Below are 576716 nucleotides of genomic sequence, written 5' to 3' on the forward strand. Positions count from 1 at the left end.
AAATAGTAGATATGGTTCGGTATTTAGATAGTATAATAACCGGCAAAGACCCTCTTAGAGAGGATATAAAATGGAGGCTGATGATAGCAAGAGAAGCGTTTCTGAAAAAAAAAAAAATTATCAGTACCGAACATAAATTTAAGTATTATTGAGCCTATTCTGAAGTTATTTGTGTGCAGTTTAGCCTTCCTTTTATGGAAGTGAAACGTCAACGATAAACAGTACAGAGAAAAGAGAAGCTTTTGAATTGTGGTGCTGCAGTATACAGATGAAGGCGACGAGAAAGGCTTCCAGTCATCCTGTATCACTAACACTGCCAAACACGAAAATTTTAGCGTCTAACACATGCAGATATGGGAAAAAATCAGGAAAAAGAAGAGGAAAAAGAAACATGTCATATTATTGTTTACTGTGAAAAATGGTCGAAAAAATCTTCAGAAATAAACTATAATTTCGAAAATCATTGAGTCTCCGATTCTACATGACCTTCGCCTCTATCTGTCTTCGTAAAATAATTGTGAAGGAATGAAGGAAGGAAGTTTCACATGATCTTTCAGTACCAAGCAACATAGCTCGACGTAACACCGACCATGTACAGAAATGACTCCTCCAGTATAGTAAAGAAGATAACTGAAAGAAATGCGTAATGGGACGAAGAGAAATGACAATATTATTCAACGACAGTAATTACACTGAAGTGATTCACAATGGCTCTCTTGGCATTAAAAAGGGCGTGACACGGTTCTTAATAGGAAGTATGATCAACACAGACGACAACGCGTTTCTGCAACGTGCTCTCATACTGGACACAAGTTAGGTGAGAAGTTCTTGAGGCAGGAGTTCCATCCCTCCACCAGCGTAGTTGACATCAGTTGGACGAGGACGTGCTGCAATTCGCCTCCCCAATGCATCCCACATTTGCTCGATGGGATGAAAGTCGGGGAAGCGGACAGGCAGTCCATTCACCAAATATCATCGTTTCTAGATTTCCTCCACGTTCGCAGTTCGGAGCGATCGCGCTTTGTGATCCATAAAAATGAAGTAAGGGCCGAATGCAGTACTGGAAACATGGACATCAGGAAGGAGTACAGTGTCACAATAACGTTGACCAGTGAGCGTATCGTTTTCAAAGGTTTGGAGGTTAGCACGTCCATACAATATTATGTCTGTTCACGCTATAACTCTTGAATCACACAAACCATCACTTTGGACGTTGTTCCCGGGTGCATTACGTATCTTCATAGAGCGAGAGATGGGGAGATCGTTTTGGTGGCCCATGTGTTATGGCCTTGGGAACGATTATGTTGCAGAGGTGTACTGACCTCCAAATCCTTGAGGACGACTAGCCAACCGTTGTCACGGACGCTGGTGGATGAATGGAACTCCCTACCACAAGAACGCCTTACCATACTTGTGGCCGCTTGGAAGCGAGTTGCAGTGCATGCGCTGGCATCCATTGTGATCTCTTAACTTATTGAGAATCGTGTTCCACCGTTTGAGATGTCCAGGGGACCGTAATGAATAGCAGTGACTTCAGTGTAATAACAATCTTTGGTTAAAAGTTTCATTTCTGTTTCCGGCCGTTGTGGCCGAGTGGTTCTAGCCATCTGAACTATTCATTTCTGTTCGTCCCATTGAGTGTTTGTTTCAGTTAACTTCCGTGCTATATTGCAATTCCTTCTATATGAGTTCGAAGTTTCATCGAGCTGTTCATCTCTGTGACATATCACGCGGAAGCCACTGTTGTCCTTGCATCTGATTATCGTCGTATACCAGTACTATTGAGCAAGCAGTAAAGGAAACAAAACAAAAATTCTGAGTTGGTATTAAAATCCATGGAGAAGAAATAAAAACTTTGAGGTTCGCCGATGACATTGTAATTCTGCCAGAGACAGCAAAGGACCTGAAAAAGCAGTTGAATGGAATGGACAGTGTCTTGAAAAGAGGATATAAGATGAACATCAACAAAGGCAAAACGAAAATAATGGAATGTAGTCGAATTAAGTTGGGCGATGCTGAGGGAATTAGATTAGAAAATGAGACACTTAAAGTAGTAAAGGATTTTGCTATTTGGGGAGCAAAATAACTGATGATGGTCGAAGTAGAGAGGATATAAAATGTAGCCTGGCAATGGCAAGGAAAGCGTTTCTGAAGAAGAGAAATTTGTTAACATCGAGTATAGATTTAAGTGTTAGGAAGTCATTTCTAAAAGTATTTGGAGTGTAGCCACGTATGGAAGTGAAACATGGACGATAAATAGTTTGAACAAGAAGAGAATAGAAGCTTTAAAAATGTGGTGCTACAGAAGAATGCTGAAGATTAGATGTGTAGATCACATAACTAATGAGGAGGTATTGACTAGAATTGGGGAGAACAGAAATTTGTGGCACAACTTGAATAGAAGGGATCGGTTGGTAGGACATGTTCTGAGGCAACAAGGGATCACCAATTTAGTATTGGAGGGCAGCGTGGAGGGTAAAAATCGTAGAGGGAGACCAAGAGATGAATACACTAAGCAGATTCAGAAGGATGTAGGTTGCAGCAGGTACTGGGAGATGAAGAAGTTTGCACAGGATAGAGTAGCATGGAGAGCTGCATCAAACCAGTCTCTGGACTGGAGATCACAACAAAAAATTGTTCAAATGGCTCTGAGCACTATGGGACTTAACATCTGCGGTCATCGGTTTCCTAGAACTTAGAACTACTTAAACCTAGCTAAGCTAAGGACATCACACACATCCATGCCCGAGGCAGGATTCGAACCTGCGACCGTAGAGGTCACGCGGTTCCAAACTGAAGCGCATAGAACCGCACGGCCACACCGGGCGGCGCACAGCAGAAACAACCAGTAGTAACATAAAGGAAATTATTTTTGTGGCCAAAGACTGTATTATACTATTTTCTGTGCCTGTGTTGTTCAGAAGTATTGTTGAGAACTACAGTGGACATAAGCTCATCTCTGAAGGAACAGGTACTGCAACGACTGCAGCCATTATGTAATACACGAAATGTATTTCGGATGGTGACAACCATCAGCTGTACAACGAAATGTCAACGTAGGAAGTTTGTGCTGGACTGGTACTCGAAACCAGATTTCCAGCTTATCTCGAGTGGTCGCATTAGCATTCGGCTACCTGAGTGTGCTTTACGGCCAGACCCAAACTTCCATATGTAGTCAACCATGTGTCCATGACGTACACTCATATATCCGGTTATATATGTTCGCATGCAAGAGAGATATTTTAAATGAAAGTGGCTTGTCCGGTGACTACTGATAAATACGCACGTACGTCAAGAGGAACAGGCATTGCAAAGACTGAACGAACACTGCATCGCGCTTCCGAACAGCACAGACAGTGCAGTATCGTATTTATCAGTAGACACCAGGCAAACGACTTTTAATTGAAATGTCTGCCCTGTAAGGAAATATTCGTAATGAATATGCGAGAGCAGGTTGTAGACACATGTTTGACGACATATGTACGTTTGGGTCGGGCCGCGAAGCGTGCTCGGATAGCCTTATAGTAAGGAAACTGCTTGTGATAAGACCGAAATTCAGGTTCGAGTCCCAGATCGGCAAAAATTTTCATTGTGGTCATACCCTTATAGACGTAATGGTTGTCCATATTCGCAACTGCGAGTACATTTTGTGAAAGACTGTTTTAGACTCATCAGCTGTGCGGAGCCGTTTGCTGTCACCGGAGCTCGTGAGCGGCGGCGAGCGGCGGCGCGCCGATTAGCCGGTCGGTGTCTTTGCCCTCGGCGAGGGACAATGAGCCATCCTTCGTTTTTGCGCCGCTGTGACGCTGGCGGGCGGAGGGCGGCGGGGCGACGGTGCGATTTCTTACCGCCTGGCTGGCTCAGCCGCTGATTACAAGAGAGGATTTATCACGGATCTTTTGCGACGTCATTACGAGCCGTGGAAACAGCGCGCCGCCAGCTGGTGCCAGCTGAGTTCCCGCTGCAGCTCCGGCGAGCAAACAACGTGTCGCAGATGTACTAACAGACGACTGGTTCTCTTTCAGGGCGACTAGCGATAGGCAAATATTTCATTTCTCTTGTTGTCCGACGTTTTTCTTCATAAAGCTATAATTACGTAATTCGATACTTTTAAAGATTCTTCGGCCTAACTGTTCCGATTCAAAAACTGTTAATCACGTCGCGTAAACAATACTCAAATTTGGCGCTAAACTCACTTGCGAACACGTGAACGCCACTTGGGATTGGACACGTAGGAGCAGCAACAACAACAACAACAACGTTTTCCATGGTTTTTGGAAAAGTTGGAAACTGTTATTTACAAAGGAAGTTCTGCAAAGTATGTACAGTGTTTGTGAGTGCCTCTCAAAAACACATGGGAATGCAAATTAAGAGGCTTTTGCGAAAGCTAAATGTAAGTAATCGCAATTGTAGCCGCGAAATGTCTCAGGATAACAAAAATACGTTTAGATATAAAGTCATCTCTTAACTCTCCAACCAATTTCACATTAGCATAATTTAGTTGCAGATCACTGGCTACCAGTTCCCAGTAATGTACAGAGAGTTCTGCATGAAACTATTATGCTAATCTAAGATAATGAGAATAAGAAATAACAACTGTTTTAGGCTTAACTTTCGTAGATAAAGTATCACTTAAAACATGATCACATTTTAGGGATTTGAATGAAGAAAACTTACTGACGATGACACAAAGGCGCTGAAACATGTCTGGTTCTATATGAAAACCAGTGTTTTGCATAATAGAGAGACCTCATATCCAGTAAGTGACCAACGGACATTACTTGGAGAAAATCAATTAATGAACGAATTTTCAGAAATATGTGTTTCACCAGAGAGGTATCCAGATTGGACAGTGAATTTCCACCTAAAATACAAATGAAATCAGGACAGGACAAGGTAAAAAACGGTTCAAATGGCTCTAAGCCCTGTGGGACTTAACATCTGAGGTCATCAGTCCCCTATACTTAGAACTACTTAAACGTAACTAACCTGACATCACACACATCCATGCCCGAGGCAGGATTCGAACCTGTGACCGTAGCAGCAGTGCGGTTCCGGACTGAAGCGGCTAGAACCGCTCGGCCACAGCGGCCGGCAGAGTGATAGTATCGATAATACGCGGGGTTATTACATGATGGTGTTACAGACTTTCAGGTATGAAGGAGAAAGGTAAATGTATCTATCTGAGGTAAAGGACCCTGGTCCAGATACGACCCAGGCGAAGGTCATAAGCGATAATCGTTCCGTCACCTCCCTGTTTAAATGCACTAGTGTACACAGTGTCATCAGAGACGTACTACCCAGGTTCGTGAAATATATTTCACTTGTTATTCGTCAGTGGATGTGGTTCCAACATGATGGAGCCTCGCCTCTCTTTGAACTGAGGCTGCCTGAACACCTGGATCAAACATTCCCTGAAAAGTGGATAGGAAGAGGAGGTCCTGTTTCTTGGCCAGCACTTTCATCTGATCTTACCCAACTTGATTTCTTCTTGCGGAGCCATGCTAAAAGTTTTATATACAAGATGCCAGTCAAGACTAAAGCCGGCCGCGGTGGTCTAGCGGTTCTAGGCGCGCAGTCCGGAACCGCGCGGCTATTGCGGTCGCAGGTTCGAATCCTGCCTCGGGCATGGATGTGTGTGATGTCCTTAGGTTAGTTAGGTTTAAGTAGTTCTAAGTTCTAGGGGACTGATGACCACAGATGTTAAGTCCCATAGTGCTCAGAGACATTTGAACCATTTGAAGACTAAAGACGATCCCTTGCAACAATTCTGGCTGCCTGCGACACTGTTCTAACGACAGAATCTTGTGTGACGATGCCGTGCCTGCATTGACGCTGGGGGACACGATTTTGAACAACTGTTGTAAGTGTAGGAGCTCGTGAAGCTTATGCAGGTAAGTGGAATTCATTAGTACTGTATTGTAGGCTTAAGATTTTAGGTTTTCTGACATCAGATTACTTGCGCCATTAATAATCCGTCAACAGCGGAAATTATCTGTGGCCATTGTGGAGTATTCGGTGGGAATTCTGTACGTCGTGATCAGGATTCAAAAGTTGGGTCGCTTAGTTCTTTACCGGACTAGGGTCCCTTGTCTCAGATAGATACATTTACCCTTCTCCAGTATACCTGAAAGCTTGTAACTTTAGCACGCAATCATTCTGTACATAATCTATTCATCAGATATGGCCAGCAAGGCTCTCAGATTGATGATGTTGTTATCACCAGTTACGAAACATCGCTTGGTCTGTGCTCTACTATGGATTTAGTATCAGGCTGCTCCTGTGAAATGTGGGTAAATGTAAAATAATGCCCATAAGAAAGAGAAATAACGTAGCTGCGTCCGATTAAAAAACGAGTGGTAAACTTCTGACGCCTGTCGCACTGAATTATCGGTTTGGATAGGATTGTTTGGGGGAGGAGACCAGACAGCGAGGTCATCGGTCTCATCGAATTATGGAGGGACGGGGAAGGAAGTCGGCCGTGCCCTTTCAAAGGAACCATCCCGGCATTTGTCTGGAGCGATTTAGGGAAATCACGGAAAACCTAAATCAGGATGGCCGGACGCGGGATATCGGTTTGAAAGTGTGTGTTAAAGGAGGGCATTTAATAAGACAGACTGTGTCCAGCGCGGTAGTAAACACCGCTGTTTCACCCAATAACGGCGGGCTGCAGCTCCGGCCGTCTTGTAAAAATTGTCATATCGTTTGTTGTTTTGCAATACAGCACTTCAGATTTCTTTGGCAAAAATTAAAAGCTTATTCAGCTTAAGGCTTAAGGTCATGAGAATTTTGCAAATTTGTTCATTTTGATAAAGAAAATATTTATTTGTAAAACACAGTAAATATATTGTTAAATAAACAGGTTCTGTCAAAAGAAACTTAAATTGGTGGGTCCTACCTTCTACGTTTTCCTGAATTCCAACAGTGTCTCATACGCGTACGCTGTATCTCCTTGTCCTTAACTCAACATTTGAGGCTGTTCACTTCCCTTGTACACCCTACCAAGCCTGGTAAGTATACGAACAGTAATAATGCACTCTGGTGATCGTTCGATCTGTCACAGAGAACTGCAACCCTAATTACTTACGCACCTGCAGATGGTGTGTACGTGTACAAAGTTACATACACATCCGACCATGTGTCCTTTGTGCTTCACGTATTTTGTAGGGCGTTGTAGTTATATAGCGTAAAAAAGAAAACTCAAGTTTACAAAATATAAAATTCAACAAGAAAGCAGTCAACAGACTGATAACTTGAAAGATCAGAGTTTAACAAAAGCTTGGTAAGTTCCTTGAAAATGCTGAACTAGTGCTTAAGGGACAGACCAGTTACGGAAGAACTTTATTTTCTCAATTGAATTACGAGAGAGAATTTTGTCAAGGCAAAGTATAGCTTACAAAATCGACTGTTTGAGTAATTACTCTCCTATAAATCCGAGATCGCTAGTTTAGCGATATGAAATGTCACTCGAGTTGGCAGTAGGAGATTCGAACTTTGGAACTCTTCGTGAGAGTGGGAGTACTTATTTCCCAACACAGCAGTTGCCCGCAGTTCAGCTGTTAGTGAATGTATGTTTATACAGGCGGCCACTGTTATGGATGGAAACAGAAACTTATTGGTGCATACATCCTGATCCAGTGTTATAAGGCTTTCTTCGACATCTAACCGGTCATTCTTCGCATTTTTTCGCTATTTTTTGATGTCCTTCTAAATAAATTAGAACAACATGTGGGAGAGTTGCCTATACTGTACCAGTTCTATAAAGTTTATATCTCATGTATCCGACATTTAATGTACTCATTGGAGTCTTGTGTATTAAGGAACAGATCGTTAGAAGGCAGCGTCGATTTTGTGGTAGTTTCCAACCCATTTTTGGAGTACATCGCAAAGGGAATTACTGTTATGATGTGAGTGGCAACAAATGTCTTATTTATTTTTGAATGTACATGAAACAACCTTAGTTTTAAGGCAGTCATAAATCTGTACTCGTCGTGGTTAATCTATAGGAAATAGACAAAGAGAAATTGACGACGTCACTTATACCGCCACGCTATCAGCTTCCGACACTGTACCGGTACAATTTAAGAAACTTGCTTGTATAGGGAGTTTAAAGAAAGGCGTTAATCATTATCAAAGCATCATAATGTTTGAAAATGACGTGATGGATTCTCTAAGGCGTTCTTAGCCTAAGTCAACATTAAATATTTTTTTATATTGTATTGTGGCACAGAAATGCGCTATGGACTGTGGAGAACAGATGCATTGTGTTTAACTGTAACGGTATATCGAAGTGGGGATCATGGATTAAGTGGATGTAGACTCAGTAACAATTTGTCTAAGCCATCAATAAAAGGGGTATGCTGGAAATAAAGCAAAAATTCAAACAATATTATTAAAACTTTGTCTACAGTAAAGTTTTTTTCATCGAAGTTGAAAATGAACTGGATGATTATATTCTTAGACGTGAAGAGTCTGTCGGACATGAGAAAAACTTGCATTCAGCAGCTCAGAATTAAGGGGACGGCCCCTTAATTTCACTGCAAAACAAATCGTGGCAGGGAAAAAGTGGGCTGAAGGTGTCCATCCAAGAAATATCACCGAATCCGATGGAAATGATGAAAGCTCCAAGCAAAACGATGTATTGCAATGCCTGCAAGTAGTGATGTGAGAAAATACGGAACATTTCCTTAAACTAATACATGTACTTAAGCTGAGGGATATAGTTTATATGGATGGTAAAATTTATACACCCACTAGTACAAATTAGGAAAACAGATTCCTAGGTTGTACCCTTGCAGATGTTTAGGAAGTGTATGTGTTGATTTTTCTCAGAATTTCCTTCCTGTAAATCAGACATAAAGAAGAATATTGTACAGCTTGAGGATATCTCGTAATTTACTATCTGGGCTATAACATGTAAAATCGAGATAGTGATACAATTTAGGCGAATCTCCCCTATAAAATTGAGACCATAAAGTGGCAGTATGTCTTTCGTGACCTAGTGGCTAATGTAAAACGCCATGAGGCTGCTCACGGGTGATGCTACTTGGGTATAGACAAGTTGCAACTCTAGGACATGCAGGCAGCCGAACCTGCAGAGGGTCAATGCATGGTGTAGGGATTCGCAGTGGACCATCAGTACAAACAAGTATTACCACAGCAAAGAAAGAGCCTTTACTGCACGATCGTATGATTACTGGACAATCACTGGATATAATCACATCCATTATATGTTTGGGAGCGTGCCTACGGAGTGACTTAAAATGACACGAGAGATCTAATAGAAGGAAATGTAGATGTTAGGTTCAGATTAAATGGAAGAATATTCTACCAGCAGAATGCGCCCTCAGAACCTTTGTTTCACCGATACTAGAGTGTTACTGCCCCATATGGAACGCTTACCAACAGGCGCACAGGGTTCATAAATGAAATAGAGAAGAGCCAATGAAGAGTAGCGTGTTTCGTCACAGGCTCGTTTCATAAGCACGGAAACTTGGCGGAGACTCTCACTCACCTTCACTGCCAGACGCTAGAAGAAACACGTTGAGCATCACCGTGTGAACTACCATTAAACCTTCGAGACTGTAACATCATCCTCACTTGTTTCGAAAGGCGCATTTTCTTCTCCAGTGAAGACAGTACTTATTTCCAAGTTACATTTTGCAACTGCAGTGCCACTTGGGACTGTATGTGGCATATTTTACTCATAAAAAACTGCACGGTTTAATAATATTTACTAACAGAACTTAACTTTCCATTTTGCGTACATTTAGATATACACATTTTTACACAGACTGTGTGCCACAAATGTATGCTGTAAAGCAAAGTTGTCTTTGCAGGCTAAATGCTCTGTGACTCACACCAGTGTGGTGCGCTTGGCCTCTGTAGACCAAATTCTTGGTATCAGTGATAAACTAACTTATTCTTACTGATCTTATTTGGCAACGGCACATTACGTACCAGTATCCTTCTTAATATCTTTACTTAACTGATAAAACATACCAAATTATACAATGGTAATTGTGTTTGACGGTTCTGTACTCTTACCTTTCCTCAGAAATTCAATCAACATGTTGCTTCATCCTACATACACTTCATGAAAAAAGAGTAAGCGGACGGTTCGGTCTTATAATTGGTTTAAAGCAGTTCGCAGCAGTTACCTGTCCTTTTCTGCCAAAACGGCCTGCAAGTTTTGCCTTGACTCCTAGTCTCGTGGAAGTAACGGCCTGATGTTTTAATGCGTGCCGAATTGTGCTGTCCTTTCTCAAAGTTACCGACTTTCACAAATTTGTTTCCTTGCCGATGCTGCAGAGGATCTCCTCATTTCGTATCAGTCCACTTTATGTTAAGCTTTCTTCATTAACACTGTATCTCAAATGTCTCGATTCTTTTCCTTCAGCACCCACTTTCTACCTTCTGGGCTCTCTGTCTTCTCTCCATCGTCCTACATGTTGAACGATGCATGATGTACACCATCGCACAGCAGTACTCGCTTTGCCATCCACTTTGCCTTTTGGCAACAACACATCGACCATTCTGATAATTATATACAGGTACATATCGTAATACTGTCAACCAGTTTATTGCGCTGGTAGACAAAGCAGATGGCCAATTATGGAAAAAAAACGAAGTACCATGGAAAGACGCTGTGCATGCGTTAGAAAGCTTTTAGGTGCAGTCCGTATGCCTACACTACACAGGTGGCTAATGAGTTGCATAACGAATTGGTGTACCAAACACAACACAAATGAGTATTGACGCTACAATTTTCAACTTTTGCCGTGCAAACTACGAATTTCCGGACAGAGGTTTTCACGTCAAAAATAAAAATTCGCAGAGAAAAAATGCACTCTGAAAAAAAAAAAAAATAATAAAGATAACGACGCGTCATGAAGGAATTCTTCGAATGTTCGAATGGGATAGTAATCGCTAGATATGATGTTCGCATAGAGATAAGCAAATGATTACAATTTCAGGCCTTTGTGCACGCAGTTATTCGGCTTGGAACTGATTGACAGAGATGTTGGATGTCCTCCTGAGGGATATCGTGCCAAATTCTGTCCAGTTGACGCGTCAGATAGTCAAGATCCCGAGATGGTTGGAAGTCTCTCTCCATAATTTTCCAAACAGTCTCAGTTGAGGAGAAATCTGGCGACCTTGCTACCCGGGATAAGTTTTGGCAAACACGAAGACGAACAGTAGAAAGCCTTGCCATATGCGAGTAGGTTGGTATCCCGCAGCTGTCCGGAGCGTCTCCGTACACGTCTTCGACCTGGATTCAATGACTGGAGTAGAACTGACTACAAAGATGATTCCCACTTCAAACTGAGCCCCGATAATCAGATAAGACGTGTCTGTACACGTCCTGGAGAGTGGTGAGATGTATTAAAAAACTAAAAACCCGCCTCGATTGCGAAAAAAGCACCTAGTGTTCAGTGTTACACCAGGTTTCGGCGTAGATAACTACACCTTCTTCAGAACAACAATAAACCCCACAAGTGCCTAAGATGACCTTTGTCAATGATTAAAAGAACACCATAGCTATACATTTATAAACGAAAAGTCAAAACCACTGGTTAACTTAATGGCGTACGCTTCACCTCACACCGGCCTATGTTCGATGGGCCATGAGCCGCCATAAACTGCAGCTACCAACGGTCGCTCACTTACAAGCCTGGCCCGCTATCTATGCACATGCGCGCGTCAGGCTTGTAAGTGAGCGACCGTTTTTAGCTGCAGTTTATGACGGGTCATGGCCCATCGAACATAGGCCGGTGTGAGGTGGAGCGTACAACATTAAGTTAAGTAGTGGTTTTGACTTTGTACATATGTACTGTTTGTGTTTTCCTTTCCTTTTCGTTTATAAATGTATAGCTATGGTGTTCTTTTAATCATTGACAAAGGTCTTCTTAGGCACTTGTGGGGTTTATTGTTGTTCTGAAGAAGGTGTAGTTATCTACGCCGAAACCTGGGTTAACACTTTTTTCGCAATCGAGGCGGGTTTTTAGTTTTTTAATATATTAACCAACAATTGCTGACGCGCTGCGATGTTGAAGGTTCTTAAAGTGGTGTTGTTCTGAAGAAGGTGTAGTTATCTACGCCGAAACCTGGGTTAACACTTTTTTCGCAATCGAGGCGGGTTTTTAGTTTTTTAATATATTAACCAACAATTGCTGACGCGCTGCGATGTTGAAGGTTCTTAAAGTGGTGGGATGGTTCCAATGGTTCAAATGGCTCTAAGCACTCTGGGAGTGGACGAATGCCACCCTGACTGTCGCCTGCCATACTGCCCTACAACCAGGAGTAATGATCTGGAGTACCATTTCGTTTCATACCAGGACGCCTTTCGTTGTCATTTGCGACGTCCTTACAGTACAGAGATACGTCAACAATAATCTGTGCCCCGTTTTGTTGCCCTTCGTGGCAAGGCACAGAGAGTTGTTAGTGTTAACTATCAAAAATTATAATAATTATTGGCCTGGTGAAAGACGTCCGGAAATGTGTAAAGCTCAATCTCTGGCAATATTGTCGTTACCTATACTTTTCCCTAAAAATTGCAAGACAACCCTCTTCAACATCGTTATCATAAAATCTGACATATAGCTGCACAACTTGTATTATTGAAACCCTTATTTCGACACGTCAGTGTTCAAACACTTTCTAGAATGTAAGCGTAGGCTTCCGCGGCCGTTGTCTTCTTCAATAAAATTCTTCAGGGTATCAGACCGCATCGTCATAATTTAAAATGCGCCAACGTTTCGGCCAGCGTTGCAGCTAGCCTTCATCAGGGCCTTACGTTAACTGCTAAATGAACACACTTGGTTCCTTAAATAGCTGCACGAGAAAACCGTGTCGTTACTTGATTGGCTGTAAAAGGAGGAGGAGGAGGGGTGAAAGGTATGCTTTATTGGTGTTTCCTTTATTATCTGTCATTGGCTGAAATAGCTGTTTTCTATTGGTCTTTATATTAATCCACCCTATTGGAGGAGACGGACGAGTAGCGAACAGGTGATGGCTGTGACGTCACACTGTTTCCATGCTGTCCAGAAGCCGGCTGCGGCGTGCCATTGCTTTGTGTGCTCGCGACCACTACTGCGGCTCTCCGCGTGTCTGCATGGGCCGCCACGGCTCTGCCGCCGCTCCGTAGCCCTGCTATTGCACGCAGCCAAGACCTCGGAAGCTTGTACCCGTCCTCTCTATTCATGTTGGCGGGTCTTTTGGCTATTTCTATCGCCTCTCTAATCTTTCTTTTGAAAGTGAGAGGCTGTTTCGCCAGGACGCGGGCTTCTTGAAAAAATATTGGTTTCCCGCACTCATCTCGGTGTTCCGCCACTGCTGACTTAGTGTGTTGTTTCAGGCGGATATATCTTTCATGTTCCGAGAGCCTTGTGCTAATCGGACGTCCCGTCTCACCTATGTAGACTAATCCACATGCACAACCAATTTCATACACGCCAGGTGTGTGTAGTTTGTCAACTGCATCCTTGGTAGAACCGAGCTTGTCTGATATTTTGTTTCTGCTTCGGAAAATTGGTTTGATGTCGGCTTTTCGTACAATTTTGCCAATACGTTCGGTGACCCCTTGTACATATGGTAACACAGCAATGCTCTGTGCCTCCTTCTCCTCTTCCCTATTAGTCTTCTCCCTTGTCGACATGGTGCTGTCTATCATCTGCTTCCCATAGCCATTAGTTCCGAAGATGGACCTGAGGCGTTCAAGTTCTGTCTTCAGATGTTCTTCGTCGCTTATCCTGTACGCTCTCTTCGTTATCGTGTGCAGGGCGGACTTCTTCTGCGTGGGGTGATGGTGGGAGGAGGCGTGAAGGTACCTGTCCGTATTGGTTGGTTTCCTGTACACTTTGTGGCCAAGTTTACCATCAGGTTTTCGATAAACTTCCACGTCGAGAAAAGGCAGCACCCCATTCTCCTCTGTTTCCATTGTAAACTGAATTTTCCTATGCTGTTGGTTAAGGTGCTTGTGGAAGTTCTGTAACTCCTCTTCTCCGTGGGGCCAGATGACGAAAGTATCATCGACATAGCGAAGCCAACAATTAGGACGTAATGGTGCGGACTGGAGGGCTGTTTCCTCAAATGCCTCCATGAACATTTCTGCTGCGATAGGCGATAGGGCTGAGCCCATAGCTACACCGTCAGTTTGTTCATAAAATTGACCTCTCCACTTGAAATAGGTGGTCGTCAGACAGTGGCGCACAAGCTCACATATATCAGGTGCCACGCGTTCTTCTAGGATGTTCACAGTATCTGACACTGGGACATTCGTGAATAGGGATTTGACGTCGAAACTAACCATCAGATCTTGGTCCGTAACACGCATTTCCTTTAGGAGAGACACGAAGTGAGTGGAATCCTTAACGTAGGACTCGGTTTGATGCACTAGGTGTCGGAGCCTAGGTGCCAGTTCTAACGCTAGGTAGTAGGTCGGCGAATTTATACTGTTTACTATGGGCCTTAAGGGGAAGTCGGTCTTGTGTACCTTCGGTACACCATATATTCTTGGTGCCTGTGTCACTTGCGGGATGAATCTTCTGGCCTTGTCGAAGTTGATTCTAGAGTGCTTGAGCAGTGCCTGCGTCGTTTTGATTACCTTGGCCGTCGGATCTCCCTAAAGTTTCTTGTAGATAGGTTCTGCGAGAATATCTTCCATTCGTTTATCGAAAACCTGATGGTAAACTTGGCCACAAAGTGTACAGGAAACCAACCAATACGGACAGGTACCATCACGCCTCCTCCCACCATCACCCCACGCAGAAGAAGTCCGCCCTGCACGCGATAACGAAGAGAGCGTACAGGATAAGCGACGAAGAACATCTGAAGACAGAACTTGAACGCCTCAGGTCCATCTTCGGAACTAATGGCTATGGGAAGCAGATGATAGACAGCACCATGTCGACAAGGGAGAAGACTAATAGGGAAGAGGAGAAGGAGGCACAGAGCATTGCTGTGTTACCATATGTACAAGGGGTCACCGAACGTATTGGCAAAATTCCACGAGAAGCCGACATGAAACCAATTTTCCGAAGCAGAAACAAAATATCAGACATGCTCGGTTCTACCAAGGATGCAGTTGACAAACTACACACATCTGGCGTGTATGAAATTGGTTGTGCGTCTGGATTAGTCTACATAGGTGAGACGGGACGTCCGATTAGCACAAGGCTCTCGGAACATGAAAGATATATCCGCCTGAAACAACACACTAAGTCAGCAGTGGCGGAACACCGAGACGAGTGCGGGAAACCAATATTTTTTCAAGAAGCCCGCGTCCTGGCGAAACAGCCTCTCACTTTCAAAAGAAAGATTAGAGAGGCGATAGAAATAACCAAAAGACCCGCCAACATGAATAGAGAGGACGGGTACAAGCTTCCGAGGTCTTGGCTGCCTGCAATAGCAGGGCTACGGAGCGGCGGCAGAGCCGTGGCGGCCCATGCAGACACGCGGAGAGCCGCAGTAGTGGTCGCGAGCACACAAAGCAATGGCACGCCGCAGCCGGCTTCTGGACAGCATGGAAACAGTGTGACGTCACAGCCATCACCTGTTCGCTATTCGTCCGTCTCCTCCAATAGGGTGGATTAATATAAAGACCAATAGAAAACAGCTATTTCAGCCAATGACAGATAATAAAGGAAACACCAATAAAGCATACCTTTCACCCCTCCTCCTCCTCCTTTTACAGCCAATCAAGTAACGACACGGTTTTCTCGTGCAGCTATTTAAGGAACCAGGTGTGTTCATTTAGCAGTTAACGTAAGGCCCTGATGAAGGCTAGCTGCAACGCTGGCCGAAACGTTGGCGCATTTTAAATTATGACGATGCGGTCTGATACCCTGAAGAATTTTATTGAAGATTTTCTAGAATCTCCTACTATCGGAGAAGTCACTAATGTGATAGAGAACAAAAGCAGAAATTAATTACTGTTCCTACAAATAAAATATACAGTCTCTAATATCTGCCTGCGAATTTTAAAACACTCTCTAAAATCTAACAATTATACTGCAATGCTCCTGTATGCAACAGACAACCAACCCCAACCCCGTCTTGCCGCTGCAAATACACGACGAGCAACATTCTCGTAATTCAAAAGAAATAATGCGACTCAAGCAGAGTGCAAAGCATGGTTACAACTACTGGTGCAACTACTTATATGTTTTATTTTATAGAAACTGAATGATCAGGAGAGGTTTGGTCAGAAAGTCTTAAGCAGTGTAAAAAAAATAAAGGAACCAATAAAAACCTTTAATTTGCTATATTCTGAAATTGAAGATTCATAGATTGATAAATTTTACTCAGACCTTTCTTTACCTTGAACTGTCTGAAAACTTTAATTATTCCACAATGTCTATAGTCAACAGTCACATATCTGGTCACAACAAAGATACGAATAAAGTTACCTTCCATTAGGAATGTGGGTGCACTCAATGACTGTTATATGACTTTCAAATGATAGAGCACAGCAATCAGTTATCCTTTCCTTTCAGGTTTTATTAGGCAGATCTAGCCTAGCCATTATCAATGGACTATTTCATAGCGTCACTGCATGTCCTAGTAGACTGGTCCCCTTTTTTTCAGGCTTCTGTAATAGTTCGTTCAAGACTGCTTGGTAATGGCTAGGCTAGATTGGTAAAACCTAAAGGAAAAGGACGACTGATTGCTGTGCTCTATTATTTGAAAGATACAAATTTTACTCTCAATGTATGAATAAACAAATCTGAGAAAATCGTTCCAGTGCGCAAGAAAGGAACTACTTCATGCAGCAAAATGGCGGATTAGTAAAAATCCTCGATTAACACCAAACTCTCCTCCGGCGTTTTCCTTCTGATGCGTGACTTTGCTCCCCGCTAGGCTGAGTTTGATTACGCTCAACAACTGTTCGCTCACTACCACTCACGACAATAATATCTAAGGATCAAAGTGTGTTTATGCACGCCACAACAGAATCAGTGGCCAACCTTCCGTAAACTATGAACGTCCAACTTGCATAATTCTCAGCCACACTTTTAAGAATTTTGTGGGGCGATTCTTGCCTAACATGTTGGCAAGGAGTGAACGTAAAATTCTTACATAACAAAACTGAGAAAATTATTATCAAATGTCTTACAAAAGCGGTGAAATACGTAAACATAAGCACATAATTACATAAGTTATATAAGCTGTAGAATGTAGTCAAGGAAAATAATGTACAAGTATCATCTTGTACATATAAACACTCGTATCCACATGACATTGATAGCACTTCATTTGATAAGATACTAAAATGTTATTTATAGTTCTCCAAAAGTGTAAAAAGTCTTTCAGTTGTTTACCTACAAATATTATCAGTAATGCAAATAGTTCAAAGAGAAAGAAAATAAATATGCAAGAATCCTTTAGCTGGTAAGCACTTATATTTGCATGACATTGGTGGTATTACTTTCAACAAGACAACAACATGTTATTCACAGTTCTTCAACAGAGTAAAAAATCATATGGCAATAGAAAACCAGGTAAAGAAATACATGTTTTAGGTGCAGCAGACTCAGGGACAACTCACATTGTCCACTGACAACCACACCAAAATGTTTTTATGAGTGGCTCCTTTTCATATTCAGATAAAGATACTGTACGGAATCAGTACTGACAGTATAAGGCGCAAGTAGACCTTGTTTAATACGAAAAATTCATGATGAGATCATAAAAGCAATGAAGTTGTATCTCTTTGTAGAAACAGGTTCTCAGGATTGACGTAGAAGATCAAAAGTCTCATATATGACACAGTAACAGAAACGAATTATATCGAAAACTGAATAACAGTAACACAGTTGAATATTAAATCTATTTCGTAAGAATAGGCACATAAGCTCAGCACATAGTAGAAGACTCAAATATTTATGACCACAGATGATTATACAAGTGTGGCGAGTTTCTTGAGGTACAGTTGTAAGTATTAAGTCGAGATCAACCACATGGTGGCAACCTTGTTCTATAAAAGTTCATTTCCTAATGGTACAGTATACAGTGCACCATGAAGTACATGTTTTGATCCAGAACACGCAAAGTGTGTGACATATAACATCACTGAATGACATAGTTTTGTCGAAAGACATTAATGGTGATATATTTTAAAAAGAATGTTACAATTAATCATAGTTTCCAATGTTGATATATGCATAGTAATTACATGTGATTTAAATCATCACAAGAATTGTAGGTCGACAAACAATGTAAAAGTTCGTATAATTCAATTTCTGTTATATATACTTAAGAAATATAGGAGTATACACGAAATTCCTTCATATACGTCATAAGAGACTTCAGCTGATGTTACTGTCGTCAGTTCAGTTTTCATAAACTTATTACACATACAATCTCAAATAATTGTTTTTTATAACAGCACAGTATTTCGTTTCTAAAAAAACTCGTACTAATATTTACATGATGATCATCGAACAGAAAATAGCAAGTAGCATTACAAGGTCAGTATCGTCAAATGTCAGCTTGTCTGTATGTAGAGACAGAATTGTATGTACATACATAATCACAACTGTAAAGTAAATATAACGTTCAAGAGAGATATCTTATAACGAAATCAATAGTGACAAAATTTATTCTAAGGTGCAAAACAAGAAAGATTTATCCTCGAACTGTTCAGCAGTTCTTGAAATAAATGGTTTTTTTAACTTCTGTTGAGCTTCAGTATCGTTCAATGACAAGAGAAAAAATCATCATCTTACAATTGTTAACTTAACGTGCTAGAATCAGCACTTCATCACTTCTGTAGCATTTTCATTCGTCATCAAAAGAGAAATGCCGAAACAAAATTGTTGAAATAAAAATACACTCAAGTACTCAAGTAACTTATTTTACACAATTATTTACAACACCCATAAAAATGTAGCAGATAAACTTGCATCAAGACGTAAATATACTACAAGGCGAAAAGAGAAAAAGTTGTCAAAATACGTAACATGTTGCTATACAAGTCATGGATCAATTTTTTTAATACAACCGGGTACTTCCAGAACGTCTAGTTATCTGTAACAGACCACTACAACATTCGCATTGTTAGAATGCAACTCGCTCGCGAAATACGTTACACTCCGATCTGAAGAGATTATTTAGCTCATACAAATGCTACAGTTCTTTTTTTACTTACTTTTGCAATAGATATAAATTCGTGTCACACACAGAAAATGAAATACAGTAAGTGTATACAGCGACAAATCGAGAAACAAAATTTTTCACAAAGAACATTTCATTCCACCACTTCGCAGAGCTCGAAAATCCATCTCACAGATATATCACACAATTCAACAGACAAAGAAATCTTTGTTAAGCCCGTTCATGCTCAGACAGATAAAGCCACATACGCAGCGTCATCTCAAAGTGGATGAAACGAAAACATCTCATCTGCAAGCGCTGGTGTTTCATACAGCTAAAAGTTTCTTTTTCTGGAGTTCACAATATATATAGCAGGTTTAATTGGTATTTCAAGCTTTAATGGGTGTTCTTTCCATAATCGACTGCTCTCACACGTCATAATACGTTTCGTCAGCAGCAACAGAACTTCAGTAGTATGTCCTCTCTAAAATATTTTCGTGACAAAATAAATCTCTCTTGAAAATATCATTGCGTCTCTACTTTAGAACAAAGTGTGCACAAACATAACTTCCACGTATCTAGTACGGCTGTTGGAAGCTTCGTTTATAGGGTGTACTTCCTTACCTTGTCTTGTTACATAAAAAGCAGAATAGAAAAAAAGTACGTTCCCATTCAGTAATATATAATGCAACCTGTATCTTCCTCAGAACAACATACTTCATTGACCTTCAGCATAATTTCCTACAAATCATAATTCACTTTACAAAATATACCATAATTGCACCATAGTATACCATAATTACACCATAATAAACCATAACAACATCATAAACCTCATGTGGCAATCTTTAAGCAAAATTACTCTTCATATTCCATGCCTATATCACACAGTATTCCCATAGATACATCATGTGTATGCATACAACTGTGAAATTATCACTTTTCATAATACTTCCTACATAGCAGAACAAGCGTCTGTCAGAAATATTCCTAGTTAATCTACCGTCCATCTGAAATACACATCTGATTTCAAACCACTCATACACTATCTCTAATACCCAAAATAATATCTGCAGTTATTTATACCACTAAAATTCGTTACCTACTTCACAAAATATGTACCTAGAGAAAACGTCATCTCATGTACTTACAGTATTCTGTCTCTTGAAGATAAAGCAAACTGAAATCTCATAACTTACTACAAGTCACAATAAACTACATTATGTGTGCAAACTATCTTCCTGAAGAAAAAGTGATTATCTCAGAACCTCAAAAAGAAGTCTACTCTTCTGTATCAAGACCTCAAAAGAAAAGTTCCCATCTCATGAAATGAGGTAAGAGAATTGCATTTCAGCCGGCCAGTGTGGCCGTGCGGTTCTAGGCGCGTCAGTCTGGAACCGCGTGTCCGCTACGGTCGCAGGTTCGAATCCTGCCTCGGGCATGGATGTGTGTGATGTCCTTAGGTTAGTTAGGTTTAAGTAGTTCTAAGTTCTAGGGGACTGATGACCACAGATGTTGAGTCCCATAGTGCTCAGAGCCATTTGAACCATTTTTGAATTGCATTTCAGTCTGACACTTCACCAGTAAACTCAGAATAATACCAGCTGAATACAAATTTTTCACAGATTTCTTACCATTCCATATTGTCCTAATGCAAATATAGATGAAAAAAATTGTCTACTTCCCCTGCATTATCACCTTGTCAGATTATGCTTAGCAAATTCAAAGTACCTTTCTTCGGACAATAATAAGGATGGAATACAGTTTTCAAAGACTACTTTTTGCATTTATAACAAACTAAAATTATTTTCTTTGCAATCCTTCTCATTACTCTGGACTAAACCAACAGGTGCACATGAAAGTGCATCAGCAATAATGTTTTCTGGAACTGGAGTGAAACTGAATTCCTGAAGGAGCAAAGCCCAATGTTTTAAACGATCGCAATTTAGTTTAGCTCTTGTACGAAAATGAAGCGGCCAATGATCAGTATCCACCTTAGTGTGTGTATCTTGTAGAAACTAACGAAATCTATCAAATTCCCAGACTATGGCTATCGCTTTGAGCTCGGTGACAGAATAGTTATGTCTGGCTTTGGTTAAGACTCGGCTGGCCAAAGCTATACTTTTCCGTGTAAGAATTCCATTTTCTACAACTTCTTGAAAAAAAGTGTGCACTAAGACCGGATTTTGAGCCATTAGTCGGAAGGCAAAAATCAAGAGATGAATCAGGATGTGATAATATGGGTCCATTAAAAATGCAGTTTTCAGATCATCATATTTGGTCAGGGTGACAGCATTCCAGTCCCAAACCGTTTCTTACCTGTGAGGTGACATAGTCTAGGTGTAGACAAGCTCTATAAGCTGATAAAACATCGATAAAAATTCAAAAGGCCTAATAATCCTCTATGTTGTCGTTTGCTTGTAGGTACAGGCATTTCTTCTATTACTTTCCCATTTTCTGGATTGTGTGAGATACCTTTCATTGAGACAATGTGGCCAAGAAATTTAATTTGCGTTTTAGCATACTCTCATTTTTCTAAATTCACTGTAATGCCACTCTCAAGAAATGTTTGTAATAGTTCGCTCAGTATTTGGTTGCGTTCCGTCCATGAATTTTCAGCGATCAAAATATCGTCAACCATTTTTGTTGTGCCAATAAAGAAAATGACACAAAAATGCAAAACAGACACCTTAACACAGAACTGTTAACCTCACTGTTATAAAATATATAAACAAATTCTGAATCGGAAAATTGCTGAAATAAAAAAAAATTGAATTAATGTAGAGCATCGCGCAAGCAAGAAAAATGCTGTCCAACAGCTACTGACCAAGCACCATTGCATATAATTTTGCAAATGCAGTAGGAAGACAAAGCATTTGCAACAGCGAAATCATCCAACGAAACGAAATACTTGTAGATAAATCGACAGGTGAAAGATTCAATTTTTATCAAAAATTGGTGAAAGATGAAAGTTTTATCTGTCAGTTACAACAATTATTATTGTTAACGTGGCGAAAGACGAACGGAAATGTGTAAGTCTCAGTCTCTGTCAATATTATCGTTACTTATACTATTCTCTAAAAAAATGCACGGCAACAGAGTGAAACTTTAATATTGTTATCGTAAAATCTGATATATAGCCGTACAACTTGTATTATGGAAACTGTTATTCCGGCTTGTCAGTATTCAAACATTTTCTTCAATCTCCTACTATCGGATATGCCAGTATTCTGATAGAGAACAGGAACACAAATTAACTACTCTTCTTACAAATGATAAAAAATTCTCTATTTCTGACTGCGAATTTTAAAATACTCTCTAACGTCACCTAACAGGTATACTGCAATGCTGCTGTTCGCAACAGACAACTTGTCTTGCCGCTGCAAATGTTTGACCAGCAACATGCTAAAATAATTCAAAAGAAATAGTGCAATCAATGCAGAGTGCAATGCATAGTTACAAATTTTGATGCAACTACTCCTAAGTCTTTTTTTTTTTATATAGAAATTAAATTATCAGCAAGGGTTTCGTCAGCAAGCCTTAAGCGATGTAAAAAAATGAAAGGAGGCAATGAAAAGTGTTAATTTATTGTATTCTCAAAATAGATATTCGTACATTGATAAACTTCAACTAGACTTTCTTTTTCCTTGAACAGTTTGAAAACTGTATCCATTTCACAAATGCTGTAATGAACAATCCCGTATCTGGTCACAAGAAAGATACGAATATTACTCTCAGTGTATGCATACACAAATCTGACAAAATCCCTACAGTGTGCAACCAACCAACAGCTACGTGCAGCAAAAAGGCAAATTACCAAAAATCCTAGAATAATACCAGAATCTCCTAGCACAGTCTGCCACTGTGGCCGAGCGGCTCTAGGCGCTTCAGTCCGGAACCGCGCTGCTGCTACGGTCGCAGGTTCGAATCCTGTCTTGGGCATGGATGTGTGAGATGTCCTTAGGTTGTATTGTATAGTATTGTATGTTAACCGGGGACCTAGAAACGACGGAGAGGCTCCGTCCCCGGTGTAGCCGCAGTGGTCCAGAACCCCACGACAACTACCACAGTCCACTTCACCCCTCCACCGCCCCACACCGAACCCAGGGTTATTGTGCGGTTCGGCCCCCGTTGGACCCCCCCCCCCCCCCAGGGAACGTCTCACACCAGACGAGTGTAACCCCTATGTTTGCGTGATAGAGTAATGGTGGTGCCCGCGTACGTGGAGAACTTGTTTGTGCAGCAATCGCCGACATAGTGTAACTGAGGCGGAATAATGGGAACAAGCCTATATTCGCCGAGGCAGATGGAAAACCGCCTAAAAACCATCCACAGACTGGCCGGTTCACCGGACCTAGACACAAATCCGCCGGGCGGATTCGTGCTGGGGACTAGGCGCTCCTTCCCGCCCGGAAAGCCGTGCGTAGACCGCGTGGCCAACCGGGCGAGCGCTGTCCTTAGGTTAGATAGGTTTAAGTAGTTCTAAGTTCTAGGGGACTGATGACCTCAGATGTTAAGTCACATAGTGCTCAGAGCCATTTGAACCATTTTTTCCTAGCACAGTCTGGGCGGCCTGCGGCATCTCTCCACGCCAGACTGCGTCCGACTACTCTCTACAGCTGTTCGCTCACTAGCACTCGCGATAATAATACCTCAGACAGACTTTATGTATGCACTTCACAGCAGACTCATTGACCAACTTTAAAAAAAGTATGAAGCATCCTGCGCTTACATATCAACAAGTTAATGTCCGCCAGCACGCAGTGGGAGTTTCTTCTGCTTGTCTTCGTGCTTGCCGAACAGTACCTTGGCCAGCAGGGTCGCCGAATTTCTCCCCAACAGAGAACGTTTGGAGCATTGCGGGCAGGACCTATCAACGAGCTAGTGACTTTGGCGATTTATTTCACCAAGTGGACAGGATTTGCCACAATATCCCTCAAGGGGACATCCAGCAACTATGTCCATCAATGCAAAGCCGAATAACTGCTAGCAAAAGGGCCAGAGGTGGACCAACGCGTTATTGACTTCCTCAGTTTGTAAAGCTCTTTCTCTTGAATAAGTCATCCATATTTTCTGAAACTGAATTTTTTTTCTGCACATATTCATCACATCTGCCCATTTTTGTCCCATTCAGATAATTCCTTTGTCGTGACTCTTTTTTTACGTTTGAATGTATCTATGAAGTTAACCTATCGTACGATGGATAAACTACACACATGCTCTGTGTGCTGTGATAAGCGGCAGCTTGCTCTAACTGTAGAAAAATGTAACTTATTGCAGGTGATTAGCAAAAATAATAAAATCTAGCATTAGCCGTGTGCTTCTTGACAAAATCACGTCGACTAAATATCTAGACGTAACGTTGCAAAGCGATATGAAATCTGAAACGAGGAAGTGAGGTCGATAGTAAGAAATGCGAATGTTCAGTATATTGGAAGAATTTTAGGGAATTGTAGCTCATCTACAACATATAGAACACTATTGAAACCCATTCTGGGATCCCCACCAGGAGAATAAAGGAAGGCATGAAAAAAATTGAAAAGCGTGCTGCTAGATTTGTTACCTGTAGGTTCGATCATCGCAAGAGCTCTGCGTAGATCACTCCTGAACTCACAAACAAATGGAAGTACTTGGAGGGCCAGGCTATTAAGAAATTTAGAGAACCGGCATTTGTAGTTGGCTGCAGAACGATTCTACTGCAGCCAACGTATATTTTGCCTAAGGACCGCGTAGACAACAGAAGAGAAATTAAATCTTGTATGGAAGCATCTACATGGTCGTTCCTCTTTCGCTCCATTTGTGTGTAGAACAGAAGAGGGAAAAAACTAATGGTGGTACAAAATACCCTCCGCTATGTACCGTATGGCGGGTTGCAGAGTACGGATGTAGGTATACATGTAGATACAGATGAACTGACCTTGTCGCCAACATCAAACCGAAATAGTCGCGAGACGTTCATACGACGTTGCGCTAAGACCTAAATTTGTGTATTACACATATTTACTCTGTTTTCAAATAATTATTTATTTGTAACAGCGATGTTGAATAATTGTTACCGCTACAAATGAAAACTGACACACGTCAAAGGGGGAAATGTTACTTTTTACAGGCGAGTATCCCAAATATCTAATTATACGAAGGCTGTCCTGAAAGTAAGGAGCGATCGTTTGCGAAGCAGAAACCATAGTGAAAATCAAACCTGTTTTATTTGTAATGGTTCAGCTACTCCCCTACATAGTCGCCACTCCAACTTAGATTATTGTCAAAGCGTTGTTCCAACCCTCCAGATCCCTCGTCATAGGAGGCCTGTGCTTTACGTCAATTCTCTACACTGGTCCACAGCTCGTTGCCTGTACAATAATGTTATTTTCATTGGCAGGGGTTCATATGAACAGAGAAGAATCTCAGGTTTGGGGAGAGGGAGGGGGGGAGGAGGCAGTTACAGGCTGTATTGTGAGTGATCAAACACTTCCCATAGAAACGCTGACGGTGCATCTTCGTTACCCCTACTAAGTGCAGCTCAGGACGAGGAAGAAAATGCACGATAGTTACATTATGTGGGGCTGCATGAAATTTGGCGAAACCTCACGGGAAGTACCCATATTTGGCAGGAGACACTATCTTCTAGGCATTTTTACCTGCTCACTGTGCCCTCAGAACAGAGAAGAGTGACGTTACGCTGTCTACAGGCATACTAGCGGCTTTGCCCAAGACATCTGTGCAAAGCGTCATCGGATTTTCACTTTGCATTCCATTTCGAGGCCGATACTTTCTCACTTCGTAGTTATCATACTACACTACTGGTCATTAAAATTGCTACACCAAGAAGAAATGCAGATGATAAACGGGTATTCATTGGACAAATATATTATACTAGAACTGACATGTGATTACATTTTCACGCAATTTGGGTGCATAGATCCTGAGAAATCAGTACCCAGAACAACCACCTCTGGCCTTAATAACGGCCTTGATACGCCTGGACATTGAGTCAAACAGAGCTTGGATGGCGTGTACAAGTACAGCTGCCCATGCAGCTTCAACGCGATAGCACAAACATCAAGAGTAGTGACTGGCATATTGTGACGAGCCAGTTGCTCGGCCACCATTGACTAGACGTTTTCAGTTGGTGAGAGATCTGGAGAATGTGCTGGCCAGGGCAGCAGTCGAACGTTTTCTGTATCCAGAAAGACCCGTACAGGATCTGCAACATGCGGTCGTGCATTATCCTGTTGAAATGTAGGGTTTCGCAGGGACCGAATGAAGGGTAGAGCGACGGGTCGTAACACATCTGAAATGTAACGCACACTGTTCAAAGTGCCGTCAATGCGAACAAGAGGTGACCGAGACGTGTAACCAATGGCACCCCATACCATCACGCCGGGTGATAGGCCAGTATGGGGATGACGAACACACGCTTCAGATGATGATGGCTCTGAGTACTATGAGACTTAACATCTGAGGTCATCAGTGCCCTAGAACTTAGAACTACTTAAACCTAACTAACCTAAGAACATCACACACATCGATGCCCGAGGCAGGATTCGAACCTGCGATCGTAGCAGACCCGCGGTTCCGGACTGAAGCGCCTAGAACCACTCGGCCACCGCAGCCGGCATTCACGCTTCCAATGTGTGTTCACCGCGATGTCGCCAATCACGAATGCAACCGTCATGATGCTGTAAACAGAACCTGGATTCATCCGAAATAATGACGTTTTGCCATTCGTGCAAGCAGGTTCGTCGTTGAGTACACTATAACAGGCGCTCCTGTCTGTGATGCAGCGTCAAGGGTAACCGCAGCCATGGTCTCCGAGCTGATAGTCCATGCTACTGCAAACGTCGTCGAACTGTTCGTGCAGATGGTTGTTGTCTTTCAAACGTCCCTATCTGTTGACTCAGGGATCGAGACGTGGCTGCACGATCCGTTACAGCCATGCGGATAAGATGCCTGTCATCTCGACTGCTGGTGATACGAGGCCGTTGGGATCCAGCACGGCGTTCCGTATTACCCTCCTGAACCCACCGATTACATATTCTGCTAACAGTCATTGGATCTCGACCAACGCGAGCACTAATGTCGCGATACTATAAACCGCAATCGTGATAGGCTACAATCCGACCTTTATCAAAGTCGGAAACGTGATGGTACGCATTTCTCCTCCTTACACGAGGCATCACAAAAACGTTTCACCAGGCAACGGCGGTCAACTGCTGTTTGTGTATGAGAAATCGGTTGGAAACTTTCCTCATGTCAGCAAGTTGTAGGTGTCACCACCGGCGCCAACCTTGTGTGAATGCTCTGAAAAGCTAATCATTCCATATCACAGCATCTTCTTCCTGTCGGTTAAATTTCACGTCTGTAGCACGTCATCTTCGTGGTGTAGCAAATTTAATGGGCAGTAGTGTACGTCTTTTTGAAGTTTTGGAAGTAGCAGCAACTACAGTCCCAGGGCGGTCACACATCACTTGCATCCTTAATAATACCTCTTCTACTAAGTATCTGTGCAATGCTGTGAGACTTGGTAAGTATCTTAACAACTACTGAGCGCTAAATGTTCTGGATTCGTTGATTAAATCAGTCAATGGAAAACTGAAACCATTTAATACACGGTCTGTTAATATGCTTAGGACATTACCAGACTTAGATTTAAAAAAGTACTTACTTTCGGGACATTTCAAGAGGCAGACAACGTACAGTTAACTCAGAAAGAGCATGTTGCTACCATCGCATCAATAGCAAGAATAGTACCTGAAACATAAACATCCATGAGCAGTGCTAATACGTCTACTGATATGTCTACCAATCTGGAATTGGACGATCCACTTTTTTTTGCCAGATCAGCAACAGCATAGCGTTGATGTCGTTACATCATTTAGTGATTCCATAATTGACCCATATCAATATTTTGAAAAACCAGAACAGTCAAGCATGCTTGTGTATCAGAATATTGGGCAAAATCCCTAGTACGTTGCTTGTAATGGCTACTAAATATCTGTGCTGGCCAGCCGCTTCGTATCCCGCAGAGAGGGTTTCTCCAAGAGGGGAGAAATAATTAATGAAAAACGCAAGAGACAGAAGGAGAAGAAAATAATACCTTAATTTTTACAAATTTGTATTTTAAACAATATAAAATCGTTAGAAAGTTGTTATTCATTTGATATACCTGACCAAAGCAATCGATAGTTAATTGATGTAACGATACCTTTTAAAAATACCACCGATAAGATCGTGTGTGTTAATTAACAGTATTTAAGTAACACTACTTTCTCGAAAGTCTTGAAATTTGCGGAACCCATGTCATGCGAGTATCATTGCCGGTAACAGGCAGAAATCATTGAGATTCTCGATTCCCGGAATGGATTAATAGTCTATATACATAACTGAGGTTGTACGAAACTCTCGGAGCATGAGTCCTATTTGAACCTAGCTATTTCTCTTTCTCTCTGATCTCCTGTGCCAAGCTCTCCATGCCATCCAAGGTCCTCAATTATTGGTTATTGCATTCCGATTTATACTAGTCTCTTCCTTCATCTCTAGTTTTTACTGCCTATTGCGCCACGTATTATCATCCCGTCCCTTCTTCCTGTCAGTATTATCCACGTGTTTCTTCCTGCGCCGGTTCTATGGAGAATCTCCTCCTATCTTAGCAGTTGACCTAATTCTCAATGTCTTTCTGCAGTACTGCGTCTGAAATGCTTCAATTGTGTTCTTTTTCCCTTTTCCAAAGTTCTGATTCTCTTCCATACAGTACTATGCTTCAGTCGTAAATTCTCAGGAAACTGTTCCTCAAATTAATGTCTATGTTTGTTCCTAGTAGACATCTTTGGCCAGAAATGCTGGCTTTGTTTGTGCTGCTCGACTTTTTATGGCCTTTGTGGCTGCGCCAGTACTGTGATATTTTGCTTCCAAGGCAGCAGAATTCCTTCACTTTGTCGACTTGGCAGTCTCCAACTTCGATGTTCAGTTTATCGCTTATGTCATTTTTGCTACTCCTTATTACTTTTGTCTTTCTTCAGTCCATAGTGTGTGATCATTAGAATATTCATTCCGTTCAACAGACCTCTATTCTTCCTCAATTTTACTTAAGGTAGCGAATCTTATCATTCATACACTTTTATGCCGAATATAATTCCCGTATATTTCTTGTATTTGCATCACTATTTCTTCGATGTGGATGACTACATCTCTGTCTTCCACCGTTAATGATCAAAGCGCTTCGTCCTTAGCCTTCCATGCTTATTTTTGCTTCATAGCTTTTGTGCGTATTACCAGTCTTTACATACAAAATGTTCAAATGTGTATTAATTCCTAAAGGATCAAACAGCTGAGGCCATCGGTCCCTAGACTTACACACTACTTAAACTAACTTACGCTAACTTATGCTAAGAACAACATACACACCCGTGCCCGAGGGAGGACTCGAACCTCCTGCCGGAACTGCCACGCAATCCGTGACATAGCGCTTCAAACTCTATGAAAAAATTCCTAATTTTCCGTCCTGCGAAACATACTAAGCGTTGTCGGTGTTTTATGCATAGAACTTGAATGCATCAATGCCTCGGAAGACGCCAGAGTAGGACATTTTCGTATGATCCATTGCACTATGTAATTTTTCAGTGTTTAATCTCGTAAACTGAAACTGGAGTGAACTGAACTGTTATTCTTTATAACTCGTATATCTGTGTTGCATTCTTGAACAGTATAAGTGGTGTAGGCACGGAAACGCTATCTGATAAATGGGTCGCCAAAAATGAAATTGCATAACTGTTTTCTAATTAGCTTCAAACAAATTAACTAAAAAGCCAACACGATACAGGACATAAGATGTCCTGTAAAATTCTGTTTTGCCCAGTATAGTGATCAGTGCTACAATGAATGGTGTCACAATACGTGACTTGTAATTCCAATACATAACTTAATAGAATAAAAATGTTACATAAAGTCTCAATCGAATATCGAAAGAATAAATAACGAATTGTTTTTTTCGAAAATTTCCTGTGATTGTACGTAAGCACTCTGGCTAACAAATTTCCAAACACCGAACGATACAAACACAAATATAACACTGCACTCTGAAATTAAGACTGTCTGCACATGAAATGTTATGTGCACTAAACTTCGCCTAAACGGAACTGATATAAATTTAGAAAATCATCACCTAACTATAAACGAACATACTTTTTGAATTATTTTACAGGTGTTCCTAACAAATTATCATGGCTTTCTGTGGCAACGGAAACTTTGTGCTGCTCGAAGTGATGAACATAAAAGATTCAGCGCAGCAGCGACCAAGTTAAATAGAGCAGATGAAGCCCTATGCAAAGCAAAACAAGGATGTACAATCATTTTAAACAGATCATGGTTCATCTTTCAAGAAATTGTGTTCCGCTCTGTGGAATGCGGAGACACACATAATCAGAAAATACGAAAATTCTTTCATGAGGTGGCAGTGGTGGAATTTCATTGTAATAAATTACAATGAAATGAATACCCCTAGCAGCACACAGGCGTTGATATATGTCAACGGGGACAGTTGAAAATATGTGCCCCGACCGGGACTCGAACCCGGGATCTCCTCCTTAGATGGCAGACGCTCTATCCATTTTTTTTTCATTTTGTCCGATATAGTTCGTTGCGTTTGGTCTGGGTGGACGTCACAAGACATCCTTTCAAGTCGATCGTTGATTCCTTGTCTCAGTTTTCTTATTACAGAGAGCACGCAGCCCTCTGATCGAACAAGCTGGGCTACCGTGCCAGCTCCATCTCAGCCACCGAGACACTATATTCATAGTGTCCCTACCCATTATACTCATTACTCGCGGCCTGACATGTAAGCTGGAGATCCCGGGTTCGAGTCCCGGTCAGGGCATACATTTTCAACTGTCCCCGTTGACATATGTCAACGCCTGTATGCAGGTAGGGGTATTCATTTGATTGTAATTTCATTCTAACGAGCTGCATGGTCACCGATGATATCCGTTCTTTCGGACATGTCCGAAAGAACAGACACCTTCTTCATATATATAATGTGCTAAATGATTGGAAGTAATTCATCCTTTAAAAACTGTGTTGCGGAAACTGATAGTCATTCGTCAACAATTACGAGAGCTATTCGGAAAGTAAGATCCGATGGGTCAAGAAACGGAACGTGAAAATCCGATGAAATTTTGGACAGATGTATTGGCCACTGTCGCTAATACGGCTCCCGAACGCGTCACGTCGCGCTTTTCAGTCCTGTGCACACAGTGAGCAAGTAAAGATGCCTGGAACAGTAATTCCTTGCGCCAAGTACGGATGCCCACTGTGAGGTCCCGCAACCCACGTAACCTACTTGCCGCTCATTTACTTCTTCGTGATAATTCTCGGCTGCACAACGCAGGGACAATGAGGACGACCCTACAGCCTTTTCGGTGATAAGTGTTTGATCACCCACCATACAGCCCGGACTTGGATCCTTCTGATGTTAATCTCCGCTCACGTGAAACGCTGGCTTTGGCACGACAAAGAAAGGCTGATGAGCGTAGAGAAGTGGCGGAAAGCACGGGCGGCTGCCTTGTATGACGAGGGTAATGTAAAGTTGGTACAACGATGCGACAAATGTCCAAGTCGGTGCATCAACAATGTAGAGAACTAGGTGAAAACTGTAGAAAACTGTTGCAAATAACATATTTTTGTCTTTCGCTGTGGATTAAATTTTGCGATCGACCAGACATTGCTACCTAATAGCTCTCGTGCAATGGTTTTGAAAAAAAAAAAAAAATCCTCTATAACAAATTTTTCCCTGACATGAAATTAATTACTGTAAATGTAAAGGACTGATAAATTAACTTCGTAGTGAACCCAGGTGAACTGTTAACTTACTTATTCTCGTCTCAACAATGAACTAACACAAACGAATAAAAAAAATCGTAGTAAAATTTACCGTTTGCAAAACACAACAGAATTATGCACAAACCAGCAGTAGATTACATCATAATCTTTACTTATCCAGTTAATCTTTTCCAAACCATATGTAACAGTTCATTATAATCTGCAATTATATCTCTATGTTCTGCATGTCATTTCAGTCCGTTCAGTAGTGTAGACAACACCCGACACCTTCTGTAGTTCTATCAGAATGGAATGCTGCTGCAACGAAAATATTACCAGAAACCAAAGATCACAATGTTTGTACTTAGAGCCTCCATGGCCTTACATGTCGACTATCGAGAACTAATGTTTGAAAAATTTTTTGTGCACAAATATGAAATACGAAGCTTTCAATGAAAGTATAAACCTCACGTCCCTTTCTCTGAGTAAAAATAAATAATCTAGAAACTTTGCGACTTTCCTTCGCAAATTCGGGAAGTAGCGTATCCATTAATTTTTCCAGCTCGTTTGGTAACACCAGAGTGCGCCCTATCATAGTTGCCAGTTATAGTGTGCATAAGCATTAATTGGACAGAATGTAGGAGGTTGTACGCTATTCGTCACATATCGTGTAAAATTTCATTAAGAAATCTGATTTTATCAGTGAGTGGAGTTGATGTTAATTTGCGCCAAAAACCCGAATCCAGTCCGTTGCTTAAAGAAAATTGTAATTAATGACCATCAAAACTAAATATCACCATATAGAGCTATAATCCACAAGACACTATGACTGTAAATATCTTTCTTCTTTCGATCTTTAACAACTGACGTCAATATTGCATCTCACATCTTCCGTAATTATGCTTCCCTGATATTTGAAAGCACTAACTTGTCCTATATCTTCCTGTCCTAACTTTACGCTTGTTCGTACGTTTCTAGCACTTATCACACACCATTTTGTCTCTTTCTTACTATCTCTCATTCCGAATGCCTCGCAGGACTTATTATTTTTTTAACATTCCAATCATAGTCATATCGCTCTCTGCCAATAACACCATATCATCGGCAAATTGAAATCAATCTGTCCTCCAGCTACCAAGCCACACTCCTCTTTATCGTTTCAAACATTTCTGAACAACATGCTCCAAATATCTTTTAATCAGTGTTGAGGAGAGAAAGCAGCTTTACCTCACTCTCCATCCAGTTGTGCTTTCCTCTGTGATCTCATTCTCAATCTGTACTCGGATGTTCTGCTGTATGTATAGATTCTTAATCAGCCTCTGTCCATCCAGTGGACTCCATTATTCCATGCGATGTAAAGTAATTTATTCTATTGCACTCTGTCAAATTCTTTGGTTCAAAAATGGTTCAAATGGCTCTGAGCACTATGGGACTTAACATCTGAAGTCATCAGTCCCCTAGAACTTAGAACTACTTAAACCCAACTAACCTAAGAAAATCACACACATCCATGCCCGAGGCAGGATTCGAACCTGCGACCGTAGCGGTCGCGCGGTTCCAGACTGAAGCGCCTAGAACCGCTCGGCCACTCTGGCCGGCGTCAAATTCTTTCTCCAAGTCAATGAAAACAGCATAAACTCCCCTTTTTCTTTCATCTCCCCTGTTATTCTCAGCAGTGAAGTTGCATCTCCTGTGCATTTCCCTCTTGTTAATTCCATATTGTTCCTTTGAAGTACTTTTTTCCAGTTTTCCATGAAGTCTTCTGTGTATCACCTGTAGTTAAAAATTTTCCTGCTTAAGTAATCAAACTTCAGGTTCTAAAGTCTTCACATTGCGATTTTTTCTCATTTGCCATCATTACTGCGGCTAATATGCGTGGTCTAGCGGCTGCAGCTTTTATTAGCAATCAAAACGTCCTTTGTCCCAGATTTGTACCTCGCCGCCCCTTAAATTGTGAATAAAAACCATTATAGTGACGGCCGAAGAGTTCCAACATAAGAAGGCAACCTCATTAAGCCAACGGCCTTGTCAGAGAGGGCGGAATAGCGGATAGAGGATTAGGGCGCTGTCTTTCCCCTGTTGGGAAACTGCCCCTAAAAGCGGAAATAGCAGCAATTATCAACGGCATGAAGATGCAGAAGGCAATGGAAACCACTGCATTAAATACACGTAATTTATATCCACAAGACACGTTGCCTATAATGGAAAAAGTGTCACTATGATCTCTTCATTCGCAAAACACTCCAGACTAGTCCCCTGTCTGATGTCCGCGAAGGGCTGCCATCGGGGACGTGACTATGAGACAGAGATTGAATCACCAATGAAACGATAACCTTCTATGGAATTTAATATGATTCAAACTAGTTATGTTGTTGTTCTTGTGGTCTTCAGCCCAGAGACTGATTTGATGCAGCTCTCCATGCTCTTCTATCCTGTGCAAGGTTCTTCATCTCCCAGTACCTACTGCAACCTACATCCTTCTGAATCTGTTTAGTGTATTCATCTCTTGGTCTCCCTCTACGATTAATACCCTCCACGCTGCCCTCCAATACTAAATTGGTGATCCCTTGATGCCTCAGAATATGTCCTACCAACCGATCCCTTCTTCTAGTCAAGTTGTGCCACAAATTTCTCTTCTCTCCAATTCTATTCAATACCTCCTCATTAGTTATGTGACCTACCCATCTAATCTTCAGCATTCTTCCGTAGCACCGCATTTCGAAAGCTTCTATTCACTTCTTGTCTAAACTATTTACCGTCCACATTTCACTTCCATACATAGCCACACTCCATACAAATACTTTCAGAAACGACTTCCTGACACTTCAATCCATACTCGATGTTAACAAATTTCTCTTCTTCAGAAACGCTTTCCCTGCCATTGACAGTCTACATTTTATATTCTCTCTACATCGACCATCATCAGTTATCTTGATCCCCAAATAGCAAAACTCATTTACTACTTTAAGCGTCTCATTTCTTAATCTAATCCCGCAACATCACCCGATTTAATTCGGCTACATTCCATTACTCCCGTTTTGCTTTTCTTGATGTTCATCTTATATCCTCCTTTTAAGACACTCATTGTAGTAGGGAAGCTATAAAATCTGAAAATGGAAATGTTAAGGCTTAGTCTAGTTGCACTGAGGGTCAGTGAAGTGAAAAGGAAAGAAGCAAAGATTTCTGGTCAAATGTCTAAAGAGTGCTATCAAAAGCAGCAGCAAATGATATTACGGGAACAGTATCCGTTATGAATGGGAAGGTAGGGCAGAGACTGTGTTACTGTGAACAGTTCAGTCATAGGGTTGTTCTCATCAGAATCGACAGTAAACCAAAACCGACAACGGCAGTTCAATTACACATGCCGATGTTGCAGTCTGAAGATGAAGAGATAGAAAAAGTATGTGAGGGTACTGAACGGGTAATTCAGTATATAAAGAGTAAAGGGACTGCGAATGGGGAGGTGACCATGAGAAAAAGATTGAATAACCAACGAAAGGTCAGTGAAGTGCCGGGGCGTGGAATGTTAGAAGGTTGAACGTGATGGAGAAGCTAGGAAATCTGGAAACAGAAATGCTAAGGCTCTGAGGCTCTGTCTACATATAGTAGGAGGCAGTGAAGTGAAATGAAAAGGAGACAAGGATTTATGGTCAGATGAGTATGGGGTAATATCAACAGCAAGGGTTGATTGAGTTGTTCGTATCAGAGTCGACAGCAAACCAACACCGACAACAATAATTCAAGTATACACGTGGACGTCACAAGCTGAAGATGAAGAGATAGAGAAAGTACGTCAGGCTATTGAAAAGGTAATACAGTACGTAAAGGGAAATGAAAATCTAATAGTCACGGCGGACTGGAATGCGGATGTAGGGGAAGGAACAGAAGGAAAATCGTTACAGCAGAATATGGGCTTGGGACAAGAAATGAGAGAGGAGAAAGACTAATTCATTTCAGTAACAGATTTCAGCTCGTAATAGCGAATGCTCTGTTTAAGAACAATACGAGGAGGACGTATACTTGGGAAACGTCGGATGATACGGGAAGATTTCAGTTAGATTATATCAGACAGAGATTCCGAAATCAGACACGGCTTTGTAAGGCGTACCAAGGAGTAGATCACAATGTAGTGTGGAGAGTAGGCAGAAGTATAAGATACTAGTCAGGAAGAAAGCGCAAAGTAGTACTAAGGACAGAAGAAGTACGCTTGAAGGTCTCTAAGGCTACATATACTACTACGGAATAGCTCAGTAAGAAGTTCAGTTGAAGAGAAATGGACACCTCTAAAAACGCAATTACAGATGTTGGAAAGAAATCCATAGGTACAAAGAAGATAATCACGAAGGAACCATGGGTAACAAAACAAATACTTCAGTTGATCGATGAGAGAAGGAAATATAAAAATGATCAGAGAAATTCAGGAATACAGAAATACAAATAAGTTAGGAATGAAATAAATAGGAAGTGCGGGGAAGCTGTGGCGAAATGGCTGCATGAAAAATGTGAAGAAATCGGAACAGAAATATTCGTCGGAAAGACTGACTCAGCATACAGGAAAGTCAAAAAAACTTCGATGAAATTAAAAGCAAGGGTGGTAGCGTTAAGAGTGCAATGGGAATTCCACTATTAAATGCAGAGGAGAGAGCGGATAGGTGGGAAGAATACATTGAAAGCATCTATGAGGGGAAGACTTGTCTGATGACGTGGTAAAAGAACAATCAGGAGTCTATAGAAGAGAAAGGGCATCCAGTATTAGAATCAGAATTTAAATGGGCTTCGGACGACTTACGATTGCATAAGACAGAAGAGGTAGATAACATTTCATGGAATTTGCATAAACCTTGGAAAGGGGGGGGGGCAGGTGGAAAGAAAACGGCTGTTGACGTTGGTGTGTAGAATGTATGAGACTGGCGTAATACCATCTGACTTTCGGAAAGACATCATCTACAGAATTACGAAGACTGCAAGAGCTGAGAAGTGCGAAAATTATCGCACGATCAGCTGAACAGCTCATTCAAGTTGATGAAAAGAATAATATCCAGAAAAATGGAAAAAAAAAATTGGCGATCTATTAGCTGACCACCAGTTTGATTTTAGGAAAGGTAAACGCACCAGAGGGGCAACCGTGACATTGCGATTGATAATGCAAGCAAGACTAAAGCAAAATGAAGACACGCTCATAGGTTTTGCCGACCTGGAAAAAGCGTTCGACGATGTCAAATGGTGCAAGATCTTCGGAATCCTGACAAAAATTGGTGTAAGCTATTACGAAGGATGTGTAATATACAATTGGTACAAGAAGCGAGAGTGGAAGACCAAGAAAGAAGTACTCGGATTAAAAAGGATGTAAGAAAGGGATGTAGTCTTTCGGCCCTACTGTTCAGTCTGTACATAGAAGAAGCATCGAGGGAAATAAAATAATATTCATGGGTGGAATTAAAATTCAGGGTCAAAGGACGTGAGTGGTAAGAGTCGCTGATGATATTGCTATCCTGAGTGAAAGTGAAGAAGAGTTAAAGGCTGTGTTGAATGAAATGAACTGTCTAATGAGTACAGAATATGGATTGAAAGTAAACCGAAGAAAGATGAAAGTAATGAGGAGCAGCAGATATGAGAGCAGGATTGGTGATAATGAAGTAGGTGAAATTAAGGGATTCTGCTACTTAGGCAGCAAAATAACCCATGACAGAGGGAGCAAAGAGGGCATAAGGAGCAGACTAGTGTTGAGCGCATTTCCAGCCAGAAGAAGTCTACTGGTACCAGACATAGGCCTTATTGTGAAGAAGAAATTTGTAAGCATATAGGTTTGGAGCACAGCATTGTATGGTGGTGAAATATGGACTGTGGGAAAAACGGAAAATAGAAGAATCGAAATATTTGAGACGTTGTGCTACAGAGTACCGGACCGATAAGGTGAGGAGCGAGGAGGTTCTCTGCATAATCGATGAGGAAAGGACTATATGAGAAACGTTGACAAGAAGAAGGGACAGGCTCGTAGAACATGTGTTAGGTCTTCAGAGTAATTTCCATAGTGCGAAGGGGAGTTGTAGTCGAAGAAAGATACTAGAGTACATCAAACAAATAATTGAGGACATCGGTTGCAAGTGCTACTTTGAGATGTCACAGGAGTGGAATTCGTGGCGGGCCACAAGTCAGTTAGAAGATTAATGACTCATAAAATACAAATAAAAATAAATATTTACTGCCGAGTGAAAGTCATCTATCCATTCACCTCCTTCATATATCGTACTATACAGATAAGATAACTCTTTCAAGACTCTTATACAATTCTGGTGGTAACCCACCAGTTACTCTTTCTTTATGATCCTTCGTCTCTCTTAAACCGCTTTCTACTTCTTCCAAGACACAGCAATCTTTGTTCTTTTCTGTAACTATCGTCTTCTCGTTTCTAAGACAAAATGGTTTGGAGTCAGATCAGCTTCATGGAGGTACTCAACGTATTTTTGCCCCATTCTGAACACTTCCTCCCGTCTATGAAACATTGTAGCATGAATTTTTTCTGTTGCCATACTTGCCCTGCTTCTCTTTGTTTCAAACACTAGGTCAACCAGCTAATATAAGCATCATTTACCATCCCCCCCTCATTTTCTAGTTTCTCTATTTCCTTACATTTCTCTTTCATCCATGTCTTCTTCGCTTGCCCTGTTTCTCTGCTGAATTCATTATTCATCTTCCTGTTCATTCTTTTCCATTACTTAATTCCTATTGTCTTCCCTCACCTCCTTTCGTCAGTTTTATCCAGCACTATCTTTGTTACTCATTCCTTTCTTATTCTTTCGTACTTCCTCACCCTTACACCTACTTCTGCAGGTTTCTTAAAGTTTTGTCTCACCCTCTCTCATTTCTCGTTTATACTCTCGTAACAAATTCGATACTCAAATGATATTCAGTCCGTCATAACGACGAAATAAGCTGGCGATAAAATGGCACTTAGGGAAAAAGGCTCTTAGCGTTTGTTAATCCATTTTGTTAAATAATGTAGTCAGCGAATCGATACGAGTAGCGGCAAAGAGCAGTTAAGTGCGGCAGATATGTAGAACACTTGGTGAGGTGGATGTTGACATGCTACGTCGTGTGCTCTCGTAAGGCCGGGACCGCAGAGCGCGGTGCGGCCTGCGCTGGCAGACCGGTGTCCAGTGAGGCTGGCAGCGCGGTGGCGGCAGCGGCGGCGGCGGCGGCTGGCAGCGCGCCGGGTGTGGCGGGCCGTTGACCCTGCTGGCTGCAGCGCGCGCCGCGCCGCGTCGTGGGAACGCAGCGCGCAGCGCCGGGCCGGCCGGCACCGCGCCCCCTGCCCGCCACTCGCTGCACTTGCACCTGTCACATGGCGCCTGCACCCAGCCAGTCTCCACCGCACTCTATCTTTCGCCGGCACAGCTACACCGAAGAGCCAAAGAAACTGGTACACCTGCCTAATATCGTTTAGGGGCCCCCGTGAACACACAAATGTGCGTCAGCACGACGTGGCATCAACTCGACTAATGTCCGAAGTAGTGCTGGAGGTAATTGACACCATGAATCCTGCACGGCTGTCCATAAATCCGTAAGAGTACGAGGCACTGGAGATCTCTTCTGAACAGCACGTTGCAAGGCATCCCAGATATTCTCAATAATGCTCACGTCTGGGAAGTTTGGTGGGCATCGGAAGTGTTTAAGCTCAGAAGAGTGTTCCTGGAGCCATTCTGTAGTAATTCTGGAAGTGTGGGGTGTCGCATTTTCCTGCTGTAATTGACCGAGTCCGTCGGAATGCACAATGGACATAATGGAAGCAGGTGAACAGACAGCATGATTAAGTACGGGTCACCTGTCAGAGACGTATCAGGGATCCCATATTACTCCAACTGCACACGCCCCACACAATTATCGAGTGTCCACTAGCTTGAACAGTCCCCTGCTGACATACAGGATTTATGACGTTTTCTCCATACCCATGCAAGTCCATCCGCTCGACACAATTTCAAACGACCCTCGTCCTAGTAGGCAACATGTATCCAGTCTTCAACAGTCCAATGTCGGTGCTGACGGGCCCAGTCGATGCGTAAAGCAGTCATCAAGGGTAGACGATTAGGCCTCCGGCTCCGAAAGCCCATGTCGTTGATGTTCCGTTGAACGGTTCGTACGCTGACACTCGTTGATGGCCCAGCACTGAAATCTGCAGTAGATTGCAGAAGGGTTGCACCTCTGTACCTTGAATAATTCTCTTCAGTCGTCGTTGACCCCGTTCTTGCAGAATCTTTTTCCAGTCCCAGCGATCACGGAGATTTGATATTTTACAGGTATACTCGTGAAATGGTCGTACGGGAAATCCCCACTTCATAGCTATCTCGGAGATGCTGCATCCCACCCTACGTGTGCCGATTATGACACCATGTTCAAACTATCTTAAATCTTGACAATCTAGCAGTGTAGCAGCAATAACTCATATGTCAACTGCACCGGCTACTTGTGTTATATAGCCGTTTTCGACCGCATCGCCGGATTCTGCCTGTTTATATATCTCTACATTGAATAGGCATGAATATACCAATTTCTTTGGCGCTTCACTATAGTATGGCCGATCAGCGCACAGCCATCAATCGTACGCTGTCTATTGAAACCTATCTGGAGTAAACTAAACCAGCAGAAATATGCTCCTATCGCAGCACAAAAAGTGCGAGTGTGTTGCTGTTAATTTAAGAAACTCTGACCGAGAAGTGGTGTACCAGCCGCCTCATTCCACCTTTCTCGGCAGCTTAAAAAATGTTCCCACAAATTATGGCATGCGAATGTATTCGTACTTTTTTATGCTGAGGGACAAGAAGATGGTATCAGTGATCAGTGCAAAGGGACGGAAAAGTAATAAACACTGGAAGGTGGCAGACAGTGATTTTGTTATAGAAAGGGCGAAGGAGACAATGGCAGTATGAGAGAAAGAGTGGGACCCGGTGGAAGCAAAAGATAGTTGACCGAGTCAGAAAAGTGCTAGGAAAAGAGTGAAGCGGACAGTGGCACGAGTGGAGGAATAAGGAGACGCTACGATCGCAGGTTCGAATCCTGCCTCGGGCATGGATATGGGTGGTGTCCTTAGATTACTTAGGTTTAAGTAGTTCTAAGTTCTAGGGGACTGATGATCTCAGAAGTTAAGTCCCATAATGCTCAGAGCCATTTGACTCATTTGAAGTAGCTGTAAGACAGAGCAACAGCGAAACAGTGGCAACGTCAAGAGACTGTGGTTGCAGGACAGAACGAACGGGACTGTGCCTGTGACACAGGAGACAACGGCAGAGAGCCACAAAGAGATAACGACTGTGAGTTGGTTTGAATGAGTGAGTGAAAAATGACAGCTTCGAGTGGACGCATATGAGCAACTTTCGGTGATGGACAAGTGGGCGTGATTTACAGTTGGGGAGCATGAGTGAGTTTGAAATGAGTTGCCCGTTAAAAAAGGACCGAATATGCTCGCATGTCCAAATTTTTGGAACATTTTTAAAGGTGCTGTTGAAGGTAGAATGAGGGACATGGCACCCCACTTTTCAGGGAGAGTCTTATAAACAAACAGGAACATACGAGCATTTTATGTGCTCCGATATGAGCATTTTTCCGCTGGTTGCCTTCTATTCCCCGCTGCATCGGGGGAAGCAACTCATACGAAAAGTAATGCATCTGTAAATGAAATGTAAATAGTTTACTTACACTGTGTGATCAAAAGTATCCGGACACCCTCAAAAACGTACGTTTTTCGTATTAGGTGCATTTTGCTGCCACCTATTGCCAGGTACTCCATATCAGCGACCTCAGTAGTCATTACACATCGTGAGAGAGAGGAATGGGGCGCTCCGCTGAACTCGAGGACATTAAACTAGGTCAGATGATTGGTGTCACATGTGTCATACGCCTTTACGCGAGATTTCCACACTCCAAAACATCCCTGGGGCAATTGTTTCCTATGTGATAGTGGAGTGGAAACGTGAAAGGACACGTACACTACAAAAGCGTACAGACCGACCTCGTCTGTTGACTGACAGACACGGCCAGCAGTTGAGGAGGGTCGTAATGAATAATAGGCAGACATCTATCCAGACCATCACACAGGAATCCCAAACTGCATCAGGATCCACTGCAGGTAGGTGGCAGGTGAGAAAACTTGGATTTCATAGCCGAGCGGCTGCTCATAGGTCACACATCACGCCGTTAAATGCCAAATGACGCCTCTCTTGGTATAAGGAGAGTAAAAATTGGACGACTGAACAGTGGAAAAACGATGTGTGGAGTGACGAATCACGGTGCACAATGTGGCGATCCGATAGCAGGGTGTGGGTATGGCGAATGCCCGGTGGACGTCATCTGCCAGCCTGTGTAGCAACAACAGTAAAATTTGGAGGCGGTGGTGTTATTGTGTGGTCGTGTTTTTCATGGCGAGGGCTTTCACCCCTTGTTGTTTTGAGTGGCACTATCACAGCACAGGCTGTTTTAAGCACCTTCTTGCTTCCAACTGTTGAAGAGCAATTTGGGGATGACGATTGCATCTTTCAAAACGATCGAGCACCTGTTCATAATGCACGCCCTGTGACGGAGTGTTTACATGACAGTAACATCGCTATAATGGACTGGCCTGCGCAGAGTCCTGACCTGACTCCTATAGAACACATTGGGATGTTTTGGAACGCCATCTTCGTGCCAGACGTCACCGACCGACGTCGATACCTCTCCTACTGCAGCACTCCTTAAAGAATGGCCTGGCATTCCCCAAGAAACCTTCCAGCACCTGATTGAAGAGTATGCCTGTGAGAGTGGTAAACTTTGGAAATTTGTGGTACGATCTTATGGACTAAACTGCTGAGTTCATCGGTCCCTAAGCGAACACACTACTTAATCTAACTTTAACTTACGCTAAGGACAACACACACGCCCATGCCCGAAGGAGGACTCGAACCTCCGACGGGGGGAGCCGCGCTGCGAGAGTGAAGCTGTCATCAAGGCTAAGGGTGGGCCAACACCATATTGAATTCCAAAATTACCGATGGAGGGAGCCACGATCTTGTAAATCATTTTCAGCCAGGTGTCCGGATACTTTTGATCACGTAGTGTCTGTAAACTTGAAATAACTCAGAAATGATATTACACCTCAGGTCGGATTTTACGTGCAAAATATTTTGCGCCTGCTTCAGTACAACAACACAGGGAGACCAGATGATAACGGAGACACTTTACAGTACATTTCTCGGTACTACGTCAATTCATAAACTACGTTCTCGCCTCACACCGGATTCTGCTTACGTATTTTACATGTGAAACTGTCTCTCTGAAACAGAACAAAATTTTAAAGACTGTTCGAGATCGAGATCTTAAGAATGCGGGTATATCATAAAAAGTACAGCCTTTTGCTTTGCGTAGCCGTCTTGGTATCCTCGGCTGGGTTTCAGTCTGATGGTGACGACGATAACATAGCAAAAAAACTTTTTGTAAGGTTTTTCGAGGGTACCGCCCATGAACTAATGGCGCCAACACAAGCACCATAAATCCCACTATAGACCACATCAAATGCATCAATAACTAACCGATTTGCGTTATTTGCCTAAGCAGGAGGAGGTACATTCATTTTTTGACCCTATACTGTAAGATAGTGACACTAAAGCAGTCCTTAAGTCGGTCAAATGTAAGCATGTAGAGGCGTATCTCACTAGGGGTAAGATAGATACTGCCTACAGGAAAATTAAAGAGACCTTTGGAGATAAGAGAACCACTTGTATGAATATCAAGAACACAGATGGAAACCCAGTTCTAAGGGAAGAAGGGAAATTAGAAAGGGGGAAAGAGTATATAGAGGGTCTATACAAGAGCGATGTACTTGAGGACAATATTATGGAAATGGAAGAGGATGTTGGTTGGTTGGTTGGTTTTGGCGAAGGAGACTAGACAGCGTGGTCATCGGTCTCATCGGATTAGGGAAGGATGGGGAAGGAAGTCGGCCGTGCCCTTTTCAGAGGAACCATCCCAGCATTTGCCTGGAGTGATTGGGGGAAATCACGGAAAACCTAAATCAGGATGGCCGGACGCGGGATTGAACCGTCGTCCTCCCGAATGCGAGTCCAGTGTCCAACCACTGCGCCACCTCGCTCGGTTGAAGACGATGTAGAAGAAGATGAAATGGGAGATATGATACTGCGTGAAGAGCTTGACAGAACACTGAAAGACTTGAGTAGAAACAAGGCCCCGCCGGCCAGGGTGGCCGAGCGGTTCTAGGCACTACAGTCTGGAACCGCGCGACCGCTGCGGTCGCAGGTTCGAATCCTGCCTCGGGCATGGATGTGTGTGATGTCCTTAGGTTAGTTAGGTTTAAGTAGGTCTAAGTTCCAGGGGACTGATGACCTCAGAAGTTAAGTCCCATAGTGCTCAGAGCCATTTGAAGCATTTGAAACAAGGCCCCGGGAGTGGACAACATTCCATTAGAACTACTGACAGCCTTGGAAGAGCCAGTCCTGACAAACGTCTACCATCTGGTGAGCAAGATGTATCAGGCAAGCGAAATACCCTCAGACTTCAAGAAGAATGTAATAATTCCAATCCCAAAGAAAGCAGGTGTTGACAGATGTGAAAATTGCCGAACTATCAGTTTAATAAGTCACGGCTGCAAAATACTAACGTGAATTCTTTACAGGCGAATGGAAAAACTGGTAGAAGCCGACCTCGGGCAAGATCAGTTTGGATTCCGTAGGAATATTGGAACACGTGTGGCAATACTGACCCTACGACTTGTATTAGAAGATAGATTACGGAAAGGCAAAATCTACATTTCTAGCATTTGTAGACTTAGAGAAAGCTTTTGACAATGTTGACTGGAATACTCTCTTTCAAATTCTGAAGATGGCAGGGCTAAGATACAGCGAGCGAAAGGCTATTTACAATTTGTACAGAAACCAGAAGGCAGTTATAAGAGTCGAGGGACATGAAACGGAAGCAGTGGTTGGAAAGGGAGTGAGACAGGGTTTTAACCTCTCGCCGATGTTATTCAATCTGTATATTGAGCAAGCACTAAAGGAAACAAAAGAAAAATTCGGAGTAGGTACTAAAATCCATGGAGAAGAAATAAAAACTTTGAGGTTCACCGATGACATTGTAATTATGTCAGAGACAGCAAAGGACTTGGAATAGCAGTTGAACGGAATGGACAGTGTCTTGAAAGGAGGATGTAAGATAAACATCAACAAAAGCAAAACGAGAATAAAGTAATGTAGTCGAATTAAGTCCGGTGATGCTGAGGGAATTAGATTAGGAAATGAGACACTTAAAGTAGTAAAGGAGTTTTTCTTTTGGGGAGCAAAATAACTTATGATAGCCGAAGTAGAAAGGATATAAAATGTAGACTGGCAACGGCAAGGAAAACGTTTCTGAAGAAGAGAAATTTCTTAACATCAAGTATATATTTAAGTGTCAGGAAGTCGTTTCTGAAAGTGTTAGTATGGAATGTAGCCATGTATGGAAGTGAAACATGGACGATAAATAGTTTGGACAATAAGAGGATAGAAGCTTGAGAATGCTGAAGATTAGATCGGTAGATCACATAACTAATCAGGAGGTATTGAATAGAATTGGGGAGAAGAGGAGTTTGTGGCACAACTTGACTAGAAGAAGGGATAGGTTGGTAGGACATGTTCTGATGCATCAAGGGATCACCAATTTAGCATTGGAGGGCAGCGTGGAGGGTAAAAATCGTAGAGGGAGATCAAGAGATGAATAGGCTAAGCAGATTCAGAAGGATGTAGGTTGCAGTATGTACTGGGAGAAGAAGAAGCTCGCACAGGATGGAGTAGCATGGAGAGCTGCATCAAACCAGTCTCAGGACTGAATACCACAACAACAATGTTGGGCATAGAAATGGTCCGTAGCTCAAGTTCTGTCTAGAGCACTTGACCCAATCTTTTAAACCAGTCTGGAGGTATGAGCACCGGAAAATTCTCTTTTCATGCGCTGCGTTTTGTAACACTGCTGTCGCATGCATACTGATGCATGCGACAGCATACAGCATGAACGGGTGCAAGAGGCTGAATGGCAGGTCCAACTGCCTAACTGGAAAGGTTTTCCCTCTCCTTCCACGCTCACAAAAAATGGCTCTGAGCACTATGGGACTCAATTTATGAGGTCTTTAGTCCCCTAGAACTTAGAACTAGTTAAACCTAACTAACCTAAGGACATCACAAACATCCATGCCCGAGGCAGGATTCGAACCTGCGACCGTATCGGTCTTGCGGTTCCACACTATAGCGCCTTTAACCGCACGGCCACTTCGGCCGGCTTCCACGCTCACAGGCACTTTCCTTCGGCAGGTATGAGACGTGTGTGTAAGTGTATCTGTTAAGTGGCTGTAGTGGTGTGTGTGTAGTGTAGTGCCGTGTTCGCGCAGGAGACAGTGAGAGAAAGGAGAGGATTAAACCTGGTGCCGATACATAGCTAACTCCTCTCTAAGAGCACCAAGGATTCCAGCGAGCTTTGTTTCACTATCTGACGGACGGATCACCATCAACAGTGTCTCGTTCCCTCACTCCATGAGGCGCTGCGGAGAGTTTGGAATTGAATCTAGGATAGTGGCGCAGTAACTGGTGATGTGTGACTTGGTGTCAAAGGGAAAGCAAAAAATTGTTAACAGCGCGCAATGTACCCGGATGGTCTTCCATCCCAGAACCGGCTACAACCGACTGCATAGCTTCGCTGATCTGACAGGAACCGCTGTATCCATCTTGACACGATCGTTGACAATATTCGCACATCTATTAATGGACATTACCATGAACTGTGTCCATCCTTTGCCTCCATGTCGGTCTGAACCCTCATGGGGACACTCGCAGTGAGACGTCTGTGGAGGAATGGCAGCACATTGCTCCTTAAGATCCGAAACCAGTGAAGGTTGTACGGTAGGGTCTGGATCGGAGTCAACATATTAACTCATCGAAATGGCCAGGTCGTGCCTTTGAGCTGGCCTGTCTACTTCAGAAACTTAGTTGTCTACAAACCATTGTTTCCCAAATACTCCTTCATGACAGGGCGCGTCCACATGCTGACATAATCCTCTACTGTTCGCAGCACACAATGCGGTAAAATGTATTGTAAATAATAGATTTCAGCTATCAGTCGTCCTTTTTAAATTTTATTGGCAAATATAGATTTCAGATAGAAACTAGCCATTCTCAATGCACTATTATTTTTGATCAATGCATGTAATGCCTGTTGGTCGGGCTTCATCCACAATTCATTGAACGCTATTCAATACTACTCAATGAACTGCGGGTGAAGCCCGACCAACAGGCATTACATGCATTGATCAAAAATGATGGTGCTCTGAGAATGGCTGGTTTCTAGCTGAAATCTAGAACTGCCAATGAAAGTTAAAAAGGACGACTGACAGCTGAAATCTATTATTTACAATTCAATATAACAGTCGCTGCGTGCAACAGCCTTCTGAATGGTAGGTAACCTGCTGTAAAATGTGTTCATCTCCTTCCTCATTCAGCGTGTTCTTAAGCGCAATGAGGAGATCACGCAGTAATCTCGCTTATGAGTAACTGCTCGACCAGTGCAACCCATTTTTAACTCCCAATACAGCTAGCTGGACTGTTAGTTGCCTTTTGCAACATGTCAATGATTCCATCCTCCGATTACACACGTTTTTTTGTACAACAATCCTTCCCAGTGCTCGACAGTCCCTGTCCGTCAGTACACGAAGTCAGCATTACCTTGGTTTAGCTATGGTTTTACCTCCGTCTCTCACTTCAGAATCACATTATCAACTGTCGACTTGGGCAGCTCTAGAAGGGTTAAAATTCCATGATGGATTTGCTACTCAGATGACAACCAACGACTAGTCCACGTTCGATTTACTATGGTAGGACGCAGTTTTGCAAATGGAATAGTATGTTGTACTAATATTGTCCTCACTGGTGCAGTCATTATACTTTCATACAGGACAAGAGCTTACTTGTGTATTTACTGAAACTGAACTGTTTTAGAGCGTTGTACTTAGCGACGTAGTAGATCCGAATGAATCTAGAAAGGGCTGCTAATATACGACACAGTTTTGTTTGCAGTCGTGTTACGTAAGGCGAGTGTTGCACGCACTAATGTAATCTCAATCATTGTATTAAAAAAAAAATCCATGAAATTTGTTCACGTTACATCGTGATTTCAATAAATATGGATTGTTTTAGACGTTACATACTTTTTTTTAATAAACGATAGAATGTAATGGATGAAAAGGTACCATATGCATGTTTTTGTTTATGTTGACAGGATTCGTTCTGTGTAGCGGATGGTATTCAGATCTGCTGCAACAAGAAGCAGTTTTTCAGTAGTGGTGAGAATGAAGGATATATCCTCTCTATTTTTACGGTAGTTTAATATCATTCTTAACACCAGTAATTAACTGCCTCTTGCAGCACCAGATCTGAACATTATCTGCTAGTCAGATAACAGTGGTCAACGTTAATAATGATTCACCATTCATTATGCCAATGAAGATAATGGTTCTCTGAGACTTATTGTCAGTTACCAGAATGATTCAATATCAAAATGTTACTGCCACGGCTTCCTAAATTTGACTTTTTTTGGCCTTCTTTGTGTTTCCTGTACAGTTAATGCAATCTTTCAATCTTTTTACTATGTATTAAAATTAACTTAGTTGTGTACTATAATTCCAAATAATCTGTTTGAGGAGCTCGCTGCAGCGTATATATGCATTGTAGCGCGGCTCTGATGCGTGTATGTTGGCACCAACGCTCAGGCAAGGGACTTGCATGACATTCGTGTCTTTCCGACATGCGTGCGGCAAATGCATAAACTTGAACTATGGCGATGTTATTATCAAATGCGACCAAACAGGACCAACGAGTTGATATTCTTTTGTTGCTGCTGAAGAGCAAATACTGCTACACATCCGTCGGAGAGTGAAAAATGTGTATGGGGCAGCATATCTGTAGAAAATCACCGTTGTGGAATGATGTGCTATGGCGTGCTGCTACCTCATGGTAACGCACGTTGCCATATCTCAAACGTAACGCAGAAGCTACACCAACTCAGGTAGAAGACACTAGCACTCGTTCTATAATCCTGGTCTCTCCCCATGCGATTATCCCACCTTCGGTCCCTTGAAAAAGAGGTCGGAAGACGACGTGCAGTAGACAGTTACAGGCTTTTTCAGGCTGCAAGACAGCGGTATTTTATCAAACCAATACCTTAAAACCTTTGAAAGTCTCAATGCTCAAGGCGATTTTGTCTGAATGGCCTACCGAATCTGGATTGTACGGCCTTCGAATAGAAACTTTTTTATCGCTCCTTTTATATATTCTCCACAGAAGTGCGGGGAACTCTGACGAAACGGAGGAACAGGATGATACGACATTTTTAAGACGTCACGTAAAAGGTACAATGGTTTTAGAGGGAAATGTAGAGCGTAAACTGCAGGAAAGACAGAAATAGGAATACATCCGAAAAAGCAACTATATTTTTGAGTTGAGAAATACCATATTTTAAAACCACGACAAAAATTTTTCACCTTCTCGGGTGAAAACGACTTGCCCAATGACGTCACATTTCAACATCATATTACTGACGCAGGTGGAAACGTCATGGAAAAAAAGGAGAAGAATTAACTAAAATTTTACTATTAACGGTGCTGTAGGCATCTTACGTCTTAACGTAAACAGGGTCGGCTACAAATGACTGATGATTCGCAATACGACGGCTATGGTTGGAGTTGCACATTACACTATGCGTACTATTCAATGCGCATGATTGCCAGAAGTTCGTCAATGAACAGTAGTGGAACTGTTATGTAAGTCCATCCACCCCGACGAGGTCGTACCACATCGGATGGAAAAAAAACCGGTTATTAAGTGTCCTGAAGCCAAAAACAGCATAAAAAGCAAAATAACATCAGCTTCTAATTTTTTGAGACTGGCACAAGACATGTTCAGTATGCTGTCCACCGTTTTCTGCCACAAACTGAAATCGAGAAACGGCATGTTCCACAGCAGACCGGAGTGTCTCGGCGGTCACGTTCAGAGTGCGTTGCGCAAAGCATGCCTTTAGTACAAGCACTTTCGTAATGGAGCACTGAACACAACGTCTTTCAGATAACACTCACAGCCACAAGTCGCGAGGATTAAGATCAGGTGATCTGGACGGCCAAGGTGTAGCGAGATGACAGCTGATAATTCTAGCATTTTCGAAATGCTTCTGCAGCAGCAGCACTACTAACTGTGCAAGTGCGGAGGAGCGCCATCTTGCGTGAAAATGATCCTGTCGACACATCCATGAAGGGTTGGAATGATGTTGTTGCGCAAAGGACTCTCATAGCGTTTACGAGTGACGTTTCAGGTAACAGACCCGCAGGACTCATTTCTTCAAGAAATAAGGCCCCACGATGTACTATTCCGTCATCCTGCATCACACAGCCACCTTCGCGAAATGAATTGGTTACGGTTAATGTGCGTGCGGATTTTCTGTTGCCCATATTATCCAGTTCTGCGCGTTGACTTGTCCTTGGAAATGGAAATGAGCCTGATCTGTCCATAGAATCTTCCATGGCCATTCATTGGCCATTTCCGAGACGGAAAATACCGGAGTGAACGTATGCCATACTATAAGGCAGCAGGAAACAACTCCTGAACATGGCTGATTTTGCGTGGGTAGCAATGAAGGATGTTTCGTAGGATTCTATGCACCGGCTCGCAGGTATGTCCAACGTTCGGGCAATTCCCCGTGCAATGCGTGTTTGCATAGCACCACCCGATCCCTTCTGCAGTGCTTTGGCCACATCATCTTCAGACGTCGGATGAACTGCTTTTCTCCCCCTGCCCATTGCACTTCAAAAGAACCTCTGTTTCCGAATTTCGTTGTCATTTTCTGCAGTTCCTTAGCAAACATCGGACGGACTAATGGCTTTTCTCAAACCTTTGAAAGTCTGGAACTTCGACAGGACTACTGGTACACACCGTTCTTGGATCAGAGCTTTACCAGCAGAGCGCGATCCTTCATGAACATTGTCATGTTGGACGTCTCGGACGCAAATTGATGAACAGCCATGTGCCGTAAGTCTGTTGGTGATCATATTTTGACGCTTACGGTGCCATCTATTGGTGAGATTTTCGTTCAATTTCTATATTGTGCCATGTGCCGATACTCTGAAATGATGATGTTCGGTTTGTGGGGCGCCCAACTGCTCACTCACCAGCGCCCATACAAAGTCGGAAATTTTTACACAGTGCAATTTTTACACAGTCCAATCTAGCCACTGTCACGAATGATGATGAAGAAATGATGAGGACAACACAAACATCCAGTCCCCGGGTAGAGAAAATCCCAAACGTGGCTATGAATCGAACCCGGGACTACGTGATCCACAGGCAGCAACGCTAGCCACTAGACCACGAGCTGCAGACATTCTCTGAAGTGAAGCTAATTCTACCTTCTGCATTGATTCAAACAAAAATTTGAGTAATAAGAACAAGAATGACAAAAATAGTAACAGGAGAGCCAGAGTGAATGCTCACGTTACAGTGCAATGTTCAGGCTCTTTGTTTTACATTATTCTACTTTATTTCGTAAACAGTTATGCATTAAAAATAACACTAATCGTTGACTCAGCTCGGATCGCCTCAAATCACATATGTTTCTATAGCCTATAACGTTAGTGGAGGAGGAAATTAGTGTTTAACGTCCCGTCGACAACGAGGTCATTAGGGACGGAGCACAAGCTCGGATTAGGGAAGGATGGGGCAGGAAATCGGCCGTGCCCTTTCAAAGTACCATCCCGGCATTTGCCTGAAGTGATGTAGGGAAACCACGGAAAACCTAAATCAGAATGGCCGGACGTGAGACTGAACCGTCGTCCTCCCGAATGCGAGTCCAGTGTGCTAACCACTGCGTCACCTCGCTCGGTATATATAACGTTAGTGATTCGTTTTGTAAGAGATACCGGTTTTCCAATAATTGGTTTGGTGTTCTGCATTGTTCAAGCATACGCGATATTACGGACGTAAGTAAGATATAACTTTTTAGTAGTGTGTGCCGTAATAAGAATTTAATTGTGATTCTCATTACAACTTTGAGACATTAGCAGCTTAGTTGTAATAACTCATACTGTTATTATCTGTAGTACACAGTCCGTAATGGCAAAGGTAATAACTAATCCAAAGAAAAAGTCTCCTACGACTACGGTCATATTCTTTAATTATTTTGTCATAACCAGTTTCGAGTTCAAATCTTAATTATCAAATGCTCACGATAAAAGAGGCCCAACAATTGCAAGGAAGCTAGTAAATATGAAGCCGAATGCTTAAATTACTTCTTCTTGTTGAAACCAATCATAAGATATCTTCCTAATGACTCCCATATACAGAAGTCGGATCCAGAATACTGTTCTTTGACTTCTGAAAGGCCTTGGGTGCAGTTCCCCGCTGCCGCCTAATGAAGAAAATAATAGCAAGCGTAGGGAATAACAGACCAGCTGTGAAACTTGACCGACGAACTTCTAGAAAACTAAAAAAAACACGTCATTTTAAACAGAAACAAATCTTCAGTCGTAAAAGTATCTTCGGGCAACGCAATTGGAGTGATAGGAAATTAAATTTCACACACACAGACACACACACACACACACACACACTCTCTCTCTCTCTCTCTCTCTCTCTCTCTCTCTCTCTCTCTCTCTCACACACACACACACACACACACACAAATACATACATACATAAACACACAAGCGCTGAAGAGCCAAAGAAACTGGTACACCTGCCTAATATCGTGTAGGGATCCGCGAGCACGCAGACATGCCGTAACACGACTTGGCATGGTCTCGACTAATGTCTGAAGTAGTGCTGGAGGTAATTGACACTATTAATCCTGTACGTCTGTCCATAAATCCGTAAGAGTACGAGGGGGTGCAGATCTCTTCTAAACAGCATGTGCAAGGCGTCCCAGATATGCTCAATAATGTTCATGTCTGACGAGTTTGGTCGGCAGCGAAAATTTTTAAGCTTAGAAGAGTGTTCCTGGAGCCATTCTGTAGCAATTCTGGAAGTGTGGGGTGTTGCATTGTCCTGATGGAATTGTCCAAGTCCGTCGGAATGCACAATGGACATAAATGGATATAGGTGATCAGGCAGGATGCTTACGTACATTTCACCTGTCAGAGTCGTATCTAGACGTATCATGGGTCCCATATCACTCCAACTGCAGCCGCCCCACAGCATTACAGAGCCTCCTCGGGCTTGAACAGTCCCCTGCTGACATGCAGCGTCCATGGATTCATGAGATTGTCTCCACATCCACACATGTCCATTCGCGCGATACAATTTGAAACGATCCTCGTCCGACCAGGCAACATGTTTCCAGTCATCAGCAGACCAATGTCGGTGTCGACGGGCCTTGGAGACGAGTGAAGCTTTGTGTGTGCAGTACTCAAGGGTACACGAGTGGGCCTTCGGCTCTGAAAACCCATATCGATGGTGTTCCGTTGAATGACTCTCCAGCTGAAACTTCTTGATGGCTCAGCACTGAAATCTGCAAGAATTTGAGGAAGGGTTGCACTTGTGTAACGTTGAATGATTCTCTTCAGTAGTCGTAGGTCCCGTTCTCGCAGAATTCGGCCGCAGCGATGTCGGAGAGATGATGTTTTACCGGATTCCTAATATTAACGGTATACTCGTGAAACGGTGGTACGGGAAAATCCCCACTTCATCGCTACCTCGGAGATGCTATATCCCACCTCTCATGTGCCGACTATAACACCACGTTGAATCTCACTTAAATCTTGATAACCTGCTCTGCTGGTGCAACAGCAGTAGCCGATCTAACTACTGCGCCAGACACTTGTCTTATGTAGGCGTTGCCGATCACAGCCACGTATTCTGCCTGTTTACATATCTCTGTGCTTCAATACGCAGTTTATTTGGCTCTGCAGTATATACGTGACCTGGTTGTTAACGTTTATTTAGGCGAGCAAATCGGCCGCCCTCACTGGCACTTGGTAACATGGATTTGTTATATGACTGAAGGCTAGCGGGCCCAGGCCAAAGGGCGCGCCGCGGCAGTCCCGGCTTCCGGCTAGGTGACCGGTACGGGTGATTCCAGGTTCAAAGACTAGCAGCGTAGACGGAAAGGCGAAAATCCTGAAGCTGGGAATTCAGACGGCTGTTATCCGCAAGGCCTTTGTGCATTAGATGCTCCAAGAAATGGCTGAGTCAGAGAATCTTAAAGATTGCTAACCTACAGATTGAGATTCGGCAGTAACTCATAGTCGAATATTATTGTAAACCTGAATATATCTCCGATCTCAGAGAAATGAGGCACATACAATGGTAACAACATTTCACTGGAGGAATACCCGGGTAACATGTTCCACTCTCAAAGGTGATAGCTTACAAAATCATCGTTTGACCATTACTTGAATATTCTCTTCAGCCTGAGATAAGTACAAGATTGATAGAGTTAATAGAGAAGATCCAAAGCAGAGCAGCGCGTTTCGTTGCAGGTTCATTTAGCAAGCGAGTGAGCGTCACCGAGATGGTCAGGCGACGCCAGTGGTAAACACTACAAGAGAGTCGTTCTGCATCACAGCATAGTTTACTGTTACGATTCCTATAGGTATGTTCGTAGAAGAGTGAACCAAGGTATTGATTCATCCGACGTATTTCTCGAGAAAAAGACTAAGCGCATAAGATTCGTGCTATTCGAGCTCACACGGAGTCTTGTAAACAATCGTTCTTCACGCGAAACATTCCCGACCGGCAGGGGAGTGGGGCAAGCGAGAGTGGTACACAAAGTACTCTCTACGACACATCGTAAGTTTGCTTGCGGAGTATAGATGTAGATGTAGACATGTAAAATGAGAAACTTATGTCACTAGTTAAGAGCCAGGTAAAATCTGCTTATGTATACTCGACTCACTGCTATATTTCTCCGTTTTTTTTGTAACTTTTTGTTCATCTCATTTTGTTCGTTATTGTTCGTTGCATTTGTTCGGGGCGGACGTCTGATGACATCTGCTCAGGTTCATCGTTGATCCGTTCACTCAGTTTTTTTTATTACAGAGAGCAGCTAACCCTCTGACCAAACACTCTGAGCTACCGTGCCGGCAAATTTATGCCTGACCGGGTCCAGCTGAGCTATCCCAGGACGACTCACGACTCGCCGTCACAGTGGAACTTCTTTTTGTGCACTGAAATAACTGAGTAGGTTGTGTTTACTTAAACTGTTGATTGAAACAATCTAGTCTCGTTACTTATTTTTATCATTTCAACACTGACCTACGGAATTTTTCCTGACAAAGACAACACAAACCTAACCTATTCATTTACTACCCACATATACAAACCCTACGTAATCAGACTGCTCTACAATGACAATATGACTTCAAATAATTAACACAAAAGAACGGGCCTGAGTGGAAGAAATCCTAACAATAACCCATACTTCTCATAATTAACTTAACTCATGGAAAATCATAACACGAATTACAGCAACTACAGCAAGCAGCAACTACAGCCAGCCAAATAAAAGGATTCTAAGTACTATAGGCTCTAACTGCTATGAGGCATACGGTTAACAAAAGAAAGATTTTGCTGAAGAGCGAACAATGTATTTAGCAGATTTTACCTTATTCATGTGACATCCAGTTCCAATAATTATATAGTCATCAGTAATTCCACTACTCAAACATTACCAACTACATCCATCATCAATTTACGATGCACGTCCTACCAACACTGAGTCTCCACGAAGGACACATGTCCAAGCCGACCGCTCGCTAACTGCTAACTGCTAGTCTGTCCAACCACAGAGTCTCTTACTGATGGCGCACAGCGTTGTCAGCGATATTAATTACAGTCTATAGTGCTGCCAACATATAAGCATACAAACAGGCTACTTACAACAGCTATCCTTCCGCCAGTACTTCATCTCCTGGAAGTGTACCAGTGGCTTGTCTATACAGGATGGTGAGAAACAGTTTGAAAAGCTAGTAAGGGTGCTGCAGGGTAGCTTCTGCTGAGAAGTATTTATTAACAAAAAAATTCTATCCGTTGCGTCTTTTTCGGGTTAATTAGCAGTGCATATAGCCGGTCAGGCTAATCTTGCTCTTAGTTTGGTTTCCTAAAACCGAACAGGAGGGCGATACAAAAATTGAACATTGGTTGTTAGTAAGGATCGAACAAAAGCCAAATCCTGAGCAGCTTGGTGTGCTATCATCTACGCTACGAGAACAATTGACGCCAATTGTATCTGCAACAACCTTAGAAGATTTTCAGACTATTTTTGACCACACTGTATAATTTTCATCATTGATGTAGCAGTAGTCGTAGATTACGCAGGCTTTTATTAAAATTTGTAATGAAGAAAGCAGGTGAACGGTGTCTTAGCTTCTTTTCAAAACCAACCATTTTTCTAAATTATTTAATTGGGAAGACTTAAGAAACGCATTTGGGAGGACGACGGTTCAATCCCGTCTCCGGCCATCCTGATTTAGGTTTTTCGTGATTTCCCTAAATCGTTTCAGGCAAATGCCGGGATGGTTCCTTTGAAAGGGCGCGGCCAATTTCCTTCGCACTCCTTCCCTAACCCGAGCTTGCGCTCCGTCTCTAATGACCTCGTTATCGACTGGACGTTAAACACTAACCACCACCACCACTTAAGAAACATAATGGGATTTGGTCATTATGGCGTGAAAAAGTTCAATTTTTTTACGGTTTTTTGTGGGAAAGAACTTTCAAAGCATTTATGCAGTGCGTATAGTAGCTGAGTCCGAGAGAATAATTCCTATTTTAATTTTCAGCATGAAGCCTCTTTGTCGCTTCACATGGTAAAAGATCTTATTTAAAATAGTGTAGAAGTGTTATGACTGACAAGCTGACTGAACAGACGAATAAAAATTTCAGCCAAGGCCGAGATTCGGACCCTTGGTACAGATTTTCATTCGTCGCTTTAGTCTGCATACACACACACACACACACACACACACACACACACACACACACACACGTTTCAAGTGTTATTATTAACACAAAATGAAAACGAAAATTTGAGAGAAATGTTATCTGGTCAACTACTGAAACCAATTTAGAAACTAGATGCAACTTAAGGCCTGTGTTTTCTCTCCTGAATTTCTATTTACCACTAATGTTAAATATTCAGCACATATCGATTAGTGTAGCGATGGCTTACAATAAGAGAAACAAAGTTACACAAATACAATATCGTACCAAATACACAAAGGAGAAAAATGAGAGACAGATAGGCACAATTCTTTTGCGTCGAGCTATCAGGAGTACACATTTCATAATGAAAGAGGATGGGATTTCAGGTGAGCCAAAACCCTGTAAGATTTTTGTAATATGTTTGAAACAAAGAGATTGATAATTTGATCATTCGTCTCTGGTTCAAGAGTATTCCTTACTTTTTCATAACTTCCTCTATTTTGTTTCTTTCCTTACCGACGTCTCCACATCACTTCGTTACTATCGTTCAAACAAATCACAGTATCAATTCACAAATGACTGCGAGACTATGTGTAATGTAGAGATACGTATGCAAAGATTGCAAGAGTGCGTGATACTACGAGAAGACTAAAATTCAGTGGAAATAATGCTTTGAAATATTGATGAACATGAGAACTGACAGTGAAGGTACCGTTACTAGCGTACAATTTTCTTAAATTTCCAATTTATTTTTGTGCAAATCTGCGCTGTTCTTTTTCTAACAAAATTTGGCAGAAGAATTGAAAGATATTGAATGAGATGGAATTTTCATATTCCTTTAAAACAGGGTCGCACAATTACTGGTTCAACTTCAGCATGCTGTTCAGGGATGGAGAGGACAGTCGAAGCTTTTATATTTCCGGATAATGATCTTTCACGATGTAGCTACTGACCTTGGAAAAGATCCTCCAAGTGCCGTGGCACATTGCGAAGGAAACGACTTGCACCCCATCGGTACTGAACCACAATGTTGTCTATGTGTATTGTGGAACTCCCTCTAACTTTGTATTGTTCCAAAAGATTGGATGTATGTCCCGTTCCCTCCTTTCAACACCTGCGGCAGAAACTGTGGCCATATTAATCCCCGTATGATACTTATTATACTTCGTTGTAAAACTGACGCTAATGGTAAGCATTTACGTACAGTGTGATACTGTGTGATACTGCCTTATATCACAACACAGCGTTTCAATAAGACTGTAAACAGAATTATATCAAAATGTTAATAGTAGTCACAATCAAGCTACAGTAGCCTATTACAAACAGTACTGTAGGGTGTTTAAAAATGTTATTAGGAAGGTAAAGAGTATGTAGTATACAAATAGAATAGCTAAGTCACATGATCAAATTAAAACCACATGGTCAGATGTGAAGGTAGAGTCTGGTCAGCAGCACAAGGTCAGTGATATAAAGTCAGTTCGTAGAAAAATATTTATGTTACTGATAAATCAGATATAATTACAGTATTTAACAATCATTTTCTGATCATCACTGCTGAATTAAATAAAAATTTAGTTTCTACAGGGAATGATTTTCCGAGATTGAAATACTACTCTCTGTTACAAACAAATGGGGGGGGGGGGGGGGGGAGATTGATTCAGTAATTAAATCACTGAATTAAGGACTCTTATGGATATGATGGAGTGCCTAGCAGAATATTAGAGTACCGTGCTGCACATGTTAATCCTGTATTCAGCCATATTTGTAATTTTTCCTTTGGGAATGGTCAGTTTCCTCAACGATTAAGGTACTTAGTTGTAAAGCAGCTTTCTAAAAAGGGAGAAGGGGATAATGTAGATAATTTTAGATCCATTTCTATGCCATCAGTGTTTGCTAAAGTTATTGAAAAGGCTGTGTATGTAAGGATAATTGATCATTTTATATCACGCGATTTGCTATCAGATGTCAGTCCGACTTTAGAAGTCGTTTAACAACTGAAAGTGCTATATTCGTTTTTCTCTGCGAGGTACTGGATGGCTTAAACAAAAGGTTTCGAACGCTAGGCATATTTTTTGATTTAACTAAGGTGTTTGATTGTGTTGATCACAAAATATTGTTCCAGAAGTCTGACCATTACGGAATATGGGGAGTAGCTCACAATTGGTTCACCTCTTACTTTATTAACAGACAGCAAAAAGTCATTATTCACGACGATGAGAATGACTATAATGTGGGGTCTCAGTGGGGTACAGTCAAGTGGGGGGTGCCCCTGGGATCAGTGCTGGGCTCACTCCTGTTCCTTGTTTATATAAATGATATGCCGTCCAGTATTATTAGTAACTCTAAAATATTTCTGTTTGCTAATGACACTAACTTGGTAGTAAAGGATGTTGTGTGCAACATCGGCTCCCTTTCAAATAGTGCAGTTCATGACATAACCTCATGACTCGTAGAAAATAAACTGACGCTAAATCACAGTAAGATTCAGTTTTTACAGTTTCTAATTCACAATTCAACAAAACCTGACGTTTTAATTTCACAGAATTGGCATATGATTAGTGAAACTGAACAGATCAAATTTCTAGGTGTTCAGATAGACAGTAAACTGTCGTGGAAAGCGCACGTTCAGGATCTTGTTCAAAGGCTTAATGCTGCAATTTTTATTATTCGAAAGGTATCTGAAGTGAGTGATCGTTTGACACGAAAATTAGTCTACTTTCCAAATTTGAATTCCCTTATTTCGTATGGCATTATATTTTGGGGTAACTCTTCCCATTCTAAAAGGATATTTTTGGCCCAAAAACGGGCGGTTCGGGCAATAAGTGGTGTAAGTTCACGAATCTCTTGTGGACTCCTGTTCACGATTCTGGGTATTCTGACATTGGCATCTCAATATATATATATATATATATATATATATATATATATATATATATATATATATATATATATATATTCCTTACTGTCATTTCTTGTTAACACTATTAGCTTATTCTCAAGAATAAGCAGCTTTCACTCACTTAATACTCGGCAGAAATCAAACCTTCATTTGGATCGGACTTCCTTAACTCTCTTACAGAAAGGTGTACAGTATACTGCTGCATCCATTTTCAGTAACCTACCACTCGAATTAAAAAATCTTAGCAGTAATCCACGAGCTTTCAAATCGAAACTGAAGAATTCCCTCATGGGTCACTCCTTCTATTCTGTCGAGGCGTTCCTTGAAAAATTAAGGTGATTCTTCTTGTATTGCTGATTACGTTTACTTAAAGTTACGGACTGACTTTTTTCGGGTTCATAAACATTTTGTTTTTATCTGTTAGTACTTTTATGTTGTAATTTCATGTACTGACACGTTCCGTGACTTTCGAGATTTGCTCCTCAATTTGATCCTACGGAACTTGATGTGTAAATAAAATAAAAATGCTCTACATTAAATATTATCGTGGACTTTTCATCTAGGTTACAGCAACATCATCCAGCTGACAGCCTGCAAAACAAACAAATAAATGTGTGAATACCGAATGAATCCGCAAGTAGATGAAACTAACGAAGTCACTGACAAGGGGAAGGCCTCAGACACGGCCAACCGATTCGACTCAAATTCGGCAGGTCGCCTTTGTACAATCTGAAACGAAGGACTCTAAGATATTTTGGCTCAACACACACCGGTTTTTGAGAAAGTCACCTGTAAAGGTTATGACGAGCAGTCGACTCAAAATTAGCGGGATCGATACATAATTTTAAATAGAGAATTTATCGTCATCAGGTACGTGGTTCACAAATGCATACTTTTCCGGACAATAAGGAAAGAAACTTTTACAACTGCCCCTTATGTACCCACATGGTAAACGCTTTTCTCCGACAGCGCCGAAAGCGTAACGGCTAAGGCAACACCGGCACGGTAGCTCAGCGTGTTCGGTCAGAGGATTAGTTCCTCTCTGTAATAAAATAAAATAAAATAAAATAAAATAAACTGACTGAATGGATCCACAATGAAATTCAATGGGTGTCCGGGTGTCATGGGACGTCCGCCCGGAACAAATGCAATGAACTATAACGAACAAAATGAGATTAAAAAAGAAAAAAAGGTAACTGGGTGGGAAGCGGAGAACCCGGTTTCGAATCTCGAAGAAATTTAGCGGATGTTATTCTTCTCGTTCGTATTTTTCCATATCTCAATCGATAGGAATAGGAAGGTTAACAAGATAAGTAAATCAATAAGGAATGGTAGAAGTTTGGCAAATAAATTTCTCAAACCTCATTGCCTCAAAAATCGGTGCTGAAAGTTGGTTATGAATTATGCTGTGAATAGCTATTTCATCTGTGCGGTTGTGCAATGCCCTCTGGGTTGCCAGAAGCACACTGCATGTCTAAAGCCTCGTTATAAAGTTTTTAACCTGGCGATAGAAATAAACATCACACGACTGGCAAACAGGCGTGTAGTCTGGCGGTATTACTTTTACCGTGCCCGTCGGTTGACCATCGTCATCTATGAATATGGTGTCATACAGTAGAGTTATAGTTTGTCCACCCCAGGAATCCAACATTAGACAAAATTTATTATCAGCAACGTATGATTTTAAAACAGCCTCAAGAAATGTTCTGTAGATCTTATTTGTCAATTTTCCGGATTTGGAGCAAGTAATGTAAACATTTTTCAATGAGTCGGCTAAGCAATTACCTCTTCTATAACCCGAGGACCAAATGTAACTTTCGTTTCTTGTAAACACAGGAAAACCTTACGCAACACTTTTCCAGAGTCTGTGATGGCATATTGCGCCTTGTACGAATGTGTTAGGTTTTTATGTATATATATTTTTAGTGACGTGCCGTTGACGAATGCTATATTCCGATTTGAAATTCCTTGCCCGAGATAATGAAGCACAAACGTAAAATCCTTGTCCCGTATATTGATGCGCTGCATCTGCAGCCCACTCATGGAGTATTCTCGTTGTTACAATCTCGTTACGACGACGAGATTCGACGAATCGGTCGTATGTCCACTTATTTATCGTCTGGTATTTGTCGTATCTTGTCCCTCCTTTAACAATATCATTTTCCCACAAATTTAAGTCCTTCCTTTTCAGAGCTCTTGTTGCTTCATTCTGTTGCAGTGTTTGTAGGTTCCAATTTGAATGATTCGTGGCTAGCGCTACGCCTTTACTTTTACTACAAGGGGTATGCCTGCTTCCGGTAGTGCATTGATAATGCATCTGTCTTGCAACACTTTTACAAACAAAAACACAGCGTCGGTAACTTTCTGATTGCCGTCGTCCACGACAGTCTCCAAACGATATATTTCAGCGCTCGTCGAACGATGTACATCCTCCACTATTCAGATTATGCAGCTCAAAGACATGACACAACAAACAATAGCTAGTTACTGCAGCACAAACAGAAAATCTAATTACTACAAACTACATGCAGTACAAGTCATATGTTACTTACGGAAGATCACTGTATTCTTTCACAAAACATATTTTATTCGGCGGATTAACGATGAAAAATCATTACAAAAATGGTGCAAATGGCTCTGAGCACTATGGGACTCAACTGCTGAGGTCATTAGTCCCCTACAACTTAGAACTAGTTAAATCTAACTAACCTAAGGACATCACAAACATCCATGCCCGAGGCAGGATTCGAACCTGCGGCCGTAGCGGTCTTGCGGTTCCAGACTGCAGCGCCTTTAATCGCACGGCCACTTCGGCCGGCAAAAATCATTACATGCCTCCTCAAGGTTCACGGCAGCCTAATGACGGAAAATATCTGTTTCCGACTGATTTATACAAGGTTCGTGCTGGACACCCTCACTCTTCGAGGTTCGCCACTATAATATGACGCCGGCCGAAGTGGCCGTGCGGTTAAAGGCGCTGAGTCTAGAACCGCAAGACCGCTACGGTCGCAGGTTCGAATTCTGCCTCGGGCATGGATGTTTGTGATGTCCTTAGGTTAGTTAGGTTTAAGTAGTTCTAAGTTCTAGGGGACTAATGACCTCAGCAGTTGAGTCCCATAGTGCTCAGAGCCATTTTAAACTATATTATGACGGACAGGCAACCGGCACAACATAAATCTCCTCGCGTGCATTCTGTCCTGTGCTTCGCTGTAAACAAGGGTCGAGCGGTTGGCTATCTATGGTCCCTCGTAAGGAATTCACAGCACTCTTATTCGGAGTTGTTTTCATGTGACAAGGCTTAAAAGTTTAATTCTTTACTATTTCACTTCGTTTGGGAAATTAGTTTGCCTACCTTATTACTATTATTATTCCGTGTTGAGTTGCGTAACTTATTAACTCTCCTATCCCTCCGAATTCTGATACGAAAAACTACAATTTAAAACAAATGAAAACCGTACATTTTCCTCGAGATTCGAACCGGATTCTCAGCTTCCCAGCCAGTTATTTCGGGCGTTGCGGTATCGGCGTTTTCGGTGAAAATCGTTTACCATGTATGTACGTAAGCGGCAGTTGTAAAAATGTATTTCCTCTATTTCTGGAAAAGTATGCGTTTGCGGACCCCATACCTGACGACGAAAAATGTTCTATTTACAATTATCTATCGTTCTCGCCAATTTTGAGTCGATTGCTCATCGTAACCTTTAGTTCTGATTTTCACAAAAACGATGGGGTGTTGAGACAAAATATCTTAGAGTCCTTCGTTTTACGTTCCTTCCATATTTGAGCCTAGTCGGTTGGCGTGTCTGATGCCTTCCCCTTGTGAGCCTCGATGTGTTACATGTAACGTGCACATATTAGGCAATTTAAGTTAATAATTAATGTTCAAACTTTAATATTCACTGAAAAGTTCAGAGATAATGTGGTTCCATTAAACGTTAGTTAGTAACACCCTCGACTTATTTGAAGAAATTTCGGTGACTGACCATTTTGTGTTACATGAACGGATTAACTAAGGAGAAAATTCCAGCAGTGTTAAACACTGTGCTGAATGCCCTGAAGAGAAAGTTATTGTGTATGAGAACGAACGAGAAATTCTGTACGACAACATTTTGATAACCAGTTGGGTTCCAATTGATTTGCGGGCTGTGGGGCTGTTCAACAACTGATAACCTTGCCAGCTTTCTCTCGTTTCATTGAGTTTAGTTGTTTATTTTACAGTAGAAATTAACATCTTACGTTTTGCTGAAGACGTGAAATATTGCCACGACGAAGAAGCAGCAGGACATTTGACTGAAACTGTATTTATTTCGGTCTTCGACCGCAATTGTGACTGGTATAAGTACTAAATTTTCTCACTTCTTCCTTCCTTGTTTTTTTTCCTTTATTGGATTTCGATCCCCCCCCCAGAGTGGGGGCGGGCTGGCACCAGCACAATACGCCGCTCTGCGGCCTACAGAAAAGTTAAAAAACAGAATCAGGAGATATAACAATAATAGTAGGCGACAAAACGGTGACTGTTAAAAACTGAAACAAGGTGAGAACGTTGCCAAGAAAATTTAAAAGCAAAAGGTCGGTGATGCTGGTTAAAACACATAGTAAGTAGACAGGCACAATTAAAAAACACAGCGATGGTCTGGTTTCTGTTCGCAACAGTTAAAAAAACACACCTAGCGACAGTATGGTGGCTGGTCGCAACACTGGCAGGGGATGCACAACACTGAACACACTTCAAACAGCACTATAGTAGAGACACGGCGGTAGATGGGGCCGGGGTTAGCTATGCGTCGCTCGTGTTCGTGCCATATCTCATTTGACACCCTGTTTTTACTGTACTACCACCTCGTTATGTTAATTTCAATTACTGATGTCACCGAGTTGCCGCCTTGCCTGCGCTTGAGCGGCAGCAGCGGCGCTTATCGATATAAGCCCTGGCGTATTATCTTTGCTGACTGCTATTACTTCCCGGTTGTCGTGTGTTCGGAGTTAGTTCGGATCTGCCAGTGAGTTGGGAGGCACTAGCAGTGAAGTTCGGACCTGGCAGTGTTTGACTTAGGACGCGGCAGAAGTTCTGTCGGGACGCGGCTGCAGTGAGGTACGGACAGCCATGACTCACCCGACGGTTGCCAATACTTGTCACTTGAGTGCGGACCACCTTGGCTGGTCGTCGGTCGGTAGTCTTGTCGGACGCCGTGTATGTTGGCCGGCGATTGCTTATGGCTTGCCTGCGTGTGCCGACTCGTGATTCGTCCTTGTTATTGCACAGTCACTGCCGTTAGTATTGTCTAGTCCTTTGTGTAAGTGATCGTGAATCTGTGTGTAGCTTGTGACTGAAGCGCCTAGAACCGCTCGGCCGGCCGGCAAAATGTTTTGGAATATTGTATACGTAAAGTAGTCCTGTTTAGAGCAGGAAAATACACATAATATATTTGTTTGTTTATAATCCAGCAGATGGCACTTCAAACACTGTTCAGCTCAGGGAGACCTACACTGTTAAACTTCCTGGCAGATTAAAAGTGTATGTCGGACCGAGACTAACTCGGGACCTCTGCCTGTCGCGGGCAAATGTCCTACCAACTTTTTATTTTATTTTTGCTTTTAAAGGGAGGTAGGAGAAACAGAAACCTTTATTATTCACAAAACCGTAGTACGTCCTTATACAATTTAACTTTTCTGGAAGGAACCTCGCTACCGTCCCATCAAGCAGCATCAAAGAACAACAAAGTGAAAGATGGGCTTCCTTCAGGCGCCTTTAAAACAAAGTATCTGTAGATATTAAAACAAAATTCAACGAACCATTCCACTGCTAAGTGTGCAAGTGTTAGCTCTTCCTGGGTCGTATATTCGCGTAGTTGTCCTTAGCTGATTACTTTACCTGGTCGGTTCCACAACGACAGCACTTCCGCTCATCTTTGAGCAACTGGCACACCCCAAGTACTCGTATATTGCTGGTCGGAAAAAGTTTCCTAGAAAATTTGCATACCATTCCTTGTACTGCTCGTACTTTCGTAGCCGTAACAGTTGTGTGTGGCCATCTTGCACGTATTGCCAGTAACCCAGCAAGTTCAGGACGTTCAGACGGGTGTCTCTATGTATGTAATGGACAATCATACTTCTGATACGCGCCACTGCGTTCGTCTTATGATGGGGAAAATACGTTTTCGCTGGAAAAAACACTATGTCAGGAGATATTGCTGTATATACAGTGCGCAGCATGAACGCAATTATCTTTCTTGCTAGAGTCCAGACAGCCAACGCCTCGCCGCAGACCAGCCGGTGGACGTCCGTATCCAGCATGCCGCATTGCTGACACATAGGCGAATCCGCCAAATGTATTGAGTACTTTTTGTCATTCGTTGGGTATTTCTGGCTCACGACAATGTACCATCTTGACCTGACTGTTGTACGTAGATGGCAGTGTTCTACCGTGCGCCACACCACTTGCCAATTAACAGATGGATGTTTCCGTTCCACACTGTTCCGGGCGATCTGTCGAAGAAGCAGATGGTACACGTCCTTCAATGTCGACTGTCGGGACGTGGATAAAAACTCTCGAACGTAACTGTGTTCAACGATGAACGTGCGCACATATGTTAACGGGGGCGATATGAAGGGCTTATATCAATAGAGGTACAAGTCCATTTCTGTTCATTCTGAGATACAGAGTCCTAAAGTTAAATGAGCGCTGAAAAATCTGCAGTTGAGATACCAGAAATGTTCAAGTATATATACTTGAATATTTCTGGTCTCTCAACTTCTTCTTCTTTCCTTTATCACATAATGCATTGAAGGAACTTAGTTGGGCAGGCAGTCCTGCGACCTCGCGCGTATCATCGTACCCGCCATCCACAGCGTCGCAAGTCGTACCAGCTTAGCCTTGACTCGGTGGACGGCCGTCTGGCGTTCTGGTGTAGGTGGTTGAGCAAACAGTTCCCAGAGGGCCATAAAGTCAGTAGTCGTGCGCTGCCATAGAGAAACCTCCTTCCCATAACCTATTAACGTCCTCCGTAAAGTTGGCTTCGGGCACTTGATCCACTACGGTAGGACAGAACAGTAAGAATTTCGTTGACGGAGGCAGCCATGCCACACGTCCTCCACCATGCGTGTGCATTCTGCATCACGCAGGTGGGAGACTTTCACCTTCCGATTAGTAGTTAGGATGTTGGTCCTTAAGTTGAGCACACGTAAAATCTCCGCCGAGTATGCAAGCATCTTATCGTCCCCGGAACAACGGTGTAACCTCATGGGCATAAAAATCTGCTCTGTTCCTTCTCTTATCCTAGCCTGACGGTGTGTATATATTTATCAAACGTATTCCACCTATGGTCAAGGCCTTACCACGGGAAGAAACCAAATACTCCACTTCGTATGCACGTACCCCTTCCTTCAATAGAATCGCAGTGCCAATGCCTCTCTCGTCACACGCGAAACAGTAAACATCGTAACCGTAAAATTCAGAGAGGGGAAGCACCCGAACTTCCTGTAACAGCACTATGTCTAAATCTGCAGTCTTTTTCATGTCACCGGGCATCTTGATTTTTATCGGCGTCCCAATGCTATTGATGTTAACAGACCCTATAAACTTGTTGCATGGCTGTCAACGTAGATAGGGCACCTTACGGTCGCTAATTCTTCCGTACACAGGTTACTTTCTTTCTAACGTCCCCCGCCGTCTCCTCATATCGTCTGCAGTTATTCCATGCACTCTTCCAGTCTTTCACAGGGAGAATGTGTGCGGCTGGTCCCGGCGGAGGTTCGAGTCCTCCCTCGGGCATGGGTGTGTGTGTTTGTCCTTAGGATAATTTAGGTTAAGTATTGTGTAAGCTTAGGGACTGATGACCTTAGCAGTTAAGTCCCATAACATTTCACACACATTTGAACATTTTTTGAGAATGTGTGTGAGCAGTTCCTCCAGCGTCATCTGTTCCCCACGGGGGTGGGTCTTCTGACCAGTCCCCTAGCGTCCCATCGTTCTCGTGCGCTATAGGCGCGGTAGCCTCCTCAGCAGCCTGTTGCCGTCGATCCAACTGCTTCACTGCTCGTGGTCGTGCGGTAGCGTTCTCGCTTCCCACGTCCGGGTTCCCGGGTTCGATTCCCGGCGGGGTCAGGGATTTTTTCTGCCTCGTGATGACTGGGTGTTGTGTGATGTCCTTAGGTTAGTTAGGTTTAAGTAGTTCTAAGTTCTAGGGGACTGATGAGCAAAGATGTTAAGTCCCATAGTGCTAAGAGCCATTTGATCCATTTTTTTTAACTGCTTCACTGTTTCTCAGCATCGTCATCGTCCAACTGCCTACCCTTGCAACCTTGCATCCACGCTAGGCAGCTTTTCTATATCCATGGTCGTCAGCTGTGTACCCGAAAAGGCCTCAGCATTGCCTGCTGGATCTGGTTGGTCGTTCTCCATGGTGAGGCGGCGCTTTTTCCGGCGTTTTGGTGATCGCTGTTTTCGTTTCCGAGCCTCGGAATCAGAGGTCGGCATGGCCTCTGGATGTTCGCGGGGCTCGTCGGAACCGTACGCCGTCGAATTATCGACGTCTGTAAGTGCCCTATCTGAAGGGGCCGCAAGCGGCACCAAAGAGAGGGAGTCCTGCGAGTGTTGCAGGTGATCCACCGTAAAGTCGTCCTTCCGTGTCGCGTCAGGATCTGCCTCTGTCTGTACGTTCCAGTACATTTCTGTCTCGCGGCCTACATCATCGCATAATGCGGCGACATAGGTCATGGGAAGCGTAGTCGGATGCGGTGTGAGTTGTGGATCATCCCGTGGCAGCTGTAACAACCTTCGTTGAATACGTTAAAAATGTACGTGTTCCCCCTTCCCTCACCCAGAGCACGTCCTCGGTTGTCCGTCGTAGATGACAATCGCCCTACAACCAGCGATGTACAAGTATGGCGGAACACGTTTTCGACGTTCTATCCGTATTTGTCTGACGCTATTGAAGATAGAATACGTCTTGAAACTCGCTCATTTTTCAGCCACATAGGACAGGACCGTTCCGCAAGGACGCAGGGCGTCTGTCACTAATTCTTCGCCGGCAGGAGTGGCCGAGCGGTTCTAGGCGCTTCAGTTTGGAATTCCAAGACCGCTACGGTCGCAGGTTCGAATCCTGCCTCGGGCATGGGTGTATGTGATGTCTTTAGGTTAGTTAGGTTTAAGTAGTTCTAAGTTCTAGGGGACTGATGACCTCAGCAGTTAAGTCCCATAGTGCTCAGAGCCATTTGAACCATTTGAACTAATTCTTCTGTCACTTCTTCACTCGACGTATTTCAGAGAATATGCATTTGGAACATAGCATTGTCCCGTAGTGAAACATGGACTGTGGGAAAACCGAAAATGAAGAGAATCGAAGCGTTTGAAATGTGGTGCTATAGAATGATGTTGTGGTTTAAGTTCATTGATAAGACATGGAATAATGAGGTTCTCCGCAGAATCGGCGAGGAAATGATTATATGGAAAACACTGACAAAAAGAAATGACAATGTCATTGGACGTGTGTTAAAGCATCTGGGAATAACTTCTAGGTATTACAGGGAGCCGTAGGTGGTGAAAACGGTATGGCATGGAATAAATTGCAATCCATCTTCTTGCTCTTGTTCTTCTTCTGCTTGTTTTCCTGTTCCAATTTCTCCACGGTGTTCATATTGTTATATGGTTTGTGCGGCTAGAGTAAATCTCATGTTCAGTGTGAAAGCTACTTCTGAATGTTTGCAATACAGTGTATCTTAGGCGAAACGTCGGTACCAGCCTGGTATCCACCAGCTGCGTATGGGGAACCGCCTAAAAACCACATGCAACCTAGACGTTTCTTCAGCCCTTGTTCATAATCCATAAGATGGATTCCAAACAGGGGCAGGCCCGCCTTCTCGAATCACTGAAGTGAAGCGTTAGCGGGTTCTGCTATTGGGTCAGGTTGACAACACATATTGAAATACATCCGACAAATAATGGAGGACTTGGAGTGTAAATGCTGCTGTGACTGAAACGAAGAGATTGGCACAGGAGAAAGATTTGTATCGTGCAGAGTCTACATCAACATACTTACTTCTGAAGACACTGTATGGTGCACAGCAAGGGGCATAGCTCGTACCACTAATAGTCATTTTAGTCATTAAGGTTTTTAATATGGCTGTCAATCAGCGACTGTTGTATAATACCAAATTTTGAAAACACAGCCCTCAGTCGCGAACACAATTAATTTGTAACCTAGGTTTCGGTGTCACAAGGGACACCTTCTTCGGACAAAATTGAAAGTAAATGTCACAGTATAACGTACCAAAAAATACGAAAGCTACGGTCATACCTGGCAGCGTCAGATAGTCATAATTAAAATAAAATGCAACAGAGGTGCAAGCCACTAGGGGCTGCCATGTGTCTTCTGTTACAGTCAACACAAAACTGAAACATCATGTGACTTGTGCGCCACGGCAACTTCAAGACAATACCGCCTTCTGGTGGCTAATTGGTAAAACAAGCTATTTGGTAAACAACTCTCGTAACTGCAGAGAGGGAAATAAACAAACACCTGAACGGTGTACATGAAGTATTTACAATATCGGGATACTCCATGATATAAATGAAGAAATTCAGATTTCATGAATTTGATCACCGTTATAATTAAGTACAGTTACTTGCAGTTCAATGAGCAACTGTTCCAACAAGATGACGGCCTAGCCATGGGAAACCCGCTAGCCGGAATTCTTGCCGATATTTTTATCAATTCGTTAGAGATGAAATTCTTTACGTTGTTTTCAGCTACAGATCTGGGCATTTTGTTCTACTGTAGATACGTTGAAGATATATTAGTAGTCTACAAAGGTCCTCCTCATGGGATCAACCGCATTTTCAGTCTGTTTAATGATCTTCATGATAATATTAAGTTCATTTGTGAACTAGAAAATGAAAATCATGATCTTACGTTGTCATTAATTGAAAGCAGAATTTCCTTCAACATTTTCCGTAAAGATACTCAAACTGATCATATCGTTCCAGCTTCTTCTACGCATCCAGCCTCTCACAAAAATGCTTTCTTTTCCTCGGCTATTCACAGAGCACTTTCCATTCCCCTCTCGAAAGAAAACTTTAATAGTGAAATTAATCTTATTAAAACTGTGGCGGTCAATAACGGTTACGAAGCTCGGCTGGTAGATGATATCCTCACAAAGATTGGCAAGAAGGGTACTACACTTGGTTCTTTCACCAGCGTTCCAGAAGAATCGGAGAAAAATTTTTTCTCAGTACTATTTTTAGGTCCAGTGTCATACGAGATTCAAAGTGTGCTTCGGATTAAATACAAATGTAATATTGCCTTTTCTACAAATAACAACTTGAGAAAACATGTCATCCATAATTTAAAGCCAACTACTAGCCCTCTGCAGAATTCTGGTGGTAGCAAGATTTCATGTGACACTTGCGGTGCCTATTATATTGGTCAAACAGGACATGCCTTTTCAATTCCTTGTAAAGAACATTTTCTGACCGAAAACGGTTCGTGTTCCCCTAATTCTTCTTTTGCGAACCACCTGTTAATCACAGGGCACTCTCCTAAAGGGCTTGAGAAGATGGAAATTTTGCATATTGAAAAACAAAAGGGCGTAAACTTGATATTTTGGAGGAGCTGGAAATTTTCAAGCATTTACTTTCGAATGACGGACTTCTTCTCAACGAGCAGGTGCAGTTGCGCGGAAGAAGTTACAAATTAATTGTGTTCGCGACTGAGGGCTGTATTTTTCAAAATTTTGTTGTTTAGTCATTCCTGTTCCACTTGCAAATAGAGCGTGAGGAAAACGACATCTACATCAACGTGTTTACTCTGCTGTTCACAATAAAATGCCTGGCAGAGGGATCATTGAAACACATTCAAGCTGTCTGTCTAGCGTTCCATTCTCGATCGGCGCGCGGGAAAGACGAGCACTTTTAACTTTTCTGTGCGAGCTCTGATTTATCTTATTTCATCGTGATGATCATTTCTACCTATGTAGGTGGGTTCCAAGAAAATGTTTTTGCAATCGGAGGAGAAACTGGCGATTGAAATTTCATGAGGAGATTCAGTCGAAACGAAAAACGCATGGTTTTAATGATTGACACTTCAATTTACGTATCATGTCTGTGGCTTTATCTCCCCATTCTGGCGATAATACAAAACGAGTTGCGCTTCTTTGAAGTTTTTTGAAGTCATCCGTCTGTCCTACCTGATGCGGAACGCTCACCGCTCAGCAATACTCAACAATAGGGTGGACAAGCGTGGGGTTAGCAGTCTCTTTAGTAGACCTGTTGCACCTTTTAAGTGTTCTGACAATGATCGCGGTCTTTTGTTTTCTCTACCCACAACACTATCTATGTGATCTTTCCAGTTTAGGTTATTTGTAATTGTAATCCCTAAGTATTTAGTTGAATTTATAGCCTTCAGGTTTGTGTGACTTTTCGCGTAATAACTTCACACTTTTCTCTATTCAGAGTCAATTCCACTTTTCGCACCATATCGATATCTTATCTAAATCATTTTGCAATTCGTTTTGGTCATATGATGACTTTACAAGACGGTAAATGACATCATCACCAGCAAACAATCGAAGACGGTTACTCAGATTGTCTCCTATGTCGTTAATATAAATCAGGAACAACAGAGGGTCCATAGCACTTCCTTGGGGAACGCCGAATATTACTTCTGTTTTACTCGATGACTTTCCTTCTATTACTACGAACTGTGGCCTTTCTGTCAGGAAATCACAAATCCAGTTGCACAACTGAAGCGATATTCCATAGGCAAGCAGTTTGGTTAGAAGACGCTTATGAGGAACGGTGTCGAAATCCTTCTGGAAATATAAAAATGTGTAATCAATTTGGCACTGTCGATAGCACTCACTACTTCATGAGTATAAAGAGTTAGCTGTGTTTCACAAGAACGGTATTTTTTAAATCCGTGCTGACTACGCGTCTATAAATCGTTTTCTTCGAGGTAATTCATAATGTTCGAACACAGTTTATGTTCCATAACCCGACTGTCTGTATCCCCCCACAAGAGCCCTAATTTTTCTTATCTCTGTAGTCCTTACACGAGATACTCTTCGGCGAGAGTAGAACCATTCTGCTGTCTGTCTCAAATGCCGGTTCCGTAAATAGTACCTCGCGGAAAGAACGTCTTCTTCCGTCCAGGGATTCCCATTTCAGTTCGCGAAGACTCTCCGTAAGACTAGCGTGCAGATCGGACCAATATATAACAGATCTCGCAGCATGTCTCGAAATGTTTTTATGTTTTCCTTTAACCCACCTGGTGGGAATCCCGGACACTCGACCAGTACTCAAGAACGGACCGCTCACGTGTTCTACACTCGGTCTCCTTTATACATGAGCTACAGTTGCCCAAAATTGTCCCAATGAAACGAACTCGACCTTTCGTCTTCCTACTAACAACCATACGTCCTCGTTCGATTTCATATCACTTTGATTCATTACGGTCAGGTTTATAAGCGACGTGACTGCGTCAAGCAGGACACTACCAATGATGTATCTCAACATTACGTGTTTGTTTTTCCTACTCGTCCGCATTAACATAGAGCTAGCTGCCATTCATCACGTCAACTAGAAATTTTGTCTAAGTTGTCGTGTATCCTCTTACAGACACACAACTTCGACACCTTTCCGTACACCACAGTATCATCGGTAAACAAACCTAGATTGGTGCTCACCCTTTCCGCACATCATTCATGTAAACAGAAAATAATAGCGAGCCTAACTCACTTCCGTCGGGCACTACCGACTACAATATTGTCACTGATGAGCGCTCGCCATCGAGGACAGCAAACTAGGTTCTATTACTTAAGAAGGTTTCGAGCCACTTCTCATATCTGTGAACCTATTGCATAAGTTCGTACCTTCGTTAACAGCCCTACAGTCACTCAAAGTCGACACCTTCCCGTACACCACAGCGCCATCAGCAAACAACCGTAAACTGCGCCTGATCGTTTCCGTCGGAGTACTTATGTATACAGGGTGTAACTAATTTCCGTTTAGTGACTTTGATGACAGGTTCCTTTACACTAAAAAAAAAAAAAAAAGAAAAAAAAGTCCAGTATCCGTTGACGCTAAAACGCATACCTTAAGAGCTATGAGCATTTGTTCATCCTCGCTGCTGCGAAATACATGTCCCCTACTGAAGAAGTGTTCATGGCTCTAAGCTGTTGATTTTAGAATCCATGTTTACTGGACATCTTCTTTTTTTCGTCCATACTACATCGTTTCAACTTGTGGAAAGCAAAGAAGTTCCAAGAGAAATGACGTGTATCGAAAAAGGATAACCGATCACAGCAGTTTCCTCGTTTTGGTGTAAGGAACCTGTTCTCAAAGTCTGTAAAAGGAATTTAGTTACGGCCTATACAAACAGTAAGGGCGACCCTACCACACTTCCCTGGGGCGCTCCTTCCTTGTGAACACTCGTCTTCGAGGACAACGTTGTAGAGGTGTGTGCTGTTCTTAGGTTAGTTAGGTTTAGGTAGTTCTAAGTTCTAGGGGACTGATGACCTCCGCTGTTAACTCCTATAGTGCTCAGAGCCATTTGAACCATTTCAACAACGTTCTACTACGCAAGAAGTCTTCGAGCCTACTCACATACCTGGAACCTCTTCCGTGTGCTGGTACCTTCGTTATCAATCTGTACTCGGGCACAAAACGGCAAAGATTAACACGAAAGAGAAATTAAGCAATAAAAAATACTACAGAATGCAAAATATCTATCATCCTTGACATTCCAAACTTGAGAGAGGTGTGTCTTGGCAAGAACTGTAAATGGATATGTGCGTGACCGTGCGTATTTAATGCTCTTTTTTTTATAGTAACAGGCGAATAAACGTGCGGACAACGACTTGTTCAACCCAAGTAGTGAGAGCGAACTGTTCCCCGGGCGTAAGACATGACGGGCAAAAACACTGTACACGGCGAGCGATGCGGCAGAGGCGCGCTGAATAGCGATCGGCGCGCCATTCACCGGCCTGCCGAGTCACTTAAGCGAATTTCACACCTCTGATCGCATGCTGCACGTCCACGTGCGTCACTCGGCTGGTTTCCGGGAAGCGCAGGCGGCCCGCGCGGCTACCAGCCTGAGAAGCTTTTCAAACCCGTGACAGGCGAGCCTCTCAAGTCCCAAATTGTGTTACCCACCGAAGTCTCTGTACAATGGGATGAAGATGCCTACGAGGCGTTCAATAAGCGGGCTTTTTCACGAGCCACGAGGCATGATGCAGCAGTAGGCAACATTACGCCGAAAATAAGTAACTCCTTAACGTTCCCAGTTTTTAGAAAGACCATTAATGCATTCAGGCTGTAGGTTTTTTAAAAAGTTTTAGCGTTTCTGTTTGAGATTTTTCTTTTCTAAATTTACTGTTATGCTGTATGGGCACAGCTGAGATTAAGCGTTTCTATCGGGTAATTTGTGAGGATGATTCGTTTTTATTGGTTAAAGAAACTGATCTGATTCCTAAATGTAAATAACTGCATGCTCCACAGCCGTCACATGTTTTGTGGTTTCTATGATAGATTAGCCTTTTGCCAGCAGCTTCACCCACATCCACATTCGATGCGTATATTGCGCACTTCTCCTGCACCCTCCTCTCTCTCCCACCATCTCCTCTTCCTTGCTCTCTCCTCCTGTCCGTCTTCTCCTCAACCTCGCCCTCTGTAAATCCCCTACCCTCTCCCCCTCTCTCGGCCCACTCCTTCTGCCTTCATCTCTCCACCTCCTCCTGCACACCTCACTTTTCATCTCCTCTAGTCCCTATTCATCTCTTCCTGCTCACCACTCGCTATCCATCTCCTTCCCCCCTCTCCCTCCACTCCTATCTGTACCTCCACTCCTGCCCCACTTCCTCTGTTCACCCTCTCTCAACCCTCTCTCCCTGCCCATTCTCTCCTCTATCAATCATAGCTACGTGGTAGCACATGTAGCCCCTGCAAAACAGGTCGATCAAGAAGGTCGATCACCTGTCATGCAGAATGGCATACTTGTCATGGGCTAGAAAACTGTTTATTGCCTGCAAAGAAGGTCAACAAGGCAGGCTCATGTGTTCCCACACAACATGGCTCTTGTGCACAGCAGCCTGTATGGTGGGGGCTGAAAAAAATCCATTTTGCCGTATCTCCTGCTATAAAATGATACTCATGGAGTTTTCTTTTTGTGTGCCAAATCTGGTTGATATCGATCCAACAGTTTGGGAGCAGATCCCTGGCAAACGTGTATAGAAGTTTCATATATATATATAAGTCCTTTTCAGTAGTTTGTTTGCACATGCTGCGTGATCATGTTTTTGTGCCAATTGACGGAATTGGTATGGATGGAACATTGATGGTAATGGGATGTAATGGACATCCTGCATCCCATGTGTCGCCTCTCACACCGTTTCTGAACAAGCTAATGCTAGTCCACATATGGTGCTTGCCTCTTCAAACTGTTTGCATGATGTTGAGGTACTCCTGTGAGTAGCAAGATCCTCAGACGTTAGAATATGTGTGGGACCAACACAAACATCAACTCCATCCCATGCCAGTATCCGGGACATCAAAGACAATTTGTAGCAGCTGTAGGTCAGCTTGTCTCAGAAAAGGCTACAACGACTTAATGGCACCCTTCCAACTGAATCTGCACATTCATCCAGGCCAGAGGGGGTGAAACATCATACTGATAAATTGGCTCATACTACCAAGTTCCTTATCACTACAACTGGATTTGGTAATGACTAAAACATCATCTCATACCCTCTCAAACCATGAGGTTTCATTTCATTTCCTCCTCTTCCTCCTGCTCCTTTTTTTATTCTTTTTTGTCGAGCAGTGTGTTATGCTGCGCATTTTTTACATGTTCGAGCCTCGCGAATTCTTTGTCTCACATCTTTCCACTGTTCACAGATACTACCACTTGTACCTTGCGTCCATGATTGTTTCTTGAAAAATTTGCTTAATTTACTTAAATTGAGTTTTGGTGTGGTTGTATGGTATGCATGCCTGCAGTGCTTGCAGTGATTTTCCATAAGAAATTTCAGCAATTATCCACTGAAGAGCGAAAGAAACTGGTAACCTAATATCGTGTAGGGCCCCCGCGAGCACGCAGAAGTGCTGCAACATGACGTGGCATGTATTCGTGTAATGTCTGAACTAGTTCTGGAAGGAACTGACACCATGAATCCTGCAAGGCTGTCCATTAATCCGTTAGAGTAGGAGGGGGTGGAGGTCTCATCTGAACAGCGTGTCTCAAGGCATCTCAGATACGCGCTATAGTATTATCACTCTGGTGGAGAACGGAAGTGTTTAAACTCAGAAGAGTGTTCCTGGAGCCACTCTGTAGCAATTATGGACATGTGGGGTGCCGCATCGTCCTGCTGGAATTGCCCAAGTCCGTCGGAATGCACAGTGGCCATGAATGGATGCAGGTGATCAGAGAGGATGCTTACGTACGTGTCACTTGTCAGAGCCGTATCTATATGTATTTCAATACGCATGCCTACACCAGTTTCTTTGGCGCTTCAGTCTGTTAAGGAAACGCTGATGTTTTTCTTCAAGTTATAGGGCAGTGGAGTAGGCGTAGTGATAAATTATGGCTTTCACCATGTTCTCAAGTCATTATGTAATGTTAGCAATAAATGACAAAGACATTTGTCCTGCACAAATCGAGCCCGTAAGGTACGATTTATTACACTTTGAGGCCGTATCGAATGATATTTGCAGTTAATGTTCTAGCTGTATCCGGAACTGTGTTACTTCCCAGTAATCGCAGATTTGTCGCTCTTTGCGAAAGCTTTGCCATATCCCAAATCACGTGTCGAAATGAGATTGCGTTATTAATGGGTAATATTCAATGTTTGCAGTGATGTTTCAGAACATAACCGGGCTCATCGTATTGTGTTGACACTCAGACATAGTTCGGAAAAGAGTGGCAGGCTTACGACATCTTTGGTATATTTAATTACGAATCCGCCTTCGGATGACGATCACCACTGTTTGACGTTTGTCTCGCTAGGATGGTTCAAATGGCTCTGAGCACTATGGAACTTAACATCTGAGGTCATCAGTCCCTTAGAACTTAGAACTACCTAAACATAACTAACCTAAGGACATCACACACATCCATGCCCGAGGCAGGATTCGAACCAGCTTCCGTGGCAGTCGCGCGGTTCGGGACTGAAGCGCCTAGAACCGCTCGGTCACCGCGGCCGGCTCTCGCTAGGAATATGGTATTCGCACATTTATATGTAGCTAAAAGTATCAGCAAAGAGTTAAAAAAACATGATCGATACCTTTAAGTTTTTGCCATTCAACATCTGTGGGATCCGCTTTAGCACGTAGCGGTCGATTTTTTAATCCCCGCCCTTTGCGCTCTTTTACATCTTGGCTGCAGATACCGATTGATGCATCACCATTTCGTCCATCTGCTGTTTCTTCTGCATATGACTGCTTCTCTTCTAAAAATTTTATATCTGAGTATCGCTTAGCTGAATCGCACTCATGTCAGTCATATCCCTGAAAAATTGCAGGCTATTGTATAATGTTCCGTTCAGTTATCTTGATTGTATGCGACTCTAGATGATAAATGAACACGAACTATACTTCCATAAATAATTCAGCCAGTATCTTGCATCTGAAGATATGTACATTCGCATTTGCATTTACATTTATAAGTCCACAAGCAGTTAAGATGCGCACGGCGGGAGGTGCGCCTCTCCTTTACTGCCAGTTTCAGGTACTCACGCTTCTGTCGCAGCACTAACGGCAATCGGTGCCGCTCCTTACATTCATACTGAACTTGCTGATATATCAGTGAAATAGCTGTAAACAGCACACTCCGTAATTGTCGCAGCAATGTAACTGTAACTGTCGCGGGAAGAATGTACTGCCATCTGCTATTAGGAACAGTATTTAGGATTCTGCACCACGGTACAGAAACAATAACAATAATCTTGGGGCACAGAGACGTTATGTGAGTAAAAATTTGTTTAAAATATATTTCTTAGGAACATATAGAAGCGTGGTTAAATCATAAATAATTAGTTACATTTCTCCTTGGAAGAATCAACATATACTGACGAAAAAAAATTGCAACAACAAAAAATAAGTAACCTAGAGTAATGAAATTTTGGAAATACATTTGTCTAGGTAATATATATATAAGTAAATGATATTGCAGGATCACAGGCTCGTTGTGGCCGAGTGGTTCCAGGCGATTCAGTCCGGAACCGCGGTGCTGCTACGATCGCAGGCTCGAATCCTGCCTCGGGCATGGATGTGCGTGATGTCCTTGAAGTTAGTTAGGTTTAAGAAGTTTTATGTCTAGGGGACTGATGACCACAGATGTTAAGTCTGATAGTGCCCAGAGCCATTTGAACCTTTTTTTTTTTTTTAATCACAGGCTAATGCAAGCGCGAGATAAGTCATTGCAAATGTGAAATGCTGGTATGTTAATAACGTATGTAACCGCCAGAATGTTGAATGCAACAATGTAAACTTGCATGCATTGTGTTGCACAGGTGCTATTTGTGGATGACACTGGAGTTGTCGTCCAATGATATCCAACATGTGCTCGATGGTAAACACATCTGATGACTGAGCAGGACAAGGTAACATGTCGACACTTTTTAGAGCATGCTGGGTTACAACAACGGTATGTGGGCGAGCGTTATCCTGTTCAAACATCCCCTATGCTGTTCACTAATAGCAGCACAACAGATCGAAACGTCATACTGAAGTACAAAATTTGCAGTCAGTGTGCATGGGACAACCACGAGAGTGCTTCTGCTGTCATGCGAAACCACACCGCATACCATAACTCCAGGTGTAGGTCCAGTATGTCTCTCACGCAAGCAGGCTGGTTGCGGGCGCTCAGCTGCCCTCCTTCTAACGAACACACGGCCATTACTGGCACCAGGGCAGAACCGTCTGTCACCAGAATACACAACAGACCTCCACCCTGCCCTCCAATGAGTTCCCCTTTGACAACAATGGGTCGCAAATGGCTGTGGTTTCTCATCAGTGGAATGCGTGCTACAGAGTGTCTGGTTCGGAGCTGTCCTTGAAGTAACCGATTTGAAACAATTTGTTGTGCCATTGCGGTGCCAGTAGCTGTTCAGATTTTTGCTGCAGGCTCCGTAACGCGCCATAGCCCCACAGAGAACACTATGGCCTTCCCTCTCGATAGTACCAAGTGCACGTCCCGGACCCGGCTCTTCTTTCGACCGTACACTCGCGTAATCACCGCTGATAGCAGTCATATACAATGTTTACATTCCTGCCTAGTTTTTCTGTAATACTTCACGTAGCACTATTACACGACAACGCTGAAACTCAGTAAGGTGTTGATAATGGTTTCTTTGTCGCATAAAAGGCATTCTTGACTGACGTCAACTCAACACGTCGAATCTCAAAGGTAACTAACTCTCATGATTGTTGCAGTGCGTATTTAAACCAAACATGATCTGCATCCTCTTAGTGGCGCTACTAGCCCAACTCTCATGCGACTGGCTCGAAATGTGAAGAGACATTTTCCTGATTTAGAAACAACCCTACCAACTCTTTCTTGGTGCTGGGATTTTTCTTCCGCCAGTTTACGTTTCTTCGGTATATGTAGCAGCGTGGTTAAATAGTTAGTAGTATTTTTTCTTTGAAAAATAGACATAGATGGAACCACAACTCTTTAATTTTTTCAATTTTTTGTTACTTGCAATAAGGATTATTGATAAGCATCGCGTGGGTTTCAGGAGACAACTACAGGAAAACGACAAGACGTACAGTAAAGTGTGTTGAATGTTTCCCCATGTTTTGATTCATATTACACGCTATGGCGTTGTGGCAGGGGTATCGAGCAAGTTCACTCCTGCAGGTAGGCAATTTGATGAAAAGATTTCCACAGCAAACTATACCACCTTTCCAGGCCCTCCAAGTCATCGGCTTCAATGCAGGTATTGATGTTTCCCACACCATGAATTGTGCTCCTATTGACCACCGGTTATGTGACTTAAGAACGCTGAGAGGTGCTTTATCCATTGACATTCGTATACTTGTATAGTTTTCCTACAGTTGTTTTCTGAAGCCACATTGGTCCTTATAGGTGCTGTATGTTGTTGTCGTTGTGGTCTTCAGTCCTGAGACTGGTTTGATGCAGCTCTCGATGCTGCTCTACCTTGTGCAAGCTTCTTCATCTTCCAGTACCTACGGCAACCTACATCCTTCTAAATCTGTTTAGTATATTCATCTCTTGGTCTCCCTCTACGATTTTTACCCTCCAAATGCCCTCCAATACTAAACTGGTGATCCCTTGATGTCTCAGAATATGCCCCACTAACCCATCCTTTGTCCTAGCCAAGTTGTGCCACACATTTCTCTTCTTTCCAATTCTATTCAATACCTCTTCATTAGTTATGTGATTTACCCATCTAATTTTCAGCATTCTTCTGTAGCACCACATTTCGAAAGCTTCTATTCTATTCTTGTCTAAACTATTTATCGTCCACGTTTCACTTCCATACATGGCTACACTCCATACAAATACTTTCAGAAACGACTTCCTAACACTTAAATCTGTACTCGATGTTAACAAATTTCTCTAAGCATACAGTAAAGCTGCATGCCTTCGGGAAGATTTACGGCTGTAGTTACCTCTTGCTTTCAGCCGTTCGCAGTACCAGCACAGCAAGGCCGTTTTGGTTAGTGTTACAAGACCAGATCAGTCAATCATCCAGACTGTTGCCCCTGCAACTGCTGAAAAGGCTGCTGCCCCTCTTCAGGAACCACACGTTTGTCTGGCCCTCCAAGTCATCGGCTCCAATGCACGTATTGATGTTTCCCACACCATAAATTGTGCTCCTATTGAACACCTGTTATGTGACTTAAGAATGTTGAGAGATGCTTTATCCATTGACATTTTATGGAAATTGTCTAAAAGCTGGTCTCGAATTTTAATTCACGCTTTTGTAGCGTTTTCGTCTGACAGAATTTGTTCTTTGCATCTGTTGTACTTGAATATTTTGCACCGTCACCATATCTCGGCCCAACTTTGTGCACCTTCCAGCTAATCAATGTTCCTCAGCTACATTATATATTCTACACTAAAACTTTTTTGAGTAATAGAAGTCTTCATATTTTACTTTCTGTAATATACTTTTCCTGCTGGATGTACAAACAACTCACTGCAGATGACTGTATAATGTCATTAGAGGACTCCATCTCAACCGTTCCTCAGTTCACAAAACGTGATTAAATTTCTTTTTAATATTTCTTACGAGGAAATCAGGGCTCTCCCAGTGTGGCAGGTACGGGTATAACTTATCTCACGAGACTGCCTTACAAGCGTGACGTCACGCTTAATATTAACAATCGAAAAGCGTAGGCGCACTACTCATTTTGTCGTATTTAACCTGTTTTGTATTATAACGTGCAGTATTCCGTTTCAAGGCAACGGCTCATTGACAATGTACCACAAACACGTCATCCTTGTCATCAACGATATGAACCTTCAAGAGATGCTATGATAACCGAGACATCAGACAAAAATCACATGGATGCGCCCTAGTCCATGTGGTATTCGTACTGTCTACAAATGGGAAGCTTTAAATAATCCTACAATACTGTTGAACGTAGTTAGCTGTTGGTGTTGCAAAATGTTGTCTTAGCGTGATAAGCAGCCCACTGTAACGGAGACGAGACCACTGAACATGCTTTGTTATTCATTCCACCGGTGCCTGGATGAGAAAGTCGGTGAGTGGATATGGAAGATGGGATTGTTAGGAGCCGACTGTGACGAAGTTTACGCAAATATAATCATAGGGGACCCAGGGCAGCAAAAAACTAGTAACAGCTAAGGAAGACATGTGTCAATTATATTTTGAATACTGCAAGAGGCAACAGATTTGGAATACTCAATACAAGCAAAGGTTATTATAGAGGTTAAGGCATTTAGTACCTGGAACGTAAGTTCAGTATTTACCAGTTACAAATATTGCTTTATACTTGGAGGAAGCTGCTGATTTCATTGAATAAGCGATAAAAACTGGAGGTAATGTTATAATCCATTGCCTGATGGGAATGTCTGGCTCCAGTACATGCGTTCTGACATATTTGATGATTAAAGAACGGTTACGAGCTGCAGCAGCAGTAAGAATGTTGCATACAAACCGTCATATTCGTCCTAATAGCAGACTGCTGAAAAATTCAACGTGTGATAATTTTGCTGAAAACGAAATATTTACTAAGAGCAGAATATCCAGTCTTTACGTATCAGTACGTAACTTACATCACAATCATTCATATTTAAGTAATAAATTGAAACGCACAACTGCAAACTGTTCTTGTGTCAAAGTGTTGTGAGGTAACTTACTGTGAAATTATGTAATTGATATTTTTTAACCACAACGGCCTCTTTAATTAATAATCAGCTTGTAATTACTAATATGACTCTTGCAGCAGTAATTGTAATGACATGTAAATTTGATTAGCATGTGCCTAGAAGGAAGTGGAAATACAGAGCATAGTAATTTGCACAAAATCTATTTCTATATCTGTAATTAAAAATGTAAAAAGTATTTATTTGTAATACATTTTAACATTTTCCTCACTTAAACCCTGTTGAATCCTGGGGAACTGTTAATGTGCCTTGAATTTGACAAAAATGATTCTTTTTTTTTTTTTTTTTTTTTTTTTTTTTTACAGAGTCTCAAAACGATAGTGTAGTTGGTAATGACGTCGTTCACAGAGTCGAAGGATGTTGGTTTCCATCCTGCTACATGTTAATTTTTTATTTTTTCATCTTAGTGTTGTTAACATATTCTGGGAGTTTATTATGAATGTGATACAAGTATGTTCTGCAATATTCGATGTTATTTAACATATCCGTCTGATTAGGGAACAAAGGATGAAATGAATGTTTGGTTGTATATTTACGAATACGTGGCGATATCCGAGTGTGTGAGTATGCAGGAACATGAGGGGCGATCGCTAAAATTGCTGCGATTGAAAAAAAAAAAAGGTTCAAATGGCCCTAAGCACCATGAGACTTAACATCTGAGGTCATCAGTCCCCTAGACTTAGGATTACTTAAACCTAACTAACCTAAGGACATTGCACAAACCCATGCCCGAGGCAGGATTCGAACCTGCGACCGTAGCAGCAGCGAGGTTCCGGACTGAATCGCCTAGAACCGCTCGGTCACAGCGGCCGGCGCCAAAAGTTTGCTTTATGCACAGCTGTTAAGCCAACTCTGACCAAATTCTTTGAGAAAGTGAAAATCTGAAACATGCTTCGAAGAAGCATAACCGGGCCAAACAGGCTGATAAAAGGTAATAAAAACCATTGAGCAAAGAGAAGCAGCACGTAACTATCCGTTTGCATAAGGAATCCTTAGACGCTGCTACAGTCGAAACTGGCTAACGGACCACGTTTATGAGCTCAGGTTGGCCACAGATAGTATATTCAGGGAATTTTTTCAGGGAACGCATAATCTCCTCTTCCTCAAGAATATTTATAGTGTCGCCCTTATTTACCCTGTGTAAGATCTGAAGATTGCTGGACAGGTTAGGGACAGTATGAATGTGTTCCATCAGGTCTCGAATTACCCATAATGAGGCGCTGTTTGTAGATACCGTCAAAACTTCTATCTGTCTGGCTGATATACCTCATTGGACAGTCATCGAATAAGATACAATAAACAGTAGTAGTTTTAAATGTATCTGAAATATTCTTCTTTATGCATGTAAACCTTATCCACAATTTTAGGAATAAAGTAAGCTGGTTGAATGTTTGAGTTTAGTCGTATATCTTTTCATTTTCTTGCCTTACAAGAGCTTTTGTCTATTAGTTTGTTCAGATTGCACCTGATAATGCGGCGAAAATGCTGCGAAACCCGTAGTGTTTACAAATAAAAGACTTACAGCTAAAGAGGGTTTATCTTATCAACGTGTGATATTGTTTCATTTTATTGAGTGTGCTGGGCATGTGTGGCTGAGAAGAATTGTTTTCTTCTTATAATTATTATTTAGAGTATGCTGGGCTAATGAAAGGCCGCAACTTAACCAGTTTGATGTAGAAAGCATCCAAAGTTGCTGAATTCCGCTCTTTTTATTTAACTGATGCCAGGTTTCGACTGTTAGAATCCATTCTCAAGTCATCCAAAAAGGGAAATGTGGTTAAGTTTTTCTGTGACGATTTGGCATTGAGCCGCTTATCTCTCAGCCGCCGTCTGGCGCTTCTCGGTGGTAGCTGATATTTGGGGAAATGTGAGTGTCAGGCAACTTCTAGTGCTTAGTTGTTTTAGTATTAGCCACCTCTCGTCTCATTAACTTTGAATTGGCGATCTGCCCAGATGAGATCTTGTCTTCTCCGTGCAACCTCCATACAACTTAGTTTCCCCCTACCCACCCCCCACCCCCACAGTATTAGCGTCATTTTATAATTTCGTCAGTCACTGAGCAAATAAGTATGTGTTACTCTCATCCTCGAGTTAGATTTAACGATCCCCTACTGTTCCACAACTTTTCCATGATTAGGCTATCCACAAATAATAAATCTAATACCTGTTGTATTTCTTAGCTGTTGATCTTACTGTGACGGTGTTTTCGTTGTGCACAGGGCTAAATTCAGCGATCAGTTACTTCGAAAATTCATAGGAGGCATAAGGTGGCTATAATTTCACACCTTACAAGAATTCATCCACATACGTTGCCGTGATCTACAAACACAATTAGGTATCATGTGACTGGTTGTACATCGTATATATAAATATATAAAGGAGACTAACATTGTCACGTACATTTTGTAAATAATTGTTAACTCTTATTGTATGAAATGTGACGGAGTGGCTTGATCATAAAAACGGCGTAATTAATGATTACCTATACTAGTAGAGGTTGGAATACCAGTGGAGTTGAAACAGCAGGCAGAACTCAAGCTCTGGGTGGAAGGCCCGCACAGGTGTTGGTCCTGCTTAAATACAGGAAGTAGCTAGACACACATCGTGGCACCTAAGCTCTGGAGCACAATAGGGTGACGGCCGGCCGCTATTGTAGTAACGGCCGGAAGGATAACCGGATAATACTTCCGAACACTGAAAATCTTGGAAGCAGGTGAGAGGAACGAAGAAGCGGCACCTCGGAAACCACGCAGGCTGGGTTAATTTCAAGGATTTTTACTCAGAAGCGTACCATTGTACGAGTATAGGTTTTTCCTCGCAAACTTTCCGCGCTAGACGACAAAAGACTAAAATGTGGTTGGTCGGCGTTCGGAAGAATCTGTATAGAGGGAGAATATTCCGTGGTTTCTGGAATATGATTCGTTTCCGGAATTACGTTGGTGGAGAGCTAAGCCTTGCTGGGAAGCCAGCGCTGGAGAGAAAGAGGTCTTCCGTTGTGAGCGCCTGTGTGTGACGGTCGCTCGATATCAGCTTTATTGCTACGGACGGATTTCCTGTCTTTGCTCTCAGGAGAGTTTATAGTTAGAACAGTTAGGCACTGTACTGTTGCGAACCTATACGATTCTGGACTTCACCTCCGGGTTGGAAGTCGTCATTGAGTACGCAGCGTTCAGTAATTGAGAACACATCCTCTGCCTATACTTACGTTGAGACGTTATCTGAACGCCGTCCTTGTGGCTGGGAGTTCGCGTTTTTCGTCTGTAGAACACGGAGAGGAGAAGACAGTATTAGAGTTTATTAGTCTGAGGACCGCCTTCTGCCGGCCTAGTGTTTGAAAGAGTTTATATGTGGCTGTAGTTCTTCCATCGTCACAGACGAGTACGCGAACCATCACTTCGACGCACCGGACGCAGCACATACGATGATATCGCAAATTGTTTCGGCTTATTAGGGCTATAAAAGTTAAATAGCTGTGATCACGTTAGTTTATTCCCACTGAGCTTCCACACCACCGTAGAACATCTTTGAAAGTAGTGTCTTCTAGTGTTTGGTACATAGAAGATGTCAGTCATTTCGCGCTATTGATATTAGTCCGCGCAGTCATAATAAGGGGCAGAGTTCGGCAATTATTAGTAATTTTACTTTGGAAAGCTAAACTTTGTAATATAAATGTTCTTTTTAATCTACAGTAAATATATAAGCAGGAACAGCGGTTATCATTTAGTAGGATTAGTTGCCTTCTCTTCATATATGTTTAGATTGTAGTTTATAGAATTAAGAGATCCGGAGATCTGCTTCATGGCAGACAGGGCCAAAACTTCATTTTAGCGTTTATTATTCTCCGTTGTGCACATTCATTTTACACCCGCCTGGAGTAGCATCTTGGAAAAGGAACGAGCATTGCACTCACTCGTCTTGTGTGATTATACACTCCTGGAAATTGAAATAAGAACACCGTGAATTCATTGTCCCAGGAAGAGAAAACTTTATTGACACATTCCTGGGGTCAGATACATCACATGATCACACTGACAGAACCACAGTCACATAGACACAGGCAACAGAGCATGCACAATGTCGGCACTAGTACAGTGTATATCCACCTTTCGCAGCAATGCAGGCTGCTATTCTCCCATGGAGACGATCGTAGAGATGCTGGATGTAGTCCTGTGGAACGGCTCGCCATGCCATTTCCACCTGGCGCCTCAGTTGGACCAGCGTTCGTGCTGGACATGCAGACCGCGTGAGACGACGCTTCATCCAGTCCCAAACATGCTCAATGGGGGACAGATCCGGAGATCTTGCTGGCCAGGGTAGTTGACTTACACCTTCTAGAGCACGTTGGGTGGCACGGGATACATGCGGACGTGCATTGTCCTGTTGGAACAGCAAGTTCCCTTGCCGGTCTAGGAATGGTAGAACGATGGGTTCGATGACGGTTTGGATGTACCGTGCACTATTCAGTGTCCCCTCGACGATCACCAGTGGTGTACGGCCAGTGTAGGAGATCGCTCCCCACACCATGATGCCGGGTGTTGGCCCTGTGGGCCTCGGTCGTATGCAGTCCTGATTGTGGCGCTCACCTGCACGGCGCCAAACACGCATACGACCATCATTGGCACCAAGGCAGAAGCGACTCTCATCGCTGAAGACGACACGTCTCCATTCGTCCCTCCACTCACGCCTGTCGCGACACCACTGGCGGCGGGCTGCACGATGTTGGGGCGTGAGCGGAAGACGGCCTAACGGTGTGCGGGACCGTAGCCCAGCTTCATGGAGACGGTTGCGAATGGTCCTCGCCGATACCCCAGGAGCAACAGTGTCCCTAATTTGCTGGGAAGTGGCGGTGCGGTCCCCTACGGCACTGCGTAGGATCCTACGGTCTTGGCGTGCATCCGTGCGTCGCTGCGGTCCGGTCCCAGGTCGACGGGCACGTGCACCTTCCGCCGACCACTGGCGACAACATCGATGTACTGTGGAGACCTCACGCCCCACGTGTTGAGCAATTCGGCGGTACGTCCACCCGGCCTCCCGCATGCCCACTATACGCCCTCGCTCAAAGTCCGTCAACTGCACATACGGTTCTCGTCCACGCTGTCGCGGCATGCTACCAGTGTTAAAGACTGCGATGGAGCTCCGTATGCCACGGCAAACTGGCTGACACTGACGGCGGCGGTGCACAAATGCTGCGCAGCTAGCGCCATTCGACGGCCAACACCGCGGTTCCTGGTGTGTCCGCTGCGCCGTGCGTGTGATCATTGCTTGTACAGCCCTCTCGCAGTGTCCGGAGCAAGTATGGTGGGTCTGACACACCGGTGTCAATGTGTTCTTTTTTCCATTTCCAGGAGTGTAGATTAGCTTATTGACTACAGAGTATTCAGATTTCTCTTTGGGTTATAACTCGGCGTTGTACTGTTTCATGACACTACGACTAAGAAACTTTACGACAGAGGTCACAACTTTCAACTTTTTGAATAACAGGTCACATCTTTTAGAAATATGCACCGTACATTGATAATTAAAAGAATTATGACCATCTACTCGATAGCATATTGGTCTACTTTTGGACGCAATACAGCGGCTGTTCTGTGTCGTATGGGTTTGACTTCAGTACGTTTCCGGAGGTTCGTGGCACCAAATGACTACGCATGGGCCACGAAATCCCCGTAAATTACCAACCACTGCTTTTTGTCCAGGGAGCTGGAGCCCGAAGGCGTCAAAAACGTGCTCCATTGGGTTCAGATCACGTGATTCTGCAAGACAATACGCTTCTCGGACCACTGCAGCATGATTTTGCCCCTATGACGTGTACAGTTACCGTGATGGAAGATGCCATAGCCTTCGGGGAAACATCAAACACCAAAGGATGCAGGTGGTCGGCAATAATGTTCACCTACATCGCAGATATGGTGCCTTAGATTACATCTCCAGGGACCACTAAGCTATGGATGAATGTCCCTCATAGCGTAATACTGACCCAACCAGCTTGTGTACATGGTGAGGTCCACACTTTCAGTAGCCGTTCGTATAACAAGAAGCATTCATAGACCTTGAGACGTGATTCACCCGATCAGGTGACCAGTTCCTATTGATTCACGGTCCAATGTCGACCATCTTAGGTCACCTACAGTTATAAGTAATGTTATAGAGTCAAACGGGAACACTCAGTTTGTTTGCTGTGGAGCAATGGTTGACAACGAATAGTGTGGTTCGTAAAACTTGTACGAGCACCAACGTTGCACATAGTCGTCAGATTGCCACCTGTCCTGCTTTATAGAACGGGAAAGTCTCTGACCGCAACGTTCTGTGATGGGACGTGGAGATCCAACGCACTGTAACGTAGTCAGGGGTTCAGTGTTCTTCAGTCACTGTCCACAGGCGCTAAGGTGGTAACACACAAACAGCCAACCAGCTTCGTTTAACAGATGCTCGTTCCCAGGCTCCGAGTCATAATAATCTTCACTTTATCGAATTTGCTTTGTAAGCGGAATTCCGATTTGCGACGCGTACTGTCGCTAGAATGATACCCATTCGTCTCTAGAAGTCAGTTACATGTTACAAACATCATTTAAACCTTACTTTTGCTTCTGTTTAAGCAATTATACTTAAACTATTTTTTGTTACAGTTTACTGGTTTTCAAATAAATGTTCATCCATAGAGTAGGCGTTGCCAGGATAAATGACTTTACGTTAGATTTAAAACTTTCCTATGTGTCACATATTTTACGTTATTGGGCAGTTGATCACCATTTCTCTTTTTTTTCTGCACATTGAAATCCTGTCTGAGCCACCGACAGCCTTAATAATAAGCAGTAAAGCTCACTTTTTTTCATCTAGTGTTGTAGGTTTTAATATAACTATTCTTCTCAAATTGTGATGGGTTAGCGAATATCTGTATTGTGATGATAGATTTAAAATGCTTAGCTTCTTGAAGAGGCACCAACTAAGTTTTTAAAACTTTTTGGGGAAAAATTATTTTTTTTGTTTTTTAAGTGTGTTGCGGCGGGTGAAAATTATCTCCAGTCTTTTGCTATTTCCAGTGCGACACCTGAGGATGGGCTAATTAACAGTCCGAAACCTGTCGTTAGAAAATAAAGTAATTTACAACTGAAGTGGTATTTTCAACCTCTGCTATAATGCTCAGGTGCGGATGTTCTTCCAACAGGATTGTTTGTAGTTAAAAGAACGCAAAATCCGCAAAACAGAACGGACCTCAATGCTAGGAGCTTTCAGCAGTTTCCATAATAAAATTCTGTTTAGAAATATGGCTGAAGATCCAATGAGAGTCTGGTCATATGTAAAGCACACCAGCGACAAGACACAACCTATACGAACTTCCAGCATACTGGACTAGTTTGGCTTTACTTCTGTTAATCAGTAGAACGAAAAACGAGTCCAAACTGCATATTGTTACTTTTTGTTCATTCTCTGCTCGAAACTACTCATTGAATGAATAAAAAGTGAAACTTTGCAATTCAGACTGGTTTTTCGTTCTACTGACAATCTATTCCTTCACAGCGAGATAGCGAGTATAATGCTACCAGTAAAATTGCCTCTGATGGTAGTTACTAAATACGGTTTTCCGAACTTCTTCCATCAAAGAAAACGAAGTAAATATTTCAGAATTAGGAGGAAGGACTGCTGTCAACATTAGTAACTTGGAGTAGATATCGTTGCTGTAGTGACGCATCAAATCACTTAACAAAGCCGGACTGCATAAGTTACATTCCTTTCAGCTCCATAGTTAGCACGCATAAGCAACAGCTCATTTAACGAAACATTCGTATCTGAAGATTGGAAAATTGTATAGGTCACACCACAACAATACGCAAAGGAAGAGAGAGAGTAGTCCACTGAATTACAGGCTCATTTCAATGAGGGCGATTTGCAGTAGAGTTGTGGAACATACAGTGCGTTAAAGTACTCTGAGTCATCCTGAACAAAAAACTTATATTGACACACAGCGTAGATTCAGAAATCAACATTCTTGTGCAACACAACTAACTTTTCATTCCCGCGAAGTAATGAGTGCGATCGACGGGGGTTTTCAAATGGATCCATGTTTCAAGTTTACCAAAACGCTTTAGACACCGTACCTCACAAACGACTTCTAATCAAAATGCATGCCAGCGGAGTATCGTCTTAGTTCTGCTACTGAACTCATGAGTTCCCGTCACAAAGGTCACAGTTCCTAATAACTGACGGAAAGTCACCGACTAAAACGGGAATAATATATGCCGCTCCCCAAGGAACTGTTATACATGCTCTGTGGTTCGTATTATATACACTGAGGCACCAAAGAACTTGTGTGCGTATTCAGAAAATGGCACTGCAGTCGGCAGCGCCTATATAAGGTAAGTGCGTGGCGCAGTTCTTTGAATGGTACCGCTGCTACAACGGCAGGTTATCAAGATTTAAGTGAGTCTGAACGTGGTGTTATAGGCGGCGCACGAGTGATGAGACACAGCATCTCCGGGGTATCGACGAAGTGGGGATTTTTCCCGTACGATCATTTCACGAGTGTACCGTGAATATCAGGAATCAGGTAAAATATCAAATCTCAGACATCGCTGCGGCCGGAAAAAGATCCTGCAAGAACGGGACCAACGACGACTGAAGAGAATCGTTCACGTGGCAGAAATGTAGCCCTTCCCCAAATTCCTCCAGATTTATATAGTGGGCCCTCAAGAAGTGTCAGCGTGCGAACCATTCAACAAAACATCATCAATACGGGCTTTCGGGGCAAAAGGCCCATTCGTCTACCCATGATGACTGCACGACACAAAGCTTTACGCCTCGCCTGGGCCCATCAGTAGCGACATTAGATTGTTGATAGCTGGAAACATCTAGCCTCGTCTGACGAAACTCGTTTCAGATTGTATGGAGCGGTTGGACGTGTACGGGTATGGAGACACCACATGAATCCATGGACCTCGCATGTCAGCAGTAGCATCATTCAATCTGATGGAGGGTCTGTAATGGTGTGGGGAGTATACTGTTGCAGTGTATGGGATCCCTGATACGTATAGATGCGACTCTGACGGGTGACACGTACGTAAGCATTATGTCTGATCACCTGCATCCATTCATGTGCACTATGAATTCCGATTGACTTGAGCAACTCCAGCAGGTCAATATGATACCCCATACGTCCATAATTGCTACAGAGTGGCTCCAGGAACACTCGTTTCAGCTTAAAAATTTCCGCATGCCGTCATCAGACATGAATATTATTGAGAATATCTGGGACCCTTGCAAGGTGCTGTCAAGAAGAGATGTCCATTCTCTCGTACTTTTACGGATTTATCGACAGCCGTGCAGGATTCATGGTGTCAGTTCCCTCCAGCACTACTACAGACATTAGTCGAGTCCATGCCACGTCGTGTTGCGCCACTTGAAAGTCTTCGGGGGGCCCTACACGATATTAGGCAGGTGTACCAATTTATTTGGCTCTTCCGTATATTTTGTTGACGTCACTCTACAGAGGGAGAAATGATCTTCGTAATATAATACGAGGAACCAGAGCTCGTATGGAAAAGTTAAGTAATTTTCCCTTGTGTTTTAATAGAGTGGAACGGTCCAGAAATAGCGTTAAAGTGTTTCGTTGAGCTCTCTACCAGGCACTTCAGTGTGAGCTGCAGAGTAGACATACGAGTACTCACGTAGATCCTAATATTATGATCCAAATATTATCTTGATTGTGAAAGGTAGGGAAGTGAGAACCTGAGAGTTGAAGGGCTGGACCAAGGAAAATTTACGCAAAGGAACAACTTTAAAAAAAGTGCAATACTGCACCAAAAGAATTAAAACTTGCACAAATTTATGATCTTGAGGTCAACAAAAAAGAAAAAAACAAGGAACAAAACATGCTAAAGATACAACGTTTTTTTAAAGCAGGTAAGTATGCCGTGGTCTAGGGGTAGCTTCGTTGACTCATAATCAAAAATCCTTGGTCCCGAGTTCCAGTCCCGGTGCTGCTTAAATTTTGATTAGTAATCAGCGTTGGCGGCCGAAGACTTCCTGCATCAGAATCTCCCTCATTCTCTCAACGGCCTTGTCAAAGAGGGCGGAGGAGCGGACAGAGGTTCACGCCACTCTCTTGTCCAAGGGGTGGGAAAATGTCCCTAAAAGCGGAAGAATCAGCAATGATGAACGGGATGAGGATGCAGAAGGCCATGGAAACCACTGCATTAAAGACACATAACGTGTATCCACAGGACATATGTCCTGTAATTGAAGAAGTGTCATGATGATCTCTCCATCGGCAAAAGATTCCGGAATAGTCCCCCATTCGGATCTCTGGGAAGGGATATCCAAGGGGGAGGTTACCATGAGATAAAGATTGAATAATCAACGGAAGCCTGGAATGTGAGAAGCTAGAACGTGGTAGGGAAACTAGATCTGAAAAGGGAAATGCAAAGTCTCAATCTAGATATAGTAGGGGTCAGTGAAGTTAAATGGAAAGAAGGTAAGGAGTTCTGGTCTGTTGAGTATAGCGTAATAGCAACAGCAGCAGAAAATGATTTAACGCGAGTAGGATTCGTTACGAATAGGAAAGTAGGTCAGAGACTGTTATTGTGAACAGTTCAGTGATAGGGTTGTTCTTATCAGAATCGACAGCAAACCAACACCGACAACGATATTTCAGGTATACAAGCCGACGTCGCAAGCTGAAGATGAAGAGGTAGAGAAATTGTATGAGGATATTGAAAGGGTAATACAGTACGTAAAGAGGGATGAAAATCTAACAGTCATGGGGGACTGAAATGCAGTTGTTGGGGAAGGAGTAGAAGAAAAATGTTACAGGAGAATATGAGTTTGGGACAAGGAATGAGAGAGGAGAAAGACTAATTGAGTTCCGTAACACGTTTCAGTTACAGTATTTTAAACATAGCTGCGCTACAGCAATGGTTCCACGTAAATCAGACTAAGAACAGCCGACCAATTGCAAAGGATAAAGTAATCTTTACCTAGGTTTCAATAGATATAAATCTATCTTCTTCAGAAGACACAATATTATAACAACATGAAGTGATATGTCCTTATCGTTTAGGCAGACATCTGCATAGTTACATTAATCAGGGCTATATTTTATATGATTAATGTAACTATGCAGATGTCTACCTAAACGATAAGGACATATCACTTCATGTTGTTATAATATTGTGTCTTCTGAAGAAGATAGATTTATATCTATTGAAACCTAGGTAAAGATTACTTTATCCTTTGCAATTGGTCGGCTGTTCTTAGTCTGATTTACGTTTCAGTTAGTAACAGCGAATACTATGTTCCAGAATCACATGAGGAGGAGGTATACTTGGAAAAGGCCGTGTTATACTGGAAGATTTCTGTTAGATTACATCGTGGTCAGAGATTCCGAAATCAGATTGTAAGATGTACCCAGGAGCAGATATAGACTCAGATCACACTATAGTAGTGATGAAGAGTAGGCCGAAGTTTAAAACGTTAGTCAGGAAGAATCAACACGCAAAGAAGTGGGATGCGAATGTTCTAAGGAATCACGAGATACGGTTGAAGTTCTCTAACGCTATAGATACAGCAATAAGGAATAGCGCAGTAGGCACTACAGTTAACGAGGAATGGACAACTCTAAAATGGGCCATCAAAAAATTTGGGAAGAAAAACACAGGTACAATTACGGTAACTGCGAAGAAAGCATTGGTAACAGAAGAAAAACCATGGGTAACCAGGGGTAACAAAAGAAATACTTCTTTAATTGATCGACGAAAGGAGGTAGTACAAAAATGTTCCGGGAAACTCAAGAATACCGAAATACATGTCGCTGAGGAATGAAGTATATAGGAAGCGCAGGGAAGCTATGACGAAATGGCTGCAAGAGAAATGCGAAGACATCGAAAAAGAAATTATTGTCGGAAGAAGGGACTCAGCATACAGGAAAGTCGAAACAACATTCGGTGATATTAAAAGCAAGGGTGATAACATTAAGCGTGCAACGGGAATTCCATTAATAAATGCAGAGGAGAGAGCTGATATGTGGAAAGGATACTTTGGAAGACTCTATGAGGGGGAAGATTTGTCTGATGTGATAGAAGACGAAACAGAAGTCGATTTAGAAGAGATAGGGGATCCAGTATTAGAATCAGAATTTAAAAGAGCTTTGGAGGACTTAAGATCAAATAAGGCAGAAGGGATAAATAACACTGCATCAAAATTTCTAAAATCATTGGGGGAGGGGGGAGTGTTAACAAATCGACTATTAACGTTGCTCTGTAGAAAGTATGACTGTGGCAAAATAGCATCTGACTTTCAGAAACGCATCATCCACACAATTCCGAAGACGGCAAGAGCTGACAAGTGCGAGAATTATCGCACAATCAGCTTAACAGCTTATGCATCCAAGTTGCTTACAAGAAAAATATACAAAAGAATGGAAAGGAAAACTGAGGATGCGCTAGATGACGATCAATTTGGCTTTAGGAAAGGTAAAAGTACGAGAGAGGCAATTCTGATGTTGCGTTAATAATGGAAGCAAGACTAAAGAAAAATCAAGACACGTTCATAGCATTGGTCGCCTGGAAAAAGAGTGCGACAGTGTAAAATTGTGCAAGTTGTTGGAAATTCTGAAAAAAGTAGGGGTGAGCTATAGGGAGAGACGGGTCATATACAATATGTACAACAGCCAAGATACTATAATAAGAGTGGACGACCAAGAACGAAGTGCTCATGTTAAAAAGGATGTAGGCCTAAGACAAGTATGTAGCCTTTCGCCCTCTACTATTCAATATGTACATCGAAGGAGCAATGATGAAAATAAAAAGAAAGGTTCAGAAGTGGAATTAAAATTTAAGGTGGAAGGATATCAATGATACGATTCGCTGATGACATTGCTATCTAGAGATAAAAAGGGAAGAAGAATTACACGTTCAGCTGAACGGAATGAACAGTGTAATGATTGCACTCTACGGACTTAGAATAAATCGAAGAAATGCGAAGGTAATGAGAAGTAGTAGAAATGAGAACAGCGAGAAACTTAACATCAGGATTGATGGTCACGAAGTAGTTGAAGTTAAGGAATTCAGCTACTTAGGCAGCAAAATAACCTGCCGGCCGGTGCGGCGCTTCAGTCTGAAACCACGCGACCGCTGCGGCCGCAGGTTCGAATCGTGCCTCGGGCATGGATGTCTGTGATGTCCTTAGGTTAGTTAGGTTTAAGTGGTTCTAAGTTCTAGGGGACTGATGAGCTCCAATGTTAAGTCCCATAGTGCTCAGAGCCATTTGAACCATTTCAACCATTTGTAGCAAAATAACCAATGGTGGACAGAGCAAGGAGGACATGAAAAGCACACTAGCAATGGCAAAAAGGGCATTTCTGGCCAAGAGAAGTCTACTAGTATCAAATATCGGCCTTAATTTGAGGAAGAAATTTGTGAGAATGTACGTCTGGAGCACAGCATTGTCTGGTAGTGAAACATGGACTGCGGGAAAACCGGAACAGAAGAGAATCGAAGCATTTGAGATGTGCTGCTACAGACTAATGTTGAAAATTAGGTGGTCTGATAAGGTAAGGAATGAGGAGGTTCTGACGGAGAGGAAAGGAACATATGGAAAACCCTTATAAGGAGAAGGGACAGGACACCTGTTAAGACATGAGGGAATGACTTCCATGCTATTAGAAGGAGCTGCAGAGGGCAAAAACTGTAGAGGAAGGCAGAGATTGAAATACATCCAGCAAATAATTGAGGTCGTAGATGGCAAGAGCTACTCTGAGATGAGGAGGTTAGTATAGGAGAGGAATTCCTGTCGGGCCGCATGAAACAGAAAGGAATAGGTGCAATCAGGAGCCAGCCTCTATTAGCAAGGCTGGACACGCACTTCCCCTGGCAGACTTGAGAATTTCACACACTAAACAGGCAGTACATGGGACCTACACAACAAGATATTTCCAGGGAGACGTATACAAAATCGTGCCAGATGTTTGGTTAAGGTAGGCACAGGACCTGACCTGTAATTGAAACTTCCTGGCCGATTAAAACTGTGTGCCGGACCGAGACTCGAATTCGGGACCTTTGCCTTTCGCGGACTTCGCGGACAAGTGCTCTCAACTGAGCTACCCAAATACGACTCACGCTCCGTCCTCACAGTTTTACTTCTGCCAGTACCTCGTCTCCTACCTTCCCAACTTTACAGAAGCTCTCCTATGAACCTTGCAGAACTAGCACTCTTGAAAGAAAGGATATTGCGGAGACATGGCTTAGCCACAGTCTGTGGGATGTTTCCAGAATGAGATTTGCACTCTGCAGCGGAGTGTGCGCTTATATGAAACTTCCTGGCAGAGTAAAACTGTGTGCCGGACAGAGAATCGAACTCGGGCCCTTTGCCTTTCGCGGGCAAGTGCTCTACCAACTGAGGTACCCTAGCACGACTCACGCCCCGTTCTCACAGCTCTCCTGCGAACCGACAGCTTCTGTAAAGTTTGGAAGGTAGGACACGAGGTACTGGCAGAAGTAAAATTGTGAGGATGGGGCGTGAGTCGTGCTTGGGTAGCTCGGATGGTAGAGCATTTGCCCGCGAAAGGCAAAGGTCCCAATTTCTAATCTCGATCCAGCACACAGTTTTAATCTGCCAGGAAGTTTCATATCAGCGCACACTCCGCTGGAGAGTGGAAATCTCATTCTGACCTGTAATTATTTGGATACACTCCGCTGTGGGGCTAGTATGAACAATACGGCGCGTCGCGGCGACTTAGCGGGCACAGTTTTTAAGGCCACCTGTAGCACGAAAACTCTGAAACGGTCATCCCTCAGGTCAGAAGGGCATTGGGTGTCAAGGTTTGAGAGGTGAGGCGGGGACGTTACAGACGCGAAGGCAAGTCTCCGTGCACTGGTGAGTGTTTCAGTCTTACGCCCGGAAGAATGTCAGTGAAACAGCAATATCTGTAATAACATTTCATTAATGCGATTTGCTACAATTAATGTTGTCTTCTCCAGAGCGTAGAACACGGGCCGGGCTGCTCGTCATGCGTCGGCGAGGAATGCTTGACACAGACTCCTGTAGCTCATCCAGCATGCGGAATGTCAGGCATACCGTCTCACAACGTGGCGGTACGGAGTGCGGTAGTGGGGAGCAGCGTGGCGACCCGCGGATGTGTCTCTGTGCATACTGTGGGCCTCGGCGCTCTCGAAGAAGGACGCACGCTTGGACGTGAACCAGCAGCATCTTCCGGATGGTGGTTGTCTGAAAGGGGAATACCAGGGCTCCCTCATCTCTCTCTCTCTCTCTCTCTCTGTCTCTCGCTCTCCCCCCCCCCCCCCCCAACACACACACACACACACACACACACACAGATGATAGAGGTCATGGGAGGGCGATATGCACATAACAGACGGCGGCAGTATCACACAAGGTATAAAAGAGCAGTGCAGTGGCGGAGCTCTCATTTGCAGTCAGGTGATTCATGTGAAATAGTTTGAGACGTGATTCTGGTCAGAAGACGGTGTCTAACAGACTATGAACGTGGTATGGTAGTCGCAACTAGAAGCTTGGGATATTCCATTTGGGAAATCGTTCAGGCATTACATCTCGCCATGTACATAGCAATGGCTGAAACCCTTCACTTAATGGCTGAGAGCAGAGGCGTTTGCATGTCAGTGCTAAGAGACAAGCAACACTGTATGAAATAACTGCAGATATCAATGTGGAACGTACGACGAATGTATCAGTTAGGAGAGTGCGGCGAAATGTGGGGTTGATTGGCTATGGCAGCAGAGGACTGATGCACAGTGGAGCCAAATTCCAAAAAGTTGGCCAAAAGTCGAAAACGTTATAAATTCAGCTGAAAGTCAGTATTTGGGGGTTTTCGGGGTTTCTGATTATGAATCCGAAGTCAAAATATGAAACAAAAGCAAAATGACTGATTTAACATTAATAACTTTTATAGAGAAAATACAAAAACAATCCATATGTTGTATAATACAATAAAACATACAATTGGTTGATCCAAAGTGCATAGATCGTCATACGAAGAATGAGTTGATTCACAACCAGTTAATTCAACTGTTGAATCGCTAGAGATTACTGTACTTGGTGGTATACATGGGGCAACTAACAATGAAACTGCTTCTGGAACCAACAGTTCGAGATTTTTCGGGATAATTCAGGGAGACTTGAAATGAAGGGGTCGAATATTAATAATAAGCGTAAAAAATGTCTTCCAATTTTTTTGGCTCGAGAACACTTTCTTGCAAAATCTTCACGAAACTTTTTTATGTATTTATTAGTAGACTCTTGGGTGTCTTCAGCCATCTGCCCTATCGGCAATACATATGAGTTTATCGCTTCTGCGCTATGAAACAATACCTTATGTACCGAAGTTGACATGTACAACCATGGATATAACTGCACAAAGTAGCGGGCTGTCTGTAAGGCATAATCTTGGAATTTTATGAAATAGATTTCAAGACCACTCGAGACTGTTTGCAATATCACATGGAAGCGCTTAATCAAGTCCTCATCTACCCCTATTATAGCAGAAGAAATGCTTGAGTTTTCGAAATCTCTTCGTGTGGTGTCCCCATCATTCGAACTACCGAAACCAGGCTTCGGTCGATCGACTATCAGACCTAATTCCATACGGAAATCCTTCTGTATTTTGGTTTTTCAAGTCGTTACTTGTCCCCTTTCTTTATCACTTAGCGGTTGTCAGTTTTTAAATCCAAGCTTATATGCTACATGCAAACAGCATTCGAAGAACCGTATCCACGCATGCAAAGTTGACAATTCGAACTGTAGATAATCTTCAGAGAATTCCATTTCCAAAATTTCATCGATATTGTTAAGTTTTTTTAAGCAGTGTTGCATAAATAGCATCTTTGAGTAGACATATTATGCGTGATAGCATTTCAAACTGTACCGTCCATCATGGTGAAAGCATCTACTATCTTTTCGAAAGGGACAAGATTTTTCTCATGCCGTTCAATGTATTACATTTCCTCACGAGTAGCTTCAGGATTCTGGTGAAAAAATTGGACTCTTATTGGTCTCCAAAAACGAGGAGATGACGGCCTCGGATTTTTCCAAGCAACTATCCTTGCGTTTGTTTCTTGGTCGACTGACACAGGTCACAGAGAAACGATTGAAGTAAAAAATAATTAGCACTTGACTTGCTTCCATCGCCATTGGTGAGCCTTTGTTTGTACATACTTTGTCCAGAAGTGTCATCGCAGGCCCACTTACAAATTAAATTCAAGCTGCGAACATTTTCAGCAGGCAAACTTTTGACAACATCCAGTTGTGTTAGTAATATCCTATGACCTGTGTGATTCAGCACAGCCTGCAATTTTACCTCAGCACAATATTCAGTAACAGAAATATCTGACTTAGGGGGATAACATTTGAGCTTAGCTTGATATGGCAATTTATACGGCGGAAATAAATCACAGCTGTTCTCTTTGTTTCTATTACGGAGTCCCTGATTTTGCGATTTAGATAATTTTAGATCTACTATGAGCGACAGAGCAGCATCGGCAGATAAAATCGTTTCTCGAATAGTATCCACGGACTTCTTATACTTCTTGGGCTTACAAGGGCTCCCCAGTCCCACAACAAGGGCAAATTTTGCAGCATCTAATTTCCCAGATGATCTGAGGCTCATTTGAGTGGCATATTTCTTGCCCGTAATTCTTCAGTCCGCGCCGGCCGCGGGGGTCGAGTGGTTCTAGGCACTTCAGTCCGGAACCACGCGGCTGCTACGGTCGGAGGCTCGAATCCTGCCTGGGGCATGGATGTGTGTGATGTCCTTAGGTTGGTTAGGTTTAATTAGTTCTAAGTCTAGATGACTGATGACCTCAGATGTTAAGTCGAATAGTGTTTAGAGCCATTTTAACCATTTGATCTTCAGTCCTCCTTCGTTTTGTCCGGTCACTAGACTCTGAAAATTCTGAAGAAGGCCAGCCAAATTACGCGATACTTCCGAAGCTTGTTTAGTTACATTCATAATATTTTTGCAGAAATTTGCCTTCATTTCTCGATACTTGCTGCCACTTTTTGTGCAAGTCATGCATCAACTTGCGAAGGACAGGTTTTACATTGTCTGATAGAGCGAAGGGGCGTTGCAATTTAGCAGACATGAAATTTTCGATCACTGCCTACACTTCAGTCAGTTTCTCATTCAAATGACCTTCCAGTATCGAAAAAATTTCCCCTGTTGTCAGGCCACACGCTTCACCTTCGTAAGCGACAGATTACGAAATTAGAAATTGTAATATCTATATAGGTGGATAATTCCGTATTTAACCTCGTTACTATTATTCATTCCATAATATTATTGGAGAAAGAGAAGAGTATATTCATAAAAGTGAATTGCGTATCACAGAATTCGAAATACAATGAAGACCGCAGATAGATTCAAGAAAAAGAGCAACATTCCGCTTCGTTGATGTACGAAATTTAACAAACTACGTTCTGCGTAGCAAGAATTCGTACAAATGACACAGTTGCACATAGATCCAGTAAGTTTTAACTTTTTTTCATTCAATAATAGTTCCATCTACAACTTGCGATCAGTAAGATCGTTGAACCCTGCAGAACTTATAAACTTTTCTCTCCGTGTTTAAAATTTTCCGTTGTAATTTTCCGTTCATTTACGCATAAATGATTCATTTGTTGTTGTCGCATGGACTATTATTATTAATTTTATGTTAGTGATTTTCTACTTACTTGCGACTGTTGATTCCATCCTTTAGAACCGAAATCGATTGATTTCTAGAGATTTGGCGTCCTGTCAAATGTAGCGTTGAAATATTTTCTCACTGTGCCACGGGTCCAGCCTGCTGAAGGGTTCCCTTTCAACTGTCCTACAACAGCAGCTATTGAGGCTAGTGGCCTCTGGCGAGCGAATTAGACCTTCGCACTCTTACCCAACCTAACCCACGACTATAAATTACCGGAACTTCAACTTTATATTTCGACTTGTGGCCAGCTTTTTGGGATTTGGCGCACTAAGCGACGTCACTGGTTTTGCTAACAGAAAGAAATCACCTGCAGGGCCTCTCTTGGAGTTGTGGCCATATAACTTGGACCCTAGGGGGACTGAAAAACCGTCAACTGGTCGTATGAGTCCCGATTTCAGTTGGTAAGAGCTGATGGTTGGGACACCACAAAGCCATGGACCCAAGATGTCAAAAAGGAGTTGTGCAAGATGGTGGCGACTCCCCAATGGTATGGGCTGTGTTTACATGGAATGGACTGAGTCCTCTGGTCCAACTGAACTGATCATTGATTGGAAATGATTATATTTGGCTGCTTGGAAACCATTTTCAACCATTCAAGGATCTCATGTTCCGAAAGAAGGATGCGCTGTATCACTGGAACACAAACGTTCGCAGTTGGTTTTAAGAAAATTCAGGACCATTCGAAATAATGATTTGCCCTCCCAGATCACCTGACATGAATCCCATCGAACACTTTAGAGACATAATCGGGAGGTACACAAAATCCCGCAACGGCAACACTTTCGCAATTGTGTACGGTTGTTGAGGCAGCATAGCTCAATATTTCTGGGCTTCCACCGACTTTTTGAGTCCATGTCAGGTCGAGTTCCGGTACTACGTCGGGCAAAAGGATGTCCTACAAGGTATTAGGAGGTATCCTATGACTTGTCACCTCAATGTACAGCCAAGAAGGCGATACACGCACCGCCTGGGAGGCGGCACTCAGGTGCTCACCCAGCGAGTTGAAGATGGTTGCTTGTAGCAGTCGGTTTGGTCCTTCACCAGAGGAAGCCTCAGTAGGTTCACATCTTCTATTTGCCGGCCGGTGTGGTCGAGCGGTTTAGGCGCTTCAGTCTGGAACCGCGCGACCACTACGGTCGCAGGTTCGAATCCTGACCGGCGCATGGATGTGTGTGATGTCCTTAGGTTAGTTAGGTTTAAGTAGTTCTAACTTCTCGGGGACTGATGACCTCAGATGTTAAGTCCCATAGTTCTCAGAGCCATTTGAACCATTTTTGAACATCTTCTATCACACACGGCTTTGACCCATCGGTAGCGGCAGCGTGGAACGATGAAGTCTAACCACAGCTGGCAGGATGCAGTCTCGTAGTTGAAGTCTTCACACAAGCACCAAGCAGCACATAACGGTTCGCCAGCAGAACTAGCGAGACTGTATTCCGTCGGGATCAGTGATTCAGACGGAATGATTAGACACTGAGGACGAGACGTCTGATACACGAGTATTTAAAGCCAGACATTATGTGGCAGGGTAGGCAAACATTTGCTCTCGTTTAACCGGAGGTGTCAGCGGTCCTGGCCGCAACGTAGTACGCCTCAGCTATGACCGGTTTTCCTTGCCTCGGCACACTCCAGAACGGCCCAGCCCCGTTGTGGTATGTTATTACTCCGTATTGTAGAGTTGGCAGAATGATCTTGTGAGTGCCGTCGTGCTACACCGTTAGCACGTCCAGGTATGGCTCTACTTGTTGCGTGGCAATAAGTTACAAGTGTTACCCTGCTCTTGCATTATTGGCCCTTTTCAAGTGATCTATATCATGATGGTGATACACGTTGCGTTGAACTTGGTTCTTTTACCGTGTCGACAATAACTTTGAAAATTTATTGGTGCAGCTGAAAACAGGTTTCCTGTGCAAGATCTTCAAGGCAAACTGATAGCAAATCTGCGCCGGTAGCGCACTAGAAGCAGGCAGGCAAGTCAACCTGCACGCTGTAGCAGGACGCCATAGCACAAGTTTCTAGACGACGCAGTCAGAGATACGACGGAGGGAAGATCTCTATCGGTAGGACTCGATACACGGTTCAGATCCTATTTGGTCAAGTTCTGCACCTGTTATATCGCTTACATTGCCTTCGAAGGCTCTTTCCAACGCCACAAAAAAGGATATGTCGTTCCGTTTACGAAAACTGTCCAGGTGCGAGTCGGACTCACGCACTGAGTGTTCCGTAAAAACTTAATTATGTGTATAGACAGTACATCCACTGCAGGATTCGAGAATAGGCCTGTCAACCATTTTTGCCTGTTATCGACATTTATACTGGCAAGATGTCGGTCACAGTGATTCCATGATTTTCGAGAATGTTTTAATTTCAAAAATATACTGTATATGTGACAGAAAGTCATGAAGTGGGCAAGCGACCACGCTGTAATAATCAGTGGTTTTGTATTCAGCCTGATTGCGTCGCAGTGGTAAAAATCAAACATCAGCAAATAACGACATTATTACTCATAAGACGCGTTTCGGAATTTACCCATCATCCGATATCCAGAAGCAATTACTGCACGTAGATATGGCTTTTGAAACATTTACAGACTAATTGGTGCTGGATATCTGGTGATGGATAAATTCCGAAGTGCGTCATATGAGAAATAAAGTCATTCCTTGCTTGATGCTTGACTCTTATCATTGCGACTTTGTAAAAAATGGATCAAATGGCTCTGAGCACTATGGGACTTAACATCTGAGGTCATCAGTCCCCTAGGATTAGAACCTGCGACCGTAGCAGTCGCGCGATTCCGGAATGAAGCGACTAGGCGCTCCGCCACAGCGGCCGTCGCAAACGTGTCAGTCTGAATGCAGAACTGCTGATTGTTTGAATTTCAGGTTTGGCATCGGATGATAAATGACAACAGAAATATTTTTTTTGTTCGACATAATTGCAAAGTAACAGTTTTAAGATTTTTTCCTATACTTGTATTGTGAGACCTTGATTCTTATCAAATTTCATGGTTCTGGGTCAACGGGAAGCATTGACTTGGAGGCTTATGTTTATTACACCGCCAAAAACTTTTCGGTCTAAGTATGTAAGATAAATTTCATTGAATACGTCTCTCCGTTGCTGAGGAAAATGGGTTTTAACAAATTGACGAACAGACACAGAGCCAGATAAGAAATGGGCAAAAAAATTTTTTTCATCTGACATAATTACAAAATTTACTGTTTTCGGATTTTTTCCTTTTCCTTTTGCTGTGAAGCTTTCTTTTTTGGCGAATTTCATGATTCTAGGCCAACGGGACATAGCCATTCGCTTTGATGAGTGAGATTTGGAATATTAAAATACATGACATAAATGGCCCTATCTTTTGACTGCATTGATTTTGAAGCTCCAATGTTTTATACCGCCAAGGGACAATCGATCTCAGTGTGTGACATAAACTTGTACTTAATTCGCCTGTCTGTTTCAGAGAAAAAGGGTTTTAATAGACATACGGAGGGCAGCAAAGCGATCTATGAGGGTTCCGTTTATATCAGTCGAATTACGGAATCCTAAGAAAGTTGGTTTAATCACATGGCGGCTATAAAGGTTAAAAACTGCTTGTGTACCATAATAAATTTTCACAAAACGAAGCTACATAATGAACTCAAGAACATTGTCGAAACATGATGATTTCGCTGGTCCAAGTGTTGTGGCGTGGGGAGGTATAACGTTGCGAGGGCGTAATGACCTCCAAAACGTTGAACACAGTACACTTATCGGTCAACGATGTTTTAACACTTGCCTGCTTCCCGATGGAGCTCTTATCAGGGGTTCATTCGGCCCTGTCCTCACTTTCATGGATGACAGTTGGTGAGCACCACGAAGGTCGCACGGGGAGGAGCACTTGGGTCGGCAGAACATTTCCTGAATGGACCGGCCTCCCCATTTCACCGACTTAAATCCCATAGAGCGCATGGGGGGAAACGTTGAGGCACGTATTGCACCACGTCCACCACTTAGCGTTGGTGCAGGCATGGAACACCTTAACGCAGTATCTTCTTATCAACCTTGTGCCAGCTTGGGAGCACGCTGCTGGACGTGCCTTGCCGTCTGTGGTGATCTCACACCGTGTTAAGAACCAGGTCCCGGCTATGTCCAGGGTGTAACGAGACATCCTCTTCTAGCACTACTTTTCCTCAACAGCAGCTATCGACATTAGTATTAATTTTCGAATTTGGATCTGGTCAATACTATTTCAGTTGCTTTTATGAACACTTTCATACAATTTTATACACAGTATGTTATATTTCAAGCTAAACTTTATGAAAAGGAATTACTTTATAAAATATTTTAATTTCGATGTTATAACACATAAGTACTAGTTCTGCATGTAAAGTTAAAATTGTTTCCTTACAAATTTTTGAAATTACTAATTTCTTAACACTTAAAATTTATATTATTAATTACAAAATCTTGGACTGTTTCTGTGTTTATTTTTGGATTTATTTATGAAATAATAATCGAAATTAATAATGCAATGAAAAAACTAGGAATTCATTTGTTAAGAAGAATTGTAAACCCTTTGAAATATTGTTATTTCTGCAGAATGTGAGAGTTGTAAGCTTGCCTCCGATGTGGTCGGACGTATTTTTGTACAATAGGTGAGAAAAAATTTAATTTCAGCTCTGTTAATGTGAAAAATCAAAACACTGTATTATATACTAAAGTGTGGGGAAACCAGTGCAAAATATGTTTACATAAAAAATCCTGCAACAACAATCTTCACATTAGTTCAAACCAACCGTGAGTAATAGACCAAACTATGTGTCACCCAACTCTGCATTGTTGTGAAATTTATTCAACATGGCAATGTCACAATGACATCATAGTGTGATGTTCAAATTATGGCGGGAAAATAGGTCAACTGGGCTACCACCACTAACCTAACCCCATCCCCTCCCCCTCCTCTCCCCCCCCTCCCATTCCCCAGAAAATGGTGGGAAGTTCAAATTCCAGCAGGACAATGCAACACACCATGGCTACCTCCACTAACCTAAGTTATCAAACCACACCTCTTCCTAGGAATTGGCAGCAAAAGGACTCAGCCTGTGCCAGATTGGATGGACATAAGTCTTTATTCAAAGTCTTTATTTAAAGAATTTGAGGCAGTAGCTCCATCCCGTGTGTTCACCATTAGGTTGGGAGTCCAACTGACCTAGTACATAGTACTGCCTCCAGAGGGTGCCGTTACAACACTTCTGACACTAAATGTAACTGGGTTTTCTCTTTTGATGCTAGTCAATTGTCAGGATGAGCATTACTGCTAAAGGGCTTTTAATTCTAAAGCATTATGTCAGGGTGAAAAAAACTAAATGCATTACTTTTCCTTTCTTAACAACATGTGGGCAGGGTGGGTTCTTCCTTGGCTCGGGTATGAGGTAGAATGAAACAGCATTTTTACATAGGATAACTTTTATTGAAAGTTTTGTACAACTGTTTCCTTACTGGATGTTCTGGCTCGGAGAGCGGCAGCTGTGTCATTTGCGAAGCCTTCTGCTGCGGCAGCGTCTGATTACGCCTGGCAGTGTGTACCTCGTGTTGCCATCTCCCCCAGTTGACTGGAGACGCGCATCATGCTGTGGCCCGTTTAAATATTGAGAGCAAAGTCGTGCATCGGACGGTGACACCTTGGATGCGGCGTCCCAGTGTTTCTCTTCTCTAAGCGGCCGCGTGTGTTGTGCGTCGGCCAGCGGAGCGGCGCGGCGGGGGAAGGCCAGTGTCCCGGATTCGAACAATGGACTCCCACTTGCCAGTCTTTGGCTGTCAGATCTTCATCGCAGCTTACAGGTGACTGCTGATGTGAGGCCGTCTCCCTCCTGTCCTCACGAGTCACCCAGGTACGTAAAAATCAGACTTCAAATACCTTTTAATTTCTGTCTTCGGGCGCCGAGGCCGCTGCTTGCTATTCCATTACAACGGTGGACTTGGTGCGTCTGTGTATGATGTAGTCTCTTCTTGCATGTCGGTCTTCAGCTCAGAAACTGAACTGAAAACTACTCTTCTTGTCGGGCCCACTGCGTCTCGCGTATTTATTCACATCAGTTCACTGGAGGTGAACGACTTCACGGTCACTGCCTCTTCTGTCACGTTGAAAAGCTTCTCGAAGAATCTTCTTAACGTCGTTCATTGGCTCTTGGAAAGTAGGAAGGGCCTGTGACCACATGTGACAATTGGGAAACACGTGAGCCGGTCGGGCGATGCCCTGACGGCTGAATCGACAGTTTCCGCGTCTCTCCTGAACGTGCAGACTTCAAGCGCCGGCCGTTGCCACTGCTGCTTTGCCCGCTGTTTGCCAGTGTGTAATTCTTCTAAACTAAACTAAGTTTTTCATTTATTTTCTAATTTCTACTTCACTTCACATTGATTTCACTAATTTATTCACCTATCTTAAGTACCACTAAACACCATCGTCCCTCCTGTGACATAATCCAAGATGGCGGTCTGGAAGGGAAATTAGTGGGAAAGAGACTCAGCCTGTTCTGGGCTGCTGGCTAGAGGAGCAGTGTACGTTGTTTATTTTGGAACGATTTATTTAGGGACGGATTTGAAGTATATTTATTACACTGATACAAAATACTCATCCTCGCATGCTTGGGGTCTCAGCAAGTAGGCTACACACCTGGAAACCCACAAATCACCGAAATGATGTACACTGGTGTACAGACACGTAACAACTCGTAAATTATCGAAATAGTGCAAAGCACACCCTACAGACCTGTAAAGTGCTTGTAGATCACCAATATAATACATGTAAAACGCTTTGCAGACACGCTTGCTAATTGTAAGCTGCCGAAATAATGCATTTCACAGTCACAGACCTGCAAACTGCTCATAAATCACAGAAATAATGCGATTCACTGATGTGCTGGCACGGAAACAACTACTGAACTGTCAAAATAATGCACGTAAAACGCTCTGTAGACACGCTCGATAACTATAAACTGTCGAAATAATACATTGCACAGAATACAGACCTGCAAACTACTCGTAAATCACCGAAATTTTGCAAAAACAGACATAATGTCTTATGGGATAACAGCAATCAGTGATTTTATAATGTTACTTTAAAATCCGTCTTGATTGGAAATTTTTATTATTCATATGACCGGTTTCGGTTCATTCAGAACCATCTTCAGATCTGATATTTCAGTTACAGGAGTAACCCGTCCAAATCCAGCAACTTTCACGTAGCATGTGAAAGTTGCAGGATTTGGACGGGTTACTTCTGTAACTGAAATATCAGATCTGAAGATGGTTCTGAATGAACCGAAACCGGTCATATGAATAATAAAAATTTGCAATCAAGACGGATTTTAAAGTAAAATCACCGAAATATTGCAGTGCAGTGATGTGTGGACACGAAAACAACTCATAAAATGTCGAAATAATGCAGTGGACACCCTGTACCTGCTCTCAAAATAATGCAACAAAAACGAAAGCAACTCATAAATTGTCAAAAAATAATGCAAGTGTAACGCTATGCAAACGCTCACAATGCTGAAACAGCTGAAAATAATCCAATGTACAAACACTCATTGAATGTAAAATCACTTTAGAATTATAGTCAATCGTAATGTATCAGTGAACTGCCCCCTCCCCCCCCTCCCCCACCCTACAAAACTCCAGGGAGCTCTTAACCATCTGCTATTAGATTTCAACACTGTTATTATACATCGATAAGGAGAGCTAACCTCCTCAACATGGGGGCATCTGGAGAAATCTTGTGTGCTTGGATGGGCGAAGACTTGGCAAGCTCCATTCATTCATGAGACGTGGAATGTAGCAGTCTACTTCTGGTCGGCTGCAGATTAAATTGGTAATGATGCTGCAGGGCGGGTTGGTCAATGACAGTGTGAGGGGGTCTTTCAGTCTCTAATTCTATCCTGATATGCCGGCCGGAGTGGCCGAGCGGTTAAAGGCGCTGCAGTCTGGAATCGCACGACCGCTACGGTCGCAGGTTCGAATCCTGCCTCGGGCATGGATGTGTGTGATGTCCTTAGGTTAGTTAGGTTTAAGTAGTTCTAAGTTCTAGGGGACTTATGACCACAGCAGTTGAGTCCCATAGTGCTCAGAGCCATTTTTATCCTGATATGGCGAGAATGCTCTGTGACTCCCATCCGCATAGCGATAGATCGTAAATTAAGCACTGACAGTGTGACAGTGTGAGGGGGTCTTTCAGTCTCTAATTCTATCCTGATATGGCGAGAATGCTCTGTGACTCCCATTCGCATAGAGATAGATCGTAAATTAAGCACTATGCTAGAGGTGCTAGAAATATGTAGAGCATTGTCTAGTACACTTTGCGAGTTCATGTACCCGGATAAATGAAACCACGCCTCATCAGTGAAAAACGTTTCATTAAGAAAATCCCTTCCATTTTGTTCAACGAAATTTTTGAACCATTGACAATAATGCAGTCTCTTGCCATGATTAGCCTGTTTCTACACGAGTTGCAGAACACTAGAGATCTGAAAAGCTAGTGTACATTTCTAATGATCTCAATCAGCACACCATCTATTGTTTGTGATCCTTCTCAATTAACCATCGCTTATAACCCAGTCGATATATCACCGAACCTTGGATATGGCATCGAGACAGAATGCGTTAGAGGTACTGGAGAAATATGTAGCAGAGGAGGTGTAAGGGAGTTGCAAATACTGCCTTCAAACCACATTCCTTAGCCAAATCACTTTCTGAATTCTGTAATTTTATTATCAGGTTGCAGCATTAACAACGTGTAACTGCAGTGTTGGTCTGATACTATACACTCCAGCTATCAACGTCTATATTCAGTGTCACGGTATTTGTATGGAAGAAACCACTTCATTCAGAGGTAATGCCATACCTGGATTTATAAAGCCAGTATAGCTTTTAACATGGACACTTGTATGCACCTCTAGAACTAAGACCGTTTGTGACAGTAACGTACTGTAGTTGTTGCGATCGGTTTTTTAACATATGGTGGTTTGTAAGACGATTATTCCTCTCTTTCTAAGACATAGTGATACCACTCGCAAGAAAAACTTAAGAGACATATCCACCGATTATTGATCTTTGGTCAGTATTATTTCGTATTGTCAGCAATCAGTTATTGACGAAATATTAGTATTAGGGGATGCATGATAGGTTCGCCTTGAGCATCAGACTTATAAAGAATGTGTTTTTGTTCTGACATGTGCAAAGGAAGTGACTATGTCCAGTCATAAGGAAGGTATGGATTTGACATGGAATACTGGAATAGGAAAGGGAAGAGTATATCAAGTCATAAGAATGGCACAGATATTTCTATTTTGAGAGCCCCACCCAATCTTTCTTAGAAGAAAGATTAAGGAAAGGCAAACCTACGTTTCTAGCATTTGTAGACTTAGAGAAAGCTTTTGACAATGTTGACTGGAATACTCTCTTTTAAATTCTAAAGGTGGTAGGGGTAAAATACAGGGAGCGAAAGGCTATTTACAATTTGTACAGAAACCAGATGGCAGTTATAAGAGTCGAGGGACATGAAAGGGAAGCAGTTGTTGGGAAGGGAGTAAGACAGGGTTGTAGCCTCTCCCCGATGTTATTCAATCTGTATATTGAGCAAGCAGTAAAGGAAACAAAAGAAAAATTCGGAGTAGGTATTAAAATCCATGGAGAAGAAATAAAAACTTTAAGGTTCGCCGATAAAATTGTAATTCTGTCAGAGACAGCAAAGGACTTGGGAGAGCAGTTGAATGGAATAGATAGCGTCTTGAAAGGAGGATATAAGATGAACATCAACAAAAGCAAAACGAGAATAATGGAATGTAGTCGAATTTAGTCGGGTGATGCTGAGGAAATTAGATTAGGAAATGAGACACTTAAAGTAGTAAAGGAGTTTTGCTATTTGGGGAGCAAAATAACTGATGATGGTCGAAGTAGAGAGGATATAAAATGTAGACTGGCAATGGCAATGAAAGCGTTTCTGAAGAAGAGAAATTTGTTAACATCGAGTATAGATTTAAGTGTCAGGAAGTCATTTCTGAAAGTATTTGTATGGAGTGTAGCCATGTATGCAAGTGAAACATGGACGATAAATAGTTTGGACAAGAAGGGAATAGAAGCTTTCGAAATGTGGTGCTACGGAAGAATGCTGAAGATTAGATGGGTAGATCACATAACAAATGAGGAAGTATGGAATAGGATTGGGGAGAAGAGAAGTTTGTGGCACAGCTTGACGAGAAGAAGGGATCGGTTGGTAGGAAATGTTCTGAGGCATCAAGGGATCACCAATTTAGTATTGGAGGGCAGCGTGGAGGGTAAAAATCGTAGAGGGAGACCAAGAGATGAATACACTAAGCAGATTCAGAAGGATGTAGGTTGTAGTAGGTACTGGGAGATGAAGAAGCTTGCACAGGATAGAGTAGCATGGAGAGCTGCATCAAACCAGTCTCAGGACTGAAGAGCACAACAACAACAACCCAACAGCAAGGTGTATTTTCGATACTTCGCTCATTGTCGAATGTCGTTCAACTGAGACTGAAATCGTAACATTTAATTGTAAGTATAGCGATCAAATATATATGTGACTGATTTCCTAAGACGATTATATCTAGGGGTTTATGGGGTGCCGGCGGGAGCCTGTGACGGGAATGATTCACGTTTCCTGTTAACGGTAGGAGTTGTCCAAATGGAAAGGCCTGCTGAGATGCAGGAATGTAGCTAACTTAACAGTGTCGTCCTCTAGATGGACGAATAGCGAACTAATACTTAGTATGTGTTGGACAGCTTTCGTGATCGCGTGGAAATTTGAGAAGATTCAGTACTGATATGTGTTTGCACCGGACCACTATTCCCTTCCATGTAAATTGTCCAATTGACTGCTTATTCACATTTACCACATTTATTTGGTCGGGAGAGGTGTGTACTGGGTGCATCTAGCAGGTGAAAGGCGGATGGAGGGTACATTTGCTGGTTCTCTAGACATGAGAAACACCCTAGTTGACTTTATAAATTATAAGGAAGATTTGGAATCTATCACCGAAATCGGTAATCGAGAGAGGAAATATTAATTTCTTCAATTATTTTCGAGTTTTCACTTAAAGGTCTTCACAGAAGGAATCCGTTTCTAGTTATTCAATGGTTTACAGCATGCTCCATGTCTCTAAAGTTTCAGGTCTTTGGAGAAATAATTTCTAGTCTTTGGAATTATGTTGCCCCAGCAGTCGGTAGGATACTGCTATGTGCTTGATATCGAGAAGTATCACGTGAATGGTATAATATTATGGCAATCCATGTGAAAATGTAGGTGTTCTTTCAATCCCAGTGAGCCATCGTAAAAAATTGCTGTTTTGAAGAGCGAGCCACAGCGCGTTGTGTGAAGCAGTCGCCCTCCGTTTCTGGCGGTGGCGCCGCTGTGGTAATCGCAGCTTTGGTGTCTCCCTATGGTGGGAAAGCGGAAAGGTTGCCTGTTCACGTGCATTTAAGGGGCGCTATCAGCTCGTCTGGCAGTCAGTAAGAGTGAGGCTGGGTCAGTTTTGCATAATCAGTTGCTGGTCTGTCTCTCGTTTGCATTTGTGCGGCAGTTAGTGTCTGTCTGTGCCGTTGGAGTGCTAGTATGTCTGTCGTTTGGATCAGACCTTAAAGCCAGAAAATGAGTCTTGCCACTTTGCCAGTAACAGAACTCAGCTAGTGGTCGCCCGTTCGGGGCTGAGTTCCTGCATCTGAAACTGCACATTAGGCCGCTAGTCTGCTCGAGTTGCTCGGGCAGTGGTCATTGGCGGTTGGATTGGTCGGTTGGTTGGTCGCGCACTGAGAAACCAGATGACTTGTCCGCCTTGAGCGTCGGCGCATGTGAAGTCCCCACGTGAGTCCAGTGAGCAGCGCCGTATAGAAAGGGGCTAGTGGCTTCGCGGTTCACAAGAGAGCAACAGGAGCGAAACCACGACATCGGGCTGGCCGTTGCGAGCTGCGACGCCGTGCGACGGGAGATCGGCGCTCATTCCTGCGTCCGTTGAAGCGGCTGGCAGCCGACGGTTCGGGAGAGCGTTGGGGGTGCTGCGCCAGGTCTTCGCCAGAAATCGCAGTTTATTAGAAGTGACTGGAGATATGTTGTTTCATTTACTTGTTAAGTTCTATTTGTTGTCTTGGTGAGGTCAACAGCCGCTTGTTTTGGGGTCGTCCCACCATTCTTCTCCGTTTGCCCACCCACGGGAAGGTGGTTATTGTGAATTGGGTGGTCCGTTTTCCCTTGTGGAATTGGGGAGGTTTAAAGTAATCTGCAGTTCGGGTTGTTTCGTAACCCCCCCTCCCCCCATCAATCTGCCATACGTTAATAGTTGTCTCTGTCATGGTTGTCCGATTCATTGTTGACGAATTTATTGCTTAAAGGCTGAATTCTTGAAATATGTTTCTATCTTGCTTATCATCTTGCGAGGTGGTATATGTGTAATGTAGAGAATGTTGTACATTTTATGTAAGTCTGTATTTTATGGGTTTAATTTAAATAGTTATTTTAGGTTATAAGCTTGACACCCTTCCACCATATGAGTCATTTTAAAAGAAATTGCACTTTCGGTGGCAAATAATTTGAGGGTTGTACCATTTCCATTCCTTTTACAGGGCGCATAGTTTACATGTTTGTGTGAGTTGTTAAAAATTTTTTGTTTAAGGTAATCTGGTGTGTTGCAGATTTGCACCAGTGTACTCTTTCAGGGGTTGTTGTGAGTGGTCACGACTATGGCCATGTTGAAAGGGAGCAGGCAAGCTTCTCAGCCCGAAGGCTCCTCCTGTTGATATTGTTCTTGGCCTCTAAATAAAACTGCAACTTCATATTTTGAGGGTGCTTTTCTGCTTATATTTTTAAATCTGTTTTGAAAAAGCTTTTAGGAATAAATTCACATTTGTTAAAAGTAATTTTCCATCAGTTACTTCCTGGCAACTACTTCCATGCTCACCTAGTGTGATTAAATGTGTCAATGTTCTTGATCAATCGCCAGTAAATAAAATAAATTCTTTTAAAAAAATTGAAAGTAAATTCACAGTTCACCCAGTGTCTGGAGATGTGTGTAGAAAGCAAGCAAGGAAGCAAATTGGTTGGGGCCAGAAGCAATGACGTCTTTGTGCTGAGGGGAACCCACCCAGTGTTTATACAACAGTTCTGAGAGTGACTTCAGTCTGCTGAGTGTGATCTGATCATGTGCCATGTGGGTGGATGACCGCCCGACCTTGTGGGAAATATGTAGTGCAGTGAGGAGTATACCTATGGTGCATGTGCTTATGGTGGTTGTCTTCGCGGTATATGTACAAATGTCTGGCAATCATTAGCTGTATGTGTGATTCTAAAGGTACAACTTCATATGTCACAGAATAAGAATTGTGTGTTTACTCCATCGACATGGTATGCGGTGATATATTGTTGGGTTGGAGATCAGTTTCATGCTCTAATAATCAATCTTCCATCCTCAGTAGCAGAGCATTGTAATTGAGTTTGAGTCTTTCCGTATTTGACTTTGCAGGGTTTAATTGTCGGTTAAATATGGTGATCTGCACAAAATAGTTTTGCCACTGAAAGTCACGTCTGCAGAAAGAAAAAAAGGTGGACAGTGCTTCCACACTGGCATGATCAGTATTTTGGAGAGTAAATTCAGTAAGGTCCAACCAGAGTGCTCCATTCATTCACAAGATGTCCTTTGTGCTGAGGCATAGGAGCGCATACAAGGTGATTAGAAGAATATGGAGGCAAGATATCTACAGAAAGTTCTGAGAAAGCAAGAGAAGTTGAAGCAGAACATCCATCTCTGGCAGAGATGCCATCACTCATCCGCCGCTGTGGGCTCAGGACATCTACAGACCATTAGTTGCCAGATACCGAAAATTCCCGCCATTTTTCTCTTCTGTTGGCCAGTGCTTCGAATTCTGTTTGCATAATTGTTCTGATTTCCCCCGTCTGTGATTAGATAGTGCTCTCTTTCCAAACAACAAGAATGTTTTTAAGATTAACAGTGTTTTCACTAGAATGCACAGACATGATGAAGGCTTTTAGTGGTGAGAATGTTTAACGTTTCTGAGATGTATGCTGACAGCAGGATATGACGATTTCCAGGAAGGGAACATGTGATGTCTCATCAGAGCCATAGGGAAGAATGCAATCGGTGTTATTCTGGGCTATTTTCATAAACAGGTCCCGGTCACTGTGTGTGATGCATCAGCCATGTTTGGGAGGTAGGCATAGCTCACATGTCCAGTTAGGATCGCAAGGGAGAAAGCTGTCGCTGTTTTTCTGGAAAAGATTTCTATAGAGCAGCCTGTGACGTCAGTATCCATAGGTAGAGAGGTTTCGCGCTAGCAACAGTAAACATGTGTGCACAAGCCAGAGGCATCTCGCGTATGGGACTGGCATGAGCGCGCCGCCCTGTATGCTTGCCTTGGACTTCTGTACAGGGGCAGTTTACTGATACGTCGTGGATGAATATAGTTCTAAAGCGATTTTATGTGCAATGAGTGTTTCTGCACTGCATTATTTTTTGCTATTTAAGCCTTGTGAGCGTTTGCATAGCGTTACACATGCATTTATTTTTTGACAATTTATGAGTTGTTTTCGTGTATGTTGCATTATTTTGTGAGCAGGTGTGTAGGCTCTACAATGCATTATTTTGACAGTTTGCAATTAGCCAGCTTGTCTGCAAAGCGTTTTACATGTATTACTTCTATGATCTACAAGTAGTTTTCAGATGTGTAGGGTCTGCTATGCATTATTTCTGTAATTTATGAGTTGTTGGTGTGTCTGTACATCAGTATACTTCATTATTTCAGTGATTTCCGAGTAGTTTCCAGGTGTGTTGACTATTTACTGAGGCCCCAAGCATGCCAGGGTGCTTTGTATCAGTGTAATAAATATACTATGTCAATTAAGTCCCTAAATAAATTTTTCCAAAATAAATAAATTGCACTCCTTCCTCTCTCCAGAAGCCCAGAACAGGCTGAGTGCTTTTCCCACCATGTTTCCCCTCCAGACCACCATCTTAGAATATGTCATAGGAGGGCCATCAGCATCCTTTGGTGGCAGTATGTGTACTAGGTCAGTTGGACTTATAACCTAATGGTAAACACACTAGATGGACCTACTGCTCAAATTGTTTAAATAAAGACTCACATCCATCCTATCCAGCACTGGTTGAATCCTTTTCCCAACAATTCCTAGGAAAAGGTGGTGGTCGGATGACTTGAAGTAGTGGAGGTAACCCAAATCACCTTTTTTCCCCTATTTTCTTAGGTTTGTGGAGGTAGCGTGGTGTGTTGCATTATCCTGCTGGAATTAGAACTTTCCGCCATTTTCTGGGGATTGGAGGGGAGGGGAGGGGGTTAGGTTAGATGAGGTAGCCCAGTTGACCTATTTTCTCGCCTAAATTTCAACTTGCCACTGTGACATCATTGCGACATTACCATATCTATCACCGCCATCTTTTTGGCAACAAGGCAGTGTGGAGTGACACATAGTTTGTTCTACCACTACCGTGAGGATCTGATGTTAGATTTTCAGCTTCAAGAATCAGACCCCTTGAAACGTCCCCTTAGAAAAAATTAAGAATTACTATGCTGGTTAACCCCTTACGTTATTTGAACGTACTCAGACATTTCGCTCTTTACTTATTCTGATCAACACTAAATTGACACACAATATTTTTAGCGCAACGCAGTCTGACTTTCAATAATCCCTGCAAAAGAATGGCCCTGACTAACAATAACCTATACCTTTCACAAATCACTTACCTCACAAAAATCTTCGTTACTTGAACTAGTGCAATATAGCGAGCGCCAATACTGCCAGGTAAATACAAGATTCTAACTACTGAAGGCACTAACTACTGATAGGCATAGTTAGGAAATGAAAGATTCTGATAGAGTACAAACAATATATTTACCTTAACAATGTTCAAAAGTCAACATATATATATATCAGTTCATGATATCCAGTATTACAAATTTACTCTTTCTGATGGACACACGTCCAGATCAGCTGCTCTCAAAACTCCGCCATCTCTCTCCCCACATCCACCACTGCTGGCGGCTCACCTTCAACTGCGCAACGCTACGCGCTGTTAACAACCAACTGCCCAACACTACAATAGCAAATTCCAACAATGCCACTGAGCCACAGACTGCACACAGCACAGCCAGTGATTTTCATACAGAGCACTACGTGGCGTTATCAGTATGAAAACCTAAACAGCCTACTTACACCCTGATCAAGAAGAACTGGAGTCATCTCAACATGACAACCTAATTAAACTTAAAAGTTTATTGTAATCTTCACTGCTCTCGAACCTTCTGCTCTCAAGCCTTCGTAAAAGACCTTGCTCATTAATTAGTTTTACTGGGCATTGTTTAATGTGGACAATAGAAGGAAGAAGGGAGGAGGGGAGAAATTGCCATGGGGCCATCAAAAAGCGCTTTGACTTATGTGTAGTTACTGTCTTTGAACACAAGTGTTATTTCCCACGTTACTTGTCAGTGAAACGTAGTGTGAATTTTAGATTTTTTCTTACGTTTTGTGCACCAGTATACTTGCACGGCCCGTCTTAGCTGCCTAATCCAGTAAAAAAATAAATAAAAAGTAAATAAACGAATGGCTCTGGTAGCGTACCCTCCTGAACTCAACTAAAAACTGGTTTCCTGATGAATTGACAGCATTAGGGTATTTACAATATTGTGTTTCCAGTGGAGATACGAAACTGATATAGAAAGAACGAGGGGATATTGTATTATAAGGGGCGTTCAATAATAAATAATAAAACACATTTTTCGAAATGCAGGCTGATTTTATTCAGGATTCCAGTACACCATATTATTCCTCACTCTTTTGGTTACAAAATATATTTTTCAATGTGAATTTCCATTCAGGGCGACGGCCTTACGCCACCTTACTTGGCGGGCCTGTGCGCCCGTATGGTACCACACTACTGGGCGACGTCGGAGCCATCGTCTTACTGCAGCAACAACCTCCCCAGTGTCCAAATGCTGCTTTCCGTGGAGTGCATCCTCCTATAGGACAAACGGATGGATGTCGGAAGGGGCAAGATCCAGGGTGTAGGTTGGATGGGGATGAACAGTCCATTCCTCTTGGATGCAGATACTTGTGTGCGGCCTGGGGTTGTAATAGGCAAAGAGAGGTTCGTTTGCACTTTTGTGGAAATGGAAACGCTGAAGAACTTTCTTCAGTTTCCTGAGCGTGCCACGATACACTTCAGAGTTGGTCGTTGCACCATGGAGGATGATATCAAACAGATTATCTCCTTCAGAGTCCTAGAAGATCGTCACCGTGACTTTGCCCGCTGATGGTGCAACTTTGAACTTTTTCTTTGGAGGAGAGGTGGTGTAGCGTCACTCCTTGGATTACCGACTGCTTTTCGGTTTCAACGCCTGTGACGATGTTCGACACAAAATTGTCACGATCAGCCTCGCAACCAGCAAGCGTTTCCGCGAGTGTGTTCCTTCGTCTATTTCTGTGGTCTTCTGTTCGCGGCGAGGAACTGAAAGGGAATACACCTTCGAGTAAGCCTATTGAAGGACGACAACAGTACCAACAGAAATGTCCAGTAGAGCAGGGAGGTGATTGTGACCCGTCGATTATCTAGAATGAGAGTGTCCGCACGTCCCAACACTGCAGAAGTCACAGTTGTGTGTAGCCAGCCGGCACGCGGGAAATTGGACAGGCTTTCGTGACCTTGTTTTGATGGTGAAAAACGCCTCACCTAACGTCTCATCACTGCCACGTCTCCGTAGACATTCTGAAAGAGCCTGTAAATATCTGCGAAGCTCTGGTTTTCTGTCAAAAGAAACTCGATGACAGCTGTCTGTTTGGGAAGTATCTGCATTACGGACGCCAGTTTGAAGGCTAATGTGTAGCGCCGCCATTTTTCGGAATTTCATGAAACTTTAGGGGATGAAGCGGAAATAAATCAGAATATCCCACAACAGAAGCGCATTATTTCAACCAAAATTGGTCGGGAAAAATAGTGTTGCATTACTTATTGAACGCCTCTCGTAGAGTGGGACTAGTATTGTGCAAGGGAGCCATGAAGAAACACAGAGAGGAACGCGCGGCCTTGCCCTCGAACGCTCGCCGCGTCCTGTGCGCGAGTGCAGACAGCGCCGGCCAGTGGCGGGCGCGCGATCGCTCGCGTCTATTCCGGGCCTGCCTGCGGGGAGCGGCCGACCCGTCCTTGACCCGCGGGCGGTCAGCGCGCTCACGGCGGTCTGCGGCGGCGGAACGGCTGGATGCCGGACGCTGGACGCTGGAGCTGTAGCTGTAGCTGGAGCTGCAGCCTACTGCAGGCGGCCGTCACGTGCGGCCTGCAGACCGCAGCTGCGGCCACCGTGAGAAGGCAGCCTCCCGTTATTACCACTATTAACTTCTATTATTACCTTTACTGTCGTGTTTATGTGGCCGGTAAAGACTCCGCATAGGTAGGAGCCTACCTACCTTGAGGGTTATGGCTTCAAATGCATTCATAGCAGTGCTCTTTGGTTGTCCCTATTCTCACAACGGGTCTCCCAAATGTGAGGTGTTCAGTGCAGTTAAACATCGGAACCGTTAGAGAAGCGAAAGACAAGTAAACTCTTTCGTACGTTCCCAATATAAAACTGTACCTTCACCACGATCTTTCTGTCACGTGGCCGTTATCATATCAACAACTACACACACTGGGAAGCCAAAACATTATGACAACTGCTCATGGCTCATGGCGACGATGGATGACGCCTGGTGCCATTGCGTACACGTGACGCAGTAACAAAAGTACGTAACCGCAGCAGACAAGAACAGGGGACCACCCTAGGAAGATATGGGCTGCCAATGGAGAACTGCATTGAGATGAGACACTTTGACAAAGAGTAGATTAAGATTACGCAGAGCCTGTGAACGAGTATCTCGAAAACAGCGAAGCTGGTTGAATATTCTAGGGTTACTGTCTTGAGCATCTACCAAATGATGTGGAAATGCAATGAATCTACCTCACTAAATCGTTTGACGTTTAAGACTCTTTAGGCAACAAGGCTTTCGGAGGCTCATCTGCTTTGTAAAATATGAGAGATGATGATATGTGATCTATGGTATCTCTGCTGAATTCTGGTGCGCGCACAAGTGTTTCGGTGCACTTTGTCCATTTTCTATTGTTGAACATGGAGCTCGGCAGCAGACTGCCCCTACGTGTTCACATATTGACCCAACGACATCATAAGTTACTACTGCAATGGGCAAGGAATTATAGAGATTCGATCGCTGATCAATAAAACGCGTCGGCTCTTTGTGTGAGTCTCATTTTTGTTACACTAGGCCGATGGTTGTCTCCGTCACAGAGGTGAACGGCCGCTCGAAACGCGCAGCGCGCCACGGACGCAGGCTGATGGGAGCAGCAGGAAGACATCCTCCAGCTCCTGCGTGGGACCTGTGTCGGCAATCGATGAGACGCTGACATCTCTGAACCACGTGCATCCCCCTTCATGATTGATGGCTCCCCGACAGCGAAGTCATATTTCACCAGTATAATTGTCCATGTCTCGGCGCCCGAACCGTGCTACTGTAGTTTGAGGAGCAATATAGTGAACTCACGTTGATGTCTCGGCTACCAAACTCGCCCAATGCAAATCCTATGGAAACCGTCTGGGTCTCTATCAAGCGCCATCACCACCTACTCATATCAGTGGCCCATTATTTACGTGAATTACATGATCTGTGCATGGACATCTAATGCCACATACTTCAACGAACCTAATACCAAAATGTCGGATCCCCGATCCGCAGAATCAGTGACGTATTTCGTCCCAAAGACGGACAAACAAGTTATTAAGCAGGTGGTCATAACGCTTTGGCTTATCCGTGTATATAATCCATAAGCCGCCTTACTGTGTATGGCAGAGGCTACCTTCTACTAGTGCCATTTCTTTCGTTTCCTGTTCCACTTGAAGATAGAGGAAGAGGGAAACTATGCTCTACATGCTTCCATACCACTCCTAATTTGTGTCACCTAGTCTTCGTGGTTGGTATGCGACGTATGTTGTCAGTAGGATCGTTCTGCAGACTTACACAAACGCTGTTTCTCTGTTTTCATTGCTGATAGGCCGAAGCAATAATCAAATCTGTGCCAGCCCCAGGATTCTAACGTGGGTCTTCTGCATACTAGGTAGGTGGAGTAACTGTTACGCCACTCTAACAATGCGACCAGTGCAGCTGCAGGTACTAGAGTCGCAGCCGTAATGTCAATATCGCTTATCGGTTAGCGTGTCCGCCCAGTAAATAGGGGACCCCGGTTTGAATCCCAGCGCTTCTACAGATTTTGATAGATTGCTTTGGCGTACATCATTATCGTAGAAAGATGTCAGACTAGGTCCCCGTTGTGTTTCATGTCGCTCTCCAGCTGCAAACATTTAACTGATGTGAATGTGTCAAGCATGACATGACTAATACCTTATTCGAAAATTATAGGATTCTTGTCCTACACATCTGCATGAAAGAACACTTCTAAACACTTGGAGTGTTCTGCGATTCAACACCAAACAGAAATCCTACCCTAGTGATCCCGTATCTGCTTAGTGTCACTCAACGTCGACACTTTTCCGTAAGCAACAGCGTCATCAGCTAACAGTCGCAAATTGCTGTTCACCCTAGACGTCAATTTATTTACGTATATCCTGAACTAGAATGCCCTTAGCACACTATCACACATTTCTGATGAACACTTGCCGTCCATCTCAGACCTTTATCTCATGTTTGGGTCTTTGTCAACAGTCTGCGATGTAGCATTGTTTCAAATGCTTTCCGAAAATCTGGGAAATGGAATCTACTTGTTGCCCTTCATCCAAGGTTCGCAGGATTATGGGCGAGAGAACGGTAAACTAAGTTTCACATGAGGTATGTTTTCTAAATCCTTGTTGATTTGTGGATAAAAGCTTTCCCGAGGCAATCTATTATATCTGAATTTAGAACATGCTCCGAGAAAGGCATCCTGACGCTGAAAATGACGGAATTTGTCAAAAACATTTCACTAGCAGTGCCAAATTAATCCGCTTCACAGTAACCCACATTTAATACACAGGTTTACAGACTCGCATTGGCTCGTGAGTCAGGTTTAATTAGACACAGCTCTTGAATAATTGAACTGACCAACTTCGTTGTCTGATTAGGTTTACCAGTATCCAGTTTATATACAACACTCCATGTTTTCATTTAGTATTTTCGTGTTTTTTGGGCCACATTCATGTAATAATGCTTGAATGACATTTGTGTCATTTGACTGTACAAAATTCTTTACTTTATATTACTATCATGATTTCGGCTTTAGGTCATTATCAAGTCAACAAGTTTGGGTATAATTAGATGTTGTTAAATCTAATTACACCCAAACTTTTTGTACTCGACAATGGCTTAAGACATAAATCATTACCGTAATATAAAATAATGAAGTTCGCACAGTAAAATGGCGCAAATATAATTCAGACATAAAAAGTAAAGCAGTTTTCCTTATGGCAGCATGAAAGATTGTTGGTTGCCGTGAAGCATGTAGCTGATTGCTGAGACAGACCTTAACCTGGTCTTGGTTTCTTCCACATTCGCTGTCAGCGAGAGGAAGTAGAAGGTTGATTTTCAATACCTCCTCACACTTGAACCTTAACTTCATTGGTGCCACCGCAGCCCATTTCACCTTTTCACCTTAGTAAACGAAACTGCTAAACCTGTGCTATGTCCTCATTTCGACCCAAAGAACACCAACCACTAAATTCCTCTCATGGTTCCTCATCCGCCGAGCAGCTTCCGAAATCTGTTCAACGTTCAGACTTTTATCCAATTATCAATAGTGTACAGACTGTTGTTCTTCTGTTTCCGTAACAGACAATCTTTTTGGTGCTTCCTTTCCCGTCCCGTCATTTTCGGTCGGTTGCTCATCTTGCTTAGTGCTGCCTCCTGGTGGGACCTTTCCTGCACCGTTACTGAACCTCCTGAAAAGTTTCCATTGGCATGCCGGAGAAGCCTCTGATACTTAGACTCGTGGAGAAACATATGATGTAAATCCGAAAACTCTTCACGAAGACAACTAAACTTATCTTAGGGAGATGTATGTTCCTGAAGCAGCCTGAAATGTTCTTTCCAGTTGTTTTCATTACGAAACACAAGACCTTCTAATTAACATGCCTCGTATGTAACTTTGTTGCTTTCCCTCATTTTAGATATTTGATGCGGAACATGGATAACGGAAATTTCACTATAAACGACCGTTTTTTCACTCATGACCTGTAATTAGTGTCATTCCTTACTCCCGACGATGGTCTGTTGTTTGACCGAAAGTATTTAAAGAAATAAATGTGTTGTGACAAACCATGATCGTGGAAAAGTATTTAAAAACTGTAAATCAGCCCCTCCTCAAAATAAATAAATGTTTTGTTTGCTTTATCACCTATTAACAGCGTAAATAACTGAACTTGGTTAACAACCATTAAAAAAACTTACATCGAACAATAAGTGAAACAGCGACAACAGACGTCGCAGAGCATCCGATAACCCAGATTTGTTTCACAGTATCCCGTAAAGAATAGTGGAAGGGAAGTCTGTCGATTTAAAACAGTATCAGTGGTTGTGTCTGATAGCAGAAAATAACATATGCCTGCATATTGTTTCCTTAACGGACATTCAGAGTGAAGTTTAGTATTTTATCCATCCTTAACAATTGTTATTGAATATAACGAAATAATAGGCAACCTATTGCATGAAAAAATTTAATTTCATTACCAGTTTCGAGCATTTTCTGCCCTCCTTCAGATGGCTGCACAGCAAATACGCCAAAAATAAGCAGAAGGCAGATAAGAAGGTTAGCATTAAGGACGAAAAGTTAAGAGACATTCACTTAAGATGTATGAAATAAGTAAAATACATCTGACTACCCAAATGTCCCAACTACGGCGCTACTTACAGTCGATATTAACTCATTTGATTTATCATTACGTTTTTATATTACTTATTACACTTCTTATATCCACTTACATTTTTATTAATGCCTTATTTAAACTACAGTTGTTTTGTTTTATTATTTTATCGTACTTTCACCTCACACTCTGAGACCAACTACAAGATATGCATGTCATTAGCTGATTAGCTCCTGTTCTGGCACGATGTCTACACTTGTCGTTTCGCATCTATTTACTGTTTTTGAACAGACACTGAACCACGTTAGGCATCTATGAGCTCTTATTGTATTGATGGATTCATCTCCGTATTAATTCTTGTTCCTATATTTGTTTTAGGCATTTTGCTGTATGCATCTTATTGTTGACACTCGCAAGTAATGTGATAGTTTTAAGTATGTACAATTTTTTATCTTAAAATGTTTAAACTTTCCATCCTTAATTTTGATGTTGTTATGTGACTTATATTTATTTTTGGTGCATTTTCCTGTACAGCCTTCTGAAGAACGGCACTAAGCGCCCGAAACTGCTAAAGAAATTAAATTCTTGTATGCAACCGGTTGTTTATTATTGTTATTTTTTTATATCCAGAGTTAAACTGATGGCATCACTCACTGGCATTCTACGCAGAACTTCATGATCAGACAAGCTGATCAGCTGTACGCATCGTCCAATGCTGCCTCTAGTGTCATCACCTGATGGTCATCGGTCTGATAGTTCAATGGACCGACAGAAATATAGTATAACGAACAAGCTGTTGACTTTGCAGTCATCAACCCAAAGGCTTCTTGATGTAACTTTCCACGCTGGTCAGTCATGTGAAAGTTGTTTAATCGTGAAACTACTGTACTCTACGTAAATACGAACCTTTCTTACTGCAGTCACAGCTTGGGTCCTCACCACGATCTCGCACCTCTGCAAACATGCCCCGTAACTCAGCTATCTGATCCTTGATGCCTTAGGATGTATCTTGTCAACCTATTCCTTCTTTTAGTCAAGTGGTGCCATGAAATCCTTTCCTTTCCGATTCATTAGTTATTACAACTACCCATCTATCTTGTACATCCCTTTGTAACACCACATTTAAAAGGTTTCTATTCATTTTTTGCTTTCGCTGTCCATCGTTCACGTATCACTTTCACATAAATACTTTCATATAACACCTTAGATGTAAATTTATGTTCGATTTTTATTTACTTCTCTTCACCATGAACCTTTTGTGGCTATTGCTACTCTACATTACATATCCTGCGTATGTATTTTTGCCGTCGTCAAGTCTTTGCTGCTCATATAGCAAAACTCGTTTCCTACTTTCAGCTACCCATTTCGTTGTAAAAATCTCTCTATATCGGCGGACTTAAATTGACTACATTGTTTTATGTTAATTTAAATGATGTGTAACAGTAAGGTCTTTTAAGGTCAACGAAGGTCGAAAAGGTGGCATGCACACCCATTTAAAGAAGGTGTCCGAAGTGATGACCATTGGTATCAATGCAGTACTGCAACATTCTTGTCATGGATTGAGTGGTATTCCTTATCAGTTCGGCGCTTATCGAAGCACATGCTCTCACAATTCTCTCTCGTATATCGTGCAAATAGTGAATATTCGCCGAATACGGCGTATTCATCTAAAGTGCCGTTGACATGTAAACACCATTCGATGGTTCCGCATTACAACCTAATAGGAACGGTAAGACTAGTATCGTCGAATCAAGCGAAATTGAATAATGTATTCCTTCGAAGAACAAGTCGATATTCTTCTCATTTACGTAGAATGCCAACGAAATTCAGTGAGAGCTAGAGATTTATACGCTCAAAGATATTCTCAACGTACTCACCCTACACATCGTACATTTAAATAAATTGAGAACAACTGAATCTTTAACGCATAGGAAACATTGAAAGGTGGCTACACTGAGCCACAGCGCCAGAGATTGCGCCAAAGAGTGTTATTCAGCCGCCTCCAGTGGCAGTGCTTGGGGAGAACTCGTAGTAGTCAGTGCTTGTTGAGATGTGCTAGTGAAAAGTGCTTGTTGAGATGTGCTAGTGAAAAGTGCTTGTTGAGAACTCGTGGTAGTCGAAGTGCTTGCTGAGATGTCGTAGTGGCGAATCGGTGTGGAGAGATTGTAATGTTTAGAGTGCTTTTCGTCAATATATGAAGGTAAAAGAAAAAAAAATTTCCTTTTCTTTTTATTATCTCAATGTCTTAAATAATGTGTCATTACAGGTTCAGTCAACAAAGCATCTGGCTTGTGTTCTTGTATTAGAGTGTAATTCTGGTTTTCTTGCGCAATTATAGTATTTCTAATTTTTTTTATCACGTCAGTATAAATGGTATTTGAAATTTCTTGTCTTATTGAAGAAGAACCGTGCCAGATGTGTACGTTGAGTCATACTTCCACACACAGAACAGTTACACTTGTGTTTTGGTTTCGTAGGTTTTATAGTTGCTAGGGACTTAATTAATTAATTGTGTTAACGAAAATTTTCATGTCATTCTTTGTTGTTGTTCTATGCAGTCAGATTGCGTAATAATACTAGTCAGGGCCAAACGTTTACGAGACACAGCGTAATCGGACATACAGCCACCAAAATTAAAAATTATTTTCAAACTTAATAATTAAGCCCCCATGCAACATATCCGGCAAAGCAAGGTTATTAACAAGGAAAAGGAAATTGGTACTGTTGCCAGTGTGGTCTGAGAAGTGTTAGTCTGCGTCAAATCGAAAGGGAATCTAGCACGAGCCAGAGTAGTATTGTTCGTGTTCTGCATCGCCATAAATATCATCCTTACAATATCTGTCTCCACCAAGAATTAACTGATACGGATTACATGCGTCGCCGGCCGCAGTGCCCGAGCGGTTCTAGGCGCTTCAGTCTGGAACCGCATGACCGCTACGGTCGCAGGTTCGAATCCTGCCTCGGGCATGGATGTGCGTGATGTCCTTAGGTTAGTTAGGTTTAAGTAGTTCTAAGTTCTAGGGGACTGATGACCTCAGATGTTAAGTCCCATAGTGCTCAGAGCCATTTGAACCATTTTTTACATGCGTCGCATTGAATTCTGCCGATGGGCTCAACTTCAGATTTATTAATTTGATTTTATTTACTGACGAAGCTACATTCACGAACCTTGGAAATGTTCATTTGTATAACATGCATTCTTGGGCAACATAAAATCCATGTTGGCTGGGGAAAGTTGCACACCAAAAACTGTGGTCGGTGAACGTATGGTGTGAGATTCTGGAGGAGAGAATTATAGGCTCCTATTTCATCGAGGGAAACCTTAATGGCCGGCCGAGGTGGCCGAGCGGTTCTAGGCGCTACAGTCTGGAACCGCGCGACCGCTACGGTCGCAGATTCGAATCTTGCTTCGGGCATGGATATGTGTGATGTCCTTAGGTTAGTTCGGTTTAAGTAGTTCTAAGTCCTAAGTGACTGATGACCTCAGAATTTAAGTCCCATAGTGCTCCGAGCCATTTGAAACATTTGAAACCTTAATGGTAGGAAGGTCACCACATTCCTGCAAGAAACATTAGGTCTGTTATTGGAAGAAATACCAACAACATTGAACAAAATGTGGTACTAACACGATAGGTGTTCGACACATTTTGCTCTGATCGCTAGAAATGAGTTGAGAGACGATTCCCAAATCGTTGGATTGGACGGGCAAGAGATGTGTCGTGGCCGGCTCGTTAGCCATGTTTGACGCCCCTGGATTTTTTCTTGTGGGGATTCGTAAAACACATTGTTTAGAAAGACGTTCCAACTACACCTGACGATATGTGAGAGAGAATTGTCAGAACATGTACTTTGATAAGTGCCGATGTGATAAGGAATACCACTCAATCCATGATTTGAAGATTGTAGCACTGCATTGATACCAATGGTCATCACTTCGAACACCTGTAAATGGACGTTCATGCCATCTTTGTTACCTTCGTTGACCTTCAAGGACCTTACTGGTACACATCACTGGATTGGTCTCAATAGTCGCTATCAGAAAATTAGTACCCTACTATAGCATCCCATTTAAAAAAACAAAGTTGACCTTCATATCTCTGAAGCGACCCCACCTAACAACAAAAAACCAAAGTCATATTATAGTCCCCGTTGTCTCATGCAACTTTTGTCCAACAAACTTTTGAGCTCCTATCGTACTTTCGGAGTTATTCTTGGTGGCAATAGTTAGTGTCTCACCCTATAGAGTGCGTTGACTAACAACAGCGGCATGTGGGCGAGCATTTTGAATGCTGATCATGAATGGTAGCACAACAGGTCGAGTCGCCAGACTGACGTACAGATTTTCAGTCAGGGCGCATGGGATAACGAGAGCGCTCCTGTTGCCACACAAAATCGCACCCCAGACCATAACTCTAGGTACTGGTCCAATGTGTCTAGCACACAGACAGTCTGGTCGCAGGCCCTCAACTGCCCTCCATCTAACCAACACAGGGCCATCACTGGCACCGAGACAGAGTCAGCTTTCATCACAAAACACAACTGACCTCCATCCTGCCCTCCAATGAGCTGTTGCTTGACTCAACTGAAGTACTAAATGGTGGTGGTTTGGAGAGAGCTGAATGCGCGCTACAGGACGTCTTGCGCGGAGATATCCTTGAAGTAACCGATTTGTAAATGACAATTGTGTCATTGCTGCTCTCATTACTTTTGCACATGCACTACGATGCGCCAGAGCCCCACGCCGAATACGATGGTCATCCCTTTCGGTAGTGCCAGTCGGCCGTCCGGAGCCCTGCCTTCTTGCAACCATACACGGCTGCCACTAATCATGTACAGTGGCCACATTCCTACCAAGTCTTTCTGCAGTACCGCAGAATGAACATCCAGTTTCTCGTAACACTGTTACACGACCTGTTCCAAACGCAATGAGTTGTCCATAATGGCGCTTTTGTCGCCTTAAAGACAGTCTTGACTAACATCACGAACCACACCCAAAGTCAAAGGTAACTGAAGCTCACGACCGTTTCAGCGCGTATTTAAAGCAAACAAAATGGCTCTGAGCACAATGGGCGTTAACATCTGAGGTTCAAATGGTTCAAATGGCTCTGAGCACTATGGGACTTAACTTCTGAGGTCATCAGTACCCTACAACTTAGGACCACTTAAACCTAACTAACCTAAGAACATTACACACATCCGTGCCCGAGGCAGGATTCGAACCAGCGACCGGAGCAGTCAGGACTGAAGCGCCTAGAACCTTTCGGCCACCTAAGCCGGCTAAAGCAAATGCAAATTACATCCTCCTAGGGGCGTTATTAGCGCCACTGTTACGCGACCGGAAAGAAATTTGAATAGATGCCTATCAGCTTTCGTTTATGTCGCACTACTCCTCGTCGGTGTACCGATTTTTTTTTCCGTCAGTGTATTTTCTAAATTGTGAGCGATGTCGTACTTGCTCGTGCTGGAAACCGAGAATTACTTTCATACGATTCATTTATTCTAACTATGAAACCTACAACAGCTTGTAAAGCGTCATAATTTCTTAGCATTATTTATATCTGCAGAGAGTGATGACCACAATATTAAACGAAAACGAAATTAGTTATTAATGTGTAAAGAATAGAAAGCAGATTACTTTTGATTTCCTCGCCTTCTTGTGTAATACTGACATGCCTTGATTGGTACGCTGGAGCGATGCAGACTAAATTGTTATCCAGATAGTTGCGGCAGAAGTGCTCGTAAACTGACTCTCCATTCAGTTTCGCGGCGGCACGCGGCTTGTAAGAGGCAGAGTGCTTACTGTCGCTCGTCCGGTGAGGCGCGCACGGCGTTTACGACTTCCGCAGTGCGGTGCTCACGTTTACTAGATGTCTCGCGGTCGCCAGCACAATGGGACTTGTACGCTAGACGGCGATGAGCAGCTGACATGGCCGCGCGGGGTAGCCGCGCTGTCTCAGGCCCCTTGCTCGGTTCGCACGGCTCCCCCCGTCGAAGGTTCGAGTCCTCCCCCGGGCATGGGTCTGTGTGTTTTCCTTATGGTAAGTTAGTTTAAGTTAGACTAAGTAGTGGGTACGCCTAGGGACCGATGACCTCAGTAGTTTGGTCCCATAGGAACTCACCATGAATATCCAATGCCAGCAGCCGACACAAGCACCTGAGCTTAATGTGTGGTAGGCTTTAAGGAAGCATTCGCAGCAAACAGATGCTCGTTGCTCTTTCTCGCTTCGTCAGAAGACCTTCGCTGCGTGAAGAGAAGTCTTCTGCTCTTCCATTTCCAGCATTTTGTTCGATGCTGCTATTTATTGAAACATATTGGCGTAGCGTTTCGAGGCTGAAATGTGATTCAATAAACTTTATAAGTCTCCTTGTGAGTCGATGATTATCTGTGTAGAACGTTATGAGTGGAAACAGAAAGATTGAGAAAGGTTCTCAACACTAAAATCTGTTATTTAGAACATATATACACTTATCAAAAATGGTTCAAATGGCTCTGAGCACTATGGGACTCAACTGCTGTGGTCATAAGTCCCCTAGAACTTAGAACTACTTAAACCTAACTGACCTAAGGACATCACACACATCCATGCCCGAGGCAGGATTCGAACCTGCGACCGTAGCGGTCGTGCGGTTCCAGACTGTAGCGCCTTTAACCGTTCGGCCACTCCGGCCGGCCTATACACTTATCTCCGACATTGTCCAATTTAAGGTCAATTCTGAGTGATTTACATTGAAGAGACAAGAAAACTGTTGCACCAGCCTAATATAGTGTAGGGCTCTCGTGAGCACGCAGTAGTGCCGCAGCACGACGTGGCATGGACTCGATTAATGTCAGGAGGGAACTGACACCGTGAATCCTACAGGGCTGTCCATAAATCCGTAATAGTACGAGGGGGCGGAGATCTCTTCTGAATAGCACTTTGCAGGGCATCCCAGATATACTCAGTAATATTCATGTCTGGGCAATTTGGTGGCTAGCCAAGTGTTTAAACTCACAAGCGAACCTCCCCATCGCACCCCCCTCAGATTCAGTTATAAGTTGGCACAGTGGATAGGCCTTGATAAACTGAACACAGATCAATTGAGAAAACAGGAAGAAGTTGTGTGGAACTGTGAAAAAATAAGCAAAATATACAAACTGAGTAGTCCACGTGTCGCATAGGCAACATCATGGACAAAGTGAGCTCAGGAGCGTCGTGGTCCCGTGGTAGCGTGAGCAGCTGCTGAACTAGAGATCCTTGGTTCAAAGGTTTCCTCGAGTGAAAATTTTATTTTCTTTATTTTTGCATAGTTATTATCTGTCCGTTCGTTCATTGACGTCTTTGTTCACTGTAATAAGTTTAGTGTCTGTGTTTTGCGACCGCATCGCAAAAGCGTGCGATTAGTAGACGAAAGGACGTGCCTCTCCAATTGGAACCGAAAACATTTGATCGCAAAGTCATAGGTCAACCGATTCCTCCACAGGAAAACACGTCTGATATATTCTATACGACACTGGTGACGGCATGTGCGTCACATGACAGGAATATGTTGTCGACCCACCTAACTTGTACACTTGGCGAAGGAGTAAAAAGATTCTTCTACCTTGCCCGATTTAGGTTTTCTTGTGGATGTGATAATCACTCCCAAAAAGTGATAAAAACATAAGAGTTTGTCACATAAACTGAAAATAAAAAATTAAACTTTTCACTCGATGGAAGATTTGAACCAAGGACCTTTCGTTCCGCAGCTGCTCACGTTACCATTTTTTTTTATTCACTAAAAACAGTAACAAAAATGACTACAATGAAATGACATAAATAAGGTGACAGATAATTGCAGTCATGAATTACAGCATTCAAAAAATGAGTCTTTAGTAGTAGCACAATTTAGCACCTTCACTGTCACCTTCAACTGGTGGCAGTTCAGTACGCACATTTTCTTCTTCTGCAGCCGGTTCCTCATCATCATTTCCCAGACCCAAATTAATCATTCAGTAAATCCTTGATATGTGTCCTTTCCTGAGTAAATTACGTGGACAGAAGAGAAGTCCCGAACAGCGACATTGCAAAATATTTCACTGCCTTGTTATTTTTGTCAGTTCCAGCCTTCTAAACGCATCTATAGGGAGTTCAAGATCTTCCTTTATATCAGACACCAGATGTTTCTCGCCATATTCTTGTATCTGCTGTACTGCTGATTTATTTTTCATGTGTGACTTGCAGGTGAGGTTAGAGTCGGGAACGTGACCCAATCCATTCCCTCTCTACTAGGAATCCAGTTCCTAACCTATACCCATTCGGTTGAAGACAATTCGGAGCATGTTACCATATTTCTTATTGTGATTCTGATATTTGAGTATTTTGTCGAATTCATTTTCCATATACATCTTGTATTCAATATGTTCATCGCTCCCAATATTGTTAAAAACATAACTTGTATATTTGCCCATTAACCAAATCACTGCGTTATTTTTTGCCTGAGGGTAGTAACTTTCCTCTGGTCTGAAGAAAATGTTAGTCGGTACATTGTTTGCTGAAGTTCTTGTTATTTGAGCAATTTTCTCCCTGGTCCACCTCCAGTTGATAATCCGATCTCCACAAGTGTAACGATGAGGGACACTATCAACGAGGTTGCATTTGGTGCAGAGGTTTGTGTCACTTAAACCGACGGCAAAGAGGCGCTCATTAGTGCTGATGATGTTATTGACTACCTTGTACCACGCTGTTCTCACGTCAGACGAAAGAACATCACTACTGATGTTTTTCCAGACCACATTCCATGCTATTCCAGCATATATGGTTTCTATGTTATTTTTCCTTTCATGTTTCCGCCTTTCAGCTAAAATCGCCTTTGCTGTAACGTTTTGGAGTTTAAAATCTTTTTGCTGAGATAACTTAGTTCAAGATAATACTCCCTAATGTGTTTCAGCTTAAAACTTATTTTTTGTATATTTATCGGCGGCTCTACACTTTCTGGCCTAACAATATCATATAGTTTTGCTGTAATGCACCCTGGATCATTACACATTATGCTCCATGTTCGTTTGACATACAATGCCATCGCTTTAGACTTGATGTCGGTTAGACCCATTCCTCCATTGCTTGGATCCAAAACTGCTGTCTTCACCGGCACTCGAAACAATTCCCCTTTCCACAAGAACTTTGCTAAGGTGGACATGATCGTCTTCGCCACCATTGATGGAATGGGGAGAACCTGTGCTATGTAGTAGGCCTTGGATAAAATATACGTGTTGATAAAAAATATTCTCTGGAACTGGTCTATGCTACGTTGACAGTTTTCAATCAAAGCTCCCTTGATTTTTCTTGCCACCTCCCGCCAATTTATTGCTATCATTTTTAAAAGGGACGTTGTCAATGCCATTCCAAGAGCTTTGTGTTCATTAACATGGTTCGCCCACTCAATGCGTAAGTTAGCAAGCCGCTTTATATTTAGAAATTTACTTTTATTTTCATTTACTCTCGCACCTGATGCAGAACAGTATTTTGCAAGTATCATCTCTAGTTGTGTCACATCTGTTTGGTCTCTGATGATTACGCCTACATCGTCCGCGTAAGCACCTACCACGGTCTTTGTTCCTTGAATGGTTATGCCTGTCAGCCTGTGCTGTAGCTGTCTCAAGAAAGGCTCCAGCGATATAACGAACAGGAGCATGGATAAGGGGCTTCCTTGGGTAACACCCCTTTTTATTTCAATTTTTTTTTGTCAGTTGACAGTTAACGGAGATTTGTGCAGTAACACCCATTGCCATGTTCTTGATGATGTCGATGGTTTTTGGCAGGAAGTCCATTCGGCGCATTATCTCTATCAGGTATTTGTGATTAGTTTGATCAAATGCCTTATGGAAGTCTATGAAAAGCAGTCCACATTTTATGTTACTTGCCTGCGCTAGCGCAATGACATCGCGATACAAGGCCGCAGTTTGTAAAATCGTTCTTCTAAAAGCACAAGTCTGCTGTTGGCCTATGATGTTAGCCGTGCATGGTGTAAAGCGCTTGTTAATTACTCGAGCTATAATTTTATAATCTGAATTTAAAAGCGAAATCGGCCGTAGGTTGTTTATTTTTTTGCAGCCTCTGTTCTTCGGGATCAACACGATTTTGCATTGTTTGAACTCTGCAGGCACTGGCTTTCCTTGTAAGACTTCATTGACAATTTCGGTGAACTTTTCTCCTATTAGGGTCCAAAATCGTTTATAGAATTCAATGGGCAGTCCGTCAGGTCCTGGAGATTTTCTAGCAGGGGAGCTGCACACGATTTCTAATACATCTTCTTTGGTGATGTCCGAAGAAATGTTCTCATCACCATCTCGCGATATTCGTGGAAGATATGTCCCGAAGAGGTCATCGTATTCTTCTTCGTTTGTTTCCCCTGACGCATACATACGTTCATAGTACGCTGAGATCTCTTTAATTATTTCCTTCTGGGTGGTGATTATGGTACCATCATCTATTTGAAGTTCATCCATGAAACTTCTTCTTCTATTTTTGGCGTGTCTGACAAGGTGGTACAATGCAGCAGTCTCATCTTCAGTGACTGACTTTGCTTTGGATTTTATTTTAAGTCCCTCCAGTTCCTTACGTTTCAGACTTATTAACTTTGCTTTTATTTTCTTGATGTCTTTTAATCTTGTAGGAATTGCATCTGTCTGATCGTAGAGGTCCCTGAGCACGCTGTAGTAGAATTCTACAGTCTGTTTCCTTTCTCTGGCCATATATATACTAAAAGATATTAAAACTTTTCTTAGCTTCGGTTTCGCTCGTTGAGTCCACCATTCTATCACACTTGGAAAGTTGTTCAGTGAACGGAGACACATTTCCCAAGCTCTGGTTAGGGCTTCTTCTAAGTCTTTTTCTGATAATAACGATATATTTAGATTCCACTGGCTTCTTACTCTTCGGGTAGGTTGTGGTGTTAAATTTACGCAGGTCAGCAACGCACTGTGATCGGAAAAACTAACAGGAACAGTTTCTGTTTTCAGTACTTTATCTGCTAAATTTTCCGATACGTAAATTCTGTCAATTCTACTACAGGAATTCGCAACAATATGAGTGAAGTTCACCATTGTTGGGTATTTTATTTCCCACGCATCTTTTAATTTTAAATCAACAACAAGACGTCTCAAGTCAGTTGAGTAATTGAAGTTGGGGGTTTGATCCTTTCGACTCAATACACAATTAAAATCTCCCCCTATTATAAGTTGGAGGGGGTTTTTCCTCAGTAAATAAATTACGCTTTCATTAAAGAATGTGGCTCTTGCAGCTCATTTACTGCTACCAGAAGGAGCATATAAATTGACTATAGTAACTCCTGCTACATTTATTCCAATACCTCGCCCCGATTCTAATTTATCAACGTCATGTACAGGGATGCCTTCTCTAACTAAAATGGCCGTGCCAACATTCGTTTCAGTGGAAATATTGTAAAAATCAACGTAATTGGAAAAATTTAATTGTGGGAATACCACTTCCTGTAGGAGAGCAATATCCGTCGCTGACTCATACAGAAACTGTTTCAGAGCAGCTATTTTAACATCCGACTGTATTCTATTAATGTTTAACGTGGTAATCGTATATGACTGTAACATAGGGGAGTGACCTTTTTCCCGCTAGTCTATCATTTCATGCCACTCCATGCCGGATACTTCCTGAGAATCTGACTGGAGACCACCGTCACGGTTTGCATTAGAACCTTTCTTTTTACTTTTCTTGCGGTTTGCATTGACACTAGCCTTCACCGAATGTCTGCTCCGCCCACCCCCTGAACAGTTTTCCACCGAGAGCGGTGTCGGTGGATCTGAGGGGCAGTCGTGTGCCACCATCTCATCTGCCAAAGGCGGCGCAGAAGCAGTTTGCAAACACTCTTCCAATGCCCCATCACTTCTATGAACACTTTCGTTTACTGTTTGTGTGTTATTGTTGTAAAACTCCGCTTCTTTGTCTTGGGATTTGGGCCGTGACGTCGCCTGTTGTTGACAATTACTCGCTACCTCGTCATGTTTGCTTTCAGTTGCATCTGCGAGTGAATCTGTCTGCATTGATTGACGTACGGGTACTGCAGCGCGGGGTTGTGGCGTCACCAAGAGCAGCGCGTTGCCATCTACTGGCGCGTCCAGCACTACAGAATGGGACTCTGATGTCACTTCGACCTGTTCAGGTGATGGTAGCATATTCGATCTGTCTAGTGATGTACTGGACTCAGAGTTCGAATCTATGCTGACAATATTGTCTGAAACAGTTTCCAGTACTGTTTTCTGAATGTCACCTGCAACTTTCAGCGATAGGTTGATATCTTCTTCATCTGTGCTACTGCCGTCACAAGTTCGACGTCTCTTGTTAGTGGCTATACTACTTTTTCCAGCCGGATTGTCTACAGTGTCTTTCCTGAGTAAAGGTGGAAATGCTTCAAGAGTATTTTGGTATTTTGTGGCCTGTCGTCTACATTCCCCGAAATGCTGGAAACTTCACCACCCGTCATCTGATTTTCAGTCACAAGATCAGCCAGTGTTAACCTTTTACGCTGTTGTAAATTATTCTGCAATACAAACACCTTTTTTGGACAGTTTTGCCGGAGATGCCCACTTTCATTACATATATGACAAGTCAAAGTCTGTCCATTGTATATAACGTGCGCTTTGTAGCCACAAACCAAAATATGAGATGGAATGTTTTGTTTGACATGCATATCGACAGAACGAACGCCACTAAAGCATTGCAATTTATGCTGGCTTGACCATCGTTCATTACGAATTTGTCTGACGTCACCGTATTTAGATAATGCGTCTTTTAAGTAGCAGTTTTCTATCTCAGGAGGCAAATTAAATACTCTGACTTGTTTATAATCAACATCAGCATTTGAAATAGTAACTGTACTCACCGAATTATCGCGATGGCGGAATTCAGCTTTTCCTTCAAATTTCTGCAAAATCCGTTCCAACACCAACGGGGAAAGCAGCTTCACAAAAAAGCAGTATTGCTCCAAGTCATAATAAGCAGTGTGCGTCTGATCCGAAGTAATGCCAATAACGTCAACGATCCAGTCATGAATTTCTAGTGAACTTGGCTGAACATTACGGGTTGCTTTGTCAAATCCAAATCTTAGGGTAAGCTTTCTGGGAAACATTGTTTCCATGTCAGCAGTTAACAGTTCGTGAATACAATGAAACTAAAATGCTGCATCACCACAATCACAATTTTACACAACACTGTTACGCAGAGTCATGAAATCCAAACAGAAGCGCCACAGCGCGTCCGCTCAGGACGGCCGGAAAAGCCGATATTCTGGTTCCAGATAAGCGAAACTTCTGCGTAATTGCTTGTCAGAAGGCTATGAACGATAATGGACACCGCTCAAAGTGTAACTGTCTGTAATACAACTATATTTTTAAATTATTTCACAATGCGAACCAAACTGCGATCTCTGTTTACGTTGCTAAGCAGAGATAATGTACACCTAACTTGTACACTTGGCGAAGGAGTAAAAAGATTCTTCTACCTTGCCCGATTTAGGTTTTCTTGTGGATGTGATAATCACTCCCAAAAAGTGATAAAAACATAAGAGTTTGTCACATAAACTGAAAATAAAAAATTTAACTTTTCACTCGATGGAAGATTTGAACCAAGGACCTTTCGTTCCGCAGCTGCTCACGTTACCACTAGACCACGGCGTTCCTGCGTTCCTAACGTCCTTGATGTTGCTTATCTTCCCATGAACTACTCGGTTTGTATATTTTGCTTATTTTTTCGTAGTTCCACACAACTTCTTCCTGTTTTCTCAATTGATCTGTTTTCAGTTTTTCAAGGCCTATCCACTGTGCCAACTTATAACTAAATCTGAGGGGGGTGCGATGGGGTGGTTGCCTTGTCAGAAGAATGTTCCTGGAGCCACTCTGCAGCAATTCAGGACGTGTGGGGTGCCGCAATTGTCCTGCTGGATTTGCACAATTGCGTCGGAGTGCACAACGGACATGAATGAATGCACATTAGCAGACAGGATACTCGGGTACGTGTACGTGTGAGAGTCGTATCTAGGTATCAGGGGTCCCATACCACTCCAACTGCACAGGCCCCTCACCCCTACAGAGCCTTCACCAGCTTGAACAGTCCTCCGCTGACAACCACGTCCATGGATTCATGAGGTTGTCTCCATACCAGAACACGTCCATCAGCTCAATATAATTTGAAACGAGACTCGTCCGACAAGGTAACATGTTTCCAGTCATCAACAGTCCAACGTCAGTGTTGACGAGCCCAGGCGAGATGTAAAGCTTTCTGTCGTGCAGTCATCAATTGTACAGGAGTGGGCCTTTGACTCCTAAAGCCTATATCGATGATGTTTCGTTGAATGGGTCGCACGCTTTCACTCGTTGATGGCCCAGCATTGAAATCCGCAGCAATTGGCGGGAGGGTTGCACTTCTGTCACGTTGAACGATTCGCTTCAGTCGTCGTTGGCTCCGTTCTTGTAGAATCTTTTTCCGGCCCGCGGCGACATTGGAGATTTGATGTTTTACCGGAAACCTGATATTCACGGTACACTCGTGTAACAGTCGTAAGCCTCCACTTCATCGCTACCTCGAAGATGTTGTGTTCCAACGCTCGTGCGCCGAGTATAACACCACGTTCAAACTGACCTAAATCTTGATAACCTGCCACTGTAGCAGCAGTAACAGATCTAGCAATTGCGCCAGACACTTGTCTGATATAGGCGTTGCCGATCGCAGCGCCATATTCTGCCTACTTGTGTATCTCTGTATTTGAATACTCATGCCTATACCAGTTTCATTGCACTTCAGTGTATATTCTTGAAGTGCACGATTTACGTAACTACAATTCCTGTCGCCTCTTCACTGAACTAAAAATTTTTCTCTTGTTCACAAATTTCATTAGTCACAGGGATAGAAGGAAGTCATCGATAGTTAAAATTAGAAAATAGATGATATTTAGGCAGTTTGTACTTAAAAAATCTTGAGTTCTTGCTTTCCATAGCACCTTTATTGGGAGCTGTATTGTTTACACTGATTAAATAAGCACTCTATGAAAAAAAGTCATCGCTAGTACACATTTCTTTTATGACGTCCCTGCTCAAAATGGATTAAGTCCGGATATGCCTTGACTTAAGGAGTATGTCCTGTTATTCACAATAATTTGACCCATTAATCAAACTAGTAACGTGATCTGACTGCAAAGAGTTTGTTGAAAATTACCTACGCGGAAAAGAGACATTAGGCTCCGTCTGCTACGTCAATACCGAAACTTAGTTTTCTGCTGAAATATCATGCACAGAAAACCAATAAACATAGAAACTGCCATTAATAAACCCTCCAAACACCTAACTCACGTAAACAAGCTGCATTCATATCCTTTTTAAGCAGAGCACAGAAATTACCACTTAATGGTGCCGACTACGACTCATACACTAACACTATCAAACACACTGTACGTAACAACGGCTATCATGAACATCAAGTCGATACACTTCCACAACATATAACGAGAAACAAAATGAAACAAACTGACACAGCCATCTGCTACAATATACAAAAACCCAAGTATATTTAGAAATCATTTCAGACGTAATAGCCAAACTGACTAAAAACACAGATATCAAGATTACTTCTGCCACCAGCTGGTCCATTACATCTCACAGATAACATAGAAACATATCAACTTAGAAATTCATAGAGTTACATACAGTCATTGCAACAAATACTACATTTCCCAAACGGGAAGAAATTTTAAAATAGTTTGAAGAACACATGAACTGTTTCAGATACGATAAAAGCTAACAAGTTGGCTACAGTGGAACATATAAATGAAACAAGACGCAGTGTTGTAATAGACACCGATCTTAAACTTCGGCATACCCTTTTGTAGAGCTGCAAAGAGGACATCTTGGAGGAAATGGAAATATTCATCCAGGGCCAAAAGTGGAAAAACGAGATCCTAAATGTAAAGACAGAATTTAAGAATCCACATTTCTTCACCAATTTCAGTTCAATACCTTTAAAATAGAAAATACATAACACTAAAATCCTTTGTGAGTCCAGATCCCAGCAATATCTTTGTAATTCTTAAGATAAGATTTTGAGTAATGTCCCATTCATTATAAAATTGTCGCAGTCGCTCTTTTTGTAACATATTTCCCCATAATCATCAGTGATGCGATAGCAAGTCGTGCAAAAGACATAAAGTGACTGACAACTCCAGGATCTAAATGTTGGTAGGGAAATAGAAATAAGATTTGTTTCGACCACCCTATTATTTTTAGTACTGATGACTTGTTTGCGATACCTCTAGAAATTTCTGAATAATGGCTATCAAGTTCAAAAGAGCCATTGAAGTAGAGGTACCTCAACACATTATAAGAAGACTGCCACGCCACAAGAGCGAAGTGAGTGACTATTTTAAAAATGTTCATGCGAACCGCAGGTGAACATACAAAGTGACATCGCCTATTATTAGGTTTCTTTCTACATAGGATGACTACAGGACATAATAACGCTATATAAAGAAACTTTAATATCTATATGTGCTCGTGTGAAATGTTTTTTGTACTGAAACGTCCCCTTTCAACAATTATACATGACTGTGCTTAAACTGACACACAATATTTTGTTAGCGCAACGCAATCTGACTTTCAAAATTCCCTACAAAAGAATGGCCCTGACTAACATTAAACTATACCTTTCACAAATCACTTACCTCACAAAAATCTTCGCAGCTCAATCTACTGCAATACAGCGAGCGCCACTACTGCCAGCTAAATAAAAGATTCAAACTATGGAAGGCACTAACTACTGATAGGGATAGTTAGCAAATGAAAGATATTGATAGAGAACAAACAATGTATTTACCTTGATATCATCATATATAAATATAGCAGTTCATGACAAATTTCAAAACTCCGCCATCTCTCTCCCCACATCCATCACTGCTGGCGGCTCACCTCCAACTGCGCAACGCTACGCGCTGTTAACGTCCAGCTGCCCCTCTACAATGGCAGACAACAATGCAAACTAGCCGCAGACTGCACACAGCACAGCCAGTGATTTCATTTTCATACAGAGAGCGCTACGTGGCGGCGGCGTTACCAATATAAGAACCTAAACAGCCTACTTACATAAAGAAAACATAAACAGCCTACTTACATAAAGAAAACATAAACAGCCTACTTACATAGCCCCCATGCTCCCCACAAAAAATTTTTTTACAAATGGTGTTGGGCAGTGGCCAATACAGATTTGAAAAAATTTTTCATAATTGCAATAACAAAGATATCAAATGCACACACTTATTGATACAATGTTGGTCAAAAGCTAAAAATTTCTCACAGTCCATAAAGACAGTCCAGATTGTTCATCACAGTAAAAATGCAGAGTTCTTCTCAAAGTCTCAGCAGTAAAAGAAAATGCACACTGAAGTAGTGGATTTCCATGCAGTCTTGAAGAAGTAGTGTTGTCCTTCCAACGGAAAGACAGTGCTGACTCGACATGCAGACAGGTAATGGGCCACAACAGAGTAAACCCACAGCAGAGTCAGTCGACGTTTTGAAGAATATTGGTAGTTAGGTCATCACAGAGCAGACCCACTGGAGTCCTGGTAGAGATTGTGGTATTGGTGGGCCACCAGAGGTGCAGACCCACTGCAGTCCTTGTAGAAATAATGGCATGGTGGGTCATCAAAGATACAGACCCACTGCAGTCCTTGTAGAGATGGCCAGCAGCCATCTGTTGCGATCTGTTGCGACTGTGCAGGTGCACAATCACCATCGAAGAGTCTTGCGAATGATATAGCAAGTCCATAAACCACCACTTGTGCACTCACAAAGTTTTTGAAATTGTCCTTAGAACAAGCAATGCTGTTATCCAGTCCCTTGCTGAATTAGTAACACACGTGCAAACACTAACAGTCCCAACTTCTCACATATTGTCCATATACTATGACCAACAGAAACGTGTGCAGTGAAATGTTACTCACAAGTTACTTAATTTGATGAACTGGTGTCAAGTACAATTTTATAACATGAGAATACAATTACAAAGATACAAAATACATCATTAAAGAACATAAACAATACAGATAACATTTGTAGTAATATGGGCTTTACAAAAGAATCGAACTAACATATACGTCAGTGTTCCAGGAATTATGACATGAGTACATACATAAAAGATCAGAATAACTTTCGAAACACCAACTTCACACATGAACATTAAGACAGAACAGAATAAATAATGTATAAACATCTTTACAAAGAAAATAACATAGTATTTGAAAAATTCTACAACATAAATCTTATTAGCTAAACACATAAAGACAGGAAAAACACAAATACACAAGGGTACACCAACATATAGAGGGATGACACAAAAGGAAAGGACAGGGTTTGTTTTACTGCAGTATTTTGCATGGAGATCTCCCTTTGTTCATCATTATTCCCAAAAAGTCCTATCTAAGCCTGCTTTCTGTATTCTGTTCATATTTCTTTCAAAATAATTATTTCTGATTGTACAATACTCATTTGGGCCCAAATCCTTTTTATATAACTTCGTAATGCATTCTTTACCTATTCTCCATAGTCAGTTTCTTATATAGTCTACCCCCTCTTAAGCTAACTTAAATCTACTGAGCTCAGATGCTAAACTAAGGGACGAGGCAATGCAGCAGCACATAACAAATTAACACAAACAGCAATGCAAAAAAATGGAAAATTGCAAAGCAAGCTACAGTAAATCTAAATCAACAGAAAAAAATGCAAAATTACAACTAATATGAGCCAATGTGCAGCAACAAGAAAAGCTTAACAGAGTAATACAAAGTTAAATTTAGCAGCACTATGCCTGGCAAACAGCAGTAACTTATACCTAAACATGACATAGCTCAAGCAGAAAAAATATTACAGTAAAAACAACAATGCAGATAAGGGAAATGTATATTCACATCTTAACATCTATGTAATTAAAGTGGTGCACCACAACAACTTATTGTAAAAGAAATATTACCATGTACTTGAAAAGAAAATTATGTGTTACTGTTACTAGTTCCTTCTTATTGTTCTTTCCTTTCCAAGTGCTCCTTTTTTAAAGAATGTGGATCATAAAATAATTATGTAATAGATCTGTTGACAGAAAGTGTTCACATTAGCAAATGCATTTCATTTTATAAAAGCAATGCTGCAACACAGCTGGAAACCAGATATCAAATGAAATAAGCAACTATGAAAAGCAAAGCATAAAAATATCATTCAGTAGTCATGTGACATTTCATAAGTTAGTAGAAATTCTCTCAACTCTCATAGAAAGATGCTTGTCATAATCAGGTGTGCAGATGTAAAAATATTTCTTGTCATTTTATTAGGCATTTCAGTAAATATCATAAATTACGAGCTCCGCAGTATGCTTTCAACAAGGAAATGTCAATAGCAAGGTTAATGGAAGTAATGAGGGTGTCGCATTTGCAATATTTTCTCTAAAGGAATGTCAATGGCGAGGATAAAGGCCTGCCTTTTTTTCTTTTTTTTCTACCTGTGCTTCCGGAAAGGCACACCCTAATGGCTTGTTCTCCAGGTGTTTGGCACAGCTGTGTGCCCACGACGCATTACGTGCAGGTGGTCACTTAACTTTCTTACGGAAATATTTACGACACCAGTTTCCGCTACAGTGACAGTCTCATATGAAAAGTTCACAGGTCGAAAATTTACTTCACAAGTGTGTAGAAACAAAATCCTATAAATATAACAGTGGCCAAAAAAAATTTTCGCCGGCATTGTGATACATTCACGCATTTACACACACATTTCATAACTCTTAAAGTACGATTCTCAGTTTCCAACATCCTTTTTCACAAGTCAAGATTCCTTAACTTCTTTCATTATTCATATACATATAAACACGTAATCACATTCCTCATATATGGTAGCATCATCTTATTGACATAAACATACCTCAACAGCATAATACACATCGTCGTCGTAATAATATCATAACATCTCAGTCAAATCTCAAAAACGTCGTAGATTCCTCCAATAATTAAAAAAATTCTCTGCTCATGTCAAAAGTGTCATCTGCCTCAAACGTACTTTAAAAGTCATGAATCCATACCAAATACATCATTCAAAGCTCTCCTAGTATCGCAACGGTTCCAAAAAAAAATATGAACAGTTTACAAAGTACAGACAAAATACAATTTCATAAGTGTGAAGTTATCCAACTCTGTAATTGCGTAAACATCTGTCACTGACGTAGTAAAAAAAAATGTTTGTTTCTCTGTCAAATAATCAGATAGCTGTGTAATTGTGTGTTAGAGAAATATGGTACCGAAGTGTAAAGTTGTATAAGCAAATACCATATTAGCTAGGGTTCCTTGTGGTTGCCGCACACATGGTACACAAAGTAGTAAGTGTGTACCCCCCTGAGTATTAATGTAATTATACCCTCAGGTGTTACAGATTACAGAAATGGAATGAAATGTATTACGGAAAACTTTCTTTGTAATTAAAAAAAATCTTTAAAAATAAGAGTTTTAAGTATAAGATTAATCACTCAAATGCGTGTACTGTAGCGCTAAACTGTGCATCTTGTCGCAACATAATCTCTGTGGAAGTGTCGTAGTTATCGTCCTCCGAAAGCTAAGTTCTGCAGAAGTCAATTTACTTACCACATGATAAACAAAAGTGAAATGCTTTGCGTATAGATATCGTAGTTATTATGCTTATTGGCGTGATGAAGAAAGTACTGTACAGTAACGTATTGTTATGCCACGAAAAAGGCTGTCTCATTGTTGCTATACCACAAAAGTTACTACTAAAACATGTTTTTCTTCCTAGAAGACTTCAGAAAACTGTGCAGATATAAAACAGATACACCGCAAAAGCAACATTGTAAATTGTCACTCATTAGTAGCGTCGTGATAAAACCATGTAGTTGTCACATAAACTAACCATTGTGTCGTCTGGTATCTCACAGAAAGTACTTTAAACCCAGAATGTATTTTCAAGTAAACCAAAATGTTGCATTAAAATCTCATTAGCAGTACCAGTGTGTGTCCTAAGTATGTAAGCCTGATAGTCGTTACGTAATCGTGCAACTAACAAGCAAGAATGTACAACTAACAACACTGTGTCGTCTGTTCATTATAACAATGCATTCGTAATTTCTGTTTAAATAAGTTCTCTTGGTTCTTGACTGGATATTTCACTTCAAACATTGTTACATGTTAACAGATTCTAAATCTGACAAAGCATACTAGAAATGTGAAGTGAAAAGTTTTATGGCAAAGACAAAGTTAAAAAGCAGATTATCTTTCAATAATCGTTTTTACATGTGAAATGTGGTACAATCTTTTACTCTTCAAGGTACTCAGAATTTCAGCTTGAACGCAATTATCATGCAGTATACGTCAGTAAAGAATACTGGAATTTTTCACAAGGTTAGCGTCTATGTTATTTTTCTATGAGCCAGCCGGCGCACGTGGGTGCCTGCGGCGCGAGTCATTGTCTGTCTCTTTGTTGGCGCGCGTTGTTATTGGGATTAGGAGACCTAACTTCTACAATTTCGCCTTGCCGAGAGGGCCCAGCTCTGTTAGAATCCCGCCAGTTCTGATGAAATTCACGTCTGTCGTTTTGTCGGTAGTTTACATAGTTTCTTGTTTGTCGGTCATGTGGTGGAGAATTTCTCCCTGAATCGTAACTCTGGGCCGAACTGTTGCGTCTGAAGTTATTCTGCCTCCCTTGATAATACTTGTTTTGGTTCCCATATTGTCTGTTTCTCTGATTGTCTCTGTGATAGTCATTACTACGGAAATGCGATCTTTCTCTGTAACTATTATTACTCTGCCAACGGTTGTCGTACGGGTGGTGTCTATTTTGGTCACGATTTGCGTTGTAAGAATAGCCTTGTCACGTCCAGTTATTATTTCTGTCATCACGGAACTGTGACGTATATGACCTGTAGTGATTGTTTTCCTGTTTTCGCATCCGGCGACTGTCTGTGTCAATTTCTAATTCTTGTAGGAGTCCCTGAAATGCTTCAATGTCGTCTTTGCAACGTCCTGCCAAAATAATATGTCGTAAATGTTCAGGCAGTTTGATTAAGCAAATGCGGATGAGTTCTGAGGGGCTGTATGGGTTTGAAAGATACTGATTCTTATGCAAGATGTCTTCAAAATATTTCATAAGACTGGAAAATTCAGATTGTTCATAATGTTTCATCATTATGATGCTATGTTTTACTCGGTCTTGTGTGGCTTGAGACCAATATGCTGAGAGGAAGGCATGGTAAAACTCTCCTTCACTGTGGCAATCGTGAATTACCGATCGCATTCTTACAGCTGGTTCATTCTCCAAGTAGCCACACATAAATTCTAATCTGTGTTCTAACGACCAGTTGGGAGGAAAACAATGCGAGAATTGATGGAGCCATGCTTGTGGATGAATGTCGTTGCCAGAATTCTTAAATGTTTTGAATTTACGTGTAGTAATGAACAGCTTATAGTCAAAATCATCATGTCGGCGAGTCGCATATCGGTCATTGTTAGGTCGTGTCGGCCGTTCCATCTCAAAATTCGGTGCACATTGCCAATTTCTTTCATAACTTCCGAAATGCCCTGTGTTATTATTTTGTGGCTGTTCCGTATTTCTGTGTCCCTCTTCCCGTATTGGGGCGCGAGTATCCTCTGAAATACGTAATTCTTGTATTACCTGTGTCAGCTGATCTTGTACTTCCCGGATTTCTCTTTTGTACTGTGTATTGATTTGATTTTGATTTTGTTTGAATTTTCTAATTTGTTCATACTCTTCTGTGTCAGTGAAGGCTACAGGTCTTGTGTCATTCAGATCATCATCTACCTTTGTAGATAAGTTAGTAACCTGATCCGAAAGTTCGGCTACTTTCTCCGATAGTGAACACATTTCCTCAGTGTGTTTTTCTGAACCAAGTTTCAGAGTGTCCATTTGTGTTGAAATCGAATCTACTGTGTCCTTTAAGTTTTCCTGAGTTTTTGCAAGTTGCTTAACCGAATCGGTAGATGTAACTGAGTCAATTTTAGCCCACAAGGTCTCATGATTTTCATGAACAATGGTTTGCAGTTCTTTTATGGCTGCTTCGTGATTCTGTAATGCATTTTCATGCCGCGAAAAAATAGGTTGAAAATGCTCACAAATTTGTGTTTTTACGTCATTACAGACTTTTTGACATTTCGATTCAATGTTATGTAACTCAGTAGTTAAATCTTCACGTGTTTGTTCAAGTGTGGTGTCTAACTTTTGAAGATTTTGTTCCATTGTGTCTAACTGTTGCTGTGTTTGTCTCTGGTGTTGTTCCATTGTGTCTAACTTTTTAAGATTTTGTTCCATTGTGTCTAACTTTTGAAGCTTTTGCTGTGTTTGTCCCATTTGTTGTATTAATTGTAATAACAATGCATTGGTGTCTGAAACATGTTCCTCAGTGCTTTTCGGCAGTGAATTTACACCGGAAACATTCACATTTTGACAAGCAGAAAATGTGTCTTGACTTATTTGAGAAAACGGTGAGGATCCAAAACCTGAATCTACAGTATTTGCGAGATCGTGTCCTGTCATTTCGGCTTCCTGAGGCGAGCTATTGCCGACCGATCGATCGATAATGCTTCCCTCTTCACTAATTGTTTCACTGTCCACGCCATTGTTTGATGCCCGCTCCATTTCCCTGTGCACAGTTACCAAATTACTACTTTGAACATTAGTAAACTCACTACTCTGCGGCGCTGATAAGCTACGCTCGTCGTCACTATTATTTCTCAGTTTAGTTTGGAGCCTAGTGTTACGTTTTTCACACGCCATAATTGTCACAATATTTCACACGATAACACAGAAAAGCACAATTTGAAGTGCAAAAATAGGAGAACACATTAACATAGCACTGAAAATAATATCTAGTTAATTGCAAGCGTAGCTGCGAAATACTTGGTGCAAATCTATATGCATGCCACAACTGTTTTACTGTACAACAATGAAAGGCTACAACTACAAAGGAGATTCTCTCTACAATTACGCGCTAGCAATAAACAAAAGCTACACTAAATACACAAAGTACAAGAAAAAATCAGAAGATTCCAGTGAGGTATCCTAGGCTAAGGGTCGACATATGAAACGTCCCCTTTCAACAATTATACATGACTGTGCTTAAACTGACACACAATATTTTGTTAGCGCAACGCAATCTGACTTTCAAAATTCCCTACAAAAGAATGGCCCTGACTAACATTAAACTATACCTTTCACAAATCACTTACCTCACAAAAATCTTCGCAGCTCAAGCTACTGCAATACAGCGAGCGCCACTACTGCCAGCTAAATAAAAGATTCAAACTATGGAAGGCACTAACTACTGATAGGGATAGTTAGCAAATGAAAGATATTGATAGAGAACAAACAATGTATTTACCTTGATATCATCATATATAAATATAGCAGTTCATGACAAATTTCAAAACTCCGCCATCTCTCTCCCCACATCCATCACTGCTGGCGGCTCACCTCCAACTGCGCAACGCTACGCGCTGTTAACATCCAGCTGCCCCTCTACAATGGCAGACAACAATGCAAACTAGCCGCAGACTGCACACAGCACAGCCAGTGATTTCATTTTCATACAGAGAGCGCTACGTGGCGGCGGCGTTACCAATATAAGAATCTAAACAGCCTACTTACATAAAGAAAACATAAACAGCCTACTTACATAAAGAAAACATAAACAGCCTACTTACAGTACTACCGCTGTAGCCTCATGACGAGATTTAACTTCGAAACATGTTGCCGATTGAATAACTGAAATAGTCAACAAATTTTCTGACCTAGCAGAGATATATCTTGCTAAGAAAGAAATTGACATCCAAGACTTCACAAATATTTATTTAAAGCTACCGGTTTCAGCAAACTTGTCTATAATCTTCACGTCTAAGTAATGTTTTGTTATCAAACGTGTTCATTTTGCGTTGGACCTCACGCCAAGTTGCCTTGTGTATAAAAATCAGAACATTATAAAACGTTTGTCATAAAAAATCTGATTTTTATCCGCATGGCAACTTCGCCTGAGGTCGAACGTGAAATGAACACGTTTCATAGCAAAAAGTTTTTTAGCCTGAGAGATAATAGCAAAATCCCTCGAAATCGGTCGTTTTGAATAAGGAAATATTTATGCGATCTTCGTATTGTAGCGAGTAAAACAGATTGTTCCTTAGGCTTCTCAGAATGAGAAAATTCAATCTTTATTCAGAAGTTACTTCTGTCCATAAATTTTGCACACCAGTGCAGTGCAGTGATAGCCTTTTATGGTCTGTATCATCCGAGGATCTGACGGCAGACTCGTTAATGCTCTCCAGCCACGTTTTCATACATCATAATTTTAAAAATTACTTCTCGTAGCCTGTTGTTTTCTAACTGTGGCATGTGTAATCTTTACGTTGCTGCTAGTTTCATATCTATAACTATTTTAGCAAACGAAATAATCGATTTCCTCGAGAGATATAAATGATGGCTTGTACATACGTACTTGTAGCCCACACCGCATCATGCTGCCATATTTCCCAAGGAAAATTCGGTATTGTGGCCCTTCTCAGAAGAGGTACCAACACATATCTTGCGATGTAGCCAAAGCCTCACGGCTTGAACGGACATTAAATTACTACACCCATTACCAAAAAGAAAGGAAGTTTTACATTGTAGAATACTTTTAAATCATCACACTAAAGACGAAGCATGAAAGAATAATAAATGAAACGACGAAGATTAACTAACAAAACATTTTTAAGCAGTCTCTCATAAAAAAGGCTCTTATGTGGACGTTAACACAGTAAGTCTCTGTGTGTCCATCTTTTCAGAGATGGTTGCGGGACTCAGCCGTTCAATACAGAATGTCAAATCAGACACATCTCAGCCGTCTACTTCCCAAACTTATTTTATCTGGCTGTCAGTTTCGACGGTTTATTACGGCATCCTCAGGCGCCTGACCGATGTTTGAGAAGATTCCATCTCGATTCTGATCAAAACAGGGGCCAGAAATACTGGTATTAGTAGAATTCTATATACTGTAGCAATCACTTCAACCATCACCTACCGATCGGTTTTGACCAGAACAGAAGTGGAATATTTCTACACATTGGTCAGGGACCTGAAGATGGAGTGGTAAATCGCCGGAACTGGTAGCCAAATAAAATCAGTTTGGAAATTAGACGGCTGAAAGGTGTTTGATATGTCATCCTGTAAATACGGTATGTCAATTTTTCTTCAGTACAGTAATCAGTTGTGCCTTTATTGATTTTAACAATTGTTTCAAGTAGGCAGGTTTTTAACTCCATTGTTTGCCCATATTTATTAAAAGCTTATCAGAAAAATATAATTATATGCGTTTTTCAGAGTATTTTAATTCCAGTTCGTAAGTCACCACAATACGAACTTACATTACTCTATAACGCTAACTATGCTGAATCTCATAATTTATCTTCTGCATTGTAGCAATATGATTCACACATGCATACATTGAACCTGAATAAATACTAATTTTCGTAGCGGTATCAAGTTAGCTTTACCGCTTTCCCCCGGGTACTACGCTATTACTTTCGCGTGCCACGCTCATTGTCATTACAAAATATAGATGACTGAAGGGGTTCGCATCTACGGCGGAAGGCTGAAAATTTTGACTTGTCAGCCAAGAGGGCGTAATTCTGAGTTCTCAAGAATGAAAGCCGTATTTCTCATCTTTGCGCCTCCTCATCATTCGTGGCCCATCATACCAACGCGTCTGCGGGGTGGCGAGCGAAGCACGAACGCCGGCAGGAGCCGCGATTTGTGGTGGCGAGAAAAAGCGGCCTCCCCACATGTTCTGAGCGCTCGGAGCAGGTAGCGGGAGCTTACACGGCTATGTAGCTCCACCGTCAGTACTGCATCGGGGATGTGTTCTGGATGAGAGTACGTGGCCACCGAAGAAAAATATTCTGGGCAATGGGCAGATCATGTAAAGATTCCTGTGAAATGATTACACCGTCAGTAGCTATGCTGCATTCTTTCTGCGTTCTGTCTTCTATCCGCATTTCTGTCAATTTCCTCTTTTACAAAGGGTCCGAAATAAATGATTAAAAAAATTCTTATTTATATACTTCAAAGTATTGAAACTTCAAAACTTTTTTTGGAAATAAACCAAGGGAAATACACAAAGACAATATTTTTCATGTAATTTGTGTTAGAGGCAATTAATTTTAGGAAGTAAATTATGTTTAGCAGCGTGTTTTTACTATGCAGCGACATTTTAAGTACGATGGTCGCTCTGCCTCGATCTACGGATTGTTTCGGTAAATAAATTATGAAGGAAGCATATAAATTTATTTCAATTTGTACTATAGGTTTTGGAAAATGTAGAATTATAGTCTTCTTATGGAATTCTGGGTGCCCTGTACACATAGGCTAATCATGAACTGCATCTCTCACACATACAGTCAGGACATCGAGAGTAGTAAAATTTATGTAATCCAAAACGAATAGAAACATAAAATGACAATTCTCTGCCTTTTCATACTTATGGCAACTTCTCTACATAATCAAGATCAGAAACCGGCTGTAAAACGAAACAAAAGTTCAAGCACGTAACGGCCAGAGTTGTAAGAAAGGCCGCATTCGCACGGTTTATATCACATTGTGTTTCACATGACAAAAAAGAAGAAGAAAAAACTAATGCCCTTAGGATGAGTGATTTTAACAAATACAATTTAAAAGTCAGGAAATAAGTTGCGTTCAAAGTATGCTAAAGGCAGGGATTATTTGTAATCGATTGTTTGCTACAGTCTGCTGTTTTTTGGTGCGCTTGTTCAATATTCTGTCGACTATAGGAAGGAGGTAATGATACCTAATAACACAGGAAAATATATATTGTAAATAATCGCTGGTTTCATTCCTTTCAGCAGTCGTTATCCACATCCGTAATCACGTAGCTTGCATGAAATATATGTCTCGGACAGAAATAATACTTGAAAACCGCATGCGCAAGACAAAAGACAGTTGCACTGAAATAATCCATCTATTAAGACAACTTTCTTTCCGATTCAGCTACCGCGCTTAACCTTAAGGGTTATGTTTCGCAGTGTCAAATTGCTTAAGAAGGTCCTATATGGTGTGTGGTCGGTGAGATAATACTTACAGCCGATGCTGGAAACTAGAAACGTTAAACGCGATCGTAGAAACCATCGTTTGCAACTGATAGAAGGTACTGAGGTAGTGTACGATCTGAAGGGGACAGTTACCTACGGAAATAGTGCTTCCGAATACATCTATGTAAATTTGTGATGAATGTATATGAAACAGCCCACTAGCGTAGGTACGTAGAATTATCAAACATTTTCAATTTTAGAGTCATTAGTAAAATAAATAATACAGTTATTCTCACAAAGGAAGCTTTTGTTCGGCACTGGTGATAGTTTCATTACTCCGTCCGAACAGACTTCGGAAGGCCCAGTGGTACCGACCGGCCGCCGTGTCATCCTCAGGGGATAGGTTCCTCTGGATGCGGAGATGCAGAGCGTGTGGTCAGCGTACCGCTCTCCAGCCGTTGTCAGCTTTCGTGATCGGAGCTTCTGCTTCAAGTTCGACAGAGCTTATCTTCGGTGATCTGACGGAAACTGGTGTTGATGTTGATGTTGATGATGATGATGATGATGTGACTGCGGCAAGGCCGTTGACACTATTTTATTAGCTACCTCCAATTTAGCGTCAATATCTTCCAGCCTTTAACCTTTTTGAAGTAGCCCGGTTTAGAAACAGAACACAGTTTTACACTGGCGTCTGCTATGCCTGTCTTTTCCCAATTTCTGATATTTGTGACGTGACTACTCTCCTTCCTACTACTGCAATTAATCTCTTCAGTCTTTGATTAGTTTCTCCAAGTTGGCTGTGTTCCCAATTAAGGATTTTTGCATTTCGTTCTTATGTTATATGTGGAGAGAAGGAAGATTAGATTTCAACGTCCCGACGACATCGCATCATTAGAAACAGAGCACATGCTTGGCTTACGAAAGGGATGGGAAGGAAATCGGCCGTGCCCTTTTCGAAGGAACCATCACAGCATTTGCCTAGAAAGATTTAGGAAAATCACGGAAGACCTATAAATCTGAATGGACAGGGATTTCAGCCGTCTTCCTGAATCGAGTCTAGTGTACTAATAACTGCGTTTAGGTCAATATAACTCATGTTCAAAAAACACAGAACATCTTGAACGACTAGAGGGAGGACATCCATATTCAAGGGCCATGTGCACTAGTATCTTCTGTAGAATGATTAGCATTTCAGTTACCTCGTTTCAGCACGCGTCCTTTTGCCTAGTAGGCACAGGTTAAGCATGGGTCCTGATAACGCCCATGTGTGATGGCAGCGACGCGTATAAGGCGCGAATGGCGTCCTGTAGTTTAGCCATCCATGCTGCATTCACCTGGTTCCTAAGTTTATCTGTGCTGGTACGCCATGGGTCATAGCGCAGCACCCGTCGTTTCGCCGTACCCGGTACATTTTCGACTGGCGGAAAGTCTAGTGATATGGCCAGCCAGGGATAAAGACTGATACTGTGATACCAAGCAGGAACATGTCCGTGCGGCAACATATGGTCGGGCATTGGCTTGCTGAAAAATTGCGTCTGGGTTGGCTACGGATCGCAGAATGTCATTCACGTAGGTCACAATGGTCACAGTGCCCTGGACCCGCACCGGCTGTGATTTGTGGTTGTACCTAATAGCACAGCCGCTGTAGGTCTTGTGGGAATGCAGTCACTGACATGCCGCTCGCCCCGTCTGCAGTGACCCCAAACTCGCCCATCGTTTTCAAACAAACAAAAACTGGATTCCTCCTAAACGCCGTCTCATGCCCTTCCTTTCCACGTTGGCATCGTTCCATACACCATTGCCGTCTAGCGTGTTTCTGCACATTCGTCAAAGGTAGGCGGAGAAGTGGACGACGCGCACGTAAACCCATGCCGTAATAAACGGCAACGGACTGTAACGCCTGATACTATACGGTGTGTTACACTTTTCCACTGTTCCACCAGAGCCGACGAGGACGCAGATCTGTCCTGCAGTGCCATTAGGATGAGGTGTCGGTCTTCTCGGGAGGCCTCTATTCGTTTAAGGTGTTCTGTTTCTTTTTCTGGACACCAATGTAATTCGTAAGTCTAAATACTGTTGTCTGTTCCTTCCTGCTGCTGCTCCCACTCTAAAATTTGTATTCCTTTTTCTTGATTACTTCATCAACATTACAGTTAGTCAAAAGTGGCATAAACTACCGGATGGTTATAATAAAAGTGCAGGTAATCACGAAAGCCCATTGTCGACTGTAATTAATGCGAAACCGATTTACGCTGCCGCTCTGAGTGGCCCCGCGGTTTGAGGCGCCATGTCACGGATTACGCGGCCCCTCCCGTCAGAGGTTCGAGTCCTCCCTCGGGCATGGGTGTATGTGTTGTTCTTAGCGTAAGTGGTGTGTATTGTAACACTATCGACTTTTTGAGAGTCCAGAGACTTTGCGCTAAGCAAAGAATGAGGTTTGTACAGTATCTAGTGTATAAGAGTGTCTGCAGAAGGCAATATGCTTTGACTATGTGAAGTTTAATGTTTATATTTAATTAACAAATGCTTATAATCTTGTGTAAGTAACAATAACTACCTTTTATTTAACTATGTATAATTGTTTGCGAAGTGAAGTCAACACCAGCTCAGGGGTAAAGTTAAATATAGGTGAAAACCACTAGGGATCTGCCAACGCTCTTGAAGGTCGGAAAAGGTAGATATTTTTTGCTGCTAACGGAAGCGGGTAGGAGAGGGGAGAAGCGGTGCGAGTGACAGGCGCAAGACACTGTTGTGGCAGGTGACGAAAGCTGATGCGCGCTGTACTCCGCAGTATGGTTTAAACAAAGCTAAAGTTTAACTGCTTAATAGATGTGAGTGGAGGAGAAGTGCTATGATGCAACTTCGCAGGAGAGATATAAAATTACGTCAGCAACGAGTGTTGGTTTCTGGATGTGAAATGGTGTAGGGCATCCATTACTTAAACTGACGCAGATCCCCAGGAAAGCAAAACTCATATCTGCGATGATATAAGTCGCATAATTCGACGCCAAGAAGACAAGTAATAATCTCCGTCGCTGCAAAACGGTACGTGCCTTCAAAGCACCTAAATCTCCAGCATCTCAGCTCACAATGACACTACTGAATTAAACCCTCCCTAGTTCTGTATATGAGCTGTCTTCACAAGTTTTTACGTGTTTTGTTCAATAATCATTTAATTAGTTTTACGCAAAACTACTCATTTAACCTACAGTGTCCCAGGTAGGGCTCTTTTCCTGTACTAAAGAGAATGAAACCGAGAAGTCATTGGCGTGAAAAATTATTGCGCAACTTTGTGTTTTCTTTCAAAGGGCCGGCCGCTGTGGCCGAGCGGTTGAAGGCGCTTCAGTTTGGAACCGCGTGACCGCTACGGACGCAGGTTAGAATCTTGCCTAGGGCATGGATGTGTGTGATGTCCTTAGATTAGTTAGGTTTAAGTAGTTCTAAAATCTAGGGGACTGATGACAACAGATGTTAAGTCCCTTAGTGCTCAGAGCCATTTGAATCAGCTTTCAGAGTAAATTTAAATTCTCACTCAAGTGCAGCAATTAAATTAAATGTGGAGAATTGTAGATTGCATTGAAAGTTCGTAAAAAAATAACAATTCTACCTACAATATTTTAAACATACCTTCCTACAGTGTGAACTTGGTTATTGGGTTCTTCTGTCCAAGAAATTATTATGTAAACTATTTCAATAAAACTGTGAAAAACCTAGTGTAAAAACCCTTTGCAATCATTTCGATACTTACAAAAGTATCTTAAAATATTTCTTGTGTATAATACATGTTTTCAGAGGCAGTGTTGCTGATCTTACATTCAGAAACGTAAGTAGGTATTACCAAAACTTTCTAAGTGTATGCGTGTGACCTATTCTGAAAGCAGTCATTATTCAGCTGTCTACGTGCATTAGCCTGTTCCTTCAGTGATAGAAATTAATAAACGATAAAAAGTTTAAATAAGAACCAAAATGTAGTAAAGACCAAATTTGGTGAATATGTTGAATAACGTCAATCTATTCGTCATTTTGGGTGGCGACCGTGTTTTTCAGTATTATTATCACTCGCAAGAAGTAGTTTGACGGAATAGAAAAGCTGCAACCAAGACTATATGATAACTTCACATTTGACCGAGCTTTATCCATTACGCGGCATCTGAGGTCACTAGCGGTTGTTAAGGAGGTAGTTGTGTTTAAGAGCTTCAGTTACCGAAGTTAGAATACCATCTAAAGCACTAAACGTAATTGCAAGAGTAGAAAACGTGGATGTTGTAAGCGGCCTTTAGAAGATGACAGAACAGCACTTACATCGCCATACTACCGTTATATAAGGACCGATATCCTCAGCAGTTTGGTCCCTTAGGAATTCGCACACATTTCAACATTTTGATTTACGCTGGAAAACAAATTAGTTTCAGTAGTGGTCACTGGTTGCAAATCTGGCTCCCCATATTGTTTGTATGACGGTATGGCATACACAGTGTCGTTTGACAAGTCGTAAAATGAGTGAAGAGTATCTCTATCGAGAAGAGAGATCATACGCTGTTAGTGAAATTGTTTTATGCGAACGGCAGCAGTTACAGTTCTGCATTGAGAGAGTATCACCGACTGAAGGGTTTGAGGAGAAACACGATCTCATTCAAAGGTTTAAAGAAGATGATGTAATTTCAAAATACGGGTGAGCGTGGTGTGGCACCTGGAAGAGGAAGGCACCCTATCCCGAAGGTGAGGTTGCAGTTGCTGTAACTGACCATCCTAGTGCTCGGGCAGTATCACGAGAGTTTTCCTTCTCATGGTCGACGATACGGAAAGTTTTACGCTCCGTTTTACACTGGCACCAGTACAAGATCCAATCGGTGCACCGACTGAAACATCATGATCCGCAGCAACGTTCTCAATTTGTTCTCCGGTTTCTCTCACGTGACGAAGTTGACATGTGGCAGAGAATAATCTGTGGGGGTGACGAGGCACAATTTACACTACAAGACGCAATGAATACACAGAACTGCTCAATATGGCGTACTTGTTGGGTTGTTTGGCATGCTCTGCGAGATCACCTGATTTGAAACCATGTTACTACTGGCTCCAAAGATATCTGAAAGAACGCTCGGTTTCTCCGTGATCTGAAGGTCAGTGCACAAGAACACGTTGCTCAGATTCCATTGGAACTGCTGCGAGCACGTCGTTTACGGTATCAGCACCTCTTCGACGTCCCCGGTGCTCATATTGAACGAATCATGTAAGCAGCGGTTAATAATAATATCAAGATTATGCCTTCCTCACTTGCTTGACCTTTTCTTCCCACGTCCCGTTTCTAATCCATGATATACGGAAACATTTCTTCAGGTTATTTTTTCCGCCATATTCAAACCCTAGGGATTATTCGATGAGAGAATACGAAACGAAAAAGGTCTAATGAACTTATGTTCGGAAACGCGTGGTTTCCATACTAAAGACCATTTATTCAGTCATACATTTCTAGAGAGAGTGTGGTCTAACGCGCGCTGTGCAAAGCGACAACACTTACAGTATGTGTTGAAAATCGTCTCCATGTGGCTCAACCCATGCATCTGCACGCCGTAGCATGTTCTCTCTCACACGTTCACATCGAACAGGCTGCATCCGAACAGTGTCCAAGAGAGCATGAATACGCTGCTCCAGCGTCTCCACATGTGGAATGGGCTCTGTATACACCATGGTGCCATAGCCAGGAATCGCACTGGTTGAGATCCGGTGAACTAGGATGCCATGAAACTGGATTCCCTTGTCCCATCCATCGACCAGGGAAGACACGATTGAGATGCACGTGGACGTTAACGGCGAAGTGGGCTGGTGCATCATCATGTAGCAACCACATAACACTTCGAATCATCAATGGCACTTATTCCAACAGGAAATGGAACGTCACCCGCAAGAAACACCGATAATTCTGGTCTGTTGGCGATGTGGAAGGAAGACTAGCCCCAAAATACAGTCGTCAATTATCCCGGACCACACACCGATGCTGATGATTCGCTGACACCACGCCATGGGGTTTCTGAATACCATCCCACAGGTTGGGCCGAGTGGTTCTAGGCGCTGCAGTCTGGAACCGCACGACCGCTACGGTCGCAGGTTCGAATCCCGCCTCGGGCATGGATGTGTGTGATGTCCTTAGGTTAGTTAGGTTTAAGAAGTTCTAAGTTCCAGGGGACTGATGAACTTAGAAGTTAAGTCCCATAGTGCTCAGAGCCATTAAATCGGTTGGAATTATTATGACACGGGGTATGAGGCAGATTTTTCCAGCTGCTGAATCTGCGAAGATAGTAGCCTCAATGAGAGTATTTCGCGTCGTTTTAATCTACGAACAGGTAGTATTATAAAGTTAGTAATACATACAACTGTTCTGTTTTCTGTTAAAAATTACTGCGAAAAGGAAAACAAAACCGCAAATTTTCACAGCACAGCAATTTTTATCTCGCAGGCCGTTTAACAGAAAGCGTTTGTTGTCAACCTATATTTCCAGTATTTTCCGTCAGTCAGTCAGTCAGTTGGTCGAGAAGGGATTCAACCAACCGAATCTCTCCTTGAATTTGTGTGAATTGAAAAAAAGAAGCAATTTTAGTAAGATTACAGATTTATTGAAACGAAATAAGTGTAAATTCATTATTTTGACAATAATTTGTTGGTGTTTTATGTGTTCAACGCAACGCTTGTTGTTGAACGACATTTTTTTGTCATTCCGTCCGAAGAGAAAGCACGTGAACACAAAAGCTGAGTCTCGAGCACACCTCGTAAAACTGCCCGTGGGAAAAATACGATAGTTCAAAGCTTATTCCACACACATCTAATTGAATGTTTTCAGCTCACCAAATGATCACGAACTAACATAAATTCAATCTCTGCAACACATCAAAGATAGTGAGTGCCAATTATTAAACTATATGAAAAAAGTATATTATTTACAAACTACGGCGCGCACACCCTTTATTCGACATGTAGACCTCACTACAGATATTTCGATTTAGGATATTATATGTTCGATATGCCTGTCATCCTTGGCGATGATGTGACGCAGGCGAATAGCGAAATTCTGCATGCCCCACTGAAGTATCGGAACATCAGTGCTGACTATGATCTTCTGAACGGCTGTTTTTAGCTCTGATGTGGTTTTGGGGTTATTTCTGTACGCCTTGTCTTTAGTATAGCCTCAGAGAAAGGAGTCGCGTGTGTTCAGATCCGGGAAATAGGGCGGCCAATTGAGGCTCATGCTGATGACCTCTGAGTACCCCAGATCCAGAATGCGCTCCCAAAAGTGCTCCTCCAGGATATCAAACACTCTCTTGCTTCGATGGGATGGAGCTCCGTCTTGCATGAACCACATCTTGTCGAAATCTGGGTCAGTACCGTGCCATCAAGTAATGTTGCACCGATTATTCCGTGACTGGACATTGCACACCACACAGCCACCCAGTGAAGGTGAAGAGACTTCTCCATCGCGAAATGCGAATTCTCAGTCCCCAAAATTGAATTTTGCTTATTGACGAACTCATCCAAATGAAAATGGGCTCTGTCGCTAAACCAAACCATATTCACATCAAAATCCTGTTCGTCAACTCTGTGGACAATAGTGTTGGCGAAACACAACAGCTGTTCTATGGCCGTGGGCTTGATGGCTGATGGGATTTAATTTTGTGTGGGAAGAGATGCAGGTCTTCAACAACAATAGTCGCATTGTCTCCCGGTTAATACTTACCTACTGTGCAGTTCGTCTGATCGACTTCCTGGAGCTGGTTTGAAACACAGCGGGCGTTCTCGATGTTTTAAGGTGTTTTAACCCTTTCTGGAGACCGACATTGCGAGCACTGCCATCACGAACACTACCTGTTCCCTAAAACTTGCGAATCAAATTCTTGATTGTTAGCACACTTGACCGGTCGCAAACTTCCTTTGAGCCGGAACTGGGCTGTTTTTACTCGCATAGTAGGCCTTCACAAGCACTATACGCTCAAGCACGCTGTACCGTGACATTTTCAGGAGCAAAAGGCCGCAAAAAAGGCGCGTGCGCGTGCGTACGCTAATTCCCTTCATGCCCTGCGGCCAACCGTGCAGTCCGAACGTCCTAACGCAAACCTTTCAGAGGTTATGACGACTTTGCTTCATATTGCCACCCTGTCTGATCACCACTGATAACACGCTGAAATATCGCTTTCCATTGTGTTTTTTAGCAAAATATCAAAATACAGTAGCAGAACTGCCAAATTGAATGTCACTTTTTTTTTAAATTGAAAACATCTGGTAGCAGTGCTGTCAAGCAGACCGTCACGTTTCTTTCACTGAAGGTTTTTATACAAAAATACCATCCAAATTTCCGACTTTCCAAGTGGATTTTCCAAAAATTTTATTTCATACACAACATGTCGTCACAGTTACGAACACAAGAAAGGAAATCAACCAAAACGGATGAGCCATTCTCAAGTGATACATGTGACAACGGATTTTTATTTTTAAGGATGGACAGAGTTTGTTTCATTCTCCTGTGAGTTCTGGTTTATTTTTACATCATCGAAGACTGTGAACATGCACGCAGTACCCGTCTCTGAGGCCGAGACTTTCACCCGCCCTGGAAGTACACTCCTGGAAATTGAAATAAGAACACCGTGAATTCATTGTCCCAGGAAGGGGAAACTTTATTGACACATTCCTGGGGTCAGATACGTCACATGATCACACTGACAGAACCACAGGCACATAGACACAGGCAACAGAGCATGCACAATGTCGGCACTAGTACAGTGTATATCCACCTTTCGCAGCAATGCAGGCTGCTATTCTCCCATGGAGACGATCGTAGAGATGCTGGATGTAGTCCTGTGGAACGACTTGCCATGCCATTTCCACCTGGCGCCTCAGTTGGACCAGCGTTCGTGCTGGACGTGCAGACCGCGTGAGACGACGCTTCATCCAGTCCCAAACATGCTCAATGGGGGACAGATACGGAGATCTTGCTGGCCAGGCTAGTTGACTTACACCTTCTAGAGCACGTTGGGTGGCACGGGATACATGCGGACGTGCATTGTCCTGTTGGAACAGCAAGTTCCCTTGCCGGTCTAGGAATGGTAGAACGATGGGTTCGATGACGGTTTGGATGTACCGTGCACTATTCAGTGTCCCCTCGACGATCACCAGTGGTGTACGGCCAGTGTAGGAGATCGCTCCCCACACCATGATGCCGGGTGTTGGCCATGTGTGCCTCGGTCGTATGCAGTCCTGATTGTGGCGCTCACCTGCACGGCGCCAAACACGCATACGACCATCATTGGCACCAAGGCAGAAGCGACTCTCATCGCTGAAGACGACACGTCTCCATTCGTCCCTCCATTCACGCCTGTCGCGACACCACTGGAGGCGGGCTGCATGATGTTGGGGCGTGAGCGGAAGACGGCCTAACGGTGTGCGGGACCGTAGCCCAGCTTCATGGAGACGGTTGCGAATGGTCCTCGCCGATACCCCAGGAGCAACAGTGTCCCTAATTTGCTGGGAAGTGGCGGTGCGGTCCCCTACGGCACTGCGTAGGATCCTACGGTCTTGGCGTGCATCCGTGCGTCGCTGCGGTCTGGTCCCAGGTCGACGGGCACGTGCACCTTCCGCCGACCACTGGCGACAACATCGATGTACTGTGGAGACCTCACGCCCCACGTGTTGAGCAATTCGGCGGTACGTCCACCCGGCCTCCCGCATGCCCACTATACGCCCTCGCTCAAAGTCCGTCAACTGCACATACGGTTCACGTCCACGCTGTCGCGGCATGCTACCAGTGTTAAAGACTGCGATGGAGCTCCGTATGCCACGGCAAACTGGCTGACACTGACGGCGGCGGTGCACAAATGCTGCGCAGCTAGCGTCATTCGACGGCCAACACCGCGGTTCCTGGTGTGTCCGCTGTGCCGTGCGTGTGATCATTGCTTGTACAGCCCTCTCGCGGTGTCCGGAGCAAGTATGGTGGGTCTGACACACCGGTGTCAATGTGTTCTTTTTTCCATTTCCAGGAGTGTATGTACACACGTTGGCCGTCGAATGGCGCTAGCTGCGCAGCATTTGTGCACCGCCGTCGTCAGTGTCAGCCAGTTTGCCGTGGCATACGGAGCTCCATCGCAGTCTTTAACACTGGTAGCATGCCGCGACAGCGTGGACGTGAACCGTATGTGCAGTTGACGGACTTTGAGCGAGGGCGTATAGTGGGCATGCGGGAGGCCGGGTGGACGAACCGCCGAATAGCTCAACACGTGGGGCGTGAGGTCTCCACAGTACATCGATGTTGTCGCCAGTGGTCGGCGGAAGGTGCACGTGCCTGTCGACCTGGGACCGGACCGCAGCGACGCACGGATGCACGCCAAGACCGTAGGATCCTACGCAGTGCCGTAGGGGACCGCACCGCCACTTCCCAGCAAATTAGGGACACTGTTGCTCCTGGGGTATCGCCGAGGACCATTCGCAACCGTCTCCATGAAGCTGGGCTACGGTCCCGCACACCGTTAGGCCGTCTTCCTCTCACGCCCCAACATCGTGCAGCCCGCCTCCAGTTGTGTCGCGACAGGCGTGAATGGAGGGACGAATGGAGACGTGTCGTCTTCAGCGATGAGAGTCGCTTCTGCCTTGGTGCCAATGATGGTCGTATGCGTGTTTGGCGCCGTGCAGGTGAGCGCCACAATCAGGACTGCATACGACCGAGGCACACAGGGCCAACACCCGGCATCATGGTGTGGGGAGCGATCTCCTACACTGGCCGTACACCACTGGTGATCGTCGAGGGGACACTGAATAGTGCACGGTACATCCAAACCGTTATTGAACCCATCGTTCTACCATTCCTAGACCGGCAAGGGAACTTGCTGTTCCAACAGGACAATGCACGCCCGCATGTATCCCGTGCCACCCAACGTGCTCTAGAAGGTGTAAGTCAAATAGCCTGGCCAGCAAGATCTCCGGATCTGTCCCCCATTGAGCATGTTTGGGGCTGGATGAAGCGTCGTCTCACGCGGTCTGCACGGCCATCACGAACGCTGGTCCAACTGAGGCGCCAGGTGGAAATGGCATGGCAAGCCGTTCCACAGGACTACATCCAGCATCTCTACGATCGTCTCCATGGGAGAATAGCAGCCTGCATTGCTGCGAAAGGTGGATATACACTGTACTAGTGCCGACATTGTGCATGCTCTGTTGCCTGTGTCTATGTGCCTGTGGTTCTGTCAGTGTGATCATGTGATGTATCTGACCCCAGGAATGTGTCAATAAAGTTTCCCCTTCCTGGGACAATGAATTCACGGTGTTCTTATTTCAATTTCCAGGAGTGTACTTGGAAGAAATTTTCACCGTCAGAATTTATCCAGCAAAAGAAGGAGTTAGTGGTGTATAATTTCTGTGCATCAATGTAGATTAACATAAATACTTCCCTGTTTTATCCGACGGATTCCAAAAGTGCGTGTGTCATAGTTTATTGCAAACAGTCCTCGAGACTGTGTGCACGTCTTAGGTCTATTCGGTGGGGTGATATGCTACGTGCTGGCGTCAGGTTTAAGGTTCTCCATTCTCTCTCTTATAATCACCAATGACCGAAACTAAATTCACTCGTAGTCCGTCAGAGCACCGAGCGAGGTTGTAGTCGGGAGGACTACGTTTCGAATCTCCATGCTCCCACCAGCATTCAGTTTTTCCGTGGTTTTCTTATATCCCGTGAGTCAGACTCCAGGATGATTTCTTCGAACACGACTCGGCCGATTTCCGCACCCATCGCTACCTGGTCTAAGATTCTGCTCCGTCTCTAATGTCCTCATCGTTGAGGTTACAGTAAATTGCAAAGTTCCTTCTATACTTACAATCTGAATTTCAAAAAGACCACTCTGTTATTTAGAAATTTACTGGGCAGATAATGAGTAGTTTAAATGATAAAATACGACCAGCTGTGTTTTTGTGTGAGTTACCAAAGACGTTTGATGGTGTCAGCCATAACGATCTGCTATAGAAGTTAAATTTTTATGGAATAAGTAGATCATCACATGCCCGGTTTAGTTCAAATTTAAGAAACATAATGCATAAGGTACGCTTGACTGTCCGAGTACTACAAAGGGAGGTGGCACATCAACTGCGTGGAGAGAAATTACAGTGGAGGTCACACAGGATTAGATCATTGGCTCATTACTGTTTTTGCCTTATGGTAATGATCTGCCATTTCATTTGAACCAGAAGGCAGAATTAGTACCATTTGCAGATGACACAAGCATTGTTCAGAAGCCGAACAAAGAAACCAGCAGATGATGTATTTGTGAAAGGTTCTAACTGGTTTCCCACAAATTGGATGAATTTAGAGCCTCTGAAAAAGACAACTTATCGAGTTTTGTACAGTTGAAAATATCCCACTTCCTGTTAACTTAGTGAAACAGGGATTTTACTTGCAACGGACAAGGAAGGCATTGGCTGGGGCAAACACAAAACGGAGAGCACTGTTAATTTTGAAATGTGTGAAAATTACAAATTATTAGCATTACAGTCGTTATTAACAGGAAAAATATTTCTTGTGGAGCCACAAAATTTATCTAATTTTAATAAAGTCTTTTACATAAATAATTACGACAGTTTAACAGAAAGCGTATGTTTACATGTTTGAAGAAATTAAAACGACAAGCACTCAGTTCAAGATGAATTTCCTACATATATAAGGATTTTGACAACAGTACTAAAATTTTTATTGATAGGGTGGGCCAGTGTTACGAAGGTAGGGATGCAGTGCAGTATTCTAAGGAAAAGTTTTATGTAAGATGCAAACAGACCAAGAGCTGGGCGGAGAAGTCTAGGAGCAACGCCGTATTATATTGTTCAATCTTCCACTTGGTCACCAAAAGGTTCCACACAGTCGTCTTTGCAACCTGCTACCAGATGACAGCGTTGCTTAGGAACGTCTTTTGCGTGACCACTTGGAGAAACATGTACTCGCCGAAGGCAACTCGCAAGTTCAGAATTTCGAACTGTTACTTATGTGCAGTTTCTCAACTACCCACTTCGGCCTGGTGACACTCTTTTCGTTGCTGGTGAATCCTGACGGCTCTGCCATTAGATAGACACTCCTCCCACCCCCGCTGTCCTTGTGACTGAGTTGTCTCAGTGACAGAAGCTGGCGCCGCAGCATGGAGTTGGCAGCGACAACGGCGGGTATCTAAAATGTGCCGGAAGGTCTGACACACTGGCACACCAACAATAAATAATAAACGGGGTAGAAAATAATGTGTTAGGTGTGGTCACTGGTGTATATTTGAAACTAAAAAAGCGTATAATAGACGCGCTAGATCGTTTAGGTTCAGCTTCTTTTCCCATGATAAGAATTACCAACTCCTTCATTGTGCACATTTTCAATAATTGATGCGTTGTGGTATACTATGGGTAACTGTTCATCTAGACTAAAAGTATTAATTGGACAAAACAAAGTAATTAGAATTATGTGTGGTGTTGACACATGTACTTCTCATCAACAGTTCATTCTAGTTTGGGGTGCGAGAGATAGTCACATCATCAGACTGAAAAAGTACCGACATCACCCTTTAATGAATCTAACCTCGTGCATAAAGCTGTGGAATATGCTTCAAAACTATCTGCAATATACCGGTGGAAAGAATGTCATTGACAGAGAGCAGAAGTATTTTCAAATTTAGGTTAATGTTACTCCTGTACAACATCTTGTATACTACAGAGCATTTCTTGCATGACAATTGAAGTGAAGCGTCCAGGAACAAAATAAACTTCACGAGTTGACAGGGTGTATGATTTTATTACAAAGTCGAGTCAAAACTATAAAGAACATAGCAGTATAAGTTCACATATCAGTATACCATTGCACATCTTCCGCAAAATCTACATTTGTGAGGAACTAGGATTTCCCAGTGTTCTGATTCGACATGCCAGCCAAATGGAACCCCACGAACACGACCTTTTCAGACTTTGTCTAGGCCTCAAAACGCCATCTGACATGAGTATGTGGTATCTTCACAGTGATCACACAATGTGTGACGCTGTTCGCGCCCCTTTTATACATTATCAGCCCTGCTAACAATACTAAACACCAACGACACTAACGCTCTCCGGTCGCCATTCTGCCACAGAGAATTGCAACTCTATAATTATTTACGTACACAATTTTACTAACAAACACCTCTTATACTGGCTCGCAATCACCAAATATCGAGTGATCCAGTTCCGACAGAGTTATATCGGAATGAGCACAACACTTGAAGAACCATAATTGGTTGCCTTTTAATTAAATTCTCAAATAAATTGTGCAAAGGTCTTGTGCGACAGAATAATCAGTTCGTAAGCTGTGGCATGGTCACGAATAAAACAGTGACCCAAATATAAAATAAATTTCCCTTACTTCAGGGTCTAAGGCCACAACTTTTTTTTTTTATTTGTCATCAAGCTGCCGGATTTAGTCTGTGATGACCGTTTTCAGATCTGTTTTATAAAAAAATGTCCTAATGTCAATTTCTGTAATTCAGCTAATAGGAGAATTAAGTGTCACTTCATACATTACAAAAAAAGAAATCAATGTAATAACTAAACGTTAGGTCAAATTTCTCAGAATCCTCAAACAAGGAAGAAAAAGTCAAAAAGGGAACGTGTTCGGTAGCCTGAACAGGAGAACCCACATTACAAAGCGAATTAAGGTACATTACCGGATGGCACTTAAGGCAACTCGACGTCAGAGTAACCAAGCACAGTGCTCTTACATAGGAGAGCGTCACTTGAGAAATCCTGCGTGCAAGGGAAACAGTGCAAGTAGCCATTTTTGCCAGCACCATCAAAGGAAAGACTTCCCGGGCACCAGGAGAACGCTGGACGGTCTGTCTTTCACTGTCTGCATGTTGTCCTCCCGCTCACCCGGCAGCAGCCAATAATCTTCCGCGGCCTTCGCCCAAGTGTCTCCTTTTTCTGCTCCTGCGGGCTAGACTGCTCAGCACAGCCCCTGTCGGACGCTCGTTGACACCGGTGGCGGAGTCCGAAGACTGGTCTGATGCAGCTCTCCATGCCAGTCTGTCCTGTGTAAGGCCTGCTGTGCACAAGCGACCTTCTGGTCAAAATCAACATCCTACAACATCGCGAGTTAGTCAGTGTCGCAAACTACTTATAGTGCAGCCACAGTGTGTAGTTCTGAATTTCCGAGTGTGCTGCAAATTACAATGCGCAGAAACACAGGACTCGGTGACTTCTGTTGACATCGAAAGTTAACCTATTTCCGCAGAACTCACTCTTATTGTAGAAAAAGGATTCTGTGCTCTCATATCTTCTTAATGTTTATTGCGTTCTTGGCTGGTTGCTGCACTAGGTCCTCTTTTTCTGAAACATCTGAAAGCAAAATGGTGTTTATGTTTTACAGAAAAAAAGCCTACACCATGGATAAACAAGAAGGTAAATAGATAAAAGTGTTCTAAATAAAATTATTTCAACAGTGGAAAAGTCAGCAGTATTTGCCGAGAAAAATAATTTCCGATGTTAAGTGATCCTTGGCACAGAAACAAGAAAAAAGGATAAAGTAGAAACGTGCTATGTAACGTGTTCTGGATACTGTTTGATGTTTTGCGAATACATATTTTCTCGAGCAAATAAATGCAAATGTTCTGAAACATTAGGATGACACTTTTCCAATTCGGTAAGTTTTGAGGAGTGGATGGATTTTACCACCGAAATTTGACAAGGATACCCACTACAAATTTTGCTTTGGTCATTAATAAACTGGCTTCTTCCTATTTTTGTTACTATATTTCGATGTTTCGGAAAACGATTTCCCTCTTGAGCTCACTTCCCCGGTCAGGTACCAAACTGCACAACAGATAGCTACCATACCGCTTTCAGTTCCCATCCTGTCACCATTATGACGTCGGAAACCTGTCACATGAATCACAAGAGTACAAATGACAGCTCCGCCGATGCACCTTTCTCCCATACCTTGTGTATGCACTACTACCGCTACTACCCTTGATGATGATCGGCTGACTCGCTGCTCGCTGACTGACTCATTGAGTTCCGGCCAGGCGTGCCTACCTGAAGCATAGCGGTCCATGGAATTGGGAACTTCACCGATGCAGAGATCCCGTGAGCAGCCAGTAGCCGCCCTCTGAAGGACTTCGGCCGACAGACTGCAAACTGTATACGATCCGGCAGGAGAAGGTGCCCCCTCGCCGTCTCCTAGCCACCTAGCCGTCATCGGCCATTATCGTTGCCCAAAGATTGCCAAACTTTCTCAGACCATTACTCCTGAGTGTAGTCAGATATTCGCGATTCCTCCCCACCCCTCTCCTCACGCCATCATCAACATTAGCGCAAAATCAAACTTTAAAATGAAAATGAATTTTCTTTGAACACTTTCATTTTTAAGATAACTAAACATGAATGAGATTTAGATCTGAGGAGTTTCGGGGAACCACGAATTAATGATTCAGTGAGATAGTTGAAAATGCTTGTTTTAAAGCCCTTTTTTATAGAGTGACGAAGTAATTTTCAGTGCTTTATCAGAAAGCAGTGTTAATTGTCCACACTGAGGGTAGACCGTTGTTATAAAATATGTTTCCTTTGCACCGCTTATCTTCCTAGTTGCACTTGCTTCACCAGCACCCTGTTCGCCTCATTTAAAATTAACGAAATTAAAATGTGTGCGCTGTACTTAGGCCTGTTACATGTAAATCACTTAACTGCTGGACGTTTACGTCCGAACTATAAGGAAGTACAAGAAGTACAATTGCCATTAATAATAATAATAATAATAATAGGTAGAAAATATGAAGTTGTAAATTGCAGAGAGTACGAACTCTACGGTTCCAAAATAAGTCCAGGTCATTAGCCTGGAATATTACTGGTTCAGTCGCCACTACCATGAGGAACAGACGCTGTCGGGGCACCGCCACTAACATATGGAACCATCGTGCCTTTTGTCCGCTTTCGTATTGGACAAGAGCCTGCTTGTTTCGCCAGATCCGCCCTATAGAAATCCGTCGTTTCCGTCTTCTCTGCCGCTGAGGTCTTTACCGTAACCTTGGATGGGGGCCCTGGGGTCCTGCCAGCTGAACGAAGTCCTTTTCTTTTTTTCTTTATAAATAAAAGAGGTCTTACTCCTCTACCACTCCTCCTTTATCCCGGCTTGTGACAAGCAAGCTTGCAACTTTAGGACCCAGGATGACGGGGTTCCAGAAAGAAACAATAACAAAGAACAGGAAATACCATAAAGATATCTTTTTAAGAATAAAATGTTAAATTTTTGCGTTTAAATGCAAAAGATATAACAATGAGGAGGCAAATTGGACAGAAGGAAGGAAAAGACATCACAGGGAGAAGATGAAGGAGTACTGAAAAAAACGTAACTAGGAACGAAAAGAAATTGAGGTTGTTATGTGATCCTAGTTGGCCAATACGAAAATTAAAAAAAAATATGCTTAGCCCCTACAGCAGTGTAATAGTCATCACATTGTTACTGTCGCCTTGTACTGTCTGTTAGATCGTTTAATGGTGCAAAGCGAATAACGTTATTATGGTGTCTATAATTCACAAAAGAGTTTTTCATGAGGTATTTAAGCATATTTGATGCATACGTCTCATTTTTACTGTCGTAGATGCATGGTTTCATGTGTAAAGTATATGTGTAGCGGACAGACTACGTGATGATGTTCATACATTTGTTTGATGAGCCTTAATCTCAAACACATTCTGCCACTCGTTGAAAAAAATGTAATTATTGGTAAGTTATATAATCAGTGTTTCGATGTTACGAAATAGTGATAATAGTAAAGATCTTTCAAAAATTAACATTCTTGGTCCTTCTACCCCCTCAAAAAATTTAATGTTACCCCTCAGGGAGTAATTACCCCCAGGTTAGGAACCGCTGACCTACTCGATCCCTGGGGGTGGGGTCTGGCTCTGAGCACTATGGGACTTAACATCTGTGGCCATCAGTCCCCTAGAACTTAGAACTACTTAAACCTAACTAACCCAAGGACATCACACACATCCATGTCCGAGGCAGGATTCGAACCTGCGACCGTAACGGTTTCGCGGTTCCAGACGGAAGCGCCTAGAACAGCTCGCCCACCCCGGCCGGCGATCCCCGGGGGGATGGCAGGGGCATTGCTGCTCTGCAACGGACATTTGGCTTCGGCAACTGCACCCAAGCGCACCAAATGAGGACCACGAGAAATTGCGGGGGTGCGCAGCCGGCAAGAATCCAGAAGATCTGGGCGGGCCGCTCTCGTTCTTCACCGCTGGCGGAACGTACGGCGTCGATTGTGGAACGTACGGCGTCGATTGCTTCTGGGCTGTTCGGCATCGCGGTAGCTGCGTCTACGGCCGAGGATAACGGATCGGGGCGTCAGCACATTCTGCGATCGGCGGCGTTTGCAAGCATGCAGCGCAACCTTGAGGACAGCCGGAGTACAGTCTAAGGCTGCTCGAATAACCCATCATTACCACCACTGTTTGACTGCACGCCCCGGTGTGAATCTGCCACCTCACCCATCCTGACGCGTAGCGTTCCGGAATAGGCCGTGTCGTTACGATATTCCCTGAATTTTAACCTCGGTGCTAAGCTTTCGTTTTTTCCCGCTACTCCGTTGCGGTGTAACGGTGGTCATCTTACTAGAGGCATTTTTCGGGTCCGTTAGTGGCGCCAGCGAACCAGAGAACGGACTGGAGCTGCAAGGACCTTGCCGCTAGCACTGTGGCGCTAAGTGTTTTGCTGCCGGCCGCGCTCTGGACACACACACACACACACACACACACACACACACACATATACACGCCACGCCGGAAAAGCGCCCGCGGCAGAGGCGACTTTTTCTGCGCGCTGCGTTCCCCGCGGCGCCCGCTGGTCGCTCAGTAATTGCGGGTCGGTCGCGACCCGGCGCTTCCCAGAACGCACATTAGCGGGCAGTTATCATTAACGGAAGGGGACGCACAAAAGCAGCAGCAGCGGCTTTCGCGGGTGTAACGGCGCGCGCGGCCGCGGCCGCGGCGGCTATTCAGAGCCCACTAGCACTGGTCACTGGCAACGTCTCAATCTCGGCGGCCGCGATGGCTCCGACGCAACAGTGGCTTTTCGTTTCCACCGGCAACGGGAACGCGGCCACCTAGCCCGGATTAGGGTCGTCAGCCGGCGGCTCTGCGTACGGGTGACGAGTGTGGCCTGCGGTAGCGGACTGCCACCGTTACCGCTGCCCGCACATCCGGACGCTCGCGTGGTGCTGACTTGCGCATTCTTCTCCCTCTCTCTTTTTAAGTGCGGACCCTATCGACATGGGGGTATTGTGTGGCATTGTGTCGCAGGACTCATCCTGCCCCTACGCTCTGAGATACGTCACACAATCCCTCACATCTCTTTGTGCGTCGCTACTACACTTCATAAAAAGTAACGACGTCCTGGACAAGAGACTAGTTCGGATTTAAAAAGAAAATATTCGAGAAATGCAATCTTCTCCTTACTCTTTGTAAAGAAAGAAAAAAAAGACATGAACGTGCCTCCCCGACGTTTAATGACCTGCAAAGATGCAAAGAACATAAAGTATTATCGGCTATGATGACACCTAGCGGTGCATCCATTTATATACAGGGTGATTCTAAAGCCACTATACATTTTGTACACAAACAAATTTTATTAACCAATACGTAATGGCACTGCAACTTACGTTACAATAGGACATAACTTCAGTACATTTCAACGTGACCATCTTGCATGTCTAGGCACACCCCCCAGCGCTCCACTGTAGACCGAAAAACCTGCCCAAACATATCTGGTGTAATCTCAGCAGCTGCGGCTCGAATCCGCTGTGTTAAGTTTCAGTTCTGCGTATCTTCACCTGGTATACCTTAGACGATAAACCCCATGAGAAAAAAGTCTAAGGGTGTCTAGTCAGGAGAGGCACCACCAATCCATCTGCCGGGAAATGCCTGTAAAGATACTCCCGAACAACGAGGGCAAAATGGGGTGGTGCACCATCCTGTTAAAAAACAACAGTATCCATAATCCCATCAGATATCAACTGGGGCTCCAAAAACTGTTCCGACATACTGTATCTAGGTATGTGGTTCCAGTAACGGTTTGTTCTGCGAAGAAGAAGGGCCTGTACACTGTTGACCTCGTTATCCCTCGCCACACATTCACTTTTGCTGTGTCCCGTTGCCACTCCTGCAGTACATTTTGTTGTTCGTCTGCCCAGATCCTGCAGTTGTAACTGTTCACATGTCCACAGGTATGAAATGTAGCTTCATCACTGAATAAGACATTTTGCATCAAATTATCATTTTACACAGCTTGTAGAAGCGCGTGACACATAGCTTGTCTGGCTGCGTAGTCCTCCGCTTCAAGCTTATGTACGACCTAGATATGGTACACACGTTTGCGCAGCTTGTAAAGAAGAACTCTCCTTACAGTGGTTTGAGGAATACAAAGCTCCATATTAAGTCTCCTGGTAGATGCGGAAGGGCTACATGTGATCGCATCCTGCACACTTTGAATGGTGTCTGGCGTTATGGTCGGCCTCCCTGGACGTTCTTCATCTGCAACACTAACGCTGGAATTTCTTGACTAAGGTCCTGATAGCAAGCCTGGTGGGGCCTGTATCCGGAATCGACGGGCAAAGTCTGTCCGCACCTGTTCATACGTCATTCCACGAAGACGAGCAGAAACAACAGCGATTCGTTCTTCTTTGGTCAGCATTTCGTCGTAGTACCTGCAAGAAACAAATACTCCGTTACTATATCAGTGAAATGTACAGTGACCTACTATATCACTGAAATTTATGGTGACTTACTATATCATTGAAATGTGTAATGACTTTAGAATCACCGTGTGTATGCCGTGATTCTGAGGTACACCTGAAGTTCAGCAACATTTGAGCGGGTGACGACAAAAATGCAAGTTTTCTAGCTCCAATGATAACTATTTGAGTGAAACTTCTTTAAGTGAACTTCGAATACTCTGTAAACCAAAAATAAAACAAATTATTGTAAGTTTTAATTGCAACATTTAATGAACTTATCAATAGATCTCAGAGCAAAATTATTAATATCTATAGTGAAAACTATTTTCCAAACCTTCTACTAGATACATATCAAGAAATTAAACAAAAAAATTATCAGAAAAATTTACCAGGTTTCAGTTTACTAGGTGATGAAGAGTTTTCAATCAACTAAACGAATTTATAGAAATGCTACCACTTTTGCACCAAGAATAATAACTTATAGAATTAATGATGTTGATAATATTATTGACCCAAGAATTTTGTAATCAAATTAAAAAAAGAACCAATCACCATTCTAAAGAATATTTTAATTCAAAGAAGGGAAGTTAAAGTTAATATGAAATTTTATTGTAATTTTAAAGGCAAGAAAAGTACAAGAATTTAATTTTACACTATCTAATGAAGAATGAAATTTTCATACAGCAGAGTGTGCACTGATATGAAACTTCCTGGCAGATTAAAACTGTATGTCGGACCGAGACTCGAACTCGGGACCTTTGCCTTTCGTGGGCATGTGCTCTAACATCTGAGCTACCCAACCACGACTCATGTCCCGTACTCACAGCTTTAATTCCGCCAGTACCTCATCTCCTACTTTCCAAACTTCACACAAGCTCTCGTGCAAACCCTGCAGAACTAGCACTCCTGGAAGAAAGGATATTGTGGAGACAAGACTTAGCCACAGCCTGGAGGATGTTTCTAGAATGAAATTTTCACTCTACAGCAGAGTGTATGCTGATATGAAACTTCCTGGCAGATAGGAGACGAGGTACTGGTGGAATTAAAGCTGTGAGGATGGGACGATAGTCGTTCTTGGGTAGATCAATCGGTACAGCACTTGCTCGCAAAAAGCAAAGGTCCCGAGTTCTAGTCTCGGTCCGGCACACAGTTTTAGTCTGCGAGGAAGTATCTAATGAAGTTTTATTAAGAACAATCGATTTAGAAGATCATCATCACAAAGCAACAAATAAACTATCAATTGAAATGAGAGAATGTAAAGGAAAAATATGTTTGGTTTTTATTTGATACAGATAATTTAGAATTAAATGGAAATAGAAAGTCCAATTTTTGGTTTGTCTCACATAAATGTAACAAAAGTAATAAAAGATAAAAACATTGTAGTTAAAACAAAAACAAATACAAAAAATGTTTCCTTTATTCAATAACTTCAGCTTTATATCAAGTAGATCATGATGGAGAAAGAGATAATAAATATAATAATATTGGAAACAGAATAGATGAAGTTTTTGAAAAAGAAAAAAATCAATTTTAAATTTCAGTTAACAGATATTCCCAAATTTGAAATGAAATTAAATATTTCTGTTAATATTTACCCATATGAAGCCAGTGATGACGATAAAGTTATATATTCTCTGACAGACACAATATAATGAGGAAAAACATGTTAATCTTCTACTAATTCGAAATTATTGTTGGATAAAAAATCTTACTTGATTAATTAGTAAACAAAAAGTGAAATATGGTGTAATATATTGTTAATGATTATATAATTAAAAATATTTGTTATTTATTTATTGTAACAAATAAATATTCTTTATATGTGCTTTTATTTTAATTTTTGGTTTTGTTATTGGTTTTAGTTGCTTTACCTTAGATCCTTATTTTCTATTATCTTTACTGCCTGCAAACCTGTAAAATGTTAATACTTCATTTTAAATACACAAGAGAGCAAGAGATGTATTCCACATTGGCGATCTCGATGAAATTCCACATTGTAATCAGCTCCACCTGATAAAACTGTTCTAAAACCTTTACTCACTATGGAGATCATTTGGCACAAATGTGTGCTTTGTTGTTTGATGATTCAGGATGATAGGTTCAACAATTTAGCAAGTTAAAATTAACTAATATGGAGATAATCTCTCGATGCACTACCATTCCAAACTTCACCTCCAAGTGATCTACATCTCATATAATTTGTACCATGATAATTAACTAATTTCAGTAGGCAGATTTACACACCTTCAATATTTGTTGATAGTTACTGGATTTTATTTTCTGAAAAACCCTCTTTGAACATTTGCTATATACCATGACAGCAATTCACAACAATACAATCTGCCTCCATTTCTCACATGTCCAATCACTACATTTCCTTCACAAAGAGTCCCTAAAACCAAACCTTTGGTTCAGTAAGACACAGTCATGCATTCATAGATCGAAATGTCTGATTCTCACAGTTGGTATAAGCCATTCACCACAATATTAACTCATTACATCCAAATTAGAGTATTGTATACATTGAAACACCTTAATGGCCATCAGATTTATCTATGTGATTGATGTTTAAGATTTTTTCATTTACAGGAAAAATTCCATGAACTCGATTGTAAAATATTTAAAAAATAAAAATAGTTATTCCTTCCAAAGTTAAAAATCGAATTTATAAATTATAATCATTCATTATGAGTTCCTTTTGTAATTTATGCAGATATCAAATGTTTATTAAAAGAAGTTCAAACTTGTCAACCAAATCCTGAAAATCTTATATTAACAAATATCAAACATTAACTAATCAGTTTTTATGTTAAATATTCTAATGGTGATTTTAGAAGTCAAGTTACATATACAGATAACGATGTAGCACAAACATTTGTTGAAACATGGAAAAAGAACAATCAAGATAAAGGCTAGCATATATGGACAAAATGAACCAACAAACTCCATTAAACAAGATGTAATCAATTATCAAAATTAAAAACTTGTCATAGTTGTTTAAGAGGACTTATTTCTTGTAAAAAGAAACTAAGAGATCACTGCCATTTAACAGGAAAATATCGAGGAGTTTCACATCAAATTGTTATGTTAATCACTAAAATCGTAACTTTATCCCGTTTTTATTCATAGTTTAACAAATTATACTAGGAAGTGATAATAATGATATTGATTCAATTTCAAATAATGAACAAAAATATATTTCCTTTAGTAAATATGTTGAAAACGGTCCAGTTTTAAGATTTTCAAATACATTTAAATTTATGGCACCACATATTGATAAATTATCTTTCAGTCTTACACAGGAACAATTTAGAGAAGCAGCAACATATTTTAAAGGTGAACAATGAGATTTAATAATAAAAAAATGGGTTCATACCTTATGAATATTTAGATTCTGAGGAGAAATTACAAAAACTTAATTAACAAATAAAAATGTTTTATTCAAGATTTAGTGAAGAAATTATTGCTGATGAAAATTATGAATGTTCAAAAAATTTAAGAAATTCAATATTAAAAATTTTGATAAATATACAATATTATATAATAACTCAGGTATTTGAATATTACCAGATATTTGCGAAAATTCCTATCTTGGTATTTACAGTTGCAGGAGTAACTTGAGAGCCTATGTTAAAAATGACAGAAGTTGGATTAGATTTATTACATGATTATGACACCATTTTACTTCTTGAGAAAGGAATTTGTAGTGTAATTTCTGAAAGTGTTAAAACATGAGCAAAATCAAATAACAAATGTATGAAAAATAATAAGCCAACAAAGCAATCAAGTTATATTGTGTATTTACATGCAAATAATTTATATGGTTGGGCAATGTCTCACTTTTTACCATTTAAAAATTTCAGTGGATAGATCCAAAATATGTCAATACTGAAAAAATACTTCAAATTCCACATGATTATAAATATGGTTATAGTTTTGATGTTGATTTAGAATATCCAAAAATATTTACATTTAACATGATTCAAATTGAAGAAAATTCATAGAGTCTTATCATTTGGAAAATCAGAATGGATGAAGAGATATTTTGAATTTAATAAAATGAGGATGTAAGCAGCTTACGATTTTGAAAAATATTTCTACAAGTTATTGAAAGAAATGATCGTATAGTATTGTTGGCCGAGAGGCCAGTTTTAGGGAGTTCAGCTACCATATTGCAAGTCCTCTTTAGTTGATGCCACGTTGGCGACTTGTGAGTCAATGATGATGAAAATGATGATCAAGGACATACAACACCCAGTCCTCTGCTACACTACAGAGGCAGACAGTTAATGAATAATTCAATGTTTGACAAACAATGGAAAACACTCGAAAAAACAATATATTAAATTCATAACAGATCCTGGAAAACATTTGCGTTATATCTAAAAAGCTAACTATGAACGTACTACAATAGTTTTAGAAAATTTAGCAGCCATTCATTTGTATAAAATTAAAATAATACTTGATAAGCCAATTCATGTTGGAATGAGTATTCAAGATATTTCAAGACTGAAAATGTACCACTTCACACAAAAATACAGTCACTTATGATGTAAGAACTGAAGATTTCTGTAAAGATATCAAATCAATGATAAACGAATTTGATTCAAGTGATTATCCAAAAGATAATATTTATAAACATCCACAAGTAAATAATAAAGTGGTAGGGAAAATGAAAGATAAATATTGTGGAAAAATTATATGAGAACACATTAGTTTAAGATCGAAAACATATGGTTATAAAGTTGGTGACAAAAAGAGAAAATCTATATAAGCTACAAAGTCAGGTGTGAAAACGAAATTACTTTCCGTGACTATAAAAAAATGTTTAACTGACAAAATAAAACATAAAGAAAAATGAATTTTATTAGAACATTTAATCAAAAATTACCTACAGTTGAAAGTAATAAAACTGATGATGATAAACATGTTGTATTACAAAACGGAATACATTACCATACAGACAGTATAAATCAAATCCAAATAAAATAGAATATGATAAGAATTATATTTTAAAAGAATTAAACAGTTTCACAGAAGATAAAAATGATTTCTTAAAAGAATTAAAAAGCTGTAAATATGATAAAAATGGTTTCCTTAAATAATGAAACTATTGCATAGTAGACTACATAAAACAATTACTTAGTTTTTAAATATATTTTCATAAGACAGTATTTTTGATGCGTTGACACTTTTTCCACAAAAATATTCAACTTTTGGATAATTTATTTCCTTATGTTCTTTTATATTTTGTAACTAATTTCTCATCTTTTGAATGATCACATTTATTAATATATTTAGAAGAATTTATAATTCCCTTTCTAAATTTTCCACAAAGAAATATTTTACTATACCAGTTACAAAGAAGTTATCTTTGTCTCTTTCTTAGACAGTCTTTAGAAACTTATTTTGAATGCAATTTATGTCATGTTATTTTAATTTCCTTATGTATTTAATGTTCTTCATTTCACTTTAGATTTATAAGGAAATTAAAAAAAAATATTAAATTTTTATATATAAATGGAGTTGCTTGTGTAACTAAAAAGGAATAAACTTATTTATAATAACCAAATTGTTTTTATAATTACTGATGAAAATAATAATTTATGGTTTACAATAAAAGATGTAGCTGAAATATTACAATACAAAAAAGTAGAAATATAATTCAAAACATGTGAATGATAATGTTCAATAAAGTTTAGAAAATTTTAAGTGCAACGATTTGAATTTTTATGGAAAGATCGAAAAAAGTACCATATTTATTAATCAATCGAGGTTATATCCTTTAATACTAATATCCAAAATAGAAGCACAATAACAAAATATGGTGAATATAACATGATGGACAGAACAACTGACTTGGAAAATTTAAATAATAACATAGATGGAATAGTAAATTAAGGAAATGAAGAAGTGAATACATTGCTAGCAAATGTTGCTCATGTAAATGAAGAAAATATGATACCTACGTCAGTTTTTTTAAGATTATATGGTTATGATTTAAATTATGATTTATATATTATTCCAACACAATTAAAAATGTACAAAATCAAATTGATATTGTTAGAAATAGACATATAAAATGTGCAGAACGTTTAAGTATTAATTATTTACAAAATTCAGTTAATTTATGAAACAAAGTGAAAGAATATTTAATAAACGATTACAATCGAAATTATTTCAATATTTGAGAACAATTGTATGTTGACATGATGTATCTTCACCAGTTTTAAAACTATCAACTTTTTAAATAAAAATTAGATGGGCAACTGTTAGGCACCTTTACATAAATTCAGCATTTAATACAAAATTTATAAGAGAACCTAGTATATATTCTTTCTGGTTTCTGAAAATATGAATGGAAATTTCCAAGTACTCTTTTCATAATTAAATTTTTAAAGACATTCATAAGAATGTTTGTGAATGTCTAATAAACAAAATTCACTAAGTCCACTATTTGATTCAACTAACTCAAATTGAGAATTCTCAAATAATTTTGTCAATAAATTGTTTCTGTTATCCTATATTTGAATATCAAAATATACTTTATCTTCTTTAACAAAAAAATAAACATTATGGAAATTGTATTCAATACCAAAAATGTCTAGACTTTCAATAATGAACTCGATTTTTATTATATTTTATTAATATTTTAGAAAGTTATTTTTATTCACTCAGCTATTGTGTGAATTATTGAAACTCAACCATTAAAAATACACTTTTCTTATTTAAAACTTCTCAACAAGGTATACATCAAGAAAACTCGTTTTTAAAGATTTCTTTTATTGGTTTGCCATTTAAATCTACACAGTGAATAGCAGCAGTTGTCACTTTACCAGTAAAGTAGTCACAAGATTTGCAAATGAGCCATTTCCCTTGTTTAATTTAATCATTACTTTTGCCTTTAGCTAATGTAGTCTAAACTGTCTCTTAACAACCCACAAAAGATCAGATAGCACATGATAACAGTCAAGTACAATTAATATACACATGCATTATATAAAAGCAGTAACAAGACATAGCATACAACCTTTTAACTTTGTTTCTCAGTAATCACTTCAAGATCCATTAACCAGAAACCTACTAATCTGATTTATCGTTTTCATTATGATGGAAATGAAATGTGGTCCCACAAACTATCCCTTTCATCATAACAACAAAACTATAAACACTTTCAAATTTATGTAGCATTAAAAAATATCTGGGAGTATGCGTACGGAACGATTTGAAGTGGAATGATCATATAAAATTAATTGTTGGTAAGGCGGGTACCAGGTTGAGATTCATTGGGAGAGTCCTAAGAAAATGTAGTCCATCAACAAAGGAGGTGGCTTACAAAACACTCGTTCGACCTATACTTGAGTACTGCTCATCATTGTGGGATCCGTACCAGATCGGGTTGACAGAGGAGATAGAGAAGATCCAAAGAAGAGCGGCGCGTTTCGTCTCAGGGTTATTTGGTAACCGTGATAGCGTTACGGAGATGTTTGACAAACTCAAGTGGCAGACTCTGCAAGAGAGGCGCTCTGCATCGCGGTGTAGCTTGCTCGCCAGGTTTCGAGAGGTTGCGTTTCTGGATGAGGTATTGAATATATTGCTTCCCCCTACTCATACCTCCCGAGGAGATCATGAATGTAAAATTAGAGAGATTCGAGCGCGCATGGAGGCTTTCAGACAGTCGTTCTTCCTGCGAACCATACGCGACTGGAACAGGAATGGGAGGTAATGACAGTGGCACGTAAAGTGCCCCCCGCCACACACCGTTGGGTGGCTTGCGGAGTATAAATGTAGATGTAGATGAATTAGATTACTCTTTCATTTCAGACTATTAATTTTGTAGTATTTTAACACTCTTCGCACCGACAAAACCTCTACAAAGTCAAGAATAATCTCCAGTAAAGTTTTACTTCAAACAACCTCAAGACTGTTTTATGATACCACTTGTGAAGCAAGTAGTTTTTGGAAACAACTTTAAAGCAACAAAGATCAGCACACTTTTGTTTTCCAAGTAATACTCTTTTCTAAACTGATATTCAAGTTCATTTTCTAGTTGAGTTTCGAAATAATCAAACATAAATAGTTTCTTTTACATCTATGAAAAAAACAAGTAAATTTCACCCTGCACATTAAGAGTACTGGCATAACTTTGCAACACATAAATAAAATACACTGTAAAACTGTTACTGCTTTTTATGCAAAGGACACACTCAGATTTGATCACTTAAAGGAAAGGATCCTACTTGGCTAAGTGCATAGGATGGACACATCGTTCAACAGATTTTGAACATTAGGATTATTTTTTCGCTGAATCAAACACAACATAACTGGTTCATATGGTAATACAGTTCTGACCTTTCATATGTGGATGAAGTGGTTGGGCAAGCATGGTGGTGAGCATGTGGCGGCTAGGTGGTCTTTCCACTGGCAATAATTAGCTCTATTTACCTCTTCTTGGCGTTGTTAATATTATTTTTAGAGCTTTTCCCAAATCGAGAGTGCCATTTTATGCCCACGTATTAAATCCAAGGCCATTCCATTCCAGTTGCAATACCGTAAGACTGACTAGGCTCTTGCACCGTCTACTCGTCTGTTACTTGCTACTGACTGACTACTGTGCTCTCTCATTTGCCGCCCACACTGAGCACCACATCCACCTTTTCCTAGTGCACCAGTTGCAGAGGGGAACTACTTTGGGTTTCTCTTTATTTAATACAATCTCCCTATGCATGAACCATTTATTATATCATTATCAGGAAACATATTTTAAAAAATCTCATTATTTAAACATATTAAGAAGTCAACAAAAATATACATAATTAAATACCATTTCCTACCAAATAATACAAAGAACTTAATTTGTAAAGAGTAAACATGTCACACTACCTTTCCACTTCTTTACAGTAGATCAAAGACAATAAAGAATATACACTTGACATTATGCAGGATTAATCAGTACAAGTTATTAACAACGTTGATTGTAGTAGTACATACTCCACTTGTCTCTACCCCAGAAACCCGTGATCTAACCCGTCCTCTACTATGCAAATATTACATGGATCTCCATCTCACCAAAGTTCTAAAGTCCATTCAAATCCTCAAATGCACTGCACTTCATGTCACTATCCACATACTTGGAACCACTGCCCTACCCACATGATACACTACTGCTCAGCCTCTTTCTTCCCCACCAGCTATATTCCCCACTAGTCACCTCAACTCCCATCTCTCATTTCCATAGATTTCCTATCTAACAGACTCCTGTCTTTCTGTCCACACCCCTCAACTCTGTGAAACATACTATATAGTCTGGCAAGACCTGTAATCCCATTGAAGGCAGTGTATCAGTGTTTTTGTCAGAAGAATTTTTTCTTCCTGTGATACACATATTTCCGTTTTTTAACAGTCCATCTTTGATTTTTAATTTAAAGTAGAAAACAGCCCCAAATCTTGCTTATATTTCTCAAATTAATATTTTTTATAATTCGCTTCGCTGAAGAGCGTATTAAATACTAGTGACAGCCACCCCCACTCATATGGGACTAGAGGCATGAAATAACCGATAAGGAAAAAAAAAACAATGATCACAAGGCAACTTGAACCAACTCCCTCTTCTAGACAATGAGATCTGCCCCCATATTTCTCCCTAATACCAACTTTAACCCTTCCACATCTGTTCTATTCCACAAAAGGGCTCCTCTCTCCTGTCCCCTCTTCATCCACCCCTATCCCTTTGCTCTTGTACTATTATCCTTTCCTCACACCATTGTCCCTCATCCTTCTATCCATCAATATTTCCACTATCTTACCTAACATCACCTTAGTATCCCCACCTAAAAGACTGTTGTCTGTTTACCCACACCCATCAGTCTTTATGGAACGTATACGCTTGCCCCACAATACTCCTCAGCCAATGCAGGTGCTTTAAATGTTAAGTGAAAGTGAAGTGCTCCAGTGCTCTTTCATAGAATAGTATCACCATATTGCTATTTTGTTTTTTTAATTGTATTTCTTTTTTATCCTTTTAGCTGTCTGTCACTAACGTTTTTAATTTAAAACGAAAACTGTCGTCATATTTATTTTTCTCTCATCTTTGTTGTATGTCAAGAATGCTGAAGAGCAGAGTGTTCTACTGCCGACAGCTCACTCCCTGCTCATATGGGTGTGAGAGGGGGGGATAAATAACAACAAAAAATAAATAAAATTAACGATGACTTATGTTTCACATTTTTTTACTTTTATTGCGAATTCATTCATTCCAGTTTTAACGCTAGGAAATGGACTGAGGGTGAAATCTAGATCGTGTAATAAAGCATATCATACAGTCACCTAATGGGTATATATTTCCGCAATTTTCCCAAGAGACGACGGCTCTCCCCTCTCTCTCTCTCTCTCTCTCTCTCCTCTCTCTCTCTCTCTCACACACACACACACACACACACACACACATACACACACACACACACAAACACACACAGACATACATACCCAGTGCTCGCGCTTGTAAATGTGTGCGGTCGCTTGCTTGTGGACTTGTGTGGGTGCATGCGAACGTGTGTGCATGAGTGAGTGAGTCTATGTATGTGTGTGAGTGTGTGTGTCAAGTGCGTGGCGCGGATGACACCTGCGTGGAGAGGGCTATGACATCATCACGCGGAAGCTGCGGGAGAAGGCGAGCGTGGCCTCCTGTGCACTGCGTGCTAGCGGCGCAGCAGCCAAAAACACGGCCCCGTCCCTAATGACCTCCTGCTCGCTGCTTGTTTTGTTCTTGCTCCTGCTCGTTCTTTCGCATGCTGCAAAATATGTGTCCTACATATGTGAAGAACACGAGAGAAGGAACACGATCTACCCACGATACTTAGCACAGAAAACTATTCGCTCCCAGGAGACTTCATACTAGTGCAGTATAACGCAACCTCTACATCTATATCTAGATCTATATCCCGCAAGCCACCTTGCGTTATGTGGCGGTGAGTACTTTGGTACCACTGTCATTTTCCACCTTTCCTGTTCCAGTCGCGAATAGTTCGTAAGAAGAACGACTGACGGTAAGCCCCCGCGTTGACTGAATCTTTCTAATGTTGCCTCCCTGGCCTCCTCGCGAGACATACATAGGAGGTCTCACTATATTGGTTGACTCTTCTAGGATTTTACAATCTCGAGACGTTAACGATAAAACATATCGTGATGCAGAACGCTTCTGCTGAAACGTCTACCACTGGATTTGGTTGATCATTTCTGTCACACTTTCGCGCTTATAAAATGAACCTGTAACGAAATGCACCGCCCTTCCTTGGATCTTCATTATTTCCTCTATCAGTCCTCTCTGGTATTAGTCCCACACCGACGAGCAATACTCAAGTACTGGTCGAACTTCCTTTGCTGGTGGACTAAATTTAATGAGCATTCCTCCAATGAATTTTCGTCTGACTCTGCCCTAATTGCGATTAACTTCTAGTGGTCGTTCCATTTCAAATCGTTCTGTACGCACACTCCCAGATATTTTATGAAAATCAATGCTTCCAGTCACTGTTCTGCAATTTTGTAATCATACAGTGTAGGGTCTTTCTGTTTCTCTATTCTCAACAAATTAAATTTGATTATGTTGAGGGTCAACTTCCACCCCCTGCATTAAGCATCGATTCTCTGCACGTCTTCCTGTATTTCGCTATAATTTTCAACCACCGCGATTTCTCTGTAAACAGCTGCATGATCCGAAAAAAGTCTCATGGAACCTCCGACGTTATCTTTTAGGCCATTAATACATACTGTGAAAATTAATAGTGCTTTATCACTCCCCCGTGTCATCACCAAAGTAACTTTTACATCTAAAGACTTCTGTCCGTTCAGAACGACATGCTGTGGTTATTTGCTAGAAACTCTTGAATCCAGTCACACAGCCGGCCTGATATTCCCGTACTCTCGTATTTCGTCCACTAGGCGGCAGTGAGGAAATCTATGTTCCAGGAGTCAAGGAACACGTCATATCCCTGGGCACCTATGTCTGATGCTGTCTGGGTCACGTGGGCGAACAGAGCGACATAGGTTATACAAGATCGTTGTTTCCGGAACCGATGCTGGTTCCTACAGGGAAGATGTTCGGCCTCCAGAAATGACATAATACGTGAGGATAAAACATGTTCCAAAATTCTCCAACAGACCAAAGTCTGAGATATAGTCCTATTATGTGCGTCTGTTCGACGACCATTTCTGAAAGAGGGAGTTACCTGTGCCTTAGTCTTGATAATGACGAAGAAGACAGTGCAAAAATGTCTTTAGGAAAGCCACATCTAACCGCAGTTTCTCATTTATGATTAGATCACGGAGGACTGCCATGTTGCGGGGATGTTGATTACCAGCCGCACTTCCAAAAGTACCAGACATTTCATATGAGACTAAGATTCGGCGACTTAGAAAAGCGATCAAGGCGAAGAAGGGTAACCGAGTGCTCGTGAAATCAGCGGTGTATGTGTGCAGCCATGTGAATGAGACTGTGGTCATCTTGGAAGACGGAAATTGCCACAGCGCACTCATCATGCAAGCCTGGAGGAAATAGGCAACATTTGGTGACAGAGCATGAAATCAACACCCTGACTTATACTCATGGCAAGTGAATGATTGCGCCCAAATTGTGGTGCGAAAACACTAGCAGTACATCGTAGCGGGTGCAATGGATGTTAAGTGCAGATATTTCTATTGGCGACTTAGGACAGTGCACTGAACAACATAACATCAATGTTCGCGTCTTTTTCAGACTACTATTTACAGCTAATAGAAGTGGTATGCTTTTACGTTAGGTGGTACCTCAAAGTATTTGTGGGAAGAACAAGCCATTAATGCCTATTTTCCTCTGGGCAGCAGGTCAAATATTGATGTGTGGAGGCGTAGTTTGTCAGTACTGACAGGCTTAGCCCACTTAGTGGTTCAGTCACGACCGTGCATAAACCATCATGTGATAAATTATGTGGTATGTTTGTGGGAAGACTGATACAGAGAAAAAGCAATCCACATACTGATGTGTGTACATATTAACGTATCACATATAAAAATAACTGCTCTTATACCGATTACACCCTGCTTAAGGGAAGCCGGAGGTGCCTATGCTGCCCATGTTAAAATCACTAAGTTTGAGGAACATTTATGAATAAACCACCAAATAGAAAAATTTGAATTTTTTTTTACATATAGAGTGGTTTAGTATGGCAGTTATGACAGAGGGATTTCGGAGTATCTTTTCTAGTTTCCTTCCAATTATTTTTTTTATTAATGACCCAAATTTTTTTTACAAGTAATTGCTTTATAATTAAACTGAAATCAAACTACTGAACATATTGCCAAATGGCTGTGTTACAATGTAAGTTTGACCACTAGGAGTGCTGTATAAAAATTTCATCTCTCTAGCTTGAGTGGATTTTGAGAAAATGTTCCTTATATTCGAAAAATTCTAATTTACGGGAAATGGCTATCAAAGTTTCTCAAAACATTCCTGCACTATAGGATGGATTATCAGGGTCTTCTTCTTCATCCTCCAAAAGCTTCCTCTTCTGTCTTCTTTTCTGGCTTGTTGTTCCATCATACTTCATATGCCTTTCTCTTCTTCCTGCTCCTCTTATCCTTTCTCTGTCAATATTTCTTAGTGCTCATACAGTGTTCACCCCAGCTGTAAATCCTAATGCCTTCAGAACTTCACACTTCACACTGTTCCCTTGGTTGTAGGTTGCTATTGCATCATAAATGCCAAAGTGCAGTGTTTTTATGCTTACAAACACCCTTTTAGGAATCACTTTCCAAATCAAATTGTGTGCGCTCTCATTAGGATTCTGCGTCTTTCCGTGTAGACATTTGTGTAACAATTATGGCTGTGCTAAGTCATGAAAAATTGGTTTTATTGCATTTATCACAGCTACTGGCAAAGCATGTTTGTGATCATAGTCCTTTTTTGCATTATATTTGCACCAGGAATCTTTTGGGCACAGGCTGTGTTGAGGGTATTCATTGGAAGAGGCAGTATGAAGGAGCAATGCCCACACTGCTTTTCGCATGTCACTAATATTACTAGTATTTTGCCTTATAGAATACCCATAGTATCTCTGTAGACGTTCAATCACCTCATCAGTACGCCTGCCTCTCCCTCCTATTGTCTTTCCATCACAGAGCTTACTTGAACCCAAAGTTTGTTTGAGCCTTCGAAGCCGTGCACCCATACGCTTTTGCACATGTCCAATGCATTCCAACTTTTCAACTACAACCTTTGCACACTCGCTGTATGCGTAACATAAGGCGCTGTATGCGTAACAGGCCGAGAAAATCCCAAGCAGTTCGCCAGGAAGTCACGAGAGGGTATTAGATGAATTCAGCGGCCGCCCATTTCCTCTGCAGGCATGGGGAAAATGGTAATAACTCTACTTGTAGGGCGAGTAGAACAATAATTCAAAGTTTACATAAAAGAGGAATGTTCCAATTAATTTTCGTTAGAAAAAAATTTGTAATTTTTTGGATTTGACCACCTCCGGCTCCCCTTAAACATCTCCAGCATCAACTCGGCTCCGTACATAATTTCATAAGAAGGAAAAATAGTGACTCGCTGTATCACACCAAACCTCTCCAGTCAGTTACTGCCTGGTTACAGTCGTGCTTGGCTCATTGGTGACACGCAGCTTTTGGTGCTAATGTGTGCGATGGCCGTTATGGGGGCGCCCGATCTCAGATGCCCCTTACAGACAATTCCCTTCACAATTTTCGCTAGTTGATTTGAAGTTGTACTCACTGACGGTAGGAATTTTGCGCGGATTCGAAACTGGCCATCACTGACAATGTATCTCACCCATCACCAGTCCCTGTCGGCTAGGATTTTTTTATTACAACCGACTTTACGTAGTGGTGTATGGCTGTGGATGGTACGCCATTCCTTGCAGGTATGTTGGACAATCCACACTGATGCTAACAAACTGAGTTACTTCTTTCATGATGTGGTCTTGAACACGTCCTTACACAACAATTCCTTTCTGCCATTCTGTGACAGCTCTAGGATTAGATGACTGCTCGATACCAGTCCTATGCCATCTATAGCGTTCCAGAGCAACTGCTGTCTCATGCAATCATGTTGCTTATATTTCTTACGGCAAGCTTAAACAACATTTTTTCTCGAGTAAGGTTGCTGCGACCGAATCATTCACTCCAAGGGGTGGCGTCCTGCATACCGCTGACATAATGTCTACCTCCATTATAATAAGTAGTGGCCTCTGTCAGCAGCGGCAGAGAGGTTCCTGTGAAGTTCCGCCTTTAATGCTAGCAATACCAACACAATTTCACTAAGGTGTACTACTGATTGCCATTTGAGTGGAGTTGTATGACCACCACAACACCAAGTTTGAAATAAATCAAAATTCGTTAATTATTGTTGAGTTCTATTCACAACACACTTATTGGAGATATATCGATGTGTAAGTATGTTCCTTCACCCTTACCTACAATCGTAATTTAGACTGACATTTTCGAACGCAGAAGCAAAAACTATCTCAAACCTATTTAGTCCCATGTTCCTCCAGAAGGTATTATTGCGGAATCAATAAAAGAAAAGCTTCTATTTATGGAAAATCAATCCTTATTCGAAAAGAAATCATGATCTTACCAATGATTAAGTCCTTATTATTAACATATATATGGTGTCTGTTCCCTGAAATGTGTCCAAATGAACAGACCATATTTTGATCTTGCAGGCACTATGAATCAAGACACAAAGGAATTAATAATGTGCCAGTGGGTACTGATTTAAATCAATGGTCAAAGTTGAAAATTCATGCTAGACTTGGATTCGAACCCAGGTCTCCTGCTTTCTAGACACACTAACCACTGCGCCATCCAGTCAGAGCGGTCATCATAGCTGAACGGATAACCATGCCACATCTTCCCGTCAGGCCCAAATTGTCAATTTGTCCAAACACTACAAGTATAGTACTCTTGCCCATTATCTCTTGGCCAAATTTTCAACTTTCCCCATTGAATTAAATCAGTGCCTACTTGCAGCTAATGGATTAGTTCCTTTGTGTAATGTTTCATAATGGCTGCAGGATAAAAACGTTGTCTCTTCTTTCAGACATGTCAGGTAGAAAAGACAACACATATACTGAGTGTTTCAGAAGTGATGATACTGTGAAACCAATCTCTTCTATTGCAAGCTCTTTGCTTTCCATATTTTGGGAACTGTTAGTATGAACCAAACAAGATAAAATGTCCACTATAGACGTGCTCTACACTGCTTACCTTGAGAGCTATGAACACTTGTTTATTTTCATTACTTCGAAACACAGCTCTTCTAATGAAGTAGTGCTCATAACATTTAAGGTGTGCACTTTAGAGCACATGTTTATTGGACATTTTTTTCTCGTTTTAGTACTACCACATCTCAAAATATGGAAAGCAAAGAGCTTGCAGTACAAGAGATTTGTTCCATAGAATCGAAGATGCAGAACTGCTCATAGCTCTTAATTTATGCGTTTTAGAGGCCATGTTTACTTGACTTTATTGTTTCAAATGGTTCAAATGGCTCTAAGCACTATGGGACAACATCTGAGCTTATCAGTCCCCTTGACTTAGAACTATTTAAACCTAACTAACCTACGGACATCACACACATCCATGCCCGAGGCAGGATTCGACCTAGCAGCAGCGCGGTTCCGGACTGAAGGGGCTAGAACCTCTCGGCCACAGCAGCCGGCCTTTATTGTTTCGAACGATCATTCCTGTCATGTCCCCGAATACTGACCATCACTTCTGAAACATCCTGTATAATTAAGACGAGAATGGCCAATGATCACTTCATTGTGGATGCACACCACACTTGAATACTTACAGGGAACGGCGAAACGCCGCGAGTAGTGAAGAAAATGGGCAAGGGGCACTACAATAGTACTCTGTGGATAAGTTGAGAATCTGGTTCTGACAGGAGGTGTCCTAGGAAAGGCCGTGCAGTGGTGAAGACCATTGTGTACGGATGGTGCAGTGCTCTAAAAAACAGGAGATTCTGGTTCGAATCCTGGTGTGGCCCAGATTTTCATATTTCCCCACTGATTTTAATCAATATCCAGTAGCAGCTAGTGTCATTAATTCCTTTGTGTTTTGTTTCTTACATTAACATTAGCCTTCTAAATAGAGTTTTTGGAATTAACTTAAAAAGAAAAGAAAATCAACTTCAACAATGTTAAAAATGTGTTTTGAAATCAAATAATGGTCAATTACGTGTACTATAAAGAAAAAATTAACAATGATTTTCAATAGAAAATGAGGATAAATACATAAACGCATCAACTAAAAACAACGAAACGTGTCCTTTTCTAAACTATGAAATATATTTTTATTCATCATAATGAGATAATGAGATATTACGTATTGTCCATAAATAGCTAGAGTGTCTTACTATTCCTTGTTTTTCTTTGCAAACGCCCTTTATTTCACTGTTGGTTAAATGATCATTGTTTCATTGACGCTAAACTCGGGCGCCTCTTGAAAAGAATCTGGGGCGTCTGAGGAGTCAGACTCTTCACTAACTAATAACAACTCCAGAATTGGTACAATTAAAACAACGTCCGATTCTGTCCAAAACAATTAAAACCAATTTAAGATGATAAATAAGGAAAGTAAAGTTTACAGTTTCTTGAGGTAGATTTCGACCCCAACTTGTAAGCGCCTGCACTGTACTAAAGCGCAGCCAGTACTAATATCGTGTAGAAGCGGAGTAGGAAAATTCCAATAGAATCTGAATTTCAAACAAGGGAGTGACGCCTGGTGTATTGAATTACGCTACGAATATTGTTAAGGATTAACCGGATACTGCTGAATACGATATTCGTTGTCAAAAGTCACAGTTTCTAGGTGTAACATCCTGCCGATATCGATGTCTTTCATTGTCGCTCTTGAACATTCTGGAATTCACGCGAATACCGAGAGTGATGGCGCCGTGATTGGCACACTGGTCTCGCATTCGGTAGGACGACGGTTCAGGCCTGCGTCCTGCCATGCTGATTTATAATTTCCGTGACTTCCCTCAATCGCTTCAGGCAAATGCCTGGATGGTTCCTTTGAGAGGGCACGGCCGACTTCCTTCAGCATCCTTCCTTGATGCCATGGGACCGATGACCTCGCTGTTTGGTATCCTCCCCCAAACGAACCCAACCAAATCCAACCCATTCACATGAAGTGATCTAGAGAAATCACAGGAAACGTACAGAGCTGCTAGACGAGGATTTAAACTCCATTCCTTGCATACACGAGTTCAGTGTTTTATCCATTGCTCCAACTCAGTCGTTACGTAAAAGTCGCTCTGAGGAATGAATGGACAACGCGGCTAGAAAACTGAGAGGTCTTGCATTGCTTTCCCCAGGAGGTATCATTTGTTTTGACGTTCTATATTTACAACACAGCTTCATTTGTGGCCTTTCTACTGTTGCCCTCTGTTCGCACTGGGTGGAGAATTACTGCTGTCGATGTCATGATTTCTTCACTTGTTCGTGTGATTTTCTGATGTCTCAGCTGTCACTTTAAGAAAGAAGAAGGAAAAAAAAACAAAAAGAACACATACCAGTGTGATGCAGGATGTTCGAAATTCTGGGAAAAATAGAGGTAAGCTTTAAGGAAACACGGGTAATGTACAATATGTACAAAAATCAGGAGGGAACAATAAGATCGGAAAACCAGAAAAAATTTCTCAGATTAAATAGAGCGTAAGGCACGGACGTAGTCTTTCGCCTCCACCATTCAATCTATACATCGAAGACGCAATGAGAGCAATAAAAGAAAGGTCGAAAGATATCAGTAACAAGATTTACTAATGACATTGGGCTCCTCAGTGGAAGTGTAGAAGAATTCAAGGACCTGTTGAACTGGGTGAATAGTCTAATGAGTAAAGAATTTGGATTGAGAGTAAACCGAAGAAAGACGAAAGTAATGAGAAACAGTACAAATGAGAACAGCAAAAACCTAACATCAGGATTGGTAATCGCGAAGCAGATGCAGTTAAGCGATTCTGCTACCTCCGCAGCAAAATAACCCATGACGGACGGAGCAAGGAGGAAATAAAAAGCACGCTATGACCGAAGAAAAGAACATTTCGCCACGAGAAATCTAGCAGTACAAAACATAGGCCTTAATATGAGGAAGAAATTTCTGAGAGCGTACGTTTGGAGCACAGCGTTTTATGGCAGTGAAACATGCGTTTTGGAAAAACGGCAAGAGAATCGAAGCATTTGAGATGAATGTTGAATATTAAGTGGATTGAGAAGGTAGGGAATGAGAACTTTTTCTAATGAATCGCCGAGCGATGCAATCTATGGAAAACACTTGAAGAAGAAGGGGCACAATGATGGACATCTTTTAGGACATCAGGGAATGTCTTCCACGGTACTATAGGGATCCGTAGAGACTAGAAACTGTAGAGAAAAACAGAGATTGGAAGACATGCAGCAAAAAATTGAGGACGTATTTTGCAAGTGCTCCTCTGAGATGAAAAGGTTGGCACAAGAGAGGAATTCGTGGCAAGCCACATCAAAGTAGTCAAGAGACTGATCACTAAAAAGAAAATTGAAACTTTATGACCACTCCTCGTAGGTACCGAAATCACTAACATCCATCGATTTAAAAGCACGGCAGGAGGGAGGGAGGGAAGCACAAAATTTGAATCGCCTTCGATTCCACAAACGCTTCTTCACACACACATCTTTAAAGTTTCGCGGATGCGTGAGATCTTAATTGTAATAAAAGTTATACGAGGGTCACTCCAAAAAAATGCACACTTTTTTTTGTAATCCATCTTTTATTCTGCATGTCTGAAGGTTTTACAGTGTGTAGATACATCCTTTAGGAACAATATTTTCATTTCTCCACATAATTTCCATCCCTCTTAACTGCCTTACGCCATCTTGGAACCAGCACCTGTATACCCGCTCTGTAAAATTCTGGACCAACCTGTTGGAGCCACTGTTTGGCAGCATGCACAAGGGAGTCACTATCTTCAAACCTTGTTCCACGAAGAGAGTCTTTCAGTTTCCCAAAGAGATGATAGTCACATGGAGCCAGGTCAGGGCTGTAAGGCGGGTGTTTCAGTGTTGTCCATCCGAGTTTTGTGATCGCTTCCACGGCTTTTTGACTGACATGTGGCCATGCATTGTCGTGCAACAGCAAAACACCCTGCTTTTGCCGATGTGGTCGAACACGACTCAGTCGAGCTTGAAGATTCTTCTGTGTCGTCACATATGCATCAGAATGTATGGTGGTTGCACTTGGCATGATGTCCACAAGCAAGAGTCCTGCGGAATCGAAAACACCGTAGCCATAACTTTTGCAGCAGAGGGTGTGGTTTTGATTTTTTGTTTCTTGGGTGAATTTGCATGATGCCACTCCATTGATTGCATCTTCGTCTCTGGTGAAAAATGATGGAGCCATGTTTCATCACCTGTCACAATACTTCCAAGAAATTCATATCCACTATTCTCGTTCTGTTCAAAAAGTTCGCTGCATACCGTTTTTCTTGTTTCTTTGTAAGCCACTGTCAACATTCTGGGAACCCACATGTCACAAACCTTTTTTAACGCCAACACTTTCAGTATTCTACAAACACTTCCTTCCCCTATGCCAAAGTAGCGTGACGATTCGTCCACTATGATGCGTCTGTCAGCATTCACCAATTCGTTAACTCTCTGCACATTGTCTGGAGTGCGTGCAGTACGAGGCCTGCCTCTGCGAGGACAATCCTCAATATTGCCGTGCCCGCTTTCATCACGTAACCTGCTTGCCCATCGACTAACTGTACTGCGATCGACAGCAGCATCTCCATACACCTTTTCCAACCTCTTGTGGATGTTTCCCACTGCCTCGTTTTCACAGCACAGGAATTCTATGACAGCACGTTGCTTCTGACGAGCGTCAAGTGTAGCAGTCATCTTGAAGACATGCTGTGATAGCGCCACTCACGGGCACAGGTAGAACGAAGTTTGAAAACAAGTGGCGAAGCTGTATCTACACACTGTGAAACTTTCACACATGCAGAATGAAAACTGTATTTTTACAAAAATAGTGAGCATTTCTTTTGGAGTGACCCTCGTACACAATGTTTCAAATATAAAAATAGTAATTTGGTTTTCATGACTGGTCAATTCAGTGTTTTTGCTGTTGGCACGGTGCTATGACTCCCATGATTTCCAGCCCCATCCTCTTCGCCCCCGCGTGTTGTTGAGTCAGTATCAGTTTGATTGAGATTGTGATTTGACAAACACTGAGTGTTGGGGACCCTGTGGCAACCCCGTGCTGGACCCTCCCGTACAGCTGCGCTCCCGCGGTCGCACTGCTGCCCTCCCTTGGCCTGCCGGCTTTTCCCGGCGGCCTTGCGGCCAGCGCTGCCGCAGACTGGGCTGCCGGCGTGTCCTTGACCTGGACACCTGGACACCCGCAGCCGTGCAGGTCGCTGGGCCGTGCCCGGTGCTGCCCGCCGTAACTGTTTTGCGCGGGCCGACAGTTACACTCGGCGGCGCCGGCCGCCCGCTTCCCACGCACCGCTGCTGTTCTCCGCCGTGCTGTGCTGTGGCACGCGCGTCGCGTCACGTACCCTCTCCCAGCCGCATCTGCTTACCGCGCCTCGCACGCCCTGCCGTCTGGCCAACAGCGGCGGCACCGCTCACACAGCAATTAGTCGTACACCATAAATACCGGGTGATCAAAAAGTCAGTGTAAATTTGAAAACTTAATAAACCACGGAATAACGTAGAGAGAGAGGTAAAAATTGACACACATGCTTGGAATGTCATGGGGTTTTACTAGAACAAAAAAAAACAAAAAAAACAAAGTTCACAAAATCTTCGACAGATGGCGCTGGACAGCAAAACGTCAGTGACAGCGCATGATAATCGTGTATAAAAGGAGCTGTAATGAGAGAGAGAATCAGATGCGTCAGCAGTCGCAGAATGTTGACGTTACCTGAAAAGGTGCTTTTAGTGAAGCTGTGTTATCAGAATGGGGAATGTGCTAGTTCAGCGTTACGATCCTATCGCCATAGGAAGGGATTCGAACGGGTAAATGTCCGTTGACAAATGCAGATGTGGCGAGAATGATTTCGAAGTTCGAAGCCACGGGTTGTTTAGACGATAGACCCCCTAGTGGCCGACCGAGGACAAAGCGTAATGCTGCTGAGACAGTTCAGGAAGAAATGGAGACTAGCGGGTTCGTCTATGCACGGGGAAGTCAGCGCTTGGGCAGTCGCACGTCGCACCGGAATTCCATACACTACTGTTTGGTTGGCACTTAGGCGTACCCTTCGATGCTATCCGTACAAAAACCATCGGCATCATGAACTGTTACCTGGCGATTTAGTGAAGCGGAGGGCATTTGCGGTGTCGGCGTTTCAAAAGATGGCGGAAGATGATGATTGGTTGAGTAACGTGTTGTGGACCGACGAAGCTCATTTCACGCTCCGAGGGTCTGTCAACGCCCACAACTGCAGGATTTGGGCTGTCGAAAATCCTAGAACTGTCGTGGAAACTCCATTGCAAGACGAGAAAGTAACGGTGTGGGTTGGATTTACCACATCTACCGTTATCGGGCCTTTTTTCTTCGAGGAAATTTGTGATTCTGATATTGTAACTGCTACCGTGATGGGTGAGGGGTACGCCGATATGTTACAGAATCGCCTGGCTCATAAACACCTGCTGGAACGTACGATGTTTATGCAGGATGGCGCTCCACCCCATATTGCTAGACGCCTGAAAGATCTCTTGCGCGCGTCGTTTGGTGATGATCGTGTGCTCAGCCGCCACTTCCGTCATGCTCGGCCTCCCAGGTACCCAGACCTCAGTCCGTGCGATTATTGGCTTTGGGGTTACCTGAAGTCGCAACTGTATCGTGATCGAACGACATCTCTCGGGATGCTGAAAGACAACATCCGACGCCAATGCCTCACCATAACTGTGGACATGCTTTACAGTGCTGTTCGCAACATTATTCCTCGACTACAGCTATTGTTGAGGAATGATGGTGGACATTTTGAGCATTTCCTGTAAAGAACATCATCTTTGCTTTGTCTTCCTTTGTTATGCTAATTATTACTATTCTGATCAGATGAAGCGCCATCTGTCGGACATTTTTTGAACGTTTCTATTTTTTTGGTTCTAATAAAACCCCATGTCATTTCAAGCATGTGTGTCAGTTTGTACCTCTCTATCTACATTATTCCGTGATTTATTCAGTTTTCAAATTTATACTGACTTTTTGATCACCAGGTATTATTCGTACACCACTCACGTTAATATGACCACCGGGACAGCTGGGAGACGTGCACGAAGAAAAACAGTGAAGTCTGGGAGTCATGCCGCGACCAGATGCGCAAGGTTTCACTCTTGAGCCGACATGGTGCGTACAGCCCGGTCGAGGTGGTCCCACGGATTCTCGACTGCGTTTAAATTCTGGGAGTCTGCTGGCCAGGGGAGTATGGTAAACTTATCCCAATGATCATCGAACCAACCACGAGCTGTGTGGCACGTTGCATGGTTCTACCGGTAGCTGCAAATTTCCGAGGGAAAAGAAGTGCCGTGGATTTAGTCCCTAAGGATAGATACACGCTTGTGGTCATCCACTTTGCATTCCATAATGACGAAAACAGTACCCACACCACAGCACTCTCTCCTCCGGCCTGGAAGCTTCCAACAATTGTTGCAAGCTGTTTATTTTCAGACGTTTCACGGCGTACACGGTAATGGCCCTTTGTCCGGTGGAGCATAAAACTTAATTTATCAGAAAAAGTCACATGTCGCCTCTCAATGGGCATCCAATTCCGATACTGGCGTCCAAATTCCAGCCTGCGTCTCCGGTGAACAGCAGTCAGCATGGGTGCTTGACGACTGATCCCGGCGGAAGTTCGAGTCCTCCCTCTGGCATGGATGTGTGTGTTTGTCCTTAGGATAATTTAGGTTAAGTAGTGTGTAAGCTTAGGGACTGATAACCTTAGCAGTTCAGTCCCATAAGATTTTCACACACATTTGAACATGGGTGCTTGAATCAAGCGCCTGTTGCGGAGCCCATACACAGGTGATTCTGTGGTTGAACGCGAATGAGGTGGGAGTGTGTGAGTGATTATAATTCTGCAGATTTACCCTCACGGTGTGACAACATTTTTGACCCTTTAATAGATATTCGTTCCTTTTAATATATTGTAAGGTCGCTGATAACCTCGCTGATAACCTCTTCTTTGGGCACTCGCAAACTCAAAACACACACACACACACACACACACACACACACACACACACACACATACGCAGCAACGTCCGCTGAATTGTCATTGAGGAGACTCTCAGTTACTCAACATCGAACCTCTATTCGTCCGTACCGTTTTGAATTTCAGATAAATCGCTCCGTTTCCGTATTACGATAAAGACTGCACTGTTTTCCGCATCTCCCCTGACACGCTTTACATACCCTGCACTGCTAGTTCTGCCACCTGCCTTCTGTAAGTGGTTATTTGCCTGTTGACGTTGAAGTAATCGGTGGTCAAATTTATGTGACTGGACCGTGTATATCCATAGGTACGTAGACTTGCGGGACGCCAGCTGTTGCTGTATACTTCTGGACTACGAATGAATCCGTCAGCTGCATTTAAAAGTCATGCATTATTCACTATCGATTTTGGTGCTACAAAGAACCACCTCGAGTCTCCTGAATGCAGTAAATGCATTTTTGTCACATTTGTACATAAATGCAGTACGTGACTAGTCTTAAAAGTAATAATACATTAATTCTGTTAAACTGAAATTATTGCAGTTTTCAGATGTACCATGCGATTAGTAAATGGTAAAAACTTAACACAAGTCGAAAGCTATGGGTTTGTCTCTATAATACTCTACACTTACAGAAATTACACTATGTTTTTATTGATAGAGAGGACGCATCATTTCACCATGGACGGAATACACGAATGTAAAGTTCTTGTGTACCGCAGGGAAGTTTTGCGACCGTTGCTGTTCATGTTGTATATTAGTGACCTTGCAGACAATATTAATACTAACCACAATGTTTTCGTAGATGATTCGGTTATCTTTAACGAAATATTCATTGAAGAAAGTTGTACAAATATTCAATCAGATCTTCCTAAGTTTCCAAAGTGATGCAGAGATTGTCAACTTGTGTTAAATGTTGAGAAGGGAAGCACGAATGGCCACAAGTTTGTTTAACTTTATGTTGAAACTAAGAACGTACTACAACCACCCACATATCGGTTCTGTAAGAATAGCGTAAACAGGATTGAATTGGTACAATGAAAAGCACACTCTGCCTTGCACTCCACAGAGGGTCTTCAGAGCATGGACGTAAATGGGAAAATTTATCGGCCTTACGAAACAAATGTATTACAAGGCGAGGACAACGGAAACGGAGAAGTTATTAGTCTATTACGGGATCATAACGCAACGTCGTAGAGGAAGGAGCAGAAGAAAAGGTTACAGGAGAATATGGGCTTCAGACAACGAATGAGAGAGGAGGAAGACTAATTGAGCTCTGTAATGAATTTCAACTGGTAGTAGTGAATACCCTGTTGAAGAATCACAAAAGGAGGGGGTATACTTGGAAAATACCGTTTGATACAAAAAGATTTCAGTTAGATTACACCATGGTCAGACAGAGATTCCAAATCAGATACTGAATTGTAAGGCGTATCCAGGAGCAGTTGTAGACTCAGATCAAAATGTAGTAGTGATAAAGAGTAGGCTAAAATTTAAGAGAATAGTCAGGAAAAACCAAAACGCTTGTTCTCTAAAGCTGTAGATACAGCAATAAGGTTTAACTCATTAGGCAGCACAGTTGAAGAGAAATGGATATCTCTAAAATGGCTAATCACAGAAGTTAGAAAGAAAAACGAAGGTACAAAGAAGGTAACTGTGAAGAAACGATGGTTAACAGAAGAAATACTTCACTTGATCGTTGAATGAAGGAAGTACAAAAATGTTCAGGGAAATTCAGGAATACAGAAATGCAGGTCACTGGGGAATAAAATAAATAGGAAATGCAGGAAAGCTAAGATTAAATAGCTGCATGAAAAATATGAAGAAATCGAAAAAGAAATGATTTTCGGACGGACTGAGTCAGTATACAGGAAAGTCAAAACTACCTTCGGTGGAATTAAAAGCAAGGCTTGTAACATTACGAGTGCAACGGGAATTCCACTGTTAAATGCAGAGGAGAAACTGGATAGGTGGAAAGAGTACAATGAAGGCCTCTATGAGGTGGAAGATTTGTCTGACGTTATAGAAGAAGAAATAAGAGTAGATTTAGAAAAGTTAGGGAATCCAGTATTAGAATCAGAATTTCAAAGAGGTTTGGAGGACTTAAGAACAAATAAGGCAGAGGGGACCGATAAAATTCCATCAGAATTCCTAACGTCACTCGAGAAGTTCAACAGAACGACTATTCACGTTGGTTGGTAGAATGTATGAGTCTGGCTTCATACCATCTGAGTTTCGGAAAAATATCATCCACACAATTCCGAAGACTACAGGAGCTGAAAGCTGCGAGAATTATCGCACAATCAGCTTAACAGCTCATGCACCCATGTTGCTTACAAGAAAAATATACAAAAGACTGGAAAGGAAAACTGAGGATGCGCTAGATGACGATCAGTTTGGCTTTAGGAAAGGTAAAAGTACGAGAGAGGCAATTCAGACATAGCGGTTAATAATGGAAGCAAGACTAAAGAAAAATCAAGACACGTTCATAGGATTTGTCGGCCTGCAAAAAAGAGTTCGACAATGTAAAATTGTCTAAGACGTTAGAAATTGTGAGAAAAATAGGGGTAAGCTGTAGGGAGACACGGGTAACAAACAACATGTAGAAAAACCAAGAGGGAATAATAAGAGTGTACGATCAAGAAAGAAGAGCTCAAATTAAAAAGGATGTAAGACAACGATTGTAGTCTTTTGCCCTTCCTGTTCAATCTGTACATCGAAGAAGCAGTGATAGAAATAAAAGAAAAGTTCAGGAGCGGAATTAAGATTCAAGGTGATAGGGTATCAGAGATATGATTCGCTGATGACGTTGCAATTGTGGGTGAAAGTGAAGAAACACCATCAGCTGGATGAAATGAAAAGTCTAATGAATAGAGAATATGGACGAGAGTAAACTGAAGAAAAACGAACGTAATTAGAAGTAACAGAACTGAAAACAGCGACAAACGTAACATGAGGATTGATGGTTACGAAGTAGATGATGTTGTGGAATTCTACTTCCTAGGCAGCAAAATAACAAATGACGGACGGAGCAAGGAGGACGTCAAAGGCAGACTATCACTGACAAAAAGGGCGTTCCTGGCAAAGAGATATCTACTAGTGTCAAACATAGGCCTTAATATGAGGAAGAAATTTCCAAGAATTTAAGTTTGGAGCACAACGTTGAATGGTAGTGAAACATGGACTGTGGGAAAACCGGGAGAGAAGAGAATCAAAACATTTGACATGTGGGAAACCCTGACAAGGAGTATGGACAGAATGCTAGGACATTTGTTACGGCATCAAGGAATGGCTTCCATGGTACTGAAGGGAGATCTAGAGGGCGAAAACGGTAGAGGAAGACAGAGACTGGAATAGATCCAACAAATAAGTGAGGACCTAGGTTGCAAGTGGTACTCTGAGATGAAGAGGTTGCCACAGGAGACGAATTCGTGGCGGGCTGTATCAAACCAGTCAGAAGATGAATGACTAAAACAAAAATTACAACGTAAGTGGGACTGATAGAGTCTTCTTGCGGCAGTGACAGAAGTAATTTGTAAATTGTGTAGTACCTGATGCGTCCTTACAAGAAATGGTAGCTAAATTTAGTACACGAACTGGAAATGTAACAGACAGCCATGCTAGTTAAAGGATTTAATCGTAGACTCATAGTACAAACCATCAACGTAGAGCAGGATCATTATTTGTATCGTAAAAGATTTCACAGAGTTTTTTACGGCGTTCCAACTCACTTCACCTACGTTTACTAGTATGCAAACCGGTAACCAGCATTAATGATCCTACACACTTGACAGTCCGTTCATGAAAGACGCCATTCACAATTTAAGCTCATGGAGCACTTCGCACACACACACACACACACACACACACACACATGCACACGCACTCGCACGTACACATAAGTTGTAAATGAAAACAAAATGCAAGGCAATCGCTCACGATCATCACTGCTGGCGCTTCTTTCAGACCGTGAAACACCAGTATTTTTCATGACCTTTAAAAACAGGAAGGGACAGAAATAGGCACACCTCTCTGATAAATTACGTAATCATGTGAATAGCCCAGTAACCGCCAAAATACATCTCTGTAGAGGGCACAATCAAATCTTTGTCAGCGATGATGAATTCCTCAGCATAATAAGGTAAATGAAGATAAAATTTACATCGATTTCGAACTGTCAAAAGTAATCGCCATGTTTACCTTTAATACTTGCTACATACGTCCATTGTGCTTATGATGTGACAGGTCAACTAGACTGCTGGTAGGAAGCAGGTCTCTTAGTTTCCGGAAATTAGAGGATTATAATCATAGATAACGCCACAAAGTGAACCAACTTTTAAAAGAAGCAGTGGGAGGAAAACATGCTTATGTAAATTATTTCGTGAAAAGTAACAAATACGGTGGCTGATCTAATCAAATACGCTCTAAGGAAAAAGAAAAGAAGACGCACCACGAATGAATTATCCGACTGGATAGAGAATCGGCAGATGTGATGTACATGTACAGACAAATAAATGATTACTTCAGGAAAAAATTATGATTTCACAGAGAAACAGCTTCACAAATTCAGCAAGTCAACAACGCACTGGTCCACATATGGCCCTTACGTAAGGACGTATTCGGCTTCGCAGAGCTGATGGATGTCCTCCTCAAGAATATCGTGGCAAATTCTGTTTGAAGGGCCCTGCTCATAATGCTCCATACACTTTCAAGAAAACCAGTAGAAAGTCTCGCCGTGTGTGAGCGGGCAGTGTAACCCCAGAATGGCTTACCATAAAGGGGAAAAAACGGGAGTGTAGAATATTGCTGACGTATCTTTGTGCTGTAAGAATGCCGTGAATGACAACTAAAGGGGTCCTGGTATGGAAAGAAATGGCACCCGAGACAATCACTCCTGAATGTCGGATTGTGTGAGGGCGACACTATGGTTGGCATGCGTCTGGAGCGTCTCCAGATACGTCTTCGCTCGTCATCGAGACTCAATTCAAAGCAGAACTCATCACTGAAGGCAAATCAGCACCAGTTAATGAGATTTCATGCCGAAGAGGGTATCATTTCCATTAAAAAAAAGGACGCCTTTGGTTGTCATCCCCGACACCCTTTCACCACAGCGGTACGTCGACGACATTCTACTGCTTGTCTTCGAGCTTGCCAAACACGTCGCTGGCCAGCAAAGTCACCGTATCTCTCCCAAACTGAGAACGTTTGGGGAATCATTGGCAGGACCATCGCACCAGCTCGGGATTTTGAAGATCTAACTCGCCAATTGGACACAATTTGGCACGCTGTCCCTCAGGAGAACATCCACCAACTCTATCAATAAGTGCCATACCGGATAACAGCTTGATTTGATACAGAATCCTGCGCGTTAATAAAATCATCCAATTTTACTGAAATAGCAGTCATTTGTCTGTCTGTGCACGTATGTCACATATACTGATTTCCGTCCTGTTAAGACAATTTCCATGTGGCGCATTCGTTTTTTTGCCTTAGAAGTTATATCGTTGCTTTGGTAATGAGCAGATCAGCTTAAGTCATCTTCCCGCACGTTCATCCACCCTGATAGCTAAGACGCGCCATGACGTGGAGTGGTTGAGACAATGAAAGCGTTGGGGTGCCATCCTCATCCATTGTCACTGAATCGCCAACTACAAGTCACAGACATTGAAGGCAGCTGAGTCCAGATCGCACACATCTCCCTCAATGGCGAACTCGATGTGCTCGTTGGATTGGGCCGGGGAATCGTACAAGCCTCAGCCGAGGCTTCCTCAAATCTATCCGACACAGTCTCATATTTTGGAGTATTTTCTTCGTGAAGTCACAGGCCGGATCCAAGAAGCTACGGACGAAGAAAAGGATTACACATGTTCAAACAGTAGCTTTGTGTCTCCCCCATCATTCCGTGCACGTTTCCTCACATCAGAGTGCCTCCACCACTGCGTGAAAGAAGTCTTAATAAAGCCATTAGCTAATTAGTTGGTTGCATGTTCTATGGATCATTTTGTACAATAGGTCGCAATGACACTTTTCATCCTCATCACCAATTACTTTGTGCGTAAGTTTACACTGTGAACATTTCCAAGTTTTCTTGCCTTTTTTCTTTTTCACGAAAAGAAAAAAAAAAAGATATAAAGATGTGAGGTAGTAATTCCTATCCACCACCTTTTACACAATACGGTAACAGAAATTCCTCTACGGAATAGGAGTTTCCAAAGAGAAACTTCCTTAATTTGATACCAAATTTTAATTTGCTGTCTGTCAGACATTTATATTATTGGGAAAGTAATCAAACATTTTTGTTGCAGCATTGTACACGCCTTTTCGTGCTAAATACAGCCTTAATGTGGAACAACGAAAGTCATTTTTCCTTCTGACATTGTAATTACGTACCTCATTGCTGCTTGTGAACTATAGTGGATTATTTACAACAAACTTTCTGTGAAGTAATAGTCAGAATGGCCAACTCCTTGAACAGACGTCTGCAAGATGATAATGGGCGAGGGCCACATATTATTCTTACAGCACTTTTTGCACACTGAAGACTTTCTTACTTAAAGAATAATTATCCACGAACATTATTCCATGTGACATTACTGAATGAAAATATACAAAATATGTCAACTTCCTGATTTGCCTCTGCCCAAAATTTTCAATTATTATAAGCGCAAATGTGGCTGAATTAAGACGTTTTGGAGTTTCCAAAATGTGTTTTTTCAATTTAAATTCTCATCAATATGAACCTCTAAGAATTTTAAAATTTCCACCCTATTTAGTATTTCCTCACCATGTATTAAACTTATCATTATCGTAGCAGCTCTAGATGTGCAGAGTGAATATTTTGTGTCTTTTTAAAATCGAGGGTGAGACTATTCGCAGAAAACTACTCAACGATACTTTTAAGAACTTTGTTTACCATTTCTTCTGTTTCTGTACGTATGCTAGAACTGAATACAATACTAGTGTCATCTGTAAAATAAATCAATTCTGATTGTTGTCTACTAGACGGAAGATGGTTTACATGTATGAGGATCACCAGTCCACCTAAGACTGAGTCTTAGGGAACCCTATATGTGATTTCTCCCAGTCAGAATCGTGTCCCTGAACTATATTGCTTAAATTACTAAGTACAGCTTTCAGCATTCTCTCGGTTACATATGACATTATCCATTGGTTGGCTATACTGTCAATCCCACAAAATGTCAGTTTATCTAGATGAATACTGTGATTCACACAGTCAAATGCCTTAGAGAGTCAGAAAAAATACCTACAGCTATTTTACAATTTAATGCTTGTAAAATCCGGTGCGTTAACATGTAAACAGTATTCTCAGTAGAACAACCCTTCTGAAACCCAAACTGTGATTTTCTACGAATACTGTTGTTGCTAAGGCGAGGTACATTACTGGCCATTAAAATTGCTACACGAAGAAGAAATACAGATGATAAACGGGTATTTATTGGACAAATATATTATACTAGAACTGACATGTGATTACATTTTCACGCAATTTGGGTGCATAGATCCTGAGAAATCAGTACCCAGAACAACCACCTCGGGCCTTGATACGCCTGGGCATTGAGTCAAACAGAGCCTGGATGGCGTGTACAGGTACAGCTGCCCATGCAGCCTCAACATGATACCACAGTTCATCAAGAGTGGTGACTGGCGTTTTGTGACGAGCCAGTTGCCCACATTGACCAGACGTTTTCAATTGGTGAGAGATCTGGACAATGTGCTGGCCAGGGCAGCAGTCGAACATTTTCTGTATCCAGAAAGACCTATACAGGACCTGCAACATGTGGTCGTGCATTATCCTGCTGAAATGTTGGGTTTCATAGAGATCGAATGAAGGGTGGAGCCACGGATAGTAACACATCTGAAATGTAACGTCCACTATTCAAAGTGGCGTTAGTGCGAACAAGAGGTGACCGAGACGTGTAACCAATGGCACCCCATACCATCACACCGTGTGATACGCCAGTATGGTGATGACGAATACACGCTTCCAATGTGCGTTCACCGCGATGTCGCCAAACACGGATGCGACCATCATGATGCTGTAAACAGAACCGGATACATCCGAAAAAATGACGTTTTGCCATTCGTGCACCCAGGTTCGTCGTTGAGTACACCATCGCAGGCGCTCCTGTCTATGATGCAGCGTCAAGGGTAACCGCAACCATGGTCTCCGAGCTGATAGTCCATGCTGCTGCAAATGTCGTCGAACTGTTTGTGCAGATGGTTGTTGTCTTGCAAACGTCCCCATCTGTTGACTCAGGAATCGAGACGTGGCTGCACTATCCGTTACAGCCATGCGGATAAGATGCCTGTCAACTGGACTGCTAGTGATACGCGGCCGTTGGGATCCAGCACGGCGTTTCGTATTACCCTCCAGAACCCACCGATTCCATATTCTCCTAATAGTCACTGAATCTCGACCAACGCGAGCAGTAATGTCGCGATACGATGAACCCCAATCGCGATAGGCTACAATCCGACCTTTATCAAAGTCGGAAACGTGATGGTACGCATTTCTCCACCTTACACGAGGCATCGCAACAACGTTTCAGCAGGCAATGCCGGTCAACTGCTGTTTGTGTATGAGAAATCAGTTGAAAACTTTCCTCATATCAACACGTTGTAAGTGTCGCCACCGGCACCAACCTTGTATGATTGCTCTAAAAAGCTAATCATTTGCATATCACTGCATCTTCTTCCTGTCGGTTATTTTCGCGTCTGTAGCACGCAATTTTCGTGGTGTAGCAATTTTAATGGCCAGTAGTGTACTATTCTAAAAGAGATCATGTTCTTAAAAAAATGAATGATCTCAGCCAGTGAAACAGGTCGGTAGTTATTGACATCTCTCTTATCACTTTTCTGAAAAGGGGGTTTTAGCAACCGCATATTTAAGTCCATCTGTAAAAAATGTTTTGAGTTAGTGATGCATTACATATTTAACATAGGACTCGGTTTATCACAAGGGAATAAATTGTAGAACTATGGTGGAAACATCAGAACCACATGATCTTTTATTTTTGAGAGAATATATAATTTTCTTAATTTCAGAGGGAGAAGGTTGTGATACATTCGTATAACTGAATTTATGAAAGTTACATTTTAAACATATTGCTGTGATTTTACTCTTGAACTGTTTGTCTCTGTGCTTTCTACCATAATACTAAGAATCGATTAGTCATTCCTGGACAGGTGCATGTCATGTCACTTTGCAGAGCCCCAAGTGAGCTGCATGTGCAGTGACGCGAGATGGCATTGGGTGCAGTGCATTGGACAGGGGACGGGGTGTGTTTCGCATTCAAATGGTTTTTAGATGTGTAATTACGTGTGAAATGTATTTCATGACAGTATTTATTCCGTGATCGCAATTTAAAAATAGTAATCGATTGAATATCTTGTTTACAAGACCTGTATCTTCCCAAACATCAGAGAATGAGGGCCAACAGAGATCCAAGCCCTGCATTCTGAATTTTTTATAAATAAACAAAGTACCCTCTGATACAAAATAGAATTTTCTGTCATGAGAACCTTCTGCTCCACCAGAGAGCTACCAATGTCTTTGTAGTAAAGAGGAGAGGGAACGAGGAGGGTAGGGGTGTTATCCAGAAGGGAAGGATTAATTAATTGATCAATTTAATTAAGTCGTCTATCAAATTGATAAGAATGAGAGGGGGCTATTCGAAAAACTCAGGCTAGAAGGTGTACCTGTATCAGTGAGGAGAAGGGGAGGTTTGGAGTTATTGAGAGGAATTGGGTGGGGGTGGAGGACGGGGAGGAGTGGGGGAACAATAGGTTAATGATTTGTCAATCAAAAGACTATCCCCAGAGGGTTTAACTCTGAGTGCATACTTGCCCCTGTTGTAGACAAGCTGCACTCACAAATTGTGCTGAATCTGACCTTGTCCCCCAACTTCTTGGTACTTGCACTATAATCATTTTAGCCAGTTGTGCGGAAGCTCTCAGTGAACCACCAGGTTTATTGCACTGTTTGACAGGTGGTGCAAGCAAGTATGAATAAAACAAAACCTTGGCAGATTTTGCTTCCTCCGACCTAGTGTTGTAATTACCACTCCTTTTACAATGAGTGGGTTAGGAACCTAGCATATTCTTGTTAATGTTGTTGTCCATAACGCCTGTATTGAGTTGAAGGATTAAAGCTGTTTTGGGAAATTATTTGAAACCGTTCTCTTATGTTGTAGTTGTTTTGAATTCTAACGAAGTTATTGTAAATAGTATTTAGTGCTCTGAAATGTGTGAAGTAAGTTTACTCTTGAAGCTGTTATTTTTAAATTGGTTTCATTCTGTGTGTCGGTGTTATTTTATGTCACTAATCGAGTAGCTGACATTGCATGTATAAGAATTTATTCTAGTATTCTATTGGTTCATCTCCTCCTTCCCCTTCTCTCTGGCCACTCCAAGACTACTGGTTCTTAGCCCACAGCATTTTCTTCAAAGTAGTAACTAATACGTGTATCAAATTTGGTTGAAAACTTCCAGGGGCTTAAGACGAGTTTTTTACCCATGGCTTTGCACCTGTACGAACATGAAAAATATATGTCTCATATATTTAGCGTATTTTATACGTATTTGCGCATATACATCACCGGAATCTCTTGCAAATTTTCACCTATAGTTTCATTTTCACTCAGGTCAATTTTTTTGACGTTGTATCTCCTGAACTATGTGTCACACTAAGATGTAATTTTGAATGTACATGCTGTGTTATCTGTGCATATCGCCGGGGAAATGTATTGTGAATAGCAGTTGTCATAACAAAGTATTAAATTTAAATGCCATGGTTGATCTGGCAGTTCTTTTACGCATTTAAGTATTTATGACGCCGTATCTCCTGAACTATTTGTCGTACAATGACATAATTTTGTTCGTACATTCAGTGATACATATTAATAGTGCAGGATAAAATTGTCTTCAAAGTAGTTAGTAATAAAGTTTTAAAACGACAAGCTTCATGTTACCATTTTACTCCATGAACAGGGAAAATGTGGTAAGGGATGAACTTTTTTCTTCCATTATTTTGTATGGGTTTTCAGAGAGAAAACTTCAATAAGGGTTTGAAATTATGAGTAAAGTTTCTAACACGTCACTGAGTGGTCTCATTCGCAAATACTGGCTGAAAAAATATGGGTATTCGGAAATTGTGGTCGTGGTCTTCAGTTCTGAGACTGGTTTGATGCAGCTCTCCATTCTACTCCATCCTGTGCAAGCTTCTTCATCTCCCAGTGCCTACTGCAGCCTACATCCTTCTGAATCTGCTTAGTGTATTCATCTCTTGGTCTCCCTCTACGATTTTTACCCTCCACGCTGCGCTCCAATACTAAATTAGTGATCCCTCGATGTCTCAGAACATGTCCTACCAACCGATCCCTTCTTCTAGTCAAGTTGTGCCACAAGTTTCTCTTCTTCCCAATTCTATTCAATACCTCCTCATTAGTTATGTGACCTACCCAACTAATCTTCAGCATTCTTCTGTAGCACCACATTTTGAAAGCATCTATTCTCTATTTTTGGTCTAAACTATTTATCGTCCACGTTTCACTTCCATACATGAATTCTTGACATGTAAATCTGCACTCGATGTATATATATATATATATATATATATATATATATATATATATATATATATATATATATATATATCGGGGCGGTTAGTAGACCCGCAACCGAGCGCCTCCCCAGGTGGCGGATAGGGGAATGCCTCCTAGATATAGGCGGTACCGAGGAAATGAAATACTCGGGGCGGACCAAAACTACTTGTAGCGTCTGTTCCCACAGTGGACGGCTACAAAAGGCGTCTGCTCCACATGTCAGTGGCGGCCTCAACCAACCTCCTGATCTGGAAAGTCAGGTTGTACTCAGCAGCATGCCATACATCCAACTACTAAACATCATGATGGTACAACGAGAAAAATCTCATTACCCCGGGCCCCAGTCAATAGACTGGGATTGTCGTGAGCATCGGATTCCGGGGGCTCACGGACATCATGAGAAGAATCGGAGCTTCTCAAACTCCCTCAAGACCAAACGCAAACACACATCGGCACACTCAAAGTGAACACACTGATGAAGACAGGAAAGATGAAACAACTGACAGACACTCTCGAAAAATTTCAAATCAAAATATGTGCACTGCAAGAAACACGATTCACAGACGAAGACCATTTCAACACGGAGAATTTCAGAATATACAAAGGAAAACCATCGAGACAACTGAAAAACCTAAGGCTTTTTGGCACAGGATTTGCAGTACACAGGTCCATCACGGACAGCATAATCGACTTTTCGTCACCAAACGAAAGAATCAGCACCATCACAGTGAAATCAGCCAATAAATCCTACACAATAATCAACGCACATGCACCGACTAATGACTACAACAGGAAAAACCCGGACGAACTTGATGACTTCTGGACGACAATGGAAGAAACTATCAGAAAAATTCCTGCACATAGAGTCAAAATAATACTGGGAGACTTCAACGCCAAACTCGGAAAAGAAAAGATATACAGACATATCACAGGAAAACATACTCCACACAAGGATACCAACAAAAACGAAAAACATCTTATAGACTTTTGCAAAAGCCACGACCTCGCCATTATGTCAACAAAATTCAAGAAACCAACACGAAAACTTACCACATGGAAATTCCCCAGCGGAAAGCAAGAACTACAAATCGACCACGTAATAGTGCAGAAAGACTCACAAAAAGAAATTTTGAACATAGACACCCGTAAAGGCTACTTCGACTCAGACCACCACCTACTTACTACAGATCAGGATTCGTCTTTTGCCCAAGAAAAAGCTCCAGAAGAACAAAATTGTTAGACCAGATCCAGAATACGTTACTTTAAACCAGACACAAATATTACACAAAATTAAAATGGAGATAACGACAGACTGGACACAACTTTCACGAAGAATCCGAGAGGCCATGAAACTAGCACAAGCACCATGAACACGGATACACCGTTGGTGGAACCACACATGTGACCAAGCTATTGACCAACGAATCAGTACATGGAAAAAATTTAGTAGCCATAAATCCCAAGAGAATTGGATGAACTTCTTGAAAACACAGAAGCAATCAAGCAAAATCATTCGCAGTGAAAAACGACAGTATGACAAACGGCGACTGACAGAGATCGAATCGGACTTCATGAATAACAATACAAGAAACTTCTACAGAACGTTCAGAGAAAATATGACTGGATATCAACCACCCAACTTGTCCCTCAGAAGACCGGATGGAACCCTAGAGACCAATACCAAAAACAATTGTGACATTCTGGCAAAGTACTTTGAAGAACTGCTCAACATGGACCCCCCATGGAAGAAATGATGACAGAAACGAGCACATACAATCCAGATAGTGAACCTCCAACTCCAGAGGAAGTTAAAGAAATAATAAAGTCACTCAAGAATCGTAGAGCACCAGGAGAAGATGGCATCATCGCGGAAATCTGGAAGTTACAAGACCCAGAACTCACCAAAGACATCCACAGGATCTTGGAAGACATCTGGAAGACCATGAAAATTCCTGGCGACTGGAAAACTGCCCTGATACACCCACTACACAAAAAAGGTGACAAGACTGACCCTAACAACTACAGAGGAATATCCCTACTACCGGTCACATACAAGATCCTCTCTAAAGCTTTACTGAACAGACTAGAATGCCAAACCGACCACTTGATTGGGGAATACCAAGCAGGCTTCCGTAAAGGGCGGTCTTGTGCGGAACAAATTTGGAACCTGAAAATGATTTTACAACACAAACAGAACCTGATCATTACCTTTGTTGACTTCAAAAAGGCGTACGACTCTATCGACCGGAAAACTCTCTTCAAAATTCTAGCAGAATACAAAGTAGACAACAAAACACGGGCTATCATAGAGCAAACTTTAACCAACACGACCTCCAAAGTAAAGTTCTGTGGGGAACTATCAGAGCCCTTTGAAATTCGCACAGGTGTCCGACAAGGCGATGGCCTCTCACCTCTCCTTTTCAATCTGGTGTTAGATAAGGTCATAAAAGAATGGGAAACATCACAACAGGGGATAACCTTAGGAAACCTACAGATTAAATGCCTGGCTTTTGCAGACGATTTGGCGATTGTCACGAAAGGTATAAAGGAAACAAAAGACGCTATTGAAAAACTGCATGAAATCGCTTCCAAAACTGGACTACAGATCTCTTACGAAAAGACACAGTTTATGAGCACAAAGAAACTCTCATCTCTGAACACAAAGTATGGCACGATTTACAAAACGGCAAACTTCAAATACCTCGGTGAAACACTACAAATGAGTGGACATAACAGAGACTCAAACGAAGAAAGAAAGACTAAACTGGACAAGGCGTACAAAGTAGTGTGGAATCATTACAACAAGAAGTCTATCTCACAAAAAGCCAAATTACGCCATTACGACACGGTGGTGCTCCCCGAGGCACTATATGCAGCAGAGACCACACTAATCCTAGGGCATACACGTATCGGACAATTAGAAAAAGTAGAACGGAAAATACTTAGGAAAATATTTGGCGCAACTAACAACAATGGAATATGGATCAAGAAACCTACAGAGGAACTGTACAAACATACGGAGACAATCACAGAAAAGATTAGAAAACGCAGACTACAATTCTATGGACAACTATACAGAATGCCATCACACAGTCTGACCAAACAGATCTTTGACTGGGTAACCACTAGAAACAACAAATGGGTGGCAGAGGTAGAAAACGACCTGAACCAGATCAACATAACAGCAGACACAATAAACGACAGAATAAAGTTCAGAAACATCATTAAGAAAAGTAAACTACATGAGATACAATGCGACAAACGAACAGGCATAAAATGGACCGAAGAACGCAAGCAAAATCACAGCCAGAAGATGAAAGAAATATGGGCAACCAAAAAGGCAATCAAGATGAAGCCGAAGACACAAAGCCGACAAGAAGCATGGACAGAGGACCGGAAACAGAAACACAGCGAGCGAATGAGGGAAGTTTGGGCAGCAAGGAAGGCAGCAAAAGGAACTGGCCATGTAGTTTAGTCCAAATGCGCTCTTTAAGGGCAAAACACCAATAATATATATATATTAAAATTGCTACACCTCGAAGATGATGTGCTACAGACACGAAATTTAACCGACAGGAAGAAGATGCTGTGTTATGCAAATTATTAGTTTTTCAGAGCATTCACACAAGGTTGGCGCCGGTGGCGACACCTACAAGGTGCTGACATGAGGGAAGTTTCCAACCGATTTCTCATACACAAACAGCAGTTGACCGGTGTTGTTATGATGCCTCGTGTAAGGAGGAGAAATGCGTACCATCACGTTTCCGACTTTGATAAAGATCGGATTGTAGCCTATCGCGATTGCGGTTTATCGCATCGCGACATTGCTGCTCGTGTTGGTCGAGATTCATTGACTGTTAGCAGAATATGGAATCGGTGGGTTCAGGAGGGTAATACGAAACGCCGTGCTGGGTCCCAATGGCGTCGTATCACTAGCAGTCGAGATGACAGGCATCTTATTCGCATGGCTGTATCGTATTGTGCAGCCACGTCTCGATCCCTGAGTCAACAGATGGGGAAGTTTGAAAGACAACAACCATGTGCACGAACAGTTCGACGACGTTTGCAGCAGCATGGACTACCAGCTCGGAGACCATGGCTGCGGTTACCTTTGACGCTGCATCATAGACGGGAGCGTCTGCGATGGTGTACTCAACGACGAACCTGGGTGCACGAATGACAAAACGTCATTTTGTTCGGATGAATCCAGGTTCTGTTTACAGCATCATGGTGGTCGCATCCGTGTTTGGCAACAGCAGCAGCAGCAATCTAGTAGATGCAGTGGCGCGAAACAGTTCGCGAGCACGACCTGCAGGAGTCTTCTTCAAAAGCTGGCTAATGAAAGCGATCGTACTTCAATTTCTGTGTTCATAGTACGTATTGCAAATGTACTGTAATCAATGTAGGATAATTAAGACGCCAGATACCGTACCACGCCGACTACTTTTAGCAAATAAAAACAAACATGCTTCAACCTCGAATCGAACTCTCGACCTCGTGCATTTTAATCCATAACGCTACACTCTGAACCAACTACACGGCACTACGCGTATATGCTGACAGATACAGTTTCCTTACACAAGATTACAGTGTTGTCAGATTGCCGAATTTTAATTTCCATTTGCTGCACGAAATATGTGCAGGACGAAATTTTGTGAGAGACATTTTTTTACTGCCCGCAGTGAGAAACTCCGCTGCGAAATCCGAGTGCGCGAATTTTTCTTCACTATATACATTACTGGCCATTAAAATTGCTGCACCAAGAATAAATGCAGATGATAAATTCATTGAACAAATATACTATACTAGAACTGACATGTGATTACATTTTCACGCAATTTGGGTACATAGATCCTGAGAAATCAGTACCCAGAACAACCACCTCTGGCCGTAATAACGGCCTTGGTACGCCTGGGTATTGAGTCCAACAGAGATTGGATGGCGCATACAGGTACAGCTGCCCACGCAGCTTCAACACGATACTACAGCTCATCAAGAGTAGTGACTGGCGTATTGTGACGAGCCAGTTGCTCGGCCACCATCGACCAGACGTTTTCAATTGGTGAGAGATCTGGAGAATGTGCTGGCCAGGGCAGCAGTCAAACATTATCTGTATCCAGAAGGCTCGTACAGGACCTGCAACATGCGGTCGTGCCTTATCCTGCTGAAATGTAGGGTTTTCCAGGGATCGAATGAAGGGTAGAGCTACGGGTCGTAACACATTTGAAATGTCCACTGTTCAAAGTGCCGTCAATGCGAACAAGAGGTGACCGAGACGTGTAACCAATAGCACCCCATACCACCACACCGGGTGATACGACTGTATGGCGATGCCGAATATACGCTTTCAATGTGCGTTCACCGCGATGTCGCCAAACACGGATGTGACCATCATGATGCTGTAAACAGAACCTGGATTCATCCGAAAATATGACGTTTTGCCATTCGTGCACCCAGGTTCGTCGTCGAGTACACCATCGCATTCGCTCCCGTCTGTGATGCAGCGTCAAGGGTGACCGCAGCCATGGTCTCCGAGCTGATAGTCCATGCTGCTGCAAACGTTGTCGAACTCTTCGTGCAGATGGTTGTTGTCTTGCAAACGTCCCCATCTGTTGACTCAGGAGTCGAGACGTGGCTACACGATCGGTTACAGCCAAGTAGATAAGATGCCTGTCATCTCGACTGCTAGTGATACGAGGCCGTTGGGATCCAGCACTGTGTTCCGTGTTACCCTCCTGAACTCACCGATTCCATATTCTGCTAACAGTCATTGAATATCGACCAACGCGAGTGGCAATGTCGCGATACGATAAACCGCAATCCCGATAGACTACAATTCGATCTTTATCAAAGTCGGAAACGTGATGGTACGCATTTCTCCTCTTTACACGAGGCATCACAACACCATTTCACCAGGCAACGCCGGTCAACTGCTGTTTGTGTACGAGAAATCGGTTGGAAACTTTCCTCATGTCCGCGCGTTGTAGCCACCGGCGCCAACCTTTTGCGAATGCTTTGAAAAGCTAATCATTCGTATATCACGGCATCTTCTTCCTGTCGGTTAAATTTCGCATTTGTAGCACGTCATCTTCGTGGCGTAGCCATATAGCAGCCCACAATTTCCAAATACGCATACTTTTTCAACCAGTATTTAAACCCTTACTGAAGTTTTTTTCTCTGAAAATCCATATAAAATAATGGAAGAAAAAAGTTTATCGCTTACCACATTTTCCCTGTTCATGGAGTAAAATTGTCACACGAAGCCTGTCGTTTTAAAACTTTATTACTAACTACTTTGAAGATGCATTTCTCCTGCATTATTTATATGTGTCACTGAATGTACGAACAAAATTATGTCTTTGTACAAAACATAGTTTAGGAGATACGGCTTCATAAATACTTAAATGCGTACAAAAGTACCAAATCATTCATCGCATTTAAATTTAATACTTTTTTATCACAACTGCTATGCGCAATACATTTCGCCGGCGATATTCACAGATACCACTGATATTTTCGTATTCCCAGTATGTGAGAAATCGCGCTTCGAAGTAGTAATATTTTATCACTCATGTTGTTGAATAAAAGTTTCAAAATTTTGATCACTCACCGCTCAACCCAGCCCTACCAGTTCCTCATACGTCACAGGACGTGTGAGACCTTTGCAGTAATAACCGATGAACAGCGCCCAAGAATATGAACGACCACCTCTACCAACTAAGCAGATACTTTGCGGTTCCATAACACCCGCAGCATCGTGAATAAAAACATTTTATTGACAGAAACACTCTTCCGACTGGCATCTCCTTTCTTATCTCCTGTCATGATTCACTCCAGAATAAAATCAGTCGGCAGAGAGAGAGTGTAATTACTGTGGCTGCTGCTCTGAGTCGAGGAAGTTTGCGCAATTACGGCACCGAAGCCATTACTGTCGCCTTTTATTTCAGTCTAATGACTCCCCATGTAATTAAGACTCACGAGGATGGTCTCTATTTTGTTCAGACATAATGCATTTAACACTCATAGGATATGAGGTTATAATGCAGGAGAACTGTGTAAAGATTTTATGGGCGACTAGGTTAGAGGCAAAACTCGAACCGCGCATTGCTCTGCCGTTTGTATAATTGCTCTGTAGTAGCGAGGGAAGGTCAGAGTACAATTCTTCTAGAGTTGTCTCTTGGCCAACGCTCTTTCCTGAACGATGAGGGGTGAATGAATGGCATCTTATAACACTTAATGTTACTCCTGTTAAAGGATTTCAGTTTTGACCTTGACTGTGTTACGAATAAAGTATCGGATTATTCTTCGTTTCTCAAAAAATTGCCATTGAAATGAAACAATAGCAAAACAAACGGGATTCGAACCGAAATTCTGTAAGTTATAAAGTAAACTTTAATTATGTAGAAGGAAAACGATCGCCAGCCTAATTGGGCAAAGTTGGTCCAAGTACTATCACCGTTCACAATGAAAGTTAACCATTGGTACCTGCTTTACTTCATATGAAATGCTAGTTTTGCTCATGGGATATGAGACAGTGGTACACTTCAGCAAGCAATATACCAATGGGTTGGCACAAATAACTCATTAGGAGTACTTCGTTTTGTCAACAACCAGGTCACAATAGCACTTGCCATTTGTATAACATAGCAGCAAGTTAATTATCATTACAAGTAGATGATTTATTTATGTTGGAGCACTAATAATTAGGACGTGAGCTTCTTTTATCACTTTAAATATTGGAAAATATTGTCACTGAAATGTTTTTAACATAAGTATATCATTTATAATGATCATTACTCTGAAGAAACATTGTCTTCTTTGTACTATTTAGTTCAAATGGAACCTAAGACCCCTGGACCTGGTATTGTTTGAATAGTTGTAGCTATTAGCTTACTATAGTGCACGCAAGTTAAAAGAAGAGAAGTTGTACTTCTTGAGTACTGTTACTGTAATGTTAAACTTAAGTCTGGCTCAATTATTATTATGAGAACCCAGAAATTAATCTATCAGTAGCCTCACTTTACTGGCTGGCTATTTTATTCACAACATAATATGCGAAACACCATAAACGATATACAAATGAAATTATAAATAGTCTTACTTCCAAACCTGCACAATAATTAATCCTTATGCCATCTTATAATGTCTATCAGTCAGTAACTACTATGAATAAATAGTTTTTGCAGGAAACTGTAATATTGTACTAAGATTTCAACAAGAAGAATATTTAAAATGAATCTTCACTTTGTAAGTGTGCTTTGGTGAAACATAAACTATCCTTTTATGAAAATTATGTATAGTATTTCCAATGTAAGACCCACCGAATAATTATGCACTTTTCTATTCCACAAAGTTTATAACTTTTTGTTAAAGAACGTAATTCAATAAAACACTCGGAAAAGTAGCAGCACTTGGAGCAAGACCCGGTCTACGTAAATGACTATGGATAAAATATGAGTACTCGTCACAAAGTATAAACAACGCAAATTTATTATTCATTAATAAAACACGTTAATGGCCCATTAAATTATGTAGTACCTAACAGATTCTTTGAAATTGCGGTAGTGGCAATGTTGATCTCCTGCGGCTATTCGAAAAATGCGGCATAAAAGTATCGTTAGCTCCTGTTGTAAAACAAGCAATGAAAATTCATTCTTAGATTATCATTTTCGTATTTTAGAGCTAGACAATGAGCGTCTTGAATAATGAACCTAATCCCTTCCGCATCTGACGCAAAATAAAATAATTTTGCTCCTCTTCTTGCCTCTTTCAGCTCATAAGATGAGAACATTTTGCCGGCTATCCACCAATTAACCCTTTCCACAAAAGTGTCTTGCATTTCCATTGCCAAATCACCTATTCTGTTCCCGCAGAGCCAGTTTCGTTGCGAAGGGGCTTCACTCCAAATATTGTATGATAACATTCTTACTTTCCGTATGCATGTACCAGTATTCCAAATGAAGTTCAACATTTCCATTCTTTTAGAGAACATTACTTTTAAAATTAAATCGGTATTTTCATGACATTGATATAAATGCTAGTAAACAATGAGTAAAGCAGGTACGTAGACAATATATCAAAGACCATGATTATAGAGATGAGATAGGTATAGGGAATATAGGTATTGGATTTACAATCCGACCCACTGTGTTTTCTGCTTCACAGAAGAGCATACAAAAATTCTGGTGCTTGGAACCACAAAACCTAACAGGTCCTCTACGTCAATAAAATATCCTACTAATGTCCCCCCTCCGTCTCCAGACGTTCCTCTACAAAATTGAATCCAGAGCTCTTATCATCATCCGTAGCGCTTCTGAGTAGCGCTGCAGAGGCGGGTACTGTATCCGCCAGTCCCTTGTAGGGAAGTCCTCTAATATTAGACTCTAAAACTCAGATTCAGGCCTCAGCAACTGCAGAAGACCCTTTTTAATAGTTGATACAGTTAAGTGTATTTGCCGCTCATGGTACTGTTAACTACGAGTACATACAAGGTTCTTTATTCTTTTTAATGCTGAAAAGCCCCTCTGAACCGAGGCATTCGTTGCCGGAGTTGTCGAAATAAGTTTACAAATCTTTACAATTTCTCATTTTGCTGTCTCGGTAACCTTCAACAAATCACCAACTCTTTTATGAACTGTGACTTTAATGAGGAAAACATGACTCCTCCAGTAGTCTTTTAGAGACTGAAACCAAGTTCAGTGAAAGTGAGTTTGTTTTTATCAGAATTATATACACTTAAAAGTTTCAAAAATACCGCAATCTAAGTACTAAATCTATTCTATAATTACCCTAGCACAGTGTCTAGTAGTTTTAGGAGGTTCATCTACAGTTTGTTTGCAACTTTAGCTAGGACGTTCTGTTATTAATTAATGCATGTGTCAGTCTTCAAATACTTTTTCTCATTTTCTTCCAAACCTCTCGCACGTTTTCAACATACCTTTAAATTCATTAGCTTTTGTTGCACAGCAGCGGATGTCTTGAGTTCTGGAATGCAGTACATCAAATAATGCATCAGTGACTGGGAAAATATCTACAAAAGGAAGCATAAGGGAACTGAGACTTACATAGCTGATGGTGACTTCAAATACCCGAGGAGCAGCACAGGCTTCTTCCAACCTCTCATTTCGATCTGTTTTCTTCTTGAAAAATGAAACTAGTTTACTGCGGTATTCAACGGACGAGACAGAACTCCATCTTACGACAGATATTTTAGGCAATTGTTTCTTTAATTTCTCATTTACGATCCCTTTTGTTACATTTGGAAGAAAAGTAGCAAGTCAATTGTCCATTCCATGTGAGAAAAAATTCGGCATTTATCTTCGTCATGAATTGCGATAAAACTAAACTCAGTTCATAAGAAAAATAGGAAACGAACATTACAGTAAGAAATGTGTTTTCACTAGAAATTTTGATCAATCTAGATAACGAGCCGTAACTCCACCATAGCTCTGAACAATTAGTGTTTCACTACACCCATAGTGCAGTCTACAAAGGAAAATGACGGGAAAAATTGGTGAAGTTACAAAAATTTGTACACTGACAAAAGTTCGTGACATAAACAACATACTAAAATTCATGATCAGAGGGTTGTGAGCGTCGGGGTGGGGGCGTTTAGAAGTCACTTCCTTTTCAGTTTTTCTTTGAGTAATTCGGAACCCGTGGTGTCTAGCGAAAAGTGGTTCCCTCTGAGGAATTAAACTACATTAAATTTCCTTCATGCAAGGACCTACTTGTTTTGTCTGCAGGAGTACTGGTTCCGCGTTGCAGGAGATGGAAAAGTGACATATTTTTAAAGTAGTGTGTCTAGGGCATAAAATTATTGTTTATTTCTAAATGAAACGATTTAAGAACTAGTATTAAATGTGGGAGCTACGTCTAATTGCAGTAGAGACGTTGCAGGGGATAAACTTTGATGAAGATAGTAACTGTTCTCGAAACAACAGATACCACTGATGACCATGCAGCTTCTGTGGAATAAATGAAAATTAATTGAAACACTCAGCTGCCGACAGATGTTGTTGATATACCTCGATGGGGACAGCTGAAAATGTGTGCCCCGACCGGGACTCGAACCCGGGGTCTCCTGCTGACATGGCAGACGCTCTACCCATTGTTTTGCTTTTTTGTTTTTTTGTTTTTATTATTTTTTCTTTTTTTCCTTTTATTTTTTAATTTTTTTTTAAACAAATACTCCAATTATACTGGTTTCTCCTTCCAGTAAACAAAAATTAGTCTCCTTCGTCTTGATGGTGAAGAAGCAATCTTTTGGAACAAGAAAACGTTTCTCAAAGCCAAGATCAAATTTCTTTTTCCTTTAAGAACAAATTATGAGGTAGCAGATCTATTCAGTTCGGCACGTTTAATACAGTTTTCAGCTTCTCAGGGCTTGGACGTTCCAGCTACGAGGTGGATCATCGAAGGTGCTCCGTAAGAAATTGGAAAAATATTGCTTATAGCGTGGGTTGCGTATCAGGACGCAGTGTCGTTCGTTGAGATAAGTCCAATATCCTAGGGTAGACTTGTCGCCAGAAGTAAAAAGATAGCCGATCGTGTGGCCACAGATCCAATTCACAGAGTGAGTTTCGACGGAGGGGTAGAAAGTCTTATCGGGATACAAAGGCATGTGGACGTCGATCTGAGCTGGTGTCTGTCGAGTAAGAAACGCCAAAATTCGCCGCCCAAGTATCCAGACGTCGAACGCTGTGCCACAGTGGAACCGATGGACATCCGTGTCATCCACTCCACAGTGGGTGCAGAGGGATGAATCGGTGAGATGGATGCGGTGCAGACGATCTCGGTTAACTTGTTTGCCACTCACGGTGATGCACCACGCTGATTGAACGTCTGATTCGAGAAAACGCGCTTGGATCGCCTTCCATATGTGTCGCCACACGTACTTTGGATACTGAATGGGGTTGGACGGACGACATTGTTGTAACAATTCGGAGACTGTTTTCGTGAGGTACAAACGTGTAAGTGGTAAGGACCGGCAGACATAACTGAACTCTAGGAAAAATCGTTGGATGTAATAAAAGGGGGTTGGAATGGTCGATACCAGTACTGGGGCGGACAAGGAGGCCGGCGCAAAGTTGTGAAGCAGGAGGCTAGTAAGGCTCTGCGGGCAACGATGCCAAAGTTTTAGTGGGGAGCTGACGTAAAGTGCCTTGACACGAGTCGGCACGTGGATGAGTCCCACCCCGCCACGAACTCGTGGCAGTGCAAGGGATTCATATTGCACCTTGAATAACATCCCCGAGCTGACGAAGGAGCCGAAAGCCATCAACAGTCGTCGGGCCAGGAGATTTGGGACTGGTAGTACTTGAGCCACGTGTGGTATACGGGAAGCATGATACATGTTCACGTATTGCGCGCGTTGGATAACGTCGAGAGCTCGTAGCCGGTGATCTGCGAGATTTGCTCTGATTGTCTGTAGCAAGCGTCTACCATTGATAGTCGCTGAGCGGTGCAGGTCTGTTGCGAAATCAAGTGCAAGACATCGTCTGTTGGCGGCGACACTAAGGGGGGGGGGGGGGGGGCAACGCTTCTCCGGCAAGCCCTCACCAATGAGCAGGACCTTGGGTTTTGACACGTTGAGGCAGCTCCCCGACGCTTCGCCGTAAGTCGCCACCCATGTCAGTGCTGCTCGTACTTCATCTTCACTGAGCAGATATAGTACTATGTCGTCTGCGTAGGCTGCACAACAAAAACGGTGGCCTTGCACAGCCATACCTTCCAAACGTTGGCGCATGCCCTGGAGCAGAGGTTCCTAGGCGAAAGCATACAAAATCGTGGAAAGAGGGCAGCCTTGTCGTACAGATCGTGCGATGACCAGGGTCGGTATGAGGCGACCATTGTACATGATTTTAGAGGTTGCACTACTCAACAGGCGCATAACCACTGTGACAATACCGCCAGGAAATTCCATATGCTGAACAACTGTCCGTAAATAGAAGTGGTCAACTCGGTCGAAAGCCTGGTTAAAGTCCAATGAAGCCAAGGCGCCAGGGAGACATTGATAATGCGCCAATGGTATCATGTCTCTGTAACGGCAAAGGCCCGTACGGATGTTGTTGTCGCCTCCTAGGGAAGTCTGGTCGCAGGATATGACGTAACGTGCGACCTTCTTGAGTCGCGATGCAGAGTAGCCGTGTGAATATTTTCATGTCGCTGTTGAACAAAGTAATTGGTCGATAGTCCTGGACCCTCGATACCCCGTGCGGTTTATGTACGGGGATAATAATGCCATCTAGAAAGGCGCTCGGGACCACTGTCATCGGTGACATCAGCTCTTGTGCGATTGCCGTCCACGTGGAAGCCAACAAATAGTGAAAACTTTTATAAAATTCGATGGGTATACCGCCAGGTCCAGGAGATCTGTTATCGGAACTCGCCTTGATAGCATCTACCACTTCATCTGTGGTTACGTCGTCTTGGAGGTCATACACTGCATTCTCCGGAAGAGTGTTCGTAGTAAGCTGAGCGACTTCTGTGATCAGTGCTGCAGAATGCGGTACGGCTGTGTATAGCCCGGCAAAATGAGCATGGAGAGCACGACTGATGCTTTGTTGGGTGTCGTGCCGGCGCCGTTCCACATCAGTGAGTACTTGGATCAGAGCTCGTCGTCGTCGTTGTCGTTCTTGAAGGAGGTGGTACATCGACGGACGTTCTTGAGGAATACGATTAAAAGCACGAGAACGGACTACAGTTCCTTCCAAGTGATGCCGCATGATCAAGGAGATCTGCGCCTTCGTGCGATGGACCATCGACTGCCGGGCTGGCGAGAAAGGCATCGTCCCACAGTCACGTAATATGGTGTAGTAGAAGTGCAGGGTATTAGTTTGCCACGCCTTAAATTTCTTCCCATCCCTCATCAATGTCTTCCTGAGGGCCGGCTTTGCACAGGAGAGCCACCATGATAATGTGGAGTCATAGGCTTCTCGGCGATGGCGGCAGCGTGCCCACGTTTCTTCGACCATACGGCGACAGTCTGAGGAGGTCAGGTGAGCGACATTGAGTTTCCACAGACCACGACTATGCCACACTCGCTGTGGGGCGAGAGTGACGTCACAGAGGTATGCATCATGGTCTGAAAAAGCCAAGGGCCAGACTTCCGCATGACGTGTGCCATCAGCGAGGGAGCGGGTAACGTAGATACGATCTATGCGGCTTGACGAATGAGAGGTGTAGAATGTATAGCCCGGATGAATTCCGCGGAGCTTCTTCGAAGTGTCAACACGTCGTAGACGGTCGATGACCACTGAGAGAGATGCACAAGGTGAATGTCGCGGGAGTTGGTCCACGGGCTCTTGTGTCGAGCTAAAATCCCCACCGAGTACCAAATCGTCCTGCGGACCTGTAAACAGGGATGTGACGCTTACGGCACAAAAGTTTGTCTATCACGACGGCGGCCAGTGCCGGACGGAGCGTAGATCTTAATAACACGCACGGTGAACAGTGTGAGGGCCATACGTCGCGCAGTGGGAAGGTAGATGACGTCCTCTGCAAGGAGTCCGTCGGGTAACAGGATGGCGACGCCGCTACCGGTGGGAACTAGGAAGTCAGCCTCAAACACCTCTTGTAAGATTGCTATATCAACATCCGCAGAGTAAATAGTGTCTCGGAACATGGCCAGTTTATGGGGGGCACGAATGGCGGCAAGATTCATCGTGGCGATACGATATTGCTGTGTACGGCCATCCTCAGTATTTGCCGTACGTGCGGTAGAAGTAGCCGGCAGGTGGAGACCCGGCGGTGGTGCCGCAGTGGTGATAATTACTGGCGGGGCGCCAGCCCCAGTGTCGCAGTGGTAGACTCCTGTGCAGACACGCTGGCAGTCTGTTCCACTTCTTCTTCAACGTTATCGGCCCAGGAAGCTGACGACGTGGACATGTGACGGTCACGTACTGCCGGAAAGGGTGTTGTGGATTCCGCAACATGAGTGGCGGGGGACCGCCGTCATCATCCGTTGACAACGGCGAGGACACGTCCCAGGCTGGGAGAGGAGGCGTCACAGGAGGGGCGCCTGTTGCTGTTGCATCGCGTGACTGGACGCAATGTGGGAGATCACCGTCAGACATCAGGTCGACAACTCGCGGGGCCGCCTGAGAAAGGGTGTCGTCGGAAGGCGTTCGTCGTCATTTCCTGTGTTTGCGAGGCGACCGCTGTTTTCTGATGTGGCCTTCTGAATCAGAATGTGGTCGGCCGTCGTCTGACGCCGAACCTGTCTGAACGAAGGCAGACGTCGGCACGACACCGAGGTCGACGTCCATGGTTCCAACAGAAACATCGGTTTCGGTCTGCAACCCGGACGGTCCTGAAGCGAGCACTGGAGGCGACGCCGTGCTTGTGTCGTCGGCGCGTTGTGCTATGGCGGGTGGCGTTGACGATGCTGCTGGCGCAATCGGGAGTGGCACGACGGGGTCCTGTGAACCTTGGCATAGGTGATGGGTAAGGACGTGACCGTCGAAACCTGGGTCTCTGTACGTAACGGCGTCTGTATTAAACGGCGGTGTAAGCATTCGGAACGTACATGTCCCTCCTGGCCACATCCTGCGCACGTTCGTGGCTGTCCATCGTACATGACGATGGCCCTCACACCGCCAATCAGCAAATACGATGGGACATGTTTCGTCAGCTCAATTTTTATTTGCCGGACGCCATTTAGTGCGGGGTAGGTCGTAAATGTTGCCACTTCTCCGCGACGTGACCCAAGACGGTGCCATATGGTTGGAAAGCGGCAATGGCCACATCCTGAGGCACCTCAAACGGGAGCTCAAACTCCCGCAATGTCCGGAGACTGAATCCAGCATGGGCGACTGTCACAGCACCCATATGTCCTTCAGAGTTTTTAAATTTTAGTCCGGTGGCATGACGTTGAATTATGTCAGTGCAAATTTCCTCCGTCGACATCTTGAAGTAGACAACACTTCCAGTGATGCAAAAATGTATGCCGATTACGTCTTGGGGTTCAAACGTAGATTCTCTCTGATAAACTGTTCGACTTCGAAAGCTCTGGGTCGTGGATGTTCGACCTGAAACGTTACTTTGATCGTTGCACAGCGGTACGAGTGCGCCATGGTGTGCGATAGTACTGGACACGATAGACACAAACACCGCGACGCGGAAGTAAACACCACCGAGAGAGGAGCGTCGGACGGCACCCGGAGCAGCTCCGCACGCTGACACGCCCCCATCTGAGCCACGAGGACACAGACGAATAGCGCGACTGCAATATCTATATCAGATGCCCATTTCATCTACCGCAGTAGACGTATCTCGACTCGTCAATGTACATCGAAAGTATCCATTGTTGCAATTCGGTAGGTATAGCGCTGATTTACATCCCAGCAGGGTGTCCAGATTGGTCGGCTTCGTTGCGGGAGCAGGCTGTTGGAAGCACCCACTGTCCCACACCCTTCGGCGTCATCAGGCATCAGTTCGTCCGGCGACTCCTGTACGAGGTCTGTCATTGTTGTCATCCCACACCGGAGAAACAACTGACGCAGCTGTTTGAAGTTTACGTGTCTTCAGTCTTAGCTGGCACCAAAACCGCAGCCTTGTCCGTTATGCCGACCGAATTTGAATCTTCCAGACTGGCATCACGTCCATGCAGTGGAGGGGCACCACGTCTGATGTTTCGATGTTGTGTGTTCCATGCCCTGATTCACTTGCGAAAATGCCGGGGTGTCGTTCGAGCGTTCAGGCATATCGTCGGCAGGGTACATGAAAACATCCCGTGCGCTCTTCAGGTGAACGCTGTTTGCGTGACTGCCCTCCATGTCAGAATACAGGAGAGAGTCGCACTAGCCCAGAAAGAAAAAAATTCGTTGCAACGGTAAGGGAATCGATCCTTGTTGCAATACTTGTAGTAGGATTGTCCAAAAACACAGTTGATGCTGTGGAAGCTACCAAATAAGGTACATCATTCGCAGCAGCCAACCCTTCCTCCGAGTTATCGTTGGTAAGGCTGATCCAACTCCCTAAAGGGTCCGTTTCCCGATGATCTTCATGCAGCACTTAGATATTGGATAAGTGACCAGTAGTACTGTCGTCGCCAGTGAGGTTTCTGACCAGCAGTCGGCGGTTGCAAAATCCGTCGCTGCATACAGTTCGCCTGGATGTGACTTTCTTGTCTACAGCCAGAAGAAGTCCAAGATTGCCTAGCATATTCTATATTACCACTGCTCGACAACCACTCACTATCAGATACAATGGTACATGGCTTTAGAGATCAATAGTGATGTGGCGTACCCCGCTGAGAATGGGTTACGTGATGAACTCAGCCCATCGTTCCGCCGTGTGCCCATGTGGACAATAAGTAAGGGAGTGCTTTATAAGGGGCACTCAGTTCGGTGCTTTAGTCCCCCCCCCCCTGACATCAGATCTTGTGACGTTCAACTTTCTGTGCACGACTGGAAGACCTCTGGCAACACGCTCCAGCACTTCCACTGATTTCCACCGAGCAGTTAGTATGTTATGTTACTTTAACTATCTCGTTTTTAAGTTTTGTAAAGCAGTGTACAATAAAACTATTCGGCATGGATCCGAACGAAGAGTCGGCAGTATCATCCGTAACCGAAACAGCAGAAAATGAAGTAGTAAACACGGCTGTGGGACATAGCGACGTTACCGGGTAAGGTACGAGTAGTTTTGCGGATACTGCCGGTGAAGCATAGAAGGCAGCTAAGGAGACGGATACTGTACGTCATGTTCCCGTTCTTGCTCTAAATAAGTACTTCATTCATTAGTGCATTCAGGTATTCAGCGAGTCGTGGCGTCCCGCTTGTAAGATTATCGCCGGCCGCGGTGGTCTCGTGGTTCTAGGCGCCCAGTCCGGAACCGCGCGACTGCTACGGTCGCAGGTTCGAATCCTGCCTCGGGCATGGATGTGTGTGATGTCCTTAGGTTGGTTAGGTTTAAGTAGTTCTAAGTTCTAGGTGACTGATGACCACAGATGTTAAGTCCCATAGTGCTCAGAGCCATTTGAACCATTTGTAAGATTACTGGGTTCTACGCTGTTACTGTCTTCCCTCCCTGCCTCTCTGGCCGTAAACACGGCGCACTGCTTACGCAGCCGCATGACCGGGTTCGCCTCAGCGAGTAATACCAGTTTATTATAAACTTTTAGTGATGTTTATGGCTCTGAGATAACATAAATCTATGTACAACGTATGAAATTATTCATTTACCTCAACTACAAGGAGCATCAGTAAAGGAAATTGCACTTGTAATTCTGGTAACCTCACAATGCCCGCAGTCGCCTCACAGCGGGAAATGCTGGGTAGGGGTAGCTAACATGCAGCCACACTCCTAGGAGCTCCAGGCGTCTCTTGTACACACCTTCAGAAAGCAACGGTGCTTTTACTTGTAACGCACAGCGAGACCAAACTGACGAAGTTTTTCAGGGAATCTCGAGAAATCTGGAGCTCTAATGCAAAAATATTGTACAATATTGTGTTTGGTAGGCCATGTGAATAACGGTTTATAACCTTTAAAATTCCCATTAATTTTGCTGTTGTATTCAGTTTATATTTGGATACTACATAGGTATTACTTATTCTTTTAACCATAATATACCCCGTATTCATCGGTTAAAAAACGGACAAGTGCAAGTAGGACTCACGTTCTGAGCGATCCGTAGAAACTAAATTATGTAGACTCCTGGCCAATAAAATTGCTACACCAAGAAGAAATGCAGATGATAAACGGCTATCCATTGGACAAATATATTATACTAGAACTGACATGTGATTACATTTTCACGCAATCTAGGTGCTTAGATCCTGAGAAATCAATACCCAGAACAACCACTCCGGCCGTAATAACGGCCTTGATACCCCTGGGCATTGAGTCAAACAGAGCTTGGATGGCGTATACAGGTACGGCTGCCCATGCAGCTTCAACACGATACCACAGTTCATCAAGAGTAGTGACTGGCGTATTGTGACGAGCCAGTTGCTCGGCCACCATTGACCAGACGTCTTCAGTTGGTGAGAGATCTGAAAAATGTGCTGGCCACGGCAGCAGTCGAACATTTCCTGTATCCAGAAAGGCCCGTACAGGGCCTCAAACATGTGGTCGTGCATTATTCTGCTGAAATGCAGAGTTTCGCAGGGATCGAATGAAGGGTAGAGCCACAGGTCGTAACACATCTGAAATGTAACGTCCACTCTTCAAAGTGACGTCAGTGCGAACAAGAGGTGACCGAGACGTGTAACCAATGGCACCGCATAATATCACGCCGGGTGATACGCCAGTATGGCGATGACGAATACACGCTTCCAATGTGCGTTCACCGCGATGTCGCCAAACACGGATGCGACCATCATGATGCTGTAAACAGAACCTGGATTCATGCGAAAAAATGTTTTGCCATTCGTGCAGCAGGTTCGTCGTTGAGTACACCATCGCTGCCGCTCCTGTCTGTGATGCAGCGTTAAGGGTAACCGCAGCCATGGCCTCCGAGCTGTTAGTCCATGCTGCTGCAAACGTCGTCGAACTGTTCGTGCAGATGGTTATTGTCTCGCAAACGTCCCCAAGGAACGAGACGTGGCTGCACGATCCGCTACAGCCATGCGGATAAGATGCCTGTCATCTCGACTGCTAGTGATACGAGGCCTTTGGGATCCAGCAGGGTGTTCCGTATTACCCACCTGAATCCACCGAGTCCATATTCTGCTAATAGTCATTGGATCTTGACCAACGCAAGCACCAATGTCGCGATACGATAAACCGCAATCGCGATAGGCTACAATCCGACCTTTATCAAAGTCGGAAACGTGATGGTACGCATTTCTCCTCCTTACACGAGGCATCGCAACAACGTTTCACCTTTCGACACCGGTCAACTGCTGTTTGTGTATGATAAATCGGTTGGAAACTTTCCTCATGTCAGCACGTTGTAGATGTCGCCACCGGCGCCAACCTTGTGTGAAGGCTCTGAGAAGCTAATCATTTGCATATCACAGTATCTTCTTCCTGTCGGTTAAATTTCGCGTCTTTTGCACGTCATCTTCGTGGTGTAGCAATTTTAATGGCCAGTAGTGTATATAGAGCTATAGGCTTTGATGAGTCAGTTGCGAATATTAAATTATGTGACATAATGTATAGACTTAGAATCTTAATTTTTTTTACAGCGCCAAGGGACCATAGACCTTGAAATTTGACATAAATTTAAACTTGATACCACCACCTGTTCTTGATAAAAAGAGTTCTTTATAGATGGATAGATGGAAAACGAAGTGACTCCATATTTACTCCGTTCTCAACGACTGAGCAACGGAAAGGATAACAAATGCCAAAAATATTTTTTTTCACGTGCTACAATTACAAATTAACGAAACCGGATTGTGTTCCTTTACTTGTACTCTGAAACCTTACTTCCTGCACAGCTTCGTGATTTTACAGGAAGTTCCGCATAGATTTTGATGAGTGAGTCGGCGAGTATTAAAATACCCGAATCTTTTATTGAAATGATTTAGAAGCTTAAATTTTTTACACCGCCAAGAGATCGTAGGCAGTCATTTCAACATGACATCTCTTCCCGTTCCTGAGAAAACTGGGCTTCAACAGACAGACAACAAAGTGCTCCTACTATTAAAAGCCAAAGGAACTGGTTTAGGCATGTGTATTCAAATACAGAGTTGTGTAAACAGGCAGAATACGGCGCTGCCCTCGGAAACGCTTATATGAAACAACGAGTGTCTGTCGCAGTTGTTAGACCGGTTATTGCTGCCACAACGGCAGGTTATCAAGATTTATGTGAGTTTGAAGGTGGTGTTATAGTCGGCGCACGAGAGATGGGACACAGCATTTCCGATGTAGCGATGAAGTGGGAATTTTCCCGTACGACTATTTCACGAGTGTACGGTATCAGAAACCCTATAAAATGTTTCAAATGGTTCTAAGCACTATGGGACTTAACATGTGAGGTCATCAGTCCCCGAGACTTAGAACTACTTAAACCTGACTAACCCAAGGACATCACAGACATCCATGCCCGAGGCAGGATTCGAACCTGCGACCATAGCAGCAGCGCGGTTCCGCACTGAAGTGCCTAGAACCGCTCGGCTACGGCGGCCAGCATATGCGGTAAAACATCTTCAACTTGACAGAAGTGCAACCCTTCAGGAAATTGCTGCAGATTTCAATGCTGGGCCATCAACAAGTGTCTGCGTGCGAACCATTCGACGAAACATCATCGATTTGGGATTTCAGAGCCGAAGGCCCACCCTTGCACCCTTGATGACTGCACGAAACAAAGCCTTACGCCTCGCCTGGGCCCGTCGACATCGACATTTGACTGTTCATGACTGGAAACATTTTGCGTGGTCGGAAGAGTCTCGTTTCAAATTGTATCGAGCGGATGGACGTGTACGGGTATGGAAACAACCTCATGAACCATGAACCCTGCATGTCGGCAGGGGACTTTTCAAACTGGTAAAAGCTCTGTAACGCGTGGGGCGTGTACGGTAGGAGTGATATGGGACCATTGACTCTGAGAGGTGGCACGTACGTAGACATCCTGACGTAATGTAGATACAGTTTTCTAATGACCCCTGAATACACGCCGGTAGTATGTAATACGAGCTGTATACGCAGGCAGTTTAAATTGCTGAAACAAGGTCTTATTGTCCGATAGTGTCCCTGTCTCCTGTCCATTCTACACAGAAGAATTTCTGAATGAAATAGCTCAGCCCTTGACCACAATATTTATCTCTTATTTCTTGTTAAATGATATCTGTGATCTAGATCTAAAGCTAAGCTTATGTACAGAAATAGCGTTCCATATCTCTATTCGTAAGACAATAATAAAAATCCTCTAAGTTCAGACACTGTGGCCTACCTGAAACAAAATAACCTCTCAAAGAAAATCGTCATGGGTTCCGAAAACATATACGAGCCATGCCGACATTCGTCCTATCGAGTCTCCTCCAGAGATCGTACCCGTTCGGCGCTCGCGATGCGACCGCGAAGTGGCGCGAACGGAGAGAGCTGATCGACCGAGCGAACGTGTTTTGTGAGAGCAGTTACAGCGTGTAGTTTGCAGTGGACACGAGAGGCAACCTTGGCGGTGAATACTGTCGCTATGAAAACGTCCATTCGGGTCGGCGTTGGCTGTATTGGGCACGTTTTGGGATGGACTGCGTAGCGATGAAGTTTGGTGGTCGTTAGCCGATTATATATTTTGGGGGTGCTGACTAGTGACATACCTTTGCGATTCTGTTGGACACGGACTTCAGCTGACGTAATAAGGTGGTATCATTGTATTTACATCGTTTGTGAAGGACAAATTTTCTGCCCTCCGAGTCGCAAGTGTGATGTTGGGACAGATTACGGGTAGGTTCTCATTCACGGAACTCTGTGTATAATTTATCCTCTGGTTCGCCACTTCGAAACTTTTGTGTCATTCTCACTATAGTAATTCACGTTGGCGTCTGATGTCGTCGATATTGTGGTTTACCATATATGCCTGGGGCTTGCTGTGTATTATTTCTTAATCTTAGTCTTTAGTCTGTTTCAGGAAGCACTGTATTATCTTTGAACAGACCGATGCACCAATGTTTGGCCATTCCGCCAGATTTTTCTGCGGATTCTTGAATGTTTGGACCCATCAAGGACGTGTAATTACTGTAAGGCTGTTTTATCATTGTATGCCTTTCCTTGAGGTAATCGTATACAAGTGTGATTTGAATTGCTTGTTTAACATATCTGTGTGTTTGAATGTGATTTTGTCACTGCTTGGAGGAATTAACGATTTGTTTAACGTGTCCTGGTGCTTATTTGATGTTGTTTTATCTAATATTGTTCTATGTGCGTTTCTTTAAGTTTATTATGATAGAATTATTTATTTTAGGAGTTTAAGTTGTAGGATGTTCGTTATCGTATTGGGACGCACCGTTTATTGGATAGTAATTTCTTACGATTTGTTGTATCTCGGAGCCTGGGTTGTGGGTTTGACCCACGCCGTCGGGCCCTTGCGCGCCTTTCTTATCCAGTAGATTCTAACTTTCCATTTATGCTTCAGGCACAGCCGGTAACAGTTGCCCTTCTTGAAGTTAATACCGGTTGAGGCAGTGTATGTGGAACAAAGTCCGTCCGAGACTTATATACTTGGCACTGTTGGTAGTGCCGAAAACTGGTGATCGCTTGTAACAACTGGCCATTTTCCACGCTGCCTGTTGTGTATGGCGTTTGTGTTTGTACCTGGCTGGCACCTAGAGTTCAGATATATTGATAAGTGTCGTTTACTGATCCAAGGTTCTCAGACTTAGATAGAATATCTGAATATGTAAGTATTGCCTTTAAGGCATTAGCTAATTCGTTCATAAGAAATACTTGCGTGTTTAAAGTTGCTTACTCTATTTATTCACTTACGAATACATTTGCCAAGTGTGTCATTTCCCGTTTGTAAGTCAATTTCTCGCTGCTTAGTCCTTCTTCAATCTGGTCCACGTAGTACTTAATACGGAAAGTATTTTACTGTAATAGCATTACTATAATGCCATGAAATTTGCCTTAATGTACATTGGCTTCTTTCTTTCGATCTGTAACGAACGATCCCTGTCATCCTACTGTTCATCACGGTACAATAATCCCATGGTACTTACATGAAGGTAAATCACTACAATGACAAGCTGTTTGAGAATTGTTATTTATTCCTAGTTTGTTATTTTTACTGATTGTATCAGACTTATTGTCTCAAGTTCAAACTTAATGCCTGTTTAGATACCTGGTAACCACACATTTGGCAAAATTTTTCATTATAATTGTTATTTGGATTAGCTTTTTACATGAATAAAAGTTTGTTCAAATGGCTCTGAGCACTATGGGACTTAACATCTGAGGTCATCAGTCCCATAGAACGTAGAACTACTTAAACCTAACTAACCTAAGGTCATCACAAACATCCATGCCCGAGGCAGGATTCGAACCTGCGACCGTAGCGGTCGCGCGGTTCCAGACTGAAGCGCCTAGAACCGCTTGGAATAAAAGTTTGTGTAGAGTTAATGGCGAACGAAGTTCTCCCTCCCGCAAAGTCCGATCCTTCCACTTAGTCCTTATTGGCGTTTTATTTGCCGTCGATGAATCCCCTTATCAGTATATTATGCGAAAATTTTCTGCTTTCACGATGTTCTCAGTGTTACCGCTGCAGTAATAAGATTCAGACTTCGAAAATGTTTTCGATTCAGTACTGTATCGAAGTCCTCTAAAGATAATGTCCCAATGGAATAGCTTCGACTGGATTGAAAATTCCTTGCGGGGGCAACGCAGCACATTATCCTGAACGTAGAGTCGTCTGAAGACATTAAAGAAACATCTGGTGTGCCGTAGGGGCATGTAATAGGACCGTTGCTAATCAGTTTAAATATTAATGGCTTTGCGGTTGGTAAGTCTACTCGTTATATTCTGACGTATTCACAACTTATGCAGTTACCTATGAGGAAGTTCCATTTGGGAGAACTGCGTTAGTATCCAGTTAGTTCTCGATTAAAATCAGCACGACGTAAAAACTAGTAATTAACTCTCAATGTAAAGAAATGTGAAGTTGAACATATCGCTAAACGTAAAATTGAGGAATCTTTTGCCTACAGCAGTGTATTACAATGGGAGTCAATCATGTCGTACTTAACAAAATGTAGAAACATCATGTGAACGATCGTGTAGGCTACGTTGTGCTTAAATCATATGACAAACTACGATTTCTTAGTGGAATACCACGAGCCTCCATTTCATCTCCAAATGAGTTTGTATTCAAAAAGCTTGTACGATACAGTCTTGAATGTAGTTCAGATGTGTGAGACCGATATGAGGTCGGGTTAACAGAAGACATTGAGTGTATACAATGAATTTTTGGAACATACCGGAATATTAATATTTAAAGTATGCAGCGGTAACGAAAAATTCTTCGCCCTTATAAATATTAGAAGAAATGAATGTAGATTCAGAGCAGAAATGAAACGAACCGTCGTCTGTCTTCCACAGGATGTCACGTAGCTGATAATGGCGGCCGATTGCGCAGTTTATGAGAATTTGTCAACATGATAGGAATTATCTGCAAACTGCCAGGTCATAACTATTTCTCATGTTAGCCCACCCAGCTAGCAGCGCGGTCTGACGCGCTACTTCCCGAGCGCGAAGGCGTGCCGGTCCCCGGCACGAATCCGCTGGCCAGCCTGTGGATGGTTTTTAAGGCGGTTTTCCATCTGCCTCCGCGAATGCGGGCTGGTTCCCCTTATTCCGCCCCAGTTACCCTATGTCGGCGATTGATACACAAACACTGTCTCCAGGTATGCGTACTCCATAATTACTCTACCACCCAAACATTGGGGCTACACTAGTCTGGTGTGAGACGTTCCCGAGGGCTCCACTGTGGGCCGAACCACACAATAACCCTGGGTTCAGTGTGGGGCAGCGGTGGGGCGAGTGGACTGCTGTCGCCTGTTGCGTGGTTGTGTACCAGGTGTGGGCTACGGCGGAACGAAGCCTTTCCGATGTTTCTAGGTCCCCAGTTTCAATACCCAGTACCCAGTCCCTCATTTTTAAATGTCACAAAGGTCACTTGCTGGGTAACCATTGTCTAAAACGTAACAATTACACGAAAGATTTGAAAGGGCACAGACCATCCCCGTTTACAAGAAGAGACGTCGAACAGATGTGCAGAACTACAGAACTATATTTCTAACGTCGATCAGTTGTAGAATTTTGTAACACGTATTACGTTCGAGTATAATGACTTTTCTGGAGACTAGAAATCTACTCTGAAGATCAGCATGTTTTTCGAAAAAGACGATCGTGTGAAACCCAGCTCGCGCTATGCGTCCACGAGACTCAGAGGGCCATAGACACGGGTTCCCAGGTAGATGCCGTGTTTCTTGACTTCCGCAAGGCGTTCGATACAGTTCCCCACAGTCGTTTAATGAACAGAGTAAGAGAATATGGACCATCAGACCAATTGTGTGATTGGATTGAAGAGTTCCTAGGCAACAGAACGCCGCATGTCATTCTCAATGGAGAGAAGTCTTCCGAAGTAAGAGTGATTTCAGGTGTGCCGCAGGGGAGTGTCGTAGGACCGTTGCTATTCACAATATACATAAATGACCTTGTGGATAACATCGGAAGTTCACTGAGGCTTTTTGCGGATAATGCTGTGGAATATCGAGAGGTTGTAACAATGGAAAATTCTACTGCAATGCAGGAGGATCTGCAACGAATTGACGCTTGGTGCAGGGAATGGCAATTGAATCTCAATGTAGACAAGTGTAATGTGCTGCGAATACATAGAAATAAAGATCCTTCATCATTTAGCTACAAAATAGCAGGTCAGCAACTGGAAACAGTTAATTCCATAAATAATCTGGTAGTAGGCATTAGGAGTGATTTAAAATGGATTGATCATCGGTCTAGGGCGATGCAGTCATGGACTGTGCGACTAGTCCCGGCGGAGGTTCGAGCCCACCCTCGGGCATGGGTGTGTGTGTTTGTCCTTAGGATAGTTTAGGTTAAGTAGTGTGTAAGCTTAGGGACTGATGACCTTAGCAGTTAAGTCCCATAAGATTTCACACACATTTGAACATTTTTTGGAATGATCGTATAAAGTTGATCGTCGGTAAAGCAGATGCCAGACTGAGATTCATTGGAAGAATCCTAAGGAAATGCAATCCGAAAACAAAGGAAGTAGGTTACAGTACACTTGTTCGCCCATTGCTTGAATATTGCTCACCAGTGTGGGATCCGTACCAGATAGGGTTGATAGAGGAATTCGAACGGAGAGCAGCGCGCTTCGTTACAGGATCATTTAGTAATCGAGAGAGCGTTACGGAGATGATAGATAAACTCCAGTGGGAGACTTTGCAGGAGAGACGGTACGGGCTTTTGTTGAAGTTTCGAGAACATACCTTCACCGAAGAGTTAAGCAGTATATTGCTCCCTCCTACGTATATCTCGCGAAGAGACCATGAGGCATGCCGACAATCTTTCTTTCCACGAACAAAATGAGACTGGAATAGAAGGGATAACCGATAGAGGTACTCAAGGTACCTCCGCCACACAGCGTCAGGTGGCTTGCGGGGTGTGGATGTAGATGTGGATGTAGAACTACACTCATCAGTCAGAATATTATGACCACTAGTCTACTGTCGATGTAAGCCCTCTAGGCGATAGCGGCGTCACCTGGCGAGGAATGAGTGCTAGTCAGACACACGCACGGTTCATGTAGTATGAGTGAGCGTGCTGTCCCTGCGTAGAATGGGGAAGGGGCGCGACTTATCTGACTTTGATCGAGGGCAGATTGTGATGCCCTGGAGGCTCGGCACGAACATTTCTGAAAGTTTACGGCTCGTTGGGTGCTCGAGGAGCGCTGCAGTGAGTGTCTCCAACAAATGGCGAAACCAAGGTGAAACCACGTCCATACTTCGTGAGGTCGTGCGGCCACACCTCATTACAAATGTCTGACATTCTAGGCTGGGTAGATTGGTTAAACAAGACAGGCGGCAAATTGTGGTAGAACTAACATCAGTCTTTAATGCTCGGCAGAGTACGAGAGTCTCTTATACACAGAGCGCACCAAACAATTCTAATGATGGGCATCAGCAGACAACGACCCTCGCATGTGACAATGCTACCACCACGACATCGGCAACTACGATTGCAATGGGCTCGTGGCTATCGCTACAGGACATTTGCGCAGTGGAAAAGCTTTGCAAGCTCTGATGAATCCCGATACCTTATTCATCATACCAATGGGAGGGCGCAGATTCGTCATTTTCCGAGGGAACAATTCCTTGACACCTGTACTGTGGGACAGACAAGCTGGCGGCAGCTCCATTACGCTCTGGAGAACATTCAATTGGGCATGCATGGGTCCAGTGGCGCTCGTGTGAGGCATCACGACGGCCAAGGAGTATCGTACATTGGGTGCAGACCACGTACACCCCTTCGTGACGATTTTGTTTCCCGACGACAGTGGCATTTTTCATTAAGATAATGCTACATGTCACAAGCTAGGAATGTGATGGAATGGTTCAAATAACTCAGTAGCGAGTTCAGATGATGAGCTAGCCCGCAACTCGCCAGATCTGAACCCTACCAAGCACATCTGTGAACGTGGCGTCAGAGCTCATCGAGACCCTCCCCGGAATTTACGGAGATTTCATTGCTTCATGCAGCGACGTGTCGCCGCTGCTATCCGTGCTAAAGGCGAACGTGCCGGCTATTAGGTAAGTGGTTACAATTTTGTTATCAGTGTGTATAAGCCATGGTGCACGGTGAACCAACTCCCTAGAGTGCGCTAACCATCTGTGTAGTAAACCCAGCTAGCTTAATTAGGATTTTTTCTTAAAAATGTTGTGTGGTTCCCATTAAGTTGATTGTAGACTTTAAACTATGTGACGATCTTTGTCTCGGCAGACGTTCATTCTTTACCCGAACTGCTAACAAAATCTGCCCCTTATGCTCTCGATGTGTACAGACAACAGGCAACTTGGGGTACAGCAGTCACGTGACGGCTGTTCGACGTTGCCGTAGAAGGTAGGATAACTGGCGAGTATCTTGTTTGCACCAGCAATCACCTAGCTACATATGTTTCTGCCTCCTTTTCTGGTCCTAGATGGGCAGTGTGAAATTTATACGAACTTTCTGCACAGACTGTTGTATCCCATAGAGAAACAGAGCTGTTATACAGGGTGTTACAAAAAGGTACGGCCAAACTTTCAGGAAACATTACTCACACACAAATAAAGAAAAGATGTTATGTGGACATGTGTCCGGAAACGCTTACTTTCCATGTTAGAGCTCATTTATTACTTCTCTTCAAATCACATTAATCATGGAATGGAAACACACAGCAACAGAACGTACCAGCGTGATTTCAAACACACACGTTATCATGATTTCATAAGGGATACTCTAGCTGTGCTGCTAGAACATGTGCCTTTACAAGTACTACACAACATGTGGTTCATGCACGATGGAGCTCCTGCACATTTCAGTCGAAGTGTTCGTACGGTTCTCAACAACAGATTCGGTGACCGATGGATTGGTAGAGGCTGACCAATTCCATGGCCTTCACGCTCTCCTGACCTCAACCCTCTTGACTTTCGTTTATGAGGGCATTTGAAAGCTCTTGTCTACGCAACTCCGGTACCAAATGTAGAGATGTAGAGACTCTTCGTGCTCGTATTGTGGACGGCTGTGGTACAATACGCCATTCTCCAGAGCTGCATCAGCGCTTCAGGGATTCTATGCGACGGAGGGTGGATGCATGTATCCTCGCAAACGGAGGACATTTTGAACATTTTCTGTAACAAAGTGTTTGAAGTCACGCTGGTACGTTCTGTTGCTGTGTGTTTTCATTCCATGATTAACGTCATTTGAAGAGATGAGCTCTAACATGGAAAGTAAGCGTTTCCGGACACATGTCCACATAACATATTTTCTTTCTTTGTGTGTGAGGAATGTTTCCTGAAAGTTTGGCCGTACCTTTTTGTAACACCCTGTATGTAACGGAGCCCTTAATCTACCCTTTTAACGGTCCCTATGGATACCCACACATCTTACATCCTTACCAGACACACACGGAGCCGTTCTTGACGTAAGAAAGCGGCAGTTTCAGATAAGTTTTTACAGTCTGACGATAATTTATGGATTTGTAGTTTTAGATTGACGATGCCCACTATGGACAAACGGTAGTTACTATTATTCTGAAGAAGGTTGGGTTATACCGACTGAAACCTAGGTAAATTCTAGGTAATCGGTGCTACTGAGGCTGTTGATTATTAAAATTGAAAACGAAATAATTTTGCTACTAGTCGATTCCTGTACCTCCACTTATGCTTATGTTAATCGTACTAATGTGCAAATGAAGACTACATTGTTAAAAATCGTTTTCTACTAATTGATATCCTGTACATGTTCGAGATTCATAACGAGTTCGATGTGCGAATATCACAATTGTTTTGTCTATAACTTGGCAGGGGCTGGGGGCTGTGATGACCAGCCTATCGATGGATTCTCCATTGCCTCAGAATTTAGACAGCAAAACACCTCTTAATTTTCATTACGATATGTTGCTTTCATTATGGAGGGTTTATAGTAAATTGAGCATACTCGCCTTTCTGACATCCAGTTATATCATTTAACTAACTTCTGACACGGGGCGAATATTTATTATTATTTATTTTTATTGTTATTGCCTTTTTATAAATAATATTTTTCAATGTTAAAACAATAGTAAAATATTAGAGGAAATCTTAAATATGTCCAGCTACTTTACCATGCAAGTCAGGCTTAAAAATGGGACCAGCCTGTGAAACGCGATGAAGAATCAACAGGTATTGTTCTAAACTGACACGATCATTAGTTTTGGAAACAGAAGTTCAACAGCTTCATTTTGATTTCATTTTATTTATTTATCCATGGATTGTTCTTTCCCATTGTGTGAGTAAGAAGTATTAGGTCTACAACTTTGCCTCCGCTGTTTTGCAGCAGACGGTAGCAGAGGCAAGTGGGAGTGCAGATGAAAGGTTGTCCTCAGTGTCATACCACAATCTTAGGCATTTTTAAACATAACGCCATCAAAATATTAGTTGATTTGTGATGGCATCATATTCGTGACTGAATATGTCAATTTATGAGCCCGTTCCTCACCAGTTGGGAAAGTTTTAATTTTCTGAGGAAATCTGTGACAGAGGCTCATAAAATGCTGGGTAAGGTCTGTGGTGAGGTACATATTAGCGAAAGAACGTGCAGAGAGTGGTTTCAATACTTCAAGGATGGTGGTGCAACAGAGGTGGTTCCCAGAGCTACAGAAACCGACGGAAACAGTCACAAGGGATCGTTATCGAAAGCAGTTGAGGCGATTCAGCCGGGCACTGAAAGGCAAACAGCCACAGTACAGCGATAAACATGAAAAAGTGATTGTAAGGCATGACGACTCTGCAAAACTCGTAAAAACATACTTGGAAATGAGTCCTACCTCACCCGCCATGTTCCCCAGACCTTGCTCCCTCTAACTACATCCTTTTTTTGGTCAATGGCAAAAGGCAATGCTGACCAGCACCTCCGGTCATATGAACGAGTGGAAAGTAGGATCTATTCATGAATCTCTCCAAAAGACGGTCAGTTCTTCCGCCACGGGGTTGGTAAACTGCCCGAAATGTGGGAGAAAGTAGTGGCCAACGATGACCAGCGCATTACATTCCGTCCTTTGTTCAATCCCAGATAGGGCAGTGATCTTTCCTCATTCCGTTCGCTCCAGGACGGTCCCAGATCCACTCAGTTTGCTATCAAATGAGTACCGGTCATCTTTATCGGGAGGGGGGGGGGGGGGGGGGAGAAAAGGCGGCTGAGGTGACAATCCCGCCACCCTCCACTCCTAGTGCTGAGGATGCTGAGGAGAGGAAAAGCGCCAGACCAGTAGCCCGGTCACGGGCAGTACGCTACACCTCTTTACCCCTTAGCCTTTCTGTTTTCTTTGCCAACGCTCTGCAGTCGCGTGACGCGGAATGATTAAAGAAACCCTATAGGCGGCATTCGGGCGATGGGTTAATCAGGGAGCAGTAGGCGCCAGCGACCGCTATGGCAAATGTACAGCCATCGCTTGCTCGCGCTTCCGTGCAAGTTAATTTATACAAGAACCCCCAGAAAGGAATGCCGCCTGCCGGAGTTCGCAGATCAGGTCCGTACCGACTGGACCGGTCACTCGCTCTGTCCTCCAGCCACTTCCATGTGGCAAGTCGCCAACTAGGCCCCGTTCACTGTCCGCGCTGACTCGCACACAGCAGCTTCTTCGCGACTGACGCTACAGTAGCCTTCGGTCAGAATAGATCTGAATCTTCGCTTGTGATCTGGCGCTTCATAATAAACGAGAAGGTTACTTGTTGGCGCATTGAGTAAACGTTGATTACTGGTGGGTATGCAGCTCACTAGTTGCACGGCCACCAGAGTGGTTTAGTTTTGTTCGGGTTTAGTGTTGTTGGCCTGGTAAGCTATTTCAGGGGCGTGAACTGCGTCAGATGAATGCTCAATTTGAAGGACACAGGGATGCCACTTACTTGTGCCAGACAGCGTCATTAGCACCTGACAGTTTGAAAGAGGCTTCATTTTGGGTCATCCTTGGGCCAGCTGATCGAATCGTTCAATATTCAGATTTTCCGGGCATTCGGATGCGGCAGTGTCCGTCGTTGGACTGCATGGCAATGAGAGAGCAAGCACACACGTCGTCAAGGTTCTGGTCGACCATGTTTGACCGACACGTGGGATCATCGCCGTACTGTGCACCGAGCACATCGTAACCCTTTCACGATTGTGCTTCCCATCTGTCAACAAGTGATACATTCCACGCAAATTTTGTGTCATCCTGCCCCATTGGCTAGAGACCATAAACTGCCAGAGCAGGAAACTGCCGGTCCACACGAAGGTTACTCGTCGACACAACAACGCAGACGGCAGCGTTTGGAGTCGTGCGTCTCCTTTAAGCATGCACTGCTGATGGGTGGCGTAGCACTGTGTGCACCGTTGAAGCGCGGTCCTGCAGTACACAACATGCGCATCGTCGGCGATTATGGCGGCGGCCTGGCGAGAGGCCGCACTCTTCCAGTGTTTTGAAGAGGCACATTGGCGCTACTCTTGGCTTCGTATTGTGGATAGCTATCGGGAATTACGTTGGATGACGGGTGGAGGTGACAGATCTCTCACGGCATAAACGTACGACACGAACATCGTGCCTCCTCATTTGTTCCGTGTCATGTGACAGTACCGTGGTGCCTTTTAAAAAGTACAGCTGTCGTCCCCACTTGGAACGTGTCTTTAAAACCAGTCGGCGCGCCCAGCAACATCCTTAGATTTGACCCCGGTATATCACAAGTGGGAAGAACTCTAGGACTTTAACGCCGTGTCAGTGTCAGTAGCCACGATCTGAAGGGCACTGTACAACTGCTGCGGACCAGCTTGGCTCAGGAGAGGATATAACCGGCTTATAACACTCTTCACAGGCGAATCAGTACATGTATCGAGACCAGAAAGTGTTCAACCACACACTGGTAAGTACTGGTAAGTGTACTCGTATTGCCAAGCCCTTTGCAAGTTTGACTCGCTTTTCTGAGCTCTGAAATAACATTTCATGTCCTCTCAACGCGGCAAGTTTCATTTCTTTGTCTCCTCTCTGAGTATTGTATGTGTTGTATTGTATGCTATCTGGGAACCTAGAAACGACGGAGAGGCTCCGTCCCCGCCGCAGCCGCAGTGGTCCACAACACCACGATGACTACCGCAGTCCAATTCACCCCTCCACCACCCTACACCGAACCCAGAGAACGTCTCGCACCAGACGAGTGTAACCCCAATGTTTCCGTGATAGAGTAATGGTGGTGTATGCATACGAACAGAACTTGTTTGCGCAGCAATCGCCGGCATAGTGTAGCTGAGGCGGAATAAGGGGAACCAGTCCGCATTCGCAAAGGCAGATGGAAAACCGCCTAAAAACCATCCACAGACTGCCAGCTCACTGGACCTCGACACAAGTCCGCGGGGCGGATTCGTGCCGGGGACCTCTGAGTACACTTCACTATCTTTCCAGACGGTGTACACATACATCCATTATATATATCCATCGCGAGAAGTTCTAGTGATGCAGAGTAAACCGCTGCAGATAGCAACGGCCACCAGTTGGCACAGAAGAGAGAGAAAAACTACAACTTTTACAGCGATCACCTATTGTCCGTAGTCGCCTACTCATTACCCCTCCGTAGCCAAGTTTGCTATCTCAAACCTATGTGATGCTGCTGGGCAAACAGGACTCAGGTACCTGGTGAGCAAAAATCTTTCACCGTCATTATTTCTTCCGCAAAAGGAAGGTACGTGGTGGCTTAAATTTCTTTATTACCAGACTTCGCGCCAGTGTCCTGGATCGAAGTCTAAACCTCTCTGCAGTTTCTCAGGGCATAAGAGCATTTAACACTGTTGGATCACCGTCGGATGGGGACGTCGGCTCGGCGCCCTGCTTGGTGCTATTTCAGGGGAGTAGTCTATGTGCCGGCACTGGGTCCACTCGCTTCCTTCACTCACCATCACGCAACACAAACTGACACCACACTATACACAAACCCACTACAATCACCTCCTTAAGATATAAATCCCTCACATCGCGAGGAAAGGGGCCATTTTAATATGAAGATTTTCAGAGTCGGAAATGTGACACTCCTTACACTTGCGAAACTTGCGGTAAGTTACTATTGGACCAAACTGCTGAATTCATTGGTCCCTAGGCTCACACACTACTTAATCTAACTTAAACTAACTTACGCTAAGGACAACACACACACCCATGCCCGAGGGAGGACTTGAAACTCCGACAGGGGGAGCTACGCGAACCGTGGCACGGCGCCCATAGACCGCGCGGCTATAACACGATGGTCCGATGAATTTCTTCTTCAAACACGTCGTTTCGTCAGTATCTGCAGAGGACTTATTCAAGAGGCTGTAACTTTTACGCGTGCCCCTTACACAACCTGGCTAGCAACAAGACTCCGATTGTACATGCTGTCGGGAGGAGGCGTAACATCTTTGGAACACTCGAGCGTAATTGGCCGTTCCTGGTTGCTCCAATCAGCTATTGCTATCCCCTCACGGTGGAAGACGGATATACTTGTTATTCAGTACGTCTCTAGAAGAACACAAAAGCAACTGTAGAAGCGGAGACACAGATGGATCAGTTGTTGTGGAATATGCTTCGCAGCTAGGAGAAGCGTCTTCCAGAATCGTTTTGGTAAGTCGCAGGTACAGGCAAGCCTCAAGCGGATACTATGATAGGTTACACGCAGAAGCGATATGATGATGATGGTGGTTAGTGTTTTACGGCACTAAACAGAGAGGTCATCAGCATCCTGAAAGGCCATAGAGATCACTAAACAACTTAGTAATTTTAACTGGAAGAATGGGATTGTGAAGCAGAATGGAAACTCGTCCTGAACAAAATGTCCATCACTCTTCCACCGTGAGATGATGGCAATAGTGGACGACCGTAATCGAGAACGGCAAATCGTGCTCGAGTTTTAGAAATATGTGACTTTTCCCTCGAGCACGCGGAAACGGAATTTATTTAAATCAAACAGCAACAGTAAAGTGCATCGGATCTTCGAAAACATTAGAATCTCCCTTGAAGATGTCCTCTGCAGATGGAGACGAAAGAGTGTAATTCAATTAGAAATTCATCTCACCAAGGCGTTCAAGTCCGGAATAATACAGTGAAGGGCCAAACTAACTGGTGTAGGCACGAGTGTTCAAATACAGAGTTATGTAAACAGGCAGCATACGGCGCTGTGGTCGTCAACACCTATACAAGACAACATGTGTCTGCCGCAGATCGGTCAGATCGGTTGCTGCTGTTACCATACCAGGTTATCAAGATTTAACAGAGTTTGAACGTGGTAATATGGTCGGCGCAACAGCGATGGGATACAGTATCTCCGAGGTAGCGATGCAGTGGGGATATTCCCGTACGACCATTTCGTGAATATCACGAGTCCGGTAAAACATCAAATGTGCGACGTCGCTGCGGCCGGGAAAAGATCCTGTAAGAACGGGACCAACAACGACTGAAGGGAATCGTTCAACTTGACAGAAGTGGAATCCTTCAGAAAATTGCTGTAGATTTCAAGACTGGGCCATCAACAAATGTCAGCATACGTACCATTCAACGAAAAATCATCGATATGGGCTTTCGAAGCCGGAGGTCCATTCATGTGCCATTGGTGACTGCACGACACAAAGCCTTACGCCTGGCCTGGGCACGTCAACACCGACTTTGGACTGCTGTCCCGATCGGACGAGTGTCGTTTGAAATTATATCGAGCGGATGAAAGTGTATGGGTATGGAGACAGCCTCATGAATGCATGGACCCTGGATGTCAGCAGGGAACAGTTCATGCTGGTGGAGTTTGTGTCATGGGGTGGAGCGCGTGCAGATGGAGTGATATGGGACGCCTGATACGTCTAGATACGACTCTGACAGGTGACACGTACGTATGAATCCTGTCTGATCACCTGCATGCATTCCTATCCATTGTGCATTCCGACGGACTTGGGCAATTCCAAGAAGGACAATGCGACAACTCACAAGTTCGGAATTGCTACAGAGTGGCTCCAGGAACACTCTTCTGAGTTTAAACACTTCCACTGGCCACCAAACCCCCCAGACATGAACATCATTGAGCATAGGGTGCGTCCTCTCGTACTCTAACGTGATTATGGACATCCGCAGAATTTATGGTGTCAGTTCCCTCCAGCACTACTTCAAACATTCGTTGAGTCCATGCTAAATCGTGTGCTGCACTTCTACGTGCTCGCTGGGGCCCTGTAAGATATTAGGCAGGTGTACCAGTTTCTTTCGCTCTTCAGTACACAAGTGTGAAAACAACTGTTGTGCGATGTTGAGGAAAATCCTTTCCAAGCAGGCTTGCTCGACTTCCCAGTCAACAAAGCTGTACGACTCTTCTTTCTTACATTGTGTTCAGAGCAAATGTTCCGATGATTTTCTTAATCTGAAGTTTCTGCATTTTCTGTTTTTGTAACTGTTTCTCCAGCATTCTGGCGGTTAGGTTTGTCCGGCTGGTGCAGCCGAGTGGTTCTAGGCGCATCAGTCTGGAACCGTGTGACCGCTACGGTCGCAGGTTCGAATCCTGCCTCGGGCATGGATGTATGTGATGTCCTTAGGTTAGTTAGGTTTAAGTAGTTCTAAGTTCTAGGGGACTGATGACCTCAGATGTTGAGTCCCATAGTGCTCAAAGCCATTTGAACCATTTTTGGTTAGGTTTGACGCTGCACCTCGTAACTTCTAATAAGGATGGGGGAAATTTGTCTGATAGCTGTGACTGCGACTGGAAAGCACTGTAACTTTCAGAACTACCAACAGCAAGAGGAGAGAAGTCTAACAGTGACATGTAACTTCGTCGTGCAGCAGCGACGACCTTGTACAGCAACGCAGTGCAGATCAACTGCAATACTCGTAGATTTCTTGGTGATAAGACCAGTATTCTCAAACACAAATGTTCTCCAATACTTCTTTTTCTTCTGCCTTTGCCCCGCATCTACGCAAGGTCGTTAATGCTACTATAGGGAGTGACGTGGTTAATTTAAGGGATGGCTGTGTTCCCTTCTCGTCACTATCCCGCAATCCCCTCCCACCCCCGGTAGGGGAATGCTTGTACCTCAACTGTCTGCGTACAGTGTTGTCGTGTGGAAGTGTTGAAAATTTGATATTTGCTAATCGTGTGACTTAGGTGGGAACTGTGGAACAGCCCAGTATTGGTCTAGTAGGATGGAAAATCGCCTAAGGCATAAGAGCGGATTCGGTCCTGGGCCAGGAAGTGCTTTGGAACAAACTATTGATATAGTAGGGGTCCGTGTGGTGAAATGGAAAGAAGATTCTGTTACGTAGGAAACAAAATACCCAATGACGGACAGAGCTAGGTGGACATGAAAACCAGACTGGGAATGCAAAAGGACACTCCTGGCCAAGAGAAGTCTACTAGTGTCAAACGTAGGCCTTAATTTGAGGAAGAAATTACTGAGATTGTACGTTTGGAGCACAGCGTTGTATGGTAGTGAAACATGGGCTGTGAGAAAAGCGGAAAAGGAGAGAATCGAAGCGTTTGAAATGTGGTGCTACAGTCGAATGCCGAAAATCAACTGGATTGACAAGGTAAGGAATAAGGAAGTTCTGAGCAGAATCGGAGAGGAATGGAATATGTGGAAAACACTGACAAGGAGAAGGGACACTATGACAGGATGATAGGACATATCTTAAAAATTAGGAAATGACTTCCATGGTACTAGAGGGAGCTATAGAATGTGAAAACTGTAGAGGAAGACAGTTGAGGGCGTAGGTTGCAAGTACCACTCTGAGATGAAAAGGTTGACAAAGGAGAGGGATTCGTTGCAGATCGCGTCAAACAAGTCAGAAGACTGATGACTCTACAAAAAAAAAAAGAAAAAAAAAGCTATTCCTCTTGACATAGGTTCGATAAGTCTTCAGTGGGGCTCCAGACGTATGCACCAGCAGGTCTTTACACTGGTAACAAAATTCTCGCAAATTACGGTAACTGGTGCCAGATAGCGCCCCGACGTGTTTCAACAGGTTCAGAACAGACAAATTTTGTGGTCGATATATCAACTTTTTTTTTTGATCTTGCTCCTGAAGCCTTTGCAGCACGATTCTGGCTACTGACACGAAGATGCTGGGAAATGGCATCGCCGCCAGGATAAACATCAGCCATGGTGTCTTATATTACACTACTGACCATTAAGATTGCTGCACCAAGAAGAAATGCAGATGATAAACGGGTATTCTTTGGACAAATATATTATACTAGAACTGACATGTGATTACATTTTCACGCGATTTGGGTGCATAGATCCTGAGAAATCAGTACCCAGAACAACCACCTCTGGCCGTAATAATGGCCTTGATACGCCTGGACATTGAGTCAAACAGAGCTTGGATGGCGTGTACAGGTATAGCTGCCCACGCACCTTTAACACGATACCACAGTTTATCTAGAGTAGCGACTGGCGTAATGTTACGAGCTAGATGCGCGGCCACCATTGACCAGACGCTTTCAATTGGTGAGAGATCTGGAGAATGTGCTGGCCAGGGCAGCAGTCGAACATTTTCTGTATCCAGAAAGGCCCTTACAGGACCTGCAACATGCGGTCGTGCATTATCCTACTGAAATGTAGGGTTTCGCAGAGATCGAATGAGGGGTAGAGCCACGGTCGTAACACGTCTGAAATGCAACGTCCACTGTTCAAGGTGCCGTCAATGCGAACGAGAGGTGACCGAGACGTGTAACCAATGGCACCCCATACCATCAAGCCGGGTGATACGCCTGTACGGCGATGACGAATACACGCTTCCAATGTTCGTTCACCACGATGTCGCCAAACATGGATGCGACCATCATGATGCTGTAAACAGCACCTCGATTCATCCGAAAAACTGTTTTGCCGTTCGTGCACCCAGGTTTCGTCGTTGAGTACACCATCGCAGGCGCTCATGTCTGTGATGCAGCGTCAAGGGTAACCGCAGCCATGGTCTCCGAGCTGGTAGTCCATGCTGCTGCAAACGTCGTCGAACTCTTCGTGCAGATGGTTCTTGTCTTGCAAACGTCCCCATCTGTTGACTCAGGGATTGAGACGTGGCTGCACGATCCGTTACAGCCACGCGGATAAGATGCCTGTCATCTCGACTGCTAGTGATACGAGGCCTTTGGAATCCAGCACGGCGTTCCGTATTACCCTCCTGAACCCACCGATTACATATTCTGCTAACAGTCATTGGATCTCGACCAATGCAAGCAGCAATGTCGCGATACGATAAACCGCAGTCGCGATAGGCTACAATTCGACCTTTATCAAAGTCGGAAACGTTATGGTACGCATTTCTCCTCCTTACACGAGGTATCACAACAACGTGTCACCAGGCAACGCCGGTCAACTGCTGTTTGTGTATGAGAAATCGGTTGGAAACTTTCCTCATGTCAGCACGTTGTAGGTGTCACCACTGGCGCCAACCTTGTGTGAATGCTCTGAAAAGCTAATCATTTGTATATCACAGCATCTTCTTCCTGTCGGTTAAATTTCGCGTCTGTAGCACGTCATCTTCGTGGTGTAGCAATTTTAATGGCCATTAGTGGTACTACAACATATCCCATGAACGCCTAGTTTAATGTCCCCCAAGCGGAATACAACCTCAGTTGGCCAGCTTACATGGTGTGATACATTTTTGTAGCAGCCGTTCACCTGGATAAATTTATATCTCAACACTACCATTGGCCTGATGTAACAAGAAACGTAAGTCATCCAACTAGGCGCTACATTTCCATAGGATACCGGTCTAATCTGATTGAGTCCGTGCACTCTTGAGTCGTAACTAACGATGTCGTGGTGTTAACAGTAGCAGTTCTCACTCAGAACACGCGGGGGTCGTATGCTGCGCTGAATTGTGGTCCCGACAATGGTGCCTACTCCAGTACAGTACTCTATCGGCAGATGGGCCGTAGATTTCCGCATATCCCTATTTACGGAGTGGGAAAGCCTCCGAACACGCTCTGTGAAGAGAAGTGGTCCAACAGCTTGTCGACTAACCGTGGTTTCATTGCCGTTTAGCCGCATTCCTTTAAAGCTCACGAGCAACCGAACAGCTTCTTCGTTTCCGAGATGTTCGTTCCCAGGCGCAGCAGCATAACAACCTGCCCTCTGTCAAAATTTCTTTTGTCGGTGTAATCCTTTGCAACCTGTAGCATCGCTACAATGATTCCCCATTCGTAAGTAAACACAGCTTCTGTACATTCACGGTCTGTCTTCCTGACGATGCCGAAGACGAGTAGACAATCTCAAAATCTGTTTCATTTCTAGGTATAATTGTGCATGATGAAGGATGTGAATACCTAGTGTTATTGTTGGCGTTACGTAATAACCGCTCTAGATAATACTATATTCGATAACCCCATATAGTTCCGAATGTCGAATTCGATTACTAAGCAAAAGTATCGAAAGATGAAGCCTAAGAACTTCAGAATTGATCGAAAATAGACAAAAAACGTTAAGCACATCTAGTTAGCGACAAAATATTGCTCTCTATAATAAAATACCGTACTCAAGATTTATATTTTCGATTCAGCTCTCAAATCTACGTAAAAATGAAATAAAACGAATAAGGTTTGCTGCCAATACACAACGGAAGACATTGTAACGAACCTGTAGGCCTCAGAACAGAACAATGACTGCCGACTTCTCTGCACAGTCACTCATTGCTGCCACTTCATTGCGATATTATTCACTACAGGTAAAATGTCATTGAAGAACTAGCAAGCTGAAATTACGACGATGCCCGGCTGATGCCTTCATGGCTCGTCCGAAATTTCGGTGAAAACAGAGGTACGTAAAATGTAGTAAATTGTAATTCACTGATGTAAAATTTTCGAACGTATTACTGTCACAAATGTAACACAGAATGTCCTCTACCGTCCTGTAGTTGAAAACTCATAACGGACTGAACTAATAGTGACTACTTAGGTGTGATACCTCTGAAATTTTGGTCGAACTGGCTACGTCATTAACACGTACAGTCAGACTGGATCGATGTGATTGCTCCATCACCGTACTGGCACGCTCTTTGCTTCACCTATTCTCCCGACTGCATTTCCATAGTACCTCGCCTGGTAGATCACATACGCACATGTCGTGTTAGAAGCATTATAAAATGTAATACGCCTGGCATATCGGCAGCAACTGTTCGTTCCTTACTCCTACAGTGCACAATTTTTCCTACTTGCTCCTGGAACCAGTTTCCGAACAGTCCACCTGCGAATAAGCAACATCCTAGATTTAAATACGAGTTGAAACACTTACTGCTGCCACCACAGTAACTTTAAGCTATATGTAAATCGTAGATCGGCTGTAGTGTTTTAAACTACTTTAATTTTTACTACCGTTATATTAATCGAAGATCATTAGGAGACAAGTACCAGGAACACCGTGGAGTGTACGAACACATATCAATGACGATTCTGAAGATCTTTGGCACTTATCACCTAACGTCAAATGCAACCAGAAATGAAACCCTAAGCATTTTTTGAACAGCAGCTGAGGAGATGATTTACAAGTACCTTAAAGTATCAACGATTTGGGCAGCACAAATTTGTGGAACATGCAGCAAAAAAAGCCATAATGACGTCTTTATGTTCTTTTTGTTGCAGTAGTCTTCAGCCCGAAGGCTAGTTTGATGCACTTCTCAACGCTGGCGTATCCTGTGAAATCCTCTTCGTCTGATAATAACTACTGCAACCAACATCCACTGTAACCTGCTTCCTGCATTCTTCACTTGGTCTCCCTCTACAATTTGTACCACCCACACTCCCCTCGAAAATCAAACTGACAATTCCTTGTTGCCATAGAAAGTATCCTATCAACCGATCCCTTTTTTTACTCAAGTTTTACCATAAATTTCTTTGGTTCCCAATTCGATTCAATACTTAGTTAATCGAGCTACCTATTCAAGTCTTCCCCAGACTTGTATAGTATCGCGTTTCAGAAACTATTCTTTTCTTGTGTAAACTGCTTATGGTACATGTTGTGTGTGTGTGTGTCTGTGTGTGTGAAATTCTAAGGGAGCAAACTGTTGAGGTCATCGGTCCCTAGACTTACACACTACGTGAACTAACTTATTCTAAGAACAACACACACATCCATGCCCGAGGGAGGACTCGAACCTACGACGGGAGTGGCTGCGCAGTCGCTGACATGGCGCCTCTAACCGCGCGGCCACTCCTCGCGTCTATGGTCCACGTTTTAGTGCCCTACGTGGCTACACGCCATACAAATACTTTCAGAAAAGACTTCCTAACACTTACATTTATATTAGATGTTGACAAATACCTCTTTTTCATAAATGCTTTTCTTGCTATATACAATCGACATTTTACATCCTCTCTGCTTTGGACATCACCATATCAAAAATCAACACGTTATAAAGCATGGATACTCCAACCAAATGCAGACAAGACAGAAGTCTCCGCATTCCACTTAAACAACAGAATCGCAAACAACAGCTCAATGTGAATTTCTCTCAAAAGAGGATTAGTTACAATTTCCGGCCCAAATACCCTGTTGCCACACTCGATCGGTCATTAGCATGTAAGAAATACCTGAAAAACTCTAGCTAAAGGCTAAAGACGCGAAATAATATCGTGAAGAAACTGGCTGGCACAACCTGGGATGCTGAAGCTTCCACTCTCTGGACTGCAGCTCTGACACTAGTATACCCAATAGCTGAATACAGTGCCCCAGTATGCCAACACAGTACTCGTACAAGGAAACTAGACATCACTTGAATAAATCAATGGGAATTTTTGTGGGTACACTAAAATCCACATCCACCCCCTGGCTGCACACCATCAGTAACATTCCATCACCTGAATTGCGACGCCAAGAAGTAACCGATCGAGAATGAAGGAAACTGCATTACTCCGACTACCCTCAAAACCTACCAATTCATACAGTCTTAAATAACCTACCTCCAGACCGCTTGATATCACGCATTTCACTGTGGCATAATGGAAACAACAATGAGAAGTCTGACCTTAGAGAAGAATGGCGCAGGAGATGGAAAGTTGCAACAATAAAACGCTAGCGTGTTCAAGATCCACCCGCCAGGATTTGATCTGAAGAGAAGTGAGTGGACACGATTGAATAGGATAAGAACCGGTCAGATCAGGAGCACAAAAGGGATTATGGGACTCTCTAGCCTGTGATTGTGGGAGCCAAAAACAAATCGTTTACCATATTGTCAGAGACTTCCCTCTGAGAAAGTACTCAGCACAAGTCAGTGATCTTATTAATGCTGTTCCCTATATCAACTGGCTTCATTCAACAGATGTTGAATTCTGACTAAACGTATCTGTTTCAATTAACAGTCCTAATTTTATAGTTTAAATGTCCTCCTTTTAGTATTATTGAACTGTTAACTGTAACTTTTTTTTAAGAATTGGAGCATACCAGATTTGTGCCCATATCTTTAAATGCATAATTGTAAACTGCATGTATTTCTCAATATTTGCTGTTGTCTCCACACGATAAATAAATAAATCATCTACTACTTTTAGTATTTCACTTCCTAATGCAGTTCCCTCAGGTTCACCTAATTTAATTCGAGTACATCCCATCATCCTTGTTTTTGTTTTTGTTCATGTTCATGTTGTATCCTCCTTTCACGACACTGCCCAATCTTCGATTCCTATAATCAAGAAAGCATATTCCAGTCAACATTATCAAGAGCTTTTTATACATCTACGAATACTGGAAACGTACGTTTGCCATTTTCTGATATATGTTCTAGGATAAACGTCAGTAGTGCTTCAGGTGTTTCTGCATTATTATAGATCCGAAACTCATCCTTCCCGAGGTCTACTTCTACCATTTTCACCATTATTTGGTAAATAATTCGTGTGTGTTTTACAGGTATGACTTCATATACTGACAGCTGTCAGCACTTTCCTTTGGAAATGGAACTGTTACACTCTTTTTTAAGTATTTCGCCAATGTATATCTTGCACACCAGTTTTATCTTGCTGTTTCCCCCCAGGGATCTCAGTAATTCTCCATGGACGTTGTTTCGGCTTAGGTCTTTTAGTACTCTAACTCTACACTCATAATCATATTTCTCATCTTATATTCAATTACTTCTTCTTCTCTTTCTATACAGCGCAATAAAGTTAAAGGATCACATTTTCGAAACAGCGTAATTGTCTCCCATTCCGAATCAAAACTCTGAAATTTTGCCCAAAGGTGCAGAAGCGTGGCGTGCTGAGACGTCACCCCGGGCACAGCGACGCATCATACAACAAGGCGCCGACGAATGCGAAAGAAAGGCCACATCTTAGAAGTTCATGTGGGCTTTGAGGTGGGTTCATGATGTTACATTGCCTCCAAATTTTTTTACCACAATTCGTCCCAACGCTACCGTGGACGTATCACATGAAAGGTCGTTACAGTCCCTCTTATCTACATTTCACCCTCCTCTGCAATGGACGCCAAAACCACGAGATCCAGCATCGACATCACGCGGTTTCCTTACAGTTGGCTGAGGGAAATACTTCAGATTCATGGCCGCTCAGAATCGACGCAAAAAGGCTTCGGCGGGACCCATAAGGGACGTCAATGAAACTACTGTCACCCCATGGGCGTTTCAAAGCTATCCTAAGGACAACGTGGTCTACAGTCCCATTGAACGTGACGTGACTCCTTTAGAGTGTAGTGTGACTGCAATTTTTGCTTAAGTATTCATTGTGGGACCACTAGGGGTCGTTCAAAACCATTCGACGAAGTATGAACATAATCCGAAGCAGCAAAGAGGTTTTATACTTTTCCAGTGCTTCTGCTTTTCTCTCACCTGTGGTGTGATCAGAAGGTAGGGGTGGGAAGGAAGGTGTTACATTATCATGTGCGCGAATAAAACGATAAAGGATGCCCCTAAGACAACGCCGCCCCCTCCCCCACCTCCCCCCCCCCCCCACCTCCCCCGGTGCCTCTGGCATGGATGTGTGTGATGTTCTTAGGTTAGTTAAGTTTAAGTAGTTCTAAGTTCTAGGGGACTGATGACCACCGATGTTAAGTCCTATAGTGCTCAGAGCCAGCCCTCCCCCGGCCAGTTCGGTAACAACTTTAATGCCACCAACATAGACCTTGGTTGAGAAAGGCAGGCAAGCCATACCTAATGGGTGTCGGAGGAGTTTCCTAACCCTCGAAAGTTATGGCAGCCAGGATGTTGCATTCGTATTGAAATTTCTGACAGGTACATTTCTAACGCACCAACGAAGATGTGTGGGTGGCAACGAGGGGGTTGCCGAACTAGGGGTCTTAGAAGGGACCCTTTGCCTCTTTGTTCACGTATATGTAAATGTAGCAAAACGTTCCCCCGCTCCCTCCCCTGCACCCGTGTTCGGGCAATCGTGCCACAGAAGTCACCAGCGCTGGAAAAGCATAAAATCCCTTTCGTGCTCCAGATCATGTTCAAATTTCGTCTAATGGTTTTGAAGGGTAACTTGTATATCTGAGCAAAAATGTGGTCACATTACACTCCAAAAGGTCACTTAACGTCCAATGGGGCTGTATCCCTATGATGTCCTTACAGCAGGGATGAAACACACAGGGGATACTGCAAACTGTGGTTTTCGACAGCGAAATCAACTATCCACAGGAAAGGGTGTCTAAGTGGAAACCCACGTTAAAGCCGATGTGAAAGTCTGAGATGTGGCATTGTTTTCACATTTGACGACACTTTTAGCAGCGTTGATGGTATGTATATTTTATGTACATATACATGCTTCTGTAGCCCGGCTTTTGTCGTGTAGCGCTTTCTATAAATCCATTTTGCGCTTTCTGCCAGTCTCAGTTTTTAGACTCTGTATTCCGTTTCACCTGCGTTATTTGCAGAATTTTTGTATTTTCTCCTTTCATCAGTTCATTACTTCCGATGTTATCCAAAGATTTCTAGCAGGCCTTGTCTGTTTACCAATTTGATCATCAGCTGCATTCATCTTCACAGGTTTTAGTCGATAATCCTTCTACGTCTCTCAGTAATCTCTCTTTCTTAACGTACCTAGGTTCCATATCCTTAAATTATTAATATTTCAGTTTCTTAAGTTTTAGCTTACGGTTCATAAACAATAATTTACGGTGAAAGACCACCTCTGCAACTGGGACTGTTTTACAGTTTAAAATCTGGTTTCAATGTCTCTGTCTTACCATCATATAATCAGCCACTCACCTTCCAATGACACTATGTCTCCTCCATGTGTAAAACATTCTCCATGATTATTAAAACAAACGTTAGTAATGATTAAATAATGACCTGTGCAAAGTTCTCACAGACTGGCATCTATTTCATCACTGTCCCTCAGTCCATACCCTCTTACTACTTTTCCTTCTCTTCGTTTCTCACTACCGGATTCCAGTCTCTCCTCACAATTAAATTTTGTTCTCCCTTAACTATATGAATAATTTCTTTTATCTCATCATCCATTATTTATTCCTTTCACCATCGCGGAGCAAATTGGCTTAAAACTTGTACTAATTTTACTTCTTCATAAAAATGAATAGGCGTTTCCTCCTGTCACTACTCGTTTGCTTCTATAGTCATGGAAATTTGTACATTTTTTCAGTTTCATTCAACGCTTTTTATGTCGTTTCCATTTTGATTGCTTTTTCATTACCTTCTGAAGATCCACTCGCACTGCTCTCATATCATCCATCAGTTGAGCAACAAGTACAAATTTCGTTCTTAACATAATAATAATTATCATTTTTACTATCCAAGAGCGTACATTTCCTCTGCCGCAAAGGTATTATCGCAGGTTAGACTGCGAAGAATCAACACTTCTCAATATTTATGATCTACAGGGTGTAAATTTTAAATTGACACACCAGAATAACTCGAAAAATTAGCTTCACACGAAAAAACGTGTAGAATCCAAACAAAGTTGATTATTTTCAAGGGGGACATCTGCTGGTGCTAAAATTATCCCGCCACCCCAGCCTCCTGGGGTTGGGGCGGGAGGCAACTTTAAAAATTCAAATGCCCCCCCCCCCAATTTTTTGCAGAATCAGATTCTACATAAATAATTAAGTACATTTTCTCTTAAACAATTGGTCTGATTCTTGGTAGTTGGCGCTGTGATTCAAGAAAATCTATGTCCTCTTTTTTGGATCAATATCTGTAAAACTCTAATTCACGTCTCTGGAATATTTGGGTCAACATTTTTAAAACTCTAATTCCCCTCTCTCAAACCCCACCCTACGGGGAGAGAGGGAGAGTTTTAGTTTTGGCGAATCAAAATTTACCAAGTAAATAAGTATTTTTTATTTAGCCGTAATCATTTTCCATGAATGCCACTGGTAAGGGGGGGGGGGGGGGCGCTCACCAAGAGGCTGGTGCGGCAACACGTCTGCTGCAATGAACACTGCAATAACGAACATGCATGCTGACGGCTACACATGCCACCATAGCAAGCAAGCTGCACCTGCAGAGAAAATGGACGTCACTTCACCTCCATAGAATTCTATTCCTTCTGTGCCATGAATGGAATCTCTCTCATTCATACTTCATTCCATCCAGCATCCAATGTCATCACGGAGCAGTTTGTCTGCACATTTAAGAACCAAAGGGTAAAGCTGTGTCATCATCACTCCTTGGATGTCGCACTCACTCGCTTCGTTGGCGTTATACAGGACCACTCCACAGGAGGGGACCTCCCCACCACGACACTTACATGGTCGACCACATCGCTCCTCTCTTTCCCTCCTTCATCCTCAAGAACAGCAGGACCGCCCACCCTACTCCAGATGCCCGCTTCTCCTTTCACGGCCGAGTGTGGGCCATGCACTTTGCCTGCGGTCAACTCCACTGTCTCCCAGCTACAGTGTCCCACATCCTTCGCCGTGAAATGTTGGAAGTTACACTCCAAACCGGCTCCTGCCATCGCAAACGCATCAGTCAGCTCTCTTCCATCATCTGATCAGCATGCCGACCTCGACGCTATCCCAATGGAAGTCGAGCCTGCTCTGCCTTAACCTTTCCAGTGACCTCATTGACGACTCCAACACCCGCCTTTGCCTTGCCTCTGTCACTCTGTAAGGAGGAAGAGGAATGGCGTGTCGCAAAAGCCATCAAGCTCCGACGCCACAAGACAACACACCGCCGACGGGTTGGTTGCCACCTCAGCCTGTGAGCCTGTACGACGGTTCAGCTCCGTCATTTACGGCGCGACCTGCAGAGCGCCTTCACGTACACTGGACCACAGTACAGAGGGCGTGTAAATCAGCAAGAGAAGTCGCTCGTACCACCAACCTTTCTCTGCATCCTCCAGTGCCACGGACAGCCAATCAGCAAAAGTGTACTTCCACTATGCGGGTGTTGAGGACCGCGTCCGCGACGATCACGGCAGTTGCGACGCAGCCAGCCAAGAGAGGAAGTCTGCTCCGGATACAGAACCGCCGACCGCACGCCGCCGTCGCCGATACAAGACCTCGAAACAGTCTCTCGGGCCATTTAGTAATCTGTCAGATTCAGCTAGCAAGACTGTAGAAACTGTGAACTCGTACAGATAATAACTTAAGCGTTAATCTGTTCCAACGTTTTCCGCTCTAGGAGAGCGGTGATTTAAACATTTGATAGTCAACTAGTAGAAAACGAGCTCTGACTGTGAAGGCCTTTCCTCTTTTGTTCCAACTACTAGCGTTTGGTTGCGGATTTATTTCCCTGTTAGTAAACAGTTACAAAGTTGGCTACTTTTTTCTTTTGACGGTCAATGAAGCCCGTTTGTGTTGAATTCATTGTATTCGAAAATATAGAGGATGAAATACATGATAGTGTTTCTTGTAGAAGTGTTCAAAATTGAGGATAGTTCAAGGATCATTATCCATCTGCTGTAGAACCCTAGAACATCTTGTGAAATCAAACATTTAAGGTATCTCGGTCAGAATAACGCCCAGCGTGACAACCATCACCCAGCATAGGTTGTACACAGAGTAATTGTACACGTCATTTGGCGATAAAACATAATTCTAAGAGCACAGTACGAAGAAGTCACAGCGGAAATAAGTCAGCTCATACAAATACCTGAGTGTAACAATTTTTAGGGATATGAAATGGATCATATAGGCCTAGTCGTAGGTAAAGCATGTAGGCTTCAGCTCATAGGTAGAATACTATAAAAATGCAATCAGCCTGCAAAGAAAACTGCTTAGCAAACACTTTTATGTCCCATCCTACGAGGTCTATTTGGAAAGTAAAGTCTGACAGGCCGTGAAATGGCGACGACAATGAAAATCAGATGAAACTTTGCTGAAGTGTTGGTCAGTGTCTTTAGTATGTCTGTCGATCGCGTCACGTAGCTTTTTTCGGTTCTGAGTATACAATGACCACTTAAAGATGTCTGGAACAATTGTATCTCCCGCCAAGTATGTGTACCCACTGAGAGGTTTCACCTAATTGCATGCAACCCCACGTAAGGTACTGCCATGCATCTCCTTCAAGCAATTCTCGGGGGCAACGTTTTCGATAGAAAGTGCTTCATCACCCTAACATACAGCCTGGTCTTGGCTCCCTCTAATGTTCATTTCTGCTCACATGAACCGCTGGCTATGAAGACAACATTATGGCACAGGCAACGAAGTGCAGACTATCGTAGACAAATAGCGGGGAGCACAGGCGGCTGCCTCCTAAGGCGAGGGGATCGGAAAGTTGGTACAATGCTGCGACAGATGTCTAAGACGGAGCGGCGACTATGTAGAGAAGTAGCTGGACAGTGTAGGAAACTGTTGCAATTAAAACATTTTTAATTTTCGCGGTGGTTTTCATTTCGCGATCGATCGGACCTTAGTTTCCAAATAGCCTTCGTGGAATATTGGACGTATACAGAGATGGACAAGACGAGTGGTCACAGGTTTGTTTGACCCATGGATTTCAGATGATGTTGGAGAAACTGAACTGGCGGGCACTCCAAGACGGATGCAAACTGTCCCGTGAAGACCTACTTACAAATTTCTAAGAACGATTTGTAGAATCAAGGAGAGCGCTACAACTCCCTACGTATCGTCCCCGCAGGGTTCGCGAAGCCACTGCTAGCCTGATTACAGTGCGCTCAGAGGCGTTTAAACAGTCATGCTTCCCGCGATCCATACGTGAATGGAACGGGAAGAAGCCGTAATAACTGATACAATGGGACGTACTTTTTGCCTCGCACTTCACAGTAGTTTGCAGAGTATGGATCTAGAAACCGAATTCAGCGAAACTGCTAAAAAAGTAAATCAGGATGATTGAATGATAACTGAAAGCACCATCCTGCCGATATCATGCCAGTGCTTCCCCATTTAGTTCGTGCCCAGTGTAGGCCTTTTGTTTTGTAAAGATGTTATTTAATAATGTAAAAGTCTGTGCTACTCTGTTTATTCCTCACTTCCAGTCTCTGCACGTACTAAACACATTATTTCAAAATGTAACACTACACAAATTATCAGCTTCCGTCAGGACCATAGCGACGGTATTTGCTTCCCGTTTTGTGTACATCAACATCCTATTCGCTAGCTTAAAAAACTGAGCCAGCAACCATCTGCAAAGAGTAAGGTGTAGAGCTCAAAGACAAAATGTTTTTATAAACTACATAGTATTGGGAATAAAATTTTTATCATCATTTTTATATTCTAGTATTACATTTTTTACCAAACGTCTACTTTGAGGTATCTAAGTAATCCTTTTCACTGTACAGAATGTATTGTTGATCAGGAAGCTATTAATTGCCTGTTTATAGAAGTTCGATTTAGAAATATCTCTAATCTTTTTGGGCAGTCTACTGCACATGTTTATTCCTTGGTAGTAAATGTTTTTTTAAGTTTTATGTTTATTGTTTCATGGTAAATGCAAACTCAGCAAAGTTCTTCTTGCATGGTAACGCACGGAGTGTGTTTGTGCCGTAATTGAGCTTTATAGTTATTGCTTCTCGATAAATGTAAATTCAGTGTAGAACTTCTTCCATGGTCATGAACTCAGCTGTTTCTGTAGAAATTATCAATATTACTCTTGATGTACATACCTGATCGCTAAATGTACTCACTACGACGTACTTAAAATTCCTAGTGTTGCAGTGACCTCGACTACTGCTTTGGTTGTTACTTTTATTGCCCTTTTATGTTCGTATTTTGTGAATTTGTACCTTTCCCCACCCCACCCCCCTTCCCTTATATACCGAGCGAGGTGGCGCAGTGGTTAGCACACTGGACTCGCATTCGGGAGGACGACGGTTCAATCCCGCGTCCGGCCATCCTGATTTAGGTTTTCCGTGATTTCCCTAAATCGCTCCAGGCAAATGCTGGGATGGTTCCTCTGAAAGGGCACGGCCGACTTCCTTCCCTGTCCTTCCCTAATCCGATGAGACCGATGACCTCGCTGTTTGGTCTCTTCCCCCAAAAAACCCAACCAACCAACCAACCTTTCCTTATAAAAAGTCCCATAGCTAATAATTTATGTACACATGAATAGCAGGTAACAAAAAGACGCTAACTGCAACACACTCTAAAGGGCATAGCGTAACGATGATAATTTATTTGCAAGTATCTTTGTGTGTTCACCTCACCTGCGAATCAGTATTCCTAGAAATATTGTGTTCGTTAGGCAGTCTATAGAGCCACCATTTGCATTGAACAGATCGCTGTCATTCCCTCTTCAAACTGCAATTCATGACATACGCTTTATTTATTTTCTTCTTTTCGACAGCATTTTTCCTTCCTAGCGCACGCTCCACATGACTCACGTTTTGGTAAATGTATTTTATTTCTCTTTGTGGCCGGATGCCTTTGCTGTTGTCGTAGTTGTTAGTTACCTGTGGAGGGGAACGCTGTATACCACCTGTTTGCGAACTCCGTAAACTTTGTGGTTAATGATTTATTACGTCACGATCACTTAAATATGTAAAAATATAGATCCTACCGGTTTCAGCAAGTAGTTGCCATCGTCAGATGTGCTTAATCGATTTATTTTTCTCGTTTTTCTTATTTTTTGAAATATATCTAAGCAGCTACGACGTAATAAATTACTATACGAAGATTTATAAAGGTAGCATACCGTAAAGTGCAGGGACTGGAAACAGTTTTCTGCTTTAAAAGAATAAATTAATGATTTTAAAAAATATGGAGACAAAATTGTATTGGGTTATAGGTCTTTTGCCTAATTTTAAACTTATAATTAAATTTTGGATCTAGCTTTATATTGTAAAAAAGTTAAAACTTTGTGTTTTCATTCAACTCACAGCAACAGGTGAACAGAAATAATCTTAGGTTTCTATTTATTGGACTTCAGGGTGCGCAGCGAAATGTAAAAATCTGTCTTCGGTGAGGACAATAAGAAACAAAATTTGTCTGTTTCAAAAAATGTTTTATTCAACACAAAAACTAAACATATTGCTTGAATTTCTATTTCTATTCTGTTTTCAAACAAAAATTGTTGTATCTCTACTTTATTGTAACGTTAGATTGATTAAATTGGTTTAGTTATTCATACATTAAATCACTGAAATTGTCTTTGAATCTGCATGCCGTACGCTCAGAAGTAATGAAGAACTCTCGAACAATATCTAGACTAAAAACTGATTCTTCATTCGGTAAAATAGAAATGTTTAAGCGGCCTTTACCTTCCAAATAACAAATTTTATATCCATAAATCTAAATGAGTGCTTACCTTCTCCGTGTACGTAATCACATCATAATCTGCTGGGTTTGAAGAGGGCCATGTGGTTCTCCATTTCCGTCAAATTCTTAGTTCTTCTGAAGAAACACTCATTATTACTCTTTCTATTCACTCTACAAATTTTTAAAAAAAGGTCATACATATTGAACTAGGTGAAACAAGTCGATTAAAGTCCATTTAAAAACTGAACCTGTGGTTAATGAATCAGAACTGAAAGCCAGCGTACCATTTGTTGTTGTTGTCTTCAGTCCTGAGACTGGTTTGATGCAGCTCTCCATGCTACTCTATTCTGTGCAAGCTTCTTCATCTCCCAGTACCTACTGCAACCTACATCCTTCTTAATCTGCTTAGTGTATTCATCTCTTGCTCTGCCTCTTCGATTTTTACCCTCCACATTGCCCTCCAATACTAAACTGGTGATCCCTCGATGTCTCAAAACATGTCCTACCAACCGATCCCTTCTTCCAGTCAAGTTGTGGCACTAGCTCCTCTTCTCCCCAATTCCATTCAACACCTCCTCATTAGTTATGTGATCTACCCATCTAATCTTCAGCATTCTTCTGTTGCACCACATTTCGAAAGCTTCTATTCTCTTCTTGTCTAAACTATTTATCGTCCACGTTTCACTTCCATACATGGCTACACTCCATACAAATACTTTCACAAGCGACTTCCTGACACTTAATCTATACTCGATGTTAACAAATTTTTCTTCTTCAGAAACGCTTTCCTTGCCATTGCCAGTCTACATTTTATATCCTCTCTACTTCGACCATCACCAGTTATTTTGCTCCCCAAATAGCAAACCATTTACTCAAATTAAAACAACACAATTTAGATTGGTAAGTATAAATAAAGTTCGAAGTAAGCAAATTAAATATAACATCCGATGTTTGTCGTACAGCGAACGAAACGTCACGTGAGCATGTTGCGAACGTTGAGATTCATAATCTTCCTGTTACACTGGTTCAGCACCACCGTAGACAAACCTTTGAATAATATTCCCGTTGGCGCTCCGACACGGTAACATAGAAACTTTTTGGAAGTTTAGTTTCTGTTCACCTCATTTCGTGGTAAAATTGGCAGTATGTCAATTTTTCATAACAATTTATAAAGTTTGTTCTGCTCGTGATCGAGGTAATTACTGTGATTTTTCAGTTTCTCCCAGCGCATTACATCACTGAACAGTCCACGGGTGTACCGCCGTTTCATAGCGTCCAGCGGGCACAATATTTCGGCGATCAGATATGTTTCCATCGTCGGGTGCGCTAACGTAATCGCCGAAATAACTTGACCGTTGGACACTATGAAACGTAATTTCATCCGTCGATTGTTTGAGTGCGTTTTAACTATTTGTGAATGGTAATTCCTGATGCGCAAAGTGGGATCAGTCCAGCATTTGCCTGAACGAGCGTGGGAAACCGCTTAAAAGCACACTCATGCTGACCTATGCACCAGTCATGGTCGTTAAACTGACGCACGAATTCTGTCGTTGTCTGTATCACGTTCCTCTCTCGTCCTACACTATAGGAAGAGGTTGTTTGCTTTGTGTCACTTTATTCTATACTCCGAGGTAACAGAAGCAATGCAATAGCGGTATACACATATACAGATGGTATGGTATCACGTAGACAAGATATAGAAGGGCAGTGCATTCGCGGAATTGTCATTTGCGCTCAGGAGATTCACGTGAAAGAGTTTCGACGTCATTATGGCCGAACGACGGGTTCAAATGGTTCAAATGGCTCTGAGTGCCATGGGACTGTAGCGCCTAGAACCACTCGGTAACCCCTGCCGGCCGTACGACAGGAATTAACAGACTTAGGACGCGGAATGGTAGTTAAGCAAGGCCCATGGTACACTCCATTTCGGAAATCCTTAGGGAATTCATTATTCCGAGATCCACAGCATCAAGCGTGCACCGATAAAACCAAATTTCAGGCATTAATTCTCACCACGGACAACAAAGTGCCTGACGGCCTTCAGTTAACTACCGAGAGCAGTGGCGTTTGCGTAATTATCGGCTCTAAGACAAGCAACACTGCCAGAAATAACTGCGGAAATCAATGTGAAACATTCGAAGAATCTATTCGTTAGGACAGTGTGGCGAAATTTGGCCTTAATTGACTATGACAGCAGACGACACGCGCCTATGCGTTTGCTAACAGTACATCGCCAGCGGCGCCTCTCCTCGGCTTGAAACCATATCGGTTGGAACCTAGGGGACTGGAAAACCGCGGCCTGGTCAGATGAGTAATGATTTCAGTTGTTAAGAACTGATGGTAGTGTTCGAGTGTGGCACAGACCCCACGAAGCCATGGTTCAGAGTTGTGGACAAAGGACGGTGCAGTAGCGTGCTTGCCCCATAAGGGTGTAGCCTGTATTATCGTGCAATGGACTGGATCCTGTAGTCCAGCTGAAGCGATTATTGACTGGGAATTGTTGTTCGGCTAATTGGAGAACATTTGCAGCCAGTGAACGATGGAACTTTTTGGATGAGAATGTGCCACGTCAGCGGGCCACAATTGTTTGTGATTGGTCTGCAGAACATTCTGGACAGTTCAAGGGAATGATATGGCCATCTACATCGCTTGACATGAATCCCATCGAAGATTTATGGAACATAATCGACAGTGCACAAAATACGTTCACGGAAACTTAGAGATTCGCCGATGACATTGTAATTCTGTCAGAGACAGCAAAGGACTTAGAAGAGCAGTTGATCGGAATGGACAGTGTCTTGAAAGGAGGATATAAGATGAACATCAACAAAAGCAAAACGAGGATAATGGAATGTAGTCGAATTAAGTCGGTTGATGCTGAGGGAATTAGATTAGGAAATGAGACACTTAAAGAAGTAAAGGAGTTTTGCGATTTGGGGAGCAAAATAACTAAATGGTTCAAATGGCTCTGAGCACTATGGGACTCAACATCTGAGGTCATCAGTCCCCTGGACTTAGAACTACTTAAACCTAAGGACATCATCCGCATCCATGCCCAAAGCAGGATTCGAACCTGCGACCGTAGCAGCAGCGCGGTTCCGGACTGGAGCGCCTAGAACTGCTTAGCCACCGCGGCCGGCCGCAAAATAACTGATAATGGTCGAAGTAGAGAGGATATAAAATGTAGACTGGCAATGGCAAGGAAAGCGTTTCTGAAGAAGAAAAATTTCTTAACATCGAGTATAGATTTAAGTGTCAGGAAGTCGTTTCTGAAAGTATTTGTATGGAGTGTAGCCATGTATGGAAGTGAAACATGCACGATAAATAGTTTGGATAAGACGACAATAGAAGCTTTCGAAATGTGGTGCTACAGAAGAATGCTGAAGATTAGATGGGTAGATTACATAACTAATGAGGAGGTATTGAACAGAATTGGGGAGGAGAGGATTTTGTGGCACAACTTGACTAGAAGAAGGGATCGGTTGGTAGGATATGTTCTGAGGCATCAAGGGATCACCAGTCTAGCATTGGAGGGCAGCGTGGAGGGTAAAAATCGTAGAGGGAAGCCAATAGATGAATACACTAAGCAGATTCAGAAGGATGTAGGTTGCAGTAGGTACTGGGAGAGGAAGAAGCTCGCACTGGATAGAGTAGCATGGAGAGCTGCATCAAACCAGTCTCAGGACTGAAGACCACAACAACAATAGAGGCAGCATGGCTCAGTATTTCAAATGGTTGAAATGGCTCTGAGCACTATGGGACTTAACATCTGAAGTCATCAGTCCCCTAGAACTTAGAACTACTTAAACCTAACTAACCTATGGCCGTCACACACATCCATGCCCGAGGCATGCCGTAGCGGTCGCGCGGTACCAGGCTGAAGCGCCTAGAACCACTCGGCCACAGCGGCCGGCGGCTTAGTATGCTGCAGGTTATTTTGAACAAGTTGAGTCCATGTCTCGTAGAGGTGCTGCTCTATTTTGGGGAAAAAGGACGTCTGACATGATATTAGCAAGCCACGTCAGTGTGCTGAACAATGGTAAAAGCCCTTGAGGGTTTGATTCGTTTTCTGAGGCCGCTTTGTGACAACGTAGCATCTGTGACAAGTGCGACACACGGACGTAACTCGTAAGGAGCAGCGCTTCCTGCGCAGGGCGAGGCGAAGAAGCGCACTTAGCGAAGGTCGCCTCCCGCGGTTTAAGGCAGCGCAGGTTGTCTCGGGTAGCGGTCCAGTCCGGCCGCGGGCCATTAGCCCTGAGAAATGGAGCTCTCGCGAGCCGCCCGCAGCTACAGTTAGCCGCCACACGCGCCTTAATTTTTTGACCCGGCGTGCACGGCTCCGGCTGTGCGCCGCTCTTGATAAAGCGCGCGCGATAGCCGGCGCGGCCGTCCGTTTCCTGCGGTAACCGGTTGTCGGGCCGGCCCTGGCGGATACGCGGCTCTGCAGATCTGCCCGCCAGCTCGCCGTCGTGCATATGAGCACCTGCCTGCCTTCGTGTGCTCTGTTCCGCTCCGCGGCGCTCGATCATCTCGCCGGGTCCACACGCGCCGTCAAACACTGGTAGTTATTCATTTCCCTCGTGCCTCCCAGCGCAGGTCCTTAGCAGCCTTCCTTACATGTAACTGGAACGATACTTTGCTTTCGAGAAGCTGTCTGTGGGCCTATCGTCCGTTAATCTTATTGCCATAACTGTGTAGTACGGTAAACAATGAGATTCAGAGTATCGCTTTAATTCTAGGTCTGTGATGGTGGGTTCCAGTATTATGTGTAGAGCACACAGTGAGGTCGTCAGCACCCTCAGAGAACTATGATGCATACAGACTGAAACGTCGAATGAGAATTTGTACCAAGGCTGCGATTTGAACTGCGGTCTCCTGCTCGCTAGGCGGATGCGATAACCACTACGCCACTCCGGCACAGTGGCTTTGCACAACTGCTTGGGCTATTCTAGCACTCCTCCCTCCTCAATAAACTCCCATTCACGCCTAAATTTGAACAACATTTCAGAGGCTCTCCACCTGTATTAGAATAGCACCACAGTATCGTACGAAATGGAGGATCCTGCCTGAAACTCAGGTATAGGTGATTTAATCAAGTCAAACTTCACGGTTCCACGCATCTTTTGAAGTCTCAAATATCTGCTCTGCATTTTATGCAGACTGAATGGACAAGTGAAAATTTGCAGCAAGGCCAGGATTCGGAGTCAGGTCTCCTAGTCACTAGGCAGAAGTGTTGGCCGCTACACCACCGTGCTACCGTAGATTCGCACAACTGCACGGATTGCCCTCCTGAATGCAAATTGCTTTTCAATGGTGTTTGAGGTTAGGAAGAACACCGTGTGGGCTGAGGCTTGAATGAAGATTTGGATCGAGGAGGAAGGTCTGCTGGGGCAGTCTGTGCAGCTGTGCGGAGCCACCATGCGTCAACCTGGCTCTGGTAGAAATTTTCATTTGTCGTTTCAGTTTGCCAATACATTGAAGTGCCAAAAAAACTGGTATAGGCATGCTTATTCAAATACAGGGATATGTAAACAGACAGAATACGGTGCCGTGGTTGACAACACCTGTATAAGACAAGTGTCTGGCGCAATTGTTAGATCGTTTACTGCCGCTACAATGGCAGCTTATCAAGATTTAAGTGAGTTGAAATGTGGTGTTACAGTCAGCGCATGAGCGATGGGACACAGCATCTCCGATGTAGCGATGAAGTGGGGATTTTCCCGTACGGCAGTTTCACGAGTGTACCGCGAATTTCAGGAATCCGGTAAAACATCAAATCTCCGACATCGCTGCGGCCGAAAAAAGATACTGCACGAACGGGGCCAACGACGACTGAAGAGAACGTTGCAAGTCACAGAAGTGCAACTCTTCCGCGAATTGTTACAGCTTTCAATGCTGGGCTATCAACAAGTGTCAGTTGGTGAACCTTTCAACGAAACATCATCGATAAGTGTTTTCGGAACCGGAGCCCACTCGTGTACCCTTGATCACTGCACGACACAAGGCTTTACGCCTCGCCAACACCGACGTTGTACTGTTGATGACTGGAAACATGCTACCTGGTCGGACCAGTCTCGTTTCAAATTCTGTCGAGCGGATGAACTTGTACGGGTATGGAGAAAGCCTCATGAACCCACTGGCCTCGTACTCCTACGGATTTATGGTCAGCCCTGAAGGTTTCATGGTGTTGGTTTCCTCCAGCACTATTTCAGATATTAGACGAGTCCATGCTACGTCGTGTTGCAGAACTTCTGCGTGCTCGTGGGGGTTCTACACGATATTAAGAATGTGTACCAGTATATACCAGTGTATACTATTTAGTGAATTTACTCATGGAACTTTTATTACCTCTGCCTGCGGTCACTTCCAAAACTCAAATTAATGATGAAATTAACTAATTAATAATATTGAACCTTAAACTGCTGAAGTACCCATGTACCACCAGAATAAAATAAAAACAATGAATAGTAAAGAGAGTATGAATGAGAACAGGGCGTATTTAAGTATACAAAAGTAATGAATAGTTTTAGTAATCCTTTTGTAACAACATCCAGCTGATAGATCTGACACAGGAATGAGAAATGCAAATTAGAAATGGAATTGTGTCTGATCTGCAATGCACACATTGGGGTGGAAGCTGTACTAATTCTGCCCCGCATTAATCCCCTCTACAACGCAATCTGACTTCACTTACATGAAACCACTGTGACACCAAACTCTATTCAAACAGAACCAACTACGAGCAAGTATACCACAGACTATGGTTCACTTGAGAAAATTAGCAAAATCTAAACCTCCCCCATATTGCACAAACCAATTGAACAATCCTCTACTTATTGAATCTTCCATATTGAGTATTCTGTTAGGCTAGTAACCCGAGACACAGTACTGGGTTTCCAAGCTGCGGGTGCAAGTCTCCACTTTACATACCCTGAGAAGAGCCAACCAGCGACTCCAAATCTCTCTTGTCTGAAAAAAGATTTTAGACTCTGGAGAGGTCATTCTCATGGAAAGCAAGGCCATGTTTTAGAAAAAAATCATTTGCCATGTGGGACCACAGTCCCTCATTTATGGAGAGATCTAATGCTTCCATGCTGCCATTTCCTATATCCCAAAGAAGGCCGTTAAGCTCCCCAGCCAGTCGTGACCTTGAAATGTTTTTGCTCGCTAAAGAACCTGGCGAATTCCTGGCATCAGGGGGAGGGGGGGGGGGCTACAGTCCTGCTTTCACTAAACACGCATACCACCGTCTAACATGAGAATTCACAGGGTTTTATGACCTTCCCACCGTTTACACAAAAGCTCCGTTTACAGCAGTATCCCTTAAATGGCTTCCTCCACCCTCTTTCACCATTCAACCGATTTCACAATGGACTCGCTCCTGGTTCAGGTAAAATGATTGGCGCACTGGTGCCCCTCTGTTTGACCCTAAGCAGAAGGAGGAGAGGGCATTGGCCATAAGTCCCTCTGCAGGTAAGATCCACTGAACTCTGCTTCCCAGAACCACTCATATGGCATGATCGCTGCACTCAGCATTTATGGCCCTCAGTTCATATTTATTCCTCGCCTCCACTATGTACCCTCGGGTACAAGTTGTCTACAGGTTACAAATGGAGTTATAAGAACTTTCTGCCCACAATTTCCCCATTGTAAGAAAGTCATAAACCACATATACCAAATGTAGTATCGGGGAACACCGAATCAGGACCTACAATATGAATGTGAATCAGACTGACAATGTTGTTAAAGTGAGAGAGTGGCCTGCCACCTCTCAAGGTATCTGCACAGTTGCGTTAATAAAACTTCCTCCCTATTGTATAATCAACCTCAGTGTATATAGTGAATAGCGCTGGAGGCCACATGGGCACAACGAATCGCCAGGAGCATCTCGGTTCCAAGCAGCAGCCACTAGACAGAACACAGAAATTGAGACCACATTGTGCTTCTGCACCACATCCAGTGTTCCCAGCCACCAAAGAGATTGCTGTCGACTACATCGCTTTCGTCTTGTACAGACATGGAATTCCTTCCACTGACAGGCACAAAACACGACCCACCACAGACATACAACAGTTCGAATCTCGCAGTCAGACATTCTATAATTATGGTACAGAGCACAGTTCTACGAGCTCCACTGGGATGACAACATATCGCCTTAGGAGTCGCTATTCAGAGAGTAAGAGGGCGATCACGAGTTTTTGCATAATTATGTTCAGTCCTAGTGGAGATATCAGACTGCCAAGAAAAAGTAAAGCTATCTCTATACCACTGTACTAGGTATAGGACACCAAGTGGCCTGCATCAGACTGTACGATATTTAAGTAATATTTTGTAACATACTTTAAATATTTAAGACAAAACTCATTTACTGCTACGCTTAGATCACTCAGGATCATCTTCAAAGTAGCCGCGTCAGCAACCCGTCTTGCCTACTCAGAACCACACACCAGAACGCTCTCACACGTGATTCTGAGTAGACAACACGAGTTGTCGCAACTATTTAGCTCTGAAGCTAATCCTGGGTTATCGAAACATTACGTAAACTGAAGGTGGAGGGCGAAGTAAGGAAGGTACTAGTATCAGCTGCATCCAGATTTCATGCGGAATCAGAGGTTACGAGTAAAAATGCATGCCAGACTGGGACTCATTCCTGGGATCAGCTCCTTAGTAGACAGTTGCGTTAACCACTGCACTACCCGGACGCAGTGCATCGCAAATGCGCGGGCATCTCGGCACGCTCCTCAGCTGACCCACCCTCCCACCCTGAGCCACTTATCCACAGTCCGCGTCCATGTATCCCGCATACATTGCCCCTCGAGGGGAAGCAATTACGTGAATGCACAGTGTCTATTATTTCAGACACGTCGACAAGAACAGAAAATAGTCATTCATACAGCTACAACGTTACAGCTTGTTCCTTATTGTTTCGCCACATTTCTATTCTAGTGGTACCCTCTGAAGCAAGTATTTAAGCAGATAGTGATATCATGCAATGTGCCACCTTTAAAAACTATAGCACTAAAATCACTTATGCGCTACCGCGTAGGCTTCACCTGAATTGATAGTGGAGGGGATGTATCGGCCCCCATAAAGCTAACGACAAGGATTAAGTGGAAGGACTGGACCTTGGGACAGGGAGAATTTCACGAACTATTTATAGCACACATAGTTTTAATCACTAAACAAGTAACTCAAATAATAATCATAATGAAAAATTTTGCCAAATGAGTGGTTACCAGATATCTGAACAAACAAAAAAAAGTTCATCATGGCAGCGACAACAGCAACCGCTACGAAATTGTCTCGAATAAAAACAGCTCACAGTTGCACTAAATCATGTTTATTTCAAACCTTTCAGCTATAATAATCTTCTTCAGAAGTCCTAAAAATGATCAAAATAACATCTAGACCAGTTATACAATCTACACATAAACTTCACAATTACGTGATAACATATTACTTACATATACACTAATAAATGAAAAATGTCTTAGCCCAGCGGCTGCATGAAGACCAATAAAACAGGTTCAACAGAAATAAGCCTGTTTCGAACATAAGCAAAATTACATATGGCATCGTATGACCTCCGGCACTACCTCTGTTATACCGGGCGCACGGTCGTCAAGTGTGCCGCACCCCGCGCACCATGGGCTGTGTCCGCTTGCTGGGCTTATGGCCGACATTTTTGTCAATTCAAATGAAATCAGTTTTTTTTTTTCAATAGCGGTATGGACGTTAAAGATAACGTTAGATTCTATGCACGATATGTTGGTGATTTGTTGTTTGTGGTAGATGGGTCCCGTAAGGAGCTGGAGCAGTTACATACTCATTTCAATTCGATGCATGAAAAATGAAGTTCACTACGGAACTAGAGAATAATACTAGAGAGATTAATTATTTTGATTTAACTTTATCGATAGATAACGATGGGATAGAGTTTAATATATATCGAAAGCCTACGTTTACGGATTGCGTCATTCCCAATTGAAGTACATAATTCCTGTGGGTTAGTATGGGCAGAAGTAATTGTTGGCAGACGGAATAATAATTGGATCCTTTTACCGACCTCCCGATTCAGATGATACAGTTGCTGAAAGGTTCAAAGAAAACTTGAGTTTGATTTCAAACACATACACGACTCATACGACTATAGTTGGTCATGACTTTAATTTACCCTCGATATGTTGGCGAAAATACATGTTTAACTCAGGAGGTCCGCATAGAAAATCAGCCGAAATTGTGCTAAATGCATTCTCTGAAAATTATTTCGAGCAGTTAGCTCATGAGCCCAAGCGAGTAGTAAACGGTTGTGAAAACACACTTGACCTCTTAGCAACAAAAAATCCTGAGTTAATAACGAGCATCAAAACCGATTCAGGGATTAGTGAACACAGGGTTGTCGTAGCGAGACTGAATATTGTAACCCCCAAATCTTCCGAAAATAAACGAAAAGCATACCTATTCAAAAAAGCAGATAAAAATTCATTTGACGCCTTCCTGAGAGACAATCTCCACTCCTTCCAAATTAATGATATAAGTGTACACCAAATGTGCCTTAAATTCAGAGAAATAGTATCGACAGCAATTGACAGTTATACCAAATACATTAACAAACAACGGAGCTGATCCTCCTTTGTGCACAAAACAGGTCAGAACACTGTTGCAGAAACAACGAAACAAACATGCTAAATTTAAACAGACGCTAAATCCCCAAGATTGGCGATCTTTTACAGAAGCTCGCTGTTTAGCGCGGACTTCAATGCGAGATGCTTATAACAGTTCCCACAACGAGACTTTGTCTCGAAACCTGGCTGAAAATCCAAAGAGATTCTGGTCGTATGTGAAATATGTTAGCGGCAAGAAAGAATCAATGACTTCTCTGCGCGATAGCAATGGAGATACTATCGAAGACAGTGGTGCCAAGGCAGAGTTATTAAACACAGCCTTCCGAAATGCCTTCACAAAAGAAGACGAAGTAAATATTCCAGAATTCGAATCAAGAACACCTGCCAACATAAGTAACGTAGAAGTAAATATCCTCGGAGTAGTGAAGCAACTTAAATCACTTAATAAAAGCAAGTCTTCTGGTCCAGAATGTAGACCAATTACATTCCTTTCAGAGTATGCTAAGCTCCATACTTGACAATCATATACAACCGTTTGCTCGACGAAAGATCCGTACCCAAAGGCTGGAAAGTTGCACAGGTAACACCAATATTCAAGAAAGGTAGTAGGAGTAATCCACTAAATTACAGGCCCATATCATTAACGTCGATATTCAGAAGGATTTTTGAACATACATTGTGTTGGAAAATTATGAATTACCTCGAAGAAAACCGTCTATTGACACACAGTCAACATGGGTTTAGAAAACATCGTTCTTGTGAAACACAACTAGCTCTTTATTCGCATGAAGTGTTGAGTGCTATTGACAAGGGATTTCAGATCGATTCCGTATTTCTGGATTTCCAGAAGGTTTTTGACACTGTACCACACAAGCAGCTTATAAAGAATTTGCGTGCCTATAAAATATCGTCTCAGTTATGTGACTGGATTTGTGACTTCCTGTCAGAGAGGTCACAGTTCGCAGTAATTTACGGAAAGTCATCGAGTAAAACAGAAGTGATTTTTGGCATTCCCAAGGTAGTGTTATTGGCTCTCATCTGTTCCTTACCTACATAAACGATTTGGGAGACCATCTGAGCAGCCGTCTTAAGTTGTTTGCAGATGACGCTCTCGTTTATCGATTAATAAAGTCATCAGACGATCAAAACAAATTATGAAACTATTTAGTAAAGATATCTGAATGGTGCGAAAATTGGCAGTTGACCCTAAATAACGAAAAGTGTGAGGTCATCCACATGAGTGGTAAAAGAAATCCGTTAAACTTCGGTTACACGATAAATCAGTCAAATATAAACACCGTAAATTCAACTAAATACCGAGGAATTATGATCACGAACAACTTAAATTGGAAGGAACACTTAGAAAATGTTGTGGGGAAGGCTAACCAAAGACTGCGTTTTATACGCAGGACACTCAGAAACTGTACAGATCTAATAAGGAGACTGCCTACACTGTGCTTGTCCGTCCTCTTTTAGAATCCTGCTGCACGGTGTGGGATCCTTAACAGATAGCACTGACGGAGCACATCGAAGAAGTTCAAGGAAGAACAACACTTTTTGTATTATCGCAAAGTAGCGGAGAGAGTGTAACTGAAATCATACAGGATTTGGGGTGGGCATCATTGAAAGAAAGGCGTTTTATCGTTGCGACGGAATCGTCTCACGAACTTCTGATCATCAACTTTCGACTCCGAATGCGAAAATACTTTGTTGACACCGACCTTCATAGGGAGAAACGATCACCACGATAAAATAAGGGAAATCAGTGTTCGTACGGAACGATATAGATGTTCGTTCTTTCCGCGCGCTACACGAGATTTAATAGAGAACTGTGAAGGTGGTTCGATGAACCCTCTGCCAGGAACTTAAATGTGATTTGCAGAGTACCCATGTGGATGTAGATGTAGATGTAAATTCCATCGTCAAAAATTGTTTAGCGATATTTTCTGATTCTGGTGATATGAGGGATCTATAACCTCCAGTAATTACAAATTGTTTGGTTTGTCACCCGAATTATTTCTGTTTCTGTAGAAATAACACTAGCGAAAAATAATATGGAACGTAACATATGCAGAACCGATCCATTACAGGTTTTTTCCAAAATGTCGACGAACGTTATAGAACCAGAGTCTACAGCGAAACTCCATCTACTCTCTTACACGCACAATAATCCCAGGAGTTTAGCCTGCTGCTTACGCAGTTGCGAACGTTCTAGCGGACAGGTGCACGCGAGTAACCACCGGAGTCTTGTAAACTCGGCTTTTCACTTGTCGTCATAATAAGAAGGCTATTGATGTCATGTCCGGTGACCGTGCTGGCCATAGAGCTGGACTACTGCGGGCAATTCATCGTTGTCCAACCTGTACTTCAAATTAATTACCAATATCGAGTGCAAATTCATGCTGAAACCAAATAAGGTTTAAAATCTCAGCGGCTTATCTTCTAGAAACTTCGGTGGAGTACAGACGCAAAGATAAATGGCAGTAACAACTCAAACAAAATACTTTTACTCTGTAAGGAGCGACAGTTGATAACTATAAGGATGTTTGGTTTTCCGTACGTCGTTCGACAATTTTTGATAAAAAACGACCTCTACGTTACTCTTTTATGACAATTACTAATATTTTTGTATACAGGGTGTTACAAAAAGGTACGGCCAGACTTTCAGGAAACATTCCTCACACACAAATAAAGAAAAGATGTTATGTGGACATGTGTCCGGAAACGCTTAAATTCCATGTTAGAGCTCATTTTAGTTTCGTCAGTATATACTGTACTTCCTCGATTCACCGCCAGTTGGCCCAATTGAAGGAAGGTAATGTTGACTTCGGTGCTTGGGTTGACATGCGACTCATTGCTCTACAGTACGTAGCATCAACAGGTTAGTGTTCATCATGAACGTGGTTTTACAGTCAGTGCAATGCTTACAAATGCGTGGTTGGCAAATGCCCATTTGATGTATGGATTAGCACGGGGAAATAGCCGTGGTGCGGTACGTTTGTATCGAAACAGATTTCCAGAACGAAGGTGTGCCGACAGGATGACGTTCTAAGCAATTGATCGTCTTAGAGAGCACGGAACATTCCAGCCTATGACTCGCGACTGGGGGAGATCTAGAACGACGAGGACACCCAAATGGTCGAGACAATTCTTCGTGCAGTTGACGATAACCCTAATGTCAGCGTCAGAGAAGTTGCTGCTGTACAAGGTAACATTGACCACGTCACCGTATGGAGAGTGCTACGGGAGAACCAGTTGTTTCCCTACCATGAACAGCGTGTGCAGGCACTATCAGCAGCTGATTGGCCTCCACGGGTACACTTCTGCGAATGGTTCATCCAACAATGTGTCAATCCTCAATTCATTGCAAATGTTCTCTTTACGGATGAGGCTTTCTTCCAACGTGATCAAATAGTAAATTTTCACAATCAACATGTGTGGGCTGATGAGAATCCGCACGCAATTGTGCACGTCATCAACACAGATTTTCTGTGAACGTTAGGGCAGGCATTGTTGGTGATGTCTTGATTGGGCTCCATGTTCTTCCACCTACGCTCAATGGAGCCCGTTATCACGATTTCATACGGGATACTCTACCTGTGCTGCTAGAACATGTGCCTTTACAAGTACGACACAACATGTGGTTCATGCACGATGGAGCTCCTGCACATTTCAGTCGAAGTGTTCGTACGCTTCTCAACAACAGACTCGGTGACCGATGGATTGGTAGAGGCGGACCAATTCCATGGCCTCCACGCTCTCCTGACCTCAACCCTCTTTACTTTCCTTTATGGGGGCATTTGAAAGCGCTTGTGTACGCAACCCCGGTACCAAATGTACAGTAGAGACTCTTCGTGCTCATATTGTGGACAGCTGTCATACAATACGCCTTTCTCCAGGGCTGCATCAGCTCATCAGGGATTCCATGCGACGGAGGGTGGATACATGTATCCTCGCTAACGGAGGACATTTTGAACATTTCCTGTAACAAAGTGTTTAAAGTCACGCTGGTACGTTCTGTTGCTGTGTGTTTCCATTCCATGTTTAATGTGATTTGAAGAGAAGTAATAAAATGAGCTCTAACATGGAAAGTAAGCATTTCCGGACACATGTCCAAATAACATATTTTCTTTCTTTGTGTGTGAGGAATGTTTCCTGAAAGTTTGGCCGTACCTTTTTGTAACACCCTGTATAGTACACTACTATGAACCTGAGTAGTATTATACAGAGGGAAAACGATGCTGGTCTCTATCTAAAGTCGATCATCCCTGAGATATTTTTCTTTAGATTCCAATTTAGTCAGCCGGCCGGAGTGGCCGTGCGGTTCTAGGCGCTACAGTCTGGAGCCGAGCGACCACTACGGTCGCAGGTTCGAATCCTGCCTCGGGCATGGATGTGTGTGATGTCCTTAGGTTAGTTAGGTCCTAGGCGACTGATGACCTCAGAAGTTAAGTCGCATAGTGCTCAGAGTCATTTGAACCATTTTTTAAACCCACTTAGTCCTTGGGTAAATGCCGGGTCTCTCTACCTTTGTGTGATGTCAGTGGCCAATTTCCTTTCCATGTGTTCACATAGCCTTTTCTCTGCGATCTAAAAGTCAGTAACCCGAGGCACTGACATGCATTGATCTGTTATTAGATGCCGGACAAAACTGAATCGATTAGACCAAAGTTTTCGTTCTCTGGAGAGTTGAAACCGTCGTCAGGAAAAAAGTGAATGGAAAAAGGAAAAGGAGAAATGGACGACTATTTCTCAACACTTAACTGAAAGCGAATATACGTGGTACAGATCGCCTTAAGTGTAATGTAATGGTCTGTCGTGGTGTATCACCACATGTAACTGTGTCGTGTTAGCGCTGACACTATGTTGATACTATTGCTCCACGGTGGCAACATATGCCCCTCGAATAGCCTGGCTGAAATCTATCGGAATGGGGTTTTCTAGTACCGCAGCGAGATTGCTTGCTTATTAAAACATTCTTTATTACGCGATATTTTCATACAGTAGGTCGACGACTGCGTCCAGTTGCTGATGTTGGCCGGCGGCAGTGACTGAGTCCGCTGAGGCAGCAGAATGCTGTGCAACAGTGGCCTGTAGCGACGCGCGGCCTTAGTGAACCAAGCCAGCAGGTCCGCTTTGCAGCGGGCATAGTTAGATGACAGGTGACGAACACTGCACGCAGTCTAAGGAGGACAGTACGGGCTTGCAGACGGCCCAAGTGGAACCCTGGGTTGAAATGGCTCTGAGCACTATGGGACTTAGGATGTGAGGTCATCAGTCCCCTAGAACTTAGAACTACTTAAACCTAACTAATCTAAAGACACCACACACATCCATGCCCGAGGCAGGATTCGAACCTGCGACCGTAGCGGTTGCGCGGTTCCAGACTGAAGCGCCTAGAACCGTTCGACCACACGGGCCGGCGGAACCCTGGGCTCTTGGTGATTGGCTGGCGGTAGGCGATGGCATCCAACGAGTGGCCTCGCCTCGGCGGATCCAGTTCGAAGCCAGACGCTATCAGGGCTAGCTGACGCCTCGTACGCTAACTGCGTTCACCTAGTTGATGGTGTTGCTCGGTGGAGATGCATCTGCTTGGTTGCACATTCGACTGATGACTTGAACGGACACTTCAATGGGCGACTGCATGACGCTTTTGGAAGTGCCGCTAACAGGAGAACTAGGAGAATTTGTGCTTGCTCTGCTCGGGATACTTGCGGCAGGGGCTAGCTTCCTGTCCAGTTTGTGAAAGGTTGCTGCATGCTACTCAATTCATAGGTCGTCGTGGGCTCACTGGTACCAACCGCCCACATTGTCATCCTCTGCCAGTGGCGACAGTGGATGTGGTATGGAGGAGCGTGTGTTGAGCGGTCGTCGTCAGTTTTCGTGACCTGGAGCCGCTTCAACACGGTCAAGTAGCGCCTCAGTTAGGGACACAACGCTGTCCACCGTTTCTGGGGTCCCACCGAGAAAGACCCCCTGCAGTACCGGGATCCGAACCTGGGTGCTAAACATTGCAGTCAGTCGCCCTGACCTCTCAACTGCTTTATGCTGCAGGTCGCACACTACGGTAAGCCGCTGTGTGGCAGAACGCTATCGCGGCACCACTGAAGCACCCACCTGGAATATTACGCAAGTGGGTCATAATGAGAGCCTGCTTTTTGTAGCCTACTAGCAACCGAAGACGCAACAGTTATTTCGTAAATGTCACTTTCCAGTGACTAATGGGCAAGTGACGCAGTGGGTTGTCAAATGTGACATGTGGCGTGTCTTTTCGAAAATGTAAACAGCAGTCTCTTGTAAAAGTATTTGTATGATCTGCGTATGTCCGTGAAGGCTTAGGTCTTCATTAACTAAGATAAATGGAAGCTTGCTATGCTCAGAACGTATCCTTGAACAACCACTGAAATTTCGTCGCTGGAGTTCGGTTTCACCCCTTTATTTTATACAGCCGTAGATTAACGGAGATGATCTAGAAGCCGTGGTCGCGTTGCGCGCTCTGAAGTAGCCGACGGTCTCCGTGGCACAGCATGTTAACATGCACGCCGGCCGCCACCTTCTGCCGGAAGCGGGCGCCTACTCGAGCAGGTAGCCGCGGGCACAGACCTGTCCGCAGCGGCGGCAGCAGCAGCAGAGCTACCGTCGGCCGACAGACGCGCCCACGCCTTCCGCTGGCTGTGGGCTGCGGATGGTACCCGCTGTTCGGTGGCCCACTGCACCATCCGGCCCTGCGGTCACGAGTTCGAAGGCGGACCAGGTCACCAGAGGCGAGCGGCGCGCCCTTTCCGTCTGCAAAGGAACCAGGCCGCCCAGCCGTGGCGCGGCACAATTCCACCGTCTGGTGCAGTTCCCCTTCCGCTGGCGCTGCTCGGTTAACACTGCGACGGACTCAGGGCTGGTGGTGCAGGCCACACTTGTGCATCGTCATAGAGAGGAGGACGTTGCACTTGGCCCCTCCTACAATCTGGGTATATTGATTATACACTCACGGTCATAAATTAAGGATAATTGCAGAATGTGGTGCCAAACAACGTGGCACTATACAAAACCGGCCCCAATAGCATGGGCACATAGGGAACACACACGACACAGATTTGTAAGTCCACGGTATTGGTGATAAGTTGAGAAAACCGTCCCGAAACCATGTGCTGCAAAACCCCATTGTTTCCTGCGCATGTACCCCAACATCAGTATGGGATATGATCACCATACACACGCACACAGGCCGCACAACGGGTTGACATACTCTGGATCAGATGGTAGAGCAGCTGCTGGGGTTAGTCTCCCATTCTTGCACCGGTGCCCTGCCGACCTGAGTAGCCGAGCGGTTCTAGGCGCTACGGTCTAGAACCGCGCGACGGCTACGGTCGTAGGTTCGAATCCTGCCTTTTGGCATGGATGTGTGTGATGTCCTTACGTTAGTTAGGTTTACGTAGTTCTAAGTTCTAGGGGACTGATGAGCTCAGAAGTTAAGTCCCACAGTGCTTAGAGCCATTTCAACCATTTTTGTCTGAGCTCCTGAAGTGTCCTAGGGGTTTGAAGGCGTGCAGCGAACGTCGTCTGAAAGCATCCCACTCGTGATCGATGGGGTTTAGGTCTGGAGAACAGGCTGGCCACTCCATTCGCCTCATATCTTCTGTTTCAAGGTACTCCTCCTCGATGGAACTCAGTGGGGCCGTGCGTTATCCTCCATCAGGAGGAAGGTGGGACCCACTGCACCCCTGAAAAGGCGGACATACTGGTGCAAAATGACGTTCCGACACACTGGATCTGTTACAGTTCCTCTGTCAAAGACATGCAGGGGTGTACGTGCACCAATCATAATCCCACCCCACACCATCAAAGCACGACCTCCATACAGGACCCTTTCATGGACATTAAGGGGTTGGTATCTGGTTCCTGGTTCACGCCAGATGAAAACCCGGCGAGAATCAGTGTTCAGACTATACCTGGACTCGTCTGTGATCATAACATGGGACCACTGTTCCAATGACCATGTGTCCTTGACACTAGGCTTTAAGGGCTTGCCTGTGACCAGGGATCAGTGGAATGCACTTGCAGGTCTCAGAGCGAATAAAGCATGTCTGTTCAGTCGGCTGCAGACTGTGTGTCTGGAGACAACTGTTCCAGTGGCTGCAGTAAGGTCCTGAGCAAGGGTACCTGCAGTATTCCGTGGCTGTCTGCGGGCACTGATGGTGAGATATCGGTCTTCTTGTGGTGTTGTACACTGTGGACGTCCCGTACTGTAGCGCCTGGACACGTTTTCTGTCTGCTGGAATCGTTGCCATATTCTTGAGATCACACTTTGTGGCACACGGAGGGCCTGTGCTACGAGCTGCTGTGTTTGACCAGCCTCCAGTCGGCCTAGTATTCTACCCCTCATAAAGTCATCAATATGTGTTTTTTGAGCGATTTTCAACACACAGTCACCATTAGCAGAATTTGAAACTGTGAGCGTAGCGGCCACGCGGTTCCAGACTCAAGCGCCTAGAACCGCTCTGCACACTCACTCGCTACACCATACTCCGACATACACTAACACATCTTTGCGTACGTTGACTGCTGCCAGGGCCACTGTGCGACGACCACAGGCCAAATGCACCGCATGGTCATACCACGAGGTGATTTAAACTCGCAAACCGGCCAACAAAGAGTTGTTTCACCATGTATCAGCATTATCCTTAATTTATGAGCATGAGTGTAGATTTCTCACGATTTCCAGCAATCACTGTCTGTGACTATACTAAACTGCTGATTTAACATCGCTGCCCATCGCTTGGGTTTTATTAGTTTTCATTCTGTTCGCGGGAAATTGTGCTAGTTACTGCAGTTTCGGCACTGATTTGCAGTCAGGTTGGATGCAGACCATACAGGACAGCGCCGATGTAGTGCCTTCAGTATCCTTCTGTCGCTTCGCCCTTCAGCCACAACCGAGATCTAGAAAGGAGACGACATAACACCCTGGCGCACGGACTCCGATTCCATCATGAACGTGGCAGCACTTTGCATGACAATCATCCGTGCCCAACTGACATAAGACCAGCCCTCTCCTTGCTGCGCAGTGGAATCACAACGGCAGGTTATCATTTGTGTGTGGGTAAGGAAAACCCACGTCATTTCTGGACACTGTGATCAGGGCACTATGGCAGTGACGGATCTGAACCACGTCATATTGGCACGTACCAAGAACCCAGCCTCACAGGTGTTCCTGTCCAACAAATTGGTTTCGGGGGTCCTCGTTACAAGTGCAACTGCTTCACTTCACCGGTTCAGTATAGAGGGCGTCCATAAATTATCTTGACAACGAAAGAGTTTAATACCTTCAAAAATATACTAGATATTAAAAAATGGTTTTCGACATTTGATAAGATAAATCATAAAGTTTTGTATCTTCATTCATATATATCAATGTGAGCAGCCTTAGTGGCACGGATAATGTCTAGTCGGAATTTCATTTTCCTCTGCGTAAGATTCAAGATCCCCTTGGTGACATGTTGAAATGCATTGTAAATGAGTGTCTTCAAGTCCCGTGGTCTCTAACCTTGGTTCGATACAATAGATCCTTCACAAAACATTCAACAGATCCTTTACAAAACCCCTCAGGAAGAAATTTAGTGTTGTCCTGTCAGGGGGACTGTGGTGGCCAAGAACTCGACCATCTCGTCCTGTCCATCTATCTGCAAACTCTACAACTAGACGGACATTTAAGGACCAATTGGGTTGCACCCCATCCTGCTGGAATATGGGATTAAACTGCAGGTGTTCCAGTAGGGGCACAGCAAACTGTTGCAACATCTCCACGCAAACACTACCGTTAAAGCCAGAGTCGATGACACAAAAAAAAAAAGTGGACCTGTGACGTAAATGTCCATCAGACCTTAGGACTGTCCATTTCCGTTTCACGTGTAACATGGAGATGCTGTGAGTCTCATATACCAATGTTACGGCGATCCAGGATACATGAATCATGTGGAAAACAAATCTTGTACAAAAAGTCAGGTTTATCTAGCATGTTTACTGCAAACTGTTCGCGCGAAGTTTTGTATATAGACTTCAATATCTGAAATGTCTGCACCCTGTAGGGATACGGCTGCACCTTGTACGGACGTAGCCGTAATCTCTTACTCAAGATATCGTGCGCTGTTATTCGTCTCATTTTCAACTCTCTGGCCGTAGTACGTACCAATTTGTCGGATTCCTTGCAATCACCTACCGTACCGTGTTCCAAATTTATGTGCAAACAAATTGGCGACCGCTCACTTGATACGGAGAACTCTACCTGTTTCCATAAACGACGTATGCCAAGTCGGAATAGTTGGTGTGGAAGGTGCTTGCCTTTCATATCGTGTTCGAAATTATAGTTGAACTTGGATGTCGAACATCGTCTGCATTAACCGGGCCGCACACCGAGCTTTCCGCTATGGCGTCCACATTTCATCAGATTTTCAAATTCAGTTTTGTGTCAGCTGGAAGCTAAAAATACTTTGTGAGTTATCTTATTAAATGATGAAAACCAGTCGTTAATACCTAGAATACTTTTAAACCGTTAGTAGGCTGTTTAGGTTCTTATATTGCTAACGCCACCGCCACGTAGCGCTCTGTATGAAAATCACTGGCTGTGCTGCGTGCAGTCTGTGGCTGGTTTGCATTGTTGTTGGCTATTGTAGTGTTGGGCAGTTGGCTGTTAACAACGCGTATCGTTGCGCAGTTGGAGGTGAGCCGCCAGCAGTGGTGGATGTGGGTAGAGAGATGGCGGAATTCTGAGAGCGGACGGATCTGGACGTGTGTCCATCAGAGACAGTAAATTTGTAATACTGGATATCATGAACTTATATATATATATATATATATATATATATATATATATATATATATATATATATAATGACTTTTTTTGAACACTATTAAGCTAGATACATTGCTTGTTCTCTATCAAAATCTTTCATTTGCAAACTGTGCCTATCAGTAGTTAGTGCCTTCAGTAGTTTGAATCTTTTATTTAGCTGGCAGTAGTGGCGCTGGCTGTATTGCAGTAGTTCGAGTAACGAAGATTTTTGTGAGGTAAATGATTTGTAAAAGGTATAGGTTAATGTTAGTCAGGGCCATTTTTTTGTAGGGATTATTGAAAGTCAGATTGCGTTGCGCTAAAAATATTGTGTGTCAGTTGAGTGTTGATCAGAATAGGTAAAGAGCGAAATGTCTGAGTACGTTCAGTTCTGCTCAGCTGTTTGGGAATCAAATAACGTAAGGGGTTTATCAGCACAGTAATTCATTAGTTTTTCTAAGGGTAAGTTTCAAAACTTATTAAAATCTTAAGCTGTAAGGATAATTTATGGACACCCCGTATATAAGTATTACTTGCCCGTGAACTGTTTAAAAGAGCCAGTGTCCAACTTTGACCTGTAAGTCCTCCCACAAAACGAATCCGGTTCGAAAACTAAGTTGTCTGTTTGTGGTTTTTGTTTGTATTAAGAACTTATCTTTGCGAAGGACGCCGTTGTCCAGCTTTTAACTGTAAACTGCTGTGGATGTCATTGTCCTCTAGAACCAACCCGGTCTGAAACTTGGGTTGGAATTTTGTGTTTTTAATTTATGTTACGAATTTATCTTTGATCTTCAAAATTATAATTGTTCTATCAGATAACTAAGTGCTCGGATTGGATAGGTTGTAAGATAGGACTGTAGGCCTCTGCCCCTCCTGCTCAGTCTTCACATTGTAGAATGAGCGACGGAAATAAAAGAAACATTCCAGATCGAGATTAAAATTCCATCGCATGAATCATAAGATTCGCTAATGGTATAGCTAGCGACACTGAAAGTGAAGAAGTAGTACTTTGCCTGCAGAACAGGATGATAAATGTAATGAGTAAAGAATGTGGATTTACAGCAAATCGAAGAAAGACGAAACTAATGAGGAGTAGCAGAAGTGAGATTAACGATAAACGTAACTTAGGGATCACGAAGCGGATGGTGTGAAGGAAATCTGGTACATTGGAAAACAAAAGTAACCCATGACAGACGGAGCATGGTGGGCCAACAAGCAGTCTTACAGAGGGAAAGAGAGCCTTCTGGTAAAAGTAAGTCCAGTAGTAATCTAACATAGGCCTTAACCTGAGGCACAAATTATTGAGAACGTACCTGTGGAGCACAGCACTGTATAGAAGCGAATCATGGGCTGTGGTAAAACAGTAAAAGAAGAGATCTGCTGCTGCAGAAAGATATTGAAAATCTAGCTCACATATTCGGTGAGGACAGAAACATGTGAAATACACTGAAAAAAAAACAGATAATATGGTGATGAGGAATGTGTTAAGACATCATGGAGTAACTGACAGGGTACTTGACGGAGATGTAGTGGGTAAAAATTGGAATATATCCTCCAAACAATTGAGTACGTAGGGTGCAAGTACTACTCTGGGACGGGAAGGTAAGCAAACATAAGGGATTGAAACCATTCAGAAGACTGGTGACCGGGAATAATTTATAAAAAAGAGGTTAAAAAGAGTAATGGAGGTGCTTGTTTCTTGTTTTCAGCTACCAGATGGATCCACTTACACTACACTAATGAGCCAACAACGAAAGTGTAAAGATTATATTTTGCGTCTTATGCTTTGTTTGTTACGGTTTTGCAGCGATTACCAATGAAACAATGAAAAATGTCCCCCATATTTTTTTAAGCAATGTGACTTTGAACCACAGGTTATTCCATGTTTTTAATTGTATGATTAATAAGTGTTAGTGATGTGTTTACCCTTAACTGAGTGCGTAGCATGTCTGAATGTCATACGGAGCACCTGGGTTCCACTCTCATTGCTGCTAAGGATTATTCCTTGGTGGAAGAAACGGAACGGGGCCACGCAGCCTCTTGGTGGCAGATGAGGAGCTACTTGAACGAGAGGCAGCAGTTCCAGCACCCGCCATCAGCTATGGATCTGAAAAGCCGACAGCGAGTGGGAGAGAGGCATGGTAACCCTATGCCTCCACATCGCATGCGAATGACGCCATACGGCAGAGGATACCACAGCGGACAGTCGGCATCGTATTGTCTCCAGGGACAGATGGCGAAGTTCACCTACCACTTCACTGTAAAGTCTGATCTCAATAAACGAACAAACAGGCCACACGATGAAAAATTTTGAACTAAAAATAGCGTGATGTCAGCAACAGTGGGAGGGTTCGTAAAGTTTTAAGTTTGCCCTGGTGCTACTCCAGTTGCGACAGTACCCCAAAATCTTGCGAAATACATAGGAAATCCGTCACTCAAAATTATAAAAGAAAGTAGAGATTCGTGCAAGAACGTTTAAAATGGTCTAGTAATTATTTCCCTCTTAAGACACTAGAAACACAGGCGATCTAAATGCGGAATAGACGATGAGGACAAATAAGAGACCCTTGTTTTCTACGTGGTTTTATTGAAGACTTTGATGTTTCTCAGGGTACGTTATCAAACGCCTATTGCGATGAAGTTACGACAATAAAAAATGTGGAGTAGAATTGGATCAAATTTCTTAACTGCTACGATTGTTCTTGGAAAAGCTAAGACTAAATGCCAAGTACGCGATGATTTCCTATTGCTATCGGTGCAGTTGACTGCACATGTATCTTACTTTTAAAAATCTAACATACACATGGTATTCAGTACATTAACATACCAGGAGTTACAACAGACTCGGCAAACCACTCCCTTGCATACAGAGCTATTATTCCAAACAGCAACAATAGATAGGCTTCAGAATATGTCGGACAAAGGGAACAACAGTAAAGGGAGGTACAGAATTGGAAGAACGACACAGAATCAGAACTGCCAATCTCACTGATTTCATACTACAGTAATACTTATTTGCCTTAATTCACTTTTCGTTTCTTGAAAAAATAAAAAGTTTAACTTTTGGAACTTATGCTGATATCGCTGGATTTTGTTAGGTAAATTTATGTTCTTTTGTGTAGTGGAGAGTATTTCTTAACTCCGATATTTCCTAGGTTTCATTTACTAAGGTAAAAATTGAACCATTATATTTCAGTTCTCTCTATTTTCTATGATTTCCACTTTCATCGTCGTCAGGGGCAAGAGAAATAATGCTCGTTGTATGTGACTTTTCGGAAACTATACCTGACGTTGTTCAAGAGCATCAATAAATAAAATGGTGTTACTACATGCAGGCATAGTTCAAAGGCTAGGAAGAGGAAGACTAGTTGATGATAAACCAATATAAGGTGAGAAATGAAGAGGTTCTGTGACGAATCGGAGAGGAAAAGAATATGCGAAAAACGCTGACAAGGAGAAGGGACAGGATGATAGGACATCTGTTAAGACATCAGGGAATGACTTCCATGCTACTAGAGTGACCTGTAGCGGGCAAAAACTGTAGAGGAAAACAGAGATTTGAATATATGGAGCAAATAATTGAGGACGTAGGTTGCAAGTGCTACTCTGAGATGAAAACATTGGCACAGGAGAGGAATTTGTGCCGGGCCGCATCAAATCTGTCAGAAGACAGACGACTCAAAAAAAAAAAAAAATTCTTCACAAGTGTCGAATTTGTATAGCGTAAAATTTGTTTTACATCGTATCAACTAACGGTGCATCACATATTAAAATTCTTTTCCCAATAACAAAGCGTTACTCATACGTCTTTTCCTCTTTCATGTTTTTCATTGTTCGTTTATTTTTGAGTACATGTATTATTCCAACCCAACTGTCAATTGCTACACAATATTTTGTCAGTTATTGATGCTAATAAGGTATTATGAAGTCAGTGACAGTGAGGTGGTACTGCCTCCAGACAAAGCAATTTCAAATTCAATCTTTATTTTCAGTGATGACGCATTACAAACAGGAGCTGGCAAGAAAGAATTTCTATGTTGGCGTACATAAGAGTATCCTATTCTACAAGACACGTACGGCATGAAAGCTAGTTCGTGGCAATGTGAGCCTCATTATTGTGCTCAAAATTATGTTAAACAACTGGAACACATATATTAAGGTCCTTTTTGGTATGTGAATGTCTTTCAACAGCTTTACAGTCATCTCTTGCTTATAACAAAACACTGAGTATGAACATTACAGATCGGTTTCCATCATATTTCTGTATGTGGGCTATATTAGCAACTGTCTGACGGTGGTAGTGGTGATGGGGGGGGGGGGGGGGGGGAGGCGGGGAGTGGTTGGTGGTTGCTAGAAATATTCAGCAGCTCCTCTCTTTCAGAATGAAATTGCAGCTCTTGAAAAACAGCAAGGCTATCTGTCTAAAGAAGATTATGGATACTTGAACCTTTAGATGTGTAAAAAAATTTATAGACAAGAAACATCAAAGTGGCAGAACACGTTATACACTTTTGTTGAACAACATGCGTGGTTAGTGAATAAGTGAATACCTTCGATCCACAGGCTTCATGAAGCACGGCAAAATATGATCTTTAGATGCATTAAGTAGTATTTTTTATTGACAATAATTATTTAAATTATATTATGAGGACAATCGTACTCATAAATCATTAAAATTTTGCACCACAAGCCACACAAATTCAGTATCATTTTGAATACAATAATATTAGTCGAATGTTACAACAGTTGCGAGTTGGAGGGATTGAGAAAGAAGAATTCTTAGTGATTCTTTCAAGCCGATTTCTGACAAAATCATCACGGGTGAAATGCAAACTGCTGATAATGTTACTGAAGCAACGGGAGGGATGACTCCTACATAGGAGTGTGTTCAGATGGACAGGACGTGCAGACTGCAACGACTACTACTGTCAGGAGTATTAATGAGAGGTGGTCAGACAACTAGTTAAGCAACAGTGTGTTTCATTTCAGAGAACTTGAAATTATGCAGTGGTGGACCACACAGACAAACATCCTCCAAACAGGCCTTCAAGGCACAACGCTACCGATCGGCCGCCAGGTCATCCTCAGCCCTTAGACGTCACCGGATGTGTTTATGGAGGGGCACGTGGTCAGCACGCCGCTCTCCCGGTCGTTGTCAGTTTTCGTGACAGGTGCCGCTACTCCTCAGTCAAGTAGCTCTTCTGCTGGCATCATAAGAGCTGAGTGCACTTCGTTTGCCAACAGCAGCACTCGGCAGACCCGGACAGTGACCCATCCAAGTGCTCGCCAAGCCCGACAGCGATCAACTACGGTGATCTAACGTGAACCGGTGTTACGAGTGCGGCAAGGCAGTTTGCAAATGTTATAGCTTCATGAAAAATTTCGAGTCATAAGGAGAAATATCGAAAACACCAACTTCCATGTAACTGAATGCTAAAGTAAGAAAGCCACAATTAGAACACACAAAAATATCATTCGTGGTGAAAGCAATTTTCACTGTCAAGCAGAGTGTGCGCTGATATGAAACTTCCTGGCAGACTACAATTATGTGCCGGACGGAAACTCGAACTCGCGACCTTAGTCTTTCGGAGTCAAGCACTGCACCGACTGAGCTACTCAACCACAACTCGCGACCTATTCCTTACAGCTTTATGTCCAACAGAACCTCATATTCTGCCTTTCAAACTTCACAGAAGTTCCCCCTCGAAACTTGCAATACTACCGCTTCTGGAAGTTTGAGTCTCGGTCCTGCACAGTTTTAATCCAACAGGACATTTCATTACTCAAGATGATTCATTACTCAAAGCCAAGATGCACTCCACAAGTTGGGCAGAAGAAAACAAAGAAAGCTATTTACCCTCAATACTGACTTTTTAGCCTTAATTGTCTGTTATGAAAGGTATGCTTTGCTCAATGCTTAAGCAGCAAGCACCACCGAAGATGGAGAGCACTCTAGCAAATTTATCCCGATATTTGAAAAACGATTTCAAAATGTTGATAAGGATATTTGAAAAATTAGCTCATATGATACAAACAAGGTGTATCGGTTTCCCTCCTATACATAGAATTTATACGAATATATAAAGAGAAACTGAGACAAAGAACAGATAGCACAGAGTTTTACACGCAATTATACCTCGCTTTCCCACAGGAAAGGGGAATCGTGCATAATAGTAATGTTGTCGCAGCTAGAGCTTTTGCTATGAGAGTTACAGTCATGATTACCACTCATATGTCAACTGCTCAGCTATTTATCATGTAAGCAATAATGCGCCGCAGAGGTGTAGGGCAAGTCGAGACGAACAATTTGGAACAGGACATTTGTCGTCTATCAGGCCGGAAAACAACCTCAAATTGGTATACAAAGCCACCTAAGATGGGTGCTAAGGTCTCCTTATTTTCTCGCCCTATTACTCCAATGGATTATTCGTTCATAACTGTTTCCAGCACATTTCACTTTCTTGCTAAACTCGTCCTGGAATATAAAACACACCTCGCTTTTTCACTCACTTGCTGTAAAATTCTGACGGCCACTGTGGCCGAGCGGTTCTAGGCGTTTCAGTCCGGAACCAAGCTGCTGCTACGGTCGCACGTTCGAATCCTGCCTCGGGCATGGTTGTGTGTGACGTCCTTAGGTTAGTTAGGTTTAAGTAGTTCTAAGACTAGGGTACTGATGACCTCAGATGTTAAGTCCCATATTGCTCAGAGCCATTTGAACCATTTTATAGCTGTAAAATTTTGAGTAAATTTAACTTGAAAACATTCTAAATTTTAACAGGATGACATTAACAATTAAATCGTTTTGTTTCTCTGGTTTATCTCACTATTAGTCTACTGTGCTTCTAAGTGCCAAGTTTCGATCAATTGTAAACGTAATTATTTTTTATATAACGTCTACAAAAGTTTTATTTTCACAAGTCCGTCTTGATCACATAGATTTCTATACACTTAATGACCGGTTTCGGCTTATCGTCTTCTTCAGATCTGGTGTAAATACAGTATATATATTGTGTAAGAAACCAGGTTCAATTAGTTAAGACTAAATCTATACAAGTCTTATTGACGCATGAAATATAAAATATTTATAGCCATGTATGACAGCTATACATACCGCTAAAATATTCTGATATTCTGATATAACTGAACCTGGTTGCTTACACAATATGTATATTTGCAACAGATCTAAGATGGCGATAAGCCGAAACCGGTCATAAAGTATAAAGAAATCTATGTGATCAAGACGGACTTGTGAAAATAAAAGTGCTGAAAATAAAATGATCGCGGACTCACATACAGACTTCATGTCTTCAATCTATAAGTCTACAAAAGTATTTATCTTCTTTCATTGTCGTTGCAGGAAAGTGAAAATTACTGTTAAAGAAATAAAAAATATCGAAAGTATGACTGACTAAGACAATGGCATACGAGGGAGACGCTGTAATCACAATCTCGCGTTGCCAGTATTTGCTGTGGCTGGGTGGCTTTTGTATGCCAATTTCAAATTGTTTCCGGTCTTGATAGACCACTGAAGTTCTACGCTGAAGCGCCAAAGACACTGGTATAGGCATGCGTACTCAGATACAGAGATATGTAAACAGACAGAATACGGCGCTGCTAACGGGAACGCATATACAGGGTGTAAATTTTAAGTTGACAAACCAGAATAACTCGAAAAATAAGCTTCACACAAAAAAATGTGTAGAATCCAAAGTTGATTATTTTCGATGGGGACATCTTCTGGTGCTAAAATTAGCCCGCCATCCCCGCCCCATCTGATGGGGCGGGAGGCAACTTTAAAATTTCCAATGGGAACCCCCATTTTTTATTCCAGAATCAGACCCTACATAAAAAACTACGTACATTTTGTCTTGAACATTTGTTTTGATTCTTGGTAGATGGCGCTTTAATTCAAGAAAATTCATGTTTTCATTTGTGCGTGGAAAATGGTTACGGATAAACAAAAAATACTTATTTACTTCGTAAATTTTGATTCGCTAAAACTAAAACTCTCTCTCTCTCCTCATAGGGTGGGTTCTGAGAGAGAGGAATTAGGGTTTTACAAATGTTGACCCAGATATTTGAGTTCGTAAGTCAGTTAGATTTTTAGTTATTGAGTTCACTCGTTAGTAAGTAGGATGTTTGGTTTGTTAGTTAGCTAGTCAGATGTTTTGTTTGATAATTAAAAGTTGTGTGGCCTCATGACCACGAAACAAACAAAACTTATCCGAATCTGCGGAAAAAATTAATACGAGCAGACGTCCCCCTCGGAAATAATCAACTTTGGATTCCACACGCCGGCCACTGTGGAAGATCGGTTGTAGGGGCTTCAGTCTGGAACCGCGCGACCGCTACGGTCGCAGGTTCGAATGCTGCCTCAGGCATGGATGTGTGGGATGTTCTTAGGTTAGTTAGGTTTAGGTAGTTCTAATATCTAGGGGACTGATGACCTCTGATGTTAAGTCCCATAGTGCTCAGAGCCATTTGAACCATTTTGATTCTACATATTTTTTCGTGTGAAGCTTATTTTTCGAGTTATTCTGGTTTGTCAACTTGAAAGTTACACCTTGTATAAGACAACAAGTGTCTGGTGCAGTTGTTAGATTGGTTACTACTACTACAATTGCAGGTTATCAACATTTAAATGAGTGCTGTTATAGTCGGCTCACGAGCGATGGGACACAGCATCTCCGAGGTAGCGATGAAGCGGGGATTTAGCCGTACGACCATTTCACGAGCGTGCCGTAAATATCAGGAATCCGGTAAAACATCATATCTCCGACATCGCTGCGGTCGGAAAAAGATCCTGCAAGAATAGGACCAACGATGACTGAAGAGAATCGTTCAGCGTGACAGAAGTGCTACCCTTCCGCAAATTGCTGCAGATTTCAATGCTGGGCCATCAACAAGTGCCGGCTTGCAAACGATTCAACGAAACATCATCGATATGGGCTTTCTGAGCCTGAGGCCCACTCGCGTAACCTTGATGACAGCACGACACAAAGCTTTACCCCTCGCCTGGGCCCGTCAACACCAACATTGGACTGTTGATGACTGGAATCATGTTGCCTGGTCGGACGACACTCGTTTCAAATTGTAGACCGGATGGTAGTGTACGGGTATGGAGACAACCTCATGAATCCATGGATCCTGCATGTCAGCAGGGGACTGTTCATGCTGGTGGAGGCTCTGTAATAGTTTGGGGAGTGTGCAGTTGGAGTGATGTGGGATCCCTGATATGTCCACATACAACTCTGACAGATGACACGTTCGTAAGCATCCTGCCTGATCACCTCCATCCATTCATGTCCATTGTGCATTTCGATGGACTTGAACAATTCCAGCAGTACAATGCGTCACACCACACATCCAGAATTGCTACAGAGTTGCTCCATGAACATTCCTCTGAGTGTAAACACTTTCACTAGCCACCGAACTCCCCAGACATGAACATTATTGAGCATACCTGGGATGCCTTGACACATGCTGTTCAGAAGAGATCCCCATCCCCCCCCCCCCGTACTCTTACAGATTTATGGAAAGCCCTGCACGATTCATGGTGTCAGTTTCCTCAGTTCCCTTCAGCACTAATTCAGACATCAGTCGAGTCGATGCCATGTCGTGTTGCGTCACCTCTGTGTGCTCGCGGAGGTCCTACACGATGTTAGGCCTGTGTACCAGTTTCTTTGGCTCTTCAGTGTATATCAAGTTATTCGTCCCGAGTTCATCTACATCAATACGGTAAGTTGTAAATAGTTGTTGTTTACACTCCGTATAATTTCAACAACTTTAAAACATTTAGTGCATCATAAAGCTATCTTATACTATTTCCGGTCAGCACGCAACAATATTTTAATAGAACGGTCTCTTTTGCATAACTGTGTTTATTGATGAGAATTACGTGTTCTGCTCTACACCTGCATGTTATAAGTATGTGCTGCGTACATCTCACATGTACTGCTATAGTACACGTAAGGTTCTTTACGTATTTGATGAGACATTTGACGACCGTATGTCATACAACTACAATCGAATGACGCACGTATTTTTCAGCTACTTGTCTTATCGAGTTTACATCTGAAAGATGACTTCTATTCAGATTTCACTCCAGTCGCATAAGAGTGACTATAGCAGCGTCACTATCAGGATGCAAATCAGGTTTGGTTTAAATAGTCACTGTAGTGGTCGTTAGCATCAGTTACCTTTGAAACATCGTGGTGAGCTGACGTTGATCAAGAATGCCTTTAAGGAGATAAACTCGCCATTATCAACAGCTGACTGAGTTTGAACCAGGTCTTGTAATAGGGCTACGAGAAGCTGGATGTTACTTCAGAGATATTGCAGAAACTCTTGGCAGGGACGTAGCCACTGTACATGATTGCTGGCTGCGGCGGTCACGAGACTATACAGTCGCAAGAAGAGCAGGCCTCGGACGGCCACGTGACACAACGGAGACGGAAGACTATCGTGTTCGGTGTACGGCTGTGGCGCACCGTACTGCATCTGAAACAAGAATGTGAGCAGCTGTTGGCGCCACAGTGACTCAACGAGCTGTTACAAATCGGTTACCTCAAGGATAACCCTGAGCCAGACGCACCGTAGCTTGTATTTCACTGACCCCAAACCACCGCCATTTGTGACTTCAGTAGTATCAAGCGAGAGCTCATTGTAGGAGAGTGAGGAGGATTTTTTTTTTTTTTTTGTGGTTTCTGGTGAACACTAGTTCTGCCTCGGTGGCACTGATGGACGTGTGTTGATTAGGAGGAGAACAGTTGTGGGTCTGAAACCAACCTGTCTGATGCTAGAAACACTGTACCTACACCTGGAGTTGTGGCCTGGAATACGATTTCGTGTGACAGCAGGAGCGTTCCCGTGGTTATTCCACGCACCCCGACTTCAAATTACTACGTCATTCTGGTGATTCGATCTGTTGTGCTGCCATTCATGACCAGGATTTCAGGGGTGTTTTCCAACAGGATAATGCTCATTCACATACCGCTGTTGTAACCCAATATGCCCTACAGACTGTGGATATGTTGCCTTGGACTGCTCGATCACCAGATCTGTCTCCTCTCGAGCACGTATGGGACATCATAGGCCGACAAATTCAGCGTTATCCACAAACAACATTAACCGTCACCATAATGACAGCAACAGGCATGCAACTCCATCCCACAAATTAACGTCTGACACCTGTACAACAAAATGCATGCAAATCTGCATGCTTGCATTCTGCATTCTGGTCATTACACTGGTTTTTACTATACTAGCATTACACATTTGCAATGGCTTATCCTTCACCCTCCTTAATCTGTGACATTGTAATATTGATCACTTAAATATGGTACCTACACAAACGCATTCCCGAAATTTCATTACTCTACATTAATTACTTTTTGGTGTTTCGATTTCTTCCCATCATTGTATGCTGATAGAATAAGTAAGAATTATTTACGGTAAATCACTGTAGTAAGCACGCTGCTCATTTCGGAGAAGCTTTTGTTGTATAAGGTACACAGAATATCTTTCTTGTAACAGTGACATCATTGGTGCGAGTATGCGCAGTCGTAGAGGTGGAGGTTCAAATGGTTCAAATGGCTCTGAGAACTATAGGACTTAAAAATGTGGTCATCAGTCCCCTAGAACTTAAAACTACTTAAACCTAACTAACCTAAGCACATCACACACATCCATGCCCGAGGCAGGCTTCGAACCTGCGACCGTAGCGGTCACGCGGTTCCAGACTGAAGCGCCTAGAGGTGGAGGGCAGAGAGGTAGTTGCGAATCATCTGTGGCGTGAAACTGACGTATATTTTGCGGCTCAAATGCCAGAACGTTTTGCGTTGAGAATGTTTTTGTAGTATGTGGTCAGGAAAATATAAGAAAAGAGCCAGTGTGTGGACGCAATATATAGTCGGAAGAAGAATTTGGAAGTAATTGAAGAATACTGTGTGGCCGAAATTTATCCAAGGTGCTCGTTAATAAAGAGGAGTCTTTTGCCAATAACGGATCTCATAACAAGCATTACTTCGCACCACAAGCAACGCATCGGAAAGTAAGATCGTCAATATTTTGTAGCTGTGTAGTAATTCTTTGGAATATTGTAGTGAGTCAGTGAAAGAAAAAATTTTTGGAGAGAAATATCATTGACCCGTATAGTTCACCATCGTCATCAGTGTCCTATCCTTCCACCATATATTCCGAGAAAATCACAAACAAAAGAAATAGATAAAAGAAGCCAAATCTAGTAAAATTTACAGTTCGTTATCGAACAAGTGCTTATTCTGTTTAATTGTAACTATAGTGGTTCAGAAAGAATTGCACGAGTGTTATAGACGGTCAGTTCAAATTAAAAGTGATTTAAAACGGAATTTTTATTCTACGGCACAGAATGTTGGCAATCCTCTAGGCTAAGTACGAGTAGTTTTAGAATTTTATGTTGTACTTCATAAATTATATTATCTGCATAGTCTGTGCAACTTATACTGCAAAACAATTGTTGCAGTGAATTAAACAAGATTTTATTGCATCTCTCTAAAAAGTAATCTATTCTAAAGTAATATATAAAGAATAATAAGTTGTTATCACGATTAAGCATATTTTCAAACAGACAACGTTATTGTGAGTTACATAACGCAGTACAGATTCCTTAAGGTGCTGGTAAGCATTGCTTGTTATTGTTATTGACATCACTGGATTAGAATTTAACGTCTTTAGTCTTCATGCCACACATGTCTTTTACATAGCCCGTGTTCCTTTTTCTCCAGTTGCTGCTTCGTCTTTACCACACGATATTTGCGTGATGTCAAAACACTACAGTAATTTACTAAATTTAAATTTTTTCTCGTTTCGCATCTGATGACCGTCTTATTCTACAATCTAAATGAATTTAAATTCTGGTATTCAGAATTACGGCTAACTACAGTGAGATTTTAATTTATCACCATTACATTTCGAAATTTTGCGTGGTAACAACCACATGCACGATGCGATCAGGTTGAACTTATCTCTATTCTCTCTATTCTGTCCGTAAGCACTGACCTTCGGGTTCGGTGCCTTGTTCCACTAACAACGGAACGTCAGGTGGACGTGTCACAATAAAATCTTACACACACCATACAGTACAGGTACGACATACAGATAGACGGTTCTTATTCCCATTTAATGCCCTTCAGCGGCAATTGATGGATGAAGTTTATCCCACTATGTTTTTATATAAACAGAGGATGCTTCGCAATGGCACAACGAGTAATTCATAACCAGGTATTATTGGTTTTCCATCCTGAGATTAATGCAATTTAATTAAAGAGAATTACACCAGACGCTTTTCGTTCTTATTTATAAAGCATCCTCCGTGGTTATTCTGCAAACTAGATACATCTGCTTGCACATTTTTGGTTGTTTTAGATTGAGAATAGCGGTTTGTGTATAAATTTGGAGTGCAAGTTACTACTTTACACTGCTTTTGTTTGGAGAATACGTAAAGAAACACCGTAAGTAACTTGCAGTCCAAATTTATAAACAAAACGCTGTTTTGAATCCAGTTCAACCAAAAATATACAAATGTACGTATATGTAGCCAATTTGCAAAATAATCACGGAAGATGCTTTATAAATAAAAACGAAATGCATCTGGTGTAATTCTCTTTACTTAGAGTGCTGTAATATCAAGACGGAAAACCAATAATAACGGATTTTAAAAACTGCTGCAGAAGATGGCCATGCAAACAAACCGTTTGATGCATTAGACAGTCAAAATGAAGTGGGGCCGATATAACTGCACAATAGTCCCAAACTCCAGAAATTCTTGGCTATGAGATTATATGATATAAGAAGTCGTATCGATTACCTCCTCTGTCCTTCCTAGCATGTTTGAAGCAACACTTTAGGTACCTTGTTTGGACGACTCTTATGCTGCGTACAAAACGGGACACACGAGATATGTTGGAACGTTTTCGATAAACGGGCTCAAGGGTTACCTTGGATTGTAATTGTCAACCTGCATTCACAAACATGTTCTCAAGCTACGTAGCTGACAATAGGAGCTCCAAATTTGGAAGAGTTTAGTATACAGTTCTGAAACGTCCCTTAGAAAAATTTATGAATTACTGTGCTGGTAAACCCCTTACGTTATACGATTTTCAAACAGCTGAGCAGAACTGAACGTACTCAGACATTTCGCTCTCTACTTATTCTGATCAACACTAAAGTGGCACACAATATTTTTAGCGCAACGCAATCTGACTTTCAAAAATCCCTACAAAAGAATGGGCCTGACTAACAATAACCTATACCTTTCATGAATCACTTACCTCACAAAAATCTTCATTACTCGAACTAATGAAAAATTTTGGTAGAGAACAAACAATGTATTTACCTTTTTAGTCTTCAAAAGTTCATGACATCCAGTCTTACAAATTTACTGTCTCTGATGGACACACGTCCAGATCATCCGCTCTCAAAACTCCGCCATCTCTCTCCCCACATCCACCGCTGCTGGCGACTCACCTCCAACTGCGCAACGGTACGCGCTGTTCACATCCCACTGCCCAACACTACAATAGCAAATTCCAGCAATGCAAACCAGCCACAGACTGTACACAGCACAGTCAGTGATTTTCACATAGAGCGCTACATGGCGTTACCAACATAAAAACCTAAACAGCCTACTTACGGTTCTTTCTATATTGTTAGGAGCTTCCAGTACCAAGTCAATACGGCTGTAATTTTCTTTGCTTGCTGGAATGCTGTGTTACATAAGACGGAAAGGAAGCTAAGACATTACAATGTGTACTATACTGACTGGAAAACGATGTATAAACACACACATTACGTCATAAGTTACGAGGGTATAGGCATTTGAAGTATGAAACGCTCAGGGACTGGGAGAATGTAAGCGACAGTAAATTAAGAGACATAAACTTTAGTTTTATTGTCAGTTTCCATTTACAACTTTGCTTCCAAAATGTTGTCTCCGAAAAACATACAAAAGTTTTGCATTTTAATACCGCGAGAAACAGCTAGGAATCCGACCGTGGTCTGTTGTGTGGCCTCTTCTCAACGGCACACTCTGTCCTTGCTCCTTAGCAGCTGCGCTCACGGAAATAACTCTCTTCCTCCGGACGTGACGAAGTTAAGTGTCACCCACGAAACACCACCGACCTCGTTTCCGAGATTCATACGACACGAGGGGCACAGCGACCGCCATCTCTACCCTTGGCTGTAATTGTCAGATTGTCTTCACCGCCATTCTGTTAAGGTACGTAGTTAATTGTTGTTGTTGTTGTTGTGGTCTTCAGTCCTGAGACTGGTTTGATGCAGCTCTCCATAATACCCTATCCTGTGCAAGTTTCTTCATCTCCCAGTACCTACTGCAACCTACATCCTTCTGAATCTGCTTAGTGTATTCATCTCTTGGTCTCCCTCTACGATTTTTACCCTCACGCTGGCCTCCAATGCTAAATTTGTGATCCCTTGATGCCTCAGAACATGTCCTACTAACCGATCCCTTCTTCTCGTCAAGTTGTGCCACACACTACTTTTCTCCCCAATTCTATTCAATGCTTCCTCATTAGTTATGTGATCTACCCATCTAATCTTCAGCAGTCTTATGTAACACCACATTTCGAAAGCTTCTATTCTCTTCCTGTCCAAACTATTTATCGTCCATGTTTCACTTCCATACATGGCTACACTCCATACAAGTACTTTCAGAAACGACGTCCTGACACTTAAATCTATACTCGATGTTAACAAATTTCTCTTCCTCAGAAACGCTTTCCTTGCCATTGCCAGTCTACATTTTATATCCTCTCTACTTCGACCATCATCAGTTATTTTGCTCCCCAAATAGCAAAACTCCTTTACTACTTTAAGTGTCTCATTTCCTAATCTAATTCCCTCAGCATCACCCGACTTAATTCGACTGCGTTCCATTATCCTCGTTTTTCTTTTGTTCATGTTCATCTCATATCCTCCTTTCAAGACACTGTCCATTCCGTTCAACTGCTCTTCCAAGTCCTTTGCTGTCTCTGACAGAATTAAAATGTCATCGGCGAACCTCAGAGTTTTTATTCCTTCTCCCTGGATTTTAATATCTACTCCAAACTTTTCTTTTGTTTCCTTTACTGCTTGCTCAATACACACATTGAATAACATCGGGGAGAGGCTACAACCCTGTCTCACTCCCTTCCCAACCACTGCTTCCCTTCATGCCCCTCTACTTTTATAACCGCCATCTGGTTTCTGTACAAATTGTAAATAGCCTTTCGCTCTCTATGTTTTACCCCTGCCACCTTTAGAATTTGAAAGAGAGTATTCCAGTCAACATTGTCAAAAGCTTTCTCTAAGTTTACAAATGCTAGAAACGTAGATTTGCCTTTCCGTAATCTTTCTCCTAAGATAAGTCGTAAGGTCAGTATTGCCTCACGCGTTCCAACATTTCTACGGAATCCAAACTGATCTTCCCCGAGGTCGGCTTCTACCAGTTTTTCCATTCGTCTGTAAATAATTCTCTTTAGTATTTTGCAGCTGTGACTTATTAAACTGATAGTTCGGTAATTTTCACATCTGTCAACACCTGCTTTCTTTGGGATTGGAATTATTATATACTTTTTGAAGTCTGAGGGTATTTCGCCTGTCTCGTACATCTTGCTCACCAGATGGTAGAGTTTTGTGAGGACTGGATCTAACAAGGCCGTCAGTAGTTCTAATGGAATGTTGTCTACTCCCGGGGCCTTGCTTCGACTCAGGTCTTTCAGTGCTCTGTCAAACTCTTCACGCAGTATCGTATCTCCCATTTCATCTTCATCTACATCCTCTTCCATTTCCATAATATTGTCCTCATCGCCCTAGTATAGACCCTCTATATACTCCTTCCACCTTTCTGCTTTCCCCTCTTTGCTTAGAACTGGGTTTCCATCTGAGCTCTTGATATTCATACAAGTGGCTCTCTTTTCTCCAAAGGTCTCTTTAATTTTCCTGTAGGCTGTATCTATCTTACCCATAGTGAGATAAGCCTCTACATCCTTACATTTGTCCTCTAGCCATCCCTGCTTAGCCATTTTGCACCTCCTGTCGATCTCGTTTTTAAGACGTTTGTATTCCTTTTTGTCTGCTGCATTTACTGCATTTTTATATTTTCTCCTTTCTACATCTACATCTACATCCATACTCCGCAAGCCACCTGACGGTGTGTGGCGGAGGGTACCTTGAGTACCTCTATCGGTTCTCCCTTCTATTCCATTCTCGTATTGTTCGTGGAAAGAAGGATTGTCGGTATGCCTCTGTGTGGGCTCTAATCTCTCTGATTTTATCCTCATGGTCTCTTCGCGAGATATACGTAGGAGGGAGCAATATACTGCTTGACTCTTCGGTGAAGGTATGTTCTCGAAACTTTGACAAAAGCCCGTACCGAGCTACTGAGCGTCTCTCCTGCAGAGTCTTCCACTGGAGTTTATCTATCATCTCCGTAACGCTTTCGCGATTACTAAATGATCCTGTAACGAAGCGCGGTGCTCTCCGTTGGATCTTCTCTATATCTTCTATCAACCCTATCTGGTACGGATCCCACACTGCTGAGCAGTATTCAAGCAGTGGGCGAACAAGCGTACTGTAACCTATTTCCTTTGTTTTCGGATTGCATTTCCTTAGGATTCTTCCAATGAATCTCAGTCTGGCATCTGCTTTACCGACGATCAACATTATATGATCATTCCATTTTAAATCACTCCTAATGCCTACTCCCAGATAATTTATGGTATTAACTGCTTCCAGTTGCTGACCTGCTATTTTGTAGCTAAATGATGAAGGATCTATCTTTCTGTGTATTCGCAGCACATTACACTTGCCTACATTGAGATTCAATTGCCATTCCCTGCACCATGCGTCAATTCGCTGCAGATCCTCCTGCATTTCAGTACAATTTTCCATTGTTACAACCTCTCGATACACCACAGCATCACCCGCAAAAAGCCTCAGTGAACTTCCGATGTCATCCACAAGGTCATTTATGTATATTGTGAATAGCAACGGTCCTATGACACTCCCCTGCGGCACACCTGAAATCACTCTTACTTCGGAAGACTTCTCTCCGTTGAGAATGACATGCTGCGTCCTGTTATCTAGGAACTCCTCAATCCAATCACACAATTGGTCTGATAGTCCATATGCTCTTACTTTGTTCATTAAACGACTGTGGGGAACTGTATCGAACGCCTTGCGGAAGTCAAGAAACACGGCATCTACCTGTGAACCCGTATCTATGGCCCTCTGAGTCTCGTGGACGAATAGCGCGAGCTGGGTTTCACATGACCGTCTTTTTCGAAACCCATGCTGATTCCTACAGAGTAGATTTTTAGTCTCCAGAAAAGTCATTATACTCGAACACAATACGTGTTCCAAAATTCTACAACTGATCGACGTTAGAGATATAGGTCTATAGTTCTGCACATCTGCTCGACGTCCCATCTTGAAAACGGGGATGACCTGTGCCCTTTTCCAATCCTTTGGAACGCTACGCTCTTCTAGAGACCTACGGTACACCGCTCCAAGAAGGGGGGCAAGTTCCTTCGCGTACTCTGTGTAAAATTGAACTGGTATCCCATCAGGTCCAGAGGCCTTTCCTCTTTTGAGCGATTTTAATTGTTTCTCTATCCCTCTGTCGTCTATTTCGATATCTACCATTTTGTCATCTGTGCGACAATCTAGAGAAGTAACTACAGTGCAATCTTCCTCTGTGAAACAACTTTGGAAAAAGACATTTAGTATTTCGGCCTTTAGTCTGTCATCCTCTGTTTCAGTACCATTTTGGTCACAAAGTGTCTGGACATTTTGTTTTCATCCACCTACCGCTTTGACATAAGACCAAAATTTCTTAGGATTTTCTGCCAAGTCAGTACATAGAACTTTACTTTCGAATTCATTGAACGCCTCTCGCATAGCCCTCCTCACACTACATTTCGCTTCGCGTAATTTTTGTTTGTCTGCAAGGCTTTGGCTATGTTTATGTTTGCTGTGAAGTTCCCTTTGCTTCCGCAGCAGTTTTCTAACTCGGTTGTTGTACCACGGTGGCTCTTTTCCATCTCTTACGATCTTGCTTGGCACATACTCATCTAACGCATTGTGTACGACGGTTTTGAACTTTGTCCACTGATCCTCAACACTATCTGTACTTGAGACAAAACTTTTGTGTTGAGCCAACAGGTACTCTGAAATCTGCTTTTTGTCACTTTTTCTAAACAGAAAAATCTTCCTACCCTTTTTAATATTCCTATTTACGGCTGAAATCACCGATGCCGTAACCGCTTTATTATCGCTGATTCCCTGTTCTGCGTTAACTTTTTCAAATAGTTCGGGTCTGTTTGTCACCAGAAGGTCTAATATGTTATCGCCACGAGTCGGTTCTCTGTTTAACTGCTCAAGGTAGTTTTCAGATAAAGCACTTAAAAAAATTTCACTGGATTCTTCGTCCCTGCCACCCGTTATGAACGTCTGAGTCTCTCAATCTATATCCGGCAAATTAAAATCTCCACCTAGAACTATAACATGGTGGGGAAATCTACTCGAAATATTTTCCAAATTATCCTTTCATCAATTAAATTCAATATCTCTTCTGTTACCCAAGGATTTCTACTAGCCCTCGTCTTTTTACCTACTTGATCCTCTGCTGCCTTCACTACTTCATCCCTCAGAGCTACCCATTCTTGTTCTACTGTATTTCTTTCCGCAATTCCTGTCAATTGTTCCCTTATGCTCTCTTTGAAACTCTGTACAACCTCTGGTTTAGTCAGTTTATCCAGGTCCCATCTCCTTAAATTCCCACCTTTTTGCAATTTCTTCGGTTTTAATCTACAGTTCATAACCAATAGATTGTGGTCAGAGTCCACATCTGCCCCTGGAAATGTCCTACAATTTAAAACCTTGTTCCTAAATCTCTGTCTTACCGTTATATAATCTCTCTGATACCTTTTACTGTCTCCAGGATTCTTCCATGTATACACCCTTCTTTTATGATGTCAGGTAATTATCATAATATGATCAGTCACTTATGGTCCATCAAGCCGGGGAACCCGGCCTTCAAAAACCACATCAGCTATACTACATACGTGAGACTTTGAATACCCTCTCACCCCGTACGCTTTCGTTGACGTTAATACGCTGCCTTTCCCGTGAAGGCAATGAAAGAAAACGACTTTTGAACAATTTGTGCAAAGACTGATTACGTTTCCAATTGGATACAAACTTAACCCTTACAAGAACAGTAGTCTAATAATAAGCAAGACAGGTAAACAACACGATTTCCACTTGTCCATCCCCATCTACAATATTACTCTGCCTTAAGTGCCTGGCAGAGCGTTCATCGAACCACCTTCAAGCTATTTCCCTACAGTTTCTCTGTCGAATGGCGCGGGATAAAAATGAAAACATAGAAACGTGGTACTGGCGGAATTAAAGCTGTGAGGACTGGGTCTGAGTCGTGTTTGGGTAGCTCAGTTGGCGCTGGCACGGTAGCTCAGCGTGTTCGGTCAGAGGGTTTAGCTACCCTCTGTAATAAAAAAAAAAGAAAACTGAGTGAACGGATCGACGAACAACCTGAACGAGTGTCATCCGACGCCCACCACCAACAAACTCAACGAACAATATAGAACAAAATGAGATTAAAAACAAAAAAGTTGGTAGTGCAGTTGCCCGCGGAAAACAAAGGTCCCGAGTTCGAGTCTCGGTTCGGCACACAGTTTTAATCTGCCAGGAAGTTTCAAAACGAAAACATAAATCTTCTTATGCGAACTCTCTTATTTTATCTTGGCGATCAATTCTCCCTGTGTAGGTAGGCGCTAACAGAATATTTCCGCAATCGGAGGAGAACTTTGATGATTGAAATTTCTCGAGAAGATGCTGCCGCAACGAAAAATTCCTTTGTTTTAATGATTGTTTGCCATCCCGATTTACGTATCATGGCAATGGCACTCCCGCCCGTATTTCGCGATTATACAAAACGAGCTGCCAATTTTTTCGACGTCCTCCATCCGTCCCATTCGATGCAGATACCACACCGCACAGCAATACTTAAGAAAAGGACGGGAAAGCGTGGCGTAAAGCAGTCTCTTTAGTAGTCCTATTGCATTTTCGAAGTTTTCTCGCAGTAGGTGGCAATCTTTGGGTTTCTTTCAGCACAACATTGTCTACGTGCTCATTCCACATTATTTTATTCGTAAATGTAAACCCTAAATATTTAGTTGAATTTACAGACTTTACATTTGTGTGATTTATCGTGTAACCGAAATTTAGCTGACTTCTTTTAGTACTCATGTGATTGAGTTCACATTTTCCTTCATTTAGAGACAATAGCTACTTTTTCCACCTTAGAAATATCTTGTCTAAATTATTTAACAATTAGTTTGGTAATCTGATGACTTTACAAGACAATAGATGACAGTATCATTTGCAAACAGTCAAAGAGGCTGCACAAGTTGTTTCCTATTTCGTTTGAAACTTCCGCTTAGAAAAATTAATGAATTACTGTGCTGATAAACCCCTTACGTTATTTGATTTTCAAACAGCTGAGCAGAACTGAACGTACTCAGACATTTCGCTCTTTACTTATTCTGATCAACACATTAACTGACACACAATGTTTTTAGCGCAACACAATCTGACTTTCAAAAATCCCTACAAAAGAGTGGCCGTGACTAACAATAACCTATACCTTTCATGAATCACTTACCACACAAAAATCTTCATTACTCGAACTACTGCAATACAGCGAGCACCACTACTGGCAGCTAAATAAAAGATTCTAACTACTGAAGGCACTAACTACTGATAGGCACAGTTAGCAAATGAAAGATTTTAATAAAGAACAAACAATATATTTACCTTAACAGTGTGTAAAAGTCATAATATATATAGCAGTTCATGACATCCAGTCTTACAAATTTACTGTATCTGATGGACAGACGTCCAGATCATCCGATCTCAAAAGTTCGCCATTTCTCTCCCCACATCCACCACTGTTGGCGGCTCATCTCCAACTGCGCAACGCTCTGCGCTGTTAACAGCCAACTGCCCGACACTACAATAGCAAATTCCAACAATGCCACCCAGCCACAGACTGCACACAGCACAGTCAGTGATTTTCATACAGAGTGCTACGTGACGTTACCAATAAAAAAACCTAAACAGCCTACTTACATATGGGCAGTGGCCAATACAGATTTGAAGAAATTTTTCATAATTACAATTACAAAGATATCCTATGCACACACTTATTGATACACTGTTGGTCAAAAGCAAAGATTTTCTCACAGTCCATAAAGACCGTCCTGAACATTGATCACAGTATTAATTACAATTTTATGCGCAAAGTCTGAGCAGTAAAAGAAAATGCACACGGAAGTAGTGGATTTCCATGCAGTCTTGAAGTAGTGTTGTCCTTCCAACGGAAATACAATGCTGACTCTTGACATGCAGACAGGTAATGGGCCACAACAGAGCAAACCCACCGCAGAGTCAGTCGAAGTTTTGAAGAATATTGGTAGGTAGGTCATCACAGAGCAGACCCACTGTAGTCCTGGTAGAGATTACGGTATTGGTGGGCCACCAGAGGTGCAGACCCACTGCAGTCCTTGTAGAAGTAATGGTATTGGTGGGCCATCAAAGATGCAGACCCACTGTAGTCCTTGTAGAGACGGCCAGCAGCCATCTGTTGCGACCGTGTACGTGCACAATCACCATCGACGACTCTTGCGGACAATATAGCAAGTCCATAAACCACCACTTGTTCACTCACAAAGTTTTCGGAATTGTCCTTAGAACCAGCAATGCTGTTAACCAGTCCCTTGCTGAATTACCAACACACGTGCAAATGCTACCAGTCCCCTTTTTTTCGCATATTCTGCATGTACTATGACCAACAAAAACGTGTGCAGTGAAATGAAACTTAATTTTAAGAACTGGTGTCTAATTATAAATTTACAACATAAGAATATAATTACAAAGGTACGAAATACATCATTAAAGAACATAACAATACAGATAACATTTGTAGTAGTACAGGCTTTACAAAAGAATAGAAATAAACAGGTACATCAGTGTTACAGGAATTATGACACAAGTACATACATAAAAGATCAGAATAACTTCACACGTGAGCATTAAAACAAAACAGAATAAATAATGTCTAAACATCTTTACAAAAAAAACATATTATTAGAAAAATTCTACAACATAACTCGTATCACCTAAACACATAAAGACAGGAAAAATACAAATACACAAGAGTGCACAGACACATAGTGGAGTAACGCAAAAGGAAAGGACAGGGTTTGTTTTACTGCAGTATTTTGCAAACAAAACTTTCTTTTCTTCTTGGTGATCTCCCTTCATTCATCATTATTCCCAAAAAGTCCTATCTATACCTGCTTTCGGTGTTCTATTCATATTTCTTTCAAAATAATTATTTCTCCGTATACAATACTCATTTAGGCCCAAATCTTTTTCATGTAACTTCTCAATGCATTCTTTCCCTATTCTCCATAGTTAGTTTCTTATATAGTCTACCCCCTCTTAAGCTAACTTAAATCTACTGAGCTCAGATATATATACTAAGGGACGAGGCAATGCAGCAGTTCAAAACAATTAGCACAAACAGCAGTGACAAAAAAATGCAAATTGGCAATGCAAGCAGCAGTATATCTAAATTAGCAGAGCAAATGAAACATTACAACTAACATGAGCCAATGTGCAGCAACAAGAAAAATAAACCATTAGTAAAACTGGCTTAATAGAGTAATACAAAGTGAAATTCAGTAGCACTATGCCTGGCAAACAACAGCAGCAAACCTAAACATGACAAACCCACAAGCAGCAAAAATAGTACACAAAAGACAACAATGCAGATAAGGGAAATGCATATTCGCATCTTAATGTCTATGTAATTAAAGTGGTTCACCACAACTTATTCTACAAAAGAAATTACCAAGTACTTGAAAAGAAAATCGTGTATTCAGTTACTGTTATTAGTCCCTTCTTATTGTTCTGTCCTTTCGAAGTGCTCCTTTTTCGAAGAATGTGGATCATAAAATTATTGTTTAATAGATCTGTTGACAGAAAGTGTTCGCATTAGCAAATGCATTTAAATTTATTTTATAAAACCAATGCTGCAACACAGCTGAAAAACAGATATCAAATGAAGTAAGCAACGATGTACAAAACAAAGCATAATAACATCATTCAATTGCCATGTGGCATTTTATATGTAGTAAAAAAATCTCTCATCTAGAAAGACAGTAGTCATAATCAGGTGTGTAGACATAAACTATTTCTCATCATTTCATTAGGCATTTCAGTAAATATCAGAAAGTACGATATGTTTCCAAGTAATGAGCATGTCGTATTTGCGATGCTTTCTACAAAGGAATGTCAGTAGCGAGGTTAATAACCTCTTTTTTCTCCACCTAATGGCTTTTTCTCCAGGCAGCTGGCCACTCACAACGCATTACGTCAAGGTCACTTGGGTTTCTTACCGAAATATTTACGACACCAGTTTTCACTACGGTGACAGTCTCATATAAAAATTTCACAGGTCGAGAATTTGCATCGCAAATGTGTAGAAACAAAATCCTATAAATATAACAGTGTCCAAAAAGTATTCGTCGGCATTGTGATACTTTCACGCAGTTACACACATTTCATAACTCTTAAAGTACGATTCTTGGTTTCCAACATTCTTTTTCACAAATCAGTGTCCCTAACCACTACTCACTACTCCTTACCTTATTACACATATACATATTTGTCGACGCTTCTTCAATATTTCATCATAATAAATATGTAGCATAATCAAATTCCTCATATAGCATCAGCTTATTGATCATAAACATACCTCAACAGCATAATACACATCGTCATCGTAATAATAATATCATAACAGATCAATCACATCTCAAAATCGTCGCAGCTTCTTTCGATAATTTCAAGACCTTCAATAAAGTCATCTACCTCAAACGTACTTCAAAAATCATGCTCCCTTACCAAATACGACATTCAAAGCTTTCATAATATCACAATGGTTCCAAAAAAGTATGAACAGTTCACACAGTGCAGACAAAATACAATTTCATAAATGTGACATTATCCAACTGTTTAAATTGCGTAAACATGTGTCACCGACATACTAAAAAAAATGTTTGTTTCTCTGTTAAATAATCAGATAGCTGTGTAATTCTGTGTTAGAGAAATATGGTACCGATGTGTAAAGTTGTATAAGCAAATACCATATTAGCTAGGGCTCCTTGTGCTTGCCAAACACATGGTACACAACGTAAGCGTGTACCCTCCTGAGGATTAATGTAATTGTACCCTCAGGTGTTACAGATTACAGCAATGGAATGAAATGAATCCCGGAAAACCTTTGCATCATTGTAATTCAAAAATCTTTAAACATAAATGTTTTAAGTACAAAATCAGTCACTCATTTACGTGTCCTGTAGCGCTAAATGTGCGTCTTGCTGTAAGATAATTCTGTGGAAGTGTCGTAGTTATCGTCCTCCGAAAGCTAAGTTCTGCAGAAGTCAATGTACTTACCTCATCATAAACAAAAGTGAAATGCTTTGCGTATAGATATCGTAATTATTACGTACCTTACCATGATCAAGAAAGTACTGTACTGTAATGTATTGTTGTGCTGCGGAAAAGGCTGTCTCACTGCAGCTATACCACAAAGTTACCACTAAAACATGGTTTATTTTCCAGAAGAATTCAGAAAAACTGTGCACATATAAAACAGGTACAGCGCAAAAGCAACAATGTAAATTGTGTCACACGTTAGTAGCGTCGTGATATAATCCTGTAGCTGTCAAAGAAACCAAAAGCTAAGCGTAAACCAAAATATTGCATGAAAATCTCATTAGCAGTGCTGGTATATGTTCTAAGTATGTAAGCCTTATAGTCGTTATGTAATCATGCAACTAACAAGGAAGAATGTACACACAACAACACTGTGTCGTCTATTCACTATAAAAATGCATTCGTAATTACTGTCTAAATAAGTTCTCTAGTTTCTTGACTGGGTATTTAACTTTAAAACGTTGTTGCATGTTAACAGTTTCTAAATGTGACAAAGAGTACTAGTAACGTGAAGTGGAAAATTTTATAGGAAAGACTAAATTAAAAAGCAGATTATCTCTCAATAAACGGTTTTACATGTGAAATGTGGAGCAATCCTTTACTCTTCCTAGTACGCAGAGTTTCAACTTCAACGCAAATATCATGTTGTATACGTCGGTAAAGAATGCTAAAAATTTTCTCAAGGTTAGCGTCTATGTTATTTTTCTCTAAGCCTGCCGGCGAACGTGGCTGCCTGCGGTAAGAGTCATTGTCTGTCTCTTTGTTGGCGCGAGTCGTTATTGTGATTTGGAGATCTAACTTCTGCACATTCACCTGGTCGAGAGTGCCCTGCTCTGTTTGAATCCCGCCAGTTCTGATAAAATTCTGGTCTGTCGTTATCATTATATCGTCTGTCGTCATGTCGGTAGATTCCATAATGGAGAATTTCTCCCGGAATCGTTACTGCACGGTGGAGCATTGCGTCTGTAGTTATTCTGTCTCCCTTGATAATAATTGCTTTGGTTCCCATATTGTCTGTTTCTATGGTTATCTCTGTCATATTCATTACTACAGAAGTGCGATCCTTCTCTGTAACTATTATTCAAAAAAATGTTTCAAATGGCTCTGAGCACTATGGGACTTAACTTCTGTGGTCATCAGTCCCCTAGAACTTAGAACTACTTAAACCTAACTAACCTAAGGACATCACACACATCCATGCCCGAGGCAGGATTCGAACCTGTGACCGTAGCAGTTCCGGACTGCGTGCCTAGAACCACTGGATCACCGCGGCCGGCCAACTATTATTCTGCCAACGGTTGTCATAAGGGTGGTGTCTGTTTTGGTCACGATTTGTGTTGTGACAATAGCCTTGTCGTGTCCAGTTATTATTTCTTTCATCGCAGACTTGTGACGGATGTGTCCTGTAATTGTTGTGTTCCGCCGACCGAAGTGCCCGTGCGGTTAAAGGCGCTGCAGTCTGGAACCGCAAGACAGCTACGGTCGCAGGTTCGAATCCTGCCTCGGGCACAGATGTTTGTGATGTCCTTAGGTTAGTTAGGTTTACCTACTTCTAAGTTCTAGGGGACTAATGACCTCAGTAGTTGAGTCCCATAGTGCTCAGAGCCATTTGAACCATTTGTTGTGTTCCTGTTTTCGCGTCCCGCGATTGTCAGTGTCGATTTCCAATTTTGTAAGAGTCCCTGAAAAGCTTCAATGTCGTCTTTGCAACGTCCTGCCAAAATAATATGTCGTAAATGTCCAGGCAATTTGATTAAGCAAATGCGGATGAGTACTGAGGGGCTGTGTGGATTTGACAGGTACTGAATCTTGTGCAACATGTCTTCAAAATATTTGACAAGACTGGAAAATTCAGATTGTTCGAAATGTTTCATCATTATGATGCTATGTTTTACTTGGTCTTGAGTAGCTTGAGACCAATATGCTGAGAGGAAGGCATGATAAAATTCCCCTTCATTGTGACAATCATGAATTACCGATCGCATTCTTAGGGCTGGTTCATTCTCTAAATCATCATCATCATCATCACCATCATTTAAGACTGATTATGCCTTTCAGCGTTCAGTCTGGAGCATAGCCCCCCTTATAAAATTCCTCCATGATCCACTATTCAGTGCTAACATTGGTGCCTCTTCTGATGTTAAACCAGTTACTTCAAAATCATTCTTAACCGAATCCAGCTACCTTCTCCTTGGTCTGCCCCGACTCCTCCTACCCTCTACTGCTGAACCCATGAGTCTCTTAGGTAACCTTGCATCTTCCATGCGTGTAACGTGACTCCACCATCTAAGCCTGTTCGCCCTGACTGCTACATCTACATCTGTAGAGTTCATTCCCAGTTTTTCTTTGATTTCCTCATTGTGGACACCCTCCTGCCATTGTTCCCATCTAATAGTACCTGCAATCATCCTAGCTACTTTCATATCCGTAACCTCAATCTTGTTGATAAGGTAACCCGAATCCAACCAACTTTCACTGCCATACAACAAAGTTGGTCGAAAGATTGAACGGTGCACAGATAACTTAGTCTTGGTACTGACTTCCTTCTTGCAGAAGAGAGTAGATCGTAGCTGAGCGCTCACTGCATTAGCTTTGCTACACCTCGCTTCCAGTTCTTTCACTATGTTGCCATCCTGTGAGAATATGCATCCACCTGTTCTAACTTTGTTCCTCCCATTTGGCACTCAATCCGTATATATTTCTTTCCCACTGACATTACTTTCGTTTTGGAGATGCTGATCTTCATACCATAGTCCTTACATTTCTGATCTATCTCTGAAATATTACTTTGCAAACTTTCAATCGAATCTGCCATCACAACTAAGTCATCCGCATATGCAAGACTGCTTATTTTGTGTTCACATATCTTAATCTCACCCAGCCAGTCTATTGTTTTCAACATATGATCCATAAATAATATGAACAACAGTGGAGACAGGTTGCAGCCTTGTCTTACCCCTGAAACTACTCTGAACCATGAACTCAATTTACTGTCAACTCTAACTGCTGCCTGACTATCCATGTAAAGACCTTTAATTGCTTGCAAAACTTTCCCTCCTATTCCATAATCTCGTAGAACAGACAATAACTTCCTCCTAGGAACCCGGTCATATGCCTTTTCTAGATCTATAAAGCATATATACAATTCCCTGTTCCACTCATAACACTTCTAAGTTATTTGCCGTAAGCTAAAGATCTGGTCCTGACAACCTATAAGAGGCCTAAACCCACACTGATTTTCATCCAATTGGTCCTCAACTAACACTCGCACTTTCCTTTCAACAATACCTGAGATTTTACCCACAATGCTGATTAAAGAGATACTGCTGTAGTTGTTACAATCTTTTCTGTTTCCATGTTTAAAGATTGGTGTGATTACTGCTTTTGTCCAGTCTGATGGAAGCTGTCCCGACTCCCAGGCCATTTCAGTTATCCTGTGTAGCCATTTAAGACCTTACATTCCACTGTGTTTGATGAGTTCTGACTTAATTTCATCCACTCCAGCTGCTTTATTGCACTGCAATCTATTGACCATTTTCTCCACTTCCTGAAATGTGATCCTATTTCCATCATCATTCCCATCCCATTCTACCCCGAAATCTGAAACATTACTGATCGCATTTTCACCTACATTGAGCAACTCTTCAAAATATTCCTACCATCTGCCCAATGCATCCACAGGATTCACCAGCAGTTTTCCTGACCTGTCCAAAATACTTGTCATTTCCTTCTTACCTCCCTTTCGAAGACTGCTAATTACACTCCAGAATGGTTTTCCAGCAGCTTGACCCATAGTCTCCAACCTGTTTCCAAAATGTTCCCAAGATTTCTTCTTGGATGCTGCAATTATCTGTTTGGCTTTGTTTCTTTCTTCAACATAACTTTTTCTGTCTACCTGAGTTCTAGTATGTAGCCATTTTTGATAGGCCTTCTTTTTCCTTTTACAGGCTGCCTTGACTGTGTCATTCCACCAAGCTGTTTGCTTTATCCTACTTTTACACACTACTGTTCCAAGACATTCTTTAGCCACTTCCAGTACTGTGTCCTTGTACCTTGTCCATTCCTTTTCCAATGACTGTAATTGACTACATTCAACTAACTGGTACCTTTCTGAGATCGCTGTTATGTACTTGTGCCTGATTTCCTTATCCTGAAGTTTCTCCACTCTTATCCTCCTACATATGGACCTGACCTCCTGCACTTTCGGCCTCACAATCCGAATTTCACTGCATTCTCTAAATAGCCACACATAAATTCTAACCTGTGCTCCAATGACGAGTTGGGAGGAAAACAATGAGAGAATTGATGGAGCCATGCTTGTGAATGAATGTCGTTGCCAGAATTCTTAAATGTTTTGAATTTACGTTTAGTAATGAACAGCTTATAGTCAGAATCATCCTGTCGGCGAGTCGCATATCGGTCATTGTTACGTCGTGTGGGCAGTTCCATCTCAAAATTCGGTATACCTTGCCAATTTCTTTCATAATTTCCGAAGTGCCCTGTGTTATTATTTTGTCGCTGTTCCGTATTTCTATGTCCCTCTTCCCCAGTTGGAGCGCGAGTCTCCTCTGAAATAAGTAATTCTTGTGTTATTGTGTCAACTGATCTTGTACTTCCCGGATTTCTCTTTTGTGTTGCGTATTAATTTGATTCTGATTTTGTTTGAATTTCCTAATTTGTTCATAATCTTCTGTGTCATTGAAGGCTACGGGTCTTGTGTCATTCAGATCATCATCTAACTTTGTAGATAAGTTAGTGAACTGATCCGAAAGTTCGGCTACTTTCTCCGATAATTAACTGATTTCCTCAGTGTGTTTTTCTGAACCAAGTTTCAGAGTGTCCATTTGTGTTGAAATCGTATCTAGTGTGTCCTTTAAGTTTTCCTGAGCTTTTGCAAGTTGCGTAACCGAATCGGTAGATGCAACTGAGTCAATTTTAGCTTGCAAGGTGTCGTCATATTCATGAACAATAGTTTGCAGTTCTTTTATGGCTGCTTCGTGATTCTGTAATGCATTTTCATGCAGCGAAAAAATAAGTTGAAAATGCTCACAAATTTTCTTTTTACGTCATTACAGACTTTTTGACATTTCGATTCGATTTTAAATAACTCTGCAGTTAAATCTTCACGTGTTTGTTCAAGCATGGTGTCTGCTTTTGAAGATTTTGTTCCATTGTGTCTAACTTTCGAAGATTCTGTTCCATCGTGTCTAACTTTTGAAGATTTTGTACCATTGTGTCTAACTTTTGAAGATTTTGTTCAAGCGTTGCGTCTAACTTTTGTAGCCTTTGTCATATTTGTTGCATTAACTGTAATAACAATGCACTGGTGTCTGAAACATGTTCCTCAGTGCTATTCGGTAGTGCACTTCAACCGGCAATATTTGCATTTTGAAAAGCAGAAAATGTGTCTTGACTTATTTGAGAAATCGATGACGACCCAAAATCTGAAGCTACAGTATTTGCGAGATTGTGTCCTGTCATTTCGGATTCCTGAGGCGAGCTGTTGCCGACCGATCGATAGATAATGCTTCCCTGTTCACTATTTGTTTCACTGTTTACTCCATTATTTGCCGCCCGCTCCATTTCCCTATGCACAATTACCAAATTACCACCTTGAATGTCTGTTAATTCATTACACAATGGTGCTGATAAGCTACGCTAGTCGTCACTATTATATCTCAGTTTACTTTGGAGCCTAGTGTTACGTTTTTCACACGCCATTATTGTCACAATATTTCACACGATAACACAGAAAAGCACAATTTGAAGAGCAAAATAAGAAAACACATTAACATAGCATTGAAAATAATATCTAGTAAATTGCAAGCGCAGCTGCGAAATACTTGGTGCATATCTACATGCATGCCACAACTGTTTTACTGTACAGCAATGAAATACTACAACTACAAAGGAAATTCCCTCTATAATTACGCGCTAGCAATAAACAATAGCTACACTGATTACACAAACTAAAGGAAAAAATCAGAAGATTCCAGTGAGGTATTCTCGACCAAGGGTCGACATATGAAAGTTCCCCTTAGAAAAATTAAAGAATTACTGTGCTGATAAACCCGTTACGTTATTTGATTTTCAAACAGCCGAGCAGAACTGAACGTACTCAGACATTTCGCTCTTTACTTATTCTGATCAACACTGAACTGACACACAATATTTTTAGCGCAACACAATCTGACTTTCAAAAATCCCTACAAAAGAATGGCCCTGACTAACAGTAACCAATACCTTTCATGAATCACTTACCCCACAAAAATCTTCGTTACTCGAACTACTGCAATACAGCGATCGCCACTACTGGCAGCTAAATAAAAGATTCTAACTACTGAAGGCACTAACTACTGATAGGCACAGTTAGCAAATGAAAGATTTTGGCAGAGAACAAACCATGTATTTACCTTAATAGTGTTCAAAAGCCATAATATATATAGCAGTTCATGACATCCAGTCTTACAAATTTACTGTATCTGATAGACACACGTCCAGATCATCCACTCTCAGAACTCCGCCATTTCTCTCCCCACATCCACCACTGTTGGCGCCCCACCTCCAACTGCGCAACGATACGCACTGTTAACAACCAACTGCCCAACACTACAATAGCAAATTCCAACAATGCCACGCAGCCACAGACTGCACACAGCACAGTCAGTGATTTTCATACAGAGCGCTACGTGGCGTTACCAATAAAATAACCTAAATAGCCTACTTACACGTTTATGTAGATAAAGAATAGCAGGCGTCCTATAATACTTGCCTGACGAACGCGACTGTTTTTCTATTTTACCCCCTACAGCTCCCTCTAGTACTATGGGAGTTATTCCCATGTCTTAACAGATGTCCTACCATTCTGTTCCTTCTTCTTGTTAGTGTCTTCCACATGTTCCTTTCCTCGGCGACTCTGCGGAGAACATCTTCATTGCATACCTTATCAGTGAACCTAATTTTCAACGTTCTTTTGTAATCCACATCTCAATTGCTTCGACTCTCTTCTGTTCCGGTTTTCCCGCAGTCAATTTTTCGCTACCTTACAATGTTGTGCTCTATCGTACATTCTCAAAAATTTCTTCCTCAAATTAAGGCTTATTTTTGATTCTAGTAGACTTCTCGCGGCAGGATCTGCGTTTTTTTCCCAGAACTAGTCTTCTTTTGATGCCCACCGTCAAATTGCTCTGAGCACTGTGCGACTTAAATTCTGAGGTCATCAGTCGCCTAGAACTTAGGACTAACTAAACCTAACTAACCTAAGGACATCACACACATCCATGCCCGAGGCAGGATTCGAACCTGCGACCGTAGCGGTCGTTCGGCTCCAGACTGTAGCGCCTAGAACCACACGGCCACTCCGGCCGGCTCTCCTCCGTCATGGGTTATTTTACTGTTTAGGTATCAGAATTCCTAAGCTTCGTCTACTATGTCATCGCTAATTCTGGTGTTAAGATACTGGCTATTTCTGCTACTTATAATTACTTTCGTGTTTCTTCAGTTTACTTGTTGGTTATTTAATCTTTTTCTCATAGTCACCCCCGCCTTGGAAGTACCCTTCCGGAGCTAGTTTGGAATGTTTTGCCAAGGGAGAGACCATCATGATACCTTTTCAATAACAGGCCACAAGTCCTGTGCATACGTATTTAGCGTCTTTAATGCAGTGGTTTCGATTTCCTCCTGCATCCTCATGCCGTTGATAATTGCTGATTCTTCCGCCTTCAGGGGTAGTTTTCCACCCCAGGAGCAAATTCCGACCTGCCCTCCACCCTCTTTGAGAAGGCCGTCGGCTGAATTATGGTGACTTCTTATACCAGAAGTCTTCGACCGCCCTTGGTGATGATTTTATTCAAAATTTAAGTGGTAGCGGGATTCAAACCTGGGACCTCGGACGTTTTGATTACGAATGAAGACGCTACCCTGTTTTTTGCGACAACTTTCGGTTATTTACTACGAACTGTGACCCTTCTGGCAGGAACCAGCGGGTTCAGTCGCACAACAGAGGCAATACTCCACAGGCAAGCACTTTTGGTTAGAAGACGCTTCTGAGGGACGCTGTCAAAAGCCTTCTAGAAATCTAAAAATATGGAATCAGTTTGACATCCCCTGTCCTTAGCATATATTCCTTCTTGAGAATAAAGAGCTAGTTGTGTTTCACAAAAACTATGTTTCCTAAATCCGTGCTGACTTCGTAAATAAATCATTTTCTTCAAGGTAATTCCTAACGTTGAGATACAATACATGTTACAAAACCCTATTGCAAATCGACGTTGCTGATGTGGGTCTGTACGTCAGTGCATTACTCCTATTTCCTTTTTTGGGTATACGTGTGAGTTGCGTAACTTTCCAGGTTTTAGGTATGGGTCTTTGACGAACGTGCTGTTGTAAATGATTGTTAAGTATGGAGCTATTATACCAGCATGTTCAGGAAGGAACCACCAATCTGGGCTGGAGGCCGTGCCTTTATTGAATTATTTAAGCTGCTTCTCTGCGCCGAGGATTCCTACTTCGCAGTTGTATTTTATTTTATTAAAACTGGAGTCCTAGGTCGACGGAGAGGCTTCGTCCCACCGTAGCCCTCAGTGGTTCACTACCCCACAACAGGTCACGGAAGTCCACCCACCCCACCGCCGCCCCACACCGAACCAAGGGTTATTTTGCGTTTCGGCCCCCAGTGGAGACCACTCCCCTCCTCCCCACCCACCCCGGGAACTTATCATACCAGACGATTGTAACGCCAAATGTTTGTGTGGTAGGCTAATGATCGTGGAAACGGTGTTTGCGCAGCGATCGCCGACATGGAACCAGGCCGCAGTCGCCGAGGCAGATGGAAAACCGTCTTAAAAACCATCCACAGGCTGGCCGGCACACCGGACCTCAACACAAATCCGCCGGGCGGATTCGTGCTGGCGACTGGCGCGTTAGACCGCGCGGCTAGCCGGGCGGGTCACTTCTCGGTCACTCATGTCGGTAGTTGTTCTAGATTGGAATTCTGGAATATTTACTTCGTTTTCTTTGGTGCAGGAAAGCCTGTTTAGTAATCCTGGATATTTCTTTGGAAATTTGCGGTAAGAACTATGGGACCAAGCTGCTGAGGTCATCGGTCCCTAGGCTACGTACTACTTAACCTAACTTAAACTAACTTACTCTAAAGACAACACACACACCCATGCCCAAGGGAGGACTCAAACCTCCGACGGGGCGAGACGCGCGAACCGTTACAAGACGCCCGAAACCGCACGGCTATCCCCCGCGGCAGTAATTCTACATCAGTGGCACTGTTATCAGTGATATTTCCATTGTTTTTGCACAGTGGAGGTGCCGAGTGAATCTTGCTGCTGTACTTTAGATAGGACCAGGATCTCTTGGGGTTTTCTTCCAGATTTCGAGACAGAATTATGTTGTGGAACTGTTACAGGCACTTCTCTTAGAAATTCACGCTACGTTTCCACATTCTGTAAAACCTTGCCAGTCCTGGGGATTTTGCCTTCTTTTAAATTTCGCGTGTTTTTTCATTGTATTTCCATTAGTGTTTTGACCTGATTTGTGTACCACTGCAGACCAGTATTACCTCATATCCATCAATACGATGTATATCTCTCGACTGCCGTCGATACTATTTCTTTAATTTAAAATTACATTCGGTCTAAGCCTACATAGTCAGATGAAGAGGAGACTGTGTCTTAGCCGGCCGCTGTGACCGAGCGGTTCTAGGCGCTTCAGCCCGGAACGGCGCTGCTGCTACGGTCGTAGGTTTTAATCCTGCCTCGGGCATGGATGTGTTTGATGCCCTTTAGGTTAGATAGGTTTAGGTAGTTCTAAGTCTGGGGGACTGATGACCTCAGATGTTAAGTCTCACAGTGCTTAGAGCCATTTGAAGCATTTTTGACTGTGTCTTAGGAATGTGTTAAGCGAACTATTATTTGTTCTTTCTTTAACAGGTGTATTTTACTTTAATTTGAAGTCGGTTTGAATATTATGGTAGTCAGCCTCGATAGAACTGCCTTGTGGTCACTATTCCCTGTATACGCCATGATGCTCCCTATTTGCTCAGGATTTTTTGTTGCTAAGAGGTCAAGTATGTTTTCGCAACCAGTTGCACTTCGAGTGGGCTCCCGGACTAACTGTTCAGAATTACTTTCTAAGGAACCATCCAGTACAATTTTGGACAACGTTTCATGGCTACCATCAGCATTAAACATCTATTTTTGCCAACATGTCGAGGACAGATTGAAGTCATCACCAACTATAATTGCATGAGTCGGGTAAATATTTGAAATAGGACTCAAGTTTTCTTTTTAAATGCTCAGCAACTGCATCATCTGAGGCAGGAGGTCGGCAAAACGAACCAATTATTAATTTATTCCATGAATAATCAGGTATTGTTAGTTGCAGTGTTGAAATTTTTGCTGGCCACTATGGTCGCAGGTTCGAATCCTGCCTCGGGCATGGATGTCTGTAATGTCCAGCAGTTAAGTCGCATAGTGCTCAGAGCCATTCTACTTCGTCTGTCTAGGGGGCTACGAGGCCGATTTTATTCCTGGCGTATGACGTCATCTCAGTAACTGCGGTGACGACTTGAACTAATAACTCTAAACAATATACGTGCTTTCAGTTGTGAGCTGCCAGTATTGTAGTGCACGTGCTGTCGTAGTGAATCAACCTTGTTGTGTCACAAATCGTAACCGAGCAGCAGCGCTAAATGGAGCCACATCTTAAAAGCAAGTCTTTAGGACACTTTCCAGATTGTTCTGAAGAAGAGAAGAGTGTCTAAAGTTTGTCCCGCACACGTCGACTCCCGAACAAAACCAACGACGAACGGGCATTTGCTGCGGTTTTAATTGAAAGACAAAATGCTGACTATTCTATCCAGGAAAAACATTCACGGATGACGAGACTTGGGGCTATCAACACGAAACTACGACAAAACGTCAAAGGGCAAAAATTCACATGAAAGGTGAATTTGACGAGCTAGCCGATTTCGCAGCCAGTATGACACGCGAGTGGATAAATTCGCAAAGAAAGGGTTTTTAAGAGTTATCATGGTTTTACGAATTTTCTATGCGTTGTAGTTAAATGGATGTAAGTTGTGTAAAACACCTGAAGCATTAAAACCATCAAATTAACTTTTATTACTTCTTCCTAATCCAGTTTCAACACTTTTTGCACTGACGGAACATTTTGAATAAAAATGGAAAATCAAGAACAATAATCTTGTGTTAAGAGAGGCATGTCGCAGGGTTGCAACTCATTGCCATTATTGTTGACGATGTGTGACGGAGAACCAATTAAACAGGTGAAAGAAAATTTCGGGAGGGTTATAAAATTGCGAGAGAAATAAATACCGGTAGCTGAGGTCGTAGACAACATAACACTGCTACCCGGATGTAGCGAAGTATTAGACGTCAGACGTAGCTTATGTATCTTAGGAGTAGTTTAAGGATAAAGAAAGCCAAGACTAAGTTGAAGCAAATAACAAAAACGATAATAATCATCTTCTTACCATCAACATTAGAAACAATACGGTAGTGTAAGAAGCAAGTCTGCACAGGGTGACGGAAGCAAGGAGGATATCAAAAGTATCTTGTCGCAGGTGCAGAAAACTTCCGTCAGTAAATAACCTATCGGCTAGTATAAGATGTTCTTATGGAGCTGAGTAAGAAGTTACTAAACGTGTGTGCATGAAGTTCAACGTTATACCGAAATTAAGCATAGGCTATTGCAAATCCGGATGAGAAGAAAATGCAAGAATTCGTAATGTGGTGCTATCGAAAATTGCTAAAAGTGTATTGGTGATGAGGGAAGAAGTCTGTGGTAGATCATTACCAGACGGAGGGACTGATTAATGGGACATATGCGTCTGCATCCATTAATTGTTAATTTGACGCAGGAAGAAGCAGGAGAGCGCAAAAATAACAGGGGGCAGAAAGAGAGAAGAATATGCAGAACAGACTACGGAGGATGTTGGGTGCAGAAGTTATTAGCTGATGAAAAGATTAGAACACAACAGGAAAATATGGATTACAGCAATCCATGTTGGTGTGTGATATGTTGGTGACATCGCACTGAAACATTAAACATTAAACTGGTAAACTGGCCTGTGCCTAGGTTCCTGGGACAGTCTTCCAGGGTTCGCCAAACAGTGTCAATGCCCCCCTCAACACCCTGCTTACAGTCATATACCGTGTTGACATTTGACCGTGTGTAATCATAATGCGGACATCAGCAGTTCCATCGTTAACAGCTCGATACAAATAATAATTTTTATAATATTTTTGTTTCATTTCAGAGAACAATTATTCTTCTCAAGTGGCCACATAATGTCACAATTGACTTTGTGACGTACTATAGTTGTCTTCAATTTTTCTTTCCTTACGCCACTGCTCTAGTACCAAGCGCAATGTGCTTTATACTCAACAACTAAGAAAATCTTGAACTTCAGAATTTCATTAAATTAATTTTTGTAGTGTATGATCTCTGAAAGAAGGAAGTACAAAAATGGTCAGGAACGAAATAAATGTGAAGTGCAGGGAAGCTAAGACGAAATGGCTGCATGAAAAATGTGGAGAAATCGAAAAAAGAAATGATTGTCGGAAGGACTGACTCATCATACAGGAAAGTCAAAATAATCTTCGGTGGTAACATTAAAGAGTGCAACGGGAGTATTACTGTTTGAAACTTCCCCTTAGAAAAATTGTACAAGACTGTGCTTAAACTGACACACAATATTTTTAGCGCAACGCAATCTGACTTTCAATAATCCCTACAAAAGAATGGTCCTGACTAACATTAACCTATACCTTTCACAAATCACTTACCTCACAAAAATCTTCGTTACTCGAACTACTGCAATACAGCGATCGCCACTACTGCCAGCTAAATAAAAGATTCTAACTACTGAAGGCACTAACTGCTGATAGGCACAGTTAGCAAATGAAAGATTTTGATAGAGAACAAACAATGTATTTACCTTAATAGTGTTGAAAAGTCATAATATATATAGCAGTTCAGGACATCCAGTCTTACAAATTTCAAAACTCCGCCATTTCTCTCCCCACATCCACCACTGCTGGCGGCTCACCTCCAACTGCGCAACGCTACGCGCTGTTCATATCCAGCTGTCCAACACTACAGTGGCAGACAACAATGCAAACTAGCCACAGACTGCACACAGCACAACCAGTGATTTTCGTACAGAGCGCTACGTAACGTTGCCAATAAGAAAACATAAACAGCCTACTTACATAGCCCCCATGCTCCCCACAAACAATTTTACAAATTGTTTTGGGCAGTGGCCAATAATGATTTGATAAAATTTTTCATAATTACAATAACAAAGATATCAAATCCACACACTTCTTGATACAATGTTGGTCAAAAGCTAAAATTTTCTCACAGTCCATAAAGACAGTCCTGATCATTCATCACAGTAAAATTGCAGTGTTTTTCTCAAAGGCTGAGCAGTAAAAGAAAATGCACACAGAAGTAGTGAATTTCCATGCAGTCTTGAAGAAGTAGTGTTGTCCTTCCAACGGAAAGACAGTGCTGACTCTAGACATGCAGACAGGTAATGGGCCACAACAGAGCAAACCCACAGCAGAGTCATTCGACGTTTTGAAGAATATTGGTAGGTAGGTCATCACAGAGCAGACCCACTATAGTCTTGGTAGAGAGTATGGTATTGGTGGGCCACAAAATGTGCAGAACCCACTGCAGTCATCGTAGAAATAATGGTACTGATGGATCATCAAAGGTGTAGACCCACTGTAGTCCTTGTAGAGATGACCAACAGCCATCTGCCGCGACTGTGCAGGTGCACAATCACCATCGAAGAGTCTTGCGGACAATATAGCAAGTCCATAACCACCACTTGTGCACTCACAAAGTTTTTAGAATTGTCCTTAGAACCAGCAATGCTGTTATCCAGTCCCTTGCTGAATTATTAACACACGTGCAAACACTAAGAGTCCCAACTTCTCACATATTGTGCATTACCATGACCAACAGAAACGTGTGCAGTGAAACGTAACTTAATTTGAAGAACTGGTATCTATACAATTATAAATTTACAACATAAGAATACAATTACGAAGGTACAAAATACATCATTAAAGAACATAACAGTACAGATAACATTTTTAGTAATACAGGCTTCACAAAAGAATAGAAATAAACATATACATCAGTGTTACAGGAATTATGATGTAAGTAAACACATAAAAGATCAGAATAACTTTTGAAACATCACCTTCACACATGAGCATTAAAACAAAACAGAATAAATAATGTCTAAACATCTTTACAAAGTAAATAACATATTATCAGAAAAATTCTACAATGTAACTCTCATCAGATAAATACATAAAGACAGGAAGAACACAAATACCCAAGGGTACACAAACACATAGTGAGATAACACAAGAGGAAAGGGCAGGGTTTGTTTTCAGTGTAACATTTGGTACTGCAGTTCAACCCAAAACTTCATTCCATAGATCTTTCGTCTTATTTCAACATTTGTTTCCACCAAAACATCCTATCCAAGCATGCTTTCTGTATTTATATGTTCACATATTTCTTACCTCATTATTTATTTTCCACTATCTTATCTCATCATTTATTTCCAAGAAAATCCTACCTAAACCTGTTGTCCCTAAACCCTACTTTTTTTTATTCATATCCTCTTTCAAAATACTTTCTTGGCCAAACCATTTTCTTATAGCTTCTCAATGCATTTCTTCCAATTCATCACAACTTGTTCTCTTATATGGCCTACCCCATCTTAAGCTAACTTAAATCTACTGAGCTCAGATGCTAAACTAAGGGACGAGGCAATGCAGCAGCACAAAACAATTAACACAAACAGCAATGACAAAAAACAATGCAAATTGGCAAAGCAAGCAGCAATATTACAACTAATATAAGGCAATGAGCAGCAAACAAGAAAAATAAATCAGTAGTAAAACTGGCTTAACAGAGTAATGTAAAGTGAAATTTAGTAGCACTATGCCTGGCAAACAGCAGCAGCAAATGCAATAACTTATATCTATACATGACATAGCTCAAGCAGAAAAAATATTACAGTAAAAATTGCCATTTTAATACCTATGTCACATCTTAACACTAGAGTGATGCATCACAAAAACTTACTCTGCAAGAAAGTTACCAAGTCATTAAAAAATTATTTATGCAATTCCTGTGAAGGGAAATGTCTATTTGTGCTCTCTTTTCAAAGAAAGTATATCATAAATGTATTCTTTACTGGGTCTGTAGACAGAAGATAGTGATATTAGTACATCTATTAAATTTTATAATAACCAATGCTGCAGTGCAGCTAGAAACTAGACATTAAAGAAAATGAGCAAATATGTACAAAGGAAGGCATGAAACATCATTCATTAGCCATATGGCATTTCATAAGGTAGTAAAAAAAATCTCTCAACTAGAAAGACAGTAGTCATAATCAGGTGTATAGATATAAAAATATTTCTCGTCATTTCATTAGGCATTTCAGTAAATATCATAAATTAAGAGCTACACAGTGTTATCATATGTTTTCAAGTTTGAACGTGTCGTATTTGTGATGCTTTCTACAAAGGAATGTCAATAGCGAGGATAATGGCCCCTTTTTCTTTTCTCCACCTGTGCCTCTGAAAGGCACACACTAATGGCTTTTTTCCAGGCGACTGTCCCGCAGCTGGGTGCCCACGACTCATTACGTGAAGGTGGTCACTTAACTTTCTTACTGAAATATTTACGACACCAGTTTGCATTACAGTGACAGTCTCATATAAAAAAATTAACAGGTCGAGAATTTGCATTGCAAATGTGTAGAAACAAAATCCTATGAATATAACAGTGTTCAAAAAGTTTTCGTTGGCTTTGTGATACATTTGCACATTCACACACATTTCATAACTCTTAAAGTACGATTCTTGGTTTCCAACATCCTTTTCCACAAATCAGAGTCCCTAACCACTACTCATTATTCATATACGTATACGTCCACACTTCTTCAATATATCATCATAATAAATATGTAGCATAATCAAATCCCTCATATACGGTAGCATCATCTTATTGGTCATAAACATACCTCAACAGCATAATACACATCGTCGTCGTGAAAATAACATCATAACACCTCAGTCAAATCTCAAAAACGTCGTAGCTTTCTACAATAATGTCAAAACCTAAAAAAAAATTCTCTGCTCATTTCAATAGTGTCATTTACCTCAAACGTACTTTAAAATCATGCTCCCTTACCAAATACATTCTTCAAAGCTCTCATAGTATCACAATGGTTCTGAAAAAATATGAACAGTTCACAAAGTACAGACAAAACAGAATTTCATAAGTGTGAAGTTACCCAACTGTGTAATTGCGTAAACATGTGTCACTGATGTAGTAAAAAAAATGTTTATCTCTCAGTTAAATGATCAGATAGCTGTATAATTTGTGTGTTAGGGCAATATGGTACCGATGTGTAAAGTTGTATAAGCAAATACCATATTAGCTAGGGCTCCTCGTGCTTGCCCCCCTGAGGATTAATGAATAATACCCTCCGGTGTTACAGATTACAGCAATGGAATGAAATGCATCACGGAAAACCTTTGTCTCATTGTACTTCAAATATCTTAAAACATAAATGTTTTAAGTACAAAATTAGTCACTCAAATACGTGTACTGTAGCGCTAAACTGTGCGTCTTGTTGTAAAATAATCTCTGTGGAAGTGTCATAGTTATCGTCCTCCGAAAGCTAAGTTCTGCATAAGTCAAAGTACTTAGCTCATCATAAACGAAAGTGAAATGCTTTGCGTATAGATATCTTAGTTATTACGCGTATTGCCGTGATGAAGAAAGTACTGTGCTGTAACGTATTGTTGTGCTACACTAAAGGCTGTCTCATTTTAGCTATACCACTAAAGTTACTACTAAATCATGTTTTACTTTCCAGAATAATACTGAAAAACTGTGCAGATATAAAACAGAAACACTGCAAAAGCAACATTGTAAATTGTCACTCATTAGTAGCGTTGTGATAAAATCGTGTAGCTGTCACATAAACTAAGCACTGTGTCATCTGGTATCTCACAGAAAGTACTTTAAATCCAGAATGCATTTTCAAGTAAACCAAAATGTTGCATTAAAATCTCATTAGCAGTGCTGGTATATGTTCTAAGTATGTAAGCCTTATAGTCGTTACGTAATCATGCAACTAACAAGCAAGAATGTACACACAACAACACTGTATCGTCTATTCACTATAACAATGCATTCGTAATTTCTGTTTAAATAAATTCTCTTGGTTCTTGACTGGATAGTTAACTTTAAAACATAGTTGCATGTTAACAGTTTCCAAGATTGAAGAAGAGTACTAGTAACATGAAGTGAAAAATTTTATAGCAAAGACTAAGTTAAAAAGCAGATTATCTCTCAATAAATGGTTTTACATGTGAAATGTGGTGTAAGCCTTTACTCTTCCTAGTACGCAGTGTTTCAACTTCGACGTAATTATCATGTAGTACACGTCGGTAAAGAATAATGGAATTTTTCTCAAGGTTAGCATCTATGTAATTTTTCCCTGAGCCAGCCGGCGCACGTGGCTGCCTGCGGTGCGAATCATTGTCTGTTTCTTTGTTGGCGCGCGTCGTTATTGGGATTTGGAGGTCTAACTTCTACAAATTCACCTTGTCGAGAGGGCCCTGCTCTGTTTAAATCCCGCCAGTTCTGTTGAAATTCAGGTCTGCCGTTATATCCACTGTCGTCATGTCGGTAGTTCCTGCAGTTTCTTTCTTGTTGGTTAAGTGGTGGAGAATTTCTCCCTGAATTATCACTGCATGGTGGACCGTTGCGTCTGAAGTTATTCTGTCTCCCATGATAATTATAGTTCTGGTTGCCATATTGTCTGTTTCTATGGTTATCTCTGTCATATTCATTACTACGGAAATGCGATCTTTCTCTGTAACTATTATTACTCTGCCATCGGTTCTCATACGGGTGGTGTCTGTTTTGGTAACGATTTGTGTTGTGAGAATAGACTTGTCGTGTCCAGTTATTATTTCTTTCATCGCGGAATTGTGACTGATGTCACCTGTAGTTGTTGTGCTCGTGTTTTCGCGTCCCGCGATTGTCAGTGTCAATTTCTAATTCTTGTAAGAGTCCCTGAAAAGCTTCAATGTCGTCTTTGCAACGTCCTGCCAAAATAATATTTCTTAAATGTTCAGGTAGTTTGATTAAGCAAATGCGGATGAGTTCTGAGGGGCTGTATGGGTTTGACAAGTACAGATTCTTGTGCAACGTGTCTTCAAAATATTTCACAAGACTGGAAAATTCAGATTGTTCGAAATGTTTCATCATTATGATGCTATGTTTTACTCGGTCTTGTGCAGGTTGAGACCAATATGCTGAGAGGAAGGCATAATAAAATTCTCCTTCACTGTGACAATCGTGAATGACCGATCGCATTCTTTCAGCTGGATCATTCTCTAAGTAGCCACACATAAATTCTAATCTGTGCTCCAGTGACCAGTTGGGAGGAAAACAATGAGAGAATTGATGGAGCCACGATTCTGGATGAATGTCGTTGCCAGAATTCTTAAATGTTTTGAATTTACGTATAGTAATGAACAGCTTATAGTCAGAATCATCGTGTCGGCGAGTAGCATATCGGTCACTGTTACGTCGTGTCGGCGGTTCCATCTCAAAATTCGGTGCACCTTGCCAATTTCTTTCATAATTTCCGAAATGCCCTGTGTTATTATTTTGTGGATTTTCCGTATTTCTAAGTTCCTCTTCCCGTGTTGGAGCGCGAGTGTCCTCTGAAATATGTAATTTTTGTATTACTTGTGCCAACTGATCTTGTACCTCCCGGATTTCTCTTTTGTATTGCGTATTAATTAGATTATGATTATGTTTGAATTTTTTAATTTGTTCATAATCTTCTGTGTCAGTGATAGCTACGGGTCTTGTGTCATTCAGATCATCATCTACCTTTGCAGATAAGTTAGTGAACTGATCCGAAAGTTCGGCTACTTTCTCCGATAGTGTACTTATTTCCTCAATGTGTTTTTATGAACCAAGTTTCAGAGTGTCCATTTGTGTTGAAATCGTATCTACTGTGTTCTTTAAGTTTTCCTGAGTTTTTGTAAATAGCGTAACCGAATCGGTAGATGTAACTGAGACAATTTTAGCCCACAAGCTCTCATGATTTTCATGAACAATGGTTTGCAGTTCTTTTATGGCTGCTTCGTGATTCTGTAATGCATTTTAATGCAGCGAAAAAATAGGTTGAAAATGCTCACAAATTTGTGTTTTTGCGTCATTGCAGACTTTTTGACATTTCGATTCGATTTTAAGCAACTCCGCAGTTAAATCTTCACGTGTTTGTTCAAGCATGGTGTCTAACTTTTGAAGCTTTTGCTGTGTTTGTCTCTGATTTTGTTCCATTGTGTCTAACTGTTGCTGTGTTTGTCTCTGGTGTTGTTCCATTGTGTCTAACTGTTGCTGTGTTTGTCTCTGGTGTTGTTCCATTGTGTCTAACTTTTGAAGATTTTGTTCCATTGTGTCTAACTTTTGAAGCTTTTGTCTTATTTGTTGCATTAATTGTAATAACAATGCACTGGTGTCTGAAACATGTTCCTCAGTGCTATTCGGTAATGCATTTGAACCGCCAATATTCGCATTTTGAAAAGCAGAAAATATGTCTTGACTTATTTGAGAAATCGGCGATGGCGCAAAACCTGAATCTACAGTATTTGCAAGATTGTGTCCTGTCATTTCGGATTCCTGAGGCAAGCTGTTGCCGACCGAACGATCGATAATGCTTCCCTGTTCACTAATTGTTTCACTGCCTACACCATTATTTGCAGCCCGCTCCATTTCCCTGTGTACAATTACCAAATTACTACTTTGAACATTAGTTAATTCATTACACGGTGGCGCTAACACACTGCTTTCGTCTTCACTGTCATTTCTCAGTTTACTTTGTAGCCTAGTATTACGTTTCTCACACGCCATTATTGTCACAATATTTCACACGACAACACAGAAAGGCACAATTTGAAGAGCAAAATAAGAAAACACATTAACATAGCATTGAAAATAATATCTCGTTAATTGCAAGCGCAGCTGCGAAATACTTGGTGCAAATCTACATGCATGCCACAACTGTTTTACTGTACAAGAGTGAATACTACATCTACAAAGGAAATTCTCCCTATGATTACGCGCTAGCAATAAACAATAGCTACACTAATTACACAAACTACAAGAACAAAATCAGAAGATTCCAGTGAGGTATCCTCGGCTAAGGGTCGACATATGAAACGTCCCCTTAGAAAAATTGTACAAGACTGTGCTTAAACTGACACACAATATTTTTAGCGCAACGCAATCTGACTTTCAATAATCCCTACAAAAGAATGGTCCTGACTAACATTAACCAATACCTTTCACAAATCTCTTACCTCACAAAAATCTTCGTTACTCGAACTACTGCAATACAGCCAGCGCCACTACTGCCAGCCAAATAAAAGATTCAAACTACGGAAGGCACTAACTACTGATAGGCATAGTTAGCAAATGAAAGATTTTAATTGAGAACAAGCAATGTATTTACCTTAATAGTGTTGAAAAATCATAATATACATAGCAGTTCATGACATCCAGTCTTACAAATTTCAAAACTCCGCCATTTCTCTCCCCACATCCACCACTGCTGGCGGCTCACCTCCAAGTGCGCAACGCTACGCGCTGTTCACATCCAGCTGCCCAACACTACAATGGCAGACAACAATGCAAACTAGGCACAGACCTCACACAGCACAGCCAGTGATTTTCGTACAGAGGGCTACGTAACGTTGCCAATAAGAAAACACAGACAGCCTACTTACATGTTAAATGCAGAGGAGAGAGCGGATTGGTGGGAAGAGTACACTGAAGGCCTATTTGATGGGGAAGATTTGTCTGATGTGATAGGAGAAGGAACAGGAGTCGATTTAGAAGAGACAGGAGATCCAGTGCTAGAATCAGAATTTAAAAGAGTTTTTGAATACTTAAGATCAAATAAGGCTGAAGGGATCGACAACATTCCATCAGAATTTCTAAAATTATTAGGGGAGGTGGCAACAAAATGACTGCAGAATGAAAGATTCTGGCGAAATGCTATCCGACTTTCGGTAAACTATCATCCACACAATTCCAAAGACTGCAAAAGATGACAAGTGCGAGAATTGTGGCACTGTCAGCTTAACACCTCATGCATCCAAGTTGCTGACAAGAATAATGTACAGAAGAATGGGAAAGAAAATTCAGGATGCGCTAGATCAGTTTGGCTTTAGGAAAGGCAAGGCACGAGAGAGGCAATTCTGACGTTGCGGGTGATAATTGAAGCAAGACTCAAGAAAAATCAAGACACAATCATGGGATGTGTCGACGTGGAAAAAGCGTTCGTCAGTGTAAAATGATTCAAGATGTTCGAAATTCTGAGAAGAATAGGGGTAAGCTATAGGGAGAGATGGGTAATATAAAATACGCACAAGAGCACTTGGATGAAAAAGGAATGTAGTCTTTCGCCCCAACTGTTCAATCTGTACATGGAAGAAACAATGATAGGAATAAAAGAAAAGTTGGGGAGTGGAATTACAATTCATTGTGAAAGGATATCAATGATACGATTCGCTGATGACATCGCTATCCTGAGTGAAAGTGAAGAAGAATTACATGATCTGCCGAATGAAATGAACAGTCTAATGAGTATAGAACATGGATTGAGAGTAAATCGAAGAAAGACAAAAGTAATGAGAAATAGCAGAAAAGAGAAGAACGAGAAACTTAACATCAGGATTGATGGTCACAAAGTAAATGAAGTTAAGAGATTCTGCTATGTAGGTAGCAAATTAACCAATCACAGACAGAGCTGGGTGGACATGAAAACCAGACTGGCACTGCAAAAGGACACTCCTGGCCAAGAGAAGTCTACTAGTGCCAAACACAGACCTTTATTTAAGGAAGAAATTTCTGAAATTGTACGTTTGGAGCGCAACGCTGTATGGTAGTGGAACATGGACTGTGGGAAAATCGGAACAGAAGAGAATCGAAGCATGTGAGATGTGGTGCTACAGAAGAATGTTGAAAATTAGCTGGACTGATAAGGTAAGGTATGTGGAGGTTCCGCGCAGAATGGGAGAGGAAAGGAGTATGTGTAAAACAAGAAGAGAAGGGGATGGTAGGACATCTGTTAAGACATCAGGGAATGACTTCCATGGTACTGCAGGGAGCTATAGAGGGAAGGAACTGTAGAGGAATACAGAAATTGGAATACATCAAGCAAATAGTTAAATATGTAGCTTGAAACTGCTACTCTGATATAAAGAGGTTGGCAGGGGAGAGGAATTCGTTGCGGTTCGCATCAAACCAGTTAGAAGGTTGATGATCCAAAAAGAGAAAAGTCTTTGATGTATTCAGCACTTCCACGTGCTTTATTACTTTATTCTAAATAAACTTTTTAAGATTCTATAATCTTGTTGGCCGATTATGGCGAATCATTCCACGTTAATACACAACCATTTTCAATAAAAGATGATCTTTTATTTTATTTTTTTTTGTATTTCGTAAGATTATAGAAAAGTAAATGTATAGAAACAATGTGGAAAAATAATTTCTTCAAAGGATGTAGTTTATTTTAACTCTTCACCAATAAAATAGTTCTGTTGATCCATCATGGACAGGGGACATCGGTTGTTTAAGTAATTGTCAGTATCAATGAAATTCCCCAACAGCCGTGTAACTGAAATGTTATCTTATTTTATTTTGAAGGCTCCAGTTTCGACACTAGTGAAACTATTGAATTTATACATCCAGGGTTTAATCGCAGTATATGACATTATCGTTTATTTGGAGAGATGGATATGGGGCCTGAGGACAGTATAGTAGAATGCCGAACTAGTAGACTCCAAAATAAAATAAAATAACATCTCTGAGACACGGCTGTTGGAGAATTTCATTGATATTGGGAATAAAATATTTATTTTCATCTCTTTACAGTAGTATAAATTCGCACTTATAGAGGCATTTCCGTCGTGATTAGTATTGTATAATTTTGCAGTAATTCATACGACAGACTACCTTGCAATTTTGTCATGGTTATGCAACACAGATAAAGTTTCACCTCTGTCGACACCGCGGCAGAGAGCGCACACAGCATCGAAGAACCGAACACAGCGCCAGCGGCGTTGACGAACGGACGAAAGCGTCAAGCGTTAAGGATTCTTATGTCGGGCAACGCAACGATCGGAAACTGGAGCTACCGCCTGGGAAGTGGACAGACTGTTGCGGCCGACAACACAAGGATAGCGCCGTCGAATGTTCTGGGAGCTCTCCGGCCCGTGACGTCTTGCTCCTAGGTCGGCAGTGCAGTAGCTAGTGCTAGGAGGCGGTGTAGTAGGCGGCGGCTGGCTGGCACCCTACAGAAAGCGACACTGAGCAGCGACGACGAGCCGTCTGATGTTGTTTAGATTGGGGAAGTCAGTCCTGGAGTTTACTGGAGAGCAGCGGTGCAACCTAGTCTGGAAACATATGCCGGCGGAGATGAGAGGCAGCTGGCGACAGTCGATACCGAGAGAGCGAAGAGAGGCTGGACAGTATTTTGCTGGGAAGTCTGGGCCTGGAGTGCACGGGCGTGACTGCGAGTAGACCTTTGTGTCCTGTACGCAGAATTACTCATGGAAGTTTTCAGACTTTGGAGTGTTAAGTTAACAGTTCTTGATACTTGCCATGGTTCCCGTGACTACCCGGTGGGTTTGTTTATTTGTATTTTGAAACTATGCGGCTTATTGCTTCGAATCTACTGGACGGTGACTGCCGAGGTACTGTCGTTAGCACAACGACTTTGCCTACTTTATCCAGTGTAATTGCATCTGATTTTGGAGAGACCAGTGGGCAAGTTCGGGTCGACACTGATAAAACAATTTTCTATAAAAGGCAACTTTTGGCTATGATATCTTGATATCTTCCCGGATTGACGTTTAGCTATGTTGATTTTTTGGTGTGAAATTACTCTCTGAGGTTATTCGTAACGCTGAGCGAAGTGTGTGAGCGCAAGAAAGAAGGTTTTCAATTAGCGTAGTATTTGACTTAAGCTAGCGTTGCGGTGTACCTTGTTGGTTAGTACATGTATTAAATTTAATATGTGTAATTTAAATTTTAATTGTGGTGTTATCTTATGCCTATTAGATTTGGTTTTAGTATTACCTTGTTGGTTACTTTGTGTTTCTAATATGGTTGAGTCAGAACTGAATCATGAATTATCAAATTTTGTAAGATACGTTGAAGAGTGACATGGTTCCACTGTTAGCGAACTACCGATTACACTACTTGTCTCGATGGGCCGTTTTTTGTAGCATTATTTTGCTTTACTTTTTATCATAGTTGTTGTGTTTCGTCCAAATAATTATTGCTCCAAGTACTTTACTTAATATTTTAGTGAAAGTATTTGATAGCTATGTTGCTAATTCATTGTATCACCGCTACATTACAATTAAAGTTTCACAGCTCCCAGCCACTTACATTCTATAGCCTGTGTTGCAGGTAGATTCCTTTGTACCACATGCCATATTAAATGGCAAGTAGTGCAAAAGTTCTTTTTCGTTTTACAATTATACAAATAATGATCACAGCAGTCGAGATCAAATCCATAGTATCCACCTCCAGTCGATTACTGGCGGCTAAAAGTGATGCTCAGACCAACATGGTGATGGTCGCCTTCCTACGAATTATACAAAGCCGTGTCCCCTGGTCCACCGTTAGTTCACGAGAAACAAACAAAATAGGCATATTGTAATTATATCCAAATTACAACTGTGGAGACTTCATTAAATATGTTATGTAAACAAATACATTTAGCGAAAAGATAAGTGTGTCCGAAAATTCTGTAACACTGCGCACTGTCCTTTTAACGTCAGTACCGCCATTAGACTGTTTTTTATTTGCAGTGTTACATTTACACGATCATGATTTCGGCTTCAAAGTGCCATTATCAAGTGCTTTAAGTGTTATACCATGCCCAAGATGGCATACTGTCGTATTTAAAATACTGTGGCCCCCCATTACGAAAAACTTATTAACTGCGCACTGTAACTGTAAAAAGACTTTACTGATGTCGTTATCTGTCATTATACTTCATGAATAGCACTTGTGAATGTATTACTAATCAAGGAGGATTGGTGACTATTTTTGATGACTCTCCTTTTATTTTTCGTTTCCCATTGCCGTCACTGGTGATGTCAGAGAGTTTTCGCACCTGGTTATTTCTCTCTGGTTCCCCTCGCAGCTAGCGGACACACGCGGGCCAGCCGCAAAGTAAAGCCGCGTGGCCACACCACCCTGACCTCAGGAGACACTCGCATAATTGCTGCGTGGTTCCGGCCAGCTGCGACGGCGCGCCGAGTTGAACCACCTCACCTTCGTGTAGAGGAGAGGGGGCCGGGGTGTGGGCTGACCCCTCGCTGACCTCACGCACGCGTGTCCGCAGCCGCCTCTGCCACCTCTGCCTCCTGGCCGAACCGTCTCCTTTCCACCTGACTGCCCCACACCTTAACCCACAAAACACACACGCCCATAGCCTTTCCTGCATCTTATCATTCTTCAACTTTCGCCATTATTTATTAACTGAAGGTATACAGTGAGGTAACGAAACTCATGGCACACCTACAAATATCGAGTCGAATCTCCTTTAGCCGGACGTAGTACAGTACCTTGACATAGCATATTCGCAGCTCCTCTGAGTTTAAACACTTTCGCTGGCCACCAAACTCCCCGGACTTGACCATTATTGAGCATATCTGGGATGCCTTGTAATGTACAGTTCGGAAGAGATCTCCAGCCCCTCATACTCCTGCTGATTTATGGACAGCCCTGCACGATTCATAGTATCAGTTCCCTCCAGCACTACTTCAGACATTAATTGAGCCCATGGCACGTCGTGTTGCGGCACTTCTGTGTGCTCGTGGGTGCCCTACACGACGTTAGGCAGGTGTACGGTTTCTTTGCCTCTTCAGAGTATATCAAATTATTCGTCTCGATTTCCTCTACATCAATACGGTAAGTTGTAAATATTTGTTATTTACACTCTGTACAGTTTCAACAACTTTAAAAAAATTAGTGTATCATAAAGCTATTTTATACAGTTTCTGGTCAGCGCACAACATTGTTTTAATAGAACAATCTTGGTTGCAGAGCTTTATTTATTGATAAGAATTACGTGTTCTGCTCTACTCTTGAATGTTGTAAGTGTGTGCTGTGTACACCATGTTCAAGCTGGTGGAGGATTTGTAATGGTGTGCGGCGTGTGCAGTTGGAGTGAAAAATGGTTCAAATGGCTCTGAGCACTATGCGACTTAACTTCTGAGGTCATCAGTCGCCTAGAACTTGGAAATAATTAAACCTAACTAACCTAAGGACATCACATACATCCATTCCCGAGGCAGGATTCGAACCTGCGACCGTAGCGGCCGCTCGGCTCCAGACTGTAGCGCCTAGAACCGCACGGCCACTCCGGCCAGCGCAGTTGGAGTGACATGGGGCTTCTGACATGTCTGCATACGACACTGAGGGGTCCCAAGTACGTAAGCATCCTGTCTGATCACCTGCATAGATTCATGTCCATTGTGCATCCCGAAGGGCTTGGGCAAATCTGGGAGGAAAGTGCGACACACCACACGTCCAGAATTCCTACAGAGTGGCTCTAGGAACACCCTCGTGAATTTAAATCTTCCACTGGCCACCAAACGCCCCAGACATGAACATTGTTGAGCATATCTGGGAAGCCATACAACGTGCTGTTCAGAAGAGATCTCTACCCCCTCGTACTCTTACGATAGCTCGGCAGGAATTTTGGTGTCAGTTCCCTCCAGCACTACTTCAGACGTTAGTCGGGTCCATGCCACGTCGTGTTGCGCCTCTTTTGGTTGCTGGCGGGGGTCCTACATGATATTAGGCAGGTGTACCAGTTTCTTTTGCTTTTAAATGTACAAGTCAGCGATTATATTTCGCACTTCATTAATACCGTAACCGTCTCCCTTGATAGCAGTTTATTAAACAGCGTGAGTTTGCTAACTGAGGGCAAAAGGCAGGAAATGACTCGATGAGAGGGTAAAGAGCCAAGCAGGTCATTTGGACATACGGCCAGAAATACGCTCCAATGGGGGTATACTCACTTTAAGGTGAAGATAAAGTCATTGACAGAGCACATTTCAGTGATTCAAAGAACATGTGGACACACGAGGCAAGCAGGAATGTTCTGTCTGCAGTACTGTTTTAGTTCCATGCTCAAGAGGTGGTCAGTGTTAGCAACATTATCCTCTGTACTCTCAAAGACGCCTTTTGCACAAGGGGAGACAGGGTCAGCCGCAAGAAGTGCAGATATGCCTCGCAGTTTAGGCGTGAGTCCCAAGAGACATTTCACTTCACTGACTCCTATTGTGTCTAGGTTGAGGCTTTGCTTTTTCTTGCTTCCCTTCCACGTTCAAGCTTCTGATATTCCAAACCCTGACTCGTAGAACATTATCCTTTCGTTGGTTATTCAATTTTTTTCACATAGTGACCGCCCCATTAGTAGTTCCTTTCTGAGATCCGAATAGGGACTATTCCAGGAACTTTTGATTTGATCCATTATAAATGGATCTTCTGCGAATGGTGAGATCATCATGATACGTTTTAAATTACAGGCCACGTGTCCTGTGGGTACACGTTATGTGTCTTTAATGCACCGGTTTCCAATTTCTTTTGCATCTTCATGCCGTTGGTCATTGCTGATTCTTCCGTCTTTAGGTGCAGTTTCCGACTCCAAGGACATGAGAATGCCGTGAACCTCTGTCCGCTCCTCCGCACTCTTTGACAAGGCCGTTGGCAAAATAAGGATGACTTTTTATGCTAGAAGTCTTCGGCCGCCGCCAATGCCTTGTAGAAAACAGTATCTTATGAACGGAATGACGCTCTCTTTCTAACAATATATGCTAATAATGTGTAAATCTAATTCTTCATACTTAAGTATAATATTTTTAAAAATTCATCAGCTTTCAGTTTAGTTTGTGTTAAAAAAATGAACTCAAAGTTAATAAAGCCCTTGCTTGAAGAAATTTAGCAACTACTCAAGAGGACGTCGTTATCAGGAGAAAGAAAACTGGCGTTCTACGGATCGGAGCGTGGAATGTCAGATCCCTTAATCGGGCAGGTAGGTTAGAAAATTTAAAAAGGGAAATGGATAGGTTGAAGTTAGATATAGTGGGAATTAGTGAAGTTCGGTGGCAGGAGGAACAAGACTTCTGGTCAGGTGACTACAGGGTTATAAACACAAAATCAAATAGGGGTAATGCAGGAGTAGGTTTAATAATGAATAGGAAAATAGGAATGCGGGTAAGCTACTACAAACAGCATAGTGAACGCATTATTGTGGCCAAGATAGATACGAAGCCCACGGCTACTACAGTAGTACAAGTTTATATGCCAACTAGCTCTGCAAATGACGAAGAAATTGAAGAAATGTATGATGAAATAAAAGAAATTATTCAGATTGTGAAGGGAGACGAAAATTTAATAGTCATGGGTGACTGGAATTCAAGTGTAGGAAAAGGGAGAGAAGGAAACATAGTAGGTGAATATCGATTGGGGGACAGAAATGAAAGAGGAAGCCGCCTGGTCGAATTTTGCACAGAGCACAACATAATCATAACTAACACTTGGTTTAAGAATCATGAAAGAAGGTTGTATACATGGAAGAACCCTGGAGATACTAGAAGGTATCAGATAGATTATATAATGGTAAGACAGATATTTAGGAACCAGGTTTTAAATTGTACGACATTTCCAGGGGCAGATGTGGACTCTGACCACAATCTATTGGTTATGACCTGTAGATTAAAACTGAAGAAACTGCAAAAAGGTGGGAATTTAAGGAGATGGGACCTGGATAAACTAAAAGAACCAGAGGTTGTACAGAGATTCAGGGAGAGCATAAGGGAGCAATTGACAGGAATGGGGGAAATAAATACAGTAGAAGAAGAATGGGTAGCTTTGAGGGATGAAGTAGTGAAGGCAGCAGAGGATCAAGTAGGTAAAAAGACGAGGGCTAGTAGAAATCCTTGGGTAACAGAAGAAATATTGAATTTAATTGATGAAAGGAGAAAATATAAAAATGCAGTAAGTGAAACAGGCAAAAAGGAATACAAACGTCTCAAAAATGAGATCGTCAGGAAGTGCAAAATGGCTAAGCAGGGATGGCTAGAGGACAAATGTAAGGATGTAGAGGCCTATCTCACTAGGGGTAAGATAGATACCGCCTACAGGAAAATTAAAGAGACCTTTGGAGATAAGAGAACGACTTGTATGAATATCAAGAGCTCAGATGGAAACCCAGTTCTAAGCAAAGAAGGGAAAGCAGAAAGGTGGAAGGAGTATATAGAGGGTCTATACAAGGGCGATGTACTTGAGGACAATATTATGGAAATGGAAGAGGATGTAGATGAAGATGAAATGGGAGATATGATACTGCGTGAAGAGTTTGACAGAGCACTGAAAGACCTGAGTCGAAACAAGGCCCCCGGAGTAGACAATATTCCATTGGAACTACTGATGGCCGTGGGAGAGCCAGTCCTGACAAAACTCTACCATCTGGTGAGCAAGATGTATGAGACAGGCGAAATACCCTCAGACTTCAAGAAGAATATAATAATTCCAATCCCAAAGAAAGCAGGTGTTGACAGATGTGAAAATTACCGAACTATCAGCTTAATAAGTCACAGCTGCAAAATACTAACACGAATTCTTTACAGACGAATGGAAAAACTAGTAGAAGCCAACCTCGGGGAAGATCAGTTTGGATTCCGTAGAAACACTGGAACACGTGAGGCAATACTGACCTTACGACGTATCTTAGAAGAAAGATTAAGGAAAGGCAAACCTACGTTTCTAGCATTTGTAGACTTAGAGAAAGCTTTTGACAATGTTGACTGGAATACTCTCTTTCAAATTCTAAAGGTGGCAGGGGTAAAATACAGGGAGCGGAAAGCTATTTACAATTTGTACAGAAACCAGATGGCAGTTATAAGAGTCGAGGGACATGAAAGGGAAGCAGTGGTTGGGAAGGGAGTAAGACAGGGTTGTAGCCTCTCCCCGATGTTGTTCAATCTGTATATTGAGCAAGCAGTAAAGGAAACAAAAGAAAAATTCGGAGTAGGTATTAAAATTCATGGAGAAGAAATAAAAACTTTGAGGTTCGCCGATGACATTGTAATTCTGTCAGAGACAGCAAAGGACTTGGAAGAGCAGTTGAACGGAATGGACAGTGTCTTGAAAGGAGGATATAAGATGAACATCAACAAAAGCAAAACAAGGATAATGGAATGTAGTCTAATTAAGTCGGGTGATGCTGATGGAATTAGACTAGGAAATGAGGCACTTAAAGTAGTAAAGGAGTTTTGCTATTTGGGTAGCAAAATAACTGATGATGGTCGAAGTAGAGAGGATATAAAACGTAGGCTGGCAATGGCAAGGAAAGCGTTTCTGAAGAAGAGAAATTTGTTAACATCCAGTATTGATTTAAGTGTCAGGAAGTCATTTCTGAAAGTATTCGTATGGAGTGTAGCCATGTATGGAAGTGAAACATGGAACGATAAATAGGATGGACAAGAAGAGAATAGAAGCTTTCGAAATGTGGTGCTACAGAGGAATGCTGAAGATTAGATGGGTAGATCACATAACTAATGAGGAAGTATTGAATAGGATTGGGGAGAAGAGAAGTTTGTGGCACAACTTGACCAGAAGAAGGGATCGGTTGGTAGGACATGTTCTGAGGCATCAAGGGATCACCAATTTAGTATTGGAGGGCAGCGTGGAGGGTAAAAATCGTAGAGGGAGACCAAGAGATGAATACACTAAGCAGATTCAGAAGGATGTAGGTTGCAGTAGGTACTGGGAGATGAAAAAGCTTGCACAGGATAGAGTAGCATGGAGAGCTGCATCAAACCAGTCTCAGGACTGAAGACCACAACAACAACATAACTTTATATATAATTTTTTAGGCCGAAACGTATTTTTAGTTAATTTTTAACAGTTGCCATATTTTAAGACAAATTCAAAATGGTTATCTAACTTCTGAGGTAAGCACAAGATAAGACAATTATCTACGGAAAAGAACGACGTAGTTTGACCAACAAACGCTCTTACAGTGTAGTTTTATTTCCATTCGTATTCTTTCGGGGGAGCACTCATGTTCCACTGATTAATACAGCAATTGTAAGCAAGATCTTTGGTGTAGTATACATAGCTGTTTCTTGGTTGCTTCATTTTCCTAGCAGCCAGTAGTGCAAAAACTGACAGCCTACTACAGTACTAACCTGGCCATAGTCGCTTATGACACATCTCATTTTACATGATCCTCAAGGCTGATGACACTGAAAAACGCTTTCAGTCACAACTTTTAGTGTTTTATTAAAATCACGATCTATTTCGAATCCTGTGGGTCCCTCATCAGATGTACTTTGGCTAAATACAAGCTTTAATTTTTCTTTTGAATGAAGTGAAACGCATATTCCTGTCATGAAACCGTTTGATATTAGGTTATCAATTTTGTAAGTTAAACGCGGAAAATATGTGCGGAATAGTGGAAAAAACAAACAGTGTAAAATTACCACGTAATCCAAGAAAAGCTTTTTTAACTTTTGAGCATCATCATACATGCTTTTCTTCATCCTGTTCGTACATATCACTTCACTCAAAAGCCACATTTGCATACAACATTTCTGAACACTTCACAGATGTTTTTGCACATGGTGTGATCAAAGATGATTTTATTCATAGTGCCAGAGTTGTAATTAATAAACAATTTACATATGCAGGGAATAATTCTAGAATAGGTCTTTAAAATTACTGAAATAACTGTGGCTTGTGAAACCAGTTCGTTTATTTAACATAGATCCTCGTTTTTTGACTTTGTGGATTTTTTAACACATTTAGGATCTTACTATTGTTTTCAATAAGTAGTAGTACCAAATTCTTTTCTAGACTGTTGATGACATGTTTCGTTTCCAACATATGTTGTGCAATAACTGATTCTTCGAAGTACTTGAGCCTGAAAGCATTTACGTGTTTTTGGAAACAGGTTTTGAAATTCCTGCCTGTTTTCCCTACATGGTAGTCAGGACATGATACCTGATACTTAGCACACTCCACTTTTGTATGTTTGTGTATTTGATTTTATCTAATGAACTAGTCAGTGTCTTGAGTTATTATTAGTTTAGAATGTAACTGTGCATTTTTTTAAAGTCTAGGATTTTTTGTGGCATTTGCCCCAGGTATGAGATACTGGCAAATATTTTCCTTTCTTTCATAGTGTGGCGTTTTGTTGTCTTACCTTTGTGCATTTGCCTGCTTAAATTGTCAATTGATTTGACTGTGTAGTCATTGCATATGGCAATGCTCCTCACTGTATCTATCTCATTCCTAACGTTGTTTTCTTTAAATCAAGGGAATGTACTCTATGTAACATGCATCATGTTTGAGTGTGATGGGATGGCATGATAAGTTGTCCATTGTTATGTCTGGGTATGTGTGTTTTCCATGTATGCTGAATTTATGTTTTCATTGGTGGTTTGTGGTTTTAAGATCCAGGAAATATATGATTTTTTGCACTCATGCTCTATTGTGGGCTTCATGTTTTTTTGGAAAGAACTGAATACCTCAAGTAGTTCTTGGGCCTCCTCTTTTGTTCCATCAAATAGTAGCATCTGCAGTAATATATTATTTTACATTTGAGTCTACTGTTTTCATTAAGGAAGCTACTTTCCAGTTAATTGAGTAATATATCTGGCAGAGAACGTGGTACGTTACTGCCCATGGCAAGACCTTCTTTCTGTTGATAAACTTTGCCATTAAATGTAAAGCAATTGTAGGACAGAATTAGCTGCACTATGTCCTTGACTTTTGATGTTTCTGCAACTGAAAATTTTATATGTTTTACTAAGTTTTCAAGGATTACGTATGTAGTTTCTTCAGTTGGTACATTTGTAAGTGGGTGAGTCACATCAAAAGAGGCAAACCTGGCACCTGCAGGAATATTCATATCTTTAATCTTAGTTGTCAGTTCATTTATGTTCTTAACTGAGTATGATTTCTCAATATTATAGTACTCCTTCAGAATTCTGTTCAGTAATTAGGAGAATTTGAAGCCAGGTGTATTTTTAGAATTAACTATAGGCCTCAATGGAACATGGGGTTTGTGGATCTTAGGTTGAGCTCTCAGTCTTGGGGCTGTGGGATTCATTAAAACACATATTTTTGCTTTTTTACTGTTAAGAGGAAGGAATTGCATTTATTAACAATTTTTCTGATTTTATTTTGGAATTTTACACTTTGACCTTTTTAAGCTCTGTTATGTTTTCAAAAAAGAAAGTCAGTGTTTTAGAGATGTACTCCTCTTTGTTCATATTTACTACAGAATTGCTTTCGTCAGCTTTCAGATTATTATTGGGTTCCATGTTCATGCTTTGTACTAGTTTTCTCTCTTAATAAACTGCTTTGGGAGTGTCATTATGGTTACTTACGCTTTTCTGCAATTTTTTCATTTATTTTTGTGCTAGGACAGTCTGTTCAGTGTTATTTAGGCTAAATCACCTTTCTTGTAGTGTGTATGATGAAGTTTTTAGGTTATTGTTGGTTAATTCGGGTTTTAGATTGTTTTTTAGCCCTTTCCTAAGTAGATGTAATTTTTGACTGAAGTTGATGGCAATTTGTTTAAGACTCTTTCATAAAACTGTGTTTAGTTGGATGATTGGTTATCCCATTGCTGATGCAACTATAGTTACATGGTTTTCCTTTGGTGCCCTTGTATGATTTCACTTTGAGTTTTGTATACAATACCTTCGACATACTCTTTGGCTGCTTTTAGTTCTAATGGGTGTATTGTATGAGTTATTTGTAATTATGTGTAATAACAGCACTTAATAATATCTTCTTTCTTCTTATATTCTTTTAAGTTCAGCAAACACAGAAAACACACATTCCCAGACATAACACTGGACAACTCATCACGCCAACCTACCAAACTGAAACATGCTTCATTTAAGTCCATGCTATGTAGACCGGATTCTCTTGATTTAGAAGAAAACAGCCTTCACAATAAGAAAGATACAGTAAAGAGCGTTGACATAAGCAATGGCTACACAGTCAAATCAATTGACAATTTAGGCAGACAAATACACGATGGAAACACAACAGATCGCCACACAACAGCAGAATGAGAAGTTCGCACACATACAAAAAAAAGCTGATGTAGGGATAATTTTTTCCAGTGTGTAATTGCCACAGCATTTGGTTCATGTGTATGTTAATCACGTTTTCAATTAAACGCATATGTTTATTTTCTGATGAAAATCTTTGACCTCTGCAACACTGCTCTAGCACAGGAAGAAATCCCGTTACGCATTCCAACATCAGACAGGTTGCAACGACCACGCTTGTCATCCAAGGAATGCACGCCTCTCCGGCATATAAAGTAATCTCTGAAAATAGCCGAATCCTTTTTTATGCGGATAGACGCTTTGGAGACTGCACGCCTGCAGTACATTAATGTATTGGCCGAACCTCAAATTTAAAAGACGCTATTACAGACGGGCTGCACGATTTTCGGAAGATGATTACATCCTGCTCAGTTAGAGCCTTGTAACATGTTAATTAGACTACATTAACGTTGTTATGTCTCCAAGCACAGCAATCAATTTTTTGTTGAGCTTTCATTACGTGCTTAGGTAAGTATCGAACCACACAGCCATTGCTGCTAAGTCTTCGTATTTATAACAAGGGCGAGCATGAAAATAATTCGATGGAAGCCCTAGGTAATGCAGCCGCTGTATGTCATAGAGGTTTGGGAGATGAATGCGTCTCCAGTTTTACGTAAAGATCCAGATGAGTGTTGCACTCTTTCACAATTTACATTTTCACTAAATCACGTTTTCTTCAGAGTCGGTAATATAAAAAAAGGTGAATATTAACAAAACCAGCGAACTGCAGGAACCGATATACACATCTGAATCTTTTTTATTTTTAAAATCGTATTGACCAATTAGGATCACGGTAACAACTTCAGTTCCTCTTCTTCCTTTGTTGTTAATTTCTTATTTTTCCAGTATTCCCTCATTTTCTCCCCTGAAGTCTCTTCATTTCTTCTGTCCATGTTGTTCCCGATTTTTTATTTCTCCTGCTTTGAAAGCCTTCCAAATTCAGTATTTTGTTTTTAAAACGGTTTCTTTCTCCTATTTCTGATTCTTTGATGTTGTTTCTTTCAAGATCTTTTCTTACTTCTGTAATCCATGCTATAGTCAATTTCTTCTTCCAGAAATACAGGAGTATTTGTTTTGTTAGTCTATTTCCATCCATTTGGTAGAGATGCCCGAAAAAGGTTAATCTTCGTTTGGCCATTACTTCTGATATTTTCTCTATATTTTTGTAGATCTCCTGATTACTTCTTATTTTCCAACCATCTGCAGTTTTCATTGCACCCATTATTTTTCTAATAATCCTTCTTTCCAATACCTCTAGTTTGTCCATCTTATAGTTCATCGTTAGGCATTCAGATCCATATAAACATTCTGGTCGTACCACTGTGGTGTAGTGTTTTAGTTTTGTTTTTCTAGATATATATTTCTTGTTGTAAATATTTTTGGTAAAACCATATGCTCTTTCCATTTTGTTAATTCTTACATCTATTGCAGATTTTTCTAGTCCATTCTGTTGTATAGTTTCTCCAAGATATTTAAATTTATTTACTCGCTCTATTTTACCTATTTGTGTTTGTATGTATTTTGGTGCATCTTTTATATTTGTCATGAATCCTTATTTATTATTTTTTACTATTTTCATATTTATTATGTTTCATTATTTGCCACTCTAATATATGTGATTTGAAGAGCGTCTGTCTTTTTATGAGTACTCGTAAATTCGTTATGGATAGCGCAATAGGTGAATTAAATAAATGGAGTCTTTAATGTCAACTTAACACCTTCACCACAGAGGAAAAAAGACTAATTTCAGGGCATTAACTGATGTGTATCAGTATGTAGTTTGCCTACGAACATATGAAATCTTTTCTTGGACAAGTGTACAGAATAAAGGAAATGTAAATTTGTGTAGCGTTATGGCGTTCTTGAAACTATCTTGCTGAATGTAGGCCTGCTTTAGAAAAACACATTAACTTAACGTAGTCTTTCAAAACAAACACCGTGCGAACAAATCTTCAAGGCCCAGCCGTACCGACGGCCGCCGTGTCATCCACAGTCCTTAGGCGTCACAGGATACGAACGCACATATGGTCAGCACACCGCTCTTCCGGCCGTTGTCAGTTTTCGTAGCTGGTGTTGCTACTTCTCAATCAAGTAGCTGCTCAATTGACCTCACAATCCTCAGTTACTTCTTGCCAGTCTTCTCGCATTATCAGTGATAACACTTCCTTGCAAAGAAAATTGAAGCTTTTGAAACTGTCTCCAGCAGCAATAAATCGAAGCATTACAGCCAAATGAACTTTTGCAGGTATAGCTTCTCTCCAGAAAGTTACTTTGTGTTTTATTTTGAGTTCAGACATATGGAGAAGCAGCTCGGATCCCGTTTTTGACATACAATAAAAGTTATTAAAATGTCCTGAAGATTCGTGCATCAAATGGCCTACTGACTGACGACCTTCATATCTGCAACCATCATTGTAAATAGTCACAAGTTGATAAAATTTTAATGATGGTATAGATACCTTTTTTAAAACTTACTGATTTCGAAATGTGTGAACTGTTGTAGCCCACCATCTCTTTTACAAGCTCTGCTTTTTTTGTTTTGCAGTCGCGTAATATAATGATTTACGTTGAAAACCGCAAATGCACAGGCCCCGATCGACGCGTCAGAAATGTTGACGTAGGCTTCATACGATTTGAACTGGATGTTGGCTCGAATGTGTGTGCGCTTTTCGTAAACGTTGCCCAGTCTTGGCGCCTACGTTGGCTCGAGTGTGTGGACCAAGGTTAAGATTAAGCTGTGGTCATTAATATTCTGCGAACCGACACGTCCAATATTGATGGTTACTTTTGATATTAAAGTTAACTGTGTTCTAACACCTGTTCATTCTATTGTAAAGGCTCTCGTGATTTTCACAAGCCTATAGTGGATGATATTGAGGGCATTGTCAAACACTTTCCGCTAACACATCAATGATTACCTGAGTTTTAACTTTGTAACATCCGCTAATGAGCAGTGGAACTATTCACGGCTGAGGTGGTAACCAATGCCACTTTACCTTATGAGAATCCTCCTGTAAAAACATTAGACGATGAGCAGAGCAGTTGCAAGTCGTGAAGCGACAAATGAAGCATATTTTTGGGTCTCGACTAAGAAGCCAGTGGCTGAATGTGGCTGAGGTTTCATCAGTTTGCTTTAGTGAAAACCAAAATGTTCAAGGAAAAGCAATTTCAGCACATTTTCGAATCGGAATTACTGAATCTTTTCATAATAAAATGTAAGCAAATGCAAATCTCAGCTGTTTTAAGTTGCTGTTCCAAGGCATTAAAAGCCAATTAACCATGAAGACATTACCATTGTAACCTTTTTTTAAGTGAGCAAATCTAGTAACTGTCGTATTAGTTATGGATTTTTCAGTCAGTGTGCTGGATTAACATAAAAATAACGTGTGACAGAAAGTGACCAGGCCATATTTACTTTACGCAGACTGCACTCAACTAACGTTTCTGTTGCCTAACAATTGCTTTAGAGGTCAAATATTAATCAACACACGAAATTACTTTCCAAGCAACATAAGGCTCTAGGAGCTGATGAACGTTAAAGGGAATCATCAGTAACAATAATTTACACTCAGACTAATACTTTTTTGTTTTCTTTAAAAAAAATTCTATTACAATTTTACGGTAATGAAAAAGTGTTTGACTTTCCGAGGATGCACATGGGTATGAACAGTAATCAGAAAACACACTGCAGTACCTTCAGGTCTCTTTTAAAAAATATAACTTAAGTTCACCATATTTTTTTCCTTAACTACAATGTTTGCTGGACATGTGGAGGGAGTAATGTTAATCTTCTATAGGCTCAAAAATCTTGCATCTGAGGCAACAGTGTATAAGGGACGACTAAGCACTGCAACTAAAAACGTTTTAACACTTCGTTCAGAACCTTGCATCGCAATTCACTGCACATCACCAGCGCTCATTCCAGGTATCCACCTGCGACTATAGCTCAATAACGCCTGACCTTGAGTAACAAACAAGTACTCACATTGAGTTCCAAGGCAACAAAGAGCGCAAAAGTAAATGGAGTTGTGGTTTCCCTACATGAATGATATAAGACCATGTTTGAAAACAGTATTATGATCCCTCAGGTAGAGGGAGTTTTGCGGAAGTTAACAATTATTTTCCTGTAACAATAATAACGTTTACTTGACAAAAACAGATATTATGTACACATGAAATTTTCATCTATTAAGCAGTTATTTCACAGTAGGCTATTTCATAGAATTAAATCGATATAATAACACAACGACAAAGGTATAATGTACATTCATGATGCGACATCAATGGAAATAAAAAATATGCTGTAACTCTTCAGACTTTCCCGGCGATCTAATGACATCTTGGGTTGTCAGGTGTTCTGCCGGATATCAGCGTCGTACTTGCACGATATTTCGGTCACGTAGCTCGTAGCCTTCATCAGGTGCGACCTGAGACTGCTCCTCGAGTGAACGTGGTCCAGTATTTATGCCTATGGCCTTCCCCCTCCACCAACGGCTGCAGGCGCTTCCTCTGTGGTCAGCGCCCATTCCCTGCGACCTGCTGGAGCGTTGCTGCTCCGTTTTCCGTCCGCTGCGCTTCTAGGTGTTCCCTCTGCGGTTCGCGCCCACCAAACCCGCTCCTGGGGGTTTCATCTACGGTCTGGGGTACCAAGCGTTCCCCCTGCGGTCCGCGCCCGCTCACCACGACCTGTTGGAGCGTTGCCGCTCCTTTTTTCGTCCGCTGCGGCTCTGGATGTTCCCTCTGCGGTCCGCGCCCACCAGTCCCACTTCTGGGTGTTCCATCTTCGGTCTGGTGCGCCTGGCAGTCCGTCAGGGGCTCGTTTTCCATCTCCATGTCTCTGGTTCTTCTGTTTGTGTAGTGTTGCAGCTGGCCCCGTTGCTCCTTTCACAATTCCAGAGCCGGATCCCAGGCTCTGCTTAGCTGGTACCCTGTGTCACGGTTCATAAGATCGTCAGCCATTTTAATTTCTATCGATTCTCTTATAACACTGTCCCAAAATCTGGGTGTTTGTGCTAGAATCTTGGTATCCTCATACTTCATGGCATGATCTAGTTCTAGACAGTGTTCAGCAATGGCTGACTTAGTCACCTGTCTTAATCTAGTGTGCCTCTGATGTTCTTTGCGCCTGCTCTCCACAGTTCTTGTCGTCTGGCCAATGTAGGACATGCCACATTGACAAGGTATATTGTAAATCACTGGTTTTCGTAACCCCAGGTCGTCTTTGACACTCCCCAGCAGTCCCCCGATCTTGTTGGATGGACAGAAAACACACTTGATATTGTGTTTACGGAGGATCCTACTGATTCTGGTAGAAATAGAGCCAGCATAGGGCAGATATGCCACCTTCTTTGCTTCATCTTGGTCTTCTTCAGGAACCTGTGGTGTAGTGGCTGGTTGGAGTGCCCTCTCAATTTGTCTGTCCGTGTATCGAGTCTTGGAGAAAACTGTTTTGAGACGTTCTATCTGTATAGGTAGATTCTCTTGGCCTGACAGGGCATGTGCTCTGTGGACCAAAGTCTTCAGAACCCCATTCTTCTGTGCAGGGTGGTGACAGCTGCTGGCCTGCAGATATAAATCAGTGTGTGTTGGTTTTCGGTACACACTGTGGCCAATTGATCCATCTGCTTTCCTCTGGACTAGTAAATCCAGAAATGGCAGCTGGCTATTCTTCTCCAGTTTCATGGTGAACTTGATATTAGGGTGGCATGAGTTAAGACGTTCAAGAAACTCATTGAGCCTGTCCATCCCATGTGGCCAGATCTCGAAGGTGTCATCCACATACCTAAAGAAGCATGTGGGTTTAAATGTGGCTGTCTCCAATGCCCTCTCCTCAAAACTCTCCATAAACATGTTGGCAACCACAGGGAACAGTGGGCTGCCCATAGCTACACCTTCAGTTTGCTCATAATATTGGTCTCTGTACAGGAAATACGTGGATGTCAGTATATGACTGAACAGGTCCAACAGAGCCACATAGTATAATTAAGTAAATAAGACGATGATTAAGAGGAAATTAATTTTAATACGAATGAAGATTGTTAATTCGGAAGCACTCAGTTAGATTAATACTGAACTGCAATACAACTCTCAACTGATTTTGATATGAATTTGTGAAATTAAGTGAAATTTAGGCTACTATACAAAAAACTGCCGTCATGTATAATTGTGGACAAACTATGAGGCAGTTCAAACTATTTTCCATAACACAGAGACACAGTCTATCTTCAATGAACACAAAAGTTTCTTTTAGTATTCTTCCTAATTCCAGCGCAGTTTTCATGCACCCACTTCCTAGTTGACATGCACTGAATCGTTTCTCCTACTGGCTGATTTTGACGTAGTTCACAAAACTAATCATTGCTGTTGGTGCTATACACTTTCGTCGTTTGACTCACTGTAGGCAGGTTCCTCTTTAGGTTAGCGGGAAGCTTAGCTCTACATCTTAATTGATCCTTTTATGAAGAACTTGTTACTATTAAATCTTTTTGTGTGACTTTTCTTGATCTGTCCTTCAGTGACGTGGCAACTTTGGTAATAGGAGAAACGTCTGCTAAAGGAACAGCCACACGACTGTGTTCATCAGGCTGTAGCGTTTGCGGTTGTTTGTGGTCTTCCCGAGATATCTAGGTATGAAGTTGAACCTAAGGCCCCTTCCATCATTCATTGTATGGGTGGTATTGCTTCTGACGTTACTGGTAAGTCTTCATTTGATGGGTTGGAGTGAACAGCATTTCAAAAAAGAGTGTGTATGATAGCAATAATGTAGTACTAAATATAATTAACTACTTTTTTTAACTCAACTTGCTAGAATAATTTTAACATGCTAGAATAACTAATATCTTTTTTTTTTTTTTTAATTGTTCCGTGGGACCACATTTAGGAGAAGTCTCCATGGTCATGGAACGAGTCAATACATGAAATTATAACACGATTGTAGAAACAGATAAAATGAAATATAAGAAACATATTCAGGCGACAAGTCGTTAGTTTAAATAAAGAAAATCAAGAATGTAACACTGGAATTTGCTTAATTTTTTAGCTCTTCCAGGAGCTCCTCGACAGAATAGAAGGAGTGAGCCATGAGGAAACTCTTCAGTTTAGACTTAAAAGTGTTTGGGCTACTGCTAAGATTTTTGAGTTCTTGTGGTAGCTTATTGAAAATGGATGCAGCAGAATACTGCACTCCTTTCTGCACAAGAGTCAAGGAAGTGCATTCCACATGCAGATTTGATTTCTGCCTAGTATTAACTGAGTGAAAGCTGCTAACTCTTGGGAATAAGCTAATATTGCTAACAACAAACGACATTAAAGAAAATACATACTGTGAGGGCAATGTCAAAATTCCCAGACTATTGAATAGGGGTCGACAAGAGGTTTTCGAACTTACACCATACATAGCTCGAACAGCCCGTTTTTGAGCCAAAAATACCCTTTTTGAATCAGAAGAATTACCCCAAAAAATAATACCATATGACATAAGCGTATGAAAATATGCGAAGTATACTACTTTTCGTGTTGAAATGTCATTTATTTCAGATACTGTTCGAATGGTAAATAAAGCGGCATTTAGTTTCTGAACAAGATCCTGAACATGGGCTTTCCACAACAGCTTACTATCTATCCGTACGCCTAGGAACTTGAACTGTTCCGTCTCGCTTATAACATGCCCATTCTGTCTGATTAAAATGTCAGTTCTTGTTGAATTGTGGGTTAGAAACTGTAAAAACTGAGTCTTACTGTGATTTAGCATCAATTTATTTTCCACAAGCCATGAACTTATATCATGAACTACATTATTTGATAATGTTTCAATATTACACACAAGATCCTTCACTACCAATGTGGTGTCATCAGCAAACAGAAATATTTTTGAATCACCTGTAATACTAGAAGGCATATCATTTACATAAATAAGAAACAGCAGTGGCCCCAGCACCGACCCTTGGGGAACGCCCCATTTAAAAGTGCCCCATTGGGACTGAACATCATTACCACTCTCAATATTGCGGAGGATTACCTTCTGCTTTCTGTTCTTAAAGTAGGAGGCGAACCAATTGTAAGCTACTCCCCTTACTCCATAATGTTCCAACTTCTGCATTAATATTTTGTGGTCAACACAGTCAAAAGCCTTCGTTAAATCAAAGAAAACACCTACGTTCGCAACCTTTTATTTAATCCGTCCAAAACCTCACAGAGAAAAGAGACTATAGCATTTTCAGTTGTTAAGCCATTTCTAAAACCAAACTGTACATTTGACAGCAAATTATGTGAATTTAAATGCTGCAGTAACCTTGTATGTACAACCCTCTCGATAACTTTAGCAAACACCGATGGCATGGAAATAGGTCTATAATTGTCAACATTATCCCTGTCTCCCTTTTTATAAAGTGGCTTCACTACCGAGTACTGTAATCGGTCAGGAAACCGACCACTCCTAAAGGAAAAGTTACAGATATGGCTAAGTACTGAGCTAACATACGTGGAACAATACTTCAATATTCTGCTAGATAACCCGTCATATCCATGAGAGTTCTTGGTCTTTAGTGATTTAATTATTAACTCAATCTCCCTCTTGTCAGTATCATGGAGGAGCATTTCAGGTAACAGTCTCGGAACACTTTTTTCTAAGAGCGCTGTATGATTCCCTGTTGGGACTAGGTTTCTATTTAGTTCACCTGCTATATTCAGAAAGTGATTATTAAGTACTGTACATATTTGCGACTTATCAGTAACACGGACATCCCCACTACGCACTGATTCTATATTCTCGACCTGTCTCTGCAGACCAGCCACTTCCTTTACGACTGACCATATGGTTTTAATTTTATCCTGAGACTTAGCTATTCTATCTGCATACCACATACTTTTGCCTTCCTAATAACTTTTTTAAGCACCTTACAATACTGTTTGTAATGGGCTGCTGCATTTAGATTTTGACTGTTTCTAACGTTTTGATATAATTGCCACTTTGTTCTACAAGATATTCTTATCCCTTTAGTCAGCCACCCAGGCTGCCTGTTTGTGCTAGTGCCCTGTTTTGAACGTTCTAACAGAAAGCAACTTTCAAAGAGCACGAGAAAAGTCTTGAGGAAAGCGTTATATTTATCGTCTACTGTATCAGCACTATAAACATCTTGCCACTCTTATTCCTTGATAAGGTTTACAAAAGTCTGTACAGCAACTGGATCAGCTTTCCTAAAAAGTTGGTAACTATATTTAACATGTGTTGCAGCACAAAAATTTTTTAGACTTAAAATTTGTGCATCATGATCTGAAAGGCCATTCACCTTTTTGCTAACAGAATGCCCTTCTAATAATGACGAATGAACAAAAATATTGTCTATGGTTGTTCTACTGTTCCCTTGCACTCTCGTTGGAAAGAATACGGTTTGCATAAGATTATATGAATTAAGGAGGTCTACCAGCATCCTTTTACTTGCACAATCATTTATACAATTAATATTGAAGTCACCACATATAACTAACTTTTTGTATTTCCTATAAAGTGAACCAAGAACCTCCTCTAGCTTTAGCAAAAATGTTGTGAAATCGGAGTCTGGGGATCTATAAATAACAACAGTAAGAAGTTTAGCTCCACTAAATTTAACCACACCTGCACAACATTCAAACACCTTTTCAGTGCAGTACTTTGAAACATCAATTGACTCAAATGGGATACCGTTTTTCACATACATGGCTACTCCCCCACACCGCAAAGAGCTCCTAGAAAAGCTGCCAGCCAACCTGTATCCTGGTAAAGGAAGCCTCTGAATTATCTCCTTATTTAAGAAGTGTTCAGATATACCAATAATTTCAGAGTCAACATCTATAAGCAGTTCACTAACTTTATCTCTAATACCTTGTATATTTTGATGAAATATACTAATTCCCTCATTAATCGGATACCCAAACTTTGTAGAAAGTGGTTTCTTTGTTAGAGAGACTTCCCTTAAGCAGGAATACCTATCAGCTGACTTCAATCTAAAAAAGGTACAGCTCTAACACCCACAACCACCGGAATTTTCCCATGAGTGATCCCACCACCCCCACCTATGCTGTCACCTATAAGTTTTGCCAACCTCCCCTTCCCATACCTGTTGAGGTGCAGGCCATGTCTAGTGAAACCCGTCCTACTGATAGACTCCACCGACACCACTGAAATGTGACTCATGCCTTCTGTCATCAGCGCACCCCCAAGTCTCATGTTATTACGCCTGACGGCTGTATTAAGATGAGGCCGATCGTGACGCTGAAACAGTTCCACGAAATGCACATTCGTGTTGCCAGTCTGAGTGGCTATCTTTTATATCATTTATTAAATATTTAATTGCAGTTATTGTTTATAAAATGCAATATTTCTACACTCCTGGAAATGGAAAAAAGAACACATTGACACCGGTGTGTCAGACCCACCATACTTGCTCCGGACACTGCGAGAGGGCTGTACAAGCAATGATCACACGCACGGCACAGCGGACACACCAGGAACCGCGGTGTTGGCCGTCGAATGGCGCTAGCTGCGCAGCATTTGTGCACCGCCGCCGTCAGTGTCAGCCAGTTTGCCGTGGCATACGGAGCTCCATCGCAGTCTTTAACACTAGTAGCATGCCGCGACAGCGTGGACGTGAACCGTATGTGCAGTTGACGGACTTTGAGCGAGGGCGTATAGTGGGCATGCGGGAGGCCGGGTGGACGTACCGCCGAATTGCTCAACACGTGGGGCGTGAGGTCTCCACAGTACATCGATGTTGTCGCAAGTGGTCGGCGGAAGGTGCACGTGCCCGTCGACCTGGAACCGGACCGCAGCGACGCACGGATGCACGCCAAGACCGTAGGATCCTACGCAGTGCCGTAGGGGACCGCACCGCCACTTCCCAGCAAATTAGGGACACTGTTGCTCCTGGGGTATCGGCGAGGACCATTCGCAACCGTCTCCATGAAGCTGGGCTACGGTCCCGCACACCGTTAGGCCGTCTTCCGCTCACGCCCCAACATCGTGCAGCCCGCCTCCAGTGGTGTCGCGACAGGCGTTAATGGAGGGACGAATGGAGACGTGTCGTCTTCAGCGATGAGAGTCGCTTCTGCCTTGGTGCCAATGATGGTCGTATGCGTGTTTGGCGCCGTGCAGGTGAGCGCCACAATCAGGACTGCATACGGCCGAGGTACACAGGGCCAACACCCGGCATCATGGTGTGGGGAGCGATCTCCTACACTGGCCTTACACCACTGGTGATCGTCGAGGGGACACTGAATAGTGCACGGTACATCCAAACCGTCATCGAACCCATCGTTTTACCATTCCTAGACCGGCAAGGGAACTTGCTGTTCCAACAGGACAATGCACGTCCGCATGTAACCCGTGCCACCCAACGTGCTCTAGAAGGTGTAAGTCAACTACCCTGGCCAGCAAGATCTCCGGATCTGTCCCCCATTGAGCATGTTTGGGACTGGATGAAGCGTCGTCTCACGCGGTCTGCACGTCCAGCACGAACGCTGGTCCAACTGAGGCACCAGGTGGAAATGGCATGGCAAGCCGTTCCACAGGACTACATCCAGCATCTCTACGATCGTCTCCATGGGAGAATAGCAGCCTGCATTGCTGCGAAAGGTGGATATACACTGTACTAGTGCCGACATTGTGCATGCTCTGTTGCCTGTGTCTACGTGCCTGTGGTTCTGTCAGTGTGATCATGTGATGTATCTGACGCCAGGAATGTGTCAATAAAGTTTCCCCTTCCTGGGACAATGAATTCACGGTGTTCTTATTTCAATTTCCAGGAGTGTACTTTAAACTGTATTTATGTAGCTACCAGAGGCACAAGAGTGGCCTCTTGCACATACTTCTTGCCGGTAAATTAAATGAATCCTAATAATGTTTGTACCGATCATACTCTTAAGTCATTTCATGGTGTTCCCATGAATGGACCAGTGGTCGCCTATGCACGCAAGCCATTAGATAAAAAGCTACGACCAACAATACAAATCTATAAATATCCGTGGAAGATAGATAAGGTTCACTTATAAGTGGTAAACGTCAAGTAGATCTGTAATAATCGATGTTATCACCATACACAGTCGAATCTGAACCCGACGTAACATCAAATAACACAATTTTCTTCATACATTTACTGTATATCAGGACTTCACTGTAATCTACAGCTTTCGAACTAAAATGGTGGCATGTTACTCAACTTTTAAGTCGGTACAGAATGGATAAATAGCAGCAGGTATTAACCAAACAAATCTATAGCGATTGTCCATCAGGTAACCGGTCCATTGATGGCAACGTTATCCTAACAGCTGGGAACTGTCAGCTGTCCATAAAATAGAAAGTGATAAATCTCCAAGCTTTGTGGAAGCAACAGATTACAATTCTTCCACACTGCATTCAATAACTTGAAGCAGATTTATCATTCATTATTTGAATCAGAATTGGAAACCTACTCTGTTTCTGTGAAATCTACTAGGAACGGACAAATGTACCAAACCTGGTATTTACAGCTGTAAATTCAGTACACAACACTTGTCCTGAAAAATCCGAAATACGGATCCTGTGATTAAGGTAAAATTCCTCATTGGATCTTCCGTACATTGAATATTAAGTTCAGCAATGGAGCAAAATTAGTTCTCCGTTTTGAGAACAGAGGATAATAGGATAATGGCACTATGTGTTTGGTTAACCGTTCACATAACCAAAATAAGGCAATTACAGTTGTGTTTGGCTTTAACATGTAAATATCAGTTACAAATTCTAGTAAAGGAGGTGATATTTTACAGGAACAACTACATCTGCTTTTAAAAAATGGTATCCTCAAACACAGCAGTAGATTCAAAATTTGTTTCCACTACTATCCGCTAAATTTATTTTGAGTTAGTAAGACCGAGGACCCTGTATTAAGGATCTCAGGGAAATACATTTGAACCGTAATAACACAAGGTCGTCATAAAATAAGATCCTAAGACAAAAGCACGCAATATTTTGATCACAGATCATTTGTTTTAGCATAAATCAGTAGAACTGTAATTGAAAGAAATCAGAAAACCCAAAACGTAGTATAATGCAGACACATGAATGTGACAGAAGAAGAAGAATCGTGTGGGGTTGTGTACAGGCCTGTATCTTTAGCAGAAATGAATGAAATAACAGTCTGAAGTGACAGTATTAGAAAGGTAAAGTAACATACGGTAAACAGGTAAAAGAGACACAGACAATAACTGAGAGAATCCAAAACAGAACTGAGAAGAAAAAGAGTTGACTCAATTCTAGTGCTACCTCATGCTACACTGTCAGTAAAACAGTTCTTATAAAGTACATATTGTTTGAAATTGTCTTATTGCAAGCGAAAGTAGCAGAAAAACAACAACACAAACAACATATCAAGCGAAATATTGTGCTCCACTACCTTTACAAATTTGCATTCCTGGCTCTGAGTGGAAATAGAAAGAAGAAACAATAACCAGATGCGAAATATCTCTGTCTCTGTTAAGTAGTGGCTAAAGGTAGCCGTGACTACTAGACTTTTTTCCAAGCGTCTGTGTTGCGACCTTAGTGTCAATTTGGAATAAGCTGCATTCGTTAGCGGGTGACCTGTAGCAATAAACTGGTTGATTAAGCAACTGCCAGAAAGTTTCTGCAGGTTTTTCCACTAAACACTTTACTGGAAGATCTCTAACGGTAAAGAGGAGGCCCCGGACAGATCCATGAACATGAATGCAATCCATTGCAAAGCTGATGTCATCAGATTGTATCAAGCACCATGTATTTTTTCTATTATAATGTTACAATCTTCAGTTTTTGTTACTGAAACCACTTCCGTTCCCGTAACGAAGAGCCTGAAGTCAATGTCAATTATCTTTGCATTTCGTTTCCATCGTTGCCACTTGAAGCAGTTTTCGTTTTTTGTTTTGATGAATTTCGCAGGTAGTAAAATCAAATGTCAAAGACAACGAAAATTCAGTAACTGAACCGCCTGTAAGAGAGATGCTGTGTAACATGATCCTGTTTTCATGATTCAGTTCCTGCTGTTAGTGCTAGATTCTCTCCATGTCTAAGTCTCTCATCCTCTCTCTCTGTCTCTCTCTCTCTCTCTCTCTCTCTCTCCCCTTTCTGTCTCCACCCCCCGACTCTCCGCCCCCCTCAATCTCTCTGTCTCTTTCTCTCTCAGTCTCTTTCCCCCTCACTCTCTCTCCCCACGCCCCTCTCCCTCTATATTCATAGTTCGACGTTTGAGAGGACAAACGAAGCGATTAAATGTCTATAGTGTAGGCAGTGACACCAAATAGATAACTAGTGGGATGTTATTTTCAGCATGAGGACCTGGGACGTCATCATTTGAGAAAATGGCAACCAAAGGACTAATGATGTTAGTGTAGAGAATGGCGATGTCAGACTTTCGGAAAAATGTTACCCACACACTTCCGAAGATAGCAGGCGAAAATAGGTGCAAGTCAGCTCAATATCTCATGCATCCAAGCTGCTGACAAGAATGATACACAGACGAATGAAAAAGAATATTGAGGATCTGCTGGATGACGATCATTTGGTCTTCAGGAAAGGTAAGACAACGAGCGAGACAGGTCGGACTTCGCACTTGACACTGGTAGCAAGACTGAAAAAAAAAAAAACAAGGTACACTCGTAGAATCTGTCGATCTAGGAAAATTGTTCGGCAGTACGACATTGCGCAAGGTTGGAAACTGAGAAAAATAGGGGTAAGCCACAGGAAAAGACGGATAACATACGATACGTACAACAACCGAAAGGAAACAGTAAGTTTGGGGGACCAAGAACGAAGTTCCCGGATTAAGAAGGGTGTGAGTCACTTATACAGTCATTCACCCCTGCCAGAAAGTTTCTGTAGGTTTTTCCACTATACACTTCACTGGAAGATCTCCAATGGTAAAGAGGAGACCTCCGACAGATCGATGAACCTGAATCTAATCCATTGCAAAGCTGATGTCATTAGATTATTTCAAGCACTATATATTTTTTTCTATTATAATGGTACAATCTTCATTGTAGAAGCAAAGACGGAAATAAGAGATAGATTCATGAGTGGGATTAAAATTCAAGGTGAAAGGATATCATTAATAGCATACCCTGATGATATTGCTATCCTCACTAAAAATGAAGAAGTATGGTGAATGCAATGAATAATGTAATGATTACAGAATATGGATTGAGACATGCGTGCAGACTATGTGGATGCACCCCATACATAATCTTGTGGGTGCGCCGCAGCCCAAAATTTTTAGTTTGATAAAAACAAAAAAAGAAAACATTTGTCACTTGCTTTTATCAAAAAGTAATGAACTGTTAAAACACTGAGATGAATGTTAAAATTTCTGACATCTGAAAGATAACTGTTTGCTTCAGATGTCTTTTGCAAAGGTAACCAAGCAACACACTCCCCTGTTCCTTGCCATTCTCCGGCAAAGTCAAAGGCACTCCCCAGAATAACACTCACACTATGCTGTGAATGTTATCCCATCTTTTCCGTTTGCGTTCATCTTACCTTACAAGTGACACTCTGCAATATATCCAACTCCATTCGTCAACAATTGTTTTAAAATATCAGCCTGCCAATATTAAGTAATAATCAGAATAATCCGAGATACGAGTAAGCCGATTGTTACAGGCTACCTCAATAGCTTTCTTCGTAATTTTTTTTAACATAAGAGTTGTGTGGTTTAGGATTTCAGTGAAATTGTTTTCATGTACTCTGACTTTCAAAAGACGCGGGAGCTTATATGGTAGACTGAAGGGGTGTTACTGCATTAATAGCTAATATAAAGAATAGGGTCTGCCGACGGGATGCGTGGAGCAAAAGCTCTTGTCCGACAAACATTTTCGCAGTTTTCAAACGTTGAGCGATTACTGGACGCGTGTGGGAAGCTGAAGCACAATACTGAGTATTGCTTCTACACATGCTTTCTGATTCGAACAGTTTCCTACTCGCTATGGATAAAATCCTCATACGTTTGTCGTCATCATCACATGTAGATATCACTAACACCGACGGTAGTGAAAACCATGTTAAGCCAAAAATTAAGGAACCCGAGAATGCGTCTTCTGCCAGTTCCTGTACTGTATCAGCAAGAAGTGTCAAGAAACTGTTAGGCAGGTCATACCATGAAGGATAGAAAAACACATTTCCTGGATTTATTATAACAAAGAATTGGTCAAAGTATTCCAGATTATCCACAACATTTTACCTGTTTTTAACTATTCCTGTTGATGTTTCTTCGGCTGAACGCTTATTTTTGAAACTCATAAAGAACTAGCTGTGGAATTCTAAGACCCAAGACAGAATCAGTGAACTGAGCCTCCACAGTACCCAAAGTGATCTATTGAAGCCAGTGAAATAATTAATACCCTCCATTACAGAAAGTACCCCGCATGGCCAAGTTTCACTAGAGATCAAAGTGAGCAGGGAGGTTTTGTAAGTGCAAATTAGTCAAAGAACATATAGAATTATAGGCTTATGCTTATTGATACTGACTGTCAATCATTACAATCAAGTTAATTTATAATAACATCTACCAGTATTACTAATTTTTGTTTAATACTTTGAATACAGCAAACGAATAATCTCTTTTTTTATATTACATGGGATTTTACGACACAATCCATTAAATTTCTATTACTACCTGCTGCAATGAAGGATATGATAGCTAACGAAATATTATACATTTTATTTTAGGGATCAAAATTTTATTTTTGCAGGCGGGCCCGTTTCATGTACGTTACACTTCTGGCTCTGTGCGTTCGTCCACGTACATTTGAACCCGTGTCGATCTCATTTCTGTTGTGTTACTGACTGACCTACGGCAGTCTCAACGTACGCTTATAGTACCGGACTTTTACTTTATCACAGCACAGGCAATGTCCATAAGAGATTATAAATGAAAGGCAATCATTTTAATCGAAACTCCACGAAAATGGATGCTACGTTCCCCCACTGGTATGCACCCACAGAAAATTTGGAAAGTCGGCGCCCTTGGATTGAGATTAAATCACAGAAAGACAAAAGTAATTAGAACTAGAAGAAATAAGAATAGTGAGAAACTTATCATCAAAATTAATGGTCATGAAATACAAGAAAGTAAGGAATATAGACGAAGCAAGGTCGAAATAAAAAGTAGATTAGCACAGGAAAAGGTCATTCCTGGCCAGAGAAGTCTACTTGTATCAAATATTGACCTTAATTTGAGGAAGTAATTTCTGATTTACGTTTGGAGCACAGCATTGCGTGGTGCTGAGTCATGGGCAGTAGTAAAACGGGAACAGAAAAGAACTGAAACATTTTTAAAGTGGTACGTAGAAGAATGTCGAAAGGTGGACTGATAACATGAGGATTGAGAATGTTAGCCGTGGGATCAACGAAGAAAGGAACGCTGGCAAGTTGAAGGGACTGGATATCTTAAGACATCTGGCAAAAGCGTCTATTGTATTAGAGAGAACTGTAGTGGGGAAAATTGTAAGGGAAGACAGAGATTAGAATAGGTTCAGCAAATAATGGACGGCGTAGGATGGAAATGTTAGTCTGAAGCGAAGAGGCTAGAGCAGCAGTGGGATTTGTGGTGCTGCATCAAACCAGTCAGATGACTAATGGCTGAAAATAAAGAACAAATGAGTGGACCGGGTGTTTGTCCTGCGGTCTGCCTTGAATACAGGAGGTCAGCACAGAGGTTCTGGAGAAGGCAGTTCGAGGAAGCGATTGTGATAAGCCCCTGCCCCTCACTCTGGCGGTGAATGCGGTTTCCCCTTCGAAAGCAGCTACCGCTATGGCTTACGGAAAGGTAAAGAGGCCAGAGAGGGAGTTCTTACGTCGGCTTGATAATGGAAACAAGACTTCAGAAAATCTGTAAACCTCATAAGATTTGTCGACGTGGAAAAACAACAATGTTAAATTTTGGTAAGATGTTCGAAAACGTCGGGAAAACATAGGTAAGGATTTGTGAAAGACTGGTAATTCACAGTATCTACAAGAACCAAGAGACAATAATAGGCATGGATGACCAAGAACAATGCGCTCAGATTGAAAAAGTGTGCTGCTGGGACGTAATATATCTATAGGCCAATGGTATATTTACGGTAATAAAAGAAAGGTTCGAGAGAGGGATTAATATTCAGGTACCCATAATGTTAGTAATGTAAAATCGGCGGATCACGTTTATTCTCAGAGAAAGTGAACAAGGATCACAAAACATATTGAACAGTCTAGTAAGTACAGAGTATGGACTGAGAGAAAACCGAAGAAAAAATGACGCAGTGGTGAGAAATAGAAAGATTAAAGGTGAACTTATGATTTCAATTCGGAACTACGTATAGACGAAATAAAGGAATTTCGCTATGTTCTAAGCAAAATAACATGACGGACAATACAAAGAAGACATAAAAAGCGTACTAGGACCACAAAGAGGGCTTTCTTGGATAACAGAAGTCTATAGTATCACACACCCATAATTAGAGAGAAAAATTTCTGAGAATGTACGTTTGGAGCACAACGTCGTTTAGGAAGTAAATCGTGGACTACGCAAAACCGGAAAAGAAATCGAAGGTTTGATATATAGGAAGATGTTGAAAATTAGGTGGAAATATAAGAAACGAAAAAGTCCAGAGCAGAATTGGCGAGGAGAGGAACATGGGGAAAGCAACGAGGAGAAGAAGAAGAACGAACAGGATGATAGGTCGTGTATTAAGAAACCAAGGAATCGCTTCCTTGGTGCCGGAGGGAGCTGTAAAGAATAAAAATTATATGGAAAGACAGAGATTGGAATTTATCCCACAAATCATTGAGGTCATAGGATCCAAGTGCTACTCTGAGGACAGAAACAGAACTTACTTGGCAGTATAGTTTTTGAGAGCAGCGCTCAAGCAAGTAGATAGAAGTAAATGCCTTTAATACATCAAACGGAATAAAATGCAAACCTTTACACCAGCGTACAGAAGCGAGTAACGACAGTAAAATTACAATATAGGGCCCTCGGCCAAAGACAAGAAACATAACAGTTATAAATCCTGCAATTAATCATAAAACACCACAACAGTTCTCAGACTTAATTAAGATCATCTACACAGCACGTGACTGAATACTGTTCTACTACTATTGCCATCACCAAGCAGCTACTACAACAAGCTACCAGCAACGACCAGCATAACTATCTATACGTGTATCTTCATAAACTCCTGTACAATGAAACATACAAATTGATCATTTCTATAGAATAATAATGAGGTGACTTTTTTTGTACAAATAGCATCAACAGATCTGCCACGCTCACAGCGTAATACTACAAGACCGCGTTCTGAATAACACAAATCAATCGAGCTCACAGCGTGTTACGTAATAAAACCAAAATGACTCTCACTTGTAGAGAACACTCCGGCATGCACAGCACGCCATCAAACGACAACCACAACTTATGAGACGATAAGCACAGGCTTCTGTGCACGATATTGCTCGTTCAACAAGACAGCCAGTGCACCCCTTGTACTCAGCACTGAACATGGTTTTAAATCACTCAGCCACCAGAATGCAATCGTTAGCCACTAAAGCACACGGGTAGTACTTCTCTTGACACACGGAAGCCGTTTCCTCCGTCTGCACTGGGATTGCCATCTTTTCGCCCAAGAAAGAACCCAACTGCTCCACCACGATGCTGTGTCCACTCAGCGGCCACGCCCCGCTCTGGCCGATAGCGACGTCCCGTTGACAGCTTCCCAGCGTACCAGCTGCTAGAGACCTTCCGTACTTGGCTCTGCAGTCAGGCCGTCAAGCAACTCATCCCGCCGTAAGTCTCTTCTCCTTCCAGCTCCCGTGCTAATCAGCCGCAGACTCCCAGTACGCTGTCACCTCTAACCGTAAACAGCCACCGCCTCCAGCGCTCCACACCCCACGCTCATTCTGAACGACGCGCTACAGGTTATCTCATTGCGATCATGACGTTCGCTTTGAATAGCTCGGAAATTTGTTGGTGACGTATCTATACTTCTAGTGAGCGTACAGTGTGGTCATACCACGTACAATAGCTGTGCGTTTTTAAGGTCATATTCCCACCATCTAAATAATCTGTTGCTCTCTCTAACGACGACTGCCCTCTTTTTCTGTTAGTTTCCATGAAGTTAATCTGCGTGCCTCAACTGAGAACCTTATGATCAAACAAAGCTAAAATTAACTGACGTACGGAGATGGGGGAGTAAAATGTCAAATTGAAACATTCCGCGCCAGCCGCGGTGGTCTTGCGGTTCTAGGCGCTGCAGTCCGGAACAGCGGGACTGCTACGGTCGCAGGTTCGAATCCTGCCTCGGGCATGGATGTGTGTGATGTCCTTAGGTTAGTTAGGTTTAAGTAGTTCTGAGTTCTAGGGGACTGATGACCTAAGATGTTAAGTCCCATAGTACTCGGAGCCATTTGAATTTGAAACATTCCACTTCTTCAACAACAATAATGTCAAATACCATTTGATTAGCCTGTAAGTTTATGCTCACCAAGTTTTGGGACATCATGATGAAACTGCAGCCAAACAGTGAGACCATGAATACTGGATGAAAGGAGCCGTTGCAAACATGTCATTGGAAACGTGTGGAATATTCACCATACTGTCTCGATTAGCCCCTCTTGACTTACCTCTGTTCGGGCTCCTTAAATAACATTTAAGCGGCCGACGTTTCGAAAATGATGATACCGCAGTCGAAGACGTTACATGTTAACTACAACAGCAGCCAAAAGATTTGTTTGCTGCCGGCCATCCAAACTTGTAAAGAGGTGTGATATATGCCTGACTGCTCAACGTAAACACACTACTGGCCATTAAAATTGCTACACCAAGAAGTAATGCAGATGATAAACTGGTATTCATTGGACAAATATATTATACTAGAACTGATATGTGATTACATTTTCACCAATTTAGCTGCATAGATCCTGAGAAATCAGTACCCAGAACAACAACCTCTGGCCGTAATAACGGCATTGATACGCCTGGGCATTGAGTCAAACAGAGCTTGGATGGCGTGTACAAGTACAGCTGCCCATGCAGCTTCAACACGATACCACAGTTAATCAAGAGTAGTGACTGGCATATTGTGATGAGCCAGTTGCTCGGCCACCACTGACCAGACGTTTTCAATTGGTGAGAGATCTGGAGAATGTGCTGGCCAGGGCAGCAGTCGAACATTTTCTGTATCCAGAGAGGCCCGTACAGGACCTGTAACATGCAGTCGTGCATTATCCTGCTGAAATGTGGGGTTTCGCAGGGATCGAATGACGGGTAGAGCCACGGGTCGTAACACATCTTAAATGTAAAGTCCACTGTTCAAAGTGCCGTCAATGCGAACAAGAGGTGACCGAGACGTGTAACCAATGGCACCCCATACCATCACGCAGGGTGATACGCTAGTATGGCGATGACGAATACACGCTTGCAATGTGCGTTCACCGCGATGTCGCCAAACACGGATGCGACCATCATGATGCTGCAAACAGAACCTGGATTCATCCGAAAAAATGACATTTTGCCATTCGTGCACCTAGGTTCGTCGTTGAGTGCTCCTGTCTGTGATGCAGCGTCAAGGGTAACTGCAGCGACGGTCTCCGAGCTGATGGTCCATGCTGCTGCAAACGTCGTCGAACTGTTCGTGCAGATGGTTGTTGTCTTGCAAACGTCCCCATCTGTTGATTCATGGATCGAGAAGTGGCTGCACGACCCGTTACAGCCATGCGAATAAGATGCCTGTCATCTCGACTGCTAATGATACGAGGCCGGTGGGATCCAGCACGGCGTTCCACATTACTCTTCTGAACCCTCCGATTCCATATTCTGCTAACAGTCATTGTATCTCGACCAATGCGAGCAGCATTGTCGCGATACGATAAACCGCAATCGCGATAGGCTACAATCCGACCTTTATCAAAGTCGGAAACGTGATGGTACGCATTTCTCCTCCTTACACGAGGCATCAGAACAACGTTTCACCAGGCACCGCCGGTCAACTGCTGTTTGTGTACGAGAAACCGGTTGGAAACTTTCCTCATGTCAGCACGTTGTAGGTGTCGCCACCGGCGCCAACCTTGTGTGAATGCTCTGAAAAGCTAATCATTTGCGTATCAGAGCATCTTCTTTCTGTCGGTTAAATTTCGCGTCTGTAGCACGTCATCTTCGTGGTGTAGCAATCTTAATGGCAAGTAGTGTACAAGGCCATGGGATAGCGATAGGCTCGCATACAGATAGCGGTAGCATCACGTACACATGGTATTAAGGTGCAACGCATTGGTGGGGCTGTCATTAGTACTCAGGTGATTCACGTGAAAAGGTTTCCGATGTCATCATGGCGACATGACGGAAATTAACACCCTTTGAAAGCACAATAGTGATTGGAGCTAGACGCGTGGAATATTTTATTTCGGAAATCGTTAGGGAATTCAATATTCCGAGATCCAAAGTGTCAAGAGTGTGCCGAGAATATCACTTTTCAGGTGTTACCTCTCACCACGGACAACGAAGTGCCCGGCGATCTTCACAAAACCACTGAGAGCAGCGGCGTTTGCATGATTGTCAGTGTTAACAGACAGGCTACACTGCCTGAAATAACCGCAGAGATCAGCGTGGTAAGTACGAATAATGTATTCGTTAGGACAGTGTGGCGAAATTTGACGTTAATGAGATATGGCAGCAGACGAACGACGCGAATACCTTTGTGAGCCGTGATGGCCCAGGCTTATGCGTTGGTTTAAACCTTGACTGTTACTCTGCCTTTGGTTTCCCAAGGTTATTGTGGTTATGCCGTAGTTATTCCTTCTTCCACGTGTGGCAGCGGCGGTGGGTATCGATATTCGCACCTTGGACTATCTTTGATCTGGTGCTTATAGTTTCCGGCTAGCTGGTGTGCGGCAGACGGTCGGTTGCTGTGTACCAGCCAGGAAATCTCCGCGCGGCGCAGTGGGCCGGGCCCGCTGGCGGTCTCTACGCAGTGTCGGCGAGTGTGGGAGCTGTTCCGATTGCTACGAGGTTCGTGGCTCACCGACCCAGGAAATCAAAGTTGAGTGGTGATTTAATTATCGAAGCCATTCTGTTCACATTATGCCGTTGGTATTCATGGTTGGCTGTTGGGGGTATTCCCGTGAGCAACAGCGAGTGTTGGCGAAAGTTTGGCCACCATCCGGTGGAGTTTAACTGTATTTTGGTTATTTGAAGTCCAAGTGGACCAGTGGAATTTTCTGCCTTGTGGCCGTTAGCGTCCCGGTTACCTGCTCTGGCCTCTGACGTAAAATTCATGCAGTGTCCTTTCCTCGCCGTGTTGTCGCTGTCCAATACGTGTGTGTAGATTTGGCAGCTTATGCATACTTGGTTGTGGGTGGCTATATCTTTTACGTTTTGGCTTTGGAGTTCCTTGTGTACTGATCGGGTGGAAAGCAAGTCGTCTTGTCGGTGGGTCCGTTGATTGTCTCTTGGTTGGGTTGCCGGTGGATCAGATATAGTTGGGCCGATTACCTCTCTCCCCTAAGCCAACGTTAATATTTCAAGTGCAGACCGACCCCCGGACACTTCTGAGCGCCGCTGGCTGTACTGCCTTTTCGTATTGGTGTTTGATTGTGTATTTTAATGGCTCATAGCCGATGGTTTGAATTTGTATGCTTTTAGTTGGGTTTTAAATAATGGGTCTTCAGCCGTTTTAAAATTGGAATCTCGTCACTTGTTAAGTCTTGCATTGTTTGGGCCTCCAGCCACATTTAAATATTTTTTTTTATAAAGCTTTGGGCCTTCTGCCTTTTGAAAATTCATTGTAGTTGTGTTTTTCAATCATGGAGTTTCTGCCGTCATAAAATTAAAATTCCTTACTTTTTAAGTCGTAGATCGTTTGAGCCTTCAGCCTCATTTAAAATATTTTTGGATAAAGCTTTGGGCCTTCTGCCTTTTGAAAATTTATTGTAGTTGTGTCTTTAAATCATGGGCCTTCAGCCGTTTTAAAATTAAAATTCTTTAATTGTCAAGTCTTAGACGGTTTGGGCCTTTAGTCTTATTTGAAATATTATTTAAGGATAAAACCTTGCATTTTCTGTCTTTTGAAAATTTATTGTAGTTATGTTTTAAATCATGGACCTTCAGCCTTTTTAAAAGTTAAAGATGTTATGCCCTTAAGCCATAATATTGTGTGACATATTCAGTCGATAGTTAAGCTCGGAATTTTGCGCTGTAATGTTTGAGCAACTAAATAAAGTTATGTGTGTTCGAGTGTGACTGACAGCCGCTCATTTTTCGCCCCTTTCCACAGTTCCAACTACCTGCTCTGTCCTGCGGATATAACGAGGCGTTTCAGTTTGTTAACAAGACATTGCCTGCACGGCCTCGTGACCATTTCGGTTGGTCACTAGGCAAATGGAAAACCTAACCTAATTTCAGTTAGTAAGAACTGTGTGGCGCAGACCCACTGAACCAGGGACCAAAGTTGTTAACAAGGCATCGTGCCATCTGGTGGTGGCTCCTTAATGAAGTAAGCAGTGTTTGCGTGGAATGAGTCCAATTGAACCAAGCATTGACTGAAAATGGTTGTTTTCGGCTACTTGGAGACCAGTTTCCGCCACTCATGGACCTCATGTTCCCAAACAACGATGTCGTATCACTGGGCCACTGACTGTGCGCGATTGGTTTGAATAACATTCTGGACAGCTCGAGCGGACGAGTTTTCCAGCCAGGTCGCGCGGCGTGAGTCCCATTGTACATTCATGGAACATAATCGAGAGGTCAGTTCGTACGCAAAATCCGTCACGGGTAACAATTCCCGGAATTATGGACGGCTACAAGAGGGAACAAGGCTCCGTATTTATGCGTGGGATTTATAACGAGGAGTAGAGTCATGTCAGTGCATGCAGAGAATCTTCACGAAGTTACACTGATCATTATTGCCCCTGTCCCGTTTTCCGGCTTATTTGTAGACTTATCTTTGCGCATTAGCACGGAACTGGCACAACAGTCTTAAATAATTCCTCACACACAATTAGTCCTGCGCGCAAAGCATTTCCTACAGTGAAGTTAGTTGCCAGTGCTATAACACGTGCGTGCGGCGTGTAATAAATACGAAGCTCACAAGTTGTGGCGCCATCGAGTGTAAGCGGGGAGCGTCGCAGGACGTGCATTGCCTGCAAATGGCGGCAGCGAGTCGCACCCGTAGTCTACCCGCGATCGCAGATCGGCCGCACCGCGAAAATTAATCACTCCGCGAGAGGCGACGTGGCGCCCGCGTAACGAGCTGCCGCCAGCCGCCTGCCTCGCAGAGGAAAACAGAAGACGGGCGCGGGGTCACGCCGCGGCCGCCGGGACAAGTTGATTACATTACCCGCGATCGCGCCATTACATCTCATATCCGCGCCGCATCTCAGATGATATCGATGTAAAACATCCATTACGGCTGCTCGCACGGACGGCCTGCGGCCGAATCACCGTCCGCAGAGTGCCTTCCGCGTTCGCTCCGCGGCAGAAGTCACGAATTCGCCGCAAATAGCCCTAGTAGACCGGTCGTACATCATTATGGCATCGGTGAGGAAAGGGAAAGGGGAGGGGGGGCAGTCTCGTGTGCTGTACCCGAACGTGCGTGCTTGCACGCGCAACACGTACATGCGCACGCCTACTGGCGTGCAGGAGGATTATAAATTCTCAAATAAGTATAAGACTTCTTCTGTATACGAAAAGAAAAACGAAATCACACTATTGTGTTGTTCTTGCTATAGTCGGAGATTTATCTTAATATTCAGGTGGTAAACATGAGTATCTTGTGCAGTAAAAGCGATCACTATCCATGCTGTTATAAGCACCCTGGTCGAAAACTAACATCCCAGGAGACATTACGTAAATACCTTGTATTACTGTCTCTAATCATCATAATTCCTTCAACTGGGTTGCGAAGAGGGCCAGGCATTGTTGGTTTGATCCTGTAGACCCACCAAATTGTGGGGATGTAGATTGCTACGTTTCTATCGGATAAGATCGAATGATTTAACGGGCAAGTCGAGGTGCTACAGGATGCCCTAGCGCTCTCAACAAGCTGTCCTGGAAAACGTTTATGTTGTTGTTGCTGGTTGTTTACGGCGCCCAACATCGTGGATCAAAAATGGTTCAAATGGATCTATGGGACTTAACATCTGAGGTCACAAGTCTCCTAGGCTTAGAACTACTTAAAAGTAACTAACCTGAGGACATCACACACATCCATGCCCGAGGCAGGATTCGAACCTGCGACCGTAGGAGCAGCGAGGTTCCGGACTGAAGCGCTTCGACCCGCTCGGCCACAGCGGCCGGCCAACATCGTGGTCGCCTTAAGATTTACCGCATGAGATGAATAGGGTGAAAACGTATAAAATGGAAACGAACTGCTCGTAAAAACTGGCATAATATCACATTCGCTGTCTCGCGCTATTACTCAAATTAGCACACATAGTTACTCTTAGCTATACAATGATCGAAACTGGCGCTAGATGGGCTACTGTAATATTGTTACCAGACCAAAAAACCACGGAGAAGGAAATAAAAACAGCTACTTTGCTGAACACTATCGATATTGCAGTACCTGTCTTTATAAGAAGTACGAACGCACAATGTTCTTTTGGACATGCATGCATGCCCGCCCGTGACGAGAGGGAGATACGGGTTCGAGTCTCAGTCTGACAGAAATTTTCTGTATCGTCATTCCATTCTACACCAGACCCACGTGAAAGACAGCCTGCAGCGCGTACGTTACGAGGGTAGCGATGACAGAGCTAGCTCGTTCAGCTCAGACGACGAAAAGCCTGTTAACTCGAAACTGGTTATTTACGTACAAACGAGAATTACATCTTCTACTGAAGCCTGCTATTATGAAATCCTACTGATTACTAGTACTACAACGAAATACAAAACTTTGCAGTATGCTGTAATTTAAGATGTACGTTCTACATAAATGGTATAACAGCCTGTTTAAAGCGTTTAGTCTCATGTGTGCTTAACAGCCCTCGTTTCATCCAATATGTAATGCTTTAGGCAAGCGATTAATCATTTTGTCATGATTTTAATTTTAGTGTACCCAGTACAGACATAACAAGTTATTAGTAGGCCTGTGGACTTCCTATCGTTGTTGGAGCAATAAACAGTAAGACTTCACAATAGCGGATACCAGTAGAAGCAGTTCTTATTTGTAAGTAAATACCCAGTCGTAAACATCATGTTATGAGTTACAATGTGTAGAAACGCAGCTCGTCTGGTGAGATGAGCGAGCGAGCGAGTTGCCTATCTTTCTCGTAGGCCTCGATTCTACAGTTGGAGGTTGCCCGTATTCGCAACTGCGAATACATTTCCTGTATTAATATAATAAAGGCAGGAGCCAGCCATCCCCCCAACCCCGACATACGCAGTAAAATCTCCTTCCCAATACCTTAGGCAGGTCAGCGAAAACATAAAATAGTGGAACACGAGCCACATTGATCCATCATCACTTAAAATGGAGGGCAGGTCTGCTATTAACGCGGCTTCTACACCCTCATGGAAGATTGTAGTGTTTACATTGTAGAACATCTACATGAATAATCTGCAGTTCACACTTACGTGGTTGGTACGGTGTTTATCGAAGCAGCTTCAGACTGTAATTCTTCAGGCTTTGTTGACATCTTAAGGTGTCGAGTGTTGTGACGGATATCAGCGTCATCCATGCACAGTATTTTGACAAAGTGATTCGTTGTCTTCATCAAGCGCTACGTGAAACTGCTAGCTGAGTCGGACTGACCTGAATTCTCCCTGAATATACAGAGATGGTAGTGGAATGGTCGTACTATGTTCCTTCTCTGAATTTACGCAATAGGATTTTATGATAACAACATGTTTTAAAGATTTTCATTTTACAGTTATTATCCGAGCACCTGTATTACGCTTTCCTGTGGACTGTGCCGATCTGTCACGATACAAATACGCATCTCTAATTTCATTGGTTATCTGTCGTCATGCCTATTTGATAAGGACTCCACACGCTGGAACAATACTCTAGAGTTCGTCGCAGTAACTGTCTTTACAGATGCACTGCGACGCTCCACAACCCTTCCACAATCCCCCTTCTCCGCCCCTAATACTATTTTCACACTTTTTTGCATTTTATATTACTTTCTAGTATTACCAGTAAATATTTAAACGACCTTTTCGCGCTCCAGATGTTCATCACACATCTTGTAATTCGACACTATAGGGCTCTCTCTCTGTCATTGTTATTGGACATGTTCTATCATCCTGTCCCTTCTTCTTGTCACAGTTTTCCATGTTTTTCTTTATACAGGGTACGCTGATTTAGTGAAGGACCTCTTTATTCCTTATTCCTGATTCATTTGTCCAGCTAAATCCTTCTGTAACAAACACCGCTTGGCGACAAATGCGAATTATCATGAGGGATATTGGATTCGTGCGATGGCGCCACCAGTAAGGGATTGCTGTGGAGATTGCTGGGAGTGGTCGGGGCGAGCCGTCTGTTGTGAGCCTCGAGCAGGAACACACTGGCAGCAGTCGTAAACTGCAACAACTTGGAGTACTATACGAAGTATCGCTGAACTTACAGGAAGAGAAAATCTTCTATGAATGGATAGACAGCATTCCAAGAAATACGAAATAGAAGCGTTACGTTTCTTCTGCAATTTAAAGTAGCTTCCTTAATGTAGACTGTGTTCAAGTGTATAGAAGGTTGCGGATTTCATACTGGCGGTTTTGAGTTTTCGTTTTGGATCTCGTGTGGTTCGGTGTATGTAAGGACATTTGTTCAGATGTTGCAGGCGTCGCCACCGGTGTGCTAAAGACTGTTACTGATACAGTATAACTAGCTAGGCACTGGGGCGTGTGTTTATAAAATTTTTACCACTGTGACTGTTGGTTGTAATGTTGTAGTGCCCAGTTGTATGAAGTGTTATCTTGACATATGTTTTACCTTGGTGCTTGCTGTATTCGGTTTAATGCTGTGGTACACAGTTGTGGCGATGTGCGATGTAAAAGATTTATGCATTATATATTAAAGAGTGTTTGTAGTGGTTAGTAGTTCAGTCTTATTTTATATCTATTGTGTTTTACAATATAAGTAGGGTCCTCATGATAGTACTCTAATGATGTACTATTTAATTATTTTATTGATATGCTAGTTAAATGCTGAGCCTTGATCTGAGAGAGTTTTATTTTAAGGCAAATTCTCTTGTACATTATTACTATTTTACGAAATACGGCTTGTGGGTTTGTTAATGTGTTCTGAAGAATCTAACTTCTAGTTGGAACAGGGTTATAATATCCATGTCTGGAGCGGGAATTTAAAGGAAGTTAATAGCGACTTGAGAAAGGTAACTCGATAAGAAATGTAACCTTCTGCTCTGAGCAATGTTAACATTGCTTATTTTTCTGATGACCAGTCTTTTGTTACATAACTTGTAATCGAGTGGCCAATGTGTAACTTAAGTGTTGAGAGCTTCTGTCCTGTGGGTACATACTCCGCTTAAGTGCTATGATTGTATTTTTTCTTCTATACAAATTGTTTTCCTCTGTTCCTTGGCATACACTGATCAGCTAGAACATTATGACCAGCTTTACAACAGGCGGTGCGCCCACCTTTGGAACGGATAACAGCGGCGACACGCCGTGGCATGGAATTAATGAGGCCTCGGTAGCTCGCCTAATCCCCATAATTCCGGGGAGGGGGCGATGAGGTCTGATGCCACGTTCAGTCACATCCCAGTTGTCATCGACCGGTTTCAGATCTGGAAGATTTGAGAGATCACCATTGTTTCCCTCAGACCACTTTATCACACTTCTAGCGTTGTGGAATGGCGCATTATCTAGTTGAAAAATATTGCTGCCATCGGGAAACATTTTCGTCATGAAAGGGTGTGCGTCGCCTGCAACCAGTGTACGATATACCTCAAACAATTAGTCCTTATTCCGGTTTACCCACAGTCCATGATTCACTGCCATACAATGCTGTGCTTCAAACGGTTATTCTCAGAAATTTCTTCTTCAGATGAAGGCCTATGTTAGGTACTAGTAGAGAACTTTTCGCCAGGAATGTCCCCTCTGCCTGTACTAGTCTGCTGTTCATGTCCTTCGCCTGTCATATTTTAACGCCAATTTCCTGGCCAGCCGTGTGCGCTAGTTTGTTTGCTTTGTAGTCGCCCCTGCCAGTTCCCTGCTGCTGAAGGAATGACTTTTTTTTCTAGTCCTACTAAATGAGTCGGCCAGAGGATACTTGGCTGGCTTACCGGGAGAGCGATTTCCTCTTGACAGCCGTAGCTGAAAGGGTCCCTAATGTCGTGCTAAGAGGCAGCACATCACACGAGCGCTGTACTCAGGAACAGGACTATGGTAAATGAGAATGCCTACTTTCTACTCCATTTTTCTGGTGGGTGAAAGGACTATATTTTAACAGTTCCGTAGAGTTATGGCGAACTCGTGAAATTGAGGAGTCAGCCTACTGTATTTACTCGGTGCCATCTGGGGCGGGTAAGTATGCTATCCGTTTTGTTCAATCAAGTTACTCAGTGCGGTGCGGAAGACTGCCAGAATCTGAAGTGCGTTCTCGACCGCAGGAGTTGTACTCTGCTCAGGAACTTTGCTTTTTTACTCGGCAAGTATTGGGTATTAGTGTAGGAGGACTTTTTTGGTAAGAGGAGCAGTCTCAGAGCAAGCTGGGTAGCAATAATTCTGGCGAACGATACGGACTTGGCCAGGGATGACTTGTCACAAGAAATTGGAGAGTGATTTTTATCTGCCTCTTTCCCCAGTCACTTTTAGCTGTGTTCCGGTGTTGATGAGCTGGTTAACAGCGAGCTAGCTAATAACCAGTTAAGGGTGATGTATTAAACTTTTAGCAGTGAACGTAGTCGTATTACAGTCCAGAGGTCGGATCTCGGAATCTTTGCTGAAAGTATATGGGACAATCAAAAAGTTTCTGTTTGAGGGCGATACTGCAGCGAGTAACCAATCTAGTATGAAGCCCAGTGCGAATCCAGTGTGGTATACAGGTTGTTCCAAAAAAGACACCGACAACGCTCAGTATGTTGTGTGGGGAGGTAAACTGATCGGTTTTCAAGATGGAACTGATATCCGGAAACGAACTGCTTGGGCGTTGGAGAGCGTCGAAGTCTGAGAACGAACTGTTGTGACGGTTTATTCCGATACGTTTCGGTGTTTGAACACCGAAGGTAGGCAGTCCATTACCCGTCTGTGAATTACGGATGGACGACCTAAGCTGATAACATTCCTGTGCATGAGCTGCCCAACTCCACACAACCCTTGTGTGCAAGCTGCTCCAGACCTCGTGTGGCGTGCCAGTGCAGTAACCAGTGCGACATGTACCAGTACAGCTGCGGAAATGACCGATATGGTGCTCGCATAGGGCAAAGTGAACTGCAGTGGGAGAGCTGCTGCAAGGGTGTATGCGGATCGTTTCTGGAATATACGTACCCCTCATCATTGCACGTTCGCAGCCATCCAGAGACGCCTCAGAGGAGCCGGAAAGTTGCACGTAGCTATTTTCTATTTGACGTTTTTCCAATTTAGAAGTAAAGAAGTAACGCTTCGTGCTTCGTACTTACGAATGCTATCCCCGGTATTCTGTTGGTCCTCTGGTACGTGCCGAAACGTGTTGCAGATCGATCACGCTCGGCTTTAACACTACAGTTGGAGAAGAAAATGCTGACAATGTTCGAATAGGACCCAGCCACCGGCACTCGTCACGTGACATCCTTGCATACAGGTAAGAGCGTAGTGTCTATGAACATCCCCTCATCCATACCATCTGCCGAAAGTCCAGGTATTACGGGAGGAGGACTACCCACGACAGTTACAGTTTGCACAGTGGTATTTGCAATAATGTAATCTACAGGCAAAAATTCCTGAGCTTGTTGCACGTTTGTAGAGTGGCATATTCAACTTGCATAGTATGCAAGTTTGGGCGAACGCTCGGCGCAGGTGATTCAAAATCACCAACATCGGTTCAATATTAACAAATGGGCCGGAAGAAATGATGACCATTTCATTGCACCATATCTACTGCGAAACAGACTGGCAGGGCAGATACACTTCACATTTATTGGAGATGTTTTCCCTACCCTAATGGAGTAGTTCAACTAAATGTTCGAATAGACATGTGGCTGCAGAACGATGGAGCTCCAGTACACTTTGATGTCGAAGTGCCGAATTACATCAACGTCACATATCCAAATCGACGGATTGGAAGGAGTGGATCAGTTCTGTTGGCAGCACGGTCGCCGGATCTGACACGTGTTCCGTGGAATAGTGCGAAGAGCATGGTGTATGGCACACCTGTAACTTCAGTGGACGATGTCATTGCTCGAGTCCACAGAGCGACTGATCAAACTTTACGTATTGGCTCATGTGCTTTAGGCTCAGCATCGCCGATGTAGGCTCTGCATTAACGTAGGAGGTACGTGGTTCGAATACCATTTGCAATGCACATAGCGTGATATGCTACTCATGTTTGGTTTATTGACGTTATCTGGAACACACACCCATTCAACGCTCTCCTGCGCCCAAGCTGTGCGTTTCTGGATATGGGTCCCTTCTTGAAAATCGATCAGTTTGTCTCCGCAGCCGCACGGAGGGGCCAGCGGTTTGAGGCTCCATGTCACGGATTGCGCGGCCCCTCCCTCGGGCATGAGTGTGTGTGTTCTTCTTAGCATAATTTCGTTTAAGGTAGGTTAAGTAGTGTGTAAGTCTAGGGACCGATGACCTCAGTAGTTTAGTCCCTTACGAATTCACACACACCTTCCTGCGCAACACACTGAGCGTTGTCGGTGATTTATTTGTGACAGATTTGTGCGTATAGCAGAGTAGATAATTAATCCGGCAGAGCAGTACGTCGCATCATTGGAATCGCGCGCTGTGCGCCACAGCAACAGCCCTTCGTTTCAGGCCGAGGGTGAAAAGTGTGATTTCACGCGACGCCACTAAATAAAAAAAAAAAAAAGAAAGACGAGAAGAAATACTGCAACGCGTTATTTCGCTTATCTAATGGCGGCCCCTCCCTCAGCGTTCGTTCATGTAACTTTTCTCCCCCCCTTTTTCCGTTTCAGTTCCTACCTAAATGGAGAGAGCGGGCAGTTATAGAACTTACTACCTTTGAACCCAGTCTAGCTGACACTGAGTCAATGGGACCCCAAACCGGAATAGTGAATTGTCTCACGGCACGACATTTTTGAAATTGTGGCCCCTACGTAATGTCTTTCTGCCTGTGGTACTAGTCCTATACACCCCTGATTAACTGGATTAGAATTTCGATACAAAGGAAGACTGCGATAATCTGGCACTCGATTGTCCAGCAGATCCGATAGTCCGGCGCGCGTCATAAATTTTCCCTCATTTTTATTTCGGCATCGTTGGCAGTACAATCTAATGCCATCGAGGAACTTCGCAACCGTTCGGCGAGGCGCCTCTTCAGTAAAAGATTTCTGCTTCATTGTGCCGTTATATTCTCGCCAAGACAAGCCGGTAACATTGGTAGTTTTGTGCTAGTGCTTGAGCAGATAACAATAAAACGCTTCTGATATTATGAATCTGGACATCATTCAAAATAACTTTTATCTGCGATAACGATGTAGGGCGGCTTTCACCCGCGCCGGAACTCTAACTCAGCTTAAATCACTATCGTTGATAAAGCTGAGACTTAACATGTCCTAGGAACATCAACTGAATGTGATAAAATAGTTTTTGTACTAAAGGAACTCAATCCGAGAAACAAGGCAGAATTTGTACATTGTTCAAGAGGGCTGAGAAGTTGAGCTAAACCGTCAGTGGTAGCTACGAGTCCGACATATTCCACGCCGTTGACAGCCTTAGAGATCTGTGCTGTTCCTATTTTAATTACGCTACATCTCATTTTTCCCAATAATTTCGTTGATGTAACTCTTCAGGCTTTCCCGGCGATCTAATGACATCTTGGGTTGTCGGGTGTTCTGCCGGATATCAGCGTCGTACTTACACGATATTTCGGTCACGTAGCTCGTGACCTTCATCAGGTGCGACCTGAGACTGCTCTTCAAGTGGACCTGGTCCAGTATTTATGCCTATGGCCTTCCCCCTCCACCAACGGCTGCAGGCGCTTCCTGTGGTCCGCGCCCATTCCCTGCGACCTGCTGGAGCGTTGCTGCTCCGTTTTCCGTCCGCTGCGGTTCTAGGTGTTCCCTCTGCGGTCCGCGCCCACCAAACCCGCTCCTGCGGGTTTCATCTACGATCTGCGGTACCAAGCGTTCCCCCTGCAAGTACGACGCTGATATCCGACAGAACACCCGACAACCCAAGATGTCAATTTCGTAGATGTCTAGTTTGGAAAATTTCTCAGTTTTGTGTGCAAGATTAAACAGGTAAACAATATTTTTTCATAAAATCCGTGTACTGCAATGGATTGGTCTCACGAATACATATGGAACTCATTTTTTGAAATTTGAAGCCGGCCGTTGTGACCGAGCGGTTCTAGGGACTTCAGTCCGGAACCACGCTGCTACGGTTGCAGGCTCGAATCCTGCCTCGGGGATGGATGCGTGTGATGTCCTTAGGTTAGTTAGGTTTAAGTAGTTCTAGTCTAGGGGATTGATGGCATCAGACGTTAAGTCCCATAGTGCTTAGAGCGATATGAACCATTTTTTTATTTCAGGTTGTTGAGCTTTGTGAAAAAGGCGCACAGTTAGTAGCGAAAAATTACACTGGCGAAAGTGTACGAAGGAAAAGGGAGGAAGGCCAATCATAAGACACTTGTGTGCAAAATTGTTCCCCAGGATGTTAGATATCGCTTTGCCTGAAACTGTGGGGAATCTTTTGAAGAAGGAGAGGAATCTTGGCGGAAAGGAGTAGAGGGCAAGAGATTCTGACAGTCAGAGCTTCGATAATACGCGAGTAGTGATGAGGGAGGTGGGGGGGAGGGATCAGGAGGCAAATAATTGTAAGCTACGCGGACGTTAAGGTGGCATCGCAGGTCGTTAAGCAAACGCACGCCTACCCTACGGGGCGAGCCAGCGGCTGGCGTGCGTCTGAACCCGGAACTGCTCGCGGATTGCCGTACAAGGCAGGCGGCGGAGGCGCCACCAGCGGCCGGCTCCGGAATGTGGCCGGGCCCCCGGCCTGGGGCCGCGCGGCTATTTCGAGGAGAGGCCGGCGCTACGCCTTCTTGTTGCTTCTCGCACGCCACACGCTCCTCGTTCGCTTTCGCGAATGGCGGTGTTTTCATTTGTCAGACGGCGGCGAACCTGTTTGTCAGGTTTCGGCGAAACAATTGCGGCCACCGCGTCCCGGCGCACGTTCCGCGGAAGACGCGGGACGCGGCGACGCGAGCCGAGCAGCAGCTGCTCGGGATGCGGGCGGTTAGTTCGCTCCCTTTCCTAAAGCCGCCATCACAGGGGACGAGACAGCTAACGTGGATGCGGACGCGAACGGGATATCCAGTCTCACGATACGCAACGTCATCGGCACATGGGACGAGCTGGTTAACGTGATTTGCGCTCCCTGCGCTCTCCAGCAGCAGTTGTCGGCTTCATTTGGTTCACAAACAACACACCTTTTTTACGGAAACGAACGATTATAGAACTCCTATAAAACGCACAAATTTCTCCCATGTCCGTGTGCCAACCATGTTGCTCTGTCTGTCGTGTACATAAATAAACATTTCAATATCCATGAACATGCTGCTACATAAAAGGAAAGTACCGTGTCTAGTCAGTAGGAACGTCAGCGTATAAAACTTCACAAAAAAGGTGCAAACTCATTCCCAAGGGACAGCGCACTTTCCTACAACATTGACTATTACACAATTTATTTCTATTCCTTTAATAAAAATAAATCTCGCAACCCTTTAGAAGACGCAAAGATGCGGAAACAGTTCTGGATAAACTGGGACGCGAGCCCACTATACGAGGGTTGTTCAATAAAGAATGATCTTTTTTTTTTTTGTTGTTGACCACACACCTTTACTAATCCTCATATCTTTCATGGCCCTTCGCCCTTCTCCGTCTTCCGCGAATGCGATGCATTTGTCCCAGCATTTCTGCCAGTCTTCAAATACATGCTGGAAACCATTTTTTGAGGGTCCTTCAAAATCGCCTCCGCAGCCTTCACCACTGCTTCTGATGATTGATAATGCCTCCAACGAAGGCGCTTCTTCAGCTTAGGGACTAGAAAAAAGTCACATGGGTTTAAATCCGGCCTATAGGGAGGGTGAGTGATGGACTTGGCGTTGATTTTTGCAACGGCACGTTGATTCAGCAACAGCATTGGCAATATTCTGCAATGCATTATCGTGGTGCAGCAACCAGCCTGCTTTATGGTCTTTTGCGCCTGACATGGACTTGCAATGTTTTCAGGACAGCCCTATAGTATCGTCCAGGTACTGATGTGTGTACAGGTACAAAATGCTGATAAACCGTTCCATGAATATCAGAGAATGAGATGACCATAACTTTCCCAGCAGAAGCAACTACTTTTGCTTTGTTGGGGGTTGGTGATGGAGATTTCCTCACTGAGCTTTCTGTTTGATTAGGTTTGGTTGTTTGGGGGAAGAGACTAAACAGTGAGGTCATCGGTCTCATCGGATTAGGGAAGGACGGGGAAGGAAGTCGGCTGTGCCCTTTCAAACAACCATCCCGGCATTTGCTTGGAACGATTTAGGGAAACTACGGAAAATCTAAATCAGGATGGCCGGACGGGGGATTGAACCAACGTCCTCCCGAATGCGAGTCCAGTGTTCTAACAACTGCGTGCTGTTTCCACTCACGATCAAAATGATGTAGGTGTGGTGTCACCGCCAGACACCACACTTGCTAGGTGGTAGCCTTTAAATCGGCCGCGGTCCGGTAGTACGTCGGACCCGCGTGTCGCCACTATCAGTGATTGCAGACCGAGCGCCGCCACACGGCAGGTCTAGAGAGACTTCCTAGCACTCGCCCCAGTTGTACAGCCGACTTTGCTAGCGATGGTTCACTGACAAATTACGCTCTCATTTGCCGAGACGATAGTTAGCATAGCCTTCAGCTACGTCATTTGCTACGACCTAGCAAGGCGCCATTATCAGTTGCTATTGATCTTGTAATTCATGTATCATCAAGAGCGATGTTCACCAATTATGGATTAAAGTTAAGTATTCCAGAAGCTACGTACTATTTTTGCTACTATAAAGACCTTGTCCTGTTCCAGACCTCACGCCATCCTGCGTGAGCTTAAACGCGTGCCTTTCGGCTTCCTCCTAGTGGATTGGCTGTCTTGCCAATCCACAACAGTAGGCAAGTTTCATTAGCAGTGATTACATTGGAAAGAAACTCCAGATCTTGCTCTAACATCAACTTTAACTGCATGCAGACATGCAGGCGAACGTCCTTTTGTTCGGCATTCAACAGTCTTATAACCCATTGCGCGCAAACACGTGTCATGTGTAATTTTTCTGTCACCAACGTGTGGATGGCCCCCAATGAAATGTTTAGTATTTCAGAAAGTGATCTTAAGATAATTCGTTCATCCTCTCTCACAACGACAGCAGCAGTGTTGATGTTTTCTTCCGTAAGAGCAGTAACTGGTCCACCTTCCTTTGAAATTAATTTTCTCCCCTCTTTAAACATTTTAAATCACCTTCGAGCTGTGCTGTAATGAAGAACAGACTCTCCATAGGCCTCCTGTAACATTGTATAGGACTCAGCTGAAGGTCTGTCGAGACGAAAACAGGATTTCAAAGCCGCATATTGTTCCTAGCGTGTTACCTCCAGTGCAGCGGTAGGCGTTACTGACCATATTTGACTTTTCCTGCCTCTTACAGGCGGAAATCACAAGTCCCAACAATGAAATTACTATGGCGTGTTTGTTGTACATTAAGCTAACAGAATGTCATAAGATTAAATTTTAGCGCGAGCAATTTGACCATAAAAAATTATGATCATTCTTTATTGAACAGCTCTCGTACAATGGTTCATAATATGGCACGTCAACCAACTACGCTCCGCTCAAGGTTTGCAGTGAATGACCTCGTATTTTATGTTATGCTCTTCTAAAGGCTTTAATAGCCGATGTGTTATTAATCGACATTTACTTGTGACAAATTCTACAAAGAATAACGGGTCGTTGATGCATCTACAGTAAGCTGCAGCCTGAAAACGGCACACTTAACAACCGTGTTTTAACACGAAAGTAACTAAATACGAAATTTTTTAAAGTACTAAATGATGTTTCCTGTTTTCCTGTCCTTCTATTTCAACAAATCGTACCAAAAACGATGCGTTTCGCCAAATATGAAAATCTCCTGAGTATAGTAGACGTTTATTGTTAGTTTGCGACAAAGTAGTTCACAACTTCCCAACGGTTACATGCCCCCTGACAGGGTATTTGATACCACTGAAAAGGAAATGAGAATACTTGAAACCATAAGCTTACTGTCACTCTGTCATGAGTTTCTGAGCAACTATGAAACCTATAACCTATACGCTTCTGGGTATGGGCCGGAATGTGCACATTTTCAAGACCCCTGCTAACAGAATAGTAAAAGAGAACTATTATTCGAAACGTTGGAAAGCAGGGTAGTGCCAAATGTAAAGTCGAAAGAACAAACTTTTCATCGCCAATCAATGTTGAAGTGAACAAAATTAACAACGATAGTTCAAGGATGCTGATCAACAAAACTCAGAAACCATGAACCTCAAAATGTATTCAAGTTGAATATCAATATGTATTCAAGTTTTCGTCAATATGCACACACAAAAATTTGCAGCATTCTACCCTCTTTACTGACCGCTGGTCATATACTACAATCCATTGTTGATCAAACTCTTATCTGTCGTCCTGTAGAATAAATTGTGATTTCTCAGAATTAGAGGAACTCCATTTTCATAAAGCCACGTAATAATTTTTTGAAAAACGTCATTAACATGTCTCTTCTGTTGCTTCCTCTCTGATGGTATGTATCGTAACACTAATATCGCCTGCAAAAAGCACCAATTCTGCTTGTTCAATGTTAAATAGGCGTATACGATTCTCCATTTATGACTCTTCCACTGCATTTTCCTTCGCGCTACAACGATAGTGTACCACTCCTTTGCTTCATAGGACCGCCCTGTGGGATGTCGGACCTGAGCAACTATCTGGGTTTTTAATTGAGATATCTATAAATGTGTTTTGAATTGCCCTTACTTTTTATATGTCTTATGTTTTCAAAGCTACTTTTATTTATTCACTTTCACAAAAGTTGCCTTCTGTGTAGTATCTCAGAATAAATGAATCTGGAGTCGCAATGGTTCTTGCCACCCAACACCCTTATTATGATATGACTTCCTCACTTTCCTACGGAATTTGAGTGAAGTTTGTTGGTATTTGACGGTAAATATCGTGATAGATGAAAGGGGAGCCTCCAGTCCCAATTTTGTGTCACTGTAGCTTCATCATATGACAGTTTGCAGCACCCCCTCATACTACGGAAGCGCATTCTAGCAGTGGACGACGCCATAGAAAATTGGAAGCACTTCTTACGGCAATGAAAAATAGTCTGCTTGAAATGAACTGATCATTTGTTGTTCAAAAATTTTATGTCAGTGTGTTTCTGCAGAGCTCCAGAATGTCAGATACGTTTGCCTTCATAGTACGCAGGGTGTAACATGCGTACGTTACATACAGGGTCTAAATAAATTCTCTTTACAGACTTGAAGAACACGCCCCTAGCACCAAAACGAGGGAAAAAAGTTCTTAGGCATACCATACTTCAAGAGATGTGAGCACTTTTCCATCTTGTATATGTAAATCACATCTCGTCTACTACGAGCTCTTGGCAGGAAACCAGTCCATTAAAGACGAGCTTTAGAATGCATACTTTAAGAGCTAAGAGCAATTTTTAATCTTCACTACTTTGCAATACATCTCTTCTTTGGAACAAGTGCTCGTATCTCTTCAGGTATGCATTTTAGATACCATGTGATCAAATTTTTTTCTCCTTTTGACGTAAGGAACGTGTCCTTAAAGTCTTCTTTTCATGATATTTAGTTACATGAACTTACTATTGATTTCGTTTCTAAGAGACAAACATTACTGAATTTTTTTTTATTGAACAATTTCATATTTCCTTCTTCCATCATCTGATGTATTTGTTCTGTTACCCACAATTTCTTAGCGTGTTCCTTGGTTTAACTTCTTCGACTGTCATTCTGACAGACATTCGTTCCTCATCTTAACTATCTACTGTTGTATTTATTATCGCAGTATCTACAGCCTCAGAGAAATAAGAACGCGCATTGTAATTTTTCAATACTTGAGTGCCCCATGCCATGGTGCACTGATTCTTCCCGATATTTATTTCAAATTTTAGCCTACTTTCTACTGTTTTTCAATGTGAGGTGTGCAATTATACCATTTAAATAAGAGGGAATGGTGACATTTTGTAGAGATTCTCTAAAGTGTCTGTTAAATGTGATGAATGACACTTTTTTTCTACTATGTTACACAGATTTTTCTCTCAGGGTAATGAAAATGTCTAGGAATTCTAAGCAGCTTTCCCTCTTAAACTGACTTCAGGTTTCCATTATTTGTTTTAGTGCAGATACTTCATCTTCCTTTCGAATACTCGCTTCTTTTATACCTAATAGAAATTCAAATATTATATTTTGCCTATTATTCGAAATCTTAACGTAAGATTTAAATGCAGTGTCCAACAGGTCAATCTTTCTCTACTGCAAACTCCACAGCGATAATCACCCTTTACAAATAATGGGATTATTGTCTTTTACCATGTTCCTAGTATCTTTCTCCAATTTACAATTAGTAATTGTAACAACCTTATATATGACGTCAGACTATGCTTCAATGTGCCTATGCTGCTTAAGCCTGTCCACTTTTGTACATTTTCATGACACAGATCATTGTAAAATATTTTCCCCTACATTTGTTCTCTCTTATATGTAAGCGTTGCCTCTGAATTGCTTATCATTTTCGTCGTTTTCATTGTCATCGATGAATATCATTATCAGTTGCATTTTTATATTTCGTCATTGTATTAGTCATTATGTCTTACTTTTACATATGTATTGATCTCTTTTTGATAGACTGCTTATGTATTTACGATCATATTGTGATTTTCTCTAGTAAACTCCCCTAATTTTTTAGCTCAAATTTTGAAAACTTTAATACTTTTCCGGTCAGTTGTTTTACGGTGTTCCGTTCTTCACCAGCGTCATTTATCTTTCATGTTTGAAGGTAATGTGTTGCACAGTGTTCTGATTCTGTATATCCCTTTTATAAACATCTTACAGCACTATGTGTGGTCTGAGTCGGCATCTCATTTTCCGCTTTGAACACACGTCTATTTCTGAAACGATGAAACAATTATTTGCTGGTGTACCCTATATCATTTAATTCATGATATTTACTATTATTACAAGCCAACGGCCTTGCCGCAGCGGTGACGCCGGTTTCCGTCAGATCACCGAAATTAAGCGCTGTCAGACTTGACTAGCACTTAGATGGGTGGTCGTCTGGGTCCGCGGAGTGCTGTTAGCAAGCGGGGTGCACTCAGACATTCTGACGCTAACTGAGTAGCAACTTGGTGGAGAAGTAGCGGCTGCGGTCAGCCGCGAGGAGTGGCCACGAGTTTTGAGACGCCATATCACGGATTGGGCGCCCCTCCCGCCGGAGGTTCGAGTCCCCCCTCGTGCATGGGTGTGTGTGGTGTTGTCCTTAGCATAAGTTAGTTTAAGTATTGTGTAAGTCTAGGGACTGATGACCTCAGCAGTTTCATCCCTTAGTATTTTACACAGACGCTCCGCTCACGAAAACTGACAACGGCCGGAAGAGCAGTGTGCTGACAACAGGCCCCTCCATATCTATAACTAGTTATATCTATCGGCTGAGGACGACACGGCGGTCGGACTGAGTTTAGTTCTAGTCTATTACTATTAAAAAAAAAACCATCTGGAAGAGCGCTGTGACTATACTGCGATATTACAACTGTTTACTGTTAAAATTTTGGTATATTTTTTGCAGTTGTTACCAACATATATCTATTTATTTACATCTGTAGTAACTCAGCTCTGCAGGAGGTCGATTTTCAGCCCTACGACGGGGCTTCGTAACTGTAAATTATTAGTCCTACATCCACGTCTCTTATATATATTGAAATGTCCCCTCAGAAAAATTAATGAATTACTGTGCTGATAAACCCCTTACGTTATTTGATTTTCAAACAGCTGAGCAAAACTGAACGTACTCAGAGATTTCTCTCTTTACTTAGTCTGATCATAACTAAATTGACACACAATATTTTTAGCGCAACGCAATCTGACTTTCACTAATCCGTACAAAAGAATGGCCCTGACTAACAATAACCTATACCTTTCATGAATCATTTACCTCACAAAAATCTCCGTTATTCGAACTACTGCAATACAGCGAGCGCCAATACTACCAGCTAAATAAAAGATTCTAACTACTGAAGGCATTAACTACTGACAGGCATAGCAAATGAAAGATTTTGATAGAGAACAAACAATGTATTTACCTTAATAGTGTTCAAAAGTCATAATATATATACATCAGTCCATGACATCCAGTCTTACAAATTTACTGTCTCTGATGGACACACGTCCAGATCATCCGCTCTCGAAACTCCGCCATCTATCTCCCCACATCCACCACTGCTGGCGGCTCACCTCCAACTGCGCAACGCTACGCGCTGTTCACATTCAACTGCCAAACACTACAATGGCGACTATTCCAACAATGCAAACCAACCACAGACTGCACACAGCACAGTCAGTGATTTTCATATAGAGCGCTACATGGCGTTACCAACATAAAAACCTAAACAGCCTACTTACAATATGTACCATATGTCCTAATTACTGTTGTCTATCATACTTTTAGACCTATGTTTATGTCACTAATAATTTAACACACGACAAATGTGCACTACTTGGTACCCCACATATACAGGGTGTCACAAAAAGTGAGACCAAACTTTCCAGACTCATCCCTCATATTTTGGAAGAAAAAAATTGTTAAATGGACTGGATCCACAAATGCATTATTTCCATATTCTCTCGGTACCTCTCAGTCATGAAAAACACAAAGGCGCCAATCGGAAAGACATGGACTTTTTCTTATATATTAAGAATGGCATCAGTTAACACTAGAATGCACGTGTCAAGTAGCCTCAAAATGGAATTCAAGAAGCGCTGAAGCGTCCCTGTAATACTGCGTACGGTTTCGCAGTCTTCCACAAAACGATTACGAAGGATGTCTGTATTTTGTACTGGGATTTAATACTCAAGAGATTCCAAACGCTCGCGGATAGAAGTCTAGCGAGTTTAAGTTTGGAGAACGTAGAGGCCCTGGCATTAGTCGATATCTTCTTATCGACCTATAATGGAATTTGTTACTTAGACGCCGATGAGCATTAACATTGAAATGAGGAGCACATCTTTCGTTGCACTGATAAAGGCCAGTATCCTAGCACTTCAGATAGAGAAGTATTCTTTTATAGACACTGTTAGTCTATCCACTGAGCTGGGGTGGAATACCATGAGGCCGTAACAGTCACCAACAACGCCAGCCCAAACACACAGAAAAATCTTCATCGAGGACGTGCTTCTACAGTTGTGTGATTAGTAATATCAACACATATGTGCTGATCATGGGAATTTACTATTTTAGCAATCTGCAACAATGCCTCCTCCAACAAACACAGTTGCACTAAAATATCAGTTGACACGTTATTGAATAAATGATTCGAGGTAGTGTTATTGTACATATAATAAGTTGCTAATGACGCCAGGATCGATGCTACAGGTTTTCACGTGACACTCAGCAGATAGTTGTGTACCGTGGTCACTTTTACTTGTTGCAGCTGTTCGTCTTGCGCTGACATTATGGTTGCCGTCTTGTTACGGTACTCTCATCCGTCCAGTGCTCCCCTTGTAGGAAGTCGAATACTCCATAAGACGATGTTCAATTGATTCAAATATACACTTTGGCACAAATATGGAATATAGAAATGTCCTGATCACACAATTCCATATTAAGCATTACGCGTTTCAAAATTTCATCGTCAGACTGAAGATTAAAATCAAACTTCAGTACAAAGATCACCAAAGTGAGGCTGAATACAATACCGATCTCATCTCATGTAGACATATTCCACCCGACCGTAACGGAGTGGCTACGGGAAGGGCACCCTTAAATTAACCATGCCAAACCCGTTACTAATCACGCCGACCCTGCTTCGATGCGTGGAAAACGCACAAACAAAGGAGGGGGATACCATTCCTCCAGCGCTTTACATGTTACAGTTTACTTCTTACTCTCACCTTTTAAATAAGGTGTTCTACGTGTCCTCAGAGTTAGTGCCATACTGTATTCGTCTGTACAGTAAATTGTGAATTATTTTAAACGCCCCTGAACCCTTGCGCAAATCATGACGAGAGCGTACAGGGCACTGCTCCCGTTCTTCTACTGTTTCAATTGGTGATCTGTACAGGGACTTTTAGTATGGCCTCGACAGAATTCACGTAAGGTGATCATGGAGGCCAGGGTGCAGAACGTGCTGGACCTACTCTTCTTGTACCATACTGATTTGCTACAAACCAGCTTACATCAGCAGCAATATGTGGAGTAGCCCCTTCGAGCATCTATCACACCCTCAAATCATGCGTTATGAATGAAGTCTAAGCCCAATTAGAGGAGGACTTAAAAGAAAATTTCATATTTCCAGTACATTTATAGGAAGTATGATTCTAAATCCATATTCTAAATCTAGAAATTTCTCAATTATCTCACACTTGGTTCAGCTGCGGACCAATGTTTAATCAAAATATTTGCTTCTATTGTTGTATACTTTGGCGTGCGAGAGCTTTTGATATTAATTACGATACAACTACCCTAGCAAATTGGATTCATGGCTGCCACCTACGACCTCTGAGGGATGCCTTTATATGATTTGAGGACGGTAATTACTCACGGTACCTCAGCAGCCGCTCTTACATCAAATTCTGTGAGGTACGGTCCTACCAAGTAGTAGTAGACAGTGACAGGAAGGGCAGCCTTCGAAGTGTGCAAGGACGACTTATAATCAGTACAAAATCGACTGTAGTGTCTAGACTCCCTCTCGAAGTGTCATTATCGTGGAGTATTCGCAGTCGCAGATTGAATATGTCGGAGACCTCCTATTATTGAATTAGGGACCAAAAAAATGATTCTGAGCACTATGGGACTTAACTTCTCAGATCATCAGTCCCCTAGAACTTAGAACTATCTAAGCCTAACTAACCTAAGGACATCACACACATCATGCCCGAGGCAGGGTTCGAACCTGCGACCGTAGCGGTCGCGCGATTCCAGACTGTAGCGCCTAGAACCGCTCGGCCACGAATCAGGGACATCTGATCGTTGCACGAAAAGAGATGAATTGGATTATGATCTGCTAGTGTATCTGGTAGGCAACGACCTTGCCGCAGTGGATACACCGGTTCCCGTGAGATCACCGAAGTTAAGCTCTGCTGGGCGTGGCCATCCAGCCGCCACGTGGTGTTGCCATTTTTCGGGGTGCACTCAGTCTCGTGATGCCAATTGAGGAGCTACTCGACCGAATAGTAGCGGCTTCGGTCAAGAATCCCATCATCACGACCGGGAGAGCGGTGTGCTGACCCCACGCCCCTCCTATCCGCATCCTCCTCTGAGGATGACACGGCGGTCGGATGGTCCAGGTAGGCCACTCGTACCCTGAAGACGGAGTGCTTTTAGTATATCTGGTGGCTCCATAGATCCTTAACAACCCATTCATTTCGAGAGGAATGGCATTTTCAATTAATTCCACAGGTTCTTACGACGTTTCAAGTGGGTTCCAGTAATTCGGCTGAACAAGCTTCCAGGAAAAGTTGATACCATTGGTGTTGCTGATACTTGTGGCCAATGATATGACAGTCGATAGCGCAGTACCAGGGACTGAGCTTGAAGCTTTCGGAAATGCGTACTAGAGTGTTTTCTTCTCCTCTCTCCTGCACATTACGTCAATTCAACACACACACTCTGGTGAAATAGGCTCGATCAGTGAATAGGGCTCTTCTTCAAAATGCTGGTCTTGTATCTGTCGTTACATAATGAAGTTGCAGAATTCCAGACTCTCTTGCTATTCTCTCAGCAGCAACGCTCGCTCTTGCTGCATGTGGAAGGAATAGAAAAGACTGCTGCACAATACTCGCACGACGCGGCTTTGCGACATTCCTAATGAAGTGTTGAGAGACCTCGTGCTTGTTCTCTCATTCGCTGCAACAGTTTGCAGTGAGTTCTTCTCATCGTCTGCACTGTACGTCGAGGCAACGGAACCCAGCGGTCCCACAAAAGACTATATTTCCTCAGACGCCTAACCAACGTGTGTATTTTTTTTAATTGATGGAAGGTGCTTATTGGGGATTTTTTCTTGACAGAGTTGTTATCCAACTACTGTTGTCCCACCTCCATCCAAACAGATGAACTAAGCGTGGTTACGAAACTTTGTTGGTTGTGGATTCAGCTATCCCACCTCATGTGCTTCTTTATGATACCCGTCATTTTGTTTTCGGCCTCTGCAACCCAACGGATTGAACCAGAAACAACTTCCACAAAAACAACCACATCAACATTAGCAACATTTCAAAAGTCACCAACAGCATTTGTCTGTACGTAGTACTAAATGACATCAAAACATATTTATTGTTCATGCGAATAGTGAGTTCCCCAGAAGAAACTCACCACAAGATGGAAGGGCTAATTTAGTTTCGTAACGACCCAGAAAATGGAGATCATGTACCAATCAGACAAGCTGATCAGTCAGTTACGGAAACTACCCACTTGAGATCGAGAAAAATTATAGACCCGGTTTTTCAAGGTAAAAGAAAATAGAATTTTGTGAACTGAAATTAAATGAAGTAATCGAGTATTACTGAGTTAATAAGAGTTATCATCCACATACTTCACGTGAACAATAAAATACACATTAATGGGCATTTCGTCACTGGTTGCGGAGCTCTCTTAAATTCGTTATCGTATTGGTATATGGCCTTATGTGCTTTTATTCAGTCACTTTGTATGTGTAATACCCACGATATGACACAACGGAAAACTACTGCAAACTTTATGCTCCACCAATAGGTTATGAGAGTAGAAATTGATCACACATTGATTTTGTGTTTGTATTATTTTACAGACTTTCTGCTTATGTCAGCACCGAAAACTTGAAGTACATTTAGCTTTTGTACGGGCTGATTCAAAAGTCATGTTGTATAGGACGAATAAGGAGGACCTGATCTCCACCGACATACTTTCTGAGGTGGCTGTATAGACCGAAGCATCTTAAAATGTTCTTCAATTTTGTTTCCATCGGGAACAGAGCGCTCCACGAAAGTACTAACAAGTTTCACAATAGGAGGAAGTCTCTATCGCAAATTTTTAATCCGTTTATTGCAGATTGATTTCACCTACTGCGTAGCTATCTTCAGTACTACATGAATACAAGAACATAATGAGGATTAGGCATCAGAATATAAATGGAAACTATGGCACAATTTGATCAGCTTGTTCGACGTAGATTTACGTAAGGTTGTTTTCAAGCGATCATGAATCATCGTAAATATAATAGCGTTCGATACCACCTGACATGCTCTCGTGATCTAGGAGTAGCACCTTTGATTCGGAATCAAAAAGTCCTCTGTCCGGGGTTCGAAACCTCCAACGGTTAATTTCTGAGTAATTATTAGCACAGCAATTGAGTATGATATAACGTGAGCAGGAGGGGAAAAGGTAGGGCAGAGAGTGTGTTGCTGTGAACAGTTCAGTGATAGGGTTGTCCTTATCAGAACTGAATGCAAATCAACATCGACAAAGATAGTTTAGGTACATATGCTGAGGTTACATCCTGAAGATGAAGAGACAGAGAGAGTATATGAGTATACTGAAAGGGTAATATAGTACGTAAAAGGAGACCAAAATCTAATAGTCATGGGGGACTCGCATGCAGCTGCAGGGAAAGGAGTGGAATAAAACTTCACAGGAGGATATGGGCTTGGGACAAGGAATGAGAGAGGAGAAAATGGTTCAAATGGCTCTGAGCACTATGGGACTTAACTGCTGTGGTCATCAGGCCCCTAGAACTTAGAACTACTTAAACCTAACTAACCTAAGGACATCACACACATCCATGCCCGAGACAGGATTCGAACCTGCGACCGTATCAGTCGCACGGTTCCGGACTGCGCGCCTAGAACCGCGAGACCACCGCGGCCGGCGAGAGAGGAGAAAAACTAGTTGAGTTCTACAGTAAATACTAACTGTAATGCTCTGTTCAAGATTCACAAGAGGAGGAGAAATACTTGGAAATGTCTGTGTGATACAGAAAGATTTCAGTTGGACTAAATCATAGGCAGGCAGAGATCACAAAACCAGTACTGGATTATAAGGCGTACCCAGGAGCAGACAGACTCAGATCACAATGTAGTAATGATGCAGAATAGGCCGAAGCTTAAGAGATGAGTCAGGAAGAATCAAGACACAAAGAAATGGGATACGGAAGTACTAAGGAATGATGAGATATGCATGAAATTTCTCCAAGGCTATATATACAGAAATAAAGAATAGCTCAGTAGGCAGTAGAGTTGAAGATTAATGGACATCTCTAAAAAGGGCAATTACAGAAGTCGAAAAGAAAAACATAGGTACAAAGAAGGTAACTGCGAAGAAACCATGGATAAAAGAAACAATACACCAGTTGATCGACGAAAGAAGGAAGCACAAAAATGTTCACAGAAATCCAGGAAAACAGAAATACAAGTCGCTGAGGAATGAAATAAATAGGAAGTGCCGGGAAGCTAAGACGAAATTGCTGCATGAAAAACGTGAAGAATTCGAAAAAGAAATGAGTTTCGGAAAGATTGACTCAGCATTCAGGAAACTCAAAACAATCTTAAAAGCGAGGGTGTTAACACTAGCCTAAGAGTGCAACCGGAATTCCATTTTTAAATGCAGAGGAGAGCGCGGATGGGTGGAAAGAGTACATTTAAGGCCTCTATGAGGGTGAAGATTTGCTGATGTGATAGAACAAGAAACAGGAGACAATTTAGAATAACTAAGGGATCCAGTATTAGAATCAGGCCGCGCGGGATTAGCCGAGCGGTCTAAGGCGCTGCAGTCATGCACTATGCGGCTGGTACCGGCGGAGGTTCGAGTCCTCCCACGAGCATGGGTGTATGTGTTTGTCCATAGGATAATTTGGGTTAAGTAGTGTGTAAGCTTAGGGACTGATGACCTTAGCAGTTAAGTCCCATAAGATTTTACACACATTAAAAACACACATTAGAATCAGAATGTAAGATAGCTTTGGATGACTCAAGATCAAATGAGGCAGAAGGGATGGATAAAATTCCATCAGAATTTGTAAAATCATTGGCGGAAGTGGTAACAAAAAGAGTATTCATGTTGGTGTGTAGAATGTACGAGTCTGGCAATATATCCTCTGACATCCACACAATACTGAAGACTGCAAGAGCTAACAAGTGGTAGAATTATCGCACAATCAGCTTAACGACTCATGTGTCCAAGTTGCTGACAAGGATACTGTACAGAAGAATGGAAAAGAAAACTGAGTCTGTGTTAGATGACGATCCGTTAGGCTTTAGGAAACGTAAAGGCACCATAGAGGCAATTCTGACCTTGCGGTTGATAATGGAAGCAAGGCTAAAAGAAAAACCAAGACACATTCATAGGATTTGTCGGCCTAGGAAAAGCGTTCGACAGTGTAAAATGGTGCAAGACGTTCGAAATTCTGAGAAAAACAGCGATAAGCTATTGGGAGAGACGGCTAATACACAATGTGTTCAAGAGCCAAGAGGGAATAATAAGAGTGATCGGACAAGAACGAAGCGCTCGGATTAAAAAGGATGTAAGGCAGGGATGTAGTCTTTCCCCGCTACTGCTCAATCTGTTCATCGAAGAAGCAGTGATGGAAATGAAAGAAAGGTCCAGGAATGGAATTAAAATTCAAGGTGAATGGATACCAGTGATAGAGTTCGCTGATGACATTGCTATCCTAACAGAAAGTGAAGAAGAATTACAAAATCTGTTGACTGGAATGGACAGCCTAATGAGTAGAGAATATGGATTGAGAGTAAATCGAAGAAAGACAAAAATAATGAGAAGCTGCAGAAATGAGAACAGCGGGAAACTTAACGTCGGGAATGATGTTCACGAAGTATATATGTTAAGAAAATCTGCTACCTAGGCAGCAAAGTAACCAATGACGGACGGAGCAAGTAGGACATCAAAAGCAGACTAGCAATGTTAAAAAGAGTATTCCTGGCCAAGAGAAGTCTCCTGGTATCAAAAATAGGTCTTAATTTGAGGAAGAAATATCTGAGTAAATACATTTGGAGCACAGCATTGTACGGTAGTGAAACTTTGACTTTTTATGTCCTACATAAAGAAAAATATGTAAAATGTAAAATGTGATGAAAATACGTAAAATTACAATAGTCTCCTTAACCTCTAAAATTCATCCAGTAATTATGTTAAAAGAAGAATTCACTTGTAGATGGCGCAAATTAAAAGTAGGGTAAGTTACTATTGACGTCACAAGCCGAGGTTAACTGCGTAAAAATGTAAGCAACAAGCTTATTTCGACTGATGCTTCTTATTTGTAATGTGAAATGATACCATGAGCTATTACATTTACGATACTACATCGCCACTTGGATGTAAAGGTACGCAAGTTTACGTCGTACAAGCTGATTTAATTGTGATATAGTTTCTGTTTATATTTTAAAGACTGTTTCTCTTTATGTTCTTCTGTTTATGTAGCACTGAAGACTGCTACACATTAGCAGAAATACATCTGCAATAAACTGATTAAAAATTTTCTGCAGATGTTGTCCTTCCTCCTATCGAAGAAGAAAATGTTGAGTAAACGCTGGCTCTGGATTTCAAACCTTAAGAACTATTAACACTTCATCTTCAATACTGTGAAAGAAATATCCTCTACTGTAAGATATTTGTACCCATATTTGTAGTATGGACCAAAACAAGGAAAAAAAATCCAGTAAACACAGGACCTAAAATGCTTACTTTACGAGTTGCTGTTGAATACATCCCATGTACTCAAGACATGCTCATAGCTTTCAGTTTTGTGTCCTGCTTCATCCTACTTCTTGGACAGTCTTAACAGAGTTAATTATAATATTCTGAATAAGCAATACTTCCTTAATTTCAACAAAACTTATCTTTGCTCTCCAGGTTCAGCAGCAGCTACGATATTGCGATTACACACACTTGGATCTGAGATTCGTAATACACTAAATGAGCTACAATTACTGAGTGCGAATTGACATAAGTTCAGAATGGCCGTACTTTGGCTTCACTACAGTCACTAGAGAACACGAGTTCGTAGATACTTGTTACACAGTTCTGATAGCGTTGCGGCGCAGACACACTTCACAGGAGACGTAAGTCTCTTCACTCCCCGACGACTGACACGGGCTGTATCACGGCAAGTTGGCAGCTCAGCGATGTTAACTCCAACAGTAACTTCCTGGAAGTGGGCAGGATCCGCCCTCGAACTGTCTTCCTGGCCTCTGGAGACGCTATTTCAGCCAGAGGAGCGGCCGTGATCCCCCGGAACTACGGGAGGCTTGGCTTCTTCCTAGCGTCTCACTGGAGTCTCGTGATGCTGCTTTGCTGTGCAGTATCTCTGCAGTAGTCGATACATTTGCGCCGATCTCGATACCCGATAACACCGCACTTAAGATTTGCACTTTAGAGCTCTTCTTTAGTGGACAAGTCTTTCTTTTCTGGTTTTGAACCATACTACCACTTCTCAAAATATGGAAAGCAAAGAGCGTGGAGTAGAAGAGATTTGTTTTACAGTATCGAAAATAAAGAAGTGTTAGTAGCTCTTAAGTTGCACGTTTTAAAGGTCATCATTAATTAGACATAATTTTATTGTTTTGTAGTAGTAGTTGTAGTAGTAGTAGTAGTAGTAGTAGTAGCTTTATTCATCCGTAGATCTCTTTTTACAAGGATATAGGACATGTCAAAGTATTTACAAATTTTGATCAATTTAAAATAAGCTAATTCGTATACACATATATCTACAGACTTCTAGTTAGAGACAATGATTAGATTTACTCCTGGTATACAAAACTTTTTGACAAATAACTTATTGAATAATGTAATGCCACACTGTTCACTCATATCTCACTACCAGTCACTGCACACACTATACACATATTGTTTCATAACACTTCACTCACTACACACACACACACACACACACACACACACACACACACACACACTGGTGATATCTGGGCCATTTGCTGTACTGCAACTTCCCATTCGCTATCCTGAAAAACTGAGTCAGCATCCCTCCATAATGAGTGAGATGTTGAGCTCAGAAAGAGGAAGAGGTGTTAGTATTGTGCTATGCATAGCTTGGGGGTAAGTTTTTTTACAAACCACCTACAGGGTGGCAATTATTGAACTATATGAAATAAAAAATCGTCATGACGTCTCGGGGCTTGCCTTAAGACGTGCAAACTGCACGGTTGGCCCGCATGCGCACGCGTGTTGTCGGCGCATTTGGGGGACAGAGAATCCTCGCGATCGATAGGTCTTTTCACCATCAACGGCGATTGGGTGGTGTGCTCCGCCCAGTCACGGGATCATCGATGCGACATTTCTTGATGCCAGGGTGACCACCGAACGGTACGAGAGGATTATGGAAGATGATTTCGACAATATGGGGTTCATGCAAGACGGAGCTCGACTCCCCATGGATGCAGGAGATTGTATGATGTCCTGGAGGAACACTTTGGGACCAAATTCTGGCTCTGGAGTAACCAGAGACCTCTGGCATGGGTCTCAATTAGCCGCCACATTCTTCAGATCTGAACCCATACGACTCCTTGTTGTGGAGCTGTATTAAGACAAGGTGTACGGCAATAACTCGAAAACCATTGCTGAACTGAAAACAGACATTCAGTATCGGAGGTCATCGACAGCATCGATGTTCCGACACATGCAGAATTTCGCAGTTCATCTGCACTACATCATCGCCAATGATGGGAGACGTATCGAAATGTCGTAATCTAAATCGGAATATCTTAGTTAGGTTTACATGTTGAATAAAGAGTGTGCACACCGTAGTTTGTAACTAATTTACGCTCTTTTTTCATATGGTTCCATAATTGTCACCCTGTATCTGTCATATGGGACATGACTTTCGAATCATCCTGCACATGTCTGCTGAAGCATAGTGGACTAAAAATTAGCCAGTCCCAGGAAATATTACCCTAATATCTCCTGTGGCCTTGATGATGGCCTCAATTTGGGGAGTAGGAGAGTCTGCAAGTTTATTCATATATTTCATATGCACCTCTAGCCACTCACCGAGCTACGGTCGCAGGTTCTAATCCTGCCACGGGCATGGATGTGTGTGATGTGTTTAGGTTAGTTAGGTTTAATTAGTTCTAAGTTCTAGGGGACTAATGACCACAGTTGTTAAGTCCCATAGTGCTCAGAGCCATTTGAACCACTCACCGATGATTCGATCCAGTAGAGCAAGCAAACTGGGGAATGTTGATTGCAACGTTTCACCCACTGTCCCCAATACTCCCAGACATTTTCTATAGAGTCGGGTGTTTTATCGATTCATTTGAGGTAGAACAGGGTGCCAGACTGATACTCAAACCAGCAACGTATGCGTACAGCCCGTACCCCATTTTAAAGATGACAATATCCGAAGCATTCTCGTAACGAAGACATAGAAGTGATGCAGCACTCGACCATCGAATACGTTGAAATTAATATCGTAGTTCATGCACGTGGTAGCCTGAGTGAGTCGACCTAAATCACTGTGTGAAAAAGTATGCCCAAAATATCATGTAACAACCTTTTGCTGTACTACACTCGCTGCACACTGGGGTCTCCTCAAAGATTGCCTAATGGAAAGAGAAAACAATCTGACGCATTATGGGCAACGTTCGGCGCCCACGAACTGCTTGGTGACAGATCATTTAAAGTCTCGAATAAATTCCAGTAATTATCAATTTTCATCCAAAAGCTAGTTTTTAAGACCAGTTCTGTAAAACATGTCTATAAATACAGAAGAAATATCTAGACTCAAAAAGAAATCCCTCCAAACCATGTGTCAAGAGTACCAGTGTGATATCTTCTGCATCCAGGAGATCCACAGATACACAAACCACACCTGAGGCAAAAGGCAACTGAAAGACCCCATCGACAATATTGTAGTGCAGCATTTGTTAAACATTGTTTATCAGTGCTTTATACAACATTCACTCAGGAAGATAATACTGAGCTCTTGCGAATTTAATTAAATAACCACGTAGGTATCTCAGTATACGAACCATCTAGTGCAACATTTATCTTTAACGAACCAACTAATACAAGCAACCAAAAAACTCCAAGTTCATTCCAGGAGATTTTAAGAGTTGTTTTGATGTGTGGGGATATGAGGAGGATGATGAAACTGGTGAAGCAGTGGGCTGAATCCAACAGTTTAAGTTTAATTCATGATAGAAAATTATAGCCAACAGTGGACACTATATGCGAGAATACAATGAACATATTCCCACTGTGTCAAGATGGTACACACTAATGACGTCCAAAGAGTGCAGTTACACGCGTAAGTGCCTAGAGAGTGCAGAATAAAGCTCGAATCATAGGCGATTAAAGGTAGTTATGAAGTAGCAGGACTTAGACATTTGAGAAGTGAGATTGCTGCTGACCAAAAACACAGATGATAACGATTTCTAGATTTCGGTCGTCGTAAAACGAATGCAACAGATTAACTGTGCTGACATGTTACTGTTGCCGTGCCGTGGATACACAGCACTTCACACTAGAAACGAAAATGCAGACGAAAGAGAGGGTGAAATCTGGTTCTCCAGCACCAAACTAGGCGACGTCGATTCCAGATTATGGCCTGCATTTTCAAGGATGCACCAGGGATTCTTCTTACTGATTCACTGAAAAAACAAAGGATACATTTGGGTTGAAAAGAAAAAAAGCGCTCTACTTTCTTAGGAGACTCCACCTACTCTTGCACTGGGAAAGCTGAGGGATGTGAAGGAGGTAATTAAGAAAACCTGATACAACGTATAAGAAATTTATGAGTCAATAATGTTATGAGTGTCTGTGGTCTCCAGTATCAAGATAGTTATAGCAGTTCTCCATGCAAGTCTCTCAAGTATAAGCCTCTTTATCTCCATAAAACTATATCTACCTGCTTACTGCTGCCAAGGCCTTGTCTACAATTTCCTCCCCACCCACAATCCACAATCTCACTAACTCTCCAGCATTAGCAAATTAACTATTCCATGATGCAACAGGATGTGTTCCATGAATGCATCCTTCCTTTTAGTGTCAGAAGACGCTTTCCTTGTTGACTGAATTCAGTATTTCTTCATTAGTTTGTAGAACTATCCATCTATCTGCAGCCTTCTTCTATAACAGCTCATTTCAAAAGCTTTCATCATCTTCTTCTCTGACTTCTTTAGCGTCCATGTTTCATTTCGTCTAAGGTTAAACTCCAGACAAACGCTCTGTAACATTTAAATTTATGCTGGACGGAAACTAATTTCTCTTTTTCAGAAATACTTCGACCGTGTCTGTTGTTTCGTTGCTTAAATACCGAAAGTCAACTATTTCTTTTCGTCTCCCATTTCTTTATCTAACTCCCTGAGCGTCGCCTTATTACATTCGACTACATCCAATTAATCCTTCTTTGTATTTGTTGATGTACATCTTATAACCTCTTTTCAAGACGTAAGACACTTCGTTCGATTGTTCCTCCATGTCCTTGACCACTTTCTACACCGTCGTTAACGAACCTCAAAGATTTTATTTCTTTTCCGTGTGCTTTAATCGTTTGCTCCGTGAACAAATTGAACAATTTTGGGGATCTTTTCCAAACCTGTCTCACTTCTTTCGTAACTACGGCATCCTCTTTATGTCCTTCGACTCTTGTAATTGAAGCTTGATTTCACTCCCTGTATCTCACCCCTGCTGCCTTCTGAATTTAAAACAATGTATTCCAGTCAACATTGTCAAACGCTTTCTCTACGTCTACGATTGTTATAAAAGTAGGTTTGTCTTTCTTTAAGTTACCCTGTAAGATAACTAGTACGGTCAGTTTTGCCTGCTGTGTTCGTACATTTATCCGGAATCGCAACTGAAATTTTCAGTGGTCGGCTTCTGCTAGTTTTTTTCCTTTCTTCTGTTAATAATTGGGGCCATTATTTTGAAATGTGGTAGCCATAAATAGCCAATTTTGTAGACTTTCTCAAATCATTAATCAGGAACAGAAGCAACTCCCTGAAAAAGAAAACCTCCATTTTGCATTGACCTAACCGCGCATTAAGTAAAAAAGTAAGTACCAGCAGTCATCAATCCGATGAATGTGAACACCACACTACTTCACTAGGCATGGTCCTGTTGGAGGTAGCGTGCCGCTGTCTTCCTCCTATCTTTGAAATGACTTTCAGCCAGTTATGAGGGGACCTACAGGATAACCTGGATTTCGAACCACTCACAACTCGCTACTTTTTACGTCAATAAACATCGCCAGAGGAAGTGGTAAGTGACAGATAAAATTCCTAGGTTTCATCGGAGATCGAACTCGAGACCTTTGGGTTTACTACATGGCACTTCAGCACCTTTTATTTTCTTTCTTTACGAGCGTTAAATTAAATAGCCACCAAATTTATTGTTAAAAAGAACACATACATTTTCATATCCGAATTGTTGCAAATGTTTGACTTGCATCTAATAATTCCAAAAAGCCGTGTGCTTCATTCACTATGGGTGAACTTTCTGTATCTAGGAAATTTACCAGAAATACTGCGTGGATATAATTAAAGTGCAGCTACTCAGGGCCGTCCAGTGTGGGCACTAATTATCGTATGGCCCGAAACTTGGTACATATAGTAATACATTAATGTAGAACCAATTTACACTGGGAAAAAATTGTTACAGTTTTGGCCACCAGGTGAAATATAGCACTGTGAACTGTTTGTATGGATTAATGACTTCCACTCTCTCATTTAACAAGCCATAATGTGACTGAACAGTGCGGCTATCGAGAAGAGAGACACTGTCCTGTGAGCGAAACTATTTTATGAGAACGGCAGCAATTACAGTGCTGCATTGAGAGAGTGTCGCCGACTGAAAGGTGTGAGGAGTGGCTCGATACCACTGAATGGTTTGAAGAAGATGATAATGAAATTCGTAAACACGGATGAGCTGGATGTGGCACCTGGAAAAGGAAGGCGTCCTATCCCGGCGGAAGGTATTGACGAGATTTATTTTGCTGTAACTGATCATGGAGCTCGTGCCCTGTATAGAGTTAATGTTCGTACAGTGTCACGAGAATTGTCCATCTCATGGTCAACTATACGGAAAGTTTTGCGGTCTATTTTGCACTGTCTGCCGTAAAAGACCCAGACGGTGCAGCAGCTGAAACCTCGTGATCCGCAGCAACGTTATAAATTAGTTCTTCGGTTTCTAGCGCGGATCCCAGTTGATGACACGTGGCCAGACAATGTTCTATGGCGTGACGAGGCACGTTTTACACTACAGGGTGCAGTTAATTCACCGAACTGCCGAATTTGGGTTACTGTTCAACCGCGTGTTGTGCACCAAGAGCCATTGCAATCTCCGTGTGGATTCGCAACCACTTTTACTATCAATCCGTTCTTCTTTGAACAGAATACACCCAGAAGGTGCGTCAGGTTTACCGTCACGTCTGCACGTTATCGACACCTTCTTGTACAGTATGCGATCCTGCGTTGGAAGAGGACAACTGTGTGTAAGTCACTGTTTCCTTGCAAGAGGGGACACGTCCTTTCCCTCGCCCAGTCAAAAATCTGCTCACTGAAATCTTCTGCGAATGTGTGATCTTCAGAGGTTTTCCAGGTGCATGGCCTGAAATGAATCCACCTGACTTTTGACTCTGGGGATATCTAAAAAAAAAAACAAGTTTACCAGGGACTCGTTCGTTCTCCACCTGATCTGAAGGCCAATAGGCAGGAACACATTGCTCAGATTCCACCGGATCTCCTGCAAGCCTTAAAGATACAGATCTTGTCGACATCTCTGGTGTTTGCGCTGAACAAGTTGTGTAAGTACGGTTAGTAAAAAAATCAGTATTATACCTTTCTCACTTGTTTGACATTTTCTGCCAACGCGTCGTTCCTAATCAACTGTATGTGAAAATACTTCTAAGTGTCTTTCTTGCATTCACAGCGAAAGATTTGCGGATAGTGTTTAAAATTGGAACTATTTTTTCCCCAGCGTAAATCGGTTTCGCATTAATGCATTAGTATATCTACCAAGTTTCACTGCCATACGATAATTGCAGCCCACAGCGGAGCTGTGTGGGTAGCTGGACTTCAATTATAACCGCCCAGCATATAGTGCGGCCTTAACGTGAGCCAGTCTCGGCCCATATGGATTGTTTCTGTACTGGGCCGCGACCTCGTTTGCACGGAGGACGCGCCCTTATTGTTTGAAGTTGGCGGCACGCGATCGGTTGGTCGCGTTCTAGGGGTTGAGGCGGTGCATGATGTAATCCCGGCGTCAGATTACTTAGCAGAGCGCTGAGTCACTGCAGGAGCGCCCCCAGCTAACAGGGGGTAAGGTCACGGCGTCGTACGAGGGGCTTGCGAGCAACAGCTCCAGTCCCAGCAGGCGTGCAAATTCACCGACAATCTGTCGCCGGCTCCGCAACTTGGGTCCTGTTCGCCTTCGAGCACACCGATAAAGATAAATCCCTACATGTAACGTATAAGTTTTTGAGGCTAAAATTCTTGCAAAAAGCAACACCGACACAGTTGATCAAAATTGTGTCCATGTTATACAGTCTTGTGAAACGTCTGTGGCTACCATATGAATAATACGAACAATATATTTTGCTGATCCAGTCACGTTTAACAGAAATATTTATAAGGTCAGTCAAATGAAAACGAGACGGTGTAACAGTTTTAAAGTTTTGATTTTGTACTCAATTAATCTGGTTTTCTATTCTTAAACTTTCGTGTGTGTCTGAGCTGAATGTGAACCTGAACGATGCAAGTGGTGTGATTATGTAAACGTTTTCTTAAAATGAGTCTCCAAATCCAACTGAAACAGTGTAACTGTTTTTGAGTTAACTTTTACCAAAAGTAATCAGAAAATGTAACACAGTATTCTGGATGAGCTGTCCCGTGAAATCCTGTGTAGCGCAGTGCAGTGAACAGTACTACACTGCGTGACATTGTAAGTAGGTTCTTTAAGTTTTAATGTTGGTGACGCCACGTAGCACTCTGTATTTAAATCGCTGACTGCACTGTGTGCAGTCTGTGGCTGGTTGAACTCATTGTTGGCTTATTCGCTAGTGTATAGTTGGGCTGTTGGCTTTGAACAGCGCGCAGCGTTGGGCAGTTGGAGGTGAACCGCCAGCAGTGGTGGATATGGGGAGAGAGATGCTAGAGTTTTGAGATGTTAATATGAGCAGGCGATCTGGACGTGTGTCCGTCACGAAAAGGAAATTTGTCAAAATAGATGTCAAGAATATATATATATATATATATATATATATATATATATATAGACTTTTGAACACTATTAAGATAAATACATAGTTTGTTCTCTATAAAAATCTTTCATTTGCTAACTACACTCCTGGAAATTGAAATAAGAACACCGAGAATTCATTGTCCCAGGAAGGGGAAACTTTATTGACACATTCCTGGGGTCAGATACATCACATGATCACACTGACAGAACCACAGGCACATAGACACAGGCAACAGAGCATGCACAATGTCGGCACTAGTACAGTGTATATCCACCTTTCGCAGCAATGCAGGCTGCTATTCTCCCATGGAGACGATCGTAGAGATGCTGGATGTAGTCCTGTGGAACGGCTTGCCATGCCATTTCCACCTGGCGCCTCAGTTGGACCAGCGTTCGTGCTGGACGTGCAGACCGCGTGAGACGACGCTTCATCCAGTCCCAAACATGCTCAATGGGGGACAGATCCGGAGATCTTGCTGGCCAGGGTAGTTGACTTACACCTTCTAGAGCACGTTGGGTGGCACGGGATACATGCGGACGTGCATTGTCCTGTTGGAACAGCAAGTTCCCTTGCCGGTCTAGGAATGGTAGAATGATGGGTTCGATGACGGTTTGGATGTACCGTGCATTATTCAGTGTCTCCTCGACGATCACCAGTGGTGTACGGCCAGTGTAGGAGATCGCTCCCCACACCATGATGCCGGGTGTTGGCCCTGTGTGCCTCGGCCGTATGCAGTCCTGATTGTGGCGCTCACCTGCACGGCGCCAAACACGCATACGACTATCATTGGCACCAAGGCAGAAGCGACTCTCATCGCTGAAGACGACACGTCTCCATTCGTCCCTCCATTAACGCCTGTCGCGACACCACTGGAGGTGGGCTGCACGATGTTGGGGCGTGAGCGGAAGACGGCCTAACGGTGTGCGGGACCGTAGCCCAGCTTCATGGAGACGGTTGCGAATGGTCCTCGCCGATACCCCAGGAGCAACAGTGTCCCTAATTTGCTGGGAAGTGGCGGTGCGGTCCCCTACGGCACTGCGTAGGATCCTACGGTCTTGGCGTGCATCCGTGCGTCGCTGTGGTCCGGTCCCAGGTCGACGGGCACGTGCACCTTCCGCCGACCACTGGCGACAACATCGATGTACTGTGGAGACCTCACGCCCCACGTGTTGAGCAATTCGGCGGTACGTCCACCCGGCCTCCCGCATGCCTACTATACGCCCTCGCTCAAAGTCCGTCAACTGCACATACGGTTCACGTCCACGCTGTCGCGGCATGCTACCAGTGTTAAAGACTGCGATGGAGCTCCGTATGCCACGGCAAACTGACTGACACTGACGGCGGCGGTGCACAAATGCTGCGCAGCTAGCGCCATTCGACGGCCAACACCGCGGTTCCTGGTGTGTCCGCTATGCCGTGCGTGTGATCATTGCTTGTACTGTCCTCTCGCAGTGTCCGGAGCAAGTATGGTGGGTCTGACACACCGGTGTCAATGTGTTCTTTTTTCCATTTCCAGGAGTGTATATGCCTATCAGTAGTTAGTGTCTTCAGTAGTTAGAATCTTTTATTTAGCTGGCAGTATTGGCGCTCGCTGTATCGCAGTAATTCGAGTAACGAAGATTTTTTTGTGAGGTAAGTGATTCATGAAGGGTATAGGTTATTGTTAGTCAGGGCTATTCTTTTGTAGGGATTATTAAAAGTCAGACTGCGTTGCGCTAAAATATTGTGTGTCAGTTTAGAAGTGATCAGAATAAGTAAAGAGAAAACTGAGTACGTTCAATTTTACTCAGCTGTTCCTGTATCAAATAACGTAGAAGTTTACCAGCACGGTCTTTCTTTCCATTCAGAGTGGAAGTTTCAACGTCACAGTATATGACATGCAGTTCAAGCAGACAAAACTAACAGAGTAGTAATTCTATATAGAATTATAAACCCAATTTTGAAAGAATAAATGTCCCAAAAGCTTTTCTTAAAATTCTCTGTACATTTACGAATGCATATTGACTGAATAAAATTCCAAACAATTAAGATGCGGACACGAATATAACACTGCACTTTAAGAATGAGATTGTCTGGTTAAGAAATGAGATGTGGACTGAACTTAACCTAAACTGAACCTAATAGTAATTTTGAAATGCAAAGCTTAACTGTAAATGATTTTACTGTGTCCCGACTGCTGTTAAATTCGTCCTTCGGGATTTTCGTGACTTACCTGTGGCAACAGAAAATCGGCACAGTTTGGAAGCGGTGAAAATAAAAATACAGCGCAACAGCAAACCACATAAGGCAAAGAAAGCCTTGCGCACTTGCAGTGCAAAAAAGAAAGAACAGCTGTGCTAAGCATAGCATGCTACTTCTGGATGACTGTGTTCCGCTCAGTGCGATGCGGTGACACACTTTTACGAGAAACAATTTTCATGAGGAGTCGGTGGAAGATATTGCATTTGCTAAGTGATTCTAGCATTCAGAAACTGTACTGAAACTCCGATTCTTTAACAATTGCCACCACCATTGCAAAAATCACTTGTACAAACTTATATTACTCTGCCACGCAATTAGTTACTGAAGTGGTAAAGGAATGATGCATCTATGACTCTGAGTGTAAGCCATGTGAACAGACACTTTTGCTTGACCTCGTCCCGACAATCAAACTAACCAAAACCAATAAAGAGATAATTTATAGGTATTTATCCTTCTCAAATTCATGATGAACTACGTGAGAGAAAGCAATGCAGGGATAACATTATCTGAAAATCTTCACACTTCTCAGACCAATCCGTAATAAATTATATTTCGAAAATTCAACATCCTCTGCATTTGTATCTGCCCCGCTAGGTATTTTCATTCTACTCGGTATCGCGAGCACCGCCCCACCCCTCATTTACTTCTCATAGCACGCTACTGGCTATTACAATGCTCCTGAACAAAGTTCACAATGGTTGTACTCAGAACTTCTGTGACGTAACTTATCCGCTATTGAAAACTTTTGTTTGGGGAACTGTACAAATGTGAAATACGACACATCGAATAAAAATAGAACTCACAACATTTTCAATGAATATTAAGTAATAAACCCTCCATGAACCATGGATCTTGCCGTCAGTATGGTGGCTTGCGTGTCTCAATGATACAGATAGTTGTACTGTAGACGCAGTCATGTCGGAGGGGTATCAATTGAGAGGCCAGACAAACGTGTGGTTCCTGAAGAGGGGCGGCAGCCGTTTCAGTAGTTGCAGGGGCAACTGAAGTGGTCTTGTATCGTCAACCGAAACAGCTTCGCTATGCTGATACAGGAACAGTTCAAAGCAAGGGGAAATTGCAGTAGTAATTTTTCGCGAGGGCATGCAGGTCTACTTTACGGTTAAGTGATGATGGCAATCTCTTGGGAAAATATTCCGGAGGTAAAATAGTCTAGCATTCTGATCTCTAAGCGTGGACTACTTAGGAGGATGTTGCCATTAGGAGTAACAAAACTGGTATTCTACGAATCGAAGCGTGGAGTGTTAGATCCCGTAATCGACAGGTGCGTCAGCTAATTTAAAAAGGGAAATGAATAGGTTAAAGTTAGATACAGTGTGAATTAGTGAAGTTCGGTGGCAGCAGGAACGGGACTTCTGGTCAGATGAATACAGGGTTATATATGCAAAATCAAATTAGGGTAATGCAGGAGTAAGTCCGATAATAAATGAGAAAATTGTAATGCCGATATGCTTCTATGAACAGCATAGTGAACACAATGTCGTAGCCAAGTCCATACCACGCCAGTACTACAAGTTTATGTGTCAATAACTTCGCAGATGTTGAAGAGATTGGAGAAACCTATTATGAGATAAAACAAATTATACAGATAGTTAAGGCAGACGAAAATGTAATTGTGATGGGGGACAGGAATTCGATAGCAGGAAAAGGAAGAGAAGGAAAAATAGTCGGTGAATATGGACGGGGGGAAAGGAACGAAAGGGGAATCCGCCTGATAGAATTTTGCACGCAGCATAATTTAATCATCGCTAACACTCGATGTAGAAATCCTGAAAGAATATTATATAGTGGAAGAGACGTGGAGACATTGGAAGATTTCAGATTGACTATGAAATGATAAGACAGAGATTTAGGTTCCACATTTTAAATTGTAAGACATTTCCACGAGTAGATGTGGACTCTGACACAATTTATTGGTTATGAACTTTAGATTAAAACTAAAGAAATTGCAAAAATGTGGGAAATTAAGGAGACAGGGCCCGGATACGTTGGAAGAACCAGAGGTTGTTGAGCGTTTCAGAGAGATCATTAGGGAACGATTGACTAGAACAAGGACAAGGGATATAGTGGAAGATGAATGCGCAGTTTTGTGAGATTAATTAATGAAGGCAGCTGAGGATCACATAGTTAAAACGACAAAATCGAGTAGAAAACCTTGGTGACACAGGAAATTGCAACCATGAGGCATGCGAAAGGAACTACAAACGTCCAAAAAATTAGATCGACATGAAGTCCAAAATGGCTAAACAGGAATGGCTAGAGGGCAAAAGTAACGATTTAGAAGCATATTTCACTAGGGAAAAGATAGATACTGCCTACAGGAAAATTAAAGAGGCCTTTGGAGAAAATGAAGTAGTGGTATGAATGTCAAGAGCGCAGATGGAAAACCAGTTCCAAAGAAGGGAAAGCAGAAAGGGAGAAGGAGTATATAAAGGGTCTATACAAGGGAGACGAACTTTCCGGTAATATTATAGAAATGGTAGAGGACGTACATGGTGATGAAATCGGAGACACGATACTACGAGAAAAATTTGACATAGAAATGAAAGACCTAAGTCGAAACAAGACCCCATGAGTAGACCTACAGGTAGCCTTGGGAGAGCTAGCCGTAACAATAGTCAAGAAGACTTCAAGAAGAATATAGTAATTCTTTCTTCAAAGAAAGCTGGTGCTGGCATGTGTGAATATTACCGAACTATCGAGTTTGATATGTCATGGTTGCAAAATGTTAACACTAATTCTTTAAAGAAGAATGGAAAATCTGGAAGTAGCCGATCTCAGGGAAGATTAGTTTGGATTCCGTTGAAATATATGAACACGTGAGGCAATACTGACCCAACGACTTATATTAGAGAGTAGGTTACGGAAAGGCCAATATACTTTATAGCATTTGTTGACTTAGAGAAAGCTTTTGACTGGAATACACTCTTTGAAATTCTGAAGGTAGCAGGGGTAAAATGCAGGGAGCGAAAGGCTGTTTACAACTTGTACACAAAACAGACGGCAGTTATAAGAGCAGAGGGGCATGAAAAGGAAGCAGTGATTGAGAAGAAATAAAAATTTTGAGATTAGCCGATGACATTGTAATTTTATCAGAGAAAGGAAAGGACCTCGAAGAGCATTTGAACGAAATGGATACCGTCTTCACAGATGGATACAAGATGAACATCAGCAAAAGCCAAACAAGGATAATGTAAATTAGGTAAAGCTGAATTAATTAGGTTAGGAAACGAGACAGTTAAAGTAACAGATGAGTTTTGCTATCTGGACAGTAAAATAACGAACGACGTCGGAAATAGAGGGGATATAAAATTTACACTTGCAATGACAAGAAAAGCTATTCTGAAGAAGACAAATTTGGTAATATCGCATACAGAAATCTTTTCTGAAAGTATTTCTGTGGAGTGTATCCATGTATGGATGTGAAACATGGACGATAAACAGTCTAGACAAGAACAGAATAGAAGTTTTTGAAGAATGCTGAAGATTGGATGGGTAGATCTCGTAACATTTAGTCTACTGAGTGACAAGACGGTCAATGCCTTCATGGAAAGATTTTTGTGGTTGCCAACAGAAAAATGATGGTACCTAGGCGTGCACTTCTTCATCCAAAGCAAATCGACGGGCACGAATGTCGTTCTTCAGGGCTCCAAAAATATGGGAACCTGATGGGAGAGATCGAGACTGTATGAGGATATATAAGGGCTTACAAGCGAAACTTCTGCTGCATAATCGAAACATGTGGGGTGGCACGCATGTTGCCAAGATTGTTTCGAAAGCACTGCAGAAGTATCGCTGGGAAGCTCTCACACAATCTCCACAATGTCTCAAACTCTCACCATTCGATCACCATATTTTTGGAACCCTGTGAGGGACATCCACGGTTGTGTAATTGCTTAGGACGAAGAGGTGCACCACTTGCTACAATCATGGTTCCTTTAGCAATCACAAACCCTCTTCCATGAAGGCGTTGACTGTCTTGTGTAACAGTGGCGTGGATGTATTAACGGTTATACTGATCAGTTTAGAAGCAATAAATAGCTTACTTACTTTTCTGACATCTCTCTCGTTTTCATTTGACTGCCGCTTACACTTTACGACTTGTTTCCTCAGCAAAGCTGTAAAAAGTGTGACAACATACGATGTTTTTGTCGTTGTGTGTGCCATTGCTGTCACTTAGATTTGGAATATATTGATTAAAATAATCTGTTACGTACATACGGAACGAATATATACAAATTAAAGAAAAAGTTTTCCATCACCCCACTTCCCAGAACTCCTGAAGATAGACTTTGACTGTGGATATTGTATCAGAGACATAGTTCCTTTGACTGATCAAAGATGTCACTAAACCAGCCCAAAGAATATATAAACAACCATGCATGAGCAGCTCCTATTAGACGGAGAGGGTGCGACAGCCGATTAGTTTATTCCATCAGGAAGGAGGTACACGGCTGGTGTTGTCTGTGGTTCAACCATGCCTAGGTGGTCAATACCGCAGTTCAATCGCGTCCACATTGTTACTTTGAGCCATAAAGGGCTCTCGACAAGAGAAGTATCTAAGCGTCTGGGAGTGAACCAAAGCGATGTTGTTAGGACATGGTGGAGATACGAAGAGACAGGAACTGTCGATGACATTCTGCGCTCAGGCCTCCCAACGGCTACTATTGCAGTGGATGACCGCTACCTGTGGATTATGGCTCGGAGGACTCCTGACAGCAACGCCACCAAGTTAAATAATTCTTTTCGTGCAACCACAGGTCGTCATATTACGACTCAAACTGTGCGCAATAGGCTGCATGATGCGCAACTTCACTCCCGATGTCTATGGCGAGGTCCATCTTTGCAACCACGACTACCATGCAGCGCGGTACAGATGGGCCAAACAACATGCCGAATGGACCGCTCAGGACTGGCATCACGTTCTCTTCACCGATGAGTGTCGGGTGTGCCTTCTGTCAGACAATTGTCGGAGACGTGTTTGAAGGCAACCGGGTCAGGCTGAACGCCTTAGACATACTTTCCATAGAGTACAGCATGGTGGAGGTTCCCTGATGTTATGGGGTGGCGTTATGTGGGGCCGACGTACTCCGCTGGTGGTCTCATGAAATGCGCCGTAAAGGCTGTACGATACGTGAATACCATCTCTGACCAATAGTGCAACCATATCGGCAGCATATTGGCGAGGCATTCATCTTCATGGACGACGACGACAATTAACGCCCCCATCGTGCACATCTTGTGAACGTGTAGAGTGGCCAGCATATTCTCCAGACATGAACCCTATCGAACATGCCTGGGTTCTAGGCGCTACAGTCTGGAACCGCGCGACCGCTACGGTCGTAGGTTCGAATCCTGCCTCGGGCATGGATGTGTGTGATGTCCTTAGGTTAGTTAGGTTTAAGTAGTTCTAAGTTCTAGGGGACTGATGACCTTAGAAGTTGAGTCCAATAGTGCTCAGAGCCATTCGAACCATTTTTCTTCGCCGATCGCCGTTGAGGAGTGGTACTATCTGGAGCAACAGTGCCTTGATGAACCTCTGGTTAGTATGCCACGACGAATACAGGCATGCATCAATGCAAGAGGACGTGCTACCGGGTATTAGAGGTACCGGTGTGTACAGCAATCTGGACCACCACCTCTGAAAGTCTCGCTATATTGTGGTACAACACGCAATGTGTGTTTTTCATGGGCAATAAAAAGGGCGGAAATGATGTTTATGTTGACCTCTATTCCAATTTTCTGTACAGGTTCCTGAGCTCTTGCAACCCAGGCGGTGCAAAACTTATTTTGAAGTGTATACATTTTAATTTCTTGCCCCCAAAGTCACTAAACAAAAATAATAACATCGCTTATAGTTCCACATGACTATGTATACCTCATCTTTGGCTCCAGTATAAACATAACCACATAAACTTTAATCGGTGTCATTGTGATACGTGGCAGAAATTGGATGCGATGTCAATAGAGATATATCATAAGCTCCTTTGGACAAGGACGAGCAGGAAAAAAGGAACCATCCGGACATCCACTGATACTGCACCACTTGGATCGGAAATATCTGACACAGTTGACAGTTGCCATATACAACATTCCACCACATCTTATGGCAACTGAAGATATCACTACTGAAATATATCCAGCCTCAAAAATAGAACCTACTCGAAATACTAATTGTTTCACTCTGCAGGTAGCACATCCTTGGTCTCAGCATCTGGCGTCAGAAGATGCTCGGTGCAAAATGCTATCAGGCGGTTTCCCCTTTCTTCCTCAGTCCATGTTCTCGCACTATTTTTCCTTTTCGTCCTTTTCTTGGCTATGATAATGCTGCTCATAGTACCTAACCGATATTCCAATTTTCCTACTCATTATTGGACTTACTCTTGCAATACCCCCCTTTTTGATACTGTTTTAAGCTACCTAGTCCCCTTATGTATGGATCTTTGCACTGTAAGACGTAATGACGTGGAATTACTCATTTTACATTCACCTCACAAATTAATTTGCAATAAAAAGCCGGCCGGTGTGGCCGTGCGGTTAAAGGCGCTTCAGTCTGGAACCGCGTGACCGCTACGGTCGCAGGTTCGAATCCTGCCTCGGGCATGGATGTGTGTGTTGTCCTTAGGTTAGTTAGGTTTAATTAGTTCTAAGTTCTAGGCGACTGATGACCTCAGAAGTTAAGTCGCATAGTTCTCAGAGCCATTTGAACCATCAATTTTGCAATAAAAGGCAGCATGCTGACCATTTACAACTTTACAATACATTACAATAATAGAATTTGTTCTACCGAATTATTTCCAAGTTTTCTTTGCTGTCTGTCAGACATATTTATTGAGAAGTGGCACGCCGCTCTCTCACTTTAACAACACTGTCAGTCCAATCAGATTAATGTTCACGTTTTAGGTCATGATCTCGGTTTTACCCAGTACTACATTTGGTATAAGTGGTTTATGGATTTTTACATGAAGAAAAAAACAGAATGAGCATATAAAAGCATGTGTAGCGTCTAGTGAAACTGTACCCGAGGGGCCATAGTGGAGCCGATGGAGAACAGGGAGAGAGATGGATTCCATAAAAGCTGAGTCCAGTGAGAAGTAGCGGTAGAGTCGAGACATTAGGCTAGGACAACCAGATTAGTAGCACGATCTGCACGGAAAAATGCCAAAATTGCGCGAGATCAGGCAGCGCTGGCAAAGGTCGAAGTGAACGCAACCAAGAAGGCTTTTCCGCCCTTAAAAAACAGGGTCAAAGAGCAGCTGAAGAGACACAAGAAGAAATGTTAAAAGTCAAAGATGAGCAAACGCATCTCACTATCCAGCAGGATCAGCTGGCGGATGAGACGAGACAAATAGCGAGCCAGTCCCTAGTGTAGAAATTCAGCCAGAAGCAACAGCACGTCGCCGTGAATTCGATGGTCACCAGGAACGTCAAAGACAAAATTTTGCAACCCAACCTGGAGCTACATCCATGCGCGATCAGTGGCGCGTAGTATAGAAAGTACCAAGCCGGACTACAATTGCGCGACTCAGACGTGCGGAAAGCTTACTACATAACTCTGATGACACGAGACGAGGGTACAGCAGCATTTAGGGATCGGTCGGCCGTGAAATCTTGGGCATTCACGCCAGAATTTAAAGTTCAGTAATACAAAATTATGAATATTTCCATATATTATGAATATAGAGACTACGGTGAAATCCTGTAGATCCCAACAGAGGGGTTGAAACGTTGAGAAGAACTTTGAATAGCAACGTTATGCAGCCCAACGACTCACATTTTATCATCAATAAGGGCTTGTTGGCTATTGTTACAAGACGAGATCTGTCGATCATCGATATGTCTTTGTAACTACGTTGTTCAGCAACTGCATGTTTGTCTGGCCTCACCACAGATATCCCTCCGATATAGTTGCAGTCGGAGTACAGCTATCTGTACGTAAAGGCAACGAGCTACTCCACCTCTCTGAGGTCCGTGGTTCGTGAGGGACGAGGACAGGTGGAAGCAGGACGGGTGGTTGGAGTCATAACTTGGGGGGGGGGGGAATACTTTTCTTTCTGTAGCGAATACAACAGTCTTGGCTGCAAAATTGATTTTATAGCTTTATTTATTCATGACACGCGTTTCGCCTAATGTACGGCATCTTCAAATTGACCCATATAGTGTTGGTCAGAAGGGTTTGGGTACCACTATTAGGGCATCGGCATAAATAGATAGCCCTTGTCACACATCATATAAGTACATTGAAGCAAGTATGTGCTCATTCCAGATGCTAAAACCGTGTGACAAGGTATCTACAGGTCTGATCCAGCCTTGTACCCACTGCTCTATGCCACAAAGACCTCCAAGGTTGTCGTTTGTTCGGCTTTTAACATATACTGTGCGCACATATTTGCTTCGATTTATTTTACTACACCGACGGAAAAAAACGCAATACCAAGAGGGAGTTGTGCGAATAAAAGAAACTTGGTAAGCATGTTTATACATCTGAAAGATGATGTATATTCAAATTTCGCAGCAGTCGCTTGAGAGAGGCGCTGGAAGCGCCACTATTAGGATACAAATCAAGTTTGCTTTAAAAGTACGCTGTGACAGTCGTGAGCATTATTTACCTTTGAGACTGGACGTGGTCAGTTGATGTTAGTCAAGAATGCCTTTATGTGACATAGACAACATAGTCAACACCTCACTCCGTTTGAAAGCGAGAAACTGGATGCTCGTTATGCGATATTGCAGACGGAACTGGCAGAAATGTAGCCATTGCACATGACTGCTGGCAGCGGTGGTCACGAGAATGTACGGTCAAAGACCAGGCTCCAGACGGGAAGGTGGCACCACCGAGAGGCGTGAGCATCGTGTTCGGCTTATGGCTCTGGCGCCACGTACTCCGTTTGAAGCAAAAATTTAACTAGCAGTTTTCACCAGCACAACATACTTTCACAAATTTATTACTTCAAGGACAACCTCGAGCCAGACGCACCATTACGTGCATTCCACTGACCCCAAATCACCACCATTTGTGAATTCAGTGGTGTCAAGAGAGAGGTAAGCTGGCTCTGCCCCAGTGCCAGTGATGACGGTGTGTTAGTTAGCAGGCCAACTGGAGGCTGCAACCAACCTGTCTACATGTCAGACACACTGGACCTTAACCTATAGTGCGATTTCGTATGATAACAGGAGCATTCACGTAGTTATCTCGTGCACCATGACTGCAAATTTGTACGTCAATCTGGTGATTCGATCTGTTGTGCTGCCGTTCATGAACATTATTATAGGGGTTTTCCAACAGAATAACGCTCGTCCACATACCGCTGTTGTAACCCAACATGCTCAACAGGGTGTCGACATGTTGCCTTCATCTGTTCGATCACCATATCTGTCTCCAATGGAACACGTGTAGGACATCATCGGGCAACAACTCCAGCGTCATCCAGAAACAGCATTAAGCGTTCCTGTATTGATCGACCAAGAACAACAGGCCTGGAACTCCATCTCACAAACTGACATCCGGCACCTGTACAACACAAAGCATAAACTTTTGCATGCTCTCATTGATCATTCTGGTGGTTACACTGATTATTAATGTATCAGCATTTCAAATTTTCAGTGGCTTATCTCACGTTTGCTATAACCTGCTATCTTTCAATGTCACGTAAATATGCTATCTAGACAAATGTATTCCCGAAATTTCATTACTCTACATCAGTTACTTTTTAATATTGCAATTTTGTTTGCTGTTAGTGCATATATGACAATGGTAGTGTATTTTTGTCGGTGTCCTAATCGTAGCCCCCAGAAGCCACCTACCAACAGTATAATCGTCAACATGAAGATGTCTTGTATTGGGCGAAACGCGCGTCAGGAATAAATAAAGCTATAAAAACAATTCTGCAACCAAGACTGTCGTTTTCACCGCGTCCTTGCTGTACCAACACGCCATGAAGTGGAAATCTTTTTTATTTTTCTTTGAAGCATCTCTAAAACATGATAATAAGCAAAAACTGTGAGCACCGTGTGTTACTGTTACATGTGAAGATAGCGCGGATTAATGAAATACCGACACTGTCTCTTATTACGTATATTTTTATTTTAGCTTACGTAACATTACAAATTATTGAAGGTACACGCTTAACGTACTAACATATAATCACGGAGGAACAAAGAGTTAGGAGCCTGCAGAACACGTATCTCGGAGCGAGAGGTTGTTTGCTCGCAAACGCGGCGGGGTCCTACGGGGCTAGGAGAAGAAGAGGAGGAGGAATCGCGGCGCTGCGAGACTGCGTGTACGCACTGACAGCGCGGCGCGGGGCGTAATTGGTGAGCCGGGAGCCGCATTCTCCTGTAATAAGGGGGCCCCGCGGGGAGACGCACAATAGCGCGTAGCGCGCCACCCAGCCACGGGCCGCACGGCAGCCAGTCATAGCACTAGCTGACTCGCCCACCTTATCCGCGCGCACAGCGGGCGGTGACCAACATTGGTACACCGTCCACTCATCGAGCAGCGCAGGTAACGACTGCAACGAACTCCCCGCAGTTGCTGAAGGCCATTGTGTGGAAGCATTCGAGTCAATCAAAAATTTTCGCGTAAGTACGATGTGCGTTCAAGTTGTTATTGTTGTTGTTGTTGTTGTTGTTGTTGTGGTCCTCAGTCCTACGACTGGTTTGCTGCAGCTCTCCTTACTATTCTATCCTTCGCAAGCCTCTTCATCACCGAGTAAATACTGCTACGTATATCCGTTTGAATCTGCTTGCGTCTTCACGCTCTACAATTTTTACCTCCCACACTTCCCTCCAGTACTAGACTGATGAGCCCTTCATGCCTCAGAATGTGTCCAGTCAACTGATCCCTTCTTCTCATCAAGTTGTTGTGAGAGGCACCCACATGCCTTGCTCATACTGTGGCATCAAGCAGTCAGGCCTGCAAGATGAGTGGTCTGCCAAGCGAGTGGATTCATTCTTATTTATCGAGTAGCATGAACTCTAGCACTCACACTTAAGTTACAAGTTATCCTCCTATACGATTAATACGCAACGGAAACACGCATCTGACTATCAGTAATTTACAGAACTCTGACTGTACACTACGCACTGGCAATACCACATTTTCTTTCTTTTCTATTTAACGGCTTTTGTCAACACGTGGCCACCGCACTGAATATGAATGGCGCACACATTATAAATTCGGGAACATTATGACAACATACAATTCGAAGGAAAAGTCCACCAATCTTTTTCTTTTCACTATCTTATTTATTCCGATAAATTCTCTAACCTAAACACACAAATTCTACAACCTACAACAATAACACATGAGAAATCCCGCCCAGTGGGCATGGCTTTACAATGGTGAATCTCTATATTATGGTCTCTAATTATTTTACACTACAGTGCACTTTCTGGATAGGATGGTGGATCTTTTATTATACCTCACACTTCGACTCTCACAATCATCATCACTAAACTATCCTCCAGACCGAGCGGTACCGAAGGAACAAGCATAATCCACTAATCTTTTGAAACTACCTCGCTACTCTCCCATGCAAACCACACATACCCAAATTACATGACATACACCACACTACAATAGGAAATACTACACAGAGAATGGTCACAACATTATCACTTTCAGCTTTCCCACTTCAATTAATATTTATCCCAGTTTCACACGACACTGCCCCACTTCATAATTCTACTTTCCTACTATGAACTCTGGAGATATATGCACGTCTTCCTGTGCAATGCAAGCCAAGTGGCGTTGCTGGATAGACGGCCGACTCACCTTGATTCTCTCTCAGAGTTTAAATCTAGCGTCACACGGAATCATATCACGCAAAGTAACATTAAGAACATATTCATCACACACGCGAGTCCTCAACTGATACCATGGACGAGTACTTCTCTTTATCCTTTGTCTCATACACAGATTGAGACTCACACAGTACTCACCACGTGGAAGTACTCGTCTCTAATTTCAAGTCCTGCACACGCCATTTCTTAAATATTTCAACTTATGGTACACACGCTATTTCTTAAATATTTCAACTTATTGTACACACGCTAGTAATTCAGCTTAACTTAAGCACACGGAAGTATTTCAACTTATTGCTACACGTGGTTTCATTGTGACCATTGGTCACTTCCAAAGATTACTACAATCCCATTAATATTACCTGCCTGACATTTAATTCTCCCCACAAAAGTTCCTGAAATAGAGAAATTATTAATTCAAACTACTCTTAAATATCCCACATGCATACCATGTCTCCACTCTTTCGTCATTACGGAGCACAACTAAAACAGGTCTTAACAGCACAAGATCCAGCGGCAGAGTGCCGAAACATGGCCGTTCTCTAGGTCCTCTCCCATCTCTGTCGAGATGGGGGGAGCACTTTGCTATCGTATTGGTCAGCCACATTTCAGGCGCTCAAAGCTCTGGTAAATTTCATCTCTTTGGTCCCACCAAAGGTGGCCAAAGGATCGACTCAAAGATGATCATATATACACATTCACTATCTGCGGTTAGCAGACGACCATACATTCATTCATTTCACAGATCTCACCAAACTGGATGTAGGGATTTATTTTGTGGGAGTGCACATGTGATCAATTAAATAAATAAATTGTCATTCTTTCCCACACTGGTATACGGCTTCGCTGTATTAATTGAAATTGAATTATTTTACAAAAGAAATGTGTTGTTCTGACAAAAATAATGAAGTATGTTGTACCTATTTTCAATGTCAGGCGGTACTGTACCCTTTCAGTTGAACAAACTTCGTTTCTCCCCAATTCTGTTCACTACCTCAACGTTAGTTACGTAATATACCCACCCAACCTTCACCATTCTTCTGTAGCACCACATTTCAAACATTCTATTTCCTTCTAGTCCAAACTGTTTATCGCCCATGTTTCACTACCATACATGGCTACGCCCCAGAAGACAAATACCTTCATTCGGGAGGACGACGGCTCAATCCTGATTTAGGTTTTCCGTGATTTCCCTAAATCGCTTCAGGCAAATGCCGGGACGGTTCCTTAGAAAGGGCACGGCCGATATCCTTCCCCATCCTTCCCTAATCCGAGCTTGTGCTCCGTCTCTAATGACCTCGTTGTCGACGGGACGTTAAACACTAATCTCCTCCTCCTCCACAAATACCTTCAGAAAAGACTTCTTAACACTAAAGCCTGTATCGACGTTGATAAATTTCTCTTCTTCAGAAAAGCTTTTCTTGTCTTGGCAAGTCTACATTTCACATCATTTCTACTTCTGCCATTGTCATTTATTTTGCTCTTCAAATAGCAAAACCTATTTACCACTTTGTCTCGTTCCCTAATCTAATTCCTTTAGCATCACTTGATCTAATTAGACATCCTTCCATTGTCCTCATTTTGCTGTTGTTTACGTCCGTCTTATATCTTCATTTCAAGACCCTGCCCATTCCATTAAACTGCTCTTCCAAGTCCTCTGGTGTCTGTGGCAGAATTATATTGTCATTGTCAAACTTTAAAGTTTTTGTTTATTCTCCTTGAACTGTAACTTTTGCTTCAAATTTTTCTTAAGTATCCTTCACTGCTTTCTCAGTGAACAGATTGAATAATGCCGGGGACAGCCTGCAACCCTGTCTCACTCTCTTCTCAATCACTGCTTTCCTTTCATGCCCCTCGACTCTTATAACTGTCATTTGTGGTTCCTGTACAAGTTGTAAGCAGCCGTTCGCTCCAAGTATTTCACCCCTGCTACCTTCAGAGTTTCAAAGAAAGTGCTCCAATCAACATCTTCAAAAGCTTTGTACAAATGCAATAAATGTTCATATTCATGTTTTCGCGGCGTAAAGACTGTTCCATAAAATTTCGGGCGTGCAGCCTCATAAATTCATCTTCTTATTTTAATATTACGGCTGAAGACCGTCCAGCCATCTTCAGAGCGACCCCAGGTGACTAACGCGCCAGCACTTTCTCCGTCTATGGCTGCACCGGAAATCACAAAGACGTCGTGACGGTACAGCTCTCCGTGACATATCGATAACACCGTGTGGAACGACTGCGCAGCCACAGATTTAATTTTAATGCATATGTTACACCTCTTTGCCGCCTATCAACGTCTCTCGCTTCGACCATAGATACTAGTAGACTGGCCTTGCTGTGCAGAAGCTATAAGGCTGGTGTGGCTCCAACATAAGCCACCTGACTGTTGGCAAAACGTGGCGGGATTTCAAATCAGCGGTCTGCCATCGTATCTTTGTATCGTATTTTCCCCACATTTCTAAACTGACTGCCAAACGCTTCCAACAAAAATTACTTTTTTATTTGCGAAAAATTATGCCAGAACTACATTTCACTTGGATTTGTTCACAGTACGATTTATAAAATCTAACAAATATATCGAACGCCACTCTGGTGGGCAGCGGGACGAAATTACTATAAACTATCAATTACAGTAAAATGCCGTTAGAATTCTTTTAAACAGTAAGAGTGGGCTCGTGTAAAAAGTTTAAACATTGGATTCGCCGCGTTTTGAGCTCTAGTCACTTATAAAAGAAAATGGGATATGAGAATTATGTCAACTATAGGTGCGAAAATTGTCGACTTTAGGAGCAGGTCCATTTTAGAGTACCAATTCTAGGTGCACTTCAGAGGTTCAGTTCCAATCTTTTTACAAAAGTTTGAAAGGTCTCTGTTGGATTCCTTTCATGTTTAATTTCTTAAATCTGTTGTCATTTACGGCATAAATTCCTCTTCTAAATTTACTGTGGCGTTTCTATCTGGGAGGAGACTGAGTAGTGGAAAGTATTACTTTTACACATAAACAAGAACGATCTGTCACACTACTACACTTTAAAACACAGTTTATATGTAATTCATGTCACACAGTCTCATACGGAACCTACATCCGCTTTCTTTTATATACTGTATATGATAAGATACTGTCATCCCCCTTCCCTTCTGTGTGAGAGGATGAATGAGCAAATGTATTTCTAGTTGCATGCTTGAGGGTAGCAGACAAACCTGTCTGCTAGAGAACAGTAGGACCAACGTCGGAACAGGTAGCTACGCTTTCTTAAAGCAGAGAGGTTTCTATTCTTAGTATGGTCCTGTCCGTCCGTTGTAATGTTGGTATAGGAAGCTGCCCCTCTGGCCACTTCCGTTTGTATTTGTGAGCCACCCCTCAGGAAGGGACCAAGCAGTCTGTCCGTGGCGAGCGTCTGAAGTGGTAAGATCTCCGGCTAAGCGCGTGTCTGCTAAGTCCGTAGGACACTGGATTTCTTAAGTTCAGCCTAACTGAAAATTTAATCACCTTTATTTCAGCTTTAGCTCTAAAATATCTAATGCTATCTTAAATTGCAGCGCAGTGTAATTCTCGTGTGGAGTTCAGATTATTTTCCGGTAGTTGCTTTGTCACTACTTTGTGAGTAAAGTGGAACCACGTGTTGATCAGTAACTCTAACTAAGATCAATCTTAAATGCGAATGCTTGTGTGATTATAACGTCTCGTCTTGACAATATTTTTCAACGTAGCAACTTTTCTTTATGTTCAACCCACGTGGGGTGTACTTTGCGAGACCAGTACCACGTCCTTATATAACTGTTTGACCCGTCAGGTTAAAAGTAAGACGTTTGTAACCAGTTCGAGGTTTTTCTTTTGTAAATTGCTTTTCGATCTAATTTATTTTAATTATCAAAATTATTGTGGAGTTACACTCTTTGTGTAAACCAAGTTGATCACGTGAAGCATGTGGTGTAATCAACAAAGTAGCCCTCAGCTATTCTTTTCGCGAAGATTTCACAAAGAGTTAATATGAATTTAGTATACCAGTGTGTGGTAATTACATGACGGACAGGATTGTGCTACGAACGTGTCTTCTTTGGGTGAAACTTTGAATCTGTTGGTAGTGGTTAACTTCCTCTTGCATACGTTTCAACGTTCTTTGTGTGTTGTTTTATGAATGCAGTGTTGTATGCAGTTTCCCGATCTTGCCTCCATATTTGATGTGTTCCGTAAAATTGCAATCTCACATTTTCACAATCCTAAATAAGGCACCAGTTTATTTATGAATCAAATTTAATATGCTGAAATTTCAATGATAAATCTTAAAATAAATTTCCAAATATAAACTGATTTATTTCTTTTTATTTAAATTCTCTTTTATATATATATATATATATATATATATATATATATATATATATATATATCACCGGTTGTCGTATGACTATTAAAAGATTATAATTAATGTTAGTCTGGTTGGGAATTCGGTAAGCTAGACTGGATGCCTGGTGAAACAGTTGCTCAGTAATGCAAGGTTAACTTCCCCAGACAGCTCACAGCTTTTAACCCGCGTTTATTGGCTATTAGCAGTACCGCTAACATAGCAAATTAAAGCAATAACATTACAAGTTTAAACTATCAGTTTAAAAAAAAATGATATTTTAGATGAAAGGTGAGCCTTTGAAGTTTCAGAAAATAATTTTGGAGCTTTGGTTTAAGAATGACAGACACTGTAAATATAAATTGTAAATATACATTGTAAATAATAACTAACCTATGAAAACACTTCTCCGCGAAGTGCTTCGAGCAAAGACGCGTATGTGCAGATGGCTTAAAGTTTTTCCGTTTCAGGGCTTGTATCCAAAGCTGCCTTCGGTTTTCATACTTAGGGAACCTATGAGTAGGAACGAGAAACAATTATACTTACTTCTGTAACTGAATTATCACAGATACTTTCCAAAATGTAATATGAGTCTGACTTTACAGGCATCACTTTCAACACTTTAATTTACGTGATACTCTACTTCAAGTGTAAAAAACATATAAAAGTCACTTCAGCAGATTTCAATAAACGCATCTGCACCATCATAGAAACACTTACACGTGAAATGTAATGCTATTTCCTCCGACAAAACGCTGAGTACAGCCATAAGCGAAACACGAAACAACCATGTTTTGCCAGCATTCACGTGACTTCAACTCAGAGATGTTGGAGCCACGAGAATGACGTCAGGACCAGTCTTATATTCATGGTCGAAGGTCTCTCGCACCTTGTGTATCTTTGGCCGCATACGCAGTGGTTCGGTCCTCGGGTGTAAAAGGACGGAGGAAGTGCTGCAGCGTTAGTCAGCTAGGGTCACTCTGAAGATGGCTGGACGGTATTCAGCCGTAATATTAGAATGAGAAGATGAACTGATGAGGCTGAACGCCTGAAATTTTATGGAGCAATAAATTTTGGTTTGCTTATTCTTACCTTCAACGATAAGACGTAGAATCAGTATTGCCTCGTGTGTTTCTACATTTCTCCGGAATCCAAACTGTTCATCCCCGAGGTTGACTTCTACCATATCCATTCTTCTGTAAAGAATTCGTATCAGTATTTTGCAACCGTGACTTATTGAATTGATAATTCGTTAACATTATCTGTCAGAAACTGCTTTCTTTGGAATTGGAATTACTCGTATTACATTCTTTTTCTTCTTGAGGGTGTTTCGTCTGTCTCATACTCTCTAGCAATACATCCCAATTTTTTCTTAAGGTTGGAAACTGATATAAACATGTCGTTTGTTTCAAAATACACGTGCATGGTTCAAATGGCTCTGAGCACTATGCGACTTACCTTCTGAGGTCATCAGTCCCCTATAACTTAGAACTACTTAAACCTAACTAACCTAAGGACATCACACACATCCACGCCCGAGGCAGGATTCGAACCTGCGACCGTAGCGGTAGTATTCATTAATAAAACATTTTTACGGTGACAAGAACAGAAATTCATCGCCTGATGAGTAAGACATGCGGTGGTGATACCATGAATGACTCTAATTTGCGTCCGTGAGTGTGTCAGTTCAGAGGAGGGACTCCTTGAGTGACAAAAAACCAAGACAATCTCGCACTTGCACGAGCCGGTCTGATGAAATGATCCAGCGACAAGAGAAAGATGTTTTAGAGGATCGCCGAAGAGCGTGGAACAAATCGCCTCCAAAGCTGACATTTCTTTGGGATCTGTGCACGTAATCCTGTATGAAAATCAGAAAATGCGAGAAGTCTCTGAAATCGGGAACTACCAGGATCAGGGATATGATATGGAAGGGCTCCTTTAACTAATATCATTTACCATTGCACAACAACAACAACGTTTATTTTTATATATTTTCTTTGCTGACAGGTCCCATTTGAATAGCAGGTAGAAAAATTGAAGTTAATTTGCCATTACGGGCGTTAAATTACAATAATAAAACCTCAAACACAGTCAAGACCTTAACATTTTTGGCTTCATTTAAATTTTTTAAATTAAACAATTTCAAATAACCCAGCCGATTAAAATAATTAAAACAGTTCTAGATAAATGTCTTCAAGAGAATTCAAGTTCAAGACATTAGACGCAGCCCCAAGAGATAAATACACACATCAAAAGTAGGTTTGCATCTCCTCGATTCCGAGAGTTCCGGAACGGCAGAAAATTGGAATAAAGATAAACGTAAACATCATTTCCGCCCTTTTTATTGTTCATGAAAACCACACATTGCGTGTTGTACCACCATATAGTGAGACCTTCAGAAGTGATGGTCCAGATTGGTGTACACACCAGTACCTCTAATACTCAGTAGCACATCCTCTTGCATTGATGCATGCCTGTATTCATCGTGTCGTACTATCCATAAGTTCATCAAGGCACTGTTGGTGCAGATTGTCCCACTCCTCGACGGCAAATCTGCGTAGATACCTCAGAGTGGTTGGTGGGTCACGTCACCCATAAACAGCCCTTTTCAACCTATCCCAGGCATGTTCGATAGGGTTCATGTCTGGAGAATATGTTGGCCACTCTAGTCGAGCGATGTCGTTATCCTGAAGAAAATTATTCACAAGATGCATAGGATGGGGCCGTGAATTGTCGTCCATGAAGACGAATGCCTCGCCAATATGCTGCCGATATGATTGCACTACCGGACGAAGGATAGCATTCACGTATCGTACAGCCGTTGTGGCGCCTTCCATGAGCACCAGCGGCGTACGTCGGCCCCACATAATGCCACCCTAAAACAGTAGGGAACATCCACCTTGCTGCACTCCCTGGACAGTATGTCTAAGGCGTTCGGCCTGACCAGGTTGCCTCCAAACATGTCTCCGACGATTGTCTGATTGAACGCATATGTGACACTCATCGGTGAAGAGAACGTGATGCCAATTCTGAGCGGTCCATTCGGCATGTTGTAGGGCTCATCTGTACCACGCTGCATGGAGTCATGGTTGCAAAGATGGACCTTGCCCTGAACGTCGGGAGTGAAGTTGAGCATCATGCCGCCTATTTGAGTAGTAACACGACGTCCAGTGGCTGCACGAAAAGCATTATTCAACATGGTGGCGTTGCTGTCAGGGTTCTTCCGAGCCATAATCCGTAGGTAGCCGTCGTCCACTGCCGTTGGCGGCCTAGCGGCATTTCCTGTATTTCTGTATCTCCTCCATGTCCGAACAACATCGGTTTGGTTCACTCCCAGACATCTGGACACTTCCCTTGTTCAGAGCCCCTCCTGGCTCAGAGTAACAATGCGGACGCGATCAAACCGCGGTATTGACCGTCTAGTCATGGTTGAACTACAGACAACACGAGCCGTGTGCCTGCTTCCTGGTGGAATGACTGGAACTGATCGGCTGTTGGACTGCCTCCGTCTAATAGGCTCATCCTTGGTTGTTCACATGTTTGGGCGGGTTTAGTGACATCTCTGAACAGTCAAGGGGACTGTGTCTGTGACAGAAATTCAAATGGCTCCAAGCACTATGGGAATTAACATCTGAGGTCATCAGTCCCCTAGACTTAGAACTAATTAAACCTAACTACCCTAAGGACATCAGACACATCCATGCCCGAGGCAGGATTCAAACTTGTGACCGTAGCAGCAGCGCGATTGTGGACTGAAGCGCCTAGAACCGCTCGGTCACAGCGACCGGCTACAGAAATTGAGCTGCAATTTCTTCCAGGAAGAAATACAACCCGCTAGGGTCTTACCATCCATTAGCCGCAGCTCACATCATGCTTAAAAGGCATGGGTAATAGTAATACCAGAGAGCTCAACATCGTGAAAACAAACAACTTAGAACAGCTGGTTCCCTTGCATAGAAATTTTAAAACAAAAACAGTTAAAAAAAAAACTTCATAAGACGTAGGCCCCGATACAGCTATGTGTGACAGCTATGTGTGACAGCTGGGCACATTACATAACCATACCAACATTAAAAATGCCAAATTTTTGAAAGAGATCGATGGCCAGATTAGGACAAGTTACGGTACCTCAAAACTGCACTGATCAGACAGAGCAATACACTATCTCCAAAATCACAGAGCCAAGTAACAAGGCGCGCACGACAATTTAATGAAACACAGACACGAGCATCTGTTCAAACAGCTTTCGGAGAGGGAAATCGGTGCACAGAGCTGATCAACTAGTTGCGCACAACATAAGCAAACCAGACCTTGCCTTCTGCCCAATTCTGGAGAAGAAGAGTGAACGGTGACAAGAAATAGACATCCTGAGGATACTGATTCCAGACCGAGTGCGTCGCTGGACACTGCTGCCCCCGAATCCACACTGTGTGAAAACTCCCACCAATTGCCAGCGCTGCGCTCTTAGAAGACATATCTCTCTAGACGTGACTCTAGCGGCCGCATTTGAAGACTAGGCGAGGCAGCGATAACCGCTCAAGGGAATAATCCGCACCTTCTGGTGAGATACCAGCCAGCTAAGTGTCATCGACAGTGAAATGAGCCAGCACAGCTCAGTCCCTTCAGGTGGGCGCCATGAATGCTGACAGACGACTAGGGCTGAGCACGTGGCATGAGCCGGGGGTAGTGTTGGCGCCAGAAGACGGCGTGATTGTGACAATAGATTAAACGTGGGTGCCGTTCTTCAATCATGAAACGAAGCGCGGGTCAGCTTATCATTTCAAGTATTGAAAATCATTTCACACTCTCACCTCTGCTGATAGAGTTCTGTGAGCGGGTCCGTGCTGACCTCTCAGCCACATACATATTGAGTGCCCGTTTATTTTAAAATCAACCGCCTGATCCTATCAGTTTCCAGTCCTGAGTAAAATATTGAGGTCCTATAAATTGAATGCACTTCGTAATATAAACTGGAAAGAATGGGGGTTTGGGAGTATTGGTGACGACGATGATTGTTTACATGCTTTCTGAAAATGCCTTCCTGCTTGCGAAACTTGCAAGACCAAGAAGTATACATGTGATAACAGTGAAATTTATCCCACAGATTAGGTACATGCCAATACTCATATGATTAGAACTACATAACTACATGTGCAATTTGAGCGTAAGAATTCAGTACGATGTGAAGCTGCCATTTGCAGCAGTCAGGGCCTCTAGACGTCACGAGATAGAGAAACGAGGGCCTTGTCTGTAGCTGAGGTAAACACTGCCACTTAGTCCACTTTCGATATTAACATAGTAAGTGGTTTAGGAGGACCAGAACGAACAAGTCGTCGACCAGCCACATCCCAGACATGTTCTGTGGGCGATATGTAGAAGGAAAGTGCACGCCAAGAAAGAAGTAGTACCTGTTGTTCTTCGAAGAAAGCTTGCACATTCCTCACCACATGTGGCTAGTCGTTGTCCTTCCAAAGTATTTTGGAGTCCAGTTAGTGAACTGGGCTCAAAAATTTCCCTGATGTAGCGGATGCTGCTCAGATTGCCCTCAACATGTAAATGAGGTAGAATGCTACAGCCAATGCTGCTCCAAATCGACATACTTGGCCTTTGTCCGATATGTTGTTCAACAGCACAGTCTGCTGCGTTACTTTCATCACGGTAGCGACCAACAGGTATGCGGCAATCACTGCAAGACAATTTGAAGCGGGACTCGTCCCAACACACTACATTTTGCCACTCAGCACGCCAGTGAACGTGTTCGTGTGCCCATTGCAGTCTCAGACGTGAACAGTAAGTTCACAGCGGGTGAGAGAGCTGTCTTACGTTCACTTATTTAAAGTTGACCCGGTTATTATTATTTACCTACGGACATGGGCAATGCTGCCGTTGGTTTGGACAAGCAGGACTACGTTCAAAAGATTCGGTGTTCATCGGTGCTGATGCCACAAAATATGTCGAGAGAAAGACTAACAGCCTGCTGAAGGAAAGTTCCTTATCGCAGGAAACGATCAATAGTCTCAGTTTTTATTGTGCTGTTCCGTCTATCTGATACGGCCCTACTCAGTGCCACAAGGAATGGGTTCCTCTTCGCCAATTGTGAGCAACGTTCCTGCTCCGACATATCCTGTACCAAAACACCTTGCTACCCCGTTGAGCCCTGTAGTAGATCGGCGTGAGCAGCGCATTAAGAACTCAACGGATTTCTTACGTTGATTAGAGACAATGCGGTTGATAACTCTGATATTCTAGTAAGTTTGTGTGGTCTCCCTCTCACTCGTGTTCCTCTGTCCCATTTGTTACAGTTGATTGAGGTTGGGTTTGATGCTGAATTAACGAACCTATTTCGACATGTGTTGGCTTCCGCTTACGTTTTACTCAGTGAACAGTACTACAAGAAGACAGACGGAATTGCGATGAGAAGCCGATTGTCACCTATTACTGCCAACTTGTTTATAGAAGATTTCGAGTAACGTGCCGTGGAGTCGATGGCTTTGAAAGCTACATGTTTTTCGAGAAATGTAGATTCTTTCGCTGCTCGACCTGATGGCAGTGAGAATTCTAATGACATTTAGAACTCCTGAATTCAATCCATCCTAATACTCGTTTCACGACTGAAATGGGAAAGCACTACTGTCTTCCCTTCCTTGATGTGCTGGTCAGCCTACTCACACTGACTTATATTTGCAGGCTGACAGTTGTCACCATCCAACGCAACTTGAAGGGGTACTTTGACCTTGATTCAGTGGTCCCATGTGATCTCGGACGCTGATTGTTTAGCAAACTGGATTCGCATTTAGGAGTACGATGGTTAACTTCCGTCCATCCTGATTTAAATTTTCTATGATTTCCCTAAATCGCTTCAGGCAAATGCCTGGATGATTCCTTTGAAAGGGCACGACCGTTTTCCTCCCCTATCCTTCCATAATCCAATGGCACAAATGACCTCGCTGTTTGGTCCTCTCTCCAAATCAACCTGCCAACCGTGGAGCGCCAATGTAGTGAGCATAAGCCGCACACACGCAGCAACACCGCCATTGCAGAAATTTTTATTGACACCGCTCGTTTTATGGAACACAAGAACACGGAGATTCTGGCGTGCACCTCCAGCTACTGGGATAGTGTTGTTAAGGAAGCTGTTGAAATTAAATTAGAAACTAGCCCTGTAAATAGAGATGGTCGTTTTTTATTAAATTCTGCATTGAATCGTGGTCTCTCACTTGCTAAAAGCAGAGAGACAGAGTTTATGCTACCTCATCCATTGATTATTATTTTCTTTATCGATTACTTCTGACGTCGGTCATCTTTGGTTTGTGATCGCACTAGTGTTTCAGGAATATGAGTGTCTGAGTGTCTGTCTCTCTCTCTCTCTCTCTCTCTCTCTCTCTCTCTCTCTCTGTGTGTGTGTGCGCGTGTGCGTGTGTGTGTGTGTGTCTGTGTGTGTGTGTGTGTGTGTGTGTGTGTGTGTTGCTTTTATGGAGTGTCTGTGAAAGCCGAGGTATTAAATTCACTGGCGCTACTCTTACTTGCTGCAATTTTGCCTTGAAAATGGCAGGGCGTGCTACGGTCGAAATATCGGCGGTTGTCGACGACGTCACAGTGCTGCATTCCCGTAAGTTTTTGAAGATTAAATAGTACTTCTTTTAATCCTCACATACATCTTGTCGCCGTGTCTTCTGCGGCGGCTGGTGGCTTCCCAGGGCGGAGTGGAATCTGCTGAATCCAGAGGGTTGCATCAGCCTTGACCGAAGGCCGGTGATTCAGGGTGTGAACGGTTGCCAGCCTGTTGGTCTGGGGGGATGCTTCCCGTCGGCTGCTCTGCTACAAATGCTTTGACAAGTGTGCACGTGGCTTTGGTTCACACGCTGACCTGAGGTTACTCTGGGCCCATTACGTCACTGCCCGTGTTGTCCCATCAGATGGACCGTGATGTCGGACGCGATGATGTCGTGTTGAATGCTTAGTACAGTTCATCGGTTCTGTAGGCCATCTCACCCGAACGATGCTGAAGCTGTAGAGCAACTGGTGCCCTGAACTGGGACAACGCTGATGGATATGATGATAGTAACATATGTAGAATTGTGGACAGTTGGGAATGTTGGTCTCACGGGAAGCGTGCAAGGATTAAGTCCCTGCACTCGTGCAAGGAATAAGTCCCTGCACTCGCGCTATTCATCTGTGTCCTCGGTGGCTCAGATGGATAGAGCGTCTGCCATGTAAGCAGCAGATCCCGGGTTCGAGTCTTGGTCGGGGCACACATTTTCAGCTGTCCCCATCGAGATATATCAACAACACCTATCGGCAGCTGAGGTTTTCAATTAATTATCATTTAACACTGATGGGCTCGTGGATACCCACCAGTGGCGGCTTCAGTACATGATGACTGATCCGTGGCTACAGATCAGTGGTCGTGACATCAGGCAGGAAGGGTTTGACCAATACTGCAACGATCTCGTACAAGATGTTACAATATAATAACCAAGAAATCGAGTGCAGATAACATGAAGACAATCGATCCTACTGATTGACTAGTCTAGCACGGTTGAGTATTTATGCTGCCGAGGAGTAGCTTTGCTGTATGATGTCATTTTTAATTGCCGAATCGGATAGGCTCATTACGAGCCCTCAGCAGTCTTCAGGTTTACTCTGTTGGCTTAATCAGTTTGTTTCAGTATCATAACGTTGATCGATGGTGTTGCGTCCCAAGTGCTGCTTCTTACATAATGTTGGTCTGCACTTGTCTTACATTTTTCTGCTGATCTCGCTCGCACGCACAGGCAGAAATGTTGATGTCACACTCGTGTGGTGACCAACTAACCGTGTCAAAATGTTTACCCCTAGCGGTTGGCTCATTTCATACTTGTATGTGCTTAAGCAGTGCTGGGCTACGGTGGCTTACAACTCTTCTTCTTTCCCGTTCCCTTACTATCTTGATGCATAACAGCTATTTTTTGGTTACACCCATGGGGACACACACATTGTGTTGTCTAGCACCAACTTGTTGCTGTGTACGACCCTCTTTATCCACTGATTCTACACATGCTTGACTGCCAGCGGCGCACCTTGTGTGAACGCCAATGCCAGGGTACGGCAGGCTCATTTTACGAAGACCAATCATTCTGCCCCGTTCAAGCTCACTTACTAACATTGCATCCTTAACGGTGACGTGGCATACCGGCACCTTCTTGCAGGTTTCCACTTCATCCGACAGCTCTGCACTGACTCGTCTTACCGTAAAAGTGACCCGTCTCGACACGCCCCCGTTTCTCTGCCATTTTTATCACTTATTATGGTTCCACTTTCCTACGCATCTTCTGATTTTGGAGTGATTTAGACAGTTCCATCTGGGTATTACAATTTTCACAGACAGTAGTTTAGTTTGTTTTCGGGGGCAGACATATATAATTTTTGAAAACTTGGCGTAACGTGAAGTGGAGGCGAAACAGCGAAAAATAAATTATTATTGTAATAGGTTTTACTGTAGTCTATTCTTACGTTTGCCTTTATAATTTTATGGCTTTTGTTCAGGTCCTAAACATCTTCAAATCTGTTGAAACAAATAAATGAAATGGTAACATACCCAGTAGAGAAGCATTGGGTATTACACCGAAGAGCCGGAGGAACTGGTAAACTTGCGTAATATCGTATATGACCCCCGTAAGCAAGCAGGAGTGCCGCAACACGTCCAGAAGTGCTACAGAGTGGCTCCAGGAACATTCTTCTGAGTTTAAACACTTCCGCCGGCCACAAAACTCTCCAGGCACGAACATTATTGAGCATATCTAGGAGATCTCCACTCCCTCGTACTCTTATGGATTTATGGACAACCCTGCAGATTCATGGTGTCAGTTCGCTCCAGTAATACTTCATACACTAGTCGTGCCCTTGGCATGTCGTGTTGCGGGACTTCTGCGTGTTCGCGGGGGCCCTACAAGTGTACCAGTTTCTTTGGCTCTTCAGTGTATACAGGCGTTGCCGACCGCAGCGACGTATTCTGCCTGTTTGCATAGCTCTGTATTTGAATACGTGAGCCTACATCAGTTTCTTTGACGCTTCAGTGTATAAGGCGGAATCTCATAGCTAACGAAAGCTAAGTCTTGGGAAAGTACATGACGCTTCAGTGTATAAGGCGGAATCTCATAGCTAACGAAAGCTAAGTCTTGGGAAAGTACATAAAATATTACATCTGCTTGAATCAACATTCAGCATCGATTTTTTTTATAACCAGAGCAATGAGATAGTGATGGGAAACTGCCTTTCAGGCTGGATGACTGGAATTTTTATCACAATGCTTCGACAGCTACCCTTCATACATTATAAAAGACATATCGATACTCCTACCATGCTACTTAAAGGAGGGACGCAGAACATGCAGTACTTAGCAGTTAAATTTACGGAATAACATCCAGCAATCAGCTTCAGAGTTGAAAATGAAGAAAACAAAGCTATAAATTTTTATTCGTAAGTTCCTATAAAAATAAGAGGGGACCCATGTTCAAAATACGCAGATAACATAATACATGAGAATATCTGTCACCCCTTACTGTGCAAAATAGCTTTCATTAATAGCATGATTAATGATTGATAGACTTTTGAAACAGCTCATGAAAAAACACAAATAGTAGCGTGAATTAGATATTCTTAAGCAGGTGGCAGCGGCAGATGGATTCAAAATCAGACGTATTCAAAATGTATAAACGAATTAAAAGCAAAATGCAACAGACTTTGTTGAAGAAAACCGCACTCAATAAGAACACGAATGGTGGTCAGAAGGCTTGTAAGGCTGTTACAGTGTACACTGAGCTGAGAAATAATTGTTAAGAAAAAGAATCGATGTGTCGCACCGTTTCCGATTTAATTAGCATGACGTAAGCCAGTGAGGCCGTTGCGCAAGCAAATTCAGACGACTCACCGGAGACGCCGTCGCACAGGTGTATTCTTCGTTACGTTTCCTAAAAGCGAATAAGATACAAAAATGGGAAATTTGATGGTAGGGAGGACTGAACCCCAGACAAAGGGTAAGCAGTCTCGTGCGATAACATTCGTGCTATGGGAACAACTGACACTGATTGTATCTGCCGAGTCTCTTGAATCTGCGCGCACAACGGCCTGATTGGCTAACTTCAAAGCTAATTAAATCGTAAACTGTGGGGCGTATCGAATATTTTTCTTAACAATTATTTCTCAGCGCAACCTACCCTGCAATTCCCTCACATGTTTTTCATATTCTTTCTGACCACCCTGTATAAAGATCAGTTATAGAGGAAACATGTGACATCAAGTAGCAAAATGTTTTATTAAAGTAGTTAGCATAGTATTTCGTACATAGGGTTCAACTAAAATGTAACTACAATAGGAGATCGACGATTATAGAGAAACAGTCAGTGGAGCAGGAGTATATAAAATCAAAATCAAAATGAAATGGGAAGTGAGTGGTAAGTTTTACACAGGATAGACAAGACACAACTTTCTTACTCGCTTGAAGACACAAATAATTTAAATGTGAAAGTTAAAAGATAAGCTGTAAGTATTAGTTTAGCTTCATTTTTAACTTTCAATTTTCATTACCGTCTCCTTTGTAGAACCAAAGACATCTGGTGGCTACCGAAAGCAGTAAACCTTCTCAAAAATTAAATGTTTTCAAAACGTGTTAAACGTGAGTGTGCGACGTTACACCAAAAGTAACTGAAAATTAGTACAAAATATTCTACCCAATTCAAGACGCTTCCCAGTAACACAGTGTGGCATCTGTAATACCAAATTAAGGTAAAAAAAAAGCCGTAAATACAACTGAGCATAACTAATATAGTATAGCAGCTATTTGTAATTTCTGACAAACACTGCTCATATATCATCATACTTACATTGACAGTCTGTAGGCCAATGTCTGTTAACAAACAAGGGATGTGATCGTAGAGTGGATGCTAGATTGAGCACCAAAGTGCATGTTGCTATGTTTTCTCTTTGTTGTTAGCCACTGTGCCATCAGAAGTTTCAACTGATGAAATGTGTGATGTCTTCCTAAATTTCTCTTTTGTTTTTTTCAGACCGTAATTATTTTAAAATGTCTCTCTTTTTGTCCTAAAATCGTTATTTCTCGTTCTTACTTCCAATCGAAGATATTTCAGAACAATTGTGTTTAACGCGATATATTGTCTAGTGTGCCTATTATTCTTTGCTCGCAGCTCGCATCTTCCCTGTAATAGATACATTTTCTATTTGAAATTTTTATACTTTCCACCTTACTCTGTAACAAGTTTTCGTAAAGACCTCCCACACCCCTACACACACACACACACACACACACACACACACACACGCAAGCGCAAGCGCGCATTGTAATTCATGTAAGATATTAATAACAAATATTTACGAAATCTTTTAAGACGTCTAACCCTGTTTTCATCCGCTACAATCGTAAGACATCATCACCACCTCCTCCCGACGATTAGGTGTTTTAGCAACAGCTCTAGTTCTTATCGTCTATCCATCTCTTACAACGTTTGCATTCGGCCGATATTTTTTTCTGTTTTCTATTATTCTGTCACCATTATACTTTCATTTTCGTCTATTCTCTTCTATCTTGTCATTAACTGAGAAATGTTTTTAAATCTGATACCATCTCTTTCCTTATTTTATCCATTTTATTACAGCCCCTTAAAAATATCGTGAAATTCATCTCTGCTACCTGTATACGTTATTATCTTTTATTTTTTTATCGCTCATGACCTGGAACCATATACAACATTAGGTAAGCTTTAATTTTGTGATTCCTTTCTTTTTCTTCTTGTTCCACAGAGAGCTTGAAATTAAATACCGTTCTTCTCAATGCCTGTCTTAGGTAAAACTAACATCACACCCTAGATATTTAAAGTGGGTACCTGTGCCGAAATTTTGTCATTAATTATAATTTTCGATCAGACTAAATTCTTGCTTTGAAAGTCTTTACCTTTGTCTTATTTTCAGATATTATTAAATTGCAGCATACTGCCTTATAGCTCTTTCTATATACCCCTCTTTGCAATTATCTTGTCTTTCCTGTGCAATTATCTCGTCATCAGCGTATAAAAGAGTATTTAATGGTACGCCTCTATTCTAGTTTAATAGCTTACTGCATTTAATTTTCCCACTTCATAACTAGGTCGTCAACACATAAATTAAAGTTAAGTAAATAATAGACTACAACCTTGTCGAATGCCCTGGTTAACTAAAATTTTATCCGACATTTTGCCGGCCGCAGTGGCCTAGCGGTTCTAGGCGCTTCAGTCCGGAACCACGCGACTGCCACGACTGCAGGTTCGAATCCTGTCTCGGACATGGATGTGTGTGATGTCCTTAGGTTAGTTAGGTTTAAGTAGTTCTAAGTTCTAGGGGACTGATGACCTCAGATGTTAAGTCCCATAGTGCTCAGAGCGATTTATCCGACATTTTAAAACCTGAACTTAATTCTATTATCTATTTGCATATAGAATATATGGTACTAATAATGCTTTATTCTTAACATTTTCCACAAAAAGGGTCTTTTTACCTTAGTAAAGGCTTTTTGGAAATCAACAAATGCTAAAACTTTTCTAAGCCATATTCATGACGTTTTCAGTAATTTGTCTTAATATAAATATATGGTCATTACACGAACGTCCCTTCTTGACATCTCATTGTTCTTCTAAGATTACTGCAGCAGCGTTAGTTTGTAATTCTTGCTTACGAAATTTCCCGTGAATTTTATATCCTGTAATATCGCTCTGTGGTGTTTGAATTCACTGATCCAGCTAGCTAAAGGGAGAGCTACAGTATAATGTTGATTATGAACCACGGTGTTAGTCCGTATTTTTCACATCAATAGAAACCAAAAAGTGTGAAAAAAGTTGTAAGTGACAGATAAAAGTCGTAGATTCGACCGGGGATTGAACCCAAGATCTTTCCATTTTTAATCCGACACTTCAGCATGGGGGCGTGATTAGTGTCAGTTGTTAATAGAACTTATCTCAGCTAATCCTCGTTTTTAGTTAGCGTCACATTGTTGGAGCACCCCATCAACCACACGCGGCAGTTTTCATAAGTTGACAAGAACTTCCTTGAAGGCATCAATCGGAATGATGTTCAAAGGAGATAAACTACAAATATTGTAATTTCTCCATGATTATTAACGGAATGAAGGGATAGAAGTTGTTCACTTCATCTATTTGAGATATACGATAAAGTGTACAATATGCGTGCCGCTAAAACTCAGAACTGTGTCCATGTCAAGGGAGTTATACGGCGATGTAGTCCCATCCATGAAGTAGGTTCCCATTTTTACCTCAAGAGCGTCCTTGTGAAGATATAAGGGCTGAGAAGTTTACCTCTCTATACATTTTCAGAACATTTCAGAACCTTCGAGAACATTCCAGAACATTCTAGAGTATTCCAGAGTATTCCGCAACATTCCAGAATGTTCCGGAATGTTCTTCAATGATCCGAGATGTTCTGGAATGTTCGGAAATTGTCTGGAACATTCGGGTAAAATTCTAGAATATTCTGCGACATCCCGGAACATCTCAGATCATTGTGGAACATTATAATGTTTGGAATGTTCCGGAACATTATGTTGTAGAGTGTTCTGGAACATTATGGACCATTCGAACCTTTTTCGTATGTTCTGGAACTCACCACTGGTGGGGCTACCCACTGGTAGAGATACATAAAGAAAGACTCGTCGTGGGTTCGAATATCAGTTTCTTGCCAGTGACGAAGTGAGGAGCCGAAAAAGTACCGTAAGTGAATAAAAACAAACAATGAAGTGTGAGTAGTCAAAGTGATATAGTGACTGAATATAAATTCGAAAAAAAGTGTGAACAGTGTGTAAAGTATATTTAGTGCATTCGTTAGTAAAAAGTTTAGTTGATTATATTTTAGACAATTTCCAAACGAAAGAAAGAAAAGCTAGTTCTGAAGCAAAACGGCAAAAAAAGCGAAAAAACAAACAGACGAAGAGCACGAAACACGTTCAAGTTCCCAACGAACGATAATGAGCACCGTGAGAAGCAGAGAAACCGAAGAACAATGAAATGAACGGATTGAAAAACTTAGAATTGCGTCACAATCTTATAATAAGAGACTGCGAACTCGACCAGACATGAAAATATCACCCCATGAGAAGCTCGGACGAGGACAAGCGAACAGTACTTCTAAGAAATGAAGCATTCCACTACGACACGATGAAACAATATACGAAACAAAAACACGTCGTAATCGGAGAAATGGATGACATCCGTCAACTCTGCAATCTGAAAAAAATTCAGGAGAGAAACACGAAGATTCTGTGGCGTGAATGGAAAAATTCGATTACCACCACTGGAAGCACCTCCGCAGGAATTTTTACATTACATGACCGGGGAACTCCAGAATCAAAACACTTTCTTCAAAACTATGAAGGTGCACAACGTCTGCTTCCAAATGAGTTCTTCATGTGTCACTTCGATCATAACTAACAGAGATGAAATCGATTATGTTTTTTTCCATCCAAGGACAAATCTATCTCAACATGGGGTCATTACTACCACTGCCCAATGAAGACCATAAATTTGATCTAGTATATTTCATTGTAAATGAAGAAACAGAAATTTATCAAAGGTGCGCAAATATCAGTGGCAACGATGGACAAATACCTGTGGATTGAGATGAGTAGTAGTCCAATATGTACAGCGGATCAAATGCAATCAACTGATTCACATAGTCAAAACAGCACTAGACCGAATGATTTCTGATGACTATAAAGTTCCAATTCGAACCGACAAAAGACCAGCTGGAGAACATGAATGTCAATTTAACATACTTCAGATTGACGAAATCGCCATCATAACTGTCGACAATGAAAACACAAGACATAATTATACAACATACCGTTTATGTGATGCCCTCTACCGTTAATGTGATGCCCTCCAATATCCATTAATGTTTCTACATGGAGAAGACCGATATCATTTTAACGTGAAACAAATACAACCTGAAACAGGCGTGGAAACAAACAAAAAAGTCACTTCCAAGGAGTCCTATGTTTACCGCTTAATGATCAGACGCAGTGAAACGAACAAATCACATTCTCAACATTCTCCTTTCCTTCCAACAAGTTCTGGTAGATATGTATGTAAGAGTAGAAGCGGAACAGATGCTTTACCTAAGACTGATTCAGAAGAAGCCACACATGGTAGAAATCATAAATAACGGAAACATTGACGACATTGGAATCATTTTACCCTCATCATATATAGGAAGTCCGAGACATATGCAGGATTACACTCAAGATGCCGTGAGCCACATAAAAAATATGGACGATCTGACCTTTGTATAACATTTACATACAACTCGTCGTAGCCACATATCAGAGAGCAAGCAAGATACGGACAAACCCCATGCATCGACACAACATAATAGCCCGAGCTTTCAAACAAAAACAAACGAGATTTATTGAAGTCATCACAAAATACCACATCTATGTAACAGTTAGATACTGGACGTACACAATCGAATGGCTAAAACGAAGACTGCCTCACACAATCTCATATGGCTTCACTACAGAATTCATCCCTCGGACATCAACAAAGTGATCCAAGCTGAATTTCCCAATCTCGAATTTCCCAATCCGCAAGAAGGTCCGGAGCTGTACGACGTAGTAGTGGAAAACATGATTCACGGACCACGTGAACCATTAAACCCCAATTCGGCATGTATGAGTGATGGAAAATGTACAACAAAGTACCCAAAACCATACTTGGACAATAAACAAACCCGAATTGTCGGCTATACCAAGTACAGAAGATTATCACCCAAAACCGGTGACTTAACAGCAAAAATACAAATACCAGGCAGATACGAACTGCAAATAGATAATCAGTGGGTATTACCAACAACACACTACTTTCCAAAATGTTCCAAGCACACATAAAATAGAGTACTGCAACCCCGTGAAATCCGTCAAATATATATGTAAGTATTTCAAATAGCCAAAGACAGCGAACAACAAAACAGGAACGACGAGATCCTCATGGATCAAGTGGGAAGATACATCAACAGTTACGAAGAAGTGTGACGGATATTCGGCTTTCCTACACACGAACGCGAAGCAACTGTGCAACATCTAGCACTACATTTGGAGAATGGACAGAGAATGTACTTCACAAAAGACACCGCAGAGAAAAATTGCAAGTGAACCACCTCTGAACACAACATTAATTTCTTTTTACCCACTGTACGCCGGCCAGGGTGGCCGTGCAGTTCTAGGCGGTATAGTCTGGAACCGCAGGACCGCTACGCTCGGGCATGGATGTGTGTGATGTCCTTAGGTTAGTTAGGTTTAAGCAGTTCTAAGTTCTAGGGGACTGATGACCTCAGACGTTAAGTCCCATAGTGGTCAGAGCCATTTGAACAATTTGAACCAACTGTGCCAAACGGATCCATTCGCGAAATGTCGACGTTCCTACCTATTACACGTGGAACACAACAAACAAAGTATGTCAACGACGAAAACAAGGAATTCTAGTAAAGATCATCCAGGAATCGTGAAAGGTGGCGCATTAGGCCGAGTATACACAGTACATCCGAACAACCCCGGATGTTTCTACCTGTGTATGTTGCTATACGAAATAACGGAAACAACAAGTTAAACAGATCTCAAGACTCTTGACGGTCACCTATGCCTGAGGTACAGAGAAGCAAGCCAACGTTTAGGAAAGCGACAATCACTGGGAATTAACACTACAACAAGCCTCACTCACAGCCTGGGCTGAACAAATGAAAGACTTATTCGCCGTAATTCTAACAACATATAACCCATCAACTCCCAAAACATCTATGGGACTCTTTCAAATAGAGTATGAATGATGACATACTCCACCAAAGACGACAAGCTCATCTTCAACTTACCATCAAATTCAACAACGACCTCTTCAATGAAACAAGCATTCACGTAGAGGATAAATATCTAGCAATAAACAACAAGTCATTAGTATAATTCGGGAATCAAGCACCACGAAAAGATGGTATCAGTGTGCTAAACTTCGAAATTACAGAGGAAAAAAGCTACAACATCAACGAACTACTTCAATACGTTAATCAAAACAAACCACTCTTCAACGAAAATCAAAAGGAAATTTACTTTATCATGCACCGGATCGACAACAACACTGGCGGAATTATTTACTTGGATGCACGAGGCGGCACGGCGAAAACGTTTCTAATAAGTTTATTGCTGGATTGAATACGTGCTAATCAACACACCACCCTTGCACTGGCATCATCCGGCATTACAACCGCTCTTATGGAAGGAGGGCGGACAGCCCATTCCGCCCTACAATTACTGTTGAACACAGCCGAAGTAAAACTCCCGGCATGCAAAATCTCAAGAGCATCTGGAAGGGGTGACCTTCTAAAGCAAGCTAAAATTATCTTCTGCGTCGGATGTACAATGGCACATGAAAATCACTCGAAGCCATGAAAAGAACATTACAAGACTTGGGCGGAAACTCTGAAGTGCTGGGAGGAGCTCTACTCATACTCTCAGAAGGTTTTCAACAAACAGTTTCAGTTACCCCAAGTCAACACCAGCAGACGGGATCAATGCATCACTTCTCTGGGCACACACACAAATGCTGCAACTAACAAAAAATATGAGAGTTGAACTATCGAAAGACATTTTGCTCAACAACTTTTCCAAGTAAGTGAACGACCAGTCGATCGGTCTCATTAAACTCAACAGCGATTTCTGCAATATAACCACTGCTGAATACGAATTCATCGACCAAATCTATCCAAGCGTTGTTCACAACTATACTAGTCCTGACTGGCTAATTGAAATGGAAATTTTGGCAACTAAAAGTAATATTGTCGACGATATCAACTTTAATAGTCAGAAGAAAGTTCCCGATGAAGAGACAATATGCCAATCGATCGGCACGATGGTAAACGTTGAAGAAGGTGTGAACTTCCCTACAGAATTTCTAATCTCTTTGCAAGTACCAGGAATGCCCTTACACTGCCTTCGACTCAAAATTGTAACTACTACTTAGAAATACGACTACTTATAAATCTCAATTCACCAAAACTATGCAATGGTTCGAGGATGATCGTCAAATACCTACCAAATAATGTAATCGAAGCCGAACTTATGACTGGAAAGTACAAAGGAGACTCACTAATTATCCCCAGAATACCACTGATCTCTACTGAACTGCCATTCCAATTTAAAAGACTGCAGGTTCCAATCAAATTAATCTACAGTTTTACAATTAACAAAGTAAAAGACAAACTTTAAAATATTTGGGACATCAATCTGAAAGACTCCTGCTTCTTTCAAGGTCAGCTATATGTAGCTTGCCCTCGAGTAGGAAATTTGTACGTATATATCCCGATAACAAAATGAAAAATATTGTTTATGAACAAGCACTGTGAACAGCTAGTATGTGTTTCAAATAAAATCTTTTTACCTCTTATAGTATACAGTTTATCAAAATGATAGAGCACAGCAATCAGGCATCCTTTCCTTTCAGGCTTTATTAAACCAACCTAGATTTCGGCTAGTGGCTAGCCATTATCATTGTACTATTTCATAGTTTTAATAAATGAGTCAGTCCCCCTGTTGTTCGGTCTTCTGTTGCAGTTCATTCAAGTCTTCATTCAAATCTTGAATGAACTGCGACAAAAGCCCGAACAACAGGGGTCTGACGTACTAGGACATGTGTCGAAACTATGAAATAGTGCATTGACATTGGCTAGGCACTAGCCGAAATCTAGGTTGGTTTAATAAAGCCTGAAAGGAAAGGACAACAGATTGATGTGCTCCATCATTTTGAAAGTCATATCACTGTCATTGAGTGCACTCCTAATTCCTAATGGAAGGTAACTTAAGTAAAGTTTATCCTTTTAGTCCAACTACCACACAATCTCATATCAACTCAATGAGCGAAGCCAAGTACTCAGTTAGTATAACTAATACAATGGACTATTCACCATTTAGTGAAGACTTTCTTACAATTCATCCGGATGAAACCAGAATTACGATACTTAAAACTATTCTGGATACATCTGAAGTGAATATATTAGCTGAATTGCCACGTGTGCGTTCCAGTATACGTCTGAAAGTACCAGTTTCAACGCGATTCGCTACTCCCAAAACATTGTGGAGTTCTGGAGTTTATTTATTTATTCTCGAATCAGAAACGTACATACGTACATATCATACACACAGTTATGACTCTATTACTTTTGCACAAAACTTGGCCACATCCAGTGCATTTTCTGCTCCTTGTCGAAGTGTGAAGGAGGCAGGACACAGTCCGCATTCAGTTGTAAGGTTAACAGTCTTGTCATCTTGATAGCCGCATTAAACATCATCTTGATCAGTGTAGCCCCATCCTGCCAAATTGATCTTTGGTCTGCCAACTCCAGATTTGAATCTGTTCAGGGAATTCCAAGTTGTCCATTTTTTATTACAACTAGAAGGTAGAATTCCTGGAACTCTATTCCAGCCAGAGGATATGTAGCTCTCCATAGTGTTGCAACCTATGTTCTCAGGAAACTCCGACTGGACTTCAGTCGTTGCGGGTGCGGTTCTTTCCTCATTCGCGGCAATTCACTTCGAACAGGAGATGGTACTACTTCTGATTTGTGGTGAAGCCATTCGACTACAATGGATTTAAAAAGCAATCTCTGGTGATTCTGCGGCTGTCATTGAGAGCTACGTCCACCCATTTGACATGTGTTGAATTATACGAAACGGGACATGCTTACTCTGCCGCAGAACAGCATAGTGCCATTGGAGAGCTTCGTAGAGTTTCAGTCCCGCTATCTCACGGTGATCCGGCCAATCTCTGTAGAAGATTTCTGCTGGTGGAAGCTTTCCACTTGCAGTTCGTACAATGCTTCCTAAAAATAAGAAATCTGTGAAGTGTCATACCTAGAGATTTTTGCATCTCACAGTGTTCCAGATCAAAACCCCACGACACTATTCTTAACTTACGACTAGCTTCCCTGTTTTTCAAATGAAATGATGACACTTGTGTCTTTTTAGTATTTGGCTTAAGTTGGTTTGTGTTGGAGTATTTGAAAAGTTCTTTAAGGGCATTCGTGAGGGCATTATTCAAAATTAGTGCTCTAGGTGACAAGACCAAGGTCATTGGAATAAAATAAAATCCTGGTATTGGCTGCAGTGGTTTGGTCATTTGTGTATATATGGCACAGAGAGTGAACACACTTTCCTGCGGAAGGCCGGTTTTTTTGTAGGCTCCATGTTCGTGGAGGCTCATTTCGTGTACCCCATTGCGGACTTGAGACACACGTAAACTCGTAGAATCGTAGGCAGGTACACTCCTGGAAATGGAAAAAAGAACACATTGACACCGGTGTGTCAGACCCACCATACTTGCTCCGGACACTGCGAGAGGGCTGTACAAGCAATGATCACACGCACGGCACAGCGGACACACCAGGAACCGCGGTGTTGGCCGTCGAATGGCGCTAGCTGCGCAGCATTTGTGCACCGCCGCCGTCAGTGTCAGCCAGTTTGCCGTGGCATACGGAGCTCCATCGCAGTCTTTAACACTGGTAGCATGCCGCGACACCGTGGACGTGAACCGTATGTGCAGTTGACGGACTTTGAGCGAGGGCGTATAGTGGGCATGCGGGAGGCCTGGTGGACGTACCGCCGAATTGCTCAACACGTGGGGCGTGAGGTCTCCACAGTACATCGATGTTGTCGCCAGTGGTCGGCGGATGGTGCACGTGCCCGTCGACCTGGGACCGGACCGCAGCGACGCACGGATGCACGCCAAGACCGTAGGATCCCACGCAGTGCCGTAGGGGACCGCACCGCCACTTCCCAGCAAATTAGGGACACTGTTGCTCCTGGAGTATCGGCGAGGACCATTCGCAACCGTCTCCATGAAGCTGGGCTACGGTCCCGCACACCGTTAGGCCGTCTTCCGCTCACGCCCCAACATCGTGCAGCCCGCCTCCAGTGGTGTCGCGACAGGCGTGAATGGAGGGACGAATGGAGACGTGTCGTCTTCAGCGATGAGAGTCGCTTCTGCCTTGGTGCCAATGATAGTCGTATGCGTGTTTGGCGCCGTGCAGGTGAACGCCACAATCAGGACTGCATACGACCGAGGCACACAGGGCCAACACCCGGCATCATGGTGTGGGGAGCGATCTCCTACACTGGCCGTATACCACTGGTGATCGTCGAGGGGACACTGAATAGTGCACGGTACATCCAAATCGTCATCGAACCCATCGTTCTACCATTCCTAGACCGGCAAGGGAACTTGCTGTTCCAACAGGACAATGCACGTCCGCATGTATCCCGTGCCACCCAACGTGCTCTAGAAGGTGTAAGTCAACTACCTTGGCCAGCAAGATCTCCGGATCTGTCCCCCATTGAGCATGTTTGGGACTGGATGAAGCGTCGTCTCACGCGGTCTGCACGTCCAGCACGAACGCTGGTCCAACTGAGGCGCCAGGTGGAAATGGCATGGCAAGCCGTTCCACGGGACTACGTCCAGCATCTCTACAATCGTCTCCATGGGAGAATAGCAGCCTGCATTGCTGCGAAAGGTGGATATACACTGTACTAGTGCCGACATTGTGCATGCTCTGTTGCCTGTGTCTATGTGCCTGTGGTTCTGTCAGTGTGATCATGTGATGTATCTGACCCCAGGAATGTGTCAATAAAGTTTCCCCTTCCTGGAACAATGAATTCACGGTGTTCTTATTTCAATTTCCAGGAGTGTATTATAAGTGAATGAAATCTAAAATATAGCTCTGAAAGTTGACACGTAACCCACTATCGGGGAAGAAGTATTCAGCGGCGTGAGTGAACCCTAACATTTTTTAGGGGAATGGGTGCAAGTTGGAAAAGGGAGGTTCAGAAAAATAATTATCTAAATCGTCTTGAGGAATAACATATGAAGTTGGTATCTGACCGATTAGTGACGATTCCAGTGATTTTTTTACTCCGTTTAGCCAAGTGTAACTGTGTAGAACCTCTATCTATACACATACATAGAAACATTAGCATTTTTAAATAGAGACTGGAGGGGTTAGGAAAATGGGGACTTTTGCGGGTGGGGTGCGAGAAGGGGTAAATAAGTAACATGATTGTTTCAGGAAATAAGTTGCATAGCGGCGCTTCCGAACAGATGTTGCTTCTGTGCCCTGGCCGAGCGGTTCGAGGCGCTTCAATCTGGAACCGCGCGACCGCTACAGTCGCAGGTTCAAATCCTGCCTCGGGCATGGATGTGTGTGATGTTCTTAGGTTAGTTAGGTTTAAGTAGTTCTAAGTTCTAGGAGACTAATGACCTGAGATGTTAAGTCCCATAGTGTTCAGAGCCATTTGAACCATTTTTTTCTGTGTCCTGTTCTGCAAGAAAAATTATGCGGCCTGGTTACAATGCACACATTTGTGTAACAAGCTAAAACTCGGACGGGTAGCAGAGCGTACTGAAAGCACTAGAGGCCAGGGAGTAGAATTCCTGGACAGAGTAGCTGCTCTTCACTACTGTACTCCTCGTGTCACGACGTGGCTGTTAGAGGCCTCTCGCGTCATTACTGCATGTTGCCACAAGTCGCAGTCGCTAACGCCACTTCTCTGTTCAAATAACTTCCTATTCGCATATGCAGACTTTGCTGATTGAAACCGCACTAACACTGTTCGACAAATTTTAGAGACGAATGACCAAGACAGATATCCTTAAGCATCATATCCTTATACAAAAGTTAAAATATTATGGGATGACAAGAGTAGCAGGCTCATGGTTCTCACCCTATCTTCTTAATACAAAACAGTGTATGTCTGTATCAGGCTTACCACATAACAATAGTCATTCAAAATATGAAACCATCAGACAAGGGGTTCCCCAGGGCTCTATTTTAGGTCCCTTGTTGTTCCTATTATACACTCCTGGAAATTGAAATAAGAACACCGTGAATTCATTGTCCCAGGAAGGGGTAACTTTATTGACACATTCCTGGGGTCAGATACATCATATGATCACACTGACAGAACCACAGGCACATAGACACAGGCAACAGAGCATGCACAATGTCGGCACTAGTACAGTGTATATCCACCTTTCGCAGCAATGCAGGCTGCTATTCTCCCATGGAGGCGATCGTAGAGATGCTGGATGTAGTCCTGTGGAACGGCTTGCCATGCCATTTCCACCTGGCGCCTCAGTTGGACCAGCGTTCGTGCTGGACGTGCAGACCGCGTGAGACGACGCTTCATCCAGTCCCAAACTTGCTCAATGGGGGACAGATCCGGAGATCTTGCTGGCCAGGGTAGTTGATTTACACCTTCTAGAGCACGTTGGGTGGCACGGGATACATGCGGACGTGCATTGTCCTGTTGGAACAGCAAGTTCCCTTGCCGGTCTAGGAATGGTAGAACGATGGGTTCGATGACGGTTTGGATGTACCATGCACTATTCAGTGTCCCCTCGATGATCACCAGTGGTGTACGGCCAGTGTAGGTGATCGCTCCCCACACCATGATGCCGGGTGTTGGCCCTGTGTGCCTCGGTCGTATGCAGTCCTGATTGTGGCGCTCACCTGCACGGCGCCAAACACGCATACGACCATCATTGGCACCAAGGCAGAAGCGACTCTCATCGCTGAAGACGACACGTCTCCATTCGTCCCTCCATTCACGCCTGTCGCGACACCACTGGAGGTGGGCTGCACGATGTTGGAGCGTGAGCGGAAGACGGCCTAACGGTGTGCGGGACCGTAGCCCAGCTTCATGGAGACGGTTGCGAATGGTCCTCGCCGATACCCCAGGAGCAACAGTGTCCCTAATTTGCTGGGAAGTGGCGGTGCGGTCCCCGACGGCACTGCGTAGGATCCTACGGTCTTGGCGTGCATCCGTGCGTCGCTGCGGTCCGGTCCCAGGTCGACGGGCACGTGCACCTTCCGCCGACCACTGGCGACAACATCGATGTACTGTGGAGACCTCACGCCCCACGTGTTGAGCAATTCGGCGGTACGTCCACCAGGCCTCCCGCATGCCCACTATACGCCCTCGCTCAAAGTCCGTCAACTGCACATACGGTTCACGTCCACGCTGTCGCGGCATGCTACCAGTGTTAAAGACTGCGATGGAGCTCCGTATGCCACGGCAAACTGGCTGACACTGACGGCGGCGGTGCACAAATGCTGCGCAGCTAGCGCCATTCGACGGCCAACACCGCGGTTCCTGGTGTGTCCGCTGTGCCGTGCCTGTGATCATTGCTTGTACAGCCCTCTCGCAGTGTCCGGAGCAAGTATGGTGGGTCTGACACACCGGTGTCAATGTGTTCTTGTTTCAATTTCCAGGAGTGTATATCAGTGACCTTCCATATGCAGTGTTACAAAACGCAAATTTTGTCTTATTTGCAGATGATACAAGTATTGGTATAAAAAAAACAGTACCCGTGATCTCATTGAGCAATCAGCTAATGAAATATTTGTAAGTATCAATGGGTGGTTCACAGCAAATGGATTGTCACTGAATTTTGACAAGACCCAGTACATACAGACGATGTCAAATTTTTAGGGCTACAAATTGACCACAACCCAAATTGGAAAAGTCACACTCTAGACCTAATAAAACGCCTTAGTTCAGCTACATTTGCAGTACGCATGATAGCAGAAATAGTTGATTTAAAAGTGAAGAAGTTAGTTTATTCGGCCTACTTCCATTCACTAATGAGTTATAGAATCATCTTTTGTGGGAACTCCCCTCACAAAGAGAACATTTTCAAAATTCAGAAACGAGTCATTAGAATTATATCTGGTGTTAGTTCTAGATCATCATGGAGAAACCTGTTTAAGAAACTTGGTAGTCTATACTCATTGATGTCCTTTCTCTTTTTCACCACGCATCTTTTTACACAGTGCGAAACATGATTATAATACCAGAACCAAAAACAATCTGTAGAAGGACTATAAAAGCTTAACATTAGTACAAAAACGAGTCAAATACATGGGTACTGATATATTCAGTAACTTACCAGAGCGTATCAAAGGTCTTGTAAGTGATAAAGATCGGTTTCAGAGTGAATTAAAGAACTTCCTGTTGGCCAACTCCTTCTACTCCATCGATGAATATCTTCACAAGGATTATAGCTCATAACTCTGTCTGCATTAGAATTGTGCAGTAATCATGTATGTGAGTAAAATAAAAAAAAGAACTATGACTCTTTCCACATCCCAGACTCCTCTCCAAGGGATCCATGGAAAACGATAAATGTAATGTAATGTACGATACCTCGAAATGTAGGAAAAGTTTAATATTTATGTCGGCTTGTATCAGTAACTTATAAATCCTCGAGATCTGCGATAAAACATTGTGTCATGTAACGGCTTTGAGGGATATTCTAGGGGGATGGAAATACGTAATGCCAGTTTATAGGTAAATAAATAAAAGAATAAACGGTAAGGAGTCAGAGCAATGGCGGGCCACATGTTACCCACGGGTCGCGGTCTGTGCATCTCTACACTACAGGGCGGATGTGCCAGCTCCATGTGCTGTATTCGGTAGAAACTCCGTACGAAATTGTCGGCAATATGCGCATTTTCAGATGTTAACGAGTAGTAAATAACTGACCATAGTGAAGCCTTATTCATGCTACCATTTCCTATTTGCAATATCTTTTATGAAAAAGAATTTTCGGAGAAGAAACAAATGAATAAAATTAACATTACAAACTTCGCAGAAGATAGTCAATGCCTGAAGAACCGTGCCTGCTGCAGGCAAGTCAGAAAGTGGGCTTGTTGCCAATAAGTAGTACTGTTCGGTGTTCGCTGATGTTAATACGGAACCTGTAATCGAAGGAACAAGTTCGGAATTGTAGTTAAAAGTGATAATAGTATTAAAAGTGCCTCGGCCATCCTTTGATGCGATACCAAGCGACTTCCAATAACAAAACACAGTGATATGAGCTATGATAGATGCCGAGCTCCATGCTTTGATTATATATTTAACTTTACCCCATTGTCATACATAAATCCTTTCCTTATTTAACACGAACGGACAAAGAAGGTAATACTCGTTGGCTAAGACAAAAACTGTGAACTTCCTTTTGTTAACAATACTGACCATCTCCTCGGCCACACTTACTTTCACTGCTGAAAGTAGCTGTGACAAAAGATGCGAGCTATGAGGGGAATTCCAGTGGGACAATGATACATCTTTAAGACACGAGGTGAGGAAACCTCTCTCCAAGTAATCAGCGAATCACCTAGTGTACGCCGTTAATTCCTTTGTTTTTCCTTTTTTTCCTCCCAAAGTTTTTTTAATCTGTCATGTCCCGAATATGAAACATTATCATAAGTAACGCTTTCAGTATGTTCAGCTTCGCTTTTTCATACGTTCTTTTCCACTCATTAACCACTGAGGTTAGACATATTGCTGACAATTTTGCACTGTAGTTTCTACCGTCTGCCATCAAATGGAATTTTTCCACACTCCAGGTCCACGTGTTTTGAGCATCTGTCCTAATGGAATTGGTAAACCATCATCTGTTTCGTCAAACACTGCTATGGTAGTTGATGTAGCTCCATAATGAAATTAAATAAAGACCCACAATGTGGCATAAAGGCCGCAACCAATTCTAGATGGGGACATCTCGCAGTAGGCTCTAGGCCGCACATCTCCCGTCAGATTGTATATCACAGAATACGCTCCATACCAGTAGACAGTGTAGTGGACATGAGTGGAGCCATCAACAGTGGAATAGTATCCTCTAAAGCGTCTTGGACGCGTTACAGCCCTACAATATTCTAGAGAGGGCGGATTTCGATAGAGCCTGTTGTCTTGTGTGGGGGAAGAACATCTAGTATCACCTACGTCTCAGAAAATGTTTTCTAGGAGTAGTATGATGTCACCAGCTTTTCAGAATCTTTTGCAGCGGCAATTCACAACTAATTTATAACTAAAATATTGTTTAAAAATATTTTTTTTCAAAATTTTATCTATTTTACATTCTTAAACTGGTCATAACGCACAGCGATATAAGGTAAGTGTACAGAAGTGTGAAATGGAATGGAGTATCATCTTCCAGACTGGTGCAGATAATACAAAAGAAAGATGGAAAGCTAAGAAGTGAGTCAATATCTATCATTTTATACAGACCGCTTTAAAGTATCTGGAGCCACACACAATGATAACTGCCCTGTCATCATGAAGAAATGGGTTCACCCCTAGAGAGGTCAGACGTATACCTTGTTTTGCTCGTACCGTTAGTTTCCAAACTTCGGGCTGGGCTACCTCAACATTTGTTTCGTTTCACTGCCATAGATTTTGTTTGTTGCAGTTCACAGAATTGGCGATAAAAAATCCCAAAAGGATAACAACGTCGTACAAGAAGCTTTTTCTCCATCAAACCTGACAAAATTCCTGGAATGAGTGACCATCAAATATTAGAATACATTTTCTTAAAATCTCAGTTTAGGAGGAACACTTAGTTTCTATGTGCAGCCTTGAACTCATTACGAAATTCTTATAGACTCCCAGAAAATTTGCTGGCCTTTAAGGTACTGGGCGACTGGGTTCTATGTAGTGGATGATGTGCAGCTAGACGCGAGTACCTGGAGTATGAGGAAATAATTCATCTGGAATGGCTTGTTCGCTGCCTGACTTTACAAACGATTCATCTAGAATGGAAGTTTCTAGACTAAAGGGCCGAGGCTATAACAACGCCACGCCAAACCACTGCCTGTCTCCGAAATGCACTTCTGCAACAACAGGAGTTACCGCTGGTCATGTTGGAGAGCATGATGCACGATGAGGGGAGAGTTTCTGCATGCTGCATTGCAATGTGAGAGTTTCACATACCATATTGACGCTCCGTAGATTACTTGGCGAAGGAAAGCCACTTATTTTTATGCGGACAGACCGGTATTCAATCACTAAGTATCGTCATCTCTCAGCATCAATACAGACACTGAAACTGACATCAGTGTTCGAATGGCTATTTTCTTATCGGACGCCAGAGAGCAGAGTGCTCTTGTGATGGAGCTACCAGCATCCGGTTTCTGCAAAAAGTCTCAAGCGTGGAATTTCCTAGAAAGATTATCATCTGCACCCAAACATAAGAGTTGATTGTTATCGACTTTCACAATTACAAAAGTTCCGTGTCAGAAACTGGATGGATCACCTTTTGTTGTTGTCTAGCGTTAATCTGTTCTCTCAAAGCCACACGTTTCTTACCGACGGCCTTATTACCTAGATCATTTATACTCGTATTATCCAAGCTTTTCGCCACAACACTTGTGCCATCTGCAGAAAGAAATTTATTTAAGCGATCTGCCTTCTGCTTCCTGCTATCCAATTATAAAGTGAAACACTGCTGAGCTTTACGTCCAGTTACAACATGTTCAATCAGATGACCTTGCTGGCCAAGGTAGGGTTTGGCAACTACGAAAAAACCAGTATGAACTGTCGCCATTTGTGGAGAGCGGTCATCATCTTGTTGAAATGTAAGCCCAGGTTGGCTTACCACAAAGGGCAACAAATCAGGCGGAGTGCAATATCATCCACGTACTCCAGTACTGCATGGGTGTCGCAGATGACAGCCAGTGAGGTTCTGCTACGAAAAGAAATGGCACCCCAGAATATCATTCCTAGTTGTCGGGCCGAATGGTGAGCGACATTCATGTTGGTATCCCACCGCTGTCTGGAGCGTCTACAGACGCGTCTTAGGCCAGTAATCACATTCACTGAAGTAGAGTTGCCTTCAGTGATGAGTCCCGCTTCGAACTGAGAACCAATACCAGGGAAGAAGTGTTTGGCGATGCCCCGGGCAGCTGTGGGATACTGACCAGACTGTAGACCGTCACACAGCTACTCATTTTCACAGCAGGACCCCTTTGGTTGTCATCCACGACGCCCTTGCAGCACAGAGGTATGTCGACGATATTCTATCTCCGGTTTTGTTGCCGTTCATTGCAAGACACCCAGGGGTTACAATGCTCGCGCCCACAATGCGACAATTTCGACTGCTTCTCTTCGCGCTTCCCAAAGCCTACAGTGGCCACAAGGTCTCCGGATCTCTCCCCAGTTGACAATGTTTATACATCATGGGCAGGGCCCTTGAACCAGCTCGGTTTTTTGACTGTCTAACGTACCATTGAACAGAATTTGGTCCTATATGTCTCAGGAGGACATTCAACAACTCTATCAGTAAACGTCAACTGCTTGCATAAGGGCCAGAAGTTGATCAACATGTTACTGACTTCCTAAATTTGTGAAGCTCTTTGTCGTGAATAAGTCATTCAGTTTTTCTGAAATTACAATCAAATCAAATGTGTGCGAAATCTTATGGGACTTAACTGCTAATGTCATCAGTCCCTAAGCTTACACACTACTTAACCTAAATTATCCTAAGGACAAACACACACACCCATGCCCGAGGGAGGACTCGAACCTCCGCCGGGATCAGCCGCACAGAAATTACAATCATTTGTCTGTATATGTACATCACATCTGTCCATTTACGTCCGATTTGTATAATTCATCCGTTGTACGTTATTCATTTTTCTAGGAGTGCAGATGGGCTGTGATCCCCAAAATCCGATATTTCGTCATAGCAATGCGACTCTATACTCATTAGTGATTCAATAATTGCTCAGTTTCATTTTTCCTTGTGTCTAGAAACACCAGCTTTCAAGAGTTCTGCATATATACTTCACCAATTTAATTCTGACTTAACATGCGGAACAGAATGTCATTATTAAATATTATGCGCAACTCTGGTGGATTACTAACAGTTTTATTCTCACAGAATGCTGTTTCATATGATGAACACCTTCATTCGATCTTAATATCTATTTAATAGTTCTAATTTTTTTCCCTGGGGATGTTTATTCTCTTGGCGTAATGTATTGTTTTAGGCTGACGACGAAATACTTCAGCATTGCGTAATATTGGCAATTATGAAATTCTCTGATTGTCATTTGTATTGTGGTCTAGCTCCCATTTCTTCCTACGCAGTATTCTAGTTCCGTTAATATTCAAAGAAAGTGACAAAGGTTTGAAGAAATGTAATCTCTTTGTCACTCAGGTTGTTTCTATATCATTCTTGAGACGTTTGCCTTTCAAAACTAACTTTACATTGCAACTGGACTCATATTTTTACACAACTGGCCATTAAAATTGCTACACCAAGAAGAAATGGAGATGATAAACGGGTATTACTGGACAAATATATTATACTAGAACTGACATGTGATTACATTTTCAAGCAATTTGGGTGCATAGATCCTGAGAAATCAGTACCCACAACAATCACCTCTGGCCGTAATAACAGCCTTGATACTCTTGGGCATCGAGTCAAACAGAGCTTGGATGGCGTGTACAGGTACACTTAGCTGCCCATGCAGCTTTAGCACGATACCACAGCTCATCAAGAGTAGTGACTGACGTATTGTGACGAGCCAGTCGCTCGGCCACCATTGACCAGACGTTTCCAATTGGTCAGAGATCTGGAGAATGTGCTGGCCAGGGCAGCAGTCAAACATTTTCTCTATCCAGCAAGGCCCGTACAGGACCTGGAACATGCGGTCGTGCATTATCCTGCTGAAGTGTAGGGTTTCGCAGGGATCGAATGAAGGGTAGAGCCACGGGTCGTAACACATCTGAAATGTAACGTCCACTGTTCAAAGTGCCGTCAATGCGAACAAGAGGTGACCGAGACGTGTAACCAATGGCGCCCCATACCATCACGCTGGGTGATACGCCATTATGGCGATGACGAATACACGCGACCATCATGATGCTGTAAAAAGAACCTGGATTCATCCGAAAAAATGACGTTTTTGGCATTCTTGCACCCAGGTTCGTCGTTGAGTACACCATCGCAGGCGCTCCTATCTGTGATGCAGCGTCAAGAGTAACCGCAGCCATGGTCTCCGAACTGATAGTCCATGCTGCTGCAAACGTCGTCGAACTTTTCGTGCAAAGGTCCCCATCTGTTGACTCAGGGATCGAGACGTGGCTACACGATCCGTTACAGCCACGCGGATAAGATGCCTGTCATCTCGACTACTAGTGATACGAGGTCGTTGGGATCCACCTGAACCCACCGATTCTATATTCTGCTAACAATCATTGGATCTCGACCAATGCGAGCAGCAATGTCGCGATACGATAAACCGCAATCGCGATAGGCTACAATTCGACCTTTATCAAAGTCGGAAACGTGGTGGTACGGATTTCCCCTCCTTACATGAGGCATCACAACAACCTTTCACCGGGCATCGCCGTTCAACTGTTTGTGTGTGAGAAATCGGTTGGAAACGTTCCTCATGTTAGCACGTTGTAGGTGTCGCCACCGGCGCCAACCTTGTGTGAATGCTCTGAAAAGCTAATCATTTGCATATCACGGCATTTTCTTCCTGGCGGTTAAATTTCACGTCCGTAGCACGTCATCTTCGTTGTGTAGTAATTTTAATGGCCAGTAGTGTACATATTACGTTTACTACTTTGAGACACGGCTCGGCATTGTTTCCTTTCGACACTACTGCCTGTGCATCATGGTCTGACAGGCTGTTACTATTTTTCTCTCACACTGTGCCCATCAACTAGAGAACAATCTGTGAATGTATTGTCTGCTACTGTGCTTCAGTTTCCCTGAACTCTAGGTGGAAAGTACGCTGTCTGTACGATGTTGTAATAATAGTCAAGTAAATACATAAACATTATTTTGTCTGGAGAGTCAGTCAGGAAGTTTATATTGAAGTCTTCACACGAAATTAACTTCAAGTCTTACTCAAGAGCCGAGCATAGCACGGCGCCAAGTCTTGAGCGGAAAAACCTGTTTTATGACCTGAGAAATCTCTAGAGGTCTACAATTAAAATTGTTTTAGATGAAAATTCAAACTCTTCCGCACAAAATTCTGATGAAAGATGTGCTGTGATCTCTGCAATAATTTGCCGACGTTTCAACTGAACAAAAGTGAGTTCATTATCGTTCACACAGAGCTGTACAGGGAAAACATGTCACCGAGCCTGGTCGTAGTAACTGTAAAGCCGTACGCGAAAAGCGTGCGTAAATGAGAGGCACTTGTCCTGCAGCGGAGTTAATGGATGTTATAACAGTGCCGGCGAGTTTCACGCGGACAGCGGTGAGTGTAAGAACGGCGACTGCAGGCAGGCCCGGCCGCGGTTGCAATTAATCACCGTCCGCTGCCGAATGCTCACGCGGGGCCATTACACTGTCAGCTTCCCGCTAATCTCCCTGGCAACTCTGCTAAAAGACTCTCTGAGTCATGCCAAAGAGTTTACATGCGCCCTCTCCCCTACGCCTGTTTTTTTTATTTGTATCTTTGTATCACTTGCGCAGTTAATAATTACATCTCAGAAGTCGATGGCCGCTACGAGCTAAACCGACTGTTAAGCGCTGTCTTGAAGGCGTTTAGGAGGCACATCCTCTGCACTGCTAATGCCTGCCGTCTATAGAAGAAGCTGGAGGGTTAACGGTCATTAGGGAAGCAACTGTATTTTTGCGCACACCGCTTCTCGCAGGTACAGCAGGACGGCTGCCTCACAACAAATGCAAGCCGCACTGCCACAGGTGGCAAGGGGCCAGAGCTCTGCACCCAACTGGGCTACTCCGGCAGCACAGTATATTTCGGGAGGCCCTCGTCACACGACATCATCATCATCAGCGCTGTCCGTCAGTCTGACATTCCTGTGACAAGGATTAGCAACTGCCCAAAGGGGAAGTCATTACAAATGAGGGAAGCTAAAGGATCAAAAGAAAAAAAAAATGTTCAAATGTATGTGAAATCTTATGGAACTTAACTGCTAAGGTCATCAGTCCCTAACCTTACACACTACTTACCTAAATTATCCTAAGGACAAACACACACACACCCATGCCCGAGGGAGGACACGAACCTCCACCGGGACCAGCCACACAGTCCACGACTGCAGCGCTTTACACTGCTCAACTAAAGGATCAGGTAGGGAGAAGTGACAGACGGAATCAGGCAATATTTCCTGTTTTCCATTGTCATGAGAATATATACGTTTTGCTATACTACAAACTCCTTATATCTTTTTTCTACATTCGCCATCCTTATAAATTCCCCTACCGAAAAAAATTATGAAAATTGTAGGTTAGCTTCGTTGGACATATTTATTTACCATACCGATTTTCAAAGTTATTTAACTGCAAAATTTTTTTTGCTGAAAGAGTAATACTGATCACAACGCAAGGAAGTTTTGAACTTTTATTTTGTTTAAAATATGTGTACCATGTGTTTCAGTTACGGAAGGCTTATTGAAAGTAAAAGAAAACCTAAACAATTACTGGAAGCATATTGCAACCACAAATTTCTGCCATGAAGCGAAGGAATTTGCGACAGAATACGACTCACATCCGAAACCGGACTAGACTATCGATCACAGACATTTTTATGAATATTTTTCCTTTTTTTCAGATGGGGCGAAGCGTGCTCATGAAGGACTTAATTACCTTCGTTTGACTTATGCAAAAATGGTTCAAATGGCTCTGAACACTTTGGCACTTAACTTCTGAGATCATCAATCCCCTAGACATTATAACTACTTAAACCTAACTAACCTAAGGACATCACACACATCCATGCCCGAAGCAGGTTCAAATGGTTCAAATGGCTCTGAGCACTATGCGGCTTAACTTCTGAGGTCATCAGTCGCCTAGAACTTAGAACTAATTAAACCTAACTAACCTAAGGACAGCACACACATCCATGCCCGAGGCAGGATTCGAACCTGCGACCGTAGCCGGCGCACGGTTCCAGACTGTACCGCTTACAAGCACTCGGCCACTCCGGCCGGCTTGACTTGCGCAATTATGTTTGAATACATTTTATTTTAAGATTTCTGTGAAAGTTCGTACATTCTTTACCACACAGTTTTGCCTCGGGATGCTTCACACAATCTCAGAATTCCCTTGAGAGCTGAAGCATCCTTCTGAAAACCTCAACATGAATTGGGACTTCTTTGGTTTGTTTATATTTTCTTCTTGCAATTTTCATTCGTGCTGTTAGGCGTTGAGTTATTTGCCGTAATTTCACACACATTCAGATCGACAGCTCATACTCCAAAGTTATTGATCAGAATAAAATACAATGGAAGGTTACGAGTTAAGGATTTACTTGATAACGATAAGTTTTACTCAAAGAAAGACACACATTCAGTGATGATATACGTCGAATACAAAACAAATAAAGTTATTGAGCGTGTGGTCGTCATTAGTGTTCAGCATTTCTGGTTTCAGATTGTTGTCCCGCTTCAGTTGCATTAAATTTCATTGTTTTCCTTGACTGTGAAGTTTTATTTTTAATATAATACGAAATTTTCTATTGTGAACTCTCCTAGTATATTCTTAGTAGAATTTATATTCCTTGATTGTGTCTCAAGCTCTTTTAAACACAACATAATTAACAAAGCTGCCGTATGTCCATTGTTGTTGTGGTCTTCAATCCTGAGACTGGTTTGGTGCAGCTCTCCGTGCTGCTCTATCCTGCGCAAGCTTCTTCATCTCCCAGTACTTACTGCAACCTACATCCTTCTGAATCTGCTTAGTGTATTCATCTCTTGGTCTCCTTCTACGATTTTTACTCTCCACGCTGCCCTCCAATGCTAAATTTGTGATCCCTTGATGCCTCAGAACATGTTCTACCAACCGGTCCCTTCTTCTTTTCAAGTTGTGCCACAAACTCCTCTTCTCCCCAATTCTGTTCAATACCTCCTCATTAGTTATGTGATCCACCCATCTAATCTTCAGCATTCTTCTGTAGCACCACATTTCGAAAGCTTCTATTCTCTTCTTGTCCAAACTAGTTACCGTCCATGTTTCACTTCCGTACATGGCTACAATCCATACAAATACTTTCTTAAACGACTTCCTGACGCTTTAATCTGTACTCGATGTTATCAAATTTCTCTTCTTCAGAAACGCTTTCCTTGCCATTGCCAGTCTACATTATTCTTCTGTTTCTGAAATACATTTCATCTGGTGAAATCACTTCCGCTGTAGTAACGTAGCTTCCATCATTTCTTCTTATAAATGCTGCTTGTACCTTTATACCATTCCATACCGTGCTTTAAAACGATGTGTTAACGTGTCCACTAAGCCTTATTTGAGACGGTATTGTTCGCTTATACAGGCTGAAACCTATCATTTGTAGCTACTGTATCAGTGACTGTCCTGTACGAAGCAGACCTTACTTCTGTTGTTAAACTATGTTTTTAATATTTCTCCAATTGTTATATAATTTACCTCCATTCTGTCCTTAGTTTTATTCATTTCCAGTATCTGAAGGATAGGTGTCTTGGTTATATTTTCTTAATTTCTATGTATTTTTTAAATGTTGTTTTTTTCGACAAAATTATTGCTGACATGTATTAATTTAAAATTATAACTGCAAGTTTTACAGGAGAACCTAGACGCAAAGACTTGGACGCTTCAAAGAAACGGTTATACTCTGGGGCGTAACGTATGCTTTTTAATCGATAATATGTACAGGTTTCTCAGTCTGATATTTTGAATTTTTCATCAAAAATTCTTCAAGTGCTGTTGAAGCGTATTTCTTCATGGTCTACATGCCCAATAATACAGTCGCTTCGTACGAGGTTCTGTGTTTAAATGAAAAGTGATCTATTGACAACCTAATGTTCTTCCTTCGTTGGGGACGACAGTCATGTAGACTTTTTTAAAGACATTTCCACCATTTGACTGAATGTTTTTGTGGGGTCCTGTCCACGCGTCACTTTTAAGGTGCCTGAAGGATGCTGCGTTCTCGGAATGCTATACAATAATTTCTTTTCTTTATTGTCATTTTAATACCTTTTACAGGCAGGCCGGCAGCGGCAAAACTACGCCGCTCTTCGGCCACAGATATTAAAATTAGTACAAATGAAGACATAGAAAAACAAAACAAAACGATGGATAAAAACAGTAGACACACAAAGTAAAATACAAGAAGCCGTTCACAGGCGTAGTGAAATAAAAAACGTTCAGCACTGGTACATGAACATAGATGACAGAAATGACACACGTGAACGATTTAGCACGGACGGTGAAACTCTAAGGCACTAACACGATGACAGACAAAAAGCCGATGGCGATGATCTCCGGTGCACGAATGTTCACTGTTCATGTACGAGTACGGGGACCTGCCAAAGGGGAAAAGGTGGGGAGGAGGGAGAGGAGGAGGTTGTAGGTGCCAGTGGCAGAGGAGTGGGGAGGGGGAGCAAAGAAGGTAGGGGGAATAGGGGAATCCCAGTGGGAGAGGAGGGAGAGAAGGGAGACAGGGTGCACTTGGGAAAAACACAGGGTGTGGATGGGGAGGATCAAAGTTGGTAGGGCGGGTATATGGGGGGGATGAGGGCATCATCAGGGAGGGAGAGTTGGCGGAAGCCACCTTGGGCAAGAGTATGGAGAGTGGAGTGTACAATAATTCAAGCAAATCACATTAGTAGTTTTTATTACAATAAAGAAGTTTGACAATACTTAAACTTGAATTTACAACGGTGTCGCAAACGATGGGCGACATGAAAATAAGTGAGAGTCCTTTGCTATACACAATGTCCATGTAAACAATTTGTATGGATCACACGTCACTGCTACCGTAGTGCTGTCCGCTAGGCCTGTGCTGATACTGTCAGTACAATGTCCGTCTGAGGCTGACAGTAGTGGCGCTTATATTCTCTTGGGCTAGAGGGCGCTCCTGTCGTCGTATGGTCCTTGTCAGAGGGCTATTGGCTGACGTTGTCTCACCGCCTTCTTTGCTCTTCCGATCTTCGTCTTCGTGCCGGTGTTTGTCGATACGCCGGAACAGTTTCAATATTCATTTATTTCACACTATCGCTTCAACTCTGTAGACATGTCGGACATGTTGTCGTTCAACATCGTGCTTGTGTGCAGCCAGTTGGGTTCATGGGAGAAGAACCACGCGTTCGCCGGAGAGTATCGACTCCAAGCCACAAGCACTCTCTGGCACTGGCTTCCAGCTAGCCATGACGTGTTTCCATCTTAACTCCTTTGCGGACTTTAATTTTGTTTATGACTAATATCTCTAACGCATCATCTCTCGGTCCCGCCATGACCGACTGTTGCCTTGCGAACCAATTTGCACCAGCTGCCAGTTGCGAGTAACATGTTAGGCGTCCGTCAATACATTGTTTGAAGGTTCAATGTATTTGGGCAATATACATTCATACATTCCGTCTGAGTTATGGGGTTTTGAAGTGACGTTTCATGTGTTAAGTTGAAGTGTACTTTCTGTGTTTTTGTTCTTCTTCACGATTGTTTTATAAGTAACGAGTCTGTGTATTTTTTGTGTGTGTTTGTACTTTGCATTGGATGGGTCAGAACCAAAGGATGAGTTGGTGTGGAAAATTTTCAGAAGATGTATACAATCTCTTTCTTGCTAGATGAGTGGATGATGGTGGACATGTTCGTATCTTAGTATGTAACTGCGATTGAGTCGAACGATTGAGTCGAACCAGGGCGCATCAGTGATGAGCCTAAGAGCCTTGTTCTGTAGCATTTGAATCTTTTTCAAAAGCGTGTCTGCTCCCATCCACCAGAGCTCACAACCATAAGATAATGAAGAAAGTACCACCATCTTCTACATGAGTAATGTTGATGTGGTGATCAGTCCATTACCTTTCAATACTGGGTAAACATTACGAATGCTACCGGAACCTCGATTACCCACATCCGTTATGTATGTGTTCCACTGCAGTTCTGAATCAAATTTTAGGCCGAGTTATTTTAAGTGTCACACCAGGGGAGGTTCCGCACGTTAGTGGAATTTGGTGATTGGGATGTCTCCTTCTAGTGTTAAACATGATTGCGCTGGATTTATCAGAATTTACTTTAATTTCACAAAAGTTCGTCCAGACGCCTCAGAGGATGCAGTGTGATGTAATTGAGGTTCGAGTGACAGACTTAAAACTACAGTGTCATCTGCAAATAATGTTAACTGAGTACCGTGACGCTTCGGAATGTCATTGCTACCGTAGCTCGACATACATGAGCAGCCCATACTGGCTTGCCTTCTGTGTATTCCATTTTTAAAAATTTTGTGACTAAAGCTTCATCGCTTAATATTTATTTTATACGTGACATGCCAGATTGAGTGTTTTACTTCTGTTGAAGGTACTCCTAGCAGTGCCAAAACCTAGGTCAAAAGACTTTTGTTTTTGCTACCGAGGGCTGTTATTGCTTTAATTTTACTTTGTAAGCAGGCGCTGACCACGCAGCCATGTTTAAAGTTTTGCAGTTGGATCTACCTAACCTAACAAAAAATTTCCATCTTAAAAGCAAATCAGGATTTCCAGAACATGTACAAGACCCTCGTATTGGTGGAGCTTGTATATGAGTCCGTCATGCCAAACATGATCAAAGGGTTTTTTCTATGTCGAGAAAGACGACCCTGCAATGCCCATTTTCCCTCGGCTTGCATATCTGCTCAACTACGCGGGTGGCTTGGGACGTGATGTCTTGCCTGACACGAAAGCCAAAGTTCACGGGAATAGTAATATTTTAGTCAATAAGGAAGTGGGTTTGGAATGATTTAGGAATTAATAGTTCCAAGATTTTTCATTGGAAACTTAGGGGTGAGATAGGACGATAGTTTTGTAGGAAAGGGGGATTTTTGTTACGTTTGGGAAGAGTGGTAACTTCGGTTACTTTCTAGGAGGATGGGAGGTACATCGGTTTGAGACAGAAATTATGAATTGGGGCGAGAGGGAGGAGTTCTGAGGGAGCTAAATTTTTGATTTGAAGGTCTTAACCCTATCATGACCAGGGGATTGGAATTTCCGAGTCCTTTTGTTATGAGCATACTGATTGGCAAACAACATGGGGGTGCTCAACTATACTTTGAATTGAAAATAAACTTTGATTTATTTTGACGAAAAGAAACCAAAGTCTTATCGTTTAATAGACCTTGAAGCGATCTTCTGATCGAAACTAGTCTCAGAATTAAATAATACGCCCTTGCAACAGATATCTGGAGGTTAGCAACGTTCTACGGCTACAGAGGAAAGCGATAAGACGAAAGTTAATCAAGCGCAACTTTGTCCTTGTGTCGCTACGGTTATTTAGTGCTATTAGGCCCCGTGGTGTATCCAAGAAATGTCCGCGGCTGGCAAAGCCAGTAATCCCTGGCCTGATGAGACCGGGGTCTCCCGAGGGATCACAGCTGCGCCGGGCAAGTTTTCTGCCTGCGCGGCGCTGCACGACGGCCAAGTTGGCGGAACGATCCGGAAGGCTGCGCGGGCTTAGCAGGGGCCTCCAAGGGCTCGCACGGCCGTCCTTTGTCCTCCGCACAAGTGTGCCTCCCTTATCTCCTGTATTGGTCCCTTCACTAGACTACCTGCTGTCTCTAGAGATACCTCTACAGCATCACTCCAGCGGAAATATGTTTCTTCCTCGCTATTATTATTTATTTTTTTATGGATACACATGTGCAATTTAAAGTAATGTTTACGCATCGAAGCGCTAAAGCAAAATTCAAGAGCACTGGTCTCATTCACTTTACAGAGTATGTCAAGAGCGTCTGACCATTACGACATTGTTAGAAACATCTCTTTGGGCATTCCTCTATAATGTGGTCTATGGTCTGCCCTGTAGCTCCACAGTCTAACAATGGGTTGTCCGAGAGTCCCCATTCGTTATGAACGACTTAGTTGTTCCATGTTCACATCGGATTCTGTTCAGTTGACACAAGATTCTTCTAGGCAGTTGCAAGTCTGATGTGCGTCTGGGGTCTTCGGGGCTATGACGCCGTATAATGGTGTTGTTTTTCAATGTCTCTTTCTACACATCTTCAACCTGTAGTGGATCTCACAAGCTGTCCAGAATGGTTTCTTTCACTTGAGCGCATGCTGGGTGGACTCAATACAATTTCCTGGATAAGTATCCCTTGAGAAACTCTACTTTACTGATCTATTCCTATTCACGGGTCATTCCCTCTTATCGTCTCAAATCTGGTGGAGCTATGTTACTAAGAGGAGGCAGCCGAGATAGAGCAGTTGATCTCAAGGTGCCCGTCATAATTCTCATGCTATCGTTCAAATGAACATCCACCTTACTGACATGCACGCTCAGGTACCATACTGGTGCGTAATATTCAGCCACAGAATTCATAAGGGACAAGGCAGATAGGCGTAGAGTGTCAATTTGAACCCTCCAAAAAGTTTTATCTAGTTTCCGGATAATGTTCAAAAAAATGGTTCAAACGGCTCTGAGCACTATGGGACTCAACATCTGTGGTCATCAGTCCCCTAGAACTGAGAACTACTTAAACCTAACTAACCTAAGGACATCACAAACATCCATGCCCGAGGCAGGATTCGAACCTGCGACCGTAGCAGTCGCGCGGTTCCGGACTGAGCGCCTAGAACCGCTAGACCACCGCGGCCGGCTGGATAATGTTGCACCTGGTCTTAAAATATACTACACGTGACGTTAGTTGTGTCCTGCGTGGTAATGAACGATCCAGTGTGACACCGAGATAATTAGGGGGAGGGTTGTTTTTAACCGTTTAATCACAGAAGATGACTTTTAACAAATGGTTTGCTAAGCTGTTGTTGAGGTGGAAAACTGTCATTTCAGATTTTGTAATTAGCGCGCGATCTCCAGTTTCTGTAATAATCACCAAGGAGTCTCAGGTCTTCTGTGAGTACGTTTTCTGCAACCTCTCCGTGCTTCATTCATAATCCAGTGGCGATATAATCCGTGTGGCAGAACTTTTTGGATGCATTTTTTGGCATGTCTTATATATATAGGTTAAATAACAGTGGGGTCAGGAAATATCCTCGTCGTAGACCTTTTTGATTATATATGACTTACTTGGACTCGGAAATACCGGTTTCAAAACATGCTGGACAAATGTTGTTAGCCTTAAGCAACGTACAGTTTGATTTTAGCTTTACTGTTAGTCGATTCAGTCACTCAGTGCTGCAAGCAGAAGTTGGATCCACAAACGCTACTGAAGCTTTTAGTCTTTTCTGGATACCAGCTTTGGTGTAAGATTTAAGGGACTGTACTTGTTAGAGGACGATCAGTTTGGCTTCAGGAACAGCAAAGTCGCCGGAGACGCAATTCTGACGATGCGGTTGCATAGGATTTGTCGAATAACAAAATTTAATCGACAACGTAAAATGGTGCAATATGATCGAAGTTCTGAGAAAATTAAGAATAAGCTATATGGAGACACAATATGCACAAGAACCGATCGGGAATAATAAGAGTGGACGACCAAGAACGACTTGCTCGAATTAAGAAGGGTTTAGTCTTTCGCCTCTGCTATTCAATCTGTACATCGAAGAAGCAATGATGGAAATAAAAGAAAGGTTCATGAGTGGAACTAAAATTCAAGGTGAAAGACTATCAATGACACGATTCGCTGATGACATTGCTATCCAGAGTGAAAGAAAAGAGGAATTACATGCTCTGCTGAACGGAATGAACAGTCTAATGAATACTTCATATGGATTGAGAGTAAATCGAGGGAAGACGAAAATAAAGAGAAGGAGCAGAAATGAGAACTGCGAGAAACTTAACATCAGGATTGATGGTCACTAAGCAGAAGTTAAGGAATTCTACTACCTAGGCAGCAAAATAATCAATGATGGATGGAACAAGGAGGACGTCAAAAGCAGACTAGAACTGTCAAAAACGACATTCCTGGCGAAGAGAGGTCTACTATTATCAAACATAGGCCTAAATTTGAGAAAGAAATTTCTGTGAATGTACATTTGAAGCACAGCGTTGCACGGTAGTGAAAGACGGACTGTAGGAAAACCGGAACAGAAGAGAATCGAAGCAACTGAAATGTGGTGCTACAGAATAATGTTGAAAATTAGATGGAGTGATAAGGTAAGGAACGTGGAGGTTCTGTGCAGGATCGGAGTGGAAAGGAACATGTATAAAGCACTAACAAGGATAAGGGACAGGATGGTAGATCATCAGTAAGACATCAGCGAATGTTACTAGAGGGAGCCGTAGAGGACAAAAACTGTAAAGGAAGACAGACATTGGAATACATCCAGCAAATAACTGAGAACGTAGGTTGCAAGTGCTACTCAAGAAAACTTGCTAATAGGTGCTGTGGATTTGTCTGAACCCATCTTGATAAGAAGGCTCTTTCCTGTCAACTGTTCCCTAAATCCCGTTCTAGTAAAGCCGTTCCAGCAGTTTATAACAGACAGGGCAATTGGACGATAGGTTGAGGGTTCGTCTTTCGGTTGCCCTGGTTTGAAGATTGCAAGGGCTTTTTCTGTCTTAAAATCTGCTGGTACCTGACCCTCACCCAAGCAGTCTGAGGAAAATCTCTTTAGGCTTTTCCTTCCATTTTCGCCAAGCCCTACTACTTCCCTTAACTTTAGGTATATGGTTTTCAACAAGGGAGCCACCTATCGTTTTTAGCTTTCCTTGCACCTTTTTCGTGTTGTTGCTGCCCAGAGAAACAATGTCCGCTCGCGATTTAATGTGTTGTGCAATCTGCGCTAGGGTGATATTCCGTTTCTTGTTGATTTTTGATTTGCTGCTCCTGATCGTCTGAGAATGGACCATGCCTTTCGAAATGAGTGGATGAACTCCATTTCTTGGGTGGTTATTAGCCACCTTTCATTCCTTTGTCCGCTCCGACAGCTGAGTGGTCAGCGCGGCGGCTTGTCACGCCAAGGGCTTCTCGGCTGGGTGGGAGATTTTCTCCGCTCAGGGACTGGGTGTTGTGTTGTCCTCATTCTCATTTCATTATCATCGGTGGAAGGCAACGGGAAACCACCACTGGTATCACTTCCCTAGACGCTTATGCGGTGGACCCCTCTGACGAGGCTCGCCCATGACGAGACCTGCCGTAAGGCAGCACACAAAGTTTTTCTTTCCTTTGGTTGTTAAGATACTGGAGTGATTTGTTGCCTAAATCTGGATCACCAGTTCTTACAGAGGTCTTCCGTCTCCTGGTTCAAGCAGGGCACATATTTCTTCCTGAAACCACATGCCATATAGCGTTTCGCTACTCCTGTGACAACACCAGCTCAACTGTATTTCTGCGAGTATTTCGTATTTCGAAATTCAGGAGTGTCAATTTGAATTTATCATATGCCTAAGAACTGAGATAAAAGGAGAGTAGGGTTTCACACCACAACAACGATGTCATTAGCGGAAACGGTGTGGATTGATATCACCCATGTCCTTTTCGAGTAAAACACACATCCATTTACTTTAATTGATTTATGGAAGAAACAGAAGATGAAAATTTTGATGGTCGGACTGGACTTTGAACTCCCTGCACCTCCTAATATAAGTTCTGCGACTCAGACACTCCAGCACCTCGTTTGATGTAGAATCGGCGAGGGAAGGATTATATGGAAAACACTGACAAGAAGAAAGGAACAGGATGATACGACATAAGACATTACGGAATAACCTCCATGGTACTAGATGCAGCTGCAGAGGGTATACAGTACAAAAGACAGAGCTTTGAGTACATCCAGTAAATAATGGAGGACTTGGTTCAAATGGCTCTGAGCACTATGGGACTCAACTGCTGTGGTCATCAGTCCACTACAACTTAGAACTACATAAACCTAACTAACCTAAGGACAGCACACACATCCATGCCCGAGGCAGGATTCGAACCTGCGACCGCAGCAGTCGCACGGTTCCGGACTGCGCGCCTAGAACCGCGAGACCACCGCGGCCGGCTGGAGGACTTGGGTTGTAAGTGCTATTATGAGATCAGAAGTTTTGCGCAGGAGAGGAAATCGTGGCGTGCCGCATCAAACCAGTCAGAAGACTGGTGATAAAAAATAAAAGTTTTACGTGTGCTTCGTTTCCTGCCTGTAAAACGTGTATTCAGTGTTTGTCAACATCTCTTCCGTCGCTGGTCCTACAGCATGGCCTATTCGTAGTTTATGTGTTGGCTCATCCGGAACTGGGGAATTCAACTCTTTATCCTTAATAAACTCCACAAAGTCGATACCCGTTCACTTATAAGAGAATTTTTCTATCCTACTGTACATAGGCATAAAGCAGTTTATGATAATTTGCACTGATGGTAATGCAGAGGCCAGTGGAACAAACGGGAGGAGTCCTCGAAGTGAATGATTACCCAGGAAGTAAGTCCAGAGCATAGCAAAAGTCGTAGTAAGAGTACACAAGCAGCCCCAGGAGCAAGTAAAACAAAAAAAGAAGAAAAAAGTAATACACGCTACTAGTCAATGGTGCGTATCTAAGGCATCAAAGAAGCAGCGAGACTAATTGGCGATTGTGGGGCCGTGGTATTTACAGGCACTTTGGCATCAGTGGACGGCCTCACGTTACAAACTCGCGGCTGCTGTGGCGCCTCACGTGGGAGCAAGTTGCGGCCGGAAAAATTTCCTCCATAGAATCGAAAATCTGTTTCTGTCTTGAATTTTTCATTTCTCCAGGAAAACTATTGACATGGAACGTAGTGAGTAGTTCACATCTTTGAATGAATGCTATAGGAAGGAAGGAAGATTAGGTTTAACGTCCCATCGACGTCGATGTCATTACAGACGGAGCATAAGCTCGGACTGTGTCAAGAATTGGGAAGGAAATCGGCCGTGCCCTTTCAAGGGAACCATCCCCACATTTGCCTGGAAAGATTTCGGGAAGTCATGGGAAACCTCAATCTGGATGGCCTGACGTGGGTTTGAACCGTAGTCTACCCAAATGCGACTCCAGTGTGATAACTACTGTATCATCTCGCTCGGTATGAATAATATAGTTCCATTTCAGTGGATTTACATTATCAGAAAAATGTCTGGCTAGGGAGTATAAGCACAGGGATGGCTAACCTAGAGTTTCACGATGCTTATACGACGGCCTCCCTTTACTTGGCTAAGAAAATTATTAATGAATGATCACACCTGCTTCAACATACGAATACATCCGACGTAAAGAAGTGGAAGATAAGAAAAATATACAAATTTTTTGTCCTTCTCGGAAGAAAATAAATACATTTAATTCCCTTCTTTCTGTTACTTATCCAGTGTGAAACATATTGAAAAGGAAGTTCCAAATCTAGCTGCAATAAAGTAGTAGTGGTAGTAATAGTAGTAGCTTTATTCATACGTAGATCTGTTTTTACAAGGAAATAGGACATTGCAAAGTATTTACAAGTTTAGACCAATTTAAAATAAGCTAATTCGTATACAAATACATTTGCAGACTTCTAGCCAGAGACAATTATTAGATTTACTCCTGGTGTACAACACTTTTTTTTTTACAAAGAACTTATTAAATAATGTAATGTCACACTGGTCACTCATATCTCACTATCAGTCACTGCACACACTACACACACATTTTTCGTAACAGTTCACTCACTACACACACAAACACACACACACACCGGTGATCTCTAGGCCATTCTCTGCACCACAATTTCCCATTTGCTGCCCTGAAAAACTGAGTCCGCATCCCTCTATAATGAGTGAGATGTTGAGCTCAGAAAGAGGAAGAATCCTTAATGTTGTGCTATGCAAAGCTTGGCGTTAAGTATTTATAGAAAAGGAAAAAAGAAGGAAAAAGAACATAGTGTGAAGGTGTTATGTGGAATGTTGAATATTTTATAATCATTATCATTATTTATTTGTATAACATTTGTTTTACCAAATCTATACTTTGTTTTATCTAAGTAATCCTTCAATGTATAAAATGTATTGCATAACAGGTACTTTTTAGCTGCCTTTTTAAATAAGTGTATTTTTACAATTTCTATAATCTCTTTTGGTAATTTACTGTACAGTTTTATTCCTAGGTAGAAAATGCTGTTTTGAGTTTTATGTTTATTTTTTCTTGGTAAATGTAACTTGAGTCTCTCTCTTGTTTCCTGGTCATGGACAGTGCTGTTTGTGCAGTAATTACCAATGCTATTTTTGATGTGTACAACTCACTGGTAAATGTATTCACATGGTGCAGTTAAAATCCCAGAGTTTTGAACTGATGTTTACAATGAGCTCAACTACTATTTTTGGTTATTATTCTTATGGCTCTTTTCTGGAGTTTTAAAACTGTATTCATATTTTGTGCGTTTGTTCCCCGAAACAGAATACCATACCTAAGAATTGAGTGTACTTATGAATAGTATGAAACTAAAAGACACTGCATGTTACACACTGATGATAGGATTCTAAGGGCATAACATGCTGATGACATTCTGTTTGCAAGTACCATTGTGTGTTCACACCACTTCAACTGAGAATCAGTATACATTCCTAGATATTCTGCATTTGTTACACAGTCTATAGAGCTGCCATCTATATTTAATTTAACATTATCATTTGCCCTCTTCAAACTGAAATTCATGGCGTTAGTTTTCTTTATATGCAATGTCACTTTATTGCTTATTGACCAATCGTAAACTTCTTTCAGAGTTTCATTTGCTTTCTCTGCAAAGAGTTCCCTCGTTTCCTCAGTGACTATAATGTTGCTGTCATCAACGAAGAGAATTTTTTCACCATGAGTAATACTACTGGGAAAGTCATTGATGTATATCAGGAATAGTATTGGCCGTAATATGCTACCTTGTATTTTGGTTCTGATAAGTGTTTTACTATATGTTTGGGTCTGTTTGAAATATGTGTTATCTCTACTCTTTGTACCCTATCTGCTAGGTATGATCGAAACCAGTCATTAGCTACCCCCCTTAATCCTAATGCTTGCAATTTATTTAATAGAATCTTGTGGTCGACCGTATCAAAGGCCTTAGAAAGATCCAAACATATGCCTGAGTCATAATGATGATCTTTATCAAGAGCATCAAGTCACCTTTTGTGAATTCTAATGTGGCTGATCCCGTATTATATTTTTAATATACTACAGGACAGCTCATTTCGTCTTATCGCCTTTATCTTTACCTTATTGCAGCTGGTTCTGGACTTTCGATTTCAATATGTCTTATAACGATGTACGCTGAGGGGCCAATGGAACGTAAAATATTTCTTACTCCTTCAGGTGGATACCAGGGAAATGTGTTGGGACACTAACTGTTCGCAGATCATACTGATAAGCAGAATGAAGTACTGTCCGAAAAGAAGGTGCGTAATACTTCAGAGTGTCACAGAGACTGGCAACTTGCTTTAAATGATCAGGAATGTAACACTGTGCGGTTCATAGTACGAAAGAAGTACTATCCTATGACTAAAATCTCAATGAGAGACGACTGCAACCCGTCAACAAATACCAGGGTGTAACAGTTTTGGGATATGAAGTCGAACTGTTTACGTAGACTTAGTCGTTGGTAATGCACTGTATTGTTTCAAAATAAATTCTTTGGTAGTATACTGGTAAGATACTATCACTATGCAAAGGGGACTGCACCCGCAAAACACTTGTGTGACCCATCCTAGATTACTGATCAAACGTGTGAGGCCCGAACCAAACAGAACTAAAAAGGGACAACATTTGCAAAAATGTAAAAGACGAATGGCAACAGGTCTGTTTCACAAGTGGGAGAGCATCACGGAGATCCTGGAAAAACTGAACTCGGAGACTCATGAAAATAGTCGCGATCTATCTAGTGAAAGCCGCCTACTAGCCAAGTTTCAAGAACCGACTCTGTCTAGGAATGTACTAAAAGCCCCAACGTATCGTTCCGATAGTGATCGCGTGGACTAGATTAGGTTAACGACATGGTAAATATAATAGCACTGAGAAGGAATTGGCTGCAGATATTAAGAGTAGCTAAGATTAGACTAGTTATAGTGTTTTAGAAGCGTTTGAACAATCATTCTGCTCGCGCTCCACATGTGACTGGAATGGACTGTGACCATGATAACTTGTACAGTGGAAACTTCAGTCGGCAGTTCACTTTACTTTCTATTCTGCAGTTGAAAAGCTGTCAATATCAAAACCACAAGGCTCCATCATGAGCCACAAGGATGTGTGAATCTATCTTCACCCGCAATACACCACGGCCTATGTTCGACGTCATCGTGAAATAACCAACCACTTACAGATGGCAGGTGACAGCACCAGCAGCGAAGGGTATATGAAGCGTTTCGGGGAGACGTGGAATACAGTGCAGTCGCTATCATAATGCGGAAACGATGCGATTTATCTGACGTCCAAAAGGGAATGACGGACCAAGGATGGAACTATTTCCGAAACGGCTAAGTACGTAAACCGCTCAAGTGCCATCGTGGTTAAAGTATACCGTCCAAAACTGGCGCCGAGCCAACTATGGCGCACCACGGGATATAGAGAACAGTGATCAACGTGCAGCTGTTGAACAACTGGCCGCCCAGATGAACCAATATTGGTAAACAGTGTCTCCTCAACGATCTCTTCAACGACCATTCAGCGAACGTTGCTGCGTTTTGGGACCCTACAGCAGGCACCTAGTTCATCTACTCATACTGAGAGTTGTTCATCGGCGACGAAGGCTGGAAGTTGCATTCCAATACCGCAACTCAGTGGCGGGTGGTTACAGATGAATCATGTTTTATGCTCCATCGGACAATGTCCATTGGCGTGTATGGCATAAAACGTCTCGGCCGAAAAGTGCCCAATCTGGAAAAGGAAGCGTTAAGGTCTGGGGGAATGTTTCCACGGCATTCCCTAAATGGTCTCGTCATTCTGGGAGGCACAAATGCGCCAACACAGGTATGCATCTGTCCTTGGGTGCCTTGTCCACCCCACATGCGGTCTGTTTTTCCTCGACACGATTGCGGCTACCAGCAGGACAGTGACGTGTGTCACACAGTTCACAGTGTACGTGCGTGATTCGAAGAGCACCATGATGAGTTTATCGTATTCCCTCGGCCACCAAACTCTCCGCAGTTATACCCATTTGAGAATCTATGGTACCACCCCGACTGGACTGTCTATGCCTTAGATGCTCCGCCGAGAAACCTAGTGTAGCTCGCCACGGCACTGGAGTCGGCATCGCCCCACATCGCTGTCGGTAACTTCCAGAACCTCAGTGACTCTCTTCCTGCACGTCGCACAGCGGTCTGCGCTGCGGAGGTGGTTATTCAAGCTTCTGATGCGTGGTCACATTAATGTGGCTGGGCAGTGTATCATCTGAACCTGAGAAAACTGCTCGTTCAAATGGTTCTAATACCTCTAAGCACTATGCGACTTAACATCTGAGGTCATCAGTCCGCTAGACTTAGAACTACTTAAACCTAACTAACCTAAGGAAATCACACACATCCATGCCCGAGGCAGGATTTGAACCTGCGACCGTATCAGTCGCGCAGTTCCGGACTGAAGCGCCTAGAACAGCTCGGCCACCGCGACCGGCTGGCCGCAGGTTTGACGCCTTTGGTACCGCTTGCGTCCCCTAGAATCACGTCTCTACTCCATACACGCATGGGTAGACGAGCAGTTTCGCCGGCCGATGTGGCCGAGCGGTTCTAGGCGCTTCAGTCCGGAACCGCGCGACTTATACGGTCGCAGGTTCAAATCCTGCCTCGGGCATGGATGTGTGTGATTACCTTACATCTACATCTACATCTATACTCCGCGAGCCACCTTACGGTGTGTGGCGGAGGGTACTTATTGTACCACTATCTGATCCCCCCTTCCCTGTTCCATTCACGAATTGTGCGTGGGAAGAACGACTGCTTGTAAGTCTCCGTATTTGCTCTAATTTCTCGGATCTTTTCGTTGTGATCATTACGCGAGATATATGTGGGCGGTAGTAATATGTTGCCCATCTCTTCCCGGAATGTGCTCTCTCGTAATTTCGATAATAAACCTCTCCGTATTGCGTAACGCCTTTCTTGAAGTGTCCGCCACTGGAGCTTGTTCAGCATCTCCGTAACGCTCTCGCGCTGACTAAATGTCCCCATGACGAATCGCGCTGCTTTTCGCTGGATCATGTCTATCTCTTCTATTAATCCAACCTGGTAAGGGTCCCATACTGATGAGCAATACTCAAGAATCGGACGAACAAGCGTTTTGTAAGCTACTTCTTTCGTCGATGAGTCACATTTTCTTAGAATTCTTCCTATGAATCTCAACCTGGCGCCTGCTTTTCCCACTATTTGTTTTATGTGATCATTCCACTTCAGATCGCTCCGGATAGTAACTCCTAAGTATTTTACGGTCGTTACCGCTTCCAATGATTTACCACCTATGGCATAATCGTACTGGAATGGATTTCTGCCCCTATGTATGCGCATTATATTACATTTATCTACGTTTAGGGAAAGCTGCCAGCTGTCGCACCATGCATTAATCCTCTGCAGGTCCTCCTGGAGTACGTACGAGTCTTCTGATGTTGCTACTTTCTTGTAGACAACCGTGTCATCTGCAAATAGCCTCACGGAGCTACCGATGTTGTCAACTAAGTCATTTATGTATATTGTAAACAATAAAGGTCCTATCACGCTTCCCTGCGGTACTCCCGAAATTACCTCTACATCTGCAGATTTTGAACCGTTAAGAATGACATGTTGTGTTCTTTCTTCTAGGAAATCCTGAATCCAATCACAAACCTGGTCCGATATTCCGTAAGCTCGTATTTTTTTCACTAAACGTTAGTGCGGAACCGTATCAAATGCCTTCCTGAAGTCCAGGAATACGGCATCAATCTGCTCGCCAGTGTCTACGGCACTGTGAATTTCTTGGGCAAATAGGGCGAGCTGAGTTTCACATGATCTCTGTTTGCGGAATCCATGTTGGTTATGATGAAGGAGATTTGTATTATCTAAGAACGTCATAATACGAGAACACAAAACATGTTCCATTATTCTACAACAGATTGACGTAAGCGAAATAGGCCTATAATTATTCGCATCTGATTTATGACCCTTCTTGAAAATGGGAACGACCTGCGCTTTCTTCCAGTCGCTAGGTACTTTACGTTCTTCCAGCGATCTACGATAAATTGCTGATAGAAAGGGGGCAAGTTCTTTAGCATAATCACTGTAGAATCTTAAGGGTATCTCGTCTGGTCCGGATGCTTTTCCGCTACTAAGTGATAGCAGTTGTTTTTCAATTGCGATATCGTTTATTTCAATATTTTCCATTTTGGCGTCCGTGCGACGGCTGAAGTCGGGGACCGTGTTACGATTTTCCGCAGTGAAACAGTTTCGGAACACTGAATTCAGTATTTCTGCCTTTCTTCGGTCGTCCTCTGTTTCGGTGCCATCGTGGTCAACGAGTGACTGAATAGGGGATTTAGATCCGCTTACCGATTTTACATATGACCAAAACTTTTTAGGGTTCTTGTTTAGATTGTTTGCCAATGTTTTATGTTCGAATTCGTTGAATGCTTCTCTCATTGCTCTCTTTACGCTCTTTTTCGCTTCGTTCAGCTTTTCCTTATCAGCTATGATTCGACTACTCTTAAACCTATGATGAAGCTTTCTTTGTTTCCGTAGTACCTTTCGTACATGATTGTTATACCACGGTGGATCTTTCCCCTCGCTTTGGACCTTAGTCGGTACGAACTTATCTAAGGCGTACTGGACCTTACGTTAGTTAGGTTTAAGTAGTTCTAAGTCTAGGGGACTGATGACCTCAGACGTTAGTGCTTAGAGCCATTTGAACCATTTGAACACCTGTCACCCCAAACATAACTGGTGTCACTGTCTACATAAAAGTATGTGTATAGCGTATATAGCGGGTTCTGGTGATGTTTCTTCAGTCTATGAAGTGGAAGTACGGTTTTAGAGATTTAGGTAATGCAATGTTAACAGTGAGCTAAACGGTCGCTTAGAAACGCAGTCAGTTTCCAGGAAAAGTTGCGTGGGTAGGCAACAGCAAACGCGCCGATTCAGCGCCGTGTGAGTACCGACGTCTGTGGCTGGGAATGCCGCGTGAGCCAACAGCGTCTGCGCAGCCGCTGGAGATGATACCAGCCGACACAGTCCTCCTGCGCGGCCTTGTGCCGTGAAGGGCGACACGCTGACTCAGTGCAACTCGTCACTAGCAGCCACTTAATAGCGCTCATACCTATACGTGCCGGAGGCGGCTTTCATGAGCCCAGCTAAGTTTTGAACACTTGGCCATTGTGGTATTCCGCCTGCAGTCATCTACAGACCTGCGTAGTTGGGAATGACATCACCCCTTTCGATTGGCTCTCTGACTCTATGGCTGTTACGCTTTCTAAAACTTTGCATTACGTTTTCAGTAGGTATTGTCTACCTATCACATAAACTACGAACCGATCTCACCAGAACGTGCACTCCAAAATGACGGTAGGAAATCTATAGGAAGCTGGACGGCCAAGAAATTGCCACGACCAAGAGACACCGCTCTAATAAGGCGTAACACATTCTCTGGCTTAGAATATGCCTCAGTCCTGAGACGAAAAGTTTCTTCAGGTTCAAATAACTTACGGAATGTAGCCGGGTGACATCTTCGACAAATGCAGATATTTCGGCAGGTGAAGACCCATTCATTATCATGCAACTAGAGAGTGCTGTGCAAAGGAATTTAAAACCTCAGTATGCAGGGCATAAGGTGAAAAATAACACATACACACACACACACACACACACACACACACACACACACACACACACTAAGAACTTGCGCCGCCACACAATTATTGACAGTGAATATTAATGACCAATGGATGATGTAGCACTGTTCCTTTGTTGTTTGACCAGGAAGAGAGCAGGATCCCAACCCTACGCAAAGAAATTGAGTTTTTTCATTGATTGCCGTCTAGACTCTAGTCTGGAACCGTGCGACCCCTACGGTGTCTTGAAAATAATCGAGTGTGCATTTGTCGAACTATAGGCGGTTTTCGAAGACATCACTTGGATGCATTCCCGTAAGTTACCCATATTTGAACATTTTATACGCCGGAAGAAAGTCATGTTTCATGAGTGTCTTCACACTTGCCGTATCCAGCTGAAGCTCCGAAAGAGGTAACAGTTGAGGGAATGTTGACTTCTGCTTTGCGCTCGCACTTCAAAAAATGGTTCAAATGGCTCTGAGTACTATGGGACTTAACATCTGAGGTCATCAGTCCCCTATAACTTAGAACTACTTAAACCTAACTAACCTAAGGACATCAGACATATCCATGCCCGAGGCAGGATTCGAACCTGCGACCGTAGCACTCGCGCGGTTCCAGACTGAAGCACCTAGAACCGCTTGGCCACTGCGGCCGGCGACAGTTTCTTAACTGTAGAATAGAAAGTAAAGTGAACTGCGGACTGAAGTTTCCACTGTACGAGTTATTAGAGTCACTGCCCATTCCATTCACACGTGGAGCGCGAGCAGAATGATTGGTTAAACGCTTTTGTGCACACTATAACTAGTGTAATCTTATTTTTAATATCTGCACCAATTCCTTCTCAGTGCTATAATGTAGCGGTCGCGCGGTTCTAGACTGAAGCGCCTATAACCGCTCGTCCACTCCGGCCGGCGCAGTTCCAAATAGTCCCAGACACTTCCTATGGTATTAAGGTCGAGTAATTTAGTGGTCGAGTCGAGTTGCTATATGGTTTCTGAGTGTTCATCCAACTAGGGACGTTTTCGTGAAGAGCTGTGAACATCTGCTTGGAAGACGGGACTGTCCACATTCAAATCATCGTGAAGATGTATAAGAAACGACGTCACTTTTTCACCTAGAATGTTGGTGTACCGATATGGTACAAACCGGCAGTGTCGTCATTCCACTGTACAGCTGAAGGTTTTCCGTATTCACAACTGGGAATACATTTATGAATGAATGGGCGCAAGTCGTTGTAAGAAGGACATCCCAAAAAATTTCAGAAGCAGCTCCAGCCTGATTTATACCCTCGACACGATGCAGGTTCAACGATCTTTTGATCGGTACGCTCGACGCCATGCGTCATTTGAAAGGGTGTAATACTGCAACCAACCAGACCACGATACACGCTTTAGACTGCCACTTTCCAGATTCTGCGTCGTTTGGCCCATTGCAGAGGTTAAACTGTATCTGTCACTGTCAGCAGTCAGCAATGGTCTTTCGCAGAGTGCCCACAGTCTTCGCAGAGTTCACTCGTAATCTGCTTCAGATGGAGCTGTATTTACTGACAGCAGCGATTCACGCTGGGTGTGTAACCTATTCCCACTGCCAAGGTGTGACATTCGTCTCAGATCGCTGTCGATTAGGACATTTCTTACGATCACTGTTCTCGCTCCGCGTCGAATGACTTCCAATGGTAAACCGTTCCTTGTAGACACACCGGGAAGCTAGCGTTGATAAATCAACAAATTAGGCTAGTATATTCACGGACTGGTGGTTGGTATCGGGCCGTGCCAGCTCACTTGTGTTGCGATATCCAGTCGCTAGCGTGCATCACAGCCCGCCGCGAGCATCTTCGACGGCAGGTTTGGCCCGCATTTCTGGGTTTGAAATATTAGGCGCGAAAGCGCAGTGAGCGGTTGGACAGTAGGGCTGTTTTGGATCAGTGGTTCCGGGGTGTGGCATTTGCGTGACGTGGGCGAGCTACCAGCAAGAGGATGGAAATGGGCCGTCGATATGTCCCGTACGACGCCAGAGGCTAATTCTGCAATTATTACAGCTGGTGGACTGAATCGTTTCGGGAATTAAGTGCATCTTGGATAGTCTAAATTGCTGGATGGTGAGAAAGGAAGCGGTGAACAAATTAGTTTGGTGAGCACAACTGAAAGTGTAACTCGTGGTATTGTGTACTACACATCTATTGTTCGGTCAGTGTAAGGTGCCGGGTAGGTTCTGTTTGACGATTGTGACTCTGAGGTTACGTTAATGGAAGTCAGTTGAATTTAAATGTCTCAAACAGCCTCTTTCCTTAACCGGGTCTTGTGAATGTGTAAATAGTGATGTTTTGCGAGTTCTGCATGGTTTGATTTAAACATTTTCAGTCCGGGTAGCACGCACTTTAACAGTTTTTCTGTTTAGTGCAATATGCCGGTTGTTGTTGTTGTTGTGGTCTTCAGTCCTGAGACTGGTTTGATGCAGCTCTCCGTGCTACTCTATCCTGTGCAAGCTTCTTCATTTCACAGTACCTACTGCACCCTACATCCTTCTGAATCTGCTTAGTGTATTCATCTCTTGGTCTCCCTCTACGATTTTTACCCTCCACGCTGCCCTCCAATTCTAAATTGGTGATCCCTTGATGTCTCAGAATATGTCCTACCAACCGACCCTTCTTCTAGTCAAGTTGTGCCACAAGCTCCTCTTCTCCCCAATTCTATTCAATACCTCCTCATTAGTTATGTGGTCTACCCATCTAATCTTCAGCATTCTTCTGTAGCACCACATTTCGAAAGCTTCTATTCTCTTCTTGTCTAAACTATTTATCGTCCACGTTTCACTTCCATACATGGTTACACTTCATGCAAATACTTTCAGAAATGACTTCCTGACATTTAAATCTACACTCGATGTTATCAAATTTTTCTTCTTCAGAAACGCTTTCCTTGCCATTGCCAGTCTACATTTTATATCCTCTCTATTTCGACCATCATCAGTTATTTTGCTCCCCAAATAGCAAAACTCCTTAACTACTTTAAGTGTCTCATTTCCTAATCTAATTTCCTCAGCATCACCCGACTTAATTCGACTACATTCCATTATCCTCGTTTTGCTTTTGTTGGTGTTCATCGTATACCCTCCTTTCAAGAGACTGGGAAAGTCCCTAAGCTTCAAGCGCTAATAGAAAGCACAGAAGCTGAAATCGTTATAGGTACAGAAAGCTGGCTAAAGCCTGAAATAAGTTCTGCAGAAATTTTTACAAAGTCTCAGGCGGTGTTCAGGAAAGATAGATAAGGCAGAATTGGTGGTGGAGTGTTTGTGTCTGTCAGTAGTGGCTTATCTTGTAGTGAAGTCGAAGTAGATACTCCATGCGAATTGGTGGAGATTATACTTAACAGCCGAACTAAGTTAATAATTGGCTCCTTCTACCGACCCCCAGACTCCGATGATATAGTTGCTGAACAGTTCAGAGAAAATTTGAGTCTCGTAACAAATAAATACCCCACTCATACGGTTATAGTTGGTGGGGACTTCAACCTTCCCTCGATATGTTGGCAAAAATACTTGTTTAAAGCCGGTGGTAGGCAGAAAACATCTTCCGAGATTGTCCTATATGCTTTCTCCGAAAATTATTTCGAGCAGTTAGTCCACGAACCCACGCGAATTATAAATGGTTGCGAAAACACACTTGACCTCTTAGCCACAAACAATCCAGAGCTAATAGAGAGCATCATGACTGATACAGGGATTAGTGATCACAAGGTCGTTGTAGCTAGGCTCAATACCGTTTCTTCCAAATCCACCAGAAGCAAACGCAAAATAATTTTATTTAAAAAAGCGGATAAAGTGTCACTATAAGCCTTACTAAAAGACAATCTCCATTCCTTCCGAACTGACTATACAAATGTAGACGAGATGTGGCTCAAATTCAAAGATATAGTAGCAACAGCAATTGAGTGATTCATACCTCATAAAATGGTAAGAGATGGAACTGATCCCCCATGGTACACAAAACAGGTCCGAACACTGTTGCAGAGGCAACGGAAAAAGCATGCGAAGTTCAGAAGAACGGGAAATCCCGAAGATTGGCTAAAATTTACAGACGCGCGAAATTTGGCACGGACTTCAATGCGAGATGCCTTTAATAGGTTCCACAACGAAACATTGTCTCGAAATGTGGTAGAAAATCCAAAGAAATTCTGGTCGTATGTAAAGAACACAAGCGGCAAGACGCAGTCAATACCTTCACTGCGCAGTGCCGATGGTCCTGTTACCGACGACTGTGCCGCTAAAGCGGAGTTACTGAACGCAGTTTTCCGAAATTCCTTCACCAGGGAAGACGAATGGAATATTCCAGAATTTGAAACATGAACAGCTGCTAGCATGAGTTTCTTAGAAGTAGATACCTTAGGGGTTGCGAAGCAACTCAAATCGCTTGATACGGGTAAGTCTTCAGGTCCAGATCGTATACCGATTAGGTTGCTTTCATATTACGCTGATACAATAGCTCCCTACTTAGCAATCATATACAACCGCTCGCTCACCGATAGATCTGTACCTATAGATTGGAAAATTGCGCAGGTCGCACCAGTGTTTGAGAAGGATAGTAGGAGTAATCCATCGAACTACAGACCTATATCATTGACGGCGGTTTGCACTAGGGTTTTGGAGTATATATTGTATTCAAGCATTATGAATCACCTCGAAGGGAACGATGTATTGATACGTAATAAGCATGGTTTCAGAAAACATCGTTCTTGTGCAACGCAGCTAGCTCTTTATTCGCACGAAGTAATGGCCGCTATCCACAGGGGATTTCAAGTTGATTCCGTGTTTCTAGATTTCCGGAAAGCTTTTGACACCGTTCCTCACAAGCGACTTCTAATCAAGCTGCGGGCCTATGGGGTGATTTCCTGTCAAGAAGGTCGCAGTTCGTGGTAATAGACGGCAGATCATCGAGTAAAATTGAAGTGATATCAGGTGTTCCCCAGGGAAGCGTCCTGCGACCTCTGCTGTTCTTGATCTATATAAATGACCTGGGTGACAATCTGAGCAGTTCTCTTAGGTTTTTCGCAGATGATTCTGTAATTTACCGTCTAGTAAGGTCATACGAAAACCAGTGTCAGTTGCAAAGCGATTTAGAAAAGATTGCTGAATGGTGTGGCAGGTGGCAGTTGACGCTAAATAACGAAAAGTGTGAGGTGATACACATGAGTTCCAAAAGAAATCCGTTGGAATTCGATTACTCGATAAATAGTACAATTCTCAAGGCTGTCAATTCAACTAAGTACCTGGGTGCTAAAATTACGAACAACTTCAGTTGGAAAGACCACATAGAGAGTATTGTGGGGAAGGCGAGCCAAAGGTTGCGTTTCATTGGCAGCACACTTAGAAGATGCAACAAGTCCACTAAAGAGACAGCTTACACTACACTCGTTCGTCCTCTGTTAGAATATTGCTGCGCGGTGTGGGATCCTTACCAGAAGGGTTTGACGGAGGACATCGAAAGGGTGCAAAAAAGGACAGCTCGTTTTGTATTATCACGAGTTGGGATGGAAGTCATTAAAGCAAAGACGTTTTTCGTTGCGGCGAGATCAATTTACGAAATTTCAGTCACCAACTTTCTCTTCCGAATGCGAAAATATTTTGTTGAGCCCAACCTACATAGGTAGGAATGATCATCAAAATAAAATAAGAGAAATCAGAGCTGGAACAGAAAGGATTAGGTGTTTGTTTTTCCCGCGCGCTGTTCGGGAGTGGAATGGTAGAGAGATAGTATGATTGTGGTTCGATGAACCCTCTGCCAAGCACTTAAATGTGAATTGCAGAGTAATCATGTAGATGTAGATGTAGATTCCGTTCAACTGCTCTTCCAAGTCCTTTGCTGTCAATGTCATTGGCGAACCTCAAAGTTTTTATTTCTTCTCCATAGATTTAATACCTACTCCGAACTTTGCTTTTGTTTCCTTTATTACTTGCTCAACATACAGATTGAATAACATTGGGGATAGGCTACAACCCTGTCTCACCCCCTTCCCAACCACTTCTTCCCTTTCATAAGTGCCGCCTGGTTTCTGTACAAATTGTAGCCTTTCGCTCCCTGTATTTTACCCCTGCAACCTTCAAAATTTGAAAGAGAGTATTCCAATCAACATTGTCAAAAGCTTTCTCTAAGTCTACAAATGCTAGAAACGTAGGTTTGCCTTTCCTTAATCTTTCTTCTAAGACGAGTCATAGGGTCAGTATTGCCTCTCGTGTTCCAACATTTCTACGGAATCCAAACTGATATGCCGGTACCTGGCACATATTAAGAGATCAACGGCAACAATAGTCCTCCTGAAGGAGGGTCCTGATTATGATTCGCTTAAGGATTTGGCAGGCTGGTTGCATTGGTATTAATACGTGGGCAGTAGTGCGCTTGAGTAAACGGTAACTTTTTAAAAACTTGTAAGAGGTCTGAGCAGATGTAATTTCGATGTATTGCTCATGCGCTGCCTGCGATATGCAAGGTCTCTGACCAGAGAGCAGTGTTGACTGCAGTAGGAACTGTGTAGCTGCAGCAGTAAGTTGTTGCTAGTCTAGTCTGGAGTCTGCTCTGGTCTCGTCTGGTGTATCGTGTTGGTTGGCCCGGTCGCGGTGCAGCGATGCCGGAGCCTGAGTATTATTGTACAAGGTAAAAAGTAGCCTCGCGCATATGTAGTAATGTTATCTCAAGTCGCATGTAAATGTTTTAAAACTCTCATAATAATAATCTTCCCCATAAAAAGTAACTTTTAACAACCATTCATTTCAATTTAAAGAATTTACTAATTTCTCCCATCCATTATCATCCCAATTATTTTCTTTCATAAATGACAGACAGGTCGGCCAGCATTGCACAGAGCTGTGCCGGAAAAACTTATTGTAAGAGCAGATATATCCAGTGACTTCATTGAGGTAAGCATTTTTCCTTTTTTTATTCAGAATGATCTTTCAGGGCCATGACGCAGCACTGCTGTCGTCCAAAATTTACCAGGTTAAATTCACAGTGAATTATTGAAAAGTCATAAGTGAGAGACAATTTAATTGAGAGGTTTAGGAATTTTTCTGTGAATGAATTTCGAGCTTAGATTAAATCAGAAAGGATTTTTTGTGTGGAGGTTAATGTGAAAAGAATTTTGTGGGGAGGTTACACTAAATCAGAATCATATTCATATTTATTTATTATATTTTTGTGGTGAGGTTACACTTGGCGACCCTGCCAGGATCGTATTTCTTTGTGAATCTTTGAGAAGTAGTCATATATCTGCTCTTATTTACTTAAATGTAGTTTGCATCTGGCGCATCACATTTACTAATTTGTAACTCTTTCTTTCACAGATCATTGGCAATTTATTGCTCTTTGTTGTAATTGTGTTTGTTCCATTTCGCATTGTCTTTGTTTCATTTTGTGCTTAATTTTGATTTGTGAAAAATGCCGCGAAAAACTGTTAACAGTACAACATGATGTACAATGAGTGAAATAGCTGACTTGAATAATTTGACCGATAATACTTGCGACACTCAGTGTAATAATGATAATCCCCTAATTACAGATAATCAGTGTCTGCCGATCACTAGTATTGAGCTAAATCGTAATGATGGGCAAACAAATTCAATTATGTCCACAGTAAATTTAACAATTGATGACGTGGCATGTTCCGATACAATGAATGCTGCCCAGTTTGACACACCCGGTTTGCAAAATTTGCATAGTGAACAGATAAATTTTTCTCACAAAGATGAACAATGTAGTCAAAATACGTCAGATTTATTTGATTCCGAGGTAGTGACTAACAATGCACATCCAATTGGCGAACCTGCTCAAGAATCAGAGAATGTCCAAATGGTTATACAAAACGCGACAAATGCAGATACACCAACAAACAGCACAGAGAATAGAGTAGGTAATATTGGCATGGATCAAGTTATGGCATTGTGGCTACAACTTAATGAAAATTTCAAACAACAACTTAATGAAAATTTCAAACAGTCGAAGAAAGAACAAGACGACAATTTCAAACAACTTAATGAAGAACAAGACAACATTAATGAAAATTTCAAACAGTTGAATGAAAAACACGACAACCTAAATGAACAGAACAAACAACTTAGTGAACAGATTGCAGCTGTTGCCACGCAATGTCATAATACTAAGGAACAATTACGAGAGGAAATTAAGGCTTTTGCTAGGAATAGCAGTGAAGAAATTAGATCTGTTGCACAAGAATTAAGTAATACACATGCAGCCACAACTAAATTACTTAGAGATGAAATTAGTGCAGTCGCTAAACAATGTTCTGAAAACGCAACACAGTTACGCAACGAGTTTAAATTAATGTCAGCAGAACTTTCACACACACTGGATGCAAAAGTAGACGCGAAATTTGACCAACAGGACAGCCAAATTGACGAACGTTTTAATCACCACCTACAAAACGGTGAAACGCGTTACGGTAAATTTATACAGGAACAGAATAAAGTAAAGCAACAAGTCATGGAAACAATTACTGCACAGAGACAGGAAGATAAGCGTAAATTGTTTACGAAAGCAAAAACATACGTAGACAACAATATTGCTACAGTATCAGACGAAATCAAACAGTTGAATAACGAATTGCATGATGAAATCTCCGATCTTAAAACAAAAACAGACACACACACATTAGACTTTCAGACAATGACCAATAGGCTTGAAAAGTTGGAACTAATACAGGATTCCGATGCCATCAAAGCAGACGTTAAAAAATTGAACAAAACCACACGTAAATTACAAAAACAAATTAATGTTTGTGATACTAAAAACGATGATCACGTAAAAGCACTGACTGAAAAATATGATGAATTGGCCAGTCGTGTTGATGTTATTGAAAATAATAATGACACCAAATCAGACGATACATCACCAGTTTCGCTTAATCAAACACCCGAATTCCAAAATTTACAGCAGACAATCAGTGAGATAGGTTCGTTCAATAATACATTACGTAGAAAATTGTCAACTTTACAGGAAGACGTGACACAGATGAAAAATATTTCAGCCTTCAACACATCACAGCATACGCCACTTTGCGAACATTTGTCAGACTCACACAGCCAGCGTAATTTAGGTAATTTACAGGGAGTACATGAGTTAGATTCCGAACAGTCACAGACAAATAGATTCCCATACAATCCTGAACCTGCTGAGACATACAGAGACGATAATTTTGATTACAAGCACTTTCTATCCGTGAGAAAATTTAAGCTATTTGAAAGTGACAGAACAAAGATTCATCCTTTTGACTGGATACGACAATTTGCTTTTGTATTTTTATCAGCATTGCCTGTAATGCAGAGACTACAATTGACCTGGATACAACAATTTGCTTTTGAATTTTCACCGGCATTGTCTGTAACGCAGAAACTAAAATTTGTTTACAGCGCGTAAGAGACCTCAGGGGATTCATTACACTTCGATGAATATGTGCCGTAGCGTGCACAGGGCCCCGAGCCATAGTAGTGCTATTTCATCTTTAGTTTTCTGCACTGCTGCCTTCTCTTCTACTATCCTTTATATCTATCAAAACAGCTCTTCAACTATCGGTCTATCTAGGATTAAGGATGAGTAAAGAAAACCTGATACGACAAGTTTTACCGAAAGTGACAGTTTTCTTTAGACACTCCCGAAACGACAACTACCGGCGTAATTTTAATAACAGATAAAATCGTAATCATCAGTATGTACAAAATTTTCAGCAGTCGCAAACACATTTTGGTAACAATAGAGGCTTTTCCCCGCAACAGCAACAAAACCAGCCAGTTAGCATACCTAACCAACAATATAGTCTGCAAGGTCAACCAAGCTTTAATGTTTCGCCGCCTACACATATAGCGTCGGCTCCACCAAATAGTAACGCACAGCAACAAGGAAATCAGCACGTACAGAAAACACACAATTTCAACTCATATCGCAATGCGCCGTATAGAAATGACTATTATGACAGACTTAAAAGTAATGAGCACAATTTTCAGCGTACGTTTAATAACAGTCGGTCTTACCAGCAACAAAATCATCCGAAACAACAGATTATCATGACTGAACCAGACAGTAGTTATCATCCTGAACGTAATACGTCAGGAAGAAATAACAGAACAGTACAAATAGTTGAAATCCCACAGCATCCTCCCGCAAATAACAGCATGTCAGAAAGAATTTGACTAGATATAGTACAGGTTGCATCTTCCAGCAACGCAATCAATATTTTTGACACACAGAATCTTGTTCACGAAAATGTTATTACTTTTGACGACATCCGAGACACTCTTTTGCAGGAAAAAACAGTTATTCAAAAAACCATTTCATATCCTGTCATTGAAGTGAAGATTGAACCATCCAAATTTTCAGCAGTAATCGATTCTGGATCACCAATGTCAGTTATAAATGAGGAAGCTTTTAACGAATGTAACAAAGAGAATATCTATCCTACGTTACCATTAGGCAAAACTAAAGTTAAAGGAGTAGTATCTGGTAAAGGAGTAGACGTAAAATTACAGACACACTTATCGTTTTGTATTGCAGGTCATACGTTTCACTCAAATTTTTGGATTGTTCCCTTATTGACAATATACGTTATTTTAGGTACGAATTTTCTGGTACAACACGACGCAATTATTGACTTTCAAAATTCCTATTTAATGTTAAAGGATGAAAATGTACAACTGGCTTTAGAATTTCAGAAGAATTGCAGAAGAACAAACAATTAATCGTACAGAGGTCATTTCCGCATCACGTAACATAGACTGTCATTCCACATTGTACACAGATACGTACGTACACAACTATGATACTTCAGACGAAGCCGACTATGACGTTATGCAAATGATTTCTGATAAAGTTAAACAGAGCAGTGAAAATACAGACGACGAACGTACTCAACTACACAAAATTCTTTTACAGCAAGCTCCAGTTTTTGACAACGTCCCTGGTACTATGTCCGGATTTATGTCTGACTTTAACAGCACGATACATTTAAAGCCAAACATTATCCTATTCCATACATTCACAGAGATCAAGTTAAGAAAGAATTGCAAGCTATGCTTGACCAAGGAATTATTGAACCGGCAGTTAGTCCGTACATAAACCCGCTCCATATTGTTAAGAAAAAGGAGGGTTCACTTCGCCTCGTACTTGATTCGCGTCACATCAACGACATTATTATTAATAACACAGATCGCCCACAGACACTAGAAGAACTTATACAGAAATTTCATGGTACTGCTATTTATTCCACATTAGATTTGAAATCGGGATTTTGGCAAATTCAGCTCCATCCGAACTGCAGAAAGTACACGGCTTTCCTCTGTTTTGGTGACTGTTCGGTTTAACTATTTCTTCAGCAGCATTCATTCGCGGTTTGAATACTATACTTCCGACAGAATTAAAAGACAGGATCACAACGTATGTAGACGACATTCTTATTGCAGAAGGTAACTGGTCTGAACACAATTTGATTCTTGAACAACTGTTACGACCTTTTCGTGCACAAGGACTCACAGTTAATCTCAGTAAATCGCACTTTGGCAAAACTTCTATAAAATTTCTTGGACATGTACTTTCAGCAGAAGGCCTTGCGCCTGACCCGAAAAAACTTCAAGCTCTACATGACATTACTGTTCCTACGACGAAGAAACAACTACGCAGCTTTTTGGGTTTAATTAACTTTTTCCGTAAATTTATTCATTACTCTGCTTTAGACACCCCTAGATTATGTCAATTGACAGGTAAAAACACTATTTGGTCCTGGGATAGCCAAGCACATTCTGAATTTGTCAATCTGAAACAAGCTTTGTTGAATGCACCACTTTTATCACATCCAGATCTCACTAGAAATTTTTCCATTGCCACCGACAGTTCTAACACCGCTTTAGGCGTACACATTTTTCAGGAAATTGAAGAAGATGGTACTACAGTAACTGAAAACATCGCCTTTGCTAGTCGCATTCTGTCACCTGCCGAACGCAATTATTCTGTCACAGAGCTTGAAACATTATGAGTTGTATGGGCATTTACGAGATTTCGGCATTTTCTTTATGGGAGACATACGACCGTTTACACAGATCATAGAGCTATCCAGTTTCTACTTTCAGCAATATTTACACATGACAGGTTAAGCAGATGGAAACTTTATTTTACAGCTGTTCATATTCCCGGTACACAAAATATTGTAGCAGACGCACTATCCCGTTCTCTCAGCAACAATCAGCAAGACATCGCAACCAACTTCTGCCAAGCAAATTCTAGCGTCATGTACATTCTACAAGTTGCATTTGAAAATTTCATTTCGTCCTCATTACGAGATATAGCACAAGAGCAGAGTAAAAACAACGTATGGAAAGAAATTAAACACCTTTGACAAGATAGGAATAATGTTACCATCAGAATCCATTACACTGTACACAATAACATTCTGTTTCGCCGCTCTCACCCTGACAGCAACAATTGGTTATTATGCATTCCTGACGAACTGGTTAACAAATTAATTTGGTATACTCATTTAAATTACGCACATTACGGAGCCAGAAAATGTTTTCTTATACTGAGACAGAACTGTTATTTTGCCGATATGGAGAAACGTATTCGACGAGTTTTAGCGTCATGCAAAATTTGCCAGAAAGCTGAGTCAGACACGACTTCACATACTCCTCCGTTACATCCCATTGTACCTCTTAAATTGAGACACATGGCCGCTGTAGACAATTTTGGTCCGATTCCCAGATCTAATAGAGGTTTTTGTTACATCTTTGTCACTTCGAAATTTGTTAGCTTTACTCCGTTACGCAAAGCTACTGCTAAATCTGTTTCGAAAGCATTTATAAAACATTTTCTATTTCATGTAGGGCATGTATTGAAAGTAATTTCCGACAATGGACCACAGTTTCGATCTGCTATATGGACACGTATGTTACGAGCAAGAAACATTTCTCCGTTCTATATATCCAAGTATCACGCTTCTTCGAACCCTTGTGAACGACTAATGAAAGAAATTGGTAAACTATGTAGAATATATTGCCATAAAAAACATATTGATTGGGATACACACATACTGTCATTCCAGGATGTAATTAACTCCATACCAAATGAATCTACTATGCTATCTCCGACTGTTATATTGAAAAATGTTGAACCACCTAACAAAATTAAAGAATTAGTATCCTTTCCTACATCTCGTCGACTACGACATCATGAAATAATTGACATTGCGCTGAACAACATCAAACGTGCCGCAGAGCGCCGGAGAAGACAGCAAAAACAGGTTTGTACACGCCGTGACTTTCACATTGGACAGAAGATATTAGTACGCACACATTATTTATCCAACAGAGGAAAGAGTAGATGCAGTAAATTTGAGCTTCTATATGCAGGTCCATACATAATTCGCAGCATTCCTCACCCCAATGTAGTACACGTCCAAACTCTGAGAACCAGAAAAAGTAAAGGCAATCACCATGTCTCCAATATTAAACCCTTTATTGAATGAACATACTTTATGATTTACCACAATGTAATGCCTTTTCCTGATATTTTTTTGATCACTTATGCAATTTTATGTATGTGATTACTTACTGATGATTATCATATTTTTTCTTGGCAAGTGCCCGGCAAGGTAAGGTTAGCAGGTCGCTTTTCTTGTCGTTATATATCAGACCGTGCACATTTTCCATTTTTCGTGTATGTATGATTGTTTTCCTGTTTTGTTTGTATGCACTAAGAAATCTTTAAGATGTAACAAACACCAGTCGACTTTGACATTTTACCTTATGATATCTCAATATCTTGACTATTCTACACTTTTGGCTACTGCATTATGAAACTGTGTGTACATTTTTACACCTGAACACTCTATGCTGTTGACATAATACGTTTTCTGTCATGCTATGCTGTATGCTTAATTACATCACTAGAAACCAGTTTTTATTTAATGGATATATGATTTAAGTGCAAGATATTAAACCTTATTCATCATTTTCAGAAAGCAATAACGTGTAAAAGAAATGAATTAAGCAAACCAAAGTGGATTACTATGAAATGGGAATTTCACCTTCGGAATGAACGAAAGAAAATGGAATACCTTGTGATGAAGAGTAAATGGATCAGAATTAACAAGCATTAACAAGAATATACTATAGACATCGTATGATAGTAGTCTTAACTAATTATTTTTCTTTCAGAATACAAGGCGATTGATGCAGGCTGTCAGACAAAACTACACATCTTAGTTTTAGTGATGAAATATGCTAGAAATAAGAAACTCTATACTATGAATAGTTGTATGAAGTTAATGGTAATATGAATAATGAAGTGTCTATTTTTTGCAGATGATAATAAATGATGATGAATAGTTACACTCCTGGAAATGGAAAAAAGAACACATTGACACCGGTGTGTCAGACCCACCATACTTGCTCCGGACACTGCAAGAGGGCTGTACAAGCAATGATCACACGCACGGCACAGCGGACACACCAGGAACCGCGGTGTTGGCCGTCGAATGGCGCTAGCTGCGCAGCATTTGTGCACCGCCGCCGTCAGTGTCAGCCAGTTTGCCGTGGCATACGGAGCTCCATCGCAGTCTTTAACACTGGTAGCATGCCACGACAGTGTGGACGTGAACCGTATGTGCAGTTGACGGACTTTGAGCGAGGGCGTATAGTGGGCATGCGGGAGGCCGGGTGGACGTACCGCCGAATTGCTCAACACGTGGGGCGTGAGGTCTCCACAGTACATCGATGTTGTCGCCAGTGGTCGGCGGAAGGTGCACGTGCCCGTCGACCTGGGACCGGACCGCAGCGACGCACGGATGCACGCCAAGACCGTAGGATCCTACGCAGTGCCGTAGGGGACCGCACCGCCACTTTCCAGCAAATTAGGGACACTGTTGCTCCTGGGGTATCGGCGAGGACCATTCGCAACCGTCTCCATGAAGCTGGGCTACGGTCCCGCACACCGTTAGGCCGTCTTCCGCTCACGCCCCAACATCGTGTAACCCGCCTCCAGTGGTGTCGCGACAGGCGTGAATGGAGGGACGAATGGAGACGTGTCGTCTTCAGCGATGAGAGTCGCTTCTGCCTTGGTGCCAATGATGGTCGTATGCGTGTTTGGCGCCGTGCAGGTGAGCGCCACAATCAGGACTGCATACGACCGAGGCACACAGGGCCAACACCCGGCATCATGGTGTGGGGAGCGATCTCCTACACTGGCCGTACACCACTGGTGATCGTCGAGGGGACACTGAATAGTGCACGGTACATCCAAACCGTCATCGAACCCATCGTTCTACCATTCCTAGACCGGCGAGGGAACTTGCTGTTCCAACAGGACAATGCACGTCCGCATGTATCCCGTGCCACCCAACGTGCTCTAGAAGGTGTAAGTCAACTACCCTGGCCAGCAAGATCTCCGGATCTGTCCCCCATTGAGCATGTTTGGGACTGGATGAAGCGTCGTCTCACGCGGTCTGCACGTCCAGCACGAACGGTGGTCCAACTGAGGCGCCAGGTGGAAATGGCATGGCAAGCCGTTCCACAGGACTACATCCAGCATCTCTACGATCGTCTCCATGGGAGAATAGCAGCCTGCATTGCTGCGAAAGGTGGATATACACTGTACTAGTGCCGACATTGTGCATGCTCTGTTGCCTGTGTCTATGTGCCTGTGGTTGTGTCAGTGTGATCATGTGATGTATCTGACCCCAGGAATGTGTCAATAAAGTTTCCCCTTCCTGGGACAATGAATTCACGGTGTTCTTATTTCAATTTCCAGGAGTGTATATGAAGAATATGGTAATATGAATAATGAAGTTTTTCTTTGCAGGTGATGATAGTGATGAAATTTATATGGCCACTTAACGCACCACTTTTAAGTTTTTCTTTGGAGATGAGAATAATGATGAAGTTTATATATTTACTGTTAGTTAAGAAATGCTATGTAGTTATTTAAGTATTTGTTGCAGTTCGTTTTGGCAGTATGTCTTATATCGCATGGTATAATGACTGAATGTTTTGGAAAGGACAGCTAGAGTACATACATATTGAGTACACGTTTCATTACCTGTTAATTCAAAGTTCACTACTTTTCAGCATAATATGCGTTTGTTCTTTCAGCTTAATAATCCATTTTGTATTTTTTCCAGGAGAAGCTATTCATGAAATTAATGTGCTATAAGCAGTTAGTTATTAAATCTGTTCTAGCATTTGCATTTTTTTTTACCCATTTGTGTGTGTCATTCATGAATGTGATCACATATACTCTACTTGTTTCATAACCTTGCTACAGCTGACTCATGACGAATGATGTTACTAATCGTTATTTACAGCAATAAGTCAAAAGCAAATATTTTCATGCCCCAGCAATTAATTATCGGTCCCAACGCAATGCATTGCTAGCACAAAAAAAAATGTATTACCAGTCCCAAATAATGCTACTAGTTTTAGAGGTATTTATAGTACTAAATATAATGCAAATTTCTCAGATGTATTATATCTATGTATTATTGGACCACAGACCCTGAGTAATAGTTATAGTGTGTTACACTTTAAATATGTCCTATGTCACTTGAATGATGAGTTCTGAGTAATACTGAATGATGTTTTGTAATAATGCATAAATTCTATGCCAATAATTTCTGTAAATAATATTTTTGTTATACTCTATGAATGCTATGCCAATAATAAACTCTCATTTTGAATTAAGACTTCTGAATAATACTGAATAATGTTTTATAAAACTACACGAATACTTTGTAACTGGCCGATGAGTGTCAATGAATACTATAATTAAATGAATTACATAAATGGTATGCCATTAATTAACTCTTGCTTTGAATGATCACTTCTGAATAATGCATAAAAATGGTTTGTAACTGGCCAATGAGTGCCAATATTTACTGTAATTAGATGACCTATGAATAATGTTCTGTAATACTCCATACATAGTACAGAAATGTTTAGTAACTAGGGAATGAGTGCCAACAATTACTCAAATCGGTTGATAGACTAATGTAATTCTCAATGATGACTAGCATAAGACTTAATGTCCTTCACCTTCTGACCTAATTACGAGAAATTACTGCAATATCCGTTTGTCATGTCCATCCTCATGATCATGGAGCACTATATTTGGATTTTGCACTAATTCTACGTTGGTGAAAAAGTATCAATTCTGCAGGAGTATGGTGTTGACACATCATGCTGTCCACCACCTTGAACGATGGAGATGTTATGGTCCCACTGTTTGGTGTACCTAATGTACTACCAAAACGATAACATTGAATATTAATACGACATTTCAGTGACTTGGCTACACTGATTAATACTTCTGGGAAGAGAACTTCAGACTGTCTCACTTGGTGTTGTGCTTCTGTAGAAAGATATGGACTTTCAGTGCAGCTACGTGCAACCTACTGTGCTACAACCATGATGCAATCCTTCCCTTTCCTTTCCTGTTGTTGTTGTGTTCTTCAGTCCTGAGACTGGTTTGATGCAGCTCTCCATGCTACTCTATCCTGTGCAAGCTTCTTCATCTGCCAGTACCTACTGCAACCTACATCCTTCTGAATCTGCTTAGTGTATTCATCTCTTGGTCTCCCCCTATGATTTTTTCCCTCCACGCTGCCCTCCAATACTAAATTGGTGATCCCTTGATGCCTCAGAACATGTCCTACCAACCGATCCCTTCTTCTGGTCAAGTTGTGCCACAAACTTCTCTTCTCCCCAATCGTATTCAATACTTCCTCATTAGTTATGCGATCTACCCATCTAATCTTCAGCATTCTTCTGTAGCACCACATTTCAAAAGCTTCTATTCTCTTGTTGTCCAAACTATTTACCGTCCATGTTTCACTTCCATACATGGCTACACTCCATACAAATACTTTCAGAAATAACTTCCTGACACTTAAATCTGTACTCGATGTTAACAAATTTCTCTTCTTCAGAAACGCTTTTCTTGCCATTGCCAGTCTACATTTTATATCCTCTCTACTTCGACCATCATCAGTTCATTTGCTCCCCAAATAGCAAAACTCCTTTACTACTTTAAGTGTCTCATTTCCTAATCTAATACCCTCAGCATCACCCGACTTAACTCGACTACATTCCATTATCCTCGTTTTGCTTTTGTTGATGTTCATCTTATATCCTCCCTTCAAGACACCATCCATTCCGTTCAACTGCTCTTCCAAGTCCTTTGCTGTCTCTGACAGAATTACAGTGTCATCGGCGAACCTCAAAGTTTTTATTTCTTCTCCATGGATTTTAATACCTACTCCAAATTTTTCTTTTGTTTCCTTTACTGCTTGCTCAATATAGAGATTGAATAACATCGGGGAGAGGCTACAACCCTGTCTTACTCCCTTCCCAACCACTGCTTCCCTTTCATGTCCCTCAACTCTTATAACTGCCATCTGGTTTCTGTACAAGTTGTAAATAGCCTTTCGCTCCCTGTATTTTACCCCTTTCACCTTTAGAATTTGAAAGAGAGTATTCCAGTCAACATTGTAAAAAGTCGTAAGGTCAGTATTGCCTCACGTGTTCCAGTATTTCTACGGAATCCAAACTGATCTTCCCCGAGGTCGGCTTCTACTAGTTTTTCCATTCGTATGTAAAGAATTCGTGTTAGTATTTTGCAGCTGTGGCTTATTAAACTGATTGTTCGGTAATTCTCACATCTGTCAACACCTGCCTTCTTTGGGATTGGAATTATTATATTCTTCTTGAAGTCTGAGGGTATTTCGCCTGTTTCATACATCTTGCTCACCAGATGGTAGAGTTTTGTCAGAACTGGCTCTCCCAAGGCCGTCAGTAGTTCCAATGGAATGTTGTCTACTCCGGGGGCCTTGTTTCGACTCAGGTCCTTCAGTGCTCTGTCAAACTCTTCACGCAGTATCGTATCTCCCATTTCATCTTCATCTACATCCTCTTCCATTTCCATAATATTGTCCTCAAGTGCATCGCCTTTGTATAGACTCTCTATATACTCCTTCCACCTTTCTACTTTCCCTTCTTTGCTTAGAACTGGGTTTCCATCTGAGCTCTTGATGTTCATACATGTGGTTCTCTTATCTCCAAAGGTCTCTTTAATTTTCCTGTAGTCAGTATCTATCTTACCCCTAGTGAGATAAGCCTCTACATCCTTACATTTGTCCTCTAGCCATCCCTGCTTAGCCAGTTTGCACTTCCTGTCGATCTCATTTTTGAGATGTTTGTATTCCTTTTTGCCTGCTTCATTTACTGCATTTTTATATTTTCTCCTTTCATCAATTAAATTCAATATTTCATCTGTTACCCAAGGATTTCTACTAACCCTCTTCTTTTTACCTACTTGATCGTCTGCTGCCTTCACTACTTCATCCCTCAGAGCTACCCATTCTTCTTCTACTGTATTTCCACCATTCCTTTCAATTGTTCCCTTATGCTCTCCCTGAAACTCTGTACAACCTCTGGTTCTTTCAGTTTATCCAGGTCCCATCTCCTTAAATTCCCACCTTTTTGCAGTTTCTTCAGTTTTAATCTACAGGTCATAATCAATAGATTGTGGTCAGAGTCCACATCTGCCCCTGGAAATGTCTTACAATTTAAAACCTGGTTCCTAAATCTCTGTCTTACCATAATATAATCTATCTGATACCTTTTAGTATCTCCAGGTTTCTTCCATGTATACAACCTTCTATCATAATTCTTAAACCAAGTGTTAGCTATGATTAAGTTGTGCTCTGTGCAAAATTCTACCAGGCGGCTTTCTCTTTCATTTCTTAGCCCCAATCCATATTCACCTACTACGTTTCCTTCTCTCCCTTTTCCTACACTCGAATTCCAGTCACCCATGACTATTAAATTTTCGTCTCCCTTCACTATCTGAATAATTTCTTTTATTCCATCATACATTTCTTCAATTTCTTCGTCATCTGCAGAGCTAGTTGGCATATAAACTTGTACTACTGTAGTAGGTGTGGGCTTCGTATCTATCTTGGCCACAATAATGCGTTCACTATGCTGTTTGTAGTAGCTTACCCGCATTCCTATTTTCCTATTCATTATTAAACCTACTCCTGCATTACCCCTATTTGACTTTGTGTTTATAACCCTGTAGTCACCTGACCAAAAGTCTTGTTCCTCCTGTCACCGAACTTCGCTAATTCCCACAATATCTAACTTTAACCTATCCATTTCCCTTTTTAAATTTTCTAACCTACCTGCCCGATTAAGGGATCCGACATTCCACGCTCCGAACCGTAGAACGCCAGTTTTCTTTCTCCTGATAACGACATCCTCTTGAGTAGTCCCCGCCCGGAGATCCGAATGGGGGACTATTTTACCTCCGGAATATTTTACCCAAGAGGACGCCATCATCATTTAATCATACAGTAAAGCTGCATGCCCTCGGGAAAAATTACGGCCGTAGTTTCCCCTTGCTTTCAGCCGTTCGCAGTACCAGCACAGCAAGGCCGTTTTGGTTATTGTTACAAGGCCAGATCAGTCAATCATCCAGACTGTTGCCCTTGCAATTACTGAAAAGGCTGCTGCCCGTCTTCAGGAACCACACGTTTGTCTGGCCTCTCAACAGATACCCCTCCGTTGTGGTTGTACCTACGGTACGGCTATCTGTATCGCTGAGGCACACAAGCCTCCCCACCAACGGCAAGGTCCATGGTTCATGGGGGGGTTTCCTTTCCTAGTTCTTGTAAAATAGTAAAAATATATACAGTGCGTGTGCACTTTATGCCATTTATTAATATGTTTTGTACTCATTGCGTATCCTAGTTCTCGTAAAATGGTAAAAAATATATACAGTGCGTGTACACTTTATGTCATTTGTTAATGTGTTTTGTACTCATTGCGTATACATTTTGTCATTGCTTGATATGTTCTGTACTCAGTGCATGTGCACTCTATTTCATTTCATGCTCTGCACTTATATATATATATATATATATATATATATATATATATATATATATATATATATATATATATATATATATATTCTGTGACTGTAAACTTAGTTAATTAAGTGGATTTTAGAAAAATTTGTTGCTCATGGCAAGTCCAATTGACTCACTATCGCTGCCAAATTTTTGTCCTCCCAGGTTATGTAAGAGGTCCGAGCAGATGTAATCTCGATGTATTGCTCATGCGCTGCCTGCGATATGCAAGGTCTCTGACCAGAGAGCAGTGTTGACTGCAGTAGGAACTGTGTAGCTGCAGCAGTAAGTTGTGGCTAGTCTAGTCTGGAGTCTGCTCTGGTCTCGTTTGGTGTATCGTGTTGGCTGGCCTGGTCGCGGTGCAGCGATGTCGGAGCCTGAGTATTATTGTATAAGGTAAAAAGTAGCCTCGCGCATATGTAGTAATGTTATCTCAAGTCGCATGTAAATGTTTTAAAACTCTCGTAATAATAATCTTCCCCATAAAAAGTAACTTTTAACAACCATTCATTTCAATTTAAAGAATTTACTAATTTCTCCCATCCATGATCATCCCGATTATTGCAACAGAAAAATCAGTTGCTTTCTTTCATAAATGACAGATAGGTCGGCCAGCATTGCACAGAGCTGTGCCGGAAAAATTTATTGTAAGAGCAGATATATCCGGCGACTTCATTGAGGTAAGAATTTTTCCTTTTTTTATTCAGAATGATCTTTCAGGGCCATGACGCAGCACTGCTGTCGTCCAAATTACCAGGTTAAATTCACAGTGAATTATTGAAAAGTCATAAGTGAGCGACAATTTAATTGAGAGGTTTAGGAATTTTTCTGTTGTGAGGTTACGCTAAATGTGAATGAATTTTGAGCTTAGATTAAATCAGAAAGAATTTTGTGTGGAGGTTAATGTGAAAAGAATTTTGTGGGGAGGTTACACTAAATCAGAATCATATTCATATTTATTTATTATATTTTTGTGGGGAGGTTACAAACTTGTGCCCTATTCAGCGTTGTGCTGCAATAATTACTGGATTATTTGTTAAAGTTTGCAGTGCTCTGGTATTTAAAGAGGCCGCCATATTTGGCGGTAGTAAATACCGCTGTTTTAAACCTGGGTGATAAATTCTCAAGTGATTTCGAGTAAACATAATATTTTATTACGAGCAAGCCATACGATAGCGTTGTGTGGAGAGGGATATAGTACCAATCCAAGATGGGATGGAATGGTCTAAGTGCGCCTGAAGTTTGTTTTGGTTCACTAGCAGCTGTTGTCTAATGGCCAACTGTTTGAGCTCAGTAATTTCCTATAGGTTCTTACCTTGCGCTTGCTAATTATATAACACGCTCGTCTGCAGCAGCATTTAGTGGGTATTGTAACGACGTACGTGGAATAGAATTTACCAATCCAAACATTGCTTGTTAAGGGGCTTAGCCTCTAGTACGGCATCCCACCTTTATCTCGAAGCTTACTCGAGCCTTTATGTATTTCTTATTCTTCGCTATGAGATACTTTGTTATCTCTGTCACTGTCGTATTCCGATTGTAAATTTCTTTTGCGCTTCCCTATGTCCTTGTTTTACACCAGTGCCAAACGGATTCTCAGCCGAGATATTGGCTTCTTCTAGAACGATCTCCCAGGTATCCTGTATATTGCCGTGGTCTGTGATTGGGCCGAAGCCTGTCAGGAGCCTGAGTCCGAATCGAATAACCAGTAACCAGAGGAACAATGAAACTGTTATGTCTAACCCACTGAAACTACCATCAACTGCGTTGTCATTGTAAGCTCACATTTCTTACGTAATGGATTTGTAGACCGTAACTTATTAAGCCAGAATTGATTTGCGGTTGTATTAACTAGATTTTTGAAGGAAGCTTTACTCTGTTTATCGATTGTCTGAGAGTACTTATCTCTGTAGCCTCCCTTCGTTTACCACCGCTGGATAACCTGACTGTTCAGAGGCGTTCAGTTCATGAGTACTTGTTGTCCTGCACTTGTTTTCTAATTAATTTATTTTGTTTTTATTTAAATCTAGGATTTCGTATATGGGCCTACAAGGCCGCCCTGATGGATTTTGTATAGCTGTTTTTGTGTAGAACTTCGTACATCTGGCCAGAGAGGCTGTACCTTAATAGTAAATTCAGTAAGTCACTAACTTTAAATTCTCCTTGATTGGCTTTCTTTGCTACCTTTATATATTTTTAAATTAACTTCTAAGAAAAAATTTAGCGTGGTGTAAGTTAATAAATGCCCTTTAATGGTTGCTGTGAGCGACTTATTTAATTTTTGCGTTTAATCATTCATTGTTCATCTTTTACTGGTGTTATAAAAAAACACTATGAACGAAGTTTCAGAAAATTTTTCTTTACACGTTGGGGCCCAGTTCCCGCACTCGACAACCGATTGTGCTGGAAGTGGCGCAAGGTTTGAGGTATGTCCGCGACAGCCTCCATTCCGCCATTTTATCACGTCCACGAGTGAACGTACTGCGGATGCCACAGCCACAAATTTATTAAGACAGTTCCATCTCTCACACTCACAGTCATTTACGTCACACGATCGGCTGATGGCCGAAATCAACGAATCGTATGAAGTATAAGAATAATCGTAATACAGCCAATGAGGAAAAATTCTTTAACACACACATCAGTTCAGTACCATGACTTACGTCAATGGTGTAGTGTCACATGAACCCGCCTGATAGTAGTTTTACAGCATGCCAAAGCGACAGGGTTGCTCTTTTAAGGCGTAACTGACGTTCGTCCGATGAGTCTATGAAGTACTGCAGTTAATCATTTTAGAAGTGTGTGTGTGTGTGTGTGTGTGTGTGTGTGTGTGTGTGTGTGTGTGTGTTGGTTTTTGCAAATTTCCCTAGGGAAGGTGAGCCTAGTAGTCACGTAGTTAAGCTCTATTCCGAGCACTATATGAATAACTCCATCGCAAGGCCATCATTCTACCCACAAAACAGTTATTGTACAAGGTAATTAATAACAACGAAAATTTCGAGGAATGATAGTTCAAATACCGAGAATTTTGTTTTGCTTAGAAACGTTTCCAAAAAAATGGCTCTGAGCACTATGGGACTTAACATCTATGGTCATCAGTCCATTAGAACTTAGAACTACTTAAACCTAACTAACCAAAGGACATCACACACATCCATGCCCAAGGCAGGATTCGAACCTGCGACCGTAGCAGTCGCGCGGGAAACGTTTTCAGTAAAGTGGCAATGAACATGAGGGGTATGTTCTTTCCTGAGAATGAACAATAACAGTTGTTCACAATTATTGTGGGTTTAATCGATGGTTCCTCAGAGCTGTAAGCTTTCGTTAAAAATTACTATTTTACGTAGTAAAAATTTGACAGAAACTTACGCCTTCTGTGGCCCCATAGTTTCAGTTATTACTGAGTTAATGTTTTTCGTCGTAATGCACTAGTCCCACAACCCCTATGAAGTTTGGAACGTAAGTGTGAGGTATTGAGGTATTGGCTCAAGTAAAGCTGTGAGGAAAGAAGGCCGCGGGGTGGGGGGAGGGATGTCTAAGGGGGTGGGGGAGGGGGCAGTGGGAGTGTGCCGAGTCGTGAGTCGCGCCTGGATAGCTCAGTCGGCTATAGCACAGCACGACAGTCGAGATGGCAAGGCTCCGGGATCGAATCACAGCCTGTCATATACTTTTAACATGCCACGAAATACCAAATAGTGCACACTCCACTGCAGAATGAAACATTCATTCATTTATTAAATTCTGAATGGCTGTTAATCCTAATATAATTAAGTTGATTAAATTTTGTCAATGACATGTTGGAATACATCTGCAACCTCGCTACTTACTTGAGAGTTAATGCCGTCTCCTTCAAGCGCCGTAGAGTTGCGTTTCATTTCGCGATAGGATTCGTGAAATCTACTGAGCTCTGAGGGCAACTGGGGTTAAGTCCAACCTATCCTTGCCACTTCCAAACACTGGAGTAATACTCTACAGAAGGATGCAGCGGCATCTTGTGCGCAGTTAGCCACAGTCGAGAGTTAACTGAAATGTACGGGTGCGCCAACTTGCTGAAACCCGAAGTACCTGCGTCTTGCTGGCCGTACTATATACACTTCTTCTGTGACTGTATAATGCAGAAACAAATTGTAGTCTGCTCCCGTTACGCCTTGGCGAAATTTCTGGCTTAATATTGTCAGACAATCTTCATTTATGATATCTAGGAACTATCGCAATGTACTGAAAGAGTATAATTTTTCAAGCTCAGTAATACTGAATCTACTGCTATCTCCTGCTACAATTACAATGTTGTTTTCTGTTACTGACGACTATGGGATTTGTCCTTTCTAGTGTTTACTGTAACAGCGGATACATATTACAATGACAGTTAAACATTGCTGTCCAGAGAAGGAAAGAAGATACATATACTGATCGTAATGGACTCAGATGGCTGGTGAATGGACACTTACGCCTTGTAATGGAACAGAGCACATTAAATAAGGAGACAGTGTCGAATGCTGTGGTTCCACTGAAATACGAAGTGACGGCATATGACGGACTGGACAGCGGCCAGAAAGACTTGCCGTTGATTTTAAGGAATGCAGTGGCACGTTTTGAGTGTGCAGGTGCAACGTTACACATTGGATTTCGTCAACGGGATGGCACCAGGCTTAACTGCTGACCGCCAGCGCAGGACCAGCTGGCCTTGCGCGCCTAAAATATAGTCCCGATCTCCCCCCTCCCTCTAATGTGTTATCAACGAATTGCAGGCATGTATTTAAATTGCGTATGTATTTTACTATAAAAAATTATTCCTAAATTCAAGACATTTAGGCAAAAGAGGACTTGTCTCCCGTCAAGTCATCTTTTAAGATTAATGAATTTTTCAAAGAAGCAGTTATTCTAAAATGACATTGAAAGCTGAAGTAACGTGAATGGAGGTGGCAGCCCACGATTGTTGAAGCCAGTCTGTGGGAGATACCACATGTGAGTGGTGGACATGTAAGACTGTTTCATTGTCACTTATGAGCAGGCAGGTAGGCTCGAGTGAAGTGTTGAGTAGGAATGCAGTAGGCGTTCTGGAACATTGTCCTTACGACTGGGACCAGAGTGGAGTCATGCGAGTTGCCTACATGCACAGGAAATGTCCCACGCAGCGTGAGGAATTAAAATTACGATAGAAATAGCACTTGAAAAGATAAAGGATGAGCTGTACATTTACAAGTGGCACTTGAAAACACAGTAAAATGGAATGGTCTCATCCTCCTCCAATGTGCATCCAATGACCTCTTTAGTGATAGAATGTTAAACACTAATCTTTCTTCACTTTTTCCTGTGATGCTATGTAACCCACACAGCATCAAAGGTGCCCACTTTACCATAGCCTGTTCGCCTTGTCGATCATCTTGAATAGTACCACATACACTACTGGACATAAAAATTGCTACACCACGAAGATGACGTGCTACAGACGCGAAATTTAACCGACAGGAAGAAGACACTGTGATATGCAAAAGATTAGCTTTTCAGAGCATTCACACAAGGCTGGCGGCGGTGGCGACACCTTCAACGTGCTGACATGAGGAAAGTTTCCAACCGATTTCTCATACACAAACAGCAGTTGACCGGCGATGCCCGGTGAAAGGTTGTTGTGATGCCTCGTGTAAGGAGGAGAAATGCGTACCATCACGTTTCCGACTTTGATAAAGGTCGAATTGTAGCCTATCACGATTGCGGTTTATCGTATCGCGACATTGCTGCTGGCGTTGGTCGAGATCCAATGACTGTTAGCAGAATATGGAATCGGCGGGTTCAGGAGGGTAATACGGAACGTCGTGCTGGATCCCAACGGCCTCGTATCACTAGCAGTCGAGATGACAGGCATATTATAAGCATTGCTTAACGGATCGTGCAGCCACGTCTCTATCCCTGAGCCAACAGATGGGGACGTTTGCAAGACAACAACCATCTGCACGAACAGTTCGACGACGTTTGCAGCAGCATGGACTATCAGCTCTGAGGCCATGGCTGCGGTTACCCCTTGACGCTGCATCACAGGCGGGAGCGCCTGCGATGGTGTACTCTATGACGAACCTGGGTGCACAAATGGCAAAACGTCATTTTTTCTGATGAATCCAGGTTCTGTTTACAGCATCATGATGGTCGCATCCGTGTTTGGCGACATCGCGGTGAACGCACATTGGAATCGTGTATTCGACATCGCCATACAGTCGTATCACCCGGCGTGATGGTATGGGGTGCCATTGGTTACACGTCTCGGTCACCTCTTGTTCGCATTGACAGCACTTTCAACAGTGGACGTTACATTTCAGATGTGTTACGACCCTTGGCTCTACCTTTCATTCGATCCCTGCGAAACCCTACATTTCAGCAGGATAATGCACGACAGCGTGTTGCAGGTCCTGTACGGGCCTTTCTGGATACAGAAAATGTTCGACAGCTCCCTGGCCCGCACATTCTCCAGATCTCTCGCCAATTGAAAACGTCTGGTCAATGGTGGCCGAGCAGCTTGCTCCTCGCAATACGCCAGTCACTACTCTTGATGAACTGTGGTATCGTGTTGAAGCTGCACGGGCAGCTGTACCTGTACACGCCATCCAAACTCTGTTTGACTCAATGCCCAGGCGTATCAAGGCCGTTGTTACGACCAGAGGTGGTTGTTCTGGGTACTGATTTCTCAGGATCTATTCACCCAAATTGCGTGAAAATATAATCACATTTCAGTTCTAGCATAATATATTTGTCAAATGAATACCCGTTTATCATCTTCATTTCTTCTTGGTGTAGCAATTTTAATGGCCAGTAGTGTATTTTAATTTCATAACAAACGGGAGACAAATTAGTGGTTTGACAAAATACTATTAGTACACATCCAACCGAACAGAATGAAATACTTCCCTTCCTTAGCCCTGTCGATCAGTATCACGTCTTTTGGTTAATAAAGTATATTTAATTTGTCTTGGAGCTATTAACTGGCATACATAGCTCGCTAACTTGACGCCAATTGTGAAAGCGTACAATATGAACTCACTTCGCAAAAATATCCGTCCTTCTGCTGTTAAAGACTATTCTTCAATCCACACAAGAGCGATGACTCTTGAATCTGTCATTGGACACTCGTCTCTCAGAGAACCCTCGAGAGTGAATTGTTGTCGCTACAGGCACTCCACCTTAGATGAGCTATAAACACGTTAACAGCAAACACGAGGCACCAGCACGACGTGTCAGGAAAGGAAATCCTCCAGTCACGCCAGTACAAGTTATTGTGCTCCGCGCCGCGCCGCGCCACGTCAGTGGCAGAACAGTGTTGCGTGGGTGGGGGAGTGGAAGGGGGAGGAAGGAGGCAGAAGATGCGTTTACAGCCTACCTCTGCGGTCACGCGCTGTGCGTCACCTCCCTCCCACGGTGCTTGGTTTCGACTGTTGAGTGTGATATACTTGGGCCGGTGGGAGGATCAGGCTGCGATTTACGACTGATCATTCACCTTTCTCCACGACAGTTATAGTCAACAGCGAAGTCAACGGAAAGTGTTCCGTTCTGGCGACAGCAAACAGGGCTGGCGGGCTTGCTCCTGGCTTTGTCTTAGCAGTCGAAGTTGGTACACCAACTTACGTTTTGCTTAAAAAATGAAAATCAAAATATCTTCTTTTCTCTACTATAAATTTATTAATGTTAAGCAGCACATCATGTTCTTAATTTTCGGGCAAATAGGTGTAAATTGCAGGGAAAGACGGATAACATACAAAATGTACAGCACCTAGAAAGAACTATAAAAATGAGAGACCAAAAGCGAAGGGCTCGGATTAAAGAGAGTGTATGACGGCCCTACTGTTCAGTCTACATATTGTAGAAGCGATAACAGAAATAAGAGATAGGTTCAGAACTGGAGTTAAAATTCAGAGTGGAAGGATATCAGGGATTCGTTGATGACATTGCTGTCCTCTGTGTATGTGATGAAATATTTATAGGACCTATTGGATGCAACGAACAGTGTAATGGGGGTGGAATATGGATTGACAGATTGTGGAGAAATCCATAGAGTTTAATAAACCAGCCTACCTGTCCTTCGTCGACGGGTCAAAAACTTATGATAGTATTAGAAAAAAGGATATAATTCGAACCTTATTCTACAAGAAAGCACCAATGGGTTTAGTAAAATTTATGGAAAATGATTCACAGATGAAATTATACTAGATAAGGGAATTAAACAAGGAGACTCATGTAGCCCGTCCAGTTGAAGTTAATAACGGACCACATCACTGGTGAAGTAACAAAGAAACAGGGCTATAAAATGAGAAATAATTATTATTATGCTGATGATGCTGTTCTGATTGCAAATAATGAGCATAATTTACTTGGGTTACATCACCCCCTTAATAAAACAACAGTACGACATGGAAATCACGTCAAAAAATACTTAATATCACAACCGCCTTTACGATGTAAATTAGAAGTAGATGGTATGTCAATTACACAAGTGACAAACTTTAATTATCTAGGGACTGTTATCACCAACTATAAAGATTTAACCATGGATGTGAAAGATCGAGTGACAAAGACACTAAGGATGCCTGCAAAATACTCTATGGAGAAACAAATTTATGACAACTGAATGAAGAATAAAAGTATATAAAATGATGGTGCGACTTGTTTCGACATATGCAGAAGAAACTAGAGTAGACATAAGAGAGACAAAATAAAAGTTAATGTCAGTGGAAATGAAGGCAGTAGGATAGATCGAAGGTGTAACTGTGTGTGACAAAATAACAAATGTGTTGACAAGGGAATGGTGTGGAATACAAAATACAAATAAATTGGAAGGATCGTGTGGAATGGATGGGCTCTTCAAGATAAGCTAAAATTTGTGAACATGGACGACCGCAAGGGAAACGTCTTCCTGGAAGACCACCCGAGAGATGGACAGATATTGGTCCAGTACATCCTCGGAATGAGGCGGACAAAGAGGGACAACTCGAATCAGCAGAAGCAGAAAAAGTAATGGAACATAGTCGAAAATAATAAGGAGCAGCAGAAATGAGATTAGCGAAACGTAACGTAAAATCTGGGAACCACAGACTAGACGAAGTTAAGGAATTCTGCTGCCATGGATGCAAAATAACACATTACAGAGCAAGGAAGACATAAGAAGTAGACTAGTACAGCAAAAGAGCACATTGCTAGGCAAAATAATACTAATATCAAACATTGCACTGATCTGAGGAAGAAATATCTGAAAAAGTACGTCTGGAGCAGAACGTTGTATACAAGGGAAACTTCGACTTTTGGAATGCCGGAAAAGAAGATAACCAACCGTTCTGATTGGTGCTGCCATAGATGGACCGCGAAGAAATGGGGAGATTCACAAGAAAATCAGCTAGCAGAGGAACGTGTAGAAAATATTAAGAAAGGACAGGATGACACGTCTTAAGACTTCAAAGTACAATTTTCACGGTACTTGAGAGAAGTGTAGAGTGAAAACTGTAGAAGACAGAGTTTGGAATATATCCGACAAACAATTCAGAACAGTTGTTAGTCTGAGATGAAAAGGATCTCAACAGAGAGGAATTCGCGGCTGGCGCCATCAAACTCGTTAGAACGCTGATGAACACAAAAAGAATATAAGCTAGAACTGTGATAAAGAACGTCGTGAATAGGTACGGGGAAGGAATATTCGAATTCAACATCTCGTCGATGGAGAGCTCAATGATGGAGTACATGTCTGCATGGGGGAAGGAAGTCTATTTTGTTCTTTTCAAAGAAACCATCCAGAAGTTGCCTTAAGCTATTAAGGAAACTAAAGGGTAGCTGTGTCCAGATAGCCAGACGGGGCTTTGACCCACCATAATCCGAAATTCGAGACGAGTGTATTACTACTACGCCTCCTTAATCGGACTCGCAGCTGATTTTATTTTTGTGTACGTATTTTTAAAAAAAATTTGTACGTATCATTGAGACTGAAACACAATTACTAACAAACTTTTGCTGTTCGTATAGAAATAAATCTGTGTCGAAAAATGTTTTGCTCGCTTCCAATCATTACCGTCCTCCAACATAATAATGAGTAAATAGTCACTTAGCGAATAGTAAGAAGAAACGCACACATGGATCAAATAATTATCTCGTCTACTTTACTTTCCTGCAAGCCTTGCCTCCCACCACAAAAATGTCTTGGACACAATGGTCCAGCACATTCACGATACCCATATCCATTAAGACTAAGGAAAGGTCTCTACTTTGTATTAGAGCACGCGAGAGCTCAGGGAAAACTGACATACCAGTCAAAGAGGCCTGAGAAGGGGTCACTGTGAAAACATATTCCGTCCCTCTGAATGCAATCACATCGCTTTTGAGATGGAAATTTTGCGGTCAGGAATTAGTTTTTTGTTCTCACATGCTTTTGTGAAGAAAAGAATTACTTTTTTTTTACTCTGATGGGTAAAGAAGGGTACCTGCATTCATGGCACTGAAGACCATGCGATCGTCGACCGGCTACCATGTCATCCTCAGATATTCATCATTAAATGCAGTATACAGAGTCACGGGGTCAGCACGCTGCTCTCTCGGCCGTTGTCGACGTTCCGACGTTCGATCCGCTACTTCTCAGTCATGTAGCACCTCAGTTGGCATCATGAGGCTGAGTGTGCCCCAGTCTACTCCTGGCTGTACCAGAAATTGCACCTGGATCCCCACAGGGCCGTCTATAATGTTGACCATTTAGTTACATTGTGCTGACTAGTGTATACTAATTTATTCCTTGATTTCGCGCCAATGGTAGTGCATTTGCATTGTATGAACGATTTTTGGAGTGTAGTAAAAACGAGAAGTAGTGTAAAGTAGTACTTCGACTGCATTCAGTGACGCTTGAGATAGTGCCATATTCCTTGTGTAGAAGCACTTTGATTAATCGTAGATTGGGTCTGTGTCCGTTGCTTAGAGATGCAGGGAGAATTTGTCACCGTCCACAGATACCTGGAAGCTGTGTTAGCCACAATCGACAGGCTTCACGTCACTGCCATGGGCTGCAGCGGCTTGGATGCGCCTAAGACGGACGTTTTGCTACGCTTAGTGCGTAAGACATCGCCAAGGATCATAGCGGCTTCCGATCCGTTCGTCGCGGTCGTCGACACTTACCGACAGTAAATCCGGCAGTCAATGGCGAACTGTGGTGGAACCGCAAATCTCTGGGCAGAAGCTGAAAGTGGGTACTGGCCTCACGGTTGTCATCTTACGCCATAAAAGCTGTGTTCAGGTATTGCCCACAGGTGAAATTAGCTGTGAGCCAGCACGTGACGCTTCGTCGGCTGGGACTGGACCCGATCTTCTTGAAAGATCCAGACAAGTACAGTGGGTAGAATTGCTTGTCACTCCGGGCTCCAACATTAGGTTGCTCACCATAGGGAAATAATGGACAGGATGGGCAGAAAGTCCACCAACGAAGGAGATAACTTACAAAACCTTCATGTGACCGATACCTGAATATTATTCCCGAAGGCAGGGGCTGTCAACAGGCAGGAATGATCGAGGAAGAGACAGATTTATATCTCTCAGTCGTAGCCCAGTATCTCACTAACCATTAAAATGAAACAGCCAATCACAGTCCGTTATTTTACTGGCCAATGAAACGAAAAAGCTAATCAATATGTACCCCATCTTGTTCTTTGTGTTCCATTTGGCATCGACGGTAGATTCATCTTTGTACCACTCTTGGTGCAATACGCAATGTACACTCAAATTAAATATTTCCTAACTAGCGTTCGAGTGGTCAACAGCTCAGAACCCTGTTCAGCCATTCAGGCTTAGGTTTCACAAGATGGCTTGAGCCAGACGCTGGAATGGTTTCTTTGGAAAGCTCACAGCTTAATTCATTCCACACTCTTTCCATATCTGAGCTTGTGTTCCATCTACGATGACTTTTACGCTGTCAGAATGTTAGGCCTTAATCTTTCTTTCTTCAGTTTTCAAAATGAGATCTAAATGTATAATGAGAGTGATTTAACACAGACAGTAACATATCTTTCCTTTTTATAGACTACTAATTTGCCTTAGATTGTCGCAAAGGGATCGATGCCTTCCGCTTAAAGTACAAACTCTATTTGTGAAATGACTAATAGCCGATTTACACAGGTATGTCAGTTTGTAAGGAATATACTCTTCGAATATTTTCATAGTATAGAGAATGAAGCACGCAGAAGGGGAGGAGGAAATGAAATGAAATTTCATTGGATGAGAGGGTACGTAAAGGGGTAGCAGTGATTACAATTTACAGTTATCTACATTTACGTGATTACTCCGCTATTCACAATGAAGTGCCTGACAGAGGGTTCAGTGAATCACCTTCAATCTGTGTCTCTACCGTTCCACTCTCGAACGGCGCGCGGGGAAAACGAGCACTTAAATTTTTCTGTGCGAGCCATGATTTCTCTTATTTTATCCATATGTAGGCGGGTGCCAACAGAATGTTTTCGCAATCGGAGGAGAAAACTGGTGATTGAAATTTAATGAGAAGATCCCGTCGCAACAAAAATCGCCCTTGTTTTAATGACAGCCAACTCCAATTCACGTATCATGTCTGTGGCACTATCTCCACTATTTCGCGGTAATACAAAACGAGCCGCTCTTCTTTGAACTTTTTCTATATCATCCCGCCTGATGCGGATCCTACACCGCACAGCAATACTCCAGAATAGGGAGGGCAAGCGTGGTGTAAGCAGTTTCTTTAGTAGGCCTGTTGCGCCTTCTAAGTGTTCTGCCAGTGAATGGCAGGCAGTCTTTGCTTTGCTCTAACCACAACATTATCTATCTGAGCGTTCCAGTTTAGGTTATCTGTAATTATATTCCCTAAGTATTTAGTTGAATTTGCAACCTTCAGTTTTTTGTGACTTACCGTGCAATCGAAATTTAATGGATTTCATTTCGTACTCACGTGAATAGCTTCACACTTATCTTTATTCAGAATCAATTGCCACTTTACGCACCTTACAGATATCTTATCTAAATAATTTTGCAGTTTTCATCATCTCATGATTTTAGAAGACGGTAAATGACAGCATCATCTGGAAACAATGTAAGACGGCTACAAAGATTTTCTCCTATATCGTTAATATAGGTCAGGAACAATATAGGACCTGTAACACTTCCTTGGGGAACGCCGGATATTACTTCTGTTTTACTCGATAACTTTCCGTTTATTACTACGAACTGTGGCCTTTCTCACAGGAAATCACGAATCCAGTCGGACAACTGTTTCGCAAGAACGATATCTTCCGAATTTGTGCTGACTATGTGTCAATAAATCGTTTTCTTCGAGGCACTTCATAATGTTCGAATACAGTATATGTTCCAAAACCATACTGAAAATCGAAGTTGGTGATATGGGCCTGTAATTCAACGGATTACGCCTACTTCCCTTTTTGGGTATTGGTGTGACGTGAACAATTTTCCAGTCTTTAGGTGCAGATCTTTCTGTGAGCGAGTGGTTGTATATAATTGTTAATATGGAGCTATTGTATCAGCATATTCTGAGAGTAAGCTAACTGGTATACAACCTGGACCGGAAGCCTTGCCTTTATTAAGGCATTTAAGCTGCTTTGCGACACTGAGGATATCTAATTTTATGTTTCTCATCTTGGCAGTTGTTCTTGATCAGAATTCAGGAATATTTACTTCGTCTTCTTTGGCGAAGGAGATTCGGAAAACCGTGTTTAATAACTCTGCTTTAGTGGCACTGTCATCAGTGACTTCACCGTTGTTATCGCGCAGTGAAGGTGAGCTCACTTACCAGTGTGAAGTTGTATCCCCCCCCCTCCCCCTCTCCAGGACGTATGCATTGATAGATTTGGCAGGGTGTCATAAAGCTGTTCTATTCTTTCCTGAGCAAGCTAGTCCACAACTGTTGTAACTGGTACTTGGTTCCCTGGATACTGACAGTGGGTCAGAGTTGACATCCGCACTGCTTCCACACTTGTTCTATTGGAGACAGATGAGGGGATTTCGCTGCCCACCTGAGAACCTCGACATCTTTCAGTTCGTAGAAAGACGTGCCATGTGTGGACGACCATTGCTCTGTTGAAAAATGACACCAACGTACTGTCGCATCAGAGGTCACAGATATGAGGACACATGGTGTACCATTGTACCGTCAGAGACCCCTCAATCACTGACCGCCGTGACTTGGCGTGGTATCCGACGGTTGCCCACACCATTATGCCAGGAGTAACATCACTCTGACCTCCAAAACGTTGGAATAATGGGAACTTTTCGCAAGTCGCCGCCATACCAGCTGGCGATGGTCACCCGGGGTAGTACGGTCCATGCTGCCCAGTCACAGCATCACTCCAACGCAGCTGTAGTGTTAACAGCAGCCTGCGGACGGGGCAGTAATTTCCTGGTTCGGCTGCTGCTAGTTTCCGACTGGTGATGCGTGATGACACAGAATGTAGCAGGGAGAATGTTACCTGTTCTTGGATGGGAGGCGCAAATTTAAAGGGGTTGTACAGTTTTTGGTGCACAATACAGCGTTCTTGCCTTTTTGTGATTAGATGTGGTCGAACGGAACCATGATAACTAAAATGCGTGCCCTAATGTTCACTGCAGTCAAACATCGAGTCACTGTCACATCCAAACGCCTCACAATTGTGGGTACTGCACGAATAAAGCAGCCAGGCAATTGGAGACCCACAATGAGGCCCTATCAAATTCTGTCAGGGGCTGATAACGCTGCCTCAAGCGGCATCTCCGTGTTGTTCATAATGATCACTCACTATGTTATGCTGTTCACTGAACACTAACAACAATAATATACTCTGATGGGGGTTTTACCTATCACAGAGAAGTGCAACTCTAGTCAGTTATATATCTGCCGATGGCATGTACAGTCATGTTCAAAAGTGTCCGAACGACCTGAATTGCATTTCGCCTTATTCGCATGCAAGCCGCATAACGCAGCTGTGTTGCAGGTCCTCTAATAGCTGCTTGGTACAGTCGTTTGACTATTGAAAATGGTGGCAACAAGTCACCTCTAGAAAACACTGCTCTGTATCGCAATAACTCAAGATGTAAAGTAATACCAAGATATTAAAAATATTAGGGAACACCGTATCACAGATAAGACTGTCCTTAAGGCTTGTAAGCTCACATTTATGATAGTAAATGACATACCTGAAATGTTACCACTTTCATTAATACGTCAGATGGGTAATGCACGTAGTAAGTTTGTCGTATTCATGATTTCCTCTTCAAAGTAACATAACGTACTTGTTATTTAACACAAAATGACATTACGCGCAGCTAGTTGAGAATATGTATGAACTTCAAATGACACGACGAACCGTCTCGTTCTGCATATGGATTCAAACCCAGGTCATGCAGACTAAGCAAAGATTTCGTGACTGACGGAAACTAACAGCCATTCCTGACTACGCATACAGAGAGTGATATACCTCGATTTTAGACAGTGTCAATTAGCAAATATCAACTTTACATTACATAACGTAAACATTTTTAACGGACGTGAATTCCTACCCAGCATCTATTGTCCATGTTAACGAACTACGAGAGATGTTAAATATTGCTTCTTCATAAGTAACTTACTTGAAATAGCTTGAGGTAAAGCTTTGTGTTGGACAGGAATTCGAACCCAGAACCTAATCGGATTGATATCAAAGCACACTCAACTGACATATCGGATTTTCTCGGCAGTAGCTAGGTGTTTTAACTGAAATGACGAGATGAAACACTAATTTTTTCCTTCCCAAGACTCCAAACCGGCACCTATCGCTGTTATATTCTACAGAAAACGAACGTTAAATATGGGTTTGTTACATCAGCAGCGACATGTGAGCATGTTTGAACTAGAAATAATATGACGAAGAGTTCAGTGCTGACTGGGAATCGAATCCCACACATATCGTTGTCGAATAAACACAAAGAGACGTCAGCTACCGAATTTTTCTCCACCAACAGCTCGGAATAACATCCTTGAACTTGCAGTGATCTCGCAAATAGTTCCGTGTATCACTGGGAGTCAGAAATGTCAGATATTGTTACTGTTGACAATGAATGAAAATACATTAAAAATCAAAATTATTAGGATAGGTGTTCTCATGCTAGAGCTTGATAATACACAATGAAAACTTTAGTGCCGGGCCAGGATTCGAACCCATTCACGCGCAATATGAGGAGATGTTGAGGAATCTGCAGTTTTGAACAAACAAGAAATTGTAGTCGAGCTGTATTGTCACGAAGGGATCAATTTCCGCGTTAAGGGTGGTCTGAGTTGCATTACCAGTTCAGAAACAATTTTATAAAAGATGGAATAAGTGTCCCGTGACCCTTCATAGCGTTTGTTTCGTCACTAGAAATAAATAACTAGAATAAGAAAGGTTACTGGTGATTGAGTTTCTACATGTCGCCACTCCTGATTTTATTGTGGTTCAACCTAACGTCTACTTGGCAGAGACCACAATACCATTATATCTTCTTCACTTGGCGTAGGCAGAAGAGAATAGAATCTGTCTCTCCCTATCAAAAAACATCAGGAAAAGTCGGAATCGAACCCAGACCATAAGTATATGAACCTACGCTAGGAAGACAACATATGCACCGCGATACTGGTCTCATCCAAAAAAACAGACAAAACTTTCCAGTCTATCAAGTATAAAGAGTCATTTTACGCAAGAGGCACCACAGGTCACATCATGTTCAACATCTAGAGTAAAATAGGTTTATTAAGTAAAAACGGTGTTGAAGAAAGGAAGGAAGACTGACTTTTAACGTCCGGTTGAGATCTAGATCATTAAAGATGGAGAACAATCTCGGATTGCGCCAAAGATGGGAAAGGAAATCGGCCGCGCCCTTTCAAAGAACGATCCCAGCATTTACTTGGAGCGATTTGGGGAAATCACAGAAAAGGGAAATCACAGAAAACCTAAATCTGCATGACCGGACGCAGGTTTGAACTGTCGTGCTCCCAGTGTGCTAACCACTGCGCCACATCGCTCAGTAGTGCTGTTCATAAAATCACTTGCATTGACTGCAACGAACTGTGCACTGCTCAATGGGCAGGCCAATAGCGCATAGAAAGACTGAGCGTTGATGTAGCTGGAGATAAGGCGTCACCTTCATTGGGGAACGTGTGCTGACGATAGGTTACGAATACAAAGTCAACACAGAAGTGCCACATTTAGCCCACAAAGAAAAATAAATAAGGGTGCTTGTGGTAAATAAGCACTTATCTTAAAATTTCAACCTGGTTTTAATTGATCATTTACTGGTGAACGCTCTAGCAAGCTTCATATTATCCTCTCAACCATACCTCATACCCATCGAGTACATTTACCTCTACAAGTTTGTACCACAAAAAAGATTGTCATTCTACTTTACTTTATGTTCCTTTACAACCTTTAATGTTACATTCAAAGAAAGTGTATATTTCAGTTTTGTGTGTTTTCGTTATGTCCTGTATTTCGTATTATTCGTCTAGCAAATTGTAATTTAACACTGTAATTTAGCAGGTTTGGAGCATAACGCGAATGACGAGCACTCGATCTGATAACTCCCACCTAGTGCCATGACAAAAGATTTAGTGTTTGTAGAACAGAATGAGATTTCCACTCTGCAGCGGAGTGTGCGCTGATATGAAACTTCCTGGCAGATTAATCTGCCAGGAAGTTTCATTCAGTGTTTGTGTTGATAGAATCTTTGTTTGTGACATTTTCCCCACATACTAGTTTTTCTTACTGACGCTAGAGAGTAGTTTCCTAACAATAACTGAATAAGTAAAAAACTATTTCGAAATAAACAAATATTAGGAGCACAACAACGCAGTGACGGAAGAATCATAAATATGACATTAGCTTTAGCCTCCAGAGACCATAGTTTAATGTGATATGTAGCTTCTTGCATGTCTCAGTGACTCGCTCGTGCGCAGTAGAGGTGATGCGCAAAAGCCGCAGATTCTCACGGCTCGTGACGAAACGTTCGGAAAGCACTCACGATGAGAAACGGAAAATACCGCCTCTGTACTCGTAGCGTGATCAGGTGGCGGCTCATCACAACATCCGCTCCATCGACGCAAACTGTGTCTGCTTGTAGCGCTCTCTTTATGAAAGCCATCTCACTGAGCACCTTTTTGCTACGGTCTGGAAAGCATTTCAAACATCGCTGATTCAAAAGTATTGCAAGCAGAGCTGATTCAGAACTTTGATAGACGTAAGAGTCATCCGCTTTTCACCACAAATTCTTACATCATCCACTCCGAGGAAAACGTACATTAAACACTGGAGCGCATTTGATGTCTGAGAGTGAAATTTCGCTGATCATGCCATTCTATTTCTCGTAGAATTTCGAGTTTTGTTTCCATGCGGCAGAATTAGTAGCAACAAAGATGGATGTATCTATTTTCGAGCTTCATATTTGTAAACTACAGCATGTTTATCATTATTATTACCTTTTCAAGACTCTTATACATTATCGCCACCGTGCCGTTCGTAGAGACAATATTTCAGCAAGCAATCAATTAAAACTGACCTCTAGAAACTTATTACACACATATCTATTAGTGTTATGATCGTATATTGTTTTACATACCTTAATTTAGGCTCGTTTGTATAAGACGTCTGTAGGTTTAATGAACATTACTTGCACCAGCCTGATACTGGAAACGAGTTCTATATTAAACACTACTAGCTAATTTCGAGCATACGCTCATTCTAAAGTTCTCAAATGGATTTGGACATACCATCTTCGCAGTGTGTATAACAAGTAGCACTTGTTGCTAGACTGCATGCGTTATATATGCGTGGTATGTCTGTTCTTTCGGACATGTCCAAAAGAACAGACACAATTTACATGCAGCAGCCATTACGAATTAAGGCGCAAAGCAATTATATCCATTTTAACAATTGATTTAGGTTAATGCCCGCTGCTAGTCAATGTCTGTAATTCGTTTCTGGTGTAAAACTACAAACTGTTTGGTATGCGTGGTTTGTGGGCACTTATTTAGAGGTCGTATCCATTGGCTACCTCGCCTCGCCTTGGCATATGATATTAGTTATACACTTACCATCATTTCAACAGAAAATAAGCATACACTCGAACCTCATTTTAATAATTAAACCATTTAAATCAACAGCAAGTGGAAAAGATGTCGATTTTTAAATTTATGGATACTATGGCCCTCACCAAAAGGAGCTCACTCATTTCAGTTCTATACTTCTTTGTTTCTTCGTTGTACCAACTGAAACAGTGCGTTTGAACTCCTTAGTTGGCTTGATCGTTCCTGCCTTCTTATCCTCCCAAAATATCTTCATGAATTTCCTATAATATTTTATTCGTTTCAACAACCAGTTTCTTGCCAGTCTTTTAATCTTTTCTGCGAATCTGTGATATTACCAACGTTTCAGAGAGCTAAGAATTTATTATGTTTCCTTTTGTTATATTCCAGTCATGTAAAGCTTCCCCAGTTTCTTCTATCATCTGATTTCGATCGTCTTCAAATATATAATGTTAAATTGTCTGTTTGTGCGTCTATTGTTGTCCATTTTACAAGTATGCCTGTGGAATTTCCGTAAGATTTTAAGGAACTTAACCATTTTCGGGTCGGGACCAAATGATATCGTTTTCACCAGAATAATATAAATCTTGAGTGGTGCCATATACTTTCCCAAGAATTTTCCGCTCCTTTCAATTTCTAAAACTGTAGAGTGCCCCACAACTGTCATTTTCTCTTGTATATAGTACATTTGGTAAAAGAATTTTCTTGTATTGTCATAATTTCGCATTGAGCATTTTCTTTATATTAGTTCCTTATGATTCTTAATCGCTCTTTCTAGGAATAGTCTACTGTCCAACTCTTATGCCAGTATGCTCTCACTAGTTGAAGAAGAACCTGTAGAATCGTCCCATATTCGATCTTTAGCGGGAGTTATCTGCTGTTTTGATGTAGATTTTCCACGTGACGTATTTAAGATGTCCGGAGGCTTGTTTTTGCCGTTATCATGTGTAGCTTTTCTTTGACATATGTTACTTCTTTATCCTTGGTGAGCGTTTTCACTCTTCGTGATCACTGTCTTAGTGATCACAGTTAATCATCTGAGGCAGTTTATATTTTTGACGTCTTTTTCACATTCTCTTACAATTTGGTCCAGAACTAAAACAGCAGGCGCTAGATTTAGCGAACTCCTATACATCCTTCAAAACGTTCAGCAGTTTCACTAAGGAAATCTGCTTTTTCAAGAATCTGTCAGATTAATCCCCTACTCCTACTGTTCGTTTCTGTCGATTTTATATCGGGCACTCATAGCGCTAGCGACATACGTTTCCGTGGTAGAACAGTTTTATCGAAGTGCGTTTATGCAGCTTCTTTCATCTTTCCGCCGCTGTTTGCTCTTGAATGATCACTACTGACATTCATCACCAGTGAAAATCCTAAATGGTGATTCGAGTTACACTATGGCGTAAGTAGCTCTTTAAAATACTATAGTCGAAAATAATTTGCACAATGTAGTGTCAAAGTTGTTTCACTGCATAGACGGTTGTAATTGTGGTGGCGCACGCTCATTTACTGTAGTTCGTAACGTGTGCCGTATACAAGGTGTAAACTTTAAGTTGGCAAACCAGAATAACTCGCAAAATGAGCTTCGCATGCAAGAATGTGTAGAATCCAAAGTTGATTATTTTCAAGGGGGGGGGGGGCATTTGCTGGTGCTAAAATTAGCCCGCCACCCCCGTTTTTTAGTTTTTTTAGTTAATGAGTTCACTCGTTAGTAAGTAGGATGTTTGTTAGTTAGCTAGTCAGATGATTTGTTTGATAATTAAAAGTTGTGTGGCCTCATGACCATGAAACAAACAAAACTTATCCGAATCTGGGGAAAAAGTTAATATTTGGATCAATTATTGACCACAGATAATTTCATAAAACGAACACCAATATACAGCTGCAAAGATTTTACTATCACTCAATTCCATAGATTTATAAAACAAATCTGTAACCACGTAACATCGCTGACATAACTCGAAGCTGTCAAGGTTACAAAATGTTAACAAGATCTTAACGATACTGGCCAACAAAGAAAAATTCCACTGCTGAGACATTACTTAGAGAGTAATTTATAATTCCGCCTGTGCTTTGCTTAAAAACGCATCAAGTAAGATATCTGACAGCAAGAGCGTGAACGACGTAATATGGAAGTAAGTCTCACGCTAAATGTACAAAATAATTATTTATTACAAAAACACACAGAAATATGATCTAAATACCGTACTATATGTTGCAGAGTGCTTGAAAATGGCCTCTGAGCCGAAATAGGCTTATAGCCAATGAAAACAAGTCACAATAATAGCAACTGCTACACAAAGCAGCGTTTTGGCTTAATGTACACATAAAGTTCTTACAAGCACTTCACAGTGTACAGAAATTTTTATCTTGGGAACGTACCAAGTTGTTTGTTTAGGCCAATGCTATGAGGGCTGCGGATGATACGGGAGCTTGGCGTAATACTCTGTTTGACAGAATTCCAAGTCACATTTCCTACCAAATACGTTGTGCATCACGCGACAAACGAATAATTGAACTAATCAGTAGAATTCATTGACTATGATCGAATAATTTCTTTTATCGCACGTAACTCTCAGTGCATGAGGAGAAGCTTTTATTTCGAATCAGGAAATCACGATCGCTTATCAAAATATTACTGTGTCGTCGTGAGAAATGAGTTGTTTTCTTTATTTACGAAGCACGCGCAACTCAGCTGTTGTGATTGAATAGCAGAGCAGGCTTCAGCTCTTCATGGCTGTAAGTGCAAATCCATTTTAGCTCTACCCAGAGTCAGCAGACTAATGATACCATATTCAGGTTTCTGTTGCCCGGACAAAGAGGCCAGCTTTAGGATCAGTTTTGCATTTTATGTGTGAAAATAGAGATCCAGGGAGACACGTGAATATGAAATACTGAATGAGATTTTCACTCTGCAGCGGAGTGTGCACTGATATGAAACTTCCTGGCAGATTAAAACTGTGTGCCCGACCGAGACTCGAACTCGGGACCTTTGCTTTTCGCGGGCAAGTGCTCTACCAACTGAGCTACCTAAGCACGACTCACGCCCGGTACTCACAGCTTTACTTCTGCCAGTACCTCGTCTCCTACCTTCCAAACTTTACAGAAGCTCTCCTGCGAACCTTGCAGAACTAGCACTCCTGAAAGAAAGGATATTGCGGAGACATGGCTTAGCCACAGCCTAGCGCACACTCCGCTGCAGAGTGAAAATCTCATTCTGGAAACATCCCCCAGGCTGTGGCTAAGCCATGTCTCCGCAATATCCTTTCTTTCAGAAGTGCTAGTTCTGCAAGTTTCGCAGGAGAGCTTCTGTAAAGTTTGGAAGGTAGGAGTCGAGGTACTGGCAGAAGTAAAGCTGTGAGCAGCGGGCGTGAGTCGTGCTTCTGTAGCTCAGTTGGTAGAGCACTTGCCCGCGAAAGACAAAGGTCCCGAGTTCGATTCTCGGTCGGGCACACAGTTTTAATCTGCCAGGAAGTTTCAATATGAAATACTGCTTACAAAATACCCGATAAATCCCACAATACTCTTCAGGCATGTGAGACCATACCAGATAGAGTTAAGAGGGGATATTTAATTTATACAAACAGGGATGGCACGAATGATCAAATAAATGTTTGACTAACGGGAGAACATCATAGCAATGATGAAAAATGTGACCTGGCAGGAATATGAAGACGAACGTACATTATTCTACGAGAGCCTGCTTATAAATTTTCAACAACCAGTATAAAATAAATAACCAAGAAATGTAGAGCAATCCCTACCTATCGCTCTCATAAGGATCCCGAAACCAGAATTAGACAGTAAACAGCTCAAACAGGGTTTTCGGAAATCGTTTTCTCGTACTCCAAACGCGAATGGAATGGAAAGAAAACTCAATATATAGTCCAATAGGAAGCATCCTGTGCCACGCAGATCATAATGTTTTGCGTAGATCCCTATATCGATGTACCTCTATTAACAGGACGCAAAGGCAACTGAGAGAGAATACCTTGTACATTGTTGTGTCAGAGATGCTGCACGTATAGACGGTACAAGGGTGGTGGGTTCAAATGGTTCAAATGGTTCTGAGCACTATGGGACTTAACTTCTGAGGTCATCAGTCCCCTAGAACATAGAACTGCTTAAACCTAACTAACCTAAGGACATCACACACATCCATGCCCGCGGCAGGATTCGAACCTGCGACCGTAGCGGTCGCGTAAGGGTGGAGGGGCATGTCCATTTAATTCATAAAGTCTGATGATTGCCCCGGTGTCCGGTCGTGGCTAAACCACTTCATTTGACACCAATACACAGGTATTTTTATTTTAGATTGTTCCAAGTTGTTTGTTTATGCCAATCCGACGGGCACTGTGGGTGATATGCGAACTCGGCCTATTTATGTTAGTTATTTTACATCCTGCATACAAAGATGAATGTACAGTGGTCTCAAAGAAGGCAGTGTCTTCAAGGTTTGAATGTTTTTAAAACCAAAGGGAAAAAGATGAATACTAAATACGCGCAGTGAGTAGCTGGCGAAACCTCTTTGACAACCACAGTCATGGCTGAGCACTGAAGAAAAAAATGATGAAATTGTCATATTAGTCAAGATGAATCACAGTTCAGCGTACAACATTGCCAGAGAAAACCTTGAGAAGACGAAAGTGTGAGGCACAAGGCAGCAGTCGGCCGCCCATAATCGATTACGCCAAGCGATCTGTCATAAACTCTCTGACAGCTGTGACCCTCAAACCGAAACTTTTCTCCATCGGTAAGGACAGTAAGCAGAGTCAGGGATGAGTGACTGGGAGCAAGAATGTGAGGGACAAACATTCAATGTTTCCCATCACTGGGATCTTCGAAAGGAGGCTGTCAAATTTTAATTAACTTTGAAAGTATCGAAGGAAATAATACGAAGGCTGACGGAAGGACTTCTTCGACACAGTACAAGAAGGGGTGTCTTGTTCGACTCAGTCTTCAGTATTGTTCATAGTCCTCGGCTCTAAAACTACATAGTTTTGTCATGAGTTCATTCGGTTACATTGGATGTCCAGATGGAGTAACTGCAGAAAAGCCATTGAACATCATGGAAATTACTCGTCAAAATTAATGTCCCGGCTTTCCAGGATGTATCAGGGAATATATTGCTCCCTCCAACTTTTGAAGGGTGTTCAAAAGGAAGTATCGAACATTTTGATGGGTGGTACTTCTCAGACGGCTGTTCAAGGGACGTGCTCAACGTGACGTCCATCCATAACAGCGCACCCGTTGTCTTTCAACACAAGGAATCGCGCAATGTTTGAAGTACAGCATTTATTTGCCACACACCCAGAAAAAATTAATCACTCAGGTCTTCTGCTGTTGTTAATTTTCGCTCACTGGCTCCATAATTTTCCTGTACTAAAGGCAGCACAAGCTCTTCCATCTCGGGAGTGCAAACTGAGCAAGATGCTAGAGAACCTGTGTCCTTAAAATGTTGGAAAAGTTGGCCGAACAGCTCATTAGATGTTGGCAAGCGAAATAAATTTTTTATGTGTAAAGGGCACAGGTTTGCAGGAAATTTCCATTTACCAAATCACGGCAAATAACGATACCCATCACTTCACTTACGGAGTACTACTGCCAAATAGCATAATATCAGTGAAGACAAAAGTAAAGACATTTGTGTAAGTAGGTAGAAGACCGCGATGTACACCCAGAGACGCAGGTAATTTAATGTCAAATAGTACACACTAAAGCGTACAGTCTTACGCAATGATAACAATGATTCGCTTCAGATAATCGAAATTAAATGCTGTCGGGCGTGAGTAGTACTTGGAGCGCTGTTGGCAAGCAGGATGCACTCAGCCCTGTTAATTCGGAGGTAGTGGCTCCGCTCACGAAAACTGACAATGGCCGGGAGAGCGCTGTTCTGACCACATGCGCGTACAGTGTCACCTGTCGGCTGAGGATGACATGGCGGTCGGTCGGTGCTGTTCGGACGGACAGTTTTAATATACAGTAAAAAATGACACTATAGCACCAAGCAGTTCGAACCATACAACTGAATGCAGACGTCCTTGTGCTCAGACAAATGTGTACTTAAAGAACCGTGGTGAAAAAAAGAAACAACTTCATTTATCCTAATCCTATTGACAGAGCGCCAGTGCAAGAATTGTGATCATAACCGTAACCAAATGTCTTTTAACGCCTCCTATAAACAAGTGCACATCTCAGAAATTATACGTTTCAGGACATGTTTATTGGGCCCATTTTTCTTGTTTTGATGAGCTCTAGCACCATCCAAAATATTCTATAGTTTTTTATCAACGTTTATAAGCGAATCACAAGTTACAATTTCATCCCACATACCTGCATTTATCCCTGAAAATATCCGCATAGCATGAATGGTAATAAACATATTATAAAATGTAATCTTTCAAGGGCAGAAATGAAACTTATCAAAATATTCCTGGTTATTCTCACTTAGTCCAATGATTTTTTTGAAGAAACGCTGGCGAGGGAAAGTGTTAAACGGACTTCATGAAAGCTACAACCCATCCTGAAGATATTCTTATTTTCCTAGCTCCAGACTCCATTCAGTAGAAATGTTTAGCAAAAGAAGTTCAAAGCTCGTTGCAAGTTGGATGATAAGCCAATGAGAACTTTATGTTGCTCTCAGAGTGACTACCAGTAACCAACACAAGAAATATAGCACCACATGAGTATTGTCTTTCAGGAATTTTTCATTAAGTTTATGGAAACCACTTCGATAGTAAGTCACGGTTGTTGTGAGTTGTGCCAAAATTCATTTACAATGCATTCTTCTACATCTACGTTTACATCGAATCTACACTCAGCAGGCCAGCTTAAATTGTGTGGTGGCGGGTATTTTTGTGTATCACTGACACTTCCCACCTTTCCCTTTCAGTCACGAATGGTACACGAGAAAGACGATTGTTGGTATGCCACCGTATGAGTTCGAACCTAACTTTCCCTTCGTGCCTCTTTTCCGAAAGCACGCCCATGGAATTTCAACAGTGAAACACATCGTGAAGCATTTGTTGACACTGGAGCTGGATGAGCATCTTTGAACCGCTTCCACTCTTACTTAACGAACCTGTACTGAAACGCACGTCTATTCATTTCACCCTCTCTATTTCCGCTATCAATAATTTCTGCTAAGGATCCCAGACTGACGAGCACTATTCAAATATTGAGCAAACGAGGGTTTTGTAAGCTACTTCCTCCATGAGTTATCAACACTTCTTGAAGATTTTTCCAATGAATCTCAGTTTGGCATTTACATTAACTGTGGTTGGTTTTATGCGGTCCTTCCACTTCAAATCCGCCGTATGCATTCTGTTAGACATTTGATGAATGTGACTGCTTTCACTTCTTGTTCTGGAGTAGCGTAATCATACAGTAACGGTGCTTCCGTGAAACAGAAAGTTTTAAATGACTGTTTACGCTCACTGGAGTAGTCACATCGGAAATTATAATGTAGGAGCAATGCAGCTGTTGTATTTGAATAAAAAACATTGACACCTTCGTGAATAGTTAAGATACGAAGACATGAATGTCATTTGTCGCATATTCGTCTAGGTGAAAAAATCACCAATATATACCGTGTCAAAAGTTCTATTTAGTTAAAAGTCTCAGTAGGAAATCATGTATATTGCTTAATGAACATGATGATTTTATAGAAATTAGGGCTAATAAAGGAGAGAAAAGATCACCCAAAGAATGCATCGTTTGCGGGTTGAGTGGAAGGCGCCACTGATCGTAACAATAACTACGTTTCTCCAGCACACGTACGACGGCCTCTGGATAGAATTTGGATGTAGATGTTTCCAAAGCAGAATTTCCCAAACTGTGCTCCGTTAAACATTAGTGTTCCGCAAGCAGTGAATAAGTGCTCCGCGAAGAACTATTAATAATATGATGTTTTTTTCAAGCTTTTCATGATACTAATTACTTCTTCAAACTTTATTGTGATCTGCGTTATCGGTTAGGATTCAGGATCGAACTAATCGTTGAACAAAAAAAGTTTCCTCTAATTTTTTTAAAAATTGTATTGACCTTCAAAATACACATTAGGTTTTATCGGGGTACCAGGATTCTTAAAGTATCTTGTTAAGGAAGAGGTCGGGAATCGCTGGTGTAAAACACTATTGGCATTTCGTAACACCCGCTCCCATAAGTTTTGGAAATGGCCAAAACATTTAATTTGGATTCGTATGATTTAGTTTTTTGTTTTTAAATTGGAAGATGAGAGAGCAGAAATTAAATTAACAGATAACGAGTAGAAAATAAAGAATAATTCATTTAATGCCTGACTGACAGGCGTATTCAAATGAATCCACCTGGTTAAGGACAGGTGTACCAAAGTGCGACATGTGAATACGAAAAAAATTGAACTTTGACATAAAAAACGTCTGTAAATGTTCCCGTAGTGAGAATTACCGTGATATTCGTCAAAGTTCATGTAGTCTAAACATTATTTCCCGTATGGGGAACTACATTAAAGGGTATTTCACTGTACCATTAAACACTGGCAAGTGTTACCGAGACATTGAAGCAACTACGATTTTCTTCAAATGGAGTAATTTATCTATCAGGACACAAGAGCTCTACAAAAGAGTAAGTAGTGATACAACGGTTGTTTACATTTATCGCGGAACGTTTTTCAAAATTAATCCAGAAAGTAGTTAAATATAGAATGAAATTTTCGCTCTACAGCGGAGGGTGCGCTGATATGAAACTTCCTGGCAGATTAAGACTCTGTGCCGGACCGAGACTCGAACTCGGGACCTTTGCCTTTCGCGGGCAAGTGCTCTATCGACTACTGAGCTACCCAAGCCATGACTCACGCCCCGTCCTCACAGCTTTAATTCCGCCAGTACCTCGTCTCCTACCTTCCAAACTTTACAGAAGCTCTCCTGCGAACCTTGCAGAACTAGCACTCCTGAAAGAAAGGATATTGCGGAGACATGGCTTAGCCACAGCTTGGGGGTTGTTTCTAGAATGAAATTTTCACTCTACAGCGGAGGGTGCGGTGATATGAAACTTCCTGGCAGATTAAAACTGTGTGCCGGACCGAGACTCGAACTCTGGGCCTTTGCCTTTCGCGGGCAAGTGCTCTACCGACTACTGAGCTACCCAAGCATGACTCACGCCCCGTCCTCACAGCTTTAATTCCGCCAGTACCTCGCCTCCTACCTTCCAAACTTTACAGAAACTCTCCTGCAAACCTTGCAGAACTAGCACTCCTGAAAGAAAGGATATTGCGGAGACATGGCTTAGCCACAGCCTGGGGGTTGTTTCTAGAACGAAATTTTCACTCTACAGCGGAGGGTGGGCTCATATGAAAGTTCCTGGCAGATTAAACCTGTGTGCCGGACAGAGACTTGAACTCGAGACCTTTGCCTTTCGCAGGCAAGTGCAATATAGTATGTAACTCTGCCAGATCAATTTTATTCCTTTTCCCTTCGTCGACCTATACATAAAAATTGAGGTAAAATTCCCTTTTCCGTGTCTTTTGCATTTTTCACCAATTCGGAGATTGTCGCTGAACAATCAGCCTCAAACAACAACAGTCCTGTTTTCAGTAGCTATCGAAAACTGTCAAAATAAGAACGTAGTCCAATTTAAAAATCCCTTAGTTGCCTCAATAAGTCAGTAGTAGTAAACGTTACCAGCTCACTACCGTACAGACAAATATTTGATCCTTCATATAGAATCACACGTCCAATTCATTTAGTGTCAAGGGCTTTTATGCTATGTCGAGAGTATTTTACAATGCATGCATCAAACTACCTTTAAGAAGTTCAAGAGATGATAGAGTACATCATAACAAATAGCCTTAGATAAAATGATTTTAGAATAGAAACCGCTTTCTCCTTGCTTTTCCTAAAGGTTAATGCAGTATTAAAAATGTGTTACAATAAAGTTGAAAAAATTGTTTTCACTGCCATATTGATATGAGTATTAGCTCAATATTTGCAGTGGCAGAATTTAAAAAGAAACTGCATATCTCAAAAATGTTTAAATTTGTGTGAAATCTTATGGGACTTATCCTAAGGACAAACACACACACACACACACACACCCAAACCCGAGGGAGGACTCGAACCTCCGCCGGGACCAGCCGCACAGTCCACGACTGCAGTGCCTCAGACCGCTCATCTAATTCAGCGCTGCCTGCACATCTCACTAAAGGAGTTTTAAGCTTGGCTAAAATCTCCAGGCAATCTCGCTAACTGGTAAACTGAGAGACATGAGATCTTCCAACTTGTCCGCAGTTTTTGAATACTTCCTTTTCTTCAAGAGGCTTCTAACAGAATGAGGCTCAATTTGGTGACATTGATAGTTGACCAAACAGTCCTGCTCTTGCGTTGCAATTTTTACACTCCTGCAGTCGGTAATGATGTTATCAAATTGGACTGGGGTCCAAGTAAAATGCAACAACAGGCTATGCAGTGCACAGCTCAGGTGCTACTAGCTTCCAGGAACTATAATTCCTAGAGGGATTACTAACTTTCTTATCCATACTTTCTTGCTCAATAGACAAACGTAAGGGAACGGCCGTAACAAAGAGAAAGAAACCAATTACAAGATTTATGGTGAACATCTTGAACACGTCACGTACCATATGACCACGTAAAATCAGTATTAGGTCGTATAATGGCTTATATTTCTTGCAAGGCTTCTGCTAAAATGCAATGCATTTGCAAAGCAAATCGCGTGGAAGACGTTTGTTCGACCAGTTCTATTGTTCCAGTGTCTGGGGTCTTTATCAAGCAGGCGTGACAACTGACAAACGAATTCGAAGGTGAGTTACCAGGTAAAAAAGGCCGGTGTAACCCATACAAAAGCGTAACGCGAATTCTCGGGGACGTGTGAATCCCTGGAAGGAGACGAGGTAGTTCTCGTGAAACCCTGTTGGGTAAATTTAGTGAAACTGCTTTGTAAGAAAATTTTGCAATCACTATTCCACCACCATAGTGCAACTCACAACTTCCCTTGCTCAATTCACGAATGGAATAGGAATAGAATCGGTAATATCGGTGCAGTTCCTCCAACGCGCACTCTTCTGTAGCTTCCGGAGTATACAGGCTGTTTAAGGCGGAAGAGAAAACATGTTAGTAGGTGGCAGTATAGAGGACTAATGAGAAGTAGCAGAGAAGAAATTAACGAGAAACTTTTACCGTGATCCCAAAACAGATGAGGCTAAGGAATTATGCTATCTTGGAATCAGAATAACACGTGACGGACGAAGCAAGGAGGACTAAAAAGCAGACTAGCACGGACAAAGAGGGCATTCCTGGCTAGTATCAAACATACGCATTAATGTGAGGAGGAAATTTCAGAGAGCATTGTATGACAGTGAATTATGGACTGTAGGAAAACCGGAATAGAAGAGAATCGATGCGTTTGACGTGTGGTCCTGGAGAGCAATGTTGAAAACCAGGTGGACTGATAAGGTAAGGAGGGAGGAGGTTTCCACAAACTCTGAAAATTAATAAATGAAAACAGCCACAAGAAGAAGGAACAGAATGACAGGACAAATGTTAAGATATCAGGGAACAGCTTGCAAGCTATACAAGGTAAAAACGGTAGAGGAAGACAAAGACTGGAATATATCCAACAAATGACGAGAATGTAGAGTGGAATTGCTACTGTGAGAAGAAGAGATTAGCAAAGCAGAGGAGGGCAAACGAACAAGTTCAGTGTAGGTTTTCAAGTATTCCACATCCGACTTTAATGCGCTTTGTAATACTCTTGACAACATCTCGTTTAGCTCTAGTGCGATTCAGAGGTCGTCTCGGCATCCATTTATGAGGGCGGCAATATTCATGATCTGATGAATTCGGCTTCTAAGTTAAATTTCTCTGTGTAGACCTTGTCTGTAAACCATTCCCCCAGGCACAAGTCTAAAGGGGTAAGGTCTGGGGTTTGGTGGCCATGAAATGTGACCATTTCTGCCCATACATCTTCCGGATAATATTAGGCAATATGACGTTTTTTATGAAGTGCATGACATATAGGTTTTCGTTATAACGTGACCTGTTAAACGATACCGTAACACAACAGAGCCGGCCGGAGTGGCCGTGCGGTTCTAGGGGCTACAGTCTGGAGCCGAGCGACCGCTACGGTCGCAGCTTCGAATCCTGCCTCGGACGTGGATGTGTGTGAAGTCCTTAGGTTAGTTAGGTTTAATTAATTCTAAGTTCTAGGCGACTGATGACCTCAGCAGTTAAGTCGCATAGTGCTGAGAGCCATTTGAACACAACAGACCCATTCAACTGATGGTCTGTCATATGACACAATCGCAGATGAAAATCCAATTATTTAAACTCAAACACGAGGTTCTGTCATACCACAAAATTGCAGTTGGAAATTCAATTATTTAAACTCAAACATGACATTCAGCCTTAAGTCCCTTAATTGTTCTTAATAAGGCTAGTTCCTTTTACTGATTATACAAGTATAGCAGTCTCATCCAGCAAACAAGAATTAGCTGAGGAAAACATCTTTCAGAAAACTATTAAGTGGTTCTCTGCTAATGGGCTTTCATTAAATTTTTATAAAACACAGTACATACAGTTCTGTACAGTAATAGATATAGACTCTGAACAGAAGTCTCTAGCTAAGGCAGAATATTCCAGATTTTTGGGTACGTACATTGATGAGAGATTGAACTGGAAGAAACACGTTCATGGTCTGCTGAAACGTCTCAGTACAGGTACTTGCGCTATTAGAGTTATTGCAAATTTTGCCAATAAACAAATAAGTAAATTAGCTTGCTATGCCTATTTTCATTCACTTCTTTGGTATTCATCATATTTTGGGATGATTCATCATTAAGGAAAAAGTATTTATTTCATAAAAGCGTGTAATCAGAATAATAGTTGGAGCCCAACCAAGATCATCTTGCAGACATTTGTTTGAGGAACTAGGGATATTCACAATAGCTTCGAAATGTTTATATTCACTTGTGAAACTTGTTATTAATAACCTGTCCCAATTCAAAAGCGATAGGAATTTGTATAGCTACAACGCTAGGAAAAAGTCTGCTCTTCCCTACTTTGGGTTAAATCTAACTTTGGTACAGAAAGGTGTGAATTATGCTGCCACAAAAATCATTGGACACTTAATAAATAGCATCAAAGAAGTCCGACACGTGGCCACCAAATATCACTTGAAAACAAATTAAAAGACTGTCTCAATAACAACTCATTCTACTCGATAAATGAGTTTCTAGATATAAATTAGTAATCTCAAAAAAAGGAAAATCTTGAATTTTGGCATACAAAGAAATCTTTTGTTAAACTGACATGCGCCACATCATTACGAAGTGTTGTATTCATGATCTATAGAACAAGAAACTCTGTCACAAAAAAAGAAAAAGAAAAATTGAATTCATGCTACATAGAACGCTTCATTCTAAATAAGCCACCCTGTCACTGCAAAAAGTTTGGAGACTGAACTAATAACAAATAGGGGAAAGTTAAGACGATGATCTTAAAGCTTCAGATTGAAACGTGATAATATGTTCAGAAGATACCCTCGAATGACTCCCTGTTTCGTCACTAGGGAGCAGCACCCGATGACAGAACACCTCGGATAATGGACGATTTTCAAGCAATCGAGAACTGACTGGAGTATTGAAAGGAGATGCGATAGTTGAGGATTTATTTAGTGTCACGTGACACGTAGTGCCTATCTCATTGACTCGTCGTCTAATGAAATGGAGAACGGACGTGAGCCTAAACAGCTATAATACTGATTTCGATATGATAAATTTCTGGAGTTATAAAAAGTATGGTATTCTGGTCACGTTCTTCTTGAATGGTGAGGAGCGACAAAATTGTAACTGTGGGTTACTATTATCAAATGAGTGAACGTTGTGTATAGGTAGTGTTTCATTTAATAGCAGCAGCTTACTAAGTTTTGATTTCGTGATAATTTTGAATATAAAACGAAATGTTTCAGAGGAATTCGAGTTTTCCAGATCTGTAATTGTCAAAGTGCTGAGAAATCCTCGCTTTTGTCGATGTCAAACATTTACCGTACCCTGAGAACAGTACACTCATTTAACCGGCACGTCACTGAGTGCAAGTACAAATTCACTCTCATTTTGCCTACCGTCACCAGTAAACATTATTGTGAACATATTTCCTATACTGCATCGACTTTCTTTTAGTGTAAGAGCTTTAAATTTGTATCTTCATTTGTGCCAATGTCAACAATTGGGACTGAAAGGTGAATAATCCAAGAAAAGGTCATTATTATCCACTTTAAAGTGCTTGAGGTTGGTGTTTTGGGTTGGTATCGCACGTCTCTGATTCAGTCTTGTTGCTACAATAGCCAAGAATTCCGTTACAAGGTGTTCTACATAGTCCCCCCAACTTGAGTACAATGCACAGAACATTTACACAATCATGTGAAATTATCAGAAAAGTCATACTTTGGGAAGCGCCACTTTGGCATAGATATAGGTAACATCGTCAAAGTTTTGATCCTTGACGTGAATTTCTGCGTTCGTAGCAGATTCGTATTAATAACACGAAGTTTTGTCATTCTTGATGATTTTTTTTTCCAGAAAAGAACTGTCCGCATTTTTCATTTCAAATTTAGTTGCCGCATGTGTCCACGGTTTTTGTCTATCTGGAGTTAAGTTGCGAGGGAAAAACTTTGTGCACGCTTTTCTCTTATTCTGGAGAACCCTTTGAACAATTTACGTAGTAACTTTGCTCCATTGCGATTTGTGAACATCAACGTTGACCAAGCACAGCCGCACGTCCGCTAAACAGTGGCTGCTGACAACTGTCTGGTTGAATGTACATAGGACTGGTTACAGTTGTTAGTACACGGTAACACTGAATCTGCTACGATGAAGTCACTTACAAAAATAAAATAACTCTCCGAACTTTTCGGACGGACATTGCACACTAATACCTAGTATAACAATCACTTTCCCCATGAAACACCTTATATACACTACTGGCCATTAAAATTGCTACACCATGAATAAATGCAGATGATAAACGGGTATTCATTGGACAAATATATTATACTAGAACTGACATGTGATTACATTTTCACGCAATTTGGCTGCATAGATCCTAAGAAATCAGTACACAGAACAACCACCTCTGGCCGTAATAACGGCCCTGATACGCCTAGGCATTGAGTCGAACAGAGCTTGGATGGCGTGTACAGGTACAGCTGCCCATGCTGCTTCAACACGATACCACAGTTCATCAAGAGTAGTGACTGGCGTATTGTGACGAGCCAGTTGCTCGGCCACCATTGACCAGACGTTTTCAATTGGTGTGAGATATGGAGAATGTGCTGACCAGGGCAGCAGTCGAACACTTTATGTATCCGGAAAGGCCCGTACAGGACCTGCAACACGCTGTCGTGCATTATCCTGCTGAAATGTGGGGTTTCGCAGGGATCGAATAAAAGGTAGAGCCAAGGGTCGTAACACATCTGAAATGTAAAGTCCACTGTTCAAAGTGCTGTCAATGCGAACAAGAGGTGACCGAGACGTGTAACCAATGGCACCGCATACCATCACGCCGGGTGATACGACTGTATGGCGATGTCGAATACACGATTCCAATGTGCGTTCACCGCGATGTCGTCAAACACGGATGCGACAATCCTGATGCTGTAAACAGAACCTGGATTCATCCGAAAAAATGACGTTTTGCCATTCGTGCACCCAGGTTCGTCGTCGAGTACACCATCGCAGGCGCTCCTGTCTGGGGATGCAGCGTCAAGGGTAACCGCAGCCATGGTCTCCGAGCTGGTAGTCCATGCTGCTGCGAACGTCGTCGAACTGTTCGTGCAGATGGTTGTAGTCTTGCGAAGGTCCCCATCTGTTGACACAGGGACACGTGGCTGCACGATTCGTTACAGCCATGCGGATAAGATGCCTGTCATCTCAATTGCTAGTGATACAAGGCGGTTGGGATCTAGCACGGCGTTCCGTATACCCCTCCTGAACCCACCGATTCCATATTCTGCTAACAGTCAATGGATCTCGACCAACGCGAGCGGCATTGTCGCGATACGATACACCGCAATCGCGATAGGTTACAATACGGCGTTTATCAAAGTCGGAAACGGTACGCATTTCTCCTCCGTACACGAGGCATCACAACAACGTCTCACCAGGCAACGCCGGTCAACTGCTGTTTGTGTATGAGAAATCGGTTGGAAAGTTTCCTCATGTCAGCACGTAGTAGGTGTGGCCACCGGTGCCAACCTTGTGTGAATGCCCTGAAAAGCTAATCATTTGCATATCACAGCATCTTCTTCCTGTCGGTTAAATTTCGCGTCTGTAGCACGTCATCTTCGTGGTGTAGCAATTTAAATGACCCGTAGCGTATGTAGATGAAGAGGTTAAGCAATTGTTGTGCTGCGCTCCATCATTCTCAGAATTTTGTGCAAAAGTACTGAGTAATTGGTAATGATGTACTGAAAGCATCAAGGAGTAGTTAGTTATTATTTATTACAATAATGTTGGAAAGTATTTGAGTCGAGCGGGAGGCAGAAATTGTAGACGAGGTTCATTGGCTGTGTGCAGTGGTTATGTAGGTATGAAAAGCAAGACTTCTAGACAGCTGTATCAGGCCTGTCTTTGGACTGATGACTACTACAACAAGGTATCGAATCAATAACTGACAGTAAATACAGGTAAAATCAATTAATGTTCAACAGTTTATTTAAAGACGGTTGGGAAACTCTAGCCGCGGCAGCTGCTGGAGCAGGTGTGGCACCACCGCATTTTCGACCGCCCCGGAGATTCGCACTACAGGACGCGGATTGATGAGGTTGTCGCACGAGCAGTTCGGCTGCTGCGGGTTGCTTGTAAATGGTGGACGCGGCATACATCTCGGCGCACGACTCCGCGCATCTTTAATTCAGCGCCGGCGGCGACTGCGGCGTTGCGGCCGAGAGCAGGCCGTGACTCAACGAAGCCGCTGCCGGTTGGCGGTGCCGCGCTGCAGGAATCCCGACCGTGAGTCAGCGCGCAAGGCCAGCGGCAAGGTCGCCGGGGTTCAGCGACGCAGCTGCGGCACAGGCGCTCCAGCAGCAGCAGGCACGTCCGGAACGGCCGCGGAGGCTCTGGAGCTCTCCAGCAGCAGCAGGGCGTCTCCAGCTGCCGCGGCAACTCCACTGTTTGTAATGACTGCAGACTCACAGGTTGTCAATAGGACGCTCCGCTCTCAGCACTCAATAAGCGTACGAATGGAACCGTAGAGGGTCCGTCTAGAGGGGTATCACACAGCAAATGAAACAGAAATGTAATTATTTTCAAGTGATTGAAAAAGGCTTCTGCGTTTCGATTCATTGTCATCTGATCCGTGGTAAAGGGGCCAGATGCCCCAGGAAAAATATATGCACTGTGGACAGCAGTTTCCATCAATACTTATACAGAGGTGACAGAAGTAGATTAGATTACATTAGATTATTTTTCTGTTCCATAAATCCGTGCTGAGGAGATCCTCGTGGATGTGGAACATGACAATTTTTTTTTAAAGCTGAAATAATACTAATAGTATGAATATACACATACATCATTTGTTTCTACTAAAAAAATTCGTCAGTGGAGTAGAAGGAGTTGGCCACCAGTAAGTCTTGCAGGCTCCTTTTAAACTGAATTTATTTGTAACAAATTTTTTTATGTTTGCTGGCAAATTATTGAAGATGAGTGTTCCTGAGTAGTGGACCCCTTTTTGAACTAAAGTAAGTACTTTTAAGTCCTTGTGCAGATAATTTTTGTTCCTGGTATTGTATGTATGAATTGAGCTGTTTGTTGCAAAAAGAGATTTATTATTTAGGACAAATTTCATTAAGGAGTAAATATACTGAGAGGCAGTAGTTAGTATACCCAATTCTTTGAAGAGGTTTCTACAGAACGTCCGTGAATTTACTCCACAAATAATACGTATTACACTCTTTTGGACTCTGAAAACTTTTGTTTGACTTGAAGAGTTACCTCAAAATATTATACGATACGACATTATGGAATGAAAGCAGGCAAAGTATGCAAGCTTTTTCATTTTTATGTCGCCTATGACTGCTAACACTCGAGTTGCGAATACAGATTTGTTAAGGCGTTTCTGCAGTTCTGTGGTGTGCTCCTCCCAACTGAATTTGTTATCAAGTTGTAATCCCAGGAATTTAAGACTGTCAACTTCTTCTCTGTGCTCTTCTTCATACTTTACGCATATGCTGGGTGGAAACCTCTTACAGGTTCTGAATTGCATATAGTGAGTCTTTTCGAGGTTTAATGTCAGTGAGTTGGCTTTAAACCAAGTCGTGGGATAGTGATGTGCACATATCCAGATTGCGATAGTATCACGTGCACAAGGTGTAAAAGGACAGTGCAGTGACGGAACTGTCATCTGTACTCAAGTGATTCATATGAAACGATTTCTTACACAATGGCCGTACGATAGGAACTGACGGATTGTGAACACTGAATGCTAGTTCGCGCTGGATGCATGGGACGTGTTCCATTTGGAAAACAGTTAGGGAATTCAGTATTCCTAGATCCACAGCGCCAAGAGTGTGCTGAGAACACCAAATTTCAGGCATCACCTCTCACCACAGACAACACAGTGACCGACAGCGTTCGCTTGATGACCGAGAGCACCAGCGTTTGCCTAGAGTTGTCGGTGCTAACAGACAAGCAACACCACGTGAAATAACCGCAGGAGTCAATATGGAAAGTACGGCTAACGCATCTGTTAGGTCAGCGCAGTGAAATTCGGCCTTAATGACCTGTGGCAGCCGACGACCGACAGGAGTGCCCTTGCTAACACCGCGACACCACCTGCAACTTCTCCGCTAGACCAGTGACCACATTGGTTGGACCCTAGACGACTGTACAACCGTGATACAGTGAGACCCAGTTTTTCAGCAAAGCACTGTGCTACCTCGTAGTGGTTCCAAAATGGTGTGGGTTGTGTATACATTGAACGGACTGGGTTCTCTGGGCTAATTGAACCTATTATTGCCTGGAAATTAACTTGCCGACACGATGCAGCGTGTTGCAGAGGCAATGATGACGGCCACACCAGCGGCCGCCAAGCAGACGCTGCAGGGAGGCGCTCCCTGCGCCGTCCGCGCCGGGAGATGTACCTCCGGCCCGCTTTGGGCCAGCACAGTTGTCCGCACACGCGGGCAACAGAGAAGCTTTCAAATTCCTGATAAGGGCAACGTGCTAACAAGAATGAAAAGCGAAGACTCAACCAATACAACAAAAATGAAGACTTGGAGGCGATGCAGGGGAATCCTGCAAGAACTCCGCCCATCCAGGGGAAGAGGGGGTCCCTGAAGATGCTCGAGAGCGGGCCTGGAAATGCTTATGCTCGGTTACTTGGATACCATTTGCAGCCATTTAGGGACTTCATGTTCATACACAACGAACGAATTTTTATGGCTGACAATGCGCCATTCTCCCGTAGCACCACATTTAAAAAGCTTTTATTCTCTTCTTGTCCAAACTATTTATCGTCCTTGTTTCACTTCCATACATATCTACACTCCATACAAATACTTTCAGAAACGACTTCCTGACACTTAAATCTAAACTCGATGTTAACAAATTTCTCTTCTTCAAAAACGCTTTTCTTGCCATTGCCAGTCTACATTTAATAGCCAAGAAGAAGGGACCGGTTAGTAGGACATGCTCTGAGGCATCAAGGGATCACAAATTTAGCACTGGAGGGCAGCGTGGAGGGTAAAAATCGTAGATGGAGACCAAGAGTTGAATACACTAAGCAGATTCAGGAGGATGTAGGTTGCAGTAGGTGCTGGGAGATGAAGAAGCTTGCACAGGATAGAGTAGCATGGAGAGCTGCATCAAACCAGTCTCAGGACTGAAAACCACAACAACAACAATGCGCCATGGCACCGGGCCACAATCGTTCGCGACTGGTTTGAAGAACATTCTTGAAAATTCGAGAGAATGATTTGACTATCCAGATCGCCCGGCACGAATCCCCTCGAACATCCATCGGACATAAGGGAGAGGTCCATTTGTGCATAAAATCCAGCACTGACAACGTTTTTCTTGCAATTATGGAATGCTGTAGAGGGACCATGGCTCAATATCTCTGCAGCGGACGGCCAACGATTCGTAGAGTCCAAGCCACGTCGAGTTGCTGCACTATGCCAGAGAAAAGGAGGTCCGATACGATATTACGAGGTATCCCGTAACTTTCGTCACCTCAGTGGACACTGAAGTACAAACAGCAGCTACACAAATGTAGGCACGTAAGGTAATGGAATTATAGCTCTGATGCACAGGGTGACAAGGGTCCAAGTGCCGGCCGCTGTGGCCGAGCGCTTCTAGGCGCTTCAGCCAGGAACCGCTCTGCTGCTACGGTCGCAGGTTCGAATCCTGACTCGGGCATGGATGTGTGTGATGTCCTTAGGTTAGTTAGGTTTAAGTAGTTCGAAATCTAGAGGACTGATGACCTCAGATGTTAAGTCCCATCGTGCTTAGAGCTACTTGAACCATTTGAAGGGTACAAGTGTAGATATTTTTATTGGGCACTCAGAACAGTGTTCTAACCAATATTACATCAGTATTTACTTCAATCGCAGACTAACTATTATAGCTATTAGGAGGCGTATGGTATTAGGTTGGTTAGTACTCTCTAGTTCACGTGGCAAGAGCAAGTTGTTATTGCTTATTTTTCTTCTGGGCAGCAATTCAGACCCGTGGAAGCGTAACAGTCCTATACTGACAGGCGAAGCCTAGTTAGTGGTGCAGTTACGAGGTTGCAGAAAACGTCAGGTGGTAAGCTGTGTGCCCTTTGCTGTAAGATCGTTAGATGGAGAGAAAAAACAACTAACACATTGAAGGGAGTGCATATTAAGGTACCAGTGATCACAATATGCTTACTTATAACCATAACATCCCGTTTGTGGAGCCAGCTGCCAAACTGACAATACATCGACTGTATTTATCGTTGCTAATGCCTTCTATTGTTGTCCATACTACACCGCTTCTCGATGTATTCCGTTTGGCACCTGACTCCACATAGATTAGAGCTATATTTCCAGTACCTTATGTGACCACTTTGTGTGGCTCGTTTATGTTCTTATTGTAAGTACTGACGTGAACTGCTATCCGTAGTACATACATTTTTCCAGAAGCATCTTTCTACATTGTTATTTATTTGATTTTGTCACAGCTATATCTAAATGATAAAATATCGCATCAGTAAATTAATTTGCAACCAAGACCTTTCACCATTCATTTTTCGCCAGAAATGAAATTCGTTCACTCACCCGTTTGCGGTGGGGAGCGCGTTAAAGTAAAGAGGGAGAGAGAGGGAGGGAGACGGAGAGAAAGATAAAAGCCGCATGCAAATGGCAGAAATGGAATTTCTAAGCTCTACGTAACATGTGCTGAACGAGGTCGATTTGTAAATAAGACTTTACAGCTTAGAAAATTCGTGCAAACTTATCCTTACGACTTAAATATTTAGTCTTCGTGTCATCTCGAAGTAAAATAGATCAAGTTTTGACTGCTTGGTAAATGTTCGATTTATATGTAAATGCACCGGCGGAAATGCGTCAATTGCACGTTCACTATACCAGACACATCTTGACATTTTCTTTTGGATTACCGTGTTTGTTCCGCCTTTACCAGCTTCACCACCAGATCTCGTAGCTAGAATGTACCTTGCAACTGAACATGTCACGCTTCACGTGCTGCAGGGAGTTTGGCAAGAAACTGACTGCAGATCGTATGTGTGCATTATAACTAATAGAAGCCACTTTTAACCTGTTTAGGTATATGGTACAAAAGAATTAAAAATTGATGTATTTTTCTATAAAATAACACCAATACCAACCCTATATCCTAAATGAATAAATCAATATGAGTTTTCGAAGTTGTAAAGCCCTTTTTGATACAGCTTATATATAACCTAAGCGATAAAGTACTACTACACAAAAATTGAAAGAATCATCTAGAACGTCTACCGGCAAGTAGATTAAGGCCTAGTTCTTGAAGGGAAGAAGAAGAAGAAGAAGAAGAAGACATACATGATATGAGAGTATTTTAGCACCAGTATTGTGCACTTGGAGACTTCATATCGAACTTTTGCGTTAACAGTAACCCAGGTATGGTATCAATTTATATTTTCCCGTTATAACAGTTTTTTGTGTTTCTTTTCTTTCGGTTCTTACTTCAAACCACTGTCTAATTCAAACTCGCTATTGTGTATGGACCGTGTTTGCCACAAAATGAAAATAGTTTTTTAACATTACGTACGAATTCCGTTTCAGCACATTTTGAACCATCCTCAGCGGCTATTTTTTAACATAAATGTTCTTTTGAATCTGTTTCACGTTCGTCGAATACTTCGGTAAATCTGTGTATCATCTGAGTACACATTTCACTGTTTGTGTCCCACGCTGCTAGCTCACACGTAAAGTTTTATAAATGTGCCATTTATGTAAATCAGTTTACATTTCCAAAAAATGTGTGACAACCAAAATCCTTGCATTACACTTATCAACCAGTTCTGTAACTTGTTACTTTGGCTCATATTCATTACTTTTTGTTCTTGTTATACGTCTTGGTTGGTATAGTTTGCATTTTGTGTTCATTCACCACACACTCGCAGGCTCTCTAACTCATTTAGAAACCACGATATTTATTCAAAAGAAGTCACAATTTTGAGATCACGAAGAACAAAGACAGAGTGAATGGAGGCATTCATCATGGCAGTCCTAAATCTGTGCAAGAAAATACATGATTTCCAGCTTAATATTTTTGTAGTGTGTTAAGGGAACTGAGTGCAATTTTTAGGTTATTGAGAAGATTGCATATGTACAAAACGAAGTTTCCCGTACCTCATGAGGACGCTCCAGCATTTCCATCACTTCTTCCGGTTTCCGTTTATCAGTTACCACTATCTTCATTATTACACTATCTAAATTTAAGGATCTCGAAAACGTATGACACTTACTGTGATTAGCACAGCACTGTACAAGCAAAATCAGCCAGACAGAGATTCAACACTTACGCGTGGAATCATACACTCCTCTTTTTTTCGAATTTCCGTGCAATATTTGAGTACACATTCTCACAACAAGGCACACACTGTTATTGATTTAAAAACAAAATATTACTGCAGAAAGGTTTTCTTAAATATCTTGTGCACCACATTAATCTCAGATGAAAGCAAAACTACATTCACTCCGGTAGACAAAACACCGTGCATGCTGCAATTAGAGGACATGAGACTCAGTTATTTGACTACCCTAGTATAAAACTTCAATAACATTTTAATAGAAATAAAATATAAGAGAGGTTTTGATGCGTATCCGCTCCGAGAAACCCCTCTTACGTGCAGTTAAAAAGTCGGACTCGAACCTGCCTACTTAAAAATATCTGAGAAAAATATTGTTATATTGTTCTACTCGCTACGGCATTTTCAGCATTAATCGACGACGATAAATTGACCGTTAGGTGAAGCGAGGAGTGGTCTGGTGTGGGGTGGAAGTAGATGAAAACGAATATAAATAAAAAATCTAAAATATCTGAGAAATTTTGGGCATAAAAATAAAGAAATATATTAAAATAATAACAGAGAAGAAATAGAGTACCACTTGTATTAAAAGGCAAAGAAAATGGCATATCCAAAAGTCATCGCAAGATTGAGCTACTCTCTCTTACGTAAACGATAATAGACGTCTGAAATTATCCAGAAAATTTCTAGTTTCGAGCTGCATTTGTTGATTTAAAGTGGATTTGTCTTTGTGAGCAAAATCTTTAAAAATTTCGAATTCTTCTAATAGGTATATCCTATAAACTTTACTTTCTTCATGCAAAACTCAACGTTTTCTAGTTTCCGTGGGTTATGTGTTGGAGAAGAAGCAGATCTTCAGTAAAAGTGGAATTGTACACATTTCCCCCACGACCATTTCATGAGTGTACCGTAGCTATCAGGAATCCGGTACAACATCGAATCTCCGACATCGTTGCGGCCGGAAAAAGATCCTGCAAGAACGGGAGCAGCGACGACTGAAGAGAATCTGTCAACGTGACAGAAGTGCGATCATTCCGCAGACTGCAGCATGTATCAGTGCTGGGCCATCAACAAGTGTCAGCCTGCGAACCATTCAACGGAACATCATATATATCGGCTTTCGGACCCGAAGGCCCACTCGTCTACCCTTGATGAAAGCGTTACGCCTCGCCTGGGACCGTCAACAACCGCATTGGACTGTTGATAACTGGAAACATGTTGCCTGGTCGATCGAGTATCGTCTCATATTGCATCGACTGGATGGAAGAGTACGGGTATGGAGAGAAGCTCATGAATCCGTCGACCCTGCATGTCAAGCTGGTGGAGACTCGGTAATGGTGTGGGGCGGGTGCAGTTGGAGTAATATGGGATCCCTGATCCACCTAGGTACGGCTCTGACAAGTGACAAGGTAGGTAAGAATCCATAATGACAATGCGACACCCCACATGTCCAGAATTGCTACAGAATGGCTCCAGGAACACTCTTCTGAGCTTAAACACTTCTGACGGCCACGAAACTCGCCAGACATGAATATTGTTTAGTATATTTGGGATGCCTTGCAACGCGCTGTTCAGAAGAGATCTCCATTCCCTCGTACTCTTACGGATTTATGGACAGCCCTGCACGATTCATTGTGTCAATTCCATCCAGCACTACTTCAGACATGAGTCGAGTACATGCCACGTCGTGCTGCGGCACTTCTGCATGGTCTTGAGTGGCCCTACACGATAATAGGCAGGTCTACGAGTTTCTTTGGCTTTTCAGTGTATATTAATTTAATAGTGTTGTTTTTATAAAAATTAAAAACGTTTTGGATACTTTTTCGACCAAAAAATATGCACAGGAAGGACTCAATCTATGGAATTGGCACCTATGTCCAACTGAATAAAAATTAGAATCGTAATGCTAGAAGCAATGAAAGCGTTCTCCGGCAAAGTCGTTCTACTGGTATCAAGTAGAAACACGGAATTGAGCAAGAAGTTCGTCGAACTGTATGTTGCACCTAAAGGATAGTTTACCTAGGAATGGACGGTATCTTTTGCTCGGGACTCCAGTCTATTGACTGATATTACAACCACACGATGAATGAGCCCCAGACAACGCAATAAGCTGAGTTCTCCATTTTCTACAGTTTTTGTTCAAGGTATAAAACAGAAGGTCTTTTACAATGGAACATATGATCTAAATGAATTGAGTTTCTTTAATGACTTACGTATTTTACCTGTCTTGAAAATGGAAATGTGTCTTAGTTTCCAGTAGCTTCTATTTTTGAATGTGTTTAACTTACAACTGGCTTTTGATAATACTTCTGCTTAATTTGATGTCACTTTCTCATTATTGGCATGTAGTGGAGCAGATGGACTGTTAAATATAGTAGTGACAAGATTTTTCTAATTGCAACGCTTTTAAATTTCAGTCAAAATTTCGTTCCTCGGAACGTTACCATGTATATTGGTAAATGTTTCCACATTTGGAAAAGCCGTAGTTTCTCGGGGTAATCTTTGGAAATTCACAGAAGACTGGAGCACATAAGATGTATGCGCCATAATTTTAGAATGGAGGAAGAAAATATATTAAACTTATATTAGAAGCGGAAGTCTGAGAAGATTACCAAGATACAATACTCTTTCCTGCCCCTGAAAATCTACGATGTGAGGAAGGGGAATTAGTGCCCTGAAAAACTGATAGAAGAAGGAATTGAAAGTATTTGCCATGTGGAGCTGTAGGAAATGCTAAAAATTAGATACTCATATGAAAAATAAAGAGATAACAAAAGAATAAGCGAAAAAAACATTAGACATTAAAAACGCAATCGAACGCTTCTAATGACGTAATACCTTTTCTGTACTCATTCCAGCATTTGAAGTGGCTCAACGGTCCAGATACAAGATCGCACACGTCACTTACATCAAAAATAAAGAAAGCACATTCTTTTAATTTAGAAATTATTAAAACCCAGGTTACTTGAGAGAAGATTAACTTCTTAGCCTAAATAGTTTGTAAAGAATCTTTATTACCAGTTTCGGTAAACACGGTTATCATCTTCATGTCTCTATAAAAAGTTATTACTTGTCTCCTATAGCAGCTGTACAAGTACTCTACGTAAAACTCTGGTAAGTCAACGATTCATCGGCAAGTCAAAGTTAAACCCACAAGATACAGAGTAATTTGCGAGATAGCAGTGTCCCGTAACACGAACTACTGTGTACTTCATCGCAGCCAGGGCTGACATGCCGATGCACCTTTCATCTCGTCCCTTACATACCTGGTATGTTTTAGAAAGAGATCTTGTGAAGCTGGTATAGGAGACATGTAATAATCTTTTCTCGAGATGTGAATGTGGTAACCATGCTTTCCGAAACCGGTTATCGACAGTAAATGTTGTTTACAAACAATCTGAGCTAAGACTTTCACCGTCTCTCAAGTAACTAAGTTTTTTCTTAAACCCTGTACTCAATATTGTGTGGTTTATGTGTAGGTGTTCCATATCTCACACTTTGTCTCACTATTCGTGTTATGTTAAATCGATTAAGTCCAAATATTTTGGCCTACATTCGAAACACTGGGCGAAATGCGTTATCTTCGTTTCAGTTACATAGCTTCTTTCTTAGATAAATTTCAAGATGTCACTACACAAAACACTCAGATGCCGTTTCATACTACTAAATGTTCTATCACCATTTGTGTCGCATTTGTAGTCCATCCAACGTTGCGGCAGATTTGCGAACGTTCCTGCTTCAGCGACATGGATTTTCATCTGGAACGAAACTGAGCTCCATGGTGTCGTTTTCAGGCTAAGCATCAATGTTATTCGTTGCAAGCAGTATCAGGTGTCAACAAGTATAACTGTGATGGTGCATTAACGCTAGCGATTTGTATTCGAAACCAATAGGCGTAGAGAAGTGTTGGAGACAAAGCTAAGACATTTTGTTGTCTTGCTAAAAGATGTACGTCGGTTACAGGCTTACAGCAAAATATTTTGATATTTGTGAGATAAAAAGTAAGGATATAATGGTGCATCACCTCAATGGCGGTAAATTTATCACAGGCTCATGTTTAATAAAATAGCATGAGTTGAAAGAAGCACTTCGGTAGGTCAGGCGCTATGAAATACATAATGGATGAAGTAATGGAAGACCTTTGTTCCCACAGTAAACAGAGAGCAAATGCTTGAGAAGTGGAAGACAATAGAAGCCTCTCTGTATGCATGGCGGGGGCAACCAGCGTAACGCTCTGCTCGATGTTCGCCAAGACTGAAGACGTATGACTCCACTTTCCGCTGAACTACGCTATTCACGGCGACCAATAAGACTACTGCTGCTTGGCACGTCCCGCTGATCAGACGTTTCCCAGGAATATCTGTTTATTTGTGAGATCTGAAGTGCTTCACTCCACGAGGAGGGCCTTATTTGTACGTTTCCAAGTAACGGAACGGTCAGGAAATGCCCGTAGTTGCCCACGTACGCTGGGTCTTGTTTTTTAAGGACCCTCGTGTTTGCAGAAAGGCAAAAGGGCTCAGTCATATTTTGTGTCGTCAGTTATACAACAAGAGAAAGTAACTGTCACGCGGCAGTGTGCTGCTCACTACACCAGGTAGTCACTGGTCTGTTAAGACAATAAATTCGAATGAGCTGGGTCGAAACGTTTTGTGACCTACGTCATACTTTTTGAAATGATCGAGCTCTTCCACGTCCGCACTGGTGAGGTGTTCAGAGGATACAGGTCTGGGATGTTGTGGACTTCTGGGTAGGATTATTTATTAATACTGGCCCGTTGGGTGATAGGGTAGAAAGTTCTTTGAAAAATAGCTGTTCAAGGGACAGAAGGGAAAAGGCCATGGAAAGCGCTTTGGGAGGAAAATCTCAGCGAGAGTCTGGGCGGGTAGTACGGAGCAGTAGCGGTTATCTTGCTATGTGCGACAGATCTTGGAATGGCATTGTTACGTTAGCAGCGGGAATCGCGCAATGCTTGGTGGCAATGTCATAGCCAGTGCTCATGATAAGATTGTCAACCCGATCGATGAAAGGTATCGACGTACCCGAACAGCAGCGATATCTTCTGGGCCAGATTCAGCGTCTGTGTAGCTGTAACAAGCCGTCATCTGAGCGGTCGATTTGATTATAAAATCTGCCTCTCTGTGCGGAGGTTGAGTGCGATTTGCTTGCATTTCATGTGTGTTCGATTCTGCTGCTATTGCCGTTGATCGGGTGTGTGTGCTCAGTTGGAAGTGGCAATTAGATTTGCTGTGTCATAAGGCGCCACGATATTGCGTTGTTTTCGTATGTTTAAATTGAGCTTGCAGTAGGTTCTTAATTGTCCCTGAGGAGGAGTGTTTTTGGACGACTACGCTTCCACCTATGGTTGTGATTGTAATTACATAGGTTAAAGATAAAGGAACTGTTCGAGTGTCTCGAGTTCCTGTATAGTCGTATGGAGAGTTTTTCTGAACTCTGGCGAATATTCTAGACAGTACGCATTATGAAGGTCTGCGGTGCGTGTGTATCGTGAAGAATCCCTTATGATACGTAGCACTTGGTTCTCAAAAAATGGTTCAAAATGGCTCTAAGCACTATGGGACTTAACAGCTGAGGTCATCAGTCCCCTAGACTTAGAACTACTTAAACCTAACTAACCTAAGGACATCACGCACATCCATGCCCGAGGCAGTATTCGAACCTGCGACCGTAGCAGCAACGCGGTTTCGGACTGAAGCGCCTAGAACCGCTCGGTCACAGTGGCCGGCCACTTGGTTCTGTTTGACCTGCAGGAGGCGCAGATGCCCCAGACTGAAGCAGCGTATGTCGTCAGTGGTCTAATCAGAGTCATGTACGCGGACCTCGACACTGCTCTATTCAGTGCGCTTTGCCAGTTAAGAGTAGAGTTCAGCTTTTTCTGCCTCGCGTACGCTTTGTTGGGCATGTTCTGTATGTCCAATCTCCCCACCCCACCTCCCTACTACCCCCTCCCCCCCCCCCCATCCCCACCCGTGTGAATTTCCGATTCATCCAGTCACGGAGGTATCCTACTTTTTCAGGTAAATATATTAGAGCAAGCAGAACAGCTTCGCACTTGTCGATGCCATTTCTCCAACCAAGGTTCAGCTGTTTTGAGTGTTGTCAGTAGACTCGAATTTACGTTCGATGGTTTCCAGTCTTGCGCTAGGATGGCTGTGTCAACCGCGTAGATGGCAAGATCGTGTTTCGTGTAGTTGTAGTATCGGTCATGTACAAGTTAAACAAAAGGGGCCCCAGGACGCTGCCTTGGGGTACTCAGCCTTGGCGATCGAAAGCTTTCTCGGTTGCCAGAATCGCGTCCCCTGTAGCTTTCTTGGTGTTGTAGCGGCGACTTACGTCATAAAAAATAAATGGTTACTATCGAGGTGCTACTAACAAAAATTGTCTGTCTCCGTAGCTGAGGGGTCAGCGCGGCTGACTGTCATGCGGAGGGCATAGATTCGATTCCTGATGCTGCAACGGATTTTTTCTTGGTTGGAGGGGAGGAGTGCACTAAGACTCGTGAGGGTAATTGAAGAGCTACTTGAATGATTAATTATGGTCCCAAGGTCAAAAAACCCGACAAACACCGAGAGAGCAGAATGTTATGAATGTTATGAAGGTCCTGCGTTTAATGACGTCATTGTCACAGGATGACGCGGTGGTCTGACTGGTCCGATTGGGTCGTATGGGGCTAGAACACGGAATCTTGCCTCTTCTCTATTAAAAATTAGACTGTGTTTCATTAATTTGAATTTAACCATAACTGCCAGAAACAACTGACGTCTGGTCTGAGCGTAAAGCTTCCGCAGTAGTGTAACAGAAAACTAGCACATGCAGAATTATCCTTGCGTCACCTCCACATACCAGATAAGTTTCATTCATAATTGGTCGTACGTTTCTGGCTTAAGAGTGAGAAAAGAAGTACATTAACTCCACTGCAGGCATCCCCTAGCACAACACTTCTAAGCTCAGGAGGACACCAATCCAGATGACATAGACAAGTTTTAAGCCACGAAATATTAATATTAATAAATTAAACTGTGACTGGTTAATCTGCAGCGTTTGTAATGGTCTCATCGTTCACGGTACATTAAACTCTAATTTTCCTTCGTCATTTGGTGAGAGTATAAAATATTTTGCGTTTGTTCTAGTAAACAGACGAACGTTAAAATGGACAAGTAGCGAGGCTAAAACCACGACGAAGTGGAGCTCTTGCACTGCCCCAGCCTTATAGATGGTGATTCTTGAAGTGTCTCCGGTAGACAGCATATTTTGGAGGTTAGGAGTTAATAATTAGCAGTGTTGGAGGTTTGCAGTATTAGCTCGAGTGAACGGTCTGAATCTCTTTCCGTCATAGAGATGTAGTACTGATGATCATATATATATATATATATATATATATATATATATATATATATATATATATATTGAACTGGTTGTCACTTCATTAAGGTAAAATCTGGTAAATACATTGTTTGCTCTGCAACAAAATCTTACCTTTGCTACCCACATGCCTGTTAGTAGTTAGGGCCTTCATTAGTTAGAATTTTTTATTTAGCTGGCAGAATTGGTGCTTGTGTCATTGCTGTAGTTCGTGGAATGAAGATTTTCAGTGAGGTAAGCGACTTACGAAATATTTGGGTTATTGTTAGGATTTCTTCTGATTCAGGCCCATTCTTTTGTGTTAGTCATTTGAGCAGTCAGATTGCGTTTGAGTTCTATTTGTCATGAATAATTATGTAGGTCGGAAATGAAATGATAAGGACGAGCAAAGAGACAGTACGTTCAGTTCCACTCAGTACTTTAAGCAGGTTGACTTCCATTCAGTGTCACTCAGCAATTTCAGAATGAAAGTAAGAAGTTTCAACTTCCCAGTTATTTCAGTTTAAGTAAAAATTTTATTAGGAATTTTCAATTTCTCTACATTTAAGGCGTGTTTCCAGAACATCAAAGTTTCCTCTTGCGATATTGCAGCCGTAAAATTTACATCCATATTCAAGGCGAGGTGGTGACAAATCCGAGAGTCGAAGCATGCCCATTTATTCAGTAAACCCATGTGATTCAAAGGCATAATCTGGAACAAAATGCGCATTCGTCGTAGACAACACGGCTCAGTAGAGCCGACTCAAAACTAATGTAGAGCTTCTGAAAGTTCACAATGCTTAATGATTAATCACTGAAATTGACGGCAGGCGTGTGAATGGCAGGGAACGAAAATTCAGAGCAAAAGAGGAGTATAGACGTAAAATAAGAGGTTTCCGTTGATAATACCTATCTCTTTAAGTAAGTTGTCTTTTAGCCTCCTTTACCACTGAATGCCAATAGAATGAAGCTATGTTCAACATCTTAAGTCCCCGTAGTGCATGGGATGGTCAATGGAAATCCAGTGGAAATACGATGTTCAGCCACCACAGTCTCATTAGGCTGTGAAATGTGATCATGGCGTTACGTGTATGATGCACTGTCCCCATACAACTTTTACCACAGTTGCGAAAAATTTCATAACTCCCACCAATCGTAAAAACAGATCATCCTTCACATATCCCATATTATCGGCTATCTTGAAGGTCGTGTGGAGGATCACATTCACTTTTTCCTCTTATGGCAGTTTTCGAAGAGACGTTTCTCACATATGGGAGATATACTTTCTGTCTGTTTCCTCTTCCTCTGGTTGGCTTGATGTTCTGACTTACCTAACACTCTTAATCTCATGTTATGCATATGCATTTTTCCAGAACACTGCATCGTGCTCATCCAAAAGGCTAGCAGCGTCACACACTACACGGGCCCTGTGAACTAAAGTACGCTCATAGTTCGAGGAGGAAAACTGGCAGGAAGAAGCTTGCAAATCTAAATCGCTCTGCGCGCGCTTACGATACACGCAAGGTCCAAGAAGCCTACAGTCCTTCCATCGAGCTAATACGTCCAAAATTCACTGTCACCATTTTTTCCGCTCCATGGTTAAGCCTAATATTTTCATGGGTGTAGTTCAAAGACTCCACAAATTGTACCAAAAATATTCTCACCGAGCGTTCGCACTACGAATGTATGTTGATGCATCCTCAAAAAGTTTAAAGTTGCAGAGTTGACTGCTCCATGGTAAACTTGACATTTTCATGAGTGTACTTAAGATGCTCCAAACACTCCACCACATTTATCTTTACTGAGCGGTCACACTGCGGGTGTACGCTCAAAGTATCTTCAGAATAAAACCGCATAGTTGAAATCTTCTTCAGAATCCTCCATACATAATTTAGTCAACAGGGGTGAGAGAGCTTCACATGGCGGTATCGTCAATCTTCCCAGAAGTCTATTTATCAAATAGAAAGCTATTGGCGGTTATCACACGCTTAAATAATGTTGTTATGCCTTCTGGCCAATCAGAGCCGTAGCGAAGTTATCCTGCACCTGGCAGAAATGCCAAAGCTGCGTCCCCTACCCTCTCCCTTCTCTTCTGTTTTTTTGTCAACGCAGATTTAGCGAATTTTACAATTATGGAGGTGAATTTGATAAAAATTAAGCTTCATTGAAAAATATTATTTGCATGAACTATTTTGATGACAAAAAATTGCATACAACGAATTAAATGTAGCGCCGTGACACATAAATTGCAAATTGATCAACTAAGTTGTTTTAGGACATCCAAAATGGATTTTTTTGCATCTGAAATTTTCATCAATATGAATACCTAAAAATTTTGAAGTTTCCACCGTATTTATTATTGCCTCCCTAAGTGTTATGCTTGTCATTGGTTTAGCACCTCTAGATGTGAGGAACTGAATATCTGGTGTCCTTTTGAAATTGAGAGAGAGTTCATTTGCAGAAAATGACACAATAATACTTTAAAGAACATTATTTTTAATTTCTTCTGTTGTTGTACATATGTTTGCATTCTTACAGTACTAGCGTTATCCGCAAAAAGAACTAATTTTGCTTGTCCTATATTAGAAGTATGGTTACATATGTGGCAAACAATAATGGTCTTAAGACTGAGCCTTGTGGAACCCATACGCAATGTCTTTCCACTCAGAAGAATTTCCCCTGCTTACAACAGTTGAATTATTAACTATAACTTCCTGCATTCTCTTAGTGAGATACGACATTATCCATTGGTTACCTCGTAAATTCCATACAATCTCCGTTTATACAAGAGAATATTGTGATTCAGACAGTCAGATGCCTTAGATAAATGACAGAAAATACCATTTGGTGTAATTTATTATTTAGCGTTCGTAAAATTTGATGAGTGAATATGTAAACGGTATTCTCAGCTGAGTTACTCTTCTGAAAACCAAACTGTGATCTGCTGAGGATTTATTATTGCTCAGGTGAGATACGATTCTAGATCACATGACTATTTCAGAAATTTATTTTCTTAACAGACTGAAAGAAGACGAAATCTGCACCTTATTGTGTATGGCTCAGCGATGATGAAGCAAATTCGGCAATTAGTGGCGCATTTAACCGGCAACATTGCTGCCCACAACGCCACGATCCGCTCTGACACGGGCATACTAGCTACACGTTGGTGTGGGCACGACTGGCAGGCACAGCGAAAGAGACTGTCCAGTGAGGTTTGATAAAACATTACTCGAATAAAACGGTGAACACAGAGGTTAGCAGTTAGACCTAAGCCTTGGGTGCTTTAGCTTGTAACAGAGCTTCATTCGGTCTAGAACAGCAGCAAGATACCTAGCACATAAGTACATAAGTGAGGCCTACTTGTATTACGACTCCTGATGCCTGAGAAATGCAGTCGATGACCGTTGTCAGACCGTAAGTTTGTTTACAAGTGGACTCAGCTCAGAGGAACCCGGCGAACTACAGGGACAGCGACTGACAACTCCCTTAACATTATTAATCAGCCACGAAAGGTTTTAGACAGTAGATCCTACCAGACAAACCTTGTGAGCATCAAAAGCAGTAAGTGGAGAGGCAAGCAAATTAATCGGCAAAAATCGGAAGCTTTCGGACAAATAGAACATTTTCTACAGGATTCGTTTGTCGACAATTGGGTTGGAGAATACAGTGGGGAAATAGGGGCAAGAACTCCACTTCCGAACAGGAGCCAGCTGTGTAGACGGCAGCTGTGTGTGCCACACATAGAGTACGTTAGCGGCAGACGTCTGTTAGATAGTGGTCGTCCCTTTATGGTGCTGCTTGCACGAAATCACACAATAGAAGAGACACTGCGACAACAGCGTGCGTTTACAGTCACAAGCCATGGGAAAAGCTTCTTCTCGCAGTAGAAAATGGGAACACAACGGGTAGGATCACTCACATACTTCTTCTCGTTAATTCGTAAATCGTCTTCACTTCTTTTATTCTCTCTTTTGAGATCATTTTATTCCTAAGCCAAATTTACTACGTTTCTTCTCTCTTTTCAGATCAGACTGTGCGTTCCTCTTTGCTTGCTTGCTCGGTGCCCTCAATCTCATCGGTAGCGATGGAAACAACCAAATGAATACAATCGATTGAGTCGATTGTTGGAAAACAATCGAGTCATTCGGCTTTAAGAGCGTGCTTTGATATTTCTGGTATATTTCCATGAAGGAATTGATCATTTCTGTTGCACCTTCACTGTTGGTAAGCTTGATTAATCCAAGGATCGTATATAAAAAAGGAATTTCAACAATGTACAGCGTACAGTTTATTGTTGACAGTCATCTGGAAAGATCAGTGTGTCGACTACGTTTTAAAACGAAGAAAATCGATCTTCGTACTGTAATGAAACATTTTCATTTGAAAGGCTGGGCCGGCCGCGGTGGTCTCGCGGTTCTAGGCGCGCAGTCCGGAACCGTGCGACTCCTACGGTCGCAGGTTCGAATCCTGCCTCGGGCATAGATGTGTGTGATGTCCTTAGGTTAGTTAGGTTTAAGTAGTTCTAAGTTCTAGGGGACTGATAACCACAGCAGTTGAGTCCCATAGTCCTCAGAGCCATTTGAACCATTTTTGAAGGGCTGGGCTGCCGTACAAATCAAAACAGAATTGAAAAAAATTTCAAGCAGACTCTGCACAATCACTGAAAACCATTTACTTCTGGATTAATTAATTTAAACGTGGTCAGACAAGCGTTGAAAACAAAGCGTCCTCCAGCTGGCTAATAATGGTCACCACAGAGGAAACCACTGCCAAAATCCATGATATGGTAATATATGACAGCAGAATAAAATTGATGAGATTACTGAGACAGTAGTCACCGTAACTGAGCGAGTGCATAATATAACACACGGAGAAATGGCTATGAAGAAGTTGTGACCAATGTGGGGGCCGCATTGCTCACAGTCGACCAAAAGCACATCCCGCATAACGCTTCAACTCAATGTCTGGCTCTGTTTAGCCGGCCGGTGTGGCCGTGCGGTTCTAGGCGCTTCAGTCTGGAACCGTGTGACCGCTACGGTGGCAGGTTCGAATCCTGCCTCGGGCATGGATGTGTGTGATGTCCTTAGGTTAGTTAGGTTTAAGCAGTTCTAAGTTCTGACACTGTTTAATGGCGCCTGTTTGTGATCGTTGATGTACCGGTAGTGGCGAATAAAGCACCTTCATACAGCAGCTATGTGGCTTTTGGAAATACCTCATCATTCTTGACTTTTCCAATTTTTATAATTTCATGATAGTATGAATGGTTATTGAGTGTTGAGTGTTATTACTGTTATTCGAAATAGAATTATCAGTGATGGGTACAAACCAGAGAGAAGACAGACAAAGGTCCAATAAATTTATATAACAGGTAAGTGTTGGTTTATTTAAATATTAATTTAGAATGCAGTAACAGTTATTAGCCCTTTAAAACCAACGAAAGTGCGGTGTCGCTTCAACTGGGGGGCAAGCCGGTTCGAATCTTGGCGGTGAAAAGTTTTTTTCACTGCTAGTATTTGGCCGTCAAGGAGAGGAGAGATGGTTGGGTAAGGCTCATGATCACAAAATTTTGCTCCAATGCCCTGTTTTACGTAAGAAACTTCTCCGCAGTCTCTAATGAAGTGAGGGCATGTGACTTGTTCGGCTGGGAACTTTAAGCTTAGCAGCCTCCTTGGCGCTTTATGCGAGGTGTAGACTACGTGCCGCCACCGAGTTTCTCCCTCTCCCTTCTCTCATCAACATCATCATCGTCATCATCATCATCATACAACACAAACATTACAGTACACTTTACAAACACACATACACAAACACACACACACACACACACACACACACACACACACACACACACACACACACACACACAAACGCGCTCGCGCTGTGCGTACATTACAAATATTCTAATGGAGCATGTTGTAAATAAATAAAAAAGAATCCCTATTTAATGCCAACGGTACAAAAAAATTTGTATTAATTAAATAAACACATAAGTTTTAGAAATACGTTAATTTTAGGAATATAATTTTTATTCACCTCTCTGTAAAATATGATACATTCTTTGTCTCTAAGAACCTTGACAACCGTAGTCGTGGTTCACTTATAAACAGAAAGGCTGACATAATTTGACTGAACGAGAAGACAATCGACTGGCTAATCGATTGTTACAATTAATCGATACGGCACTGCATTGCACGGCACTGCTTCCAATAACAGAAGCTTTTTTTTATTAACAATGAAACACAAGGAAAGTTACAAAATAGCTATTGTGACGTCGTTTTACCCTGAAAGTGCTTGCCGCTAATGTGCAGCAGTTGTAAGTCAGAGCTAAGCTCCCACACAAATGTTTCCCGTAGCCGTTAGAGCTGCCGTAATGGCCAGACTACGCTAAAGTGGCAATAGTTAACGCCTCGCTGACGCACTCGTGTACCGTAACGCGCCGGCTGGTGGCTTACGAGACCGCAAGGCGAGCTCCTTGGCACTAAGATCCACCTTTAGGATTAACGAACAGTGGTTTGATACTCGGGCCACATTCCTACAAATACTAGATAGATTACTTTCCATTTCTGTTGTATTAGTGCTTGTTGAAAAGTAATATCTCCGAATTTCTAACGCAAAAACTCTTAAAGCTTTTTAAATAAAACAAACGTTATTAACGTTCTACATCTCTGTTCTTCGCGTCTACATATATGAAGCTCTCTGCAGCTGGAACGCTCCGAATAGTAGCATGTAACAGGGTGATGTGTCTGTGCCTTAAAAACGGCGTGCTGTACTAGAATTTCTAACCACAGAAGACTTCGTCAACACGTGGAACAACCTCTCCTTCAACATGACAGTCCCAGACCACACACGATCGCCGTGACGTCTGCAATAATCCGACGCTTTAGGTTCACTGTCATCGATCATCTTCCATACAGCCCCGACTTGGTCCTATCCGATTTTCATCTGTTTCCAAAACTTGAAGAACACCATCAAGGATTTCATTTCGACGAAGCGGTGCAAGCAGAAGTGAAGTTGCGGCTCTGCCAATAATCTTCAGCGACTGTATCAACAAATCGGTCTCTCGTTAGCAGAAATGTGTTCATCGTCAGGGTGACTATATTGAGGAATAAATGGAGACATGCAGAAAAAAGGTGTAGAATCGTAATAACGTTCGTTTTACACTACTGGCCATTAAAATTGCTACACCACGAAGATGACGTACTACAGACGCGAAATTTAACCGGCAGGAAGAAGATGCTGTGATATGCAAATGATTAGCTTTTCAGAGCATTCACACAAGGTTGGCGCCGGTGGCGACACCTACAACGTGCTGACATAAGGAAAGTTTCCAACCGATTTCTCATACACAAACAGCAGTTGACCGGCGTTGCCTGGAGAAACGTTGTTGTGATGCCTCGTGTAAGGAGGAGAAATGCATACCATTACGTACCGACTTTGATAAAGTTCGGATTGTAGCATATCGCGATTGCGGTTTATCGTATTGTGACATTGCTGCGCGCCTTGGTCGAGATCCAATGATTGTTAGCAGAATATGGAATCGGTGGGTTCAGGTGGGTTATACGGAACGCCGTGTTGGATCCCAACGGCCTCGTATCAACAGAAGTCGAGATAACAGGCAACTTATCCGCATGGCTGTAACGGATCGTGCAGCCACGTCTCGATCCCTGAGTCAACAGATGGGGACGTTTGCAAGACAACAACCATCTGCACGAACATTTCGACGACGTTTGCAGCAGCATGGACTATCAGCTCGGAGACCATGGCTGCGGTTACCCTTGACGCTGCATCACAGACAGGAGCGCCTGTGATGTTGTACTCAACGACGAACCTGGATGTACGAATGGCAAAACGTCAGCATTATGATGGTCGAATCCCTGTTTGGCGTCATCGCGGTGAACGCACATTGGAAGCGTGTATTCGTCAGCGCCATATTGGCATATCACCCGGCGTGATGGTATGGAGTGCCATTGGTTACACGTCACGGTCACCTCTTGTTCGCATTGACGGCACTTTGAACAGCGGACGTTACATTTCAGATGTGTTACGACCCGTAGCTCTACCCGTCATTCGATCCCTGCGAAACCCTACATTTCAGCAGGATAATGCACGAACGCATGTTGCAGGTCCTGTATAGGCCTTTCTAGATACAGAAAATTTTCGACTGGTGCCCTGGCCAGTACATTCTCCAAATCTCTCACCAATTGAAAACGTCTGGTCAACGGTGGCCGTGCAACTGGCTCGTTACAATACGCCAGTCACTACTCTTGATGAACTGTGGTATCGTGTTGAAGCTGCATGGGCAGCTGTAGCTGCACACGCCGTCCAAGCTCTGTTTGACTCAATGCCCAGGCGTATCAAGGCCGTTATTACGGCCAGAGGTGGTTGTTCTGGGTACTGATTTCTCAGGATCTATGCACCCAAATTGCGTGAAAATGTAATCACATGTCAGTTCTAGTATAATATATTTGTCCAATGAATACCCGTTTATCATCTGCATTTCTTTTTGGTGTAGCAATTTTAATGGCCAGTAGTGTATTTAAAAAGCTTAAAGTGTTGTTTCCAGCAAGCCCTTGTACGTAATGGATATCACACCGCAGTGTTTTTACTTGAAAGGTAGTAAGGTGAAGCGGTTCCAGTTGATATAAGCCCATTACTCAAATAAACATTCTTTTTACACGTATTTCGTATACCACAATCACATAAAACTGCTAAATTCTTATTTGCGTTGTATTGTGTTGAACTTGAATATATAGTTTTCGATCCAGTGATGACGATGATGATGATGATAAAATTAATTTTTGAGGAAACATTTTATTTAAAAACACAGTTTTAGAGGCGTGTAAACCTCGTGCAATTCAAAATTCAACTTCGCTAATTATTTCTTGTACCATTGAAATACACCACTTAAAAATCCTCGTAATACACACTTTACATTTTCCAGAAATTTAGAATTTCAAAACGTTTTAATATTCACACTTACCGTATTCTAGTATGTTCGAAATTTAAACTGTAGTCTTCTCCAAAAGCCAGTGAGCCCACTGTTATTTCTGATTTCAAAAGAGCATAATTTTCCTAAGAATGGGATGTTCATTTATGAAATATTTTAATAAGAAGAGTTCCTAGAAAATACTTGGTGGGCTTTGGAAATCTTAGCGCAAATTAAAATTTCACCCCATAACATTGTAACTGTGGTTCCTCCCATTCTTAGATTATGAAGCTTACAGTAAAGCGAAATTACTTCGTTGCTTCATATATATAGTGTTGTGCTACCTGACAAAATTTTTCGGACATTCATCTCTAACTAGATCTGTAACATAAATTTAATATATTTTTAAATCCATTTTTAAATGTTAACATTCCCGTTTCCTGAAACTAACAAAATTACTCTGGGAAAGTAAAGTTTTTCCAAGCGTGAAATAATGTTCCAAGGTTGAACTCTATCTTGTACGTAGGAACAAATTTTCTACAGAAATCTAAAAGTGCGCAGTCTAGAAAATCTGGTCAGTACTGTATTTAATAGTCGATCTTTTCCATTACTACTCCATTACATGCCAATAAACAGCAAATGAAATGAAACTAAGAAGAAATATTATCAAAAACCAGTTACAAGTTTAAAAATTTTAAATAGAAACTGTCGAAAACTAAAATAAATTTTCATTTTAAAGATAGATGTAATTGTAAAGAATTCCAGTTAATTAGTGAATCTCACCTATTTCATGGCACAACATACTTTTGAAGGTAGAAGATGTACTACCGAGAAATATGGTTTAACTGTGCATATGTCACATAGTTTTAAAATATGTATGGCACTTTATTGGTCATAAAATTCTGTAGCTGAAGAATTAATAATATCTCCCGAGTAGCTTTAATATTTTATGCAGCACTTAAATGTTCACAACTGAAAAATTTTACAAATGCATCAAGAAACACAAACTCGTGTCTCACAGGAACAAAAACAGTAGAAAATGCCGGACCTTGCTTTCCGCTGTCTCTACTACGCATTCTAGCATGAGATTTTGAAATCTGTCACTAAACTGAAACAGCGACCAAGAAAATCATGTTTTTCTAGGTACAATCTCCTTTAGGTATAACACTCTGCCATATTTGCGTTACTCCGTTTCTCTGTCTCTTATATTATTACTGAAGAAGTAATTGCTCTCTATTTTACCATTTTGCAAAAGCGGTTCTAAGCGTGTCGCGCCAAAGCCATAGTCATTCGACAACTAACGTGCAAAGCGTGAAGTTACTATGTTAATCAACTCGAACAATTAAATAATCTTTGAATCGAGTTATGAACCAGTGTACTTTTTTTATTAGTCAGTTGTCTGTGTAAATATGAACTACCACTTTTGAACTTCTATTAGGTTACTCCAGCCTGAGGAACTTACCTACGTGGTTTGTTGAGTATATATAACTCATTGCAAGGACACCAGTCATCAGCTGTTTGTTTAGTAAGAATAAATGTAGAAGGAAATGGAAAGCAAAATTGGCAGTGTTATTGTTGAGTTCCTTAATGATCCATGAAGCACTCCATAAACATCACGAGGTCAATGATGGAAAAGATCTAGGAGACTCATGAGGCACCCAGGCAGGTAGGTAAAGTTCTGTTTGCGTCTCGCTGTAGACAGAATATGCACGTGGTCAAGCGGCTATAAAAAAAACAATCAGTTTCGCTACACGGATTAATTCTGCCGAAGTCGATAATGGGAACATTTTACTGAAGGACGTCTATCAATTCTTTTTCTCTTCACACAAGCGAAAAGCGAAAATTTTTATGGGACACCAGTCTCGTTATGGGTTGTGACACAAAGTTAATTAGTCACAACGTGAAACCCACTGATTCTGGTTGTGTTTTGCTTCATGAATGCACTCAAAAATGGTTCAAATGGCTCTGAGCACTATGCGACTTAACTTCTAAGGTCATCAGTCGCCTAGAACTTAGAACTAATTAAACCTAACTAACCTAAGGACATCACACACATCCATGCCCGAGGCAGGATTCGAACCTGCGACCGTTGCGGTCGCTCGGCTCCAGACTGTAGCGCCCAGAACCGCACGGCCATGAATGCACTCAAATGGACTTCTAGTCTTTTCCCTCGAAGGAAAAAATGTCACAATGAACTATCTCTCGGGGACCTACTAATTGGTTCCTGACAACGCCTTTCTATCAAAAAAGAAGAACATATATCGGGATTAACTGGTCAAAATTACGTGATTTCACACTCAGTCAAATGTGAGACAAGCTAGTTCCAACACAATTTATTCAGTTCAAAGTTAGCCTTGAGTTCATTCGATCCAAATCTTCTTCATTTTGCTGTGTTAGGATGCAGCCGAAATATCCAGCACATTTATGACAATACACAATCAAGACTCCCCAATGGCCTTTAAACAACTCAGTGTCCTGCCAAAATATCGATTTCACTTGGCTCGTTAATAGAAACTGTCGATGCTTCTAGCCGGCCGCTGTGACCAAGCGGTTCTAGGCGCTTCAGTCCGGAACCGCGCGACTGCTACGGTCGCAGGTTCGAATCCTGCCTCGGGCATGGATGTGTGTGATGTCCTTAGGTTAGTTAGGTTTAAGTAGTTCTAAGTTCTGGGAGACTGATGACCTACGATGTTAAGTCCCATAGCGCTCAGAGCCATTTGAACCATTTTTCGATGCTTCTATCTCTACATCTCCACTGCGTGCTTCGTCCTGCCTGCACTCTCATTACTATTACTTACGTACTGATATCCACCGAACTTCCCATTTGTAAACCATATAATAAGATGGTCCTAACTTCTTCTTATTTGCTCTGACTCCGATTTACTACTGCTATTCGGTTAAGACTGTTTATTAAAACATTGAAAGGATTATCATTCGACTACTTGTTCTATAAAGATTTAAACAGTGTACCACAAGTAAATAAGAAGCCGATTCCTTCCTCTCACCTTGTCAGATAGCTTATAAAATTTGAAAGTGTTTTTGTGCTCGTAACACATAAAGGTTCTGTAGAAAAGTTCACCAATATACCTCGTAATCCGCTGGGATTAAAGGGCCACACACCTGTCAATTTAATGCAACGCCTGGACAATCTGTTTCTGTCCTGACCTAATGTGTCTCTGATATTATCTGGCAGATAGCATCCACCTCTTAGAAAGACCTGGCAGATAGCATCCACCTCCTAGAAAGACCGACAGAGATCACAGATACAGGACAATCACACTTCGAATGCCAAATAAATGCATATAAATGTGACACTGAGTAATATAAAGACAAAATATCTACAAATATGATTTAGCAGGAGATGCTCTAACGATAAAAAAAGTCTGGGTTATGGTTTGCTATTGAAGATGAATGCATGGGTAGGCAGTGCAGTTTTACAGGTACTTATTATACAAAACAAGTAAATTTGAGGCATATTGGCTTATTATTGCCCTTAAGAGCATAAATGTAACTTTAATTTGAGTTGTTATTGAAGTTGCAATGTTAAAAGGTAAACTGAAAATTGACTTGCACCTATGTAATAGACTTGACTAACAGTTGTTCATCTGTATTGATGCTCCACAGCAATGAAATGCCGGTTGACAGTCGACAGTGTGTTTGCAGAGATGTGAGTTCGGCAGTTTCCTACCTTAGACGACTGTTGCAAAATCTCTGGTGCGGACGCCCGTCGTCTCGCTGATGTTTGGTCCGTTTGAGCACATCATAAATAAAATCTCACTGGTCCAAAGGCAGTACGAGACAAGGCCAATCAAGTTGATTTAATGTTCAGGTTTCCAGAAACAACAATGGACGGCCGGCCGAGCCCCAAGCCTGACTCGCGGTCCGCCCGTTTATTTCTGTCTTCATCAAAATATAAAATTACGCCATTCAGGAGTTCAGCCCCCTCACAGATGCCCATGCAATTTTTAGCTTACCAAAACCGTACCATAGACAGCTCACGGCCCCAAATGAAGTCAGTCCGTTTCATTCGTAATATGCCGCTTAACTCGCAGTTGAAACGTTAAGTAGCTCACTATCGCTCCTCAATTGTCTCTTCGTAACATTTTTCACAAACATTAATTTTCATAACTGGCCGGACCTTCTACGAAATTACATGCATGCATGGAGTTAACACTCATGATAAATAACAATATTGATTCTACGTAATATATTACATTAGATCTGTACGTACGGGAATCATTACAATCGAAGATAAGCGACGTTAAACAAAGGTAAGAGAAAAAATAAAAATATAGACGTTTTATAGAACTCTAAACGATTAATAGTAGTAGACGTACGATACAACAAAATAAGCAGAATATGTCCTTTACAACAACCGTAAAAATCTCGTGCAAGCTTAGTGAGCACCGGACATATTTTGTTAGAACCCCACGCTGAGCATCAATTCCAAGGTAATAGGTTTTTAGTTAAGAGTCCCACATTCTGCGAAGTTCAAATAATGTTAATCAAATTTATTAATGATAAGTTAATTGTAATTGAGAGCAGCATCTGCAGTTGCTTCAGCAAGTACACTGCTTATGAACTATAGAAGCTGGGATGCAGGTAGATAGCGTTACAAAGATTTTATTTGTATTGAAGTTTCTGTTATGGGCAATATCTAATTACTTTTTCAGTTTCTCTTGCTGCAACTGAAAAGAAATAAATTAGTACCGTGTATTTCTGTTGCCACAATTAAGATGACAATATAAGATTCATTATACTAATGAAATCTTCCAGGGCCATTTTTAGTTACTGTTAGAATATCGCCAGACACACTAGGAGAGGAGTGCGTGTCATCACCAGGTGATAGATCAGCAGTCTGTTGACAGTGTCGGGTAACTCGCACTACATGCCGGGGTCGGCAGATAACATGTCTTTGCAGCCAGCAGCTGCGGCTGCGTGTTCATGGCACAGCCTGTGGTTGGCCAGTTACTCGCACTAACTCTCAAGCCATGCGGAAGTAAAGTTTTTAGTGCCTTGTGAGTAGTAGTTTAAATGTCTTACGACAGCCTAGCACTTAAGTGTCCCTCGTGAAGGCTAGCACAAGTAACCCCCACTAGAGGGACTAAATACCGTGGGAAAAACATCTTTTATGATGTCACGAGTGTCTTAATGTAATGGAAGCCTCCACGATCACTGATTAGCGTTACAGCTATGCCAGGAAGGGGGCAAAGTTCCGGATGTAGAAGGTATCAGTTTCCGACAGTTGATGAAAAACTGTACGTACGCCGTCCCTGATGTTTTAGCTTTGTTCCATACTGTCACAGACATTTCCAGTCTTGTGACCCCGCGCATTCCGCACAGACATCTGCTCATTTATGAGCTTACAAGGGGATTCTACGAACTTCCCCTCATCGATTTGATTCTCGTGTGTAGGACACGACCATGACTTCAGCTTATGTAAACAGGAAGACGCAACTCTCAACCGCTTTCGGGAAAGATCGAGTTTGAAAATTTTACGCATATTTATACACTGTCACTGCTACTGAAGAAATCGACAGCCGAGCGTATTAAGAGGTTCGTTTCAGGAATGCGAGGACCATTGATCCAATATCCGTACCTGCATTTCTTTCTTTTTCTTCTCACGTAATTATTAGGACTTTGCAAACTGTCATTACTGAATGATTCATTTACCATTTCATAATCGTTATCCTGAAAAACAGAGAAAAAAAAATTTGTAATGATATTGGAAAAAAATATACACGCAAAAACTTTCAATCAAATCAGGATAGTCATTTTGTTTATAATATTTTATCTGCATGTGTGGCAAATATAATGTGTAAAATATGGAGCACTATACGAATCAAAATTATACAGATCATAGAGACATGGGACACAATTACAGCAACACACAGCACTTGTAATGAACGAAATGGTTCAAATGGCTCTCACCACTATGGGACTTAACATCTATGGTCATCAGTCCCCTAGAACTTAGAACTACTTAAACCTAACTAACCTAAGGACATCACACCACACCCAGTCATCACGAGGCAGAGAAAATCCCTGACCCAGCCGGGAATCGAACCCGGGGACCCGGGCGTGGGAAGCGCGAACGCTACCGCACGACCACGAGCTGCGGACTGTAATGAACGCCGAATCTTTATGTGCGCATTGTTTTTCCAGTGTGTCTATGCAAAACAAGCTTGGCATACATTCGTAAGCGGTGCTCGGTCATGTCAAAATTTCGCGGCGTACCACGCATATCTGTTATTAGTATTACATAGGACTAAAATAAAAGTGAAATAAGAAAAGAGTACCGGGAGCGAAATTCGATCCACGCCTATGAAATTAAGCGCTTACTCGCTTCACTGCAGTATACTTGATTGCAAGTGAGTGTCAAATGTTCAAACTCGATTTGTTACTTACATATGTTGAAGTCCTAGTCGTGCCAAGCACAGTCTGTGAATATGAATCAGATCAGAGATGGCAAGTTTGTACGATCCACTTGTTAATGTGGGCCGCACAAGCTCCACATCAGACGCCCTAGTTCTTGTCGTAACTTACAAATACTAAGAATTTTGTAATATCCAGTACAGAAGACGGAAGGATGAGGAAATGTGTCGATTCTTTTCTTTGCTATGTGTTTCACTTGTACCTATTATAGACTGACGGAAAACTTCAACCTTCTGAAAAATGCAAAACAAAAGTGATGTAGTGTTTCTTCCGCTTACACTAGAGTGTCAATATTTCGTATTAAAAATTAATCAGAAGGATATTTATATATTTATTTTTCATTTTTACCGAAAATGGACAAACGAAAACTATGACAGTTACATATTGTGATACTTTTTAAACACGTCTTCAACAATATTTATCTTAGATGATGTAATCAACAATAGAATGCCAGAAGTTACTCATTCGATGTTTAAATATCGAACTGAAAAACCGTTTGCATAGGAAACGTTACATAATTAGCTCGTCACTGTGATTTTTCTTCATGCAAGGCTGTTGTGACTGCTCCTTTCAGGACAGTTTCGATGTCGATATGGCCACTGGCTTCACCAGCCGCAGCGCTACCGCTGTCACAAATAGCGCTGTCGTTTGCTGTAACTAGAAGCTGTGGGTCAAGCGGCCTCACCGCTCAATATGCAGTGTCCTATGAAGACGGCCAGACAGGTGCTTCATGCTGCTCTCCTTCCACTTCCACAGCCTCGATATCATATCCTAAAGAAACATCAACAGGCTCGCCCTTCCTGACCCCTGTAAATGGATTTTGGTACAGGATGGAGATAGGGCAAGTAAACTTGATTTAAGAAACGAATGTAGAGACCAGGGCTGTAGCTGTTAGGATGAGTTGACAACAGGAAAATTGAATGACTTCGAGGGTAGGCTACAAACCTGTCTTCCTCCTTTCTCAGCTACTGCTTCCCTTTCGTGCCCCTCGACTATTACAACTGCCATCAGGTTACTGTACAAATTGTAAATAGCCTTTCGCTCCCAGTATTTTACCCCTGCTACCTTTAGAATTTGAGAGTATTCCAGTCGACACTGTCAAAAGCTTTCTCTAAGCCTATAAATGCTACAAACATAGATTTGGTTAACGTATGCTCCATGAGAAGTTGTAGGGTCAGTACTGCCTCGCGCGCTCCTACATTCCTCCGGAATCGAAACTGATCCTCACCGAGGTCGGTCTCTACCCTTTTTCCATTCTTCTGTAAAAAGTTCGTGTTAGTATTTTGTAGACATGACTTAGTTCGGTAATTTTCACACCTGTCAACACCCGCTTTCTTTGGATTTGGAATTTTTATGTTCTTCTTGAAATTTGCGGGTATGTCGTGAGTGTCATACATCTTGCTCAATGGATGGAAGAGTTTTGTCATGACTGGCTCTACCAAAGCTGTCAGTAGCTCTAACAGAATGTTGTCTACTCCATGGTCCTTGTTTCGACTAAAAAGTCTTCAATGCTTTGTCAAATTCTTCACGCAGTATCATATCTCCCTTCTTATCTTCATCTATGTCCTCTTCCATTTCCACAATATTACCCTCAAGTACGTCTCTCTTGTATAGACCCTGTATGTACTCGTTCCACCTTTCTGCTTTCCCTTCTTTACTTAGGACTGATCTTCCATCGGAGCTCCTGATATTCTACAGATGCCTTGCTCCAAATGTTTCTATAATTTTTCTCTACGCAGCATCTATCTTACTACTAGTGATATATGATTATACATCCTTACTTCAGCCATTCCTGATTAGCCATTTTACACTTCCTGTCGACCTCATTTTTTAGACGTTTGTATTCCCTTTCGCCTGCCTCATTTGTAGCATTTTTGTATTTTCTCCTTTCATCGATAAAATTCAATATCTCTCGCGTTACCCAAGCATTTCCGCTTGCCCTCGTATTTTTACCTGCTTCATCCTGTGCTGCCTTCACTGTTTCATTTCTCAAAGCTACCCATTCTGCTTCTATTATATTCCTTTACCATGTTCTTGTCAATCGTTTACTTCTTTCAGTTGATCCTGGTCCCATCTTCTTAAATTTCCGCCTTTCTGCAGTTTCTTTAGTTTTAATCTGCAGTTCATAACCAATAAACTGTGGTCAGAGTCCACATCTGGCCCTGGAAATGTCTTACAATTTAAAACCTATTTCCAAAGTCTCTGTCTTGACATTTTCTAATTGATCTCGGATCTTCCGGCGTCTCCAGGCCTCTTTCACGTATACAACGTTTTTCATGCTTATGAAACCAAGTGTTAGCTCTGTGCAAAATTTCCCCTAGTCCATATTCACTTACCACATTTCCTTCCCTTCCTTTTCCTACTATCGGATTCCAATCCCCCATGTCCATTAAATTTACCTCTCTCTCAACTATCTGATCTACATTTCCTCAATCTCCTCCTCATCTAGGGAGCTAGATGCGTATAAACTTGTACTACTGTGATAGGTATGTGCTTCGCGTCTATCTTGGCTACAATAATGTGTTCACAGTGCTGCTCAAAGCAGCTTATCCGCATTCCTATTTTGTTATTCATTATGATACTCCTTCGTTACCCCTATTTGACTTCGTATTTATAGCCCCGTATTCACCTGAACAATTATTTCCATTTTTAAATTTTCTAACCTACCTGCCGATTAAGGGATTTGATATTCCACTCTCCGATCAGTAGAAAGCCAGTTTTGTTTCTCCTGATAACGGCGTCCTCATGAGTTGTCCCCGTCCAGTGATCCAAGGGGGGGGGGGCATTTTACCTGCGGGATATTTTACCCAAGAGGATGCCATTATAACTTAACCACACAGTAGAGCTGTATGCCCTTGAGAAAAATTACGACTGTAGTTTTCCCTCGCTTTCAGCCGTTCGCAGTACCTGCACAGCAAGGCCGTTTTGGTCTGTGTTACAAGGCCTGATCAGTCAGTGATCCGGACTGTTGTCCCTGCAACTACTAAAGGCTTCTACCCCTCTTCAGGAACCAGACGCTTGTCTGGCCTCTCAACAGATACCCCTCCGTTGTGGTTGAATCTACGATACGGCTATCTTTAACACTGAGGCACGCAAGCCTCGCCACCAAGCCAAGGTCCATAGTTGATGCAGCGGTAATGAAATATGGACTATGGGAAAACGGGAACAGTAGAGAATCGAAGCATCTGTAATGTGGTGCTGCAAACGAATATTGAAAATTTGGTGGAGCGATAAAGATAGAAATGAGGGGGTTCTGTGCAGAATCGGAGAGGAAAGGAGTATGTGGAAAACACTGACAAGGAGACGGGACAGAATGATAGGACATCTGTTAAGACATCAGGGAGTGACCTCGATGGTACTGGAGGGAGATGTAGAGGGCAAAAACTGCAGAGGAGATCTAGCAAATAACTGGGGGCATAGGTTGGAAGTGCAGGAGAGAAATTGAGAAATTCGTGTCGGCCTGATGACTCGGAAAAAAAAACTAGTATTTTCATACCCCTGCAGCAGCTGCTACTGGCTGTGCAATGTGCGGGTGAGCGCTATCTCGCTTGAAACCGATTCTAGTCACACATTCACGCTGGTTGAAGGTTTGGGATGACGTTGTTGTGCAGAAGAATCTCATTGTGTAGAAACATCCCCTTATAAATATTTATGAATGATCGTGCTGATAAACCCCTTACGTTATTTGATTTTCAAACAGCTGAGCAAAACTGAACGTGCACAGACATTTCTCTCTTTACTTACTCAGATCATCAATAAATTGGGGACTGATGACCATAGCTGTTAAGTCCCATAGTGCTCAGAGCCATTTGAGCCATCAATAAACTGACACACAATATTTTTAGGGCAATGCAATCTGACTTTCAATAATCCCTACAAAAGAATGGCCCTGCCTAACAATAAATGGCCCTAACTAACAATAACCTATACCTTTCATTAATCACTTACCTTACAAAAATCTTCGTTGCTCGAACTACTGCAATACAGCGCGTGCCAATACTGCCAGCTAAGTAAAAGATTCTAACTATTGAAGGCACTAACTACTGATAGGCATAATTAGCAAATGAAAGATTTTGATATAGAACAAACTATGTATTTACCTTAATAATGTTCAAACGTCATAATATATATATATATATATTAGTTCACGATATCCAGTCTCACAAATTTAATCTTTCTGATGGACACACGTTCAGATCGTCCGCTCTCAAAATTCTGCCATCTTTCTCCCCACATCCACGACTGCTGGCGGTTCACATCCAACTGCGCAACGCTACGCGCTGTTTACATCCAACTGCCCAACCCTACAACAGCGAATATTTCAACAATGCCAACCAGCCACAGACTGCACACAGCACAGTCAGTGATTTTCATGCAGAGAGCTACGTAGCGTTACCAACATAAAAACCTAAACTGCCTACTTACAGTGTTTACCAGAGACGGTACAGATAACAGGATCCACAGGACCCATCCCCTATAAAGAATATGACCCAGCGATAAAAATGTCACCAATTCACACCACATAATTGCCTCTGAAGAATGGAGTGATATCGTTTAATATGCGAGTGGATTTTCCGTTGCCCATATTCTGCAGTTTTGTGTATCGACATGACCTTGGAGTAGGAAGTGGGCTTCGTCTGTCAACAGAACGTCGCGTGGACAATCACTGTCCACTTATACGCGAGAAAGAAATTTAGAGCAGATGTTTATTTACAGATCAGCGTAAAGCAACTTCTGAACATGTTAAATTTTGTATGGGTGTCAATGTGGTATGTTTCGTAGAATTTTATGCACCGTGCTCACCGACACGCCCGAACGTCGAGCAATTCTCCGCGTACTACATGTTTGCACACCACTGATCGACCCACTCCTTCAGTGTTTTGATATTATCTTTTACTGACGTCGGATCAATTTTTTTCCTCCCTCTGCTATACTGCACGTCGAAAGAACCCTTCCTTTAGAATTTCCAGACCCTTGGCAGACACTAAGCCAATGCATTTTTTCATACTCTTGAGTCTACGGAACTTGGGCAACGTTCTCTTCAAAGAGTTCTGCATTGAGACAGTCATGTCGTGCGTCTCAGACGCAAACCGAGAAACGACTGTGTACCACGTGTCTTTTATTTCCAATATTGTATTGCTTACAGAGCAATCTAGTGACAGTATTTTTCTTCCATAGATTTTTCCCCTTCATCGGTAATATTCCGTTCAAATTTGACGTCATTTTGAGCACTGTTTGGTCCTTTTTCAGCGTTTTGGAACTAGAATGTTAACTATTATCACAGTATTTATTGAAGCCTCTCAGAACGAATGCTCACTCATGCAGTAGAATTCCTTAGCTAGTCTGGAAGTCTAATGGTTCAAATGGCTCTGAGCACTATTGGACTTAACATCTATGGTCATCAGTCCCCTAGAACTTAGAACTACTTAAACCTAACTAACCTAAGGACATCACACAACACCCAGCCATCACGAGGCTGAGAAATTCCCTGACCCCGCCGGGAATCGAACCCGGGAACCCGGGCGTGGGAAGCGAGAACGCTACCGCGCGACCACGAGATGCGGGCTGGAAGTCTAATATTTCTGGATGTAGAGTGCAGAGCAAAATCGAAAATTTTAGTAAATTTAGAATCACTATATAACGGTGCCATAAGTTTTCGAAACTTGATACATCATCATTCTGCAAAATGGACTACTGTGCTCGTTTTGAGGTGCTGTACACCTGTATGGGTCACTGTATGTGTCCAAAATGAAAAGGTCAAGGTTTTCTCTCTGAAATACATAAGAGTGATTTGTGTACCGTATCCGTTGGTCGACTGTAGCCTCGCTAAACACACTATCTGCCAAAATAAACTTGGGCCTATAATCACCTGCGAACACGTGGGCGACGCCGTCAGCGCCGCCGCTTACGCTGTGTACACACACGAAGCAGACGCTTGTGTGTTTTTAGAACAAGGCTGTGCTACAATATGAGGCAGCGTGAATTAATATGTCCGACGACCGACAAACAACTGCGCGTCACTTTCGCGACGCTTGGGTTACGTCGTGTGTTTACAGTGACTGGCAACCCTCAAGGTCGATCCCAGCGGCGGTGGAACTCGAGCGTGGTCATCACGCACACGATCGCGCGACGGCAGGAGGTACATTGCAGTTAACGTATTTGTGAGGTTGGGAGCCAGCCGATGTGGCCGAGTGGTTGTAGGCGCTTCAGTGCGGAACCGCGCTGCTGTTACGGTCGCAGGTTCGAATCCTGCCGCGGGCGTGGATGTGTGTGATGCCCTTAGGTTAATTAGGTTTAAGTAGTTCTAAGTCTAGGGGACTGATGACCTCCGATGTTAAGTTCCATAGTGCTTAGAACCATTTGAACCATTTTTTGGGGTTGGGAATGTACCAAACGCGTTTGTAGCAAAGCAGTGAAAACGCCGGAGGGGATTAAATCTCTGTCTGCCTAAATGATTTCAGCGGTAAGCCAGAACGATTTCTTAGATAATGCAATAGCCAGTTCTTTCGTCTATCCGTTTTAAATTGGGGTGGTGTCATCCTCTGTTTATAATAACCATGTTATAGATAAGACGTACACTATCTCGTCGTAAGTATCCGGACACCTACTAGCGGTCATTAACATGGATCGTGTACACCCTTCACGTTTGTGACGGCTTGAAATCTGCTGGGGACACTTTGAGTGAGATGTCTGAGTATCTGTACAGGAATGGCTGACTATTCTTCCTTAACAGCCGAAACCAGAGAAGATAGTGACGTTGGACGCTGAGGATCTGAAGCGAAGTCGACATTCTAACTCATCCCAAAGATGTTTAATTCGGAAGCCTGAACTATGGGCAGACCATTCCTTTCCAGGAATGTTACTGTCCGTATAAACCATTTCCTGTAGCCATTACCTATTGCCTATGAAAGGATGCACAGTCAAGCAAATAAAAACAATTATTGTCTCCGAACTATTCCTCTATTGTACGCAGGACAATCTCTCAGAAAAAATGTGGTCATCACATTCCGCTTTTAGCGTTTTCTTAAGCACAATAAGAGAAGTACAGCCTAGCCACGAAAGCTCCCCCACCACCTCCTCCACACTTCACTGAACTACAATCACTAATTGCCGGTCATCCACCGAGCAAGGTGGCGCGGTGGTTACCACACTGGATCCGTATTCCGCAGGACGACGGTTCCAACTCGCGTCCGGACGTCCTGATTTAGGTTTCCCGTAATTTCCCTAAATGCCGGGACGGTTCCCTTGAAAGGGCACGGCGACTTCCTTCCCTAATCCGATGGGACCGATGACTTCGGCGTGTTTGGTCCCTCCCTCCCCTCCCAACCCCCTCCCCCACGAATCTACCCACCACTCGTCCACTGTCGGGTGGGGTCGTTCTTTACACCCCGCCAAGTACCACTTAGCATCACTGGCTACAGAAATGCGCGAATTACGAAGAGCTGCTCCAACGTTGCACCCCATTCTTTTTTAATTCCTTACTCATAGTCATTGTTCCACGGGGACTGCTGGTAGCACTCTGGGACTGAACAGCGACTTCTTCCTCTGATTTCATGCGGTTATTTACGGCCACGGCCGACGTTGCTCGACAGTTCATGTCCGTTAGTTGTGCCTGGTCGCTGTTCGTTTGTTGCTGTTTCATTGTTTCACATACGTGCAAAGCTCCAGGGGACATACGTGGAGCACAAATATAGTACATACTGGTGAGAGAAAGATTCAAGAACCAATTTAAGGATAGCAGAAGCTACCTTGGAGCTGATGTCAACAGCGACCATAATCTAATTATCATGCACTGTGAACTAAAGTTCAAAGGATTAAAGGTGAAAGAAAGAAAACAGCGACAGGTATCTAAGCTGAAAGATGAGTGCACCAAAAATCATGGCGTAAACATACAATGCCACTGAGGACACCAGAGAACACATGGGGGTAGAACAGAAATGGAGTAAAATAAAGAGCTGTGTTTTCAACATAGCGGCAGTGGTATCAGGGAAATGGAAACAGGACGATGGGAAAGAATCGTTAACTCAGGAAGTCGTGAATATGGGAAAAGTAGGAAGGCGGTAAAGATAAAGAAGGAATCCAGGAAATCCAGGAACACAAGAGCTTAAAGAACAAGGTAAAGAACAGCATTTAAAAGAAATTTGTGAACACATAGATAATAGCTCAAAGGCAGGAAAAATTGACATGTTATATGGTGATGTAAAGGAGTTCTTTGAAACAAGAAGGGGAGAAATAATGGGCATTAAGGACAAAGATGTAATTTTCATGTATGATAAAGAAATTATAGTGAAACGATGGAAGGAGTACCTATGACAATTATACAGAGGAGACAACAGCAATCTGACTACCGAAAAGGAAGAAGAAGTAGAGCTGAATCGTGTAGGGGTTCCTATCATGAAAACAGAGTATGAAAAAAGCACTACCTGACCTCAGAGAAAGAACGGCCCCGGGAGCTAGTGACACAAAAAGAAAATTATTGAAAAGTTTTTGTATGTCCATCCTCGTGATTGGAGGTCTGTAGGACTTCGGTTGTTCACTAATGTAAGAAAATGAAACACCTACAGCCATCCTTATGCCAGTTTCGGTGCTTCAGTGCACCATCTTCAGGCCTTGGCTGATTCTGTGGGAGTTAAAACTAACCGTATACGTGATGCATCAGTGACCAACATCTATAACTGGTTTTCGCAGATTAACAGCAACTGTGATGTTGTCTCTCCAACCATCAACTATCAACCATCAACCAACAACTCCCCAGCGTCAGCTAAGGCCTGAAGACGGTGCAATGACGTACCGAAACTGGTAGCCGTAGAATAAATGACATCGTAAAGACGGCTGTAGGTGTTTCATTTTCTTACATAACTATTTAAAAAGTTAGATAATAAGGGAAGGTGACACTTTATAACTTGTCATGTGACATTTACATGTCTGAAGCGGTAGGAGAAGACGTTGTTAAATGCATAATAGTAAGTGTGAACGACACAAAACATTCAGTCTGGTGTGCCACGCATCAAAAATAGTCACCAAAATTATTCTCAGAAGATTGGAAAAACAAATAGAGGTACAGTTACTGAAGACCATCATGGTTTTAGAAAAGTTGTAGAAGCTAAAGAAACAATATTGGTACTGAGACAAGTGATAGAGAAATAGCTGAAGAATGGTACGAGAACATTCACTTCATGATTTAAATAATGAAACTGAACCAGTTACTGATTTTTTTTACGCTTAGCACAACGCATCACGAGAATTTCTCATTTTCAAGTGGATTTGTGCATTTGTTTGCATGAATATGCTTGCTAATGTTTGCATGTGCGATTTTCTGTTTCTCTCCCGTCTTTCTGAAGTTAGACTGCAATCGGAAAATCTGAGAAAATGAATCTTTGCGTGTTTTTGAAACCTAAAAAGAAATGAGACCCCCAACCGTCACTCCTGTTTATCGTGCCGTAAGGCGGGCGTTGATAGTTTGGTATTCCTACGCTGGTGGCGTGACTCGCGACACGTCTTCGTTGGTCATCTGAGCCCAGTTCGAAGCGGGACTCATCACTGAAGACAATTCTGCTCCCTGGACGAAGACGTGTCTGGAGATGCCCTACAGTGCGGTGGGATACCAAGCTGACTGTCGCAGGCCCGCCAACCCGGAGTGATGTTTGGGCCCCCTTCCTTTTTATACCGGGGCCTTTGGTTGCCATTTGCAACAGTCTTACAGCACAGCAGTACGTCGACGATATTCTACGCCCCGTTTTGTTGTTCTTTATAGTGATCCTTCTTAGACTTACATTTCAGCAAGTTAACGCCCGCCCGCACACGGCGAGAGTTTCTGCTGCATGTCTTCGTACTTGCCAAATCCTGTCTTCGCCAGAAAGGTTGCCAGTCTTCTCCTCAATTCAGAACATTTGGAGCAATATAGGCTGGGCCATCCAACCATCTCGGAATTTTGACGATCTAATGCGCTAATTGGACAGAATTTCGCACGGTATCCCTAAGGAGGGCATCCAGAAAATCTGTGAATCAATACCAAGCCGATAACTGCCTGCATGAGGGACAGAGGTGGACCAACATATTATTGACTTGTTCAGTTTCTGAAGCTCTTTCTCTTGAATAAATCTTCCAATTTCCCTGAAATCGTAATCATTTGTTTATCTGTTTGTTTACACAATACCTATGAAACAACTAAACAAACTTCTGTTCTAGGCACCTTAAGCCAATACTTACGTAAATGGAGATTACAACCAAACTCAAATAAAGCAAGTGTGCATTTTCATCTGTGTAGAACGTTGGCACACATAGCTCTTGATGTCTGTTTAGGAGACAAACTTCATCGTAACGTGCGTCCAAAATACATAGGGATCACGGTGGACACTTTCTTTCAAGCAGCACTTGACACGCACATCTGCTAAGCTCAAAAGCAGAAACGACGTTCTCTACAAACTCCTTTCTGTTCATTGGCGATCGTCAGAAGATACTCTTGGAGTATCGGCAGTCATATTGGTGTACTCAACAGCAGAGTACTGTGCTTCTATCTGGCTTAATAATTGGTATGTAAAAAAGATATATGTAAAACTTAACAAAGCCATGCGCATTATTAGTGGGTCAATGCGATCAGCTCCCACATACTGGTTACATATCCTGAGTCACATTTCAGCTCTTAATATCGGGTAGAAGAGGACGCTACCACGTTAATACAAAAAGACTGCTGATAACCCCGACCTTCCAGTATTGAACGATGTATTTCCCTACGAAGCCAAAATCGATTAAGTTCAGGACATCCCACTCTTATCATAATCAGGACTCTCAAGTAAACTGAATTCAGTACCATCGATCACTGGAAAGGCTACTGGCAAATAAATTGTCCTCCAGAATGCCTAAAACCTAGATAAAGAGGTATGTGGCTCCAGAACTATCCACCATGTGCTTGTCGTACTTCCATTAATGTAGCGGTGAGAAAGTCAGCACAAACTGCTCTAGTTATTATGGGCCAAGTGTCACTAGTATCTCATATAACGAGATGGCGCACTATCTGGCGAAACGTAGAGTGATAGATGGCCAGCTTTATTATAGCTGGAGAAGCAAGCCTTTGAGCAATGGACGCAGATGTGGCAGACCCCGCAAGAGTCAGTAAAGTGGGGCATTCCGCCAAAAACCTAGTTTTCACAGATAAAACTGACTAGGCGACCAAGCGCCGAATGGGTTGGGTTACGGATATCATCCTTCACACGCACATATGATGAAACTTCAGCTGTCTCCGCAGTGCATAGCCTCAACCATGCGATACCAGATTGTTCTTGACAAGTGTGGTTTGCGTACTGTAAGACCTTCGGTACACACACCATCAGATTATTTGACTTGTCCCTCTAACGAAGTAGGCGAGTGTCAGCAATATGTCTCGTGGTCTTATCGTGGCGTGTTTATCTTCTGCCGTTAGGTCAAACGATAGAAATGCCACTTGCACACTTAGAGTAGCAGATTGACGGTGACCAACTTTAAACAGAACTTGATTAATTTTCACACACATATATTAAAATAATAAAAATCATAGATATTACATAACTTGATTCTGGGTGCTGTTTACAATCGACAATCTGAAGTTCCCTTGGTCTTGGTACATTAATCTTATTCTCACATATCTCTGATACTTGACAAAGTGTCTATACATTTCTCTTCATGGCTATGTACAGCAATATGATAAGGCTGAAACTTGACTACAGACTAATGCAGACTGGTACAGACTGGTGCAGACAAATGCAGACTGGTGCAGACTAATGCAGACTGACTAATCGGAGGTCTGTACACTCATTATAATATGTCACGCATTCAGGTATCACTGCGCGAGTGTGATCCGCGAGGAGAAAAGGTTCTACGTTAGCAGCAATCTCATTGGCTGCGTGACATATTAATACGCGGATCGGCGGAAGCAGAATTTGGTCCGTCTCTAAGACAGCGCCATCTCGTAGTGCGGAGACGGACGAGCGCTGCGCCTGCACTGTTGTGCTTAGCGGGGCGCGCTCTATTGGGAAAGTTGTATACGCGCTGACTACGCGGAACTATGTACACAACAATAAGAAAGACAACCACGTAAGCTGCTCAAGGATTTGATGAGACTAGAAACTGCCCAACATACACCTGTGTCACAGTTGTTTCGGCAAGCTGTTCGCGGCGGACTGTGCCAAGAATTGCCCAATTCCCGAAAGAAATAAATATGCAGATATAACGCAGACGCAAAGACAGAGGACAATTTACTACGTAGAGGATCCCATATTCAACAGACCCTCTGATAAATGCTTGCCTCGTCAAGTAGAGATGACACTTGGACAATTTGAAACCGGATTTGAAGACGGAGGATCGAGTCCTCCCTCAGGCAAGGGTGTGTGTGTGTGTGTGTATTGTTCTTAGCATAAGTTAGTTTACATAGTGTGTAAGTCTAGGGACCGATGATCTCAGCAGTTTGGTCCCTTAGGAATTGACACACATTTGAACAACGTTGAACAATCAGTGTTAAATGAGACGGAGACTGCCGAGGTACATTCTTGATGTCGTTGGATGTCGTGTGTGGCTAGGGCCTCTCGTCGGGCAGGCCAGTAGCCTGGTGCAAATCTTTTGAGCTGACGCCACTACGGTGACTTGCGTGTCGATGGGGATGAGATGATTATGATCATTAGGACAACACAACATCCAGTCCCTGAGGGGAGAAAATCTCTCAGCTATCGGGGCGGACATGAAGTCGGATGGGCAACTACCTGTCGGTGCAGTGTCCATGAAATGCGAAGCGCCTGTGAACATTTGTATCTCGTTATCTTTGTGATATTTCAAGCACTGGAATGTAATAATAGCATTCAGCATCTTCTTTAACCGGCACGGTTGTACAACAAATTCTAACAAGAAATGTGTTGACGTAGGCCTTGCGCAATATTTGAGCTCAGTTAGACGCAAAATTTATCTAAAAGCTTATTTAGAATACATTTGTACTAACTGAGCTTGTATTTCATACTGGAACGTCTTTGCTTGTACTATCGTATATTTTTCACCTCAGTTTTCGCCATTAACAATCATATACGTTTCAGTTTTCCTTCCAACTAAAATAAATGAGCAGGTCTTGTTTTACTAATGCGAGCAGTTGCTACATGCGTGGAAATGAACATACATAAAACAGGCAGTGGAACAAGATACTGTACTGATACGATCACGTTGTTGCATATTTCCAAGATATTTGGGTCGAATGTTCGGAGGAGCAATGACGCTAAAAGGCATTTTTGTGAGGACGGACTTTGCGTTTACTTTCATTCTGATTCCATAGAAGGCCGACCCGGTGTGGCGTCTCTTCGACTGTAAGTATCGCAAGAATCAGCAGATCTGATGAGACCTACATGGCCGGTCGGTGTGGCCGAGCGGTTCTACGCGCTTCAGTCTGGAACCGCGCGACAGCTACGGTTGCACGTTCGAATCCTGCCTCAGGCATGGATGTGTGTGATTTCCTTAGGAGTTAGGTTTAAGTAGTTCTAGGGGACTGATGACCTCAGATGTTAAGTCCCATAGTGCTCAGAGCCATTTGAACCAATTAGACCTACATGGGGATTCACAATGCATGTCGAATGTGGTCATTCCCAGGTGTTAAGTAATAGACGACGGTAATGTGTAGCTGGTCATTAAAGCAGCACCACCAGGAAAGATAGAAAATAACTACATTTTATTTCTCGTGCATATACAGGTTTTGACTCAGCCCTACATAGGAGTTTTATGCAACCCCCATTGTGTTCAAATATCACACACCAGATTTTCATATTCTGTCGTTCGCTATGTGCAAATTGTTAGTCCTGCAGAAAAAATAAACAGGATCTCTTTGTAGGAAATTGAATGTAGTTAAACTTTGTACTGGGATACATTTTCGTGAGATTTCGTAGTTTTCGAATTTTTCAAGAAAAATGTACAGAAGTGATCCTAAAGCGCGTTTTTCATGAATAACTCGAAAACTGTGGCTTCCATTGAAAACATAATCCAGTACAAAATTTGACCACATGAAACTTCCTACAAAAGGTTCCCATTTATTTTTTCTGTGGGACTAGTAGGTAGCGCGTAGCAAGCGAGAGAATAAGAAAATTGCGAGTGTGGTTTTTGAAGGCTTTGTGAATTGCATAAGTCCCATTAGTGGGGGCAGCTGGATCACCATGTACAATTATGACAGAAAGAATACATGTTTAACTTTGTACAGTAGGTGCAAAATTTGGTACATGTGTGTGTTGAGGGAGTGAGAGATCTATAGAACGTGCTGGCCTGCTCAACAGTCAAACACCCTTACATTGACGAACGGCAGTATGAGCAACAAGTGACCTTGCATTATCATTTTAAATAAGGCGTCCTGAACACCTCGAAGATAAGGCACACCCACCAGCCTTAAATACAACGCTTTATGGCCAAATTATTGACTTAGGAAACAGAAGTGATCCGATGAGACTCCATATCATCATGTCAGCAGTTGGGCCAGTATGACGATGACAAATGCAGTATGGTAACGTCAGTTCTCCTCGAGGCCTCTACGCACGTATATGTCCACCGTGATATTGCATGCAGAACCAAGACTCGTCCGTGCCGTGTTGTAGGGGCACAGCTGTTGGCTCGCCTCTCACTGCCTCTTTGTCAAGGGATGCCGCAACTGTCGTCGTTTTGGCGTCAGTGCGTCGCGCTCCGGACGTTGTCGATCTTCCGTGTGAAATCTGTCTTCCTGCGAGATCAAGTCCATTTCTTGATACAGGATACGTCACGTCGTTGTGTGAGCCTGCACGACCGCACGAACAAAATGTCTGCCGGCCGGAGTGGCCGAGAGGTTCTGGGCGCTTCAGTCTGGAACCACGCTGCTGCTACTGTCGCAGGTTCGAATCCTGCCTCGGGCTGGATGTGTGTGATGTCATTAGGTTAGTTAGGTTTAAGTAGTTCTAAGTTCTAGAGGACTGATGACCTCAGATGTTAAGTCCCATAGAGCTCAGAGCCATTTCACATTTGAACATACTGTCTGTCGTCTCGGGCGCTACGTTTGTATATTCCTCATGATTCCATATTCGCACAACAATATTGAGGTGAAACCGGCTCGAGCAACAGAATCACAGGACAATAAATCACAGTATCGACAAGCCACCATCCTTCCAGGTGCCTCTTTCTTACATAACGCATGACACGCTCTTCTCAAAACCAACCAACATGCAATACGGTTTCTGAACGATAAACTAGCTGCTTAATCTTTCCTTGTATACAGAATGTAGATGACGGAGCTCTTAGCTGCTCTGTGTCGTTCAGATGGACCGAATTTGATGTTTGTTGCATGTCGTCTTCATGGTTTGTAGATTTTGAGGACCGGCGTTCCATAAGATACGCAACCACTACCTTGGAAAATGGTTCGAGTATTCATTTTCGTACAAAATAGCATAATTCTTATGCACTACTCAAAATAATTAGGGAACATGACTCTGGGCGCCTCCCATACTCTACTGAACAGTACTTGAGGGCTGGGTATGTTATAACGTCATCTTTGAGAAATTAACTAAACAGAAAAAAAAGTAATTACAACATCGTTCATTTACATAAAAAGAACTGAAATGACCTACAGATGATGAAAATAAAGGGGAAACTTCATACAATGTAAGCTTTCATGGTTGGTATTGTTATCACGTAAGACTTCCGGGTTACTGGGCCGTAGTCGATGTTTATACATCGACGGCCAAACGGCCTAAGTTTCCCCTCCGACGGTGGAAGACACCTTCAGAGGTAGGTAGTGGAAACAATCATTCTGTGAGCTTTTCAGTGGGCTTAGAGAGGTTCAAAAACGTATATGCCCTCCGTGAGCGTTTGTCACCAGCCGCC

This window comes from Schistocerca piceifrons, chromosome 1 (assembly GCF_021461385.2).
Source record: "Schistocerca piceifrons isolate TAMUIC-IGC-003096 chromosome 1, iqSchPice1.1, whole genome shotgun sequence".
NCBI classification, from domain to species: Eukaryota; Metazoa; Arthropoda; class Insecta; order Orthoptera; family Acrididae; genus Schistocerca; species Schistocerca piceifrons.